The following is a 576716-nucleotide window of genomic DNA, read 5'->3' as shown; positions in this document are numbered from 1 at the left end:
TTTGGCAGTGCCCTGATAAGTCAGGATGGCTGCTGTATCCAAGGGAGAGACAGAAGGACTGGTAGCTATTACTGCTCAGATTGCTTTGCAGCAATTAATTCACATATCCTCTGAGAACAAGGGAAGCAAGCTGCATCCCATGTCTCTTCCCCATTCCATCCCAGCTCCACTACTTTGCTCTACTTCCCATTTTCCCTGGTGGGAGCAGGCCCCAGCTCCTCACCCCTGGGAGGTGCCCCTCCATTCTGCACAGGCTCCTGACAAGGCTGCAGAGGATTTCTCCAGTGGTTCCCTCCAGAACCTCTCACCTGCAGGCTGCTCCTGCCCTGCTGATGGGATTGGGGGCTGCAGGTCCTTTCCTGCCTTGTTTTTGCCAGGTATAATGGGGATCCTCTGAAAAAGCCACCTCTCCATCTTTGTCTTTCTGCATCTGCACTTTGGAAGAAAATCAATATTGCTGTTTGTTGCTAAATTATCAGACAGCTTTTGATGCTAATATCTGATGAAGCAGACACGCTGTTGTAGATAGTTACTCTCAAGCAGGTTCTCTATCATCTACCATCTGCTTTTAAAAGGTCTTTTTTTCCCTTTTTCCCAGTGACTAATGGTGCATTTAACCCTGGAGAGCCTCTGATCTGAACATCAGACAGTTTTTGCAGCAGAGGAACAGAAAAAAGGAGGTGGGGGAGGGAGGGTGGATGAGCTTCCTGTTGTTCTGACTTGGCTTACTGGTAGGGTTCTCCAATCAGACTAGAAATCTCACCACTTAAGGCAAGCCCCACTCAAACCCCTGCCAGCTGGCATCACCCCCCTTGCAGAGCCTTGAGACAGAGCAGTGCAGCCCAGGGGGAGCCAGGCTGTGCCACTGGCCCGTGTGGACAGGTACCCTCAGCTCTCTGTCACCTCCTGCATCCGTACAGAGACAGTGACAGCACCTTCTTCAAGAAACATCAGACCTACAGATGAAATCTGCAGGGAGGCCAGGCCTTCTGTTTGCTTCTGCAGCCTCAACATTTACAAGGAATCAATGAAAAGTAAGAACGACACAGATTCCTCAGAGTTTGGGTCTGGGATTGTCCCTGAGGATCAGACAGAGTTTTACAGAGATAGCAAATGTGATTTCTGGGAGCGTGGCAGAATTCTGCAGTGCCTGAAATCTCATGCCATGGTCTTTCATGCACTGCCTTGGCTGGATCAGGTTCTTTCCCAGGAAAGAGCTGGGCAGAATGGTGACCCCAGTAGCCACAGGTACTGTGTGGCAGGACTGACACAGCAGGGTCACTGTCACTCCTTCTATGCCAGGAGGGTGTCCCAGACAATGACTGTACTGCCACCCAAGCTTCCAGTGCTTCAGAGCCCCTACTCACTGTGCCTGAACCAAAACTCACGCTGGATTTGGTCTCCAAAACCAAAGGCACATGGCCTTGATCCATGGGAGAGCCTCCTTTTTCTTCTACAGATGAGTCTGGAAAAGCAGAAGGCTCTCCTGGAATTACTGCTTCAATTGACAACCATCCCTGAATGTGGTGGTGCCCTGCTGAGGGACCTCAGGGCAGCACACGGAATCAGCCCCCGTGGGACTCAGGGTGCAGAACAAGCAACTCTGGAAACTGAGCAAGCAGGAGGAAGGGGGGAGGCAAAGTCCCTTACAAGCAGTGAATCACAATCTCCTGTTTGATATTGTGTGTCTCTTGCGAGGTACTGTTCAATTCTCAGAGCTAAACAAGAGCAAAGGAGATGGAAACGGCACCAAAGGGGAACACATTGTCACGGTCTAAGCTGATTAAGGCTGAATGACTGGGAATACACAATACAAATAACTGCAAAATCATAGAATGTTGCTCTCCCAGAAGCCCTAAACTCCTGTGTCTTGCTTTTCCAGTCTCCAGGGAACAGTTTAACGAGTGCTGCTCAGACAGCCCAGCCCAGGCAGGGCTGAAGAAGCTGCGAGCAGCTCCAGGGCTCAGCAGTGCCCGACTGCAGCCTTGTACTGAGCTCTCAAACCCTGGGCCATGAAAATAGCTTGGCACAAAGAATACAGAAACCTCTAACAGGTTTACAGGCATTTTTCCAGCTTTGGCATCTATCTCCACTTTAAGTTTGTAGGCACAAGTCTGCTTTGTGTGTGTTCCTACCCCCCTGCAAATTGTGCTGCCAGAGCTGTCTGTGCTGCAGCCGGACCGATTGACAGCTTTGCCTCCAGCCAGAATTCTGATTCAAAGGAATATCCAATTCTCTGTAATAAAGTTTGCATGAAATTTTTACCTGCAACAATTCCCCAATGTGCTGAACTGCATGATACTGACTTATACAATACATCATTTTAGCAGCAGAGTTAAACAAAACGCAAAGCCAGACTCAGTTGGATTTTTCTCTTGTGATCACAGGTATTATACCACATGTGAGAGCTGTAAGCCATTACTGCCATTATTTTGTAGTATGTAAACATCAAATACAACAAGTATTTCAATCAAATAAAATGTTTAAATGTAGATTTTTAAAAAGATTTCACCCAAAAAATTAAAAAGTAACGCCAAAAATGTTTTCAGATAAAAGATTAAAAATATGTGAAATATTGAAAATGACTGCTTCAGTATTATTGAAATACTTTAATTTTTTTTAAAATGAAATGTTAGAATGAAAGAATTTCCATAGACATTTGATTTAGATGAAAACATATTTTCTAACAGAACAATATTCCATTGAAAAAATTTCCAATTGCATTTTCTAGTGGGCAATTTTTCAATGACATTTTCAGAAGAACAATTTGCATGTGAAAAATTTTCCAACAAGCTCTTGTGAGCTCTTAAAGGCAAGAAGTAGTTTTCAAATAATCCATTTTGAAAGGCAGTTATTATTCTGTGTTTTCCACCTCTTACAGTAAAAGCAGCAGACCAAACATAGGGCAATTTCCAGGCTTTCTGTTACCTCCTTTCTAACTTAAAATACAAACTGCTGAGAAATGTTCCCAGACTTCAATTAAAAACCATAAGTGATTTTAAAATGGGTCGTGCTGTGAATGTTCCTTACCTCGGTAGGGATCCACACCTGGGATTCACACATGCTGGCTGGGCCTGAGCTCTGGTGTCCAAGCACAGCCTCCAGTTCCAAATCAGCTCTGCAGCTTGAATTTCCCTCTTTAGACTGATTTAGAGAATGTAACTGAGTTTTGGTGGTACCTGCAAGTCCAGTTATTGACCCCAAATCTCATATCAAGTGCTGTCTAAAATCAGAAACAATCAAAGAATAAATCAACATTAAACTTGTCCCATTCTATCTGATGAGATCAGGTGGAGAATCTGCTTGAGATTCCATTGTGACACTGTTTACAGGGAACATTTACATCATTTCCAATTCCCATTTTGTTTCCTTAATTTTTGTTCCCAATTTTTCAACCACACAACCTCTCCTGAAGCTGGCTATGCCTGCTGGGCTTTTGTGCTTGTGCTGAGCCCAGGTTTGTGTAACTGGGATGTGCATGTGAGGAGGGATGTGGCCTAAGGTGATACCTCCCAAGGGAGATGGAGCAGAATGGAAAGTACCACAATGATCTACAGCCCAAATTCCAAGTCTGCACTTCAAACCTGCTGGTTCAGAACTTGGAATCCACACTGATTCAAGCACTCTGACATTCAGGGATTATCATGGCCTCTTTTCAAGATCTGAATGTGTTTCAAAAGGTGCAGGGGTTAATTTCCTTCAGTTGAGAGGGACAGCTCTTGGCTCCAGAGCAGAGGCACCTCCCAGCCAGTGTAAATGACCGTGGCCCCTTTTGCTCCGTGGCTGCTTTGCAGCTCCACTCCAGCTGCAGATCTGCTCTTGGAGTTCACACCCAGAAGTCAAGAGGGAACAGAGTTTTTAGTCCTCCTCCACCAAGTCACAGAGAGATGAGGCTTGTGCAGGGTTCAGCACACAGCTGTGCCACTAAGTACACTGGGCAGAGTCTGGTTGTTTTGCATCACATGAGCAGACAACCACGATGGGTCTGCAGAGCTGGGAATTTACAGATGCACTTGGATATGAGAAGAAAGGTCTGCTCCATGTATCCATTCCTCTCTCTTGTTTCACAGAAATAATTAGATATCTTGTTCTCTGCCTCAATCTCTACTTCCACTTTTCCCATAAGGTGGTTTAGCTGCCCTAAATTACAGATCAAAGAGCTAAATGCTAAAGGCCAGGCTAATTCTCTCATTTCTTGCTGTAGTCTGTGAAAACCCCAGACAGTTCAGAGGGCAATTCATCTCACCCTTAGACAGCCATCTCAGTAAGTCAGAGGAACAGCTTTTTGGAGGTGAATCTCTGCTCACCGCAAAGGAACCTCCTCCAGAGTTTGGCATATGCCTTTCCTGCGCCGAAAGTGGAGTGGGACAAATCACATCTGCAGCTTTGTCCATGCAAAGAGACATAAAGCTGTGGGGAGAGGAGATCACTGCAGAAACAACCATGGCATTCTGAGACAGTCCATCCCCTCTGCCCCACCTGCCATCTGCTGCAGCCATTCCAGCAGATGGCAGCGATCCCTGTGGCACAGCCGGTGGCACACGGACATCCTCCGCGCGCTGGCCGCTGAGCAGTCGGCTGCTGGCTCCTGGAGGCATCTGACGCTGACCTGGCTGAACTTTTTGCTGAAGCAGCTGAGAAATGTTCCTGCAGTCCCTCCCATTGCTCAGCTGCGGACTCAAAAGCTTTCACAAGAGGGGCAGGAACAAACCACAGGCAGCTGTTACACGAGGCTGCATTATCAGGACATTAGGAATGAATGCAAAATGCTCCTGGAAGGCTTAGTTCTTCCAACTGATGCTTTCTTATTTCTGCTTGAGCTACAGAGCATCTCTGAAGAATCATCCAATTTGTTCTATATATACCCCAACCGGTTGTTATTCTTTGCCCTGGAGGGAGTTGCAAATTGTGTGTGCAGCCTGTCCTTTTTGTAAAGAGATTGCACATGGAAGTATCCCCCTGCTTGCACAGTCCAAGCAGATGGCACTGGGCAGGTAAAAAGCTATTCTCTGAGAAGTGCTAGCTATGAACATTCTTTCAAACATTAATAACTTGAGAAACACAGCAGCAGCAATTAGATGTAAAGTGACATAAATTACTTCTCGAAGAATCCATTAGTTAAAAAATGATGTGCATAAAAGAAAAGAGCATAAAAGAAAAGCACAGTCCCAAAAGACAACATGAGCTGACCCAGTCTACCTGAGAGACACCCACAGCAGAAGTTTGTTGCAAAGACAAGGGAGCAGCTAATCTAGTGAAGGCAACCGGGCCAGATGTTCTGTTTAGATTCCGATTGTTTTTTATTGCCTGCTACTGTTCATCAGCCCACAGCACCGAGATGGGGGACTGAGGATGAATGCAGAAGGAAAAAAAGTTTGTTATTAAATGCATCTTAAAGGGAGGGATATGGCAAGGAATGAAGGATGTAAGGACAATGGGATGGACCACTCTTCATCTGTAGGTCAATTTTTATTGCATTTCAGATCAGCAATTGCACGAGTCATTATTATCGGGTCAGTTTTATTGGATCAATTTGGCAATCTCAGTACAGCATCTAATGTCGAGAGGAAAGATTTCAAAGACTGAAGAGATTTAGGAGTATAAGTCACACTCACGAGCAGTGGAACTTAAACTCTCTGAGGACTTAAGTGCTTTTGAAAATGGGACATGGTCTCCTCAGCCCTACACACACTTCTGGAAGCATTATCCCACTTGGCCACAGCTCAGTGGGGTGCCCGCCAGGCTCCTCGCTGTCGCTCATGGCACACAGGTCAAGGACTGAGTGGTTCACAGCAATTACTGGCTTATGAAATTCTCCTTTTCTTCTTCTAAGAATAGTCCCTCCTGTTGAGAGTTGGCATGTTGGCAGGCAATGATGTTGTAGAGAAACATTTCAGTGAAGAAACAGAGAAACCTGTTGTCCGAAGAAAGCACCATGCTATTTTCCATGAGTAAAAAAAATGTTAAAAACTGAGAGATGTACAAATGAATACAATGCAGAGGCAGGGATAAACGAAATGAAATGTTGGCAGATGTGGAAAGATCTGATGGGCCACTGGGACAGTGAAGTCTGTTTTTAGTGAAGTCTGTTTTCCTGTAAGCGCCAGGACTACAAAGGAAACCTGCAAAACTGTTAAATAAAACTGGGGTTTCAAAAGGAAGAGAAAAGTTTCATTTTACTTAATGCCAGGAGGAATAGCTATTTTCTTCTCTTTTGATTAAAATGGCTGAAAATGGCTGTGGAGAACCAGGGCTACAGAACTGTTCTGGCCATCAGTAGTTGTGTTGCTGCTGCTCCCAACCAGCCTTCAGCTTCCTCAGCTGGGTATGTTCAGAATCTCACCTCAGGGGGGTGTGGGACACATCTCAATTCCACATCCTGCAGCCCAATCCCCATGCCTTATCCCTTTCAGATTCCACTTATTTGTTCTCATCAGAAATTTTGAATGAGACCAAAAAGATCCATCTTTTGAACATAATAAATTACCCCAAGCTCCCTCTCAAGATCTTTGTCCTCATGTGTTAAACAAGTGCTGTCCCTTAAGAAATGCCAGCGGATCAGAAATTGTGGTGGTGGCCCCACAGCCTGGATCCCAGCATCTGAGACTCTGGCTCTTCAACACAGCTCCAGTCCCGTTCCAGACATGCATCCTGCCAGCAGGGAGTGCCCTGCCAGCAAGGGTGAAACAGGAGTGGGCTCTGGGCACCTAACCAGAGAATTCTGAGAAGCCCTGCTCCACCTGGACGTGTCCTTTCCTCACCAAAGAGCTCCGTGCTCCTGAGGGCTTTTATAGCTGATCCTCATCTACCCAGACGGTTTTGCGCTGCTCTTCCCCGATCCTGTCCTTTATAGTCCGGATAAGATCCTCGATGCTGCTCCAAGCCTCTGCCTCCACAGAGGCATAAAGGCAGGGCAGTGCTTCCAGTTCCTTCTCCTTCAGGCGGCACATCCGTAAAAACTCATCCTCAGTCTCCGGCTTTGGCAGCAGCTTCCTGTATCAAATGAGCAGACCAAAAATAAATGTCTTGGATTTTAAGTTAATCCTGTAGTCCCAGCTGTCCCATCAAGAATTTATTTTCTCCTAACTACTTACAAGCAATAAAAGCAGTGAAGAATGCAGCTACTGCAGGTCTACCATCCCCTTACCTCCATGCTGCCCCCAAGGAGAAATATTTGCTATGGGGAAACAATTTCAGAGGATTGAATGGAGGGAGAGTGCAAGTGTTTACGAGCTCTCCTCTTCCAGCTTGCATTACCTTAAGAAATGCTGTGGGAGTGCTGAGCATGGATAAAACCACATTTTCTTCGGTCTCATCCTCCCACAATGCTCATTGCCACCAGTGACAGTGAAAGAGTGCCAGATTTGGGGAATTCCTGCTTGCTCCAGTTGTAAGGTTTCAGGGAGGAGTCATGGGAGGAAATAGTGCACAGAGAAGTACCAGATGGAGAGGGATGAGGGTGTTTATTTCTCTCAGTGAGAACATTGTTGGACTCAAGAATTATTCACTGAATAAGATGGAACATCAAATATGCAAAAGGTTTGACATGTTACCTGAACCTCTTGATGTTTTTCTCTGAGACTCTTATAAAGAGAACAATAGGATATATCTTGGCTTTGATTAAATCCTTTGTGCAGCTTATTCCAGCTTCCAGGAGACAATGCTTGTTCTAAAAACAAAGTCATAACAGTGTCACAAAGGAAAATTCACTGCTTTGGAATCTCAAGATAATGATATCTATCCCTTATGGGGTGATTTGGAAGGCTCTCTATTTACCATTGTACTGATTTAAAACCTTTTAATCAAATATACGTTTAAAGTCCAGCTCCTCCTACTGGTTTAAAACTAGTCTGTCAAATAACAGCTGAGCTTAACAGCTTTCTAAAAAGGTTTAAAATGGAAATGGAATGCTCTAAAGATGAAAAGTATGATAAAATACCAGTTTTACATATAGACCCAAACACGCAGACTTTGCTTTTTGTTCAGAAAGAACATCTACTGCAACTACTTTTGAGACAAAAAACCATCACTTTAATTCTCCTTCTTTTCCATGCTGTGCATCAAATCTACTCTACTTGACATTAGATCTCTGTCTTGGGCATTGTTATCTTTGTTCTGTACACCCCTGTGTCTGGGTTTCAGGCTTCTCTTTCCTTTGTCTAGGTCCTTGTATCTCTTACTCTCTCATGTATTCATATATACTTATGATATGAAAAGGAAATGAATAAAGGATGGAGCACAGAAAATGAAAGGATATTTAGCTGCATCTATGTGGGTCATCACAGGGAATGAGGGAGAACATAAAAGGATATGGCTGAGGATGGGAAAGAAAAGGAAAATTAAGAGCACAAATAAAAGCCATTTGGGGGAATAAATAAAAATCTGAGATTGAAGGAGGGCAGGAGAGAGAACATGCAACTGTAAATTGGTCAGTCTGATATCCAGGACATTGCAGAGAGGTTCCCAGAGAGCCCAGAGAAGGGACACAGAGCACTGTGAGCACCTTGGCAGCCACAGCCTCGATGTTGGCAGGTACAATACATTCGTATGTGTTCAGATTCTTTTCTCTGCTGAAGATGACAGTCTCTGTCCTTTGCTTCCTTAAGAACTCTTCCTTTGTTACAATATCTAGGAAGAGATGTGGATGGGGACAGAATCAAATTTACAGCAGCAGAACACGTAGAAAAGTATCCAGTAGTACTTCACATGGGATGTAAGGATGGTTCAGGGAAGGAGCATGAGCAATGAATTGTCTTAACAGCTGCCTCATTTCTTCCATTGAATTCAATTAAAGCCTAATCTGATCACAGCTGAGCTTCTCAGCTATATCCTGCACCAATGAGTCCTTGGGCAATTACTACAACACTATGAAGGCATTAAATTAAAACAGTAAATACAATTCCTGCACCTAATGTTATATAGTAGCAGTTCAGGGATGGAGGATGCTGAGAAGTGCTAAAAAAAGGTGGTCTCTTCAGCACAGGATCCTAAAACAAGGATTTAGTGTTCCAACATTTGTGTTTAAAGTTTCAAAAAAATTTGGCTTAGGTTGCAATGTGTGATACTGGCCCCCTTGTGAATTGCAGCTCTACATCAAAGCTTTTGTTTTATGTTGCAAGACAGGGGATATTTATTATAATACTTAACTTCTCAGTTTCTCTGTCTGGATGACTGTAAGGCTGCATACTATGCTGTGGGTATTCAATATTAGTGTAAAAATGAAACGTCAGCTCTGTTTAATGCTGGGTTGTATACAATCCTGCCCTGCAGCCATCACGGCACTGCGTACTGCTTTAATAGTAAATACTTAGCATGGAAGAAAATCAGTCTTTCCAGTAGATCAAATGCACAATCTTCACAGCTTGGATGAGACAGAAACCTAAAGTTGCTCTAGGGAAGATATTCCTCATAATAGCAAATACTAGAAACAAATTAATCAAAATTTCGCATTGCCTAGATATGCAGTATGCAAACAGTATGCAAACAGAAAGAGCACTCACAGCATTTCAGTCTCTGAGGGGCAGCCTAGCAACCACACAGCATACACATGGATAATATTTATAGACACAGAATCTCATAACTATGTGTACTGGCTGTCTCAAAAACATTCAAATATCCCAGATAGTCTCAAAAAGCAGGATTTACAGCTACACATCACTCTGATGTGACTCGAAGTACCTCAAGCAACTCTCACATGTGCATTCCCCTACGTGTGCACGCATATATATGTTCATATTTCCAACACTGAGAGCTGACAGTCACGGCCCTCTCTTATCCTATTACCTGGCTTGCATATGTTGAATTCCAGGGCACCTCCAGAGTTGAGAAGTTTCTGCACCAAGGGCTTGGCCAGCATGGTGGGGGTGAACAGCACGGGGCGCCTGCGCTCGCAGTGGATGGGCCTCACCAAGCTATAAGGGATCAGACTGAGCTTCTTGTCCAGTTCACTCTCTGAATCCAAATCTGAGCAAAGAACAAGACATTTATCCTCAGGGTTCCTCTCCATCAATATTTGGAGAAAAAGAAAAGGAGACACACATGAACCAGAAATGACATGGTTAGTCATACTGGCCCTCCTTCCCTTTTACTGGGGTTGTTTTTACTACACTCACAGCACTATGATGTCCAATCTAATACTAAATAATTCAACTGCCTTTTGCTTTCAAAAGGTTATTTCTTAATCTCTTCAACACAATATTTGCTTGGAGACTCTCTGCTTGTTAGCGTGACTTTAGGCTCCAAGTTAAATGTTTTGGAGCAAAAGACAAGAAAGCACCTAGGAAGAACTGCCAGCCAACCAGGACATTTCTGTGTCCTGGAGCTGCCTGTGAAGGCTTAGTGCCCCAAGCTCTTTTAGCAAAAGCAGTTTTGGTCACAGTTGCTGTTGAACTATTGCAGAGTGGACCACAAATGCAAGACCTGTGATACATTTCACAGCCATGCTGTTCTGTAGGTGTTTCTGCAGGCCTTTGTGTCAGTGCTGTGTGTGTAAAGGTTGTTTTAGATTTTTACCTTCCAGTTTATCAGGCAGCTGCTTCTTGCCTTCGGATGAGCTCAGTGCCAGGCCCGAGGGCCAGCCTGTGACGATGCGGACCCGCTCGTTGCTGTTCATTCGTTTGTATTTGTTCTCAGACCTACTGACAAACTAAAAATGTGAACAAAAAAAAAAAAAAAAGAGGTTTGAGCCTCGTTTTTTGCATTATTTACCCTCCCATGTATTCATCAGCCAATGCTCGTTACCTACGAGATCTGAATCACTTGTGTCTATCAAAGACAGGACTCCATGGATCTGTGGACTGAATTCTAAGACTCTTTAAATATCATAGATCTGTTTCAGAGCCTGTGTTAATCCCCTTTGGGATTTGTTGTTTTGTTCTCTGCTCTTAAGAGGCATGTTTTCCCTTCACAGAGCTCCCTGCTATCACCAGTACAAGCACTGATGTGTACATCATACCCAGAGTATATGCACAAATGTCTCGCAGCCTATATCCAAACTGCCTCTTCTTTGCTCTGCCAGAGAGACTTAAAAACTCCCAAATGGCATCTTTTTACAGTCATTTTACATGAGAAATAGGCTTCATGCTTTCCTTCCTCATCCACCTGCCCATTCTTCTATCCAAATATTAACTCCTCCTCCTGTGTATTTGCTAACGTTTCCCAATCACCTTCCTTCACAAGGCTTTATCTTTCACCCACACAGTCTCTGTCATGCTCAGAGTCACTGGCCCACAATTAAAGGACTATTTTCTGATAGAGTCTTATCTCAGAGACTTGGAGATTTGATCCAGCCCATTGGATTTGTCCTCATGGTACAAACAAAGCACATTTCAGCCTCTGATGGCAGATGTGTAGAATTCCTCAAGGCACATCTGTAATGGAAGCCATGCTCTTGAAAACAAACACCCCACATCACAACAGAAAACACAACCCATCCTTCTCCTTCATGTATTAAATCTCTTTTTGATAGGAATAAATTCCAATACGACCTCTAGACCTGAGCTGGGATTTGGGGGCGAATTAGGATAGCCTGAGAATATCTACTGTTCAGATCCACTATTTCAGACTGAGGATTTGAACTTTATTACCTGTAAAATCTGGCCCAAAAGAAAGCTTGCTCTGGATAGGCGAGGGCTGGTTTTGGGGTCGTTCTGCAGGGCAGGCTCCTCTGGCTGCAATGTATTCTAGTAAAAAATAACACAGGAGATTTTCTCACCCCCTCTCTTTTCTGTATTTTTTAATCATAACATTTGAGAAACAAAAGAAGCCAAGCCAGATATTTTCTCTTTCCAATAAAAGGGATAGTGATTGATACCTATCCCAAATACAATGTTCTAAACAGTGGGCATAGCACAGCCTGTGCTGACAAACACTTTTTCACTGCTCTGCACATTCCTTTGTTCACAGACTGGTCTCCACACCTAAGAAAGAGATAATTTCTGCACTAAGAAAGAGCATGCACAGCTTTTGCTTTCACAAGCACCTCTGCCAGTGATCTCTGTCCCTTTGATCAGTGGGGCCGTGAGCACAGAAGGAATGTGTGACACTTAACCTTGACTGAAATCAAGCACAAGCACTGTCTACTTGTCTCTGTAAAACTCAGAAGCATGAAATGTCTCCCAGACTCTAAAAGTAACTTATGGTAACTAAAATACCAGGAAGGCAGTTTTAATTATGTAAAAATGGAATTTTGGGGTCTAAAAATGCTTTTAGTGATGGAAAAGGGAAAATTTGAAGGACTGCTGTGTGTGAAGGCCTGATCATCTCAATTCTCTCCTCAGCATCCAGGCTGGAAGAGACAGGTCTTCAGGTCTTTCTAAAGTGGGACAACAGACTCTGTGGTTTACAGGCTTATTCACAATAGGAGAGAAATAATTCTGATTATTATCTACAAGGACACAGCTTCTTCCTCATGTGTACATGAAGATGCCTTAAATGTTTACAGGTATGGAAGCATGAAAAGGGTAACTAACACAGAGAACAGAGTTTGGACTTTTTAAGTGTAGTCCCTCCTAGCTGGAAGGGTTAATAGTGAGCCAGAGTGGGGTTCATTCCCAGGGACAATATTATTTAAAGCAAACAGAAGGTGCCCATTGCCTGACACAATCAAAACCTACAAAGAGTGTAAACAGGAATTTCTGTAAAATCATAATGAAAATGAAAAACCAATAGCAGGGGAGTATGAGGTGTTAAAAGGACTCTGTTTGTAGATACTTACCCGCAGGGCCCGAAGGGTGTTGTAGGAGTTTTCTGTCTCATCTTTGCTTCCTCTGTGCATCAACCGCTGCAGCTTCACCAAAAGGAGTTGCTGGGCTCTGAAAGAAAGGATGAAATCACACAGATCAAGATATTTTTGAAACCACTCACAAGAAAGCTGGATTGCAACGGGTCTGTGGATACAGAAAAGATGAAATAGAAATAGCAGAGAGGACTGACTGAACCATGCAGTAAAGGCAGGAACTATATGAAGAACTGCAGTTCAGTTAAGGACTAAAAAATATCCATGGAATATTTGCATATGATACTTTTTGAGGGATTCATTTCATTTTTTCAGGCAACATCTGGAATCTCTGTTCTTAACTTTTATAGCTCATACTACAGTTTTACATCAGACCTTATCTCAAAATTTAAGCCACAGACACCTCTTTCCTTACAGCAGTAATTAAGTTCTCTGTTTCTAGATCCCTGCTCTCAGTAATGGTCACTCAGTATCACTCTCACCTGCTGTAGCTGGGAATAGTCCCCATCTCCAGGTCCCTGTCAGTGAAGGGATCCACCCTGGCACACAGCCACTCACACCTGCCCTGGTACATGGTGTCCAGAATGTGGACGATCTCATCACATTTCACCGACAGGGAGCAGCAGTCCAGCTGGCTGGAGATGTTCAGGTTGAGGCGGATGTGAAAGGAGTCCCCCGAGGTGATGAGCCCCTCCTCCAGCTCCGACAGCAGCTTGCGGTACCCTGCAGCACGGAGGGAAGGGGTGAGGCAGGAGCTCCACTCTGCTGCTGCTGCATTCCCTCTGGGAATGCACAAACTCCTGAGGTTCCTCTGAGAGAGGTTTGTACTTCCAGAGTGCTGCTTGCAGTAGCTCCAGCAAGATCATGGGCCTGCACCTCAGAGACACTGAAGGGGCACTGACTCAGGGACAGCCCACACTGCTGCTGTCAGCTCTGTGGGAATATTCTCAATATAATGCTACTTTTAGGTAACTCCATTCTCAGTACTCCCCACAAGACCTGTGGAACAAAGAACTTCTCAGCAAAGACACAGACACAGCTATAGCTCTGCCCTCTAAGTACCATGTGAGTTCTGCCACCAATTTTAATGACAAGCTATTCTCCTTATTATTAGCTCTAATTGGCACTCCCAGAATCTATAACATGCTTTATCGGCAGTTAAGTGATGCTCAAAAAATTGCAATAGTCTTTCCTACAATTGAAAACATCAAAGAAAATCAAAGGCATCACTTCCTGCATGATCTATGCAGCTGAAATTCTCTAACCAGCATAAAAAACATGAATGCCCATTTATACACGCCAGTAAAGAATGGATTTTGGAATGTAATTTTTGATCCATAACCTGAAATTATCATTATAGAACCTGAACTCTAAAATCAAATTCTATTCGCCACACATGAACTCCAGCTGTTAAAGATAAGATAAAGCCACAAAGGTAATAAACAGGGCAACTCCATCAGGTAAATGCTAAATCGACCAGCTGGATAAAGATCACTCAGCTCACTGCATCGTATTGCAGAAAACTATACATAAAAATAAGCTTGAGTGTGTTTCATGAGTCATGTTGCTATTGGCCACCATGTAAATTTTTCAGACTCCTGTTGACAAGCACATGTTGTTTTTTTTTCTCAGACAGCAGGCTAAAAGCTGAAGCAGTTCCAGAGAGGAGCTGTAATTAACACCAGTGGCATGCTCCAGATTTATCCCAATACAAAGGATATGCTGGTCCTGCCACTCTCTTCCAGACAAGTTGCTATAAAAGCGCTGGGACTACTTGAGTTAAGAAATACTTTTGTTCTTACCTTCATGATTTGATTTATACTGGAGTGTTACTGGACCACTGCACCTCTGAATTGTCCAGTGAACTTCTTCCTTTGTGCAAGTATCCAAAGGAACACTTTGATTTTCCCCTTTAATGCAGCCCTCCAACTAGATATGAAAGAAATATTACTCTTCAGTGCAAGTTCAATCTCTGAGTCAATTAAACCATTTTTTTAAAGTGCCATGATCTTTTTCTTATTAAACAAGGCAGACACTTTGTTACCAGAATGTAGATTATGTTCTAATTATATAATTCTTTTTCTCTTAGATTAGGAATGCTAGCAGTCAACAGAGCTGCAGCACTTGCACAATCCCAGGCTTCCCTCGGAGTAAGAAGTGCAGGAATATAAATTGTGGGGGGTTGTTTTTCCCCCTTGGAGGTATTTGAACAGGGAAATGGTTTGGGAACATTTGCAATGGAGGAAAAACTAAGCAAAGAGAAACTTGGCAGAAGCATTGTTGAACTTGCGCTCATGGGATGCCAGGGACAGCATAGGTGGGTGGGCAGACACCCAGGGTGCTTGGTGACGATGTCATGCTCACCAGGAGGATCTGGTGTCCCTCCCGAAGGCCAGCTTTCTCTGCCAGGGAGCCTGTCTTGACAGAGCTGACGAAGCTGCCTTTGTCATTGCCCCCGAGCAGGGTGATCTCCGAGTTGAGGCTGTCCCCGTTGAGCGTCACGCGGTGGACCGTGTGACACGAGCTCCTGATGCGGCCCACGGACGTGACAGAGGGACGGAAGGGTCTGTGGCCAGGAGAGGAAGGGACAACCAGTTATCTCACTCTGAGTTAAATGAATGCATGAGAAATTAGAGATATGCAAATAAACTTCTAGCATTATCAAACACTAGGATCTAAGGACTCTAAAAGAAAACCTCCTCGTTATTGCAAAAGTTCTGGAGAAGAGCAACTCTGAAAATTCAGTGCATAACAGTTCTCCAGTCAGCAAGCTCTTGCAGCAAGATAGCAAGATCACAAGAAGTTGAAGCCTTTAGAACATTTTGTCTGCCTTGAAGTTTTTGAATTTTTAGGCTGACCTTCATGGGTTTACAGAACATGAAAGGGCTCCAAGATAGCGTTGTACTGCTGCCACCATAATCACTCCTGCTGTTATAACTTCAGCAACTAATAAATAAATAGAGAGTTTCTACCACTGCACCCTTTCCTCTCAGTCTCTAAGGCAAGTAAACTGGCATCTCAAATACCTTTCCAGAGAGAACTTTCTAAATATGGAGTTGACATGCTCAAGCTCATAGGCATCCAGGCCTTCTGACTGATGAGAAGAAGAGGAAGAGTGCACTGAAGGAGCTCCATGTGAATGCCTGTCATGACTGTCATCTGGAAAGAGTAACAAGAATGATAATGAGTCCTAGATAAAGTGACAAAGATGGAAAAGGGGAAAATTAATTTTAATTGATCCTAGCCAAAGCTGAAGTAGGAAACTCTTCATGCAGAGATGTGATTCATATCCACAGGACATGGCACAAGGAATGCCATTCTCATAGAACAGAAAGTGGGAATGGACCTCTGGAGACTGTCTAGTCAGACGTCAATGCAGGGTCAGCTCAAGAAGATTGCTCAGGACTTTGTCCAGCTGGGTTTTGATGTCTCCAAGGATGAAGAATTTGGCTAAAACACACTGGACAACCCTGTTACCACCCTTGTGGTAACAAAACGAACCCTTTTCCCTCTTAGTTTTTCAGGAATGACTGCTTTCCCCTTCTCACCACTGGCTGATCCTTTGTTTCCTTGATTTACTCACAGGCTGTGCGTCCCATTTACTTAGAGCAGGGCTGGTTATCTGACAGTCTCTGTAGCTAGGGAGCTGATCACATATTAGATCATATTTCAATTATATATGATATCCTCTTGCTTACCATCCATCTCCAAAGCATCACATCCAAAGCTGTCATTGTCCTCTTCAACCAGGCTGGAATTAAAAACAAAGCATGAGATAATGGAAGAGAGAGAAAGCTTTCAAGCTTTCAGCAGATTTCCAGCTTCAGTAGATTTCATGAAGTTCTGAAGGAGGAACTTCTTCTGTGAAAAAGGAAGATGTTGGAGATGTTGCATCAGGCAATGGTGCAGCTGCAAAAAAATAAGCAAGCAACATCCTTGAGGGTCCAGGGAAGATACAAAAAAGGACAGGAGACAAGATGTGTCAGCCAGCATGGGAAACATGTGAAACAGCAAGTTCAGAAGGAAGAACTGCCAGCAGTAGTGAGGGAATGAAGATTTTGCTGAGGACAACAGGAAGCTGCTGACTGGTCTGGTGTGTGACTCACACCACACTTGGTTCAGCACAGAGAGAAAGGGCTGCACCATGCCTGCTGTGCATGCACTGCACCATGGGGGTTTTCCACAACTGAGCAAAAAGCCAGAAGTTCACTGCTGGACAGAGTGAATGCAAGGGAAGTTACTGAGGTGCAGCAGAAGAGGAATCATTTATCCCCTTGATTTAAAGTACTTGAAGCATTTTTTAGCAGTTTCAGGGTAGCTCTCATAGCTGCTCAGGTACCTGCAGTACAGAATGGCAAAGTGCCCCAGGCTTCTGCACAGGAACTGCCACAGCTCTGGTCCCAGCCCAGCTCCCAGTGGCACTGCCATTCCTGCAAAGATGACTGGGTTGGCTGGCCTTAAAGCCACTCTAAGTTCACTAAAATTTTGTTCTTACAGGGGTATTGGGGCTGTCCAGCCAAATCACTGATCTGACAGCTTCACTGGAAGGACTTCATTAAAGCATGTCCTTTGGTTGCAAAGCTGTTTAAATAACAGCTTGTTGTTTTTCCCATTCAAAATGATTTGTAGGTCTCCTGTGGAGCTGATATTTCTCATATTTGGCTTCAGCTGAAGGGTGAATTTTTGCAGCCAGGCTGCAGAGGATCAGCTATTTTTACTCCATGCATAAGCAGGGAAATAATGTACCTTTTCCTACATTAAATGATGATCTCACCTTTTTTTTCCACACAAATTAAGAAGAGATGAACTGTGAAACCTGCAACTTGGCTTGCAAACAGCAATTATTCTGGATTATGTTCACAAATAAGTTCCAAAAATTTATCATGCTCATTATAAAGTTATAAACTACACTGAACTTTTGGACAGGCTCTTGAGATACTTGACTTTAGTGATTATCAGCTCAACATAGTAAGTCCCCATTCAGACCTTGTTCCAGGGTACCAGTTCTTTCCACATGAAGAATATCTAATATGAGGGGAAAATTCAGATTTCAGTACGACTCAGTCTTCCAATGCTTTAACACATAGAACAGAATACAGTCAGAGTTACAATGAAATAAGTCCTCAAGATGAATAATCTCCATGTAATCTCCACTGTGTTCTGTAATACACTGCAAATATTGAAAAGTTCAGGCATGCCAAAGGCTTCTCAAGCACCTGAAGCACAAAACATTCAAATCATTAATAAAAAACCCCTTTTCTCCATCTTGAATTGTTACAACACACTTTAAAAAGGAACTTGGAGGACACTGAAGGAGAAGCTAAGGGAGACTAAAATAAACACTGCTTAAATCCTCAGCAGCCTAGAAAATTATGTGGGAGAACCAGCTGAGGATGCCCTCAGTGGAAAGCTGTCTTGCAAAGCTGTCCAGAGAGAGAGGCAGTCTGCCCAAGATCAGATTGTTTTGAAAAACATAAAAATATGAATAAAGTTTTAATAAAGATTAGATATTAAAAACAGATCTAATAAAGATCTAAACCCTCCACATATATTGCTTTCTTCTAAATTGGTCTGCTCTGTTCTTTTCTCCTTTTGCTTGCTACCTTTAGGGAATGTATTTGTGTCTCCTGGTATTTCTGATGCAGACACTGATGCTATTGACACCACACCAACACAGCATGCCTGAGTATCACCTTACAAAAAACCTTTTAGAAAAGGGGTCAGTTCCCTTTAGGAACTGTGAGGCTGGAGAGGTCTCTTTCCTTCCTGCCACCAACTTCCCACTCACCAGCTGATGTGATTTCACTGCCAGGGGAACTCCAGGGGCCCTGACCTGACAGAAGTGGAAGCTGCAGCAGAAGGTGAAGCCAAGGGCAAAGCCTCTCTCCCCTCCCTTCTCTGCTGAGAAACAAAGCCTGACACTCACAAATACCAGCTCCCTCCTCCACTTCTCCCCTCACACCTCACAGAACCTGCAAGCAGCTCTGCTCTACTTCTGCAGCTTCCAGAGAGAAGGGAAAGAACAGGGACATGAGGGCAGCAGGGAGATGAGGGGCAAAAACTGAAGCTGGATCAGTGTGCAAAGTTAGGGAGAGCACTCTCTCCAATAGCATCAGTGCTGAGGTGTTCCAGTCCTGTTTGTGTTTCTATCCATTACAGTCAGTGCTGCAGTGCTGTCACTGTGTCATTCATCCCAGCTGAACTTCAGATTCCTGAGTGCCTTGGACAAAATGTGGGATGAGCTTTGAGAAGCTTAGGTTAATCCTATTCCTTACAGACAGAACCAGAGGACACAGTCTCAAGCTGTGTCAAGGGAAATATAGGCTGGGTATCAGGAAAAAGTTCTTTACAGAAAGGGAGTTAAAGTTCTGGAATGTTCTGCCCAGGGAGGTGGTGGAGTCACCATCCCTGGGTGTGTTTAACAAAGCCTGGTTGCGGCACTGGGTGCCAGGGTTTAGTTGAGGTTTTAGGGCATGGGTTGGACTCTGTGATCTTTGGGGTCTCTTCCAACCACGTGATTCTGTGAATTCTGTGAAGCTCTGCAACCTCCAGAGGAGCTCTAGAGCCCTTTTCCCCTGTCCCTGTGGCAGCAGGCTCAGGGCAGGTTTCCCCACCTGCAGTGAGGGGTGTCCTCCTTGCAGCGCCGCACGATGGAGTCGTTGCCGGGAGGCTCGGGGGTGGTGGACATGATGCTGTCGTTGCGGTTCCGCAGGGTTTGCTTTGAATGAGAAACCAAAAGGTGTCAGAAAGGTTACCTGGCTGAAATGTGCTCTCACTTCTAAATCACAGCAGCATTAGCAAGGGTGCTCTGCACTGCTTGTACTCTGCACTGAGAAGTACACACAGAAAAAGAAGAGAAGTTGATTCTGGCTGTGCAGAATCCGGGAGCACTCGTATATCCCAGTTTTTAGCACAATGCACAGCTTGTGTGCTGGCACTGCACCTTCTCCTGTGACCACACAACTGCCTGATTTACTGAGTCATTGTAACTTTACTTCTGTGTGTGGCACAGCTGACATAGGAGGAGGGGGATGAAAAGCAGTATGTGTACTTATATAAATATATATATAGTTGGAATGAGGAAGAAAAATACAGATCTCTATATATTAAATAATTAATCTTCCCATGCACTGGAAACTAAACCCTGAATTGCACTAGAAGGAAAACAGTATAAGTCATCTAAACATCCAACAGATATTCCAAAAAATATTCCTAACCCAGCTAAGCTTATTACGAGTGGCAGCAAGCTCTTTCCTGGCTATTCTTGAGCATAATTTTAATTTCCTGGGGGCAGCATTTTTCACGGTGTTCTAGAAAGATGTTTTGTTCTTTGTTATTAACACTCTCCAAGAGCACTCTCTCTATCTGCCTGTCCTGCTGTGTCAGTGCTCACATATGTATAATGGAATATCTACCTTGGAAGATTATGGGAATATAGCAAGCAGGGAAGAAATGGTTTGACTATGGTATGCAGAAATTTCCAACTGTGATCTGCACCCCTTTCCTCACTTGCTGTTACTTATAGAGAGGAAAAGCATTATACAACTCAAAAAGAACTTAAAATTTTCTCAGATAAGTTACAAAGCAGCTTTTAAAGCAAATCTCTTTCTTCTAACAGTAAATGTTAAATGGCATGAGGAGACAGCAAGAGGTCATAAATACCTCTGAAATATCTTTAAATAAACATAAACCAATTCTGTGATTTTGGGAAAGGCTAATAACATAGTTCTAACAAAATGCTGGTAACAGGATTAAGGGAGCTTCTGACAAGAGCCTTGAATGGGATCACAGCTGGGATGCTGGGGAAGAGCTAATACTAAGTTGTGCAAGCTCTGAACCACATTAGAGGAGATGGCTGTAGGCAGGCAAGGGGCATCCTTACAATCTTGGTGACTTCACAGCTGCTGATGGAGTTGCTGATGGACAGAGAGGAGCTCGTGTCCGTGCGGCCGGTGCTGCCCTCGGCCCCGTCTTCATCCTGTGCTCTGGCTGCTGCACTCATGGGGACAAGGGAAGCACACAGAGAAAAACACACCAGAGAGAAGCATGTCAGAGCACTTCCAATGCAGAGCCTTTCACAGATGTGCCATTGCACTTATGTTCTCTTTCCATTTCAGCTGGTCTTGTACTGGACAGGGGCCCTGGACAAGCCCCTGCCCTGCAGCTCTGGTTCCCATTGCCCAGCAGTTCCCAGCAAAGCACAGAAATTCCCACCCTCTGGACACGCTCCTGCCCACTTTGTCTCTCAGCTCTGTCCTGGGTGTTTTTAATAGATCTGTGAATGCTATTTGACAAATTAAAGAAGAATTGTTTCATGAATTTATGTTTTAATTTCACCACCTGAATCTGGCAATTTGCAAGGTTAGCTCATTGAATTACACTTTGTTACAACAAAGAATTTACAGCAAGGACCAAGAAGCTTGAGATGCCCCAGCAGTCCCAGGTAACACAGACTGAATGTGGACTCCTTCCCTTCCTCAGCACCTCTGATTGGTGCTAATGCTGCACACTGCCTGACAGCAAAGCTGCTGTTTAACATGGAATTCCTTGGAGCAGGAGCTGTGTTTCCCAGGACATTTTATCCAGCAGGGCCACATGCAACTACTGAAGGAAGTGCTGCCTCTGATGGGGTTTGGTGTTTCAGGGGTAGTGTTACACAAATAAGAGGAATTAGGAGTAGCTCAAACATGAGTGTACAGTAACAAATTTGGTAGCTTGGCAGCTGGCTAGGGCATGGGTCAATCCCCCTCTCCCAGCCTTTGCAATGCTTTAGATTTAAAATTAATTCCCTTTTGCTGAAGGACAAAGGAACTCATTAGACAATCACTAGATTAGGGCCTTTTCAGCTTGAATGATTTTTCCAACAGCAAAAGGAGAATGGTATAATGATTTTTAGTACAGATGTTTCACAAATGACTTTACAACTTTTGCAAACTAAACAGAAAACTGAGTAAACAGAAAATTTAGGTAAGCTATGGGATGCACATCGTGTGCCTGGGGAGGTACCTTTGGATGGAGAGGACAATGAAGTAGAACTCTTGACCACTTTTAATCATTACATGTGTAACTGTGAGAGAAAATGTTTTGGTTTTTTTACTGACTTGGACTTAGTTAAGAATTTCCCTGGTTGGCATATTTGTTTAAACAACTTAAAGAGATTAAGTGAAAGAGACAAAGCAATGGAAAAGGAATAAGGACATGAGTGCTCTTTCTGACCTTGAAACTCTGATGTTTTGTTCATGCTGACAGGAGATTTAGCTCTTGGACTTATCTAAGAGAAGGAGAACAAAAATCAGAACAAATGCAGAATATTTACCACACACTGTAAACCAGATATTTTCACCACCTTTTCTCACTGTTATGTTGTAATATACTTGCCCTCCTTTAAATAACAGGACCCAAAATTTAGAAGATATTTAGGTATCTAAATACAACAGCAGTGATGGAGTGAGAGCAAACTGGCTACTTTTGAATGCCTGGCCCAAATGCATTGCAATTTCCAGATTCTGCTGAAGAAAAAAAGAGACAAAAGGTGAAGTGGGTGCCTTGGGACTGGTTTCAGGCAGCTGTTAATACAACAGGCATCCTTTTGGAGTGTGCAAAGTGAAAAATACAGCTCTATTGCCGTAAGTAATAACGACAGTCAGAGCTCAGAAAGGTTATGAAGGGCAGGGAGAATTCAAGTGCAGATGAAAGGGAAGAGAACCTCAAAAGCCCAAATGTTAGATTTTTGTGGGTTTTTTTTACAGATCGTGAATCCAGCATCAGATAATAGCCATGTGAACGCAGCTAGTTGGGGAAAGCATGAACCTAACTCATGCTACCCCCTTCCTGTTAGGGGTGAGGAAATTGCCATAATTTAATTCTAAATTAGATAGTTAATTTTGCTCTAGATTGTGTCCTTTTCTTTCTATTTTTTCTTCCAGCTGCTGAGAGCTTTTCCACCAATGCTTTGTTTTTCACCTTCACTGTGTGTTGGACCTCAGGCATTATGTCATTTTTTTTCTCACTAATGTTAAGGAGGCAAAGAATCAATTTATTGACAATGCTCCAAGAATGTGAATGAACAGCAGAAGCAAGAAGAAAACAGAAAATGGGGAGAAGGGACAGAAAGCAGTCTATGAAGCCAGATTAGATCTGCTCCTCAAGATGCAAATCACCACAGGGCAAAAACTATCACACACAGCTCACTATCGTACACAGATCTAGTCTTATCTTTACAGAAGTTTCAGAGGCACGGCCACAACATGTGTTTATGTCTGATAATTCTCAAAGTCCCTGCTCTGTATTATTCCAGCCTTGAATTCAGACCCACCTGGATCCCCTTTAGGTTCACTCTTCTCTTGAGACGAACTTGATCAGGCAAGAAGAATTTGTTGTCTTCTGGAGAGTCCTCAGAAGTAGAGGAGTCATCGGCTTCCTGACCATTGGCTTTTGGGCCAGAGCTCCCAAAGGCCTGGGAGATAACGGTAATGGGGAGATTCCGTGGCAAACTCTAAAGAAAACAAGGCAACACTTTGTTCCTGAGACCAGTTTGGTACAACAAACTCTTGACCTTCCTTTAGAGTGATCTAATTGAACCTATTGCAATTCCAGTGCTTCAGGAGTTCACATAGAATGTGATTCCAGACCCAGTCAGTAATTTGGGCTGAGAGTTTTGGGGATTTCTGTTCACAGACTGAATTCTTTTCACTTACATTCCTAAAATATTTGTAGTTTCTACCCCGGTGTAGAAAATAATTATTTTTCTGCATTTTTCCCCTTCCATTTAAAGTCAAGCTGTGGAACAGCAGCCTTTGGGAAGCCATGTGCATAACAGACAATTTGGAAAACAGTACAGCAAAGAATTCACAACACTGACAGTTTGTAGGAGTTTTTTGGGTTTTTTTCAGTTAATTCAGGGAAGGAATTAGAAAAGTCCTCTCTCCCTTCCAGACCAAAATGTTTGTAAAAGCGAGTCTTAACAAGTCTCTTCCTTATCACTCTCTACAACTCCCTGAAGGGTGGTTGTAGCCAGGTGGGGTCTCTTTCACCAGGCAGCAACTGGCAGAACCAGAGGACACAGTTTCAAGATGCATCAAGGGTTGGATATTAGGAAAAAGTTTTTTACAGAAAGGGTGATAAAGTTCTGGAAAGGTCTGCCCAGGGAGGTGGTGGAGTCACCATCCCTTAGATGTGTTTAAAACAAGACTGGATGCGGCACTGGGTGCCATGGTTTAGTTGAGGTGCTAGGGCTGGGTTGACTCAATGATCTTTAAGGTCTCTTCCAACCTGGTCATTCTGTGAGTTCTGTGAACAAAAGAGATGGTGTCTGTCTTGCTCAGCCGTACCTGGTCGAGGAAGTTGCTGTCCTTGGAGAGGCGCCGCAGTTTGCACTCCAGGTTGACGATGCACGCCTCCTTGCGCACCACCTCGATGCGCAGCTCGTCGTTCCTCTCCTCCAGCTCCCGGATCTGCTTCCTGTACTTGTCCTTCTCAATCAGGCAGTGCGAGTACTGCGTCTGAGCCTCGTCGCGCGAGCGGAACGCCTGCAGCGGGGCACGAAACCTCCTTGGCACCTGGGCAGCAGATCCTCCTCCTGCTGCTTTTGTTTGGGAGGTGTTGGCAACGGGGACTTACAGAATGGTACCCAGTCACCCATTAACGCAGCAATTAGGACCAGGATGTGCCGCAGTAGTACCATTAAAAATTATGATGATGAGGGTGGTTCATTTACAGCCCCCTCTGGGTTGGTGGGAAAATGTCCCAGAGCGCAAATGGGGTGACTTGACACTGATGTAAAGCCTTGCAGGAGCTGCTGTAAAGATCCTGGTCCTGCCTGCCAGATGCTACACTGTGGAAACAACCCAATATTACCCTGTGTTTAATTACCATAATGCAAATCCCAACAAGTAATTCTTTTAACTGCTTATTTTATAATGGTATTTTGGGCCCAATTACCTACAATTCCCCAAAGTGACACAGAGCAGATAGAGGCTTTTGCTATTGATTTCCCCCTACTTTAACTGTGAGATACCTGGTCCCGTTCCTTTTCCACCTCTTCCAGCTGTATCATCACAGTGTTCATGCGGTGCTTGTACATCTCACAGTCTTTTCCTAGTGTTGAGCACTTTAACTCCAAATCTTCTTTCTCCTCAAGATACTGGAAATGACAAACTGTTAGCCACCACTGCTCTCAGAGGCATTTTGAGCACCAGCCTAAGATATTCCATCTCTCTAGCCTTCCATTCCTCACCTTGTCTCTCAAGTCCTCCACATGACGAATCTCCTCTTGGAGATTGAAGATCTTGTTGACCAGCTCATGGCGATCCTCCAGTGCCTCCTTACGGTCGTGTTCCAGGATATCCAAAATGGCTTTGTCTGAATCTGGCAAACCTCTCTTGTCAGCCTGAGGAAAGACATTTTTTAGAGCCAGGCCAGGGAAACAGAAAATAGTTTTGCAGGGAGAGAAGTATCAGAGACAGTAACAAGCAAGAGGAATAGAAAATGAACAAGGTACTGCAATGGGAAGGCAGGAGAAAAGATGGACATTTGTTCATATTTTAAAGCAGTGTCAGAAAAGATGAATAAAATCTGTCTTGCTGTCAGAATAGTCTGATGAAGGAACTGTTTTACTGGCCTATTGTACTGGCTATAATTTGATCCAGTTTGGATGCAGCGACAATTCTTCACTCCAAGCCCTGCATTCAAAACCCTTTTCTATTAATCAGCTCTCACTGAGCACAAAAATCACCCTTTTCCAAAGAGCGGGGCCTAAGAAAATATTCAGGAGAATTTTTAAGGCATGCACAGGCTTTGCAGGGCTGTGCTCAGAGAATATTAAACATGCCTGGAGTACCTTGTACCACTGCTTCATTTTCTACACCATCCAGGAATATAATTTCTTGTAGATTTAAAATGAACAAGATTACCAAAGCGGGTTCCAACACATAATTGCCATCCAAAATGAACCATAAATGGAAGATGAAAAAAGCATAAAATGCTAGCAAGGAATATGCATATTTATTTTTGAAATATCTAGACTGAGTTGGAGATTTCAGGGACATTTAGGTTACCCAGTATTTATAAGCATACCTAAGCATTTCTAAACCAAACTGGTTGGAGTTTATTTATACTTTCACTTAGGAGAATTTAAATCCTATTTTTAGCTATTTCTCTAAGTGCTGTAAGACCATTTCAATTAATATAAGAGATCTACATGGACCAGAACTCTCAGAATCTTCTATTCTACATTCTTTTTCAACTTTTGAATTGGATTTGTGTTAGAACTAAGAGTTGTTAGGCACTGCTAGAGGCTACAGCCATTTCTGAAAGGCCTTCTACTGATAATTTAAAATGCCACAAGCCTTTTCTAACAAAGTGCTAAGTAATCTCACATCTATCCCAATATTTGGCTAAGTTGTTCACAGAGGAGTCCTGAATGTGCTGCACATCAACTGTTTTCCCTACCTGCCCTAACAGAGGTTGGTGAAGCTCCCTGTGCAGGTTACAGCGGGGTTCTGCAGGTGCTTAGTGACCACTCAAGTACAGGAACCTTTATCATCCTCTGCTTCATTAAAACCTTTTGGCAAAGATATGACAACAGCCTAACACAGGGTACCCAGAGCCACTGTCAGAAATTTCTGTGCTGGCTGTTTAACACAGATTTGTAGTGACAGACTGGTACAATGTTCAGCAATTAACCACTGCACTCTTGGAAGATCCAATTTCTCATGAACACTTGATTTTTTTAGAGGACTATTTTTGTAGAACTCCTCCTCATGCATGTGTCTGCACAGGGAGCACGCCAGGCAGCTGGGAGCTGTACAAGCAGCCTTCTGTCTGTCCAAACTTTGCCCTTCTGCTGGTTGCAGCTTTGCAAGCAGAGGTTTCAGCCAACACCTCCTGCACTGTAACTGGAGTATGTGTGAGTTTTGATTTTAAAGGCAGCAATCTGGCTTTTATACCTGAATGATGGACTGTAACTCCTGGATTTTAGTCTTCATCATCTCATTTTCCCGCTCCAGCTCCAGAACCTGTTCCTTTTTGGGTCGGTTTTCAATATCATTTTTCAGCTTCAAGGACTGGTTCCTCTCCAGCTTGCACTCCTCTTCCACCTTGTTCAAGCGATGCTTCAGCTGGTCAATCTAGAGGGAGCAGAGAAAAGGAGAAAGAGGAGAGGAAGGGGATCCTCCCTAGCACTGACATTTAGTGCTCTGAAAAAACTCTCACTTCCAGGTGGAAAACATACAGGGGAAAATAGCTTAAACTGTGAATGCTAATGAGAGGCTGATAATTGGGTGCTGAATGTCCACAACTTGAGACTGCTGAAGAAGTCTCAAGTACAAACCTGCTACTTGCCAGCTACAACTCATATGGGCTGGTTGTCAAATTTGAGAATACCTGGACTAAAAAAAAGTGGTACATTCTCAATCCTCCAATAAATAAAGAGATATGAAACAGAATGAACACATAAGAGGCTGACCACACATTGTGCTTTTTGCACATGGAGTACTTGGATCAGGAAAAATGAGAAAATTCAGGATATCTTTCTGAATAAATCCCCCACAGCTGCAGTGCTGCTGGATAACTGTACCAAGTTATTACTAAGCCTAAGAAAGCTAAAATTAAGTTTCTAGCAGGCAGTTATGTTTTAAATTTTATTTTTATTTGCATTCTGTTCTGTTAATTCATTATCTGCCATTAATACACCTCACTGCAGTTGGCATTTCTGTATAGTTATGCCTTTAATCAGCTGGATAAACAAAGCAAATGAGAGCTCCACATCTTTCTGCTGTCAGAGAAGGTCTCATTTTCCCAGATGCCACTGGCACCCTCCATTGCTGCCCAGAGCATCTGTCTCACCTCCAGCTGCAGGTCCCGGCTCCTTATCACAGCCATGCTCTTCTCGTCACTCAGCTGGGCATATCTCATGGCCAGATTGTAGTTCTCATCTTTCACCTTGACCAGCTCATCGTTGTAGTTATTCCTCTCCTCCTTCATCTTGTTGTATCTCTCCTGGAAGGTCAGCAGCTCTATCTTGTTCAGCTTTAGCTGCTTTCTCTCATCCTCCAGCTGGCGGGACTTGGCCAGGAGCTCACAGCGCTGCACATCTTTTGTCTTCACCTGCTGCTGGAGCTTGATGATCTCATTCATTAGAAAATGGGTAAGGCCTTCGTGTCCCTCCTCCACTGAAAAGGTTTGAACAGCTTATCAATGTCTGGTAAAGTACCTTAATTAAGTTACTTTATTAATAAGGTAATATGTAGGATCAGCAGAACGATGTAAGAAACAAAAGGCCCAGAATATGTACAGAGGTGCAGAATTTACACAAATCACACACATCTGTATGTCTAACTGGGAACAGAACAAATATTACACAGAACACTGGTATCAGTATCACAATATACACACATACAGCTTGTCTGGATAGAAGATGAAGTCTTTACATTTCTCTTGTTTCAACTGAGCCTGTGGAAATAGCACAACCTTTGTACGATGAATCTGTGCAAGTACAATTAATCTAAATGCTTCAAATGTGCTGCACATGTGTAAGTTGTCAGTGGAATTTAGTCCACTGTTCCAATGTAGCTTCTCTTGAGAATTCTGGTAATGCCTATCATTCCATTTGACGCCCTTTAGCTTCATTCAGACAGCTGGGATGTCCCTTTGCTTTATACATTACCTACCACATTTTGCTTTGAAGGGGACTGAAAAGCATTCTACAACAAGATTAGCTTTTATTTCCTGAATAAAAGCTAACTTCTTGCCTGAAAAAAACAAGCCAGTCTTCCAGAGAGTCCTTACTTCAACAGACTCCTTTGTGATTGATTCTACTCACCAACAATAGTGGAAAATCTCCGTGTAGGCTCTTTCCCTGTCACCAGTTTGTAGAGTTCAGGGTAGTAAAACTCCAGGCTCTCTAAAAACACCACGTAGCCCCTCTGGCCCTTGGTGTGGAGGATGTCCAGCAGTCGGCCTGGGTACAGACAGCAGAGAGGTGACACATCAGCCCCACGAGCAGCACGAGCTAATATCACATCCCTGATGTTCCTAAGGTTCATCTCAGCTACGAGCAGTGCAAAATCCAGCTGATTGAGTTCAGCTGAACCCATAAAGTAATGCCAGCAATTCTTTATGTTTGTGTTGATCGTTATTATGAGGGAGTGTGGGCACATTGGCCTCTGGAACAGAAATTTCAAAGGATAAGTTATTCAGTGCAGCCTTTACCAGGCAGGGATGGCAGATCTTCCAGTGACAAATCACAAAGTACTGCAAGACAGCTGAAAAGCTACTTCTGGAATGGCACTGACTGCTGCTTGTGTTAACTGAAATATTTGCCAAGGCTTTAATGGGAATTTGAACCCCACGAGCTCCACTCTGCACAGCACTGGAAAGAGCCTTTGTTATCAAAATAGCAGCAGAATCCCCCTGTACTTTAAACCTCCTGTAAATAAGAGAAAAGAGTTTCTATCTGATAATCTGTAACTTTATTCAGGCTCTCTTCAAACTTAGTAGAGCAAAGCTATTCAGACAGAGATGCAGATGGAGCCACTGACCAGATAATTACCTGCTCTGTTAATTTTGGAGGGCAGCATGAGTGAGTTGAGCACCTCATCCTCATCCTGCTCGTCGATGACTTTGCACTGCCGTAAGTAGGGGGTCAGTTTGGCTGGGTTGATGTAGCGGCTCAGCATGTGCCGGTTGCACTCCACATTCTCCCACAAAGCCTCCTCCTCATCTTTCAGGGTCTCCAGGCAGTCATCCATCTCTGCCTCTGCTCCTGAACAAGGGACACAAGTGGCAAATGAACTCCAAGCAGGACAGCTGCAATCCCAGTACTTTTTTGTGTTTCCATGTCATAAGGGACGAGCTCAGAATCATTTCTGGCTAATGCTGAATTTGCCCAATATTGAGGCTGTTTGAAGTGCAGCTGTCCACAGCTCGTCTGGGAAATGACAGTTCCCAGAAGTGCTATCTTGAGTCTGTGAATTACTGCTCATTGCTCTCCAGTGATGAATCTGCACTCAGCCAACCCCACTGAGCTCTCTGCAAGTCAGAGGATGCCTCTGCTCCAGAGAGGCAATAGCAAAGGGCACGGTGCAAGGCAAGAAGGGAATGAACCTGCAGGGCTCAGAGCAAAGACAAATACTGGCTGCAGGCAATGAAGGCTTTCATCCTCACCTCCTTTGCTCCTGCAAGCTGTACTGATGTGAACCTGCACAGATGTGATGAGCCAGCACCTGTAAGTGGCTGCACACAAGAATAGTTAAGGCAGGTCTGTGTCTGCGGCTGGCTGTGGAGGCACTGAGGGGTGTCAGTGCAGGTACCTGGGAGCTCAGACCTTGCCTTTCCCTGCAGGAGGGGGCAGGTAACAGCACCGTGTCACTGCAGTCTGAAAATGTTCTTGACTCATGCAAATGTTGTCACACGGTTTCTGAGTGCTTGTGAAGCAATTTCCTGCCAGCTCCTAATTTGTACCCAGCTCATTAGAGAAGGTTACATGGAAGGCTACAGTGAGGCAAGAAAACTTGTACTGAAGTTAAGACAAAAGAAACTTTGTAAAAAAATTTCTTTCCTTCTTTATTTTGTGATAAATATTAACCTTTCAACTAGTACTATTTTTGCATTCTAGCTTTCATAGGACCTTGTGATCCAGGTGGCACGTGGAACATAAACTTTTATTTCAAGTTCAGAGACCCTGGGGGAAGAAGAATCTGCAGTTCCTGGATCATATGAGACAAGAGCTCTGCTTTATGAGGCTTTGCTGGCAATCAGTAACTAAAGACCTCAAAAGCAACATGCTGTTTTTCTCAGCTTCCAGCTTTAGGAACAGGGGAGCAGCCTGTGTTACACTGAGCATCCCTGAGCAAAAACAGCTCATGAACTGCATAGCCAAGGGGTATTAATTCCTCATTTTGAAAACTAAAGCCAAAAGTGCTAATCTGCTAAATAATGTGTTTTTCAGTGTTCTCACATAATGAAATACAGAATATTCCTACAAAAACAATGCACGCTCTCTGCTTGATGCTTTTAAAAGCTTTCCCAATTTGTCAAAAATCCTAGTCAGGGTTTCAATATCTCTATGAGAAAAAAATATGGATGGTTTTTCACAGTATGGACAAGTTAAGGGAGTATTGGCAGGGGCTGTGTTCTTCTCCTGTACTCCAGCAGAGTTCTTTTCTTTGCAGTTTCACATCTTGGGAGCCACTTATTCCACATTTGCTTTGATGCTTGCATGGGAATAACATATTCTGGAGGAGAAGCAGTCCCCAGAGGGCCAGGAAGACCAGGGCACTTCAATGGGATGCAGAATCATGAGGCAAGGCTGTAGCTAGGAGAAAAATCTCCCTGATCTTATGAACTTCACACTGGTTGGGTGAAATTCTCACTGAATGCCAGTATTTATGTGTGGTAAAAATGACACTGAAGCAACAAGCACAATAAAGGTAAAACAATAGAGAAAAATCTTTACAAAGCAGGTTGTAATGGGAGGAATGCTAAAGGTGAAAGAGCTTCATCTGAAGTCCTCACACATTCTCATGAACCTTAGTCTCCACCATTATTCTGGAAGTAACTGTATTTCACTTCAAAGGTGAATTTAACAAACGCTACATAATTGGAGAAGCTGGACTTTGGGGAGTAGAAGGCAATGAAGCAGAAGGTCACACAGTGCCTCAGTCAGCTCACAGCCACAGCATCCACTGCAGCTGAAAAAGGAAAGTCACAGGCCCTTTAATTTCTGGGAGCGTAGCAGGGAGCTCAGGGATGGATCTCAGAGTGCAAAAGAAGCACTTGCCTGAATTTCATAAAATGCACGATATCTTGTAATCTGCTGCGCTGAACCAGAAATTATTGCACACTGTCAGCAGTTCCCTCAGGACATTAGTAAGGGATTTCTCCACTAAATGATTCAAAGAAGAGTTCACTCATCAGCGTAATTCTCAACATGAACACTTTTTTTTTTTACCTGACATTAAAAAAAATCTTTATCAAATAGTCCCTTGTGCATGGGCATAATACATCCATACTGTTATTTTGGGGACATAATGTTTAATGGGAAAGTAATAATATTGGATGAGTGGCTAAGAATTTTAAAAGGTTTCTGGTAGCAAACTCCTGCTAAACACAGCCCATTATAAGGTGCAAGCCCTGAGAAATGACCTTTACTGGAGTGGTCCTTCACTGCCATGTGGGAATGTCAGACTCTCCCTTTTGCTTCCTTCTTTGGAATTCCACCTTGGAAAAGCCCTGCAGAATCCCAGCTGAGCTCTGTCCTAACAGCCTGTGCTGTCCATCAGCTCCCAGGGATGAGTCCCAGGGCTCACTCCTCCCCTCCCTGGAGCTTGGGGCCTTGCCTTTGTTGTGAGGCTTTGGCCAGGCTGCTCTGAGAGCAAAACTCCCCCTGGAGCTGTTCCAGAGAAAATAGCAATGATCAGCTGATATTAGTGCAGAACCCCTCCTACGGAGCAAATAATTATTTGATTTAGTATTTAATATAGTGTTGAATAGGAAACAAAATGCTTGCCATTGGTTGAAATTTTGGTGTGCTGGTCAAAAACCCAGATGTAGCAACTGAGACTCAGTGGGACACTAATAAAGGTCTTGTATTACTGGCTTTAATTTTTGAAGTTTTTAGCAGTACATGCATTTTCTAGGCATTTTATAGCCCTTGTTCCCTGCTTCTGTCCTTCCTTCCTATGAGGATATTGCAGGAAAGTTGTTTCCACTTATAAAATTAAAAATGACAGATTTAAAATGTTTTCAAATGTGTACTCACTTATTTAATCTGATCTTTATTACCATTATCTAATTTGTGATTCCAACACCTCTTGAGCTGTAAACTAACACATGCAGGAGTTGTGATATGTCATAGAAATACTGTGGCATCCGTTACAAATCACAGGTGTGAACTCACAGACTTGGACTGACTTCAACAGACATTAAGGAAAAAGAAATCAGAAATCACCACAGCAGTTAAAAAATTGCTCTCCTGCTGCTCCTTTCAGTAGTTAGTATACAAAATAGCTTTTAACTGCAGGAAAGCTTAATCCAGTCATAATCTCAGCTAGTTCCATCTATTTCAAAGGTCTCTGTAGCAGTAGACAAATAAAAGAGAGAATCCCTTTTTACATTAAAAGGAACACTCAGCTCCCCTTGTCTCCTTTTCTCTCTCAGGGACTATCCTTCTGCTGGCTGTTACACACAAATGAATCGTTCTGGATGTTTGCTGGTTTTTCTGTGGTATATTTTTCAGCTGAACAAATCACCTTGCAGTTAAAGCTGCTCTCTGTTCTCACTCAGACTCCACACTCTCATATGTCAGTGACACTCTCCACTGATCAAGGGAATAAAGCCTGCAGGCTTCAGACCCAGGGGTTCTATAAAGTGCTCATCATCAGGTCACATCTAAAGCTTCATTTTTGTTTTTTGTGCTTTGTTTGATGATGGTGCAGAAATTAACCCTTCAGCTGTTCAATTATTTGCATCCCTGTGCTCTCAATTGCTGCCAGCCTGTCAATACTCAGGAACTGTCATGTAGCAAATGCAGCTTCCAGCTCAGGTTTCTGATTTCCTGATATTCCCTTTGTGAAATATGAAAAAAGGGTTTTCCCTTCGTACTGAGAAGCAGTAATCTGCTGTTATGTTTTGGATTTGTGTATTTGTTACAGATGTTTGCAGACTGGCAGTATTTAAAAAGAAACCACAGTACACAAAAAGTTAATAAGAACAGAATTTTATGTTAAATGCTGAGTATGAAAGAATTACATATAAATCATCACACTTTAAACCAAAAATAAAGATAAAAACAACACTTTAAAAATTGTGTATGTAATTATTCTCAGCATTTTGAGGGTGTTGTTCTACATTCTCTTTCTCTGCACATCTCCAGAGTCTGTGGGGCAATGTCTTTTCTCCCTGCAGTGTGTACAGCACCTCACATGACAAAGTGTAACAACTGGGTGATTTTCTCAAAAGCTGCTTGTGTGGATATGTGCAGATTTGCAATATCAGAGAACCACAAAACCACAAAGGGATTTAGAGCTATTTTTACTTTTAGAGGAAAGTCACAGTTTAAAGTGTGATAAGGAAATTATATTCCTTTGCTTAAGGACAGGAGAGCTCTGTGTGCCCTCCAGGCTTTCTGAAATGCTGAATACCAGCAGTTTCCAATTATGTTGGCTGCTCTCTGGATGTTCTGTGGTACTGAAAACCACTTTTAAAAGGTTTAAACATTGATAAAGATGACTAAATTTGCTTACCTATCCTTGCAACATTTTTTCATACAGATGTCTAAATCCAGACTCCCGAAGGAAACGAGGCAGTGTCTTCATCTGCCTTTAAGAATTTGCACTTTATATCCTTCCTTTCTCCCTCAGTGCCCCCACCTGAAAACAAGGCTGGCAATGGGAATGTTTGTGGCAAGGTTGGACTTGTTAATTAGTGACTGCAAAGCACAGGGAACCACTGAGCTGGAAAGCCTGGAGAAAAATATTTATTATTAGTGCAGATTTATTACTCCAGACTCTGCAGACCTCAGAACACTTTCTGAAAGCAGCAGCTCTGCTGGCTGGGCTGGGTTGTATTTCTATTTTGGGTCATAGTGGACCACATGAAAAGAACTATTCTGTATATCTCAGAACCCCTTTTTTATACAAGAGGTTCAACCATTTTACTTATTTCAACAAAATATAAAAGAAAAAAATAGAATAAGAGATACCAAAGTAACAGAAGAGCAAGAAGCTTTAAACACAAAATAGGATTATTTTTGCACAAAAAATGTCTTATTCAATTCAATTGAGTCAATCTTCCCATTCCACACAGCCTAGAAAAGAAAGCCCCAACACCAGCAGGCTGCAGGGAGGTAAAGCTAGATCTTCAGTAGCTAACATAAGTAGTACTCCCATTTTCTGAACAGAAGAGAGGGAGAAGGAAGCAAACCAAACTGCCTAACTGGTTCAGAAAGCTCTCGAAGCATCTTCATCTGGCTTCAGTAGAGAGAAAGAAAATCTCCTTGATTTTTGTAACTATAAGCTCAAAACCCAAGTGAGACAAAAAGAAATGAAGTATTCTATCATGTTACTCTCCCTTCTGCACTTCAGTACTTCTGTACTGTGATTCAGTACTTCTCCCTTCTGAAAAAAAAGAAACACAAACAAACCAAGCTATTGAATAAATCAGAGATTTATGTCTAATCACTATTCCTGTCCTAACAGAAGGGGATCAGAAGAATTAATACTCCTGGAACTGTCTTTAATTATCACTGTCTTTATTTACTTTCCTAAGAACAGATCCATATAAAACCCCATCTCAGAAAAAGAAGGGTAACTCATACATAAAGCACAGATCAATTATTGGTGTTGTCAGTCAGGACACCCAACAGTTTGCTCAGAACCACCTAAACCTGAAAACACTTGTGTGCAACAAAGACAGACAAGTCTTCAATGCTGCAGGATAACACTGCCCAAGAGCTGAACAATAAATGAACTGAATTCCACACTTACTGCATTGAGCTTTTGTGTGTTTTGAAATTGCAAATGAAATTCTATACAATTGCTATTGCTTTCTGGAAGGAAACACTATTTACACATTAAGAACACTGTTTTGCCCAATGCAGTATTGTTGCAAAGACCCCAATCAGGGCAGCAATGCTCCTTAGGATCCTGTAATGATTTCTGTTTCAGAAAAGGCTGAGATTGGAGCTTCCCCATCTCACACCCCACCTGCTGGCAGAATCTGCTCTACCTCTTCCTTAAGTCTGGCAGCTTTAGAGCCCCTGAGCTCCCATCACCTGATCTCACAGGAAGGAAATGACTCATTCTGCTCAATGGCCAACTGAGAGCAGGTTGTGCTGCCTTCAACATGCAACAGGCAGCATCCAATCAGCTTTGGTTGTAGCACACACATTATTGATCATAAACAAAGACAATGGAAAAATCCTCCTCTGCAAATAGCTGAAACCATGTTTTGACAACTGTCAGTTCTCTGTGTGTCACTATTTCCTACAAACAATGAACCTGCTTCCAGCTCTGGCAGTAACACACCGTTTAAGCACTACTGAGAGAGGAGCAAATTTTGGGGGTTGATTCATTTCACCATTTTGAATTAGGCATGAATTTAGAATCCAGTTCTTCTCTTGTGAATGGAAAATGCTCTGTTCAAAACTCTTCATTCCAGCATTTTATACTTTCACCTTGGAATGACCTCCAAAGATTGGTTTCCAGCTACCCCAAATCACTTGGGTTCCCTCTGGGGTCCATGGAGAGAGATTTGTCCACCTGATGTCAATATCTACACTGGTGATTAGATGGGCATCATTCTGTTTTCACATATTGTTTCAGAATCTGATACCCAGGTTTCAGAAACGGTCATACTGCCATTATTGAATGCTAATATGTGCAAAAGTAAATGAGAAATGAGAGATATGAACAATGAGAGATGCAGAAAAAAAAGTGAAGAGGGGAGAGAAAGATGAGAATTGAGGGTGAAAATGGTGAGGCTAGGGGAAAAGGAAATATTAAACAGGGAAAAGGAAAACAAAAAGAAAGTTAGAGAAAGAGGAACTCAACAGAATGAAAGTGAGGAACAAAAGTGAGACAGAGATAAGAATAGGAAAGGCCTTACTAAAGGCAAAGGCAAGGAGTGTGGGAATAAATAGGGAAGGACCTGCCACAGATCCTGAAACATTAGGAATCAGTGTTACTTCTGAGCATGCAAATCAAGATAATGGCACAGTAATTAAAATAAATAATTTACCACAGGACTTCAGTGCATCTAGTTTAAAGGATTTGCAAAGTAGCAGTGGAGAGCTGAGTGCCTGACATTTAATAAATGCTTTAATCTGCACATGCTCCATCCTGTTCCGCATGGTGATGAGGAGGGCAGCAGAAATCGCTTTGCTAACGTAGTACAAATATGTTTATATAGCTGCCCTTCTGTTCTGGAGCATCAGCTACTGACACAAGCATTTCCTTTCAACTAATATGTGCTAAAAGCCAAAATCTAAGAAAGAAGCTGCCGAGGCTCATGAGAATGCTGGTCCAACAAAGCCTCAGAAGTCATTACTAGGTCCCAGGTTAATTTTTTCTTTAGACTGACTCACTTTGTTTTTACAATTGATAATGAGATTGTTGCCAGCACAGGAGGAGGTGGAGGCACAGCTGGGGGCAAGTCCTGTGTGTTTAGGAGGAGCCTTGAATTAAAAATTCAAGTTGCTCAAAGATGCAAATGGTTTGATGACAGTAGGTTAGGTCCCAGTAAATGTGTGCTCAAATTAAAAATCCCAGCACATTCTTTGGTGCAGAGAGCCAGTGTTTGTGAGGAACCTCCACAGGCTGAGCTCCACAGAAACCTGCTAAGGACAAAGGTTCATTAACTGGTACATATGAAACCCGAACAACCCTGGCACAGACAGCCTGATTCTTATCAGTGCTGTTAACATTTCACTTCTATTAATACAAGTCACATCAGGAAGGGAGAAAGAATTGTAGCTCTGCCAAACAAAACTCCTACTTAGTCTGTTTCTTGAAAAAATTGTCACTTTCTACAAACTCTTACAATACAGAAGTTTAAAAAAATAACAGAGAGAAGAACACTTTCCATCTAGTCGGATAATGACCCTGTGTAGGTGATACTCTCATCTCCAGGCAGTCAAAGGATAACACAAAATGCATTCGAGGAGAGGACTGCACTCGCTTGAACAATGTCCAAATTCGGAAACAACTGACAGTAAATGTGTAGGACATTCTTAAAACAGGAAAGGTCACACTCCATTCTTGAATATTGTCAGATAATCTCACTGTAATTCACCATGGCCCAGGAAAGTTTGAAAATAATATTTTATATAGCAGGCTTTATAACCTGGTAGGAAAATAAGACATAAACCGATACGAAGAATCATAGAATCATGGAATCTTCTGAGTTGGAAGGGACCCACAAGGGTAAGCCAGTGCAGCTCCTGGCCCTGCATAGATACCCCAGCAATTCCATGCTGCACACCTCTGAGAGTGCTGTCCAAATGCTCCTGGAGCTCTGGCAGCCTTGGGTCCGTGATCATTCCCTGGAGAGTCTGTTCAGTGCCTGACCAACACCTGGGCAAAGAACCTTTTCCTGATATCCAGCCTAAACCTCCCCTGACACAGCTCCAGCAGTTAAAGAATCCCACAACTAGTAAAAACACACAACATTTAAAGAAAGAATAAATAAGAAGCAAACTCTGATAACCCTCCTTTTAAGATCAACCTTGACAAACTGCTCCAAACGCATGAAAAACAACCCCCATGCAAACTGTTTACTGTTTTACAAGAGCAGTATGCACTGATTGTCATGAGAATATTATTTACTTAAATATCTTAAATAGTCTGCAAAGGTATAATAGCTCCCATCCAGCTCTGTGAAAACTTACCCATTTGTCTTTCCAATTTCCAACAACAAATCCTGTTGGATCTAACACTGGCCAGTCTCCTAAAGGTGATGACTCCCATGGTTCACACATACATTTTGCTCATTTTAGATAAATGCCTAGGTTATGTAGATAGAACAGGGATCAACACCTTATTACTTTTTGTGACCTCTTTGTAACCATTAATTTAAAATAGACTCTAATGTTAAAGAACACGCTGCTCTCCTGTAGCTCCACTGCAGCTGGAACAATGTCATACATACCTTACACAACCAACACCTCACTGGAAGAGGTGAGCTCCACTCCTAGCCACAGCCTGCCACAGTCCTGGGTGCTCTGCTCATTGGCCAAATCCTTGCACCTTGCTCAGAGCTGCAGGAACATCTCAGCCAGCAGCACACAACACACACAGAGGACAACTGGATGCCATTTGATGAGAAAAAGCCTACAAAAAATCACAGCAGCCTGGTCTAGGAAGGGTAAACCCTCACCAGGAATCAGAAGGAGCTTGATATTTTACTCCTTGTACATGGAAATGGTTGTGCTTGTTTTATGAATAGATCTTCCCTGCTTGTGCTTTCTGTCACCTCCTCTTGCTCTGTGCCCTCTCTTTTTTCACCAGTGTTGTGGGACTGTGACATGCAGCTCCGGAAACCTCCACCCACCACCCTCCCTCTCAGACTTACAGCCTATATATAGCAGGCAGAGAGGTGCTGGGGGCTGCCTTACTTCCCTTTTCTCTGAACAGAGCTTGTGGGTAACTTTCAAATGTGACACTGCTGCAGAGGGAAGTCTTAGAGGAAGTGCTCTCACAGCCACGGGGAGCTGGGGGCTCTGAATGGAACAGCAAGGGCCTGAGGAGGACCTCAAACAGGTCCCTTTTTCCTGCAGGGATCCCAGCTGGGTTTCCTTTGCCATCCCCTGTTACCAAAGGGCTGCAATTAAGAGCAGGAAAGCAATCTCTGCAGAACAGAGAGACAATTCGCTCTCCCTCCTGCAGAAGGGCTCCTGTGAGTCACTTCTGTAGCAATCTAGAGGAAAAATGGTCTGTTTGTACATTGTCTGTCCATTATTTCTGTGGTGGTAATGTCTCCATGACCTTGTCTTGCTGTCTTGGGGAAGAGATAATGCCAAATACTTGGCAATTCTATATTTTCTATGTTCAAAGCACTGCAAGGAGGAATTAAGCATCTTCTGTTGCTCTCCCATAACTAAGCCCATTGCTCTGATGATAGGGAATAAAATACTGTAAAGCTTTCATGTGGAAAATTTATCCCCAAAGAATTAACTAACCATGGGAAGAGACTAAACTCTGGTGTCATCAGGAAACTCTGGCCAGTACAGTACATGGTTAATCTGTATTTTTTTTTAAGACCAAAGAAATAAAGTCCTAAAACAGCAATAAATCTGACTGTTTGTTTTCACCTAGTGTGGTTCTTGACCATGAGTCAAAGTAAAAAAAAGTATGAGAATTGTATTGAATTCTCTGCTGACTGTGGAAATAAATATTTGTGAAAATAACAACTGCAAAGTGATGCCAGAATTACATTCCATCTGTGAGCATCCCAGCCTTTAAGGATGGGCAGATGCTGTTAAAACAACATCTACAAAAACTACCACAAAAGCAAGACTTGCAGAATTATTTGCACCTAAACCCTAATTTTTAGATGTTTAACAGGTCAAAGGGTGGTAACCAACTCAAAATCAGGGGAAGTTTATTTTATTCTTCTAACTTATGCCTTGAAGCACAACAATTCCTTAGCACAGGCTGACAGCAAATTCATTTGCAGAATGTGCAGAAAAGGCTTTGTTTTAAATGCAGTGTTGCATTTGTGGCTGAGGTGAGGTTACACACAAGATGAGCACAAGCAAACGGCTCCCACGCGTGAGGATTGATTTCCCCTATTTCTCATTCCTGCTCTAGGGCACAGCTCATAATTAGGGTCAGATTTTCTAAGAGCACAGGTGGTATTTAGGCATCAAAATAAATGGCCAGATTTTTGCCAGCCTTGCCTTGGAGTGTGGGATAAGGTGGTGTTATGAATCACAGGGCTGCTGAGCTTTAAGCACTTTTTAAAATCAGGGCTTCTGTACACACTTAAATTAAAGTTGAATGCTTTCAAAAATCTTCTCACAACTGGAACATTCTTCAAACTCTAGGTATTGGAAAAATGGCCTTTAAAGCTTTGCAAGGTGCTAATTTTTACATGAATAGGGAACTGCTCCCTATAGCACCTATAAATCTGGCTGGCAGCAGTATTTAAGTAGTTCTGGGTCTCCAGTGTTGTATAAACTCTGCAGCAGTGCACATTCCATGGGGAAGAGGGCAGATGCTGTGTGTCTGAGCTTACCTGTGTTAATTCTAAGCTGTGAAATAAATATTTTGCTAGCTAACAGGTGATGACAAACACTGCAGATGCATCAATCTCTTTTCAGCATATTGTCTCCAGCCACAACTGAGATTTTAAGAATTAAATGGAATTTTAAGCTTTGAACCCTCTGAAACATAATAAAAGAAAGGTTCTTTCTACATTACTTTCTTCGAGGAACCAAAACAAATTTATTTTTCTTATGCTCAAAAGCTAATACAGTGTAGAAACTGTATGAGGTTTTAGATTAGACTCTCCTTTCATCATTAGCTGCTCTATTTATCTTTTTTTTTTCAAAGCCGGTGAGTTCAGCCTTGCAGAATCCATGCTGCTGACTCAGCTAACTGAGCCAAAACTCATAAAAATCTATTTAAAAAAGGTCCAATGATTTTATTTTCTAATCGTAAATATGAAATTTAATTAGCATCTCATTGCAAACGAAGTCACCATGGAAGACAAGACTGAGGAATTAGGCACAGGAGTGGAACATCAAGCATAAGACAAAGCAACTGTGATATGGAAGCCAGTTTAACTCCTGCTTTTCTCCACTCATGTTTCAGATTTTTTAAGAATGATGGGCTGTATTCACAGGCTCCCTGTGCTGACAGCAAGGCCCTTCTATCCTCTCTGTGGCAGTAATGACTCCATCATGACACCCCATCATGCGAAATGCCAAATAACAACAGATAAGGTTCACTCTGGATTAGAAAAGGAAGTAAGGCAGAGCAAGTTGGATCTGAATCCAAAATCCTGTTTTGTCATAAGCTACTCAGGTCAGCAAGTGTTTCAAATCCTGTAAAAGCAATAGACTCATCAAATGAGAAGAACTCTCATTATTCTCCAGGGTACTGCAAACATCAGAAAGATTAAAGGAATGTTTTTAAATGAAGCGTATGGAGAATTTAAAAAGCTCTTCAAGTAGGAATGTGTCCAGCCTTTTCATTACTAACAATTTTAGAAGGTGTGTCCCAGGCTGACACCAGCACTGAGGTCAGCATTATTGGGTAGAATTCCATCAACTGGGAGCATCCTCTGCCACCTTCTCCCTGAGCTCTTGAGAGGTCAGGAGCTCTTGCTCTGGCTGCACCCTCCCAGGAGGGCAGGAGGAGTTGCACAAGTGCCTGTCCCTGCAGAGCAGCACAGCCACCTGAGCTGAAGGCAGGGACGGGTGCTGTCCTGGTGCCCCACTCGGTGCCTCAGTGAGGGAGCACAGAACACAGAACACCACAGGAGAGGGGACCACGTGGGCAAATGCTGTGGGACAGCTCTGCAAGGGCTGGGGAACTGCAGTAACCACAAAGCTGTGTGTGCTTTCTCCCCACACTCACACTGAAATTGTTCACAGCAATCAGTGTGGGAGGAAGTGTTTACAGGACCTTTCCTGAGAGCGACTAATCATTAATAATTCCTGGATTGCTAGAAAAGCTTCAGCAGTAACTCTGTGAGTGGGCAAGTCCCTTGGGTGCTCTCAATGACAACATTCTCTGGGGATTAGCAGTGGTCCTGGTTACTTACATACATCAGGACAGTTTCGTATCACTGTTACACGATCAGTCACTTGCAATAGCCAAGAGCCACACCCAGACTTGTTATCACCATCACTGACTGGGGTAACACTGCCCATTTTATCAGCAGTGCTGGTGCTGAGGGGAGTGGTGGAGTTGGGGTGAACTGAGCAAGGACCAACAGCTTTCTTCAAACAATGGAGGCACAGTCCCTGCTATCTTCAGTGGAGTGGTGGTGGAAGTCTCTGTAAATGAGACTTATCCCAGTTCAAATTCCTGAAATAACTCGGTTTCTTTCTAGTATTTATGATGCTACTAATTGTAGCAAGGAAAAAAGAAGGAATGAAGCTTTCTCACTCCACAGTTAGAGGGTCTGAAAGGGATAATTTTGGTAAAGCATATTTTTAAAGAACAAGGCAAGTTTAAAGCAATGGCCATATGCTCCTTTTGGATCCTTATATGCAAACTTTTAGCACTTAGCCAAAAATGTTGCTGTTCCTTTTCAGGACAGAAGGGTCCAGCTGGTGGCTCAGAATCCACATGCAATCACTCACTGGTTTTTCTCTGGAGGAAATAAGGATTGCTGGTTTGGGCAGCAGAAGCTGCTCACTTTCTCTTGGGCTTGTGTAAGGCCAAATTCAAGGCAGACGAAATTTTTGGTCTGAGGTTACAGAGTTCGCTGCCTCCACATGAGGAGAGATGAGAGGTGGGCAGGAACCACTTCTAGACACACACAACATATTGCAGAATGCCAGGATGTGGCATTGCCCAGCCCACAGAAGCTGATGCTCTGAGCTGCCACCCAGCACAGCAACCTGAACAACCTGGATTACTACAGCCAGCTGTGTGTGTGCAGCATTCTCCATAAGAGAAAAGAAACTGAAAGAATATCCCAAATGAAAATCTGACTTTGTTTAGAGAGTTTAGAGCATGCTAAAGCACAATGGCCCTTCTGTTTCCAGGCAGGTTTGTTTTCATTTGCCGTGCTTTGTGCATTGCTTCACCTCCCTCTGTCACAAACTGGAGGTGAGTGATGCTTTCAGCTCTAACATCTGCTGGACAGAGAGGAGTTTGCCAGATGCCTTCTCTCACTTGATGGGACTCCCATGCATGGGCTGGGAATCAGGATCAGAGGGGAGGAGGAAAGGAGATATGAAACAAGACAAGTGAGGGGACTGAGACTAACAGGTCAGGCTGAAGGGAAGGAGGACTTGGGATGTTCTGCAGTGACAAACCACCCTCTGCCTGTTCTCGTGCTCTTTCCTCACCGTAGCTGAATGTTCAAATAATAATTTCTACTGTTCAGTCCCTTTGTGCAGACTCTACTTGAAGTGCTGATGCCATTGGCTATTTAACAGCCAAAATTTCTAAATGCATTCAAGATTTCTAATAGTATCCTGCTCAAGTAGCTTTGGATTTCTGCACTATTATCATGTTGCAATGATGCAGTTGTAACGAGTTTACATTTTTCTGCATTGCAGCACATACTACAAGGTATCAGGAGCTTGTCACTGAATCCACAGCCTTCAAAAGGGCATTCAAATTCTGATCACTTCTGCCTCAGATCAAGCATTTTCCAGTTTTTCCTTGCAGGTGGAATATTCTTCCTGATATTGTATTCTCACATAGCTTCTAAGGCCAATCTGGAGCCAGCCCCGCTCTCCCAGGTGTGCAGCCTTGCTGGGCAGTGATTCAGTGGAGGTGCTGCTGTCAATAGTGTTTAATCCAGCAAAACTGCCTGGATGCTGCTCTCAGTATGGATATGGATGAGTCACAAAACCACCATTCTGCAGTGTAACACTCCATATGAAAATATTCAAGTATCACTTTTCCTTCAGGGCACAGACTTGCGGATTAAAAAACCCAACAGATTCAGCCTTTCCAGCCTTTCGGGAAATGTAAAATTCCTTCACTTTTTTTGAACAACTGAAGCAAGAGAAAAACACATTGTTTTCAATCCTGACGCAAAAGTTTAAACATTTTTTGTTTCATACTACCCTTGTATCTTTCATGGCATAAATTGCTAAAAAAGAAAGAATAAAAGACAGAAGGAAATTAAACCTTCTAAAATAAAACTTGCCAGTCTTGGATCTCGCTGAAAAACATGTAGCTGGAAATACAGGAATATGTTACTAGAAGGATGAAGCCCACACAAGAGATTCTTAAACAATTAGATTTTGGGACTTATCCTGACTTTCTTTGGCAGGAGCTGTGAAGGAGGACTAGCAGTACAGGAGCACGGAAGAATCTCTACCTTAAGCTTGTTTTTTTTGTTCCTCAGGAAAAAAATCAGCTCACCAATAGTAAAGAAAGTGGGAAAAATTGATGGAGTTTTCTATTTTTAGTCACTGCAAATCATTAGTGAAAAGAGTTTGATGATCTCACTAACTACCTCATTATAAACTACAAAAACCATATGGAATGTAAACTACCTTCACATGGTGCTCAGAGACATGATTTAGTGCTGCACTTGGCAGTGCTGGGTTAACAGTTGGACTCAATGACCTTAAAGGTCTTTTCCAACCTAAATAATTCTGTGATTCAGAAAAAGCCAAGCAATGAGATGCAGGAAGCAGATGCTGGATAGACACTGTGACTTGTTCTTGTAAAAAACATGAAACTGCCACCAGGGAGGAAAGATTCTTTTAGACACAGATCCATGCAATGGACCAGTTTGGTCAGTGAGTGCTGCAGGTCACTGCTATTTGGATTGAGTTAAAAGCCAAAAGCCTTCAAATGATCTTACAAATGCGATAATTTTTCAGTTCATGATCAAAGTTGCAATCACCATTTTCACTGTAGTTTGGAAACGTACTTGGTGTAAAAAAACTTGAAACACTCTTAAGGTATTTTCCCAGTTTTATCAGGATTCAGAATCCCCAGAGGGAAATATTTGATAGCTGTTTTATTAGTGTTTCAAATCTTGGAGGAACTTATTTTTGTGCTCAAATATATTAAATGTATGTAACCATCTATTAGGTACACTCAGACTGATTTCAAGTATGGGCACAGCCAGACTGGAGATGTTTCTACAAGTTTAGAGCTATAAAAATGAAGTGGAAACAATTCTTCACCTGCTAATGACAACCATATATGTACTGCTACCATACAGATTCTTCTGCATGCAGATGGAAAAAAAAATCCTTATCCCACTTAAGCAGAAACCTTATGCTAGAATTGAGCATCTCAGTTACAACCTGAGGAAAAATTTCCAGTAAACACCCAGTGCTCAGAGGGCCAGTGGGAATCCTTTCCTTGGCTGCACTGAAGCTGATTGCTCCCCTGAACTCCAAAAACCAGGGCTGGCTTGGGCAAATACCAAGTACCTGTGTGTAAGGCCAATCTGGCCTCAGGGACCAGAACAAACACATCCCTTAATGCAACACAAGTTACTTCACACAGAGAAATTCACTGAGGCAACAATTACTACAAATAACATCACACACACAGAGCTGTATATACATTTATCCTTTTGACAAAACCAGAATGGTTCAGCATTTCATTTGACATTTCTGACAGATTGCCAGTGGGATTTGGCAAATTTCTTTCCTCTTTTTGAGCTGCTAAACAGATTCACTGAAGTAGACAGCTTTAGAAAGTAATGCCCCATCCAGCCCTGAAGATAAAATAGGTTTTGCAGGACAAACATTACAGGAATATTCTCCTCACCACACGTTCAGCACTGGGAGCAGACAGTGAACAACATGTTGCCAGTTTTGGGTGCTATTAGTAATGTGTGTTTGCTTTTTGTATATGAAAGCACAAAGTTCTTACTTGTGGAAGAGGTTTTATAGTGACTTCTGTGAGCCAGAGAGAAGTTTGATACGAGGATCCACGTTTACCACTGAAAGAACTTTTTACCAACGTTGTTGACATAGAAACCAAGAAAGAAAGAAGGATAGAGAAACCTGCAACTGCCTGTTCCAATAAGCACTTTGTCTCTTGTGACCAAGGAGTAAGTTGTAAAATTATGAGTTTTGTAAGACTGTATAAAAAGCATGCATGCTATAATAAAGAATTTGAAGCCTTCTGAAAATGGAGTGTGTTACTCTGTATTGTCTCCATCTCAACTACAACACTTACCCACTGGTAAAATGTTCCATGTAGATCATTAAGCTTGGGAGTTCTTGTTACTCACAAACTATTGCCCTTCCTAGAGCCCAAATATTTGGCAGAAGGTTATGAAGGGAGGTGTTTGAAATCAAAGTTCAGAGGAGGCTGTGCTTAACTCAGTGTGCAAACCTCATCCAAGGGAATCCACAGCCCAGAGCTGGGACACTCCGTGACAGGGATGCTGGCAAAGCTGCTGTTCTGTCCAACTGCACTTTAAACAGCCTGGCACTGCATTCTCCTCTCGCCTGAGAGGAGCAGAAGTGAGAGGGTGATATAGGGAGAGAATACAGACTGAAGCAGCAGTGACTACGAAGCTTTTATCACTCATTGGATGTGTGCCACAGACACCAATTATATACATTTGACAGCAACCATTATAATTCCAGAGTCCTTGAACAAATCACAAGTAGAAAGGTTACCTTCCTGAAAATGTTCATTGCCATTAAATAAGTGACCCAGACTAGAGGATGAAGGCAGCACTTAAGAAAAAATTTGGGGAAAGGGTAGAGATGGAGAATATTATTACATGTAGACCTGTAAAACCCCATCATTTGTTCTGAAAAAGGAATTGCAGATTCACTGCAGATACTGGATTGTAGTGTTCACTGCAGATATTGTATTACAGTGTCTGCAAGTGCAAATCCTATGGACAGCAGTGGCAAAACAGACAAGAGACAAAGAATTTTTCTCTAATATCAGTGGTGAAACTTGACCCAACTTGGTGGGGGTTTATGGTTTTACCCTTCAGTTTGAAAATCACAAGGCATACTTCCATATTTCTTTTAAAGTTTAGATTGCTGTGGAGGCTACTGCCAAAGAAAGCTGCCATAGGTCAAACTTCACCATCACTTACACAACTTAATGACCATATCTAAGTGAAAGATTTGTATTTCATGAAAGATGCATTTCAATATCAAAGAGAGAGTTGAGCCATCTGCTAACAAGTGGGTAGCTAAGGATCTCTATAAATTTTATCCTCTGTGAGCAATCATACCATATATCTATCAGATGAAAACTTTTACCAAGCAACTGTACAGAAACCAAGGTCATTTGGTATATGGCATTCTGGTGTCTTCAGCATATCCTGCTATTTGGGATTCACCCTTCTAGAGAAGATCCAAATTGACATTAATGGTAAAAGATACAGGCAGTCAGATGGCTCTTCCTTCTCCCCCACATTGAAAGTTTATTACTAAAGTTTATTTTAGCTATTAATTAAGAGTTAAATCTAATTGAAAAGAACTATCTGCATAAGACATGGAGTCAAACACATGATTCTGAATTTCTGTTCTGGGGTTGGCTCTTTTGAAACAGTAATTTCCTGAGGAGGATAGAAAATTTCCAGGCTCTTTCCTGCTGAAATTTCTCCTCTGCCAGACACATGACTCAAGAAACTGGACACAGATGGACACAAAAATAAAATTTTTGTCTCCAGGTCCCCTTAAAAATGTCACAACACACCTTTGAAAATGTCCATTTTTAACTCAACACAAGCAAACTACATGAAGCAAAAGAAAAAGGAGGGAGGGAGAGACAGAGAAGAGACACTGTCTCAGCCAATTTATTTATGGGAGTCTTTACAAAAAGAACCAGTAATAGGGGCAAAAAGTACTGATGAAACAAGGCAGAAAATCCAAAAGTTTTGTAGAATGACTCGAAGGAATACAAATGCTGTTCCCATCACAAGATGAGTTGCAATGGAGCAAGAAAGAGTCATATTAGACCTGAATGTATAAAATGAGCATCTTTTATTTTATTGTTCTAAGCTTGTGGACTTTTTGCAAGATCCAAAAGGCAAAGATATTTTAATGTACCTGTTTCTGTATTCAGAAGAGAATGCTCACAGCTCAAAGGCCACAGTTTTCTAGCTCTGAATCAGAAAGGATATCTTATAATTGCAAACATAAAAATTTAAGCTCCTTTCACTCATAAGGAGATGGACAATTTCAGAGAGCCAGACAGATTGCTAAGAGAATTCTCCCACATAATAATTCTCTTATTAATTCAGCTGAGTTTAATAAGTGAACCTTATTCAGCTCCCAAAAGACCACACCAGAACATCCACAGAAATAAATCTTCAGTCTCAATAGTCCTGCTGAAGAAGGTGAGGCTAAAAAGCTTCATCAAAGAAATGCCCTTATTTGTCATATCTGATTCAAAGCATACAAATTTAAGCAAGGAATAATACCAGATATTGTCCTTGGACGCAGTTTTTAGCCATGTCTGATCTTGGTGACTCACCAATATGTCTGGTATAAAAGACATGAGCTGTTTCCAGATCCTAGGAGCAAAGTTACTGCCACTACAGCATTGGAGATGAGAACTTCTACCTTTGGGACTTGGAATCAAAAGGACAAAAACTATGCCAGTGTCAGATCAGAAATTCTGCTGTGGGGCAGGAATTCCAGAAGTTCATTAAGTTTAGTAAAAAGATTTATGAAGAACTAGAACTATTTTTTACAGTTTTCCAAAGGCATTTTGCATTGTGCTCTCTCATTTTTTCATCTACCTTCAGTCCCACCACTAAGCTCTTTCTCTGCTCAGGTTGCATATTCTGCAGAGGAAAGCGGAGCTGAGAGACTGCAATACTTCCTCTGGTTCCCCTGCAGGCTGGCAGCAGGGATCCTAAGGCAGCAGTGCAAGCCCAGCTGCATCAGCAGTTCCTCCCAGTTTGAATGCAATATAAAGATAAAAACAGATAGAGAAACCTGGTGGAGAGTTGTGGTAAGGAGGTAGGAAGGAGTGGGATGGCAGAAAGAGAAGGGATAGAATACCCAAAGTCAGGCCAGGCTCTATTTGAGAGTGGAGAGCAAGACAAAGGGGTTACAGGTATTAGAAAATGCTGTTTGTGAGACAGAAAGAAACAGAGAGACAGGATGGCAGTGGTTATTTGTTGTGAATGACTAAGTATGAGTCTGAGCATTGGAAGGAAGCTATGCAAGTGTAAAAGTCTCCTATTTTGGGATGCATCCCCAAAACTTTAATATGAAAATCCTGCACATGTCCATGGAAGGGAATGACAGGACCAAGAGACGTGTGTGCAAGGACAGCCCAGTGGAGAGGCAGCAGCTCTCACAAAAGGATCTTGCCAGGGCAGCAAACACAGGAGAAAGGGGATGGAGCAGGAAGTAGCAGTGCATGTGGGAAGCTGGAGAAACAGCAGGAAAGGGGAACACAAGAGCAAGAAGGAACTGACAGAGGGGAGGGAGTGAGAGATTAAGAACTTGAGAGAGGATGTACAGTCTATTGCACAGGCACAAAAGAAAGCTGAGGGAAAGGAAAGGAATGAAGAAGGGAAATACTTGTCACACAGAAAATACTCTTGATGGCATAAAAAGATGGTGAAAAAGATAATAAGAAATAGAGACAGTTGAGAATAGAAAAAAGGAAGTGAGAAGAACAAATAAAAAGAGGAAGAAAACCAAATAAGAAAGATTTTACTAGTTAACAGAAAGCATAAATCTCAGTGAAGAGATTTAAAGCAAGGGCTAGAGGATAACACACTATGGGTAGAGCCAGAAATACTCTGGAGACCAGAGTGCTGATGATCAGTCCTTCATCTCCCCTCTCCAGACCTCCATATCAACTCTCTTTCCCAGTGCACATTTGCATCCCCAGCTAGAGCCTCTTTGCCTCCCTCAACCCTCCAAGGATCGGCGCATGCCGAGTACCAGACCTGAGGAGGGCAAGGAAAACACAAACGGAACCATTTTCAAAGAGCCTTTTGAATATCAATGCAAAAAGGTGAAAGTGGAACTTTCAGTGATCAGAGCTGTGGTAGGCAGCAGGGAGGTGAGCTGCTCTGCCAGCTGCTCTCCTTACCTTGGGTGCTCATGAGTGACCGGCTGTCTGGCTGCAGCTGCTGCAGGCTGCACTCTCTATGTCGCCTCCATGCAATTGTCAGTGTCTCTCCAGGAGTCCTGGAGAGGTTATTTGTGCTCTGCAGCTGTTGAAAAGTAAAGGAAACACAAGGAGTAAAACACCCCCTGGCCCCCGAAGTACAGAAGTTTCGGGAGAATCAGGAGTGAAGGAGGCTGGGGCACCGGGGGCAGAACAAGCAAAAAGCCGCACAGAAAGTAAGAAAAAGTGTGTCAGAGACTGGGAGGGGCGGAGAAGGAAAATGCAAAGATCTGACAGGAAACCAGACTATAAATCTGCTTCGGGTTGAAAAAAACACATTCTGCTCCCCAGCAATAGGGCCTGTTTGCAAATGACTCTGCAGGCAGGTGACAGCAGAGCCCTGTGGCACCAGGCAAGCAAATCGGGAGGCACTGCTGCCCCCTCCCCAGGAGGAGCAGTGGGCAGAGGTGGCAGCACTGACGCCTGGCTCAGGCATAAGAAGCAGCCTGTCTCCACTGCCTCGCTTCCAGCTGCACACACTGCCAGGGCATGTTTTCCTGGGGCACAAGGAGATGTGCTTAATGCCAGCCTGGCTGGTGCTGTGCCTCTCCCAGCACAGGGCAGCAGCCCTGGTGTCTCAGGGCACTTGTTGGTAGAAAGCAGGTGGGAGAGAAAAAAGAATGAAGGAACTGAAGAAAACAGAGTTTCAAGAACAACAGTTCCAGGTAGAAGGAGTTCTGGGTTTTCCCAAGATTTCAAAGGTTTTTCACTAAAGCATCTATTTTATTAATAGCTCCTTTTGCTAAAGAGGTAGTCAACAAGGTTTGCTTTATGCATCAGATAAATTTACAGTTGAAGGATGCTTTAAAGAACACGTTTTCCAAAGGGAGTCTTTGCTGATGCAAAGAAGCTGCAGTATCTTGTATTGCTTCAATGCTGGGTTCCAGGCTTCAGGCCAACATGCAAACCCAGCCCCTGGTGGGTCTCACAGAGGACATTTACCTCTTGCTGCAACCAGGAGCCCCCCTGCAGCCATACCCACCAGAGCAAAGTCACCCAGTCCCTGCCCTTGCTGTTCTCTGGGTCCTGCAGGACCAGGAGTCACCACCACTTCTAGAAGTGCTCTCACCACCACATCATTCAGTGCTCTGCCACCCTGCTGAGGGATCCTGAGTCTGAATCCCCTGCGTGGTGCACTGGTTCTTGTACGAGGCACAGGTACAGCTCTACTCCTCACACCTGAGGTTTTACCTTTACACTGGGCAGATGTGCGCAGGTGAAGCCTCACTGGAGTCAGGTCCTGGATGTGTGAGGGACAGAGAGAAGAACCCTTGAAGAAAGGATGAGTGATAAGGACACCAGTGTGCAAGGGTGACTGCAAAGGTCACCAGTCCAGGTATAAGTGCAAACACATCAAATTACAGAACAATAACAGGGGTTTCAGCAGAGTCACCCACAGGTTTTGCTGTCTGGATTACCTTCTGCTACCTCATGATTTTTGCAAGGTTCAGTTTTTCTTTCAGGGTGACTAGAAAAAAACAACTATGTATATATGGGCATGGATATGTGTTTATTTCCTGAGAGAAAATAACAGAAATAAAATCAGAAACACTAGAAAAATAAGCATAAGCCACTGACGATAGATAATTTAGGAATGTGTGTGGGGGGAAAGCATAATGACAGTAGTGGAGGGAGAAAATAAGAAAGGAAAAAGTATTTGGTAGAGAATAAAGAAAAACATAACAAATGGAAAGTAAGTGCAAAAGAACAGTGGAAAAACTGTCAAAGGATAGAGCAGCGTCAAAAAGCAGAATAGAGGAAGTGAGGTGATACAGTGAAAAGAAGAAATGTAAAGAAAGTAGAGAAAACACATGGCTCACAGTCTTGCTACAATAACAAATAAAATATTCTTACCAAACTGAAAATCTGAAGCCTGCAAAAATTGTAAGCGTGCTCTGCTCCAATCCCCCCTTATTTTTTCTCTAATTTCACATGTTTGTAACTCTACCTGGACTGGGGAGGGTCTAAGTTTATCCATAAGGATTATTCAGAAAGGGATTCTGGAAGAAATTCTAGTTCTCTATATCAAGAGGTCAAAGATAAAGGAAGACAGTAATTTCTGTCTCCTGCTGATCAATAGCAGAACTTGCTACTCCCCCCCCCTCCAAATTTTTTTCCAGTGAGGATTATATTGTGATGTGTTACTTATATTCTTGTGCAACCTTACCAAAATTCACTGCTGAACAAACTTGGAGCTGCATGTGACAAGGTGCAGGAAAACTTCCTGCTTTGAGCAGCCAAAAATCTCACCATGCAACAACTGCACAGGTGAGGTTCTGCAGTTTCTGACCAGGGGAAAATCTGTGAAACTTTGGGTGAAAACTGTGAAATAGAGCTATAAGAATCATGGCTTACAATTCTTCCATCAAAACCAATACAAGTCACTTTTGAGTTGAGCTTTCTGCTGCTTTCACAGAGGAAGCTGATTTGTGCGTGCAACAGAGGAACCATTTTAAGCACAACCAGAGAAACTAACTCTGCTGGCAGGAGGCTTTGTGGCTTCACTTCAATTTTAAAATCACAGATCTTCCACACATAGTTCCTAATCTGAAAGGAAAAACATGCTAAAAATTCAAATCAAAACTCACAAAGTCTCATCACAGCTTTCTCCTTCTGCTCTTGATTTCTTCAGCAAACAGGGTATCAGGCAGCACACTCTGAAACTGCCCTACAAGCAAGGGGTTAGGTATCATTTGCTCCTGCTTTTGCTTTGTTTAATGCTGTAGTTTACAAACAGATCAAAAACTACAGTAATTGTTTTAAAGAAGATGCCACATTTCCCTGTGTTTAAAGTCACACCATAGAGAGGAAGCAATTATCCAGCAAAGCCTGAGCAGCTTTAAGGAATCTATCACAGAAATCAAAGAACCTAAAATTCTCATAGTCATAAAGGGTTTACTGACAAACTGAGATTAGCTGAGCAGGATACAGTCATCAATCACAAAGCCACATGTAGCTGAGTATCAACTCTCTTTTAAAAGAATTTACAATCTCAATCCCAGTTTTCAGGTGTAAAAAATTCTCTCAAGCTATGAAAAAAGTGTTATAGTGAGGCTGCAGTTCCTTGAGGCTGGCAGACTGAAGTTACGTGTTTCACGCAATGTAAGTGTAGAAAATAAATATGTTCTATTAGGCAACCAGAAAACATGAAAAACTTCAGATGCATCACCTAAAATACAGCAAAAAGCTGCAGAGTTTGAACCAGGAGCTTTCCTGACCCAAATGCATGGTCTAGCAGCCTGACTGGCAGAGTCCTAAACAAGCAATATTCCTTTTATATTTATGTTTTTTTGGGGTGAGAAAACATAATTGCCTCAAAAAAACCCTATCTCTGTCCTCTGCTTCTTTTTTTATAATAATAATTTTAAAAATTCCACTGGAACTTTCAGTTTAACAAGATGTCCACTTAAGGGGTAATTATAAACATTATATTTTTTTGTTATTCGTGTTAATTGTGGCTTTTCAGATTTCTTTCAATAAAGTTGATGCAGGAAACAATAAATTGCACCTCTTCTTTCAAAGGAACTCCTCTCACCTGCAAGTCCCCTGGAAGATCATCTCTGGTATGTTTGCTGTCTCCCTCTTTCCCAGAGACTTTAGAAAGAAAGGATATATTTAGTTCCTTCCAGTTGGTCTCATTCTGCAGGATCTGAGCCCTAGTGGTACAACCTGAACGAGGTTGCATTTTAAAACCTTTGGTGGTGCTGTACCTTCCCTTCCTCCATGCTTTTACTTTGGTTTCCTTGTATTAAAAAGCCAGCAAAATTTCAAGGTTATTCTATTAGGTGATCAAGCAGTGGAGAAGATTTTGAATTTTAGCTATTCCTCCCCATTTTTGCTGGCCTCCTACGCATTTTGCCCCTAGGTGACTTTCACACCAGAACATCGTTATTGGGGTCTACAGGAAAAGTTTCTCTCCTTTCTCCTTCTGTCTGTCCCACAGGAATCCCATGTACTTCCTATGGGAATAAACTTCCCTTGGTGTAAGGTTCTCCTTGTACATAACTACTTCCTACAGGAGACCTTTTTAAAGAGGTGATTCATCAGGTCTAGGACAGAGCTTAAGCTCCTGCAGAGCTTTATATATCTGCAAATTGAAGAGTTAAAAAAAAAAAATCAGCTTTTGGAAGTAAAAAACCACTAAAATGTCCAGCTCTTAATCTGCTCCTCCTTTTCTTCTGTTCCCTTCTTCTCCCAAGAGAGCCATCCCAGCCCATGAGGAGACTGCCCTTGACTCCTTATCAGTGTAACAGTCCTGAAAATCCCTGGATACCAGAAAGGCATTTCACAAACTACTGATTTGAGAACTAATATATTGCATTTCTCCTGCATGCTTGAGCACAGCAGCACCGTATATATTGTTAACACAACCCTTCCAACTCCTTAGAGCAGAGAAACAGAAGTATTAAATATTTTCCCCGTTTTACATATTTTATGTTATCAGCCTTGCTCAACTATCCTTAGAGACTATCACTCTTACTTAAGGATGCTCACAATTTATCATTTTTCTCTGGAGATCTGACTTCCAGAACAGAAGTATTTCCCTATTCAATTCACCAGCCTGTGCATAAGCAGCTGTTAGTGTTCATCTGCCTTTTCTAGGCATTAACATCAAAAATGCCCCTTGATCTTAAAAAGTGACACACAGCGTGGTTTCTTTAACACCTTTGGGGGTAATGGTTTAAATCCAGCAGGGAAATGTTCTCATCTATAGGTTTATGATACACATTTAAACAGTGTTTCGATTGCCTCAACTATGAAATAAGATGACAGCCAAACATATATCAGAGGGAAACAGAGAACATAAAATTCCCTCTTTCATTTGACAGTGGTGGGGCTTACATGGTTTTGCACAAAATGTACAGTCCCTGTCAAGTTTGACAGTATTATGGGATCTATCCCAGTCACCTGTTAGCATATTCACCCAGTGTGGAAAATTTGGGCTCAAATCCATTCTGGGATCTGGGTTCACAATCCATGGCACAAAAGACGAGCCCTCCACTAAAGCCAAGAACCCAGACCTGGGTTTTTGATAAGAAAAAGGGGAATAGCTTTAACCTGAAAGAGGGTAGATTTAGATGGGATATTGGGAAGAAATTCCTCTCTGTGAGGGTGGTGAGGCCCTGGCTCAGGTTGTCCAGAGAAGCTGTGGCTGCCCCACCCCTGGAATTGCTCCAGACTGTGCTGGGCAGGGCTTGGAGCAGCCTGGGATAGTGGGAGGTATCTCTGCCCATGGCAGGGGGTGGAACATGATGTGCTTTAAGGTCTCCAACCCAAAGCAGTCTGGGATTCAACAGCTCTGGGATTCTATGACAGATTCTGGCCCTTCCTGAGGCCAAAGGGAGGGAAGCTCCAGACTCTCTGATGCTCTCTCCAGAAGAGTCAGAGTTAATGGAATTGTTATTCCACCTGTTCTCTTTCCCTTACACGTACATGATTCATCAAAACTGGGCATGAGCCATAGCTCAGGTGCTTGTGCTTTTCCATATGTTCTTAATTACATGTCCACAGGGCTTAAAATCCAAGGATCTTTAAACCTTCCAGACAAATGATTTAGTTTCACAGCAATCAATGAGTTATATATTCATATCCATCCTTAATGGGATGATGAGACAAAGTATTGGAGAGGTAAAAAGGGAATATTTCCTCTCCCTTACAAGTGGTAAAAATAGTTCTTTCACATAGTTCAATATTTTGGTCTATTAAAAAAAAAACAACAATGCCACAACAACTGAAAAAAGTTGAGATCAAGGCAGACACTTCTAAACCAAAATTTTTTTCTTAAAATAAAGAGGGACAGGAATAAATTCAACCACTATTATTGAAAAAAAAGAGCATTGATAGAATTCAGATCATTGTCACCACAACAAAAACTGGAAAAAATTATTTTAGTTCAACAACTTCTGTTAAAATTTTTTTCTAAATAAATTAATCAGTCTCATATCTCACCTTTTGCTTAAAGCACAAAGTCATCTTTCCCCATTTATGTGATAGTAGCACTGTCAATATCTATTCTGAATATTAGACTGAAGGACTTAACATATCTGGAATCTAAAGGATAATCTATCAAACTTGAAATTTAGTTGATGCCAAGAGAGGTGAGTTACTTGTTTTCGTTTGTTTGTTTTAAATTGGAAATGTTTCTTGTCTTCTTTATAGGTCAGCATTTATTCCAATTAAAAGTATGTATGCATATTTTAATAGAGACAAATTGAAAATAACTGCACAACTTTAATGGCTCACATTCTTCAACATTTTATCTTTTTGAATCTATACAGATTCTTCAAAAGGTCAGGAGGAGGAAAACTTGTGCTGAGGGGACTAAGATACCACACAGAAATAGCAATGTTAGGGTTAATTAATAATATGAACAATGTAATTTCTAAACCAAGAGTTGTATATTAATCCACATAGTTTGAATGGCAAGAGGAATTTTCCACAGTTTAAATATCTAGGTAATACAACACAGACTTGTAAGTTAAGGATTTTTACCTTTCATTACAGGTCTTCTGCAGCCACCATGATTCACAGAATCTACTGGGGCTTCTCCTCTGTAAAGAGAACCACAACACCTTTGAACTTAAAACTGTTACATAAATGTGTCAAAACCAGAGTATATCATCAGTACAGCTTAGAAAAGCAAGAATTCCTGTATTGAGTCACACCAAAGATCCAGCTCTGCCAGAGAAAAGCAACTGCGTGCTCCCAAAGCTGGAAGCTGAAGCCATCCTCGTGTAAATGCAGCTCCACTGCAGGAACAGGAGCTGGGTCATTACAGAGGAGAACAGAGATAAGCTTATGAAACAGAAATTTGCCAAAAGCAACTTGGGCTAAGTCAGTAATTTGATGGAAAAGTTATCAGATCCCAGAGGTCAGACTGAGATATTACCATGTTATGCCTTATTTCTCCTTATTGTTTCCCTTAAATAGAACAAGTTTTAGCCAACATCATATTCAGAGTTATTCTGCCAAAACAGCAATGATCATTTCTGAAAGCAGAGGATCCTGAGGCAGGCTAGGAACATATAATGTTTTCCAACCAAGGGAAAGAGGGCAGAAGCAGCAGGTAGTGGAGAGTTCTTGAGAGGCTTTTAACAGCCTGTGAGACTGAACTGGTCCCTGTAATTGATCTGACAGAAATCTTGATGTCCCACTTGATCAGTATGTGGGATTTTTCTATGACTTGCTACTTATAAATGATTTTTTCATCTTTGGATGTATCTGTGCTCCCACGAATTCATGTTCATTTTCTATTTAACTGTGAAGTTCCCAAGGGAAAGACTCTGAACATTCCTGTAGAAGAGTTCTTAGGACGCATATAAATAGTGGTCATATATCACAGCACATTTTACATATGTGAGATTAAACATAACCATAAAACTATATGACCACTATTTATTGATCCATAAATGAATACCTGGGTTGGAATTTTTAATATTTCTCTTTGAAACAATAGTGTAGCTTTCTGCAAGCTGTGCTTTCTCACTGCACGGCAATTCTGTGTTAGAATATTTAGTATCTTTATATCTATAGGACTTTCACTTCATTCCAATGCCCACATACCCACATTCATTACATGCCATGAAATTTGTAACAAACTTTAATTCACTTATCATTCATGGAGTTACTTCTGATGCACCTGATGTAATAGAATGCAGATAACCCATCTCAAAATAAGTAATGGAAATGAAATTAATTCAAGCACACATAGGTCTAGGTTTTTATCTGTAGATCTAAATTGCCACAATTTTAATAACTTCTTAAATTTATTACATTAATAGATAATGATATCTAATAAAACTGAAGCCTGATTTTATGACACATTGCACTAATTACCTGGTTTGATGTGTTAATCACTGATTCTTGAGTAAAACATACCAGGCCCCTGCTGAGTTTACTGACCCCCATTCATTCATAGAAATATGCCTACATTATATTTTGTATAAAGGAGAGAAAGGACAGAGAGATGAGCACAGTCCTTTCATATAAAACTGAAAAAAAAAGTCAAAAATTTACAGCACTGCATAGTGCTTTAGGCTTATTTAAGAGTCTAAAAAGTTTTGGAGAGAACAAAGAAACCATATTGTCTATTTCTGAAAAGACATGGAATTATGCATTTATCATCTTTTGGCTCACCAAAATATGAAAAACTGCTTATAAACTTGTGGGCTTAAAATTCCACTGAGTGAAACCTGTAAATTTTAAGAAACCCCAGTGACTCCTAAATTGGACTTTCAGTGAGACAAAGAAGCAATAATGTTAAGAGTATTGACAGAAAGAGGGAACTACCATTTTATATCAGGATTTAGGGAATGATATATTCCCCTTGCAACTACTGTATCCAATTCTTATCCTTACACCCTGAAACAAACTAAATTCTCTATTCTATCATGGATCTATTGAGCTCTCTGTACACCAATATAACTGAGGAATTTAACAGCTACTCCCACTAATCCTGAAAATTTATCCACAACAAAAGAATTCTTTCTCAAAATATACCACCAGCCAGCCTTTTGCTAATTACCTCCCTGCTGTTAGGGGCTGGCCTGCCTTTCTCCTGAGCAGAAGTCAAGCCTGTCTTGTAGCTCAGGTTGTTGTATTTCTCTGAGCATGAGAAATGAAAGAGTGCATGGAGTGTATTTGCTCTCACTCTATTTAACCACTCACTAATAGGCGATTCAAGGTTTTTTAGCATCATTTACTTAATGAACAAGACAGGACACTTCTTCCAGGAATGGTCAGCAATCCATTTCTGGCCGCGCAAGCTTCCCAGGGGAAAAGTCAAGTGTTTGAACAAGACTATGGTTTGGGTCTTAAGAGATTTAACACATCGACAGCAGGCTGTCATGGAGGCTGAGAGCTGCTTGGAAAACCATCGGTCTTCCACTGACATGGCACGGAATGGGTTTCCTAGAAACATTCTCTGAAATCTTTGTCCCGTTCTGTTCTTACAGAACCTAAGTGGCCACTGCTAGAGGCAAGATGTTCACAAAATGTCAGAGATGTTGAAAGAGGGAATCTGATTTTTTCCCAATCTAATTTATTTTTAATACAGAAAGTCTAGAAAATGTTTCACATTTGGACACAGCTTGTGTCTGGGAATACAATCAAACTAACTCAGCAATGATGTAATCAAAGTAGTGAGGCACACAGTTTTGGAGATGAGAGAGGGGCAGTGAAGATGGGCACATAAGTTTCAGAAGACTTAACTGTTGCAAAGACAAAAGTACAAAAGCAGTTAGCACCCCACAGGTGAAGATCTGCTGGCCAAAAGCTGTAGCTCTCCACAGATCTGTATGGACAAAGAAGCAAAAAAATCCTAATGGAAATGGAAGGGTAATGAAATTGTCTTAAAAGTGATTTCATACACACAGAACACTGTTCTGGTCCAAAAACTATACAGCAGCCACTGGTCCAAGATCTTCCTGAGAAATACTCTGATAATTGATGGCTTGAGAAGGAAGAATAGAGATGACAGCAAGGAAGAATAGAAAGCTCAAAATTTGAAGAGAATGGAAAAGCTTGAATCTGAAGGGAATAAAAAAATCATACATGAATATTGCACTTGAGATGATGAAAGTGAAAGATCATAAGGGAAAACAGACCTTGGACATGGAGTGTTGGTAGAAGAGGCTGCTGAGCAGGTGTGGAAGGATCAGTAATGCTGAAAGCACAGATGTACTGACAAAGGGGAGCTTTTGTCCTGATTTCTTGAAACAGACCAGGAATTACTTTACACTTCTAAAGACTGTGGTAGTATTCTGCTTTCAACGACAGCTACAAACCACACATTTGCTATCAATAGTACTGTACACTCATGCAATACCTTCATCTGAGTTCTCAGCAGTCACTACCTCTCCCGAAGCAAGCAGCTCAGTAATATTGACCTATGCATGCAGAAAAAACAGTACTGGAAGTTTTCCAGCAGAGCCACAGACTTTCTCACCAGAGGCAAACAAGAAGTGGCCTCATAAGACAGCACAACTTGATCCTTATTATGTTAAAATTGAGGTCCAACATTTCTTCCATATGGGAAATCATTGTGGATGCCTGAGGTGTAAGAAACAAAACAAGTATGATAGTGAGTACCAAAAGCCCTAATGAAGATGAATTAACAAACAAGAAGAAGTGAGGAGAAAGATTAAGATGATGATACGGTGCTTTTTGCAGAGGCTTTCACTTTGCTGAGTCTAGTCTAAACTGACAAGCCTGGCTGGAAGCAAAAGCTCAAGTGTTCAGAGGAGTGGAGAAGGAGAGCTCACTTTTATATTTTGCTGAGTTGAAAAGTGTCACTTTTCATTTTGCTTTTATAGTTGCTGCAGACCATTCCAGATCAGCCTGGGTTGGCTTTCCCTGCCCTGGAGGAAGTAAATGCCGTGTGAGGAGGCAGTAACTGTGTGGTTTATGGGCTCATTTCATGGGACCCCACAAAAGCACTGCAGGCTCATCTGCAACGCTTCAGCTTCACATCGCTTGGGTGAAGCAGTGCACCAGGCACGGCTACTTTTGTTTATATAACTCTCAGCAGCTTTACAACAGGGGAGCAGAATGCAACGTCTGCTCTGGCAAGCTCAGAGGAAAGCAAGATCATGACAGGAGACCTTGTAGGATCTCGCTGTCCTTGAAGAGAGGAGGGGTGATAGGGAGAACTATCAGGAGATGTAGTGGAATGTGCTCATGGTACACAGACACTGGGCACATCTTATTTCTGGAATAAGACATATACATTCTTTTCAGCTGAATTCAGAATGTCTCCACATGCTGTGAGGGGGTGAAGGTGATGCAGTAAGGATGGATTCTTTCTGGCACGACCCTGAGAGCAGAGAAAGGGACACTACAAAAGCCCAACTGCTTCTTTTTTGGTTACAGAATTTAGATTAACCCACTGTGAGGTTTCTGAAGGAGGAGACAGCTGAGGAAATGATAGTGCCTCTCTTTTTTCTAATACTCAACACTCCTGTGGATGGAAAGAAGAGGAAGAGGAGGCAGCACCCAGCTGTGCTGCTGGAATGGTCACAGGGTAACTCATTCTGTCGTGGAGCTAAAAAGAGTAAGAGAAAATCAGAACATTCATTGTCTGTAGGTTCGGTGACTGGATGGTACCAGGGCTGTGAAGTCAGAGACTGCAGGATCAATGCACAACCACAACCTGCTGCTCTGCAGCTCCCTGTAACTGAGGCAGCTGGCCCTGGAAATAGTGCACTGTTATAATTAAGAACACTAAGGCAAAGTTAGTATTTTGGATCTCAATTCTGCAAAGTCTCACATAGGTTCCTCATACTGTGAGCAGTCCTACTGAAGTATCAGTTCTTAAAATTAAGGCCATTAATAAGTCTCTGCAGGACCATAATCAAGGATTGTATTTTCAATCCTGTGTTAATCCTGAAAAGGGGCTTCATGAGAAAGATATTAGAATAAAGTAGACTGCAAAGCATATTCCAAAAATTCTAAATCCTAGAAGCCAGACAAGCTGTGCTGTTCATTACCATTTCTGGTCTTCCCTAAAGTCATCAGAGATTAATACAATTGCTGCAGCAAAGGGCTACAACTACTATAGAAAATAAAACATTCACATATATATAAAGCCAGACTAAATTTGATTGCTTTTGCATAGCATCTCCACATTTGTATTGATACATTTGCTATCATAAAGTGGGAAAAAGAAGACACTAATTTCTCTGCATTATTTCCAGTGCTGAATCCATCAATAGTGGGAAACATATGTCATAAACAGCTGTGAAATCCAGTCTTTCATCCCATCAAGGGTAAGACATTAGCCAGGTTATTACCAACACAATGACACACGCAGAGCAAAGGAGAGGGTTTGAGGGAGGGTTTTCACATGAAAAGTAAAACGATTCTTTCCATGGTGAATTTCTGTGACTGTTTTCACTGCCTCAAGCAAGTTGCATCAAGCCCCCTGCCCTGTCCCCGCTCCCCCAAACAGATATCTTCCATTACCTCCACATGGATGCAGAGAGGGTTATCTCATACATCAGCTTTTTATTCAGGTAGCTAATGTCTTCAACCAGACTGAAAGTACTAAAAATAAAATGCAGAAAATTCCACTGGACTGGTTTCAGAGTTTACAAACTCACAGAAGGTAGCAGAGTCAGAAACAAAAGTGAACTTTAAGGCTCTGTACAAGTTGAAAGATGGATTAAAATATACTTCAGCTCATTTCTTTTGTATCTACAGTAGATTAAATTATCACACTCGGTTCTTTTTGATTTTTTTCCCTCCTCCCCAAGTGCCAACTCTTTTCCTTTTTCCTGCATGAAAAGACACAATTCCTTTCCTTAGTTCCCATGCAAAACCATATGAAAGAGGTCTGTGGTTATTTAAGAAATATTTGCCTCCCAACTCATGTCCTCATTTGTCTGCCAGTGCCAACTTGAGAGAACAGGCAATGATGTGAAAATGTGGAACCAGAGAATGTGCACACGTTGCAGTTTCAGACTTCTCATTCCCGTATGTGCTCAGTCACTCGCAGCCTTTGCTGTCCCTGTTTATCTTCCCCAGGAGCAGCAGCAGTGCAGCTCCCTCGGCTGCCTTGGTGTTACTGTTCCTACGCCATCTGCATGTGTGACACTGATTTATTCAGCCACACAGAGAGCTCCCAGCTTTGGCCAGGAGGACGAGCAGCAGCTTTGCTCTCCTGAGCAAAACCCTCGCGCGGTGCCAGCTCAAGGTGCTCGGGTCTGACCTGCACCTGATGTGCCACTTCCACCTGGCACTGTCAAGATGTCCAGATGTCCACCCCAAATGTCCAGATCACAGAGTCTGGAGTGCAGTTGTTTCCACACCACAAGGAAACAGAAGCAAACAGCACCTTAAGGAAACAGGAGCAAACAGCACCTTCCTGTCCCTCTCCCCCTGCAGTGCTCAGTGCCCACCAGACCCAGCTGGTGTGAGAGCTGCACTGCACTCTACTACTTCAAAAACTTCATTACTTCTACAAAATATGTTGCAGAACATTTAACAATGCACTGTGAAGGATTATAAATAATTAAAACTAAACCATTCATGTCAGAAATAAATGAACAAAGCCCATTTTGCAATGCACCATCCCTGATTTATTTTTATTGCATTCATTTAGCTCATTTGTTAATTCTCAAAACCCAGCAGTCCGCACAGAGTGGGTCTCACACACAGTAGGGAATGCTAGTGAGGTTGTGTCGTCTCTCATAAAGGAGCAAATCATTTTGGGTCAATAAAAACCATACAAAATACAGAAAATTATCAACCAACTGCTCCTGGATTTCACACTTTGTGTTTTCCAGGTGTCTGCTGCTCTGAACATCTCTTTTTAAGAACCTTATCTGCACACTCCATTTGCATTAGGGTACAAAATATGCAGAATCACACTCCAATTAGAATTAATTTTAAATACAGCTCTGGCTAATATCTACCCTGTGAGAGACTGATAATATCTTGGCTGCTCTCTGACTTCCAGTGGGCTTGTTTGTGAGCATCATAAATAACATTGCTTCTATTTAAAGCTGCAGTTTCACAAGGTGAGGATTTCTTTGGGGGTCCAGATTATGGTAGTGAGGATCAGACACCCTTATTGCTGTGCTATTCTTATTTTCTGTATCAGGGTTATATTTCACAAAGAAAGCTTTGATCTTACACAGGAGAGGATAAATAAGCATATCATCTCAGATCTACTGCAATATGAACCCATAATATAAAAAAAACCTACTTTTTTGCTTCATCTTATTTTCACAGAGATTCTGTGTAGAAATATATTTAAATCTATAAACAAATTCCTATATTAAACACTGAAACAATTCTCCAATAAAATTATAATGGGCTTAAACACTACTTCAAGCTATTTTGCAACAAGTACACATGCACCTGCAGCAAAATAAAAATCTGGAATATTATTGGACCCTTCCAATCCCATTCATTTCATCACAAACCTGGGTTTGTCTTTATGGCTCAGTCCCTGAGAGCAGCAACTCCTGTAACAGAAAGAGCTGTTTGGGCTTTCTTTGCTGGAAGAATGTCCAAAGAAGTTGGAGAGCACTTATGTGAGAACCAAGAGAAAGCAGAATGCTCATCTCTATTAAGTATCTTTTCTTATGATTCTGCCAAAATATATTTCAAATTCTAATCATGTATTGTTAATACTATGCTTAAATTAGTTCACACTATTCCAATATTAATTATCCCACAAAATTTTGCAACTACTGCAGAGTTATCGTTGGTAAAATTTCATAGGTTTATTGATTTCGTGTCAATAATTTAATCATAAACAGTTTCACAGATGGAATAGTTTAAATTCTTCCCAAGATTTCCATGTGCTTCTCTGGGCTACTTTTTTCTTGCCATTTAAAGAGGAAATACACTCTCAGAAGATAAAATGGATTTGAACAGGTAAGAAATCAAAGGCTTTGTTTCTATTCTGATTTTTCTATACTATTCTATGCTGTTCTGGTCCATTCTTATACTTTTCACAACACTGGAATTGGAGAGGTTTGTAGCCCCAAGTCACTGCTCTTCTCTGGGAGTTTCCCTATTCATGAAACATAAAATATCCCTGCCTGCATTCCAAGTGCACAACAGAAATTAGAGCAGAAATGAATCTTGCTGCCTATTCGCAGCAAAACACCTATAAAAATGAACAGGATGCAGAAGTAGGCGCCACACCCTTCCATTCTTGCTATCAGGCCTGATGTTTCCCAGCACAAGAAGCTCCTGAAGCCTGGGCAAATCACCACATCAAAGTGTGCTGCTTCCAGTGTGGATATGGGCACACAGAGTCCTGTACTCTGTAGTCCAAAGGGGGCTCAGTCTGGCATGAAAATGCTGAGAGAAGTGTGCTCCTTGCTGATGGGAGTCCAGGTGCTCCCCAGGGAGGGGCTCTCCTGCTGTGCCAGGGGGGTTATACCAGGAGTGTTTGCTGAGCTCAGGCCCAAGGAGAGGGGAGGAAGCAGATCCTCAGCTCTAATTCATAGTGAGAGAGGAGCTTCTGCACAGCCTCTCCTGTGAGAGTCTTGAAGGAAGAACAGCTGAGCTCACCTGAATCCCTCAGCAAGAGAGTCCTGTGTCCACACCTCCACAGACAGGACTGGGACTGATAAATACACTGATAATACACAAATCCCCCTTGTGTTCAGTAGGATGGGAACAGGCACTCACTGGGCACAAGCCTGGCTTCTCCCAGAACGTACCACACTCAGGGGCTGAACTTATGCACATAATGATTATTCTACTCCATTCATCTTTATGCATGAACTGGATTTATTTTATTTTTCTAAGCCATTATTTAACACAAGAGGCAGTGCAGAAAGTAAGAAGCTAATACAATCACTTCTCTTTTGTGCTGCATGCGTCTCTAGCTGAAAATGTAAAAATGTCAGAATGCATGAAGGATATCAGAAGTGTCATTAGGTCTGTTTCGCATGCAAAAGAGCACTGGAGAAGTTTGTTGTTTAAAAATATATATTTACTCCAAATTAAATTTCTCCTATCACACCTTCAGTATGCAAATAGTTTTTTTTAAAAAAAATCTGATTGGTTTTTAGATATTTATAAGTAATGCAAATCAAATGATTAACAAGACTCAGATCCAGACTGATGTCACCATGGACAACAGTCTCAACCTGAGCAGCCTTGTCAACCCTGAGCTTTTAAACAAATGTGAACAGTTAAGGTGCTTCCCAGTTTCCACCAAGGGAACAGCTCTAAAACCTATTTTGCACTGACTAATGCTGCAGAGGCTGAAATCTTCTCGAAGGAGCCACGTTTCAACTAATGCTGCTCAGTTTTAAATGTGAATGCCCCTTACATTTGGTGTCTCCTACTTTCTGCCTTACACATCATTTTCATCAGAGGGAAGCAGCTACTGAAGGATCGATCTTCTGTGCTCACCTGAGTTTTTTTTATCCATGTGAACTTTGTCAGGGATTGCAGTTCTGGGAAAACACAGTTATGCTACTGTGATTAAATGATGCTATGACGTTTGCACCATGAACAAGTACAGCAGAATATGTGATTCTTCCTCTTCAGCTGGAGGGCAAACAGGCAGCGAGCCAATCATGGGTGTGGCATGGCACGGTGCCCTTCAGCCCAGCTCAGATCCTGCCTGCCCACCCTGGCAGGGCAGAGAGGGGCAGCTCCATCAGCAGGGCCATGAACAGGAGCAGCTGGAGGCCACAGCAGGGCTGGGGTGCAGGAGACATCAAGCCCCCGGTCTGGGATGTCTGCTCAAGGGTGCCTGAGCCACAACAGCAACAGGCAGCACAGTATAAACATCATCATCAGGACAATGATGACTCTTCATTACTGAGGAAACACCCTTTTAATCGCCACCTTTTTTTTAAAACATTAAAAAAAATCCCCAATAAGTAATCTGCATTTCACAAATGACAGTGACCTCGGTCTGCTGCTGCTCCAAACAGAGCTTGCTTTAGGGCAATGGGCTCTTAACAACCGTCAGTTTACAGCAAATGAACATTTATCTGATTTTTTTTTATTCTATTATATTGTATTTCTGTAATGGTGCTTGAAATTAACATTTTTGCTCTGTTTTTTTCACTTTTTTGATCATTAATGTAGTAAATTATACCAGCAAAATGACTACAATGGTTTCATTTGTGTCCTAAAAACCTATTAAGTGTCTGTGTAGAAATTGTGGAGCTTTTTGAGGTTGCCTGTCTTATTTCTAAGGCCATACTTGGCCTATTGACCTAAACTAAACTGACTCCACCTCAAATATTCACAAGAAGAATCATATCAAATTAAAAGCATGAAGTGAAAGAGGAAAATAGAGCCTAGACACATGGCTACATCATCAAAGCTAAAATTATCTGTAACTAGTCAAAGTGTTCCAGAGATCTCCATAGGTTTTTTCTTCCTGGGAGGTCCCTATTGTATTATTCAGATTTTAAAAAACCTCATAAGTTGAGGTATTCAACAAGCTGCTGGATATAATTTATCTTACTTTAATTTATTGGAACATGATTCTATATCACTGTTCTTATTTTAACAAAGACAATTTTTATACTGGTAAAACTAAATGCATATTTAATTTATTTTGCCCAGTAAAGAATCCTGGAGAAAACCAATTTCCATTTACTAAGATATCCCAGCAGGCTGGGTGTCCCATTACCACAGTATTGTGCCTCTTATATCCAGGTTTATGTGACACATGCAATCATTTCTTCTCCATGATTCCATTACTTCTGGGAAACTATGTTAAAACATAATATAACATATAATGTGACTTCAGACTGAGAAAAGCTGTGGAAATCAAAGGTAGTGCTGATCACTGGGTGACAGCACACCTGATGTTTAATGAAGACATTTCCATATTTCTGCCACCACGTGACCAAGCAAACTTCTTACACCTCACCCCACAGCCTGAGCACTACCAACAGCAGGGTTTCTGACCTGCTGAGAACGCACTGGTCGGATACTGCTGCTGCTTTATTTAGTCCCCAGGAGTGACAAACGTCCTATTGACACCTTCCCACAGCAGCAGTCACTCAGCTGGATGAGCTCTTCCCATGCTCTCAAAACCTGCAGTGATTCATCTCACCTTCCCCTAAAGGACACTTCCCAATGCTTGGATCAAGGAGTGGGATTTTGTGTCCATTTTTTGAATTTTAGACTAAAAGCAAGGACCTTTTCAATTACTTATACCTACCACAGTTCTCAAGGTATTGTTATGTAGAACCAATACCAAACAAACCAACAATAAAAGCCACCTTGGTGACACCCAATATTCACATAGGAATTGAATTAGATTTCAGGTTGGGCCTTCATTTCACTTATGATTTTATACAAAGTATACACAAAAAGTGTGTGTTTATATCCATATTTAAAGGTGCTAAGAATTACAGGATCCTAATTCCATTGTGGCTTCTCAGGTAATCATAAACTACGGGAGAGGGAACCCAGTGGATTGTGCAACCAGAACCCAAACTGTAAATGACATTTCTGCAAACCTGACCTGCTTTGTATTTTAGACAAAATGTTGGTACAAATGCTGTGCAGTTCCCAGCCTTTTAGTTCTCTTGCTTATGTTGCTTCCTCAATAATGTGCCCTGCACATTCCCACATCCACTGATTTCCACGGAGCCTCGATCCTCTTGAAGTGTTTCTGAAGAGTTCTGATATTCTTGCGCACGACATTTTGCAATCAATGAGCACAACTTCAGCAGGAATGCTGATTTAGGTGCACACAGGCATACCCAGGAATTATGAGGGCTTTTTCTGGGACTGCAATGTGCACAACACTGCAATGAATAATGCTGCAGTCCCCAAGCTGGCATAAGAAATGGTTGTAAAACTAATCACCTCCTAGCCCAAGAATGACACAGCTGAGGTTGCCTTTGCATACTCGAGTCATCTGAAGGTGTGTGTTGCCCCTCATCCCCAATAACACAGTTTCAAAGGCATTGAAGGGAATCAGATGCTCCTGTTTCACTGAAGTTGAAGGAATGTAGCTCTGCATGCACTTTTAAAAACTGTTGAAAATGATAATTTACTGTATTTAATTATACAACCTTTCTGTCTTACTCAAGGATAGATGGTGCTTACTAAAGTTGTGTCTGAGCAAATGTAATCAAGTTCTTAAATTTTAGTATATCCTTAAATCCCATTTCCTTTAGCAGGAATGTAATGAATCTCTGTTCTGATGAGGTGTGATGTTTACTTTAAAATAATATCTGAAAGCAGGCGAAAAGACCATCTCATATCTAAGCACTTTCCTTTCTGGAACTGCAAGAGGACTCAGAAGTGAAAAGAGGAAGACAAAAAATGTGTATATCTTAAAAATACACATAATGACCAAAGGCAAATCAAATGGAACTAAGATTTCCAAATGTGGATGTTGTCTCTTGCTTATTCACAGTATTAATATGTAGACTACACAACAGAAATACCTTTGTTCAGTATAAATACTTACTTTTCACTTGCTAAGGCAAAGTGATGGCAATTTGGAAAAGGAACTCACAGGTCAGACGGCGACAGCAATCATTCCTGGCCATGGACAACAATCTACCCATGTGACAGGAGACATTCAATTTTTATAACCTGGATCTATGTCAGGTGACTGGGATCAGAAAATAGAGGGCAATTTGTTCCTAACACTTCTTTGTTGCACATTTTTTACAAGGTTTTAACCTCCAGCAACTCTGGGATTTGAAAGGAGGAGGTATCTCCCTTACACAATATCCCTACATCCCACATCAGACTAAGAGTAAATCCCAGCAAGCCATTAGCTGTGTGTAAATCAATAAAAACCAACCAAACAAAAATAAATCCCAGAGACCAAACATATAAGATCAGAATTTCCAAGTAGTTGCCTGATTTATAAACTCTCTTTACTAATTCTGAACCCAAGCCTGTTATCAGCCCTGGAGCAGTGCATCAGGAATGCCACACAGCCACCAGTTTTTATCCTTATCTTCATCACCATTTCCCCTCTGCCACTTCAACACAGCACAGAAAAAGCAACACCTCCTCTACTCTTGGATACCACTACAGGCATTTTTGCTCATTATTTGAATATTAAGTGCTGCATCTCTGTGCACAGACTTGTTGTTACAAATATGTTTGTTGTCTTCATGTTTCATTCTTTAATAAGCTGCTGTTAAAAATGCCTTAAGATGCCCAACACGAACAGCTACAGCATGTAAAGTACAAACTTTAAAGAGAAACTGCAGGGGGGTTGTGTTCATGTGTGTGCACACATGGAACAAAGAGAAGGCAGGAAGCACTTCTAGAACTTGTCCTGTTGGAAGACTGTGCTGCTACACAAGACAAGGTGATGTTGTGCCATCACTACACAAACCTGCACAACAATTCACCAACACCATGTCCAGAGACACCACACCAGGAGGAAATGCTGCATCAAATTACTACAGTTGAAATGAATGTGAAGTTGCACATGCTGACTCCTTCCAAATATAGCATAAGAGTATGGTTTTCCTCTACAGATCTCTTTGAATAGTTATGAGGGGTTCAGGCTTCTTGTGAGCAGTCACAGGGCTTTGAAAATGAGTATTTTTGTACCATGCTGCTGGTGATAGCATCTGTGGAACAATGTCATGGCATATGCCACAGGAATATAGCACTGAAATCAATCAACAAAGCCTCCTTCTTAACATGCTGGGGGGAAAAAAAAAAGCAAGACACAAATATTTCATATTTAGAATTGCATATGTTCAGGGCAGGCAGTTCTGCAGGCGAGCTGTGCTCAGGCTCTGTGCTGTGCAGAGCTGCTGCAGTGCTCCTGCTGCAGCTCAGCCCCATGCCCAGAGCCTCAGCACACCCAGGGGAGCCAGCACTGAGGGGGGCCACCTCTCAGGAAGAGCAGGCAAAATGCCTCCCTGCTCCCAGCTCATGGGTTGCAGAACACTCCCATCCAAAATAGAGTTGGTTCTGTCTGTGTAACATCCTTCTTCTCAATGTCCACTAAAATATCCTTTGATCGGACTCAAAAAAAAAAAAAAAAAAAAAAAAAAAAAAAAAAAAATCTGTCATCTTCTGTTACCTTTCTTTTGGCACTGAGGTACCTTCATACTGCTAGGGACACTCTCAGGGGATGATCAAAACAATTAAGACATTATTAGGTAATGAGGTTCATACAGCATAAACCATCCTCTCCCTAATACCTGGGTCTCTGAAATCTTATCTTCTCAGAGGATGAAACTAAACCCAGTGTCCTCAGCTGGTGCTGCCCTGTAACACACCAGACACCAGCACTTTGTGACAATTACTATTCCCTAGAAAGCTGCTTTGCTGTAGCTGGTACACTCAGCATGTTTTTAGCATATGCTGAGTACATATCAAAGGCCAGCTTGGACAGGGCTTGGAGCAGCCTGGGACAGCGGAAGGTGTCCCTGCCCACGGTAGGGATGGAACAAGATGAGATTTAAGGTCCCTTCCAACCCAAACCATTCAGTGAGTCTGTAATACTATGAAATCAGGTGTCCTGCTGACCATGTGCAGGGAGAAAGTCCCACAGGAAAAGTTTTGGAATCAGAGGTAGGGAAGTGTAAAGAAGCATTTAATTCTAATGGAAGGGGTGGGGGAGGGCAAGATCTCATTTGTGAACTTTCCTCCCGCTGTCATCCCAGGTTGTGTAAATATTAGCTCTGTGAACTGGAATAATGGCTCGACTGTCTGAGAGGATGACAAGTGACAGTGAAGAACTGGGTCAGGATCAATCCCTATTTGCATACCAATTAGTTAATGTTCTTTCTTTTCTCACACAAATAGAGGAAAGGGTAGCATTTCTCACTTTTAGAATAGAAAGCTTCAAATGTCTTTCATGCAATAACTTGTGCTGTATTTTTAGAAAACTTGTTTAGGCCTCAGGAGCTCTGCTAAAACTCCTTAATCCTGATTTTAAACTCATCTAAGTCCCAGTTTCATCAACTCAGCTAATGTATCTTGTACCACTCACCTTTCCAGTACACCCATGTGCTGAGCAAACAGGTTTGTTCTGGCTCTGGAGCAGTCACCCTTATTTCACTCCCCCAGTGCTTCTCTATAACTCCTATATTTTTCAGTATATTCTGAGAGTGATGTTTGCTGCTTTCCTCTTATTCAGGCTATAGGCCCTCTGTCAACAGAGCAAACCCCAAACATGTGGCACTCCTGCAGCTTCCCTCTTTGGTCATCATGAAAACAGAGCTTGAATTCCACCCTGTTTCTGGGCACAGCAGATTTATTGTAGAAATTACAAGAATCATTCATCTTTTTCAGGTTTATAGTGGAGCTCACTGCTGGACCGTTACCTCTCTTAAAGAGGCTACTCGCAGTAAGGAAATTGGAGACAGGAGCAGCTAGATGGAAACTTTTATCATTTGGACACTGTTCTTGTCCTTATTGATCCTTGCCTTAGTTGAGCCAGTACCCCCAGCTCCAGTAACACCTTATTTCTAAAGAGGGCAGAAGCCTTGGAGAGACTCAGAATGGTGGATTAGTAAAACAGTCACTTTCTAGACTCATTTCTTCAAGTATTTTAATATTTCAAAGGATTAACTCTAAATGTTTTAAGAGCTTTAAATTAGTAGCTGTAACCTGATCATAAATTAAACATCTTCCCTTCCCAATGCAAAGCGATGCCGAGTTATTTGTATACTTATTGTTTGTTTACACTCAGCATCAAGATATTCCCTGGAAACTGATTTTTATTGCCAAAAGAATCTGAAAAGATAATACAACTTCCATACTAACTAATCTTGTATTATGCCTTCATTAAGCAACTTGTGCATTTCTGGTCATGCACAGACATCCACCCAAAACCATGAAATTTTAAATGTAAATAAATATCCCAAAATCCACATAAGCAGAGCATCTAATTCTCATATCAGAATGCAGATAGGTGAGAATATGTGTGCAATCATATCCAAGTGGAATTTCAGGTGATATAAAAGCTGAAACAAAGAGCTCTGGCCAAATGGAGGAATCACGGTAACTCCAGCTTCCTTCTCCAAACAAAATGGAAACTCAGAGTCCTGGTCATGCTACTATGCTAAGCTTAATACTATTTATTTATTTATTTTACTTTTTAAAAATGCAGTGTATTTCCAGGCATATTTGGGTGCAATCCCACTGCTCTAGATGCTGCATGACTATCTGGCTTAACATTAAGCCAGAGGAAAGCTAAAGTGAATTAGATATAAGCTCAAAATTTAAAAAAAAATTAAAATTATGTGTGCTCATGCTGACTTCCCTCATTATGGAAGGCTTCTTCCACATGCTTTTTAAACAAACTTCAGGCTTTTGGGCTTCTTTCTCATTCCAGGGACATTGGCTCCAGTAGACATTCCAGGAATACATACACTTCCTTTGATTTCATTAGGAGTCATCCCCAGGCCAACAGCCAGCAACACAATGGATCCTTCAGATGTCATTTCCGCAGCTCATTCTGTTATTAATGAAAACTGGAAACGAAGTCCAGCTCAAGCAAAGTCATCCCAGTGCTCTACTTTCCTACTGGTGCTGCAGTGCTTAGAGAATAAAGAATCCTTGTTTGTGAAATCCCAGGTGTCTTAAATTAACAACAGTTAATTTACCTACAATTAGCACTTCACATGACAGTTACATCCCACTGGAATAAAAAAACCTGTCAAGTCAACTGAAGGAAGCTTGGGAGAAAGGAAAGAGAAATTCAAATTGATTTGGATCTCTGGAAATCATTAGCTATTGGGATGGGATTGGCCAAAATTTCATAGGCACAAGTAAACAATATTCTGTGTCAGTTGCTCTGTTTCCTCACCCCAGAAATCAGTTGACTCAAATTCCACAACTTTCAGAAACACTCAGCCCTGTATAACAATCCTACATAATCCCAAGTATGTAGTTTTTTACAGTTTTTCTAGTTTTACATAATATATAGCTCCTACAGCACTGCTGTATCAAAAATATATTTTCTAAGTGGAGAAATTTGAAAATATTAATTTCTTATTGGCCCATTTGTTTTTTAAAGAGCATAAACAACAGCCCTTTTCTAAGTATTTGGAGACTTTCACAAGTATATTTTTAGATAAGTCACATTGGCTTCACTGCAAGTTGTGCATTGAGTACCTGTGTGCTGCTTTGGGCTGGGGGGGGAGTTAATTTTCTTCACTGAACCTGACATGGGCCTGGTTTTGGGATCTGTGCTGCAATTACACCGAATCAAGGTCTTTTCTGCTGCCCACCCAGTCCAGCAGTGAGGAGCTGTGGATGCACAAGGAGGTGAAGGAATGCCTGGAGTTGCTTTGTGTGCGAGGCTTTTGCTTTACCTATAAACTGTCTTTATCTCAACCCACAAATGCTCATTTTTCCTCTTCCAACCCCACCGGGGATGTGGGTGAGTGGCTATCTGGGGTTTACTTGCTGTCTGGGATTAAGCAACATCAACTTGGGAATTCTACTAAACCAGCAATGAAATCCATACGAGGCTCCTGAAAACATCCCTTTGTCATTGCCCTAAACCCAAAGATACAGAAAGCTCAGTGGTTTCCTGCTGACAGAATATTTACAGTGTCTCATGCCTAAATGTCATTTTATTGCATTCTTCCTGCTTCATCTCCTATAAATTAAAAGATGTGTGATTAATCAGTTGTACTTTGGGTTCCACACACGAATTCATGCCCTGCCAAACCCACAGCCCAAGTGTGCCACCTAATGGCCCCGGAGTCGGGAATGCACCGCTCCCTCAACTTCAGCAATAAAAGCTAAAGAAAGCATCGGTTCACTTGTTGAGGTGGAGCTTCATCATTATTTTCCTGCAGGCCCTACCCACCACATTTCCCCAGCAATTCTGCAGGTTGGATGAATAATTGCTCTAAGGCACTTCAAAATGTTGAGATAAACAAGCATTTGAATGTGACCATAAGGTTAAAGAAATCCACAGAGCTTCAACCTCACAGTTGAAACCTCATAGGCTGCAAGCTGCACAAAAACCTGGACATTGCCTAGCTGCCTCCAAGCCTCACTGCTAAATGATCAGCATTTCCAGTGAACTTGTGGTGAGTGGCAGCAGTGGATTCAGCCTGCTAAATGAAAGTGTTATTTATCTGTTGAAGCACTTACAGAGGGCAAGCTTAATTTAGCTGATATCATCTCCTTAAAATGCAGTCCATAGTCAAGTGAAGTGTTTGCCTTAAGAAGTACCCGGGAAAAAAATTACATAGACGAGTTGTGGAATAACATTTGCAATGGTGATACATACAAAGAGAATATAATTCCATTATAAAATAAATACCACACTAGCACACATTAATGAAGTTGTCAAGCAAAGTTCTTAAAAATACTACCCACCTAAAAATACTGTTAAGGAATAAAAAAGAAATACAGATGCAATTAATTCATATAACATTTACTATTGGGAAGCATAGCTACTTTGTAATAATTTACAAAAGAAAGCATTACAAACGTGGGGCAGAGGGTGTAGATTAAGGAAATGAGTTACTGATTTGGCTATGTACTCAGAAACTGAACACCAGGAAGGAGGCTTGGGATTTACGTTTACACTGCTTACTGTCAGTCCCTGTTTTCTATTGCTTGAAAAGAAGATTCAGAAAATGCTTACATTTGCATGGGATTAATGATTTATTATAAACACAGTGTGCCAGCAGATGAACAAGGAATGGAAAATACTCCTCGACATTCAAATTATTTTCATATGCACTCAAAGCTTCCTTTCCATTATTATTAAATAATAATGTAAAATCTAAACCTAAATATTGTCAGATGCAAAACTGCATGCCAAGAGAGTGTTTACATTATTTATTTTGAAATCAATTATAATAACTCCCCATTTCTTTTCAAATATGCCTGAATTCTGTGCCTTCCCTTTCCAAGCTTTTACTTCACCACCTTGCTTGCTTTAGGCAGGATGAACCATATGAGCCTTTTGATTCTGATAAATTCATCCACACCACAAGATTGCTTTCTCTTTATCTAATGTTAGCAATAGTAAAGAACAATTACATCAGTTTTATGGAATTGTAGCAATACAGAATATCTCTGTGATACATAACTGTGGTGCCTTAGGAGGAGTAATTACTGAACCAGTGTCTTGACTGTATCAGTGACACAGGCACAGGAATGAGGAAATGCTTGTGCCTGTGGTGGGCTCCTGACAGACCCCATGACCCAAGGTGCAAGGGAACTTCAGCCATAGTTTAGCACAACAAATCCTAACAAATATATTACAGTTCTGGAAAGAGATTCTATCGTTACAATTGGATAAGAGGTTTCAGATAGCTTGAGCCTGAAAGAAAAAAAGGGATCTTATGGAGTGGGGTATTTAGAAACCCTGCAATACAGAGCTAAACTTCTGCAACTGTCACCTGATTTGTTTATAATTTGCTTACAGCTGCCTGTTAGTAGCTGGTATGATGTGTCAGCCATGTGGAGATTCCAAACTCCAATGGAAAGGACAACTAAAGGAATGCATGTAGGAAACCGTCAAAATGGGGATTTTAGGATGCATTCATATCCTTTAGTCCAAGCATGCTATTCCTGAGCCAACCTTCCACCAAATGTTCAAGCAAACATGAAACTAATCCTTCCATTGTGATGAAAGCACCTCTATTCCAGAAGCCATTCCAGAAGCCTTCTTCAGCCATTCCACCCATTCCAGAAGCCTTCTGGGGATTGTCTGTACTGTACAGAACTGAACTTGTTCATCAAAGCAAAAGGAAATGGAAGAGATGGTCTTACAGGCTTGTCTGTCTTTCTAAGATCAGGGTTGAAGATATTTTCAATCAAAGGGTACTTTTTCAGTTTCACTGCCAAATTGTCCATTTACTACAATGGCAAGAGATGTAAGGATGCGCAACAGAAAATATTTCCTTCTCTTTTCCTATAAAATCCTGATTTCTTTTGCCATAATGCCAAAGCTGGTAGAACACTCTGCATGTTGTGTAAACCAACAAGAGTAGGGGGATGAGGCAAGAAGGAGCTGAGTGAGATTAAATGGCAGAACTTAGTAATTGGGGTTTTACCTCTCTTTTCCTCAATTCTCTACATTCATGCTTGGACAATTCCACACAGAGCCAGCTGACCCTGCCCACCTGGAGCTGGAAGGTTCTTTTCATTTTAGATCTCATTTCTCTGACAGGCTGCCAAACAGAGAGGATGTTATCTCACAGTTTGTCACATCAGGATTGCTAGTGATGCAACAAAAGGAAAATAAAGACAGAAAATAGCCAAGCAGAATACAGGCACTCATGGCCAAGACATTTCTGAAGTGAAGTTTAGAAAAGGCATGGTTCATACACAGTGCTTGTCACAACCGAGGCTGTTCCGTGGCTGGCTGCATTAAGAATGGCAATGGCTGCTGCTCATGGAATTCTGGTATTTCCTACAAGACAACTCTACTATGCCATTCTTTTCCTTATATGCTGTATGGTGCAATTTATATGTGGAAGATGTTTCTATTCTATCTCCCTATAACCAACACTAGCCAAAGGATTTAGTTTTGATGGAAAGTTATCTCCTTTGCAGGTGCCAGTGATTAGCAGAGAAGGAATCACTCGATATTTGTAGACACAGCCTTTCCCACTTTATGTGGTGATAAACTTCCTTAATGTATAACTCTCTTAATGTGTGCATATAGCTTAAGACAGTAATTCTGTATAAATATTTAAATTAAATCAGTGGCAGCTTTCTCTAGTGACGAAATATAAATGAAACTTGCAAAGAAAACAAAAAACCCCCAACGCTTTCACTGAACACTGCTGCAAACTACATAAGGTTTTTATGGAAATTTTTCACACCACTCCCCCTCTCATTTCCTCTTGTCATATAAATAATTCACCAGCAAAATCCTCATTCTGAACCAGAAAGGAAAAAATTAAATAAACAGAAGATCTAAAGATATATATGGGCTCTGCACAAGGTAAAATTTTGTTTTGCTTTGTTTTGTTTTGTTTTGTTCAGCTAGGTAGAGAGTTGTTAGCAAGTCCTCCTACCACACTGCGATGAGAGGGGGATTGCAAAACCTGCAGACAGATAAAACTGCTGGAGAGGCTGGAATCTGATTTCCTTATCAGAGTCAGAAAGTTGGCTGATGCAAAGCAGTGCAAACACTCACCTATTGGGTTTTCAGCATGCAAAAAAGAAATGGTAATTGCACAGTGATGGCTCTGAGTTAGAGGTAAAATCTAAACTAAAAACTAAACCAGGTGAATAATTCAAATTTGACATATCTGCCAAAGTTTGGGGAATAGCCAGGGTTCTTCCTATTCAACAACAAATAGTAGATTTTCCTTCATGAATATCATGCTCCAAAGATTTTTAAGTGGAAGAAACTTGTTATCTGAATAATCCAGTTTTAGCTCAGTGGAACAGAATTTGCAATTATAGAATGCTGCTGTAAACTTTGACATCACTCATGTAAATATCATTCATCCCAACGTGATCTGTAAGCTCAAAAAACATTTCCAAAAGCAGGATCTCAGCACTTTAGGTTGAATCCGGCATTGTGTGCTTGTGGAGCCTGCTGATCCTTTCAAGACTATTCTTCCAGATGGGGGACACTTGAGCATCTTAGTTTGATAGCTGGATAGTTTCTTTCCAAGAGAAAAAGAGAAGGAGAATTGCAAACCATTTCTCATTCTCATTATGAGGTTGCCTGGGTGCACATCCCATGGTACCTACACTGCTCTGTCAGCAGTCACTGCTTGCAAAGAGAAAAGCCCCATCCCCACTGACTTGTACAAACATTTTTGTCAGCTCAGGGGAAAGCCTACTGAGATTTCTGAATACAGTAAAATGTGTAGTCATATTAAAAATTCTTCCAAGAAAGCAATGATTTGCCAGCATTAAAGGTTCCTAGTCCTCTATTTAACTCTTCCTTCCCACACCACCTTTGTGGTACAGACAGAGCAGGTAGCAGGTCCCTTGGCTGCAGGATGCTGGTGACTGCTCAGGAAGGACAGCTCCGTGCCCATCAATAGCAGATGGTACCTGGAGAGCAGCAGAAATATTTGGCAGCATGACCTGAGAACAGCCAGGATGGAGAGGGCTCCCATGACACTGCAGCTAGCCTGGCCAGCCCTGTTCTAGTTGCTCACTGGGGACAAGGTCTCCAGGGGTCCAGGTCACTATAAACCAGGCATTCAAATCTGGGGGTGACTCAGTGCTGTTTTCAGGAGAGCCCTGGTATGAAACCTGAGCATAGCTGTGCACATTAAGCTGTTACTGGATGATCATTAAAGGAAAGAGAATAGTTCTCAAACAGAGGGGATGCCAGCAGGAAGCTCCTCTTTCAGAAATAAAAGCCTGATGCATCCTGAGAGTTTACTCTTGTGAAGGAAAACGAGGGAAAGGACAACCAGTTCTCTTGACGTGATTCCAGTAAACTACCACACAAAACATATATGAACATAGTATTTTTATCTATGTGCCAAAATATAACATATAATAGTGTCCTGTTTTACTTATGGCTTGAGGGTGTCCTAATTGCAGCTTCCCAGTACCTGAAAGGGGCCTAAAGAAAGCTGGAGACAGACTATAAGAGCATGGAGTGAGAGAACAAAGGGGAGTGGATTCAAACAGAAAGCAGATTTAGATTAGATATATGGACAAAATACTTACCTGTGAGGGTGGGGAGGCCCTGGCACAGGTTGCCCAGAGAAGCTGTAGCTGCCCAAGCCCTGGAAGCGTCCAAGGCCAGGTGGGATGGAGCTTGGAGCAACCTGGTGTCCCTGCACCTGGGATGAGATGAGCTATAGGTCCCTTCCAACCCAAACCATTTCATGACTCCATGATTCTATAATACTTTCATGGTACATTTAGGGAAAGTGATGTCATCAATGGGTAACATGATAGATTTGAGGGGGCATGTTCTGCTCTTAGTACTTCCAGACAACTCTATTTACATCAATACCATTGCAAAAATGTAACTCTGGGTAGAATTGTATCTGCAATTTATAAATGATGGTGTGCTGGAGTCTGCAGCTGTGTTGAGCTGATATTTAGCTGCTCTATTGTGAGCCTCTGACTCCGATATGAATAAATACACCAATGACAATTCACAAGCAGTGTAAACCTCAGGGGGACTGCAAATGGATTTTCTTGCTTGACTTTTTTTTTTTTTTAATCATTCCAATCTCCTTTATTTGGAACAAAGAATTTTCTGGGAGGAGGAATAGACCTCATGAAAATACCATCTAGGTATTTGTGAGTTTGGGTTTTCAAGCAGCCTGTTGCAGGGTAGTTAAACTTACCTTACACTAACAAGTTCTGTTTGTGAAGAGCAGATGTGAATAAATTTGTGGCAGAAAAAAAAAAATTATAAAGAAGATTTTGGATACTGCAGATTTTTTCTGGAATTTCTGGAGAAAGAGTGCCACCTTCCTTTTCTCAGCTGATGGGGACAGAGTACACTCTTGGCACTTCTGACTGGTACAGTTACAGTTCAGTCCCATACACTGACTGGGATTGTTAGCTAATCCTATACATGGAGAGGGAAAATATAGGACATGTCTAAAGTGCAGACAATTGTGTGCTGAGCATCCTTTGTTCTTGCCTGGCTGCATAATGACCCAGCTGTGATCCAAAGGCACTGGGACATGCTGGGGGTGAGGATGTTTCTGTGGTTCCCAGGCTCCCACCCCATCAGCCCTTCCAGAAGAATGGAGCCAGCCTGGCTGTGCCATGCCAGGGCAGGAGCAGAGCTGATGTGCCTAAAGAAGTCTGTGGTATCAAACCTGCCTCTACTGTGTCAGAGAAGGAAAAACTTCCTTACATTGAGATAAAGCATATTCCTGTCACAGGAAAAGCTTTTTAAAATCCAAGGCAAGCTGTCTCACATTCATTGCACTGAGCTTCAGAAAGGAAAGACTGAATGAAAGGGGAAATTCAGGGTTACCAATGAATCTGTTTGGAAACTCTTTAACATCAGTATGGAAAAAACCACAAAGGTAGGCCTTTTTTTTTGCCTCAAACAAGACAGTCTTTCTAGGTCAGAGTTGCAGCTTCACTGCTTAACCAAGATGGAGAGAATTCAGGACTAATCAAGTTCTACTGAAGGGAAAAGCAATGTCTGAACTGAGGACTGAAAACTACAGATCAAATAAAACTAAGTAAGGTTCCTCTTTTTCACCAGTGAATTTAAATTTTGCTCCAAACTGCAGAACCGTAATTCTGAGTACAGAATTTTGAAAACAAAGATGTAGGTAAAAACATATTTTGCAATTTCCTTTAAATGAATCCACTGATTGTATCTTCCAGGGCAGCATAAACTCTCATGTTGCTAACCCAAAATCAAGGGATTACTTGGCACTATTATGCCGTAACAAACAGAATAGGTTAATAGCTGTCAGATTTCTAAATCGAGAACTGCATCATTATGCATTGTTTGAGCTGCCAGCATCACATCCCTATTACAGTATGCCTGCAACCTCACACAATAACAGCAGTGATGTTTTGCAAGATATTTTGATATTTGCAGACCTAAGGAGACTTCAGTAGAGGCACTGCTTAGGTTAGATATGCAAAAAGAGAGCAAAACCAAAAATATTTTTCTTCTTCATTTTAATTTAATGTTGCTTCCTGCACAATTCTTGCAACTTTTTTGACACATGAGAAATGCCTGGAGGAGGCCAGTCTGTCAGCAAAACAGCCAGAGAGAAATTTATTTATTGGAAAGAACAGAGGCGCAGTTAAAAAAGAAAATAAAAAAATACTTCCCTTTGAGAGGAGATGGAAAAGAAGGTATAGACTAACAAGCCCTTCTTGATCCCTCCTCCTTACTTAAAAAAATGTCTTAAAGAAGTTGGACTTGCAACACTCAGAATAGAACTGAAAATTGCCATCCAGTGTCTCCCTAAGCTTCCTGCAATATAATACATGCTCGCTTAGGGACTATTTCCCACATTTCTCCTGTGTAAGACAGCAGTTCCCACACACAACTGATGATATTCACTGGAGATCTGTGAGATTTAGATTAACTCCAGTTTCAAGTGTGGGGTTTGGTCCCTGTGTCAGACATTACCCCATCACTGCCCTTGATAATGGCTGTTCTGGCTTTTCAGTCCCTTGAAAATATTTTTTTCAAAGACTGGAATTCTTCCTTTTTGTCTGACTGCACTGCCAGGCTTTTTCTCCCTATAAAACAGGTGAAGGAATTGCAGAACAGATACGATATGGATGGTAAAATTATTGTACAGGGCAGTAAAAGGTTATGACCAAAATCACATTTCCTTTCTTTAGCTAAGGCACTCCTAAAATGAGCTTGGACAACAAACCCATTCTACTAAAGGAAAACCATGACACATTGTAATGCAAAGCATATTTATAATATAGTTGTATTTAAATCCATGAGTTAGCTTTTGGCATTTTCCTGTGAGTGCCACTGTCTCACTTGGAACTGCACCTACTGACAACAGTACAATTTTATCTACAGCCTGTTTGGAACATGGGCAGCTTTGTTGCAGGGAAATGCATTCTCATATATTCCCTTTCTCGATCTATCTTTCTCAGTCATTCACACCATATAAATGCTTTTGGTTTCACACATATCTCTTGCAGCATACTAATTAAAGGTTTCAAAAGGCTTTATCCATGGTTAAGTGATGATAAAATTTTAATGATTTAATTAGCAAGCTCCAAGAAAAAAATAATAATGAACAGAGATGGGTGCTTTTAGTGGCTCTTGAGCTCATGTTACATTAGAAGCACAGGAAGATGCAACATTCAACACCACTTTTACTCATACACCCTGCAACAGAGAACATGGTCCATACCATGCTAGAAGGGAAGTGTGGAACACAAGGCAAGTTACTTATGCCAGTTATCAGTTTCATATGTGAAGGGGACTCCCTCAAGGAAAGAGTGCAGCCGTATGGAGGGGAAAACAAATCAATTAGCATTTATTTGATCCCTATTTTTTGAAAGCAACTAGGAAAAAAAAAGGATATTAGTTTCAGAACATGTACTGAAAACTGGTTAATTTTTAATATTTCCTCATGACTTTGTGTTTCTCTTGTCAGTTGGTCCCTTTTCTCTCTCAGGCCACCGCATTTAGGGTTTGGTAAAGCTAAATTTCTGTTGTTCTGTATTATAGGTTAGAGAATAAAAAGCTAATTGCTCTGTGTGAATAACTTTCTATTCCAATTTTGAATGTATTATTTTGCTTTCCTCTCGACCAAGATTAGCCTATTATGAAAATCACTACCCAGACACCACATATCAGTGACAGAGAGCACAATACCAGGCAGTTTGAGCCTGCCTCTGGGATGCAGCCATTCTAATCCCACCACTTGGCTCTTCCCTCCCAAATGTGATGAAGTTGGTTACAATATTCTGTTCCATATAGACCATGATGAGCCCTATGCTCTAATTCACATACTGAATATCAAAAGGAGATTAAAGGTAGCTGGGATTGTTCCCTCATTATAAAGCATCACTCATTCAAAGAAGTTAAACGCATCAATAGGCAGCTGCTCCCTCAGCACAGTTCAGGGGGATCAACAACACATGGAGCCCTGCTTTAAGAATTAGAGGCGAGGACAGAGCAGAAGGAGGGCTCAGAAAACACACATTTAGCTGCAATTAGAATTGCAGCCCATTGTAACATAATCATTGTTTTAGTTCACAAAATTTGCGGTTGGCAGCGATCTCACTCTGTCAGCCATCACTGAGCCTGCTCTGCAAAGACCAAGAGCTGTGCTCAGTATCAGCTCTTGGCAGAAGTGGTCACCATGCAGTCACTCAAAGCAAAGTGATATCTATATTCTCATCTCATTATCATTATTCTTCTCAGCCAGGATCCCCAGTAAGAAGATGGAGCTGGCCAAGTTCTGCAGAAGGCTCTGTGCGCGGGATAATAAAGCTGTGAAAAGGAGGGCATGACACAAATGTGCCCTGCAGAGGGAAGACAACTGGTAAGGGATGTAGTGAAGAACCTGAGGAACTGATTCCAGCCATGGAAATCCAGCAGAACATGTGACTCTCTAAGAATTTTGGTAGTATATAGTGCTTATTCTATGTTCCGGTTCTTATAAACTCAGAATATGGCCACTGCTCAAGCCTTTAATCTGCAAATCCCCTGGAGCGAGGATTTACTTTTGTAAGTGTTAGTCAACCTCTTGTAAATCACTGTGTACAGCTAACAACACTATCAATGACTGCAACAAAAGAGTGCTAATATGGGTGGCAGAGGCGCTGGGAAAGAAAAGTTGCAGGGAGCAACTGTAGAACTGGTGTGGATATAAAGAAGCACTTGAGGTCAGCTTCACATGTTCAAATTAAAATTAAGGCTTGTTTTTCAGTGCTTAGTAACGAAACAAATTATGTGAGCTGTGCACATTAAAGTCACACTCACTGGACATCTTTATGCTGCTCATTTGTGCACAATATGCTTCTCACACTGTTTGACTTCTTTCCTGTAAATCTGACTAACCAAAGATGACCTGTACTGCTGTAAAACACTCAAAGTTAAATTGGTTCACAAAAGCAGGTTCAGGGGACAGAAAGAGGAGAATCTGAACAATTCACTCATTAAAAAGCACTATCCTTTTACAGCTGGTATTTTACAGCTGATGTGTTTTGTGTTGCTTTCTCTGCACAAACAAACTGAATAAAGAAATCAACAGTTTTGAACTTTGAGCTACACTGAAAGCAGACATGGACAGTTCTGCCCTGTGTCAACTCAAAAAAAAACCCCAAACAAACAAAACACCACTAAAGGCTCTTACAAATAGACATTAGATATTTTCAATATTTAACTGCAATAATCTGAAAGAAGTGCAAAGCATAGTACCCCAAATCTCTAAATGTAAGTACACCAATATTGTAATGTCCTTGCTCTTGCAAATGTCCATAAAATCTAGGTATGGTGATTCAAAACATGAGGGTTTTCCACATCTCCCACTACTACAGAATGCAGCTATTTTCCTGGTGAAGTTATAGAGTACTAACTCTCTCTTTCACCAACACTAACAACACAGGAAAACTTGCCCTAGAGACACATGAACACTTTGGTTAAAATTTGGATAAAATTATCATAGGCTTCTTGGAACCAGAGGTCTGTCTAAGTCAGCTCTTCTTGCCTGGCACCTCTGCAAATTTGCCTATGAGGGTCTTCAAAAGTTCTCTGATAAAGATTAATTAAGGAAGAAAGAGTCTATGTTTGCGATCTCTTAATTCTCCCAAGCAATGTAAATGTTTGAAAATACTGTGAGATTGGTTTCAGCTCTTTTTCAAACAGAGAGCTATTGCTGGTGAGATCGATGGTGGGACGTGGGCACAGCCAAGGGACAGATTACAGTAACCACTGGTGTTTCCTGTACAGCTCATCAGCTGTTAACAACAAAACTGGACAGAAGCAAATCTTCCAGCTGCAGCAACATTGCAAAAAAACTTCTACCAGCGATTCTTACATTGGTGTGGCTGTAATAAAAAGTCTATCAGTGTTAAAGTTATAAGTCTTGCTTAATTTAACTACGAAAATTTGCTGGAGGCAGAGGTTTGTAATATAAATTTTTAGCCTGACAGCAATTTCCACTTTACACATTTTGAAAACAAATGTGGCAATGTTTCAGTTAGTGGAGAACAAATAATGTCATGGAAGTCTATCTGCTAAAGGAGTTAAGGAGAGGAAGATTTGCACATTTTAAAGCTGACAAATTCCCATTACTATCAGTGCTGACATGTGCTTGGTTAATTCATGCTTTACCAGAAACTGCCATCAAGTTGGAAATGTGGAATAACGACAAATGTTTCATAAGCATTCACAGTGGCAAATCATGCTGGATTGACTTGACCAGTTTAAGTAGAAACATTTAGAATATATTATAGAAATACATATGAACACACACCTGTGGTTACTTTTGCTCTTTGTTCCATGTGCATCTTATAATTTTGGCTGTAAATATGTCAATTGCTACTTTTCAAACATTCTGGAAGTACAATAATGCACCACAACACTACAAGTGACAGTTCTAGATAGAAAACATGAGGCTACAAAGAGACAAAGAACCCTGGATATGGGGCAGAACTCCATTCTGTTCTGGAAGTGCAAGGGAGTGCAATGCAAAGCACAGATCAATGTGATTCCAGAAATGCTATGACCCTGAGAGGACCCATGTGTGCACAGTTCCAGGCACACCAATATTCATTTGTCCACAAAATAGGCTCTAATAAATCCTGATCAGCAGTTGTGCCTCCTCTCTATGTAATTAGCATTTGTGTGCTTTTCACTGCCCAGGACTGTCATCTAGAATCCTGTAGATTACTGCTTTCCATTTCCCCTCCAGTATTGTAATTTCTGCCAAACTGCCTTCATGCCAGAGAACATAGTTGTAAAATGATTAAAGAAAAAAATAAATGAACAAACTCATCATGTTTGATTTTAACTGCTTTCCATGTTCATTATGTGATATGTGTTTCTCACTCAGGCTTTGTGGAATTGCTTACCCCAGGTACAGCCCTGCAATCTCCACTGCACAATGGAAAACGGGCTTGCAATTGTTGTCATGAAATTGGAAGGATGGTGTGAATTTCCATAACAACTTAATAGATCTCAGTTCTTCATCTGACAAGCAAGTTTGTGCTTATTTCTTAGTTAATTTACTGATTAACTCCCTAGTAATCTGCAATAGATTGGAAGTGCTTGTGTTTTATGCAAACTGAAAACAGAGCCTCTGCAGTCACTCAATCAAATCCATGGAATCCACTGTGGTGCCTTTTAGCCAGCCCCTGGGAAAATGCAGGGGTTCACTGTGAAGCTTAATGCACTCATGCTCTGATGGACCAAGGAAATAAATTAACTGCCCCTCAATGGAAAATGCTCTAGTCTCTGATTCCTGATAAACACCTTTTTTGCTCCTAAGGTTATTTCAATTGAGTAGATATGACTTAAAAAGAGATGTTCTCCAGGCTTTGTTGAATTAACACCATTTCAGCCACTGTATAGATTAAGTGTATCCAGAAACAAACTGGAAACCAATTAGATCTAAGATCTAACAAGAACAAAGATAATTTGCTTTACCAAGCAGCAAGACAGTAGGATTCTACATTAGCTGAGATTTCAGAGTGGTTTTTTTAGTATTGCTTCAATGCAGATTACAAATCTACAATTCTAGACATAACAAAGTATGGATAACTGCAGTAGAGACTGCTATCACTAAAGCTCAGGAAGCAAAGAAGAGGATGAAGCAGGAGAATATTTCAAATGCTGTTTTAATTAAGTATTTGTTCTTCAAAAGTTTGCAAAAGTTTCAATTGTCATTTGAATAGAACCATTCTGGAGTAAATTCAATCATTAAAGTGCAAGTCTTGCTTGGTATAAAAATCTCAATGCAGCCTGCACTGCCCATTTACTGCTGATAGCTCTGTAATATGTGACTTTATAAAGCATTGTCCAAAATTTTTAAAATTAAGCATTTATACTTCTAAATCACTCCTGCCTGAAAAATACTGGGTATTCAGCAATTTTGAAAATCATGCCTTTGCATGTCTAAATATAGATGTAGGATGTTCTTGATGACTAAAGCATCACAGAATCCTTCTCAGCTAGAGAGTAAATATTAATACTACTCTGAGTCCTTGTTCATCCCTCTGCACAGTGCTTGGAGATCTTTGGATGAAAAGAGTTACACATCTATTAAAGGATCTTCTCCAGAACTCAGAATATTGAAGAGCTCTGTAAACCCACTCCTTCTTTAATAGGACTCACAGCACATGCTCTCCAAAGAATCTCTGTGCCATTCTCTTTTATATACTGGCAATTGGAATTCTGTCAACCAGAGTTCTTTTACCTTAACCTCCTCTTTGTTCTATTTTTGTTTTTCTGTCACACTTTCCTCTTATCGACGGATGCTACATCTGCACTAAAGGATGTGCACTTTTAATGAAAATAAAGTTTTAGCTTGCTAGCTATGCCATCTCCATTAGTTTCTGTACATAGAATGTTGCTTATTAATTATATGTATCTATTTAAAGTTAATAAATGCTGGAAAATAAAATACACGTATGAGGCTTGGAGCCAGTGAGGAAGTGAAATAACAGCAAGAAAATCTCCCAGTAGTGCTCCAGCAGAAGGTAGGTTCTGGATTTTGCTGCACATTTGATCTGTGGAGAGCATTTTCATTTATCAGAACAGCTGGATTACAGCTCTAGTGCACATTTTTTTAAATAATGGTGCATTCATTTTAATCCTATTAAATAAACAAAATGAACAAAATAAAACTGCTCTTTGTGAAGGCAAAGGGTTTAGCTTCTTTCTTGGAGGCTTTCTGTACATTGGAATAGCAGGATTGCTTTTAGTGAAAGAAGGCATGCCTCTTTTGAAAGGGTCCAATTAGCAAGTCTGGGGACACTCAGCTTACAGTGCTGAGAGAAATTGGAGCTGGACTTGTGAAAAACAAGACTCCAGTCCCCTGCTCACTGGAGAGAAAATGTAGCCAACTGAGAAGAAGGAAATAAGAGGAACAAAAAGAAACTGGATGATAAAACCCATTCTCCCACATGTTTTCATTTACAGAGTGTCATAAAAAAGCCTGCTTAGAGGCTTTTATTTACTCTTAAGCCAGACATTGGAGTTTTCCCTGAACATTCAATATCCCTCACTAAAACTAACAAAACTCTTTTCATAGAGGGACAGAAATATTTCTTGTTGATTTTTATGAAATTCTAATTTTGTAAGTATTGGAAATGATGCACAAATTGATGAGTGGTCTGGGAATTTCAGAGCAAACAGAATTACTTTCTTTTTTGTGCAAAGGAGAGGGAGAAGAGGAAAAATGCAAGATCAGTAAATATATGAAAAGAGTCCAATTAGCGCCAATGGAAAAAAAGGAAATCACATGATGATAAACCTCAGTATTACAGATCAAAGAAGATCCTAGCAATTCCATGAAGTTGTTCTAGGTTAATCCAAACCAAACTCATGCCAAAGCTTTCAGTTGCAGTATAGACACAGATCCTCACACACAGACATTTTAAATGAAACTGTCCTCCCATTCAGCATTAAACCCCCAAACTTATAAGGATCTGCCAGCCTGTATTTTCTGTTTTGCAGTAGCAAATAATAAACCAGGCCTACATATTACATGGAGTACAGTGACACAGTTAAACCACCAATTTCAATTATTGTTGTCGACCTCTCTAACCATCTCAGCAGCATCTGATATATCCTGAGGTCTCTAAAGAGGCTACGATCAAAACATTGCAAAAAAGCAATCAGAAGGTTGTGTGTGAACAGAAAGCAGCCAGGCAACAACAAGCCAAAAATACCAAGCAGAGTTGCAGCTGGGGGCTGCCTTGGTGCCTGGCCACAGGGGCACTAAAGGAAGAAAACCTGCTGGGAATACTTGGCAAATTATGTCCCCAGGGGATGTTCCCCAGGAGAGCACAAACCCACAGAACAACCTCCACACCTTTCTGGGACTGTCACACGGAAGGGAGGACAAAAGCCAGGAGCAGCATTGTTCTTAGCGCTGGTACTGGCAGCTGTGCAAACACAAGGAGCCATCTGCTGTCATTTCGTAAGTGCAGGGGTGATCTGGGACAGCAACGGGCTAAAAATATGATCTTCCTAAGTAAGGGAGGTTGGCTCAGTTTCTAACATTTCTGTCAACAAATCTGTGGGCTAGGTCATACTCTTGAGACATACCCAACTTAGCTTCTGCATGGAGGTGTGATATCAATGGGTTTTATGACCATATTAGTTAAGCCCTCAGGACAATGATTGCATTTCATGGATCTTAGGGGATGATATGCTCCAACTTGGCTTTGTGGTAGATGCTGAACTCCTCAACAACCACCACTCTCAAATCACAACACACAGAGAAAAAGAACAAATAGTCTATTTGTGCAGCCTAATCCACTACAGCGTCCCATCTAAAATTCACACACTGTTTGAGGGGTGGGGGGGTTCTGCTTTGCTGGCTTGCATTGTGCCATGGCAAACTCTCTGTATTAAAAACATTGCACACAGTGTTGTAATTCCTACAACAAACACAGAGTTATCTCGACCTGACTATTCACTGCCACTTCACCTGCAGGAAATGTTGGCTCCTGAGCAAAACCAGAGCTCAGCAATGCATGGAAAATAAAGATTTGGTTGTTTATAGCATATAGCAAGAAGTCACTTTTGTGTTATTATTTCTTGTCAGTGTTGTCTTGTAGTGATTACAGCAAACACTGGCTATGTGTTTGTGAAAACAGACTAAAAAATGAGGTGCGTAATAGAAAACCATGTCATACAAAGGAAAGAATACAAATTTATAGATCCCAGAAAGCTAAAATTCATAGCCTAATACTGTGACTAGGTACTTCCATGCAGTTTTGCATTTCCAAAGAACAGAACAAATTGTCTAATTGATCCTCATGAATAATTTACTGTTTGAAATGACACTGTAACCCTTTCCTTTCAGTGTATCACTGAACCTTCTGCCTTATTTTAAAATTGTGGATTCTGCAAGAGATGCACATAAGTATGTTTTAATCATTTAATGGAATTTCAGTTGGACAATAATCCGCTACAACTTAGTGGAAGCTGTTCATCTCATCCCAAACTACTTGTTGATTCCTCCCCATGATGAAGTGTTCTGCTCACATAAATAAATTAAATGCTTATCTAACTGCCTAGAACATGCTACCTTTACATATGCATTCTGTCTGGATAAGTATGCTCATGAAATCCACAAAGTTCTTTAGTTTTTTAAAAAGCCCTTCCCCAATAAAACGTTGTGAATCTCTCATTAGTCTCATTGTGACTTATAATGGCAACACGTGGAAATCATTGCTACACTGAGTCACTGGCTACATGAACTCTTGACACTAAATCTTAGTCCACATTTTCAGCAGAATTCAAATAAAGGACCAGACATTTAGACAGAAACACCCGCAATTACAAAGGATAGAATAAAGTTAATTATCAGGGATTAAAACTCTCTGTGGTATTTTTTTCTACCCATCACCAATATATTTTATCCTTCAGATGTCTGATAGATGCAGCCTTAAATGAACAACCAGTTTGATCTGCCATGGCAATTCTTATCTTCTTAAAATGTAGAAGAGTTTTTGCAATATTCTCTGTGAAATCCCAAATCAACTGGAATCAAGTAGCAGCACAGTAATTATATTTCTGTTTAAAATGAATGTGCAATAGAATCAATGGCATTAATAATTTAATTTAATCTATAATCTGATTTTAATTTTTATTATTGAACATGACAGTTCTGTGCAACACACTTTATTCACTTTCACTTAGTTGGTACCTAAAATGTAATAACTATGTTACCACACAAAACTTTTTATATGGCATTCATCACATGTTCTTTAGTGCACTGTATATTTTTTGAGGTCCATGTATATTTTAATAACGCTGAGTGAAAAATTTATAGGAAGACTTTTTGCATCTTTTCAAGCATGAAACTGCCTTACTACAGATGAAGAACTATTCTGCAAACGTGCATAATGCCAGGACAGCTCCAGAATTACACAGACATCAGTGCAATGTGCAAACACAAAAGCAAAAAAGGGAAACATTCTACCTCATGTTTATATAATCCACAGATTTCTCCATTAAACTAAAATATTCCTTGATTCTCTCTTTCTGCCTCCTCCCTACACAATGGCACAAACATGATTTCAGACACACATAGTTTCTTGAACTATAAACTTTTCCCACCTGCAAAGTAAATTATAAATTACAGCCCCTGAGGGCTCACTACTGATATTCTCTTAACACACATGGCCAATAACAATATAGAGTTTCATGGCTAAATAGTAACCCTGTAATTCAATCACAGGCTCCTGCTGCCATGTATAAATTGCTCTGGCTTTTATGATGCCAGCATCACACCTTCTTTGGAAATGCAGAATGGGATTCAGACATAAAACTTGTTTTATTGTACCTGTACAAGGACTATAAGGCAGTGTCCACATAAATGTTAACCCAAGGGGAATACATTCTTGCTGGTCAGAGTTGCTGATGGAGTTCACCAGGCTGAGACCTGTTTCCTGAAGGAGGGAAAGGCAGGTACACTTACCTTGTACTTAAATGCTACGACCTAACAGAAACTAGACAAAAACCAGCTTGGATCAAAGGTGACCTTTCTCTTCTTGCTCTTGCAAGGCCTTGAATTTTATTGGGAGAAAAGGGTGTCAGAATTCTGGAAAGCTCTGTAATGTAAGGCAGCACCATCCCCACAAAGCAGAGTTTTTGTATGACATATTCAATTTTCATATCCAGCATAAAATTACCTCTGGAAACCCATATGCCCACAAGTTCAGAGAAAGCCTTAAGGAAACCAGTTGAAAAGAATTAGGTCAATAAGAGAGGGAAGAAAAACAGTGAAAAGGGTGAGGTAGGTGAAAGGAGAAAAAGAGCATTTAATTCCACTGCTGTGGATTTTTTTCTCCATAGATTCTCCAAGAGTCAAAGTTCAGCAAGTGTGATGTGCTGTATTATAGCATCAGCCTCCTTCCAAACACATCCTGGCACTGCCAGCTGACACCACAGCACAACTATGGAAGGCAGGGACTTCAAAGGTGTTTCAGAAAGAGGGTGATGTGCTTATTACAGATTCTGTAGACTTTGTGCTTTTTTAGTAAACATTAGGTTCGTTAGACTATTACCAAAATAATCATTCTTCTAATGACAATGCTCGAGTGAGAGGAGTTGAGAGGTTCTTGCTCCATGGTCACTACTTGGTCTTTTAACAGTTAGAGGAGATGAAAAAGATGGCACTTGGCACATTTCAATAATTTCACTGTTTTCTTTCTTTTGGAGTTCACGCTAACACCCTACTGCTCTTCAGGGAATTTTTTTCCAGGTCAATTCCAACATAACACTTCAACATCAGCAGAATTAGCATTGTCTGTCTCTCACCCTCCCTTTCCCAGTGACCTTGGACACCTTATCATAGAATCTGCAAAATCTATAGAAGGGGGACTACACTGAGAACTGTGGTCCCCAGGGTTTTAAAGAAAGTTTCCCTGAATATAAACGGATTCATACCTCAGATTAATAACCAAGGAGAATGAATGATGAACGGATGCGTTATGACTGTTGCAATCGAGAAAATGAAGCATAACTAAAAAAAAAATGAAATCAGGTTAACTCTATGTGGCTACCATTGTGGTAGGAGCAATGGGAAGCACAGCCTCATACCAGATAAAATATCTCTGAAGGGAAAAGCATCACTCAAACTTTATACAGCTCCATTCATCCTGCCTGTCTTTGAGGGGACTGAGCAGCTGACCCACCATTTGACCTACTGAATTGTAATTGGAAATATATATCTCTGCTTCATTTTCTGTAGAGATATCTGTTCAGGGTCTCACATTCAGTCCTAAATCTGAAGAGAGTCAGGATACACATTCTGCATTTAAATATCTTGGGTATTCCACACAAATAGAATAAATTTATATCTAAATTGAGATAAATCTGATTATGTATAGCTTAGACCTCACTCTCACTGCTTGCCACATGGGTGCAGAAAGGATTGTAAAATTGCTACTGTAAAAAAAACCAGGACTCCATTGAATCCTACTGAATCTCTCTCTCAGTATATGTATTTACTCCACACAGGCATGAATGACTACAAAACCCAGAGCAACAATGACTGGGTAATTAGTTCAGTTCTTACTATCATCTGCAAATACTATTCCCACTGCAGTTCTTGTCTTCTTCAGTACATGCACTTCCACATACAGAGCTGATAGAAACATGGCAGAGAAGACCTTTCTTTTTATGAAATCAATCTTATTTCAAAGCAGGCTCATAAGGCAAACCTCCTATTTCTAGCACATATCAGTGACACAAATTGCCATGTTTCATAGGTTCACCAATACACAGTAAAGATCTTTCATCTTTATGTCTAAGGCAATCACAGAATCATGGAACATCTCAAGTTGGATGGGACCCATAATGGTCATAAAGTTCAATTCTCTGCTCCTCATAGGACTACCTGAAACTAAACCATATGACCAAGGGTGTCATCCAGATGCTCCTTGAACTTGGACATCACTCATCTCTCTCTGTTTCATAGCCCTGGTTTGGGTTTTGTGTGAACTAATATTTTTATTTTCTTCCAGGCCTGTGCAGGACCCAGTGAATCCCCACTGCTCCCATTCCAATCTAATGCCAGCTGTTTTCACACTGCCTGGCAGCCAGCCAGCCTCTGGATGGTTCTGCTGTGCTTTGGATGAACAGAGGTCATGGAGTGAAGTCCTGGGGAACACAAGCACGCACTTCAATATATTCTTAACAATAGAGCTCCAAAACAATTGAACAAACATTGCTATTTCCATGTTCAAGACCATAAAGGTGAGCTGGCCTCAGTATAAATTCTGGAGTTCTAACTGGAAAGATGTAAGTTTAAGTTTTCCAAAATTTAGGGAGCTATTCTGAACCTGTGATTCTGTTGGTACTAAAATTCCTCTGTTCTTTTCTTGAAGTATACAGACAAGATTCTTTAAGTCTCTGATGACTACAACACTTTTAAATAATGCTCTTTCTCTTGCTTCTTCTTTTCTGATTTAATATTTTTAGACTCAAAATGTCTTTCCCAAGGATGCAGAGTGAACAATGGAAACATCATTCAATCCAGCTTGCATACAAAGATTGACTTTGTACCACTGACACTGTAACAGGTTGATGTCACTAAAATTAATAAATTCCATCCAACAGTTGGACCCTAGCCACGGAAAAGGGTTATGAAAATGAATGATATAGCAGATGTCATATATCAGGGTAGGGAGAGTCATTGTTTTCCACTCTAGTCAATGCCCATGATAACATATTTTGCAAAGGACATCAGATTATCAGGAGGTTTTCAGTGCATGAGAAAACTGGACAACATGGTCAAAACTGTCAACTTAGCCATGTCTCTGAGTTTATAAGAACTGTGCCTCTAAGCATATTCTCTCTCTTTATAAATACTATCAACCTACTTTTCACACACACTTAGAAAACCAAGCACTGACTTAATTATATAAATACAGAATCCACCAGTTTTGTTTCCTTGATTATCTGGTGGTGGGAACACAAGGATAAAGTAGGATAAAACTAAGCCTTAAAAATTACATTAGGCTCCATCCTTATGCATAAAAAAAGCAGAAGGCACAACTACCTCCTGGGAAATTACTATCATAATATACCCTTTCAAAAATACAATTGAAATGGGCATGTAGGTTTTTTCTACAGCTGGATTTTTCAGACTAGTATATAAACCAACTCAATATTCTCAGGTTTGCTCTGCTATTTTAAGTATGGACTCATTCCATACTACATCTGAGCCATTTCAAATAGAGAGATTATTGTCCTTGGCCATTTTGTGTAAGCTATTTACAAGTAAGACAATTATAAATATCAATTTATGGCCAGAAGAACAGGTAAATCATCTGAGTTGCACACAAACACTATTTTATATACAAAGTTTCTGAGGCATATCCTTGTTTCTAAAGTCACAAACTGCAGGATTAGAGGAAAGATGTCTGGTGTTTCTTTCTGTACAAGGAAGTCAACTGCATCATCTGAAGGAACTGCTTAAGCTGTACTGATGAAAGAAATCAACCTATTTTAGGCTTTACCATCAGAAGGCTAAAAGACTCAAGCAGTCAAAATTCTGGGGGGTTTTGTTTCTTTTTGCTTTTTAAACTGCAAAAAATGTTCATACTCGATGATCCTAAATGTCTTCCAACTCTTTGCAATGAAATCACCCAAAGATATAAATAAACTATTCTAAATAAAGTTCAGACTGACTGCAGCATTAGATATGTCTATTAATGTATGTGACTGTCAGCCAAAATAAATTAACCTCCAATAGAAGTCATTTTCATAAAATTAATTATTCCAATGTCAGCTAAAAGAGTCAGGTGCACTCTCTCTGCTCCTTCACCTAGACTTTTCGATGAACTTCCCAAATAGGCTGCAGCTAGAAAAACTTCAGGATAGTTCTATATTTGAAGGTTTTATTTTATTGCTTTTTCTAGGCTGTGAGCTTGGTTGTTAATTTTTTTTTTTTAAGTAAACCAAAGGATCTAACAAGAAAAAGAAAGGATTACTGAGCAATTGATATATAGTACAACAAAAATATAAGGGGAAACTCAATGACAGAATGAACATTAAGCCTCATGGACTAGAAAAGGGACTGAGATACTGGCAGGTACCCATAACTCACCTCAGGGATTTAGCTTTTGCCACTCTTCTGAAAATTTGCCCAAATTTAGTTGCTGTAAATCTGAAAAATGGAGCTTGTACAGCTCAGTGGAGACTTGGATTTCAGCTGCCAGTGCCTGCAAAATTCAACCCACACTGGGAACAGAGTAGTGCAGTAGGAAGGGACCTACAACAATTCTGCAGTCCAAGTGACACGCTGAGCACATCCCAGCCAAACCTTCCCAGTGCAGCCACAGTTCTTGGCTGCTGGAAACTGTTTCTAACTTCAGGCACAGATGTTTCTCAGAGCTTGTGTGGGAAAGCCTGCAGACCAAGTTACTGTGCTGTCCAGGCAGACTCTGAGCATGTATGATATTCATAAAAAAAAGAAAGTGCTGACAACTTGGGTTCATCTAAATCAGTGTTACAAACATATTTTCATTGTAACTATGAACTTAATGCAGAGGTTCTTAACTTTAATTTTTGCCAGGGCGACGATGTTGTTTCTTTGCTGCAGCACTCTTAAGCAGCCTGAAGAACTCTACATATATTTTCCCCTCTGTTGGCATTCTTAAGTTTCCCTGAATGGCACTGAATTGTTGACAGACTATTCAGTCTCTCAACTCTGCCTCCATGCCTCAAAGATCAACTTAAGCCCAAATAGACTAATGCAATTTTCTAGCTTGGTAATTTTTGGGTTTGGAATAGCTATTACATTTTCCTGACATAAACATATACCTCTGTTCGTGTGTTTTTAAGGATGCTAATATGTATTCTCAAAACTATTTTCTTCCAGGCTTAGTATTTGTGTACAGGGTAACAAAAACTGTTTAATTAACATAACGAGGGTTTATAAGGGATAGCTGAGAGCTGGTTATGAAGAGGTTTGTCCTCACAGCAATCTGTATATAAGAACACACATTAAACATATGGGTAGGGAAAAATCATAATGCCCTAGGCAAGGCTTTGCTGTGGAATAAAGATCCATCTCCTTCTGCACAAAAACACAATAGTTTCCTAACATCACGACATTCCAAGAGAGAATTGGAGCATATACTATTCAATTTTACAAAACTGTTGAATTGTGCACTTGAGACAGTCAAAATGGACAGCAAGATAGACAGACTTTTTATTCCAGCAAAATTATTTTGTGTTGATATTCTATGTCTATGATGCATCCAAATAGCTGCCCTGGGGCAAGACCCTAGTGCAATCAAGCTGTCAGGTTTAACATATATATTCTATGAAACAACTTTAGTAAACAAATTAAAGATCATGGCTACTTGCAAAGAAGGTTATTCGCTCTTTTACTGGCAATTCAGACATTTTTTATCTCTAAAATAGCAGGTTGCCATCAGATATTTGGAGCATTAGTTTCATCTCATCACCAGCAGGATAAACAAAATAATGCTCCCCAACCTATAAATCCTTCTCCTGTCAATGTCTTAACAAATTCAAGACATATCAACTACTTGTACTGCCAGCATGGTAGATGGAGTATGAGTGCTGTCAATTTGTTGGAATAAACCATTCTCTGCACACAGATCCCAGAATGCAGCTTCAGGTTTACCTGAAGCAAATAAAAAAAATTTGGTGAAATGAATATATAACTCAGCAAAGTGTAAATTGCAAGTCACAAAAATAATATATTCTTATTGTAGAGCATTTACATGCTCTTAATTCATTTGCATCCCAAAGGATTAAAATTATTTTAAAGAAATAGTCCCTCAACCTCTTAAGGTGCTGGATTCTGCTATTGTTCTGCCTAAGCTGATGCAACTCAGCTGGAAATAAAATGTAACTTACAAAAAGAATATTTTCATTGCTTGGTTGCTATAATTTTCCAACAAAAAATATACAGCTGCACTGTATTTCTCTGGGCACTCAAAGGAGAACAAAGACGTGAATTGTAAGTGGGATGTAAGAATTTCCCAATACTAGGTGTTTGGGTTTTGTGGGTTTTATAGATGGAAAAATACAGACAATGAATAGCAGTAAAACTCTGTTTTCTGGAACAAAACATGGAGCCGGCTTCCCAAAGCATTTGCCTTTCTCAGAGAAATGAGGAAACTGGAGCAATAGCAGCCACATCCTGTAGGTTCAATGGACAGCAATGGTGCAGAGTCCTCAGTCATTTGGATGTTGTTATGGGAACTACAAAATCAGAGATCCAACAATTGCAGGCATCAGTAAAAAGCACCATTTTTCTCCAAATTCATTTTCGTTGGTCACTCTTCTCAACACTAAAAATCAATAGGTACTCGATAAAGGAGCTGCATCCATTTCTTTCCATGGGATGCAACCCATGGCTTATATTTGATAACAGACAAATCTAAAACCTTATTTCCTCTTCTGTGTGATACTGGCAAAATATTTTAATTCTAAGCTTGAATACAGTTTCCTGAATAACCTGCATTTGTTTTTTCTTGTTCTGAAATTAGAATAGTCTATGTCAAAATGACAGTCTAGCAATTAAGACATTACTCAGTATCAATAAGATTACAAGGATCAGATCTATTTGAGGCATGAATTTGCATGAAGTAGAATAAAAGAAGCAAGAGTTCAACCAAACTGCTGAACACATACTTAACTTTAAATGCATTCTTAAATACTATGTAGCATTTAGACCACAAAAATATAACCAAGTCTTATTCTGCAGCAATATCCAGTTTACAAATTAGTGCCCTATAAAATCAATTTACAGTAAGAGGCAGTCATAGTAAAACACAGGCAATATAGACTTTAATTAAAGCAAGACTCTAATGATGTCATCAGTAAACCACAGTTTGTGCTTTGCAAATAGCAATTACTCCAGAACTGCAGAATTATTAACTTAATCCTATTTATCTGCTCCTTGGTATAAAGTTTTCTTGTTTAAGCTGTGAGTTACAGTCCATCATGACTTTAAACAGCATAAGCATAATAGGGAGATCTAAATTCAATCATAAATAGAGGCCAGTTTCTACTTCAGCCACATTGGAAATATTGAGTAACTGATTTCACAGGGATGAATTGTAGAACAATTCAAAACACACAGAGTAGCAGAATTCTTATTAATTGCTATTAGCCTTAAACCAGTATTGATTCCAAATGCTTACATACATTGAGACACATCTATGCATGAAAACTTCCTGATGCTCTGTGTATGTGTGAACATGTGTACAAACTTCACACTTTGTTAATTTTGTGTCTAATTAATGCACAACTTGCAAACCCATATCTTATAATTAAAGTTCTTTGTCATTAGAGACACACTGCTAAGACACTTCACAAATATGTCCAATTTCATCTGCAAAGAATGACAGACTATAAGCAGCACATTAAGCAATTTGAAAATCATTTGGGAAAAAAATCAAAACTTAATTACAGAGTTCAAATTATTGAAATTGCTCATGCCAGTGTTAAAAAAAACCAACACAACAAACCCTCAAAATTCTCCAAGAGAAACTATTGACCACTCGTGTAAAGCTAATCTAAGAAATACAATTTGTCTTGAGGCTTTTCTTAAGAAAGCAATAATTTAAAACTGTGCTGGTCCCCAATAAGTAAGGCTCCAAGACAGTTTTGATCCATTGATGAATCCTTCCTAATATGTTCCCTGAGGTACAGTTTTCCTAAATCTATTAGACATTTACAGTCTTTCAGGATGTGCTGCCTGAGCTGCTCTATCACACTGTATTAACTTGACAAGGTAATGCAGTGCTATCTTTTATTTCTATGGAAAGAACTCAGGTTTGACCTTGGAACCACTAGCAACAGTTTATTACCCCTAACCTTACTAGACGGGCATTCTGACATATTCCTGCAAATTATTACCCCAGACATATGGTACACATTAGATACATGGAGGAAGTTATATAGGGGGGTTACTCAGGGCATGATCCCAAATCTACTAAAATCACAGTATTATTTCTACCTAATACCTAGTTCTCCAAGGAAAGGCAAAACAAAACAAAAGCAGTCCATGATGGTCTAGTAATTTATAAAAGACAGTTACCACAACATGCCAACAATTCCCATTTGTTGCTTAGTGGCTTCTCTAGGCTATCAGCATGGAATCATGGTACTGACTCCTCTTGGAATCATAATTGATCTGGAACCCCAGATACAATTATTTCTCTCCCAGTAAACACACTTACATGTTTGTGAGGACAAAAGGAATATCCAGGCCTTTCACCCCTGCTGTGCAGTGGCCTCTGGAAGAGTACCCTCAGTATTACTGCACTGATAAAAGGATCCCAGCCACACTGAGCAGAGTTGTAAACCCTCCCATGCAACAGATTTTGTGAGTTTATGCATCACAGTAAGCTTCCAGGAAAGAGTTATTTGCGCATTAATCTTCATCTTAATAACCCCTTTGCTCCAAATAAATTAGCTATACTTAGCTGTGTCATAAGACGTTATACTGCAATGTGCTGGAAGGAAAGCTGCTCTTCCATTTTTCTTTTTCAGAATTACTCTCAGCTGCAGTGTTTATCAGGGAGCCAATGCAAAGTGTGACTATTCAGCACAGGGGCACAAGTGAAACAAGGGTTCTTTTTCACCTTTTTGATATTTTTCTAGAGACAAATTTATGGATATTACTTGAAAATATACCTTTAAGTAACTAAACCCAGAATAATTCAAAATGCTTTGTAACAGAAAAATTCTACATCTGAGATATTTCAAGCAGCAATTTAGGATGTATTGTTCTTTCTTTGTTCAGAGGCTTTGTAATCATTATTTTACAGCATTTTAGGATGCCTTTAAATGAATTTTTGCCTAAATAATGAACGCTAAGTGACTGGAAGCTCCTGGGACTTGTTAGAGATCAAGCAATAACAGCAAGCAAGGCACAAAGTCTCCAACCAGCACACCAAGCTCTGCTCCAGGTGACATCCACTGAAACTAGAAGTGTCTGCTTAAATTAAATCCTGCAGAGATATTCATCTGCTGCAAGTTAAGCATCTATATATTACTGCTGTAATATATAGGATTTGCCCCTTGCCTGGAGTACATGTACTAAGCCCTTGCAGTATTAAGGCTTTATTTTGGATTTATATCATTATGACAAAAGGCAGAATTAGTCTCAGTATTATTTAACACAGATATATATAGTGAAAGGAGAAAGGCCACAGCTATGAAAGCTTTGCTTGATCTACTACAACTCCCTGAGACTTCAAACACCCATAACAGGATTCAGACTGCATCCAGGTATCCAATTGATTAAAGCTACTAATTTTGTAAAAAATTAATTACAACTGAATGAAAGAACTCTCTGAACATATGGTTTTGAGATTTGCCAACATCCAAGGCCAATTTATTTCTTGTTAATCTATGTATGTAAGATGTCTGAGACAGCATGTAAATCTCCTTTTGAAAGGCTGGAGTAAAGAGTTGAGAAAGCAAAACCAAGATGTGACATTGTCCAATGAATGTCACAAAGCAAAGTTTCTCTTGTCATATAAAAGAAGAATGGAGACTCCAAACTCACTTTTTTTGCCATGCATTTTACAAATAAATGTAATTGGAAACTTTTTTTAAGGATTTAATCGCAAATATCCTTCCTTGCTGGCTTTGTTCTTGTCATCAAAGCAACTAACACTTTTCATTGTTGACAAGTCTCTCAGGATTTGGAACACTTTCTGCTGTTGTTGTTTTCTTTCTCACACATTAGAGAAATTCTTTGGCTGCTGCTATGATCAACAAAGATTGCTAGATTCAGGTGAAACCAAGAACAATCAACCACTGTGCAATAGCAACTTCCTTCCCTGTCTTCTCCCTGAAACTACTGCAGAGACTTCCATGGATAAGGTCAGAATTTTACTCCAGCTCATGAGGCAGCTGTTTCTCTAAGGTTTGATGAAGCAATGTTCGTTTATATTGCAAACTCCCAATAATTTTTAAAGCTAAGTCATGTACACAAGTGTATTTTTTTTAAGTTGGAATAATAACACAACTATTATTTTTATTGGAAAGCAATATTGAACATTGAGAAAAATATAACTGGGAATAGCAAAAAGTCTATTTACAGATTATTTTCTAAATAAGCAACATCTTCTACAGACAGAGAGGCCATTGCATGTCTAGGTAAAGTATGTGAAGACCAGTTACCAACTGGAATGGTCTGAGTGGGTGGATCAGGAAACCTAAGCTGCTGAACACTGGCAATAAATAAAACCAGTTGAACTTAATGGTGATTATTTCGTTTCAGATGTTAAAATCTCTTAAATTCAAAACTCCAGCACACTAGAGTTCATATTACTCAAGAATTATGACATCCACAAAGGGATTCATCATTCTTCAGTTTATGTTCTCTAATTTCACACTTTCAGTTGCTTTAGCTGAGCTTTTTCAAGTGTCACCATAGAGATGAAAATTCTCTGTTGACAACCTCTACTCTTATTTGTGCTCTGAAATAATTTAGCATCACTTTTTAACTGTGGACTTTTGTTTATGTCCCAAAGCATGCTTTTCCTGACAGATGAAAGATTTCTCAGAATGTCATTCTTCAGGAAGGATCCTAAATAACATCAGGCCTAAAAATAGATCTGACAAGGTTCCCCCAAACACACACTCCTTCCACACACCTTTCAACCTGATGATTATTTTCTGAAGTTTGCTTCAGTTCATCATTCCAATCTAAAGGGCTGAACATCAGATAACCCACTTGTTTTTAAAACCATAATCAGGCAAGACATTATGGCCAAATGAAGAACATTAAATGAAGCAATGGGAGATTGTCTGTCAAGGCTGGGATGTCATCCACAGCACCAGAATTCCTGTTCAATATCTGTTTTTCCATAAAAAACAGATTAATCAGCACTGATTTTTAATTTTGTTTCTACTGTTTCCATCTTAAGCAGTCTGTTGAGTGCATGAGAACTGATCTTCAATTAACATGTCTGGGATTACTTGTGGCGTCATTAACTTTAAAATATTTACACAACATTGGGTTTTCCTTCCAGTCTTCTGGAAATTTCATTGCTAAAGAGACACTGGCAGTACATAGAACTTGTCGGGCAGCTGTTTTAAGAATCCATGGTATATCCAGGCATTATGTAATATAATATTTGTATTATTTAAGCATTATAAATTTGAAGGTATTTTGCATTCATCTCGGTAACTCTTTTAAAATATTAACTTTGACTAGCAAAGAAATATATTGCTATTTCTCTACAAAATACACCACCTCCCATCAGTTCCTTTAGCCATCTTTATTTTTATTTAGGCTTTTAAGGTTATAAATTTTATAACTGAGTTCAGTTATGTGTGAATGAATCCAAGTTACAACTCAATGTTGAAGTTTCACCCTTATCTACTTAATTTTTGCCCTTGTGAGGGGGCTTGAAAGGCTCCTCTATAAGTCTGTCAGAAAAGGCAATGATAAACATTCTCAGCAAAACAAAGTAGCTCTTATGCTCATCCTACTCAATCTGAAATGCTTAACAGTTCTGGGGGTGGGAAATTATAACAACACATGACTTCCTTTGGTTTTTTCACCTTACCAGTAAAAACCAGAAGCAGTGACACCAAAATGTGTAGAGCTGCAGCAGTTGAACAAACATGCTGGAGCAGAATTAAGTTCCATCTCTAGGGAGATCCAGACTGAACTGAGCTTTACTTCCCTGTTAAGGTAAGAGGAGTCCTGTTCGGATCACCGAGTACTTCACAGAGGAAGTCACCTCCCTCTGGAGGTTGTACCTTTTCCTCTTGGACCTATGAGAGCCCTGTGGAGCTGCTCCCAAAGAGAGATCACATTAGAGTCATCTTGGAATACTTAAAACCTGAAGATACACATACAAAATAAGGAATGAGATCAGATTTAAATACTAATTGAAGATTTATAGGGGTTTTTTTACAGTATATTCATTAGAAGAGCAAAGAGGCTGCAGCATTATTGTATTGCAAATGCCGCTCAGTTTAAAGATAATTGTTTCCTTATTTCCTATTTTCCTAAACTCATTACTAAACCAAAAATCTCCAATCTCTTGCTGTACTCAAACTCTGCATTAGTAGGATCATATCTATATATAAGCCAGATACAAGAGTCAAATCATATTACAGCTCACTAACAATTATTTTAAAAGTGTATTTATATTCATCCCATATAAGCATAGTGGATTTTTTCCATTCCTGTGAATTATTTACACCAGAAGTGTTGATTCACGAAGCTGGGGTTTCATCAAACTTGACCTATGCGAAATGCAAGCACCTGATGGAGTTCTCTGAACTATTGATTCTGCTGCATCCATCTGTCTCGCACTCACTGTGTTCTGAGTACTCTCTGAAGAATAATGCTGGCATCTGTTTTAAGTATAAGCTTTCTAAATTACTGCATAGATGCATTACAGAGTAGTTAAGAAAAATCAATCGTTTCTATGTAAATAACCACAAAGCTTTCCTACTTCCTTTAAAACATAAATTTCTTCAATAAAGATTGTTTTATTTTATTTTTACTGCAATATTTCTCCTTTACATCAGCTATGCTGTCAAAGCTATCCTGATATTCTGCTGCTGTTTAAATTTATCACGGGTTTGAACTCCTTTGTTGTAGGTGTTTTCTTCCAAGGAATATGCATTTCATATTGTATTACTAAAAAGTAACAGTGAAAAGTGAGATTTGGATTCAAGACCTTAGCACATGTTTAAATACATTTTCATCGCTTTCCGAAAAATGGTGCAAGGGTGTCACCCAAGTGGATCACTTAGAAAATATTTCAGATTAGCCTTTTAAAATAACATTTAATTGCTATGGAAATTAAGATAAAATGTCTGTAATTAGTATGCAGTCTTCCCTTCTGAGCACAGAGCAGCAATAATAACCTTGAGCTAAAGCTGTAAGAATGGTGAAATGTACTGTCCGTGCCCAAGCCTGGATTTCTACAAAATTAATTTCTGTTAGCAGAATCATGATAAGAGACCTGTGGAAAGGAAGCTCTCCAGTACTAATCTGAACTCTTGTCCTATCTTGAAAAGATTCAAAGATATATTATAATTGCTTTTGATCATCTTAAAAAAAAAAAAAGAATAAAAAAGAAAAAAAAACTCGTAAGAAAAGGAAGAATTACAGAACTGAGAAGAAGCAGTCTAGAAAAAGCTGTTAAGCACTGAGTAGATGCCAGTACAGTCAGTCAAGAGAAGGGCTGAGCTGATGTACACAGAGATACAGCCAAAGAGAACAGTGGTGACAAATAAATTATTTTGGCCGCTAAATATAAGAACCTGCTGGTCAGAATCTCTGCACAGATATCTGGCAAAAAATATTTTGGAACAACATTAATTTTATGCCAAAATAGCAGTACTTGTAAAAACCATCTGGCACAGTGGCTCACTCACATTAACCCTCTCACTTTATCTCCCTGAACCAACAGTTTGGTCCATTTTTTTATTTTTGTAAACCAAAGTTATAGGATCTAAAATTGACATCTCAACTTCAGTCATCAATAAATCTGGAAAATTCTTGGCTACACAAGTGTTCAGGAGCAAAGGATTGATAAAGCCAAAATATCCCTAAAAGACTAGCCATGGTCTCATTATGGCAGAAGAGTATCTGCTGAAATCCCCATAGTGGCAGATTCCTCTGGATTCAAATCCTAATTTAAAATACTTCTCATCCATATATATTCACATCCTATGGAGGAAAAAGTAATCTATAGCTAAGGTGGCAAATCACTGCAGGTAGCTTCTATTTAAAACTTTTGCCATTTCAAGACCTGTTTATTTTTATATGACGAACAAATTATGGACAATGGCAGCAGCAACATGGCTGAGATGTTTAGTTTTCTCCCCTTTAGTAAGAGGGACTGCTCAAGCCTTTATGGTAATTGTTTCCATCCTCCTTCTTGTTATCTGTTTGTCACACTGGCATTTTGCTTTTAAAGCTTTTCCATCTGAGTCATGTCAATCAAGTCAGAAAAATGCAGGGTTGTAATAATGAACTAACTTGTCACATCTAGCACTTTGCATTTCTCAATTACAGGATCTCAAGAACATGCTATTTTTTGGAATGTGATCTCTATGCATACACTTAACACAGTTCTTCACTGCAATGGAAGAATCACATCACAAAGTATTCAATGGATCTCTTTGCTTACTTAAGATGTTTCTACTGCATCTGAAAATAACCCATACCCCTGATAAATCACTGCACTGTTCAGGGACTGCAAGAAAGTTATTTAGATCTTTGTAATATTTTTGTGACTAAGGATATGGAAGACAATAACCAGTTCACTAATGACTAAACTAGCACCCTCTCTGGGAAAAACCATGGGCATATTACAGCTTCCCTTAATCAGAAAATTCAGAAACTTGTAATCAACAGAAATCACAATGGATCTCACATGGGGTACAAGGACTTGAGCTAAGGATTTTGTAGGGTTTTTTGTTTGTTGGGTTATTCATATAAGAGTTATTGAAAAATGGAAAACACCATGAAATTTAATCTCATTTCAAAGTGTTTAACATTTTATGTCCTGCCTGAGACATATCATGCAGAACAGTACTTTTTACTGTTGTGAATGGGCTTTGGTTTAGTTCCAGGAAAAAAAGAAAAAAAAAAGGATGAGAGGAAAAAAGAATGCACACTTCCTACAGTCTGCTGTATTCTCTGGAAGTCTTCTGCCAAGTGTGATCAAGTGTAAGCTGATGCATTAATGCATTTCACTGGTAATATTCAGATGCTATTCAGTAGATTTCTTTTGTACTTATGGTTTCAGATTCTGCTTCATTTATTTTTTCCTGATCAGCTAGAAAGTTGAGGAAGTCCCCAAGATGGCACTCCTCAGTACAAAGGTTAAGTTCAACTGAAACATTCCGTCTTTGTCCGAAGTCTGCCCCAGTATTTATGGGAAATTTCAGACAGTTCTCAAAGTGCTCAGGTCACTCGTGCCTGGGGCATCATCAGAGCCATGAAAAGGTGATCCCAGCAACCCATGGCTGGGTAGCCAGACCCGCTGGTGTTTGAAGGCACAGACTTCTTAAGAGAAGATCTCTCTCTCCATTCTAGCCCAACTTGTCTGGAGTAGAATCATTAGAGCCCCTGTAGACTTCTCTGGAAGGCTCTGAGAATGTTTTCAAACGTCTACATTTCAAAAAAGCAGAACCTGTTGTCTTGATCCTTTATGTTACTTCGCTAACTCTCTACTCCATAAAACACAGCAGGGCAACATGGCTGGGTCATTGTGAATTTCTTCTGATGGCTAAATGAGAAAGCCTATCGTTACCTTGGGATAATACAGGAGGTGGGATAATTCAGAAGGCATGCTAGCTCCTTGTCCTGACAGCACACACATTGCTTCCATCAGCTTAACGGCATTTGAGCATGAATACAGCCGTGCTACAGCTCTAGCAGGATCCTTCTCAGGCTCATAAAAGCTATTAAACATTTCAATATATTCATTCTGCCCTCAACTTCTACAGCTGTGCCTTAGAACTGCACCTCGCCTGTTCCCACACTCCTGAGCACAATCATATTAAGCAGCAAGCAAAGGAATTTAACTCTGAATTTGCTTGCATTTCTGAATTTAAAATCAGACGTAAGAGGTACATAAATCTAATTCTAATTTCTTTTATGTAAATTCAAACCACATGGAGAAAACAAAAATTTGTCATTCTGTTTGTTTGGGGGCTTTATAAACTGACACCATATTAAGTTATTTAAGGCCAGTAAAATTTAATGGGAGTTATTCTTGCTCTTGGAACAGTGTTTGCTGCAGGAGATACTTCCAGAAGTGTGGTGAAGTCATTGCCTTATGTCTCCCCTGAGACTTCCAGCATATAATGGGACACTTTTTTCCTTCTCTTCCAATGTTTTTTATTGACATAGAAGCATATTTACTTGATAAAAGCAGAACAGCTGGCTAGTGTCCCTCGGGAATATACCCTTGCTAGGGAAGGTTTAAGCCCCCTCCCAAAAGTTCATTGAATTCAGGTTGATTTAATATGCTGAAAAATCTTCCCATTTGAAAGAAAGTTACTTTCTACTTGCAAAGTCATTGTTTTCTAAAGCACTGTCCCTCTTGGGAGAAAAGGAAAGGCAATATAAAAACCCTCTGGGACTATCATGTGGTAGTCAATAAAATTGCTTGTCCTGAATTTTGCACTTTAAGCTTTTGAGTGAAGGAAAATGAAAGTGTAGGAACAACCCATGGAACTGTTTTCAGGGTACCAACAAGATCCATACCTTCTATCTAAGGAATTAAAAATAGTAATTGTTCTACATTACTTATGATGAAGACCTTCCTAGAATATCAACTTTTATTTTGCCTGTTATAGAGTTCATATAGTTCTCCATTTAATTTTCAAAGGGTTTGGTAAAGACTTTTGCTTTACCAGTTAAATTTTCCAGGTGGATTAAGTCATCAATAAAGAAAGTGTGCTGTCAAGAAATACCACATAAAAAAATCACTGATTAATTTTAATTTTTATTTTTATATATATAAGAGAATGCAATATAATTATTTGGCTTACAGGACTAAAACACAGCAATCACCTGGCTAAAAACCATCACGTTTAGCATAATTTAGACCCCAACTGGGTACCACCCTTCAATGACTGCAAGAACCAGAGACTACATGAGGAGATACAGCAGATCCCAACAACCTGCTGCAGTGCTCAAAAACAAACAACCAACCAAACAAAAAAATCGAACAAAATCTCCAAACAAGCAAATAAAACCTTAGAATCATATAAAATTATTTGCATATGACAACGCTCCATGTGTAGGAGTTTAACTAATTCCAAATGCTAAAGAGTCAATAAACTGTACCCCAGAAGATATAAAAGAAGAAGATTAGAGGATTGTAAAAAAACATTGGTGAGATTTTCCTGTGGAAGTAGTTCCATGATTTCACTTTCTTTGCTAGAAGGCCGCCTTTCCTTAAATGGCCTCCCTTGAGCAGTGGAGCCTTTTCTTCCTTTCTCTTTTGTCTCATTATCTCACCGCATTTACACCTCATTTCAAAACACAGTCGTCACTGATAAAAAGACTTTAAACCTTCTTTTTACCCCACCTTTAAATAAAAATAACTACATTGCTTCTTTTGTTCCTGTGTTTACTTTTAAAATTCCTGAAAACTCATCCCGTCCTTTTTTCCGTCTTTATGACCATCAGATTTGTTGTTTCTGCTTTTTCAGGTGGGAGAGCTGTTCTTCTACCAGTATTTAGCTATATGTTTAACTGCTACATGCATGCAGGAGGGAGAAGTGGTAAATTGCTTTCACTACTCTAGGTAACAAGATTTCAGATAATTTTTTTCAGGTATGAACACTATTAAGTACGTTTACTGGAACCAAGGTAAGCAGAAAAAAACCCGAACCATGAATATTGTTCTCTTAGACGTGCTCATTGTTAAAAATAAGATATCAAACTGCAAACATTTCACCCAAAATGTCAAGTATGAAAGACATCATCTTTAAATAAGAAAGCAAGGCCTGAGCGATGAAAAGAGGTTAGTTTCCTGTGTTTATGTTTGTAGATTACCTTCCGATGCTTATGTTCGCATGCTGAACAGATTTAAAGGGCTACGAGGAAAACATGTCAATTTCAAAGTGAAACAAACTTCCACTGAAATTGAGCAATGTCACAAGAATGAGCATTTCTCCTTTGTAGCACCTTGGTTTCAACAGTCTGACAATGATTCTTTCAGCAGACTTTTCACAAGTCTCATAACCATTGCAAGCTGCCTCCCTTAGAACTTACAAGGAAGCACTGAGGACTTCCTTAGATATCAAACTGAATTTGAAATCTTAAACTGAAATTTCCATGAGCAGCCCTACACTCCTTTGTTAACAGTGCTTAAAAAAATACCAAAACAAAACGGCCCAACACACAATTAAATATATTTTCCATTTCCAGTTAAGGCAAATCAGTCCCACCCAAAATTACTGGTTAAATAAAAAGAGGGTTTTTTTCACGCTGCAGTAAAACAACTACTGTTAATGGTGCAATGGGAGTTGCAGATTGTTACTTCCTTGAGGTCAGTTCTGAACACAATCTGGGTTCAGTTTGCATTGTTCTCAAAACGGACGTATTGCAGGGAAAATCATAAGCAATGAGTCCTGATATGTGTAGATAATTATTAATGTGGTCTACACACAAAAAAAAGGAAAGTGTGACGTGACAAGCACAACAGAATCGCTATTTTCACTCTATTTACCACAAGGAAGAGGCGGCTGGTGAATACAGTTCATGTCTCATACCAGGAAAAGGTGCCACAATAAGGAGGATTTGAGTACAGCAACTTCTTGAACTCAGGAACAAGCTGGCACACAGAGGGATAAAGGGTGGGCAGACAAGAGATGTCATAAAACTTAATAACCTGTTGGATACTAGAAGAAGCAGGAACTGGCGTAGGAGGGCATCTGGCAGACAGATGTACCTGGGAGATACAAAGGGAGGGTCAGGAGGAAAAGCTGCCCTGCAGCTCTGGATGCTGATGGATGGAATAGCTTGGATAGGGAGGCAGCGGAGGGGCAGGTGTTGGGCACAGGAGACACTGCCAGGGAACCAGGGAAAGGCTTCCCCTGTGGTGGGGTGCCAACTGTGAAGCTGCTTCACCTTTCTGCATGCTGTAAAATAACAAAGGCTTGAGAAAAAGGTGCTTTCTTGGGTAGCACACCTGTCAGACACTCATCACACCGACTGTTAATAAAAGGGGAAAATGACCTTGTGTTTGATGTGATAATACACAGTGTTTGCTGCACGGATCCATCATCACACACCGCCTCTCAATAAGGCAGAAGGAGCAGGAGCCAACCTCAAACTTTGGCTCTGCCAACCTGCAGCCCTCGCTCCCCTCCACGGGCACAACCGCGCCGCGCTCAGGAACGCGGGAGCCCCGCACAGCCCAGCGCGCAGGGACGGGGTTAACTCGCACCTCGGGGCTCCCTTGGCTCTGTCACCACATTCCTGCTCCTCGCCCTCCGGCGCACGGGAAGCGCGGCCGCCGCGGGGCGCGCCCGGGATGAGGCGGCGGCGGCGGCCCGGCCTGTCCGGGCGGGCCCGGCGTGTCCCCGCCCGCGGCACCGCAGCGCGGGCATAGGGGGCGCTGTTAGCGCGGGGACGCGGCGGCGGAGCGCCCCGCCGGGACCGCGGGGACGGGGACAGGGATGGGGACAGGGACGGGGAAGGGGACAAACGGGGATAGGGAAGGGGACAAACGACGGGGACCGCGGGCCGCGTCCCCTCAGGGCCGGCGCGCGCCGCGGGGTTTGGAGGGGGCAAAGGGGGGGCGCGAGACACAGCCCCGCTCGCGCTTTTGCGCGGCCGCGCGCGGCCCCTTGCGCGAGCGGCCCCTTGCGCGCGCGCGCCGCCCGCCCCGCTCTGCCGCCCAATGAGCGCCCCGGCCGGAGGGAGCGCAGGTCCCGCCGCTCCGGCGGCGTGAGGGGATGGGGATGGCGGTGCTTGTGTTCCCCCCTCCCGCGGCTGCGGAACCTGCATTAAAATACCACCCCAGCCCCGCACCGCCCAGTCCCGGCAGTGGCACACGCGTACAGATACACACGCGTACAGATAAACACGCACGCAGACACATCCCTTCAGCCCCGCGCAGGATGCGGCCCCCCCCGCCCTTCCCAGCCCAGACACGGCCCCGCTAGTGAGGTGTAGGTCAGGGGAAGGTGGGCTGAGGCGCTGTGGGCGGGAGAGCCGTGCGGGGAGCCGGGAGGTGAGCCAGCAGCGCCGCTGCCGGTTCGGAGGGAGCTGAGGGGGAGCCGGGACGCGGGGCGGGGACGCCGAGGTGGGCGCGGGGGGATGGCGGGGGGCGCGGGCAGGGTCGCGCCGCGCCGCCGCCTCAGGCGGTGAGAAAAGTTGAGGCGGCTTTCGGGGGCGGGGGCGAGCTGGCGGGGCTAGTGTTTGATCAACTTCGCGCTTAGGTGCTTTGTTTTTAACTCGCCTTTATCCTCGGTGCACTTCTTTTATAACTACTCCTATTCTTTCCTTTCTTTTAAGAAGGGAGGGGGGAGGGAATCTCCCACGAAAGTTTTCCCTTCACGGAAGGCGGGACTGAAACAATACCCCGATGCTTTGTTCAAATATAAAACCTCCAGCGCTTGCTTTCCCTTTTCTTTTTTTTTTTTTTTTCGGTTGGGTTTTATTGCCGCCTCTGCCGCTGTTGTGATCGCGCTTTCCCCCTTGTGTTTACAGCGCCTGTGAGGGAGAGACGCTCGGAGGAAGGACCGGGATCCCTGGGCTGCATCAGCGCGGAGAGCAAGAGCCCGGCTCAGCAGAGCTGGGAGGATTTCACCTTGTTGCTGTTTGTTTCGGGAGATTTTCGCTCCCCCCACCCCGGACACTGTCCAGCTGAGGGTTTGCTTCCTTACTACGTCCACAACCGGCCAGAGAAAGAGCGCTTTCTCTGTTAGAGGTGATTTTTGTCGTGGTCTCCCTGCAAGGAAGGGATCGGCACCAGCCTTCGAGGAGGCAGACAGGATCAACTGAGGTTTTCCCTACCTCCGGCTGAACGTGAGGAGTTCAAGTGACACCGGCACCGGCCTGTGGCTGACTGACTGCACAGCGAGCTGGAATCACAGCCGGAGCTGCTCGATTTACCTGCTCGAGGACCTTTCAAACCCTTCTATTGACGGTAGAGATTTGTATTCCAAGGAAAATCGGATTAATATAAACTATGCAGAGCTTTGCGGGGATATCGGGAGACTACTCTGTCTGCATGGCTAATCTTGAAATTGTCTGAAATAAATCCTTAGCGCAAGGAATAACGAGATACTTTCAACTAGTTTTTTTTTCCTTGTCGCTTTCCCCCACTCCCCCCTCCCCCCACTTCTGCGAGAATTTTTAACACTTCCATCGGAGGGTTTTTACAGGAGAATGGGACACATGCTGGAGAACTCACCGCGCACCATAAAAATGACGGGGGTAACAGTTTCCATCACTGTTGCGGTATAAAAGGTTCTTTTTGGATTGTCTGCTGGTGGCTGCTAAGATGGATCAGTTTCTCCCTGTTCCTGTTTGCGATGTGCTGAAGGATCCGGATTTACTGAAATACTGACGCCCAATGAACTTACTCCCTCTCTGCTGAAAGCATCGGATGTGACAGTGCAGAGAAACATGTGTTTCACATTTCTGACTGGTTGTTTTGGTGCAATCAATACCTCCACAAGAAACATTGACTTAGGTGGCGACTGTCATAGCGGGAGGCACACGGAGCGCTGCTCCCGGCTTGCAGGCGGAGCGAGCACAAATCAAAGAGCCCGCCGATCCTGGCAAGTGGGGGCTTCGCTTCCCCCCAAAGCGCGGGGCACAGGCTCCCGACCCTCCTCAGAGAGCCCGGCCCGCGGGTGCGGAATGAGCGATGACCAAAGCGCTGTCAGGAGTGGCAGCCAGTCGGATCGGATGGGCATCAGTGAGGCAATACCGGTTGAAAGAAAGGTGGATCGCGAAATTATTGCCCGAAGGAATAGCAGGCGAGGCGGAATGATGATAAAGTTAAACTTCTGTTTCATCTTCTGTCGGGGATGGTGGGCGTTTCTGTTGCTTCAGCTCCACATGTTGCAAGCACTGGCACAAGGTAGGGCTAGAGACATTTTTGTTTATAGAAATGCTGCATCTGCCTTCTGAGAGGAAGGAAATCTTGCTCGGGTACAGAGAAACCCTTTTACTTTTATCCTTATCAGAGATAAACTGCAGAATTCGCACTGAGCTGATTCATGTAGGAATGGTTGTTTCTTACACACAATCGTTTCTTTATGGAGCAGGGATTTGCAAACTGTACCTTCATGTTTCTCTCCCTTTCTAGTCCTATCCTTATCCTATCCCAACCTCCCATGGAGAATCAGTCCTGCTTTTTAAATGTACTTAAATGCATCCGTGCTGTTCTTTCAGGCAGCAAAAGAGTTAACTGCTGGTTTTGTGTGTGTGTGTCTCTCTGTGCCTGTGTGTGTGTGTTTAAAACCACTGTGCTCTGAGATAAGTTATTAGGAGAAGGGGAGTCATAAATCCTCCGACTAGAACTAAACCAGGCATGTAAAAGGAATTCTTTAAACATATGAGCACTATTCTATGTGAGCCTCGGTCTCAGCATTGTTCATTTCTTTTGGATTGCCAAGTAACATTTACCCGAGACAAAAACTGCAATTGATTCGTATCTGAGCATTTCCACATCAGAGATCCTTGCAGTCAAATGAGTCACTTGTAAACGAAGGGTCAGAGTCAACCAATAGACTTTAAATACCAAGTGTCAGTCACTTTGCATGTAAATTCCCTTCTAAAAAAATTGCCAAATGTAGCTTAATTCTTAATAATCCTTTGACAGAGTAAACAATAAATGGCAGGCAGAAGCATTACAGTTGGCTGCGCCAAATAACACGCTGAACAAACGCAGCTTTCACTTTCTTTGCTGGGTTGAGTTTTATTGCTGTGTGCATTGTCTGGCTGAAGTGGGGTGTGCTGGACAATGCAGAACTGTGTCGTGTGGAACCAGGAGTTAGTTATTAAAGCGGAAGTTAATACTCCATGAAGGGGAATAGTCTTTGTGGTTTAGCTCTTTGTTTTCAAGTATTTCACGGGGAACAACGGTGCATTCAGTTGTAATAAGTGGATGGGGCTCATGTGTTGAGGAAGAGGAGTTGGAAGCCAAGTCTGCTGTAGTTTGTCTGCTCTGGGTTTATTGCTGCATCCTCGGAAAGTTTGGAGCCGCAGGATACAGAAGAGATATAATCCAGTGTTTTATATGGACTCCACCCTCACAAACCTTTCTCAGTGCTTTGTTTATGCTGTCACTGCTATTCCCAAATTACTTCTGCTGAGGCCTGCAAGCCCTAACAGGGTATTGTTATCCTGAAACAAGCCATACCTGACATAATTATCTCTGCAAATTAAAATTCACGTCACTTTTTGCTTTTTTTCTTTTGGTAGTTGTTGTTGATAGGTGCCAATATGATGCTTCATGTTGGCAGATGAATGCTGATGATTCTTGCTGCTTACATTAAAAATTAAATAAAAAAAAATCACAAAAGCTAGTTTTAGGTGCCAGGGATTCAGGAATCATTTTAGGTGCCAGTTTTTCTACGGTTAGTAGTAAACTAGCCATCTTACTGGATTAAAAGTTAATTGAAACTTTTGTTTAGCCCATAGCAGAGCATAATTTTTCAATCACTTATTTCAGATTAGTCAGCATTTGCAGTAGTGTCAATTTCAGCTACTGTATATCTCAGGGAGTTATGTAGTGTATACAAACTATCCCCTAAGAAAGTCTTTACACCAAGTTAGTTTTAAGTAACTAAGAGTATTTAAGGCAAGGAGGGGAAGGGAAGAGAATAAGATATATTGTTTCTGAAAAATATTGGGGCAGATAAAGCTATGAAGTACAGAAGACATGAAACAATGAAAGATAAAACAATTATGAAATGCAGAAACAAAATACATTGTAATTTTTCTATAATGCTGAAGATTAGACTTAGTCCTCTTAAGAATTATTTGATACATAAACCAGTGTGGAGGTCTTGATGTAGAGGGATTTTATTGGAATTTCACGAAATTTGTATTAATTTATAACTTACGGTTCTTTTTGCACTCTGAATTCTAATGGCTTCTAAGACATTCATCATTTTTATGCAAAAATTTACTTTAGAGAGAAGATGACAATATAAAAGTCCTTCATGAAAATGGAAATTCTGCTACAGCCACAGAAGTTTCTAATGGAATGATGTGGTCATATGCATGAGAGAATTACATGACTTCAATCTTTTTATAAGCTAAAAAAATGAGCATTCTAAATATATGGGCCATGGCTCTTCTGAATGAATTATAATACAATACTGTAACCAGCTAATGTTTCCATAATAACTATTCCAGCATAAAAGACATAAGAAGTATTTCCAGGCATACTGAAATGCAGGTTCTTCATTCCTAGGAAACAGATCAGGTAAAGTTGTTGAGATCAAGTATCTTATACTTCAAGGTGAACAGAAGAAATGAGTTTCAGCTGCAACAGGTTGGTTGAGTATTCTCTAAACTTGAATGATCATCCATGTGAAAGCTGATCTCGTGGTGAGCTGTAGACAAAACCACTTGTAAATTCATTTTGTGCTAAGGTCTTCAGCTGTTCTGTTTTCTGATAGTTGCGTTATATATTTCAACATAAATTTATCTGCTTTTTTTTTTTCTTTTTAAAGTGAGTTTAATGAGTCTAAAATGTCCATTGGGTTGTTGTCCTAAGTAATAAAGGATTCTCTTCAACACCTTAGTGTTGTTGTGCATGGTGGGAGTGACTTTCAGGATACAGTAGACAAAGGCTGTAGCCTGTCCCAGGCTGGGAATGGAGCTCCCACTCCTGTGATGGCCAGGGCTCTGCACAGGGCCCCCTCAGCCTGCGGGTGTGTCTGCACTGGCCCATCTCAGAAAAACTATCCTGTAAGAGTCCCCAGACTGTTGCACATTCCTTTGTTTACTCAGCTCTCTCTGCCTGCTGGCCTCTGCCACCAGCCCTCTTTTCATGGCACTTTTATTAAATGATGTACGAGATGCTAGTTAGCCTCAAGTCATCGTGTGTCATCAAATAGTGATGAGATGCTAATTGATAATCACTATAATTATCAAATTAGACTTTGTGAGGTGGTGGTAGGAGTGAATCATTTGGCCCCAGCAGCTGCCTACTGTACTTGGAGGAACATCCTCCTGCAGAGCCTGGCTCAGGGGTCTGCATGCCTGGGCAGAGTCCTGGGAATACACAGAGCTCCTGCAGCTTTGGAATTTATTCCTCATGTATGAGATTAGCAAACACAGATGCCTACTGAGGTACAAAATGTTTACTAAACTACTGGAATATTTGTATGGAAATAGAAAAATTCTGCTTATTTTAAATAGGTTGGAAGTTGCTAGAGGCTACTCTACATGTATCTTAATGGATTTAAGTACCTTTCTAATGTCTATCTTTTGTTGAGGAATGAAAGAATACTTTGAAAATATATTTCTTTGGATTGATAGCTGTTGTTCAGAAAGATTTTAAAACAGATAAAAGCAGAGCAAAGCTTTAAGCTTCTCCAGCAGGAGCCTGGTATCTTTAAATATTAAGAAAGAGAAGCTTGTCTGATTTTTCTCAGTTTTATGGCAATGGAACTGTAATCTTTTTATGCTACTTAATCAAATCTGTATTCAGAATTCTACAAATACCTGAATGTACATTTAAGGTGATATTGATATGCATTATGCTTTGAAAGAAGCCATGACCCAGTAGATAGATGAAAATGTTTCTGGGGCCCAACTTCCTTAATTCAAATATTTGATCTGGTGTATTATAAATATGCTGAGTGTAAGAAGCCTTTTCAAGCAAATTTCAAATTGCATTAGGTGCAAAGATGATAAACAACTTGCATAAAGTATTTGGTTATTAGGAGAATGGAAAGATGGTAAAATGTTAGGGCAGTACCTACTGAAGAGTGAAAAAGATTATGAGTTAAATGTAGAAGCAACTCTCTCTCATTCCAGAAGACTCTGTTGCTCTTTATTGGAAACTCGAGATTCTGTATTGGGTTTGCCTTTTGTGTTTCTTTTCTTTAGAAGAGCATTTTAAGTATGTGCTAGTTTTTGAGCAGTTGAATTTTTTGTGTATATAATTATAATAATTAAGCAATTGATTTGGAGGAGTAGATCCAAGCCCAGTCTAAATAGAATTGGGGTGGAGATAGTTGGCATTTTCTGTGGCCAGATCATGCGACTTCTCACTCTCTCTACTGTGGTAACTCTTAGTTTGCTTTATATGTTTATGTTTTGCTGGAAAAGTACCTATTCTTAAGACTTCTTACAGCAAGTTCAAAGAGCTGTGAGCACATAATATTAACATTCCAAGTGCAGTGTTTCAGATGATTCCTTGAGAGTGCAGTGTAATGGTCCTGTTAGAGCTGAAGGGAGACCATAAGTAATGGGTGTTTATTATCATTGTGTTCATGAACTGCAAGGAGATGCTCAGAGCAGGAATGGCCTGGGTGTGGAGAAAGGCTGTGGTAGCTCTGCTCTGCAGGTTTCACCTCACTTAAGAAGAACATAAGGCAAATCTGCGTCCTTGAAAAGTTGTTCTGGAAGGTTCTGCCATCTCTGTGCATAGTCATGTATCTTGAATAACAAAGGCAAATGTTGTCCAATATTTTAAAGATATCTTAAACCATAGAAATACTAAAACCCATCTCAAAGTGAACTCACTTTGCATTCAGGAAGGGTGTTAAGGCTGTTAAGTGAAAGGATTGGGCTTTTGTAGCTCTGAGAGGGATTTTTTTAATTGTCTTGTTCCTATGACCATACATGTACAAGTCTGGAACACATTCTTGACTCCAAAGCTTTCCATGCATTTATCAACTTTCTCTACAGCTTTACCTGAACATCACATTCTGCATGGCCTGGTTATTTGGTCCAGCTGGACCTTTGTGCTGTGATGAATCTGTGGGCTGACTAGAGGCAACAAGATTCCTCATGGAGCAAAATCTTGTTCATGCTGAGCTCATTACAGAAATAGGCCTTTCCTCCTCCCTCTGCATATGCACATACGCAACATGTATTTAAATAGCTTTTAAGGAACAAATTGATGATATGTTGATATTTTCAAGATTGTGTTTTCTTGAGGTTAAAACATATGAAATAGAACAATTTTCATAAGATTTGTATAGAGATTATAAAATGCCAGAAGTAAGGTACCTTTGCATCTTTAATACAAATTCTTAATGTATGTACATTATGATTAGGTTTAAATTGTTAGCTATTATTTTTCCTGTCTACACAGTCAGAACTGAGACTGAGTGCTGCCCACTGATCAGTTTTTCAGTATCTTGTTTTCTTGTCAGTGCTTGCCTCCATCTTTCATTTGCTTGAAATCTTTTATATTCAGCACAAGAAGACTTTTGTGTGAACCAAAGGAAGAACTGTTAGAGCTATAGCATGGCATTGGATTAGACTACTTACAGTTATTACAGCTGGAGAGCAAGTAAGTGGTGAGATTTGGGTTCTATTTCTGACCATCAAGTGAGTATTTTCTAGTGAATAAAGACTCTTCACTGCACGTGCCTCAAAGATGACCCTTCACCATGCATAAGCTCAAGTAGAACAAAAATGTAGCTTCATGGAAAGGCCTGTTCCCAAAGAACTTGGGGTTTCCGAAGTTACAGCTGCCCCTGGAGTAAGACTTTGCAATTCCTTTACAGACATGGCCTTTGGAATGTCACAGCCCCAGAAGGTTCAAAGGGTGACATGGCTGAGATGGGAGGAGCCTTTTATTTTAAAGTGATCCCAACTTCATTTCTTTTAAACATACATGACTGCGTTTGTAGGATCTGCTCATGGCACAGATTCTTGACTTCTAGAAGTATGTGATACTTGCGTATCATATCTTGAGCATTTGTATTTTTGGTTTACAAAGACAGATTTTTTTTGTTCTGCCTTTGCTATAGAAAATAACAAATCTATTCCTAGAATAGACACCAGTCTGTTGCTAATTGTGTTTTAGCAGTGAAATGCCCTTGAGGTGCAATACAAATGGCATCCTCACTAAGATTAGAAATGTAGATCCACAGGCTTTTTAAGGGGAGTGTTCTTAATTTTCAGCTGTTCAGCTCCATGGACTAGCACAGACTTTGGTCACACAGGCATCAGGGACAATGCAAACGAGGTGACAGGACAGCCTGACTGGGGCATGACCCTGGCAGTGTTCCTAAGATCAGCTTCAACTGGGGGGGAGTTTTCCAACTCTGACAAAACACAAGGCAATGTACATGGCCTGACTTCTTAAAAATATGTTGAGGCTGCTGTGCCTGGGGAGAAAATAGTGAAGTGAGGTGGTTTAGAAGACTTTAGTTTTTTCTCTGAAAGTCCCTTTCAATGAGTTTCTGTTGGGTGGAGTCTTCCCAACCCAAGTTTATAAGGTAGATGCTAAATTTAAGTAATACGAAAATTCCCCATAATTCCCTGATATCTCAATTCTGTAGGCTGATGAGAGAAATAATACTTTTTTCTTAAACAAAAAGAAACTGCCACTTAAGCGGCAAATTCCGCCAGTATTAATTTTTAGTGTTTGTATCTAATGCACACATTCAGAGGGTTAAAAAGGGGAGGTGTGAGCTCCAACAACTCTGATTAAAGGAAGTCTTTAACAGCACTTAATGCAAGATGTGGAAGTGGATTGTACAATCTTACGTCACACCATTCAGATAACTTTTGAAGTGTCATTTTTATAAACAATAAAGCATTAGAGCTTTTTATGCAGATAATGTGATTCTTTAATCCTGTTTTTCTCATTTCCATGCTCTATTGCGGCAGCCTGTAGAGAAAGTTGATTCTGGTAGATAAATCAATGTCCCTTAGGTCTCTTTAAACCACTTTATGGTCTTTTAAGCCCTAAGCCATATATTTTTCCTAGTAAACTCCTTGGTCTAACATGTTACCTAAAAAATAATTTGTTGGATATTGCTCTCTTGGACCAGAGAGTAGAGAATGATGATAACATAGCTTCAATGTGTGTTGCCAGAAGGGTCCCACATTGATTCCAGGCTGCAATTGAAGTTTGTAACTCATTATTACACAAAGAACCAGAAGATCTGGTGAGACTGCTTTCATCCTCAGGTTCATATTTGTCAAATTTTGTGTATTTATTAGCTGAGAATGTTGTGGCTTTGATATGTGGTTTTGGCATTGAGTTCATAGGAGATCAACGCAGTAGTAATGTTACCTTTTAAGAGAAGGTGCTAAGGAAATAATGGAACTATAGTGCAAATATTTAAAATGTTTAGACACTTAGAAAAAATCACTTTGTTAAACTAGTGCTGTTTGCTCACTTAACATTTGTGTTAAGCACAGATTCAGTTCTAACACTGTTGTTGCAGTCTGGCTGGTGCATTGAGGAATGAATGTCCCTGTTTCTTATTTCTTATCTGTCAAGAAGTGCAAAGGCCATTTATGACTAAATACTTTGAAGTAACTAAATGGTATATGATTATTGGAAAAGAAATATGTGGTGCAGTGCCATACCTGCAGATCAAGGATAGTACATTTATCTTAACATGGAGCACATTGCTGGAGTATTGAAGTGCGTGGGTGGAGGTGAAGGGAATTCTGCATCCATATTTCTAAACGTGTGTACTGATAAGTTTAATTTTAAATCCTCTTGAATCTGTGCATGTAGAGGTACAACAAACTTTTCTTGTTTCTGACTCTTTGCTTTCCTTCAGGGTCAAAGGATTGAATAAACCCAGATCCTACCCATCATGTGAATGTAACATTTGCAAACCAACACCTTTGTGCTTTCTTCCCCATTGTCCCTGTTGTAGAGGAGAAAGTCATTGGCACTTCTGTTTTATGTTGTGATGCATAAAAAAACTTTTAAAGCAGCTTTGCTGATAGTGCTCTGGCAATACTGCTGTGCCATGGCAAAGGCAGTGCTGTTGTTTGTGTGCACATCCTTGTGTCTCACCCTTCCTTCCCTCTGTTGTCTTTATCCCTTTGTCTCAGGCTGATACAATGTGCTTCTGCTCTCAGATTAGTGGTCCTCCATGCTGTTGTCTACAAGTAATGCCTCCTGCTAGGGACAGGCTGAGGAGGAGGCTTAAACCCTCTGATTCTGCACTTGCAATGTGGAGCAGATCCCACCGTGATCCTCTCCCTGGGCACAGAGTGCCTTTTCTAGGACACGTGCATTGTGTTAAGCAGGGCTTTTATTGTGCTGGAGGCCTTGTCATCTGGAGAGCAGATGAGCAGGAAGATTGTTTAATGGTGGATTATCCCAGCATTTTTTTAAAATGTTAGATAAGTCTAAGAGGCGAGAGATCAAGAACAGTAGCTCCTGTATTTCACCTTTTGTTATTTTTATTGCCACGAAGACATTAGATTTGTTTTTGAAGATGGAGTAGCTGAAATTTAAAACCATTTTAATGCCACTGCAAACACCAGATTTTAAGATAAATTCTATAAACTAATTTCCTGTTTCTCTCTAGAATTTGTTTTCTTTTTACAAACATAACTGCTTACTTGTGAACAACATCAGATGTATCTTAAATGAAGAAAAATATGTGGATTATTGTTAAATTAGTTTCTTGCATTGGCATGTGCAACCATTGTCTTCTAAAATGCTGTATTTTAACTAGAAAAAATACTTTCTTTTAATCTTAAACTTCAATTTTAAGGTTATGTTTTGTCTTCTCTCTTGGAACTGCTGTGCAAGGCTCTTACCTTTTAAGAGCTAATGAGAGGTCAATGTTTTGTTCTGGAGTTTTTTCCTCCTCTTGAAAAGAGGACATATTTTATATAGTAACTTCATAAAATTAGTCAGCTGAGAGAAGGCGTTTCCTGTTCACAGAGCCTAATCATGCTAGTGCTCATTATCCATAGAACAAGGCTAAAATTTCACTTTTAGGTGTTCTGTTTCAGGGAAATGGGAGAATAGGTCAATTGACTCTAGCTTAATTCAATTACAAGATAGGCAGTGATGCCAGTGATGCTATTGTTTAAGGAAATCATCAACAGAAAAATTTCAAGTGTCTCTCAAGATAAACCTCCCATTCATACACAAGTTTGAAGCAGCAGTGAATAACAAAGCAAGATATGTATTTTGAAAACTTTTTTCAAGCTGTTTCTGTAGCACCCAAGACCTTCAAGTTTCTTTATACAAGTGTTGATAGCAATCTTACTCAGATTTAATTAATTATATATGGCTTGTTATTAGCATTTAATGGGTCAAATGTTTAAGAATATTTTTCTGAATCTTCAGTTGAGAATTTTGAGTCAATGGCACTCATGTCAAACTCGGAATTTTAAGTGCTAGTAATTCAACATTACATTCACTATGTAAATGCATCATAATTAAAATGATGCCTTGTCAATGCCATTCAGGTTTCTTGTGAGTATAATTTTCAGCTTTCACATACTGGATGTAGCTCTGTCTTCTCCTACCCAAAACCTGAACAAGACATATCTATGGTGTACTGGTGTCAGTAAAAACCTGCAGTGTTAACTGTTGTGCCTGTTTAAACTCAAAGAGTGAAAATCTTACTGATTCTGTTAAGGAAGTCCAGGTCAAATCTAAAACTTAATTTTTAAATATTTTTCAAATGGTTCAGATCCAGTATATAAAAAAACCACTGGAGCAGCCATTTAGAAAAGACAAGAGGGCTCTGCAAGTGATCCCATGGCAGATATGGACAGTTCTCATTCATATAATTGACAAGTGAAGTTGAAGTTTTCATGTAGTATATAAAAAAGGAGATGCTCAGTTATTTTGGATTTCCACACTTAACATGTGAACAACTGTTCATATGTGTCACAACAAATCTTGAAAGAATTCTTCATGTTCTGAGAGCCTTTCTTTAGAGCTGCAGGACATTATAAACACTGCTAAACCAACTTCTGTGCAAATGGTCACTAGAGTGGAGTAAGTGCTAGCTGTCACTTTATTAAAATTAATGGCTTAATTTCTCATGTTTGCTTGAAATTCATTGCAGTGTGCAGTGATTAGGCATTGGTGCTTTGGTAAATTATGGCATATTGCACATTTTCTGTAACCAATTAGTGAGTGTTGGTGTTGGGCACGTGCAGTGCACCCAGTTGTCACTCATTTCATTAACATCCAGATCTGTGCCATTACCAAAAGACTTCTGTTGGAACTTTAAACATGTGACAAAGACAATGGGGATATATATAGATATTTATACATATATGAGAAGCTCAGAAAAGACAGCAAATAAGTACAAGACAAGATAAAAGTTACAGTGCAGTTCTAACACGTGACTGCCTTGACTGGAAAGCTCCCCAAACCAGTGCTAAAGTTGCCAGATATAGTGTTATAATTCAGTCAAATCTTCTATTCTGAGTGAAAGGCAAATGTTGCCTTTATACATATTTGCCGCTCTCTTCCAGACATCCAGCAGTCTCAGCTGTCTTGAAATTCTGGAGAAGTGGCTACATGCTGAAAAAATGTGTGTTTGCCTGCTTGTTTAGATGCTGCATCAAGGCAAATAGAACACCAGACACAGCTACTCAGAACTCATGTAGTAAGTTGGCAGTAGAATGTACTGTACAGATGAATAGCTGTCTGTAGTGATTGATATATTGGGGTTTTTTTGAAGTCCTCAGTGTGTTCAAGGCTTCTGAAGTCCCATATCTGATGCTGGTCAGAAGTTCCTTTACTGTTCTCATTTTTGTAGACAGAGTATTTTTGTGATTTAGATGCATATATTGCTGAATTTCAGATTTCTAGGCATGGTTTGTGTTTAAGACTTGTTATGGTTTAAACCCAGCTGGCAACTGAGTACCACAAAGCCACTCACTTCCCCCACCAGCAGTGGGATGGGGAAGAGGATTGGAAGAATGAGAAAATCTTGTGGGTTGAGATAAAGACATTTTACTGGCTGAAGCAAAAGCTGTGTGTGCAAACAGAAGGCAACCCAATGTGTCCCTTCACCTTGTCCTCTCAGCAGGCAGGTGCTCAGCCGTCCCTAGGACAGCAGAGCTCATTAATGGTGATTAATGATGGCTTGGGAAGGCAAACCCATGATTGCAAACATCCCCCATTCCTCCTTCTTCCTCCAGCTTCCCATGCCAAGCCTGACACCAGATGGTCTGGAATGTCCCTTGGGTCAGCAGTCCAGGCTGTGTCCATCCCAATTCCTTGTGCACCTCCAGCCTCCTCACTGGCAAGGTGGTGAGACCGCAAAAGGCCTTCACTCCGTGCAAGGGCTGCTCAGCAATAACAAAATCATCTCTGTGCTATCAACAATTTCTTTTTCAGCACAAATCCAAAACACAGACCCCTACCAGCGACTGTGAAGAAAATTGACTCATCCCCAGCTCAAACCAGCAAATGACTACATCTGTAAATGCATTTTCATTTTGTACCTTGTATATTGACAGAGAAACTTTATGAAATGGCATGATCTTAAATGGAGATCTTGAATCTCATAAATCTGCATTGTGAAATGTAATCATATTAGAGGCAGAACATTTGTGGTTTTTCAATTATAGTGGTGCTTTTTCATATCACTGTGTGTGAAGCAGTTCTGTCAGAAACAAAGAGTTCAGAGCTCTCAGACGTACCATCTTTGAAGAAAGAGCTAAAGGCAACAGGTTTCAAGCTCTTTGAAGCCTTTTCTCTCCGAGTCCTCATTAAAGGATGGTCTCTCATAACTGCTGGTCACTTACTAAGTCTCTTTCTAAATTTGTGGGAAATCACATGAAGTGCATTATTGCATATTCATGTAGAACAGAAAGGCATTGTATTTTTCCTTATTTAGTGCACATTTGTATTTTATAACTTGCAGAAGTTCAGTTAATTGCAGTGAACGCTTTCAGTAGGAGGAGCCATCTCAACTAGTATAAAGAGGAAGGGTAGGATTTGTACAAGTTAGCTGAACATGATAACAAATGTAATTATACTAATAGAACAAGGTGATGTATGAAAGCAAGAGATTTTAATTTTAGCCTACGTTCTGTAGAGATTACATGTTAGGAACATTCTTTGGCATAGTGCTTTATACTTTAAACAGTTTTGAAGAGTTACAAGCTTTAAATATTTGTATTGCAGTTATAAGATTCTTAATTTTCCTTTAGACATTTAGAAGCTTCAGTGGTGTTGGGATGGTTTTAAAACTTGTTTGGTAGAAGAATTAATGTATACAATGGGGTTTATAATAAGTGTTACTGAAGTTACACAGATTCATTCCAATGAAGTTCTTCAATGTCAATGTGTAAACTGCTCTCCTCTTCTTACTGTCACTTATTTAATTTTTTTTTTCACTTAAACAAATGTGGGGAATTCTGTGTGAAAAGGATGTGTTTAAGCAGGTTTCAGGAACTGAGATATTGGTCTGTCCTCTCACTCCGATTGGTAATGGAAGTAATACACTTTCCAGGTAAAAAGTCTGTTGAAATGTAAGGATTTTGAGATGAAATATTGACTTTTGAGATACAAATGTTTCATAGAAGTTCTTAATAAAGCCAAAGAGTCCCATGGTTTGGTTTCAATTTAGTTTTATGGTTGCTTTTTTGTTGCTTTTTTGGACTGATTTCTTGTATGTTGTAATTTGGCTTTGTACAACAGGTTTAAGAAAATAAACAGAATCAGATTGTTGACATGATCAAAACCACAATACATTTTTTAAACAGAAATTTTGTTTGAACCAGGAAAAGACAAGACATGAGTCAATATCTTCATAAGTATATGAAGGAAATATGTATAGTAAAAAAAAAATGTAGTACATTTTGACTAATGCTGCTTATCAAGTTGCACAGAGCAGTGTGATGGCTCCTCAAATTAGTAAAAGCCATAACCATCAATCTTCTACTGAATGTGTGGGAGATATTTAATAAAATTAGATATTTTTTCCAAGTCTTAAATCTTACTAGTTGTTTATGAAGATGTTCCAGACAGAAACAGCAATACTGAACTGTGGGTTGTATTTCCCTGTACTTGGTTCTTCCAGATTTGTAGATCCCCTAATCTCAAGAAGGCAGTATTTATTCTGAATTCTGGCCTTTCCATTACCTAGATCCAAAAGAAAGATATTTGTTCTCAGTAACACAAATATTTGGAGTTGTCCAGATTTTGGGTGTTTCACAGTCCAGGAAAATGCAAGTAAATAAATGAAAAGGATTTCCTCTAGTTGTCATGCTTTCAAAAATCACTTATAGAATTAATGATATTTGATTATGTACATTTTTTCTCCTGTAGAAGCTTCTTCTTGTAAATCCAAGCATTCCATATTCCCAGAGCTTTCCTTTACCCTGCCTTTCATTGAGTTTTTTGGTGTTATTTGTTATTTTATTTATTTTGTAGCTAGTGCAGAGACTTTGGTTAGCAGAATGGATGTGCTATGTGGGAGAAAACTGAGATACTGCATAAATGGCTTTTTCCATGCTGGAAGATGAAGAATCTTTCTTGAGTTCTTATCTATAAGTTCCTGATGTCATCCACCTGGACAGAGAATAGAACACATATCTCACAACTGTGAGGTACAGGGAAAAATGTTCAAAAGGGGAATTGGCTAAAAGCTGTGGGCTCTTGCTGAGAGTTTTCTCTGAGCAGGTCTCTGGGGGCTGTGGAGGGCTGCTCTGCTCTGATTCTGAGGCCTTTGCAATTGTCTCTCTCACCCTGGAGCTCCTCTGGTGCCAGGAAGTCTGACCTGTTTATCTAAATCAACATAGAATCTTTGAGATTGCAGGGAAGCCACAAGTTCCTGCACATCAAGCAAGGATTAGTGTTGTTGCACTTTAAAATAGCACATCCCAAAACTATTTTAAAATGGTTCCTACTTAGCACAGACCATCTCCTGGATCCCCTCTTTTTAACACTTCCAGTTTATAATGCTGCAGGTAGAAGAGTTTGAGTACTGTGGTCAGAATGGCTGAGGAACTCTTCATCATTTATCTACTATAGTGTCTTTATCACTATTTGTCCATCTTGGATCTTAATCATATCATATGCTCTTCATACATCATCTACAGAATTGTTTATTAAGTTCTGAACAATTAAACAATGCAAACTCATTCAAGGCAAAATAACTGGAGCAAGTGCTGGTGGAGCACTTGCACAATGTCAATATTGCATTGATATTGCAAATATCATTCGTTCATTCATTTTTTGTATCTGTTTGACAGCATGACATAATTTAAGAGAAGAAAAATAGATTTTAATTAGCATATTTCTGTATTACTGAACAGCTAATTAGGGAAATTAAAGTACTTTCTCAGCTATGAATAGTACGTTAAAAGAACTGTGCAACAAAAATACTCCTGTAGCTGTACTGCTGACTTCCTGGAAAGTACCCATTTAATTCTATTACAGATTATTAGTGGTGCATCATAAAGTTGTGTGAGTGCTCTCAGTTGAAGTGAAAAGAATTATAAAGAAAGAAGAATCAAACCTTTGAATATGGTTTGATCAGAGTTGGCCAGAGACTTTATTATACTGACTAGTTCATAAAGCAGTGCTAATAATATAAAAAAATCTGATACTTGAGGCCTTAGATTTTTAAAATGAATGCCACAGTAATGGGGAAAACTGGCGTCATTGTCTAAGGGAGTTTTACAATTCTTTTTTTCCACAGTGTTTTTAATTATTGAAACTTATTTTTAGTCAGTTTTCACATTTGGAAAACTTTTTCTGAGAATTTTTTATGAGGACTCCTGTATAACAAATAATTTTCCTGCTAGGTAGAATATATTTAACTAGCACACAGTTTTCTCTGGCCTGCTATTCTAGGAAGAATTTCTTCACTGGAAGGGTGGTTAAACATTGGAAGAGGCTGCTCAGGGTGGTGCTGGAGTCACTGTCCCTGGGGGTGTTTCAGGAAAAATGAAGGTGCTTGGTGGCATGGCCTGGTGGTCAAGGTGGTGATCAGTCAACAGCTGGACTCGATGATCTTGGATTCTATGATTATTTTGATAATTCTGTTTGCTAAATGATGTATTAGCAACACAAGGAATGCAACAACATTTGTGAGGAATACATTGAAGTTCCTGTCGGTCCCTCAGCTTTGCAGGGAACCACATCTCTGGGAGGCAGACAAATATTATTCTGGCTTTATTGTTGCTCTGAGAGTTAATGACCATAATAACGATAAGCATGTCTTGCTAATTGTCCACTAGTTTTGGTTTTAATAACAATTTAATTTGCATATTGGTCATATGCTGAAAACACATGGTTTTAATTGTTCATCTTCAATTAGCATAGCTTTTCACACTTTTTGAATGGGCGTTTAAGAAGTTTAAAAAGTGCTGGTCTAAAAAGTTTGTCTAAATGAATTGAGACACAAATGTAAAAAAATAGGCTTGAGTCAAAAATACTGGATTTCAGTTAAAAACTTGAGTTCTAAGGTCAGTCTTGCCCTGTGTGGTTTTCAGCTTGGAATGTTTTGGGCCATTATGACCATTACCAAATTGACTGACTTCTGTGTTTTATCTCTGAACAAATGGATTATTGTTTAGAGCCTAGAATTACAGTTTGAAAGGATAAATTATTGATTGTTGGCATTTTCCACAATATCAGATATTACTCTAAGATCTCTCTTAGAGGATGAAATCTAATTTCTTTGATCTTGTAAAAGTGAAGTAGAAAAGCATACTTTAGGTTGATTTGCGGAAAAAATGCTTTTACAAATAAAAAGATGTTTTCATATTTGCATTATTTAAAATGCATTTTTTGTCTTATAAATATGTTAATCTTTATAAGCTGCTTCTGGTGTGACATATGGTTTGTAATTTTCAGTTCTTTGACATCAACCTACTTTCTATTACATAAAAATGTACAATTGGCAGGGAAAATTAGTATGTTCAATGACACCATACTTAGAAGACTTTGAGAAGTATCTGGGGTATTTATCTGTGTTATAAGCAGACAGATGTTTGAAGAGGTCTTGGAGGTTCTGTTAATTGTGTGTTTGTTCCTTCTCAGACAACATTTCTTTGGGGCTTGGTCTGATGGAAAAATTGCAGATAAATACTTGTGAATAAAAGAGCAAAGCTCAGTATAACATATGTTTGTATTTTAAGTAGTTTTATATATCTAAAAGGATATTTAGCTTAGAAATAATTAAGATTATTTTCTCCGGGGGGATGGAGCAATGTCAGGAAAGAAAAAAAATCACAAAACAAGTTTAAAAGATTGACTGAAATGACCCCTTAATCTATCAACTGGGACTTAGTCACATGCATTGTGTTAGGAAAAGAAGGAAAATTAGATGATAAATTCAAATGATAGGCTTTTATAGAGCCAATGACTGAAAAGCTTGAACTAAATGAACTGAAAAAGCTCCAGGAAAAAAGAAAGTTCCTTTTGCCATCATACAGCTGTTTACATGGAAGATTTTTCTTTATTTTTCCCCTTTTTGAAACTTACTCTGTTACAACTGTTGTTGATCTCCCTCTGTTCCCCCTTCTACAGGGCTGTGCAGAGATTAAATATAAATTCTGAATTGAAAAGCTGTCTTGAGTACCTTGGAATAATCTGCAGTGATGGTGCAGAGTTCAAGTGGGAGGTTCCATGATCTTGTCCCTGCCCTCTGGATGACGTGTGCAATTTGAAATATTCCAGCTAACCTTATCCAAGGTTTTTCACTCCTTGTTGGAAGCAGCTGCTGAGAATCTCAAGTGCTCAGCTCTTCTCTAGTGACACTGAAGCTGGGTTTGTGATTTGAACTGCCTGAAGCAGATGTCAAAGAGCTGGGTAGAGCACAGACCCACTTGTTAGATCTTAAACAGTAGAATATGTTAAAAATAGTTGCTTTTACTGTTAAGTGTTTTCTGTTCAGCTTAGCTGCAATTAAATGTTGTTACATGTACACTTCTGTCTTTTCTAAACACCATTTTTCTCCATCTTAGCAACATGAGTGGTACTTGCTGAGCCAGGGCAAGAGAGCTACAGGCAGTTTGACCTGACTCGTGGTGTGAAAGGGTACTTTGCTAGAAACTGACGCTGAAGAACATTTCCAAGAATTAATTCATTATTTTTGGTTTTGGAAGGCTAGTTTGATTATGGTTTTCATTTAGCTAAGTCCCATCCTCAAATCATTGAGCAATGATTCCATACAATTTTATTAAAACTAATGAAATGAATACTCTTTTCATAGGCCAAATTCAGTGTGGTACTTCAGCAAAAGCTTAATTTCAGCTACATGAGAAGTGATATTATTGATAAGTCAAGCATGCTTTACCCTACTCAATTATATCATCATTCGTACTTAAAAAAACCCTCTCAGTCATTTGAGGTCTTTCATAATAAAAAATTCTGTAAATTATTCTTAGTAAATGAAGAATTTCTTATTGGTCTCGCTTGGCTTTGTTTGCTCTAGATTTTTTTTTTTTTGAGATTTCTGAGTGGTGTGCAGAATTTATTGTACTTTTAGGCCAGTAGTGTAATATTTCTACAAAACCTGTCAGGAGCATCACTGAAGTCACATGTTTTTGCTCTCTATTCAGGGCATCTTCTTTTTTAATGCTAACATCTCTAGTCTTGTTTTGACTTGGCACAAAGTGGTCTGCATTTAGTAAGGTCAGAGCTTCAGGTGGTCAGAATTAGCAGCTGTCTGGAGTAATTCTGTTTGGACTGACAGGCTGGAGGTGTGGCTGTGGTCCACCTGCCATCTTTGCCTCTCAGTGTACATGAAGGCTTTGAGCCCGTCAGGGCCTTTGGGGACATTAGGTAACAATTTCCAGGACCCTCCATCCACACCCTCCACCCTTGGGCCCCAGCTCCTTTTCAGGTCAGGGCTGGTAGTTTGGTCCCTGAGTTTGGATGGGCCCCTCAGGTGTGCCTTGTGCCTGGTGCTGTCCCTGTCCCCATTTCTGTCTCTGCTCTGCCCCAGTGGCACTCTCTCCTGTCCTGCCTGGGGTTGTCAGCGGGTTCCACTCCCTGTTCCTCCTCTCCCTGCTGTGCTCAGGTGCTCTGGGGCTGCACCTGAATGCCAGGGGAAGCTCCTGTCCTGGGATCACACTTGGTCCTGCTTTGCTCTCCCTTTGGGAACAGCCAGCCTTGGCTGCTGCTGGACACTGCTTCAGTGTCCTGTGTAAAGAGACTCTCTCAGCACAGGCAGCCAGCCCTCCCAGTGCTGTCCTTTTCCATCAGAGGCAGGAGTTGCAGACACAGCTCCCTGCCTCGGTGCAGTTTCCTGGCACCATTACTCCTTCCCAGCTCCTCACACCTGCCTCTGAGCCCTCGCCTTGCTGGACTCTCCCTCTTCCAGGCTCACTCTTCACCACCATGGCCAAAAGGCTGTGAGCTTTTTGTGATCATCTGCTGCTTCATGGCTGAATTAAATATGTTTAATTTTGAGTGTGGTTTTAAATGATAAATTAACTAAAACACGATGATGCAGATGCCACAATTCAGTGACTCAGAAGAAGAAAGCAGGGGGGCTGGAAGGGGATTCAAAGGTTCAGCAGTATATTCTCCTGGGCTATGGCAGGATCAATCGTAACAACACAATTCCTGACAGATATTTATTTAATCTGTTTTCTAAGCACTTCAGTAAGGGAGATTCCAGCTATTCCATTGTCAATCTGTTCACTATTTAACTATCCGAGCTGTAAAAAACAAATTTTCTTGAGTTCAGAATCTAATTGCTTTTGCTGCTACCAGTACTCCAGATTGCTAAAGTAGATGGTATTTTGGACACCTGCTATCCATAATCCTTTTCTGTTTCATGGGTTTGATGAGCCTTTGCTGCTTGCATTGAAATTTGAAAATGGAACTGAGCTGTCCTTTGTTAGTAAAGTAAACACATATCCAAACTGTTTCCTCAAGAGATTACTCAGCCAAGTTTTGGAAAACTGTTTGGAAAGTCTTAAGAGTGCTGAGGAAGGGTTGGCAGTTAGGACCTTCATTAGAAAAAAAACCCCAAAACACAACAACAAAAACAGCCACAAGAAAACAACCTTCTGTAGGCATTGGCAGTTTTGCAGCCTTCAGGCAGGAGTGATGGTGGAGTTTTCTGCTCATTCCAGATGTGATTCTGTGCAGTCTGGTGCATTCTTAGTGTATTCTCATAGTGAAGTCAGTCATCTTTCAGGGATGTCTGGTGAGAATCCTTTAGATCTGAACATTTGCTAAATCAGACACCCCCAGCATTCCCCTTGGTATAAATTCCTCAGGACTGCTCAGCTGGGGAGGAAACACCATTAACTCAGTTCTTAAGATAAAACTGAGTTACAGAATTTCAGTTATCAGAGACCGAAGTCCAGCTTCCTTCTTGCTTCAGAGTAGTTGCAATAAGTGCTGTTCTTGCAGGACTACATGCTTGCAGGCCAGTTATAAAGTAAGAATCTTGACGCGTAGAAAATATGGGAGATTTCAGAGTTTAAGGAAATAGTAACCGTGGCTCAAGAAAAAAAATCTATTGCTTTGTTAATTGGCCTTGTAGGGTTTGAGTTTCTTTCCCCAAGGAAATGCCAAAGTTATTTAATTTGGAAGAAGACTGCTTGCATGTGCTTAGCTGCTGGAGGAAATTTCATTGGGGGAGAAAAAAAAAACGTGTTGGAGTGGAGTTTAAAAAAACTTGAAGCGGACCAAAAGAGAAGAGCAGGAGTGAGAGATTTTAGAATGGGATTTTTTGTTAAGATAGGAGTTCATACTTTTGCCAAAGAGAGCTTTTTGTAGGATCAGAGTCCACATTTCAGGACAAGCCAGGAGATCAGAGACCCAAGGCATGAAATTTGCAACCCTGAATTCTCACAAACACTCAAGAATAGAAGGAAAGCTCAAGGGAACTGACAATTGGAAGATTTTTTTTGGTTTTTTTTTTTTGCTTATCATCATGCATTCCGTGACTTCTTTTAAACTGTGAAGTTAACTTTGTGGTTCTGTTCCAAAATCTCCTAGAGTTAATAATCTGTGTATCAGACTGTAACTCTGGAGGAGAGCGATGTCAAAGCGTCTGCAGCCCGTGGGTGCCCTGAGCTGCCCGCGGGGCCACGGGGGCTTTGTCACCACGGCTGCAGGTACCAGGAAGTTTTGAAATCATCACAAGAAGATGAACGGCCAGTGCTTGGACATACCCAGTTGAAGGCAGCCTGGGAGCCGCTTGAATCGAGCGCGGCCAGGCGGGGACAGGCCGGGTGTCCCCCCGGTGTCCCAAAGGACGAGCCCGGAGCGCGGGGGCTGCAGGGGCGGTGCGAGGCCGCGCGGTACCGCCAGAGGGCGGCAGAGGGCGGCGCAGGCAGCGCGGGCGGGGCGGCGGCGGGGCGTGAGCGACCCCCGAGAGACCCCCGAAAGAGCCCAGACCCGAGCCCGAGCCCGCCCTGAGACACCGCCCGGGACCCTCCTCGCAGGCCTGGGGGTTAATTGCAATAGGCTCGTTTGAGGCAAGGCGCCGTCCCAGTTAGCGCACGCGGAGGGATGGAGAGCAGCGCTGCTCTGCTCCAGCCCCAGTGACCGCAGGAGCCGGGCATGGATGTACCGGAGGATGTCTGGAGCACCAAATGCTCAGTAAAAACACCTTCGGTGCGGTGTAGGAGGCTATGTATGTTTCAAGTTGGGAAGATAAAGGATTTGACACGGTTTAATGTAGGATTAAGAACTTAAAATGTGAAAGATCGCTGAAGGTGATGGTTTAACGTTCCTTTTCCAGTTGAGAAACGGATTTTTCTTCTTCTTTCAGTCCAAGAGAAGTATAGGCTAATCCAGCAAATAATTCAATATTATCAAAATCCATTTGATTTTTGTCAGAAAAACACGCTTGATTCAGTTTTTGTGTTCAACCTGTTGAAGGATTTGATGAGCTAAGAATTACAGGAGGCTTTCTGGATAACTAATGACTTGTTGGCTATCCAGTTACCTTCTCAAGAGAAAATGATCCCAGAAAATGGCCTTCACATTTGAAGGAATATTTCATGCATGATATTCTACTACATTTAGTATACAGCTGAAGCCCCAGTAACTTTAACAGGGTCAGGATTTTATGGGAACTTGTCTTCTGTGTTATCCTTCATAGATCTCTGGCTGTCGGAAGAAGCAGGAAGGAGATAAAGCGCAGTTTATCTGCCTGTATGGTGGTATCAAAGTGAGCAAAGTGTTGTGCTTGGGAGTTCAGTTCCATTAGTTTAAAAATAGGTTGTTATAGGTAAACATCAAAGCTGTGATTTTAAGAGGCCCCAGCCATAAGAAACTGTATTTATCCAAAGTAACCTGTTTTCTTGTTTTTGTTAAATAGTCACCAGGTATCCAATCTGATTACTTGCCTCCTGCCTTGAACTAAAACTTATTAAATGAAATGGTTGAATAGAAATCTCAGCTTCAAAACAAATCAGAAGAGTTCTTTCTTTCTGGTAAATGGAATGTGAAGCACTCAACTCCAGGTGCCTCCAGCAGGTGATGGACCTCAGCCTTCGCCTACTGGAGGATGAAGCAATTCTTCGTGTGTGGCTGGTTTGTTTTGTTAGCAGGAATAGATTAGTCACATCACTTGGGTGGATAAGGAGGCTGAGTAATTTAGCCTGCTGGCAGGAACTTCCCCTGCAACAAGACTTGTCCTGTTTTATATATAATAGACAATTTAATTTGTCTTTAGCTTGGTAGGGGAAATTTCTCAAAGTCCTTGACGTTTGGATCTTAAGCCTTTTTAAAATGATGTCTTAATTATATCAGTATTTAATGAAATTATTATCTTGGTGTTTTATAATTCCAGTTCCCTGATTTTTAACACACAAAGCTTTTGCTTTCTTGAAAAACTCTTCTACTAAGTTGTGTTGGAATTCTTGGTGTCTATTTCATAACACGTATTTGGGCACACAATGTTGTTTGTCTCATGGCACTTCTCTCCCTTTGGTGAGGAATTTCCAGAAGTATTGCTGGCTTTATAATTAATCCCCAGTATCCCCAGTTCATGTGTGTGCAACACAACTTTCATCTGGGGGGGACACTCAACTTCAACACTTTCAACTTGTCAGGACACCCAGTCAACATCAAATGGCCTTTGCTTGCTCAGGAACATTTAAATCAAAATAATAATAGTTTTTATAAGGTTTTCATTTTAGCAGAAATATTTAGGAGTGTATATTTCAAACTTTAGTTTGTGGAATGCTTAAGTGAACTTCTCACCTTTAAGAAGAAAATGAAATTCAGAAGCCTCAAAAGCCTTCTGCAAAAGACAAAGTTTTTCTTAACCTTTTTAAGTAACAACATCACAGTGCTTATGAAAGCTCTTGTTTTCAATAGGAATTCTGTTGATATCTAACCTGAGGATTTTTCCTCTCTTCCAGGAGAAAAAAGAGGAAGAAAGCCTGGGTTTGCCACTGAGTTTTTAATAAAGTTTTTTTTTGCATTATACATCCTTGAGATATCAAAGCTAGAGATGTCCTGTGCTCTCCAGTCAGTCAGAATGTGTTTGAAAAACAGTAGAAGGTGTTTTTTGGTTGTTTTTTTGGGGTTTTTTTGGTGTTTTTAAATGTGATAGCGGTTGGAACCTTATATGGAACTTTGTGGTGCTGCAGTTCCACAGTTTCTCAGTCTCCATATTCTCGTCCTTAACTTCTGAAGGAGAAAGCATGAACCAACTTTACTGGTGTTTTCAGGAAAGCAATTGAGGGCAGGAAGACTGGGATATTTTTGAAATGTTATTGAATTCTTTACCTTCCCAAGTAAGGAGGAGATTATTAATAGCTGTCTGGTATTCATGGTGCAAAGATGATTCATGTATTGACATTCTGAATTTTTACTTTACAGTTCTGAAACTGCTTCTCACACCTGTGAAAGTTTTCTGGATATGATTTTTATCTGCCTAACTCACCAAATATCCGGTATCTGCTGGCAGTGTTCCACAGAATTCAGTGTCTCAGATTCACATCATGCTCTGCTTTTTTAAACACATCTTTTTTGAGTAACATATGGGGGTGAGACCATGGAATAATTTATTATAAACCAACACAATACTTACTTTCTGTCAGTTTACTGCAGAGCACTGTGCCAGTGAAGAGGCTATAAAGTGGTGTGGGTTTGAATTGGAAGCTGTGGCAGATAGCTAAGCTTTATTTTGTGTTTGTGAGGAATTAAGATTTAGCAATTCAACATCACACAGTTTTGGTGGGTTTTAAAAAAAATGTTGAAAAAGTATATATTTAAACTCCAACACATTTTCTCTTTTTTTTTTTTCTTTTTTTTTTTTTTGTTTCTTTGATGTGGTGGGGGCTTGGTTAGAGTGAAGCTGACAGTATTAATGAACTGCAGAAACTAATTTGTTGTATTTTTTTTGACTTTAACCTGGTAACTGCTCAAGTGAAGAATTCATCTTGGATATATGATGACATATAATAGTGTTTCACTTGGGATCAGTGCAGCAATATTTCTCTTATTTAATTATCATGTCAAAGCGAGGAGAGTGGTCTCCCTTTTCATGTGGTGTGGTAAGGTTATATTGTGAATTTTTCATGCATCAAATCTGAGCACATTGCTGCTGCAGTATTGAGAAATCAGAGGACAGAGCACAGTGCTGGAGCAGGAAAATTAAATATTTCAGTGCTGAAATTTTCACTCACTATTTGAAGATGGAGAGGAGTAGATAAGTGTGTTGCAATAGGGAACGATGCAGAAGTGAAGATGAGAAGAAATAGTCTAGAACAGCATAATAGCTTGTAATTAAAAGGGGAGGGAGAGATAAGGAAACAGATTAGGTTCATAATGCTGGGATATTTTTATACCGTGTATTAAATTTGTGCTTACAGGAAGTATCCTCGCAGTCTGGGTGGGACACACGGTTGGATCTAGACAGAACATTCAAGATGGAAAATTATGGGCTAAAAAAACATTTTCATAACTAATGGTTGTTTATTTTTCTGCAATTAACATCATAAGGATGATGTTTTTGTATGTACAAGCTGTTTGCCATTTTTGGAAAAAGAAATTCTGCAATTTAAGCTTTGCAATCAGACCAACTTTCTTCCTTAAACTAATGCCTCCCAACATTTTGTCACAGGATTCAGATGGAGAATTACTATTTTGCATTGAGGCCTTGTAAAAACCAAATAATGCTCTGCAGTCTTTCTTTTATTTATTTATATATTCTGATTAGTCCTACTTGAAACACCCAATTTTGTGGCAGCAATGAAATAGAAGAGAGGAGTAGTTTCACTGCCATTTTTACATATGCAGTAGCCTTTTGACTGGATTATCTACAGTTTTCTGAACTGGTGCATAAAAGGAATTGCCCATTTAAGGATGTTTTCATTTTGGATACTCAAACAGATGAACTTTAATTATTATTTCCTTCTAAACCTTATTTACCTGAGAATACATGAGATATCCTAAAGCAATAATAGAGATTGTTTTAATACTACACAGTTGCAAGCCCTTTTCTTAATTTCTTAACCTTTAAAGACATAAGGTGCCATTGGGTCATTCAGAATGAGCAGAGGATTTATTAATGCCCTTTTTTGTTGGAATTGAGACAACAGAAAATGCTGTCTAAAGTACAGGCCACTGTGAGAGGTAGTTTGAGAGAAAAATGGTGGATTTGTGTTTTGTGATTCTGAAAAGCAATGGTTGCTACTGAGTTTTAAAAGGAGGCTAAAAATTGCACTTTAGTTCAGTCTTAAACTCAGCAGAGTGTAAAAGCTGAGGAAAGCTCAGCTTTGCACAACTGATGCTTGAGATCTTCAGAGATGAGGGAGTTGAATGGATCCACCTTGTCCAAATGTTTTCTGCTATGTGAGAACACAATTTTCCCCATCCCTTCTTTTAAAAGGCCCCAAATCTGAGCTGAAATATGAAAATTAAAAAAAATAAGCCCATTTCTTTACAGATGTGTAGGAGCATGTGGTAGTTTAGTATCCTCTACCCACTCTTGAATTAGTCTGAACAGTAACTGTAACATTAGGGAAAAACCTAATGAGGCCAGTTTGAAGTTATTTACTCAAGAACAGAGTATTCTGATAATCACTCCATAACATGCTATTACTACCACTTTATAGGCTTTTTATTGAATTAATTTTTACACACCAGAATTGTTATTACAATATCATACTCGGATCACTTGTTCCTTGAGAGCATTCATAGTCGTGCTGGTTATAATCACACAAACTAGAACTGGATTAATTGAGTTTTTTTTAAGGTAATTGCTCTATTTCATGAGCCAAATTGCAAAATTTGCAACTCCTGAAAAATAGTATGTCATAGAAAAGTAAAGAGAAACATCAGAGCTCCAACCCAAAATTAAAGTTTTAGTGGTTTTTATGGCTTTCAAAGGTGTTGCTCGATAGCCTGGTTGTGAGCTGTAGGAAAAGGGAATCGGTTTCCTGAGTGCATGGGGTTTGGGAAATGTTTATTTTTTCAACATGGGAATCATCAGACAGGGCTGGATTCCAGACAGCTGGGCAGATGGTTCTTTCTTTTCAAATTGGGTTGTGCCAACAAAGAGAGACAGCTATACAAATGTTAACCCCTAAGGGATCGAGAAATCTCTGTCAATACCTCCCTCCATCCCCCTTCAACTGTCTGTTTGAAAAGAAGAGCAAAATAACAATTCTGATCTAATTACTGAAAGATATTCTGGGTTTGAAATGTAAGTTTTCAAACTTTGCCTTTCCAAAGACACACATGTACAGAAATGTAATGGAGTTGATTAGCTGGTGTTTAACGTGCTTGTGTAGATAATGAAGCATGAAAAACCCAAATTTGCCTCAGGTCATGTGTGTATCAATTGCAGCATCATGGAGATGCTAACAGATATTTAAGAAAAGTGGTTACTCACTTGCTGCAGAACTGATTTGTTCATGGGCTAATTGCAAGGAGATTTATCTTCTGATGTTGGAAGTAATTTGGTTTATGTACTTTACCAAGACAGTTTGAAGTCTAAAATTTAACTTATCTAGGAGATAGACCTAAAAATTCAGGATCTTAGAAAAAGAAATATAAGAGTCACAGAAATCCCCTCTAAATGTCAGGATTTAGTGTTTTTGGTAAGGTAGTGATTTAAAAACAAAGCTTCAATTTTTGGACCTTTAAAGTAAACTTCAGATGCTATTCTGTGCACATTCAAACTAATGTTGCTTTTATTTTCTTGTTTTGAAAATAAGAAAGCATTTTTCTTATCTGGATTTTTATGTGGGCTTGTATTTAGATAATAAAGGCTTCTAACAGGTGTAGAAGGGAAATTTAATTTTCTGTCAAGAAAGAGGAATTCTGAGATATTGCAGACAGAACAAGCAGTTATTGTTTGCCTTTATTTACAAAACAGAATAAGAGAGGGAAATGATTGAAAAGAGAAGCAGAGGTTGATGGAAACTTTAGTGGTTCAGAGCAGGGGATTGTGTACAGCAGTTGAGAAATAAATAGAAATAAATAACAATCATTCTTCTTCTGGAGCATCCACTCACTGGGGTTGGAACAAGAAGAGCCCTCAGAGTGTTTTGTGGGGCCTGAGTTCCCCTCCTTATGCAAGGAAAAGCATCCTTTGTACATTGGATTGTTGTTATTAGGAGAATAATGTGAATGAAGGACTCTGCAGTTCAGAAATGAGCAATTTAGTGCCCTTTTCAGATTTTTTCCCCCGGCTTCCATGATGTCCAGATAATATTTTTGAGGTGCAATTGAGGAGGAGGACACTGCGATTCTGGTGTCCAGCACAAGCCTGGACTTCTTAAAAAGGAAAAAAAAAAACTCCAACAATAACTTTTTGTGGCTGTCATAAGATAATAGATCAATATCATGTCCAAATTTCTGATGTCTCAGTGTTGAGAGAGTAACCTTGAGTTAACATCGGTCTTGAATTTATTTTTGAGCCAAATAGCTTAGGAAAATTGTGACTGTTGTGAAGCATAAAAAAATAGCTGCAGCCAGCTCTTCAAGGTTATTTCACAGTAAAAAGCTAAATTTGAAATGCTGAAAACAATTAACACGGTGTGGAAACTGCAAAATAATCTTACATAAATGTTATTTACTGTTACTATGAGAGAGGAGGGCTTATTGTCTAATTAAATAATGATATGGATGCAAGCTTAAATGACATTATGTATATATACAGCAAAGTTTTTTTGAAGGACAGATTTAAAAATGTAGTTATTAAAGTGTTATTTACAGAAATTATGAGCAGTACAAAATATAGAAGAGAATTTTATAGTTCTAGCATCATGTTTGTTATGTAAATGTGTAATTGTCATTCTCACTAGTACCTGAGTTTAATGTTTCATTTAAATTTTCTTTCAGTGTGCTGGTTTTTCATTTCTGGATTCTGCTAGCCCCACTAACAGGATGTATATCCATAATATATGAATTGTAATGTGGTAGGAGTTGAAGAGAGCAGGGGTAGCATGTCAAATCCAGCCAATTATTGAAGTACTAAAACCATTCTGAATTGGTAAAGCTCATCTGCAGTGCTCAGACTCTCTTGGCTTTAGAGCAAGGAAATTAGTCTTGTACATTTGAGCGTTTCCAATGTCCCAGCTGAATCAGGTGCTTTGGGTAGGTTGGGCAGGCAGTTCTTGGATGCTCTGAATTCCTGATTCCTGAAGCAAGTTAGAGGGCTCACACTACTGAGGCTTGATTTCCCTTGAAGCGTGCCCACCTTTCACCTCCCTGTTTACATCTCCTAAAATACTTTCCAGTATTGTTTTCATACCAGGGCTTCTCTTACTCTGAGCAGCACCAACCCCACCAGAACTTTATAACCACCAGTAAAACCTTTCTAAGATTTACCTGCTTTGTGAAGAACAAACAGTTTTACCTGCAACAGCTGCTTCCTCAATATCCAGCTGATCATTTTACCTTGATAAATCAACTTCTTAAGAATGTATATATATTTGATTTTTTTTTTAACTTTGGTGGTTAATCTGCTCCAAAGCAAACTTGAAAATTTCCTTGGATAGCATTAAGGGTGGGTTGGAGGATGGGGAGAAGCCCTGCCCAGCTCTGGGACTATGCAAATGCTCTGTAGTCATTACAGTTCCTTCAGTTCCACTGCAGTGCTGAAAACTCCCATCAGAGTACAAAGAAAAGGAGGAGAAAAGGACACCTGGGGAGGGTGAACCATTTTCTCAGATCCTTTTCTTTAATACAGTAAAAAATTGCCCCAGAAATTATGAAAGGTATCTCATATTGAGGAAAATGTGATTGTTTTCTTTGTTACCACAACAGTTACTTGTACCTTTTAAATTTGCATATTTTTAATTTACTTTAGTAGAAGATGAATCCTAAGAGTTCCATCAGCTCATTTCCAATTTTATTTGGTTATGTTAGTTATAACTGTGTGTTTATATGTAATGTAAGGCACATTATTAATGCTAATAGATTTGTTCTGCTAGCAGTATTTCAACTCAAAATGTTTTCATTTTGGATGTTCTTATATCCTTTCCTGAATTGCCATGGTCTTCTGTACCTAGAATAATTTTGGCACCTTTAGCAATCACTAACTGTATTTGAGAGAAAATCAAGCATGTTCTTTCTAGATTATCTTTGTAAACTCCTTACTCTCTAGACTTGTAAAGTACTCCCTCCTACAAGCCTTGGTTTTGCCTTCTTTTCCTGTATGATTGTTACCAAGACTCTCTTAAATTTAATTTCTTCGATCTACCCTAAAATATTGAGAAGAAGCACCTGGATGTTCTTAAAAATTGGCAAATTGATCCTATTTTTTTTTTTTTTTTTGCTAGTTTCCTACAAAGCTTCACTTGGAATCAGGAGAAAGGTGGTGGGGTGTGTTTACTTTATTCTCCCAAAATCATGGAAAGGGAGATCTTTGTGCTTTCTTCAGTGTTGGGAAAATTACTCCTTGATGTTGGGAATGCCTGGTTGGGTGACTGTTCCATAAACAATTGTTTCTTAATCTTCTGAGACTCCACTCTCTGGGCTTATCCTTGGCCTAGTTGCAAGAAACAGGATGCTGCTCTTGGGTTACCTTGTTTTGATGCAGTTTCTAGTCCAAAAGCAAAAATCAGAGAACACATTTTCGTTCAGACCCTTAGTTAAAAATAATTAGTAATTATAAGTGAAAATCTCAGATCATGTTAGTTTGATGCATATGTGTGTCTTCTCTCTTATGTTTTTCATGAAGGTCCAGTATTGTGACAGAAATTGATGATTTGACTCTATTGTGAAATAGAATTTAAATTGATTTTTTTTCACAACTGAACACAGTATGAAATTAGGACTGTTCCTTAGAAAAGCTTTTAGTATACTGGAGAAAAAGAGAAAATGGAGCTTACTGGACTGTGCTGGCAAGTCAGTTAGCAGGAGAGCTAAAAAACACCCCATGCCCTCCAGGAAGGAGCCTTGACCTTCAACCAAGCCAGCATGATGCCTTTCACCAGCTCTGCCACTGGCAAGGCACTAATGAAAGATTTCTCTGTACCTCTATTTTTCTGTAACCAGGTTGTCAAGTGGATATTTTCCCTTTATTTGTATAATTTCATGTTATATTTCATTTTCCTTTGTGCTGCTTTTTTAAGGCTATTCGAGTGTCAAGACATGATGAACAAACTGCTTTGTTGTAAATAGACTGAGTCTTGAAAAATATAAGGAGAGCTTGACTTTATTTTATTTTTTTTTTAATTATAGGACTAGAACTGAAAAGTAACAATTCACCACATTCTTACTGTGGCACAAATAGCAACCCCCAGGACAAGGGAAAGGAGTGTTCATGTCCTAGGGTGGTTTTGATTGAATACATCTAAAAATAAGGTCATGAGAAGGAATAGTGTCAGCTCAAGACTCAGCTATCTTTCAAGAAAAATAGTTGTTTTCATTTTATGGTACCTTAAGTTCATGGAAGCTTTTAATCTGCGTGTTCATTCAAAATTCTCTGAGTTATCAAATTGGCCATCTGTGGATCCTTTCCAAGAGGATCCAAAAAGTTAAACATCAAATATGTTAAACAGCAGATAGACCAGATTTTTTATCTGCAACCTGGATATTTTAAAAAATCCCCTCCAGCTTAAAAAGTTTGTATTTTGGGAATGTGACTTCTTCAGTTTTGCCATAGGTGTGATTTTTGTCACACATTAGTTTGGTGGGTTCTTTTATTTGCTCTATAACTTCCAGTGAGGGATAAGAAGGTATGAAAATACATATGGTTTTAGTTTACTAAGTGAGATAAACCTAAAATTATTGTGTGCAAATGTCATCCTGTGCTAAATTTCTACAGTTTTGACATTACACACAGAGAAACATTTTTGGGGAGAAGATTATCCTATTTCTGTCTGTCTCCTGAAATGTTAATGGTGAAAGCAAGGCTTTTTCTGAGCAACTCTTGATCTCTTAAAAATACAATTGCTTGGCAAAAAAGATCCAGGGAACACATTTTGTGGAGAAGTGAGGCACAGCAGGAAATACCACTGGTGCAAGGGAAAATGTCAGTTCTCACAGTGCTTTGCTGTCACTGGATCTAGCTCCATTTATTTCCATAGATTTCCTTGTGAAGTTTTGTGCTGAATGCTGGAGGCTCTGGGTGAGGAGGAGTGTGATGCTCCGAGGTATTCCTCCGATAAAACTCTTGTGGTAGTGTTCTTGGGGACAAAAATTTCTGAATTATGCCAACACTGTTCTTGTTTGTCCCTAACTAATGGACACAAATACTTGCTTGTCTTTGGGTGTTACATCAGACTTCACTTCTGCTTTTTTAAAAAAAAAATTAAATACTGTTATTAAGCGTGCTAACAGTCTAGGAAAAGACCAATAAAAGCTAAAATGAGATAAGGTAAATCAGAAGCCCAAACAAGTTTTAAAATGTATAATTATAGGGAGATTTTCCCCCCTTTCTTTGAAAAGCTTTTTATTTATTTGAATACAGTAGCGCAAAGTTGAGTTTTGAATGAATAGTTTTTGGCAAAATGTTGATTTTATTAATATTTAAAATATCACAGGGTTCAAAATGAAAGCACTTGTTCTATTCAAGTAACAAAATTAGATGAAACTGTTACATCTCAGCAAAGGACAAAATATATTTGTGCAGAGAAAGATTTCCTCTGAAGAGTATAATCTGACAAGAAAATTAATTCATCCCTGACAAAGAATCATGAGACTTTGGCAGCAACATGTCTTAAAAAATGGAGATCTTGAAGATGCTTTGTTTGCAGGCAGTGAATCTGTTCACCTGAGCTGAGTGCTTTGTTCCTCAATCAGAGCAGTCCTAAGGAGAAGTGGAGAGAAAAAATTCCCCAAGTAGGCAGTCATTTTCCTCTAGCAAGTGTTTGAGTGTACCATCATGGAGAGAATCATCCAAGAAATATATTTTTGGTCAAAGGAAATACAGGAAGTCTGTAAATTCTTTGCCTGTTTCTGCCACTTTTCATTCCCTCCTTTTAGTGCAGTAGAGATTGTTAAACTTGTTTGTGCCAAGGAGAAGCTCAGAGCCTCAGTAAACACATGGAACGCCAGATGTGAGGGAATATCCTGACTTTATAAAGTCACCTGATGGAGGAGCTGAACTCTGCTGGCCTCTGAACACAAAGTCAAATGACTCCATGTAACAAAAATAGTGTCAGAAGGTGCCTGAGACGTGTGATTGAAGCCCCTTGACCCTGCATGGGATTATTTGAAGGTGAGGCTGAACAAATAACAAACCTTTTTCTACATCTGAGTAAGCAGTTTTGCTAAAGTTGGTGTAAATTAAATGAGAATTTACATCTTTGAGTGGTTTCAAGATGCAAGAAGACCGGGCAATGTGTATGTATGGTACAACTGCAGAAAACAAATTGTTAAAAGTGTTTATTGAAGAGTGAAGTAACCAAGGATTTGTGGGAGTGTGAAGCTGCTGATTGCTACCTGCTGGCACTGGACTTTATATTTGAAGATAATCATGAAATTAGCTTTCTGCCTTAGAGTTCTTTACATTTATGGATAGATATAAATGAATAAATTGCATTAACTTCTACAAGGACAGTGAAGAGGCTGCGATAGCCCCGATCAAGGGACCTCAGAGGTTTACATAAATATTAGTTGGCAACATGTGATTAAAAAATGGATCTTGGGGCTAGAGGTGTGAGATGGGAGGGAAAATTCATGCTTTCAAGATGTAAGAGCTTACTTTATGATCAACAGTGAGTGTTTCATCTGAACTTAGCTCTAATTTTTTCCTTACTCAATAATAATGTGATGAAAAAATGTTAAATATAGAATTGAATTATTGCTGCTTACGATTTTCTGACACTCAAAATGTTGTCTCTCAGTCATCACTGGAAGGCTCTGGTACTACTTTATGAGAAATTTCTGGTTTAAATAACCTTGCATATAAATATTTTCATGTTTTAAAATAATTTTTTCAAACTTAAAGAGACTAAATTGAGATTAATTTTTATTTATGTGCAGCGAGTCGTTGCTGCTTAGCAAGTGTTCTGTCTGATAGTGTGCTGATAACAGGGGAAATCAGGGGCTTGTAGATGACAACAATCTAGGAATGAATTTGCATATCAGTGTAAAGTGGGCAAGGGCAAAAGGCAGAAGACATGGTGGGCATCAGATCAGATTGATTGTAGCACAAAGAAAATGGAGGTAAAGAAATGAGCAGATGCAGGGAAGCTAGAAAAGGTCACAGGATAAACTCAAGTTCAGAAGATATTGCCTTTCAGCAAAACATTTCACTGAGTGTTTATTGGAAGGAAATTTCCTTGTTCAATTTGAAATATAGCAAAGGCAAAGAGAGTTGGTGACTCCTTGCTGGTGAAGGGGCTCTGTAGGTCAGTCCAGCACTTGCACTGTACTTCAGGAGGGCTCCACAGAGGTTCCTCAGATTGCAGTGCTGATTTTAATTGCTTAAAAATCTGGAAGGGAGATGTATTTTTAAGCTTGAAGAAACTTGAGGCCAGAGCACCTATCAGATTTGATGTTGTCTAAACCTTTAAATAACTACAGAACCAAAAAGATACCAGGTGACAAACTTCAGCCTTCCTGTATTGTTCATTTTGGGTCTTGAAAATTACCATGCAACTGTCTGAAAATTAATTGTATTGTATTGTTTTGTCACTAAAAAGGGATAGCTGGAAAGATGTAAAATGCAGTTTAGTCTTTTAATAGGAAAAATTACTACAAATGGAATTTTAAATTCTGTAGAAGAGAATGCCCATAGCAAATCATGGACCCATTAATTTCTCAGGCAAATACCTATATAGTTGATGATTCACTTTTAGTTATAGTAGCACTTAAGTATTTTTTACTGTTATTTTACTAATATCTCAATTAGATTTTTTTATTCCTGTAAGGTAAGAAAAAGCTGTTGAAGTCTGTAACTTAAATTTTTGCTATGTTATTTTTTTAAGAAAGCCGAGGCAATGTTCTTTCTTGAAATACTTTTCTAATGAGGTCTAAGCAATGATTGTTTCTCTCCCCAGTGAATTTCAGTTTTGTAGAGAGTCTTAAAAAAATGGCACTTTAAATATGCAGTGGAAGATCTCAGTTGGTTTTTCCCCTTGTAGGATTTCCTCCAATTTTATAGTATCAGATCTTCTCTTTCACATCTTTAAAACTAAACAAAAAAGCCTCCCCAACCCCCCACCACTTGTAATAATCTCATGAGCCTGTAATATGATGCTTCCTAGCTAAACTCTAAGGTGATGTGTTTGCCCTCTGGTTGCCCTTAAGCCATTTGAAAATATTTACACATTGTTGGTGACCTGCAGTGTATGAAACGGTCAGTTTTCCACTGTTATTTATATAATCTGAGTTAATTGCTGATCCCTTGTGTTTGTGATGAATGTCTGTATGTGTCAGAGTGCACTCCTGGAAAGTTCAGGTCATGAGGTTTATTCTGTTTAACCCTTACTAACAGGCAGTGAAACGGAGTGTTTGCAGTGCAGAATTATTCTGGACTTTTTGGGCTGTGTGGATATGGGAAAACAAGGAGCTCCTTGCGTGTTTCAGCATTAAATATTGACACATTGATCTGCTCTGCAGTTTTTTACCCAGGGAATTTTGCTGTCTTTCATATGCAGCTCTTGACAGGGCTGCTGCTCTCCTGTGTTTCCATCCTTGCTCCAGTGTGGTTGCAGAGTTTTACAGGAAACATCACAGTTGTTTTTGATGCTCGGAAAAATCTTGCCAATGTTTTGAAACGTTTCTCCAGAATTTGCATGTTACATCAAAGATCATTTCAACTGTGTTTGTTCTGTGGAATAAACTACTAGTTCAGTTTTATAATTCTTCCAACTATTTAGGTTTAAATTCCTATTCTCTGCAGTTTCAAGGAATTAAATGTTACAGGAGAAGAGACTCTTTAATATTAAAGTAATTGATGCTTTTACTCACTAAAGAAGTTGAGCTGGAAGTTGCTGTAATGGTTTTAATTCCCTGTTTATACCACTGAGTCTTGTGCTGCAGTCCTGGAGCAGGGAGCAGCCAGTGCCCTGATTTTATGTACTCTTTTTCACAATATGTAGCTTCCTCTTTCCTATTTCTAGACAATTCTAACATGTAAGCCATTTAATTTTCCAAAGAAAATCTGTGTAGTTGTGTTGTTTTGCTGTCTTCAAGTCAGTCAATGGAATCCAAGTGGCTGTGCCACAAGTGCTTTCCCTTCGTTAGCTAAATTAACACTCAGTGTTCTTCTGTAGTCCACACTCATGCTTTATCTTCCTCTGGAATTATTCCTAATCCTCTTTGGGCTCCATTACTTATGGAAAGAAGAAGGAACACCGTAATTTAATATACTTTAAGATTAGCTTCCTAAAGTAGTGATTTTAACATTTCCCAGCATTTATTTGCAGAGGTGTATGAAATACGAAGTGGTTGAGTTTTATCCAAGTTGATCCATGTCTTATCACTGGAGCTACATTTAGTGAGCTGGTTAAACTTTGTGTTTGCTGATCTTTTTAAGACCCATCCCTTCCACCAGGAAGCCCCATTAAATCTTCTGTATAATGCTCTTTGTATTTGATATGGAAATGGAATTACATTTTGTAATAGATCCCAAAGGCATGAATTTTGTTACATGCATAAATAAATGAAAAAAAGAATAAATATAAACCTAATAGAAATTAATAGGAGGGACAACACAAAAAATCATGTTTAGTTTTATGCCTGTTTCCAGTCTTTCAGCATAAACTCATTGATTTCTCTCAAATTAGTATCTTCTGCTATAGAACCAGATGTCATCTTCACCTAATTATGTATGCAGGCTGTAAACTCTTTTGGAAACAATGTTAACTACAAGATTTAGTTCTTCAATTTTACTATATGATGTACTAAATTATGTATTCATAGAGATATTAAATTTAGATGAACATTTTCTCTGGGTTCCTGTACCCTTGTTTACACATCCTGACTGCTGTAAGGCCTTGAAGGGTCCTAATCCAGCTCTTGAGCAGGTACTAATACCCAGAAAACAAATTGGCAGGGAAGCTTAATTTAATTTACAGCAGAAGTCCTGCTGGTGTAAAGATCATGCTGTGAATGATCAGGACTCCTCCTCTGCCTGGATTTTTCTTTTCTGGAGAGATTATCTATCTATCTATCTATCTATCTATCTATCTATCTATCTATCTATCTATCTATCTATCTATTCTCTATGTATTTTTCTGCTGCATTGGCTCTTATTTCTGGACACAGCTCCTGCCTGGCAGAGCTGGGCTGCTCCTCACTGGACAGTCCCAGGTCTGTTCTCTGTGCTCACTGCAAAAGGTGAGTTTACTCATGGACATTTTGTGCAACTTCAGTTGAAACTGAAGTCTGTATAGCAAGTCAAAATATTTTAGGCCTCTGTTTTATGGACTTCTGCCTATGTTTGGGTGGTACCTACTGAGCAAGTTCAGAATTTCTAGGGACCTTTGAAATTCCTGCCTGTATTTCGTGCAGTGGGTGCCTGCATCTTTCTGTAGTTTAATGGAGCCAGCTGTGCCCAATAACTGAAGTATATGGCTCATGTACTTTACATCTTAAATTCTTAATTGAGGTGAAAGATGACAATGAATCACAGAATACTTCTGTAGGGATGCAATATAATTTTATTAACTATGAACCAGTATTTCTATGGAAATGTAGGGTCTGAGCCTTGTGTTTGGCAGATCGATAATCACTCACTGTGAACACAAAAGTCAGGTCTGGGGGAAGAAACATCCTTGGGTATTTTCTGGTTCCTTGCTCTGAGTCTGATATTTCTGCACTGACCCCTGATATATTGCTCTGCTATGAAGCTCATTTGTGTTAATGGTAATTTTTAATGGTACTAATGAACCATAATCTAATATTTTTGAATGGCACATGCTACAGCAGTTTTGGCAGTATCATGTTTTCAAAATTCAGTGTGAAGAACAGGTTGCTCTGTTTTGCTACAACTTTGCCTTTTGTTTTGAACATTTATTTATAATTGTTCCTCTAAGTACATTTATTTTTAAAGCATTCCAGAAATGTGATAATTACAGAAGCCACAATTACAGCTGCATGATGTTTTTATAATTAATGCATAGAAATATGCAATAAGCCTATGATAAAATATGTGAATAACTTTGTGGAGTTTGGCACAGTTTTGACCTTCTAGATACTAAAACATTATGTTCTCTTTTCCTGCTTTCATAGCAAATTCTAATCATATTCCCTAATTACCTTTTTTAACTTAAATATTGGCATTTGCTGAAAATGACAAGCCACTTTAGAAAGTAAAATAGATAAACAGTGGCATGATAACAGTGATTTTGGCCATGGACAGAAATTTTAGTGAAAGCTTTCCATACATTGTAATCACTTCAGCATGGTTTCAAAAAGCTGGGAGTGTAGGAAGTGGTCTTCAGCTGAGTGTGGTTATGGAAGGAAGAAAAAGAAGAGTTGGATATTAAGAAATCTCCCCTTTTAGTACCCCATTGTTGTTTGTGTGATGCACACTTTTACAGGTATTTTGCTTGACAGTTAAGAGAATGACATTTTAGTAGAAAGAACAAATGGCAAAAATATTATTGTAGGTATTTTTTTTCAGATTATTCATTAAAAAATACATCAGACAAACAGTATTTAATTGAAATAGTGGATGCTTGACATTTAGAATTTCTGAAATGTTTATCAGTTTTTTTCTTTAGTAATTGTACCATAAGTGAGATTGAGCAGCAACATTTGCTGAAGCTGTTCCATCAACTCTGCTTTTGCCTCCCTGCACTCACCTTGGCCCTGTGGATTTGTTCCTACAGCTATTTCTGGGAGTACTCTCTGAACTGAATCAGGAAGCTGATTTGATTTAATTATTCCCTTATTTCTATTTCTTTTTTTTCCGTTCCCAACCTGGATTAGTTCCCCAGTCACATTCACAGTGCAGCCCTGGGAACTGTTGTGAAGGGCAGAATGGGGACAAGGATGGGGAGCAGGAGGAAAGGAAAACCCCAAAGTCAGCGTTACAGCTGAGGAGAAGGTTTGTGGAGCTTCAGCCTTGTTTTAGGTACCCTGGGCTCTTTCAGTAATTGCATGTTCTGTAAGCCAGTTCACAAGACTTGCAGTAAAACAGGAATTATCAATGAGTAAGGTTAACAGCAGCATTTTCATACTGCCATTCTGGTAACATGTGAGAACTGTAAGTATAGGGAATCATTTCAGAAAAGAAAAATCACTTTTTGATCACAAGGAATGATTAAAAACTTGCAACATCTAAAGCTAGTTTTTCCTCATCTCTTTTTATAGAAGTTCACAGATTTATTTTTCATTTAAAAAGGTTGTTTGAGCATTGTGAAAGCCCTAACAAGTATCAACCTCTGCTAAGTTAATATACACAAGTACAAAATCTTGGATTATAATTAAATATCAGGTAACTGTGACTTAACTGAGTAATGCTTGACTTAAACTCAGTTAATGCCCCTAAAATGAAGGGTTTTCAGCACCTTAGTTTGCCTCTGCTTTCTGCACATTCAGCTGCCTGAAAGTCAAACCTAATATTAATTGGAGAAGTGGAAAATCCTAAGTTTAACATTTGGCAGAATTGCCATTGTTTATGTGAATTGTTGGAGTTTTCTATTACGGTTTTCTTGCAGTAAGATTGAATGTTGTGTGGAAAGAAATTACCAGGAAGTTGTTATTGAGCTGAGACAAAGGGGCTGTAAAGGTCATACATAAAAATATAATTATATTTCTTCAAATGAAACAAGAATATGCCCTGAGAAAGCAGAGTAGTTTGAAAGATATTTTTTAAGGTGGGTATAGTTCATGATGACAATTTTGACTTCAACAGGAATCAAATGAATTATTTTTATTCTTAGGCCATTTCTTTCCCCTATGGCCTGTTTTTTCAATACAGAATTTAGAAGGTTAAAGTCATAGATCTAAAATTGCTGTAGATCTATTACAGTTTGTTCAGTAGATTGTGTTGACTCGCCCAAGAAATGTGACATAAATTTGATGGATAGCTTGGAATCCTAATTTTCCCTCCCCACTCCCAAAATGCCTAAGAGCATCTATCAGCAGTGCATAACCTGGAATATTTTCATGTTAGAAAACCATATTAAAGAGTATTAATTATGCTGTAGCAGAATTTTGGCTTGCAGTTTTTTGGCCATGATGTTTGCACAAAGCCAAATGGAGAAGCAGCTTCACTGTTGTGTTCTTTGTTTGCTGAATGTGGTGACCCAGCTGAGCTATCACAGGTAGTAGAGACAGAGAGGGAGCTGAACTGTGGGGCTGAGCATCCCCTCTGTATGTAAATAGTGCTCACTGCAGCTGCTTTTTTAGCTGATAATCTGTGATTACAGTTTAGGAATGGCAAATTGAACAGTGAAATCCAAACCTGGGACAGAAAAGTGACTGTTCATAGGACGTTTGGGGTTTTTGTAGACTCAGAAGGACTATTGCCCAGTTCACAGTATTATTTAAATTTGTACTTAAGACCAGCTCTGGAATTACAGAGGAGCTAAAGGCACATAAACCTTCCAAATTAGTCCCTGCTTCCCTTTTCCTTGCCCTTCAGCACTGCTCCTACTGTAGCACCGTGGCTACTTTCCAGCTTCCCTACCTGCCTGAGGAAGCAAAGTGCTGTACCAGATTCTGGAGTGTTATCACACCCTAAATTAGAGCCCTGTGCTGGGGGTCAGTGTGTGCAAACCTGAGCTGCCCCTGGGGCTGTGCCTGATCATTCTGGTGCCCTGGGGAAAGCAGCTGGACCTGACCATTTTAGGAAAAGCAGAGCTTAATGGATGGACTTAATCAAAGTATTTGCTCAAGTGTTACTCAATTTGCATCTTTAAAATGAGTCTGAAAAGGCTTTCATTTGACTTTTGAGAATGTACTTTGCCTGTTATCATTTGTGCTGTGTTTTTACACAGTGGGGCAAAGTCCCTTGTCTGATGGGAATTTTGTGTGCAGTGATAATATAAGATACTGAAATAATGAGGGAAGTGGATCTCCTTGAGTATGGAGAGCAAGTTCAGTTTGTATTTGTTCTTAGTGAGACATTCATTCACTTAAATGCTTGTTCTCATGTATTTCTTTGGCATCATTAAACCTAATGATTAATTTTAATTAATAAACCAGTGAATTGTTTTTGTAAGCTCTCATAAAAAAATTTTATATAATATTAATGAAACTGATTCTGGTCAGTCTTTAGTGTAATTGAAATAAATATTCAACTGGTTTTTGTTTATTTCTCAGAAACGGAGAATTAGTGCCTGATCCTGCTTTGTGCCTCTATGAAATAACCTCAGAGGTGTTTTCCAATCTAATTGATTCTGTGAAATAGGTGGACAACACTAAATTAGATTGTAGGGGGTTTTAATAATTAAACTTGTGTGTGCTTCACATAACTGAAAATAGCTGCCTAATCTGCAAGTCAGTGGAAAATTGACTCTGTTGTTGCAGTGTAGTTTCAGTGCAAACTTCAGTACATCTCTAATTATGGAGTCACATAATATTTGCCATCAGATCCATTTGTCAACTCCATTTGCTGTCCCAAGTTACAGATGTCAGGAATTTGTACATGTCATCAATTCATTTGTCAGAGTTGTTGTATGTTAACATTAAAATCAACTCCGCTAATGTTGACATCTAAATTGCCATATTTAGGTTTCAGAGTCAATAACAGATTTCAATTAATTCCACACTGATCTGAGATGTTGTGTCAGGGTGATACAAATCTAGGGAAATCAACACTCCTTCATACTTGCCTCACTTATTGGTTTTCTTCAGAAATAAATCATAATGAAAGTGTAAAACAAAGGAATCCCAAATGTAATTTCCAGAAGTGAGAGTCTGTGTTGATGCTGGAAGGATAAGAAAGAGCTCCTCAAGTTGCAGCATGAAGTGAATTCTAATTTGGAAAAAGAAAAAAAAAGGGGAAAGTGAGCAGGAAGAAAAGAAACAATTTTACCTGTTATTGTAAACTTACTAAATTGTTACTCATTATATAGTAAGCACACAGTTTGGGAAGATTATCTACACAAGGAAGCTAAGAGCTACAATTACATGTTTCTCATTTCTTAAATGAAGATTTAAGATTGTTAGCAGGTTGTTATTTGTATTCATGTCTCAGTACAAGACACTTTTAATTAAGATTTAGGGTACTGCAAAACACCATTTTGAATCATGATGTTTTGAAAAAATACTATATTGATCAAACAGAGGGAAAAAAAAACAAATTTAGAAACTCGTATCCATAAGATTCATGATGAGCTTTATTAAAATGTAACTCAAAATGAAGTTTCATGGTTGTGCTTTTTTTTTTGTTGTCATTCATGACTAAAGTTGTGCAGCTGAAAGGTCCCAAAATGGTGAAAGGCTGAGGAGTGATTCTGCAGCCTGAGATGCAGCTCGTTCTTGCTAGAGTTCTCACATGAATGTCATCAGTAGATGGAGTATCAACAATGCATACCCAATAAATGATGTCAATTTGGCCAACCACACCATGTCCAAGTCCTTCAAATGTTGAGATAATGATCACTATTTTAAAATCAAAAGCAAATGTAAAAGGTCTACTAGAATTAAAAAAAAAAAAAGTTTAGCAAGGCTAACTTGCAAATCTTCCTTCGAAGTGTAAAGAAGTTGACTTTTCAGATTGTTTAAAAATGTGCAGTAGGTTTGTTGGACTCTCTCTTTCTCTGGAATAATGAGGTCAGGAGTTTGCAGAATATATCATGGATTGTTTTTGTGTTTGTGTTTTGGGTGTAATTCTACCAAAGTTGTTATTTACATAAAATTCTCCATAATTCCTGAAAAAACCCAATGAAAAAACACCACCAGCTCCAAATGGCTCTGACACACAGAGAGGATTGACACAGAAACGGAAGCTCAAAATTGTTTTAAAGATGCCAGACTATATTTACACTTACAAAGTGTCCATGTGCAGTTGTAAAGTTTGAGTTTTACTTTCTGCAGGAGCCCAGGTGCTCATTCCCTGCTCACTGAGCTCTGTGCAGGGTTCACAGGGTGATTGGATGCTCGCTCTGGCATCCTGTGCTGGACCATTCCTGGAGTGAAGAGAACGGGAGAGATACCTGCTGCAGGCATCACAGGATGGGTAGAGATCTCCCTGCTCCTCATTTAGAGATTTCCTGCCTTGTGCTTTTCTTCTAATGGCAAAAAAATACAAACCTAACACTTGAAGTGTGGTCTGCAAAAGATGTGGCAGCACAAGAGAGCAGTGCAGTCATTCAAATTCTTATTTTCTGCTTCTCAATATGTTTACTTTCCTACCAAAAAAGAGGTTTATGGATCGTGGGATATTCTATAGTCAAAAACTGGATGGGGAATTGTCTGGGAAAACTGTCAATAAGAACAGTGATTCTTTTTAAAATTAATAAATAATTTATAAGTGAGGTAGTTAAAGGCTCTTAAGTGGGAATTAAATTCTGCATTTCTGTCGAGGCCCATCTCTGTAGCTGAGGGAGGAAACAACAAATTGAGAACTGCAGTTATTATGAGCCAATATGTAACTTTGTTCAGTAGAAACTTTGTTAGTTTTAGTCACACCAACTCCCTCGAATGTGTCTGCACACCACTGCAACTTCCACAAACCACTGTAAAAATACTTAGTCATGAAGCCAGTCCATGAATAATCACAATTTTTGTTTGTGCCTTGGTGTAGAATTGTGCTGAATGTGTCCAGCCAGCTCCAAGAGATCATCACCTACTACTCCCTGAGCTCTTGCTGTGTTCTGGTGGATCAGCAATCAGAAATGGCTTTTTGTAGAGCAGGGCAGCTTGTTCTACTCTGGGACACTGCTCTTACTGTTTCAGAGTAAATGTGTTGGTCTCTGGGGAAGCAAACTAATTTTTTTCCACTTTTATGTTCTGTTTTGCCTTCAGAATCTCCAGTTACTCCAGGAAAAAAAAAAATCAGTTCAGCTTTTTTGGTTGAATTGTGTTCAAGAAAATTTTATGTCAGTTGGTTTAAATAAAAAAACAAATAAACAAACCCCAAAAAAGTGCATTTTTGCTGGATGTCTGGGATTTTGTAAGAAAGCCCATGGCTTTACAAATTGCAGACTTGGAAAAATACTCTGGCCAGCAACCTGGAAAGAAAAACTGTATTACTGTGTGGATATTATGAGGAATTCTTATGTAATGAAAAATATGTGTGGTTTTTTATATTCAGTAGTAACTGATGAGGGCTCAGGTGGTTTTGTAGGGGAAGAAAGGGAAGGAGAACACAGAGTGAGAGGTTCTGGTCACATAAGATAGCCAAACCCTAAGAAATTGAGAGAATTAGAAAGAACAATGTACTTGTGAATAGAGCTATCTGTGGAAGAGAGTGAGGAGTGACTTTTAGCTACTGTCAGCCAGTGGAAGCAGTTAATGTGGATTTGTTATGGTTCAGGTTTAAAAAATGAGCTGGTATGTCAGAAAATCCTGTTAAGTACTTGCCCTTCCAGGACAGTGAAGGAAATGCAAGCCAAGGCAGTGTTTGGGGAGGAGGATCCTGCAAATACCCATGTGCATTTCAGTTCTCCAATCCCTAAGAACACTCAAGTCTTCTTAAAACACATCACAGGGGCTGGTTTGAGAGATGTCCTAAGACGGGAAAATCTTTGCTGAGAATTTAGGTTCTTCTTGGTTCACTAGAAGAGCTACAAAGGGAAGCAGTTGCTAAAGACAAGAACTTTGACTGGGGCAGCCTGGAGTTCTCTTGAAAATAGGATGTGGGCAGAGATCCCAATTCTTATGGTGTGCAGTCCCAGTTCTCATGGTGGGCACAGAGAGGAACAGACTGGCACAGTTCCAGAGGCAGTGGGGAAAACAGGTCCTGTTCCAGATACAGTTTCTATCCCTTTGGTTATAGAAGCCCAGAATTCCAGCTGTGCACAGGGAGTGGTGAAAGAAATGGGAGAAAAAAATTATCTCAGTAGTCCAGACATTTTACAAGTTCAGTGTTTTGATAGTCCATGATTGGAAGAAGAGATAAGTATCAAGTGGTAAAGGAAATAATAGGTTAAGAGAAATAAAAATTGTCTTACATGCCTTAATATGCCTTCCTAGTTGTGTTGGAAGCAAGTTAGGCTGTATCTAATTAGGAGTTAACATAGCACTGATTTTGTAAGGCAAGCATGTGCACGCAATGAGCTGATGTCTCGGGAAGGAAATGACAAGTGCACAAGAGCATAAATCAACCTCTAGCTGAAATCCCTTGGTTTTCAGCAGTGCATGAAGGCTCTATAAAAAATTTAACCCTGAAGCAGTTCTTAGTTTTTGGATTTTTAAGAGGGTGTTTGTAGCTGTGGAAGTCATGAATTGGCTGAAAAGTAATTCAAGATCTTTCAGTTTGTAAAAGGTAGGAACTCGCTGTCATAAAATGCAGCTGATCTGCTTAAAGCAGAGGATTTGTACTTGACTGGAGTGAAGTGAACAGCAGTGATTTACTGAGCAGAGGAGACCTGGTGTGTTAGTAGCAGAAAAAAATATCAGTAAAAATTACCTAAGTCTTTATTAAATTCCAAGTTTTGAATGGTACTCTCAGCGAATATTTTAATGTATGTCTTATCAATCACTTCTGCACTAAGTCTATAATTTTTGAACTCTAAGGGTGTACATTGAGTTGACTTTTTGAACCTAATGAATTTTAAACAAACAGAGCTAGCAGGGAATAGCTGGAGTAATATTTACTTTTTTATTTGATGAATTACGAGGATGGGGGTGCTAAAGGGTATCACAGTGCCAGTGGTTTCACTACCTTTGTGTTTCTTCTGTGTTTTTATTTGGAACTCATTAGTTCCTGTTAAAGCAGTAATTAGATTTTGGATGCAGCTGAAATTCTTAACTCTTGGTGAACCCCTCCTGTGGTTTTCCTGCCTCTTTATTTCAATCTATTTTAGTTTTATTACATGTCTCAACAACCTGGTGTTTATCTTGTGCTTGCTTAGGCTTCAAATTCTGTTTAAAACCATGGGTGTGTTTGATTCAAGAGTAGAGTTTATCTTTCACACTCCTTATTGTGTGAAATGAGGATGTGGGAGGCTGGAGTACCTGTACAATTTGTGCTGTTGCAGGATCTTTCCTCCTTCATTTCACATGAAGTACTTCAGGCCATTTGTGTGGCAATGGAAAAGGTGAGTCTCTGAAGAGCTTGACAGGTTTTCTTTTTCCAGGTACTCTTGTTACTCATTGTTTTATAATCCTTATTGGTGAGAATAGACCAAGGACATTTGATATAATTACTGGTTTGCTTTGTGCTTTTCCACTCTTTTTCATATTCATTAACAAGCTTTTCTAGTAAATCACTAAGATCCTAAAGCACTGAACTTCTTTAACCCCTTTTCCCCATTTATTTTCTTTTTTCTGCCAATGCTAAGGTAGCAAATCCATTGTCTGGTGTCACCAGGTAGAATCTGTTTTTTCTCAAAAATGAGAAAAAGCTGCAGTTCTGGCTGACTCTTTCTTTTCAATGCAGCTCCATCTCAATTTCTTCAACCTGGAACTAGCAGCAGATTCTCCATGCAAATGATGTCTGGCACAGACTTAGGGATGTGGCTGCCAAGATTACTGATGAAGTAGATGGAGAGCTACTCTTTTGCCATCATTACAGAATGAGCTGCTGTACCTTGGTGTTGGTAGTAATCCTGCTGATATTTCTAGGGACAAGGGTTAAGTTTCAAGCAAAACCATTGTTATCCAGTTTAAGCAAGTTGAAAAAACTGCTTAAAAAAAAGGAAAAATCAGCCTGTGGAAATACCTCAGGAAAACTCTTAATTTGAGAATCTTGATTGCTTTACTTTACAGCAAAAATTGTTTGGTTGATTTGGGGTTTTGTTCATTTTTTGCCTACAGTAAGCCTTTTACAGATTTTTTTTTTAATAATTTTCCTTTTCTTTGAGAAAGAAAACTGGATTGGACCCCAAGGAGCTACACATTGCATATAATGAAGAGTACCTAATATAAATGGTAAAGCCAGTTTAAATGCTTTTCACATTGTTACTGGGCCATAAAAAACTATAATCAGAACAAGCACGTTGTAAAAGCAAACTTGTGTTCAAAAGAATTCCTTTCTCTCAGTTCAGTAATTGTATTACTTAGCAATTATAGGGAAATCCCTTTTTGTTTAAAATGGTTTAGAAGCTTGAGCTAATCCTTCAATGGTCTGTGGAAATAAATGGAGGCATGAAAAAATAAAGGGATTCATCCAAAACTGGAGCTTATTGACAGTCAGAACTGAGTCAGAATTAAGTTGGAATTTTGAGTCTTAATCTCAGATCCTGTTTACCATTCTTCTGTGTTTTTAGCATTAATATTAGATACATAATATTTGGTGTGTGGATTAATAGAGAAGGGTATGAAAGCTTTTGATTCAGGCAGGTTACACGTTGGCAAGTCTTGCACTTGGGCAGGAAGCTGTGAAAGAACCGCTGTGGTTTGTGTTGCACTGGAATTTTGTGTGAGTTGTTGGTGGAGTGGGTGATTTGCAGATTGGAAAGGCATTGCCAGTGATGATTAAAATGGCATCTGATATTCTTTATGATTCACTTCAGAGGGTACCATTATGACTGAGAAAGATTTAAAAATAAGAGCATTTTGTGAACAGTATGACTCTGGCACATTCTCCAAGTCAGTAAATTCCCAATGTTCTTCAGCATTTATAAATAATTTAGATTTGTACTGGATGTCATTGCACATAGGTGTGGGCACCTTTCTGCAGTGCCACCAGCCTTGGTTCTCCCAGACTGATTGTCTGAAATATTGCTCAGCTGAACATATTTTGCTGTGAACAGAAACCACTTAATTTAGATAAAAATTTATGCCACCAGATGACTGAACTTTTTTCTACCATAAAGTTATCAGGAATTTAATGATAGCTGACTTATCATGAGATAAATTATGATGATAGTCTAATAAGTACAGATTAACAGGCATGCTACATAAATATCTAGAAAATCTCCTATCTCTATTGTCATAAATTAGTCTCAAAAATGCCCCATGCACTTCTTGTATTTATAATGAGAGATCTTAAAATGATTCTGCCTTCTCCCTTTAAGTGCTGAGGGGTGTTGTATCTCGGTCATGGCAGTTAACCTTGTGTATTTGTTTCTGCTCATATTTAACTTTCCACTGAGTTTCATTACTGTGGCCTGATGAGAATAAATAGCAAGAACACAAAACACTTCACTTCTCATTAAAATAAAGGAAGCTTGCTATAGTGATGGGAAGACTGTGACTGGGTTGCTCTGGAGATGTGAGGGGAGAAAAGATGTGATGTGCAAATTGCTGGGGTAAATAAACACCTGCATCCTGGCAGCTTTCACACAGGTTGTGTGGGGCAGCTCAGGAAGTTCACAATGAAGTGTAAAACACTGGTTTTGACATCTCTTGCTCCCTGCCTGACAGCTGGCTCAGTGTTGTCCCCAAAATGCTGTAATTTGTGGGTGAGACCACTCGGTGGTCAGGCCCTGTGAGTGTTTCCCACAGCAGCCTTTCCTTTGCCGTGCTCCCCAGAGCCCAGGGAAGCCAAGCACTTACATTTAACATGTGATGACATTTAGCAAAACAGGTTTAGAACTGACGGTTACAGTTGTCCTTGTGGAAGGAGACTGATGTATCTTTCATGGTCTTTAATAATCTCATGAAAAAATTAAATTACCTCTTAAGCTCTGGGCTGTCATATGAATCAGGTACTCCCCTTTCCCAGGCAAATGAAGCAGCTCTCTGCAGCCTCTCCTGGAAGTTCAGTGCTTGGAATGTTGTAGATCTGCACCACACTGAGTGGAAAAACATCACTCCTGTGGAAACTGACAGTGCTGATGCAGGATCTTTGATCCTTTCTCTCTCTAACCACTACAAGATGTTCTGCTAAAGCATGTGCTTCTTATTTTGTAAAGGCAGGTGCTCTGCATTCCGCTGCACTCCAGTGTTCTGCTCATCCTCCACAGATAATGCTGCCACTTCTTTACATAAAAATAATATTGGAGAACTTCTTGTAAATTTTTATTTTGCATCTCTTCTTTCTGTTTTGTGGTAAGAGATTATTTTCAAGACCTCTTTCATATTGTGGTCTCTTCATATCCTTTTTCCTTCTGGAAAACAGGAGACTGCAGGAAATTGTTATTTGAGAGCAGACTTGGCAGTGGAGATGGCTGAAGTCAGATACAAGTTCCTGCAGGTGCCCTGGCTGTGTTATAACTCACTGTCACTCCACTCTGCTTGTTGGAGAGTTTTTGTGCTTAAAAGAACAAAAATAATAATAATAAAAGAGGAAGTTGTGTCTAGTCCATGCCTTCCAGGCACTTTGCAATGCTGGTGGAGTCTTGTTTTCTGATGGGGTTTTGTTTTCTTTTGTAGAAACTCCCACCTTCTCCCTTGGTTTGCTCCTGCCAAAAATGCTGCTGGCAGTTGACAATCTTTGGCTCATTTTAAATTCTAGGCAATGTTCTTTAACACTTCAAATTTAAAGGTTGGTATATAATTTTCCTTTTATTTATGGAAATTGGTTTGCAACTGGTTGCTTTTAAGTAGCAATGAATTCAAGTGACCGAGGGAGGTAATAAGGCTGACTTAGCCATTTGTAATTTTTATTTTTCTCATTCTTATCAGGAGAATTCTCTTACTAGTGCTGTCAGAGATCTCACACTGAGATCAGGCATTTTAGATTCCCAGTAGGAAAAGAAATATCTTGATAGATAGAAAAGAATGGATTTTTCCCTTTGCTTTTTTTCCCCCCAAGGGAGAGCAAGAGAAAAACTTCAGCAGCACCAAGAGAGTACCTGCATAATGCTAACGATGCAAAATCCTGTTTCTTTGTGGCTTTTTCTGTCAGTTTAAATTATATTTATGTGCAATCTCAGTATTGAAAGTATATATGTAAAAACAAAAGTGGTTTAGCTGGCAAGGGATTTCGGCTCCCGCTTTGCAAGCAAATGAAGGGGAAGTTCAATTATAAACTTTCCGTTTAATAAGCCATTGATGTGGTATTAGTTTTCTCATTTGTGTTGGACATAGATGAAAATAACTGTTATTACTGGCAAAAAATATTTTATCCTTTGTAGAACTTGCATTTATTAAATAAAGCCCACAACCACAATGTTTTTGATGTTATTAATGCAGAAAGAAGAGCAGTTCTAAATAGAGGCTTCCTCGACTTTGTTTTGCAATTTTGTTACAGTTAATGTAACTACTTTTATTTTACATCAACTACTTGTGTTTCAAGATTATTTAGTTCGATAGTGGTAAGACCAGATAGTCTCTGTGAAAGACCAGATAGTCTCTGTGAGTGTTTGAAGTAGTAATTACAATTTTTGTGCCTCAGGGGGTTGGCATCCTTGAACCTGAGATGGTTTATATCAGCGTACTTTTACTTCCATGTTAAGAAATTCATCAAGTATTTTGGATTTGTTTTTAAGGCAAAATTTCTTATTTATTTAGTAAAAACCCTAGTGACACAAGTACACAATGAATATTGTTTTGCTTTTGGTTTTGGATAATGATTGTAAGTTTTGCATCTTGTTTTATGGAGTAGTGTGATTTGATTTAGAAGTGATTTCTTTTATTGTTTTTGTATGCAGAATTATCTATAGTCTGTTCTGCTGACCTTTCACAGTTGTTTCCATAGAAGGTTCAAAAGATAAATCTTGTCCTACACATTGTGACAGCCACTTTGCAATGCAGTGATCCAAAAATATAGAAGTCTTCTTTGCAAGTGTTTTAGAGGACATAAAATAAAGAACATTAATAGGGACTCTCAATTAAATTGATCATTTAATAACTTTAATTTGTAAAGCAAGGGCCTGAATGTGACATCTGAGCTCTGCCTGGACTGTGGTGGTGCCTGGTGGAGCCTGTGGCCTGGGTGAGGGAAGGTGTGGTGACCTTGGCTTGTTTGGTGGCAGAACTTCCTTAAAATGTTCCATCCAAGTGCTGAATCATTTCCATTTAATGCAATATTAATGGGATATTCAGAATTCCATGTAAAATCACAGTTTACCAGTGAGCTGTATTATATTGTGGCTTTTTACTGTGGACAAAGGAATGTGATGAGCTGCCTTCCTTCTGTTGTGGTCTAGGATTGCAAATGATTCCAAATTTCAGCACGAATCCACTCACCAGCTTCTCATTTTTAACTTTGAATTTCTGAGTCTTGTTTATGACACTGATATTCAAAGATTGTTTTGATGTTTGAAGATGTAACTTTTGTATATAATGAAATAAAAATTGGCTTCCAAAGTTTCTGTCAGGGAAGAAGCTGAATAGAAATTACCTATTTATGTTTAATCATAATAATCTAAAAGAAAACCTGAATAATACTGCTTTAAATTACTGTAGTGGAATGTGTTGAGTGTTCTGAATACAGACAGGGATATGAGGAGCACTGAGAATATGTTAATTACACAGTGCTTTTTTTGCAATCAAGTTTTGAGGGGAAAAACATAATTGTGTGAAAAAAATACAGGTACTGCCATTTATCTGGCTCTTTTGGGGAGAGGGAGGGGGCCTGGAGACAGAAATGGGCTTCTATGTGATAAAGGGAATTTTTAAAGCTTGTTCATAAGTTTGTGTTTCTTGTTCCCAGCATTCAAGACCTCCCAGTTGGAGTACATGGGGTCACTCACCATGGTCATCAGATGGAATTGCTCTGTGCCCCTTGTCAGAGATTTTAATGTGTACCTTGTATTCTGTTCATCCCCTGGAAATGCATGCAAGTGGTGGAAAAGCTTTTTCTGAAGGAGAAAGTTACTGTCTGCTGAGGAGGAGCAGGGGCAAAGTTGAAAATTTTAAAATCAAATCTATTTTTGTGGCTTTCAGTGCAGTTAATCCCTCCATGAACTCCCCATTGTAAAAGAGATTTCTCTCAGTGATCATTCTTTGTTTCTGTTTGAGATGTGGTACAGCTGATTGAGATGGAAATCACAGAGCTACAATGTTGCTGAAATTTGCTAACAAATTACTATAATTAATACAAAATTTCCTGGAATGCTCTTCCTAGAAGAATACTGTTTGTAATCCTGATAGTTGGGACTTACCCAGTGGTGATAGGATGCAGCAGAACAATTTATTGTTAATAATACATTATTAACCACAAGACGTGGGAAGTTAGGCCCTATTTTCCATCTACTTCTACCTGAACCTATCTGCAGCATTTTATTTTTTTCCCTGACACAGAATCCTTTAATTTTCCAATCTAGGAATGCCATGCTCAATAAAAATTCATTAAACCTCACAAAGATTAGGTTATAAGATAACTTATTAGCAAAAGCCCAAGTTTTGATCCAGATATATAATTTCATAAAGAAAAATCATATGCTACATATTCCTGGATTTATTATTAATAGTATTCCACTTTTTCAGCAGCAGCTCTAGTCTAATAATAATATGTAATAATCTAGTATTAATAATAAAATATTTCGTGTTCAAAAATACATATTCTGACACTATACCCATAAACCTGTGGGCAGATTATTATAACAAGTTTAGGATTTTCAATGCAATTCCTTTGGATCTTTAATAACCAATTTTGAATGGGAAAACTCAATATTATCAGGTAGACAGAAAAACACAAGTGAGTGCAGAACTCCACCTTTTTGGAACAGATTTATTGCAAAGCAGCACATCTTTTGAATCCTGCTGTAGGATTAATTGGAAAAGCTGGGGAGCTGTATGGGAATGTAGAAGTCAAAATCGACCTAATAATTCATGATGTGTCAATAAAATCTGACTTGGGGAAGTAAATGAGAACCAGTGCAGTTCCTGAGATGGGCTGACTTGTGTAACACATTAGAGAACAGAAATAGAAGGAAACAGAATAGAATAAAAGGAAATGTATGTTGTTTGTTTGTTTGCTTGTTTTCTTACTCTTGCTAATACAGCAAAACAGCTTCAACCTAGTTTTTGGAGATTATGTTTTGGTTATAAGGTTAGAAAGATTTATTTTGAAATGAAAGCTTTAGAATCTGTAGAAAATATTGCATCTTTCAAAGTACAATTTTGGGGTCGAGTCATGCATTTGGAGCATAAAAATGCTCGCTAGAAGGTGTAATTCTTACTGAGTTTTAAACCTACTTTAATTCTGCTTTGACTTTATCACTGCCATTCATATTTGGAATTGATGTACATTTCTGCCATGTCAAAAATAGATGAGAGTAGTTTTGCAGTTTTTCTGGGAAGAGCTGATCTGTTTTTCTGAAAATAATGCTGATTGTTGTTAATCAACTTGTCAGAACTGAATAGTTTTCTTCTTTATCAAAGTGAAGAAAATTGGGACACTAAATAACAGCCTGTGTGGAACTAGGACACTCTGTTTGGAGACACTGCTCCAGACACTGTAGAGGATTTTTTTGACAGATAAGCTGTGTGCTTAAAGAGATAAATGTTAATCTAATACATTGGAAAACAGACAGATTACAGGGCACTGCCATGCATTCGAATAACAAGGCTAAGTTGTGTGCCCCAGCTGAGTCTGTGGCAGAAAACTCCCCAAAGTTACTCTGAAGACCATGGCAGCAGCTGGTAAACTCTGTCTGGTGGACTCTTGATACGTGACTCAATATTGGAAAGCAGCAGCTCAGCTAACGTTTTTAATAGAGAAAATATTTTTTTTTTAATTGGAATGTAGGGAGTTGGAAGAAAATGAACACAGAGCCTCTGCTACCTTTCTTCTCAGTCAGAATTCTCTGTCATCTCCTTTTGTCTTTGGAGTTTCCAGAATAAATATTGTCTATTTTTACTCTGTCCAGAATACTGAGGCTTGATATAGTTGTATAAGCTGCTCCTTTGTATCCCATACATCATAAAAAGGCTCACAGTAGAGAGACCCAGGGTAGAGCACTCACGACAAACCCACATTTTCACATGGTAGTTGAATACTGTCTTGCCTCAGGCACATAGGAGGGGATGTATTAAAGAGTGATAGTGATTCAAAGAAGAATTAGAAGCTTCAAGGTGCAAGAGCTGCTCTTGTCATAACATACCTTGTTCTTTAACAGTTAAAGCCAAGATTGGTTCTCTGGAATTATTCTTTAATATTATTAGCTGAGTATAGATTTGGAAATTACTTTTCTTGAAGAGCTTTGTTGCTTCTAATACGTAATAAATTTGTTTTAACATATATATTGATATATCAAGGTCACTGTTTTTGTCCTGTTCTAAACTGGATCCATTGATCTGGAAAAACAAAAGGGCATTGGAAGTAACAGCCTCTGAACTTTGATCTGGATGTTTTTGTCTAATACGAGAATGTCCTATAGTCATGTGAAGATTCCTGTTAATTGCATGGGAGCCAGTTAGAGAAGAGGCATTGGAGCACCAAAAGCAGTCATGGCCAGGGCAAGAGTTTCCAGGCTTTTCCAAAGAGTTTCAGCCAGAGAGAGCCCATGGCAGCAGCTCCCTGCATTCCTCTCAAAGAGTTTTCTGTTCCCTACCTGAACCTCCTTATTCCTTCATGCAGAGAAGTTGAAAGTTCTGTTTCCCAACTGCCCAGCTGCTGCAAAGGTGACACCCAGCTGCTGCCAGGGAGCGGGGAGCAGGAAGATGGATATTGTGTGTTTGGCTTTGCATTTAAAGGGTCACTGCACGTGCTCATAGTGGCCCAGGACCCTGATGGGTGTGGCGAAACTCTTCCAGAGGTGCTGAACTTTTCCTTCTCACTCTGCTGCAGTAGCTGAAACCTCCTGATTCCAGAAATGCATCTGAAACACGGAGCCTGGTGGCACTGCTGTCACAGCAGTGTGGGGCTGTGCCCTCTGCACTTCTCCTTTCCAGAACACGGTGCCTTCGCTGGTTTTGGCATCCTGGGGCACCTGGTGCTGGACTTGCAGTGACTTCCATCCTGTGAGAATGCTTCTGTGTCTATCTGATAGGACAGATCTAGACACTGTCCTGAGAATATGTGTTAAATGCTAAAAAATCCTCTGTTGAAAGCTTAGAAGAGAGCTGGAGAGCTCTGCCTTAAGGCTTCTCCTTAAAGATGAGCTAAGAGTCTCTCAGTCTTTTGGGTTTGTTTTTAATCGCAGGAGGATATTCTACAGTGCTTTTTTAAAAATAAAACTTCTTTTTTTTTTTTAAACCAGAACTTGATTGTTCTCACTTAGAGTAGTAGTTCTCTTATCTTTTCCTGGAATAATTTATGTAAATGTGGATACAAAAATACAGCAATATATTTTTTTATTATTATTTATTTTTAAATTTTTTTTTTGTATAAAATACAGACCTAGTCTAACAGATATAACAGGAGTAGCACTTAAAGAATTTTGGCTCTGCAGCATCTTAGAAGCAAACACTGTAGAGATAAATTATAATGTTCATATAAATACAAACCTATCTAACACTGAAATAAATACAAACCTGTTTAACACTGAAATGAAGGTACAGTTGCCTGAGTAAGTGACTGGATTTTTAAACATGCTGCACAGTGAGAACTCACCTTGACTGAAGTGCTGAACTGAAATCACAGACAGCACCACTTCTGCATTTCCTCATCTTACTTCACTTCCACTACACTTCAAGATGATAACTCTCAGATAATCAAAATACATGAGCATTTGGAGGATTGGAGGTGTATCTTGATGTCATTTCTTGAGCTTGGGCACAGATGTTTGAAAATCCTGGTCAGGTTCTTGCCAACAGTGAAATAAGATAAGTACAGGTTACAAATTGTGGTTTCTTTCTGGTTATTGGGCATTTAACATTGGGGTAACTGTTGCACAGCAGAATTTCCTGAACTTTGCTGGGTGATTTTAAAAAGCACTAATTCAACTTCAAAAGGCTTGTTAAATGCAAGATTGCTGGTAATTTTAAAAAGTAATGTAATATATTAGAACTTATAAAGACCTTGGAAAGGTAAAAGCTTCTTTGAGGAGCTGTTTTTGATTCTGTTGGTGGCTTAAAAATGATGTTCAGGCTTCCTCTTGAAGGGCTCTCATTAGCATTTATGAAATAAAACAGCAGTGGATACTGTTGTGCCAATTTTCTACAGAATATTTGGTGAGCATTTCTAATTTGTAGATTCATGGTTTCCTATTTCTACCTTTAAATGCTTATTTGCAGAGAATATTGAATAGAACCATTAGAGCTGAGGGATTTTCTTGTACCACAGTTAAAGATCTTTATGTAGCCATCACCAGCATTTCATCTCGGTACATAAATCAGGGAAATAGTCAATATACTGAACAAATTGAAAAGATGTGAGAAAGTTCATATGCCATTCCAATTTGATCTTTAACAAATGATGTCTATTATAAGAAAACCCACACTGATATTACTTCATGCAACTACCTTGGAAAAATAGTGTTGACTTAGAAATATTAGTTTCTGTCACAAATGTTATTTATTTTTCCTGCAGGTAGAATTCAGGGTGCCAACAATGTTCTGGTGAAAGTTAAAATCACTCCTATGGTGACAGCAAGTGACAGATTTCATAATGCTGCCTTTTTTAAAGATTTAAAGTTTCAATTTTAGCAATGTATAGAATAGACTTTTGAGGGGTGACAGAACTCCACTTCTTAGCTTGATGTAATTTTCAGGAGAGTGTTTGGCTCCAGTGTGGTTTCCAGGATGCTGCTGGATTTTTCTGTGTTACAGCAGGGTACAAATGCTCTCATGGCTTTCTTTACTTTTCTTCTGCAATATTGCATTCCCCTATTGGAGGACTAAAGTGATTTAAGGAGGAGAGGGGACAAAAAAAAGGATTTATATATATTTTTGAAGCAAATATGTCAGTATGTGATGTTTTCACAAGGTATGGTACATTAATTATATTGTATAAAGAGTATAAATATTTAATATGGACATTAATTCTTGAGTGAAAAAACTTGCCCTATTTTATTGCCTAAATAAATTCGTGGTAACTGACCTTGTCTGAACTTTGACTAGCATCTGAGAAATGATTATTTGGACTTGCACATCCATCCCAGACTGGAAAAGCTTATCTTAGAATACATTATTTTAGGCTTATTTTCAATTTTGAATAAGAATTAATATACTGAGTATATTGTCAGTATACTAGATAAACATAAAATATTCTTTCTTATCCTGAATACTCTTTTCTAGACATTCAGATTTAGTATTTTCATGGCCTGCTGACCCTCCCTGCTCAGAAATGTTCTCAGACTATTTTTCATTAAGTGGCTGCAGATTTATTTCAATTGATTGAAAGTCATCTCTAATTACAGGTAATCATAAAGCAAATGATGATAAGAAAAAGGTATCATTTAGCTGAACTATCAATCATTCTTTTTTAGTGCATTCTAATTAAATTACCAACTGTTCTTTCAGAAAAAGTCCTTTGTAATAGGCATAAATATCGATTACATTGCATGTTTGTTGGCCTGTTTTTGTCTCTACATTTCTCTTCTTTTTATATACCTAGACCTCTACACTGAGTGCTGTATTATTTAAAGGCAATGTAGTGTGGGCTACTGGGAAATTAAAAACCACTAAATATTTAATATGTTAATTGTACTGTTTAATCTCAAAAGAATTTGGAAATGTCTCTCTCATTTTAGGCTGATTATTTACTGCATGCAAGTAAAGAGCTTGGAACACATAATTATGCTCTGTCATGGTGAAGAAAATTACTAGTATTTTAGGAGGTTTTACTCATTTTGGTAGCATTAATGGTCTCAGTTATTAAAAGAAATGAAAGGAATCCTCCCCAGGAATTGACACCAGCTCAAACTCCCTCCCCAAAAGCACCCAAACAGTAAAACAACAAGAAAGCCAAAGCAGACAAAAAATCCTTGCTAAATTTGTTCAAATGTCCATGTTAATGTTCAGCTGCTGCAAGAAATCATGGGTGGTAATTGATTGTACTGTATGGCCCAAAGAACTTCATGGTAAATATTTTATTGAATAAAGCTTTGTATTACAAAGGGACTATTCGGGTTGTAATTATCAAGCTAAAATCAATATCACTTTCCCAGCCTGGTGCTTTAAATGTAGGGGTATTCTTAAATACAAAAGTATAATCAATAAACAACCGGACATTTTCCATTTTCTGTAATTAACTCTATCCAGTAGTTTTTCCAGGGACCTTTTTTCTGTGCTATTAATGAGAGCTCTTCCCCTCAGAGTTACTAAATGGAGCTAAAAAGCCTGGACAAAATGAAGTTTGGGTTTAGAACACATTTAGTTTTCCACAATTCTACTCTCACTTTCTTGGGTGGCAAATCCATCTGTCCTTGATGGAATGGAGCTGTTTGATTTTCTTTTCAAAAAGATGAATATCAAAAGAGTTTTTGGACAGGAATTGGGGAACCTTCTGCTGCACTTGGAGAGAAAGCCCTGTTTATTAATGACCCTACTGAAGATCAAGTTTATGAACCTTTGTGGCTGCTAAAAGCACAAGATGTTTGTATTTTGTACAGGTTGGCTCACACCCCATGCCCAGGCTTTGATTTCCCAGGTGCTCTGCGGGTGGCTGCCCAAAGGGTTGAGACACAGCCTGCTTCCTGATGGTCACCAACATCTCCTCACTCTAAAGTCACTGTGGCAGCAGGTGGCACTTTTTCAGGAATTTTGCAAGAGCTGCTGCCAGCCCTTCTAGCAAAATCTAAGCTCCTTGTTTAAGGCAGGAGCCGCAGCATCCCATCTGAACAACAAACCCCCTCCCAGCTCCTTCCCATTCTGTGCTGTCTCCAATTTCCCAGGGCCTTGCTGGCCCTCCAGCTGCTCAGTTCAGACTTTACCATGTTCCTCCTGCGTGAGGAATGGGAACATGGACCATGGAGCTCCAGAGGTGTCCCAGGTGCTGACTGGAGCCAGTCCTCACATCCCTCTGCTCCTGGCCATGCTCTAGGCAGTCTCACCTTTCCTTTGGCATTTCTCTCCCGGACAGCAGAGAGGGCTCCAGCTGTGTGCCAGGATGAGGCTGTTTCCCTTCCCACCAGCATAATCAAGACTAAACAGGTTTAAACTCTCTCTGTTGTAATAGCCTCATGTTCTTGATGAATTGGCACAGCAGGATGGCTTTTCTGCCTTGATAAAGGGTGCAGCTGTTATCATTATTGGTGTGATTGTTTAAGAACCAAATTAAAAACTTGACTTCATTTTAGATGCTAAGCAAAGGATTCCTCAGTGCTGGAGATACTTTATTTAAAAACAATAGTTGTAAATATTCTGATACAAGGCTGAGAGTAATATTTGCTTTCAACTTTGGATCAGTGAATGTTGCTATCATTCAGATTATTTTGTTTTAATCAGCATTTGTTTTAGGGTGAACAAGTGTGAAATTGTTGTTTGGAAAGATGAAAAGTTCTATGGCACATTTATATTCAACAAGAATTACCTTTCTTGTATAATAAGTTAGAGATAATCCATATATTGTCTTTGAATCTGGAAGGAAATTGTTATTTCTCAGAATAAGCTCACTTTACTTCCAGGAACAGCAAAATGAATAGCTAAAATGGGAAAAAAAATCTCTATAAAGTAGTCTGTTTGTTAACAATTTTTAAAGACAAAGCCATTAGAACTCTGGGGGTTTTTTAAAGAGTTAGTTTGAATGCAGTCCTCTGAATAGAGGAGTGCTTCAGTCCCCATAAAACATGGGTGACCTCTCTGCTGGTTCTTCCTGTTCCTGTTTGCATAGAGAAGAATTCCTGCCCTCAAGGCATTCAAGATATTCCCAAGAGCCAGGTTTCCAACTGCTATCCCTCCTGGCATGTGAAATTATAAATAAAGTGGTCTGGTTGTTGTTTTTAAGAGAGCTGGGCTGTGTTTGTGGATAACAAAGAGGCTCTGGGTGTGTGGGGCCAGGAGAGGCTGAGAGCACAGCTGATGCCCATGGATTTGCATCTCTGAACCCTTTTTGGTGGTGGCCTCAGTGGCCTCACAGCAAAGTAGCTCCACAACAAGGCCACTTGGACAATGTGCAAGGAAATCCTGAAGGAATTGTGGAAACTGGGTGCTTCCCAGCATTTCCTTTGCTTTTCAGAAGGCACTGATTTAGTCAGTGAACATGATTCCTGCTAAGGACTGCATTTGAGTTATTTTATTGCTGAGTTAGTTGAATAAATCTTAATACAATTTACCTCTATCCCTTAATGAAGTTTTAAACATCCTTATGAGTCGTTCCGTTACCTGTACAGCCGTCTTCTAAGGATGTGCTTAATTGAATTTATGTCAGATGGGATTTAAAACTTTCATAATATATGCAGAGTAAGTGTAATAGGTTTTGCTTTGGAATATGATAACCGAGGGACATTTTAATTCCTCAAGATAACCCAGTGTATATAATATTTCTGTCTCAAACTGATGATAGAATCTTCAGCTCCTCTCTCTTCCCCAACCAAGAAAAAAGATGAGAAGAGCAGAAGATGAGTATTTTACAGTGGCTGCTCCATTTACATATATTTCCTGCATATAGGAGCATAAAGTTCAGAAATGTCTAGGCAGGCAGGATGCTTGCAGAAATAAATACAGTAAATGTTTTTTAATGGCTCGACATAAATATGATGTACCTGACTCAGTACTGGAGTGTCCACAGTTCTTTTGCATTAATTTTAAATCTGTGGCTACTCTGGGGATGAGAGAGATTTCTCTTGGTGTTCTTTGGAATACAGAAGGAAGGTATTTTTTGTAGACTCCATTGCTAGAATGAGCAGGACAAGATGGAAAAAAGGAAGAATTCCTTAGGTTTTTAGAGCATTTTTAGACTTGAATTTTTTTACTAAAATCATAGAAGGTTTTACTTGAAACTAAGAATTTTTCATTGCAGATTCAAGTCCCCATAGGATTTGCTGATGACAAGTGGAATTCACAGCAAACACTGACACTTGTATAGACAAAGCAGATGGAAAGAGGATTTTAAACAGATCTATTCCCGTCGTAGGTATTATCTATTAATAACTTATGCCCCATCCTTTTGGGTAGTGGGATGGAGTTAATTTTCTTTGTGGTGGTCCAGATGGTGCTGTGTTTTGAATTTGTGGCTGAAATGGTGCTGATAACCCACCAATGTTTTGGCTGTTGCTGAGCAGTGCCTGCCCGGTGCTGGGGATTTCTCTTCCCCTGCAGCCTGGGGATGCAGCCGGGCAGCAGCTCCGAACTGGCCAGAGGGACACTCCATCCCATAAAGCACTCAGCAACAACACCCCCTCACACCCCAAACCCTAGGAACAAACAGGATGGGGGGTTGCCTTCCAAGGGTGCTGTTGCTTAGAGACTGGGGGACACCACTCCACCTGTGGGAGGTGGTGAGTGGTTGGCATTGCATCGCTTGTTTGTTCCTTCTCCCACTCCCCTCACTCCCCTCACTTATCAAACCATCTTTCAGTGATTAAATCATCTTTATCCTCACCTATGACTTTTCTCACTTCATTCTCTGCCTCATCCTGCCGTGGGGGGGGGGAACAAGTGGCCATGTGGGTGGTTAGCTGTGTTAGGGAGTCATTCCATAACCTACAGGAAGAACAGGGAGGAGAAAAAAACGTACTCGTTAATTTTTGAGTACCAGAATGGTCACATTTAATACCTGTAGCCCAGTATCTGGTTCACTGAAATTGCTCCACTGGAGATGCTCACATCCTAGGCCTGGCATGATATGATTTTGCTCAAACCAGAAATGTTGTCTCAGACTTTTTGTTGTAAGTTCCAAGTTCTTGCACTTACCTTAGGAAGAAGGTGTAACCATCATCATCCCAGTTTGCAAGGACAGTGGAAAAGCTGACCCTGGCTGTTATGTGTCTGAGATATTATTGGTCTTAGTGGTGCTGCAAAAAAATCTGTGTAAGGCCTTTTTTCTCAGGAGATTTTGCATTAGGATCTTGCATTATTCCTCCAATGGTAAAATACCCAGGGTGGCTGTGGGTATTTGTATTCTGCTGTTGATCAGTGCTTTCTATTGTTTCCCTTTGTTAATAAGTAGGTAAATATCTCCAAATCAAAAGCTTGCTGCTGAGCTTATTGATCTTTGGGAAGCCTTTGATTCCTGACAAAGGAATCTTTGTAGCTACAATGTTTGAAGGAAAAATTCAAGGGAATTTGAAGTGTGTGTGTCTCATCATGCGGCTCACACATGGTAGTATAGTGTACCATTAAGAATTAATTTTAGCTTTTTTACCATGATGGTTATTGAATAAATAAGGATTTTTTTTTGTTTCTGATCAATTATAAAAGCCTGCAATTAATATGCAATATTGAAAATAGCAGAAATTCTAGGTTTAAGTATTTTATGCACTATATACCGTTTCTCATTGATTGTTACTGACTTTCAGACTCTTGGTCTTGCATGCTGAATTACTTAGGCTTCTTGTAAGAATGTGTAGTTAAACTTGAATCTTCTTTTGATCATAGGGCAATATAAAATAGGAGTATAGGCTGGAGGAGATTATATTTTATACATTGGTATAAGCCTATCATTACTACAGCTGATCATGCATAAGGTTTAACAGTGACTGAAGAGAATATTTGTTATGTTAAAAAGAACAAAAGGCATCCTCACCTTTTATGAATGTTTGTGCATTCTAGGAGAACAGAATTTATCGAGTATACTCAGGCATTGTTTAATATCTTTATGAATGATGAGGAAGACGTGTGATGACACTGGAGGCAGCTGTGACATACAGTTGCAGGATCTGGGTGGTGCTGAAGTGAAAAACATCTGGTTCTGGCACTGGGATGTTTCCACAGGTTTTGTTCTTTAAAGATTTTGAAGTCAACAAATGTTAACTTCAAGTGAGCAAGAGGGATCCAAGTTGGTACGAATGAATTATCTCACAATTTCATGGAGCTGTTCTGACCACAATCCAGGGGTTGAATAAGTTTTACTTATCTCTGTTTTGTCATGCATGTTGATGTGACAAGATGACATCATGGCTGAACTCTTAAAATATTATGGTGATTTGAATAAACCTGAAAGGAAGTAAATGGAAAGTCAAACTACTGTCAAATTGCTTAAAGTATATACAACAAATTTATCAGTGTTGCTTTGAGTTTTCAGAAACTCAGGTTATCATATTTGACATTGCTGGAGCAATTTTAAAACAACATCATGGAAAAAAATTCAGAGTTTCCTTCTTTTGTATCCTGTCTAAAATCATGGCAGAGAATTTTCCTAGGGGAGAGTGGTAAATTCCACTCCCGTGCTTTCTTATGCTTCCTTTCTTTGGTTTACACTGCGTATTCCTGATTTATTTATTCGTGCATATCTGAGGAGTGCTGTGAGCTGACAACTGACTCAGCAGGGAGGGGATCACAAGAATCAGAGTAATTTAGCAAAATACATTTTTTTGTTTGTTTTTCCACATAAATAAAACAGGTTAATCTACGGGAAAAATATGTGATTCATCAGCTTGGAGTTCACTCACTAGCAGCCTGTCACCCATTCTCTCAAGTGTATTTTTCTCTGCTTCTTCAAAGGATTTCTTAGATCTCTTTCACTTTCATTCAGTTGACAGCACCTACCACAAGGGCTGAGGACCAAAAATAAAGTCAAGCTCAGGCGCTGGAAGATGGGAACTCAAATCCCTGCATTGTGAGAAGGAAGATGAGCAATGGGGTTGTGTTATCAGAAGGAGACCATGAATTTATGTGTTGCAATAACAAAAACAGGAGTTTGTGGGAAAGCTCATGGTGTCCCCTTCCCCTGCTCCCAGCTGGGGATGCAGTGCTGTCCTGGCAGAAGTCTGTGACACCCTTCCCTTCAAGACCTAGTTCAGTTCTAGAATCCAGGAGGAAGATAAGAAAAATAAAATTTCTCTTCTGTGCTTTTCCTGCTGTCTTGGTTGTTTACTTGTTTTAGGAGTTCTTTCAACTCTGAAAGATCAGTTGTCCTGCAGATGCCATTCAATAATTGCATCCACTTTCCCCATCTGTAATTTTTGTTCCCCCTGAGATTGCCAGAGAAGTTTTGTGGATTATTACCTGGATTGGGAAGCACAGGTGTCCCAGGGCTGAGTTGGGGAAAGGAGCTTTGATTTGGATCAGGGATGGCTCTGCAAACACAGAGAATCCAGCAGCTGCAGAGAGGTACATGGATGCATTTGATTATTTTAACCCAGAAGATTTCAGAACCAGAGAAAAGGGAGAAGCTCAAAGATTCTGCTCAGTCTTCAAATTTAGGATAGTCCAAGGCAACTTTCTTACACACCTCTGGAGCTCACAGCATCCAGGCTGTCACATAACCAGTGCTCAACACCCTGAGGCAGGTACAGCTCAGGAACACCTTTTGGAAGGTAAAATAAATATCAGCCATGTCCTCCCTGAACTTGAAAACACTCATTAAGCATCTGTTTTGATTTCTCTTTTACTTTGCTGGCATATAAACGAGGTTGCAAACTGTCTTCTAGAGATGGTGTTAATGTGTAATATTGGAAAGTGAACAACAAAATCAACAATGCATATGGCACAGGTTCCTCAAAATACTGGTTAGTCTGGATAAGAACCTTTCCAACGGGGGGGCCCTGCTGTTTTCCCTCTGCTGCGCTGTGTAGCCAGAGGGAATTCTGTGAGATATTTCCAAAGATAATGAATATTATCTTGTTTTCCATCTCGAATATAAGGAATATTTCAGAAGAGAAGCACTGAATGGTAGAAGCATGACAAAATTCCCTTTCAGAGCTGCCTGAATTTTACCCAGATTTTTCAGTCTTCCTAGCAGTCTAAGAGTTTGTGCTTTGTGGATCATACTTGAGAATGTGCTATTCCAGTAATGAGGTTAATCGCACCATTAAAATTAACTGTGAAGCACCATGTTTACTTTGGGATTTATTCCGAAATGTAGGAGTGTGTCTGTGACATAAAAGATGTGTTATAAGTAGTTGTGCAATTAATTCTGATTCATCCTTTTTTCTTTTTAAATTTCCCTAGTAATACTTGCAAGTAGGAGTTTTATTTGAGTCTTTTCTTTCTTGTGTCTTCCCCATGTTGTGCCAGCCTTGGTTTGTCTAGAGTCACTAACACAACAGAGTAAAATGCAATGCAACACTCAAAAACCCACTCACATCATGTCTTTATATGAATCTCCGGGCAAGCAAAAGAGAATTGCATTCCAGGCCCTAAAACCAATACTCTGAAGTGGTTTTACACACTCTGACCAGATAAATACACAGAAAATGATATTTAAAGGATCTCCAGTAAGCCCAGGGAGATTCAGAGCCCAGTTCTATGATGCATAACACTTCTGCTCCGGCAGTGTGCTGTGGACACAGTGAGGGGATGAGCCAGGCTGTGGCACCTGCCTTCAGGACTGTGTCCCTGGAAAGTCTCAGTTAATGGAATGGCCAGGAAGGAGACCTGGCCCTCTGGTTAAGCTCCCAGACATAAATCTGGCTGAATTCTACTGACAGTCAAGTAGGAGTCTTGTGAGCTCTTTCCCAGTGAGCTGAGGCTCACTGGGAACATTCTTAATGCTTTGTTCACTTCTAAGCTTGTGTGGGCAGTGGAATGAAGAGATGGACCGCACTCTCACAATTTTTGAGGTGAGCCTGGGAAGTTTTAGCTAAGACAGTTGTAACAGAGGGGTTTATTTAAACTTCAGGATTGATGTAAAGAACTGCCACCTCATCAAGTACATTTTGGCCTATATAGAAAATAGTCTGAACTCCCAGTTACTCTTAGTAAGCACTTTGCTTTGTCGTCATTTGGAAGCCGTGGCGCAGGGTTTCAAGGAGATCTGTCAGAGATCCTGTGGAGCTGTCTCCTCCCATTTATCAGTTTAAACGGTGCTAGAAAAAGTACTCCTGCTCATCATCCAGGTATTACTTCAATGTTTCAAAAGTAATTCTGATATTTCAATGAAAAAGTTGCTGCAGGACCTTTCACCATTCTCCAAACAAAAAGGCTGGTGGAGGGGAGGAAGCTGGAAGTGCTCATTTGAGTAGTGCTGATATGACAGCAGGGCTTGTTGTGCTGATGTTGGAGTTTTAAGGTCACCTTTCATCACCTCAGTGCTTTAGAATAAAGAACAGGCATGTATGTGGTGTGAACTCACACTGAAGGAAAGAATTATGTAATGAAAAATGCAAATGCAAACAGTTTTAGTTAAGGAACAAACACGTAGCAGCACACCCAGAGCAGGGAATGTGATTAAGCTGCTCGAGGATCTCTCAATGTCATTTGTTTCCTTGGCCTGCTATCCCCCATGCCTGGTTGTACTGCACCAGTTCTCCTGCTCCGTCTGGAAATGATGTTTTTGTAGGAAGAGATTTTGGCAGGCGTCCATGTTCAGTTCAGCCTCATGGCACATGCAGAATTGATTCAGAATCGCTGTGTGTGACCAGAACAATTGCTGCCGGCCTGGTGAGTTGGAGATGCACAGAAAATGATGACACAAGTGTTGCATAAATGCTCCCCCAGAAATCCAGGGGGAAAATGAAGGTAAACAGCACGTGGGAGCCTCCTGAGGACAAATGGCAGTGCTGAGTTTATGAGATAATGTGGGGATGGGGGATAAGATCTGTTCAGATGGTAAGAGTTGATATGTGATTAGAATTAGTCTGTTAGATTCTCATTATGCTACAAAAAGACAGTTGTAATTGATTCTTATGAAGCACTGTATATTTTTTTTGTTAATTGTTTATATTAAATGCATAGTGAGGTTAATCATCTGCTCAGTTGATTTTTTAATATCCTGAGGGATTTTTTTGCTGTTCTTTAAATATTTGCTTAAGCAGTAGTGCTAGAAATAAGAAACAAAAGGCATTTTATCTTGAGCAGAAACAGCACAGTGATTTGAATTTCGCATGTTTCTTGTTCTTTCACAGCAGTTGCTGCTTTCATTAACACAGTTCTTTATTTTAGAGAAATTGATGCCAAATACAGCGAAATTCCACAGTTGGCGCTTAACTCCAGGGTAGTGGAGTTAAACAAACAGAAAAAAAAAGCCCCAACCAAAAAACCTTGAAGTTAACAGTCAAGATTTCTTATTCCATCTCCACTGACCTTTTTTGAAGGTTTTTATCCTCTGTTCTGCTGGCTGATTACTTAGGGATTCACTGAGCAGTTTCCTTGAAGGCCATTCTTTCTGCTGGCCATTGGCATGAAAATGCAGCTGTCTGAGTGAGACCTCTTTGATCTTCAGAGAGCTTTGTAAAGATAGATTAAAAGCAAAGCTATCAGGCATTTTTTCCAATGCAAATACTGCCTGTGTTTTCAAGTTAGATAGTTTTTGGGGGGTTTGGCTGGTTTGTTTTGAGGGAATTGAGATTTGGATTTGTGATCACAGTGTTGTTTTTTTCCTTTAAACAAAAACTGAAAATACATGAATGTGTGTTGTACCCTTTGGAAAGAAAAATAAACAAAAAACCAATCCAGCTCTCTGTGGAACATTTTATGTTCATTAAAATCCAGTGGGAGGATGAATCTAGTACCCTCTGGTCAAAATTATGTTTAAAGATACTTACAAGGGGCTTGATTCCAATAAAGTAATTGAAACAGAATATGTTTCTAAGCACTTTTTGCTTTATATTGAGGTGCTGATGTTCAGATAAATCAAAATTTGCTCTTGCAAGTTAAAAAGTGTGCTATGCTTACAGACTATATTATAATTCAAAACATTTAAATGCTACATTAATTTGCAGCACATAAAATTACATTTACATTATCTTTTTCTTCCTTTGAGACCACATATTTGTATTGGAATTTTCAATAATTTGTGTCCTTGTTTCCCCTGAAATCAGTCACAGTGAGATCAACTTATCTGTGGCTGTTCTGTGTCAGAAACATAAATAGAACCAGCTGCTCCTTGAGTGGAAAGAGAGGTACAAGAGCTTTGAGGTTTACCTGGAGGGACAGGTTAGGTCTAGACAGCATCACTTTGGCTGCTTACAGACCACAGCATTTGACCCAGCTGTTTTCTGAGTCCTTCTGTATCAATTGTTATTTCCTCATTTTCCAACAGAAATCCTTGTTCAACTTAGCTTAGGATGTTTTGGTTGGTGGCAAAAAATGGAGACAAACAGTCTCACCCTCTAAAGGCTGGGGTTGCCTCTAAAGGCAAGATTTTGATGCTTTCCTGGTCATTGGGAATTTCCCACTCCTTGCTGGCTGGCATCTCTGCTAAACATGGTGCAATGGAACAGGGACAGTCCTGGGAGGTCTAAAGAAGTAAATAAATGCTGCTCAAAGATATTATTAAGTTTTGTCTTCCTGCTTCTAAACCAAAGCTGTGGAGTTTTAAAATATTCTCTCAATTTGTTTTTCTGACAAAACCAATGGAATTTAATCAGTGAAATCCATCAGCTCATTAATCAGTCCCTTTAAACCACGAGGAAATCACAACACTGATTTAGGTACTAACTTCAGGGGTGCAGTGTTACATTTCCATTTTGAGGGACAGCTCCTGAGACTTTGAAAAGGAAATATTTTTATTATAATGATTTTATTTTGCTTTCATTTCTCTGATACTGTTCTAATAAAATTGCAAGTTAGGGAAACCTGATGATCCTTACCCACAAAAAGTTTTTATTACTTCGAGTGTATTACAGGGTTTATTGTCCTTAGTGTTGCTAATTAGTTAACAGAACTATTTTGATTTTTATGTGTACATGCTTACTAATTATTTTATCATGAGAAAAATGAGTGGGGTCCAAGTGCCCTGTTAATTCATTTCAGCCTGAAAAGTTTTTGTATAATTAGTTTGGCAAGAGGAATGAGTGAAATTAGCTACTAATGAGAAGATAAGTGTAGTAATCTTCTTGTGATATAAAACTGTGATTGTCAGTAGTTAGTAATAGGAACCAGGAGTGTATTTCGTGGGACCTTACTTGGTCCTGTGAAATCATTAACATCATCTGATATGGTAAATTGCCTTATTTCACACCTGCATTTCCATCACTGCCTGCTAACCCTCCAGCCACAGATACTGATAAGTTTTTTGCTAATTAGAGAGTCATTAATGAAGTAAAGAATATGAGCAATCAATTATGGCTTGTTTTAGTAATCCAAACAAAAACTTAATTGCATAAATTTGTCATGTACTTTCAAGTTTTGACAGTATATTTGTGAAACATGGCAAGAATGTCAACACTTTGTAAGTAGCAGGTGTGACCTAGACAAGTTTTTCTCGTGTTCAGTTGCAAATTGCTTGACTTGTGATACGCAGTGATGGATTAATGGCTTATTAAAATCCACTTCTTTCTGTAAACAAGAACTTCACATTTCCTATTCTGGTTCATTTTAATTGCAGCATTTGCATGGTGAGGTTTATGATAAATAACTTATGTCTCTCTCCTATTTTTTTTTTTATCCTATGGATTTGCATCTTTAACCAATACTTTGTGAACAAAGTTAAGCATTTCCTCATCACTCACTTCAAACTCAAATGCACTTTTTTGGGTGTAAAAACTGTATTTCTTGTGTTTCCTTCCTCCATTTCTGCTTAGGTCTCTATGGTAAAATAATACTTATTGTGTATTAACTCTTATTTAAATTTCTTTGCATTCCCTCGTGTTAAAGAGTAACAATCTCATGCCAAAGCAATAAGGCTCAAAGTGAAATAACCTTGCTGATGAATAAACATGATGTGGGAGAAGGTCGCTGTGAAGATATTGCTGGATATTAGGTTGGGTGAATTTGTAATTGCACTTTTTCAATTTATCTCGGAGGTAAAAATGAGTAACTTTTGTATCATTGCAAATAAGTGATGTGAATATGCCAAGAATGCTAAGAAACTTGTAATTTTTTTAATTTCTCAGAACTCTGTTGATATTGAGGTCTGCAGTCTCAAATGTATGTCAATATTTTCCTCTAATAAGTTCTTTCTGCCATAATTTGGATGCTTAAAAGGATTGCACTAAGGGTGTAGGTAAATAAATACCAAAATTATTTTGAGGTCATGACACACTGGTATTGCTGCTAACATCTGGAAGGGATTTGTACAGCATGAAAACACTGTTCCATGGTGGATTTATGAACATTACTTTTGTTGCTAACTGATTAAGACACAGGGGAGGACGATGTTCTTATCATTGCACAGTCATTTTTCAGAGCAGGATTTCACACTAAATAGCTCAGGTGAGAACGAGACAGCTTGTTCTGAAGCAAATGCCCAGAGCTGTCATAGGATGTCGATGGTGTCCTTGAGAAAATGTCTTGTGCATCAGTCCTTCCCTTCAAAAAACCTCTTCCCAAATAGTTCTGTGTCTGCTGGGATCAGCACCTGAACCCCTGACAGCAGCTGCTTGGTTTGGGGCTTATATTGGTCAAAGGAACAGTGGACCTGCTTTCTGTGCCAAAAAACAAATGGTGTCACTTCTACATTGTCCCAGGTTTGAAGAAACAAATATTGAAAATGATTATTTAAATATCTAACAGTATTTTTTAAAGAATTTCATGGTTTGAAGATTTTGATTTTCTAAAAAATTGCTTATTTTTTAAAATAAATGGTAGGGAAGCTCTAGAAAAGCAACTTCTTTATTTTAAATGATGCCATATCAATTATTTACATGATAAGTATAAGGTGATGAAGACAGTGAAGGGGTGTTAAACAATGAATACTTAAAATTACACACTGCTCTGTCTTTTAGCCAGAGATGCACAACAGAAATTTTAGCAAATTGAAAAAGTTGTAAAATATTTTCTTACATGAATATTCTAAGCAGGTAGCTTAAAAATGTTCTTCCCTTAAAGCCAATTATATCCATTGGCTATGAAGCAAAAAACAATTAAAGACCTAATTGCTGGGTGGTTTCCTCTAAATGCCTTTATTTATTTATATATATTGAAGCACTAATCAAGAATGATACACTATGCATTTCCATCTTGCCTGCGTTTTTTTCTTCTAATATTTGGGTTTAGGCTCCAATTAGCTGTGAAATGTGCCTTCAGTGAAATTACCACAAACGTAATTTGGGCTTGTCAGCAACTGCTTAATCCTGTAGCTGCTGAGCTGCCTCAGTGAGGCTCAGCAACTGAGCCACTAAACGTCTCTTGAAGGGGCTGGGAATAACTGGGGTTAATATTCCTGTTCATCAAATGGTGATTAGATGAAAGATTAATGATTTGGAGTTCTTCCCCCTGTTATCTTTCAGAGGACAGCTGACTGTCTTGCTGAGGTGTTTAAAGATTATACATCCCAATGTGAAAAATAGGTATTGTATCTCCATTTTTATGGCCTGCTTGTTTGCTTAGTTGGGCCTAAAGATTATTATAGGTTGTTTTCCTTGCCTCTTACAACTCTTTTTGAGTCGTAATTTGTTTGTTCTAAAACATGAGCAAAATTGATGTGTGTTTATCCCCAGAGAAAATAAAAGTCTCTGTGCCATTGAGGATCCCTGTTGTATTTTTCAGATTCCACACCCCAAGTTTAGGCTGGTATCCCTTTCCCCTAGAAGGTAAGACACCCAGAAGAGCTGCTGCTTTTAAAAACCTATCCTAAAAAATAAAAACCAGAGGGATAGGAAGGTCTTCTGACGCTGTCAGACCCAAACCTTCAACTGCTAGCTGGTCAGGAAATCTCACACAGTTCTTCTGTGCAGATTGAGCCAGAGCAAGGCAATATTTAAAGCAAGGCTGTGCAGTATATCTTTCAATAATCCCCTGTGGAAGCTGCAGAGCTGATTGATGAATAAATACAGCAAGGTGAGTGTCAAAGACACTCTGTGTGTTCGGCTCACCAAATGCAAACGCGAGGATGGGGATATGGCTGTGGCTAAGGCTGCTTCCAAGGAAAAGGCTGTGGAGGAAGCCTTGTTGTTGTGGCAGTTTTGTGTTCCCTTGGGATGCCTTTTGCAGTTGCAGTGTGCCTGGAGCTCTGGGCTCTGTGGTTTTCAGAAGCCTAACCCTAGGCTACAAACAGGATCTGACCAGCATCACAACCCCTGAAGACTTCATGAGCCTGGTTTTAAACTTCAGACAGTACCAGTTTAGCCATAAACAGCTCTAGTAGTCCAATATTCTGCAAAAAGTACCCCCAGAGCATTTCATCCCATTCTTTCAGGTTTTCCAAATGACAGCAGCCTTGTGCTCCCGTGGATGTGCTGTTATAGGTACCTGAGCACAAGGCTGAAGCTGTGGTCACAATCAGCGTTGTAGCACCAATATATCCTGTCCTGCCAGTGTCCTTGGCATTCCAATTCCAGCTTGGAAATCCTCTTTTACATTGGAGAGACAGTGTGTGGAGAAGTCCCTCCAGCACAGTGTCCTGCCCAGCTGTGACCTGCTTCCTTCAGTGCTTCAGCTTCTCTGACTGGGATCAAGCTGCTTGCTCTGTCCCATAATCTCCCTGAAATTTCAAGATCCCATCAGTCTTTTAATGTGATTTAAGCCACTGATTTATCAAGCAGTGTTTCAGGATTATACCTGCTGAATGTGAGGGAATAAGGTTATTGACTCTGGAAAATACTTCATTCTTTTTCATTTCTGTCTCCCCTGCACATCTTCTGCATCCCTAACCTCTCCATTTAGTAAAGTTAAATTATCTTTTGTATATGAGCCTCATCTCTCCACCTGTGAATGAGTACTCAAACAGTTTTCTTTGTTCCAGTATCACAGAAAATATTTTTTTTCTTGGATTCCAGCTTCACTTCTCTTTCTGTGGAGAGAACTATATTAGGAAAGTATCTCAGAGAAGAATAACATTTCCTCTTTGAAAAGCTCTTTGTGGTTAATACCTACTGAGGAGCTGAAATACTTGTAAGATTTTTTTTCCAAAAATAAACTGAAGTAAAAATAAAGCATATTTCTGCTTTTTAGTTAGATTCTGTACCTTAATACTGACAGGGTGCTTAGTACTTAATGTCATCTGACCATTCTGGGGCCCTAGACTGCTGAATTTCTTCCTTGGGGAAAGAAATTAACATTCTATTCTATTCTATTCTATTCTATTCTATTCTATTCTATTCTATTCTATTCTATTCTATTCTATTCTATTCTATTCTATTCTTCAACATGCAGAAATGGGAGATTAAACAAAACCTGTTTTGTTCAGGGCAAATAGGACTAATCAGTGGAAATAACATACAACTGGAAAAAAATTTTGTCTTTATCTCCTTTGGGTTGCATTGATGACTAATGCATGAAGTGAAGTAATAAATTTATATGTATGCTTACCAACTTATGAGGTCGATATTTTATTTCTGAATTATTAGGAGAGAGGGTTAAATCGAAACTTTAACAAAAGCAACCAAAGTCAGTGCCTGTAGTTGTGTGAACCAGAAGCTTCATTTGATAACAAAGACCAGCATGAAATATGTTTTTCGTGTTTTCAGATCTTAACCACATTTAGTGCTGCATGCAAGTGATGAGCAAGTCCCTGGTGCTGTCTGCAGGAGGCCTCTGCTGTGGGGAGCTCCCAGCACATCATCCACTTTGTTTAGACTTCAGTTTACATTTCAAAGCTCTGCAATCAAAGGCAAACCTTTCTACTGAATTTAGCAACACATTGTACATTCTGATGTTGTTTCTATTAATTCCTCCAAGTGGCTTTTGTGCTGTTGGTGCTGTCAGTGCTTCCCTTTGCTGTCCATTGGGGCTTGAGGGGGATTTTGGGGAGGCCTCCTATGTTCTGTGTCCTCAGCACTTGTGAATCATCTTCTGTCCCTCTACCCTGCTCCCATGAAAAGTCCTCAGGCTCATCTCTCAGTTCATTGGATGCACGGTTGCTCTTAAGGAAGCTGTAAATTGAGATGGATGGATCAGTGGGAAGTATTTTTGTTCATTTTAAAATGGTAATTTTAAACTTCTGCACAGACATGTTAATGCAGTATTAATAAAATGGCACAGACACATTGTTGTCTTTGAAGGCATCCTGTTGACTGCCAGAGAGCCCAAACATTTTCTGGTTTTCTTGGATGAATTTTCTTCATTACTTCAGATATTTTTTGCTGTGTGAAGACAGTGAAATGAAAAACATCACCCATCTAGTTCAGTAGTGGATTATTTTGCAGAAAAATGAGCAAATTTTGGAAGTATAGCCAAGGCATTGCTATAATTCTCTCAGACCAGTCAGAAAAGATACATCAGTCTCTTACCATTTTAGTAGGTAAAATGTAGAGGAAATGTTCTAACTAATAAATGGATATTCACTTGTCCAAGGAATCAAAAATTGTCTTTTTGGTATTCTGCTGCTGGGAGCTCAAAGCTGGACCCTTTGTATGCATCTTCCTGGAGAACTTGCTCTGTTTTGTTATCAAGGAAGGAACGAGCTGAGCAGAGAATAAAATTTAAATGATGATTTAGAGTTTGAGATTAGGACATACAATGAACACCCTTCCGAGCTCACATGCTCCTCTAAGGCTCTCTAGTTTGCATGTCTTAAAGCTTAACAGTCATGTTTTATTACTGATTATGAATCTAAAAGGTTTGTAGTGTCTGTAAATTGGAGGTATTTTGTATTGCAGACACATTGGCTATTGAAGGTACTCTGCTGTTAAACCCATAAAGTTCAATAAATACACGGCAACTGGGAACACACATAAAACTTTCTCTATTAGCTAGAAATACTAATGAGTTTTTTTAACAGTTTTTACACCCATGTGCTTATGAAGTGTAGCTTCAATTTCCTTCATATGTGGAGAGAACTTTTATTAATTGCAGAGGACAAATGATCTTAATTTTTTGTCTTCATAGTTTCTTTTGTTCTTTTCAACAATGAAGTAAAGAACATGAAGGGAAAACAATTTTATTGAGTAATTTACTGTATGTAAATTATGGACTAAGTGTCCCATTCAAACAATCTTTGAATATTTTAAACTGTTTCTGTAGTTAATTATTTATTAGTACTCAGGCTATTAGCACAGAGCTACTAATTCTAAAATATCTTAGGGGAAAAAAACACAGATTCATCAGTTTCTTTTCAGTTGAGTCATGTAGGTTCTGTTACTACTAATTATTGTATTAGGGAAGCAAAGTTAGGCTCTAAGGCTATTAGAAAAAAAAAGCAAAAAAAAAAAAAGCATGTGTTTTTATCTGTTATGATTTAATACTTATAACAAAAACTGACATTTAAACACCAAAGAAAACATCTGGGTATTTTATCTTCTTTGAAGACTGTTTGATTTAGTTACTTGGTTTTAAACCTGTTCAAGTTTGTATTAATTCTTTTCCCCACAATGATGCAACGTACAGTAGCAGGAAGGATAAAAGCAATGTACCTTGGTAATCACTGCTATTCTGGAGTGAGATTTTGGAGCAGCAGGAGAGCTGGTTTTACAAGTGGCTGTACAATACCAGTTATGATATAGCAGGAACTTGCAATTTCTGTCCCCTTCAAAGAGATGACATTTAATTATGGTAATAGCTTTACTGATAGCTGATACACAGTATGGTGTGCATTAAAATTATACCGTCTGTGAGAAATCACATCCAAATATTGTTTGAAAATAGAAGGCAAGAAAATACCTCCCCACAGGGGAAAATTGTTGGCAAATTCTTCTGACTCATGGCGTAGTGCAGCGGTTTTATTTCTTGTACCTCTCGGCAAAGGTGGCGCGAGATAATTTGACAAATGCTGTCAGATGTGGGAACCTCCTGCAATTCCTCCAGTGCACATCCTAATCCTGGTGCTCACTCCTCAGAGAGCTGGGTGGGTGGGGAGCACTTCCCCACTGACAGATGCAGTGACCTTATCATGCAGACAGCTCCATCCAGTGTGACAGCCCGGCCATCTGCCCTCCTATTGATCATCATTGGTTTGAAGAAAGTGATCCTCCACAGCTTGGTGCCATGGAACCCCAAGCTAAATAAGTGTTTGATGTGAAGGCCTTAACCTTTAGGGTGTTTTTCCTCTCATTTCAACCTGATTTGTAAAATGCAATCTGAAAATGTGGCTTCTGGTGGTAAAATGCTATTGTCTGTCCAAAACACAGCCTTGAATATCTGAGGCAACTCAAATAAATCCCAGAAAGATAAAAAGAGAGCTGGAGTTCACCATGGTTGAGATAGCAAACAGCTGCTCATTGGTCCTGAAGAGCTACAGGACCTTTTCAACAATTTTCCATAAAAGATAAATATTTTATCCAGTTCCCCAACTTTCCCTATTTTCACATAAATATTATATATATGTAGATATTTCTGTCCACAATCTCACATTTTGTTTCAATATTTCAATGGCTGTAAGTAACAGGCACAAATTGTTTGAACACTCCTGAGTATTTTTCAAACCAGAAGTAAACAGACATTTTTTTAGATGTAATGTTCTTTATGATGACACCCTGGCACAGGTTGCCCAGAGAAGCTGTGGCTGCCCCATCCCTGGAAGTGTCCAAGGCCAGGATGGAAGGGGCTTGGAGCAACCTGGGATAGTGGAAGGTGTCCCTGCCATGGCAGGGGCTTGGAACTGGATGAGCCTTAAGGCCCATTCCAACCCAAACTGTGATATCCTATGATTTCTGTCTGAAACCTTTTAAAGCAGAATAATTTAATGCTATGTGTCATTTGTTCTAGTAGTACATCATGTAGATTTATGTATACAATGAATTATTTATTTTAAAGGGGTCATTAGTCAGCTGTGCAGAGGGACCAGTTCAGGTTGGGTGGGTGGCTCCAGAATGAATGCAAGAGAAATTAAATAAGCATTGGTGGCCCCTCAATTCAAGAAGAATCCAGAGACTGTGGAAGGGAAGGAGTTTGGGGAGAATCACAATTACACATCCCAAATGGAGACACTCTGAATGCTTGGCTGTCTGGGCTGAGTGACTTGGGCATGCATTGTGAATTTTAAGTGAGAGTAATTAAGCAAGTATTAATTGTAGGTTATTACTCTGTGGATGAATCAGGAGGAAGGTGACAATCACAAGGCACACTGTTCTGGAGGTGATGAATCTGGGGGTAGCAGTGCAGGTGAGACTTGTGTCCTGAGCTCCAGATAAACCCTCGAGTGTGAGTAGCCACACCAAGTATTAATTCACTAATTACCCCTTAAGTTATTTAATCTATTTCCAGGGCTTGATTTTTCAGTCTCATCCAAAAATTGACAATACAATCCTTTCACTGCTGCTTCCTTGGGAAAGAGAGTGACCTGGGAGACTTCTGCAAGCATTGTTTATCTTTACCAGTGTGAATAGGGAATGGATAGTCCTAAAGGACAGCATTTTGAGGCTGTCTTGAGGCTTCTCAGGAGTGTAAGCAAAATATGTTCGTGCAAAAACATAAGTCCTCTGCAAGATCAGGTGTGAGGTAGGTGATTTCAGAGGGGGTTTTAGACTGGATGTGAGAAGTCAGGTGGGATATTAAGATTCTGTCAATAGAAAGAAGCAGCATGGGAAATGAAGGGTCAGGTTCAGTGGAAATTAAAACAGTGGGAACAGAATATCCTGCAGATACCTTCTCGTGTTCAGGAAAATATTTACTGCTGCCTCTCACACCTGCAAGTGCTTTGGCTATCACATGCTCAAAACATTTTACTTTCTCCCAGGCAGTCAGTTGCCAAATATCAGTCACCTGCTTTGCCTAGGCCAAAAGTCACATTTCATCATAATCCTGTTGGGCTCTTTTATAGTTCTGCCAAAAAGTTTATCTGTGCATGTATGTCTGAAAGTTTTAAAATGAGGTACCTGAAATGACAGTGTGGAGTCTGTCAATAGGGATGGCACCAAAGGGGATGGGATGGAAACAAATGCAGAATAAAACTTGTAAATAAAATATAAAAGTAACTGCAAGTCAGAATGAACAAATGTTAGTTTCTGAGATGGCTTTGTTGGCTAGAAGATTTATGTACCTTCATTGAGAAAGGTTTTTAGAAGACAAGGTATTATTTATAGTTGGAAAGGCATAGAATCAAAGATGATACAGGAGTAGTCAGATACCAGGCTCCTTTGAAAATCTTCCAATTGTTTAGTTTTTTTTTCTTTTTAAAATGAAGAAACGAGACCTGAGCTATGGGTAAAGAGAAATGTGGGGACAGTAAGATGTCCACTTCGTAAAGAGGGTTGTACATACTTCCATGTGGAAATTACTGACATTACTCATTTGTCTAAATTGTGTTAATGAGCATGTAGGAAAGCACTTGGATTGTCCTCAGTGGCTGGTAATTGCCTGTACTCAAGGTTCTCTAGTTCTGCAAAGCCTGGAACTAATACCCCCATGCTGTGACACTTTGTTTTGATTGTGCTAATCATTAAATTGGCCATTGAAAAAAGAGTAGGAAAATAACATTTGGTTTTAAATTCTTTTGCAGAAAAGTATTCTTAGTCACAGTGACTGGGAACTTAAACTGATACAAAATTCACTTAGTTTTTATTAAAATGAACTATTTCAATTTGCCTGAGAGGAAGAGGGTGGAGTTATCTCCAGCCTGGTTTAAAGTGTGTCATGCAGGTTTTTATTGTACAGATGCTACAGAATGAAAAGTTCAAGGAAAGATGCATCTTTGTGAAAGAGGCCAAAGAGTCACCGAAAAAAAAGGCAGAAGTTTTACTCTTCTTTGAAGCAAGATGCCGCTTATTTATAATGTGGATAAAGGCATGAAAGTGTCTTGAAGATCTAACAGAATCAAAGTCTGGAAAATAGAGCTCTGAGAAGATGGTATTTTTCAATTACTGTTGACCCAACTTCTGTTTGGCTTGTAAATCAAATGGTCTTGTATTGATTGGCATTACTTCCTGAAGAACTTTTTCTTAGGTACTCGAGGTACCATCAAATTTTTATCAATATAATAATATCGATCCAAACACGCTTTGTTTGTTTGAAAATTAATATTGCTGTTTTCTCTGGCTTATCTATAAAGACCTGAGAGAAACTACAGTAATTTGTGTCACTCAATCACTGTGATGGTCAGCAATAACCCCAAATCCCACAGCAGTTTGTGGGATTCTCCAAAATAGCTCCATCCCAGCCATTTACGGCAATTCCCATAAATTGCCGGATTCTGGCTGGATTTCAGAGAGAAGATGACTCTGTGAAAGTGTTGCAAGCTTCATGTGCAAGGTGAGTCCAGTCACCCTGCTGCTCTGATTTCTGTAGAATGCCTTTGGGGGCTTGTTTTGAAATAGACAATCAACAGTGAAGAGAGTCCATTCCTCTCAGCATTCCCACTCTTCTGTTCAGCTTCCCAGGATTTTACATTTTGCACCCCACATTTTCTCCCAAATCCAATATTCCTTCTTATCTTAAAAATTATTGGCCTTTAGTTCCCAGCCTGAAAACAATGAAGTACTTTAAAACATGCAAGACTGAGGATTATTAGCTAAAAAACGAATGTTTTTTTATGATCACATCCTTTTAAAATAGCTTTCAGTAGCTTCAGCTGCGTGCAGTTCCAAATGCTGCACATTTGGGGTTTGGAAAGGCACTTAGTGGAGTTTAAAGTTTATTTTTAGAGATAAATAAATGTTGATAGCATTTTCTGAAGATTGCATGGACTCACTAAATATGCATTTGCTTTAGTAATGGTAGGCAAGTGTTTTCGGAAGCCCTGGACATGTTTGACTTCTTTCAGAAACATTGATATCACCATTTATTGTGACCTTAAACAATTTTAAAACAAGTTCTTTAACCACACAAGAATAACACAAATTGTTTGGGCTTGTTGCTGGGGATTTTTGTCGCTATTTTTTCAGTTACTTACTATTTTGTGAGCTGAGTTTTATGACATTTTTGAAAAATGAATAATATGAATTCTCCTCAAAACTAGGAAGTTTCTTAAGACCCTCAGGTTTTTTTGAGAATATTTTATGACCAGGTATTTAAAGTTTTAGGCATTTTGGTTTTTGGTGTGAGGGTTTTTTTGTAGTTGTTTTTCTTTTTAATATAAACTTCTACATATGGAGTAGACTGCATAAAACCACAATGTTTAAAAAACTCTGCACATAGCCTGTACTTGCTTCCCTATAATTCCAATATTGATAGCCATAGTTAGAGCATTTTTTTGGATATTGATGGCATTGGTTTATCTACAGAGTTGGATTTCTGGTAATTAAAATTAGAGAGCATTGTTGGGAAATTTACTGCAATCATGTCCTCACTTGCAAATGATGAATGCATATAAACTAAAATATTTAAATGCTACGTAATTGCCGGGTTCTTGACTCAACTCTTTAGTTGGCTCTGGGGAGAGGGAGTGAAAAAGGAAAAATGTTCATTAGGGCTTAGGGATTCAGGCTGCTGTATTAGGAGGAATTGGATTATTCGGTTTACAGTGTTCTTAACAGATTCAATTTCAGGCAGAGATAATTGAAGTGTCGTCAGAGCTGTGTGCATCACTAAAACATACAGGGAGAGCTGCTCCCCTGGGCTCCCTAAAACAATATAGAACAATTGCAGGAGCTTTGCAGGGATTTAACTGCCCTCGTGCTGAGCCTGCTGGAAAGTATATTACAGCAAACTTCCATGAGTACAGTTTCCAGAAAATGCATATTTAGATTGTTTTAGTTCATTGTTGAAGGAAGCTGTTTGACAAATTATTATTTTCATTAAATCTAATGCCCAAGCTTGTGAATTTGTAGCAAAATTTCATCTGTGTTTCTGATGAGTGTATTTCTAAACTTCTCCATATTTCTTTCTTAATGTTCCCTAAAAAGGCAGTTTTGAATTTTAAGGGAATTTTTTTAACACAATGAGTGACACCAGTGGTAAAAATGCAGTTTCATTATTGTTTAATGCTAGATCAAAATATATGGTTTTTAGAGGGATCTGTTTCAGAGTCCTTTGATCCTCTGTGTTTGCACAGGGGTTTGTGCCCTATTTGAGTTGAGTTCCTGCCCCAGTCTCTGCCGTAAATCCATCACTGCCCTGTGTCTGTATTTGGGGCGTGTCGTTGTCAGCCAGGCTCTAATGGGGTGCCAGATTCAATAAACCCCTTCCCTGAGGTCCTACAAAATACACTTTATCATATTTACTTATGGTTGTACTCTGGGGAACATTTGGAGATACTTCTCTATGGTAACTTGTCGAAAAAAACCCCAAAACAACCCAACAACAGGAATGGAAATTCCATGAGATCAAGGTGGATTCAGAGTGCAGCAAAGAATTGAACATTCCAAGACCTTTTATGAGAATTTTACATTTCAAGATCCTGTTGATCCAGGCCTGGTTGATGTGAGTGCAGGAAAAATCACTTGCTCATGACCTGCTCATGCAGAAATCACAGGAATTTCAGGAGAGGTGCAGGCAGAAGCAGGTGTGATATAAGATAGGCAGGAATACTGAAATGTTTAGATAAGCTTTGGAAAAGTCAGCTTCTCATTTGGGTGCCTACTAAGCCTGTGGTGTTCCTTTCTAGCTAATGTTCTGTATATATTGCAAATATTTTGGTTGATCATGGATCCCCCTTCCCGTATTTTTTTGGGTTTTATTGAATTTCACATTCTCTTGGGTTTGAAACATATATAAATTATGAGTAGTTCTTATGAAAGCAACTATTTTTCTACCCTATGCTTTAGAACATAAATACTTCTTATGAATTCTAAGCTTTTTACTTTAAAAAAAATCCAGCAAATCCTCACTGTATTTATGTATAATGGACATCAGTAGGGATTTAGTAAACCATTGGTTTTTATTGTTCTTTAGCTCTGAACGTGAGGTCATTAATTTGTATAGAAACTAGAAAAATATTTCACATTTTATAGTGATTTTTACAACTTTTAAACAAAATTTTATGTTCCATAGAATTGAATTACTTAATCTATTTTATGCATACAAAGATGTAAGAAAAAGCTTTTTGATATCAATACAGAAAATCATCCACTAGGGCCACTGCAGAACCATTTTAAAGGAGATTTTCATAATGAAACAGATTGTTGCTTTTAGAAGGCTCCTTAAACACTGCTCATCCAGACTGAGAAAAACAGGGAGGAGAAGTATTAAACTCAGCACTGGGTATGATACCACAGAGTATATTACATCTGTAAGCAGAAATACCTGAAGTGGTGCTTGAAGTTATTTTACCTTTATCATCTTTTTTTTTCTCTAATTATTGAAGTAGGCAGGATTATTATTGCAAAAGCTAAACTGATTTAAATGATCACAGTTAATTCCATATGAGTTTGACAAGGTAAAGGCAATAAGGAATGGATGCACAAGATAAAACTTGGTGCTTTGTGCTGTTTTCAATTCACTGATTTCAAAGCACTTTACCAGGATTAATATTCTAAGCCTCCACACAATTCCCAGGAGGAAGTTAAGCATTATTCACATTTTAGAGATGGGTAAATGAAATCCAGAGAGGTTATAACCTGTACAAAGTCACACAGAGGCACCAGGCCTCTGGAGAATGAGGGAATTTTTGCATCTTGTTACCTGCTGCTACCCTGTGAGTAAAAGATCACTTGGAAGATACAAAAAACCCCTTTGAGACTCAATAGTTTAAGTCACTTTTAACCCATTTAATGGACTTGTAAGTAAGAAGCAGCAGTTATTTCATGCAGGTCTTTAAATCCTAGTGAGCTCTGTCATATTGAATCATATCTACAAAAGGAAGGCTGCAAATACCAGAGTATCCTGGTTCATTGGCACTGAGGTGAAATGTCATTCCTTCTGCTGCTTTGCTCTGCAAGTGCACTCAGCTAGGACATGAAAAAGCCTTTCCAGCTCTTCCTGTTACACTTGGTACAGCTCAGAATTTTAGTTCACTGTGGGGACAAAGAGATTAAAACAATGGAAAAATTGGGGTGATTTCTGTTTCTTTATTTCTGGATGAAGAATCAGGAAAAATGTACCCCTGTAAGCTGCTAATGGCAGTGGCTGCCATAACGAAACTGAAGAGTTTGGCAGAGGGTTTGGAGTGGCTGTTGTTGTTTAAATCTGTATGTTTATATATATACATTGACATAAATTGCCTGTTTCCTGGCTGCGTGCTGACTGTATTTTTCTGGCTGTAATGCAACAAATCTATGTGTTTATATTTTCCTTCCCCAAATGCACCTTGAGATTCTGCACTGATACTATTCTGATGTTTCCAGGTGGGGACTCTGGAACTGTGTTCTTTGGAGTATGTGTTTGAAAATTTAAAATTCAGTTATGCATGAAAATGCATAATATTATTAATGAACACATTTTTATTATAATTAGTGATGCTCTTCAGACATATTGATTCATCTGCTAGGGAGATCATATTAGTGTAGCATTAGAATTTTTCCTGGGCTGTAGCAAAACTGAATAGCTGGGAAAAAAGCTTGAGGTATTTTGGACCAGGCAGGATCGTGCTTGGAGAAATGAATAAAACAGAGATGACCTTTGAAAGTACTCACATGAAGAAATTAATGTTTTCTTAATATCTCTTCATTCATAGTTCTTGTTACAGGCTCGTTATTCATCAGAAATGTTTGGATATTGTGTGGTATTTCTTTCAAAGTTAAATATACAGAAGTAGGTGAATTTAAATAATAATAATAATAATAGTAATAATACCTTGCTCTGGGGAAGGGAACCTTTTACAAATGACAGAATGCTTTCTTGCTTACCTTTGTTTCAGGATGGATAGTGTGTTATTTTTGTAGCTGGAAAGAGCAAAACTACCTGCGTTAGAACACTTTTCCTTGGCTCTCCACAGGGATTCTTTTTTTACAATACCTTTTTACTGATAACTGTGTCTTTAGTTACAATGCAGTGATCACTGAAGATGCAGCTCGGCTAAATACCCAGTACTTGCTGAAGATAAATCTATGAGCTGTCCAGCTGACTGCAAAAGAATCATGTGTTGTACTTTTCAAACTGTTGCCTAATTTGAAAGAAAAAGGAAGGTCTGATTGGTTGAGGAATCATCTGTGTCTCCTCCAGAGTTTCCAGGAGCACAACTGATGCTGATGTAATTACAGAGCCACCTTGAACAGGAGCACCTTGAAGGAAAGTGTTCTGCTGATGTCAGGCAGAGGCAGGGAGGTGGTAGGTGACCCTTGGGAGATGATGGCCCTATTGCCATGGACAAAATTACAATTTTTTCAGATGGCAGAACATTCTCTTCCTCAATGTCATTCATATAAAAGACCTTCTAATGAGAAGAAAAATGTGTGAAGTGAAGGATGCAGAGTCTTGGGCAGCAGTTAATGCCTGGCACTTTTTTGGCTGCAGAAACCCAGGTTTACAAAACCTTTAAATTCCAATGTGTCAGGAGTAAAAAATAAGTAGAAAACAACATTAGAGGATGCACCAGCAGGGGATGGCCCCCAGCTCTTGCTTTAGGAGATCATTGTCCTGGCCCATGAACCAAGGGGTGAGACTTTCAGCTGTCACATAACACTTCTTCATGGTTGGTTCTTCTATTTGTCTAGAGCCCATCTTTTACTGTGTGCTTGCATTCTTTATGAGTACAGCTTTTTGCACAGATTTTGATTCCATGTTTTCATAATGACACAGAAGCTGCTGTCTGTCCAGTTAATTATGACTTTTCAGTTGGTGACTATTGCTTTTCTTTTTTTGAGAGATAGGATTTAAAATATTTGCCTTCATTTACAGTGTCAGTGATTCATGTTTTACATGGCCTTTGACTCTACAGCTTCGACTGTGCCTTTCCTGGTACCAATTTAATACAGCTGGTCACTAGCATGGGTATTGCAGTCAGCCTGGTACTTAGGTCTGAATTGAAAGAAAAATGTTGCATGTCACAAAATATGAATATTTTCAATGAGATGAGGGGTGGGAGGAGAGGTTGTGTGATATCCATGCATTACAAGTGAGCAGCAATATTCCAGAAGCCTTTCTTCAGAGCCCAGAATATCCTGCCTAAAATATTGGCTCTGCTAGAAGATTTGTTTCAATCATGATGAAGTAAATTTATCCTTGGGGATAGGAGGAAGGAGGGGTTCCATCAACAAGTGTCTGCCTTTCTGTCAAGATCTGATTAGTTGTGAAATTACAAGTAACATTTTAGACATGGTTACAGTAAAGGTTACAGGCACTCTTGGATCTGAAATTTCATTTTAGAGCAAAAGGTCCCCAAGGGCTGGTTTAATTTATTTAATTACATTGTACAAGACTTGGGTAATAGTTTTAGATCGAAGTATAAGAACCAACTTCCAGGCAAATTTGTAATATAATTCAAAGTGGTAAATTGCTAAACACTTCAGCAGTTGTGCTTTATGGGACAGGATGATACAAGGATATGGATTGCAATTATATAGTGCAACTCTAAGTCTTATATTGAAATCATAAATAATAAACTAGGAAAAGCAATTGCTTAATTGTAATGGCAGCATATCTTTCCTGAAAAAGGTGGGCTACAAAACTGAATTAAATGGCCTAGGAAGCCTCAAGGCCCTTTGAAGTATTTCTTATCCCACTTGGTAATGTGGAAGGGAAGATGGGCTTTAAATCTAGTATTTGCATAAGGTAATTCTATATCAAAAGGTTCTCTGACTGCAGTGCAGGGAGAATTACTGTGTTAGTTCTGTGTCTTCCCTCATTAGCTGTGTCATGGTGATGGGTGAAACTTCCTTAAACTTCTGTATTCCCCTCATTGCGTACCTTGCGTGGTTCTTCATTTTACTCTTCCCACTTGAAGTTGAAAATTTTGTACCCCTTTTCCTAGACATGATGATTTGGGTGTTTTATTCCCAGCTATTTTAGTACCCCATGCCCAGCTGAGCATCTACAGCTGTTCCCTTGTTGGCTTTGTGATCAGCACCATGGTGAAAATGACCCTAAACCAGTGCCACCCAACAAAGTGTTAATCGCTCCTTGCTCTAAAGGCACCGAGTGCACCCTGCAAGAACCAGAAAGTGCTAAAAACAACCATTAACAGATCCAGATCCTCCTCCTGCCATGATCTTCCTTTGCCTGCTCTTTTGATTTACCCTCAAGCAAGCTGTTCCCCACTCTTGCTGGACGCAGTAACACCGCTTGGTTGGGCCGTGCCGTTCCCAGCGTGGTTCCTTTCTAATCACTCAGTTCTGGCTGTCGCTCACAGCCTCACGTCTGATTACTGACACAGCTTCAAGGCCAAGGCTCCCCTAATGCCAGTCATTGCTAAGGCTTGACAAAGGAGATGGATGGCAAGGGTGGGGGCCGGCCATAAATCCGAGCTGCTGTATCTGCTGTTTGCAAGCCTGACTTTTATCTGACACGTCGTTTTACAGTTCTTACATTAAATCTTTTGATCCACAAATATATGCTACATCCATCAGAAGTTTTCCCAATTTATCATGCATGGCCTTATAGCTCTTTTTTATGATTTTTTAAAAAAAATCGACCGGGAATTTCACTGAAGCCTTCCTTTAAATAAAGGCACTTGGACAGTTTGCCATCAGAGTTTGTAAGATCAATATCCCTCTGGAACATAGTGCACTTCCTGCTGTTTCATATTTAAAGGATAGTTCTATTTGTTTCTCTATTGATGTGCTACTTTTTCATGGTTTCCATCTTGCATATTTACTCTTTTTGGCAGTACAGCAGTTCTGGGTTTTGGTCAGCCAAGGGACAAGTGATGACTCACCTAGGAGCCGTCTTCCTAGGAACAGCTCCCCGGGAAAATGATTCCACCTAAGGAGAAAATGCATTGCATTTTGAGATCCAGGTTCTTGTTCTTAAAAGAAAAAGAACAGCAAAAATTACATCAGATACTGGTGGCTTTTTCTAGAAGAAAAGGAAGAAACGGATCAATTTCATGAAAAATGTTAAAAGTGTTGAAAATTGAGAAATAATGCCAAACTTAGTTTTCTCCACACAACTATCTTTGTGGTACTATAATTTTTAATATGGATATAATAATTATTAATAATAGTAATTTTAGAACTACACTACAACTTCTTTATGCTGAAACTCAGACCTGTCTTTTCTGTTGAAGGACAGCATGAAAATCTGAAGTGGTGCTTAGTATCTGCTCCCTGGCATCAGGGATTATCAGAGCCTTTCAAATTTTAGTTCCTTTAACCATTTAGTACTAAAACTGTTCCTGATTAATACAAAGAGTTCTTTGGATGATTCTCTGTGTTCACAGACACAAGAATTTAAATCTGCAGGTGGCTCACCAATTTTCAAATATCTGTATTTAAATAATTCTTTTAAAATATTTGATTAGGCTTGCAACGTGCTGTTTAACATCAAACATTCAGGCAGTGGCTATGATAATTATTTAAGCTAATATCTTTTTCCCTTGTAAAAGAACCTTTAACTGGTGATGAAATGTTCTATTCTGTAATATACATAATTTCCAAATGAATACCAAAAAATACACATGTAGGGGCTTTTTGGTGGGTTTTTTGGGTTGTGTTTTGATGGTGGGTGGGTTTTTGTCTTCTTAAAATATTTGAGAAAGGGGATCAGAGAGAGGGGGCTTCACTGTATTTTTTTCACATTTTACCACACAAAACTTTGAGCTATTTTTTTCTCTTTATCATTTGAACTTTGATGTTTTGAAGGACCTTTTCTTCCAAGACTTCTCCATCCTGCTGTTTAACCTTTCTGGCCCTTTTAATACGCTTCCTTACTCCAGGCACTTTTCCCTTCTGAGACAAAAAAATACTGTACTTGATTTTGTCATTATTATGGTAACACTTAAACCCCTGAAATCTTGGCTTAAAATAGGTCTTTTTGTGAAAGCAACAAAATCCAAACTGTGAAAAGAATCCCATTCTTCTATATTAAACCATTACAATTTAGGAAATTGCTTGACATAAATTTAAAAATTTGGTTAAAAATATCACAGAGAAAGTTTGAAGCAGCTCCATATCCCTTGTGGAGTATTACAGACTCCTTAAATGTTTCTAGCAGAAAGCTGATCATTTTAAGGATAAAAGTCTTAACAGGAGCTAATTTGGCAGAGCTGTTAAAGTTGATAGTTTAGTTAAAAAATAGGTAAATATTTGGATTTTTTAAAGCTACAGACAGGAAAAGAATTTGATTGTTATTTATCTAAGGCAGAAGCAAACTTTAGATTTGATGGGAAGTGAAGGTGTCAGGATGTGGGGGACACCTGGGTTTTGTGTGGGGCTGGGGAATGTTATTGAGGGAGTCAGGAATGAAGGGAAAGACTTTGGGTTATTGAAGTTTGAAAGCAGGGAATTTCATAGGCACAAACAAGTGCGTGGCTAATTGGACTCTGTTAATTCCCTGGCAGACAGAACAGTGTCCTTGCTTTCCAGCACTTCACAGAGTCCTGCTCGAGGTGAAGGAAGATGTGTTTGGCACTGTGTTGTTTTGCTGTCTTTAATTTATCTCAGGATTTTTTGCTTGCTCTAATGAATGACCTCCAGCTGTTGGATTCCATATGGGAAATGCAGCCTGTGTAGCTCTTCCTGACAACTTGTGCCTGTGCTGTGAAAGCTGAGAATGAATCTGCATGAGAGATCTGGGAGTGATAGTCTAACATAAAACAGATGACTGTCATCTATTATTTGGGTGGCAAGGGGAGATAAGGGGGAGGAAAGTTTGCTTTTCAAGCAGGGTTAAGGAAATGAATTTTATATCGTGGAGTTTGTGGCTCCAATTTCGAAACAATTTACAGTCACTTGGGAAAGTCTGTCTTCAGGGGTGGACTTGAAGGTGTGTGCCTGGGAGAAGGGAATGGTCATAGGAGCTTCCTGTGACTATGGAAGCTGTGGGGAAAGGGGAAATAAATTTAAAAAGAGAGGAAGAAGCCAATCAAAACCGCACATTTGTCTGCCTCTAGCTGTCACTGCAATTAAAATAGTTAATGGATGTCTGTGTGTATCACCTAGCAATTCCAATCTGTGCAATTTGAAGAAATAAGTAGCAAATAAAAAATTATTTATATTTATTAATCTCTATTTTCTATTTCATGCATGCTTATTTTCCTCTGACTTTAAAGACACACTATTTTTCACCATTTTTTTTAAACCAGAGACAGCATGAACAGGAGGCAGTTAAATTACTAGAACCCTCCTTGGATTTTGGAATTTCCATGAAAAAATCTGGATCTCAGGTTAAAGCAAAGAGAAATTATGTTGAATACTGGGTATTTTAGGAGAATTCAATACAGAGAATCAAAATTCTTGTGAAATTTTACCAAAACACTCCTGGCTTTTGAAGAGTATTTTCAGTATTTGAGCTGGTGTTCTTCTAAGAATTCAAGTTGTATTTTTGATCTTTTCTCATGTCAGACACAAGTGCCTGCTCTGGGACAGCCTGATTCAGATTGTTTTTCTCTTTTGCCATCTCCACAGAGCCTGAGCTACCCCAATTCCACCCAGCCTGTTCCTCAGCCCCCCTTACCAGGCCTTTTTTGTGTTAAATGTCCACCATTATCTCTGCTGAGCTTCTGTTCCTCTGCAGTTTCACTTGATGGAGCTGGTTTTCCTTCAGCTTCCACCTGTTCTCCAAAGCATGGGAATCTTTCTAACATCTTCAGCTTTACTGCAGTTTTCTTCCAAGAAGTGACAGTCCTACATCCCGTGGACCCTGAGGAATCTGTGCTGATTTATTTCCCTATGGATTCATCTGTAATTTCAACCCTTGGTTCTTAATGGATAAATGGATTCTTAATGTGTCCATTGATATAAATATGGATATTTTACAACTGCTAATCATTGTATCAATACACAGAAGGATGGACTGATGAACTCTTACATTTTTCCCTAAATAACTTGTTTAGTCTAACAAAGGTTCCCATGAAAGAAAAGAGACAAAAAGGGGATATTTTCAGTGTTTGGTAATGAACAGAGGATAAGAGTTGAGAAGGATGAAAGCATAAATGTGTATCTTGTTCCATAAACCTGTATCACTGTGCTGGTGTAGCTACTCTAATTTATTTTGTGTACTTATGTTTACTTTTCATGGGAAGTAGTAGTTTTCATGCAGAAAACTTTTTGTTAATTGCTTGAGTTTTGAGCGGGAATATTTTATGCTGAGCCATGCTTGAGGGTAAATTTTTTTTGAAGGCTTGAACAAGAATGCATAGTTCAAGTCTTTTTGCATAGAGAAATATATGGCAGAACTATTATTGCCATAAAAAAATGAAAAACTGCATTGATTTAGATGAAGTGCAACAGTTTAAAATTATGCGTGTGCCAAGATTTATTTTGAACTCATGAAGCTTATTTTCATTAATCACCCAACTCTGTTTATTAGAAGCATGTGATATTAATACTTGATAATCTTATCCCTGATGACACCTTCAGAATAGAAGAGGAGATTGCTCTTTTTATTTGTGTGGTTGCTGTGGGTATTTTTGTTCAGGGCTGGAGATGTCTGGGCCCCTCCTGTCTCTGAGCTCCCTTCCAGAGGTGTCTCGAGGGCTGAAATGCAAAGTGGGTGCCTGATCCCAGGTGGCCAAGGCTCTGGAGATGAGGCAGCCATGGTTTTTTGATGCTCCCTGTAGGTTTGGTGGTGCTGGTTGGTGTCTGAGGGCACAGAGGCCTTGCAAAAGGCATGTTGGAGGTAAATAGATCAGAAGGGAAGCATGGGTGCGCTGATGCAGGGCTCTTTCACTGAACAGTGAGGAGGAAATGTACCTTTGAGTGATTTCTTGATTCGGGTTTTCAAATTCTATCAGCACGGGGAGTCAGCAACAAGGCTCCCAATCAGAGCATTGTGAAATGAGCTGCATCCCCCGAGGGGTGGAGGAGAAACGGGATCCACAGAGGTTTTATCCTACAGGATACACGCAGAGACGCGACCGTGACTTGTCGTGCTTTCAAAAGTCATTTGTCAATAGGCTGGTGCCACAAACTGAGTCCTCTGACGAAGGCAGGGGTTGGAGTGTGGCCTCCTGCAAGGGCTGCCGTGAAAACAATTCATCTGGAATCTACTCATGAGAAATGAATTGTAAATTAAAAGAAATTGCCGGTGAGCCTCTCTTGTTTTAGGGTTAAAGATCATTTCTGCCAATTATTGACCTCCTCAGACTGAAAACTACACCATATTTCAAAACTCCCACTCTTTTCTCCCTTTCTGCTTGCTGGGTACATTTTATATTTGTTAACTGTAAGAAAATAGGAACAACATAAAAAGCTCAAATTCTTTGACTTCTAGAATTTTTGGGGTTATGTGCTTCACTAGTGTTTTATTGTTCCACTTCTCTTTCACAAAGCAGTATTTCTGTTATAAATGCAGCTGATAAAATCAAAAGATCAGTTTCACTTTTAAATCTCCTGAGAGAATTTAGACCTCTCAAATTCTCTTGCACAATTTAAAATGAATTTTCACCTTAGAAATTTGCAGATTCCTTCCATTTTGGCTTCCAAAGAGTACATAGCTGCCAGAATAGAATAAATGAATATTTTCTTTGAACCTCAGTGTGCACCTGAAGCACTCATTAACAGTAAAAGGCTGGAAGTTGTGTGATAGCTGCCATAGATTTTGTAGTTTCTTTATTTCATATATTGATATCCAATTTTAAGGCTAAATAAAACCTGCTAGTGATGGGGATACTCTTGTGACACGTGAACAGCTGGTATCAGGCAGCAATTTGCAGTAAACACTTGTAGTAAACCAAGGAATTTGCCAAGATCTCAGACAAGTCAGTCTGGAAACTGCCTTCCACAAGGGAAACCTCAGGGCAGACTCTCATAGGAGCTGGAATTTGGTGAACTCTACACAAAAACATTTTCAGTGAATAGTGTTTATTGCTGTTTGCTGAGGTTATGTCAGCACAGCAAATCAAATCCTTCACTTTTTTGCCTTGTTTTAAGGAAAACCACAGTTTTCCCCAGGAATGACTCTTTCAGGACTTTCAGCTAGCTTTGAAAAATAGGATTAATTACCTTGGAACACAGGCATGTACCATTAGTCATGCAGTGTGTGGCAATCTGCTTTTGTGCTGGTTACTTCTGACTTTACATTCTTTTTCTCTGTGTAATTTGTATTTGTTTGGTTTTGGGTTTTTTTTTGGTTTTTTTTTTTTTTTTTTTTGTACTAGTGGACATTATGACAGGCATACAGGAAACCTGGAATTCCTTTTCTTTTTTTTTCCCCCCTGAGAATTCCAGGACGCTCAGCAGGAACCACATGCAGCTAAAATCAAAAAAACCCAGGGTGTTTTGTCCATTTAAGAAATCCTGTGTGCATAAGATGGATGATAATCAACATCTTGTTTATCTCAGCTATTTTGCTCTGCCAACCATGCAGGCAGAGCTACAAGGTAGAGGTCTCTCATCCATAGATTTAATCTTTCTTCAGTTCAAAGCTTTGTAAGTAAAAGCAGCCATCTGGGCAGGACAGCTGTTGAGATCCCTCTCCTACAAGCTGGTGCTGGTGCCAAAGTGAAGCTCCTTGCTCTCATATCATTGGGCCCTCATCAAAAATAAGCAGCCCAAACCCATTCTGTGATCCTTGGAATCCATTGAATGAGACACCAATTCCTGTTACAATTGGTCTTTGCTGGAGGTTCTTAACAGAGCCTCAACACACAGAGTTCAGTGCATTTTCAGCCAGTGTAGGGTTAATAAGGAGTTGGTTTTGACATTTGAATGATTTTATAAATGTTGCTTTTGTCAGTTAGTTCAGCTGACCACTCATTTATTCGTTCATCTGTGAGCAAATTGCAAAATGACACAATTACAGCAGTTGTTTTCTTTGATCCCTATGATATCTCTGTCCTCTCTGTAAATTTTAGTCTGGAAAAGCAGAAACCTAAGAAATTAAAATAGAAGAAAATACAAGCATATGGACATATTTTTTCATGAAATAGCAGGCATTCACTACATGAAAAAATCTAGCTCAGGCATTATCAAAGTGAACAAAAATAGGAAATGAACAATGAATGAAAGCAAAGAATTGTTTTTAATATACTTGGCTAGTATTCATTTCAAAGGCACAAGAATAAGGTTCAGGTACATTTAGGAACTTATAATGGAAATTCAGTTGCTTAATGATGCAGATGATTTCCAACTACCAAAGGGGGAAAAAAGCTAAGGCTATACATTTGATTTTTTCTTTTACAATGCTTTTCCTACGTCCTTTTCTGTAATATTCTTGCCTTCTCAGTATCTGCCTTTGAAATCAATTTCAGATGTCAGGAAGAAAGTTAAAGATGTTGGCAGTAGTTGTCACAGATCAGACTCGGATGTCTCATTAAACTGAGCAAAGGGAGAGTGTGAATCACCTTTAATTTTCAGAATGGTTGGTCTTTAATGTTAAACTGAATGTGATTGATGCCTTGCAGAGTAATATGTGATAATATTTACTGAAACTTCTCTTAAATATTTGAAGATATATTTCTGTGTCTGCCTGGTAGGAATGATTTCAGTTTCCTGTGTTCTTCTTTCCTGGCCCATGGCCTCTGGAGTGAACTTTCAGAACAAATGTAGAACAAGTCAGGCATACCCCTGTTGTGTTGATAATATCAACTTGACAAATGTATTCTGAATTTTGCCTGAAGCCATTAAAATGGAAAGCAAAGTCGGAAGTGTTTTATGGGAGGTTTTTTTATTGCTTGTACCAGCAAATATTGTACTGGTTTTGTCAAAGGAAAACATAATTTTTATAAAGCACTTGCCCTATTGACTCCCAACTAGAACAATATATTTTAATCCATCATCATGTTATTTTTACTGCTTCATTGTTTTATTTGCCATTATTATACTCTTTCTGTTTACTTCTAAGATGACATAAACTGAAGGCCAAAAGTCTAAACTAAATAAATATTATCTTAATGCTAATTTAGGCTGACTGTTTATTAATAGAACTTGGTTTCTATATATAGTATCAACAAATAACAGAGGTTGTTCTTGAACTTTACACACACAATTGTAATAATTTGGTTGTATACACAGAGGAGAAGGTCATGTCTGGCCATTGGTTTTTATCCATTTGTGCCATTTTTAATTACTTTAGTTATTTTAGTAATAATTTGTATTTGAGATACATTGTAAATATGAAATAGAAAGATAAAAATCATCAGCTTCTGCCAAATGCAATGGGTTGGTAAAAAGCACATGTGGGGAAGAGCCTTATGTAATTTAACTTCTTTAATATAGAAATAATAATTTTTGCTGTGAGGCTGCAGGGTTGGCCTTTGTCCAACAAATGTTTCCTGTAACTGTGAAACACATTAATTTAATGTGTTTGCACATTAAAGTGGTGTCAAAATAAGTACCTGTGGAGTACTGCTAAACAAAGACAAAAACAACTAATTTACTTCCTAATGAGCCAGCAATAATGCACCAACATTTCAGTCTGTTTGCTCTTAAGGCAGATAGGGGTTCTGGAGGAGGCTGTTTCAGAGGTTCTCCTCCATGGAGAAGCCTTTTGAAATCCATGCTGGTGAAAGACATTTTCATAAACCACATCAGTGAAAGCTCTGATTGTGAAAAATGTGTGAATAGGAGTATTTATGTGATAAACCCTTAAAAGGTAATAGGAATATATCCCATAAATGATATTCGGGTCAAACTATTTTTGTTTTAGCAATTCATAGAGTCATAAGATTACAGAATGTTTTGTGCTGAAAAGGACCTGAAAGCTCATCCAATTCCAAACCCCTGCCATGAGCAGGGACAACTTCCACCAGACCAGGTTGCTCCAAGCCCCATCCAACAGGGACATGACCTGGAGCTTTTTCCTGTTTTTCTCTTATTCACACCATGGTGGGAGGTAGACCAGAGCAAGTGGCCAGGAGGCTGCTCTGTCACCTCCTTACTGGGATCACAGGGATTTCTGCTGTGCCAGGGTAGGGGTGTTCTGCCCTGCAACAGAACCTGCAAAATTAGCTTTGTTTGCACTAATGTGTCAGAGCATCACTAAAGAATCACAACTGTGTTCTGCTTCAGTGACTTTGCCCCAAATAAATTAATGTATAGAAATGTGTTCTTTTGTCTGTTAAGCAAATAGCTACAGGCTTTCCTTTCTTTTGTAAATATTTAAAAAGTTAAGAAACCATTTCTAGGTGTTTCTAGAGGACTTTTTCTGTCATTTGTTTGTAAAAGTTTTCTTGACTGTTAAAATTCGAATGTTTTTTCATGTGGCGCAGATATATAGCTTTCTTGTAAAGCTTTAGTTTGGAAGGACAGGAAGTATACCTTGATATTTTTTGGCCCTGTGTCTAAAAATGTAGGAATTTCAGAGTCAGAAGAGGGAGAATAAGTATTATTTGGGAAGTTTAAACTTCAAATAGCCCAGCTGTTTTCCCACTGGGCTGGCATTAAGTGCCTGGTGGAAGGTGAAGGTAACTTTGTTGATCCAGTCTCACCTATTGCTTCTCTGAAACAAATCAGTGCTCCTGTTGCACAAAGAACTGCTCTTTGTTTCAAAATAACTTGAAGTTGCCAGTCCTTTCAGAGAATGTAATTATTTCCTCTGGGGAAAATGACATGCCTTAGCTGCTCAAAGAGAGCATTTAGGATGCCCTTCCTTGCTTTCTTTGTCCTGCAATAATCTACTGTTTCTAGGAGGAACATTTCTGCTGTCACCATTTCCCTCTGTTGTTGCTGGGTGAAAATAAACTCAGTGTGTGTCATCCTGTGATGCACTCCCAGTAAACTCAGGTAATAATACTTCATCTATATTTATCCCTTTCTCCCACAGAGTTTAATAAAGGAAATTACTCTGATTAATAGCTTTTAGATTTAACAAACAGCACTGTTTGGGGTTATACATCCATCTGGTCCAGTTTCTGAATTGTCAGCCTGACGATGTATGTGGATGTATAGAGCAGGAACTGATGACTGGAGAGGGACTGGGGGAACCCTGCAGAGAACTGAGCCAGCAGATTGTTTCCCCCAGTGAGCAATTTTATGGAACTTGTAAACCCGCCCAGGGCTCACCTCTTACAGGATACAGGAGTGCTCCTGAGTCGAGGTTCTGGCTGATTCCATACTCCTTGTGAATATACATCTTCATTATTGCCAGCTTGGCTGGGCTCCGAGCGAGGAGCAGAGCTTTGCTCTCCATTTGTTCAGTGCTGCTAAGCAGGCTTTGGCCAGCCTGCCTGTATTTGTTGGGTTGGTCTCCAGCAGGTGCTGCTGCCTGGGTGTGAGAGCAGGATTAGGATCCAGCATGGGCAGTGTAATGTGGAGGGTTTGGTAGTTTCCTCCCTGCCAGGCTGGTGCTGTGGGCCAGTGGCATGGGATGAAGCCTGGTGTTGGATTTCTGAGTGATTTCTGTGTTAGATCTCCTGGCCAGCCTCCCACAGGCTCTGCCTTCTCCTCACTCACAGCTCCCTGTGGGACACAAAGGTTACACGTGCACAATTCCCACTTTTCACTTGGACGATCTTTTCTCCCAGAAAATCCTGCAGATGTACAACCCCAGGCTGGACATGAGGCAGCTGATCCTCTCTCTCTTTCATACCCATTCTCCTTCAACAGTTCAGAAGAGGTTTTTTTGAAGAGAAGTCTTTTGCTGGATTATTTTAAACAAAATACTCCAACTCTGAGGACAACCTCATGACTTTTTTTGCATTAACTCTCAGTCTCATTGAAGGTACTAACAAGGTCCTGCAGGATGTATGTTAGCCCGCAGACTAAGTGGTTTCTTTTGTAGTTTTTTTTGCTTTAATTTTTTTTATTAAATAACATTTAATCTTTTTCCAAGGTTTGAAGGCAACTTTACAAACTTCTCTCTGACTTAGACTCACCATTGTTTTTCCTTTTTGTTAATTATTTCTCAAACATGCTAAGACAACTCACAGATTGTAGTCATTGCTTGTTACTTCTCATAAATATTATCCAAAGTAGCAGAGCTGATGGAAGAGAGTCTCCTTGTTCTTCCCTGAATCTTGTGCTGGTACAACAGAGGTCTCTTTTTATTTTCTATTCAGATAAATTACTCTAAAATATAATGATTATTTGGATTACTTCCAAAGGATAGCACTTCAAGTTTACATTCATTACCTTTTACAACTGGGAAAAGCCCATCCTCATGACAATTTTTAATGCAAAAGGACCTTTTTTATCATTCTGTGCACTGGAAATAACATATTGTGAAATTATTACTTGTGTCCTGAGAAATCTATCTATAATAGAAGGAAAACAACTTCCCCTTCTATTTCAGTACATGATTATACATTCTGTATGTATACACACTTTTGATAATGGGTTTTAACCAATATTTTATTGATTTACTGTAGTTACATAAAGAGTAATAAATAGCTTTCAGTACTTTAGGATTCCATAGTTTTATTATAGTTTATGTCTTTACAAATGGGACAAACAAATAATGAGAATTAGTTTCTTTGTGACCTGTATCTCTCTTCAAGATGTACAGATGCAGTAGTACTGGCTCTCAGGATGATTTTTGACTGAGTTTTTCTTTTATGACAGCTCATAATGCAGTGAATGCCATCTTTAAAATTGATTTATGATCAAAAATTTTCATGTACATCCTTTAAAATTTTAAAGACTTTAACTGTAGCATGTTTGCAAATAGTGAAGTAGTTATCAACTATTGTTTGGGATTTTTTATCACCTTATTTGTTTGTATAGATGGAAGTACTGTGTGCTGAACATGGGGATGTGGTTCTTTGGTAAGATATATCTGAAGTTTGGCAGGCACAATTCATTGCTCCTGTATCCCATAGGATACCCAGATTTAATATAACAGTTCTGTACTCTGAGCAGTCTGCTGCTGATAGCTGCAGGCCTTAGCATTAAAAGAAAAAACACCAGAAATCAGCTGAAATCAAACCCCAAACTCCAAAAACCCTAAACTTCCAAAAACCCAAACAAGAAGAAAACTTTTCACACCTTAATAAAGTAAAGATGTTATTTTCAAAACACTGTTTAAATTCCCCATCTTCCTAACTGGGGCTTAACCCTGTCTGGCTTACAAATAAGTCTTTTATTTTTCCTTTACATATGCTTTTGATGTATGTCATCCATCAATGTTAGCAAGAACAGTAAATGCATTGATCTATTGCTGCACTTGACAAGTTAAATAACACTTTATGTAAGAAGTATTGATTTATAAAATCCAGTACATGTAATTAACATTAGAACTGTCAAAAGTTGAAAACAGTATTAACTTGCTGCTTATTTATAACCTAAAGAAAATTAAATAAAATATCCAGATTAATCAACTAACTCCTTTTCTTTGCCTTCAGATATGTCAAGCTCAGTTATGTTTGCTAGAACAGTGATATGTTTCTTCCCATTTTGACAAGAAGAAATTACATGTTTCGTTGATACCACTGAAATAATTCTATAGCTGCTAGATCTGTGTATTTTCCTTGAAGTGGTAAAGAATTCCACTTGGGTAGTTCTGAAAGGATTTGGTCTAAAATACATGGAAATAAGTGGTGATATTTGGGAAAATGAAGGTGCCTAGATTATGTAAGACTTCCCAAGAGCCTTTGATCCATCCCCTTGGGAGTGTCTGCGCAAATACCTTGAGAGCTCTGCTAGGGTCATTCTGTGCTTCTGTCTCTCACCAGGTGCCTGTCCCAGAGTTTTCTTAAGATGTGGGAATATTTCAGTTGAGTCCTGTGAACTTTGTGCTGTGCTTTGTTGGCATTTCTGTCCTAATCCAGCGTCACACAAGGACATGAACAGTCCTGTCTCTACTCAGCAAAATGTGTGCTCCTGTGCTCACCATCCTCCAATTCAGTGACACCACTCAGCTTCTTTGAGTTGAGGTTTTTGAGGCAGGCATTACCCAGTTTCTAAACCTATTTACATTTTTCATGTTTAAGAAAAAAAAAAAAGGAAAGTACAAGTTACATTTAAACAAAATAACAATAGCAGTGAGCGGTAGGCATTGCTTTTAACAAAGGCTCGAGCATGAATCATTTCCTCTCCAGCCCCCTTTATCAAAAGAGATGTGTTTATATCTTCTCTGGATATTCATAGCTGCTTTGCTATTTAGAAATAAATTCTCCTTGAGAACATAAATAGGTGCCTGACATGGCTTTCAGGTCTGGCAGTGCCTTTGCTGTTCCTTTGTTTCCTCCTGCTGCTCTTGTGTTTCTCTTCTGGTACTTCCAGACACTCCTCAGCTGTTTATCTTTTTGATTTTATTTATTGTCTGCACACTGAGAATGCCTCTTACAGCAGGCATGAACTTGAGGAAAGCACAATTATGTTTTCATCTTTTCTCTCCTGTTATGCGTTGTGTAGGGTTTCATCTCTCCTTCGTGCCAGTGTCAATTGGAATATTTAGAGGATATATTTATAAATTACTGGTTAGATATCAGTGTGATCGGGCTGCCCTACGGTAGTTGGAGATTGTAGATTATGTAGCAGCAACAATAGCTTCCTTTGTGGCTAAAATAATGAAGGAAATCCTGCTATATTTGGATTCCCTTTCAGCGAGGCAGCTCTGCCTTCCACCTGCTGTGGGCTGAGGTTTAAACACTAACAACTTATTTCCTCGAGTCTCTGAGTGAGGCTCTGTAAACATCACTGTATGAAGAGAATATGAAAAGCACAGAGGTTGTGCTTTGATACCAAATTCAGAGGCTGGAGGTTTCTTTGGAGATTTTGTTTTGGTTTTCATAGTTAATGGGTTCTCTTTCATTTGCCCGCTTTGTACAGATGTGTCTTTTTCTTTCAGTGCATTTGTAACTTTCTGAAAAACATCCTCATGAATATTTTTTTAAAAAATAATTCTGGAGCCTTTTTTGTGGATGAACTACAGTAAACATAATTTTAGAACATCACATGTAGCTTTTTGATTTCTAATCTTGCAGCAGGTAATGGCTTTATGCAGAAAGAGGGTGGCTTTAGATGGGATTGAGGAGAAATTCTTCCTTGTGAGGGTGGGGATGCCCTGGCACAGAGTGCCCAGAGAAGCTGTGGCTGCCCCATCCCTGGAAGTGTCCAGGGCCAGGTTGGATGAGGCTTGGAGCAACCTGGGATAGTGGAAGGTGTCCCTGCCATGGCAGGGGGTGGCACTGAATGGGCTTAAAGATCCTTTCCAACCCAAACCATCCTGGGATTCTGTGGTATTCCATGAATTCACAGAGCTATGAATAGTGGCTGCCTTCTGATAAACAATAAGCCAATATAATTTTTTTGCCCCGACTGAACTGAATTATTATAGGTGATCAGAAAGTGAGACTAAAACATGAGGTGTAGAAATTAAATGGGAAAAGGAAGCCTTAGTGGGATTTTAGGTTAATACATCAGGAGCTGCTTGAGGCTCAGTTAAAACGATATCAGCTCATTATTTTTTTTTCTCCTTGGCTGGTCTGCTAAAGAAATCAATTTTAAGAAAAGAATAATACAATTGCATGTGGGAAAGTCTTTCTTGGTATATTTGGGGATAACTGAGAGAGGTTTATGTTGAATTTTAATGGAGGTATGCTACCAATCACTGTCTTTTTTTTTTTTTTCTGTCAGAATTCAGGCCCTATAAAAGTCTGCTGTGGTTCTGTTTTGAGTGTTTCTAATAAAACTTGAGAAATCTTTTCTCAAAAGGGAATTCTTCAAGAAGTGATTGTGTAGTGAATGAAAAGATGGTCTTTAAATAGATGGCAGACTGTTAGGGAGTAGATTTTATGAATACAAAGAACAGGTTATGTTTAAGGACTTTTAAGCATCTGTGATAGTAAGATTTTCTTTTTTTATCATAAAAAATCCTGCTCTGGCTTTTTTTCTGTTGTCTCAGGATGCAAATGGATTTTTGTAGTTCATCTAAAGCTGTTCATAGAGAAAAATGGAAGAAGGCTAAGAGAGATAACAGGAAATGTTTGTGCCTTAAAACAGGGAAGGAAGGTTGGAAATATCAAAATAGGTTTTACTGTAGCTAGTCACTTCTTGGTGTTTATCTTAGAATTGTAGAAGTTTCTAGGGAATGAATTAGGATGTTTGTCCTTTTAAGCAATACTATGTGTCAGCCAAGATTTGGGAAAAACATTTGGTCTGTTTGCATCAAGAAATGAGGAGCAGAGAAGCCAACTGGAATCTGCGGTGCTATTTAGGTAATTCAGAAATAGAGAAGTGATGCTTCAATTTAGAAAAAAAAAAGAATTTTTAATTAAATCTACTTAACTATCAGTGTGAAACACTCATTCTTGCCGCTTGGGACTCCTATTCTATTGAATTGTTGAAAGCTAATCATAACTATACATTACAGAATGTTTAGTTTTCCTCTTGGGATGGGCTGCAACAGGTTTGCAATCTTTAGTTCAATATTTCCTCCATCCAAATCAAATATATGATTGGCAATTACCCAATAGCTAACTTGCCAATTAGTTATGTGAGCTGTTCAAGGCAAAAAAAGAAGTTATCCTTTGAAATCTTGTCTCCCTGTGAGTGTGCATTTAAAAGAAATAAATGTCACTTACTCTAAAAATATGTGGGCTTCCTCACAGAATGTGCTGAGTCCTAAAACAATTTAATTCCATCCCCAATTAAACCTCTAAAAGCACCATCCATCAACCTCAGCTGATATCTGTATTTGCATTCAGGGATTATAATAGAGGTACCCAAAAAGAAGGTTATCTTTTTAATCTCTAGGATGACAAAAATGGGCAGCTTGGGCTCATTTACTTGATGTGTGAAATTGGGGAAGAAAGACTGATTTAAATACAGTTGCTTCAGTACTCTTCCAATATAAAATCAGATATCGTCTTTGATGAAAGTTCAGGAAATCCATTTTGAGAGAATGCTTTATACCATTGTGTGAAAATTCTTAGCTGCTGCAGTATATTTGAAAAATAACCTGATATTTTAATGAAATATTCACTATGATGCATCAGTCCTTTGCAATTGAGGTTTAGAATGAAGTAGTAAAATGCAATTTAAATTTAATTGTTGTACTTGGTGATTTATGTCACACTTTCAACCACAAAAATTTGAATCTCAAAGATCCAATATTTGGGATAAAATAGACTTCCTGCAAATCAATACAGTTAAAGTGACTGAATGGTCTAATGTATGTTTGACATTGTTGACAGTTTATGAATAGATCATATACTAACATCCCCAGCATCTCACCAATGCATTTTAGAAGATTTGAATTCAAAAGAAGATTGATTCAAATATATCTGAGTTCAATCTGACTTCCTGGTACATTTCCCAGGATTTACTGTGTTATAATTCCAAATTCATATGCCATACAATCTATTGAAGTTCATTTCCACAAGAGAATACAACTTGCATCCAGAGCTAGCCCATGTATGCATGTATATCAGAAACTCTAAGATTAGAAAACTGAGATAGCAAGACTAAAAGATCCTTTTGAAAAGGAAATAGAGAAAAACCTTTTCTATATCCAACTTGGGAATAAGAAGAAAAGCCATTTTTCCAGGAGGTTGCATTATTTGCTGTCAGAGCAGAGCAGCTCATGCTCGACTATGTGCTCACAGCTGAACTTCAGTCTGGTCTTGAATGGAGTTTTGCTCTCCATAGTTGTAACAATTTCTATGGATTATTGAGAAGATTCTTCCTGTCTCGAGTTTGGGCTTCCTGACTCCAGCTGCCATTTTACCTTTATTTTTGTATTACACATTCAATGCCCCAGACAGCCCTTTTGGGATATTCTTCCCATGGCAGTGATTGTTTACCCACCTGAAGGTGGCTCGCATTTCCTTTCCTAGCAGACACTGAGAGCAAAAACAATTCTGCATTGCTGATCTCCTGGGCTGATCATTCAGTCTCTACCTCATTTTCCTCAGAGAATTCCTCAGCAATAATTCTGGTCTTTATTTTCCTGTGTCAGATGATCACACCTTTAGAAGCACATGAAGAAACAGTAATGTGCATCATGTTTTGACTGGAGATTAATAAGCTAAAATCAATAGAGGTGTGCTACTTAATAAACCCATTGTGTTTTTCTTTGGAGTTTTAAAAATGTATCTCAGTCAAAACTCTCTTTTCAATATTGAACCTGTAGGGCCAATGGAGCAATGGAAAGGCAGCTGCTCACCTGGTACTTGCTAAGTGATTGAGCTGTATTTGCTCTGAATTGCTGGTTTATGTGTAGTCTGATCTACTTTTAATATTCAATATTAGCTCACCTAAAAATGACTTAAAAGTAGAGATGCATAAAGACAAATAGTAGTGGCACTGGGGATCTTTCAACCTGCTCTCAGCACTCCCTGCCTTTTCCTTCCTCTGAGTGTTCAGGATCACAGAATCTTTTCTTCAGGATGTGGGCACCTGATTTTTGCCTGTAACCGTTGGCATCCAACTTTTCTGGAGGAAAAAAAGCTGAGATTTGAAGAGGGTAGTTGCAGTGGGTTTTACTGATGAGGGTGATGCGGTATTTTTCTGGAATACTGTAACATTCCTTTTCTCTGCAGGGTAGAGGTTCTCAAGATCAAATTCTGGTTTTAATTAAAATTTACTAATTCCTGAGGGACAGGACTGTGCAACTGCTTTCAACATCTTGTAAGACCTTGTAGTAACTGAAAGATCTATTTAATCTGACTTTGCTTTATGTGTTTTACAAATGCAAGCTCTTCAAGAGTTCAGAATCATTAGCTGAGCCTTGTTAATTAGTTTGTTAGAGGAAATGTTTGAGGTCCTTGAGATGGTGCTCTCCTGTTTCTGGAGTCACAGTCACTCATGCAATCCCTATGAGATTGGGGTTCCTTGGCTATTTAATGTGTATCTACTCCTGGAATTCTTCTTGCCATTCCAAAGCTGTCCAGCCAGGCTGCCTTTTCCTCTTGCAGGTCCTGGAGCATGAGGGAGCTTTCAGCTCTCCTGTGTGCATCTCATCTGCCAGGGCTGGGGACAAGCCCAGGGTAGAGGACCCAGCAGAGTTTTGTTGAATTTGGTCCTGAATCTTTGAGGTAAAATCCATCTATGCCTTGCATGTACTAAAGAAAGAAATTGGATGGGCCAACCCAGCAATGTAATGAAACTCAAGCAGTTTGGAGGTTCAGAAAAACAAGGCAGAAATGCTGTGGAGCAAATTTCCAGATAATTTTGGCATATTCAATCCTACTTCTTCTTGAGATTTACATAAGAATAAATCTGCAGCATCCTTTTAAGGACACATGTCAGCATGTTGGCGAGTTTGGTAAGCAGACTTAATGAAAATTTACTGAAGCTGTAAATATACATGTGCCAACAGATTGGCACCTCATCCCTTTGCTCCTTCTTGCAACTCAGAAAGTTCTTTAATTACTATTACTTTTATTTTTAAATCAGCATAGCTGAAGAGCTAGAGAGGCTGGAAATATCAACATATTTAGGAAAAGCAACAGCGTATAGCATGAAGGCTTGCTTTATTTTTTTCATTTATTTTGGTAGGCAAAAAAATATCCTAGCCAAGAATAATAATTGCAGTATTTTATTATTTTTGGTTTTAGGACTCAGATTGTCTTTTCATTAGTATTTTACTCCATTCTTGGAGAGTATAAAACAAAAAATGCCTTCCTGGCTTCTAAACCTTTGGTTGGCCAAGGCTACCCTCCTGGTGAGCCCTTTCTGTAGTTAATTACTGAGTGCAAGTATCTCATACCTATTAACTGCCCCCTTGTGTTTTCCATCCCTCAGCCAGTTACTTCTTTCCCACAACCCTTCTGAGATGGCTTTGATTTTTTCCCTGCCAATTTTCCTGTTTCCCTGGGATGCTCTATAACAACCAAACCTTTCCTTTCAGGTCCAGATCTAAATTCTGCTTTCCATTACAGCTTAAAACTGTAAATAAAGCCCAGAGTGCAGCCCTTGATACCTGAGCCTGAGGTGTGAGCAGCCCTGAGCTGCAGAAATGCCAACGTCCTCAAGGCTTCCTCTCTGCAAGGAATTTTTGCTCTGTATTTTATTTTCATTTCTGCTTTCAGTGAATATTTAGTGAGCTCTGATTGCATAATTGAATTTGATAAACTGATGGTATGTGATTGATGAGAAAGTCAGGAATAAAGGATTAGAAGATAAAATTACTTCAAGGGTTTAAGTAAATCTTCCAGAGAGCCAGGGTAATTTATAAAGCATGCTATACTCTTTATAAAAATATTCCCGTAGGTCTATTAAATTTTAGCTTCTAACAGAACTGGATTGAGTTTTGAGAATCATTTTCATGTAATAACAGCTTGATTGTGATGCTTTAAATGGGAGATAGCTCTGAGTGGGCTGCAGCATCACTGGGTTTGGAATATTTGAGTAGGAAATATAGGGCTGAATGAAGACTTGTGGGCAGCACTTTGTCTTCCAAATGCATCATTTTTTTCTTGGAAAGACATAAGTTAGGAGTAAGTGGATAATTCAGAGTAAGTAATGAAGGAGGTTGTGCTGCTGAGTCTGTAAATCACTGAAAACAAGGATCAACAAATGACTCAGTTTGGTGCAGACATCACTTCCACTGAGCTCTCCCTCAGTGGCTGAACTTTCTTTGGGAAGGAACAGTTTAGGGAGCTCATTCCAGGAGCCTCTGTACATGAGCAGGTAAGTGTTGTTTTCAGGAGACTCAGCACGAATCATTTCACTTTACCAGCTGGGCTCTGTTATCTTCCCCTGAGCACCAGCACTGCTCCCAGCTGCTGCTTTTCCATCTCCCGAGGAAGCCTGACACCTTTAATCTTACCGGGGTAGAATGTCTGCAGCTCCCTTGGGAGACTCCCCAAAATACCTTTGATAAGATTTAACATTTTCTCTCTTGTTTAGCAATACCTTTGTAAAAATTTGCGTTTTTTTCTCTGGGTACAATAACTGTATTTCACAGGAACATCCTCTAACTCCGACTGAAATTTTTCTTTATAACATTTAAAATATTGGTTGGTTTTACTAGTTATGAGACAATGAGAGTTGGGATAAGATGATTTCGCAATAATTGCAGTCATTAAAACAACAACTAAAGAGAAGCTTTGCAGAATATATTTTCAGTCATGTAATAGTGTGGAGAAGTGTAAAACCTCTCCTTGGCTTGTCTGGGAATATCTGCTAGTTTGGAGCTGTTCCAATTTTCTCATATGTTGTATTGTTGTAGCCTCCTATATAGCCAATTTAGAGAAGATACTGCTGATCTGCACTCATCATAAATCAGTTTCTTTGAAAGACAGGTTATTTAAATGCTACAAATCAGAAAAGAGCCCTAAACCAAACACAGTTTTTAATTCAGTTTGTTAGATTGGATTTTGTGTGATAGTTTATAAGTGTTGCTTTAAGATTATGTGTTTTTTCTTTCTGCATAAATGACTGTGTTCCTGAAGTTAAATTCTAAAAACTCGGGAGAGAATTTGTCAATCCAAATCATCAGATGAGTGGGGAGCTGTGGTTGATTTATGGCCCATTGCAGGAGATATTTGGCACCAGTGGGCCTGGGGCTGCCTGGCCACGCTCAGCTGGAGCCCAGCTCTGACCCTTCAGTGATAACAAGCCTGGGCTGCCACGTGCTCTGCAGTCAGAAAAATCCCCTGAGCAGAGGCAAAGTGAAAGATAAAGGCTTGGAGACTTTGACAATCCCCAGGCTGGGCTGTGAACCCCAGGGGAACACCAGGGTCACTGGGAAACCACCACCAGCACCCTTGGCCCAAGCTCCTGGGGCTGTCCTGGGGTTGGCAGTGATTCTGGAACCTGTGGATTCAAAAATTCCAGCCAGCCTTGAACAGCATGTGAGGGCACTCCAAACTGTAAAAAATAGGTTAAACTCTTTAAATATAAAATGCCTGAGTATATATAAAATGCCAAGCATAAAAATGAAATATAATTATTTAAACAGAAAATTCCAAGTATAGAAATGCCTGAGATTTTTGTGTAAAATAAATGTTTAAAGGGAGGTTTGCAGTCTAACTGAACCATTACTTGCACTGGGACAACATTTGTGTATCTTGAGGTTTTTTCTGTTTTTTATATATAAAGTACACACACACCCACTGTACACTTTAAAGAAGAGCTCAGTATTGTCTACTTATTCAATATTATTAATATTTTATATTAAATTTCTGACTTTGAATGTCACTCCTGTGTTTTATGTGTAATCATAAAATCCTGAAAGTGTTCCAGGCCAGGTTGGATGGAGCAACCTGGTCTAGTGGAAGGTGTCCCTGCCCATGGGAAGGGTTGGAACTGGATGAGTTGTAACATCCCTTCCAACCCAGGCCATTCTGTGCTAATTTTGGTTATAGAAGGTATTTGTATGCTTCTAAAATTAAGTCTGTAGTTCCTTTAGAGTTACAAGTAGAAATACAACAGGTAAAGTGTGAAAAGTCTTCATCTTCCAGAGGTGACAGGGGTAGATCTCCAGCAGATGTGGACTCAGAATCAATCTGTATTTGAGCAGAGCTTTGGCAATTTACCCATCAAGAATTTTGCTGCTTGGAGTGTTTTATTTGTGATACACAAGAGTTTGAGATTACAAGTGACCCTTGCATATTACTGAAGTACCCTAATTCAAAAATCTGTTAGTGGATTCAGGTAATACTATTTAACACATTTTGATTTGCAAGAACATTGAAAAATACATTAAACTTGTGAGGTGTTTTTTTCTAAATTCTTTTCCCTATCAAGAATCTTCATTTACCCTGAGACTTTTCCTGCTGTGATAATCATTTCTATCCAAGATTACAATTCTGGTTTCTATTCAAGAATCTTTAAAAAAAATGGGTAAAAAAAAAAAGCTTTGAGTGGATTTTATCTTCAGAAAGGAGAAGGGGAAAAAAAAAACAGTAGGGTTGTTCACTTCCTGCTGCAGCAGACAATGTTGGAATTCTCATCTGGAGAAAGAATAAACATGGGCAAAAGCTTGTCTGAGTGGGCAAGGACAAAGTTTATCAAGATCTTGGTAATTCTTCCCCTAAAGATAAAGCTTAGCTATGAATGCACCAGTGCAAGCCTTAACTGAATCATGTTGTTTCTTGTTTTACCATGACTATGTTGAGGAGAAATTAGCTAAATATCAGTAGTTTCTCCTATATTTTCCTAAATAGCCTCCAAACCCATTTTTTCCTTTGTATTTCAGGGGATGTTGCACCATTCTTCAAGACAGAACCAGGCTTGCCCCAGATCCACCTGGAAGGAAACAGACTGGTCCTTACGTGCCTTGCCGAAGGCAGCTGGCCCTTGGAATTCAAGTGGTTGCACAACGACAGTGAAATCACCTCCTACTCCAGTGAATACAAGTAAATAACATCCATATAATCACCTCTGCAAGTGGAATTGCAAAAAACAACCCCAAACCACCCCCTCAGTTTCCCAATCAGTTTCCCAATGCCTCAAAGAGCTTTGTAGATACAGACACGGGGACTTGGGGGTTTATTATGAAAGAAGAGTAGGTTTTGTAAACAGATGATATGAGATTCCCTAACTAAAAATGAGATTGAATGCTTCAAAACATGGGTACTGACATGGAATTTTTAAGTACCAGAAGTGCCATTTGCTGGAGATGTAACTTTTACCTCTGTTTGTGATAAATAGGAGACACATTCCTTAGCTAAATGTTACATATGATGTGTGAACTCATCCTTGAACAGAGCCAAGCTCGCTGGGACTGTCCGTCTCCATCAGATCTAGAGGAATGTGGTCTGTCTGAAATTCCACACAAAACCTTCTGTTTCCATTCTAGCAATTCCAAAAGGGAGCTGATAGTTTAACAAACTGCCCTTTAATGATTGTGCAGTTTGCCCCCAGGACCTCCCTCCTGCCTTCCTCCCCATCCCACAGACATTCCATCAAACAGGAGCTAAACCACAGCGTGGTTTATCAGAGCTCATTCCTGCTGATAGGCAGCACAAGGCTGGCCAAGTACCAGCGTGCCAGACAGCCAAGTTTGGTCTGCTTTTCTCTAAAGTGGGAAGATTGACTGGGTTTTCTCCGTGCAAACAGGAATTTCTGTACCCTTAAGGTATAGAAACTTATTTGGTGCTTTCAAATTTTGTAGAATTTGCCAGGTGAGTTTGGATGATGTGAGGGGTGGTATGTGACAGAGAGAGCCCAGGTACCTGTACCTTTTGCAAAGCAAGCTAAATACTGCATTTTTGGGACAAAAGGCAGTAGAGAAAAGTAGAGAAAAGTCCTCTGTTCCATTACTAGATGGAAGATTACAGTATGAAATTACAGTATGAGTTGGCATGCAGATAATGCAGATAATGATATAAAGTACTATATTGTAACACAAAGTAATACATAATTACTTTTCTCAAAGATTTTCAAAATTTTAACCTAGCACTAGTTCTGTTACTGATATTATTTACATTTACAGAGCAGTGGGGGAAAAAATTCCCTTAAAAAACCTATTTTAAAACTTGTGGGGGTCATTTAGCATTTCAAGTATTTAGCAACTGTTTAAACCCAAGCATTTAGTTCTATATGAAGTTACCTAGAAATGCAAGACTTGATTTGGAGGAGCCCCCTTAGTCCTGAGTCCCTGCATCTATTCATGATTGCTGCTTTCAAGCCTTTGGGATGTGGATTACGAGCCACATGCACATAAGAGGAGATTTGTGGATGCTTTCTAGAAAATGAAAAGATCTCTAATAGCACAACAAATCACAGAACGTTTGAGCATGGCTTTGTGCAAATGCCACTTGTTTTGATCAACGACAGCAGAGTCAGTTGTAGTGGCTGGGTAGAAGGAGCTGGAAGCAGCCCTTGACCATGTGAGATGCTGAGGGAGAGGGAGGAAATATGGTGTGGGGAGAAAAACACATGAACATGGAATGAGCAGCAAGCAGAGGTTAGAACTCCAGCCCTGTAGGTGTGCTAGGCACTGGGAGATGACATTTCATGGTATTAGGAGAAACCTGAGTAAGAATGTGTGACATTTTGAAATAAGACCTGAGTGCCGTGGTATTTCTTAAACAAGTGGACATCCCAATACAAAATTGGAATTTTACTGTGTATGGCACTGTGAGTCACTTATTGGAACACCTTTCCCAAGCTGTGCATGCACATACCTGCAGTCAGTCCCTTGATTCTTATATTGCATTTAATTTGTTCTTGTGAATGTCAGGTCATTATTCAAACCATACTTATTAATCTGCATTTTTTTATACTGGTCTTATTTCTATTTCTCATTAAAAGATCTGGCGCAGAGGAAGCTGCTGGTTTATGATAATAATATTGATAGAAAATATTAATTTAGAAATTGCATCTCTACTGCTACACCACAGCCAGAGATCAGCTAAACAGGATTTTGATTCTGTAGAAATGCAAAGCTTTAAGCTTCCAAAAAATGGCATAGGTGCATTAGGATGAATGAAAGCAAGGAAAAGATATGCTCAGACATAAAAATTGCAGTTGCAAAATTTAACCTTTGACCCCATAACAGTGTGCAGTGCAGTTCTCTTGGGTAAATAGCCTGCTTAAATGCACGAATCTTCCTGAGTAAGTGACTTCTGCTGCAATTTGAATCATCAATCAAAGATTTTTTTGGTAATTGATATTACTTAGTGTGTCTCAGTTAAAGCAATGTCTATATTGTAACAGGCTGAAATATATTATTATAACAGCTCAAGTGAGTAAAGAACTAATTGGAGCCTTTGCATTGTGACATTGGTGACCCTGAGTGAGCAGCTCCTCTTTGTCTAACGAGGCTGGTTGTGTGCACAGCCCAGCATTCACAGTGACTGTGCATGCACCACTTTGTGTTAAGTATTTATAAAACAACCTTAGGAATTCTTTGTGATCTGAGATCCACCTTATGATAACAAATCGATGCTGCTGACTGCAGGAGCAATTTTGGTCGTGTCTATAGGTTAAGGGACTTTAATGTTCAGGCAGTGTCTTTTTTCTGTTTTCTTTTTTTTCCCCCTTTGTTTTCTTTTGAATTAAGTTCTGCATCAGCTGTGTCTGTCATATTTGCTTTTGTGGCCTGAAGATACTGATTTATTGGAATTTAAGAAACTAAGGTCATGTCTAAGCAGCCATACACTTTCAACCAAACTACTTAAAAGTATCTGATTATGTTTTAACAAAGGAGACATTTCAGTTTTGCTTCTGTACTTTAAAAGTTAGATCAGTTGATCCATAAGTCTTTTGTTAAAAAGCTTGAGTAGATAAAAAGCAACATGAATATCTTATAAAATACACTTAGCTTTAATTCTGTATCCAGAATTATGACTATTAAATCCCATAGCCTATAGCTTCACTTTCAACTCTTAGGGCATTTGAAATTAAAATGAGGGTTTAAATTTTAGATTAGGAGTGCACTGTAAGTGTTGGCTGGATTTCTCCTTAGGTGGCTGATGTCACTCCCTCCTGGAGCTCTTTGCAGAGGGGTGATGGAGCACATCAGGCTCAGGGAGACTCCCCTTGAAGCTTCTCTTTTCCGCTTGTCACTTCCCATCTCTCTGCAGAACCTTCCCAAACTCCAGGTTCTGCTTGGCTGTGCCATTTAAAATGAGGGGAAAGTTGGGGCTGACTTTCCAAAGTCCTTGCAGACATCCCCAGGAAACTCATGGAGGCTCCATACAAAACCATGACACATCTCTACAATGGGAGGATCTGTCTTCAAAGTTTGAGCATAGACAAAAATAAAGCAAAATTCTGTCTTGTCACTGAAAGGAATTGTATTAACCTTTGATTTCAGTTCATTCAGGGAGAGAAAGTCTTATTTAGAACTTAGAAAGCTATTTATATCCCTTTGTGCCAGTCAGAAAACAAGTGGAATGGGAAAAGCATGGCACAAAAAGCAGTATCAAGGCTGCTAGGTCAATAGAAAAGTAGGTTTTAAAACAGTAATAAGACATATGAAGAGCATAAAGATTGTTTAAAATTGTAAACACAGACTCAGAAATTCCATTAATATTTATCCCTTGCCCAGGTTTGCAATTTTCAAGTTGGTCTCAAACAGTATTAACACATGTCCTATCTCTTTTTTCCACATTTGTTATTTAATTCTTCTAATTTTGCTTCCTGTACCTGCACATTATACCCAGTAGGTCCACTGAGAATCCAGCTGCTCTAGGTTTTGGCTGCCTTGGAATTTCCAAAGTAGATGGGATTTTCACTGTAAATTTTTAAAAGATTTTCATTTCTTCAGGCAACATGTTAAGAATGTTTCCTGCTGAAACTTTAATAAGTCAGAAAAGAAAACCAAAGTAGGACACTTCTGATCTAATTGATTTGTTTTGTCCTGGTGGCAGCAAAACTAAATCTGTATTACTTTCCTAGTACAGATGAATACTCAGGAAAGAGGCCTTTAATTTTGGCTTTATTTAAGATACAAGGTATTAGCCAAGTAGGACACTGAATCTTTATGGGAGAATGAAAGGTTGTTGATGTTGGGTTAAAAAGAACTGTAAAAATTAATTTTCAGTATTTGTTAGAATCTTCAGTTCTTTTTTTTTTTTTTTTTCTTTGATAATGATGTTTTACAACAATCTTCTTCCTGGCAGAGAAGGAAATTATTTTGTGAGGAAGTAGAGAAGCCTCCTGTCCTATTGATTTCTCTCCTTGTATTTTCACCTGCTCTCTTACTCCGTTCCCCATGGTGAGGCTCATCAGGCAAGAGGAAGCAACATTCCTGCTTCAGAGTCATTATTTGTGTGCTGGGGTTGCTGTGGCTCCCATAAAGAGCCCAGGTTGGAATTTCCCTTTTCTTCCTGCCACCAACTGCCACAGCCATGGGAGGGAAGGTGCTGGTGGCTCCTGGGCAGGTCACAGCAGTGACCAGAGGAGGTGACAGGAGTCACAGCACACATCCATGGGCAGCCAGCAGCTCCTGCAAACCCCAGGGGTGTCTAAGGCTTGTCCACGGTGTTGGGCTCTGGTTTAGTCCCCCGTGTTTGGTGGTGTAACCCAATTGCTGGGGTGTGTTTTGTGATGACACCAGAATCTTCTGCCTCTTTTGTTTTAGGCTCCCTGATCCTGTTCAGGCATTAAGCTCTGCACGTGGGTGTGTACAATATATTTGAGTCCAAGAAGAAATGTTTTCTTTTAGTGGAATTAAATTTAGAAGATTAAAATTCAGCAGTTTTCCTTTTTCTTATCTTCCATAAAGACTTTCATTAATCCTGCCATAATATCTCCTGAAGGTGACTGGGGGAATATGTGCTTGTGATTAATGTTTGTTTAATGCAGGATTATCTCTATTATTCATGTGTTTTATTCCCATTAAAACTGTGCCTATCAGCTCATTTTCATGTTGAGCAATCAGATGTAGCTGAATGAGGAAGGTGAGATTAGTGGACTGAGTGTCTGTTTGAAGGGCAGAGCAAACACAAAGTACAGCACAAGGTGGCACTTCCAGGATTCCTGAGTTTCAGTGGTCACACAAGGGAGCTTTCATTGGAAAGCTTTGATACTCCTTGCAAGTCTTCCTAATACCTACACTTAAGCTTCTTGTGGCTTCTTTGAACTAATTATCTGCTTTGCCTTATGAATGAAGGTAGAGAAAACTAGGGGAAAACTTAAGTCTGTATTTCGTGTGAATTTTTGATATACTTGTCATTTATCTTGGGCAGAACTGAAGACTGAAAGGTATTTTCATGCATTTCATGTCAGCTGTTTTTTAAAAATCTGTATATAACAGACAACAGACAAAGACCTGAGATTATGATTAAGAATGCTGTTTGTAAGAAAAAATACAATAAGCATTTAGGACAAAGTGTAAAGGAGGAAGAAGTGCTCTCTAATTGTGCCTTTTGCCCTGCAGGTACATCATCCCAGCTCTGCAGAGAGCTGATGCTGGCTCCTACCAGTGCATCGTGAGGAACAGGATGGGGGCACTGCTGCAGAGGAGATCTCAAGTCCAAGTGGCATGTATGTCTGAGTGGGGGTCACTCTGTTACTCATTTGCTTCTTTCTGGGTAAAATAACCTGATGTATGATGACATTTGTCAGTCTGAACGGGTGTTAAATATCAGGCTTAACAAGTTTTTTCAATTACTGCCTCATAAGAATTTCATACTTCAGTTATCATGTGGAAGCAGCTCAGAGCAGTGCAGCACAGTCTTTGAGCTGTTCAAAGCCATGAAAATGAGATTGTTTGGAGACATCTGTAGCATGAGAGAACTGTTATACTTTATGGAATTAAGGAAGGCCATGCACAAAACTATCAAAACTATCAAAACAACAAAAACAACAAGTCTAGAGGAAAGGAGCAGCATCTAAAGGGAATGGGATGGTGGAATAGCTCCAGGAAGATTTCACATCATAATCCTTGTGGTATAAAACAAGCAATTTTACAGCAAAACTTTAAAATTTTATTCTCAACACCTTTCTGAAGCAATCTCCCCCAGTGTTTGCCCCACTTCAGTCTGGACTTTGCAGAATTTTTGAAATCCAGCTGCTGTTAGGAAAGGTTAAGTTATTTTTCTCAGGTGTTTATGCTAATGAACGTGAAATAAGAAATTATCACATACCTTTGATTTCCTTTTTTTCAGTTAACATATAGAAAATACAATTCAAGTAACTTTGGAAATAATAACAAGATTAGCCCTATTTTTTTCCCAAAGGTAAAAGCATAAAATAAATTTTAAAAGAGACAGATTGGCGTGCTGTGCCTAAGAAGTCTCATACTGGATCAAATTTCTCCTCATCAGGGTCAGTAACTGGAAATTCAGTAGTAGTAAATGTCAGTTGATAAGCAGAATTTAGAGAAATTGAATTATTTGTTAGATACCCAATTTGAAGGAACTGATTCAAGTTAATCAGTATGTCAATAAGGGAAATTACATGGAATTTCCTGTGTTTTAAAACAAAACCAGTTGCAAATGGCATCATGTAAGTTTTGGTATCATGTTCATCAGTTTACTCCATACAGTAGATTTTGTTACCATATCTGTGATGTCAGGGATATCAGTAATTTGATGTTTGTTCTCCCTATTGTTTCAGAGCTGCTGGGAGCTAAAGGAAAAATAAACTGCTGCTAAAATGGGGTTTTCCTTCCCTAACCTCTGCCAGTCCTTGTGCCCCTGCAGTCTACTGACCATGGGCTCACTCTGACCTGGCTCAGACCCTTGCAAGTATTTTTCCAAATACTCCTCTGCAGATTTAGTGAATTCTGTCAGGTCACAGAGGATCTACTGCAGGCTGCTGTGAGTGAACAGAACTTTGAGTGAGGTGTGGGGTGAGCAGGGGGTGTAGAGGCGAAGGGGAGGGTGAGATGCCTCTTCTTGTGCAGCACTGAGCCTTTGGAGGAGCCTGGATGCCTCTGGAGCTGCATCTCCAAGTGTGATTTCAGGGGACAAAAGCTTTGGTAGCAGTCCCATGGAAGAATGTGCCCATTTCCTCTGGCACCCACTAATCATTCCCACTCCTGGATTGCAGTGGAGCTCACTCCCCTTCAGGCTCAGCAGGAAAATGTGTTTGAGCTGCTGTGGGCTGGGAGACTCCCCCAAAATTCCTAAAAGAGCAACACTTCTTTTGTTGGGCTGTTAAAGTTGTCTCCCAGCTCCTCCCTGCCCAGCTCCCTACCCAGCTGTGCAAGCAGTTGTACTGGCACAGTGCAGGGAGCAATTCCTCAGGAAGTCCTGGTGGGAACAATAGTGAGAAGGAGACACAGGAATGCTTTTCCTTGATGCTGCTGCTGCTGAAGAATTCTGTCTCCTGAAATGACAACTTTATTCCCCTCTGAAGGGGGGGAAGGTTTGCAGTGCAGAGTTTTGGCTCTCCAGGCTGGTTTGTGTGTGTTTGGCTGTTCTGGAGAGAGTAAGAAGTGCAATTGCTTCCTTTTCTTCAGTTTTAGTTTTCCCCCCACCTAATTTCTCGATCTGCATTGCTGAAGGAGGCTAAAAGGTTCTCCCAAATCTGTCTGAATTAAGCAATCTATGTATTAATTCATTTATTCATTTCTTTTCACTGATAAAGACAAAGGCAAAGCAAACCAGACCCTGTGTGACTTGGGAGACCTTTGGTCTTGAGCCTTTGTGACGTCAATGGCTTCTGTAGTGAAATTACCAGTCAGATTTGCACTTTATTCCTGCAGATTAAAGTGTTCTACAAGTTTTAAATATCCTCTTTCCCCTTCACTCAGGGTAGCTACTGATACCATGTGATTGTTTTCTGTGTTTTAATGGTTTTTATATAAATTAATTTGTTTAAGCTGTGTGGATGTAGTGAAGTTCCTGATATTGTATCATATATTGCTTTTGGGTCATTCTTCAAAACATATCAGAAAGCAACATTCCAAGGGGTTCCTAAAATCATCTTAGCCACTCATCAAAACTTATGAGGATTGAAATGTTAGTCTTTTAACTCAGAAGGACTCACAAGAAATTATCTATTTTTGCCAGTGAGAAGAGGATGCTTCCCAATACACTTCAACTCAAGATCTCTAGTGAAAAATTGAAAGGTGTAATTATAATGGCACTGAGAAAGATCTGAGGTATTTTCCATGTCCTAGATATCTGAAGTAGCAGGGAACTTGTTAAATAATTTAAAAAATATTTCAACACATGCTAACATATTACTTAACTGAATGGGAACAGATATTTGTGAGAAAACTGCTGAGTAAATCTTAATTACAGGATGGGTTTAAAAACTCCTGTATTGTGAAAACTAAAATAATCACACGACAGTGAAGTTAATTAGATCCACCTCCACAGTTTGAAATTTCTTTTTCAAGTAGCTGATCTGATTACAGTTGTAAGGAATCTGGAGCAGCAGAGGAAGTACAATGCTGATTATGTCTGAATAAATAACTTGAAATTCACAAAGATGATTAAAGCTTCTATAAAATACCATGTGTTTTAAATTTCTGCTCTTGTTCTGTCTCTTCTCATCTCCTGCCATTCACAGACCTGATAGTAGTCATTTCTTTTCTGTGTCCTTTGCATCCCTCTCTGCAGCACAGAACTTGTAGAGAACCCTGTTGTCCTTAAAAAAAGAGGGAATTCAGTGGCAGAAGCTGGAGTAGTTCAGTGTTGTGTGTGTGTCAGTTTCCTAGTTTAAATCAAATTAAAATGCAGAGGAGTTCTTTGGAGGGTGAAGAAGTAAGAGCCTACAGTCCTGTTCATTTTAATGGGTAAGAATGCAGTACAAAAGGCAATGGAAAAACAAGAAAAAAACACTCACTGAATTTCTCCAAGGTCTCCCCAGATACCTGAACTTGCCTGTGAAGTAAAGCCGGCAGAGGCAGGGGTTCTGCAAGGGTTGCATCATTTCTTCCAGTAAAACTTTTGTTAAAAGCTGCTCTCTAACACTAGGGATGCACTATTGACCTTGAAATGTTGTGCCAGGAGAGCTGACAGCCCCCAGCATGACCTTGGGATTCCAGGGTCATTTTGGGATCCTTGCCTAGGTCTGCCTCTGTTGGCCTGGCTGCAGTGGAAGAGCTGCTTGTCTATTTGTGTAGCTGTGGATGAAAAACAAAAAGATGAGCAAAAAATGGACACATTTATTTACACCATTAGCATCCCTTTGAATTGGAGGAGTTTCTTTTTTATTGTTAAGGATTTGTCTGAAAAAAATCCCAACCAAATGAAAAACCAAACAAGCAAAGCTCCATTAAAATGTCATTTTCATTAAAACCACTCAATTACTGCCCAAGAGTAAAGTGGCCACACAGGGCAGCTCATGGATGCTCTGCCTGTGTGCAGCAGCAGCACTGGGGTTTCCTTCATCTGCCTCAAAAAACCAAACTCCCCAAATTCCAAACTCTCCCATAGTGTCCCATGAGTAATTATCAGTGCCAGTGGGGAATGGGAGAAACATGGTGGGAAACATGATGGTTTCTCTGTCTCCTGAAAAGAAATGGGGAGAAAGGCAAAACTTCTCTTTTAATTTTTTTTTTTTTATTTTTTGCAGATATGGGAGATTTCATGGACACAGACCAGAGAAAAACAGTGACTGAAGGACAAGCTGCTGTTCTGAACTTCCCACACATCCTCAGCCACCCGAGGCCCCAAGTGACGTGGTTTAGAGACGGGCACAAGATTATACCAAGCAGCAGAATGTAAGTCAGTGTAAAGCTCAAAATACACCCACCCTAAAATATGATTAATTATATTTGATAACGCAGCTTACATTTTAAGTACACTAATTAAGGTTTAAAGAGAATAAAGTAGTCGTGTTCATACTAAGTTTGAGATAAATTACTATTTTAAGACTGTCTCTGAACTTCTGAAGCAGTTTGACAAAATAATTCATGTGGTTTTAATGGTCCTGGTGCAGCATAAGGGGATGGATGTGCAGAATGGCTGAGCTTCCTTCACGCTATTCATTTCCATGATACATTTTGGAAAAAGGAATGTTCATCTCTCAATTACGTTTACTTGAGTGCACTAACTTAATGAATTCTGAGGTTTTTTCCTTTTAAAACACGAATCTGTGGGGTTTGTTGCAGAGTTATGCTTAGTACTATTTTCCTCACAATAAAATTCTAGATATTGTTTATTATTTTCATTATTTTTCAGCCAACAATGACAATTTAATTTATTTTTTACTAATTAGCAGCTCGCCCCTAATGACACAGTACTTGCATTTTGATTAGTTATTATCTCAAGGTGTGCTCATTTATCCTTTTCTGAAACAGTTATGAAGCCACCCCATGTTTTTATCTGCACAGTTTCATTCAGAGACTGAAGAGCTTGGCTGTAACATTAAAAAATGTGGATTAAATCTTTTCTCATTTATTAGAAAGCTGTTGAAATGCCAGGGATGTTGCTAGTTAGTTTTTAACTGTGCATTAGATTTTCCTGTGTTCAAAGGGATAGATGTGCTAGCAAATGATGGTAATGGGATATTGCTGTGTTCCAGGAGTGCTTTAGAGTTCATATTAGAAAGGGAAAACTTCTCTAAAATTTGAATTTTGCTAATCTGTGCAGAATATTTTACTACTGTGTGCCTTTTTGAAATCTGAAAGCTGGTATTAGAGTAGCTTTGAAACTGTTAAAATTAGTATTGCAGGGATGTGAAGAAACAATGTAATAATTTATGAATAATTTAATAGCAATTTGATGGGAAACAGCTGGAAGATGAAACAATGGGTTCCTGGGCAATCTCCTGAAGAGAGCTAAGTGACAAATCCTGAGTTATTAACCATTAAGGATCTGCTTCCCCCACTTGTGCCACATTACAAATTTTGTGTTGTCGATGCTGAGAATGCACAGATCAGGAATTTGCAGATAGTGACAAGGCCTTGCTATCCTGATACCTGAGAGTTTCCTGGGAACCCTTACAGGGAACAGAGCAGAGTGACCAAGGCAAGCCTGCAGGGCCTGACAATGAGACTTGCCTGAGTTCTCTTACAGTTTGGGAAAATTGCAAGTAGAGCTGTGTATGTCATGTATTTGTTAATATAAAGATCCTGATTTTCACCTGCTGTGCTTTCTTCTTGCTTTTATCCCCTTTGGGATTGCTGGGCTAAAATCACCTCTAACTGTGATCCTGCTTACAAATGGGAGAACTGCAACACTGGCTACAGCAGGGCTGAAATACACCTCAAGGTTTCCATATAAATTCCATTTCCCTGGTCAGAAATTTTGTCTAAAAGGGACACTTGAGAACATTTGTCTGGCCTGTGTAGGAATCTCTGAGTACTTCTGCAGCTGAAATGCCAGTGCTGGAAGTGTGAGCCTGCTTGGAAGTTTGATAGATGGTGCATAGTGAGTCTGATACGTTCAGAATGTGACAGATTTATGGTACACACACCAATCATCAGAGCACTCTTTGTGCAGTAGGTCTCAAAATACTGGAAAAACCAGAGAGCACCCACTCATATTTTGCTGTCCATGAAATTTGAGAAGTAAATATGGCAGCCCTATAAATACAGCATGGAGAGGATGCATATAGGACTGTGAGAAATGGAGAAATATCTTCTGGGAACTGTTTCTTACCTGTGGAGCAAGTTGTGCATTTCACATGCTTGTTGTGCACCAGGAGGGATCAATTTCCCTGATCAGTTTAGCCAGTGATCCAGTTAGGCTGATGCATCAATCTCACTGGATCTCCTGCTAAACTGATCAGGGAAATTGATACAACCACCTTGTACGATGCTCTTTAATCTGATTAAAAGTACCTTATATTGCTAAATCAATACAAAGCTTTTTTAATGCTCTTAAACAAGCTTACAATGATTTGGCTGAATCAATCAGCCATAATTTCATGTGTCAGCTGTAATAATGACTTCTAGGAGTGACATTGCTGTGGTGTATGAGGAGTGAGGACATAAACAGTGCTAAGAATAGGGAGAAACAGTGGTGGTTATGGTGAAATTCATTCAAATAGTTGGTCAAGTCTTACTCATGCAAAAGCCTTAATTTACATGTGCTTAACACTACACCATTTTTATGCCATAAAAATGATCCTCATGTTTGTGTGCATGGATTCATCTCACTGGTGTGGGAACAGTTGTCCTTAGGTGACAAGTACAAAAGATCAAAACTGACACTAGTTCTGAGAATAAAAAATAAGAAATTCTTGAGAAGTTTCAAGGAATGTCATTTAATTGGCTCTGCAGTAAGGCTTTCCTAGCAGGTTTAAGGTGCTAAATGCTGATGCATTTCTCCTTCACTGTGTGCCAGTATTTAGGACCCTTATGAGGAGAGGCCCTGCCAGCTCTTCAGCATCTCTGGAAAACCTGTGCCAGGGCCTCACCACCCACATCAGGAAAGACTTCTTCCCTATATCCACCCTCTTTTAGTTTAAAACTATCCCCTCTTGTCCTACCACTGTGTGCCCTTGTCAGTTATTCAAGCTGAGGGGGAGAAAAGATCAGTGAATGGCTTTGCTTTCACCTTTTTTTAGATCCTACTCTGAGAGCATGCATGGCTGTGGCATTTTCTGGGAGAAAGTTTCCTTTGGGACACAGGCAATTTTTTTTCAAACTGCACACTATTTAAATTAAGTGCTGGTGTTGCTCAAAGTGGAATTTGCAGCAAATAACCACATATTAGTACCTATCCTCATGGTGTTGGTAATATTTTTTTAAAGTCTCCAGATAAAAACAGGAATAGGATGACAAGTTTCTCCTAAATGAGTGGACATGTAAAGTCAACAAATCCCTGTATAATACATAAATCTGCAGCAAATGGCCTGCACATACTCCTGGGGTTGTTGTTATAGTTTATGACTTAAGGCAACTAACAAATGTGCAGCAGAGTCAGTGGGACATGATGGTGTGTGTTTAAAAATTTAAGTCCTAAAAGTCACTGTCATCCCCTCCTCCTGTCATCCTGCTTAGTGCAGTGTGGGTGTACATTCATTCTGGCTTTTAAGCATTCTCTGTCACCAAAGTCTCAGCTTGGTATTTTCAAAGGTGTTTCTAGAACAGAATGAAGCTCTGTACGTGCTAGAAAAGCATGAAGTGGAGAATTGGAGAGGAGACTAAAAGATCAAGAACAAGAGAAAATGAGCAAGGAGAAGAATTAGGGGTTGAGGTGTTTGTTATTATTCTACATTCCCCAAGAAGTTCTAGGAGAGACTTCACATTACACCCAGACAGATTCATTTCCAAACACAGCAGCAGAGAAATGTGGAGTTACAGCTGCACTGTTATCCAGGGTCTTGACTGATGGGATGATTTTGCCTGTTTCCCAGCACATCTTACCAAAACTAGCAGCTCTCTAAAGGTGACTGCATCAAAAGAAATTGCTACTCTGGGATATCAAGTATTCTGCTTGCCTTGCCTGCCTGTACTTCATCAGGCTTAAAAGCAAAGAACATTTAACTTTCTTTACACGAGCACAAACAGTACCTTGGAGAGGCACAAAGGACAGTAGCACCATCAAGGTCTACAATTGCCTTTCACTTGTGGCACTGAGGAATTAAATTCTTGGTACTCTTAGAGGGTTTTTTACCTTTCTCTAAGTGAAGCATTTTTCAGAGAAAAGGTTTATTCCAGCCATCAATTCATTTAATTCACTTTCTTTAAGAAGAAAACTTCTATGCAGAAGTTATTACTGTCTTCATTAACTTCTTTACAGTGAAGCTGCTCTTCCCTATGTAAGCTGCAGTTAGATGAATATTAACTCATGTCTTTTGACAGTGGAATTATGTCTGACACAAAACAGAATCGTTCATTTTTGGTATATAAAGGCACTCCTGAGGTGTCCCTTTTGGCAGGATGGACATTTAGTCACTTCATTAACTCCTGAGGAACCAAAAGACTTCAAAGTGCCCTTCATCTCCCTAGGCAGGAATGCTGGATTGCACTTTCTTCAAGTACACAAGGCAGATCATTCAGATCAATTCACTACTGGATGGATTTGGTCATTATTAACTCTTAGAGACTGAAGTTGCTGGCAGATCATGGAAGTTAAAACACATTAAGCACAAGCAATTCTCTCATGGCTTGCTGTGGTTTTGAACGCTCACAATACTTTGCAAATAGGCAAAGCTGGTGCAAATTTATTAGACATTTGTTAAAGTAAAATTCTAAGTATATTAATGGCAGCCTTTAAAAAAAAAGTAGTTGTAGCTAAGTAGGCTTTAAAATATGAGAAAAATTAAAGTATCTAGGAATAATACATCAAATTTGGGGCTGATAATAGCATTAGATTAGGTTTTGCTTTGATGATAGCAGCTGACTTAATGTGCCATGTATATATTTTTCACTTTAAAACAAACACTACTTCATTTTTCTGTGAGCAGTTCTAGTGGCACAGAGCATCTCTCTGCAAATTCCAGCCTGTCATACAACTTAAGCCAGTTGCACATAATTACTTTTCACATACACTGGATAATACTTTCATTAAGATCATGATGACTATCATTACTGAACAATAAATTCATAGACTGTCAACTCTGCAATGTATTAGCAGAGCAATAATTTAAAAAATAAAATTTGCAGATCTCCTGTCTGGTAACATCATGGAGTGACACCTCTCAGCAATAAGATGTGAAAAAGCCCTATAATATTGGGTTTATCTGTATGTACCTTTCACAGGCTCCACATTAAGGTCAGTACCTGAAAGAGTATTTGCTAGAATTAAATTATTCCCTTAAACTAAAATTCATCACCACCACTCTGTAATTAATTAATTTAGCCAAACTTCTGCACTGAGTCGCTTCAGTTTGGAGGAACCAGGAATCATCTTCTAATAGTCTCAGTGTTATCCCCAAGGCCTGCATGGGTATGAAGGACTGTAGGGAAATCTCCCATCATCTCTTGGAGTGCTCAGTTTGAGGAGTCCTGGCACTGACTGTCAGGGGCTGTGTGAGCATCATTGTCTGTCAGGGCTGCTGTGGGCATCACCGTGCTCAGCAGAGGGAAACAGCAGCACCCCAGGGAAGCCAATCCCAGCATTATTTCCCAAAGCTGTTTGACTTGTCTGGATCCAACCTCACTGCTTTCCTCTCTGCACATCGTTTGTTTGCCACAGGTTTCAAACATATGTGTCAGAAATTAATTTATTCAGAGCTCTCATCTTCCTGGGGTGATTGTTGTTGTTTGTTTGATGGAGGGGGAGGAAACCGAGGTGGCACCTGGGGACCACGGGATGCTGAGTGCAGGGTGGGTGGCAGCAGCACAGCCCTTGGAGGTGGGACAGGGACAGCAGGAAGAAAACATTGCTGCCAAAGAAAATGCCTTTTAGCAAGGCTCATTTGGAAGGGGATTCTTCCCAGGAGAGGCACTCGAGCTGATGAGATGAGAGGCACATTTTGGGATTTGACCAATATGTTTCATTACAAATTTGGACCACAAACCACAGAGGGTTTTGTAATGTATGTTTTTTTCATAAGCCATGGGAAGTTGCTGCCATTACAGTAGCACTGTAAAATCCATATCTTTGCTAGAAAAAAGTGGATGCTTGGAACTAATATTGTGCCTTAATGGGCCTCAGCTGCTCACAGTATCTTCCAGGACAATCTTCAGCAGCTGTAAATTTCAATAAAACTTCAAAGATCTCTGTCTAGGAGGAAAATCTGACTGTCGGATATTGTTTTTTCCTATGATGATCACATATAAGGAACAAAATCATTTTATGTGCTACTACCCTTATTAATCATAGATTTGGAATTTGTAAAACAAAGGCAATGGAAGTGTCACTGGAAGGAAACCTTTTTTGCTCTAAGTATGATTTACTTATCACAGCTAGCAGTGAAATTGATTTATGAGTTTGTTGCTTTCTGGGGACAAATGTACTTTGAGAAAGAAAATATGGACTGTGAAAGAAGTATTAATAGCATTACTCTTTGAAAGTGAATTATATACTATTTTTAAAAAACCATCCTCAATCTAGAGGTGGGTAAATATGAAGACTTGTTGTCATCGTATTTTGAGGCTCACTTTTTGCATTTGCTGCATTTTCTAATCAGAACTAAAGATGCTATTAGGGACAAATCATGAATATAATCCTTTAATAACTAATGTGCTTTTGTGGAAAACCATTTTTCTGTCAATCTTTGAACTACTCTGGCTACAAATGGAAATATTTCAATATGCAGCCAAGATAAGACTATTTAAAAGTGTCACAGTCGTTCTTAAGAGCAAATATGCAAAAGAAAACTATTGCTTTATGCTTAAAAAGTGGCAATTGTTCACAAATCCCTGAGAACAATTTATCTCCTGTGGCCCCTCATATATCTCCATGCTTTTATGGAAATAGATGCACAATGCTGGTGATTTATCAAATATAGCAAAAGGTAATGTCTTATGTTTACCAATCAACTTTTATTAATCAAAACTGACTGAAGTAAAAGGTATCTGTCAGTACTTCTGGCTCTGTACTACAAAGGATTGTTAATTTCCTTTCTATGCAGGAAAGGACAAATTCTGCCTTGCCTTGTGATTCCAGTAGATTTTTATGTGATGTGAAAAGGTGCTAAGACATATAAGTTTGTAGCTTTAAGATACAGGTTTATGTGGAATACTTTAAAAGCCTTTCATTTTGGCAGATTTACTTTTATAGTAAAAACTGCTGTGTGATTCAGGAAGGAAAAAAAAAAAACCAAAACCACAGAACCTGGCACTCTGGGGATATATTGTGGCTTTTGTGGTTGATTTGCATCAAGTCTACTTTGTTAACAGTATTCAACTGGAATTTAAAGAATTTGCTGCATGGGAGCAAAAGCGAAGCAGTTTTGCATTAATTAGTGCTGCAGGGAGAGGCAGGGGCTGGCAGCCTGTGCCTTATCCCGGGTGCCCAGAGTGGGGAGTGGAGCTGCTCTGTGCTTGGCCTTCCCCAAACAGGTTCCAAATGAATTTGAACCCATTGCAAACGTGCTGGCTGCTCTTCCATGGGTCAGGCTGATCCGTGTGAGTGGAGGCATTTTTGGCTCTTTATGAAACTTTGCAAAGGCATCTTGCAATTAGAAGTGAGAAAACAGTCAAATTCTGCCAAAATTTGTGTGAAAACTATTTATCTGCTGCTTGTTAGTGCTACCTTTTATTTCTTAATACACACCTGCGGCTGTTTTTCTGTATTACACAGATTCCTCGTTTTACATGAAAGGACCAATTCTTAGACAAGGAAAATGTTTATTGGGGTGAGCACAGCCAGCACTTGCTTGCTCAGCTTCGCTCTCTTTGCTTTTCTCTCCAAGTCCCCTCTTTGCTTTTCTCTCTAAATTCCTGCCACTCAAGTGGGAAAGAGTGGAATAGATCAACCTGCTTTTCATCAGAGCAGGGCAAAGGGAATGGATAAGGAGTAGAAATGCTGGTGGAAATCTCTTGCTTGCCTCACCTCCCAGGAGTGTCAATGTCCCAGCAGTGTGGCCCTCACTTTTCTTTAGTTTCTTCCCCAAAAATTCTTGCTGAGTTTCTCAACCCAAACTCGCAGCAAACTCCCTGTACTGCCACTGATCCATCCCAGTCCTGTGTCCCCCCTGGAGCTGCCCTGCAGTGTCTGGAAAACTGAACATTGCCAGCATTTTATTTCTGTTTGTTGTGGCTTATTTGAAGAATCAGGACCTAATGTGTCATTGAGAAATAACAGGAGAACAAATATCCAGCAATTTCAAGGTTGTATGTGCCTGGCTCCTTGAATTCTCAGAACTGAGGTCTAAAGGAGACCTTATTTAGGAAAAGCACTTGAAAGCATTGCACCTAAGGGCTGTACTACAGTATTTCTTGTATTTTTTTCTAAAACCTCAAAGCCTATTCACTTTATAAAATGGGGTTTTGCTAGATTTTACTCAATGGTTTTTCAAGAAACTGCATTTGCTGTTGTCATTCAGCAACCACAACCATTTGCAAGAATTTTAACAACTCTGCTGCTGCCTGCCAGCTGCCATGTGTTCTTTCCCTGCTCCCTGCATAAAACCTCCTCGCTGCAAGAGCACTGCAATACTTTCATAGTAATCACTAGTTCAAATCACTGATTATTTTAAAACATCAAATCTCATTTTTGGCAATCCATCATCTGTTTCCATGGGAACTGAAACTGGCCTCAGCAGCCACAAGAAGCAGAGTTTATTGGGATACTTACACATTTCAATGGCTGTTGTTAGACAGCTGCATTTTCTGTTTACCCAACAGATATTGCTGCAACAACCTCATAGTGCACTTTAAAAATTCTATATACATTTCATTTTAATGCATTTATGTCTTTATTCATATTTTTCACAACTTAGCAGAAATATTATGATGGGGGAGAGGGAAATGTCAGTAATTTCCATCATATGCAGTCAATATTGGATGTTTCCATGCAGTGCCTTGACTAGTGTTCTAACTAGGACAGTGAGAAAAAAAAAAAAAGGAAAAATGCCCTTCCTTGAGGGGCTAAAAACAGCTGGAGGCTCCCACTTTTCAGGTGCAGCATTTTCCCTTGGTAATCTTATCCCAGAGTTTCTGCTTTCCAAAGTCTGATTTCCTCAATACCTTTTACCCCAGAATAACCATGTCCCCGAGCCTGCAGCTCATCCTTCTGCTCCAGAGCTCAAAATCTCCTAATTCCTGCTATTTCTCCACCATTTTTAAACCCCATTGATCAAATCAGCAAGGAGTAGCAGTGTGGATTTAAAAATGTTGTTTTGCTGTAGATTTGTGTGCAGTATTTCAGTATCAAAAGGAGTAACTGGGCAACTAATTGATTATAGTGTTGATATGAATATGTATCAGCTTTTTTACTTTTCTTCCAACTGCTTTAGAGTGGAAATTGTTATTTTGGAGTTTGGCATTATTTTGGTTCAGAGTGAGGCAGCCATTTAAGACAAATCTCAAATCTTGAAAAACTGTTCTACTCACAGACCTTTTATCAAACAAACAGCCCTCATCTTCTGCCATCTTCTGATCCTGATTTTATCATTACAGGGGAAGCTGGCTTACAAGGAAGCATTTTGGGGCAAAATAGATCATATTTTCTAATAAACATGCTGGAATTAAATTCAAGATTATTTGTCTTGCAAAGCAGGGGAGAGAGGGAACTGTTACATGCTCCATCTAGTGCTGAGGTGCAAGGGGAGAAATGCTGATTTTTCCAGGCTCCCACATGATCTCTGAGGAGTTTTCACTAACATGAAACATCTCATGAAGCTATTGCAGAATCTGGCAAAACCACTGCCTATATTTGTTTGTCAGCTGTAAAGCACTGGATCTTGGTTAAGTTCAGATAAATTAAAGGAAATAATTTTTTTAATGAATTATTTGTTTAATAAAGGGACTCAGTTCCCTGATTTGTTGGGTGACCCCCCCACCCCGACTTTCTAATTCTGCTGCAAGTCTAGTGAGTCTTTGTATCTTTGGTTGTGGCTCTTTCTGTCCCAGATCTAACCTGGGAGGAGGTTTAATGGAAGTGCCTTGAAAATTCTCAGTTCTTGCTTCTTTCTGTGCTTTTGCAGGGCTGATCTCAGATCACGTAATCACTGGTGCAGTATTTACCACAAAAAACACTTTTTAAAGAAAATATCTGCCCTCACATCTTTGTGTCAGAGTGTTTATCAATAATTTATTCACATTTACCATAATTATGAACAATTCAAGCTATATTTTCACACAGATGGATTTTTCTGCACTCATATGTAATTAAAAACCTGCTGCATGAGGGGGTGATCAATAACTGGTAAGAAATGGCTGAGGGTGCACAGCAGAGAATATTGTACAGCTGCTTTGCTGGAATCTAGATCTAGTACTGACTACAGCCAACTCTGGTTTTAACAGCACTATTTGAAGAATAAATTAATTTATTTTTATGAATTTTTAATTTATTTTAGAAGAAGCAGTGAAAATACCTTGAAGGAATCCTGTAAATAGGTATTTATTGTATGTTGATTTAAAGAAATATTCCAACACAAGAAATAAACTAACATGCCTCTCATAATTTAATAAAAACAGGGACTTGGCAAAATCTTCTTGTTCCAGAGAAATAAAGAGAAGTGTCTCTTTAATATTAGAATGGCTCATAGCTTCTAATCCATAGCTGTCAGTGCTAATTTCACTAAATAAAAGACTTTATGGTGCTGAAATGTTCACTAATCAAGATTCATAAAGGTACAATTCCAGTTGTCATCCTCTTGTCTCTTTGGGAAGCCACTTTTATACATGAAACAATTCCTGAATGGAAAAAAATTCTGAGCATAAAGTAGAAAATTGAGTGTGTAAAACACACTTAGCTTTTTCTGGTGAAACCTTGAAAGTGAGGCTGGATGGATAAAGGATCTGGACAGCATGCCTGAATTTTTGAATTATTTAAGCAAAAATTGTTTCATCAGTAGGGAAATTTCTGATTGAGGATCAGCTTTCAGAGCTCTCTTTTTCTTGCTGGGAGGTTTCTGTCAGTGAATTGTGGGGTGTCTGAGTGCTGTCAGTTCCTCAGAAACCTGCTGCACCCCATGGGATATTCCCTTAATCTGCTCTAACACATCCTGTGACTGGTAGGTGTGAATTTTAATCATTTCTGTAGTAAAATACTCATTTTCATCAAACACAGCAGATTTTTGCTCATTTGATAGGTGTGTTTGAGGTGGCACAGATGGATTGCTCTACACCAGAGCAAAGACAATACATTCTATTGGTGCACTTCAGATTTCTGTAACTTTCTGCAAGGGTAAAGAGCACCATGGAAAAGAGTCAGCACATCAACAGATCCAAGCTACCCAATCAGCTGCCAGGTGATTTCCTAATAATTTAAACTTTTAAATTTCCTAATACATCATTTACACATCTGAAATAACATAGTAATAAAACCTCCCTTTGTATAACATCAAAGTACTTTCCACAAGGTTGCAGTTTTAACTACCATGCAGATCTTGTAAAAAAAAAAATCCATTGGGTCGTTCCTCAAATGCAAATGTCGAATCTCTTTTTTATTAAACTGCAAAAGGGATTTACCAGAATTATGAAAAGGACTCTGAGCTTGTGCTTTATAAATGCTAATATAAAATCTAGTATTTTAATAAGTTTTTTAAATTTACATTTTTGAGTTCATTGAGGGAGCTTTGAAGGTGCACCCTCTCCCTTTGACATGCACTTTCTGTTCCAACACTTCCTACTCCTTTAATAGAGTCACACTTAAGAAGCTCTTTGTACTTTAATCTTTTAACCATTACAGAGAGTCACAGAAGATCTGCTTGCCCTCAGAATTATCCTGAGCCATTTCCCTGTGTACATGGCACATCTTATTCTTTCCAAATAGAGCACAGGGTCTGCATCACAAATGACAAAAGGAAGTGGTCTGGGCTTTGGGTTTTGGTTGGTTTGGGAATTTTTACCATGAGTTGTACCAGTGATGTGTTTGGTGGATTTGACACAAATGTTTATTTCTGTGTTTGCACTCAAGCTTTGGAATTTTTCTGCTCTTGGAAGAATTTCAAATCAAATGCTCTGGGTGCAGGAAAGCACCTTTTTCCTTTGGATCATTCTGTGTTACTGTGCACACTTATCTTTCTGAAAGCTGAAATAATGGTAAAGGTAATGAAATCTCATGCTTCAGGGCATATGCTAATGCCGACAAATCTATTTCACATTTTGTGAGGTTAATTAGTTAATATGTGTACAGCATTTAGAACATAATTAATTTTAAATTTAAGCCAAGAATTGCTACAGACTGAGCATCTGTGGAACTCAAGAGTTAATTTCTTCTGTGTACACTGTGGAAATGAAGAAGCACATTAATTTTTTACGTCATCTGTGTTTGTTACGGACAGATCATTTGTCCCACAAGAGTAATTTCTGCTACATTTAGTTTGTTTAAAGAACAACTAATCCTGGTTAGTTGGATCATAAGATCACAGCTGCCTAATGAACTCTGGGAGACACTTAGAAATGCTTTGGATTCACACGTCATCCTCACCCTGGGAACCCTCCCAGTGCAGAACTAGGGCTGCTTTTTCTTGCAAGGGGGATCTTCTCTCCATCACAGGATCAAAAGTGGCTTGAGATGGATGCTGCAAAATTTCCAGTGCCTGGAAAGGAGGATTTGTAATGGGAAGATGAGAGGTGAAGCTGGAATATATTTGTGTAGTAGAAGAGAGGATGTTCACAGGCAGAATTTTGAGTAGTTGTGGTAGACAGGGGGGAGGAAATCAAACCCAGCCTTTCCTCTCTGTGCCTCCTTCTGTGGCAAAAAGGGTTATTCTCAATGCACTGAGTAAATAAAAGCAAACAATAAAAAAATACTTTCAAAAATTTGTTCAGGGATAACAACCTTGACAGAATTTACGGGGAGGGCTGGACTGCTTTCATTGATAATTTTAGCTTTTCCTCCTCAGAAGGTGCACATAACTTATCTTTGTTGCTCAATCTGTGCGGATTTACACTACAAAAAAGACATTAATATAAGATTTTCACCCCATATTATTTTTAATTAGTAAAATAGCTCAGAATGAGATTTGTAATTACAAATTGGCATCAAGTTGAAGTATGTTGAAACAAGCATTTCTCTAGGAAGCTTATTTTCAGAGAGCCCAAAATGGTTGATACTTGCATTACATGTTGTGCTTGTTTGTTTTATGATTTTTCCTGGAACTATGTTTGCTGTCATTTGCAAACAAGAGAGATCAGTCTGTTATTTACTGAGGCTGAGTAAATCACAGAGTATTATCCAGTTAGGAGACAGTACACAGAGTAAGCAGATCAGGAAAATGTATTTCAATGCCAGCTTCATTAAGTCGATAATCATCTCAATATATTCCCTTACAATTTCAACAATTAGTAGCCATAGTTTTCTTCTCGTGATTATCTTTAATCAGTGGCACAAAAAAAAATCTCCAAGAAGAATTCTATGGTAATTGGAAGCTTCCAGAAAAATGTTCTCGATATGTGGAGCATTGCAGCAAGCAGTCACAGGACCTAAATTTGCTGGTTAATTCTGGATTCTGAGGAGAGGAATTCATCCCAGTGCGACAACAGCAGCTCACCTCTGAGGAAACACCTTCATTTCTGTCAGAAACCATCTGTTCCTTCAAAAAATATCCTTGTTCCCGGATACCTCAACAGCAGGACGTGGCCACATGCAGACAGTGCTGGTGGCTGGGGTGCCACATTAGGGTGGTGTTGGGATTTAGGATCCTGTGACTGCTTCAGTCCCTTGGCAGGATTAGGGGAAACTACTCTGCTCTTGAAAAGCATTTGGTGTGTTCTTACCTTTGCTTATTCAATAACTTTTGTGCTGGGGCTTCAATTTTAGTTTCTGGTGTTTCAGCCTAAGCTTCTGAAGGTTTTCTTTTTTTCAGGAATAGATTAAAACAAATCGATACATTGATTTACAGAACATAGAAGTGAATAATACCATAAGAAATTAAAGAAATAGCCTCTCTTGAAGTTGCCCTGAAGTGGGAGACAGTAAGGAAAACCTGGAGCTGCCTCCGCCCTGTGTCTGTCTCCCCCTGGCCCCTAGGAATCCCAAGGGCATGGCCACTGCCTGGTGTGACCCAGCCTGTGGTCACAGGGCTGCTCAGGTCAGTTTAGGGACTGCCTGTACTGATTGTGTCCAAAATCCACATGCTACAGCCAGTTCTGCATCTCACAGGGCTTTGTGCTTGCCATGTTAAGCATCTTGTGTGTTTTGTGGAATATGGATATTTAGAATGATGACATTTGTTTCAGAAGCAAAATCCAACAATCCAAAACTTCCTATTCACTTTTTTCCTGTCTAGAGACAAACAAGAACCTGGTATTTCCTTTTCTTTTTCAGAAGTGTCTCATAATTGAAGCAAACAAATTTCAAAGGTGTCTAGAGTTGCACACACACATTAGTCTGGCTTGAATAGAGTACCTGGATTCTTGATGTGAATCTTCAGTGAGGAATGAAGCTCCATGAGCATCCTCTGTTCATTCAGTGTAGCTGCTCGAGGTATATTTTTATTTTTAGTTGACTTATAGATTTTAAATAAATGTTTATGGGAGATAGAGTGTTACAGTATATTTTGCAACATGTCATAAAATTTGCTGGGAATCATTTGAATTGATCACACCCAGAGTGAAATACACTGATAGAGCGTTTCCATGGTGATTTCTTGTTTTTCTGATCATGTCTTTTAATTCTCTCTCTTTCTAATATGTTAGACAGGTTGTTCTCCCTGGAAGCTCATGGACTGCAAGAAGCTTCAGTATTTTCCTGTGCTCCCTGCTGCTTTGTGTATTCTGTCACTGGCATAGTCACTTAATTATCTGACAGGCAATAACTGCTCTCGGAGGGAGTAAAAACAACTGTTGAATTCGTTTCTAAATTATATCATATTGCTCTGTTCGAAACCTCTTTTAAATAAATGTTGAGGGTTGAACTATTGATGTGATTTTTAAACTTTAAATTTCAGTTAGTTCAGATCATTTTAAATAGTCCTTCAGCAAGAATAAATCAGTTTTTATGACTTATAACTTTCAATTACCGCCTTCAGAGGGAATAACAGAGTGTTTCGAGGAGCTGTAAAGTACAACAACAAGGAAGTGCTGCTGTTCCATTTGTGCAGGCTCTGAGCTCCTGTGGAACCTTGATAGGAGTTTTTTGTGAGGAAGCACATCCTAGAGGGATCCTTGAGTGTGTCAGACTGAGGTGTGGCTTTGATCTCGTGGTGGAGCTCTCACCTGGGGAGCTTCCTGCCAAACCTTGGGGGGATGGATGATGCTTGACCTACTTTGCTGAGCTTCAGCTGTTCCCCAGAAATGGTCTGAGAATCTCAAGCTGTGTCCCTGAATTGCCTGGAAAGAGGTTTCCTCTCTGCAAATTGCCAGCTGGTGGCTCTGATGGAGAAATTTCTGGCTTAACTAACAGCAGACTGCATTGCAAGGTGTTGGGCAGTGCAAAAGCTTTAAATTGTAGCAAATTTGAGCTAAATCAGGTATGGACCTATTGTTAGGTACTTATTTAGACATAAGGGTTCTGTATTTAGAAATAACCACTCTGGAGTTCCTCATATGGATAGGGAGAACCCACACAATAGTGTGGAACAAATGGAAGTCCTAGCTGCTAATTGATTCTAAGTGTGTTAAGGGACCCAGGTGATGGGTTCTTAGTTGAAAATGTTGGTTTTCAACAAATCTTTCAGAGCCTGGTAAAATTCAGAGGCTTATGTGACTGCTAGAATCCCAGTCCTTAAAGAAACAAAAAGAATTACTGGAATGGGAATCTCATTAGGGGCCATCACTCCTGGGCAGAGGAGCTGAACAGCTCTGTTGGCACTGGAGCAGCAAAAAATGGTAAATTCATCCTGCTTTAATTCCTGAGAGTGTCATTTACTGATTTGTTTCTGCCTGAGCTCTGGTTTTGAGTATGCAGATTCAGCTAATCAGATAGACTTTGGAAATAAAGGAAAGACTGGGGTGATTTTTCTCTCCTCCTTTCCTGATTCCCCTGCCTGATGTTGGCACTTGCTTGCACAGAGCACGTGTTGCTGTCACTGGGAGGTTTTTTCTGCTGGCCCAGGCTGCACCAGGCAAATTACCTCCCCCTAAGTCTGCCTAGGTCCAGCCCTAAACTGAGGGGTGCCAGGACAGGAAACAAAACCCACGTTCATTTTTGGCTGTTTAGGAGCTTTTCCTCCGACCAATCACACGATGTGACTCGTGAGACTTTTACTGGATTAATTATTTCTGCTACTGCTTTACTGAAGCAGAAATGAGGAAACAACTGTTTGAAAATCTTGTCTGAATTGTTTGGCTTAAAACCTTTCTGAAGCATCAATTTCTTGTTTGCATTCCTGGCCTCCTCTGTAGCACTCAACAGGTAGGAAACTATTTTCCTTTCTGCTATGATAATGCCACATTCTATGATCTAAGGAATTTTTTCTTTTAATAAAGCCTTTACATTTGTTTTTTTCACTGAAACAAAGACAGATCAATGAAACCCATGAAAAAGTGGCTAAATGCAACATTAATTCCAGGGTAGCTGTGTTATAGATTGACCTGATGTTGTCCCAGTTTAAACTTAAGAAAGAAATTAGCATAAATAGCAATAAGATTTTCAAAGGATAATATTTTCTCAGGTGAAATCCCATTTGGATTGTCAGGCATAGAAATTTAGTTAAGACAATACTGTCCTCTAAAACAACTTCAGTGAAATTATACAGAATCAGAAAAATAAAAGTCTTGAACAGTAGAAATATGAAGAATTTTATAATAACAAATATATTCTTTTTTCCTTCCTTCACTGTTTCTGCCTTTCTTTCCCATTTTCTCTCTCACTTCTAGTACATGGATTGTAAGATTTCATAATTTGCTGCATAAATCAGCATCTTACCTTTTGTAGATGATTTTTAGAAATTTGCTGCCTTAGATTCATATAATGGAATTCAAATTATGTTGCCCTGCTGCTCCAGGATCTGAGCTGCTGTTCTAAGGCTTCCAGTGCTCCGCTCTTCTGGCCCTTGAGGATGCTGTTTGCACAACCCCAGAAATTACAAATTTTGACCCTTTCTGAATGATGAGTTGGGAATTTCGGGATGTAGTTCAGATAATTCTGTAAAATACTGCCTGAAGTAGGATGATATAAATCCCATTTCCCCATGTGCCCCAGGCATTCCCTACATCTGTTGTGTTTCCTGCATTGGAACCCTACCAGGCAAAAAGGGACCAGTTCTCCACCTCTGCATGTTTGTAATTGTCCTTAAAATACAGATTATGGGAGGGGAGTTTTGTACATGAACTTGGATCATGCAAAAGGAAAAGCTGAAGAAAAATAAGTGTAAAATGATTCAGGGGAAAGCAGTCATTTTACTTTGAATTTTCAATGAGGGACTTGCACTGAACACCAACTTCTAACTCACTGTCTCACTGTTCAGCATAATCCAGAATAATTGCACCTATAATTAGCATTCAATTAACACCAGTTACATTTCTCTGACTGCTGCTAGCTTGGAATCTCCATTTACAGATTGTCCTAACTTGATAATAATATCTGTCTTTTATGGTGTCTAATTGGCTTTTAGAAGGGATAAATTAGGTTTTCCCTTAGAACATAAGAAATGCCCTATTGGCTCAGACTAATGGCCCATTGAGCCAAACATTCTGTCCTGCCACCAGGAAAACGAGATGCTCCTCAGGGAGAGCAGGCAGTTGTTGTCCCTTTTTCTGCTCCAGCATCCAGAATTTTTGGGTTAGGAATGCTGGAGGGTTTATTCCTGCCAGTTCTTCTAGCATTTGGTTACAGACTGGCTGTCCATAAATTTGTCTAATTCTCCTTTGAACCTGCTGATGTTGTCAGCCTCCATCAATTTACCTTGGGTTTTTTTTTCTGTCATTAAATATTATTAGGATTATAATGCACCTTTATGTAATCATAGATTTGATTTCTTTAGAATAGACTGCATGAGGATTATTGTAGAAAACCAAAAGGATTGTCTGTACCTTGGGCACTGAAAAAGCAGGAGGGAAACCCAAATTTGGTCGGCAATTTAATGATAAAGAGGTGGCACTTTGGTAGAGAAAGAGTGTTTGAGTCCAGGAGCTCTGGATAGCAAAAAAAGAAAGTAAAAACTTTTTGCAGGAACTCTCAGGATTATCATTGGACTTTCTAAACTTGATCCAGAAAGAGGGCAAGCTATTCTTCTTTTATTTCTCTTATTTCCTCTATCTTTGCTTCTGGGCTGTTCCACAAAGGACTAAGTTAGAAAAGATTCCCTGGGTGTTACACCGAGGGTGTCTCCTGACAGATACAGCTGTGCATTAGTGATGTGGGCATGCTTATACCTGGATATTTTGTACCTGAAATAAATTGTCCTTTCATCACTAAAAAGAGCCTTTTCTCAGGGTTAGGATTCACCCATTTCTCTGCAGATGTTCCTGATAGAACTACTTGCATATTGTGGCTTTTGCTGATACAGAAATGCCTTGAAATCTCTAAGCGAATTTACTGAGTTGACAAAAATTCTGAGCCTTTGCTGATAAAAGTGGCAGAAATGTCCCAAACTCTTTTACCTCCCTGTGCATGGGTTGAAGCATTTTCCCAATCTGCCCCTGATCACTGCTGTGAGCTGATTAAGGTTTAATGTGTTGTGAAGACACTTTCCTCAGGAGGGGGATTAGCTGTGCATCAGTCCATGGCAATAACTCATGGATCATCTAAAGAGGCACTGAGCAGCCATGTTTGGCATGGGATATTTTCCTGGGTTAAAACACAGTTCATCAACTTCTTCTCTTGAAGAGATTTCAAACTTTAGCAGTTCCCTGGGTTATTTGAAGGTCAGCCCTTGAAACCACCTTGCTCAGTCGGGGAAGAGCGGATGGAAACGTAAAACTAAACAAAATAGCATTTTTTCTTTAGAAGAATTTATTGAATACTTGTAAAACTGCATCAAAACCAGCCTGCCCCTCAGGCTGAGGGGGGGTTCTGCCTCTCTGCTCTGAGTGAAGGTGAGACCTCACCTTCAGAGCTGCCTCCAGCCCTGGGATTTCAGCATGGGGAGGATGTGGAGCTGCTGGAGAGAGTCCAGAGGAGGCCATAAGGATGCTCCAAGGGCAGGGTGCGTCCAGCCTGGAGAGGAGAAGGCTCCAGAGAGACCTTAGAGCCCCTTCCAGTGCCTAAAGGAGCTCCAAGAGTGCTGGAGAGGGACTTTGGATAAGGGCCTGGAGTGGCAGGAGAAAGGGAAATGGCTTCCCACTGCCAGAGAGCAAGGTTAGAGTGAATACAAGGAATAAATTCTTCCCTGTGAGGTGGGGAGGCCCTGGCACAGGGTACCCAAAGAAGCTGTGGCTGCCCCATCCCTGGAGGTGTTCAAGGCCAGGCTGGACGGGGCTTGGAGCAATCTGGGATAGGGGAAGGTGTCCCTGCCCATGGCTTTAAGGTCTCTCCCTGCCCAAACCATTCTGGGATTCTATGAATACTTCTCTGCCTGATGGAAGTATTATTTTCTATCTTAAATAGCAAAGATATCTAAGATATTATTAGGTAAAAAATTCTGGGCAATGTTGTATTTACTGCTTTCTTCAGGAGGAAACCTTTTGGACAGTGTGACTGAATTACAGTTTCTTTAAAAACAGAGCTTGTAATTGTAATTACGTGTCTGAAATTACAGCAGTCAAAATCCAATTTCATAAAACATCAAATGGATCCAGCCTTAGAGTGCACTTCCACCACACTAAGGAAGAGAGTGGAAGGAATTCAAATTTTTCTGGTTTTTCTTCCCAGCCAGAACATTACAGTAAAGCATATTTGCAAAATCTCATACAGAAAAATTCAACAGCATGTGCTCACATGATGTGTAACTCCAATGAGTGTCAGTTCTTGTTCTTGCTGGAGGAGGCTTCACCCGAGCAGGGAAGATAGAAAAGGGTTTGATTACCAAATCCCACTATGAAAAAGGCTTTAGATCCAGAAGACATTTAGCAAAAAGAATGTACACTGATCAACATCTGGAGACAAATAGGGTCCTGCAGGAGGATGTTAGCTGCAAAATTAAAGCAAAGAGGATAATAAATGCAGATTATAAACAAACAATAAGATTAGACAAGACATTTCAGCTGTAAGCTCTTCTTAGGGCTATGAGAAAATATATTCAATTTTTTTTCCACAGCCTGAAGATGGTCTCATAGCCCAAGTGTCATCTCTTATTTGGCTTTCTTTCCTTGTGCAAATTAACCCTTCATTCAGTGTTTTCACGCTCGATACTGACGTTGAAAATTACATGAAACCATTCTATTTTTAATCTTAGCAACCCTCTCTCAGTAGCTTTCTGAACAGTCTTAAGTAGTTAATGACTTCAGAGATAAATGGATTGGCTTACACCATTCATTTACAAATGTAGTCAAGATCAGTAAGATGTACAGCAGGATATAATTACCATCAGTGGCAAATGTGTACATTGTGTAGCTTCTGTTAAGCTCCAGTGCAAGATTTTTTGGATAAATTTATTTAGAATGAAATATCTTGAACAACTTTACTTCTGCCCTTCTCCAAATCTCTAATATCTTGTGAGTCCTTTTGATTGATCCGGGTAAAATTATTCTTTTATTAGAAAAAAGGATTAATTGTATGATCAAACTCAAAGAAATCACAAATTTTTTTCAAAAAGTAACATTTCCAGTGAATTTTGCTGCTATCAGGGGGTTTTATATTTATATACTTTTACTTTTTTTTGCTTTCTGATCGAATAAACCAATCAATATCCCGGGAGATTTTTCTCGGTCTGTGTAGAACATAAGAACTGTTTGTGAAAAGCTTTATAACCTCTTTCCTAGTGAAGGATCACTAAAGAGGTTTGCTCTGCTGACTGACATTGCTGGGAATGTGTTTTTTAAGCTTACAAGAGTGCCATGGCTGTGATAAGGAACAGGAATGGGTCGTTTGCTGTGGTTGCAGAGAGACACCGATGCTCCCTCTGCTGAAGGGCATCGATTTTCCCATTTTCTCTTGCATCATAAGTAGACATTGAGAAAAAGTACCACTCAGTGATTGTTTGCATGGCAAAGCAGAGTTGAGATGCTTTTCATTTAAACAGGAATCTTGTTGCTGCATTGATTTTATCTGACTGCTGTTTGTTCCTGTGCACAGATCTAATGTATAATCAGAATCACTAAACAGGGAACACAGCAAATCGCATTAGACTTTGTTTTACAGTGGCAGAAAGTATAAGGTCACTATTTAAAACTGCAACAGAAAATTTGGCTTTAATTTGTCCAAATAGCCATTGAAAATGTGAACAGTTCAACAGTGGGGTGAGTGACCAGGAAATGAAGATTTTTGAGATATATTCACATTTTTTCCCCTTAAACACCAACTGCAGATTTCTACGCCTTCTCTTCATGTCAAAAATGTCTGTTAAATTAGGAAGACTTTTCATCTAAATACTTTAATCATTATAAGTGTTTGCATTATAGTCAGATTCATGCTCAAATTGTCACACAGAATTATAGTGCTGAGGGAAAACAGAACTTCAAATAAAATTTTGTAGCCATGCGCCATCTCAACCAATTCTTCATGGTTTTCATTTTAATCTCCTGGGAAGAACTTTCGCTTATTAAATAACATCTTCTTACTGTTGCACCAAAAATACTGGATCTGCCTTTGTTGAGAGGAGAATTATCCCTGCTCAGGAATCTGGAGACTATCTAGCCAGTACAGATGTGATAAGTGCACTAAATTAATTGTCATTCAGTGCCTTCTAATACAGAAAAGTCCTTCAAGGAGAGTGTCACAGGAGTAAAGGAATAAAGAACTGAAAGCAAGCAACCACTTAAGAGACATTGGAGATGTATTTCTCATCCAGTTAAAAAGATGAAATCTGTTTGCAAGGCTTCATTGGCTTTTAAGGAGAAAAGCCCAGGATTAGAATGAAAGATGATGTGCTAGGAAGACTTAAAGAAGTGGAAAATATTGAAGAGTGCAGCAAAAAATACTAGGATTAATTTCCAGTGCTGATAATTATATTTTTAGTAGTCTCCACCTTTTTTCCAGCCTTATTATATATTTACTACTTCCTTATTGATTCTTACATGTCTCAGTTTTCCTTTGCCTTCCACATATTTTCTCTTCATCTTTTTCTCTTCATCATTTCTTCAGTACATCTTCCCCTGCCCATTTTAAAGCCCTGATCCATACATTGGCTTTTCTTTCAGGAGGCCTTTCCATGCATTAGATCATATTTGCAGTAACCAGCCCAGGAGAAGTGGCAAAGGCCCAGCTTGTCTGGGAGTTCCCTGTTTTATTTGGGTTTTGCCACAAACCTTTCTACAGATTTTTTTGTTTCCTGAGCTGTTTTTTTTCCTCCAGCTAAGTCAAAAGAGGAACACAGTATCTTTGTAAGACTTGTCATCATCATGGTACCTGAGCAGGGATGTTCCAGTCTTTCTGTTAGGCACTCCAGTTTCCCCAGAAGTGCTTTTCATCTGTGGGTTTGGATCCTTTAGTGTGCACTGAGTTGGTCCAAAGCAGAGAGCAGCTGTGGGCTCTGGGCTGTGTTTATCAGCTTGCTCTCCAGAATGTGAGCTTTTGTGTTAAAGCAAAAAACCCAGTCTCTGTCTCTCCTGTCTTTCCTTTCCCTTCCCTCCTTCTGTCACTGAGCTGCTTGGCTGATCCTGGAGCTCCCTGTGAGCCAGGCACAGAGGACCTTGAGAAACTCCTCTCAAGAGCTGCTGGCTTAACCTCCCTTCCCACTGCAGATGGTTTAACACTATGACATAATCAAGGACTGCTGGACTTCCAGTGGCTTCTTTGCAGCCTTTGGAGTGTCCTGATCTATGACATGCCTTGACTTTTCATCTCTTGCTGGCTCCCAAGCAGGGTCAGCAGTGCCCAGTGCTCTGCTCCTTGCTTTGCCCCCATCCCAGAAGCAGCAGCACTCCTGTTTCAGTGCTCTCTGGCTTTGGAGAAGTTACTGGAAAGTTTTCATCTTTATATTAGCAGTTCTGAATCCAAGACTACAACCACACTTCCCTTCTAGGGGAGAACAAAACCACAACTCTATGAGGATGGTCCTTGTTAGAAATCTAAAATAGAAATTAAAGGTTGTTGTGAGATTTAGTAATGATGCATTTGTTCTTTCCTCACTCCAGTTGCAGACTATAATGTGTAGCTTAAATTATTTTTGTTATACATAATTATAAGCCTTTGGTGACAACCTTGAAGAGAAATCAGTTTATATGATTTGCTCGGTAAATTGAGCAGATTAAGAGGATACACAGAGTCAGCTGTCATGGCTCAGGTGACTCATGGAGACTCTCTAAGCTGCAGTAATTTGACACTTCTGATCATCTGTCTGTATGCTGAGAGATTTGTGAACTGTCCCATTGGAACTGGAACTGTAAACACAGAAGGATCAGGGTGTCAGTGCAAATATGGCGATGCATGAAATGACATTTTTGAGATCTGCATAACCAGAGGTGGTTTAAAATAAACACAGTAACTCCACATCATTTGAGAAAGATTAATGTTGGGGAATTGCAGGCACTAGCAATTACAAATCCCAGCATCATAGATGGGTGTAAATAATAAGTGTATCAATAAAGATGAGAAAAATACTGGTAGCTGGATCAGCATTTCTGGAAGGCTGTTCCCAGCTAAACAGGTTGCTTCTGGTTTTCTAATGGCTATGTTTATGAACACTATTTCATATGTTTGGAAAACAGAATCCCTCTTTAATGGGCTCAAATATATTGAGTTCTGAAACAGGCCAGCACGTAAATGATTTCACGGGGTGTTACAAGGTGCACACAAGCCATAATTGAAATGAAGGCAGCCAATTTCTGTAATTTTAGAGGTCAGCTTGGCACAATCTCCTTGCTCCTCATGCACTTCCTATTGGAGAATTTCTTCCTTTGCATTGCACTGGATTTGAAGCAGGAAAGGGATGAATCCAGGCTCCCTGGAGATGAGCATTGTGGCAGCAGAGTTTGAGGGAGGCTCAAGGAGCTCCTTGGGTCTCTCTTGGGGCAATGTGGATGGAGCCCCATGGACAGCAGAGACATGAGAGGCGTGAATGTGTCAGCATCTCTCACTCCAGGAAGGACATAGAGGGACTGGAGCACGTCCAGGGAAGGGAACAGAGCAGGGAAAGGGTCTGGAGCAGCAGGAGCAGCTGAGGGAGCTGTGGGAGCTCAGCCTGGAGAAAGGGAGGCTCAGGGGAAGCCTCCTGGCTCTGCACAACTCCTGACAGGAGAGGACAGCCAGGAGGATGTCAGGCCCTGCTCCCAGGGAACAGGGGACAGGGCAAGAGGAAATGGTCTCAAGTTTGCACCAAGGGAGGTTTAAGTTGGATATTAGGAACAATTTGTTCACCAAAAAGGTTGCCAGGCATTGGAACAGACAGTGGAATGCCCATCCCTGGAGGGATTTATGACATGCAGATGTGTCACATGGGGACAGGGTTCAGTGCTGGCCTTGGCAGGGCTGGTTTAATGGGTTGGGCTTGATGGCCTTAGAGGATTTTCCAGCTTAAATGATTCTGTGATTCTATGATATTAGTTTCTGATGGTGAAAGTGATGGAATGAAAAGCAGCACCTTTGAATCTTACAGCTGTCACCATGACAGGTCTGCTTTTTCCTTTGCATTTTCTGACATGTTCACTCATTGTGCTCAAATGCAGTATGTTTTAATTTACTTTGTTACTGAGATTCACCTTCCTGTGCATCTTCACAAAGGGTTTTATGCAGATGAATTTCACATCTTGCAATCAACTTGTCATCTCCTACAATGAGATGATAGAAATCACAGGAATATAAATATCACTTGAACACCATGTCTTTAGCTGATGTAAATAAAAGATCATGAAGATAAAATATCAGTACTAAGAAATTTTTGTAAGTATGTATTACAGGGGCTCAGAAGGAGAAGGGGTGGGCTGGAAGGATTGCAGGCAGGTTAAGGAGCCCAGATGTGGATTTTAAGGAGAATGAGGATAAGTGTGAATCAGGTAGAGAAGGTAACCTGTACTGGGTTATTATTATTGCAGTGACATCTAACAGCAAAGTGACTGATCTGGTGTAGGGCTGCAGTGACTCTGAGCAGGTGCTGTGTCTTGAGGGCTGTTCACAAGGGAGGTACTTTCTGAGAAGAGGAAGCTGATTCAGAGTACAGCTCCCATCAAACAGCACCCAAAACCACAGTGGTAAATTATACCAGTAATCTATTTCTGCTTTTAGTCACTGTTCATGTTGGGCATCCCCAGCTCACAGAGGCAAGAGGTGCAACTGGGCAAATGCTGCCAGCAGTGTTGTGGACAGAAATGTGTAAAATGCCACTTTTCTTGGAGTGACTCAGTACAGGTGTTCTTCAGAAAACACTGCTGGTAAGATCAGAGTAGAACTTGAGTCCTTTTGTTGATGTGAAAAAACACAGACACTTCTTGACTTCCTTTTATTAAAATTGGTTAAATTAACCATGCTCAGATGCAGTAATTAAAGCAGATTTTTGGCATTGGTGTTCCTTCTATGACATTCATAACCTATGGGAAAGGATAGTAATTTTTTTCATCAAAAACTCATTGTCATTCAGAATAAGGGAGAAAAAATCAAAATTAGTTTTTCAGTGGAGTGGCATTTGATGAGGCTGTTGATGAGCCTGTGTTTATCAGCAGCTTCCTTTGCAAGCTATTGCGTCTTGTAGGAGCATTTTGTTTTTTTCTTATTTTGTTTTTTTTTGGTACTTCAGTTCTAGTCCAGTTTTAAGGTTAATGCTTCCTAGCTCAAAGCAATTTTTGAGTACTTACAAACCCTTATCTGATGGCACTTCATTGTTGGCTACTCCTAGGAGCTGTTGAATGCTTTTAACTCAGTCTAAGAGTTGAGGAGTATAGGAATTTTCTGTATTGAAACCTTTATTAATCAGGTTAATAGAAAAAAACCCCAGTGTTCACAGAGTTGCTGTAGTTTAGTAAAGGGTAACAAAGCAGGTCATCAGTAATGATGTCAGAGAATTGAAAATTATTTACTGCACATGGAATTTTTTATCAACAAAAAGGTCAATATATCATAGTAGTTATTATAGTGGTTAGCACATTGCAGTAGTTGGTTTATTATAACAGTTACATGCAGCCATCAATAACAGAATCAGCAAGAGCTAAACTTACTGAAGTGATGGATTGGTGTTCAGTCAACCAAAGTGTCCAAGGAAATCCCCTCTTTACTCTTCCAGATCCTCCAGTACTCAGGACTGGAATGCAGGCAGGACAGGTGGCCAGAGTCATTATTAGCTCTTAAAATAGGCATTTTCTTGCTTTTAGGAAATGTTTGTTTCACTGAGTTTACATCTGACTTTTGGAGTAATTTTTCTAGGTGAACACGATTCCTCAGAGGAAGACTGATCAGGACAGCTGCAGTGCCCTGCCCAGATTCCCATTAAACAGGAGACAGCAAACACTGACTGCACTGACAAAACATAACAGGGTTAGGGGCACTTAGGATTGAGGTTCACTCTCAACAGGCCAGTGTGATTTAAGAAATTCCTGATTACAGGAGTGTCTCTGCCATGTGATGTTTTGCACCTTCTTCTTGCTGCCTGCGGCTGTTCAGCTGCACTTTAACTCTGGGTTATTTGTGTGTGTTTTAGCTTTCTCTCAGAAACTCAGTTCTCATTTTGATATATCAAGATCAGCAAGAAAAAATGTCAGTAAATTCTTGCTTTTGTTAGAAAGTAGCTCTGAACAGATTATTTGGCTCCCAGGGATGTTCAAGCCTTTTTAAGCAAGTGAAAGGACAGAATAAAAACATTCTCTGTGCTGGCAGAAAAATTCAATTGATACTTTGAGATAGACTTGAAAAATTTACCTGCCTTTTAAAAGAATGTTTACATGGAAATAGGGGTTGGATTAATCCTGCTACTTGCTGTAAGGACCCAGCAAGCATATCTAGAATGTATTTACAGGAGGAACTGAATTAAAGGATAAAAATTAAGAATTAAAGGATAAAAATGAGAAATTATGGCAGTCTAATGCCATTCTCTGCTGTCAGTGCAATCCTTTCTGTGCTGGCTGCACTGGTGGGAGAGCCTGGGTGACCTGTCTGACACCTACAAGAGCATCATCCAAGCAGCCATCAGATCTTCCCCACTTTGTGTCTCTTGCTCCTAATCTCCAGCCTCTCTGCTTGTTGTGGATGCTGTCAGTGACTCAGGCCTGGTGCTGGTTTAGACACTCCACACTGTCCCACCTGCCCCAGCTGCAGCTCCAGGACACAGCTCTGCACTGTGCCTTGTGTCATATGCCCAACCATTATCATCATCCCAATCACTTCTCATGGTGCCAGATGCCTGGATTTAGGCAAGGGATTCACATCTCGAGGGGAAATCAATCCTAAACAGTTCAAGAAACCTAAATCCAAATGTCTGCAAGTATCCATATAAGTAAAAGCTCCTGTTACAGCTGGTGCAGATGTGTTCTGTTACCAAGCTGCTAGAACAAGTGAGCAATTAAGAAGCTAATTAAAGAAGAGAATGAGAACAAACAGTGAGGGTACTAACTTCTTTAATCAGGCATTTAATTTGCCTCTTCACATGGGCATGTCCTGTGTTACAACAATTTCATGTTATTGTACATCTCACAAGGGAGAGTGTGAGAGAGACCTAAGGACTTTAGGGAATGTACATGCACACAATTTACACTGTGTTAAATATAACTTCTGATTTGGCCTAAAAATACCAAACTTGCTCTTGGAAGACAAGGTGTATCTTCTACTCTAAGTACATGAACAATCAGCTTAAAGGTGACTGTGTCAATGGCTGCATTATTCAGCTCCATCTGAAATTATTTTTTCCCATTTCGTGGCTGATACCAGGATTGTATCGGGAATAATGAGAAACGTTCAGTGTTTTTACCTCATTTACTGCTGTAATGGCAATATACAGAAAGGGTTCCTCCACCATTCCTTTTGCCTGTAGTGTTTCTTCCATGCATGTCCATGTGTGGGTATTAATTCATGTAGTGCAGAGAAGCTGTACTTGCCTTATCACTCTCAGCTCTTATTCTCTACAGAGGAAGAACAAATACCACGTTTACAAGCACATTGGTTAATTAGTTTAAATAAATGCATCTCAAATTGACCTTACGAGACAATGTGTGAGCAGCAATTAAAATAAAATTACTCCATTGTTTTCCTTCCCGCTTCTACAGATATTTAACAGTTTAATGTTCTTACTTTTCTATACCATGGAAACCTCTTGGCATCGATGACACTGTGATCCTGCTGTGGCATTTGTTATTGTAGAATGCAAAAGCAAACTAAACATAATGCAGAAGGAAATAACGGGTACAGACAATATTTTATAGGCCATTTTTATCATTCTGCCCCTCAGACTGTTGTCAGGTGGCCTCATGTAAAACTCTGGTACAGAAGGTCAAAAAGGAGGATGCCACTCAGTATCAGAAATGGGGAGAGCAAACAGGTTGCACTCTAAGAGGAGCAGTGAGAATTTCACAACAAAGTTGATAAATAAAACACCTCTCCAAGCACAGACGGTGATTTCATGCACTCTGCAGTTAAGGATCACCTTGTGGGACCTGCTCTCTTCTGAAGAATTACACAGGGCAGTTGGGGATCTGTCTGATGCTGTGTGGGCAGGAGGGGCTGGATGCCACCCTGTGGGTGGCAGTGGGAGCTGAGGGTCACAGCCCTGACCCAAACACAAACCCCTGGAGCTCCTGCCCAGCTGCCTTTGCTGGTGCTGTTCCAGGGACACTGAACCCTCCAGGGTTGGGAAAGGCACAGGGCACCCCTGGGGAGCTGTGACCCTACAGGGATGGGGCTCAGTGCTCTCTGCTGGGACACATGGCCCCATCCTGATGGAAGTGTTCCTGTGGTCTGTCACACGGATCCTGCAGCAGAACGGGAGTGCCACAGTGGCAGGTGCTGCCCGAGGTGTCCTGGGCACACCAGGCTCTGTGTTCCCAGTGTCACCTCTGAGCCCTGGGACTGGACTGACATTGACAACAGCAACAAACTGAAACTCAAGCCACTGGTCCCAAGAAGTGTCTTCATCTTTAGCAGAGCTGACAGGGTTGGTTTTTCACCCTCCACAGTTTAAACAAGAGCAGAAATCATAACAACCATTATGTCTTATTCACTCTTGCCTTTTATGTTCTGTGGTTAAATGATGTGTTAAGAATTCTTTAAAGAAACATATTAACGTATTTATTCCAGGTTGCTGCTTCAGGTCACCATAATGTAATGTGGATACGTAGGGGAAGCTGTGTTAAATTCCAAATACCTTTAATCTGCAATGTAATTAGTTTGATTAAGACTGGTTATCTCTGTTAATTAGCATATCAGTTAGAAGCATTGACTGAAGTGCTTTTCATGATCACAAGCGGTTCTTTATGAATTTAGAAATTATTTCTTTGTGTCTGTTGCTGGGTTAACTGGAAAAAGATCAAATCTCCTCAAAGCTGTGAGACACTGTCAGTGTGGAGCGAGCGATTCTCCCAGAAGACCTGGCAAATGATGAAAAGATGAAGGAATGGGATTTGTTTAGTTTGAGAAGATTAGGAAGGAACATGATAACGTTTTCTAGCACATATTAGATTATTAAGTGGATGATGTTGAGTTCTTCTGTATAGCTGGTGGGGAAAGGAGATAGAACACAAAAATAAATGAGCATAATTTTTTATAAGGGAGATTTGGGTTAGGCAAGTTTTTGTAAGCAACAGAAGTAATGGGTACTGATACCTTGCTGTAGGAAGAGCTTTTGACAAGGCCTTTACAGGTAATTTTTGTAAGTATAAGCCAAATTTCTCCTTGTGATAACCCAGGTCTTGCTGTCAGGCCTTAAACTGGAGGATTTATCCAGATGATCTCTGGTGATTGCTCTAGAAATAGCTGATTCTGTGATTCATGGCTCTCTGATTAAGAGGAATTGCTTGTTATTCATAGGCAGTCCTTCTGTCGGGGTAGGAAATTTAGAAAGGCACTCGCCTCCCAGAAGTGCTGAGTTCTGAAGTTATTATTTTATTTATATCTAATGAATAAAAGGCTCAACAAGTCAACTGAAAGAGGGAGAACAAGCAGATCCTTTTTATTTTAAAATTTTCATATCCTGAGAGCATAATTAAATAAATGTGCTTTGGAGGAACCATATATTTTGTTATTTTGGATTTAATAAAAATGGACAGGCTCGAAGTGTGTAGCAAAAAGCAGTGCAGGATGGTACTTTGTAGATTATTGCTTGAGGTATTCAGCATGTATAGAAAGTTTTTATTTTTCTTCTATGATATTATTGAGAGGGTTTATGAGGTGCTTTACAAGTTTCTCATGGTTGAAAGGCTCAAATTGACTCTGCTAACTTACCTCCCGTGAGATTTATTCTATACTGCATAGGGTAGTAAATTTTTACAATCAATTTACTTAATTAATTTAGTAGATCAATTTATTTTTTTCTGTGATGTATTCCTTCAAGGGCTTTAATTTTCTTTTCTTTTTTTTCTTCTCTTTTCTGACTGGATTTTTTTTTCCTAAAGCTTTCATGACTCTCACTTTGATATTTATTTACTGAATGTACAGACTTATCACTTTAATACATTATTCCTTTGTGGTTCTAATGGATTAAATTAAAAATACATGTAAAAAGTGTTGCAAGTTGCATGCCTATTAGCATTGCCCATCAGGGGCTGGGGGAATTTTATGGCTCTACTTTGGAGCCACGGGCTCATGTTCAAAAAATTGGGAAGGCTTTGGGTAGGAAGTCACTTTATGTGTACTTTTTACTCAAATCTTTTTTCTTCCCATTTAATTTCAATTCTGCAAATATGTTCTGCTGCACTGTAAAGTTGCATCCTCACCATTTTCCCTGTGCAGGCTTTTGGTTTTCCAGCTGTAGGGCAGTGATAGGAGGAGGAGGTCAAACAAGCTCCTTCCATCAGATTTGGGACACTTTCACACACGAACTCGGACTCAAACGTTTTGGCTTCTCTTTCTGAATGACAGCAATTCAAGGATTTGTTGAAGCTGTAAGAATAAAGTTGTTGCCTTTTTAAACACGCTATCGATCAATACAGTTTGAGTTTTGTAAAATAACCCACCAACTTCCTTGTGATTTCTTTATATTAATTCATGTTAAATCACATCTTTTTGGTCTAATTTGTTGTATCATTTCAGTTTCAGTTTCTGTTCTTTCTACCACACACCAGCTCTCTTTCCTCTTTTCTGTCCCTTCACTCCCTCCCTCTCCTGTCCTACAGGCCTGCTCCTTGTATCTGTTTTAATTTTTTTTTTTTAATGATACCCTGGGCCTGAATGAAGTTTTGTTTGCTTGGTTGAAAATTAAAACAACCCATTTAGCATTTCTTTTTTTTCACCAGTTGTGATCAAGAACATTTCTCCATAATTTTTAATTGCTGTGTTTAGTAATTACTGTCTTGAAGGTGCTGAGAAAAATCCTATTAATTACCAGACTAAATGAACTATGTGCATGGCTGGACATCTTTTTATCCATTTAAGAGAAAGTGGTTTTCATGACTTCTTTAAACCTTGCTTGCCCAAAATCATCAGGACATCATCCAAGGAAAACTTGTTACTTGGCTAAGCCTGCCTGGTTCCAAACTTGCATGTGATAGATGATGGCTTTCATATAACATTAGCTTAAAACATTAAAGGCTTGAGGAGCATTTCAATCAACTTCAATATTTCAATTGATATGCCTGAGCAAGCTGCCAAAGTGTATTATTTAGGCAAACCCTTTTTATTTGGCTACAGGAAAACGAGTGCCATTGATGAAGATGGATCTCCTGCTTTGTTTATGGCTTCAGGAGTTTGGAGCTTTACAACTTGTGTCTTCAAAGTCTGAAACACTTTATAAAACTCAGTTGTTTTAAGGAATTCAGGCATAGATTTTGTGCAGGAAATTGCAGGTGAGGTTGGGACTCTTTTCTGTCTAAAGCAATACTGTAGAAAAGCTTCTTGTCCCAGGACAAGAAAACTATGAGCTTCCAGCATCTCAGTGGAAAATGATGCCTTGTAAAAAAAAAACTTCACTGCTATGAAAACCATAAACCAGTTTACATAAAACAAACCCTCTCCTATAACAAACTTTCTACAAGCATCATGTTTACAGCAAAATTTCCTGGTAAAGTTTAGGCAAGCATGTGGCTGAAAAACATTTATTTCTGAGAGCCATCTGTCCTGAGAGAGAGAGACAGAGAGAGAGAGAGATAAAGAAAATTCAGAACAAAAATCTGATTCAACTGATTTTAAGTATTTCTGGGACTTGGATAATGCTGCAGCTTCTGGGGTATTTCCATCACTGTATTCTGAACTGGAGGAGGGGGGTGGATGCTCTATTCTTTGCTTCCTTGGGCAAACTTTGTTCTACTTTTCTGCCAGAATAATTTTAAACCCGCATCAAGTAATTTAGCACAGATTAATCTCTCCCTTCTATTTAGGAATCTAGCAGACTGTTGTAAGTAGTGAGGGAGAAAAGCTTTTAGAAATGAGACTAGAAATGCTGGCTTATTATGGAGTGAATCATTTTAATCAGGTGCTGGAAGCTTTCCACCAGCCCTCTCTCCACGGCCCTCTGAGATAAACTCATGGAACTTCTTTTTACTGGGAGGATGACATGGGAATAAAACAATTCCTTTCCACGCCATTCCTTCCCTCTCCTGCTTCTCACCAACAAAGTTTGGTTATGCAGAGATCACTAGCAGTTATATCAGCATGACCTGGTATCCAGGCAACCCAAAACCTTGTCAGTTTAACAATACACAATGAAGAACTCGGGGATGATGAAAGCTGAGAGGCTCGTTTGACAAGATAGCACCTGTTTCACTCTGAACAGCCAGTGTTGAAATAATGATGGCATTAGTCAGGGGAATACAAGAGGTTCAAAAGGGTTTTTGTGACTTTGAAAGCGAGTGGCAGCACGGGGAGCTGTCACCAGTTTCCTCTTCAGGGATGGGTTGCTGTGCCTGCTATTTATTTGTGGCCAGTTTTTGTGGGGTTTATGATTTTATTGCCTCTAATGGCTCTGAGCTCCCAGCTCTGGCCAGGGGCAGCTGTGCACAGGCTGATGGCTCTGAGGTAAACAGAGCCTGCTCTGTTCTGAACCTGTCCAACAATGTGAGTTATCATCAGCCATGTGAGCGCTGCTGTGTGTGATGGCAGAGTGATTGCACTGCTGGCCACGGTTCTTTAGTGAGTGCCTCACCCCCAGGTGTGCCACAGAGCCTCTCACTTTCTGTGCTACACTGAGCACTGACTTTTCTCCTGCTGGTTTTGCTGCTTGCGCCCGAGGTCAGTCCATGATCTCCTGGAATGAAAAGAGCAAGGGGAGTATCCCACAGCATAAAAGTGGAACATGTGCAGAGGGGACTTGAAATGATTCAAAAGACTGAGATCTGGAGGAGCAGGAGGAAACATGAAAGCAATGTACAGCAAAAGAGATGGGGAAATTATAGAAACAACTCAGTAGGGAAGCAAAATATGTAAAATTGAAATATTCAGATGGTGGAATAAAGCAAGAGTGGTACACTACAGTGGGAAATGATAGGAAAATGAATTAATCAGGCAGCAGCAGTATTACCTTAGTGGAATTTAGCTAGGGAGACTGGAGGGGCCATGAAAGATGTTTGATGGCTCACTGGCTTGAGAAGCAGAGATTCAGAGGGTGTCTCACTTCTTGTCATTCACTGACATTCAGTTGAGGCTGTGAATGACCAAAATCATGTCCACATGTTGACAGCTTGATAAACTGTGAGAAATGAGTTTATGATGTGGGGTTCTCCAGCAGATAATACTGAAATAGGTTTTAACTTGAACTTGCAGCTATGGGTACGTAGGGAATAAAGCAGCACTGAAAAGCAACACATTCCACCCAGACATTATAATCTATCTAATTACTTTTTTAAATAATTGAAAAGATCAGTACAAGTGGTAGTAAGCAGTGTACTGAATTGCAAATTAAGCATAGAAGGGAAGCATGTATTGAGCAGAAGGGTAAAGGAGTGATAATAAGCTCCCTTGTCTCTCTACTCCCCTTTAATGTGGCTCTTACTCAGAAAGGTAAATAAGGAGAAACCGTTTTATCTCCAAAACTCGAAACTGGAAACTTAAGTAGATTGATTTATTTCTCAAACTGAAAGAATGAATGATTTTGCAGTCAAAAGAACACTGAGATGAAATGATAATTTTAAAAGCCCTCAATTTCCCACTTCCCCTCCTGGTGTCTGTCACCTCCCGTAGGTTCCACCCTGTCCCACACCTTCCTGTCCCTGACTCTGCCCACTCCTGACCTTCAGAGTCCCTCTGGAAGCTAATCCTAAAGAGTTTTGATGACAGTGTGAAGCTGCATGGAAGGGAGAGCCCAGTAATTCCATCCAGTGTGAGAAAAGCTGCAGCCCTTTTTAGACATTTGAGTGTCCCCCTGGGAGCTCAGCCTGCAGCTGAGCTGAGCTGGGACTCTCTCACTTCCCTGCTTATGGAGCTGATTATGCCCTTTTCACCTGCTACCCAGGCTTTGACTCTTCTTTTCCACTTTAGTGAATTTTCTTTTTTTCCTCTGTTCTCTGTACAGCCTGAACTAAAGTTGTCTTTCATCAGAAAGGGATGAAAATGTAAGTGTTGGGCAAACAGAAATTAGAGCATTCAAAAATTAGACATTGGCAGCCCAGAAGGGTCAGGAAGGTGAACAGAAGCAGCTGAAATATTCCAGGATTGAGACAATCAGGAACTGAAAAGAGTTTGGAACAAAATGATCCAGTGACTGCCCATGTGGAGGAATGTCTGTGGTTCTGTCAGTTCCTCAAAGTTTAAAGTAAATATAATCATAGGCAAAAGTGTCTCAACTTTGCCATTTTACATCCATTGCCTGAGCTTCCTGTGACCACAATGAGCACAAATGTGTTTTCTTGCAGCCATTTTTTTGTATCTCCCCGTCTGTGACTAAATTAAGCTTTAAAAATCCATTTGCCTCACAGATATGATGGTAATTAGTGGTAAAACAGTTCTTCAGACTTTAAAAGAGTTGAAATTTAGGTCTAAAAAGATTACGTAGCATTTGCTGTACTAGAACTTCAAGAAGGAATAAAGAGCAGGAAATGAAATTGTTGCTTTGGAACTTGATGATGTGGTAAATCTCAGTATTATACTCATTGATATCGAAGATTCCTTAAACTGAGCAAATTGTAAAGATTTACTTTTCTCCTAGAGGGACTGGATTATGTTTGTCTGCTGTTTGGAGCTGGGAAATGCTGAACAGTTTCAGGGATAAGCAAAGAGAAGGGATTTTGCAGATGAGTTTGCAAGCTCTTCTGTCTTTCCTGGACTCAGTGGAGCTGCAGGAACACAATTCTTTGCAGTGTGGGGAGCTTTGAGAGCAGCTTAGGATCCAGCCAGCTTTTTGGATCTGTTATAAATTTCTTCTGATAGAGGAGACAATCTAGAAGTCTTGTGGTAAAAAGAATTAATTTAATTTGTTTTGGAAGTCTGGCTAAAGAAGCTGAATGTCATTAATAAAACAGTCTTCAGGATTTTAATTGAATTTATGGGATAGAATAAAAAGAAATTCCACATATAGATTCTTGACTAGGTTTTCCTTGGCTACTCACAGAAAAATAAAAGGAAAATAATTTTTTAGAGAAATCCACTGTTTCCACTGAGCTAGAACTGGGTCAGTCTCCTGACAGTATTGATCAAATGGCAGATGACTGAATTTGGTTCATTCAAATGGATGCAATGTAGTCTCTCTTTTGGTAATATTGAACAAAATCTGACACACTGATGGACATCTTTGCTTTATTAAAATTATGGAATTATTTTCAAATAGAAATAGATTACCTACTGAGATTCACTATTTTTCTTCCCACTTTTTTCCTAGATATGGGACTGTTAGAACAGTTTTGGGCTTTCAGCTTTTGCACTTACAAATGAATTCTCACACTTTATGATCTAATTTCATTTATAGGCATATAAAACTTGACTATCTCTTTAAGATTGGGAGAAACACATTTTTTGTCTTTTTTATAGCATTTTCTGGCATAACAGTATTTTTTTCACTATTTATTTATAGAATCATAATCATCAAATGGGAAATCTGAAGTGGAAAACCTTGGAGTAAATCTTCATTACTAATTTTTGTAGGCCAAAGAACAAACACATCAGTTGACAATTAATAGACTGAAACTACAATTCTCAAACAATCCACATGCACAGTTTAAAAACATTACTTTGAGAGGGCTTGTGTGTGTTTGGTACCTTTTAGGCTTGCAATGAAAGATAAGAAGGTTGGAGTTTGTTCACCACAATGGGATGTGGTGACATCACTTTTCTCAGTGCCAGGGGTGACATTCTCTACTTGCAGACCAGCACCTTGCACTGCACAAACCAGTGAGGAGAACTTTTCTTGTACAGAAAATCCTGTCAGTGCTTGTGAGATCAGTGTTACCTCCTTGGTATTTCATAGACATTGGAAATATAAAATATGCAAACTCATTTTTCCTCCATCTCAGTTTGAATGCTTGGTGGGTTCATGCTTCACTAATCTGCTCCATCTCAGACTCCAAATATCATTACCTGCAAACTGCATGTCCTCCCCTTCCTTGGATGTTTTATTTTGAAGATTCAAATAGAGAGTTAGCTGGTGCTGTAGGGATGGAGAAAAATGTTTTTTTGATATTCAAACATCTTTTCCCAGTGCAGCTGATGAAAGCTTTTTCAGAATCAGTTCTTTCTGCAAACTGCCTTCCTGTGAGCCTCACCTAATTCAGAGTGAGAAAGGACTAGAAATCTCTGACCCAGGAGTTTGTCAACTCTGCTTTCATCTGGTTTTCCTTTGCACAGAAATAGCCCAGAAAAAAAGTGATCAGATCTTTAAATCTGAACACTGAATATTGAAAGTTGCCCATGCTGTAGGTTTTGTTTCTTTTTGGCATCATCGGAAAACACTGGAAAGAAAATATTTGTCCATCTTTTTGGGTTTTTGACCCAGTAAAAATCTGGTTTTTTAAGGTCAATAATTTTGTGAGGAGCTAGAATGAGCTGGGCAGTGCAGAGAGCAGAGTGGTGTTTCACAGAGATTTTATTTGTGTTGGTAAATGGTGACAAGGCAAATGCAGACAACAAAGAAGTCAAAGGCAGACACCTTTACCTTGGCTTGTGCCCTGAAATGCAAGGTGTTGGATGGAAAGAGGTGTTGCTTCAAAAGTGAGACTTTGAGGAAGATCTGAAGATGATTCTGTGTTCTCAGACCTTAATCTTTCTATTGGAGCTTTGCTTTATGACCTAGTATGTTATTTCACATCTGGTTTACGTCCCTTTGCTGGGGTTTTAGTGAATAATGCTGCTATCTTAGAAATGTATTCACTGTATTTTTCTATTCTCTTGTTCTCATAAATCCTTCACTCAGTCAATACAGTGGGCTGGGAAAACAGAACCATGGAATTGGGTTGGAAAGGACATTAAAGCTCATCCAGCTCCAACCCCTGCCATGCACAGGGACACCTCCCACTATCCCACGTTCCTTCCATGTGCATCAATGGGCTTCACTTCAGTAAAATACCAGCTCAGTTCTGAGTGTGCTTCGTTAACTCAAGTCTTCCTTCCAATATTCTACTCCAGTTTGGAATCTACATACAGGACAGGAGTGGGGAATGGTGGCCAGGGGCTCCTGCATTCCTCTCCTGTAAAATTATATTGTTCTTAATGGAAAAAACAGGGTTATATTTATTCAATATGCTTTTCTCTCCTGAAAAAATATGCCTCAATAAGTAAACAGGACTCTTGAGGGCATAGCATTGTATCTACAAATATTTATTTAACCTTAAAATTCTTTTTTTCTTCCTAAAGCCTTTTCCAAAGTACATTATCATCTTCAGCAGAGTGTTCTGATGAGCTGTCAGTTAAAAGCTGGTTTATGACGCTTACCTTTCCACCCACTTATTCTAAATAAATTATGCTACTTTTAGTGATAGTATGAATTTATTCAGAACTGATCAGTGAAGAGTAAGGCCTAGTAAATATTTCTTCCCTGAAAATGTTTGTCTGACCCTTGTCGTTTATTCAACTGTTGATTCTGTCTTTTCTTTTGTTATCTGTATGTATTATTCACACAGTCCCTAAATCTGTGCCTGAACATTAAAATTATTCATAATTAAACTCTAGAGAGCTGATGAAACCAAGGATGCCTAAATATATGTGTTTTTCCCCAGTTAATATTTCCATCCTGATTGACAGTGATAAGATTTCTGCCAGGATGCTGATTACAGGCAGAAACAAGCTCAGAGAAAAAGACCCTTTGGAAGGGACCACAGTGTCATCTGGGAAGTCAATTTAAGTCACACTTTTTTGAGATTTGAAACTCCTGAAGTAAGCATTCTCCTGGGCTTGTTCAGAAATCTTCTGGAGTGCTAAGCTGTGCTGAGAACACAGAAAACATAAACTGACCTTAAAATGGCTGGAATATAAACTGGACCCTTTTGTTGTCAATGGGACAATGGGAAGAGGACAATTGTTGACAAATGCTATTTGTGACTGAGAAACATATCTGGGAAAGTCTGGGGATGTTTTCCTATGCCTGGGGTCTCTCCTACCTGCTGGCTCTGCCTATAGGCAGGCAATGCTTTATCTTGCATCCCCATAGCTTTAATATTTCTTCCAAATCTTGGACCCCCTGCTGGATGGACCTGTTTAAAACAGAGCCTTTAGCAGGCAATGCCATCTGTGTGCACCCTATGCCCATACCACAGCATGAGTTCTCTTTGCCTGGGATTAAAAACTCTGAAGAATTTTTTACTGAATGTCCCACTCACATTGTTTACTACAAATTGCTTCACACCACAGTCCTCAGAGCACAGTTCACTGATCTTACCATTGCAGTGCTGCTGTGTGTTTGCACTAAGTGCAGCTTTCACCTCTGGTATTGTCAAAGGGACCTGGGGACACGGTGTGAAAATGGAGATGTGATTAATTAAGCTGTGAGAGGGGAGGGAATCCTTTCTGATCATTTGTGTCCTTTCCTGCACTCCAGTCACGTGCTGTGTAAAACCAGAATGAGATGTGCAGCATAAAGATTGGCCATGGAAGCCAGGTGGGCCTGGAAATATGCAGTTTGCCTTCAGCCAGGACTTACTTCAGGATGGCTCTAACATGTCACAGAGAGACCAAGCTGATGGCACATCACTGCCTGAATCCTCCTCTAGCAGATTCTTGTAATTTTATTAAGCATTTTCCCCCAGCTGTAAATACCATCATTGTCAGAGCAGCTGGAAGCGTGAAGAGCAGCAGAGAAAACATCCTATCTTCTGGAGTCTGAACAGAAAAGCTGTTACCTTGAAACTCTGGAGAATACAGGCTTGTATTGTATAACAGGATTACTCTGTATTAACTGAAGTGGAGACACCACTCGGCAGCAGCACTCTGCAGAACAAATAAAACATCATAAAAATAAACTGCTTAAAGTTCTTGCAAGAGAGAAGCTTTAAGATAAAAAAGAGTAGTAATATAGAGGAATAATTTACTGGTCGACTGCATCCTTTTCCTTATTGAGACTTGTCTCTCAGTGTGCTTTGACAGCAGGTTTAAACAGAGAAGTTACATTGCTGGATAAAATATGATCTTGGCTCAAGGGAGTAAGCACAATATACTTATAGCAGGATACAGTCTTGTCTCACAGAACTTAGTGTCATAAAAAAATTAGCAATCAGAGTTGATTACAGCAATGCTGCACATGTCCCTTCCAGCTCCATACTTCTGTGTTGTCATCTTGCACATATAATTTGTTCCTAGACAAACCATTCCTTCCTCACAAGCAGCTTTCAGTTTCCTGAAAGTTTACAACAAAAATGTTTTCTTGCATGAATGAGTAAGGATTTCTCCTGTGGGATTCTATCTGCTTTGAAAATAGATTTCCTTGTGCTGGTAGGTCTTGTACCACTGACAGTTGTGCTGCCATGGGGACATATTCTGCTCTTTACCTCTTTTTTTTTTAATGCAGTACAAACCTAGAGCACACAGAGATTCTCTTCCTGGTGCTGAACTGCCACAGGAATGGCTGTGGTGGTGGTGACTCAGTCATCCTTCTGGCACAGTTGAATAGAAACCCCAGTGATGGTAAGGTGTTCCTCTGATAGTGACTATCAGGAGGAGAGAAAGAAGACACCAAACATAGTCCTTAGGGACTGATTTAGCCAAAACACCACAGGGCACGACTAGAAGGAGCACTGGAAACATAAGTCAAAATAATCCACTTTTGAAAGAATAATTTGAGTACATGCAGAGTAATGGGGTCTTAAAGATAGATATTAATTCCAGTGTAAGGGAGGGAAGTAATCAGGGCTTTTAAAACAGGAGTTCCATGCTCAGGACTGGGGTGTGAAGAATGACCAGGAGTGGCTCAGTGGTTGTGCTGAGATCGTGCACAGTGCAGACAGTGATGCTGCACAGGTGGAAGCTAACAGGGCTCAGATACCAGAGTCTTTATTGCTAGCAAGATGGAAAAGAGGCAGGGAAACAGCTCAGCTTAATGTTGAGTTTAATTTTTGAGTTTTGCTATTTATGACCATAAGTCATATCTTTTCCATTCCAAACAACAATTGTCATCAGCGTGGGGTTGACAGATTTATGTTTGGTTTGCAAGGTTGACAGATTGATTTGCTGTATCTTGTAGCATCCTTTTCTAGATTACAATAGCATTTTATATAAAAATAATGAGTTTATAATTATATAACATAAACAGAATAAGGATGAAGGGTCCATTGGGTTTCATTACTTCAAAGTGCTGCAACGCTTGCACATTATAGACAAAATTTTACCACTAAAAACAATTCACATGAGACATTAGCAGGCAGGAATACAAAGTAGATAAATGCTCTTAGACAAAGGTATCTGTTTGTTTTGGAGGCTTAAACTTCCTTGACACTGAAGAGAATTTGGCATCCCTTCTGAAGAGGTGCTTTTAGTACATGACACTTTAATAGAATACCTCAGTGAGTTATTAAATTAACAAAGACAACACTAAATTATTGATGTTCTTTCCCTCCTCCCTTCCTCTGCTGTCCTTCTGCCTGAACTTACCCTGTATATTCAATTTTAGGAAATAAACATCCAATCTGTCTTGCAGAGCGGTTCGACACCCATCGGTGAAATGGATTTTGGATAGAAAAAGTGCAGATATTGAGGTTGCCAAGTTGTCCATCTTAGGCTGGAGCTGTGGAAAAAGAGCCTGTGATAAATCTCTGTCCTGTCTGGAGCCAGATCTGTTGTCTGTGCTGTTGTCTGCAGGGTCACAAATGATCCCAAGGGGCAAAAAGTGGGGATAACATCAGCTCCTTTTGTAGGTGCTGTGCAGTGATTGATAACAACAACCCAGTGTATTGAAAGCTTTTCATTCTGGCTAACCTCTGGAAGCTGTTGTTGTTATTTATATTCTAGAATTTATATTTTACAGCACTAGAAAATCTGAAAACACCTCAGTAGATGTCTCAGATTTATAATCTATGGTCACTTCTTAGTAGTGTTCCTCCACTATTATAAAATAATTCTGTGCAAGAGCTAAGCCATGTGGTGGAATCCAGTAAGTCTTTGATGTCTGTGAACTCAGCAAGAGCTTTTAGTACATGCCAGAAGGTGAACAGTCTTAACACTTGTGGGAGGTGATGTGTAAAAATAAATAAAAGCACAATTTTTTCCATATGAAGCTGCCTTACTGTAGTAGCTTTCAAAGAGAGCTGCTTTTCAGTGCTGCTCATGCTATTTTCCCAAACATGTTCTCAAATTGGGTGACTTTTTATCTCACATCAAAATACCACATTCCAGTGGCATAACTCATCAGTGAGAGCTGTTTTTGCAGGTTAGGTACAAAAGGGGCTTTTTAAGTAGACAGAGCTGGTGTCATAAGCCATCTCACATTGGTCTGATATGGAGAGAAAAAATTGTTTTGCCTTAAACATCTGGAAGTTTTTCCCCTCTTTTATGTTTTTTGGTTGTTTGGGGCTTTGGGGTTTTTTTAAACCTAATTATTTGTGGATTTGTTCTACTGGTTGGAATTGGAAATTGTGCACTGACCATTCGAACTTCTGATACTCTTCCTCAAGGCATCTCAGCCTTCCATTTGTATTGGATTGCTTATTTAAATATTACCTTTTTTTTTTTAAAGAGCTTAGATCTTGAGAAGCTGGTCTGGTTTCTGAAACATAACTTTTATTAAATGGCCATATAACTTATTGGCTATTATGATATGGAACTGTCACAGGTGATTTTAACAGAAAGCAGAGGGTCCCCACTTGAGGTTCCCCAGGTGTGAGTGCTGTGTCAGTCTTGTGTCTGAGTATTCTGGGTCTGTAGAGTGTGGGGATGTGTTTAAGAAGAAAAGTCAATGGTTTTTTGAGTGAAAATTAAAAATGAAAAGGGTATCATCTCTGAGTCTAAGACGTGCTTGAAATATCTGAATTTTATGCAGCTGATTTGTTCATTCACAGTGCACAAAACTGTACCTTTGATAAGCAGACACTTTGAAACCAAAAGGTCTGAAACCTTTGAATATTCCTTTCTAGGCTGGACAAGGTTTCTGATTTTAATAGAGCTGCAGTAAGGATGCAGAACATAACCCCTTACTTCTCATGTGTGATACAATCCTCTCTGATCATGTTTGTTTAATATTCTGATCGTGCAAAGTGTTAAATGGCCTTGACTTCCTTTAAAGTCAGGAATTGTAGCATCTGTCTTTAATTACCTGACAGCATTTTCAGAGTTCTTGTCAAATTCTGCCTTAAAGGAATGACAGTTTCCAAGCAGGTTTGGATTCCTTTTGCCCTAACTCCTTCACCACTTATTGTCTATATCCTCTTCTTGCACCTTGACTTGGTGTAATTTGCACCCCTAGGAGCAGCTGCCAGGGCTGTGTGTCCTGCACATCTCCAGGGTGGCAATGGCTGTGCTGAGCAGGGTGGTGCCTGTGGAGAAATTCTCCTTCTGAAGCCAAAGGATGATCGAGGAACCCTGGCAGCAATTAGGGAATTCGTGTGCTGTGCCTCGGGCAAACACTGATTAATGAAATGGCCCCGGCCCTGAATCTGCTGAGGGAGGCTGTTTGTGGCAGATACTTTGTGTATTTGGGCATTAATTGTCTGCAGTAACCAGAAAGTTCCTGATACTTCTGTAATTATATACATGTATTAGATTATAAATGCCAGAAAAGCCAGAACACGTTCAGTTCTTTCCATATGAAACAGGGTGGGACATGGAGGAAATGATGCCTCCATCCCTAATTTCCCAGCCCTGCCCTCTACAGTAAATACATCATATAAATCCTATATATATATAAATATACATATAAAATATCAGATACTATATACACTATAATACACTGTTACAGTATATTTATCTGTATTCCCAGTCTGACCAGTTAACTCCAGAGTCAAGCAGCAATATCTGCTTTTCAGAATCCAGATGGGCTTTGGGGGTTTCCTGGCAAGATTGCTGTGCCACAGTTGCTTTGCAAACAGCTGTAATAGAAAGAAAATAAATGTTAGAAGAGCACAGGACTCTTGACTTATTGCAATTCATTGCTTGTGTCCCTTTAAAAGCAAAAGCTAAAAGACCTAGCAACTGAGAGAACTGTGATACAGGATTTATTCTGACTAACTCTGCATCTCTAAGAAGTAGTTCCTAAATTTGTAGCAGTCTGAGCAGTTCCAGAGGCAGAGCGAGCTGATTCAGCAACCAGCTTAATCCTGCATTTAAACTGAAGAGGGAATTTACTCGTGGTTATTGGTGAAATTAGGAGGAGCTGTACGCTGCACACTTTCTGAAGTGCCTAATTAAAAAGGGGGAAAGGGACATGTCTTGATTTTGTGACAGCAATAATATTTTGGCTTGTCTGTAAGCCCAGCTCTGAGTTTGCCTTTCATCTGCATGCTCTGATCAATATCTGTGAGCCAGAGCAGTTACTCAAGTCTCTGCAGAAATCCCCTCCCATGCCTGATATTTCTGCTCCCAGCCTGGAAATTGAATTCCTCTCAGCACCTTTAATAACTGTATCTCAGTGCCTGCATGTGGCTTTGGGTGGGCTTTGCCTCTGTCCTTACAGATTTGGGACTTTGCCTTTGTGGGCTGCCTTCCCCAGGATTTTTGGTTTGTAGTTCCTTGATCTGAAAGTTCTCTTTAAATCCTCATTTATTAATTCTTCATTCCATTTTTATTTCTTTTTTTCTTTTTGTCAAGGGATTAGATTAATTTATATAATCATATATAGACTGCATACATATCCATATTGCTGTCAGCTTACATGCATAAAAGGTGGTAAAAAAATACCCAAAAGATGAAACAGTGTGATTTTGAGAGTAATCATGACTTTATCAGATGCTAAATTCAGATTCATAATTCAGGAAGAAAACACTTTTCCTTAAGAGAAGAAGAAAAAAAAAAAGATACTTCCCCCCCTCTATTATTGTTCCAAAATAAGTTTTCTATCATTTTTTATATCACACTTAGGTAAGTTTTCCCTGTAATATTTTATAGATTAATTCCTTTCCCATGTAAAATTCCCAATGATGGCCCCTTTCTGCATTGGTGAAGGAATTGTTTCAGGACACATGCAAGAGTGTAATTTTGTCTAGATGCCTTGCTTCCATGAAGTAGAATAACTTGGGCAGTGTTGCCCATTATCAGCTGTGGATGGAGCTGCTAATTTACCTGGAGATTTCTAATAACTCCACCCTGCTGTTGTATTTATTCGGGCTAGGATGTACTGCAAAACACTACTGAGAACTGCAGTACCAGATCTAAATTTAAACTTATCCAATACAACCTGTTTTCCCTCTGCCTAATTTATGTGTGTGACTTAAAAATATCTCCCCATTTGCCCCTGCTAAGTCTGCATTTTTAAATTCCAAGTCAAACTAGCCCACGGGAGTTTATAGTTGTAATGCTTTGTTTGGATGTAGATGCTAAAAATAAATTTAAAAGGGGAACAATAAAACAATGGCACTGACTGTAATAAACTGAGTAATTTTAAAGAATGAATGCATAAGAAAGCTACTTATTCAAGGCCTTCCAGAAAATGAACTATTCAAATTTATTTCCCACGGTAAGGATCTTTGAGCAGTATCTTCTCAATTGCAAACACCAGAAAGGGAATTGGAATCCTTCCACTTATGAAAACTAAGGATGGTCTTATCACACAAGATGCTTTCTGTGGAATGCAATGTTTACCATCCATAATTTGAATTTTTCTAATCTATGAACTATTTCATTGAAATTATAAAAAAACAATACCTGAGCAAATCCTTTATTCGGGAAAGTTCCAGAAGGACAAAGTGAGCAGCCTCTGCTATGGCCATGCCACAGTGCTGCTCAGTAAAACCAAACTGCCATGAGAGAGGAAACCCAGAGCTGTCACAGACCAGCTCCAATATCAGCAGTATCTAAAGCACTGCAAGTTTTACACGTTTTAAACTGAGTTATCTCAGGGGTTCATTCTCATTCTGTGGAGTTGGAATTCCTTAATTGATTTATCATCTCCATAAAGAGAGCAGCTAATGAAGATTTTCTTATCTTGTGGAGCCAGTTCTTTAGAAAAACAAGGATCCCAATTTGGTCTGTCCTGATGCTTTGAAGTTCTGAGTGGTGCTGGTGCTGCAGAGTGACAAACAGGATATTTGAGGTGACTGCAGGGATATTGGAGGTGACTATGGATCTTTTCCATTAGACTTGGAGGCATGAAAGAGGCTGGGATGAAGCAACAAGTTGGAGCTGTTAGTTTAAAAATTGAGAGGGAAGAAGACAAATCAAATTTATGGCTTGGTTGAAAAAAAATAGTTTTTCTGTATTTTTAATCAAATGGATTTCATATCGGTACACTGCATAATCTAAGAATTAGTTCTCCCTTTTTACATCTACTTCCTGGAAAGCCCTGATAACAGAGATATTTTTAGAGCTCTGCCTTCTTGAATTAGCAGATTTTTTAGGGTTCTGAAATTACGTTTTGCAATTTGCTCAGGTATGAGAAAGATTTTACAGAAACAAACAGTGAAGATAAATCATTGAAAGTGAAATATTCTACATTTTCCTAATGTAGGGAAGATAATGATGCCATTATTTTGTCAAAGGTGTGATTAGAAAAATCCCTTTTCCATTCTATTTCCTTTTTCATTTGCAAATGTACTTACAAGGGTAGGGTGTATGTGCTCATAAATGCACAAATATCCAGTACAATTTTTGTTCTTCTTAAGGTAATTCTTAAATCCATTAAACTTTTATGACTGGTACACACACTGTGCCAGGTAATACATATTTATGAACAGCACATACAGCACCAAGTAATATGCAAAATATTCCACAATTATCTACAAGCCTTTAAATATCAAGTGATAGAAGGCCATGGAACAGGCCAACCTTACTACAAATACTACTGATGGAAAATGTTAAAACATTCATTGCTTTGCAAAAACAAAACAAAAATACCACTTCTGTGACCCCAGACACCAGAGCTGGCTGGGAAATGGAGAGACTTTGCAAATAAAATAGTGTTCAACATCCTTTTCTTAATACAAAAGAATTCTTATTCCTGGCCCCAGAGCAGTTGGAACTTGCTTTAAGAAATACTACAAACAACTAGGCTTGTGTAAATGGTCCCTTTATGTGCATTTAGTTAGTACCTGAGTGTGGAATTTGCATCAATATTCAGTGTGTGACATACCCACCTATTCTGGTGGGGCTGTGTTGCTTCTCTGCTGCTGTTCTTTTCTGCCCAGAACTCCATTTGTCAATGTTTGAATGGTTTGCATGACTCTAAATGAGGACATCAGCTGGCTTTTTGTAGTGAGGGAACAAGAAATTGATGGTCAAGAGAGCCCAGGCAATGCTAAGGAGCACATTCCTACATGGATCCTGTTGTGTTGTACCATAACCAATGAAAACAAGCAGAAGTTCTCTTCATATCTCTCTGCCTTCACCTCTGTCTCTCCATTCCTCATTTTGTAGAGCAGGGAGAGATAAAGTCTGGCTTCCAGACATGGGGTTGGGGTGTTCTGATCTGTTGGGTCTCCCAGGACACACAGAAACCTCTTCTCCTCTCCTCCTCTTCTCCTCTCCTCCTCTCCTCCTCTTCTCCTCTCCTCCTCTTCTCCATTCCCTCTGTCCTGATCCAGAGTCTTACAAAGCATGGGATGAGGAGATCTCCTATTTTTATCAGCTGCTCTAGCAAGCATCTGAATTACTTCCTCCCAGAGCCTGAGATTTACCTTGGGACTTGTGTTGGATGGCTGGAGTCCTCCAGATGGAGAACTGGGAGCAGCTGCAGCACAGAGCAAGCAGCAAATGCTCAGGGCTGGATTGCCACGGAGGCTTGGGAAGCATTATCAAACATCATCGCCCTTGAGGTCCCCTTCCAACCTGGGAGCCTGTGGTTCTGTGATTTAGCTTCAGTTTTAAAAAGTGAGGCATGCATTGAGGGGCTTAATTTAGTTCACATTAATTTTCTTTTTAACTCAATATCCTTTCAAGGCCACAAACCATATCCTGGGGATCAGAAGTGCTCCCTGGCTAGCTGGAATGATAGAGCAGGCGGCGTTGCTGAGGTAATAAATTGGAAATAAGTAATAATAAAAAACATGAGAACATCACGGTGCTTTTGAAAACAAGCAATATTTCATCTTTATTACATATATAACCATCCCTCGTACTTGATGTCATAGCTTAAATATTTCTTAATCAATTGGACAGGTGATCTTTATCTAGGTTACCTGGAGAAGCCACGGAATGATTTTGGAATGGTTGGCAGTTATCCTGGGGAATGAATGCAGGATGTGAGCCTGGGATGCAAAACACCAAGAAATGTCATGTCTGTTTTTAGGAAGGGGAAAAAAGAAATATGGAAATTAAATGTCAGTCAGCTCACCTCTCATTTCTGGAAAAAAGCTGTAATAAGCGACCAAAAGAACTAATTGTAATCTCCTAAACAAAAACAAACAAACAAAAAAGAAAGGTCATTTAACAACAATATATATTTATATGTATCAGAAATTAGTTGTGGTGGACCCCCCTGTAGTTGGTAGATACAAGTGGAGCAGCAGATGTCACACATCTTAATTTCAGCAGGGCTTTCAATACTGCTTTCTGAGTTGTAAGGAGGTCTGGTCTGCCAGAAGTTACCAGCAAAGGGATAGAAAATGGGGAAATTGTACTTTGAGAAGAGGTAGCAGCAGTTCTGTGCTGTGTGATTTGCAAGTTTCCCATCCTGTTAAGATGAGCCACCAGCACTTCTGGAAGCTGTTCCTTCTGCTTTCATTGCAGTGATTAAAAGGTGGCTGTTTGGAAAAAGTCACATTTTAAGCAAAGCTATTGGCAATCTTACAACAGCCCAGAATGCTGACCCCCCAAAAAAAATCAATAAGCTGCTTTCAAAGTCAGTCTTTTTCAATATAAAAACCCAGACACATCAAGTTGTGCTCTCCATTCAGGTAAGGATGGAACATGCAAAATATCATGGATCCATTGCCAGTGTTTACTCTACTAAAGCCTCAATACATGTCAGAAAAATCTGGTAATTTTTCACTTCTATCCTTATAAAACACTGGAAATCATATGTCTGGCCTGTTATACTGTATTACATACTAAAACCTGAATTCTTTTCATGGTTCCTGGGTGCATGGTCTATAGACAGGCAGCTCAGGAGAAACTCCTGAGCTTTCTGCTCTGTTGGCACTTGGTGAATCTTCCTTCCTTCTGCTCCTGAGTATAGAAATACATCTTTGGCTTGTTTTTATGAAGAATGTTTGCATGTATCCAGAGTTTTTCAGACTCCTTAGAGACCTGCTGCTACTTTTGATGGGAAGTTCTTACAGCTGACAAGACAGAGCAGCTGCAGTTGACCACTCACAGGTTACATTTTGTTTTCTTGAGGTCAAGACGGTGGAGTATTGTTCCAAAAACTACTGAAAATTGGCATGCAGTGACTGTAAACACACAGGTTCCAAAGCTTTGAGACTTAAATTTGCAGAAGACTCACAGAATATTGTCCATCTCTTTCAACAGCAGACCCTTAGGAAAAAAATTATGTGTAATTTTTTCTTAATACATGATAAATACCTGTATTTTAAGGACATGAAAGGGCTCTGAGTAAGCATATAATCATTAAATATTCACAGTGTACAAGGTTTAATGTGCACAACATTGAATACACCAAAGAATAATGCCATAATTATAGCCCCTGTAATAATTATGTTTTATTGTGGCTTCCTTACTTTTTATCCCACAGTTGGCATAAGCTTTTAAGCAGATGCCTTGGGTTTGCCCTTTGCAGCTTATAGGCAGATCACTGCTGTGTTGATTCTGCAGTCAGTCAGCTATTCAGCAATCTCATTTTTCTTTTACTGTTTTGGCAGAGATGAAAAGCAAAGTTTTTAACCTTCCCCTTTCCTGCTATTTCTTTGACTGTTGGAAGCCAACTTTAAAGCTTAAAGAGGAGTGCAGGCGTATCCTCACAGCAACACATTATTTTTCTCCCTGGAGTTCTTGAAGCAACTGACTGAAGAATGAAATGCAGGCAGTGTGAAGACGCAAATGAAGGACTAGAGTAAAATGTAATTTGAGCAGTGTCTTTTTTAATTAACAATGGCTTAGACTCTGCAACACAGGCCTTCCAACAGAAACTTGCCTGTAGATAGAGAATATGTGAACAGATTTCCTACTATAGATAGAATATCTATAGATAAGTCCTGTAGAATATAGAGGATCTGTAGATATATTCCATAAATATAGCCTGCAGCATATTACAGCCTTTCTCTATACTTCTGTAAATCACTTATATAGACATGGAATATATAGAGGTATAGTCAATATATGTACACAAAATTTACACCCTGGAATCAGAAGTTTGAACCTGTAGCCAGGCAGAAAAAAAGTCATGTAAACATGGATTTTGGTTCTGGATCTTCAGTCCTGATCCTGACAAAGGTAGAAATAGCAAGCAGAGAACCCACAGCAATACAGCTTGGAAATGCAGAGTTTTGGGGTTCCTAATCCATCTTCACAGGTTCACTTAACATCATCCTTTACAATCTGGTGTTGGCTCCCAGAAGTGGGGGCTCTGGCAATTTGTCCCAGGGCTGGGATGTGGACAGCTGAGCTGTGCATGCACAGAGTCACTGCTGTGTCCCAGGCTGGAAGGGTGTGCAGCAGGAAAGGGTGATGGGTGGAAGAACAGCTCTGTAGCTCTAATAAACCTCCAGCTGCTTTCTGTGGGAAGAGAATTGTGTTATCTAGGCAAATGCTTTCTATTAATGTTGTTCTTGCTGTAGAGATTACCAACAAATAGTATTTGCATAAATCCTTGAGGCATCAGAGATGCAGCTCTGAGAGACAATAGAAACCTAGGAAGAAAATTTCCTTACAAAAGTGCTGGATTTTGGTGAAGAGTTTTTCCCTTTCTGTCTCCGGTGCTGTTGGAGTGAGGAGGTGCTTTAAAGTGAGACAGTCCCTGTGCTGCCCTCGAAGGGAAAACAGTGCAGTGGAGTTGGTGCTGCCTCTGCTCTTGAGAGGTGACTTGTGTTCTCTTCTCAAATATTCCTTTTCAGCTGCCACTCTGCATTGAAGAGTAAAGAAAGAGGGAGGAAAAGGAACACGTTCCATTTGTGACCTTTTGGGTGAAGTCATCTAAACTGAGCAGGCTGGAATTATCTGTAGAGCAATATTGTGAGGTCTTAAAGCTCAATTCTGGCATGATAACAAACCCCAGCCTCGTGTAGACACTCCTGGCTCACTTGTGGCACCGGGGAACAGAATTTAAAGTCTCGACATCAAAAACCTCGGCTGTTGAATGAGCTGAAGGAGGAACTTCAGTGCTTGAGTTGACAGAGGGATCAGTCAAGAGGCAGCTCTGACACCTCTCCTGAGATGTGTCTGTGTGTTTTTGTGGGATGTGTGCCCTCTCTCCTGCTCATTCTCATACACAAGTACTCAATTAGACACGAGCCGTGCCATGGCTCCCTTTTTCCCAGCAGTCTCTCTGATTTAGCAGAGCTGAAGGCAGGCTTGCATGGATTGAGGAACTGTGAGCCTGCATGTCTGTGGAATGTAATCCTGAATTTTAGCTTAAAGTTACAATCCCTCATACCTGTTTGACTTCTTTTCTGGGTTGAATATTAACCGCTTGAACAATGTGCTTTTACTACCTTGAAACAAGGAAACACTGAGAACTTGTTTGGACCCTTTGCATGAAGATCTTTATCAAGAGATGAAGTACCTCAAACCTGCAAGTGGCTTTCTGTTTCATTATTATTAATTTAGCAGGACTTGTTGCACATGGTTACTCTTCTGCTTGTTTTGCATGATTGAGTAAGGGCTGCAGTATAACCAACTATGTATTTAATCTCTTAATTACTGGCTGAAAAATGTATGGAGAAAAAACAGGACATTTATCTCCCCATCCTGTATGACTTGTTCCTTATCCCCTCTTTGTTACCTCTGCTTTCAAGACTTCATTCTGAGGCTTGTGTATTGTTATTATTGGCCTCATGGATCTGGCTCTTATAAAACACTTATTTTTCATCTTAGGAGATAAGAGGTTAATTTTCCCATTTCCTTTAGCAAGGTAGCCTGCAGGGTTTATTTGAGCATTGTTTCTATTTTCCATCTTTCAAGTTCAGTAACAACAGGATTAAAAACTTGGAAGTTAAAAACATAGACGTCTGTCTAATTAAAGGAATTGGCTGTTGAGGCTGTATTTTTCTTTCTCATTAGCATTCTGTTCATTCTGTTTTCTTTCCCTATCTCCCTGTTCCCTACACACTCAGCTTGTAATAAAAGTTGGTTCTTGAATGTAAAGAGCGTGTTAATGCACCTGGGAAAAACATGTACAGGAAGGAATTGGATTTGTTTCTATCTAACCTGGGTAAGATAGAATGGAATGTTCCAGTGTTTATCTATACAGTAATAATCAAAGGCTCCTTGCAATGCTCATAAGGATTATTTAAGAAGAAAATTAAGTAAATGTATTTATTTGTTTGTTTCCAACAGAAAAAACAATCTCCTATTTTAAGTTTATACCCCTGCAGCCAAGTGATAAGGGCATTTTAATGTTTTTCTGCATCTATCTTTCCATTTTTATGTGTGGCAGGATTAGGGGAGAGCTGATGCTGCCGCTGTGTAAATGTGAGCAAGCAGAGATCCTCATTACAGGGCAAAGTGGATAAAAAGAGTCAGTAACTGAAGGTGATGGAGCTGTTGTGTCTACTGGCCATTAACTGGGTAATAGAAGCTCTCCTCCAGATGAGGGGAATCGCAGGGAGCAGCATTTTGCTGCGTTGCAGGAGCAAATCCCTAAAACCTCTGCAGCAGGAATGTCTGCAAGTACAGAGATAAATACAGGGAGACAGATTGCAGCAGACACTTTGGGGGCATCAGAGGTTTTCTGTTCTGATCCAGCTCTTAAGTGGAATTACTTGCACCAGCAGGGTGTGGAGCACTGTGTTCCCAGCCCTGGAATACGAGCTGGGCTGGCAGCACACATGCCTCTTCCCCAGGATTTGTGAGTTGTTCTGCCACGGAACTCAGCCGAGTGTTTCTTCAGCACTGAGAATAAAAATGCTCTGCAAAGCCTCTCGTAGCCATAAAATCAAAGAAGCCATGCTGTGTCTCCTGACACTTCACGGTTTCCCTGGCCAGCTCGATGGGCACAATGTTTATGGATCATGCAGCAGATGCAAACAAGGCAGGGTTGTCCTTCATTAGAGGGAAAGTGTGGTGCTTGAAGCTTCAGTTTTGGGAGGGAGTCGAAGTTCTTCACTTTTTATTTTACCTCTGAGACTATTTCTAAAGTAGAAGTTGCTGTCATTCCACTGGAGGACTGGCCAGATTTACGGCAGGAGCTTTGGCCTTCTGACTTCCTTAAGCTTTACAGCCAGAAGTCCTGAATGTATTTCATTGCTCTAGGGCAAGGAAATTTGTGTCATTAGACTCAGAAGTCAGATATGCAGTAAGTCATACAAAAACACCTGTGTCTTGATTTCAAGTAATTTAAAAATCAGTGGAGTGGAAAGAGCGCCTGTGTGCCCAGATTTGGCAACAGCACCCATGCTGAAAGCATAAAAATCTGTATGGTCTTTTAATTGTGTGTCATTTACACTTGAGTTGGCCTCTGAAGTGTTCATGATGAGTTGGAGACAAGGGCTACAACAGGCTTTCAAGCAGGACATACAAAAGGATCCCAAAAAGGAGCTTTACTTTGGAATGTCCAAAGTCTCTATTCTGGGATGTCGCTGCAGGGCCCCAGCCAGGTAATAATTAGCATTTTCTCCATGCTTCTCAGATGGCTGATCAATCACTTTATTGTACTATACCTATGAAGAAACCCATCACCCTTACAGACAGTCAGGATACAGGTGGACCCAATTGGTCCTTGAATCCAAACACCATCACCATTGGCCAAACAAGAAACCACCCTTTGGTAAACATAAACACCTGTTCACAACAACTGGTGCAGCAAGTGAAGGTATAAATTGTTTCTCATTCCTTTCTCTGATCTTCTCACAGCCTTCCCCAGCACGATGCCTGGGGAAGTTGTGTGTTGCTCTCTGTGGCCAGAGAGCTGCTGCCACATTGGGACACTATTTTAAAATATTCTGATGGTTACACTGAGGTGTCACAGCTCTTTGTGTAGGTAGTGCTGCTTTGCCTGGAACTGTGATCATCAAATGCTCAGGTGCAGGTATAGTTTTCAGTTTCTTACATAAATCTTCTCATAACTTTTCTTTTCACCTTTTGGAATTCTATAGCTCTGTGTATGTTTGGCTCATTAATTGGAAAGATGTATTCCTCCTTTATTTCTGAAAAATTATCCATTTGTATTTTTAGACTGTTATGTACCTTAAAAGATAAAGTGCTATTGATAGAACAGTAGTTTCCAGTAGTTTACTGTGCTGTTTGACACACTATTGACAGGAAATCAGGTTTGGGCAGAAATTACAACAGAAATGCTGCTCTGATGTTACAGTTTTCTTTTCATTCCATAGTTACCAGTGGTTGGCCTCATCTGTTTGTTCAACATTTGGTTGAATGAATCCAACCTGGCTTTGACTTTAGGTCACTACCTGGCCTATTTCTGCTAGAAGTAAGGACTTGCTGCTTCCTTTTCAATTTCTGCTTATTTCTTTTCTTTAACCAGTGATTTTTTATGTTTTATTGTTGCTAACTTGAAGTGCTTGGAAATGTTTAGTATAGACATTAAAAAAGTAAGTCAGTGATTGACTGGCTTGAAGTTTCTACTTCTGCATCACTGTCAGTAATAACCAGGATTTAGTGGAGTCTGTGTGTTACTGAGTGCATCTGTACCCAGTGCGAGGGGGCTCTGCTGGAGGAGGCTGTGCAATTCCATGGAATCCTGGTGTTTGGAAAGCAGTGCTCACCTTCCTGGTGTGTGGAGCTAAGGAGATGCTAAAGGAGTTGAACATCAGTGCTTTACCTGAATTTGTAATCAAATGCCTGACACTCCAACTGAAATGCAAGGGGAAGTTAAGAATATTAAGATTTAGCACTTGCATAATCATCTGCATCTTTTGAGTGCCACAGGTGTTAACTATTTAAGCTTCCAGATATATTTTTTCTACCTAAAAAGAAACATATTCCTGTGCTATCTTTTTTCTCTCTTGGCAAAACCTAGAGACTGAAAGGCTGAATAACTCACCCAAGGCTTCATAACCCAACCTAGATTTACCTGGCTCCAGGGCCTGTGCTCAATTTCTGCTGCACAGCAGTAGTGTGTGTCCTAATGGTGTGTGAGTAGAAATGACCCCACAAAATCCCTGTTTTGATGTAGACAGCAAACTTGAGACACTGTAATAGCCCTGTATGATGGATCTGCAGCAGTAACACAAATGCTGGTCTTGGCAAACTGCAGTGCTGTACATAGATAGTGTTTGCTGTTGTATCGATCCGTGCCTCTAAATCTTTAATTATCTTTCATAGTAAAACTTGTCTAAATAAATTGCTGTAGTGCTGCTGCTCTCTGGCAGCAGCAGAGGTTGATGCTTGGGTCAGTGGCCACTTTTTACCATATCCTTTTTTCTTTGTTTAAAGATTTGGTGCCATTAAAATGAAGGGTAATAGATCTAAAAATTAAGGGGCTACCGGGCTGTTAGTCCTGAGGTACAAGATTACCTCCTACAAGTTATGTCTTGTACAGCTTCTCCTGTCCCTTGGAGTGTTTATTATCACCTGAAGGCACTGAGTGGCCAGGTTGATGCTGTTCCTCTTTCTTGTAGAGCAAGTGTGGTACATCTGGAGATTTATTTTGCTGGGTTTAAGCTGGACTTATATTTTTCTGGCATTAAAAGGAAACCAAAGCCTTTGGTTCATACAATAAGGAGTAGCCACTGCAGGTATTGGCCTCTTGAGGTTTTCCACCTGTGGGTTTCTTCTTCAGTGATGAAAATCAGCTGCCATGAGGTTTGCTGGTTCCAGACAGAGGATTGCTGTCCCTGCTCTGGAAATCAGTTTTAAATATACTTATGTGCATATATTTTGCTGCTGAAGGAGTTTTTCATCTGAGAAAACTGAGCAAATACACTGAGCCCAAGATTTGATATTTTGTTTCCAAATGGTATGGCTATTTCAGTTGCTGTGATACAGATTTCTGAGTCCATATGATTAGGTGTTCCCAAGCCCAGCTATGCCAAATCTTATTCTCAGCTACACCTGTGTGAAAATGGAGATGGTTCTGAATGAGATATGTGCGAAATCAGGAATTAGAAAGGCAGAAATGATGCTGGGGCAGAGTCAGGAACATTAATAAAGGAATGTTGGGAGCATTTAAGTAGGCACAGTTGTGGCACAGCTAAATACATGTGTTAAATATGCTGTTAAGAGGTTGAAGTTTCCTTTGTCATTGTTGCATGATCAATTATCCCTTCAGGGCATTGCCCTGCGACAGGGCCATGCTGCTGCTAATTTGTTTTATAGTTAGTGCAGTTCTCAGCCATGGCTTGTGTACTCTGAATAAAAACAAATGTGTCTCAGTGAAGTAATGGTATGAATATACAATATTCAACAGGAAACTCTTCCACTCTTCCCCACAAAGCACTAGAGCACATACCATTATGCTGACATCTTTTATCAGAAATGAAGATATAATTTAATAACACAAGTTTTCCTTCCACAGTGAAGGAAAGGGGAACAAATCAGTGTTTAAAAAAAAAACCCCACAGCACCTTAAATAATCAATTCAGGAGAACTATCATAAAGTGAAGCAATATTCATGTCTGTCTCTGAAAATTGAACTATAAAATCCCAAATTATTACAAATAGTCTTTGTGCTTGCTGTCAGCGAAGTCAGCCAGCTGTGTAAATCAACAACCTATGGTACTTTTTAACTGCAATGTTTTGTTTAAATAACCCATTTGTATTAAAAAAAAAACCAACTTTCCACTATTCTTCCTGCCTGTGGTTGCCTGCAATGTCCATGGCAACAGCTGGTGATGGCACAAGTGGAGTTCAAAGTGTTGATTATGCCATAAAATAGGGAAGGAAGAAAAATAGACACCCTGCTTACAAATATCTTGAATGCTGTAAGAGTTTTATAAGAGAAGGCTTGAGAAAATTGTCTTATTTTATTCTGGGTCTTTGCTTTCTGTTATTGACTGAGATGTGTATTTTGTCTTGAAAGTCTGTTTTTTTCTATTAGCCTGAGAAGTGATGCTGCTGGCATAGCACATCCAGCCACACCTCGGTGTGGTTCAGCAAGATAACACCCAGGAGCTGGGATTTAAGCACATTCAAGTCCTTATATCAGCTGCACTAACTCTTGCTGCCTAAAATGTAATAATAATTAAAAGAAAAAAAGAAAGCAAACAAAAAAAAAAAACAAAACCAAAGGAGCAAAGTTGTGTGATAATAATTAAGCTGCATTAAGTAAGAATTGAAGCTGTTGAAAACCTGGGGAGAAAAAAACCCCAACTGTTTAAACATAAATAGTGCATTTAGGAGATATTCCTGAGTTTATTGCTGTAATTCTTTGCCTCTCCATTGGGCAGCATTGTCTCTCCCTGTAAGCATCTCTCTTGTGATCAATTATATAGTGATTATCTTGGGTTTGGTTTTGTGGTGTTTTTAATCTTTAGGCTTGATATGGGCATGATTAAAAAATATACATTTGGGATAATTCATCTGAGCATCTTTTCTGGGAGCTTCTATCTCCAAAGACCAAAAACAAGCTTTCTGAGGGTGAGCTGCTAAGATTTTTATAACAAGGCTCAATATTTGGTGAGTCTGCTAAAATCTAAGACACTTTTTTTGTACCAGTCCTGTACATATATGAAGATGATTGTGATGAACTAAGGGGTTTTTGTTTTGTTTTTTGTTTTGAGTGTTCTCCTGCATGTCACATTCTCTGGATGATTCTTTGGGTCAGATGGATGGGAGAGGAGGGGAGTGGATTGTTGTGATAGTGTTTTGGTGCTGTTTGAATTCTTCCTGACTTGCCCCCACATTTAAATCTAATAGACAGGGCTGAGTGGAGGCCATGCTGTGTGAGAAATAGGGTTATTTCTTAGATTTCCCAGTGATACTGCTGTTTGCACACCCCCTTGTGAGGTTTGCCTGTTGCTCAGTCACTTATTCTTTCTCAAATACAAGGTTTTGAGCTTGTTCACTGAACTGCAAACCTCTCAGTCAGTGGAGAGGCTTGAGCAGATCTCCTGCATTTGTAATTCTGATTCTGTCTTTCAGAGTCTTTGGGACTTTATCAGCAGATTTGTAAGTGAAATCTATATTCAGTCAACAAACACCAATGAAAATATTAAGCCAGGCCAAAGACAGACCCTGTGGGTTTGTACCTGCTCTCACTTTCCAGTCAGGTCGTGGATCACTGATGATTTCTCAAGTGCAGTTTTCCATCCACTTCCTTTCCAGCCTTCCATCTGCTTTGCACAGACCAGATTTAATGTAAGGTGTTCATGAAGCACAGGGAGTGTTGTCTGCAGCCTTGTTAAACCAAGACCCTGCAAGCCCCAAAACCAGAGAACAGGGAAATCAATTCTAAAATGTGGAAACGCTGCTGTTTATCTCCATTCCTCCTGGAAATACATCTGCTAAACCCATCAATAGCTGCTTGTCCTTCATTTCAGGGTAGTGTTTGGCCTCTGCCTGGTCTGTAGGACTGCCTTGGTTATTCTTGTGTAACCTTGGGATGTTTCCATGACTAGAAATCCCAGTCACTTCCCAGGAACAGGTGCTGTGCCCTCACATAGCTAGAGAAGCAGTAGATGAACTGCCATGATTCTAAATTCAGTGCAGTTTTACTTAATATCCAGTGTCTGTGTAAGTATAAGTTTTTATTAATAGATGGCTGATTTGCAGTAACAATGCACATGGAAACTGAATAATATCCAATGAAACTGCCATGCAGTCACAGCTCTTGGTGCTCTGTCCCTGTGCAGATGCTGCTCTGCAGCACAAATACAAATATTTTTCTCTGTGATTGAGTCCTGAGAAACACAGGCTGTTTGTGAGAGGTGTGTATTTAAATAATTTTAATTAATAATTCCCTCTCAGCACTGGGAGCCATGAGGGTGGTGAAGTTGGGTTAAGCTGTGCATGCACAGAGATCCCCTGGAACAGCTGTGTGTGCAACTGCAGCAGATCCCTGCTCTTCCAAGAGGGGAAACCCATGGGGGAAGTCTTGCAGTAATTATTTTGTTATTACTCCGTAATCTCTCCCTGTTCTGGCAGCATCACTGATATTCTGTGGTGTCTGGGGCGTGGGGAGATTGGGCCTTGCTGTGTAGTGTGGACAGAAGTTTTTGAAAGGGGAACAGAGGCTCTTTGGTAAAAAATATCTGGTATAGAGAGATTAATAATCGTGTTAGCTGGAGGTAATATTGGAAAAGAGGCTTTATGAAGGCCTTTGTACTAAAATATTGCACACTGGCTCAGAAGCAGATGGTGCCTTCTGAGGGAGAGCCTAATCAGGTTACTCAGATTTTCATTTTAGGTTTTTATAACCCAGTATTATCTACTTTTTGTGTAATCTGGTAGACTAATAACATAACAAATATCTAACTTTGGGGAATTATCCACTTGTAGAGTAGATTTAGGTATTTTCCCATAAAAATCATTATTAATCTAAATCCACCTATTTGAGATACTGAAGGGTTCATTTGTAGCATTAACTCCAAAGCCTTTCTCTTAAAGGCCATAAGAATGGCATTCCCTTTGAAAAATTATCTTTACTTTTAAAAGTCTCATCCATGTCCCATTGATCTTAACAAAAGAATTCCCATAAGCTTTAAATCAAATTTAGAGATTATTTGCAGCAGAGTTTATAGTATTTGGACAACTTGAAAAGGTGCAATTAAAAATTCCTGAGTGCCCAGAGTCATAGAATGGTTTGGGTTGGAAGAGACCATGAAGATGATCTATTCCTTGTGCCATGGGCAGGATGCTTTACTTTAGACCAGGTATCCACATGCTCAGTTCTGACTGCAGAGTGGGAGTGAGGAAACCTCAGAAGGTTCCTCTGCTGTTCTGTGTTCTGGTGTTTAGAAAAATGGGCTGTACAATGACTGTGTCTATCACTACTGCCTTTTGCCATTCCCTCAGTCCATAATTTTGATTAAACAGTATTCTTTAAAAAGAGTTTGTCATCTCAAAGGCCCCTCCCTTGCCTTTGCTTTGAGATCAGCCTGGTTCAGCCTCCAGCTCCTTCTGTGCTGAAGGTGTTTTTTGAAGGTGTTTTTGGACATGACAACCTTGGATCCACCATTCCAACCACCTTCTGCTGCCAGCCCTGACTGCTGTGTTCCCTGCAGGCTCCTGCTGGGCTCCAGAGAAATCCTAAAAATTCTTCTGTTAAAAAGTGTGCTTTAAAATGCTCCTTCCTTAGCTTAAGAAATCCCAGAGGATCAGTCTGCTTAGTTTGCTTGCTGCTTGCTCCTGTCTCGAAAACGTTAGATAGAGTTAAGTTTGATACTGCTTTCAAAAAGCAATATTTATATTTTTCATGAGTTCTGCACTGGGTATGAATTACTGACAGGTCCACTCCATCTGCTGCAGTCATCTTCATCAAATGTGCTGCTAAACTGAGCACCCAGGAATCAGATTTTCCTTGGAACATCACAGTGGTGCTGTCAGAATTTAAAAGTTATATCAGACAATGAAAACAAACAATAAACCCAAGAAAACATGCTTAGCCAATTTTGGGATGCAGCTGTTGTGCAGAAAGTGGCTGCAGCCCTGGTAAGGGCTGGGGCCTGGAGTTTTGGGTGGTTTAGAAACATTGGAATTAATGAATCCTTAAAATGTGACTAATTGATTTTCCTGATGCACGGGGCTCATGTGTGATGTAAATAAAACTCCCAGACTGCAGCCTGGGAGGCTCCTGGCTCTGTACCTGCCTTCGCTTAATGAACTCAGGACATTCCATTTTTCACAGGACTATTAAGATATCAATAACTCATTTGTGGAGTTTTAATTTAACTTTGACCATGTAATTGATGACCCCTTAGAGCTGCCTTCAGGAGTTGTATTATCTTCTCTTTTTTCCTATACAAATTAATATCAAACTTTTATGCTTATGTAGATTACTTTCTAAACTTTGCTTACTTTTCACTCACAAATGTTACATTTTGCTCACACTCCAGTAAAAATTTGTGTATCAAAATGAAAAAGGCCCACTTAATTTTAAACAATTTCCTTCATAAATACATTTTCATTTCCTTTTCTCTTGATTATTATATAATGAGCTTAATGGGTTGAGTGTCAAAATTCTCAACCAATTTAATGAAGATAGTAACTGTGTCCAGCTCAGCAGTATTGAAGGATCACCTTTAAAATTTTGGGTGCAGTTTTACCTGAATCAAAGCAGCCTGAAATATATTTCAGTATTTTCAAAGAATCTTCCTAATGCTGCTTTCTTTAGAATTAAAGTAGAAATGAGTGTGAGTGTAATTGTCTTGTAATATTCAATTATTAGCACTGCACTGGAATTTTATCTTTATTTGCTCTATCAAATGTCCTATTAATTGTATTTTATGTCCTCACTCTGTAAATCTATCACAGTTTCTTTGATTAATTTTCGAAATCAATTAAACTAGTACAGTGTCATTGAATTAAAAAAAAGTACTGTGATTTTTTTTTTAGTAGTTTTTACCATTAAAGTTGCCAAGGAAGATGCCAAGCTGAACATTTAGCTTCCTTTTTCAGGAGTTTTTTGTAATTATTGTCTGGAGCAGAAGTCTGAGCAGCAGCTGAGGGAGCTGGGGGGGCTCAGCCTAGAGAAAAGGAGGCTCAGGGGGGACCTTCTGGCTCTGCAATTCCCTGACAGGACAAGAAGAAACAGCCTGAATTTGCACCAGGAAAGATTTAGGTTGGAAATAAAGGAAAATTTCTTCACCAAACGTGTTCTCAAGCACTGGCACAGCTGCCCAGGGCAGTGGTGGAGTCCCCATCCCTGGTGGGATATAAAAGCTGTGTGGGTGTGGCACCTGGGGACATGGTTCAGTGGCAGCCTTGGCAGGGCTGGACTCCGTGATCTTAAAGATCTTTTCCAGCCTAAATGGCTCTCTGATTCCATGATAGCTTTACAGAAGTTCAGGTTTCTTTGTATCCACATCAGGAAATGGAAGTGTTATGAATTAAGTGCCTGGCTATGAACACAGCCATGTTCTCTCTGTAATTTCTAATGCTCTCCCTATGCATAAAAACCAGTTTGCTGCAGTAGCAATGTGTGATTTCCACTGTTCCTTGTTTTTTCTTTTCAGAGCAAAATAGCTGTTTATTGCTAAGGGTAACCACCCCATGGCAAAACAGGAGGTTGGAAAGCAGGGGTGTTTATTATTGACTGATTAGTGCACAAATGCTTTGACTCAGTGCTCATTCTTTTCGAACCTATTGATGTGTGATTTTGTTTCTTCCAGTGTAATAATTTTATAAGCTGTTTCACCCTCATGCTCAGTGATATATCTAATAGCACAGCTGAACTCAGCATGGCTTCTTGTCAAGTATTAGAAGTGGAGGGAGTTTCTTCCTCCCAGCCTTAGTCTCTCGTTTCCAAGTCTGTGCCTGTCCCAGGCTGCAGTAGATGAGCTCTTGGCTCCACAGGTTTTCCCTGGAACTTTACATTTTCTTTTGTCTTTCTGGTTTTTGAGCTTCCTGTGTCCTGTTCCTCAAACACTTGAATATTTACATTTCCTCTAGGTTAATCCTTTATAGGCAAGAAAAGGCCATCTAACCCCTGTGAAAAGGGAAGAAGCCAAGTGTGTAAAGCTGCTTGTGAGGGAGCCCACAGAAACCTTTGTTATGCAGAAGCTCTAGGAACAGACTTGTGTTAGACAATGACATTTGTTGACTCCTTCAGGAGGAGTGCTGTCCTACCTGCTGTGGATGAAGGAAAAGCCCTCCCTGTCCACACAGATCATCTCTGTGACAGCCCATGGTCTGGTCTGTGATGAGCTGATAACCAGTGATGCCATAAGTGCAGAAAGCTTACCTTTGGAGGTTCTGCTGTCTTTGATTTTTACTTTCTTATTTCAGTGAACAATGTGTTATTGCTTGAGTGTCACTCTTTAATAGGCTGCCTTTCACTTGTTGAGAAGGTTTTCAATAAATCAGGCTTGGCAGCATCCTGATGATTGCCAGGATTGTTGTGACCCCACAAAGATGCAGCCAGGCAGTCACCAGTGTCATTTGATTCTTGCATAACTTCTTGCTGCCATTTAAAGTGCCCCTGTTTCACACATTGAAGTTTTTCTGTGTGTCACCATAAGCATCTTACAGTGTCTAAATAGAGAAAAGGCCTAGAGGCATCTGAAATCTTTATTTCCTGTGTGTTTGAAGTGGGGCTGGTTTTTATTCTGCAACATCTTGATTTATGTGACCAGTGAATATCATATTAGGTTGTCATGCCTGAGGTGCTGTGTGGATAACATTCCTCTGGTTTCAGCGTGATCTTTCTGTTCCCTAAACAGAGCCATCACTCTGGAGAACCAGCTGGTGATCCTGGGGGTGTCCCTGATGGATGCAGGAGGTTACTACGTCCAGGCAGTCAACGAGAAGAACGGGGAGAACAAGACCAGTCCCTTCATTCATCTCAGTGTAACACGTGAGTACCCAAATTGTGGGGCATGTTCTGGCACACTGGGGCTGCAGGCAGGACTCACAAAGCCTAATCAATAAAAACAGCCTTGCTAATAAAAGATTGGACCTTTAAAGGAGGTCAATGTTTCCTGCTTGGTTTGGAGCACACCGAACTCCCTGTGCAAAAGAGGGACCTAAGAGAGGAGATGCCCTCCACAAATCACCCTCAGAGCCCTTTGTCTGGTGCTTTGCTTTGTGTAAGGCAGGTACATGATGATATCCCTCACTGTTTATTGTGAAGTTGTGGTTATAATTTCCTTTTAATGCAGGTGTTTATAATGTGTTGTTTTCCATTGTGCCTAAGTAAACAAGTCATCCTTCTGAGTGCAAATTTATTTATGAATCTATTCCCAGTTTATGGCATTATTTTTACCTGGAGTTATCACAGAGTCCCAGGGAACATGCATTTCATTGTTATTACTTATTATTTTACATTACATGGGTTGTATTAACACCACCACTCCAGAGATATTCCATGATTGGGTTTTGCAGCAGAGCAGAGGGAAAAGCAGCAGAGTACTGGGGTCAGGGAGATGGCTGCACACTGAGTGTGCCAAGGTGCTCACTCAGCAGAAATGTGCACATGCAAGGTCTTGTAAAACATCCAGTTCACCTGTTTGCATGAAAAATTAATATTTTAAACATGTGGAATGGATTGAATCCTTGTGTGAGGCACTTGATAAAGGCATTTTTTATGTAGCAGTGAGAAGGAGGGAGAATGTTAGTGCTGTGGGAATGGGGAGGTTTTGCTTGTAGAGACAGGGAAGAGGTGATGGAGTAAATCACTGGTGACAGTGGCAGCCCTTATAATTTGGGCTTCTAGAAGATGCAGGACTCAGCTCTGGATTAATGGTATGATGCGATGGCCCACATCTTGGGGACCATGAGATTTTGGACAATCTTTGTTGGCTCATTTCCTTACATTTGCACATCTTGGGAGTCTGGGTTTCTGGGCAGGAAATGTGGGAAACTGTTTTTGGAACAGTGCTTGTGTCAGTCTGAATTTCATCTGAAACATGGTCCTGTGAAACATTCAATTTCTAAGAAAATGTAATTTTTCTGCTAAAATTCCTAGTTGGATTTCAAGGAAGGCTGTTCTTGAACAATCATGGGGAGCCCTGGTTGTGGGCTGGGGTCACTGTGGGCAGCAGCTGCATGGCTTGACAGGCAGCAGGAGACACAAACCTCTGTCTTCTTCCAGACAAGCATCTAAACTAAATGAACTGCTCAGGGGTTTCATGTGTATCTTTGTGAAGTGGAAATAATATTCCAAATCCACTTGTGAATTCTGGCTGTTCTGTGGCACGTAGATTGTAAACATTATTATTTCTGACAGTATGAAGAGGTTTGCTAACACTTTAGTAATTTCATTTTTAAAGCAAATTTGTGTTGTTTGTATTATGTGACCAATAGCATACTTCCCACTTTAATTTCATGTCTTAATTAATGCTAGAAATAGTCTGTGATCGTGCATGCATAACAAGTGCTATGCAAAGCAGAAGGTAATATGGGCATATGGAAAAGAAAACACTCCAAAATGCTCACAGGCTTGATACCATGAATGCAAAGTCTGCCTGGAATGTGGCAAATAGGAAAGATAAAATGGATAAAAGAAAATGAAGGATGAGACAAGATGGAAAGCCAGAAATGAATTTGCTTTTAGAATTAATGTCAGCCAATGAGGTTTTCAAGTTGACACCTTGATATCCTGGGCTATTAAGGCTGTGTGTGTGTGTGGTGAAGGAAGGCACTGGCTGTAAGGCATTGGAGTCTGTAAAGAAAATTGGATTAATGTGGTTGTTCTGAACTTTGATCTGGGGAGGAAACCTATGTGATACATTACATAGAAATGAATAAACATTTTTAGTCTGGTAACAGAAAATAATCAGGCAAAAATACAGTCCTGAAGCAATATGCAGAAAATGGTTGCAGAAAAATGACATATTTTGGAAGAGTAATAAAGAATTCAAGTAAGAGGTTGGAAACAGATTGTTAAAGGCAACACAGATGAGGAAGATACTGCATTGACTTGTCACTATCTGAATCTTACGGGATGTTAGGAGTGATGACGCTTGTAACTTTTCATTAGGACATGTATAAAATTTAAAAACAGCTTAATCAAAATCCAATAAACCCCAAGTAAAGTGGAATAGCCAATCTCTGTGCAAGTAGATTATATATTAATTATTGAGTGCAACCTTGCTGCATGACTCAGCGTGCACACTGCCACCGTTATTGAGGGCAGGAGGAAAAAACCCTATAGATAATTCCCAGGGCAGCCATTCTCTGAGAACAGTGTTAGATATGCACAGCTCATTATTCCTTGAAGGAGACCAGTGTCAGATTTGCTTCAGCCTGTAAGAAAAGCATATTTGCAGAATCATTCTAACAGCTGAGAAAGCTGTAAGCTGTCCTGTTCTGCTCCAAAGTACAAGAATGACAGCAGGAGAAAGGTCTGGCTCTGAGCTGAGCACAGGATGAGTTACAGGGCCTTATATTGCAGATTAAAGTCGCTGTTGAATTGTGGCTGAAGGTAAATGGAGCTTGAGCACCACCTGGAAAATACACTGAACTGTCCTTCAATTAGTAACTGTATTTGATACATGTGCTACGAAAAGATTAGAGGATGTTGAGCATGTTTCAAAAACAGTCTAAAAGCCCCAGTCACATTGAATTCTCCAGTGGGGCTCTGAGTATTAATAGTAAAGACATGTTGTTTCTTGTCAGTCTAAACTGCAGCTCGCTGAGTCCAACGCTGTGAAGTCTCACACCCACCCATCGCCCCTGATTGCAAACATGCGGGGAAGTTGGGAAACAGCTCCCAGGGAAAGCCTGCAGCCTTCTCAGCATTGCTTTGGCTGTGCTTGGGTTTGCTTTTCTCCATGTTCTGAGGCTGGCCACACATGGGAAATGAAGGCAGCCGAGTGCCAGGGCTTAGGGGAACACTCAGGTTTTTGGGACATTTGGGAGTTTCAGGTACACGCCCCATCCCCGTCACTCAGTCCTTACACACCCCTGGTGCAAAGGCACTAAAGATTTATTTCCCAGTAGATCTGGTCACTCAGTGAGAGGATCCAAAAACTGAGCAGTGTTTTTCCTTCACAGCTGAGTCCCCATCTTGGCTGAACACCCATGTTCCATATGCCTGCCCTGAAACCATGTGTCTGAATGCGACACAGGGTGAGGTCCACCCAGCTCTGCTTGAAAGCCATGGATGGTTCTTTCAAGTGGACTCATTTGCACTGATTTCAGGAGAATTAGATCATCTCTGAGGTGACAGGCTCTGGGGAAATAAAAATTATGTCCAACAGGCAGCATATTGGGAATAACGTCACATCTGAAATTAGTGTGAGGTGTCATAAATTAGACCTAAATTTAAAATGTCTAAAAATGAGTTGAACTGTGTACTACACTAATGAAAATCTTGCCACTTGTTTTTTTTTCTCTCTTTTTAAACCATATGTCAGAGCTTTCATGTAAATAACACAAAATTTTGGCTTGGAAAATCGGAAAGTCTGAGAGTCAAGAGTTTGGCAGTGGAAATAGTAACAACACTGGCTTTGGGTTTCAACTCAAATTACTCACTCCTTGTTGAGGATTCACTATTGCTGCTTGGGAGGGTTTCAGTATTAACTCCATTGCTGGAACTTCCTAACTTGATTGGAGTGGTGTAGGAATTGATCTGTTTCTGGGCTGGTACAAGCTTTTGGGATGTAAATACTGCTCTTCAATAACAACACCTGGAAAATCCTAAATGTTTTTTTCCTGTTCCCATCTATTGAGCAGTAGGGTTTGAAGATGGCATTGTAAATGGATCCCTAATTCTTTAGGCTTTTTCTTTCTTATGCCTATTCTCCCACAGCCAGACATACCCTGCAGCACAGATGGTCAGGTCTGTTCCTAAGGATTGTGACTTGTCAGGGCATAAAGTGACAATCTTTGATCTTACAAGTGTTGGCAGGGCACCTAAAGATTGAAGTGTTTATTCAAGTAAGGCCATCATAAAACCCTCACTTCCTTGAGGGCCATTCTCAGTGTAACAAATAGCTCTGCATCTGCATCACGTTTCTTCTGGTTGTAGTATGAAACTTAAAAAACAAACAAACAAAACCCAACCAAACAAAAAACCTCAAAAGTAATGATAAAAAAAACCCCACAAACCAAAACCCCCCAGAAATACCCAAACAAACAAAAGAAATTAGTACATGCTATTTTGCTGTTGGCTGAGCCACTTTTGCATGAAGGTTTTTTTGAGGGTAAAGGGGAGCAGGGCCATTTAGTGCTTCTTAATGAAACCATGAGGGATTTTAGTATGTAAGTCAAGAGTTTAAGTGGGTTTATTGGGGGGGGAGGAGGGGAAGAAAGATTCATAGGGAGCTTTTTATTGCTGTGAGGAGCTGGCTGAGCTATTCCCTGCAGGCCACTCAGCCTGTGTCCTTCCACTTTATGATGTGACACCATGGCCAGGATCTGGAGCCACTTGGGAAGAAATTGGCAAAGCCCTGGTGAGATATTTCCATTATTGACTTCAGGGCAACGCTTTATGTGAGCACCACTGGCCTAATCCTGGAAACTTTTAACAGAGTGCTTGGCTTTTTCTGAGTCCAGTTGAAGCATTTTATGAAAAAATGTGGGCCTCAGTAAGTGATTTAAATGCTGGCTTGCAGGAGGTGGGTGTGTGTAAGCTGTTGTGACAGTTTAGATGGTCCTGCTTCAATTGGTTTTGCGGCGCTAATCGTCCGGAACTGCAATTCTGGGCCCTGCTCCTGCACCTCCTTGTTAAGCTGTGAAATATTGAGATGCATGTCACTCCAATAGATTTATTAGTAAATTAGATAGTCCCCAGACCTGTTGGTAACACCAAGAGATACAGAGTGTTCTGCAGCCTGATGTCATTTTCTGATGCAGGCTTCGTGAAAACAGAAAACAAGATTGATGAAAATTTTTAAAACCTTGCCAGCCAGCATTTCTGAAGAGTCAAAGATAATAAAGCCAATTATCATTTAACGAAGATAAATTTTTCCCTTGGGCACTGGCAATGCTTAAAAAAAAGTAGTAGGGAAAGAAAAAAGTTGGGGACTGCAAATTAAACTCCTGGCTTGGTTGCATTGCAATTAAAGTATGAGGGTGTGATGTTGTTCTGCCCAACTTCTGTTTGCAACCACAAGAATTTTATTCTATTATGGCAGACATTGACATGAGGCTAAATAGACCCTGTTTTTCTCTGCTTGGTGCCTGTTTTGTTCTTCAACTTAATGTATCAAGACATAAACTTTACAGAAGGCAGAAGTCCCATTTCAGGCTCACAGGGACTGAATTTACCTCAAAGCTCTTGTTTGTTTGGTTTTCTGCCATAAAGGAAGGCTCTTCTGATTGCACAGGACATTTAGGTCACTTTTAGTGTCTGTAAGAATGAAATATTCCTTATGTTGTCAGGAAAGAAAGAGGTGGGGGGAAAGAGCCCCATTACCTGTCGCTGTGTTTGAGAGGATGTTCTTCTTGACATCCTTCTGTCAGGTGTGGTAAGAAGATAAGTTTTCAGAAGATTCTGAGCAGACATTTTCCTCCCTGGAAGAGAGCATTTCACTAACATGATTTTCCATATTAACCATCAGGGTTCGTTCAAGTCAGCAGATGCTGAGGATCCTTCATGGGTACGTTTGAAGCACAAAAGGCATGAATTTTTCATAGCCAGTCCCAGCTTTCAGGTGTAGGCAGGGAAAAGGAAAAAAGGAAATGGGCTGGCACACCCAGGGAACAGATATTTCTACTCTCATGTCAAATTCACACAAGCTCTATAGACTTGTCAGACTAGTTTTAGTTCATGCCAAGAGAATTGACTTCTTTTAGCCTCTCCGGGTCAGCGCTGCAGAGGTAAATTTAGTGGTTCTATGATGCTTTTTTTACCTTTTGGTGTTATTTTGGTGAGGGAAAAAGAAGGAATATGAGATGAAGTTGCATTTCCGTGCCGTGACTGTACCTAATTTCCCAAGGCTGTGACCAAATACTGGGGAAGTCCAACAGAGCAGAGCTCAGCCCTCTGAGAACTGGCTTTAAGTGGCTCTTTGAAAGGATCACACTTCTTCCCCATTTCCTCAAAGGTTTTGCTCTCTCTTTGTCCAGCAGGATTTCCAGGAAGAATATCATGGTGGGGTTCCATGAGTAAATGTGAGCCTTTGGCTTTGAGGGGCACTGAGCATCTGATTGACACTAAACAAGCCTCAGTTATCCGAAATGTTAATTTGAAGGAGTCTGTGGAAGTGTTTGGGGTGTAGCACTCAACCCTAAGGACACATTCTGTGCAAAAGCCATCTGTAATTCCCTGGTCAAATACTGTCAAAGTGCTTTTTCTTCTATTGTTGCTCTATATTCAAGGACATACATTTTAAATGGGGATCCTTTTCCTTACTTTGAGAGTAGAGTGCAGTTTACACACATCTCAGACGCATGGTTATGTCTTTAAGTCAAACACATTTTAATAACAATAATAGCTGTAAGAAAAAGGACTAAATTGAGTTAGTGTTAAAGATTTGCGTTTGATATATTGGAACAAATGTTAGTTTAAGCTTTATCCAGAGCTGGCAATTTCAGTAGAGGCAGATATTCTCAGTGCTTTACCCTATTATCTACTGCAAAAAGTGACACTGTACTGCAGTGTAGACTGATTTTATATGCATTACAAAGAAGTAACAGATGATGTTCAGGATTTATCAGCCTTCTTGGACTCCAAATTTCCTTGTTAGGTTTTTGTAAAGCCTCAGCCAGATCTCTTCCATAATTCTCTACCTTTCTTCTCCTTAAAGGAAAACTTTGCTCACTTTTAAATGCAGAGATAGAGAAGAAAAGCTGTGGTTAAAATGATAGATTGCTAAACTGCAGGAATAATAAAGGTGAGCCAAGAAACCTCTGTGGCAGCTCAAGCTTTTTTCCTTAGTTTTTCCAAATATGCTATCAGTTCTCTTCCTAATAGATAGCAGAAATATTGGTTGCTCTCCAGTTTCATCTTCCTCTGGACTATTTTTGATAAAACTTAGTGCCACTCATGATGCATCTGCTGCAGCCTCTGCCCCAGGCAAGCAGGGTCTTCTCTGCTGGTAGCTTTTGTCATGGAAAGATGATAAACTGAATTTTCTGTAAGATTATTTCAGTCTTCCTATTAGAGAGAACTGAAACAGCCTAAATCAGCATAAAACCTATTCAAATATCTGGCACTTAATTTTCATCATATCGCATCAACAAATGTAATGAAGCTTTAAATGCATGGTTTATGGGAAGAATAGTTATTTCCTTTTCTCCCAAGTGCAACAGAACAACCCTGTAGTTATGGGGACTCCTCACTGGCTGGTGAAACCACAGAACTGCACCCGAGCTGAGAGTCTGTTCCCTCAGCAGATGCACATACATTATGCATGTTGCTCTGAAGAAACAGCAAATGCTGAGGTTTCTATAATCAAACTTATTATTTTAACATGGCTTCTTGTTACACTTGTCTGTTTATGAGGTTAGAGGGGTTACTGTGTCTGAGAGAGATCTGGAATGCACACACAAACACAGGCTCCAAATCCTGGGTTGTCTCCTAAACCCTTTATTTATATCTGACACATGCAATTAATCTCTCCCTATCTCTAATCACTTTTGCTATTACATTCATCGGAGTGATTTGTATCCTATCTCTGTCACTGCTTGGTAATTGATATGTGGAGATAAGGGATTCTTAGAGGACACAAACAAGGAAAAGGGAAAATTGAATTTACCTTGCAATCATTTTATAAAATGTGACACCCATCAATTATACATGCCATCCAGGAAAATGCCATCTTGAACAAACTGCGATGATTTGTTGGAAGATCAGCAGAAGAGAAATGCCAGGAAACTTTTCTAGACAGAAAAGTATTGCTGGTTCAACAGACAGACTCTTCAATCTCATTGGTCCACCTACAGTGGTTTTAAATAATACTGTAGAATTTACAAAGAAAGTATCATTTTTGATCCGTGTTTTTCTTCAATCAATCTTGTACTAGTACTTCAGAGTGAAATAACATGAAAGGAAGCTGTTAAAATAAACATTGTTTTGATCAGACATAAAAAGATGATGTTGGTTACTCGAGATTGAATCATCTTTCATGGGCAGAAATGGTAAAATTGATAGTATAATCCAATTCCAATTTAACCACGGTCTATCGTGAACATATTTCTATTTAGTTTCTCTTTTCCATTTCAGTGCAGTGATAAGTGAACTAATTTTCTCACTCTCATGTAAGTACTTTGTGCTCCTGATTAGTTCTAATTGTTGGCATGAGAGTAGTAGCTCCTGTCCATACTTGTAAGTTTAAGCACTACTGTGGGATCTTGCAAAAGCTTTTTAATACCTACTGATAATGCCATAAAAACGAGTATCTAGATGAATAATATAATAACAGTAATAGAAATCATAAAATGGAGCAGATTTAAGTCAAACAACATTCAGTGTTAGCAGCTTCCTGGGCCTGTCAGTCTGGCAAACAATCTTTTCCCTGGAACTATTTATCTCTTTATCCTGTACACCCCAGATCCAACTGCACTGCCTAAAAACTCCCAGAGCAGTCAGAAGCCCGGTGATTTGTAGAGGGCTTTGCATTTCAGTTCCTGTAAGGATCATAATGCTGAAGCTTTAGGAGGAACAGCTACTGGAGACTGGTGTATCAATTTACCCCTTTTGAACATTGACTCCTGGTTTCTTGTAAGTCTCCCTCTGCTCTGCCAAACTCCTGGAGTTTTCCAAGGAGCTGACTTGAAGTATTTTGCTTTGATTCCCATCTTTACACAGCGGGATGTATTTAAAGTATAATTTTCATTTATTTTAAGTGGCAAACCCTTTTGAAGGTGCTTTTTACTAAGAAACTAAGAACCTGTAACTTACTGAAGCGAGCTTGAGCTGAAATATGCTATTTTAAGGAAAAACAAACAACCCCATTTAAAGAAAAACATCCAAGATTTGGGCTTTGATGATCCTTGTGGATCTCTTTCAACTCAGGATAATCAATGATTCTCTGATCTATGCTTGTGAGAGTTTTTCCCTGGTCTGCTGTGAGGAAAGTTGTCCTGGCTGATCTGTAAGTGAGATTGCACAGATACCAAACTCTTGCTTAGGAAAACAGTGACAAGCATTTTATTTCTTATGAACCAGATAAATTTGCAGCATGTAGGGTTTTTTTTAGTCGTAGAAGGACTCTTCAATTTGGAAAAGAAATACATTAGGAACTGCTTGATAGGATTCTTTAAACAGTTGAGTTAGGCAAACTTGAAATCTCTTCTAAACAATATAGATAAGGAATTGTAAATATGGTTAAAACAGATGTTTAGTGGAGTATGTTCTGCACTGACTTACTGAAAAGCCTAAATATATCCTAAAGATCTCTGCACGTGCCAAAGGTCTGCGTGGCAGAGCTGCCCTCCCAGCATCTTCACAAAAGCTAATTTTCATCTCCAGCTTTCACAGACATATGGTTGCTTGAGGGGTTATCATTTTTAAAGCTCTTCATATTAAAGATGTTTTTAATTTCTTCTCAATATACATCATAAAACAGGAAAATTGAATAAGAATGGAAAAGCCTTGGATGTCTGTCTCATCCTTCTGCCAGAGAGAAGTGATTTATCCAAGTAATTGTGGGAGTGCAGACAACAGCCTGGGTATGGAAAAAAATGGAAAAATAGTGATTACAACTGTAACCCAAGCATTGGAGAGTCAGGACAGGCAGGATTCAAGGTCACCCATACAGCTATAAATATTCTTTTTAGATTTTAGTAAGGACTTGCTATGAATTTTAAAGTAATTTAGAATAATTGGTCCTTCCTGCCCCATTTGTAATAGGAGGAGAAACTCAGACCTGGCCATAACCTGGGTTGCTTCACCTGATGTATGTAAAAGCTGCATTGATTTCCTGTCCCCTTGGCTGCACCCTGGGAGCTGTAAATTGCCCAGCCAGGATGTTTGTTATCCTTTGGTTTTGTCCTGCTCAGTTTCACATATTGTTGTGTGCAGCTGGGGAGTGGTTTAGACATTGGAGCAATCCAAATTTTGATTTTTTTTCCCTACGGACTTTGCTATAAAGTGATGGAAACACTGTTTTCTTTTCATGTGCAGACTTTTGTCTACACTTTTAAGCCCTTAAAAAGGCAGGCTTTGGGATTATGGATTATTTTTGAGGGTGGATAAATCATTCTAGCAATGGAATGTGTGAACAAAGTTACAGATCCTCTAATACTGGAGAACATCATTGTTAAATAGCATGTCTTTAAAGGACTGCAAGCTTCCTGTGATAAAGATGGAGCACAGCAACCAGGAAAATGCACACAATGTCCTGGTCTCCAAGGCCCTGTTTGTGCAAAATTGTTACTAAATTTTGTCCCGCCATGTTTGCTGTTAAATATCTCTACAAGCTGAGGATGAAGTAGCATCTGCTGTTTGTGTGTAGGGAAAATACTGCAGTGGAAGATGTGTTGGAGAAAGAAGGAAAAGCAGAGTAGTTGTGTCTGGTGGTTCTTTTTTATTGCCTGCTCATTCCTTCCTCACTAAGGAGGGATAAAAGAAAATTTTGCTTTTTGACTCCGTGTGGCTGCATTTTGATCTGCTCATAAACCTGACTTAGTAAAGACTTGGTGGAGGCTTAAAAAGCCAGCAGTGTTGTACCCTCTGCAAATGCTGGGAAAGTAACTGCAAAGCCTGAGCTGCCTTCAGCCATCCTTGTGGATTTATCAGGTATCTGTGAGTGATACTGTCAGAGCTATTAAAGAAAGTAATTGGTAGTGAGTGATTAAATTGCAGATGGCCTTTTCAAGGTGATTATGAATATTAAATCAAGTCAGTAAAAGTGAGCTAAAAAGGCCCATGAAAGCAAGAAGTGAATATGCTGAGGATAATGGCATGAACAGAGGCTCTTGCAGGCATGCCATGCTCATCCCACCCCCCCAGTCCATCCAAACAACCAAAAAAACCCCAGCAAGCAAGATAATGCACGTGGGTGCATCGTGTCAAAGGAGGTGGAAGTAAAGAACTCCCTTTTTAGGCTGTGAATTCCCCTGTGCAGAGAACTCAGTGCATCTCACTCCTGTTTTATCCAGAACTTTACCCCAGCTCTGTGGCTGTTGCAGAGGTGGCTCTGCAGAGGCCCCCGTGCCAGGCAGTGCTGTGTCATTAACAGGATCTTTTCCTGTTCTTTCCCAATTGGAAGTGATTATGACAAATGTTTCTTTGCCATATTGTCCTGGAGCAAGGCCAAGAAATACTGTAAAGTGACTTAATTTCATTTGGTGATCTTCATCTCACAAAGCAAAGGTTATAGGAAGAGTTGGTTTTTAGCTGAAAAATCTGAGGTTCATTTTGTTCCATGATTTAAACTAGAAACTTCAAATGCAAACAAAGAAAACTGAAAAATAAATATGTTCATTTTGAGCTCTGCTGACTTAATTTTAATATAAGTGCAGAGTGTTTTCACATAGATCTAAATAGCTTGTGAACTTGGAGCCTGAGGGCTGTTTTTCTTGTGAATATTGTGATTATGGACTCATCACTTTTGGAGCAATTTCACACTTTCAAATAGAATTTGGTATGGTTGCTTATACTTCAACATATTTTTATTGTATTGATCTCCAACACCATGCTGACCTATCTACTCTGCTCCTTAACTCTAAAACACCATGGGATTGATTCTGAAGATTCATATAAATGTGCTTTGCAATTATTATTTATTATCTTTGGTGAAAAAGGGATCATTTGTTTAATCATTTGAGGAAAACTTTCCCCTTCAGACAATATTTCTGCTTACCTTAATTTTGTGGTCATTGTAATGTCAGTGGTTTTGTTGCATATTGATTCTTCATATAAAATTAATATTCTTTCACTTGTGGGTATTCCCTTGGTAAATTTGATAGAGAATTCTGCTCATTCCACACTACTCATTCTACACTAACACAAATTTCTAACCTTGTTAGTTTAGGAACTGCTCTGTGACAAATATCTGTACCTTGCCAGTATTTAAATTTTTTTTTTATACCATGCAAGTATTTTTAAAGCTTTTCTAAAAATTGTTCAGCTTGATTGCTTGGTAGATAGCTTGTCAGTGCAACAGGTGTGTCTTTAAGGGAGAGGAGGTTTAACCAGATGTTCAGCACTTCCCTTGAACTGTGGGAAGACAAGTAATGCAAATAGCCAATGCCCAAGGTGTCATGGGGAATTTAAAAAGAGAAGGATTTTTCTCTACTGAAAGAAGCAATGAATTAGAGTAAGGCAATATTATGTTTTTTCACCCTCAAGATGACATTTAAATTTAGCTTTTCTCTAAATTTTAACTCAAGAAGTGTCGTGTAGGAAATGTAAGCACAGCAAATGGGTCCAGGCTATTTAATATTGAAAGCATCCTAAGAGAGTTTGGATGAACAGTTGCCACTTGCTTTTGGAGGAGGATATTGATCATTTCTTTATGGGATTGATGTGGTGTGTTCAAACTCAGAGGGCCTGGGGTGCTTTTAAAAGTAGTACTGTGGGCCATGGCATCATCAGCAAACACAGCCCTGATCTGGGGGAGGTGAGGAGAGGAAGACTCTGATTAAATTGTGCCTGACAGCTCCAGGTGTCCGCTGCAGAACAGGGGGATTTACACCTCAGAGGCTAATGGGGTAAAATATGGAATCTGGCAGATCTTTTAGGACGTGGTAGCGACTGCTGAGTGTCTGAGCATAATGCAGAATTCATTTTGAGCAAACAAGTCTGGGGTGGTTGTGGTTTGTTATAGCTTGTAACAGTGTCACTGCAGTCAGCTGGGCTATTGAGGAAGGCTTTTTTTTCATGATTTAAAGGTGGAGAAAGCAGCAGAATTCTTAAAATCCACAGATAAATCTTTTTTTACAAGGTGGTTACAAATGCTTTCAGAGGGTGTTTGTAATGGAAGAAGTGACAGACCTCTAATTAGTGTGGCAGCATGAGGCTGTAGCAGCTGTGAGAGGGATGAAGTAACACTGTTTATCTCGAGTTTATGGCTAGCAGATGCAGGTAGATAGTGTTTTTCTTGGTTCATTCTTTCACTGCACGTACTAGAGGAGGTGTTTTTAATTTTGTCAAAATATTTCCGAGTTGTGAGACTTAAAACCTACAAGTTATGAGTTTACTGTGAATAATGACCAAGCTGTTTTCCTGCAGCCTTTGCACACACTGGTTCTTTAAGGCAGTTTCTTTTCAGAACTATATTTTTTCTACTTTTAAAGCAATAAAGCTATTTTCTGTGAGTTTCAAGCGGAGGTTTATGAAGTCAGCTGACAAGACTTTATTGCAATTTTTAAAAGACTGGGTTTTAACGAGTCCATCCTTGGTTTGTGTGACTCAGGTACTTGATTTCACTTCCACTTCACAATGTCACAAACAACTTTGATGACTTTTTAGTACCTTAATACCACATTTACAGATGCTTCATGGCGCAGCACAGCAGCAGAATGGGGAGCACAAACCTCATTTGTGTGTTAATGCTGGAGGTGGTGTGTTTGTCATAAATCCTTATCCTTAACTGAGTTGTGTTCTTTAAATATTTATCAGAAGTGAATATGAATTACCTGAGTAATATTTGTGGCATAGAAGTCTGTCAGTTGCATCTTTGAACAAAAATTGTCCAAAGTAAATTTAACCTTTATGGTGAGGCATCAAGGTGTGTGATCTGTACAAAGTTCTGTCCATGAGTGCAAACAGCAAACACCAACCTTGTCTGTGCTGCCCACCCTTCTGCTCCAGAGGAAATGATCCCTGGACAAACCCTGCAAGACTTCTGTAATCCACCTCATTTCAGCTGTTACAAAAATGGAGGGAAGGCAGTTTTATAGAGAGGGTGTGCTATTAAAAAATAGGATGTTTTGTGAAATCTGTCAGCTCTTGAAATACAGGACAGAGGCCCCTCTTTTTCTGTCTTTTAAAGGTACAGTGGTGTGTTTTAAGTGGTCTCCATGTGCTCAAGTGCAGTGATCCTATGGTTAGACTGATACAAAAGTGAGCTGAACTGAATGATCAATTCTGGGGGAAGAGGGGCATCAAAGTTGTCTAATGCTCACTCTGACCTCTGCAAATGCAGCACTGGGAAGGGAGGGGCTTCTCCTTACAGCCAGAGTTGTTCCTTTTGATGAGCCCTTAAGAACAATGTCAGACATCTCTGCTTTTCATCCTTGATCACCAAGAGAACTTTAAAATCTCTGTTTCAGTCTCTGGGAGCGTGCAAAGCTCACCAGAACTGCATGATAGGGAATATGAAATCTCAGTGAAAAGTGTGGATCCTGATTGAGGGAAGGAGTGCACTGAATCAGAAAAACACGTCTGGCCTGGAATGCACTGGGCTGTAGATCAGTTTTGAGTTTGCAGAAGATGGGGCAGTTCTATTCTTTACTCTTTTTTCCCCCCTTAAGATTGTATCATTGCAATCCATTCAAAAATTGCTAAATAAGCTTAAGAAGAAATAAGAATCCTCTGTAAGCCACAGCAGGTTGTACTTTAGGCTTTTCTTGTTTTGCTGTTTTCCCCTGAATTTCTCAAACAGTGAATTTTGAAACAACATAACCAAGTTGTTTATGCAGTTAAGGATTTATGGGAATGTGATTCTCATTCACGAGGGGAGCGTGTGTGCGTTTGAATTCCTTTTACAATATGCCACCATGATCCCGAAGTAATTCAGAGATTGATTTGTAAAACATTCTGAATCAATTAAGGCTTTAATCAGCAAGTGGCAAACTTCAGATGGCTTGTGGACTAATTTTACCATCTCCCATCAACATGAACCTAAGCTGGAAAAAGAAAACAATTAAGAGGATGTAATTATCTGTCCTGATTACTGAATTAGAAGAGTTTGTGTTTATTCCATCGCTATGCAAAGGGAAAAATCTGCTTTGAACAACAATTTGAGGCTGCTACTAAATTGCCAAGGGGTTGCAGGGTGCGGGGCAGATATTTGCTAGGCTAGTTTTGGAAGAGGTTTGTAATCCACAGCTGTCAGACAAGTTCTGGCTGTGGAGCTTTGGAGGCTGTTGCCCAACAGCTGCGTGGTGCACCCTGCAAGTCCTTGTGCTGAGAGGATTTTTGCTCCCTGTGCTTAAAATTAGTTTGGATTTTCAAGACAGTCTCATCTACAGTCACTTGTCTAAGTACATCTCAGGGGGTCCTTATATCTGGTGATCAAAAAAAGAAATCTTTCTAGAGGGCAGGAATTGATGTTTAAGTTCCCATATGAGAACAAACTGAGGAAAGCAGGGGGGTGGAAGAGCCTCTCTGAGTGATCAAAGGGTCTCGTTACCCCGTGGTTGTACCAAGCAGAGTTACTTTAACTTATTGGTGTTTTGCTTGACATCAAATGAAATAAACTTATGGAAATACAGCAAACTATTACATAATTCTTTCCCAAACCAGACTTTGAGATTTGGTTGGATTTTTATTTTTGGCTTAGCAGAGAGATAAACACAGATTTGTGATAGACCTTTACTTGCCCTTTAATATTGTTCCGCATGGGATCAGAATCCACAAATTGCATAAAACCTCTCATAAACCCCCAGCTTACCACACTGGTGTAATTTCTCTTGGAATATTTAGCAGAATGTTAATCCTGACATATTTAGCTGCCATGCTGAAGGATTGTTGCTGCGTTCTGTGCAAAGTTTAGAATAAATGCCCAGAACTCCAGTGAGTTATAGGTCAATTACAGTAATTGGAAGGAAAAGTAAACAAGAAAGCTTAGTAGTATCCAGCAGGAGCAATGCCTTTATTTTTTATTAATGAGCAGTAAGCAAGCCTGTCACCAATCACTGACTTTGAAAAATGTGCCATATAACTTACTCCTATAAATGGTAGCATTTCTATGTAGTATATGTGTCTCTGGGTAGTACTGGGTTTATTAAATACTGTTGAACAGAATTTTCAGTTGAATGAGATTAAAACTGTCATGTTAAGAAAAATGAACTTTATTTAAACAGCAAGAGATAAAGCTGCCTCATCAAAGAATCACAGAATGGTTTGGGTTACAAGAACCTTAAAGATCATTCAGTTCCAGCCCCTGCCCTGGGCAGGGACACCTTCCACTGTCCCAGGTTGCTCTGAGCCCCAGCCAATCTGGTCTTGGACACTTCCAGGGATCCAGGGGCAGCCACAGCTTCTCTGGGCACCCTCCCAGGAAAGAATTTCTTGGTGCATTGGAAGGACTGAGTTCCAGACTGTCACCTGGTTTGGATGCACAGTGCAGATGTGCTTTGTTCTCAGACCACTCAGCAGCCTGGGTGTTGCCACGGGTCTGCCAAAAGTATCTGGGAGGATTATGAAGGTGTTGTGGATTTACATGAGAAGAGAGTTGGCTGTGCTGTGGCTGCAGTAACATTCTTATTCAGTGTCATCCAAAGTCCCTGTTAGGTGTTTCACCTTTGGGATAAATATTTGAGAGGAATTCTTCTGTGAAGAAGGGAGTTCATGTTATTCTAGCATTTTTCCATGCAGGTTCTTTATATAGGAAATACAGGAACTGAGGAATCTTATTCCTAAAAAATGAGTTCTTAGGGATGTATCCATTGTGGGGTCCTTTGGGTCGTTAACCTGGAGCTCTCACTGATCACAACTATCATGAAAACATTCCAAAAGTTCTTCTCCCTCTTCATAACTATAATTTCTAAAAGGATTCAGAAATTACTGATGGAAGGGATCTATCTGAGGGTGGCTGTAGTGGTGTTTCACACAGGCTGAGGTGTGGAAGGAGATGAAGAAATGTCCCAAGCACATAGTGAAGGAAGGGAGTAAATTGTAGCAGACAATGAACTGGTGGGAAGGAGAGATCTTCTGCCTGGGCCAGCTTCCAGCCCTGTGTTAATGCACAGGCAGCATTTCAGAGAAATGTCATTGAAAGAGATGAAAGTTTCTTAGAGAAGCCAGCTTTGAAAGGCCACTTTAGTAATGGCTTGGGGAAAAGGACAGTCTGCAGTCAGTCTGCTCCTCTGGTAACCAAAGGGCAAATAAATGTTAAATCTGATTTCCCCCAGAGACAATGAGCAGATTATTGAGAATGGGGACTTTATTCAGAGATGCTGCATCTCCTGGAGAAATCCTATCAGCAGGACACGTTTTTGCTTACCACCACTTGCCAAGGTTTCTTTATTTACCAGCTGGGTCACGATGTATGTGAATGGACATCTTGTCTACAGGAAATCCACATGGGCTCCCCTCTCTCTCCTTTCTTCTCCTACTGGATGCAAAAGGTCAGAAGTAAAGCAGCAACAGGAATTCTTGCTGCCAGCACAAGATGCTCTTGACTATGCCTGCATCAGTACCAGAGACTTTAATTTCCTTTACACTGAACTGAGGTTAGACTTGCTGAAAGGTCACTCTCTGTGCAATAGGGTTTGTTCTGCCGTTTGTTTTATTTATTGAAAACAGCCTCTTGCCCAAGAACAAGGTTGTTTTCCCTGCTATTGCCTCCCCTCTTCTTAAGTTGCTTTTGAAAGGTGTTTCATTACTTGCTAAGCTCCAAAGTGATTTTCCTGGTAGTGATAATATCAACTTGCAAAACCTTTGAGCTGGGTGTTTTTATCTTAGAACTCCAGTGGTGCTTATTGAATAAAGAGATGGTGACATTTGGAAGTGACCCTGTCTTTATTAACTCAGGCTTTGAGAGAACCCTGGAATTATCCTGATACCTTTCTGTCAGCTCCCCCAGACTGTGGGGATCAACTGGAGACCAAAGCTCTCATCATACAACTTTCCTTGGAAAGTCAAACCTTTTCTTTAATCAACAAATGTTAGAAACTAGATTTTAAATCTTTCATTTCCAGTTGGTTCAGATTTTTGGCTTCAAAAACGCACAGGTGACAAACTCTGTTCTAAAATGGATCAAACTTCCTTATAACTGTGAGAACTTCTGTAGAAATCTGTTGCTAAAATGCTGTCTCCTCTTCTTGGCATTCACTTTCATACTTGGTCAGACAGTGAGCAGGCATTATCTGTTTATACCATCTTGGGTACTTGGGTACTCCATGGTTGTTAAAAAAACCTCATTCTCCACCTGTGCATGGGAAGATGTTGAGGCCAGAGGTGTTTCTGAGAAGGTTTGAGGTGAGAAAGTGTCTCTGGTAGGTTCCCTTCTTCCTTTTTGCTTCCTCACCTCCAAAACATGATTTTTATTTATTTTGTTCTTTATTGGATTACAGCATGTATTTTTCAAGGTAAAATGTATGGGTTGGTTACAAATTAAAAGCAGAAATAAAAGCAATTCAACCCAGGTTTTTACAAAAATTGGGACCAACAGAATATGACAGCTTTAGGATTAAGAATGAGTTGGGTTTTTGGATGATGGAGTTCTCTGGACAGGAATGGGAGGATTTTGTTAGATATTGGTCTTCTTATATAATTCACTAAATGTGTTTATAGCTCCAGATGGCTGGATTTAAAAATAAAATTAATAAATTATCTTCCAACACTTTTAGAGTCCCTTGTGTACAGCCAGGTATATCCAAAGCATTATATAGAGAAGTATTTATGGGCTGCTATGAAAGGAAATAGATTTATTTTAAAGATTCTCTTTGCTCAATAAAACACTGCAGAGGAGCCCACAAGAATTGTCAAATATTTTGGATGTTTTTGTAAAAAGGAGCTTATTTGGGACTGAATGATATTCTTGGGTTTCTGCTTCCCAATATAAAAGTGAAGTAACCTGGAAATTGTATCTGGCAGGGGAAGTGTGGCCTTGCATTAAAGTCGTGTCTGGCAATGTGAGGGAGCCTTGTAATGAGGATCAGTTTGGCTCAGGGATTGCTTTGTTCAAAGTTAGAACCCATCCATGTTTGACATTTTTTATGTTGCAATAAATATTGGCTGCTGGGGAGAAGCCTGAACACCCTCCTCATGCCACCCAGTTTGAAAATATTTTAAATAGAATGTAACAATGTCTCTGTATGCTCCAAAGGGAACAAAGACAGATTTCTCTCTCCCACTCCATTCCATGGAGTGGAACTTCCTCCCTTCCTCCTGAGGGCCAATATTCCTTAATTAAATGTAAAAAAAAAAGGCCTATTCTGCTCTTTCATTTCATATCAAATGCCCATAAATGAGAGATTTGTCTGTGTAAGATGCAAGCACAAAACCCTGAACAGAGCTGATAATAACCTCAGCCGAAGTTGTGAAAGGAGCCATCCTTTGTTCCCACGTTGGGCACGGAGCTCTGACTCCTGTGATTCCCAGCCAGTCAGTTCCATCTCCCTTCACGTGGCTTTTCCTGTTGCTGTGCAATTATTCCCTTGTTTTTCTTGGCCTTTGCTGGGGTATCAGGCTCTGGAAGCAGAGACAAAGGTGGGGAGGAGCACGCAGGGCGTGTGCTGGGGCTGTGCTTTGTTCCAGAGTCTGGGGCAGCTCTCTGGGTGTCTCTAAAGCAGGAAAGGACCTCGTGTCCCCAGTGTGACCTCTCAGTGCCACTCTGACCCAATGGCCAGGCTCAGTCTGTGTGTCTGGCTTTTGTACCAGCTTTGTTTGTGCTTAATGCAGCATGTCCCATCCTCTTCCTCCCTTCCCCTGGCCTAAAACAAACACTGCCAGGCCCAAAGGGCTCCTCTTGCTTTTAGGAAGTTACAGCCTGAGATGGAGCAGAGCAGTGATCTGATTAAAGTGATTAAAGCCATATACAGAATGCATAATTAACCTCTGCCCTCCTGGCTGTCACGGGGAGCTGATGCTGTCTCTCTCCATGGCAGCAGGCGTATGCTCCATGGCTATTTTATTTTACGTTTTTTTTCCTGGAGAACTTTAATCGCTTGAGATAAAGAGCCAGGAGAGAGAGATCAGGGCTGTATTAATCCTCTCAATGGCTTTATAATTTCCCCACTATTCTGCTGCTGGTAATCAAGAAAAATAATGCTGCCTTAATCCTGGATGCCAAGGTCGGTCATCCCTGAGCTTTTTGATAGGAAGGTTGTCATTATGGAAAGATTTTTTTAATGAACGTAATTTTCCTTGCCTACTTTGGGACTGGCAATATGGAGGCGATTTCTTATTCCTGGTGGAAGAATATTTCTTGGCTGGAGCAATAATCGGCCGATTTTGATCATTGCCTAACAGCTGGCTGGGGCAGCAGGACTGACAGAGGCTGTTTGGGGAGGTGCTGGGGGACAGGGGTGTCCCCAACCAGCCAGGGCTTGGCCACAGCACCAGAGGCAGCTCCTGGGATCAGCAGGTGGGCAGGAGGATTGGAACAATTCATGGAGAGAACGTATGCCTGTCCTCATTAGGTCTGCCCTTGCCAGACAGAGACCCAAACTGGGGCCTGGATTATGTTTTCTAGTGTGACTTCAACCTGCCACAGTTTTAGTTCTAGAAAAACCCCCTCAAACTTCAAAAGTTTTCTTTTTCTGTTTCTGAACAGAGGTGAAGTTTTTTAGCGGTCTCCTGAAGGCTGATATTTAGAACACCTCACAACATTGCTGCTGTAAATAATGCTGCTCACCATCACATTTAACTTAATTCTGCAAAGCTTCCCAGATTAGAGATGGTGACAGATATGCCTGTCACTGAAACCAAAAACTAAAAGTGCTAAAAAAGCAGAGCTGGCACATGTACAAAAGTTGATGTTAACGGTGGGCTCATCCCGTGAGGAAACAGATCAGCCACATTCGTGGTGGGAGAAAAAAGTGTGAGGGAATTTTCAGGTTTGTCCCCTTAGTCAAGGTTTGGGTTAATCCTGGGAGATTATTTTCTGTTCTTGCTTCTCACGTTCATGGTTGATAAAATCTGAGGGGGATGGAATGTGCAGAGGATATTAACACTTCTGCCTTGTGCAGAGCAAACCCTTTCTTCTGAAGGCCTCTGTGAGGAATTGCTAATTTTTGACTCTGTTTTTTGCTGTGTTGCAATCCATAGTATCCAAACCACGAAGTCTCTTATTTATGTAAAGTCGTGGGGAGTTAAAAAATAATAAACAAAAAGAAAACACTGTTGGATACTCCATCTCATACAGATTCAGAATGCCAGTCTCCCTCATTGCTGATTTCGTACAGAAAAATATTAAATGCAACTTAAATGCAAATACACACTAAAGAAGAACAAAATAAAATCCATCTTCACATTTTCACTTAGAAATTCAAAGAATTCAATGGAAAATGCTTTATTGCACAGTTCTGTGAAGTTTAGTGCTGTTGTACAGGAGTTGTATCTTTCATTGCTCTTGCCATGATATTGCAAATATTATGCAATATTTTTGGCATTAATATTAAAAATACTGCATAATTACCCCTATCTTAGGAGGATAAACAAAAATCATTATTCAGGAGACTCTCTGAAATTTCACCATTGGGCTATGATGAGGTGCTGTCAGGCAACTTGGCGTTTTCTGGCAAAAATATACATTGTTTTATCTCCCTGCTGAAAGTTTTTGGATTGTTTCACAGCAGTCATTTTATCCAGAGGCAAGATGAATTATATGTTCTACAACATCATTTTTTTTGGTCTCGGGGAGATGTTGTTTTACAGCATCACAGCCAGGAAAAAAAAAAAAAAGAATCCCTAATGGTTTTTTGAGTGATATTTTGATGTGACCAAAACAAATGATAGTTATTCTGCACAATGCATTTTGAATGCAATGTTTTTGGGAGTAGATAGTATTTTAAATGAACCCAATTATAAAAGTAGCTGAAATATTTATAGTGCCTGACTATGGCTGGAACACAGCCCTCTTGTATTTTTAAATAATGCACTTCTCATTGTCCCTGTCCTTCCATATGGAGACTCAGTACTGGCAATCATTATTCTTTTCTCCACAAATGCATGGTCCTTTAAATTTGTTTTGGAAAATGAAATGGATATTAGCAGTACTTAAGATCTTGTACAGGGCATGGAGTTCAAGCCCAAAAGAGTCTGTTGGCTTTGATTTGCAGATTGTGTTGTAGAAGCACCTTAAACTATAAAGAAAGTACAAATACACAAGTCCTGAACTCCAAAATCATTTCCATTGAAAAGTGGAAGTTGCGCTGAACAGAAATAACAGCTGCTTAGCCTGGTGTCACAATTCTGATAACGACAAAAAGGAGCATAATTAATGTTTCATGGGGGAAAAATGGGAGCTTTTTACCCAAATTCCTCTGCTTAGTGATTTTCACTTTCTTCCCCATTGAGAAGCAGATATGAGTGAAAATTCAGCTCCTGCTTTGGAGCCCTCCCTGCTGGAGGAGTGTTGCTGTAGGCCATAAATACAGGTCGCTTGTTAACTCCTCAGAAGTGCCGGGGGCTGAGGCCATCACTGCTCATCAAATTGATTTGGTTTGTTATTAAACAAAGCAAAGCATGTTCCTGTTTTCCCATGGAGTTCTCCTTGCTTCTCAGAGGTGTGAAGAAGCTGCCTGGGCTTTCTGCAGTCATTACTAGAGACTCAGGCAACCAGGGAGGCTTCCTCCTCCCATTCCCAGGCTGGAATTCGGTTTATAATGAAGAAATAATGTTCCTGCAAGGGAACACTGGGGTAAAGTAATGGGGTCTGGCTGGATAATTCTGAAGAAAAAAGATATTTCTGAAATACCAAAAATACTGGGTATTAAACTGCGTGACTAATGCAGCACTCTGCTTTTGGCCTGCTAATTTCTGATGCAAACTGATTAGTAATTAAGTCAGTCATTACTGTCTTGCCAGAATTAGGCTGGTTAAAAAGAGCCATGTTTATGCTTTACTTCCATCAGGTGGAAGATGAGTAAACAGGAAAAACAAAGTTTTCTCTGCAGTGCTTTATTAGGGGATGTATTCTTCTATCCAGTCCAGGTTTTAAGTGTTTGCAGCTGCTCTCTTTAATTCCCAGTAGTGAATAATACAGGTCGCACATCAACAGCCCTGTGATCTGAGAGGAATTATTACTCATAGAGTCACAGGGTGGATGAGGCTGGAAGGCTCCTGTAGAGTCCACCCCTTGCTAAAGAAGATCACTTCCAGCAGGCTGTGAGGGCTCTGTTCAGGTGGGGTTTGAGCATCTCTGAGGTTGGAGAGCCCACAGCCTTTTCCAGTGTTTGACTACCCTAGCAGTCAAGGAATAAATTCCAACTCCTTGTGCCTAAACAGAATCCTTTGCACTTCATCTCCTGCCTGTTGCCTGTCTGTCACGGGTGCTGCTGGGATGATCAGATCAGTTTTCAGTTGTTTTCCCTGCAGTTGGTTATGGAGACAGTGGGTGAGGCTCCTGTTGGTGCTGGAGCTGTTTTCCCACTGTCACCACCTGCTGAAGCCTCTCCTGTACCCGGATGCTGCTGGCAGCATTCAGCACTAAAAGCAAAAAAAAAGACCCATAATGAGCCGTGCCCTGCAGAGCAGTTATGTGGGATAATTGCACTAATAGACACTGGGTTTTACAAAGGCTTTTGCAGATGAAAATATAGGGCACATTAGTGAATAAATCAATGGCAATACTTTAATAGACTGTGGCTCTGATCTTCCCTCAGTGAAACAACTTGATAATGACATTTTGTTCCCTATATCATTTCAAAACAACAGCAGTTTCATCACAATTGTAATGACTTTGATAAACCGTCTCATAAATGGGAGGTTTGAAGTTGGGCTGTTGAAAGAATTTGGGGATTTCAGCATTTCCATTAATACCCAATAACCCAGCAGCAGCAGGAGATTTGGATGTTTGCCATGTGGGATCTCGAGCAGCACAAAGAAGGTGTTGCAAAGCCTTGGAAGCTGCAACAGCAATAATGCAAGGGGTCCATACATTTATATCTTTGTGTATCCACTCTGATATAATTTGAGTTCAATTTACCTGTCAGTGTGTGAGTAAGTAAAACTGGGGTAGATCTGAAAGATGAAGCAATTAAAGTCCCAATATTTTCTTTGAATTTAAATAGCACTTATCAGCCAAGGATCCCAAAGCAATTTCCTATTATTAATAATAAGGCCTGATTCATATCTAATGCTTTTCATCAGTATTCCTCAAAAGTCTTTACCAAGATGCAGGTTATTAATTCCAATATCAAAATGAGAAAACTGATGCACAGAAAGATAAAAGTGATTAGCCTAAAATCACTTAGTTAGAATCAGGGGCAGAAACAAGGTTAGAAATCACATTTTGTAATTCTCGGTCCCATGATCTTCTCACTTAACAAAATTGACTCCTACATGCAACACAAGGATAATTATTTTATGGAATTTATAAGAGCTATGTCAAATAATTTCTATTAAAATAGCTTAGTATCTGTCTTTTTTAGGAGACAGTGGTGTAATAAAGTAAGGCAGAAGCACTTAACAGATCAAAATTGATCTGCATTGCTCTGTTGAAGGATGATTATCAGCAGTGATTGATTTGGGTGGTAGACTTGAAGCCCAGGTGTGCTGATCCTGGAATATCAGTGCAATTTGCACATATCATGTATTACCTTGAGTTTTTTGTGTTCTCTTAATGAACAACATTCAGAATTTTGGAAAGAACGGTTCCTTTCTCTCTGATCCAGTAATCCCTGATATATGACACGAGGCACTAGGCTTTCTTATAGAAACTGAGGGTCAGATTCTTTAAAAATAAATACATAAATCAAGAGAAAGATGAATGGTGTTCAGATTTCATTGCAGGCAAAATATTTTATTATGGGCATTCAATTGAAATGTGAACACCGTATCTGGTGCTGTCCATGAGGTCTCTGAACAACTTTCCCTGATGTTACAGAGAGAAAAGAAGAGACAGATCTTACTTTATTTCCCCTCCCAGAATGCAGTAAGTACATACAGGCCTTTGTTCCTTAGTTTTCAAGCTCAGCACAGCTATTTTTGATGACACAGAATCATACTTTTCCTTAGTATTCTGCTGGTAATGAGAAGTCATAGTGGAATATCTGTATTTTCGGGGAGTGTTTGAATCAGCTAATGTTTTGCAGTGTATTTTTCTTGTTTTTTCTGTTGCTGGACTGCACTGACTGGTACCAACCAATTATGGGAGAAATAGATATTCCTAAGTTCATCACAGTGCTATTTACTTGCAAGGGGCAGCCAGCACACAATGAAGCTTTTTGGAAGGATCTAAACACTGCATTGGAAATTATAGGGCAGAGAGCAGAAACTAGAAGAATACAATGCTGGAAATTACCTAATGAGTAAAGAAAAGCATCGGTGACCTGAGTCTTTATGGGTGCAATTCCCATCAATGCTAATGGGAATTGTTGATATAAAACCCATCTCTGCTTTCCACCCTCCCCTTTCTCCCTACACACATCATCCAAAGCTGAAATTGCAAAATAGGCAGAAATTATTGGGGAAGAACTTTGTGTATGGCATAAAAGTGTTCACATATTGATTTGCAAGCCGTTTTTAAATTGTTTTTTGTGAAATGTTGAGGAGGTAATAATTACTGTCCAAGCCCCAGATTTTGCAGCTAAATGGCCTATTTTAATATGCCAGGATAATGAAGTTACAATATATTATATGGCAGTGGTGATAATATTGAACTTTTTGGGGAAGAGGAGGCTGTATTTTCTGTGTTGACCCAGCTGGTGTGGCCTGACTGCAAGCAGAGATTCACTTGTGGATGTTTCAGCTTAAATCTCGGTCAAACCTCATATTCCAGCCTAATTCCTTTTCTCTTCTGCTTCTTCCCTGGACTCCACTGATCCCCCCAAAGTGATGATTCTCTACTGTAGATCTTTGCTAGGGAAATGGGGAAGTTGTGCTGGTTGCTTTTCTTCCTTGGCACAGCATGTCCCAGGAGGGTTATGGTGCCTTGGTCATCTTGGCTCCCCACTGTTACTGAGAATCCCTCCCGTTTAGGATGATGATAATCCCAGGGTGCTAATTATCATCAGTGCAAGCTTTGAAGTCTCTCACAAATAGGACAGTGAGGAGAGCTGCCTTGGGTAGGGAGGTGTTGCTCTAGCTGAAAATGTGTGATCACCCCCTGTGGTGAGTGTGCTTTGGGAGATGATGCTTCTGAACATCTTCATACACAGCCTGTACACCAGGAAAACTCGAGAATGGAAAGAATAAAAGGTGAGAAAATATCACTGAAAACTAGGCTGGAAACTGCCTGCAGGGTTTGGCTGATGCAAGGAGAACACCAAGGAACTGGTTCTCCTCTTCTTTGTACCAGTTTAACTTTATTATCCTTGTTTGACTTAGTTTGTCATTTCATAGAGCATGGTTTTTGGCTGAGTGTTGTTTGGGGTCTGGCAATTGCAAGGAGAGGTGAAGCTGTGTGCATCTCTTCTCTAGTGCTGTGCACCAGAATCAGGAAATCAGCACCAGGATGTGATTCTGTCAGGGGACCCTGCATAACTGCAGCTCCCCATTTCTTTTTTTGTCATTAGTCAGCACCAGGCAGATCTGCTGAAGCATCCTGGGCTGACTGAAATTTCTATGAGAATTTCACCCCATTCCTTGTAAAGCTAATTGCCTTGGAGTAATTGGATATAAATTAAATTAAAGGCTTGAGAAATGGGGTAGCTGGAGGATAGCTTTTGTTTTCTTGCTTCTGAGGTATTTTTATTCCACAAATGTGCTTAAAAAACAAGACCCAGAGTGCCAGTGTTATTTGTTTACCCAGAGTGAAGTCATCCCTGTTAGAAGCTCTGACAGCCCGTGCTCCTTCCCAGGTGTTCCCCTGCTCCCTCACCTACCCATCACTGTGTGAGGAGTTTGCTCCTAATTGACACACTAACTTGTAATCTGGACAGCTTTCATTTGGTGGGGCTTTGGTTAGCATTTTGAGGCTCCAGCAGCTTGTTTCAGCAGCTCTCTCACTTCTCCCTGCAGAGCATAACAAATGCATGGCTATTAGGCTGGGGTGGTTCTGAGCAGGAAGAGCTGGTGCGTGTGTTTGGGCACTGGGGAGAAGCAGGATGCTTGGGGATTCTCAAATCACAGCCACAGCAAACGCTCACAGGCTGCTGTGACAGGCTCTGCAGATGACAAGAACACCAGTTCCAATGAAACCTTGCCACCATCATTTGTGGAAATCCTGATTACAAATTTCTTACACGAAGCCCTTGCTGTGAACATTCATAGATTAAACCAGACAGCTCCTTTTCGAGTTTTACTTCATCTTTGCTGTGTTTGCTCCTGGGGCCATCTACAGCACATTTTCTGAGATTTAGAGAAAGAGTGAAAAATTACAGTGCATGTAGTGCCATAGGAACATTCTTCAAGATACTGATTTTTATGAAAAAGGGGAGAGGATGGATTGAATGCCAGTCTAGTTATAATTGCAACCACAATATTTTTCAAACTAGAGATATTGATTGTGTCCTTGAACCACCAGTGATTGTTTTTATGAAGCTTTATGTTAACTATTAGAACTATTTTAATATTTCTTGGTCTAATTAGATTTTTCTATAGATGGCAATTAAGCAAAAGGGCTGCAGTCAGTTATATTGATGTTAGATCAAAGTCTTGCAGCGGTGCTGAAGTTAAATGCTGTCAGCAGTGCTAATCTAAAAATTGTGTGCATTATTTATTGTGAAGATTGTGTATCACTTGCAATCCAGAATTGCCCTAATCATGCTATGTATGATTATAAGTAGAAATTTTTTCATTTTCTCTTCAGTACAGTACTGTGGCAATGACATCTTTACAAAAAAATTGAACAGCAGTTTAAGGGCTGAAATGAGGAAGGATTGTGCATCTCACTGAACTTTCACGTGGATTTTTAACTGGCTTTTAACTGATTAACATTAATGTTAGAGCAAGAAATGTTGTGGGAAATGCAATTAAAATGATATCATGCTGTGCCATTCTCTATTCAATCTTGGATTATTCTTCCTGGGTCCCCAATATCATCCAGAGTGTGGATTCAGTCCTCATCCTCAAAGAAATCTGAATCTCTCAGTGCACCTATGTTGTTCTGTTGGATTTTCTGGGGGTCACTCAGATGTACACTGGTAAAATTTACTTATCATTTGTCATTAGTTTGAAAAGTTTTATTTTAATCAAGAGTTTCTGAAAGATGTTCTATGCTATCACCCAGATCTTGTGAAATAACTACACAACATTTTAAGGAGTTGAACTAGGCTTCTTTTTTATTTTTGACTGATACTAAAGAGCGTATACTGAGGTATTCTGTAAACAAGCTAATTTTTTTTCCTTTAAATGAAATTAAAGGAAGATCACATTTAGAATATTTGTGGAAGTGTTAATTTGGGAAGCAATGTGAAGTGTTTGACTGCCAGGCACCCCCAGCATCAGCAGGTTGGAGTGGTGATGTGAGATGGGCAGGAGAGTGAGAAGCAGATTCTCTTTCCTCCCAGGGTACATCAGTTCCAAGTTGTGGCTTCTGCTTGGTGCTGAGGACAGAAATGTGTGAGACTCTTCTGAGCCCCTCAGGGAGAAAATCTCCTTCAGTCAGTATTTTGGCAATTGTGAGAGGATCAGGTGACAGGCATCGGGCCCTACAACAGTGCGGGGAGACTTTGGTTTCCATGAAATAAAAAAGTGAGATTTCATGGCAAAACCAGGCTGTGCAATCTGCATCTTAAATAATGATAGTTAAGCATTAAAGAGCCATTATTTGAGCAAGGCCTGGCTTGTTTTGGCATTGACACTGACCTTTTTAAATGAACTTTTGCCTAAGGAGTGTAGAGGTTTAAAAAAGCATTGCAGGTTATATTTCTTACTCACAGCATCTCTAACCAGCACAGTGAGGGCTGGGCTGCCTCACTGGCTGTTGGAGCATTGTATTGAGCCAAGCACCTTTTCATGCTTGCTAACCAAAATGCTGCTGCTTCTTATGTTCTGAGATGTAATTGTATTTTTTCCTTATTCCCTCTTATTTACTTGTTTAGAGTATAGAGGCTGAGCCTGTTCTTTAGCTCTAAATGCCGCTCAGAGGCACATCCCAAACTGTGTCATAGGTACATGAGCCAGGAGGTAAAATTCCTTTGAAAGCAAAAGAAGAGAGGAGACTGTAAAAATGAATATTTTGGACAGCTGAAGAGCTGCCCAGGAATGTTGTTAATTTTCCCTGAAGGTAGCAGTGGAAGGAGTGTTTGTTTCTGTGCTGGAGGAGCTGTGCCATGCCTGGCTCTGAGCTGTGCTGCATCAGCAGCTTTCTGAGGAGAGTGCAGCACTTTGTGTTCAGCAAACAATGTGCAGAATTGCGGTTTTTCTCCCATTTTCAAGAGACAAAACAAGAATAGACTATCTCACTGTATTGGTACTTCACCCCCCAACAAAAGCATTTCATAGCCACCTCTTACAAACAACTTATTTCTCAGGCAGACTTGCAGACATCCAGATTGTTCTCTGCCCACAGAGGTGTCTGTCTGCTGGTGAACTTGCATCTTTTAAATCCAGTCAGCATCATTAAAATACCAGGCTCTAGGAAGGGAAACTCTTGATATCCTCATTTTTTGATGGCATTAATTTCTCTGTTGTAGAAGGATGGTGTTCCAGTAAGATTCGCTGTCACCCCAGCCTTGTTTCACCTCCAGTGCTCTGTTTGCTCCTTGGTTTTGTGTCCATTTCACACTTGAGGTTCTGTTTCTGCCCTTTCCAAGGATTTGCTTTCTGTGCCTTTTTGGAAGTGTCCAAGGCCAGGCTGGACAGGGCTTGGAGCTACCCAGGACAGTGGAAGGTGTCCTGCCCATGACATGGGACAGAACTGGATGAGCTTTAATGTCCCTTCCAACCCAAACCATCCTGGGATTCTCTGAGTCTATAATTCTTCTCCAAACATTTTATGCTGCTTTTGCTTTTCTTAATACTCAACTGCAGGAAAAAATACAGAGGAATTTTGAGAACTTCTTGCTATTTTAAGTACACAACTTATCAAAGGTTAATTTTATATAAAAGCTGATAACACAGAGGCTTTTTTTTATCTGATCTTTTGCTTTTTGCTATTGGTCCTTCACACCAGTTTAAGTTACAGGAGTGGTAATCTCCTTGGATGCTTAGCTCATATCCTCCTTGAAATCTTGACCCCTTCTGCTTCCTTTCCACCATCCTTGTTTGATTTCCTATCGGTGTATCAATGAACACCCACCTTATCCCTATTTCTTGGGGTATCTTTTTTCCTTTCTTCTAAATCTCTTTGATATATATCAACTGCTTGTCATCCCCTTTTGAAAAATCAGATTTATCTTCCCATAGCAGTCCCTGCAGATCCCACCACACCTCTTCCTCTCATTCTTTGCTGGCTCCCCAGAGAATGTAAACATGCTGCTTATCCCACAGAATGACATTGGTCAGAAGTTACTTACTGTCATCTTCTGAGATACCTCATATTTCTGTTGTGTCTATTATTTACAAATTCATCTTACTTTTAATAGTCTTGTGATGATATAGCCTTCCCAATAAATCCAAAACTCTTGTCAAAGCTTCTAACAACTCATATCTCCATTTTTAAAATGCCTTTTCTTCTCAGATATTGCTTTGACATTTACCCTCCCATTTTGTGTCCTGCTGTTTTCCTCCCTCTTCTTCACTTCTGAGGATATTTATGACCTTTCCCATCATGGAGGCAGCAAGGAGAGATCAGCTCCTGGCTCTCCTCAGCCACTTCCCAGCCCCTTACCTGTTTGTTCTGTTTTTAGAGTCACCTGTGCTAATTCCTACGCTGCTCCTGATTTATATTCCAGGGAAAAAAAAATGAATCCTGTGAATTTGCCTCATTAGTGCTACAAAACGCCTTCTGGAAGTGTCTCTGTGCTGGGATGCCTACAAGAAAGTTTGAGCGTGATCCAGCAAGTTAATATGCTGTCAAATAGAGCTGAATAATTTCCTTCTGCTTTCTTGTTTGGCTGCATCATCCTTGGGAGGGGGAACTTCTGGTTTATGACTTGCACTGCAAGATCTGTGAGGCAGTGACTGTTTGATTTGCCTGATGAACTGTTCCCCTGTGAAGCCCTGGTGTGTCCTTGACAAGGCTCCATCCCAGGCTGAGCCTGTCCTGTGCTTTCAGCTGGAATTGCCCTGATTTGGGGAGCACAGCTGAGATATTCTCACCTAGGTGCAGCTTTCTCTCAAATCCATGAACCATTTAATTGCTCATTCTCTGCAAATCCCACCAATGCAAATTCCTTGTTATTTTGGGCTTCTGATTTACATGAAGCCTCAATTTTCTTAGCATGCCCAAATTCCTAAATCCTTTCTTTCCCTTTTTAATCTTGTGTCCAGGCAAAGCTGGGTGTGCTACTTAGTCCTTCGAGTTCTGTTCTTCTAGACATGCAGCTGTTTCTTATTATTGTGTAGCTTCTGCAGACATAAATTTTTTCGGAAGATTTATTTCATTTACTTTCTAAAATATTTTCTGATGTTTTCTCTGATGGAAAATTGTGTAAAAAATACGACTTGAATAGATTGTATACAGAAGTAAAGAGAAAATATGAGGCTGTGACAGACTGCAAACAGAACTTTGCCAATTTAACTGAAATTTTACAGTTCTGTAACTCAAGAAATGCTTTGGATCTCAAAACTGAAAGGTTTTGAATAGCTCTATAACAGCATCTAATTGCTCCAGCTATTTATAAAAAAGAGAAATTGTAAAACATCGGAGTTCAAAAGTGAGCTATTGCACATGCCCAACAATCTTTTTCAACAATAATTTCATAATGATTTTTAGCTTGAGGACTTTGTGCTGTGCATTTGTAGCAGCCAAATTGACACAATGGAGTGTAATAGCTCCAGAGCAACCATTACAGTCTGTTGGGTAATTAAAAGCTAAATGGAACGTTGAGAAATGATCCGTACAATGGGATTGGCTAATTTCTTCACTTTTGTAAATTTAAGTCACTCAAGATGGTGTTATCCTTTTTTTGAAGTGGGTTTATATTCTTTAAGTCACCACGAAACCCTGTTCAACCTCAATATGGCATTAAGGAAGACATCAAACTTTCATGGTGTTGTGAATTTCATGTACATTGTCTTCCTCCTATGAAACACTTTCACACTTCTGTTGTCCACTGGCACGGAGAAGATATTTTATCTGGAAATTCCTAAGAAATAGAACTTACTTATCAGGGGCACAGCAGCAATAAGAAGCTTCCCTTTGGTGTGATGTCCCTGCAGCCAGGAGCATTCCTCAGTTTTTCCCGAGTGTGTCTTGGGCAGTGCTGGGAATGGGAGAGGTGGATGTGACCCCCTCATTGCAGTGGTTTTGTGGTGCTCCACCCAGCTGCAAACAGCTGGAGCACTAAATGGGAGGACAAGGAGACGCTGGAGCCCCTCTGCTCTGGAATAGGATGAGAGAGCTGCAGGTACTCAGCCTGGAGAGGAGAAGGCTCCAGAGGGGGCTCAGGGCCCCTCCCAGTGCCTAAAGGGGTTCCAGGAGAGTTGGAGAGGAGTTTGGGATGAGGGTCTGGAGTGCCAGGACACAGGGAATGGCTTCAAACTGACAGAGCAGGGCTAGATTAGACATTAGAGTTGCTTATTTTTAATAGGTTTTGAAATACCATTAAGTTTATGCTTAACTTAAATCTCTTCCAACTCCTACACTTTTTTTCTCCACAACTTTACTTCTCCTAACTAAGCAGTTCTTGCTGGCTGCTGTCAGTTCATTTTGTAGACCTGTCTGTCTCAACTCTACCTGCTGAAGGGCCACGTCCTGTCTCTTTTATTGATTCTGGGGTCCCCTGAGACACACTCACCCTGGTAATTCAGCAGCAAACATCCTGCACTTCCATCAGAGTTTGCCCAGAACAAGCTGTTTCTGTTTTATTAAGCTTTATTAAGCTGCGTGGTTTTGCTGATCCACAGCCTGGACACTTCAAACAGGCGTCACGGTGATGCTGCCCCAACTGGACTTGACAGGTATTTTTCAACCTGTCTGGGGTTAGCTTGATTTTTAGCATCATTCCCAACAGCTGTTGTAGCAAAAAATTATGCTGCAACACAGGCCACCGGTGAGAGAATCCATATTTCAGGATGTAACAATGTTAGGTGTGCATTCAAACTTGTTAAAACTCTTCTTGACTACATTAAAAAATGGTTTCAGCCCCAGTTACAAGCCCCAGAGGGAGCAGGGCTTTGCTGTCTCACTCCTTCAGGGCAGCACACACTACCTGCTCCCTGAGTTCTTGCTAGCCTCCAGAGTAAATGGTGAATTAATCTTGTGTGACTGAGAGAAACTTATGGTACATGAAATTTAGAATGCTGTCCAGACCCTTTCAGAGAGGCTTCCATCTCTTTCAGACCTCGGGCTTTAGAAAATTGAACCAAAGGAATATATGTTGTACCTCTGACAGAACTCCTGTTGTTAACTATTTCTCATCCTTTAATTTCTCTGAGTCAATAGCCTGGTGTGGATGCAGGCCAGGCTTTTGTGGGGGAAGCTGCTCTGAGACACCTGTGCCACTGAGTCAGTCACCTTCATCAGCCTGGCCCTGACCTTGCTCACACTCTTGTCTGAAACTTCTGCTCCAGCAAGGGCTGCATCCCTCTGTGTGCATTATCCTCCCTTCCCTAACAGCAGCCCCTGAGGATCTTTCTCCTCAGGCAGGGAAGGGCATTCTCACCACCACATAACCTGCTTGTCTGCTTCTTCACTCACAGTAATTGCTAAAGTTGTAATTTTAAATCTGACTGGTGGTATCAGAAGGCCAACTACATGGCGTTATGTGGGTCAGGACCTGCAAATCCCAGCATCTTAATTTGACCTTTGGCAATTGACTCTGTGCTGTTTTATTCCCCATCTTTTCTCCTTAATTGCAACTGCAGCTGTGTCTGGCTGCTATTACAAGAACTGAATTAGAAAAATGGAAGAAGTTATTCCATGGTGCTTTGGCTCTCGAAGTAGCTGTTTAACCCTGTGATTTTGTTAGAGCCATGCATGAAATCTATGCCTCTGATGTCTCTTCTGTCATATGTACTTATAATGCTGAGAAAGAACACTCTCAAAATGATGATAAAGGGAAAGCTTCAGAACTGTGATAATTCTGACACATCATTACTATGATTGACACGATAAATAAGTCAGGTCATAAGGAATAATGCAGTTCTAAATCCCCAACCACATAAGCTTGCTGAGAGGGAAAAAAGGGTCTATTAAATTTTCTGTATAGAGATTGCAGTCAGTGGTGCATAAACAATACATTCTATAGCAACCTGTTCATTGCTCAAGTTGTTATTGGCAGGCACTGTGGCATTTCTGCAGTCATTAAAAGAAGCTATCACTATTAATCTCCAGTCTCAAGGCAGACAGGTTTAACCTGAAGCTGATCATCAAATAATGGTAACAGATATTTGTGCTTTGGTGAACGTTCCCTTTCATCTTTGGATGCCTTTTCTGCAATCTAGCGGGAAGGGTTGAGGATTGTAACCTTCATTATAGAAGTTAGTAAGTTAATAATGTGTCTTTTAAACAGATTTTTTCCCCCAAGCCAAGGGTATTTGTGAAGGGAAGGAGATTTTACAAAACTGAGCAGCTCATTCTTTGTATCCTCAGCATTCAGGGTGTTTCTTACTCTAATTTTCAATTAAGAGTCCTTGGTTTCATAAAAAATCCTCATCCTTGAGCTGTCCAATGATCCTCCATGAGAAGGAAAAGTTTTATTTTATTGGTGAATTGAGTCCTTAAAATGAAGTCAAAGAGTGATGTACTAACTAGTAATGTACTAACTAGTAGTGTATTTATGTTCCTCTTTTCCTCCTGGTGGCCTGAGGAACTCATCCCACCCTGCACTTGGGAAGGGCAGCTGTAAGGATGAATCCATCAAGTTCCTTCCATAGAAAGTGGCACTTGAAAGAACTGAAATAATCAAAATATTTTGACTCACATTCTCTTTTTCTTCTCCTTACTCAAGGAAAATTGGGTTTTCCTCTGGGAAAAATGCTGGAATCTGTCACCACAGATGAATGAGAAATTTGGATTCATAAAGGTTAAGGGAAAAAAATTGATTTTATTTTTCATTCTTCCTAAAGAGAAAGTCATATCCCTTCTCAAATATCCCTTAACATCCTCACAGAAATAGGATGATATCTGTCATTTAGGCTCTGTGAGTACTCTTGTCCCAGTCACAGCTTTTGGTTGTGGCAATCAAGTGATCAGGGTAAAACCAACTCATTCCAAGTTATGCCTTCAGAAACCATTTTTATGTGCAAATATAAAAATTGAATTCCTGCCCTGGAGACTTCCCTGGTATAAATGATCTTCAGAGCATCCAGTGTCACCAAGACACTGAGCCCCCCAGAGATGGGGACAGCCCTGCCCTGTTGTGCCCCTTGTGCTCATCCATCCAAAGGATGAGCAAAGCAGCAGCAGCTGTTCCCAGCCTCTCACTGAACTCCTTTGCTCTGTGTCTGACATCAGTCACACTGATGGACATAGGCTGGAAAATCAGTTTAAATTAACAATTCAGGTCCCCCCAAGAGGGCCACAGTCTCCCACTGTGTGAAGGAGGAGTGTGACAGGGACAGTGACAGGGCAGGGCCACCTGATGGGTGTGAGCACAGCCCAGCCCCCCTTGGCAGGGAACAGGGTTCAGGGGCAGCTGCTCTGCAGTGGGTGAAGGGCTGGGGGGAGATTTCTCAAAGTTCCTTCTCACAGAACTGTTTGGATTGGGACCTTAAAGCCTTAAAGATCACCCAGTCCCACCCCATGCCAGGGGCAGGGACACCTTCCCCTACCCCAGGCTGCTCCAAGCCCTGTCCAACTCAGCCTTGGACTCTTTTAGGGATGTGGCAGCCACAGCTTCTCTGGGCAGCCTGTGCCAGGGCCTCCCCACCCTCACAGGGAAGGATTCCTTTTCAATTTATAATCTTAATCCACTCTCTTGCAGCTTAAAGAGCAGCCAGGGGTTGATTGAGGGTGTATGGCACTGACCATGGAGGCATCCAGAGATGATTGGGAAGGCAGAGAGATGCTGTTGGTTTGAATTTTGGAAGGATTCAGCTCAGGGGGTTGAGAGGAGCATCCCCCTGCCCAGGCTCCTTTCCTGGCTGGTTCCCAGGGAAAGGGGAGAGTCCTCACTGACACTTCATATCCCACTGAACCCATCCTCTGCGATGCTTCAGATGGGTTTTCATCTTGGCTTTTTAAGCTTTTAATTTTGTTGGATATGTGCATTGATTTCTGAGAAAGGACAGAGGAAAGATCTGGCAGAACACGGCTGTGGAGGTGGAGGGGCAGGAAAGCAGGATTTTAACACTGGGATGGAACCTGCTGGCTGAATGGCCTTAGCACATGTTTTGATCTGGGGTTTAGGCACCATTTCTAATGCTTTGTAACAGCTCAAGCTCAGTTAAATTGCTGTGGTGCCCTGTGCCAGGGTCTGTGGGCAGCCTGAGACAGTAACTGAGAAATGCAAATTGCTTGGCTTGTCTTGCCTGTGGTACAGCCCCGGAGAATCCTCTGCTTTTCCCCCTCTCTGCTCTGCTGTTGACAAAGATACTGTAAATAACTGTCCAGCAGCAGAATTAAATTTAGATTGCCACATCTCATTAAGGAATTCTCAAACTGAGAACTGGCCTGAAAAGGACTGTGAGAAGGGGGACACCTTCAGAGCCTGCAAGATCCCCAAGGATTTGTGTCTTCCAGCTGAAATCTGGAAAGAAAAAACAAAATCTTCCCATCTTGTATTTGAGTGTAACCTAATATGTTAAAAGGTTGTAATAAACAGGTCAGATGCACCTGGTGCAGCCTCATTTCAGTAATGTTTGTCCTCACCTCATTTTCACCACACATAAAATGGAGATAATGGTTCCTCCATCTTCTCTAGAGGTCTCTGGTGTGCTGGGAGAAGCAGTTATTATTTTTCAAGAGCACTTTCTACTCCTTCTGCTTTCCAGTGGTAATAATTTGTACTTTTTAATGGTAGGAGTAAAGGATTTGTACAAAAATAAATCAGCTTTTTAAAATTTTCCACTTTCCCTCTTTGCTGGGTTTTACATTCCATGCATTTGTATGCATAGAGAGGAACCAGAAACAACAGAAAAATTGTTAGCAGTTAAAAACATTTGTTTAAAAGCATTTTTTGTAACTCTGGTTCTCCTATATGAAAAAAGAAACAGGTTCATTTGCAACGTGCTATTTTTTCTTGTCCTTTACATTGGCTATTGCTGTTAATTATTATGAGTGGTACTTGTGATTCACTATAAAATACACAATTTTATGTCCACCCTGCCTGTGCTGAGAGAAGGCTCAACCATTTACCACTTTCAAAGTGAGTAGATGACAACGATTTGCAGAAACTTCTAAATGTCTCTCAGAAATTTGGTCATTTTTGTCCTGCCTGTGGTTGCACACCTAAAATTTGTGACCAGACAGAAAGTGGGAAATGCAGAGAAACCCTTAAAAGGCCACATTTGCTGAGCTTTGGGTACACATTGGAGTTGAAGCTCTTAATGTTTTCCATGTGTGTCATTTAAAATAAAAATTAAAAAGCAAATCAAGCTGCCCCCCAAATCAACAACAACCCCCCTGAGATTTATGCATCACTCCTTGCTGGATCAGGGCTGAGTGGGAAGCATGGAAAGCACAAAGCCAGTGCAGTTTCCATGTTTTGGGATAGAAATTGCTTTATTCCATGTCTGAAGTCTCTGCCCTGTGGGTGGGACATGGGGCAGCTGTTCCCAGAGCCCAGGTTCTGAGCCCTGGGGCAGGGCTGCTCTGCCCTGCTCTGTGCCCTTGTCCCAGTTCCCCTCCCAGTCCTTGATTCTGGGGTGCAGCAGATGCTTGAGTGAGAAGAGCATTACTTGCACCCTATAGTGGGCTCTGTTACAGAGTGGCATTAAAGCATTTTGCTGAAATACCAAGTGATCCTTTTCTTTTTCAGAACTGCTAAGTGAAAACACATTGATTTTTATTTTCTTTCAGCAACTTCAATAGCTCAAGATTATTACTATTTTTAAGAGTGATAGAGAAATGTCAAAAATGCTTCATCTGTACTTTTATTTTTATATATCACCAGGCTTTGTGTTTTTCAGGGTTTTTTTGTTTGAAGTTGCAGACTTTGGGAACAGGGCAGAGAGATTATGGTTTATTTCAAAAAGCTGCTTCTATTTCTGAGTTCTCTTAGAGATTTTGTGGTTCAGTAGGTAACACATTTTATTGTCTTAAATTCAGTCTATGCTGCAAAATTCTTTTGCTCCTGAATAGCCAAATGGTCTGGCACACATTAATCTCTTATCTGCAATAATGTTTTTTGAAAGGAAGGAGAGGAGGGAGATGGAGCAGTTCATGACACTCTGTAGGGTGCTGGCAGTAGCCTGCAGAGAGGCCAGCACCAGCTTTTGACACTGCACATGCTTTATTCATCCAGCATTTCCTCCCACTGAAGGTGAGTGTGGATGCACTGAGGTTTCAGCACTAATCCCACAGCCAAGAACCCGGAGAGAAGTCACTGAGCAGGAGGTGGCAAGGCCAGGTTGGTGCTGGAGGTGTTTGGGCATCCCCATCAGCATCCTGGACCCAGGTGCTGGCTGCAGCCAGCTCCTCCAGCCTGCCTTCCTGGCAGCTTTGTTTTACCTGCTTGGAGTAATTCTAATCTCCTCTAGGTGCATGTCATGTGTGTGTTTCAGGGATCCATCCTCCTCGTTCTGCACTTTCAAGAGCTGTCTGTGGGTTTCAGGTGGACCCTGCAGTGTTTGGTTTCTGGTTTAGCTGACAGCTGATAGTTCTGCTCTGACACAGCCCATCACCAGCTGGAGAGCAGGATCATATTGTTAGGGTTATTTGGGGGCAAATCTGAATAAAATGGGTTAATGAAGTCGAAACAATGCAGTTGTGTTCTGCCTAATGACACGTTGCCAATTTATTTCAAACTGACAACCCAAGGACATTTTGGGAAGTGACAGGGTGTTTCTAAACCTAGGGGTGAATTGATTTCTTTTTAAAACAAAATGAAATAGATATTACTTGTACCTCAACAATATAAAAATTCATGTTTCAGAGGATGGTGCATTTTCTAATGTGCCACTTTATCTTCCACTTATTCCCCCTAATTTTCCTTATTAACTGTAATTCTGTTGTGACATCCGAGTGTCATATTATAATGATGAAAATTTCAAATAAGAAGCAGCATGAAACACCAAGTTCTGGATGAGCTGGGAGTCAAGAGCACCCTGTGGAAATAAGCTTATGGTTTTTATCACAGCAGTGAGTCCCTGACATATTCAGGAGAGGCTGTTTACCATCCACACAGCCAAAAACTCTGACCAAGCCTCATCTGAGAGGGCAGGAAGTCAATGCAAGATTGAGAAGACATCCCACTCTTCAACTCTTCTCTTGGCAGGGCACAGCAGAGAGGAGATCCTAAGTACATTAATGCAAAGAGCATTTGTACAGGCCGAGCAAGGTACAGCCAACAGTTTGTTTTTAACAATGCTGGCACTACCCAGACTGCAGCAGCACCAACAAAGAGCCTGGAGTAATAACTTTCCTTTAGATTTCTTTTTAGAGGACTTGCAGCATTCTCTGAGCATTTATGTACTGGGTATAAATAGGCAGGTCCAAAACCCCATTCTACATCCCAGAAAAGAGAGAGGCTGGTTTATTCTCACTTCAGAAAATTAAATGCTTATCCATCTGTGGAATTATTTTTGAATGGATACATTTGTAGGCTTTCTTTAGCTGGGTTATTGTTTGCTCTTTTGGAACATTCTTTGCTTTCAGGGTTGTTTTATTCTGGTGACAGAGGAAATGCAGCAATGTGTATTTTTCTCCCTGCTGAAGTCTGAGGCAACGTTATATTATAAAATAACCAAAGATTGATAATCACAAAGACTGCAAAGGGGAAGCTGCACTTTACTTAGAAAAAAACATCTGTGCTAGTAAGGGGAAACAAAACTTTCTTTTGTTAGAAAAATATTTCTATGGATTCTGAGCTCTGCTGTGTGCATGGCTTTGTCCCATTTTTTTTTATTATTATTTTACAGCACTGTAAATATTATAAATGAAATTTTATTTGATTCTGAATGTCCGTGACCTGAACAACTCTCCTTTTATTAAGGATTGTCTCCCTTTATAGAAGATAGTGGAGAAGTAGCATGATATGGTCAGGGGGATGGAGAACTTTAGACCATATGGAGTGGACCTGAGGCCCCTGATAACCTATTTCTCAATATATTATTTTGACAAGTCATTCCATATGTTTGGTTGAGTTAGCTGCTGGAAGAAGGCTGTGGGGTATCTTCTTGTTTTTCTGATCTGTTCTCTTTATGTAAAGACTTGGAAATAGCAGACCTTTGGGAGCAAGGTAGCAATCTGGATCCCAAAACATGCTTCTCAGATCTGTGTGTGTGTATAAAGATATAAAAATAGAATGCAGCAAGAGTTGACCTTGAGCTTAAAATGCTGCTCAGTGAGTGCATCTGGGTTTGAAGAGTTAAGTTCAACAAGGGAAACCAAGAATACCTGTTTATTTCAGTGTTGTCCTCTCTGTAGAATTGCTCTCCTTTAAGCCTTCATGAACTGTGCCTGGTCTGTGGTATCTGGCATCTGAGGCTGTTAAATTTGGTAGGGTTTTTTATTTCCTTTAAAGTTCAAATTATGTCTATATGTGGCAAGTTTTAATCTCAGTTCTTGAGGGGATTTTCTAGAGAGAGCTTTGACCCACATTTTGCTATCCATCACCTGCAAAAATGGACTTGCATGGCTTTGGTTGAGTGTTTTTTAAGAATATGGGGATAGGGCCCAGGTGGTGGCCTGGACACTTGCCCCAAAGATCTGTGACACAAAAGCTCCTCCTTTCATTGTGAAGAGCATGTAAACTGTGGAACTCTTTCAAACTAAAAGAGAGGAGATTTAGATTATACTGGAAGTTAGGAAGGAATTTTTCCCTGAGAGGGTGGGCAGGCCCTGAGCTACCCAGAGCTGTGGCTGCCCCTGGATCCCTGGAAGTGCCCAAGGCCAGGCTGGGCAGAGCTTGGAGCAACCTGGGATAGGGGAAGGTGTCCCTGAACTTTAGGGATGAGCTTTAAGGTCCCTTCCAACCCAAACCCTTCTGGGATTCTGTGATCAATCTGTGTAGTCTCTGCTTCCCATGTAATGCCCCACAGTATCAGGTTCATTTTAAAAACTGCTACAGAGAAATAGATCTTGGGAACTCACATGTGATCAATTGTACATATCTGCTTCATGCTCTACAGAGCATATTTAATCTTAAATCTTCCCTCTGAAAATAGCGCTTCCATTATTGTTGTCATGAAATAAATTGTTGAAGGTATTTCAAAAAGAATTTCCCCCAAAGTTACTGCAAATGCTTTTCTTTATTTAAGTCCAGTGAAGGATAGATGAGATTCTCTTCTTTAGTTGTTACCACCCATTCATTTCTAAGAGGAAGAGTTTAAACTTCTTACAAGTAAGAAAAAGCAAAAGTAGACTGTCAGTTGTGTGATTTTATTTGTGCCAAAGTAAGGAGTTAAGAAATGCATTTATAAAAAACCCCAACATGAAGCCATATGCAAAGATGTGTTTGCAAATAGAAGGCAGCATTTTATTATCTCCTACTTCTCTCTCTTTGCTGCTGCTTGACATTAAACCAGGATCTGCTGGTGAGAATTGCAGCCCCTGAAATGGCAGCAGCTCTCTGATCCCTGTGACACAGCTGTGCCCCCAGCTCAGCTTTCCTCCTCTCAGCTCATCTCACCACTGAATTTGCATTTGTGGACATGATTATTAAGTGACAGCTTTGGTGTCTTTAACATCCAGCTACTGATGTGTGGTTTATTAACTTAAATTTCCCATTATTCAGAAAGCAAATGGTAAATACCCAGGTGTGTCAAGCACTGAGGATGCAAGGCCTTAAAATTTTGTCCTTAGGATAAAGTGAGTCCTGCCTTGTGCTGCAGAAACCCCTGCAACCACTGCCAGGCCCCTCAAACCTGTTTCCTCCTGCCAAATGAGGGTCTGTTTATGGTTAAAAGGATGCTTCTCATGCAATGCACTAAAGTGCATCGTAAAAATATACAGCCTCTTAAAAGTAATTCCCACTAATGAGTTATTTTGAAGTCTTTTTAAACATAGATGTGTTTTGGGAGAGATTTGAGGTTGTTCAGCCTGGAGAAGACTCTGGGGAGACATTGGAGCATCTTCCAGTGTCTGAAAGGGTTCCAGGAGAGCTGAGGAGGGACTGGAGTGCCAGGACAAGGGGGAATGGCTCTAAACTGCCAGAGGGCAGGGATAGATGGAATACTGGGGAGAAATTCTTCCCTAGGAGGGTGGGCAGGCCCTGGCACAGGGTGCCCAGAGCAGCTGTGGCTGCCCCTGGATCCCTGGAAGTGTCCAAGGCCAGGCTGGACAGAGCTTGGAGCAATCTGGGACAGTGGGAGGTGTCCCTGGCATGGCAGGGGTGGCACTGGATGGGCTTTGAGGTCTCTCCCCACCCAAACCATTCTGGAATTCTGTGATTCCAGGGGAAGCCAAAGGCTGGGGGCCCTGGCTGCAGTGCAGCTGCTCTGCCTTTTTGCCTCCTGCATCCCTTTGAAGATGACTCTAAGGCTAATAGATTCCACTGCCAGACCATGGATATTTTTCCCCCTTTTAACTGCTGTTGAATAAGATTACACACTCTATCCACTTATTTAGCTGGTATTAAAGCTATCTGGTGAATTGAAAAGCCACCTGAGTGTTCTTTAGCTGGAATAGCTTGAGGCTAGATATTTTTTCATGTTAAAAGCTCTAATGATGTGCTGGATGATAAGTTTCCAGGCAGAAAGAAGCCCCTCACTGTGCATGGGGGAAGGTCAGGTCAGTGACAGAGACTGAACTTCCAAATTGCTCTTTCTGCACGAGGAGTTGTGAGAAGGGAATTGCAGAGTGTTTGAGCAGGAATTTGGTCTGCTTTTGAATTTAGCTGCTGATTCACAGGGAGCTGTGTAACTAAGCAGTGGTTTAATTTCCTTAAAACTACGTGGGACAATGCTAGAAATCTATTTCTGAGGTACTCCTTTAATACAAAGTGGGTCTGCAGACCTCAGGAAGTAGAAAAAAGAGGAATTCACCCCCCAGATAGCAGCTGCTGGGTCACCTGCACTTAATGATCTGTAGAAAGAGAGGAAAATCAAGAAAAAGCCACATCTCCCATCCCTGTCCCTGTCTTCAGAGCAGAACTGGTGAAAGACAGGCTGAGGGACTGTGTCACCATGGTCCATCCTGGCCTTGCTGCCTCTCCTGGGGCACTTTGTTGGGTACAGAAATACATTTTCCATCTTTAAATCAATGTATTTGGGCCCCAGCCTCTCATTGTGCCCAGGAGTAGACCCTAAGAACTCCCTATAAGGTTGTAGACCTTTTCAACCTGTGTTTTAGACTCAGTTTTAGCCAATAAAATATATAAATCTCCTCTTTACTGGACTATCTACACACAAAGGGGTATAAATTGTCTTCTGGCTAGAGCTGAGTTTTCCATTAATCTTTCCCTAGGGCTAAATTAACAGCACTTGCAGTCTGTGTGAAAGTCCTTACAAAGGGGGAGAAAAAAGCTGTTTAAAACGTGGTTGTAAGTTGTTTAAACATTTGTAGGCATTTATAGAGTAATGCTGGATTGGATTTTTACCCTTGCTCCTCATCTTTTGTGTGTTTTTCAGTGAATCCTTCCAGGCAGGACAAGTTTTGCTTGTTTCACTTAGTAAAATGAAGGCTGTGGAAGAATAGGATTGTTTTCTGTAAATGCTTTAGGATGTAAACATGTCAGAAGGAGAGAGGAGCTCTTCAAACTATAAAGGACAGCTCTGGCAGAAGAACTAAGAGAGTGCTTTGGCCATTGAAGCTGGGAATTAGGAGTGTTTGTAGCAGGTTGAGCAGAAAAGCTTTAGGAAGCTTTCCAACCAAAAAAGGATCTGGACTGGTGAAATCACCACTTGTATGGGTTAATGTCTGTGGGTAACTTTTTTTTTTTAAGTTAAATGCTTCAGAAGTGTCGTTTTGACACATTCAGACAATCCCACAGGCCCAGGAGGGGTGGATGGAAAAGGAGGGAGGGGAGGTTCTCAGCCTTTATGACATGGGCAATTCAGGGAAAATGAATTTATTGCAAGGCTTCCTCAACAGGTACTGATGAAATCTTTTCTAATTGTTCCTTTATCATGTCTCTCCTCAAATTCTGGATATTTAACTCAGGATCTACTTGCTCTATATTGTTCTGTCTTATTTTATTCAATTTTTTTAAAACTTTTTTTAACCTTCCTTGCAGTGGAAATGCATCCTGTGTTTGTTGTGATGGGGACAAAGCTCAGTCACAGTGACAAGAGTGTGAAGAGTCAATAAATACAACCGACCTAGATCATTCAGTTGTTTTGCTTGAGTTTTGTAAATCTTTTTCATACCTGGTGTTTTATTCATATGTTGTGATGTTTGATGTCTGGCTCAAGATGAGGGCTGGTTATAGAAGAATTCACTTGCTGTGATTAATTCAAACAACTAGGCTGTTTCTTGCCTATAAATTTGGTCCTCAAAATTAAGATTTTTTTTATGTTGCTCCTTATTTACTTTTTTAGGTCTACAGTCTGGGTTCTCAAAAGTTAAATAAATTATGGTTAATACTTAAATTTTTGAGGCGTCTGAAGACATTCTTTGGTACTGAAAAGTCATAATTTTTGATATACCAACTCTGCACCATTAGTTTGCTAATTATTTTGTAACTATGTAACATTGGCTCAAAACACCTCCATCTGGAGTTTTTATGTTCTGCATCAAACTAAACAAATGTGACCAAGAAGCCTCACGGGAAAGGCTCTGTTATTTTTCTTTATGTCTAGAAATCAGAGCAGAGACCTGTGCAGTGACAGCAGCATCAGATTTTCCTTTTCTTGGAAATGAATAGTCCTTGCTAGAGTCAAAGTGGGAAACTGAAAGAGTAACTTTGATTATCTTAATGCTCTTTTATTGTATCAGCACTTAAGAATCACTCTAATAAGCAGGGAACCAGTAAACATGGTTTGGACATGGGTTTATGATTGAGAACACGCTTTCTTTTCACTGATTGCATGATGTTTCTCTCTGGTGCCTGCAGGTGGTTGTCAGCATTTGCTTTTCTGTTGATCAGGCTCCAATTCCTGTTGTGCATCTTTTACTCCGAAGGGGAAGGGAAATTAATCTATTATTGATCAGGATCCAATTCCTGTTGTGTGCCTTGTACTGGAGAGGGAAAGGGGCATTAATCCACTCTGGGTTCATAATTCAAACCATCTGCAGGCTGTACCTGGCAGCAAGGAGTGTGTTCCATCAGGGAGTTTGTATTTGTAAGGTTGCTTTTTCTTCTCTCCCCCTCGAGCAGTCTTGAGATACCCCGTGATTGTCATTTCTATTCTCATATTCTGGGTCCCAGGCAGAGATTGCACCTTCCTGATGCCATAATGTTGTACTAGATGTAATATTTTTGCTATTTGTGCTGGACTCTTATCTCCTATCCTGCTTTTTTCTAATAGGGGTGTCCATAATTTGCTAGAATGAAGCTTTGCATGTATCCTGCATAGTAATTACCAAGGCATCCTGTGCAAACCTGGAAGTTTGTGGGAACTTTAGGGTGAAAGTTTTCTAATATTTTTCTCTCAGGATAACTTATAAATGGTTTCAAAATTCAGTTTAAGTACTCAATTTCTCTATTATCTTGAGGGTAGGGTACTGGTGTTCTCTTCTGTGGGGCGTTTTTCTCACATAGACAAATTTCATAACATGAATAAGTAAATTTATTTTTGGTACTGATTCCTGTGGGATCCCTTCTTCACTGCAAGCTGGACACGGAGCAGTATTTGCAGGAATTTACAGTGAGGGTAGAGATGAGGTGCAGCCAACCTCACATTCCAGGCTCTTGATTGTTTGGTCAATCCTCCTCCCCCTGCTCATGGTCACCTTGTTTGGATTAAGCTTCTTCAGAGGGTTGGGACCTATAAACAAGCCTCAAAAATAAACCTTATTGTTGTGCTCAAGTCTGAACTCAAACTATTACTTCTTTTCAGGAGATAAAGAGTTTCTCTCAGTTTCTGTTGAGGCTGGCTAACCTCATATCTCTGTCACATGAATTTGAGCTCCCATTGAAGTAATGCACTTAATATTCTGCACTGCAGTTACAGACATAGATAAACTTTGCATGTCATAATGTAAAATCTGGGGAAGAACTTAATGTTTATGCATTTCTGAAGGGAAAAGAACCTATTGTGTCTCCAGTCATCTGGCCTGGGTGAGATTTCAGTTCTGTTGAGAAAATTAAGCACCCTGAAGTGGCTTTGATAAGGTCTGGGATCTTTATAAGCTGTAATTTACAATATTTAAAATTCCCTGTACCTTACATGTCAATATATGTGCAGAGATAAAAATACTGTCTTTGCAGAGATGATAGGGCAGTGTACATAATTATTGTATTTGAATAACAGATGACACTTCTGCAGCTCATCAGTACTAAAAAAAAGAAATCAATATTAGGCCTTGGATGGGTTTGATTCCTGATCAGGCAGGAGGAGGGAGGAGAAGTTCAGCAGGCTCAGTGATGTGCACCATTCTCAGCCACAGGTGATAAAAACAAACAGACCTCGCAAAAGTTGTTCACTCTTTCTTCTTCTCTCTTCTCTCAGCTTATCTCTGCTTTGTGGGGGATTGTCAGATTCCTGAATTCCACAGTCTGGAGAGGAGTTTATGTTCAAAGGGACGGGAAAAACCCCAGATCATCCCTTTCCATTTTCTGTTGTCTCATTTTTTTCTCTTTTTTCTGGCTCTTTAAAAAAATAACCAAAAAATGTTTAATATGGAAAACAATATCAATGCCAATTTACCTTTATATCTTGGGCTGCAAATGTTGAACTGTTTGATCAGCAGCTGGGGATGGCAACCACTGGAGGGCTGGAGGACAAACTCCCTCCTGTCCCAAGCCTTGGGTGTTCCCACAGTCTTGCTTCAAAAACTGTTTGGGGTCATCCTGAAGGCCCTGCAGGTACTGGGCCCTTGTAGATCCTGGTAATGGCTCAGACAGTGACAAATGAGAAAGTTTAGAGGCAAAGGGGAGATTGGAAATGCTGGGAGTGCAGTGGCTAAAATGGATGGAAAGGAAAATAAAGCAGTGTGAGCTCTCTTTTGCAGAACAGTCCCTGTTGGATCAGGCCTCTTGCCTGTGGCAGTCCTTCTGTCCAGTCATCTATTAAGGGCTAAAATCAGATTATAGAGCACATCCCTTAAGTGTTTTGCAGTGTCACTCAGCCTTGGTTCCCCGCAGACTGATTATGTCTGATAGTGAGGCATCCCCTGGCTGCACTTCTGGGGTCAGTGTTTTTCCCTAATGCTGCTTTGCTTTCTTAGCTGAGAGGATGGCTCAAAAAGCAGATGGAAAGGAAAGAAGGCCTTTTCTTTCCAAAAAGGTGGAATATGGCTGGGAATGGGAGTCCCCTGTTAGTGGAATCATCTCACTGTAGCTCTGTTCCCATGTGCATTTGTATTACTTCCCCATTTCAGTGTATTTAACATTTCCTTCAGAGAATCTGAAGTTCCATCATGAAATTAAAGGATCAGAAATTGAGCAGTTCTTAAATAGTGGGAAACATCTTTAGGGGGACCATGGGATGGCAAAAAAGAGGGGAAAATGGCCAGAGATGGATGCAGAGAGGCTGAGGGAGGGGAGAAGGAGAAAGAAGAGGTGATGAAAAGCCAGAAACAGCAAAGTGCTAGAAAGCACAGGCAACAAAAAGTCTGATGAAGGAAAAGGAACAGTGAAAAGGAGAAAAATTCAATTGTTTTCGACAAAGGATTTTAAAAGAAAATGTCTGTTTACTAACAATGACATCCTGCATTGGATTTTCCTGTAGCATCAGTCAAGTAAAATCACATCTGTGTGCTGCATGTGGAGGCAGGAGAAGGATGGAGTGGCTTTATTGACAGGCAGGATGAGAAGCTTGGCGAGTCTGGGTAGCTGTTCATTATCTGATTGTTTGCAATAACTCTGCCTTCCCCAGCCTGATGGAAAGCTGATCTGTCACATTCCATCATCCAAACTAAATCCCAGTGTTGCTTAGCTCCATTAGGATCTTGGCTACTCTGATACTCCAGCCTATGGATTTCTTACAAAAGGGTCAAGTTCTCAAAGGCACAGATCCCGAGTTCCAGCCCTACTGAGATTTCTACTCGAAAGTAAAAACTAAGATCCTCCTTTGGTGTTTCAATTAGCCATAAAACAAAGCTGCAAAGTGCCCTCTGCAAAGGGAATGTCCCTGTGGAGTTTGATTTGGCAAGACTGGGGACATAGTGAGTTATGGGAAGGAGTTTCTTAGTGCTGCAAAGGGAAACTTGAGCTGTCTTTGAATATAAAATAGGAATATTCATGCTGCCTCCATATTGTTTAGGTTACACTTGGAAATTTTGTTATTTTCTGTGCATGCTGTTATGTCCACAGCTGACCTTTGTAGGTGCATTCCTGGGAATCCAAGTTCTGACCCTTTTGATGAGCCCTCTGTCTCACATCAATATCAGTTCATCACAACCTTAGCAGGAGCCTGCTTTTAATAAGTTTGTTTCAGGGATGGTACAAAACAACAATAAACACATGCTTTGTTTAAATTTTTGGTACAGCCACTAAGAAATCTCTGCCTTTTCCTGGCTGCAGGATGGGGAATGTGCACTTTTATTTCCTTTCTTATCTGCTGGGTGCACACAGGGCCACTTGTTTGGGGTGAAGGGGGTGACAACAAAGCCAACTTCTCCTCTTTGTCTGGTTTTAGTGGGGAGCTGATAAGTCAAACAAGTGGTTTTCCTCTCTTCCAGATGGAGATAAGGAATGATTAGTGCCAAATTAGTCACTGGTTTGTTGATCTTTTAGCATTCACTGTTGTAAACATTCATCTTGGGCAGAAGTGGTGGGGAGCAGTGATGCTGAGGTTATTTCTTCTCATCAGTAACAAGCTTCTAATCTGATCATCAGCTCTTGTTTTCTGGGGTTTTTTGTTTGTTTTTTTGTTTGGGTTTTTTAATTACTAACTGGAAAATTTCTCCCATGAATGCCTGTAAGAGCAGCATGGAAATCTTAGAAAATAGATTTTCTACCTGATAGCATTGTATTTCCAGGAATGTTGATGAGGAGGTGTAAAAGCTACTAACAGCTTGTGTTTTGAGATCCTGTGTGTGTTTCATACAGATGCTGTGTCAGGTTGACAGAGCATATTTAGGGGAAGAAATAAATATCTGCTTACTCTTTAAGTACTATTCTTGAATGCTTGAATTTATTCAGAAGTGTGGGTGGTATTCTTTAAATTTTAAATTGATTCCACACTTCTATCTCCTGTACTACACCAACTGCTGTCAATTAGAAAATCCAAATGTAAAGGCTTTGTCATTGAGAAATCTGCTCACCTTGTGAGCTTTCTGGGCCCCAGAACCAAAGTCTTTGTCCATTCAACAAGTAAAATCTAATGCCTAATGGCTTTTGGCCTGCTGGGTATGATTTAAACAAAGACTCTTCTGACCATTTTCTGTTCTTTAGGGAATTAGCTTAAATTTTGGGGACCATACTTTGCATTTCCTAATTTCCCATGTTGCTTAATGGGCATGGACTAGCTTCCTGTGCAGAAAACATTTGATGAACTGGCTTGCTTTTTCATCAGTTTAGTTTTATTTTCATTACTTTTCCCTGTAATTTGTTTATTGGTTTCCATATCCTTGAAAATTTTATTACTGTGTTATTCAAGCTAAAAAATAGCTAATTTTTCTTTCCCAAATGAGTTGCTTGAAGCAAAGTACCTATGAATACATGGATATTTTAATTCACTTACTAAATGCATACAGAGAAAATTTACAAGCTGCCTTTTTACCATTTTTTAAGTGTCTGCTGACTGTTGCATAAGCTAAATTATTTACAGTATGAAGCCTCACAAAAAAGTAACAGATTTGGGTTATTTACTTTCCTGATAAGAAAAGGGGATTGAAGTTGCTGTGATATGCTGCTTTGTTAATTTTATATTTGTTCCCCAGTGTGTAAAATCTTTTTAAAGAACTAACACGAGTATTGGCAGTCTCTTTTGAAATGGTGTGGAAGGGGTAAGATTAAACAAAACATGAAAAGGTCTTAAAAATATAAGTCAGCAAGTGTTTGATAAAAAAAAGTGCTCAACAGTAGAAAACATTTAGGATGCTTAATTTATTTGCTTTGTCTTTGAGAATATTCCTGGATGGAGGGCAGGGGCCAGTTCTTGGGAGTCACGGGGTCTCAGGATCTCCAGCTGGTCACAGTGACCCTGAGCTGTGTTAGAAAGTCTCTCTCCCAGCCCAGAGGTCAGAGGAGGAGTCAGAACTCTTCACTTCTCGGTCTCAAGGTTGTTTGTTTTTTTCTTATCTATAAAATTCTTTCTCCTGTCCAGCCGAGGTCCGCTCAGCAGGACAGACAGAGGCACTCTGCCTGCCTCTGGGGGGTGTTATCTTTTTATACTAAAAACTACATGTACAATATTTACAATTATTTTCCAATACCTATCACCTATGTTAGACAGTGAGCTTCTACTCTAAACCAATCTAAAAGTGCCAACATCACCCAGAAGAAGAAGGAAAAAGGACAAAGCACACCCAAATTCCTCCATCTTGGGACCCTGAGACCCCATTCTAAAAACCTCAAAAATCTATTTTTCACCCTGTGACAAACTAACTATTATTCTAGTTAAACTCTTTGACTTGTAATTCTTCATATAAGGTTGGTAATTGTTTTTTCCAATGGCTAAATCCAAGGCACAGGGGTCTTAGGCTCTGTGCCAAGGTCTCTGATCCCCCTGGGCAGGGGCTCGAGTCTTCCAGGGCAGCCAGAGGGATGTCCTGGGTTCCCACAGTGGGGTTTTGGTGCTGGGTTGGCAGGAACACCACCAGGAACGGCCCCCTGGAGATGCCAGTCTGTGCTGAGGCTGAAGTTGAGGTTTGCAGCAGTGCCTGGAGGGTGGCACCCTCGCTGCCCAGCCCTGGCTGTGCCTGGGGCCTCACCAGGTGTGTCTGTGCCCTGCAGGTGCCAGCAGCCCCTCGGACAGCGCGGCTCCGGCCATGGTCATCCGCCCACACAACACCAGCGTGGCGTCGGGGAGCAGCGAGGCCACCCTGGAGTGCGTGGCCAATGCCAGGTATGGGAACAGCTCCACAGCTCTCACTGGGACTCTGTCCTCTCTAGAGAAGGACAGAGGATGTTCTTTTCATTTTTTTATTGTTAATAATTTGGAGATTGAAGCAGGACGCTCACTCTTCAGAGTGACCTTATGAGTGATCTTGTTTGTCCAACATTACTGAATTAAACATTGATTTTTCTGGCCAAACGAGGGTCAGGCAGGGGTGCTTTCCCACCTGGTCCTCACAAGGAAAGGAAAAGGAGTGCTGTTCAAGCAGCAGACATTATCTTAGGGAAAAAATTATGGTGAGGGTTAATGATAATTCAGCTGCTGCCTATCAACAGCAGAGGTGATGCTGTTGAACAGTTGGTGCTTCCTAGTAAATAAATGTAGTGAGGATCTCCTATGAAGTCATTTTTTCAGACACTCGCATTTTGCAGTGATTATTGCTCAACTGTTCATAATGCACTGCAATACAGAATTCACAGCATTCCTCCTATGTTTCCATCTAGCTGGCCTTGAATAGCTTTGAATTTCAGTGGAAGTGAAGAGTTGAAGTCCTTGGGTGATAAGACCAACTGATTTACTTTCCCCTCTGAGGGCAGAGATGTTCTTGATATGATTAATATTGTTTTGGTAATTGAGCTGTAATGAAAGCACTTCCCATGCAGCTGATTCCCATAGCAGTATTTACTCCTTTTGCTTGGAGAAATCAAATTATTAGCACTTAAGTTCTATTGCTGTATCAATTAGCTGTACTTGCATAATGCCACTTGAGTAGTCTGCAGTCCTTGATGTGTAGAAGTTAGACATGTATTTACTTTCTAACAGTGTGTTTTGGGGATAGAGGAAGACTTAAAGAAGTTTTATAATCTGTAATATTATATTCCTCATGTGTATAAACATATATATATATATATGCACACAGAGATTATTCTGTAATATATATGTTTTATGATTTTATTCTTGTATTTTTTTTTGGCAGACCTCTTGAGAGGCTGAGCGTGACCTGGAAGAGAAATGGAATCAAAATCACCAGTGGCATCAGCAGCTTTGGGAGACGCCTCACTATCACCAACCCGACCTCTGCTGATGTGGGGATGTATTTCTGTGAAGCCAAACTCAGAGAGAGCACAGAGGAACCAGCAAGAGCTAAAGCTTTCCTTTCTATCTTGGGTAATTCTCAAGGCAATGTGTTTTTTAGTAAAAAAGGCTCTGGGCTGAGGTATAATAGGAAATAAAATTGATATCTTAATATTTCATTGACCTTACATTTGAACCTTTCTTCAGAGAACAGAACAAAGGAGGTGAAGGAGGGTTATCTTCCAAATTAATTCAGCCGTTCTTCCCTGCTAATATAAATTCATCAAATGGATTTTTTTAAATACTGCTGTGATTGTAAATCCCCTGCGAAACTATACATTTAATGGGAATTTTGAGAAATACAGTAGTAAAATCCTTAATGGGCAGCTTCCCTATCTTGGCTTTTAGGTGCATTAAATCCTGATTAACTCCTGCCTTGCTTACATCCAGTTTTCATATGTCAAGTGCCTGTATTTTTGCAAGAAGGTTTCAGGAGCACTCCTGTGCCTCGTGTGCCGCAGGTGCCAGTCGGGGGCAAGGACGTTCTGCAGGCACAGCGCAGGGCTGAGGCAACAGGACTTTAAATGCCCTTAAAGCAGCTCTGTTTGCTGGACCTCCAGCTCCCAGGGAGACTTGGGAATTAATACTGCTAAAGGGGACATTGCTGCCCTTTCCCTGCCTGTTTCCACCACCACCTCCTCCTCTCCAAGTGTTGCTGTAGGGAGGAGGTTGGAATTTGGAAATGGTGGCTCCTGGCATGTCTGATGAAATTGTGCACATTGGCACAGTGCACACAGTGTGGAGTGGTTTAGGACTTTTAGACTGAAGGAGGTGATTTAGACGAGGGACACTGAGATGTTTTCAGCCAGACATGATTGTGTAAAGCTGAGCTTTTATCTGTGGGAGTGTCCTGGGGAGTTTGGAGCCCTGGCAGCGCCAGCAGTCTCAGTGTTGCTCAGGGCTCAGGCACGTGCACTCCTGGAGCTTGCAGAGGGAATGCAGCCCACGATTCTTTGCATCTTTCAGCCTTCTGAAAATACAATTTTAAAGACTGCTGTATGATTTGTATTCTGCTAAAGCAATTTGTAGTAGCTGCTGTTAAGTGAGAAAGCTGCTCTTCCCTCTGCAAAGCTCCATTCCAGATTCATTTAGAGCACTGTGTGTCTGTTATATTTATTACCTGCTGGACAAAGTTTGGTTCCAGTCTCTTTCCTTGCCCTCTGTTCCTTGGAGTTATTACCTTCGTTTTAAGGAGCAGAGATGGATTTACTTATTTATAGGTTTTGTTTAAACTCTTCCTTATTCATAAGATTTTATTGTAGCTGGTTTGCCTTTGTTGCTGTGATGTCAGATCCAGCCTAATGCAATACTTAAAGCAGCCTCCTGGTTCATCTAAAAGATTTTTAAATACAGTTACAATAAAACTGAAAAATAATCACTGGGGAATCATATTAAACTAGCAGTGCTTTAGTAGCTTACCTGCTCTCTTATTTTTAAATGTTTTATTTATTTCCTATCCAGTTTTAGGAGGCTGTCAGGGAATGAAGTTATGAAAAGGTCTGTAGATAAGAACAAGCAGATGAAAGAAAGCAGAAACAAATTGGTTACCAATTACTTTTATTTCCTTCTGATGGAACACGACACTTCAGATGCAGGTGTTTACTCAACGTGTCAGCAAAGCCTGATAGATTTCTTTATTTATGAGTTTCTTGAGCTTGCAGGATGGATCTCTAATTCTAAACAGGGAGCCAAATCAAAGGATTAGTAGTTAATGCATAACTTATATTCGGCTTTAGAATTCTTGGATGGATCTGGCTGTCATTTAATTAGTCAAGGGACGGGTTCTAGAGGAAAGTGCAGACAAGATTCAAACCTAAGGCTTTCTGCAGTGTGTCTCTCCTAGTCCATGGGGGCAGTACTTAGAGAGAATCAGGAATGCTTGTCCATTTGCATGCATAAAATATTTGTAGTGTGGATGTGTAGATTGGGAACTGATAATGAGCTGTACTTCTTGGGAGAATAACACAGCATGGACTTAATGAGGGGTCTCAACGAGCAGAAAAAGGAAATTGGCTTAAAAGAAGAGGTTTGTTTGCAGAATGGGAGAAATCAAATGCAGCCCCTCAATAGCATGGCTGTGAGAGCTTCTGTGGATCAAGAGAGAAAAATATTTTGCTGTTAACAGGTAGAACAGGGGTAGCAATGAAAAGATGCATCAAAGATGTCACAAACACTGAGTTAATCAAAGCTTTTTTCCCAATCTATCAGTCCTTGACTTACCTGGCTAAGAGAAGTCACACAATTTGAGTGTGGCTCAGATGGCAACCAGAGCTCTATTAGAAGGCAGTGGAACTTAGCACAAAGGCACCTACTCAACAAATTATTATTTGTGACCTACAGTATTATCTCAGAAGTTTTTCTGGATATTTCTGAGAATATATCTCAGTCTGTAAATTAAAATCACAATACTATTGAAAAAGCCTGAATCTCCAATATATTAGAGTAGTACTGCATAAACAAGAAGAAAATCCTCTAGCTGTGTGCTGCTGCACTTTTCTTCTGAATGTGGCAAAGAGCTCCCTGACATCTTCATATTGTTCCAGAAAAGATAAACTGAGGTGGTTCCAAACCTTGGTTTTATTAGCTGCAGTTGTTATAAATTTTTAAAGGGTATCATGTTCCTCGCTTGGCAGAGTAACAGTTTGGGAAAGATTTGTTGCAGATTAGATAAGAGCACATTTGTTTTATCACTAACAGTTTGAAGATTAAGTAATTTAAAGAGTCTTCCCATGAACAAACCAATTTGAAAGCTGAGATAATCTTAAATTCTTTTGCTCCACTTCTGCAAGTTTTAGTGACAAATGGCAATAGTCATTTCTTAAGTGACTGTTCTAGGGGAAATTATGAATTTTAGGAGTTTTAAAAAATGGGGAACCAAACTCTTCCACTGTATGAAATCCAAACTGCTCTTTAAATTAAATGTAGTCAGATAGTAAAACCTGAAAAAAAATGAGAAAAACAATTTGAAAAAAGGGCCTGGCATGATGAATGGTTGTACAGAACTGAGGGCTGAAGCCTTGTTGGTCTGTCCAAAGGAATACAAATGAGTAAAACAGAGTCAGAGGAGAGGGCTTCCCTTCTTTTGGAGAGTTTTTTGTGCCCAGAGATCCCCATTAAAAGACATGTTATTCTCATCTTGGGAGAATTCAGCTCTGTGGGACCGCAGGATTCAGGAACATGGAAAAATTCCAGTGTTGGCCTGAGGGCCCACCTGGCTGGGCTCTGACATGGACTGTGGGGCTGTTTGTCCTCCCTTTTCTCCAGCAGTGTTCCCAGATGCTGAAGAGTCTTCTCAGTGCATTTCTGCTGCTCAGGAATTTGCATTGTGTGTACAGAACTGCCAGAGCAGAAGTTCTTTCCCTCTGTAGCTCCGAGCACCTCAGTGCCTCGTGCTCAGACCTCTGGAAACAGCAGCTCTCATGGCTCCAGCTTAGACACTTGGAAACACTGCAGATACCTTCTTTGAAAGCAATGGAAATAATTTCTCATGTGTGGTGCTTAAGGGGAAGATCCTGATGACTCTGTTCATCTACTGTGTAAGAAAATAATAAGTTTTCAGGGAAACTATAATACGAAATGTCTTCGGACTCACCTAATCACAGTTTGGGCTCAAAGGAAAGAAATATTTGCAGCTTTTGATTTGTCAAGCCTCAGAGGTTCTGAGATGAACACAGACATTCTGCCTTGGGCCTAAATGCAACAGGACCTACCCCAGAGGGGAGCAGTGGGACTTGTGGGCAGCCCAGCTCTGTCTCTGATATCCCCAACAAGTTCTTCTTCCCTTCAGCCCTGCAGACAGGACATGTGTTCCCTGGGCTGTTATTTCAGAACACACAGACTGCAGCTCACAGTAGGGGTAGCAAGAAACCACATGGATCTTTTCATCTCTCTCTGTTTTAACCTGATATTCATGCAAAGCAACTTCCTGCTCCAAGGAGCCTGCTGTACCTGCATCCACAATGGGGCTTCTCTCCCAGCATGGCCAGTCTGATCTTCTGTCTGGAGTTACAGACTTTGTACCTACAAGGGGCTGTCAAGCTTCCAGTTCCTCTTCCTTTAGAAGATATTCACCAAGTAAATTAGTTTATGGTAATGCTGGAGGAAGGCTTCCATGTTGAAGGTTCAATTTTCCTCTTAAATATGCAGCCCTGAGTTTCTGAGAGATTCAGGAATTTCAGCTTTGGAGGAGCCCCTGGGGCTTTCTCTGTTCTTTTTGACTTTCATGTGTGTATCTAGGATTAGGTCACACATCTCCAGTGCAGCTTGAAGGGTATGTAATGGATGCTGACTGCTATCTTTTGAATGTTAAAATCAGTGACCATGTAACTCTGCACGGGGGAAGTTAGAACAGGATCAAATTTTGCAGGCTCCCAAGGGCTTTTCTGAGACACATATTTCCAGTGGTGTCTGGAGTGGAAAAAAAAACTCCAAAACCCTCAACAACTATTAAAAACACCCATTTATATTCAAATACTCTTTCACCCCTTGCTTGTACTTGACATTTTACTGAAGATCAGTCAAACACCAATACAATATCTGAGCAATGCAGTATCTGTTTCTTTCAGCCTAATGTGAGCTGTGACCCTTCTCGTTGCCACACACCACAGTGCCAGCAGGGTGAACTTGGAGTAATGGCTCCTTTCCTATTCTAACTATTGTGATTCTATAATTTCCAAAAAATTTAAATGTTTGACCTGATACTGGCAAATTACTGTCATTCCTAAAAATTGCAGAGTGTGGGCACTTGTGTCTGGCATGTTATATTCTTTGGAAGACGTTATAATTTCACCACACATATTAAATTTCAACACATGATTATTGCCTACAACAATAAATGTTAAATTCATACTGTGTGATTCAAACCAAGCCTTATAAATATGCAGTGGAGTCATATATACAGCCACCCAGAATGCCCCCTCAGAATGCCATCTGACCCCTATAAATAGTGCTGCATTTTTATGGCCTCTTTCTGACAGTCATTCACCAGGTGCTGTACAACCCAAATTCACATACTCTGAATTTCTCCCTTGCAGTTAAAGCTGGGTATTCAGGCCCTTGGGCACAAAACCTGATGTGCAGATGATACATCTGACACCTCTGAAAAGTGAGGAGCTGAGGTTTCAGTTGCTCAGCACCTGTAAGTGGAGCTGTTTCCTCCACAGCCCAGGTTCTGTTGACTCCACAGGACCTTTAGAGCATCCATGCTCTGGTGAATGGCACATGGGTGTGGAAAAGCTGCACAGCTGCATGGAAAACTCAGACTTCTTTACTTGGAGGGTGACAGAGCACTGGAAGAGGCTGCTCATAGAGCTTGTGGAGTGTCATTCTCTGGAGATGGTAAAAAGACACCTGTAGTCTGCCCTGGATGAACCAGCTTTAGCAGGGGGACTGGTCTGGGAGATTTCCAGGGGTCATTTCCAACTCCAGCCATAATGAGGTGCTGTGTGAAATCCCTTTTTTTATTTGCCTCCAAACCCCTCAGGGTATCCCTACACCAATATTCCTGGAATTCCCTCATTCCTTGCACCACCGAGGTTAATTTTCCACATATGTTAGACTTTACCACAGCTCTGCTGTCCATGTGCTATTCTGGATCTTCCAGAAATCCCTTATCAATCAGAAATCCCTTATCAGTCAGCCTTGTTGTCCCACCCAGGCTCGTCTCAGTTTTTGTCAGTACCAGCCATGGATTGCAGAGTTGCTCACAGAAGGTTTTCTGTAGCTGTGCTTATCTTTCAAGGATAGGATCTGACTTGTCTGTGGGCAGCTGCTGTCTCTGTGTCAGGTGCAGGATTTGGCAGTGCCTCTGTGAACAGAGTTCAGCAGGCTTCAGTCTGGGGGAAAAGGTGAGTCTGGGCTTCAAGGCTAGAAATCAAATCTGTTGGCACCGAAAGTCCTCTGGGATGTGCCTGTGGCCTTTAGAATGCATCTTTCTGCTGCTCCTGCTCTTTTTCTGTCTTGTCTGCTTCTGTTTCTCACTGCTTCTTTCAGAAACACTGATGTGAGTCTCCTTTTCATACCATCACATCCCGTTTGCTAAGTGACAGTTGTCACTGACTTCAGGCTCTTTGGCACGTAATTCATTGCTTGATACCTGCTCCACTAAGCAACTTTAATGTCAAAAGTTTCTTTGAGGGTGTCAAACAGCCTGTGTGGGATTTAAAGGAAGGAGCACAGGTTGCAGGATAGGATTTTGGGAGGGACATTGGGAAAGACAAGTGTGTAAATATGCCAGGTGTAACTGCAGGGGCTGTGCAGCAGCAGCAGCACATAAACAGAGGTCATGGAACCACCAGCATCTTTGAGGTCTCATCAAGTGCTTTGCAGCTGGACTGCAGGCCCACAGTGAAAATAAATCTGCAAATTTATCACTGGTGTGTGAGTATGTTGCTGATCCAGGAGAAAGTTTGAGAGCTGGTGGCTGAAGGTTGCCAAGTTTAGAGATTGGCCCATTAAGGGCAGAATCCTTTATAAAAGGAAAGGTGCAGTCAGGACCTCCCTAAGCAAAAGATAAACTTCAGTGACTGGAGAGACATTCACAGAAGAAGCCCAGACTTAGAATGGAATATCTGGATTTGTAGATATGTGTCTGGATGCCTTCCTGGCCCAGTGTTGCTTTGTCCTCACCCCACAATCACATCAGATTGCCATAGAATGAAAGATTCAAATTTGATTTTGAGAGATGGACGTGTGGACACAGACAGGACACACAGATAAGGACACTGGGCTGAAAGTTTCAAAATTCAAAAGTTAACATCCAGAGAAATGGAGCCCAAGGAAAACACCAGGCAGGGCTTGGAGGATGGTGTGAGAGGAAGGAGAGTGCTCAGAGTGAAAACATGGACTTAGATGAATTGCAGAGGACTCAGCAACTTAGCTGATCAAACATGTCAAAGTGTGTGCCATCAGTGAATTTCAATTAAATGTTCAGCTTTTCAACTTGTTGTTGAGATTAACGCATGAGATCATATGCAATAAATCACAGCTTATTATGCATGTTTATTAATAGCTTTATATTTAGGCAGTGAGGATCAATAATGTTAACACATGTATATTATTAGAATATAATAAATCAGGTGGCTTGTTTTTATTGGTTTTGCTGGGTAAACAACTATTCCAGGCTGTTTGCAACCTCCCCTCCTCCCCTGCATGGCATGCTGAAGACTAATATTGATTGGCTTTATTTGGAATGAATACAGAATTGTAATATCCATTGGTGCTCAGACAAGGCCCCAGTTCTGTACACCCAAGCAAGTATTTTATTGTAGTCAGAGGGAAGAACTGCTGGGAAAGGGGAGGTTCTGTTCTAACCTGGTGCCTCCTGATGTCACCCCCGTGCAATGACAGTCACACTTGCTATACTGCAAGGTAGCAACAAGATTTTCCAGGATAAATTTATATGGTTTTGATTTTATTTACTAAATGCTGATGCCCTAGCAATAATATAACCACAAATTCTTTTTTCCAGTCGTGTTTGGTGAAGAGATTTGGGAGCAGGTCAGCTCAGATGACCTTGGATCTTGCAGCTTCCTATGTATTTTAAAGCATACTCAATTTCCTTAAAATGGAGCTACAAATAACTCAGTTTCACAAGCTAGTTACATTGCCTTTTCTGTATTTCCTAAAACTTACCAGTGATTTTTGTTATGCTGCAGGAGAACTGCATTTATAATCAAGTAAAATCCTTCTAAAACCAGTACTCAGATGATAATTGCATTGAACAAACTATGACAGTCTTTAGTTACCATGATAATGACTGCAACCTTAGTGCCTCCAGGACTTTGACATGATGCTCTCCAATTTTATGCTGCATAGAAGAAAGAGTTACATGCCAGCATACTCTGCAATTTCTGCAGTCTGGTCTTTGTTTAATTAAACATCTAATATCTTTTCTTTAGCCTTAATGATAAAGTAGGGATTTTTATGATTATTACTATAACTTCAATTAAAGCATTAAATCTGTTTGCTTTCACGAAATAAAACAGTTGAGAGGAATTTCTTTTAATTATGCTGCACTTGTCCTCTGATGTCGACTCTGTGACATGCCATGGCACTTTATTTGACATACTTCATGCCTTGCTGAGGTGAAATGCAGTCTAGATACTGAAGCAAACTATCCTATAAAATGTACATTGTAAATATAAACCTTTATAAACCTCTCGGGAGGGCCTTTCTAAGCAAAAAATTAACATGTTCAATGATTCAGTCCTATAAAATGAAAAGTAGCCCCTGCTCTGGTTATTAATTTGCAGTGCAAACCCCTAAATCTTTACCTTCCATTGACTCCACTCTGGAATTCATGCTCAGCATAGCAAACATTGTCAGGCCTTATTTTTATGATGCTTTTACTACCAAAAGAAACCCACCTCCAAATAGAGACAAACTTGGACAAACAAATCTGTTTGTAACCCCTTACATCAAATGCACCACCTGTGGAGAGATTCAGTGATGAATATTCTTTAATGAGTGCCTGTTTTTCACTTTGCTGTGGCTTTGCTTGTTGACTTTTGTTTGCTTTCCCCAAGAACCTCCGTATTTCACGGCTGAACCCCAGGATGTGATTTTGGCTGAGGTGGAGAAGGACGTGGACATCCTGTGCCAGGCCATGGGTGAGTGCACAAGTCTTCCAACCTGGACTGATGGCACGTGTCTGTCCAGTTGGGAAGGACTCATCTTACATAAACCATCTCTGTAAGTTTTTCATGTTTAGAAGTCTCTGTTTTATTGCTGATTATCACAGGTGCCATATGCAAGGAAGAGGGTTGGCCTTTCCCTTTGGAGAATTGGGTATTTCCTGTAATTTAGTTTCATTTGGAACAATGCTGGCATGTTCTTGTTTGTCTGTGGGGAGCACAAGTCCTGCTCCTGTCACTCTAGGATCCTGTCTGTGCTTCAGAGCTGTCACTAGAGAACAGATTTAAATATCTTGAGCCAGAAAATGGGCTGAGGGGAGAGTGTGGTTATGGAACCCATCATTTGGAATGCAAATAGTCCTTATTTTCAACAGTCACAATGCCCTTTCTTCTAGAACTTAGGGAACTTTTATAGTGAATAGAAATGTTAGTAACTCTGACATCTGAATGTAGTTATGAAATCTGCAGGACTATTACAGGCAGTTTTTAATTGGTAGGTGGCTTATTAATATAAAAGGCTTCAAAAGTCTAGAATTCCACCTGACTAAAATCATGTTTCAAGTTGAGTTCCACAGAAATGCAATTCCCACCTATTTCAGCACTGTTAGGTAGGAGATGTTGTCATTTTGTGTTTAAAGCAGGTTTCTCAAAGTCACCAGATTTCTATGTGAGTCTGGCAAGGGACTGCACATTTTGGTGTCTCACTTTCCCTGGTTCTGAGTTTAAGAAGCAACACACATAAAATGCCAAGAGGTCCTTAGGGAAAAAGATCACACCCTTGATTAAAAAAGCACCCAGACCTAACTAACAGTTTATTTGTGTGGTGTCTTCCTCCAAATCAGAGCCAATAAAGACATTTTTACTGCGTGATTGTGTGATTGCCACTGTGATTTAAGAATTTTCCCCCGTGTTTTATGTAGGAAAAGCAGTCAGCACTGCTTTTCTAGAAGGAGTCTTTGCAAACTGTGTGATAAGCAAGTGTGTGTGTTAAGGGTGCTGTGGCTGGTTTGGAATTTCAGAAGCCTGTGATGAGATCTCTTACAAAAAGCTCTTATGGAAATGAAGCTATCAGATGATAAGAGACAATGTCTTCTTGTTCATTAATAGCTTTTTAAACAAAACACAGCAGGACCTGCTGTCAGTGGAGTTCCCCAGGAACCCATCTGCTGTCTCAAATATTTTTCATGAATTAAAAAAAAAAAAAAAAGGCAACCCAAAACCTGGAGGAATCAGGGAGGTCTGAGGTTGACTTTAACTCTTCGTTCTACCTTCACTTTTTCTTTGAGCAGTTTAGTTCCCAAGGGGTTAATGGAGCACTCATAACCATTCTCAGTGGAGATATGGGAACACTTATTAGACAAAATTAATTATTTCTGTTCAACTCTGGTATGCACATCTGATTTGCTGAAGAATGTGGTGCAGGAGCATGAAAACCTGTTTCCTTGTGGATTATTTTGTTGAGTATCTATGATACATATAAGGGGCAGTTACTAGGATTAAACATAGAGGAATTTTGATCCATTATTACACAAATCTAGCAATTGCCAGCACTTAAAAGAGGGTGAATGAAGATTGCTGCCTCCCTGCTCCAAGCTGGGAGAACAGAGCACTGGGGAAACTGCAGAGCTGCCCTTTACCTTTGCTACAAATGGAAGATGGATTGTATTTCCCCTAGCCCCATCAGGTTGTGTGCACAAAGCCCATTTGCCAAGACTTCGTGCACCATGGATGTGTGAGAGACAGATTAATTTCACAGTATAAGCAGAGATTAACTGTAAATAAAATTGCAACTTGCAGCCACCTGCTCCCTGTAATGGAGTTTCAGGGTATCAAGCCACAGGAACCAGGCTCTGCTGTTTATCTTCCAGCAGTGGCTGATGCTGCCTGAATGTTCAATGGGTTTCCCTTAAATGCTCTTTCTGATTTGCTTGTGGAAAGTTTCGAGCTGCAGGCAGTGGTGGTGGTGTCTGGGGAGCACAGTTAATTGGACTTCAGTTCTACCTGTTTAGAGAAGGAGATGGAAGAGATGCTTTGGGGATTCCCCAGGAGCTCGCTGGGATCTAGAGGAGGTGGTAAAAAATAAATAACAAAGATGACACAGTGAATATTCTGAGTCTTTCATCGAGGTTCTTAAGTGAAATTTGGCAGAGAGTCAAGCAGCTGTTTCACAGATGGAGGAGCTGAGCCTCAGGTTCCATAAGTTATTTGCCCAAGGTTACAGAAGAAGTGGCAAAGCCAGAACCAGCATCTCTGTTTCCTGCCTTCCCTTCTCCCCCCTGACACTAGATTAATTTGTCTGTGAAAAATGAATAGTGCTGTGCACAACTGAGAAAGAAGGTTATTTTATTTATTACTGCCAGTCTTTTAGGCCACTCTCACCTCCTGAGCAGCAGGGTCAGGCCAATACTGTTTGGAAAGGTAGAGTGCAAGAGGTCTTTAAAGTGTTTTCTTCTCTTCATAATTTTTTCACCAGAAGATGTTTAGAGAAGAAAAAAATCAAAATACCTTTGTGTGGGGAGGAAAGGTTGTGGGGTGGGTAGAAGATGAGAAAAGCTGGGCTTAACCATTTTTTACAGCCAAACAGGTAGCAAAATTAGAAGAGAATGTGTGTACAACTTGGAAGACGAATCTCTCTGGGAAGATCACTAAAGCCCAGATGAATGCTGCTGACAGGCATCAGAGTGCTCAGATAAGATCCTATTATTCAGACTCATAACTTTGAGTGGAGGAAGATACCCGTAACTGAAAAGTAGAGAAATAGAGACGGTAATATTCAGTTTGTCAGCTGAGTTGGTGATAGGAAGGTGTATCTCACAGTGATTATAGGATTAGAAGGTTTGCCAATACTGTTAGTAGAATGGGATTTATGGAATGACACCAGTGTTAAAGGTTTCAGTGTTCTGAATGCAGGATTTCATTATTTCCTCGGTGCCTATCAAGTCTAATGTGTGGGAAAATGGAGTTGCTATTATTTAAACTTGAAATCATTTCCGAGCTTCTCAGCATCAGGAGAACTATTCCATTTTGCATCATCTGTTTCTTCATTACTCAGTGATAATTTGTATTTGCCCAGGAGGATTTTCAAGAGATGAATAACACTCTCACCGAGAATTGTGAACATTGAAATTTACGCTAATTCTGTATATGGGCTGTTGTATGAAATTTAAATTATGCCTATTGCAAGCTCCTACATCACGTCTATTCTCTATCAGACAATGCACTTCTACATAGTGGGTTTCTTCCTGAGATGATTATCTGCATCATGAGTACATTTTATTTTATCAGCAGAACAAAAGCATCAGAGGTGATTGAAGTAAATGATACGTGTTTGTAAAAGTAACAACAGCAATTGGATGTTGTTTTTCAGTCATTTCCATACATTGTTTGTACATTCCTTCCAGAGTTAATACAGTTTTGTCTGTATAAAGAGAATAATACACTGAGAGAAGATGTGAATGGAAGCATAACACAGTAGTATTTAACTTTGGGAGTTTTAAAATGATAATGATGATTATATAGATCTTCCCATGGCACTTTAGCTCTTGGAACATCAAGTGACTGCCAGCATTGCAGTGAAATTCATTGCAGATGCTCAATTCATCAGTGACATCCCATCCTCCATGCTTCGGTGACACTTCTCCTCTATTTGGGCAAATTTCACCCACCCATGAATTTAAGTTTGTGGTCTCTTACATTATTACAAGAAATTGTGTAGGTCTGAGGTTTTAAGTGAAAAGTGTTCAAAAACACCCCAAGTGCTGCGCTGGAGCATGTCCAGGGAAAGGAACAGAAAGGTCTGGAATGTAAATCCTGTGAGGAGAGGCTGAGGAAGCTGGAGGGGGCTCAGCCTGGAGAAAAGGAGGATCAGGGGGGACCTCCTGGCTCTGCACAACTCCTGACAGGAGGTTGTAGTGAGATGGGGTTGGGCTCTGCTCCCAGGGAGCAACGGGCAGGATGAGAGGAAATGGTGTTAAACTGTGCCAGGGGAGGGTGAGGCTGGACATCAGGAAGCATTTCTTCACAGGAAGGGTTGTCAGGCATTGGAGGGAGGTGCCCAGGGAGGTCATGATCTTGAAGGTCTTTTTCAATCTTAATTACTCAGTGGTTATCTAATTATGTAATAAAATTCCTGCCTCACTTCTGAACTCTGCACCAAATCCCCAGCATTTTATCCAGTGGGATATCTGGGATGTAAACATAAAACATTGTCTGATTTGAGCAGTGGGATGGGAACAGCTGTCTAAGACTGTTCTAGGCCCCTGACATCTCTGAAGAAAAGTGAATCCTACACTCTTTGTGTATAATAAATTTACAGCCACTTCATCCCAGGTGACGGGGACATGACAGCAACAAAAATATATGTGAAATAACTGTGTCAGGGTTTGTGGAACATGCACATGAAAGAAAACAGGAATAAATGGGACTGTAAGTGTTATCTAGACTAGGAATTTTATTTCTCTTTATGCCTGCTTTTTTCAAATAGCAGGTGAAGCTTGAGACTGAATAAAAATAATAATAATTTAAAGCTATCCTATTGTTGGCAATATGTTGTTTGTACATTGGCTCCAACTAAGCTGCTAAATTGGGACTCAAGTACAGCCATGTGAGCACTTCATTTTTCATGTGTAATTTGTCATTTCCTTTGTATTTCAGCTATCTTAGCTACAGAAGCACAGAGGAATCTTATTTGGGATGGAACAGTGTTACAGACTGGCTGTATTGCCACACTGCTGCTGTTTAAGGAGCATGATTCTGGCTTTCAACATGAAATTGCTCCAAATCTTATTTTGTAGTAGCATGAAATATGATTGGGTGAAGAAAGTAATTTGATAACATGTTTTCTCAGCATTCCCCCTTGGTATTTGCTGGTTTTATTCCCTCATGTCCTTCACTGTGTTATTACCATTGATAATGTGAGATGCAGCCTCCATTTATCTAAAGCCGCTTGGAAAAAAATACAAATAATTGGGGTAGAAAGACGGGAAAACAGGGATACGACCTAAAACATGCTCTGCAAAGACTAACAGTGATTTCTTTTTGCTGGAGCAGGTGTTCCCATCCCCACCCTGGTGTGGTACAAGGACTCAGTTCCCCTCAGCAGGCTGGAGAACCCCCGGTACAAGGTGCTGCTGAGCGGGGGGCTGCGCATCCACGCGCTGCGGCCGCAGGACGCCGGCATCTTCCAGTGCTTCGCCAGCAACCAGGCTGGGGAGATCCAGACCTACACCTACCTGGATGTCACCAGTGAGTGGGGAGGGCTGGCACGGGGTGCAGGAGGTGTCATCCCTGTAGGTGACCCCACAGCCATCACATTTCTCAGAGCTGCTTTAGTTCAACCCGCAGAACTCTGAGTTCTTGTCAAGGGTAGCTGCCCCAGCTGTAAGGAACCCCAAAATGCCCCTGTGCCCTCAGCACAATCTGCTGAATTGTCTGGAAAAGCTCTCCATGACCTCAGAAGAGCTCAGCTTGAGGGTGACTCCCCTATTTCACATGGCAAAAAGAGATCTTAGTGAAAAGAAAAAAAATTAATTGTGAAATACTTTTATCTTTTCTTCGTTTCCTTCCAATTTCCACTCTAATGTAATTCCATTCTGAACTTGAGCTACTCCTTCATGATTGTGCATGCTATCATTTTATTTGCCTTTGTCTGCAACTGCATTTGGTCAGGGAAAAGAAGGAAAGTTCAAGTTAAATGTCTTTTTTGGCCAAAAAGTCAGATTAAATGGTTTTGTTAATGAAGTGCATGCTTCTCTATGGAAGAATTACAAATCCTAGTAGTCTCTTTTAAGAGTGATTATTAACAGTCATTTCTGTAATATTAAACTTCCCTTCAGGAAGCTGATTTTAGCCCAAGAGCACTTCGCACATACTGACCAGAATTCCTACTGGCCTAAGAAAATAAATCAGCCCCAGTTCAATATAGATCTAGGAAACTGCAGGAAAAAACTGCAATAAAATGCAACTGGGGGAAAATAAGAGAGAGAGAAACTTAGAAAATGTCTTGGATAAGGCTCAGGTTCTAAATTCTTTTGGCTGACATTTAAGTTTCAAAGTTAATGCCTCTCTCAAGTTGCTTTTTATCTTAAAGAACTCTGTTATGAAGATGAAGGAAAATAGTTTTGTTTATCTAGATTTCTCAAGTTGCCCCCAAACACTCATTTTGAGCTTTATCTTCCTTTTTCTTTAACCTATCTTACTTGTACAGGTACAAGCACTGATAGATATTTATTTTCTGTGTAGGTAATAAACAGGATTAGGCAATTCCTGGGAGATGAATAAGAAAAGGTTACAGTCACTGCTGAAAGGTTTTCATGTCTTATTGTCATGTCCTTCTCCATGATCAGCTCTATAAAAGCGGATGTAAAGTAATCCACAGTAACAGTTAAAGGATCTTTCTGAGAGGTGAGGCATTGAGTTTGTTTGCATTTTTTATTCTAGACATCAAGCCAGCCTTTATCCAGCCCCCAGAGGACACCACAGTCACCGAGGGGATGACTGCAGTACTGACCTGTGAAGTTTCAGGGGCTCCACGACCTGCCATCTCCTGGAAGAAAGGTAGCCAGTTATCAGCGTGTAGAAGAGCTGTAATCCACATTTTCCTGTCCATTCCTGCTACTGAGATCCTGTAGATCCATTCAGAGCCTCTCTTCCCCCTTCCCCTGGCCCTGTGAGCAGCGGGTTCGCTGTGGGGCCATCATGACCCAGTGGCCTGGGCAGGATGTAACATTTTGGGAGAGCTGTCCTTGATCCCTGATCCTGCCTGGCACTAACCATGCTGCTCCCCATGTGTTTCAGGAGAGCAGATCTTAGCCAGTGGCTCGGTGCAGATTCCTCGCTTCGTTCTCCTGGAGTCTGGAGGGCTCCAGATAACGCCCGTGTTCCTGCAGGATGCTGGCAATTACACTTGCTGTGCAGCCAACTCTGAAGGAGCTCTGAATGCTTTTGTGATGCTGACAGTGTGGAGTAAGGATAGTGCTTTGTTTAAAGTCTAACTTTAATCAAGTATTAATCAGTTTTTGTTGTATGCTCAGGAAATTTTCATTAGTAATTATGCTTTTCTCGTTAATAGCGTTACTTGTATGATTTAATAGGAATAATGTGTCTATTTTAGGAAGCCTATCACAAATACCCTTTTTGTTTGGAGAATTATGCATATAAATCTCTATTTTGTGAAAGGAAGTGTATTTAAATAGAGCTTCAATCACAATTACAGTTTTAGTCAGGTTTTGCTTTGGCGTCTCGCATTGCAAGTCTGAGCTTTTAACTTGTAGATTTGGCTGTTTGCAGGTGGTTTCTGCCTCCAGGAATCTGCAGGTAGCACAGACCAGTCCGTGCTGGTACTGAGGCAGTGGCCACAGTCACAACAGATGGGATTTTCCTCACACTTTTGTATTTTTTGTGGCTCTGGGTGCTGTTGGAAGCCCAATCAAAGTGCAGCAGATTTCAGCTAATCCCTCACGCTACAGACTGGTGTGGGACAGGGCATCCTATGAAATGGTTTTGTCATTCACCATTTTCTCTTGATCTCTGTATTTTAATATTTCTTCTGTTGAGGAAGTGAGTCTGATCCAAGAGGTTCACCTGTGTAACTCCTAAGGGAGTTCAATTGAAGTGTAACATGGTTTTTACTACTCAAGGTACAAAATAATGATCCCTGAGCAGGGACTAAGAGCAACTGAAAATAATGAAGATGATGAGGATTAATACAGAAATGTTGTGGCTTCTCTCCTCTCCAGCACTTGAAGCACTGATTGTGCTGCTGACGTGTGGTGCATATTTGGCATTTATTAATCCCCAAACTCTGCAAACTAAATCAGCCACGTTATTCCTTTTGAAATTGGGAATACCTGCAAACATTCCTGGCAGTAACTGTAATGTATTTGTGTCATGTGGCCATCATGTTTATGTCTTACTGGCAATATCAAGTTGGTAGAAATTTCAGGATGCTGTAAACTGAATGATATCCAGGTGTATGAATCAGGTAAAGGAAATCCTTCCTATTAATTCTCAAAGCTATGTTTCTTACAGGTATTAAAGATAGCTCCTGTTCATTGTACTGCACAAGGGGAAGAAAAGTGAATGTAACCTAATGTTTGTGTAGCAACAGCACCACTATAAAGCCAGAAGTCTTACGTATGTGCATCAGGGGTAATGCTAAAAATTCCATGCTATTTAGAGTCAGCTTTTGATCGTGCTGATGGCCCCTCCCTTGTGCATGTATGAGATATCTCAGTAGATGCTGATTATCTCTCTAGGGATTTGGGACTTATTAACATTATCCACATATCTTCCAAGCTCATCCTGGTCGTCTCCCTGCCTCAGCTGATGCTCCCTGCTGCTGCTCCAGTGTGTGACACATAATGGGGATCTTTCACACCGGATCTGGTTGCTGTAGTTACAGCAATTATTGTGTTCTGAGCCTCTAGGAGGGGCTTGAGTAAGGATGTTCTGAAACATTTGAGTAAACAACATCTTTCTGATATGGAAGATTTTTCTTCCAGGAGCTCCTCCACTGCCCTGGAGTTGATGAGGTTGTAGGGTGCTGTTTAAGTTTACTTCTTTCTCAGTACTTTTCAAGTGTGTTTTCCTTTGTGCAGATTTTCCTTGGTCTTGTTTGTGTTTTTGAGCGTGGCTTGTTTTCTGACTCGGTGTTTGCTGCCACACACTCGTTGAGACTTTAGGGAGTTGCCACAGACACTTGCTCAAGCCAAGGGAGAGTTTGGAGAGTTTTACCATTCTTCTCCAGCGGGCTGAACTCGTGCCCTGTGCTGCTGTGCCTCTCAGCACCCCACAGCGTAACCTGTGTCATAATGACTGTAGAGGGAGAGGATTCTTCACAGCAGAGGCTTGAAGAGCAGTGTCCCTCTTGCTTTGAATGACAAAGGCTCGGTGGCTGCTCTCTGAGTGAATGGCCAAGGCAAAAGGCTCTAATTTCACCTGAGCTGTGCTCCTTTCAGATCGCACTTCCATTGTCCGCCCTCCCGAGGACAGCACGGTGATCAAAGGAACCACGGCCACCCTGCGCTGCGAGGCCACGCACGACCCCAGAATTTCAATCAGGTTGGTGGTGGCACTTCTCGTTTGTGTGGTTTATCCCAGTTTAATTTTATAAGCTGTATGGATAGCACTGGGTGAAAAGTTTCTGGACCCCAGATTTTCACACCAAACCCCTTATTACTGCATTATAAGGTTGTACACTGTATCATTAATCATACAAATCCCATCTTCCATTTCAGCCTTATGTATTATTTACAATGAGCTATGTTCCACTTCATGAATTCAATATAGCCTTCCATGATTTTACTGTCAAGGTTAATACACTATCAATAAAACCAACTTGTCAGAGGCTGATACTTAATGAGAGTAAAAGCCAAAGAGAAGGAATAGGATTTCAGAAGTGTTTACTCTGGGGTGCATAAAAGCCACACCAGAGATGCCCATGTTTTTGCAAACAACTCAATAACTTGGGCTTATAGTCTGTTCTAACCATGTAAAGGAAACCAGAATTTGTCTGGACTATTAAAACTTGAATTAGAGCACTTAGACGAAACTCAAAACTTGAAAATAAATTTGCCATAAAAATTAATGTAGTCTGAAAGCAACATAAATGAAATAAAATGCAAGGAAGAGCTTGGCGAGTGCTTGAAGGGTGAACTGCAGAAAGAACTTTGGAAAGAGAAATATGGGTATAAAAATTTCAGTTAGAGGTGGGAAATTGAGTCTGTGGGCTCTGCACACCTCTGTGACGTGTTGGGAGGGGTGTTTTTGATACGTGAGCCCTAGCAAACCTTCTACAAGTTTCTGATCCTGGCAGTCCAATGTTACTGAGCTGGCCAGCACCCACCATTAACTGCAGAGTTAATGTTCTGGTGGGGGTGAACTTAAGAACTTGGATGTGTATGAGTACTCCATCTTTTCCTTGTAAAATACATAATATCTCAGATGGAATTGCATTTTTCATTCTGATCGCTTGACCTAAAACTTAAATTTGTAAAAGGCACTGCTCTTGAAAGTAGCAGCAGGGGCCTGTCATTTTTAACACGTGATGACAGGAGCTGATCCCTTCCAGCAAAGTTAAAATAAATCTATTCTGGTGTTCTTACGAGTGATCAATAACTGAAGCATTGTAACACTCAGGTACCTTTGGAAGAAGGACAGTGCTGTAATAAATCCATCCAGCAGCTCCAGGATCACAGTAGAGAAGGACGGGACCCTCCTGATCAGCCAGACGTGGTCGGGGGACATCGGGGATTACACCTGCGAGGTCATTTCTTCCGGAGGGAACGACTCGCGGACAGCGCGGCTGGAAGTGATGTGAGTACTCCAGTGCTCCCTACTCTGCCTTTCAGACACCCTCAGGGGCTTCACTGACATTTCATTCTAGGTGTTGTGGAGAGTTAGCAGTTCTGAGTTTTTGGTGTGGGTTTTTTTTAAGGGAAATTAAGACTGGTTCATTGCTAATGAAATTGCTTTGAAATGCTCTGATCTCAGGGCTGAGCCTGCATTGAGCAGGAGACTGGACCAGAGACCTCCTAAGGTTCCTTTAAACCTGAATCCTTCTATCACCCCTTGCTGTAGGGCTTTCCTGTAGAGCCCAAATGCTGTGCTGTGATGCCAAAGTTTGAAAGCAAGAAAATGTTTTCTTCCTTTTAGTATTTTTTTCTCTGTTAAACATTTATCAGAATAGCTGCTCCCTGGATGGGCATTGCTTACTCTTGCATTCTCTTTATACATCATTTTTCTGGGAAAAAAAATATTTTCATGTATGTCTGTCTTTATTCCTATAGATCTTTAAAAATAAAAACAAAAAAAATGTTTAAAGTGCCATTCTGCTCTGGAAAAGGATTATAAAAATGTCATTACATGGTTCCATATTTTCTATTTCTGTCATTCCACTGGGGTGAAGTGCACTTCCATTTTATTTTTATCACTAAAAGCAACAGCTGTGGGTTTGGTACATGTGTGGAGCAGATCAAATGAAAGAAAAAAAAGAAGGTAATATTTTATGTAGAGTTATTTATTTATTTGCTCGAGTAGTACGCACGCTTTAATTTAACTAAAATTGCATCTGTTTCTGCTGGTCATGCCTGATGTCTCTGAGAAGATGGCAATTGTGTGGTTGGCAGTGTAATGAGTTCACCTCTGAGATTTGCTGTGCGGAGGGCTGTTTGATAGAGCATCACTCTGACAGTGCCAAGGCTCCATCAGATGCCCGCTTTCTGAGAGCGGTCATACATTCTTTTTCTAATTAAGCACTCCTCAGCTCTCCTCCCGGAGTGCATTTTACTGCTGGTTGGAATCCAAGAGCAGAAGACAATTCAGAATATATTGCAGCTACATAACCACGCTGTTCTCTGAGGTTGTTTTTGAATGGAGGGCAGAGTAAAGACTGAAAAGAATGTTAAAGCTTGGACTTTGAAACAAAGCTATAAATATGTGCTAAACACTTCAGTAGCAGGACAGTTTCCTAATGCTGAATAGCAAAAGCTGCCCAGTACAGCACAGGGAATTGGATTTATTTCCAGTTCCCCCCTGACTACTGAGGAGCTTTTTTTATGGTCCATAAAATCTGGGTTAGAAGTTGGTTGGGAGAGGCTCATCCTGTGCGCCCTGCTGAGGCACCCCAGCCGTTCCAGCTGTGTTGGCTGGCTCTCCATGCACTGGGACTGCCTCTAAATCCTGCCTCTCTGCTTCCTTTGATGTTCTGTTGCTGATCGCCCATCTCCTGTTTTTCCTGGAGGAATTAAAGAAATCTATCAGACCCACTCTTTCAGAGGAGTCAAGTAACTGATAAGTCACTCAATAATACCTTGAATTGTGACATTTCATTTCAAAGCAGGGCTGCAGGTAGTGCAATACTGCCAGAAAACATTGCATTTCCTTGCAGCTTTCATCATTATCGTTTGGCTCAGCAGCACAGATCTGCGAGGAAGAAAGATACACGATACAACAGGAGTGAAATGAAGAAGAAAATATGTGGAAAGGAAACGTCTGAAGTAAAGCTTAAATTAAATTCCAGCTTGTATTGGAATGACAGATCTATAACATTCCCTGTTCTTCTGGGTAATTCCCTCATGCAGAGCATTAACAAACAGGGCATGCACATTCCCATCGATGAGCACTTACACTTCAGTGCCTCGAGTAGCGCTAATGGCAGACAAATGTTCAAAGGAGGCCTCTCAACCAGTTACAGACTGGAGCAGCCACCAATGGATAACTCTGTCCCACATAGCCTTGCCTGACAACTCCAAATCTCTCCCACCTTTTCCCCCTCCCAGGAAGCAGCATGTTCCTCCTCCACCTCTGTGCCCATCAAGAGGAATTATCAAAGGCACAAATAAGTTTGTTACTGATTCTTGTTCAAAATGATTCAATTGAAAATGATCAGCCTTCAGGTTATTTAGTCTCTGAGTGGTCCAGTTTCCAAATCTCTGAAAAGAAGGATAGAAAACTCTCTCTTCCTTTGCCTGCTCTTGCTGGAAGTCAGGCTTGGTCAGGGACAAAGGTGGCGTTCCTTGCTGGAAGAACCTGCGTGGATAGCACAGCACAGACATTGGTGCTGCAGACAGGATGGATCATGTTCCTCAGCATGAAAGAAGAAATAAAATATTTGCAAAGGAAAGCCAGAAAACTAATGAAGAACTTGCTAAAGTGCAGCCAAAGGTTACCTTGCTCATCAATTTTGCGCTGATGGTACTTGGGCACAGAAACTAATTGCTAGTCAAGATACTCTATTCATTCATTTGTCTTCTCTCTAAATGTGTTTATTCTCCATGTACATCACTTGATTTGATTTGCATGAGGTAAAACATTTGCGAGTGATGTTTCTATTCTGCAAGAGATAGATTTTAATTTTACACTGACTTTGTTTTTCTCCTGGTAGAATTTCTCGACTGCATATCAGATACATTTGGTGATGAGCCCCCCGCTTCTCTTGCATCCCTGCAAGTCACAGAGTTTGATCCTGAAAGTAATTGCATGTTATGAAACATCCCAGCTTCATTTAGCTTACTTTTATAGTCCTGTAAACACCAGCCTGAAATACATACAGAGGAAAAAAGGCTTGTTCCTAAAGCTGCAAAAGCTGAGTTATCAGCATGTATCACTCACCTGATGGGAAACTGTGCTGATTCCAGCTCAAAGTATCCTGAGGATTCTCAGGGTGTATAAAATATGCAGAATTACCACTATCTGTGCCTGATGATACCCACTGCTCAATATCAGCCTGTCTGCAGCCCGTGCTAGAGGATCTCTTTGTTGTATGAATGTGACTGGAAAGTATGGTAATGCTGCATTGTTGGAAAATCAAAGCTCTCTACAAGCCTCTGTTATGTCACAACATATAGTAAAATCTTTTAGGCTCTTTTTCTATGCAAAATATATGGGAAGGACAATGTAATACAAAAATAGGCAATTTATTCCTGGCAGCAAGTTCATCTCCTTTCAGTTCCCTTTCATCAGAGAAAAGCTATTATTGTTCTGTCTTCTTCAAAAGCAGGAGAGGGGAGCTAACCACTTATAATAAACCCCAGTGGGTTGCCAGGAATGCAGAGTATTGCCTTTGTCAGCCATCTATCCATGAATTTGGATACCCTTTTTATTGGACTATTTATAATTGCCACTTCTTCCAATTTCTTCCCAATACATCCTATAAAAAAATTATTGCTAAAATTAAAATCGGTGTGACAAATGCAGGGTAAGAGATAAAAATGATGTCCAATTACAAATGTAACTTGATACAGATCCCACATCCCTTGGTTCCAATTGCCCATCTCTTCTCCTTTCTCCAGGGAGAGAAAGCAGAGGGAATGTCAAACTTGAAAATATATTATTCCTTCCTCGCTGGAAAGAAGGCTTCTATTTATTTTTCCAAGCTCTCTATTGAGATGTCATCCAAGACTCAAGGTTCACTGCTGAGTCTGAGTGCACTTGATACTCAAAGGAGAAATATCTCCCAGAAATGCATTTGGAAATAAATGCCATTGTGTCTGTTTGTCATTGAAGGTATAGCAGGAATGTAGGTGTTTTCAGCAAAAAGAAAGCATAAAATTCAAACCTCTTTCCCAAGTCATCTCCAGATCTGAGCAGATTGAAATGGGAAATAAATCTGTGCACTCTGGAACTCAGCAACCCTTTAATTCCAAAATTCCCCGTGTTACAGACCTGTGAGAGACAGAGAGCCTCAAAACTCAGGGCTGCCTTGCAGAAATTGGAGAGGATTCTTTCGCAAGAGAAACTGCAAAGTCCTGAGCAACAGTTGCCACGTTTGTTAATTTAAACCACGATAAACTTTTCGGAGCAGAGCCATCAGGGCTGAGTGCTGCATTCCCTCCCTGCCTCAGCCCAGAGCTGTTATCAGCCCTGGCAGATGAACCACCTGCTCCTGAGCAGCCCCTGCCTGCTGGACCTGACTGAGGGAGTCCATTATAAAACAGGAGCAGGGCTTTTCAGAAACTGACAAGAAAACTTGCTTAATCTCCTGTGCCTTTTTAGTAATCCCCTCCTCAGTCACAGTCTCTCTAATTACCTGCTGTTGGAACATTTTTCTCAGAAGTCTCTCCAAACCGTGTCTGGTTTATTTTTCTTAGCAAATAGTCTGCTTTTAGCTAATTTTATAAAACACTCTATGTGTTTGCTGAGTGAATTTTTCAGCTGCCCTCTGGCAGTGATGAGCTGACTCAAAACATTAGGGTTTCTGTTTTGAGCATGTATCATCTGCAACTGGCTAATATTTCTCTCCCAGATTGTCACAATGACTTCATGTTCTTTTCTTGCAAATGCACTATTTTAATTGCTTTGTCAGAGTTCCCTCAGGTCACCTTGGTGGCAATGCCATTAACCCTGGGGTTATCTATCAATTACAGATTTTAAAGTGTCCATGCACATATTTTGCTATCACATAAAATAAGTTACGGAAAACTTGCCTCCGTGCAACTCTTCAGCCTTAGAAAAATGAGGTTTTAAGATATTCTCTACTGAAAAACTTCCACATATTTCCTGTTGGGGCTTCAGTGAACAAAAGAAAGATAATGATGGAATTACACTTTGCGTGTCTGGTCAAGGTCTGTTCAGTGCTCTGGGTGTTATTGCTCTGAACCTCATCCACTTTCTTGGTGCTGACCAGTTCTAGTCTGAGGTCCTCCTCACCCTGAGAAAGGGTTGAAATTAGAATGCTCTGCAATAATTTCTTGGGTGTTGGAAGCAAGGAAAAGTAATCCTCTTAGAGGAAAAATAGAAGCAATGATCTCTTTGGGGAACATGAATATTCATGATGGTGGTACAGGTCTCATTTATCATCCCTTCCACAGGGTATGTGGTAGCAAATGAGAAGGAGACAAAGTGTAAGTGCATGCTCAAGTAGAAATTACTACTTTTTAATCTCTGCTTTTGCATACTGCAATGAGAGAGGTACACTCCTGTGCTGAAATGTCTTTGTAGCTTTAAATATTCATTTCTGTCCAGGTGTGTTTCTTAGGCACTTGTTCTGTCTGCCTCGAGGGGTTTAAATCTGTGAGCACCATCTGTTGCTGCTCAGCGTGGACACGTTTGGGTAAAGACAAACCCGATATTTGTGATATTTGTGGATGGGGTGTCCTGGATGGAGGCAGCAGCTCACGCTACTCAATCTCTGTCTGAACAGAAAGTGCCCATTTCCCTTGTGCTGCTGCTGATTGTCCTTGTCAATCTGAGAGAAAAAGCTACTGAGCCCGAATCCTAAGCAAACAAAACCGCAGGTTTTAACCCAGTCTGTGCATTTAAAAACAGGGAACACAGAAAAACAGGAAAACTCTTTCAAAAGTCTTCTGAGTCTTGTGCACTTGGAAAAAGAGACTGAACTTTAAGTCTTTCCTAATTGTGTAGTCTCTGTCTTCAAGTGAGCTGTTAATTGAGCCCTTCTAATGTATGGGATATCAAGAGTAGTAAATGCACACCTTGAAAATAGCCATAATATATACCAGGAGTGCTCATTGGCTGCCCAGAAAAGCAGACACATGGGGATAATCTGCTGTGAGCTCCCCCTCAGCCATTCCTCCCACACTGCTGCTTCTGTGGCCATCATCTTCCAGGAGGAGCTGGAGCCACAGCCCCTCTCTGAGCTCTTCCCCACAGGGACTGGTGATAAATGACGTGGGGACTGGGACTTGTGTGAGCCATGTAGCAACAAGACATTTCACTCTTCCCTTCAGTAATTACCTTTGCCAGCTTAATCACAAAAACTTTTCCAACCAGCTTGCCTAGGACATAATGATAAATTGTGGTGGAGGTTTAATGTTTATTATAATTTAATGTTTCATTCAAAATTAAGCAGCACACTCCTGTAGTCCCTGGGTAAATGGCCATATCTTTCACCCCCACACTTTCCAGTGACAGCCACACTCTGTCTCCCAGGTCAGCTACCCTCCTGCTTTGTTTCCAGGTCCCCCTCTTCCCTAAACGTGCTTATCCAAAATTTCACAGTGCTGTGATCAAAATCAACTCCCTTTGGGCCCACACATGATCTTTGCTGTGCCTGATGTTTGTTTTAGCCCCAAAGTGGCCATGTCTGAGCTGTCAGTGCACGCCCAGAAAGGAGTGAGAACAGTCAACTTAAACTCCTCACCATCAAGGCATCTCAAGCAAGCAATTTAATGAAGTTGAGATCTGAATCACACCCTGAGGTGTCATTCCATGTTTACTACAGAAAGAGCCTGGGGTCACCGTGCTGCTAATTTGGTTCTGCGTTTAAAGTCAAATGAGATGAGACAAGGCTTTGAGTCTCAGGTTTAGCCTTAGGAAATATCAACCCCTCTTGCCTGGAGAGAGGTGGGCAGGGAAGTGCCTTCTGCTTCTGGTGCCTCATTAGCTGTGTGTTTTTCTTGCCACTCTTTGGCTCTTCCAGCAATTTTTTTTTTTTTTTTTTGGTGCTAACTCCACAGTGTGTATCCATCAGAAATGCGTAAACAAAAGCATTCGCGGCTTAACAGAAAAATAATAAAACTATTGTCTGGCTCTCCATATGTTCCTCAATCTTCCAGTAGAAACAGAAATCCAGGACATATTTATTGTTCTGGCTTGGAGCCAGAGCCTGTATTTATTTTGGTGAGTGGCTGAGGAGTTGCGGTTTTTAAATAACTCTGAGCCTTCAGTGGCAAAATACATCACAAGCAGGAATTGCTGCATTTTAAATTTAAGCATGTGAGTGCCCTCATGGCTTTCTGCTCTGGCCTGAGCTGTGGAAGGGTCACCCTCAGCCTTCCTGAGGAGGAAAGCAGATTGAATGGGTAAAACCTGGCCCTCCCTGCTTTTCCTTCACTCCGAAATCCTCGTTCTCCTTAGGAATCAACATGATAAGGAGCAAAATCATGCTTAAGTATAATGCTGAAGGGCTTTTATCTCTTAAAACACATCAGCATTTAAGGGTTGCAGCAGAATTTAGTGTTCTCACTTCACCATGCAGCTCCCACTTTCAGCCAATGGGTACAAATGAAATGTTTTTCCACAAATTTCCTTTATGTGTAGAAATTACACATTTTAATTGAGCTGCTGTTTTATTTTTGGTTTTGAAATGTTTTATGTTGTATTTCCAAGGGGTTTCTGCAGGCATTTTCACTACATTTTATGGTTGGGTGCTTCCAAAAAAATCCTTATTATAGGGAGGAAGGATTCTACCCATGACAGGATAAGCCTGAATCCGTGAGTAAATCAAGCTGTTCTGTAGCCTAAGAATACATATGGTAATTTTGATTAGTCGCTCTGTGTGGATAGTGTCAACGTCTTCTGCTTCCCTGAGTATGAAAAATTCCATGTTAAATCATATCTCCCATGTGTTTTGCTGTTTATACGTATCACTGCTGTCACATTGTAGGACATCATTGTAAGACGGGAGAAAAAGTGAGAGAGGAAATGTATTGACCAACTTGCTCAGTCAAAAACAGGATGGAAATTGGCTTTTTGACACATTTAGCAACATGTCCATTAGCTGTTCTATCCATCAGCCTTGGGACTTTCAGCATAATTTTTTTTTCCCCCCCAAACAGGCTAAAATCGTGAAGAATTCTGAGATATCTTTCATTTATTTAATTGTACAATAGCTGCTGGTGGTTTTATATCCATCATCGCATGGGGCTCATGTCGCCTGCCTTTAACTGCCTGTAAGACTGGAGCTGAATGAAATGTAGATTAATTTTTCTGCGCTGGTTTATTTTTTTTTCCCCTCCCTTACCCTTTTCCCCTGCAGAGAGCTGCCTCACTCCCCTCAGAACCTGGTGGCCACCCTGAACTCCTCCTACAGCCGCAGCGTGGTGCTCTCCTGGGTGCGCCCCTTCGACGGCAACAGCCCCGTGCTCTACTACGTGGTGGAGCTCTCTGAGAACAGTAAGTCAAATACTTCTCAGCCTCGTGGTGTTCCTAACCATTCCTTCAGACTCAGCTCTCCCCAGAGCTGCTGGCAAAGTGCTGCTGTAGTTTGCTTAAGCCTGCGCAGAGGGGTTTGACACTCAGGTGTTTGCACGCTGAAAGAGTGGAATGACAAAGAAGGCTGAGATGGAGGGATTTATTTACAGGACTTAGTTCCACCTCTGGTGTTGCCAGCCAGACTTGAGGCGCTACAGCTCATTCCTAAGTACAGCAGTAGTCAGTTTATTCCTTCCCATGGCTTTTTCTCCAGTTTCATGGATTTCTTGGTGCATTCAGAGCCCCAATTTCACCTAAAAGATGTAGAGAGGGGGATAATTCAAGGGACTGATGGTCTGTCAGAGGAACAAACCTGGATGTCAAACGGTGCTGCTCTCTTACCTCTCTGTGGGCTCATATGTTTTCTCTGCTTTCTGTAGATTATCATTTTACACCCTTCCTTTAGGTAGGTGGTTGAGGATGTTTGAGTGCAATCCAAATATCTGACTTCCTGCATTACAAACCTGGGCACGGGAATTGCCACTTGCCAGTTTTATCATGCTGTACACCAGGGCCTCTGTGGCTCTCAGTCTGCAAGGTTATTCAGGGACATTGCTAATGCCTCTTTAGGAGTTGATGGAAAGATGAGGGTATATGGAAATCGGTCACCTTGGCAATACTTTCTAATCTCTATCACCCTAGGAGCTGGAAATCCAAGCTGAACAATTGATTCTTGATGAAAAAATTAAGAGCATCACTTTTTGTGACATGTTGAAATTAGTCACTGCATAACTGAATGTGAAACAGTTCTGATTTCTGATTATCTGGAGAGCAGCAGTTTGTTTTGCCACACTGAGAGCTTGAGGGGAAACTTGAGCTTCAGATCACATACAAGCCTTTTGCTTTGCAGGCTGGAGTGCATAACTTCTCAGATGTGGAGGTCCCAGAACCAATGATCTTGACAACTGTTAAGCTAAGTGCAGGTTTCTATTCCTAGCAGAAATCCAAAGTCGTGCCCAGGACTGCTGCCCTTAAAATAGTTCTTTTCAATCAAAGACTCTGGATCTTGGTAGCAAATGAGTAAGAAAATCCACTATCCTGTGCTCTTACTCCATCTCTACATTTTTATCACCACCTTCCTTTTTATTTTCACTCTTCTCTCCTTCCCTCCTGTAGCTACAGGCCAGCAACTGCCTGTTTTTCTTCTTTTCCTTCCCTGGTCTTTTGCCCAAGGATGTTTCCCTTCTGCTCCTTGTTTCCCAGTAGCTTTGTTGATGACAAGTTAGTGAAGTCCCAGTCTGGGAACATGATGCAAAGGTCCTAGAGCTGTATTTACACAGAGCCAGCACAGAGGTGGCAGAACTTGGATCCTGCATTGGGCTGCATTGACTGGGACAAGTCCCTAAAAGAAAAGGCAGCTCATTCAGTGCCAGGGGAATTATGGCGTTGTTTCGGTCGGAAGGGACCTTGAAGATCATCTCATTCCATCATCTTTCTTTTGTCATGGAGGAGTTTGGAAGGTCTTCAAGTCCTTTCTACCAAGGATGTTTTGCAGTTGTATAGGAATGGGGTAGATGTGCCATCATTTTAGAATTAATTCACTGAAATTTGTCGAAGGCCCAGCCAAAATCAACAGTAGTTCTCTGGAAAGCATGCACACAGTCCCTGAGAACACCACAGGGTCCTGTGAACCTCTGCTCACTCTTTGACAGATCAAGTAATTTTGGCTGATGTCATTGCAATCTGCCACTGAGAGCGTGTCATTGTCCCAAAGCACAGGTCTGAGTCCTGCCACAGCTCAAAGCTGCAAAAGCCAAACAGACCAGCTTTGTTGTGAACTGAGCATCTTAACTCCCAGATATATCTCAGGTCTTGCTGTCCTTTAAATTTTGTCTTTATTTACTTTGCTTTTATGTGCAATGTGTAAATGATTACCCACAGAAGCAGAACAGAGAAGAGTCTGAGCCCTTGGATATTCCACTGTTGCTGTGCTCTCTTGTTCCATATATGCAGAGCAGTACAGCAATGTCAGCAGTGGCTTTGGTTTGAAACACTGACTGAAATGTCTGCACACTGACACTGGCTTGTTTTGGTTTCTATTTTCCTGAAGTGTTTGTTTTTCAGGGTTATTTTGATCTCAGCAGTGTGTGGTTAATATTTAGCTTCTCCAAACCTCCTGCTCCTCTGGAAACCATGACCTTCCCTTTGTTCCCAGGCATCCCAAGCACTGTTTGTGCACAAAGATGGCATTTGATGTTGTGTAGGTAGAGCTTGGCCTGATATGACTCTGCAGAAACTCTCTTTACTTTTCAAAGACAATTTCTGTTTGGGGTTGGTGCTACAGAAGGAGGGACTGTCAGGGAGACAGGGAGCACCCTCCACGAGCTCTGTCACTGTCACAGCAGAGCAATGTGCCTCCCATCCCAGTCCCCCTTCACTTTCAAATGTAAAGAAGGGACACCAGAATTATGGTTTATCTTCCAGTTAGCTACACTGTGCAGATTTTCTTCTTAGTTCTGTGGAGTTTGAATGTTTGGAGTTGTGGTGTTTTGGTTACAGGTGCTGCAAAGCAGCCTTGTTTTGTTGCTTTTTTTTAGCTGTTTTGTTTTAGATAACTTTCTCACAGCTTTAGGACCCATGGTAGGTTTTGAAGCACTTACCACCAATGAATACATAACAGTGTCTGCTGCAGAGAAATAGCTGAAGAGGATTCAAAATAACAAGTATAAATTTCAGGGGTTTAATTACCAGCTGCATTAGAGGGAGGCGTGTCACTCCACCTGGCATGGATTAGAACTCCTTTTCATTAATATCAATTCAGTAAAGAGATACAAAACCCTCATTTTAATTAGAGGGAAGAAAACAGTGGCAGATCGTTCACATAAATTGCTGGGAATACAGACGACTCTAGCCACCTAATTTTTAAAATTAATGTATTTGGCACAATGCAATAATTCTCAAAATACAAGTATTCACAGTAGACTGTGTCTGTGGGTGACTTCAGACATATGGCCTTAAACATTTGGGGGCAAATTTATAATCTAATTTGAAAAACACAGTTCCAAGGAAACACAGTCATTAAGTATTCCTGCCCACACAGAGCCAAGAATGTGAACCTTGATTTGAAATAGGATTTTCAAATAAATAGTACCATGCATTGCTGTCATTTGCACTAATATAATTTTGGATGTTTCATGACCTGTTTAGCCCCATTGCAATTTACCTCAGAATTCCAATGAAGTGTCTTCATGGAGTTACGAGGGGATATGCTTATTTTATTCTGAAGAGGTTTAGACTGGATGAATTAATCAAAAAATATTCTGAATAGTCTTTTAACTGGAGAAATGAATTAAGACTTGTAGAATTCTGCTGAGAACAATTAAGATAAAAGCCCATTTTTGTTTTATTGTATTCTGGTATATCTGTGCTGTGTGAGGTGATGATATAACTCAGATTCATCACGTTGTGCCAATGAGGAGATAATAAAAGCTCCTGTGGAAAGCATCTCCACATGCTTAATAAAGCCTATGAGTTGTCATACTGAATTTGATAGGAATATTCAAATGGCAAATATTGAACCCATTGATAAATCTTTGCAACAAAGTAAAACAGCGTTGTCATTATGATTGTGACTCAGATCTAGATATGATAATTTTAAAAGATACTTTTTTTCACGCCACTGGTAGACCTTGTATAGCTCCTACTAAACAAAGGGTGAACCACTTAGCTTTCATTTGGATTTTTTGCAATATTGTATTGCTACAAAGGTTTGAAAGATGAATTCAGTGTATTCCAGCAGTACAGCAAATTCCTATGCTGACATCTATGCAAAACCCCCTGGAGAAGGAAAGAGATGGAAATATGTTCCAGACCTGCAAAAATCAGCTTTCTGCAGTAGATCTGATCAGTTATATCAAATTAGAAATGATTTTTGGGGAAATTGCAATTAATGCATGAACTGTAGGGTAGGCAGGGAAATAGAGAAGAAATGCCTCTTGGCACATAACCAGAGTTATTGAACACATCACAAGCGCATCCAAAAATTCATGACAGAAAAAAAAAATGTCATTTCTAAAACCCCAAAATGACATTGTAAACCAGAGAACAGCCTGTGAGATTCTTCATTTCCAATAAATTAAGCTGGAGAGGCAATCAGAGTTAATTCAGAATGGCCAATATTTGTAAGACGACAGACAGCTCAACATGGAAGTTGTTCAGACAGCCGCAATTACGGGGGAAGAGCAGCAGAGCCCAGAGTATGTTCTGGGCAGCTTAAGTTAAATGGAGGATTAGCAGAGCCTGTTCAATCTAACAGAGACCCTTTTTAATAGTTTGACCTGGCAAGTCTTTTGTCACCATGGAGCTTCTCCAGGCTTCCTGGGACAGGTGAGTGACAGCCATCCCTGGAGGACAGGAGAGGCACTGTTGAAAATTTTATGGCATCTTTCCCTTGTCAGAATTGCTCTTCTCCACAGTGAAAAGAGCTTCTGCACAATCCTGGGCTTGGTTGTGTGTATCTAAAGAGGGAGATCCATTTTTTTTTTTTTTTTGAGCGTTTTGTTTATTGATTAAAAAAAAAAAAAGACTTGACATTTAAATTTTAAAGATACTCTGCAGACTCAGTGTATCCAGTGCTCCAGGAGTGAGCAAACGCTCCCTGAACCGCCCTCCTCTCTGAATCAGAGCACCCAGGAGATGAATAGGCTTCGTTTATATTAGTTTCCAGTTTAATCTCTCTTCCTGCCAGATCTTTTATCTTCCACCAGGAGAGGAAAAAGAATTAATAAAGTATTCTACAGATGCAGCATATAAACAGAGCAAAGCCCCAAGGTGCTGAGGAGATTAATAGGGCCTGTTGTTGAATCAAACTGCTCACTACATTGAGCTGCTTGGGTTAAGCACTCTCAGGTGGTGTTTACACTGGCAGTAAACAAATGAAATGCTCTAGGAAACGGACCACTGCCCAAGGAGCTCATACAAGGGTATTTCACTCCCCTCTTCCATTTTCCTCAGGAAGTTCCTTCAGGCAGTGCACTAGGTCAGCCGTACCTTAACTCCAGCTTCCCTTGATTTGTTGCTGTGCACTCTGGCTGTAACAAGGCTGTTTGGGAAGTCTCAAGGGAAGCCTGTGAAAATTCAGAAGGAGCTAAGGTGCAAAAAACTCCTAAGCAACGCTTTTCTAGATGGCACAGGTGTGCTTCCTCTAAGGGCTCTCTAAAAAGAAATCCAATGTTCAGCTAAGATAAATTGGCATCAAGATCTTGCAGCCAAAGTGGTTGCTGGTAAATCAACAATTGGCAAGGACAGGCCTTCACTGCTGTGCAAATGTCCCTCTCCAGCATTCCCAGTATTCTGCTGTGTCAGTTTTCCTGTTAAAAAAGACTTCGTTCTGGCAAGGCCCTTACTGGAATAAATACATTTGGAGTAATTTGAAGATGCAGTGTTTATAGCCCAACTGGCATCACACCCTAGAGGACTTAAACTTGCTAAGGAATCTGCCAGAAAAGCACAAAATGAGTGGCTTCTGTCTTGGTGTGAAGTTTAGCAGCCTTCCACGTTTGGGACATCTCATCTTCATTTTCAGGCAGACGTTGAGGTGACCTGCCAGGAGCCACGATGCACTTCTGATGAGCAACATGCACAGATAACATTGCCAAAATCTACAGCAAGCTCCTCAGCAATTTCCAGAAGTGTTAGTAATTTTGAGCAGGGAGCATGAAAACAGCTGGTATTATTTAAAAACTGAACAAATCTTCAAATTGGCTGATTCTGTTGCTGTACTGTTGCAACACAGACCAAATGTCACCTCTCCCTGACTATTTCAGTCATGACATCAGGGAGAATATGTGACACCAGGCTACGGAGAGAAGAAGTCAGAATATTTAATTTTCAACATGTTCCATTCCTGACCTCTTTGAAAACTTGTAAATGTAATTTGGGCATCAGAGGAGCTTGATATGGCAAGAATGTGAACTGACAGCGAGGGGTTTAGAGGGTTGCCAGGGCTCTTTCTACCAGGGAAGCTTCTTAGGACAATTAGATTCCATGCTGAATAATATCACTAGGAAAAAAAAAAAAAACATAAGACTGCAGACACGTAGAATCAGCAGCTGAGGCTTTCTCAGGTCTTGCAGCAAAGGGCTGATTTGGCAGAGGGAGTCACGCTTCTACACCTGCTTGCAAGCTGGGTAGGAAGATATTCCAAACTGACTGTGAATTTCATTAGAATCCTTCCACCAGAGCCACTCATGGGTGTGGTGGTGTGATGGCCTGCCAAACAGATGGGTTGTGAAATACACAGCCCATCTGTCTTTATCATGCTTGTTTCCTCTTTTATTAAAATGTTAATGAATATAGTTTTTATTTATTATGCCATGACATGTGCAGCATCACTTTCCAGTAGACAAATGTGCAATCTGCATAACCGTGTGGGCTGACAGGAAGGTTTCTTCTGCTGAAAAGAAACTTCTTCCCAAAGTTCCTCTGAGGGAAGCAAGCACCAAGAGCTCTGAGCAGTCAGAGGCGGTTTCTCACTTCTGCAGGGCTTTTGACAGGCACTTTCATCTTTTTTTCCTTTTTTTCTTCCCATGCTAATTTTTCCAACAGATTCTCCCTGGAAGGTTCACCTGTCAAACCTTGACCCGAAGATGACCGGTGTCACTGTGAGTGGCCTCACTCCAGCCAGGACCTACCAGTTCAGGGTGTGTGCAGTCAACCAGGTGGGCAAGGGGCGCTACAGCACCGAGACCAGCAGGTAATGACAGCCAGAGTCTGTGTGCTGAATGGACAGCCACCTGGGGAGGGGAAAATGCTGCTTGGGAGCCAAGGAATAAAATAATCTTCTGCACAATGATTGGGAGATGGAGAAGTTGCTGTTTCCCAAGTCTCTGGAGAAGTTGCCATTTCTCAGGTGTCTGCAGCTGGCAGGAGTTGGGGATGATGGCATTGGGGGGATGCAGGAGCTCAGCACATCGTGGGAGAGGTGTCCTCATACTCCAGAGTATCAGTTGAGTAGAATCTCGGAAATTACATTTTGCTCTTGTGCTGAGCCCCAGCAGTGAGGCTGGGCAGGAGCACAGCTCTCACCCTGTCATGGCAATGTCACTTCTGGAATTTACCCAGATGTGACAGAGAAGGATGGCTTCATCATATTCAGTTTCAAATGCATCCCCCTTCTTCTGTGAACCAAAGCTTGCGGCAAGCTTGAATTGCAGAACAGCTGAACTCTAAATGGCTTTTTTAAAATGTAGGAGTTTGATATGAAAAATATTGAAAGAGCTGAAAGAAACAATTTGGAAGGAGTCACAGACACTGGACCTGAGCTCTTACTCATTCAGGCTTGTAATCTTTTTTAAGAGTTGTAGCAGCCTGGGTGATTCCAAGAGAATAGGGTTACCTCAGCTGTCTGTCTTGTTGCTTGCTTAACTGATTTCCTATTATGTTGATTTGTTGTAACTATTTCATGCATGTCTTCAGCAGTTTGATCAGCATTATATTTCTTTCTAGTCATCAGACTGTGATAAAAGAGTGGTTCCCTTGGAGTGGTTACAGGAAATAGACTGTTATTTATGATTTCTTTCAACACCCATGTCCATCACATTCTTTTGTACTTAGGTTGATGCTACCTGAGGAGCCCCCCAGTGCCCCCCCTAAAAACATCGTGGCCAGTGGGAGAACCAACCAGTCCATCATGGTCCAGTGGCAGCCTCCTCCTGAGAGTGAGCACAATGGGGTTCTCCATGGCTACATCCTAAGGTAAGTCCATTCTTAACCTGGGAGGTCCAGAGATAGGTCCAGGTGTGCACAAGGGACTCTAAATGGTGGGACTTGAGAGTGTAATAAAAGCTATCTGTAATTGAATTAAAGATATTAGTTATTGTGTGCAAATGTTCAGGCCGCTCTGGTTTGTTAAATATGAGAAAACAATTCTTCAAGGAGTCACAAGGGTGCAGCCACTTAAATTCTGGCCTCTCTGTCCTACAGAGTCTGAGGGTTCCAAAGGCTCTGTGGAGACTCACAGAATCCTTTTATTCCATTTTCAAAGGCAAGAAGCTCTAAGCAATGCAAGTGCTCACATGGGAGACTGGTACACTGCAGCCTATGCAGATGTATATTTGCTTATTACAAGCTCAGCTCCCTGTTCAAAAGGTTAATTAAATTTATCAAAGACACAACAGGGCTCCTGCCTATGGAGGAGCAGCAAAAGAATCAATAAACTTCAGTTTTGTGCCAAACAAAATGGAGAGAGGGAATGACAGGTCAGATGCTTCATGGCAGACCTTGGTTTGGTTTTGAAAATCAGCCAGTTGAGTAAGGTCCTTTCAGCCCTGTTTGTATTTATTAATGAGAAACACATTCAGGCAGGTAACTGGGAATCCTGCACCCATCCAGTCTGGCAGCTTACCCAGGATCCATTGTGTTAGAAAGGATTTTGCCACTTGAGAGACTTTGCAGAGCATTTCCCTTAGGTGATTTTTTTGGGACTCAGTATTCACTCCTACCCAATTCCACTACAGATTACTGCTCATTTGGCATCCTCCACACCCTGCAGTGCTAGCAGCCAGCTAGGGCCACGCCTCTAGTGAGGGAGGCATTTTTTGTGGAAAACTCCCAGCCCCTGACATATTTCCAAGTGATGGTTACAGCCTCTGTAGGCAGGCTGCTGACATTTTTAATACAGTGTCCTCCAGAACTGTAAAAGATACCTAAATGCTGCAGTTTAAATGCCAACATCCTGTTCAAGCTGTGCTCCTACTTTTGCTGGCATGGATGGAAAGGCTTTTGTCATGTTGAGTGTTGGTGAGCTCCCAGAATAGCCCTGGGAGGTTCCCTCTGTCTGCAGGCAGAGTTGAGTGCCTTCATCTCCCTGTTCCCTGCACAGAGCCCCGCAGCAGAGGGGAGCCCCTTGAGCTGTTGGTGCAAGGTTTTAGGGCTGGGCTCAGTTTAAAATGTTTTGTCAGCCATCAGTGGGGAAAGGTGCTTTAACTTCTGCCTGCAGATAGACCCCTGCTCCGAGCCTCGGGTTCCCGTCTGCCAAGGGTGCAAAGATTCTTTATGCAATTCTTGCCTCCAAACTGTTCTCCCCAGTGGTAAGATTAGTTCCTCAGTTCTTCCCAGGGAGTCTTTCCTAGTCTCAGCATTAAGTCATGGGCAAGGTTTACAAATAGAGACATTTCTTCCATTAGCCTCTCCACTGACATTAACCACTTCTGTTTCTGCTTTTAGTGCCATGTCTTTCTGGCACTTAATGTGCTTTAAAAAGCAATCCTATAGGCTCCTCCTTCTGGCAATCTGTGCTGTTTTCTCCATATAGCATTTCCAATAATATTTAACTTTGGTACTTTCTACAGTGTTTATCTGCATAATTGATCCCTGACCTTGATAGAACATCTCTGTCCATTTTAATAGTGCTCATATTCATTATGCTTAATCTGTGAGCATTTTTGGTGTCTTCCTTCTTTGTCTTGACAGCAGAGCAGAGAAACCATTTATTCAACAAGAATTTAAAATTATCACATAAAAGCACAAGTCCCAGGTAATAAACTAGGCTGTTCCTCCCAGCTGAATTGTGTGGTCACAGCAATGTGCACTGAAGAACAGTGTTCCTGCACTGATTCCTGCAGAATCAGGGTACAGCAGAGTGAAAAGCACCAGCCATGCCACAGACCCAAAGCTCAAGACATGCAAGATGCTAAATTGATGGAACACCTGATCTTTAAAAGTGAAGGTGCACTGCACAAGTCATGTGGAGTATCCATCAAAGTCCATGGTGAGAAAAATCATGAAGACATGACATTTCTGAACTGGCCTCCTTCCTCTGCCCTTTTTCTCACTGCCAATATTGCATTTAAGGGTCTGCCATGCTAACAGCATAACAGATTAAATCACAGGAGCACTTGCACCTTGTCTGCTGGGCAGGAGACAGAACATTGTGCACTGACTTGCCAGGGAGCACACACCCTGCACAGGAGAGAGGGAGAGAAAGGGGGAGCAAGACATTCAATAAACTCAGCTGAGGGCTGGTATTTCTTTATTTCCATTTATATTTCCTAAGTGGAATCACACCAGTATAGCATTACAAATATTAAGTGTGCTAGAGATGGTCAGGCAAGCAGCAGAAAATAGAGATGTCAGTGATTAAGAAGTGATCTCTTTATAGGAAGATTTTGGAACAAAAATCTCTGGCTGAAACACATGAAGTTGTCTAGTCATAAACATTGCACTGATTTTATTAGATGAATTTAAAATGTCTCTGTAAGATGTCAATGAAATTGTTCTGTGTCAATAAACTTTTGGTGATAGCAGTGAAGCAAAGGATGGGTAAGAGTGTATAAAAGTTGTGTGGTGAATAAAAATACAATTGTTTCCATATTTGTCTTTTTCATGGAATAGTAATGCTTTGTGTCCCTTATTTGGCCTCTGTTCTCTTGATTTTTTGTGAATTAGCATTTTGTGAGCATCCACTGTACCACTTTCCTAAAGGAAAGAAAACAAACAGTATTATTCACATTCACAGATTTGCAAGGTTTGTTTGTTTTCTATAATTTAGTTTTTCTCTGTAGCTTGTTGGCCTGAAGAGACACATCAAAGGGGCTCTGTTTTCTGGAATACAGTTTTTACATGAGAAAATATATTCTGTGTTTCAGCTGCTTGTGTCTCAGCAGCAAGAGTTTCAGGATATTTATCACCCACCTGTGTTTGACACAGCCCTTCTCCTGGAACTCCAGTGCTTACCCTTCAGTCTCAACTGTATTGAATCCTCATCTTAATTATTCTGTGAAGTAAACTCTGGTGGAAGCCAGGGGTGCCAGTGGCTGAGATCCCAGGAGGTCAGAGCCCTCTGAGCTCTTACTTTTCAGATTTCAGAAGTGAAGGGAAAAAAACAATTTCTCAGGCTGATTTACAGCAGCACTGATAAAAATCACATCTGGGCTATTTTTTGTAGTAAATCACAGCTTTTACTAGACAAGCCACATTTAAAAAGCTGTAATTTTTCTGCAACCATAAAACAGGATAAAATACCCGTTTTGTTTAGCCCTGAGCCTGTAATCTCAGTGAGATCAGATTATAAATACTATAGCAGTCAAACATGATATGGTCTTATCAGGAGTTGCTATGTTCCTCCTGATTATTTTTCATTATTTTTGGTAAAATTCCGCTGTAAAACTTTGCATATTGCCTCTTCACAAAGGAAGCTATTTTGCCAGCCAGGATATTTTCTCTAATTGATACCATCTAATTAACCAGCTAATTCTTGTCCCCATATGGCAGGTATCGCCTGGCCGGCCTCCCGGGAGAGTACCAGTACAAAAACATCACCAGTGCAGAAATCAACTACTGCTTGGTGAAAGACCTGATCATTTGGACCCAGTATGAAATCCAGGTGGCATCTTACAATGGAGCTGGGCTGGGAGCCTTCAGCAGGCCTGTGACAGAGTACACGCTGCAGGGAGGTGAGCAATCCCAGCAGGATCATCTTGATCATCCTCAGGGGATGTGCTGCCTGGCAATCCCACCTTAGAACCTGGGAAATCAATGGTCACTTCAGTCAAATTTGATAGACAGCTTGGAGCAGGAAGGACCTGCACATTTCAAGTGCCTGATCAGAGCCAAGTCTTTGCTCTATCTCTGTTGTAGGAAAAGCTGAGAGTGAAGTAAAAAATTATCTGTTTTGTTGACCCTCGTGATGACGTGCTGGCACACTTGCAGGTCAGAGTCAGCTGCAGCAGAAGTAATAAATAGAAATGCTGATGAGAGCTGTGGTCCTGGGGAATGGATTTATGGGACCTGTGACAGGCAGGGGCTGAGGTTACCCTGCCAGGAGAGTTGGAGAAAATATGGCAGGGAATTGGTTTTATCATGGCCAAGGCATGCAAGATGCTGCATATGCAATATAGGAGATAGAGTGAACCAGCTGCATTAGTTCTGATAATCACAGAATACCTTGTTTTAGAAATATGGAATAAATTGCAAGAGAGAAATACAACCTGTGGAGAAAGGGTTTTCTGAAGCATTTCAGGAATGGTGCAGATACTTTCAAAGGGGAAGATAAAATGATCTTTAAAGCCCTGATTTTTATGTTACAGCTCCTCCACACTTTTCTAAGTGCTTTAAGAAGAGTATAAATTACACCAACAAAAGGATGTGTAATTACTTTTTACAACCAGCGTAAGGCATGTTTACACCTCTAGATTGGTATAAAAATCTGTAGGATAATTAAGTGCCAGGTCCTTAAGGCTTCCATATATTCCCATAATTGCAGGGTTGTGCTGGATGCTGAGCACTGGACAGTACATGGGCTCTACTTCCTTGGTCATAAAACAATTATGCTGTTTTAAAAACTAGCAGATTTACAGTGCATCAGTTAATTTTCAATCAGGGAAGAAGATGTAGTTGTTTGTTAATTGTTACTAGGAGTAGGTTATAACATGATTAGATACAGTTTGAGGTGTAGGGAGATCTTTAAGAACAGATTATTCATATGCAACACTAATTAACCACAACAACTGGGGAAAGAACTATCTATATTTTGTCTTAGGGCATGTAAAGTCTCACAGTTCAGAGGAGCCTAGGCACACTCAACCTCATTCTAGAAGTATTTATAGCAGACCTTGAAATGTTTTTCTTGAAGTCTTCTCATTCAGCCAGGATTAATGTTTTCTATCCCACTAAACACCCAAGCTCTGCAGAGAATTGGTTTGCCCACAGAATTTGAATCCCTTTTGTGATTATGCTTGTAATTCATTACCCTGTTTATTTGCACATTTTAAGCTATCATAGCACCTTAACCTTCCATCTATTAAGACCCAGGTTTGGACTTCACACTCTTTTTTCTTAAACCCTGTAATTGACTCTAATTTCCCTTGATATTATGTGCAGTTATTATCATCCTTTATTGATTGGCTGTCTGTTGTCATTTATAAGGGTATAAATCCTCTGTTATAAATTAGGTGTAGTCAGTCCTGCATTCATGTTAATCAGCAAGAGTGTTTAGACTGCAGGCCAACCTGCAATGGCCTCTTTGGCATTGTGTAATTCCTCAGTGCTGGGTAGACATAGCAGAAAAACTGGATATTTCTGATTTATTTCATATTGGTAATTGCTAATAGCTGTTAATAACTACCTCAAGGATGCTGCCACTTCCTGGTGACCCTTGCTAGGTTCACCAAAGGCATATGTCCTGTTTTAAAAAGAATTTGCAGCTTTTTACATTTAGAGCTGATAAAGGAACACTGGTTGGTATAAATACAATTTGAAACTGGATTAATATCCAGACTCCATATGTAATGTGCTACTGTCCAAATCTCTGCTCCTTTATGTTTATTGTAGTTGAGAAAAGACAGTGAAATCTAGTGACTGTTTCTTGCACCAGAATGTTTTTCCTAAACCAAACTAGCAGGAGTAAGAAAAAGCCATGTGTAAAACTGCCTTGTAAATCATATTCTGATTTTAATATGAGCAGAGATAAATGTCAAAGACACACATTCCCATCCATCCCCCTCTCCTAGTACCACACCACCACTGCCTCCGCTCTGACATGCATTAAATGATGTGAGCTGTGCTGGCAGGAACCTGTCTGTCTGCAGATGAAAAATACCTCATACTCATCAAGTGTGCTGTGCAGGCAGAGCCTGGGAGGAAATGAACCCCGGGAGCAGCTCAGCCCATTGGCAGGAGCACATCAGCATATTGGCACCCTTGTCATAGGGGGTATTGACTGGCCATAGAAGCTGTGGATTTATACCAGGAGCTAGTCTATTAATCCCTTATTAGGCCTCTGGCATTGCTGTAGCCTCTGAAAACTAATCAGCTGCTCCATGCTCCTCAAAAATCACCAACTTCCAGAACACAGCCAAGCTGATGAGGTGCTGAGGGGTCTGAACTTGGAGGAGACTGGTGCATGTCAGTGAGATAAAACATCAGGAGGACTTACTGGCAGAGCACTGAACATCCCAGCACGAGGGTCAGACAGGTTGACTGTCTCTAAAATCTTGAAAGTCTTTTCAGAGTGATATTCAGCCTAATCCTTTGATGCTCTGTATACATAGGTCTTTCTTCATCAGAGTTTCTCCAGCTGTTCCTTGCTTTGATGTTACTTTCCACAGGGATTTGTGCCTGTGGAATTTTTACTTATTTAAGCATTGTCCTGCAGGACTTCTCATTGCCATATGAAAACCTGAAGTTTCCCAATACCTTTTCATGTGAGAGCAGCTTTGTGAAGGTATAAACATCTTTGTGTGGTGACAATATTGTCTCTGCTCTGTACTGTTGGGCATGTTTGCCTTTTTTTTGCAGGTTGATTTGATAAAGCAGCAACTTCCACCCCTTATTTTGGGTCTGTCCCTTTTATCTCACCACTGTGAATATCTCTGGACTTCTCTTTTTTTGAAGAACTCCCACCATGTCTTAGATTTAGGCAGGGCAAGGCTTACAAGTAGAGACATTTCTTCCATTAGCCTCTCCATTGACATTAACCACTTCAGTTTCCGCTTTTAGTGCCATGCCTTTCTTTTGGTGCATATCTCAAAAGCCAATCTTATGTCCCAAAGTTCACAGATCTCAACATGTATTTGAATGTTGTTCTGTTTTCCCTTCTTTGTTGTGCATGGACACCTTGCCAGGTCTGAGCAAAAGCCCTTCCTGAATAAAAGTTACTGGATTAGTGAGTCTTGATGGTGTGGAAAGGATAAAAGCAAGAGGAATCTGTTCAGCCAGGTCCAAAACATCTTCTTCCTCAGTCACTAAGAGATGAATCAGAGAAATGTGTAGAAGAGCCAGAGGAAACCCAGTTAACTAAAAGCTTCCTGCTTTATGTAGGAAATAATCTTGAAAATCAATCCCTGACTGCAGTGTCCTCTGCAACCATTCACTTTATCTCAGTGAAAAGATCTTTTCCTTAGTTTTCCCTTGGGTTTTCTTGGCAAAAACACTTTAAAGATCCTCTTTCCCTTCCTTTGAGGAGCTCCCAACAGCTATGGAGCATCCATGGCTGTTGGGGCCCAGCTGCTCCTGTGCAGAAGCAGGTTGGAGTTGTAGTGGCTGGGGGGGTTTATCTTGCTTAGATGTCATTTGCCATCTACTGCTTTTATTTCATTTTTAAATTATTTCACAAGGTGATGAAATTAGCTGTTGTCTCAGAGAGGCAAAGAAATAAAGAAATAAAATCTTGTCTGTGTGAGAGACAGGCAGGAAAGGAAGGAGGCATTTCCCAGCCACAAGAAGCCCAACTCATCAGTTAGAGCCAAATCTCACTCTGCTGAATTTCAGAATTCAGTTTCTCAGATGTGTAGTGTTACAGAGACCACTTTTCCTAGGCACCCACTGCTGCTCAGAGCACAGCCCAGATCACCAGCAGGGAGCAGAGGGAAGAGGCTTCCCAGGAGGAATTACAGTTCCACATCCCCACCACTCCCATGGGATGTGCAGCTCAGCACCTCAAGCTGGTGCATTAAAGGAACAACCAAATCCTCACCCAGAGGAAAACCTGCATTTCCACAAGCCTGCCTGAGACAGGCAAGCTGCCACCTCGAAGGTCAGGAGCTCCAGAGGAGCCTTTTTTCCAAGCCTGTGCTGAAGATCTATATTTAGGAGTAGGAGTCTGGCAGTCAGAAACTCCACGGGATTTCCATGCTGTTTGCACATGGCCAGAGACAGAATAATTCCATGTACACATGCTTAACCTCAGTGCCTTGTCTCCTCTCAATTATCTTGTCAGTGAAACCCTTTTAATGGTTTTTATCTAGAGTGCTTCCATGACCTTTTCTACTTGCAATGCTGTACATTAACCCGCAGTCCCGGGGGCTGAGCTCTCCGCAGATTTCCAACCACATGAACTTTATCAGGAGGAAAGGAACAGTTGGTTGTGTCTGACCAATTTGATCTGCAGCTCTGAGATGACTCCCAGATGGATCTCCAGTGTGAGATGGCTTTGGAATACTTGCAGACACGATGAAGTGCAGGTTTAAAAGCTGGGAGTGTAAATACTTGGGGATTACTCTTGAAACACCTGTTTGACATTGGCAGCTTCTGTACAGCTTGACAACAAATTTGTAGGAGGAGGACAGGTATCTACCACTAAATTAGAAAATCCCTTGTGCAGACAGCCAAAGCTTCAGGAAGTTACTCTCCATGATCTTGGAGAAGTATTTGAGTTTTTAAGTGACCAGAAGGTCAATTCTGAGTTAGCTTCCCTCAAACTTCTTTTCTTTTTAAAATGCAGCACTGCTCAGATACCCAAGGAAGCCTCTAATATCAGGACATAAAAGGAGAATTTTATACTGGCACTTTGAAGTAAATTTGAGATTATAATGCCAATATTTTACTGATTAAAAATATAAAAATATATTACATTATGCCTTCTGCAGTATAATTAAGCTTATGCAAATCAGATGGACCATGTTCTTTCCATCTTTTAAATGCATTAATTGAGATGCAGATGTTGATTTTTCAATAAAGAGGAGGAAATGTGATATAAATCATGATTTCCAACATTCTGAAGGTTTCATGTTTTCTGTTCATAATTTTTTCCACTTTTCCTATTACAGCAGGTATTTTCTCTGCTATGGCCATATATTCTTGTTTCAGAAATTTATCTCCTAATGAACAAAAAAATATTTCCTTTTTAAAAGAAATAACTAATGCATTTGGTTATCCACATTCCTAAAACTGCAGTAAACCTATCCTCAAGCGTTTGCCTGAGCTTTTTTGAGAACTCTGAGGACCACAAATGAAAACTTGGAGCTTGGTGGTGCTCAGCTGGTTTAGCTTTCATGACAGGAGATGAATCTATCAGTGATAGCCTGGTGAATTTCTGATAACAAACTAACATGAAGACCAGTAACACAATTTTCTCCAGCAATAACATTTCTCTGGCAGTTACAATATCTGAACATGAAAATGTGCAGGAAAGTAAGAATTTTGACTTTTAAAAAATTTTATGCATGTTCACCATTAATTATATGAGGTATTGCACAAAAAAGCAGATTCAAATATATCTTGTGGCTCTCATAATAAACAGTTTCATCAAGAATATGAATAAGAAAAAAATGCATTGAGGGGGGGACTGTAGCCAAAGCGACTCATTATGACTCTAGAGTGACTTTAATATTTATGACTGTATCTCAGGATGATTTGGTGAATCTCTTAACTAGAAAAACTTTATGATGTCTACAGGTCATTCAGATAATAGTATAACCTTCCAAAAGCACACAGGGAATTATGATACATGGCAGCAAGTAGGGCCCAGATTCTAATGAAAATTTAGAGTACTATCAGATAAACTCTGCTTCCAGAACTCAATAATTATGCATAGTTCATAAATTGTCACATCAAGTTTTAAATTAGGGCAAGAAGGTTCTGACTAATACGCAGCTACTGAGGTTTAAAAAAGCTGCAGAGCAAAGTTGTGGAGTCATGGCAGAATCTTCAGGGAATTTTAGTGACAGAGGGCATGGGAGTGGATGTTCTTGTCATTTCAAACCTGACAACCTTGAGGATTTCTCCATTCTTCTGGTTGTTTTCTCTGGGCTGTGCACTGTCCTGTCAGCACTAGTTAAGAATAATGCCCCTTTATGTCTCTTCCAAACAAATAATAACTTTTGGTGGGAGGAGGGGCAGTTTTGCATTTTTGAACTTCTTTTCTTCATTTCTTCTCCACACAAAGACTCATCTTCTGAAAAGTGCTTTGGAACTTGAAAAGTTTCTGCCCTGTTTTTGAAAAGTGTGGAGGAAACCACCATTTCTCAGTGGGAATCGTGGATTCTCCTTAGAAGCACAAATCATTGGGCTTTGGTAGAAACTTTCCCTTGGAAGCAGAAGGAACAAAGGCTTCCGGGCTTCAGAACCACTTGTGGATAGCTCCTCTTTCGTAGAATACAAATGCACATGGCTGTCAATAGTGATATTTTTGAAGCATTATTAAGCTTATTTTATGGGATTTAAAGTGTCTTAGTCCATTTTTTTTATACTCAGATAGCAGTTTTCTTCTTAAAATTACTATAAGCTTGATAATTTCAGAAAAATAGGCCTGTCTATTAATATTCTTTCCTCTGAGAACTATAGAAATGACATCTTAAAGCAGTAAGTTGAAGAAATTGCTTGTAATGAGACATTTTATTAAATAGTGAAATATTTAAGTGCTGGTTTTGGTTGTTTGAAGACAGCATGCCTTTAGGTTCCATGCTTGCTTTTGTATTGAGAAAACATCTGTCTAATTAAATCCTTGGCATAAAATGTTTATGCAACTTTTAGTAGATTAGAGGATGTATTGGCTCAGGATATATATAATCAATTCAATAGACATGAATGCATATCATATCAAGATAAAGTGAGAACAACTCTCAATTCCCAAGAAAAATCTTTACTACATGTGATATGACTGGTCCTAATTCTTTAAGCAGCAGTAAATAATAAACAGATGCTGTTGCCAGATTATAATTCACAATTAAAACCTTAATTGTGCAAACTCCATGTTTTCTTGTCTGATCTGGGGAATTGAGCAGCATTAAAGGACTCAAGAATTTCTCTCAGAAACTCTTCATTCTCCGTGCACTAATGGATGACTGAAAGAGCTGTGCTCACCTATCCTTACATGGCTCAAGTCTCTCTGAGAAACTCCTCTGCAGGATAATAAGCTGCAGAAGCCATTTCTTCTCCTCCCCTTGAAGGAATCTCCAATACAGGATGAGAAATTAACCCAATTATTCAGCTTTCCAAATCGCTGCTGTTGCACGGGAAGTGCATCCCTCTCTCAAGGTGGTTATTACTCTGTGACTCGCAAGTGACACTCACTGGGTTCTGTGTTCATTTTTCTCTTTTTCCCCTCATTCCCTCTCCTCTCTGTTTTTTGTTTTGTTCCCTCTCTGCTCCTGGGAGCAGTGCCCACAGCTCCACCTCAGAACGTGCAGGTGGAAGCGGTGAATTCCACAACCATCCAGTTCCTCTGGAACCCTCCACCCCAGCAGTTCATCAACGGCATCAACCAAGGGTACAAGGTGAGTGCACACTTCCAATAATGTCTGCATTAACAGTCCTGGTGTAAACCACAACCTCAGCCTTATGACCTCTGAGTCTCCAAAGTGACTCTATGCTTTCAGGAGTAGCTTACACTGGTAAAATAAAGACAGAAGTGAGCAGATGTTGCTCCAAACAGGGCTTGGAGCAGCCTGGGATAGAGGAAGATGTCCCTGCCCGTGGCAGAGGTTGGAACTGGATGATCTTAAGGTCCCTTCCAACCCAAACCATTCTGCGATTCTAATATTTGCAATTTATGTAAGTTCTGAAAAGGGAATGTGTCATAGCATAGAAGTCCTCATACCTTTGTCATTTTCCTGGAGAGTTTCCAAAGCCAGAAAGCAATTCCATGTCAGTTTGGAAAGTCACCTCAGGAGACGTCATTGTGGCACTGAAAACCAACCTTGAGGTTTCAGTTTATGCTAATGCAGAATCACCATTCAATTCACTGGGAACCAAGGCATCACACTAAATAATTGCCTTGACTTTCCCACTGTGATGATCTGAGAGATTTGAGAATGTAGAATTTATTAATCAGGAAACATCTGTTGGAGTGCACAGAGCAGAGAGTGCTTAAAAGAGCCTCTGACCAGTGGAGTGTTTGCTGAGGACCTGGGTAGGGTGGTTTGTTCTCAACAGAACCTCCATCAGTGATTCAGCAGTCAGGGCATAATAAATGAAGGGTTTAAAAACCTCCCTGGAGAGAACAATGAGAAATCTTGCAGGAATCTCAGAGCAGGAAAAGGGAAGACAGGTGTCATCTATAAGCAGGGAGAAACAAGGCTGATTTGAGTGCTGGGTGGAGTGATTTGAGGAGGATGTTGTAGTTCAAAAGACAAGTTGTGAATTAAGGGGTTGTACATGGATTTGAGATGTTTCAGAAGACTTGATCCTTCTCTAGGAATGTCTCAGAGTGACAGAGAAACTGAGAGATATGCATGGGAATTTTGGTATTTCTGCCCAAAGCAATGTATTTCTCATGAGGACCAACAGTGGTCTGAGAATCTCACTGCTGAAGTAAATAAATACATGGAGATGTGTGTGTCTGCTTCTGGCAGGGACAGAATCAGCTCTCAAGGCTCAGTGACTGACAGGGCTGCAGCACAATACCCTGAAACTCCAGCACAGAAATAGCACTTGGCTTCTGTTCACACTCTGCAGAATAAAAGCACTTTTGGGGTTCAGTGGACTGCAGTGCACTGAAATTTTCTGGTGCAGGTCCAAGCACAGTGAGCCCATGTTTGCAAAAGTCTCATTTCAGATTTTCTCTGTTATATTCAGAGTTTCAGTCTCAAGATCCTTCATCTCATTGCTGCCTCTCATTTTTGTTTCAATTTCTTCAGCAATGCTATAAAAGAAGTAAAATTGTCATTTGTATCTGTCAGTGGCCAACAAAAACTTCTGAGATTATCAAAATTTGTATTTCTTTGATTGCAGTAGATTGCCATAGCTTTACCAACCTGTTTCTTCCAGGGGTTGGGAATTGCAGTGCAAAGACTGTGTGAGATCATTTCTGTCACTCATTTCTAGAGTAGTTTTATGTATGATTTAGAAATTTCTAGTAGTCAAAGCCAGGCCTTTGCCTTTCTTAAGGATTAAACCCATTTTTTCCTTTCACTGACAAAATTGTTCACCTGTGTTTTCTGCACATGTTTCTTCACGAACATGCACTCAGGAGTTCAGTCTTCCAAAGTTATAAATGCCAATTGTAATGCACAGAGGTGATTTAGAAATGAAAATAAAACTTACTGTCCTCTTCAGCCATTATACATTTTTATCTTTTCTTTGAAATTTATTTGCATTTCAATAAGTTGTAAAGTGCACTTTCTCAAATATGAAATATTCCTAACAAAATTACTCCTAATAGTCCCCTAACTGTGCTTTCTGGTTATCAGGCTCTAGACATTGGCTAAATGTGTCAAATATGGCTAATTAATTTCAGGTATCTATTCATGTTTATGAGCCTGAAATCAATACAGGTAGCACAATTTACACAGATGGTGAGTCAGGCCTGGAATTTTAACATTCTCCTGTAAGCCACATGATAAGGATTTTTGGACAAAATAAAAATTTCATAAACACTTTCAAGTTTTAGACCCCTAAGCCTTTAAGGCGATTTCAAAAATTGTTTCAGAATTTCAAAGTCGTTTGCCAAAAATGAATTTTTTAAGTCCTCATTTAGGTACCTACACATGAGGTATTGCACTCTCAGAGATATTGATCGCCCAGAACATCCACTGAGATGAATGAAACCTGCAAGACTGAGCTCCTCTGACAAGCACCCTATTTTAAATGCATGAAAATGTCTTCAGGAGTCTAACTTTTGGGACTCAGGTGTTGAAAATTGTAGTAATCATCTTTACAACCGTTTTTCTATTCTTTCTGTAGTTTCAGAACCGCTTGAATCATTCACAGTGTGGATGTCCCCCGTCCACTGAGCTTGTAATGCTCCCAGCCTGTGAGGCAGGGCTGCTCACTGGGGTGCTGGGGGAGCTGTGGCAAGGGGAGGAGGGTCTGTGTGTCCCCATCTCTCTCCCTCTGATCCCAAGAACCTCCCCAGACTGTGGGATCTTTAAAGAAAATAGGATAAAGCATCTATGACAGGGTAGCACTGAAAGTACTTTTGTTCCTTCAGTCTGCTTTCAGCAGCAGAGACTGGCCAGGCTGATGAGACAAAAGGCTCGTGTCATCTGAATAATGATTTGCCATAATTTTGGCATTGCTCAGCCATGGAGAATTGCAATGCCGGTGTGTCCCCATCAGCAGTGAGTGTTACAGACATCCCTCCAGTGTCACAGCGCTGCATCCATCTGTTCAGCATCAGAGCTGACAGTGGTTTAACAGCATTGCTTGCTTCTTTGCAATCAGATTAAGATGGTTTTGGCAGCCAAACGGACTTTGATTCCAAAGAGACACAACTTCTAATGAGAGCTCATCCCTGTTTAAATCTCCCAGCTCCTGGCGTGGCCGGTGGACGCTCCAGAGAGTGTGACCGTGGTCACCATCGCTCCGGATTTCCATGGGGTTCACAGCGGCTGCATCACCAACCTGAAGAAATTCACCAGCTACTACACCTCAGTGCTGTGCTTCACCACCCCAGGGGACGGCCCTCGCAGCCCGCCCCAGCTCCTGCGCACCCTGGAAGACAGTGAGTACCCAAATTTCAAACCTCTCTGCTTAAAACTTGACCTTGGGTTCACATCGATCTCTTCTCGTGTGACCTCATGTCAGATGAAGATCCCAGCCAGTTTTCCATGGGTGTTCTTCCAGCCTGTGGCAAATATTTGATTTTTTTGTTGTTGTTGTTTCGTTCTGGACTAAACCTGGCTGAATTTTTTTATATTGATGATTAGCTAAGAGCTTCATAGTCTGGTTCAGCCAACACGTAATGCATTATGTCTGCAAATCCTTGTGCTCTTAAATCCATGTTCAGGCACCCAAATAAATATGAATTGATCTTCTTAGGAACTGAGCACTGGAACTTCCTGTGGAGGTCAATGATTAATTTACAATTGTTTCCTGCTGTTACTCAATAAATTGAAAATGTCTGCATCTATATTACATGGCAAGTGTTTGTGTGAAAGAACCAGGATCAAGGCAGTTTCTTGCATCCTGAAAAACTGGAGGCAGGATTAAATAAAATTAACTGAATGGTTTAGCATGTAAATTATTTCCTGCATCAGAAAAAGATTTGGTCTCTGTGGCCAAAGTTTTTTTCTCAGGACATATTTGGGCCTAACAAGTGCAGCGTGTGTCTGATGCAGATAAATTGACTGTGTCCACAGTGATCTTGGCTCTGGCCAGTGCTTCAGGAGGATCATAAACACTGCTGCACATTTGCAGGTTTAAACCAGAATAAAAAGTCTCATTCATCCATTAAGATATTGTTTTTAGAAATACTGCTCTGCCTTAATAGGGATCTTTTGGGTTAGTCAGTGTTCCCGTAAAGAATCCAATTGTCATTAACATTCACAGGAGTGAGGCTAAAGTGCTAATCCAATTTTTCATGAGATACTTTTGAAGGAACCTGGAGAAAATTACTCTCCCATGGATTTTTCCTGGTGTGGTTACTCTCCTTTATGTACTAGAACAGGTTGCCAGAGGTAGGAATTAAAGGACCAGAAATCTGTGTGAGCCACTAATCTGAACTCCAACTTGTGTGTGGGAGCAAAAGGTGTGGTGGAAGGAGAAACATGTATTGTGTTCCTCTGTGCATTATCAGCTTTTTTGCCCATTTTCCTAAGGAAAAAAAGCTTTAGCTTTAGCCAGTGATGATTTGTAAATGTGTTTGAGTTTACCTGTTTTCCCCCTCTCAGCACAGTAGAAGCCCGTGGTTGATCTCTGTGACTGCAGAAGGATAAGAAACCAAGATACAAAACTCCTTGGATTTCACAAAAAGTAATCAGCTGGGAAGAGGAAAGAGGCTGTTCATATTTCTGCTGAAGGAAAGGCTGCAGAAATGAACCTTAAATACTTTCCACAAAGTGGGAGCAGGAGCAGAGTCATTGCCCTGTCTTATCAAGGCTATCTCAGGGAAATGTTGGGATCCCATGCTGATTTAAACACAAGAGAATTCCACTGGGAAACATAAACCAAGAGAGAGCCATTGTATTTTCTAGATAATCTGAGACATTTCTTGGTGTGTCCAGCTACATGCTGCAAGGAGCCTCAGCAGGAGAGATGAGCAGGGTTGATTTATTTATTTATAAATCCTGCAGAATTGCCTCTCTGGGTTTTCACAGTGCTGGAGAAGTTCTGTGCAGGGTGGTGTAATGCATCTTGGCAGAGAACTCCTTGAAGCTGAGTTGCTTCAGGATTTATGTGATGGGAAAAAAGATTTGAAAGGCCTGTCATTCATGTTCACAGGTGATCATTTTCTGTCTGGATAGCAAAGTTAGGCAATCCTTTAGGAAAACAGGGATCTGTTTGCTGAGAAGCTGTAGGTCAGATAAAACCTGACATCCAGTCACAAGCATCGTGTCCTGGCCTGGAGTCACCTGCACCTGTGTTTCCTGATGACTTTAAAATTGGGCTGCAACTACATGGGCTGATTGGAGCAAAGCTTTGTTAGTGTGGTTTCAATGTCTGCAGCTCCACAGTCCCAAACTGTGATAATTCCATGCTCTTGTTGGGCATTCCTGGGATCACTACAGGCTCAGCAGTTCTTCTGTGCGCTTTGACTACTGGGTACTGCAGAGTGGGTTTGGGAATTTTCCTCCCTGGGACTGCAGGATTGCAAATGGGGTTGTAGCTGACCTACTGGCAGGATCTGGGCTTTTTTTGTCATAGCTGGAGGGGAATTAGAGGCTGGACAAAATTGAAGAGGAAACAAAACATGAAATTGCAGACAAGAAATTGCCAACTGATGTCAGTGAAGCTGGAGGATACTCGGGCAGGCATCCAATGACAGAAGCACAGTGAATATAAAGTGAACAAAACCTCCTTTTTCCAGTGCATCGATTGAGGACAGAACAGCATTTGGATCAAAAATCAGTCAGGTTGTCTCCCTTGAAGATCAAAATTGAGGGAGGATGGCATATTTTTGACAGTCATTCCATTTTATGCTCTTTCATTGCACACTGGGGAGCTGAAATTTTTAAGAGCTCTTGAGCTACATCATAAAAACCCTTTAAAAAGTTTCACATACTTGTATTCATTTTACAGAAGACAGTTGCCATTATGTTGGACATTTTTAGAGTTGTTTTGAGGGAATTTATCCAAGCAGTGGCTCGTGACTCTGTCCTTGCTGTGACCTTGTGTAGAGAAAAGGCTCTTTCCAGGTGAGGGGATTGCTGGGGATGTTGCTGCACAAAACAGGGCAGGCAAACACCTCACAGGTATCCTTGAGGACAAACAGTAATGCTGCTAGATCTCCACACACTTGGGATGATGATTGGGTGAAATAATTGACAAAATGATTGCCAGAGTGTTTCTTCCCACCTTGCATTCTCCTCTCACCGAGGTTTCCAGCCTCCCTTAGCCCTGGCTCAGGGACATATTTCTCCATCCCTAACCCTGCTACGTGACTCTGATCCCAGTTAAGTGGGTTCACCTATTAACAGCTTTCCTTTTCTGATTTGCCAGAGCCAGGAGCTGTGGGACACCTGAGTTTCACTGAGATTCTGGACACCTCACTCAAGGTCAGCTGGCAAGAACCTGTAGAGAAGAATGGCATCATCACAGGTATCAGCTGCTATCTCTGCTTTTATTCTTTTCTTTTTTTTTTTTATTCAGTGTGTGGGGGGTGAAATGTGTTGTTGCAGTGAAAAACTGTGTAGTGGAGCATTTAGGGAGAATTTGGGCTGTTGCTGATTTCCTGGCCCCTCCTCTGGGTAATTGAGATGTCACCAGGGAGTGTTACACAAAGTACAGCTCCAATTACTGGCAGCTCATGATTGTGGTTACTGGAAAAGCAGTTTGTGTTAGAAATCAGCTCCCCACAGGGTGTCTGGTCTTGTTAAATCCTCCGTGACCCCCACCTGCTTTACTGAATTTTTGGAAATTTGTGAGACAGTGCTTGGCCTTTGCCCCAAGGGTGGGGGGTCCCTGTGCAGAGCTCACAGCTGCAAAGTCTGGATGGGCCTTGCTGAGGTTTGCAATCAAAACCAAGCCTGAAATCAGCAGAATCCTTCCTCTGTGATCAAGTGGTCTGGCTGCGGACTGCGTGACAGAATTTGCATGTCATTACTTAATCTGTTATAAACCATCACAAGGGTTCAGAACTCTCTTGTTTCCCTTTGATGAGTCTGCCATTTGACAAGCTATTTATCTATTTACTGTATGCCAGTGTAGATACAACAGCAGCAACTTCATTGTTTTTCATAAAGGAAGGTATAAATACTTGAGGAAACCTCTAGTTCTTATCAACAGAGGCAATATTGTTTTCAGATGGGAAACTATTGCAGCTGCACAGGATGGACATTCCATTTAACAAAGGTTTTCAAGGTTTTGAAGCACAAAAAAGGTCCCAGATTTTAAATTACTGAAGGTGGTTGGGAAGGGAGAAAATAATTTCATGTGAATCAAAAGATTTTGGTTGTAGAGTGCTAAAATGTTTATTTTTTTTTTTTATTGTGTTACCATTTTTTAAAAATGCATTTTAGGAGTTTAAAAAATCAGATTTTCTGACCCTTGACCACTGAAATATTATATCAGTTTAATTTCCTGAAGCATTTTGACAGGTGTAATTACTTTGATAGGGTTTCCCTTGGCAGTGTTTTCCTCTCTGTATCTGTGACGTGCACCATTTGTAGCTGTGTGCTCAGAGCTGTTTGTGGAGTCCTCATGCAGATCATCTCCTGCCTCTCCACCATGGAAACCTGCCTGAAATATGCACTGATTTAAGTGGTTTGAGAATAGAACCTAATGACTCCTGAAAGCAGAGCAGTATTGATTCAGTGAGGATGGCCAAAGCCTTGCAAGCTCAAGTGCTTAAATTTAGGTACCTCCACCCAGGATGATGTAATACTGGTCCTTGCTAAGCAGCAGGTAGCAGCTCTGTGCTTGTGTTGCAGAATTACTTTGCTAAAAACAAGCTGCCCCCTCCCAGAATGGGTTGAAACCAGATGGAGTCAAATGAGGGACTAGGTTGTGTTTGGGGTAGATTGTTTCAGAAGGAATCAACTGAAGGCATTCATGACAAAACGCCAGTGTGAAAATGCCCAGCAGAGTTTATAAGGTAAAAGAAACCTCCTTAACGATGCAAATTGCATTTGGGATAGAAACACAGCAAAATTGTTCATGCCCTGAGCACCTCAAAGGTTTAGAGAGGGCTGCTTGGAGATCTGAGTGCTCAGGGAGGCAATTATTCATCATTTCTGCTCATTGATGTCTTTACTGGACCTTCTTGTTCCCTGCAGGGGCGCTGGGAGGAGGGAAGCACGGAGGGGGTGCCCAGCAGCCAACCTGCTCTGGGAAATTGCCCATTACTCTTGCTGTAAATCTCAGTATCTTCCTCATTCCCTCAGCAAACATTGATTTATGAGGATCTGGATGTGGACGGACAGTCTGTGATTGGGTGTAGTGCTCTCGTGTAGAGAATTTACTCCACATCAACAGAAAATTATTTCTGAAACTCCTCTGGTCATTAGTCCCTGTTAGGCAGTGTTTTGTGGAGTGCCAGAGTATGGGGGAAGGACCTGTGGCACCTTCTCTGTCCTCGCTCACACCGGAGCCAGGGGAATCCCTCTGGGAAGTCCAGCTGTGCTCTCCAGGCACGTTTCTGGCGGGGCTCACATCTGGAACACAGGCAGTGTGTTCTCACCAGCCCCACGGCCCAGAGTTCTGCCCATCTGCCACTCAGTGTGGCTGGAGTGCTACTTGGAGGTGCAGTGCTTGTTGTTCCTTTCCTTCAGCACTTTTTTCCCCATCTGTTTTTGTTATGCCTGATTGAATTTGGCTTTGTGTCTGCTCGCTGTGTAGGTACAGATTTTCTGTTCTCATCTTTTATATGACTGGAATTTAACTATGCATTGGGGACTGAAATCCCTGACAGTAAATACTGCCTCTTTGCCTTTTCTTCAATTTACATGGAAACTTGGGATATTTTTCTTGGTGAACATTTTTCTTTTTTTCCCCAGAAAATAAATACATAGGGACTATGTGCTTAATGGGCAGGAAAGCTGGGTCTCTTCTGTGGTCACAAGGGAAAAGAGATAAAATGTCCAAAGAATAATCACCAACATTTGATGTATAACCTAAGCTTATCCAGATGGGAGAGGAGATATCTCAATCACTGAAGATTGCCTGGTGTGTGCTGAGTGACAATTTCTATTGTCCATAAGCAACAAATGGATAGAGGGAGCATTAAAAGTCCCCTGCTTATCTTCCTCTGGTTATTTATTGTCTGGAACAGGCTGCACCCACAGTTATTGAAGGAAAAGGGGGCTTGTGATGGTCCTTCTGTCTGGAACTCCTTAGTGCCTCCTGACTGAGCATCAAACACAGGGAACACTCAGCCCCCACCTTTCTGCTCCTCCTCTGTTAATTCAGGCAACAGAGCCCTTAAACTTTGTCAAAATCTTCCTAGAGATAACAATCCTGTCTGTGCTACATCAGCTCTGGTCTGGCAAATGATTCTTAAGCCTATTCAAAGAGCATCAAAACACCACAGTGTTTCCAAGACATCAGTGAATTACTGAGTTAATTAATTCCCACTCAGATAATTGTTTAAAACCAGTTCCAGATGAGCATTCAGGAGTTTTTCCCCTTCCCCTCTGCAGCGCAAAGTCGGAGGAGCATTTGTGGTGTAGCTGGAATTGTTGAAGCATCACCTCCCTTTATCATTGCCCCCTCACCTGAAACATAATTAGTGACTGTGTGAGCACACTGAGCCCATTTTCATGCAAAATCAGGTCAAGATGAATCCCTGTCAGCGATGGCAGCTCAAAAGAGAGGACTGAGAACGTCTCACACCTCTCAGACTCTTGCAGAAATATTTGTCTCACTGTACTTTTGGCTCATGAGATGATGCTTTCTTGCTGGTTAATACCATGAGGGATTTTGCTACATCAATTCATATATGTTAATCAGCTTATCATGTCTTTTTATTTTTAAAAAAAAATTTAAAAAACCCTTCAAGCCCTCCAACTGGTCTGAATTCCTCATCTTAGATGATGGGAACAGGAACCCAGTAGGGAGTTTCTCTAGCCAGTTTGCCTTGTGCATGGTTCACTCAGTGGGATTCCTTTCTGTTAGTCCTTTTCACTCACTTCAATTTCACAGGCATTCAAGAGCTATGTGTATTTTTTTTTTTCACCCTCTGAGTCAAATCACAAAGAAAGCGGCAATCAAGCAAACTTTTCAGACATGCTCTCCTAGGACTGGCACAGCGAGGTTCACATGGGTTCAAATGAGAATAAAGTGGGACTGGGCAGGAGGAGGACAAGCAGATTTGGAGGTAAAATTGAGCAAATCAGACAGTGGAAAGTTTCAAAAGTTCTTGGAAGGCAAGTGGTTATCAAAGAGATAAAAAGGAAAGTCTGGTTATGATAGAAGAATAATATGGAGGTCAGGGCAGGTGCAGCTTTGGACAATGCATTGGCTCCAAGATGGTTTTGAAAGAAAGGATAATGATTCACCCTGCTGAAGGATTTCTGCAAGGAACAAGCGGTGGGGAGTAGAGGTTTTTCAGTTCCTAGAAGATTCCCACAATGTTCCTGCCTGCTTGTTATTGTCAGATTTCTAAGTATTTCTGGACAGGCAGCACCGAAGGTTACTTCAGCATGCAAAGGGAGAAAGCCCTACTAAGCACACAGAGATTTTTAATTAGATATTCCAGTAGATGTTATATTTTCCAGTGTTGCTTCCTATTTGCTTTGTAGAGTTCACAGAATGAAAGTCCACCTTTCTGTCAGGTTATTTCCAGGTTTCCAGGCCGTTTCATACCAAGCACAGAAAAAAAAGCTGAGACCTCACGTCCTCCTGACAGGGAGATAATGCTCTGTGGGTTATCTGCGTCAGTTGTTTATTGGAAATAACAATATTTTTAAAATACTTGCGTATTTTAGCCAGTGTTTACTTCAAGGGGGTTTTTTTTCTGTTTATAAAAGGTGATGACAAGGAATGGCATAAGGAACAAGGAATCACCACTGCCCACAAGCCCACGCAGGAATTCCCTGGGTTCTTGCTGCCCCCCCTGAGCTGTGGGTGATCTGTTTTGCAGGGTACCAGATCTCCTGGGAGGTGTATGGCAGGAACGAGTCCCGCCTGGCCCGCAGCCTGTCCAACAGCACCCTGGAGTACAAGATCACCGGGCTGTCCTCGCTCACCACCTACACCATCGAGGTGGCGGCCGTCACCGCCCAGGGCAGCGGCTGGGTCACCTCCTCCACCATCTCCTCTGGAGTGCCCCCAGGTTGGTCAGCACGCAGCAAACAAAACAAAACCTGCTGGTTCTTGGTGTTTCTGCGTCCCAAAGGTCAAGGGTTACTGCAGTTCAGCGGTAATAAAAGTTATTTTATTCGTAAAGCACTGGAGTTCTCTGCCGCGTAATTTGGGTTTAATTTTTGGAACAGACTGAAATGTTATTGTGAAGATATTTGCAGTTTGAAATTTCCAGGAGGATGTTAATACAAATACAAAAAAAAATGTGTGGGTATGACAATGGAATGGACAAAGTAATAAAGTGGATACAATACAGAATCTCTTGACATTTACAAAGTGACATCAAAATGAAGCCTGAATCAATTGAAAGTGTGGGTTTGGGGCAAAAAACAGAGTTTGGGTAATATTAAAAGGGAAAGGATTTTTCTTGTGGAAGTAACATAGCTTATGTCAACTATGAGTGTTTCTCTTGTATAGTGAAACTAAAATCTTATTTACAAGAATTTGAAGTTTTGGCCTGAAAAAGTATTTGGGAGGAGGCAGTTCTGTCCCACATTGTCTGAGTTACCATTTGGGCACCTGTACATTTACCCTTTTCATATTTCTTTTTAAAATTCTACACTCTGCCCCATCCAGTGTAAAAAGCAAACTAAACAATTCATCCCTCAAATAAGCAGTTTCAGTTAATACAGAGGTTACAGAAGTAGAATTTTCCAAAATGGAGCAGTTATTGCTCATCGCTGAGGGAATCCAATTTTTCCCTTCCCCAGTATTATTTAACTTTTCTGTGTGTCCTAAAGTATGTTTGCCCTTCTGTTCCCTAATCGTAGATAATTATGACAAGCTGCAGACTGGATCAATGCCATGATATCTGATGGCAGGGTGCCTGCCAGATAACAGCATTATCCCACTTGGGCAGGGTTAGTTGATCGATCGTGATTCCCACAAATGTGAAGTAAGAACCAAGAAATACTGGTTATTTGTGCATATCTGAAATATATGCCAAAACCCTGCCCAGTTTTGGCCTTTTGCAGTTGCACAGAGTGCAGCATTATCATAAAATTGCAGAATGGTTTGGGTTGGAAGGGACCTGAAAGACAATTTAGTTCCAACCCCCTGCCATGGGCAGGGAGACCTTCCACTACATAATTACTGATTATAATAGTTATTTCCATTTGTTCTTAATGCAGGTAACTATTGAGAATTTATTATAAACACTCTATATTTAATCTCTTTCCTGAACTTGCTTTTGTTGTTAATTCAGATGATATTAAAAATGTAAATGCCACTGTAATCTTGACTGATGGGAGGCAAAGATCTGATTGGGACTTCAGATTTTTCCTCGTAGGAGGTCACCCTCTTTATTTGCTACAGGAATTGAAAAAAAAAATCTACTTTAATCAGGCTTTAGCAATGCCCTGGAAAACCTAGATATTATAGGTCAACATTTAATACACTACCCAAAACTTTGAGGTTTTTCCAGTTGTAGTTGTATGTCCTCTAAGTATATAAACATTACTGTAATTTAATTCTGGGGAAACAGAAGTTCAGTGGAATTAGGTGATTTGGCAGACATGGAGCTGGGAAGTGCCTTCCCCCAGGAACCATCAGGGTTTGTTCATTGGGAAGCTTCTCTAAAACAGTACCTGTAATTCTGTAGATGTGCTCTTTCTTTTCTCAACTGTAACAATGTGGTGCATGCCCAGAGAGCAGAAATAGTAATGCTGTGGGTAAAACTCTGCCAAAAATAAAAGAAAAATAACCACAACTGGGGCAAATTTTCCCTTTTCCCTTGGAAACTGAATGTCAGCTTGTGCTACAGGCCGACAAAGAATGTTTCTACCTCTCATTTATTTTTCTGTTTCTCCAGAACTTCCAGGTGCTCCAACCAACCTGGTGATTTCCAACATCAGCCCTCGCTCTGCCACGCTCCAATTCCGCCCGGGATACGATGGCAAAACCTCCATCTCCAAGTGGATAGTGGAAGGCCAAGTATGTCCCTGACAAAATTATCTTAATCAAGATTCTGGGGGGTTAAAAAGAGCCTAACTAATGAATTCCTCTTGGGATTTCAGTTTTTGCTTATTTTTGGAGCAGAGCTCCTCTGTAAATGCTGGAGTTGCTGTCCAGGGGGTTGGTTGGGATTCAGGGGAGATCTGAGGGGCTCAGTTCAGAAATGTCTGTCTGAGACAGGGAGAAAAGGGTCAAATGAATGCTAGGACTTCTGTCCAGAAGAACAACAGAAAAAAGTGATATATAATATATATGTATACATATATGTGTATATTATGTATGTGAGAATGCTTATCCTTTAAATAATTCACATGGGGTTTTGTTTATGTTCAAAACAACACCAGGTACACCATAAACAGCACGCACAGCAGAGCTTTAGTCCATCTTTCTATTTTGAAAAGGATTTGAAACTTGTGTTCAGGTTCTGTGAGGTGTCTTTTCAAAAGTTTGGAATTATTATCTCATATATTCAGAAGTATAGGAAGAATTGCACTGAACAGTAAAGATACCATTATTCATGAGATTGAGTGTATTTTTCTATCTTGTAATGGAATATATCAAGGTTTTGTATCCAGTCCTCTAGATATGAATAGGATGATTTCTCTTCTCCATCAGCTTTAAACAATATCCCTCTTTCTGCTGTCATTATGCCTTGGAGGAGTTATATATTCCTCATTTGTTCTCCTGACAGATGAGCTTTGCTTCTTCCTTTCCTCCCACAGGTCTTTATAAATACTATAATCTGTTTTTAAGACCAAATGTTGGACTTCTTAAATCACCGTCACCACTTAGACATGTTGATACAATCACTTCACTTGGTAATGAGATTGTTGTGAACAAGTTGGTACATTTTGTGCCATTTATATACACATTATGGCATATTACAGAATTAAACACCAAAATCCAATAATATGGTGGCTTAGCACATTCTGAGGAGCATTTTCCTGCTGGAACACCGCATTGATATTGGTAGGAATTTGTTAATTCAGTGAGTTACAGGATGCTGCTGAAGTGAAGTAAATTAGAATGCTTTAAAACTGCAGTGGTAATTACCATGAAGTTCATCTGCATCCTTGAAGAGCCCTGGGTACCAACAGTGGTTTGAACAGTCCTTGCTGTGCAGGGAGGGTCTTTCTTGTTCACAAACCCTCACCAACATCTTGTGCATCACTAGAAAAGCCCAGGGTTTTTTGGTTTTGACAGATCCAGGAATTATTTGCTCCTTTCGGGGAAGGAGCACAGCCAAGTCCTTGAGGAATCTGGGCAGTCCTTTTAACCACAGCAACCCTACAAGTTTCTGCTGCACCACACCTCACTGCTCAGCTTCAGCACAACAAGAAATGTTGCTCCTGGTGGATTTCAGGAAGAAATAAAAACTCTTGCTCACCTGATTAATGAAAATCAGTTCAGGCACGCAGTGAAATTGGTGAGTCCTCAAGGATATAGCAAATCCTGTTTCCAGGATGACAGCTGCATATAATCCTTTGTTCACAGCCCCTTTCTGCCAGCACTCCTCTCAAACTCTTTCTCTCTCAAAGTGCAATTTCACAGCACTTTCAGCCAATCTAAAGCAGAGCTCTGGTTGTCCTGTTCCTGTTCTCTCTCCCTTTCCCACTTACCAAGACTTTTCCTCCTCCTGTGTCTGCTGGCACAGGATCAGACCTGGAGCTGCTGTGAGCTTTGATCCAGCCAAGACCAAATGATTTTCAGACAGATCAACTCTGCACAGGCTGTGTGTGATCAGAACATCATTGTGAGGGGAGGGGGTGTGAGCATGGACTGGGAGCAGAGATAAGGGCAGGAATGCCTCTTTCTCCACTTGGATCTAAACTGCCTTGGACCTGCCCACCTTTAAAAGAGCTTTTGCAAAATCGTTTTATGCTGCCAGTGCCACCCCAGTCTCCATTTCTGCCTTTGATGTGGTCTGTTCTCAGCTGGGATTTTTCCATGCTGGGGTGCAGGCTGATGTTGCAACATCTGTATTTTAGCATGGACAACCATAATTGCTCCTTAGGACTGGGTTGGATTGAAGGGCTGTGGTTGTACAATACTGGAATGGAGGGAGGGGTTTTGTCCTTCTGGATCTTTCATTCACTGACCCATGCACAGCTTTTAATAGCAGTGTTAAGTGTTTCATGCCTTGGCATTAAATTAAAAGCCACTTAAGGGGTGGTTTTGCACACTCTGATTTTAAAGCTGATGGCATTGCCAAGGGACAGCATGACATTCAGCTATAAAACACTAATCTGTGATTTGGGCTCTTCATCTGTGTCCCTCCCCCTCTGTAAGCTGGGCAACACCTTTGCTTTGGACATCCCTGATAATTCTGAGTCTTCTCTTCCATCTCTACTGGGAATTTACCTTTCACTCTCAATGTCTGAGTCCTTACAGACAAAATTCAGCTGTTTTGTATTCACAAACACAACCAACCTGCCACCAACGTGTTTTTCTTCTTTGTTCCTTTATTTGGCAGAAAGCTTCCTTGGTGAGGGCAGGTCTAGAATATGTTCCAAGTGCTCCAGTTTGGCTGAGAGCCATTTTTGAAGTCTTATACTTCATGAACAATTTGGATGAGAAACACAGCTGGGAATTCCAGCTGACGTGAAATTTTTGTGCATCTGGCCTTGGTTTCTGCTTTTTGTTCCTGGGTGTAAATTCATGGGAGCCACTGTGGAACTAATTCTCAATTATGTCAATGAGCATGAGAGGAGATCAAGTCTTTAAGAGTTTACTGTTGGTAGATACTGAAATATCAAGCATTAAAAATCCCATTTCTGTGTTTCTAGTGAAGGTACATTCTGTACTTTTGAAAGGATTTTTTAAAAATCATTAGATTGTTTCTTTTCCATCATTTTATCTAGACTCAGGACTGGAGGAAACTGGATTTCCAAACAGAGAAATACAAAAATGTACCAATCCTTTTTAAAAAATACTTCTAACATTTTTTTAGTATTACACAGAGTATGAATTAAAGGGATGAGGCTCAAATGCAATATAAAGGTTCCACTGACACTTGTTCAGAGGGACCAGCAGTCCCCCTGACTTGTGGCATTGACACTCACAGGTAACTTGCTCCTCTACAAAGAATTTCAATAAATCCTTCCAGCCATCCTGTCCTCTCAGATGCAGTTAGAGCATATATTGCTGACTTTTTTTTTTTTTGCAATTTTCAGCCAAGAATGACTGCAAATCCCTGCTGGCGTTCATGTAGTTTCATGTTTGTGCTCTCTGACAGTTGCAGCCCAGTTTTTCTTCTCTTGGATTTTTCCTGGATTGTTTTTTTTTTTTTCAGGAAAAATGTGTCTAAATTGATCATGGAATGGTTTGGGTTGGAAGGGACCTTGAGGATGACTCATTTTCAACTCACCCTGGCTGTGCCTTGGTGGGGGCTCAGTCCACACCATTGAGCTGATTACAGAATCTGGGGTCATTTCTGCCTGGTCAGGTGTGTTTTTCTGGTGATTAACATTATTTGCAGGCAGCACAAGACCTGCAGAATGGCTGAAAGCTGTTTCTGAAGAGGCATCACATTTCCTGGAGCCATGAGTGTTTGGGCTACTATAGAGAGTTTTTGCTGAAAACCTTTCTGCTGTTTTTAGAAAGGTTTTTGTATGAATGTCATGGTGAGCAGGAGCAGAGTTTCAAAGTGGTAAAACCTTTAAAGTATTATCTCTGTGTTGCCTTCTAAAGCTGTGAGTTGGGAAAGAAGTTGCAACTTTAGCCATGAATTTGTGTGGCTTTTGTGGGTGAAGCCAGTGACCCAGATAGGATTCATCCATTGCACCAGGTGGTTCTCTGGGTGTCGTTTTCACTTCAGAGCTGGTAAATAAAGTGTCTGAAACTCTGACAGTTTTATGCCCTTGACAATCTCTAAATCAAAAATGGCTGAATCGATGTAAGGATTTAGTAAGAAAAAAAATTGCACCTGGGCTGACATCCCCTGAACCGAATTTCTCCCAAAGAGATTTCAAATGTGTGAGTTATGGACCTCTAAAACGAAAACTCTGGCACATCTTGAACTATAGCAGGACAAGGGCTACCTCTGTAATGTACAGGAGTGTTGTGTTTTCCTTTCCTGCAGTTAGTACTTCGTAACTGAAGTTTTGGAGGCGTTTCTGTCTTATACACATGATTCTTTATGCCAAATTTTAATGCTTTGGGTTTTCTTTTTAAAGTCAGAATTCTGCAACTTTGCTCATGCAGTGCATTCCATCAGAATATGTTGAGTCATTTTATAAAATATGTAACGTTTTCCTTTTAAGAAATGGAGAAACTAATGCATGGGGAAGTAAAAGGTTCTGACATCACTCCCAATGCTGTTTTACACTGTCTCATTTCTGCAATAATGAAGGAATATGGCCTTTTATTGGATGTATTGCCTTGGGAGCAGCTGAGGATGGCAATGAATATGTGCTGAGCAGTGATGGCTGATGGTTATTGAGCGTTCTATGAAGTGTCTCAGGGGACAGAGGTGTTTTTATTGTGGCAGTGCTGGGGTCCCTGGGGGCTGTTGCTCCGTGGCACAGGGAACTGGGAAGGTGCAGAGCGTGTTCCTGGAGGAGTTTTTCTGCTGATGGTAACAGAAAAGCAGCTGGTGCCTCATCTGCCTCCCAAAACAAAGCACCCACGAGCGTGTGTGATCTGTCAACAAACACCATCCTGCTCTGAAGTGTGCATACACTGTTATCCAAAAAAACAGCTACAAGAAAGAAAAGCCTTTAACTTCACTTGATGTTCTGCAGAGCGGCTCAGAGTGGGCTCTCCTGCCCCTCAAAGGACTCTTTTATCCCAACCACTGCCCGTGGTTCTTTCTGCCCCATGGGAATCCCTTTGTACTCTGATTCTTGAAGCTGATAAGTTTCCTCTGATCTGACATCAGAGTGTTTCAGCAAAAATAGTTTCCTTTTCCTTCCTCAGCCTGAAACTTGGAATCTGCTATAGATTTTGGGGGAAGTTAAAAATATAAAGTCCATCACTGAAGGTTTTCTTCTAAGGCTCACTTCTGAAAATACATCCATAGATATATTAAATAAATCAATGGAACTTCTTCTGAGCAACACAGACCTAGTACAAGATCCTTAATATTTCCACCTTTGCAGCCCACCAGAAAATGTCTCACTGAGGCAATGTCAGCCCTGCTGGGCCTTGTGGTCCCTAATGTGTACTAATGATTTTCCTGCTCTGCACAGCAATTGCAACCTGTGGGCCTTTTTTTTTGTTTTTCTCATTATTTTGTTAGGTAAGAAATATTTTTAAAAGCTCTTACTGCTCTTAGAATACAAAAAAGACAACTTAGTCACCACTGGAGATTATTTGCAGCCTCCAGAGCACTGTGGATTGTTGCTATACAATTACTGCAGCACTTGGAGGTGATGCTGTTACATGCAAAATTTGCAAAAATAAGCATTTACTATAAACTTCCTACACTATTAATAGAAAATTCATTTAATAAAAAGTGTTCGCTGGTTCCTTGACTGAAATCAACCCTCTCATCCTTTCTTTGTTTGTGTAGGGCTTTTTTTTCTTTTAAATCTCTTCGTCAACTTGTTGTTCTCCAGGTTCAGTTTAGGGGTGTTCTGTTTTACCCTGCAGACCCATCTCAACTTGTTTCCCTTCAGCTTCCACATCCATGGGCTTCACTACAATTTATGGAGCTTAGTTAGGACTGGGAATTTTAAAAGGTCCATAATTTTCACTCCCATCTATTTTATATGCTGTTTAGTCTATGGCAGTGACCTTGATCCCCCAACAAGTCTGAAAGGCCCATCAAGACCTGTCCAGCCACATCCTCCATGGAATCAGTGTTGTGCTGGGAAGATCAGAGAGGCTTCTTTCCACAGTGCAATGCAGAACTCACTTCCCTGGCCTAATTTTCTTTGTGTCATTTCTTCATGCACAAACATAAATATGCAGCACATCAAGTCCTGGGTGAGCGAAGAACTAAAACATCTATAAATAAATCAGGCTGCTTCTTCTGAAGGGGGAAAGAAAAAAAAGAAAAGAGTGAATGAAACCTAATTTTCTATTTGAAGTACTCGGGGTATGAGAGATACTTGGGGCTGTGGTGCCTGTCGAGTGTTTGACAGTGTCTGTGGCTGTAACTCACACACAGAACTTGCAAGGGATCTGTTTTAAAAAGATTAAAGGAAATGGCTCTTTACACAGTGGGTTGTGAGCTTCTGGAATGCGTTGCCACAGCAGCCTGTGGGAGTAGAGAGTGTCAGTAGGTTAAAAAGGGATAAGGTGTCTTCATGGATGTTAAATCTGTGAACAGACACCGAAGGGAAGAGCTGCCCAGGTACCCCCTGCCACCCTTCAGCCCCTGACTGTGGATTCCAGGGTGAGGGAACTGGGCTGCACCCACCCTTTGTGGTGGGGTTGGAACACCAGAGGAACATACTCAGTGCTGGGGGATTATTCCAGGGGCCTTGCCTGAGCTCCTCTGGGTTTCAGCACCTGCAAATCTCCAAAGTGAAGCCCAGCCATCCGGCCCTTCCATTCTCCCCTTCTCCACACTCCTCCCATGGCTCAAGCACATCCCTGCCCATGTGTGATGCATCTTCCAGGTCAGGCTCTGGCCTCTCTCATTCCCTGCTGGTTTCCTTTTAAGTCCTGATTCATCTTCATTTAATCTCCAGAAAGCTGCATAGGAAGCAATGCTCAATTCTCAGCAGTGTTTAGTCCTTTCTAACTCTGCTGTGGCTGAGGGCCCGTGTTGGGCAACATGTTGTGATTAATTGCTACAAAGGGTTGCTCATGGAAAAGTCTGGTCTAAGTGCAGAGCAGCAGATGAGGTTAAAACACTTTTGTTCTTTGACTTTGTTCTTGTTTCTCTGTCTTCATTTCCATGGCATTTTGCCTCCATTGAGACTTACTTAGTATGCATCAGTTCCTGCGAGTTATTATCAAGGCTATTTTTCATTCTCTTATATTACTACTTGATACTTTTGTATTGTGGCAGGAAGATTGAACAGGGTATTATTGGTCTCATGGTGTTTTTTCTGGAATGGATCTTATCACAGGATCCCGTGAAGTCCCATCAGGTACGAGGAGACTTGGCTAACTTGGCTGGGTTTTCTCTTTACAAATAACTAGTCATATAAAAATTAGTATTAACTGGAAAATGTGTTTAACAGCATTTGGGCTTTCACTGCTGTGATGACACACATTGTAAAAGAGGTTATATGTATTACATATATATAACCTACTTTGTATTCCTTCTAACCTCTCCCTTGTACAGGTTGGTGTGCTGGGTGATGAAGAAGAATGGGTGATTCTTCACGAGGTGGAGAATGAACCTGATGCTCAGATGCTGGAGGTACCAAACCTCACTCCTTACACTCATTACAGGTAAGAACAGCAGGTAATTTTCTGCAACATGGGAAAAAAAAAAGAGTAAATAGCAGCATGAAGCAGCTTTCCTATTCAGAAACATCTGGCTGAGTTTTATAATCTGAACAAAAGGGAAAAGCTTTGCTGTTTTCATAGGTTATACTTAAAATTACCAATCTGATATTGTTAACTGTAATTCACATAAAATCCAGTTGATAACATTGGGAAGGAAATTCAGGGGCTCAGTGTGATGCTTTGACAAGTAACTGCTATCCTGTGACTTCCCTCCCTGAAGAGAGCACCAGTGGAACATCAGCCAGTGACAAATCAATCGTAGTTAAACTGGTGCAAACCTGTAATTACATATTTGCATCAGCTTAAACATCTCTTTATTGATTTAACTTAATTTGGTAACATCAGTTAGATGAAACCTTTGTTTATAGGAATTTACCAAGTTAAGCTTAATAGATATAAGCAATGCCTAAACTGATTGAGGTGACTCTGCATTGTGGGTGCACCCCAGTTAAACGAGATTGATTTTTAAATCAATCCAATCCAACTGATGCTGTGGTAGAGACAAGACTGGAGAATTTGAGGTACTCAGCTCTAATGAAAAATGCTTTCATGATCCCGCTTGCTAATGTAGAGATTGGTGGAAAGGAAATCCAGTGGCAAATGTTAAATCAGCACTCTAGAAACTTGTCCATTTTGTGCTGGCTGAAGGGGCTATTAACTAACCCATGTGCTGTTGTAAGCCAGGAGTAGGTGCAACCAAGGAGGGCTCATGTAATTTACAACTGACTCAGTGCTGGCATGTAATTTTCCTCCCTTGGTCACAAACCTAGGAACATATTGAATTTCTCACTAACTCTCCACTGAAGTGTTTTAAACCTCATCTTCCAGAGCTAAAAGTTTTACTAAAAGGTCTTTGAAAATTTTTTTGAACTTAAGTAGAGATTTCTGGTGCGGAGGTTTAGGAAAATTATCTTCAGGTTAAGAGGATTTTGCTGTCCTCATAAAGACAGATCCTAAAGCTGAAAAGGCAGGGGTGAGCAAGAAAGTGCAGGTTGTACCACAGTTCAACCTCCACTGTCCATGCAGAATAAGGAAAACTTGCACACCCAGACAGGTGCATGGAGAAACATTTTGGGGATAGCAAATACTGAAGAATATGAGAAATTTGGGCTGATTGTTTTCTCGCAGTTGTTAAACTTTTTGGTTTATTTTATTCTTATATCTCATTTTTCCTCTTGTATTCATTAAATTCTAGAATGGTCCCATTTATGCTGAAATCTTTCACACTTCCACTTCCCTTTGACTTTCTTTCATTTCAAGGCAGCTCCTTGAATTTTGCCTATTTTTTGTCTCTCCTGCATGCACAGATAGGAACTTTTTGGTTCTGCTTCAGTCTTGACCAATTTTATACAATTTTTTGAAACCTAGAAAGCTGTTGCCAAATGGATTTGTTGTCCTCTGATCAGCTTCAGTCATTGCTCACTGAGGAAATTCATGGTGAGAGCTGATTATCAGAGCACATCTTTACAGGCCATTCTTCTTTCCTATATTTTGGGCTAGTGTTTGAGGGTGAAATCAGGACAGTATTTGTTTAATGTGTTTCCTTCAGTGCACTTTGGAGAGAGATCAGAGCAGGTAAATAAACACTGTTGTGTTGACTGGTTCATCCTTTTCCCAAGCTCTGTCATTAGGTCCAAAAATTAAGGGTTTAATATGAGCAGGTCATGTATTTATGTGCAAGTGCTGGGTGCTTCCAGTTGCTTGTGATGGGTGAGAGTATCTGAAATACAGCACATTTTAATTATGTGGTCCTCCTTGTAGAAACAGATTTCCCTAAATCTTTTGTGACCCAATAAGGATTTCTATTGTAGAAGAGATGGTTTCAAGCAGACAGGGTATTTTTTTAAAGATGCATATCCATATTAAATAACTTAATCTTTCTTGTGCAGGAAGGCTGAAAATGCAGCACAGGGATAAATCAGCCTTTCAACGCGTAATTGAGGGGAAATGTTATCACCAGTATATTTTTTATATTGACAGGGAATGAGACTATCCAAAGTTTGATATTTTAATACCTTTCTGAATGTATTGTGTAAGCATCACCAGAGAAAATCACTTACTGCCAGCATAAGCTCATCAGGCTTGGTATAATTAACATAAATTTCTCACACAAATACCTAAGTTTCTAATACACCCTAAGCTAATCTCATTTTCATTTTTTAAATACCTGAGAGGATCTGAAAGCAGTCACCATCAAGCATTCAGCAGCGAATACAAAGGGGACCCGCGCGCGGCGACCTTTGCGGAACGTTTCGAAAGCCGCTAATTTGTATTTTTCCACCCGTCCTCCCTCCCAGGAGAAGCGAGGGATCATTCCCTGAGCCCTGACAGTGGCCCTTGCTGCTTTTTCCCCCCTCGCTGCAGGTTCCGGATGCGGCAGGTGAACGTGGTGGGCCCCAGCCCCCTGAGCCAACCCTCGCGGGTCATCCAGACCCTGCAGGCGCCGCCGGACGTGGCCCCCGGCAGCGTCACCGTGCGCACGGCCAGCGAGACCAGCCTGTGGCTGCGATGGGTGGTGAGCAGCTCAGGGGATGTGGGGATGGGAGTGGGGATGGGGCTGCTCCCCCAGGGCCAGGGCAGCCGTCCCCGAAGCGCCTCCTCCTCCTCATCGCGCTCAGCGCAGAGGAGCAGCAGCCAAATTGTTTCCTTTTCCCGACTAGTCGGAAATCTGAGCCTTGCCTTAAGTGCCTATTAATCAAATAAATTGCCTACTGCCACTGTTTCTGCCACTTCATCAGGGGAATGTGGCTGTGTGTAAAAGCTTGGCTTTGAGGAGCTCCAGGACCACAGTCTGGGTCAACACGTAGGGCAGGAACGGGGCGCTCGAGCCAATTTGCCGCTTTCCAGGCCTCGCTTGTTTGCTCTGTACAAAACGGTGCCCAGAAGGTGCACCCCGGCCATGGGCAGCATCCTGCGGTTCTCAGAGCTGTGGTGCAGCAGCAGCGAGGCTGGCACTCCTGTGGGAAGATTAGATTCAGCTGAATCGGTGTGGAATTATGTGCTAAAATGCAGAGATAAATGATTAATTGCGAAGATGCGGCAATTGCTGACATCGCCGTGCCCCTTTGCCCATCTCAGTTTCCTGCAGAGTTGACACATTGGGATTTACTTGGCAATTAACCTGCTCCAGAATGGTTTTTCTTCACCCCTGTTAGGCAGAGTTTTCCACCGGGGTTACTGTGGTGTGAAGTTGATGAAGCACAGGTTTCCTTTTGCCCAAATGTTAGCTTTTCCATGCATAAACTCATTATGGCTGGAAGTCAAAATCAGGCTGGGAACAAGAGGGTTTTTCTCCTGTTGGAAAGGAATAATTCGAGTTTCTCAACAGGACACTGCACTTAATGCTGAACCTTGCCAGACCAAAACCTGAAGCCTGAAGGTGTCACCTCATAGGCACAGAAGAGCCATTGCAGTTCCTTTGAGAGGCCCCACACAACTCTGCCATGGCTTTTCTGTGTCAATATCATGCCCACGTTGGTACTGTATCCAGACCTACATATCTTCCGTCAAAATTAACTCCAGGTTGTTTTAAGAGCCTTTAAAACATGAAGATTGTGCTGCCTGAAAACCTGTTTTCCATGAGTCAAACTGCAGGGTTCAGGAGAAGCAACAGCCGCAGCTAAAAATGACCTGATAAACGCTTTTCATGCTTAATAACATCAATATTTGAAAGTGTTTAATGTCTTTTATTTCAAGACCTGCAGGTGAATCTGTTTTCCCCTGGGAGCTGGAGATTCCTCCCTTCCTGCAGAACGAGGGTCATGCTTCTAGCCCTGCATGCCTGCGGGGTAGAGTCTTCTAAGCTGTGAAATGTTAATGTGTATCCAGCTTTCCCAGTGAATCAGAACTGAATCTCAGCCATCCGTGGCATGGTGTAGTTAGTTTTACAGCAGAAAAACTCCAAACTTCATGAAGTAGGCTAATTATTTCATATTTTAATCTCTGAAATTGCTTGGGGAGTTAGAATACTAGAATGAATCTCTACTGATAAATGAGTAGGCAGAGAGTCAGTAAAAAAAAAGCAAAAAATGTACGATAAATGAATTTGTCACATGCTTCAGCAATTTATCATTCATTTCCATAATTAATCACAAAGCTCTGAAATATATTGTATTCATATCATCTCTGTTGATACACCCAGAGCAAAGGGGTGTTTTGTGAGCAAACCTACTTGGCTCAAAATTAAAAAAGAAAAATTCCAAGCAGGAGAGAAGCCTAGAGATCACAAAGCATAAACTAGAAAATCAACCTCTTGATCATTTTTGTCTTGCTATGGCCTGCACGTGGGTTCAGGAACAGAACCCTATGGCGAGGGGGAACAATAATCCTGCTCTTTGTTACTCATCTGTCCCTTAACCTAGAGACAAAAACACGGACAATTGTGGCAGTCCATTGAGATTTTTGTCAGTGACACTCATTAACACAGTACTGCAGCTGTTCTATCACCGTTGGGTCCTGGGTTTTTTTGTTGTCTCTTTTTTTTCTGATGCCCCATGTGTCCCCTCCTGAGGAGTAGCTGGGGTCAGTTCCCAGCTCTGGCCGTGTGTCCTGACGGGGACGTTGTGTTTTCTGTCGCCGGGCAGCCGCTGCCTGACACGCAGTACAACGGGAACCCCGAGTCGGTGGGGTACCGCGTCCGCGCCTGGCGCGTGGACCTGCCCTCGCCGGCGCTGCTGAAGGTGCTGCCCGACCGCCTGGCCCGCGAGTGCACGCTGGAGGAGCTGCAGGAGTGGACGGAGTACGAGCTGCAGGTCCAGGCCTTCAACGCCATCGGGGCCGGGCCCTGGAGCGAGGCCGTCAGAGGCCGGACGCGGGAGTCGGGTGAGTCCGAGCACCGCGTCTGCTGGCACTGAAAACCCAGGGAATTCACCGCTTTCTGCCCTTTTGTTCAGATTTTTGATTTTTTAGTTTGGTGATTCAGTGTTGGGTGGGGTTTTTTTGATTGCTGAGCCATGAAATCTGAAATTTCAGGTTTTTTATTTGAAGCAAACAGAACAACCTCTCCCTACTTCTGGCCCAGTGTGGACAGCACAAGGAGAAGCTTGTACATTGACTTTTCTGGCTGAGGTGCTCTCTCATACCTCCTCTTCCTCCCCAGTACGCTATTTTTCCTAGTCTTCCCCTTTTCCCCGTCTGCTTCGAGCCTGAGGCACATTTTCTCACAGCTGTGGTTACCTGAAATTTCATTTCAAGCACCAAATAATTCTAAAAGGGCACAAGTCACGTTAGAGAGCTGATTACCCAGAGAGAAATAAAATAATTACCTGAGCTTCTGATGGCAAGTTTTCAAACCTGCCTTCCAAAATTGTGTGTACAAGGCTGTGTAGACATAACCTGCTCACAGACCTGGAGCAGCAGGGCTGTATTGTTGAGCTGAATTGTCCAGGCAAGCACAGAGACTTCAAATATCAGAAGGAAGCTGTCACTCTCAGGCAACAGTAAATTACTGTTAGCTCAGGAGAGCAGTGAAGGCAGATGTTGAAAAGCTGCTCTCTAGCTGTTGACTTCCCCAAAACTTATTTCCAGACCTACCCTACAAGCACATGGGAAATGAAAAGTTATTTCGCAAGTTAGCAACAAAGTAGGTGACGTGCAGTTTAAAAGTTTAATAATAAATCTGTTTGTGACACTTCTTTGTGCACGGTTCAATGCTGATGTTTTTCCCTGGGTTGTTTTTTGGGGTTTTTTTGCAATTTTTCTTCGTTAAAGAAGTTTTGGGATTTAATCCTGTGCATGCCTGATGTGTGCATGTCTCTGCCCTGTGTATCACGCAGTGTTCCTTGGTGGGAAGCGAGACCAGGCACAGCAGGGTTTGGTCTGCTGGTTCAGATAACTCTGCTTTGAACTAGCCAGGGACAAAACTAAACAAAGTCATCCCCCTCCATTGAAGTGTTGCTCTTTGGGAAGGAGTAATTGCAAAGCGATTGCCAGAGGTATTTTAAAGAAGGCTTGTGCTGGAGTTAGAGATAGCACGACCCAGACAAAGCAGCTCTGTATCGTAATAAAAAGATATCACATCCTCCACTTTCGCCTCTCTGCTGCTCTTCAAACACTTCTTTTGAAATGTAGTAAATACTGAGATTAAGTCATTTCATAAAACCTTAGGATTGCAGCGCTCTTGCTCAGCATCTAAAGATCAGAGGTTATGCGTGGATCTGGCATTTTCTCTGGGAGTATTAAGAGAAGGTTGACTTGAAACTGATTGTGGGAGGCACACAGAACCTGGGATCAAAATAACACAAAGCTGTGATCTAGGCCGTAAGGACTCCTTTGGTTTTTTCCGTGTGTTTGCTTTGATACTGACATCTGATTTCTTGCATAGAGCAAGTCGGGGCTCAGACTTTTGGCTGTATCTTCCTAGATTTAAAATATACAAGATGTGCTGGCTTAGCAGCAAACTGTATGAAAGCACTTCAGGGAATCTGGAATTAACCTGTATGCACAGTCAAATGGGGTTAAAATGCAAATAAAAGATATTTAAAGCTGGAGAGAAAGGTCAAAGCACTTTTAGGTCTGTCTTTGGAACTATAAGAAAAATTCTATTTATCACTTATGTTCTCCAAGCACTTAAAAATATTTCTTTTTCTGTTTTTTAGACACAGAGTCTTAGGGAAGTTTTTTTGCTGGTGCTGGGGGTTGTAAACATCCCACACAGCTGGCCAGAGGTGCCTTGGCCAGAATCATGTGGTGCTTCATTGGCACAACTCCTGGTTCCATGTTTTATGCCATCCAAGGAGATAAGGAGTAGAGCCCAGGCACTAAACCAGGTCATGGTATCTGATGGCAGAGCAACTACTGGAGCCCAAAATCTTTATTGAAAATAAAGCTCTGTTTGAGCATTTGTTTGCTTTAGCTTGTGCAATCACAGCACTGATAGCTGAGCACAAATGCCAACAATAGTGGGGCATGTCATTACAAGTACTCACTGGTTTCTGAAGCTCCTGAAAATATAAAACAAATCAAAACCAAAGAAACTATGAGGGAATAAATAATGCTGTAGGTTTTGGTAACACTGGCTTCAAAAGTTGGGAATTCCTAAAATGAAAATCTGGGATAGGGTTGCAAGCAGCTGAAGATGGAGGGAAATGAATTAGGATTTTTAAACAGGACAGGTTCTATCAATCCAAAATGTTTTTGTAATGTTAGAAATTAAATAGTTCATTAAATTTTACAGTGTAAAATAACTGCAGAGTAACAAGCTCAGTTTCCACTCAATAAATCGACAGCGACAGTAGGTCCAATATAGAGAAAGCAAAAAATTGCAGAGGCATCTGATATATTAGAGCAACCTTGGCAGGGCTGCTTCCTCTCAGATACAGACCCTGTTGCTTTCAAAAAAATTCATTTCAGACACACCTAACCCAGTGCCTTAATGGATTTTGTGCTCTTAATATTCAGCTACATGAATGTGTACACTTGTCTTACAGGATGAGCTGCTGAAGGAGCATGGTCACACATCCATGGCAAGGATCAATCTCCCGGTGCCTGGGAGTCTGACCTTCACAGAGCAGTTACTGTGCTGTGATGGAGCATCTCTTGATAATTCAAATGTGGTCCAGTGTCACTGTGGGAATTTGTACAAGCTGAGGATTTGGCCTGCAGTACCTGATTTTATGTGTGCTGCTGCTATGCTACTTTTGCCATGAACCTTGCTGGAAATTTGCACTTCTTAGCCAACGTCAGATGTGCAATGTGCCACTTCAATTTTTGCTTTCAAAAAGAGTGAGGGATGTGCACTAAAATGAGATGCAAAAATGCAGAGAACCCCTGCATCCCACTCTCTAGCTTTCCTAGAAAGCCAGAATAGAGAGTAGCTTATTAAAACCTCCTTTTGGCCCAGTTAGAGACATAAAACTACATAATTTGCTGTGCATCAGATGTGGCTGTGTCAGATGTAGAAAGAGGATGCATGATTTTAGATGCCAAAGTGGATAACCTTAAAAACTTGAGCTGTGATTGACATTCCAGTGCAAAGTGCCAGTAGCTCTGTGATTTCCTCCGTTTGATCTTGTGAAGTGCTCCGTGCTGGCACTTTGCTGGATTAGCTCATCGTTTAGTTTCAGTGTTTCCGGTTCATTTTGTTCATGCTCTGGGATTTTTTTTGGACACTGTTGCTTGGCTTCTGTGCTGTTCTTGCAGGTTACTAATGAGAACTCAGCCTTTTGGAGCTTATAACAAAGTCTTCAGTGCAACAGTTTAAGGAAACCAGCATTAGAGAAGGGAGCTTGCAGAGGAAAGAGGGATTATGTGCCTCACTCACTAATTAGTCTTAGCAAACTATAATTTCTTTGAATCACAGCTTCCTGAGAGAGAAGATGGGTCAGAGAAATGAAGGTTACCTTTCAATTCATTCTTAAAGGGTCGATCAAAGTCTGTTACTTGTTAAAAGGCCGGCAACAATAAGATCCATAAAATCACTTGCAGTTCCTGAATTCGTATTAGAATCAAATTCTCAACACTGAGGTGAGGACTGAAGATGTAAAGCTTGCTCAATGAACACAAGGATTTTTACCATTCAGGCATTGGACTTGGATTCCTTTCCAGTGAGAGGGGGCATTCAGCTGCTCTGTCACTGGGAATTGAGAGAGGTCTGAGATAATGAACCTCCTCCTCTCCTTTGTCATCTGTCCAGTGCCCCACCAGCAGTGTCACCATCCTCACCTCAAAGCCTGGATGCCCCCGGGGCCAGCCTGGGCACAGCCTCTGCCTTCTATGAATTCAGGAGAGTTCCTGGCTGCTGATCAAAGAGGAAAATAAATATTTGTAAAATAAAGTAACTTTTTCTCTTTTGAAAGGCCTCAAACCAGATAAAACAGAAATAAATGTGGCTGGAAAGGGCTTCTTTCCTCTACACATCCTGGTTTCTTGTGACCCACCTCCACCCTTTCTCTCTCCAGGAGTGATTCATGTGGGAGTAGCTCTTTGTGAAGACCTACAGATAAAGTTATGGCAGCTATCCAAAGACATTCATGGCTCCTGGCAATCTATTTTCCTTTAACATAATTATATCCTTGTGGGGGATAAATCTGGGAGAAGATTTAAAAAAAAAAAAGACACTTCAGTTTTGGAGAGGGGAAAAAATTGGATTTCAGTCTGCTGCAGTGTCATGTGATAGTGCTCTGTTTCTTATGCCCCAGATAATTAGTATCAGGGAAATTGTTTCAGAAATTACCATCTCTGCTGTTAACCTTGAGTGCACAGGGGTGGGGGTACCACGTTTTGAGGTGGGGTTTTTCCATTTTTATTAATTCTGGTGTCATACTCATTATCTCATTCGTGTTGCTAGGAGCTTCAGGAGCTCGCCTCCAAAACAGCAGATCTGTTCTTTCACTCGGACAGCCAGGAAAGCTTTCCTTTGGCAGAGCTTTGGGCTGCTTTTTGTGATATATTCAGGCCCTAATCAAGCTCTTCTGTCCCTAAGTGCTTGTGTAACATAACTTGGTGAATGTTCTCTGGAGGTCTGACAGGTGTATCAGGCTTTAGAAAAGATTGTACCCTTCAGCTGCTGGAAATGCCATGGGGAAAAAATGCAAAAGGGCAGCATAAAATGTGAACTCTTAAAAATAGCCTCACATCCTGCTTGCATAACGTGACATGCTATTAAGCTTGCCTACAAAAGGCTGCAGTTGTGTGGTTCTGCAGCACTTCGAGCTTTAATGGCATGGGAAAATGCAAGTTTGCTCTTCTCTGGAGTCAGAGAAAATTACAGTGTTCCTGTGCCATCAGTCCTAATGATGTTTGCAGTTTCATGAGAGCCAATTTTGCAACAGAGATGAAATAGGCATCTCTCATTGACACCATATCAATCCCTGAAAACACTCCTGGTGTTAATGCATCCATCTCTAATTGATGTCTTGCAAATGTTGAGCGTTATCACATCATCAAAAGGCTGCATAGGTTAAAGAACTTCTTACTGAAGTGGCAGTGCTATCCAGGGGAAAAATGATTGCTAGCTCTAGACAAGATGTTACAATTTCCTTTCAGATAATATAGGAAGCCACAGGGGCATAAAACTTGTTAGAACAGATCATGCTATAAGATAAACTCACATTCAGAGAGAGTTCTGGGTTTTGGCATAGGGAATAAAAGGTATGGTAAAGAAATACTGGGGGATAGGCTTCTGGAGAAGTCCAGGAATTTAAACTTGGTTCTAATTACTGCAAATATATAGAATTTGAAATTTATTCATAGCTGTCAATATTTACTGTCTGTCTGTAGACACTGATAAGTATTAAATGTTTAGCTCTTTACAAACATTGTCATTTCTGAGATAAACTGGCAAGAAATTGTGAGGCAGGCTGAAATATAAAGATGATGTAGAATGAATACAAGAAGAGAAGGGATTGTCTAAAACATATTCCAGCTCTTTTGGGTTTGAACACTCTTCTATGGGATCCTGGAAGATTCCTGGGCAGGGAGGGATATGGAGAAAAATTATCTGCTATGTCTGACCTATTTCTGCTCTTTGGTGATGCTGTGTGGTTCCAGTTCCCTCTGCTCCTCCTGAGAATGTCTCTGCTGAAGCTGTGAGCTCAACCCAGATCCTGCTGACCTGGGCAGCAGTTCCTGAGTCTGAGCAGAATGGTCTCATCCTGGGCTACAAGGTATGCAATTGGAGTTTCATACTCATTTGATTTTTAGTGCATTACCAGGACATGATTTTGTATTTATTATTTATTATTCACCTGCTGGGTATTCTTATTGTTCAAAGTCAGCTGGAGAAGATACAGGAAGTGTGCTGGCTTTGAGAGGGGTGGCTGGTGAATGTTATCTCATTTTGTACTGGGTGACAAGGAGGAATCTCCCTCTCTTCAGTCCTCATGCAACAATCTCTTTCCTTCTGTGTCTCATCCACATTTATCCTGCAGATCCTTTACAAAGCAAAGGACTTGGACTCAGAACCCAAGAGCCAAACAGTGAGGGGGAACCACACCCAGTCAGTGCTGCTCTCAGGCCTGAGGAAATTTGTCCTGTACGAGCTCCAGGTGCTGGCATTCACCCGCATTGGGGATGGGGTGCCCAGCTCCCCAGCAGTGACAGAGAGAACCAAGGATGATGGTGAGTTTAAAGGTTGCCAAAACAACCATCTTATGTGAGCCAGCCTTTTAATGCAGATTTCTACTAGTGGTGCAAGTGTAGCCAACAAATATTTGGATTTTGGGGGGATTTTTTTTTCAGCTTTGAACCCAAAGGACATTGGCTGAACCTGGTTTATAACTCAGCAGTATCCCATTGGTCATGGGCTGAGAATCTGGAAAAAAGCACAGAAAACCAGTGTCCCCTATTTTCCTCCTTCCCTGCAGCTAATGAAGAGGAAGAAAACTTCTAATATTGAACTCTGTAGCTTGGTGGAGATAATTTCTATTGAAGACAATTTTAGAGACCAATTATAAATTCCTATTGAAGTTCAATCATGCTAAAAAAAAAAGTCCTGCAATTGAAAGCAATAAACAAATCTGGGTCTGACTGGACGGAAGAAAGAGGTGAAATTTACAACTTCAGTAGTGCACTCTCCTTTTTTTTTAACCCCAAAAGAATAAGGCATTGACCTTGGGAGTTGATCCTACCAGCTTCCTTTTGCAGCTGCCTCCAGCACTTCTCAGGGGGTTCCCAGTGCAGTTGGGTTCCTGAAGGAACCCAAGCAACACTCCCTGAGCACACTGGTGTGGTGGGAGCATTCCTGCTGATGGAATTCTACAGAAATTCAGTTCAATTCTTGAAATATTTTTTGGGCTTTGCAGATGCTAAAACTGCTTTTACTTCTATTACCTTTTAGGAATAAATAGGTTGAGATCAGTGTGAGAAGCTTCTGAAGTCTCTATCTTTCTCATCAAAATCTTTTCAAAATAATAATGGAGCACGCATTGGTTCACACAAGTAAATTCATTAGGATAATTTGGTTGGGCTGAAAACACATTCAAACTTCTGGCTTAACAAAACATTTTTCATGCAGTGCAGGGGAGGAAGGAGTGGGAGCATGTGGGGTCAGGAACAGGGACAACAACTCCCTGACATTTTTTTTAGCCTTTTTCTCAGCATACTCCCTGTGTGTGGACCTGGTTTTTCTTTGAAAGGAAAAATAAGAAAAGTTACTGTTAGCAGAACTCTGCAGGGAGAGAAAAGCACTCAATGAAATGTACATATCAGACTGTAATGAGAAATACTTAAAACTGTTTGTTTTGAATAACCCCATTATAGCAGTTCCTTCCTTAAGTGCATGTTGGCAAATGAAACTAATTGTTCTTCCATCTCCATACCCCTGACATAAATATGTTGTGTCTCCTCTGGGCTCAACTTAATTAAAAGTATCACCAGGAGTAATGCAGGTGGAATTTGTGCTGAAGGGGAAAATTCATGGATGGTAATGTATGAATTAGCATCTCCTCACCTCGTGAACCTGGGCTGGTCAGCACCATTTGTGTTAATGTGCCTCTCACCTGCCTCAGGTTCTCCTGCTCACACCTCAGTGTTTAAAATGCAAATGTAAAGTCAGGAAGCAGTTCAAAGCTGGTGCTGATGACACAAGGTATATTATTGAATTCCAACAGGTATGAAGTGGATTCAGCTATATAACTCTCTGTAAAGGTAGCTTGGTGTTTTGCTTCTTGATTTGTTTTCAGTTACACCGGTGGTGATGCTGCAGTGAAAAAGATCCTACAGAGCTCAGAGCTCATGGTGCAGTAAAAAACCACGAGGTGTAGGGTGCACTGGTCTGTGCTGTGTTTGGTGTCTGAGAGTGCTGAAGGCCTTTTTCCATGGACAGAATGTATATTTATATATAGAATAAATGCATATTATGCACGTGCACGCGTGCTCCCAACCACTATTGGAGAGATACAGCTTGTGTGGTAATTCTGTACAGGGTGAGCAGAAAAGCTGTGGTCCCTGTGCTGTGCAGCCCTGGCTGCCATGGCCTCTGTGTTGCCTTGCAGCCCCCGGGCCCCCCGTGAGGCTGGTGTTCCCCGAGGTGAGGCTGACGTCCGTGCGCATCGTCTGGCAGCCGCCGGAGGAGCCCAACGGAATCATCCTGGGTAAGGCGGAGCCCAAACCCCGGGCTGGCACCGAGGGATGGAGATCAGAGCAAGCCACAGCTGTTTGGTTTTCCTTTGCCTTGCACATAGGCAAATCTCTGGCTGAGGAAAAGAAAATGTGCTGCTGTCAGCTGAGGGGCTGTGGTGAGGGGATCAGCAGGGCTCCATGCTGTGGGTTTGCCTTGTCACGGACGTATTTTCTGAAAAATACTTTTGTGAGGATTTTTCTCCTGTGAAGCTGAGAGGCCTCAGACAGGAAATTTATCTGCTGCTGTGGAGGGCAACAGGTGCATCTGTGATTGGTCTCATGTGGATTGTTTCTACTTGATGACCAATCACAGTCTGGCTGTCTCGGACTCTCTGGTCAGTCACAAGATTTTATTATCATTCCATTCTTTTCTTTGCTCGCCTTCTGATGAAATCCTTTCTCTCTTTCTTTAGTATAGTTTTAACATATCATTTTCTTTTAATATAATATATATCATAAAATAATCAGTCAGCCTTCTGAAACATGGAGTCAAGATTCTCATCTCTTCCCTTGTCCTGGGACCCCTGCGAGCACCACCACATTTCCTGAGCCAGTATTCGGTGTTGTTCAAGGCCCCATGTCTGAATGTCATCTCTCCTCCCATCTGCATTTGGGTTGGTAACCTGTTTGGCTGGCTGCTGGGAAACCTGCCTGGAGACCTGGATTTTCCCCACCTTTGCCAGACACACCCAATGTTTCAGTTTCATGTGTGCTTCCATTTTATTGCTTCCTTGAGATAATATGTCTGACAGGTCATGAGGAGTTAATTCCTATTTGCCCTTTCATCAAGGCAAAGAGAGGCAGCAAGGCATTACAGGAATTTGCAGAAAACCTTCTCACCTTCCTGCTCTCATAACTCTTGGGTCGCCTTTGCAATATGTGCACCAGCCACTGTTGCACTTAAAATGTGAGCACTTCTACAATGTAAGAATCCATTCCTGCCTCTAAAATTAACATAGCTCATAGTTACCAAGCAATTTAGTGTTTTCTGCTGCTGCTGAACACATTTTACAGTGGTTCTGGCTGGTGAGTGAAGATTTATGTCTCAATTCTGAGAACAGAAGCAAAAGCTTTTGTTTTTATCTAGTACTCAGTCTGCCAGGCCTTTCTGCTTCTAATTTCACTGCCATCATTCAGGCTCATGTGTTGGCTTCCAGCAATATTCCCTAAAGCCTTCCTTGCTGGCTGGAGGGTGCCTGCCTGAAATGCTCCTGCAGAGGTGGCATTGCTTTAGATACAGAACTCGCCCTGCATTGCGAGTCTTAAATCTTAATCTTAAATCTTGACTTAAATCTTGACTTAAATCTTGAGTCAAGAACTCAAAGTGTTTGCTCAGGTGTGTAGTTTACCAAAGTGATCCTGGCATCTGAAGACACAGGGAAATCATCAAACAGCATCCAAAGGCAGACACTGCAGGATTTTCTGAGCAAGAGGAGGAGTCTGTGTGAAGCTTGGCAGTGGTGAGCTGCCAGAGATGGATCCACGCAGGGTTTCTCTGTAGCTCAAGGAAGTTTGGCTTCCAGGTTGTCTTGTGGGTTTGATTTGTTGCTTTTTTTAAGGAACTGTGTGTCCTAGAACTTGCTCTCAGCAGAGATTGAGATTTGAGTCACAGGATGTGGTTAAGGAGAAAAAAAAACATTTGATAGGAGTGATGAGAAAGCACAAAAGACATTTTGCTGCCCCAACTGTGCTCCAACCTCTCACGTTGCTGCACTTTGTCGGCCTCATTTGCTGGAGTTGCTGCAAGATCAGTGGAGTAGGAACCCTCCTTTATTTTGTCTTTGCAGAGTGCTTGGTGCAGTGCATCCCCTCCACAGCTGGTTCTTGCTCTTTGCTATTATGGTGATGATAAAATCATAAAAAAAAACAGGGTTGAAAGGAAAGGGAAAAGCTGTCCCTTAAAGAATCTTTGGCATGTTTGGAGTGTAGACTGTTGTTTCCAATGTCTTTCACAGCCCATGCCCAGCAAGACATCCCAGGATACTTCACACAGTCCTTGACTACTCTGGTGGTGTAACTCAGTCAGTTCATGTCCCACTGTTCATTCCTGCTCTTTCCCACAGTACACTTCCAGGTCAGCCAGTCCTCCTTTCACAAGAACATTCAGCCTTTTCTCTTTAAGTGAGATAATTTGCAGATGCCTTTATTGAATTTCATCTCACTGATTCCAGACCATCTCTCTTCATTACCCAGATCTCTTTAAATGACACTCATGTCCTCTAAAGTGTACACAGCTTGGTTTCATTTTTAGAGTTTGCAAGCAGATTGGCAATTCCATCAGCGAGGTCATTAATGAAAGTATTAAACAGGACCAGACTCATTCATGACGTCTCATGAGAGCTTACTATGTCCTCCCAGGTTGTTAGCAAATCATTGATAACAACACTTTATTTTTGTAAGCATTCATTTCAAAATATGTGGTGTTTTTCTTAGATTCTGTTATTGTGTTTGCTTTTGGTGGGACTGTGTGTAACCATATTAAAGCCTTACTCAAAGTCAATGTGGATCATATCTACTCTTCCCACCTGGCCAATTACACTGTCAAAATGGAAAACAGATTATTTGATATTTATTATTTGCTCCAATCAAACAGATATTGGCTGTTCCCTGGCACATTATTATCCTCATGGATGCTTGTATATTGACTCATATTTTTTTTCCAGGTTCTTTCTGTGTATTGAACTTTAGTTTGATTTGTCCATAATTTCTTTAGTCGGTCTTTCCTCCTTTTAAAAGATGGTGTACTCTGTTTGCCCTTTTGTAATGTTCTGGGATGTCACCTGTCGTCCACAAGTCCTAGATGAGAATGGCTAATTATTCAGAGACAGCTCCATCTCTGCAGGGCAATTTTCATCAGGCCTTTCTGACTTGATTACATCCAGCTTAACTAAATATTCGTTAACCTGTTCTCCATTCCAGCCTGCATCCCTGCTTACATTGTTGTCACTTTTAATTTGTGTGGAGGGTCTTGTCAGCACCAACTTCTTGTTGTGTGTGAAAATGCAGCAATGCAGGTACAAGCCTTCCTTCCCTCTCTGCCTCACCTGTCTTGTGCTCATTTTTTTTCTTCCTGCTGGCTGACCTGTTCTCCTTCTCTCCCTCAGATTTCTAATGTATTTATGAAATCTTTCTCGTTGCCTTTGCTTCCCTTCAGGTGATAACTCACTTTGCTCTTTGGCCGTTGTGATTTTGTCCCTATGTGCCTGTGCTGTCTATTTATACACTCCCTTAGACCTGTGTCCTGTTTCAACTTTTTGTCCAACTCACTTTTGATTTTCAGGTCATTAGTGAGCTCTGAATGCAAACATATTGGCCTCTTAACATCTTTTGTCTGTGTTGGGATAGTTGTACCTTTTTTTTTTTTTTTTTTGTATCTTAAAATGGTCAGCTAACCTGGATTCCTTTTTCCCTTAGAATTCCTTCCCAGGGGGATGTTACCTGCCAGTCCCCCCCATCCTCCTCTTTGAAATCCATTGTCTTTATTCAACAGTTCTGACTTTCATTTTCTCAGTGGTGGAAATACTGAGGTTCCTGGAGGAAGTAGTTAGCTGCCAAAGAGAGAAAAAGGGAAAATTGCTCATGCTGGGTACTTCTGTGATCTTTCCTAAGAAGTGAACCGTGCTTCAAAAATAGATAGAAACTATGTGTAGCGTTCTAAGGAAAGGTTGCAATTTTGGGGAGTTTTCTGGTTTTTATTTTTTTCCCTGTACACTTTTTACATCTCATTACTATAATGAACCTCCAAAACACCACTCCAACCTTCTGGTCAAGTGCACCAAAGTGGAGTCATTGGGAAAAATAAGTGAATGTAATTTTGTGTGCTGCCCTTCTATTCACTCCTGGGGCTCAAAAGAAAAACCACTTGCTTTGCAAGAGCGACTTATATTCAGAGCCTTTGAACTAATGTTCCTGCTCTGGCTGCCTTGTCCTCTGAGCATACACGCACCTTTGCAGCTAACATTTTTGTAATCTATATAAAAACATGTTCTAGCATTTCAGAGAGAGATTAGCAGGATGAAATACTGGCAGGCACCAAGAAGGAAAACCACTTGTTTGTTTTTTTAAATATTTTACCATGCAAGACTGTGAGATATTTCCCTTTTTCCTTCTGGGAATGTTACTCCAACCATCTGAGGTTTCACTCAGTCTTCCTCTCTGTACTCAGTTCAGCCAGCACCCACAGAGTTCTCTCAAATACTATTAAAGATAAATGAGACATTAATGTGCATTTGTGCACTTCAAGCTATGAGCTCCCCCTGAAAACGAGAGCTTAACCCACATCCTCCCAGGCCCTGGTTAGTATTCCTCACGGTATCCTCTTATTTAGCGTTTACCTGGAGCTTATTGCAAAAAAAAAAAATTGTAAGAACTCCGTTGAGAATTAGAACCAAAATTGGATGTAATCCATGTTTGCAAATTCCTATTTTGATCCCAGGCTGCATTTGCACACCCGCTGGCCCTAAAACAGATAAGCAGGAAAATCAACAAACTGGATTGCTGCTCCGCCGCGCCGAGCGTAACCTCGTGGTATCGCTCGGCTCTCCCCGAGTTCTGTGACAAATTAATAATTGTTTGTATCTCTGCCGCACCGTGGCCTGCACCAACGGGTGCTGTCACTTCTTGAAGGGCTTTGTATGGTGATGAGCCTGAAAGCTTTTTGATATTCACGGGGTGTTGTCACCCTCCTGCTGCCTGTTTGCTTCGGGGAATCCGGCGGCTGTGTTGCGGTGACCTAACGTTTAACAGGCAGCTGCCATTTATGGAGTTTGGGAAGTGTGCAGCTCATGGAACTGCTTGCACTTGTGCAAAAAAATGCTCAAAAAGATGATGAAGTGAAAAGTAAGCCTAGTTTCAATGAATAAATAAGCTCCCGAAGATTTGATCCTTTCGGGAGGGTTTTTTATGCTGTTTTGGCCTGGTGAGTGGCAGCACTCCCAATAGCAGAAAGGAGTTGGGATCTAATGCCATATGGCAAAAATGTTCAGAAAATAATAGGACTTCTTATTGACTATCCAGGTATTTCACACTCTGTAAGATATTCCTTTCCCCAAAAAGTTTGCCTCGATCACCTTTTAAAGGTTATACTTTCATTCATAGCCTTTGATTTTTTTAAGTTTTTTTTCCCTAAGATATCTGCAACATCTTATTGTCATAATCTAGCAAGGAAAGGAAGCTGCTCATTCCTCCACTGCAGCAATTGGCTGTTATAGCCCTCGAGCATACATTAATTTCTCTTTGAACACTTTCCATTTACCTCTATTGATTTGCCTCGTTTGATTTCACTTAACATTTCCTTTCTTCTCCTATCCCTTGTTGCTGAAATTCATCAACTTAATAATTTTATCTTTTTGATCTTGCATTAGCCCTAGTTATTATCCAAGCTGTAGTTTAAGTACTGAGTCTTCTGTGCCACTCAGAAAAAATAAAAGTAATGCTTTTTATGCCAGTCTGGATCCTCATTGTCCCAAACTGTCCAACAGGGGGTCAGAATGAAGTACTGGGTGTCTCTCAGGCAGGTTGTAGGTAGCAATAAAAGTGAGCTGAGTTCAGGTGTAGAGCTTGGATATTTGCCTTGGAATCAGACCTTTGGAGGTGTTGAGTTTCTTAGGAAATCTGTTAAGGTGATGGCTCTGGTTGTGTAAACTCAGGAAAACAGATATTTCTTCAGACTTTGAGCCAACAGCAGATGTAGGAGGGGACAGTGAAAGCTGCTGCTGTTTTTCACAGAGATTCAAGGAAAGGGAGTTTGCAGAGCCTGTCAGAGAGACAGGCTGTGACAAGTGATTTCCTCTTTCTCTACAGCTAAATTAATTATTTCACTAGCCACAGCCCCACTCTTGTGTAAGATATTGTAATGGCCTAGATATGTATGTGTTCCTTTGCCTAATCTGGGTGTGTTTGTAATTGCTTTCCAGCATGACTGCCACCATTTAGTAGTAAATAGTTATCTTTCTATTCCCCCCTTACATTTTAACTACACTTCATATTTTACAAAGGTTTAGAAAAGAGAGGAAATTACTCGACAAGGATATGTCCCAGATATCATACTTATCTTTTAATAACTAGATAAATCAACTTTTCTATTCTTTTAATGTTCTCTGTTTCCCTCCAGGTCTTATTCTTTGCATCTTATATCCCTTTATCAAGCTTCTTTAGCCATCTTAGTTGCTTTTTCCTTCATCTTTCTTGCTTCTGTAAAAATTTCCCCAGTGCCTTTCTTTGACTATTTTTTCCTCCTTGTTAAGTTCCTGCACTGGGGTTTTCACTCCCACATTCTTCACATCAGTATAAACAAAAAAGATCATATATATCAGTTCCTTCTCCCTGTTGCTCTCTGTCTTTCTGTGGACTTTTAAAAAAGATCAAAATATTGCAGCATTAAAGGTACAGAAATACTTTGCTGAAATATATTGGACCAGTAATGGAAAAACTAGTCCCATGGATAAAAGGAGATAATTTGCAGGTGAAAGAATGAAATGTTGAAAGTGTAAGACCCCAAGACTTTGCTGGGATCTAAGCATACTCAGGAGCACTGAAAAATCAGGAGACTTTTTAATTGATTAGAATACAATAGAACAGAACAGACTATTCCAGTTGGAAGGCACCTATAACAATAATCAAGTCCAGCTGCCTGACCAGTTCAGTGCTGACCAAGTTACAGCATTATTAAGGGCTTCATCCAAATGGCTTTGAAACACAGACATGCCTGGGGCATTGCCCACCTCTCCAGGAAGGCAGTTTCAGGTTTGACCACCCTCTGGTAGATCAGCACCCCCCTCTCCACACCCCCTCCTCAGGGAGCTGTGTGGTCACCCCTCAGCCTCCAGACTAGACAAACCCAAAGTCCTCAGGCACTCCTTGTAGGACATTACTGCCAGCCTTTGGAGAAATCTAAAGCTGTCCACCCAGCTGTGGAAATGTTCCTGTGGGATTAAACCAACCACAGCCTGGGGGAGCGGGGGCTGAAGCCAGGAGGGCTCGGAAAAGCCGGGTCACTCCTCGAGGTTTCGGTGCAAATTGTTCCACGTGAAGCAGCCACGACTGCTGCCCCATGTCCCCAAGCAGCTGCCAGAGAAGAAAGGACAAGGAAACCCTGGTGCATCATCAGTGGCACTGTGAGAGTCAGCACAGCAAAATTAATACCATCTGTATCCCAATTAAATTCCACTGTTTGTGGCAGAGCACGCCACACGTGAGTGGCATCAATTCCAGGGGCTGCAGGAACTCCAGGCCTTTTCTTTGAGTGGTAATGTGGCAACTGTGGCATATTCACAGTGGGAAATAAATGTCATTGGGTTTTCTCTAATAGCCATAGGTAAGACCAGCCCCTCAGATTTCATGCACTGACCTTCCCAAATGAACCATGCCAGGTTTGGCTCCCCTTGGTCTTGTTACAGCCAAGATGTGGTGGGAGTTCAAACTCTAGCTGGGATATTAATTCCATGAGAAAGAGATGGCTCAGGTGCTGCAGACCTCTTTTGTCATTCAGAGGGTGAGCAGAGGGTTGGCAGAGCTGTGCCGTGACTGTTTTGTTTTCAGCTGGTTTGATTTGGATTTGTTGGCTTTGCTCTGCCCTGTGTAAGTCCATGGAGCATTTAATCATACATTCAGCTCGGGCAATAAAACCCCACATCAGTTCTGCTATTAATTGATTTTGGAAGTCAGCTGCTGGACTGGAAGTTACCATTGAGCTCCAGAAGTGAGAGCCTGATTGAATTGCTGGGTTTACAGAATAGATTTGAACATTTGGCAGACCCTCTTTGGGGGACAGTTGTCGCTAGTGGTGCGTAAGAACCCTGGAAGCTCTCCTTGCACAGTGGAATCATTAATAACCCAGGCTAAACTGCGAGCTCCTGATTGTCAGGCAGGGTGGAAGGGGGGTTATCACTTACAGGCATCAGCAAAATTGATTATTGAGACCTGCATGGATGAAGCAGGACCACAGAGCTTGCAGACTCCTTCCTCGGGCGCTGGGCAAGGGCAGCGATGCTGAATGACAGAAGGGTGGCTTCATTGGCAGTTCTGGCACTCACTGCTGAGGGAAAAGCACTTGCAGAAAGGAGGAGCAACCTTTGACTGGAGCAGTGTGAAGGCTGCATGGTTGGTCAACCTAGCTGCTGAAGCTGCAGCTGAAGAACCTTGAATTTGAGCCAGTCATGAAACTGGGAGAGGGCAGAATAACCTGTGAGCGTGGGTTGGAAAGCTGGAGTGTTGCTTTGACCCACCTCAGTCAGGTGACACATTGCACCAGCTCTGTTCCTTTGCTTTCCAAAAAGGTGCCAGAATGCTCAGGAAGGATTAAACTGGTTTTGCATCTTGTTGGTCTAAGGAATGGAAACTGAGCTCAGTTTCATGGTAGTTGCATCCAGCAGAGCTTTGTGTGTGAGTGATTTCCTTTGTAAGGTGTGTGGCATCTGCCAAAAAGCAGAGTTGTGTAACACCAAAGGCAGTAGATTACTTTTCTCCCAACTTCAGATAAGCATGTAATTAGGATAAACTAATAGTGCTGGTGCTCTTTTGTCCCTGCTAGAGAAGCCAGCTGAGCCTTTTCCCCTCTCTGCTGCAGGGTACCAGGTTGCCTACCGCCTGGCCAGCAGCAGCCCCAACAAGTTCACCACGGTGGAGGTTGGCTCCACAGTCCGGCAGTTCACAGCTACAGACCTGAGCCCAGAGTCAGCCTACATCTTCAGGACATCTGCCAAGACCAGGCAGGGCTGGGGGGAGCCTCTGGAAGCCACGGTGATCACCACGGAGAAACGAGGTAATGCTTGCAAGCCGTGGGTTCGGGGAGTTTCTGTGCCTGCCCTGGAGCCTGCACTGCACTTTGGGGGATTTTAATAGCAGGCTATGCCTCCTCCTTCTCACCCCATAAACCTGCCCCAGTCCATGGCAGCATCATGATTTGAGAAAGCAAGGCAGACTTTTATGAGACACAGTTCTTCTAACCTGCCGGGCTGTTGGAATTGATTTTTCCATCAGCTGCTATATTGGCCATGTGCAGCCTCCTTTTGCAGTCAGATGGGCTTTTTTTTTTTTTTTTAGCTCTCTCATTTTCTAGAAAGATTGCAATCTTAAGAAAGTAAGTGATGGATGAATTATATTGATTAGGGAACGCAAAATGAGAGGCAGTGGTGTTGCAGAATTTCTCCACAGCTCCTCCACCGTGCCTCAGCCCTGACCTAATGTGTTTGTAATTACTCTGGCCTTTCGCTGCCACACGCTCCAGCAGAGCCTTTGCATCTGGATTGCCCAGGCTTTTTCTGCTTCTTGCATCAGCCATTAAATGGTTGTTTGCATCCTGACTCTCCAGACGAGTTCTGTTCTGAAGGGAATCTAGAAGGTGGCATTTATATGTGTGTGTAAATGAAACCAGATGCTTTGATACCAAATGTACCAAAATGTGAAAGACGTGTAAGGTATTACAGGATCTGCTCTGCATCACTGCTTGTTTTTAATGCTTTGGCTCAAGGAACTGCTCATTCCTCCAGTTTTAGAACTGATCTGTAGAGCTTCAGTTAAAAAATTTGCATTTTCTACTTGTGCATGAAGATTTTTAATTTTTTTTTATTCAGAGCTAAAAGAGAATATATTGCTGAATATTGGTGGAGAACAAGAGTGTGGATTTTTCCCTAGTCTTGCATATAGGTCACGTTCCACTGCAAAGAATGTATCAGGTCTCTTGAGCTGGCAAAATCAAAACAAGCCAGGGTAACTCTACCAGCATCACTGGGTTTTGTGCTATGTCTGGATATTGACATTTTTAAGCAAAATTCTCCCTCAAAAACTAGAACCATACAACTTCCATGCCTTATAAAAGTCACAGTTCAGAGAAGAGCATACTCCAGCAGGTCACCACACCAGACCTCCACAGACATCTTTCATCTGTTGTTAGAATTTCTGCATGTGCTTGTGGGCCTGCTCTTGGTGCACTACAATGCAACCAAGGACATGTGCTTTTAATTCCTAAAATATTCCTGATAAGCAATCATTTGTTTAAAGTCCTTTCTACACCTTGCATATCATTTATTGCAAGAGTAAGGATCTCCCATTGTATTTGCCAGCAATGTCTTCCTCATTATTTTTCTTTTAACACTTTTAAGAAGAGAGGAAGTTGATGTTCAGCTACCAACAGCAAGAGCCTGTGAAGTGCATTTCAGGTACTCCTGGCCTGTTTGGTTGGGTTTAAAATTCCCTCTGGCAAAGCTCTGCAGGTCATGTGCAGCCTTCCCAGTGCATAACAGAGCAGTCCTCAGAGAAAGAACCTCTGGAGATGTATTAGGAAATTGGAAGTGCCTCTTCTAAAGGTACTGTCCATCAAAGAGATTTATCAGCTCAAAGTTTCTCCCACCCCGCTCTGATTGCTGTCAAAGGGAGGTTCAAAGCCTGACATGTAGAGGCTTCCAAAAAAAAACCCACCATGCCAAAAAATGTGAATTCTCAAAGCTCAGAGCCTCTCCTGCTCAATAAAATGTGCTGAGATTCCCCAGACTGTGCACGAGGATGCACAACAGCTCAAGGCAGAACTCCCAGCTCCACTGTGGGAACAGTGACCCCTTGTTGCTATCAATGCTTTGGGGTTATCTTCAGTACCCTAATCACAGCTTAACATGATCCCTTTCTCTTTTTGATGGACAGCTCTGCTGGGTCTCTACGTGCTTGGGAACAAGTTTAATGACCCCATATAAAGTATAAGGACAACGATGTGTTTTCTCACATCAGCAGGAATTATAAAAGGGGATGATAATGAAATTTATCCAGTGCAGCTATTTAGCTAGAAAACAAGAAATTAACTGAAATGTGTATACATTACAATAAATATTCTAGAATGAAAAGATAGCTAATTCCTGGTAATAAAGATGTATTTAATATCCTCATAGACCTTGATACTAAGGTAGACAGACACAAAAATTCTCTTGAAAATTAACAAAATTAGTCACTCTTGCCTTTGTAAATTCCTTGGTTAATCCCAGTATAAATCTTTACATTTTGCAGCGATGCCTGTGATTTATAGATCCCCAGTTATACTGTGGCTGTATTCTCCAGAGCCTCTACTGCAGTGCTTTGAATCCACACTTCAGAATAGTCAACGCTGGTGATCAGGGCAGAACTGAGTCAAAAAAACTGAAATGTAGCAAGAAATTAAAAGTAGTCTATGGAGTCATGTGGCCTTTCAAGCCTGCACTGACAGTCTCACCTTTGCATTTGCTTGTGGCTAAACTCCCATAAATAAACTCTTTATACTAATGGGTTTGTACAAACAGTCAGGGAGTATATCCTGCAACAGGGGAGATTTTAAGATCTCCCATTAACAGCAGAAGGAAGCCAAATCATGGGAGACTTGACTGCAAGATCTGACCTGCCCAAAAGTGCAGAGCTTATCAGCAGAATGTATAAAATCCCTGCATGACTCTCCCTCCCTGGCATGGAATAACCCCACGTCCCTGTCTCTGCCTGTCAGTGTAAGGCACTGACCTTTCGCGTCGTGCTGCTGCTCGCAGGCTGCTGGCACCCAGGGCTTCCTCCAGCTAATAGCTTACAAGTCTTTGGGCACTGATGTCAGCGAGAGCAGGCTGCAGAGAAATGCCAAAACATGCAGGAAGTGGTTGTAGGGGGTGGCAGGGAAATGAAGCGCTGGCCGTACGGAGCTGTGAGGAATCAGGCAGGCAGAGGTGTGTTTATGGAAACAAGTGCTGATGAAGTTGAATTGAATTGCTTCTCAAAAGCAAGTCACTGCGGTGTCTCCAATCAATTTCTGCTTTATAACATGCCACACATTTTAATCAGAATCAATAATCTTCATGATAAACAATTAAACAATTATTCCTCACTCTATAGAGTTTCTCTATTGAAATCGATGGAGTGCGGAGATGCGGTGACGGGAAAGGAGATCTGTAATGAAACAGTTGGTGGCTGGCATGCTTACACCTGCATTGCCATTCCCTGCTCATCCCAGAGGTGTGAGGGTAATTACCCTAGAGAGATCTCCCTCAGCACTGGCTGGTTTGACTTTGCAGGTTCAAGGTTAGTGGGTATGAAGGGAAGAGTTGGGGAGATCTGGAGGGACCTGCAGCAGGTGCTCCAGCCCCAGCTCTGTGCCGGTTCCAGGCTGGGGTTTGGAAGCAGCAGCACCAGGAGCTGCTGATGCCTCCTGGTTCAGGAATTCAGCATCAGCTGCGTGTGCTTGGACTCTGCCACACAACTACCTGTTCCAGCTCACCCCTTCCTCTTCCTCATGCCTCAGCAGGGGGAAGAGGATGCTGCATAGCACAGAGAGAACAGAGTTCCTGGTACCAAGGAGTAAGAACAGGTTAAAAAGGGAGCTGATTTATGCTCAGATTCTGTCAAAAGAGCAGTTGCAGCCAGAAGCACAGCTGAGTTTCATTTAAGATTGCCTTGCTTTGCTTGGCTGCCAGTCCTGATGATTCTTCTTTAACCTGCTGGGTCAAGACTCCGCCAAGTTTGAGGTCCACTGTGAGGAAGGTTTATATCCTGCAGTGACCTTTGATGCAGGGAGATAAGAATCAGTTTTACTGCTCCCCCTTGCAGTAGAAGGTTAAGGAATGGGATGGTTGTATACTTCATGTGGCAAATCCAAAATTTCAATTCCCTGTGGCTTTACCACTGTGAAAATCTGAGCAGGCTGTCTCATTTTACATTGTTTTGAATTTCCTCTCAAAGCAGCTAAATTATGGTTTGATTGCAGAGCGACCAGCGCCTCCCAGGCAGGTGATGACCCCCCAGGCTGACGTGTCCTCCCGGAGCCTGGTGCTGACCTGGGTCCCTGGCAGCGATGGATCGTCTCCAATCCGATATTTCACCGTGCAAGTGCGGGAGCTGCCACACGGGGACTGGCAAACCTACTCCTCCTCCATCAGCCACGAGGCCACATCCTGCCTTATCGAAAGGTACCACGTGCTCCCAGGCTGGCACAGAAATTCCCATCCTTTCCCACTAGTTAGGAAACCAAACCAAGCATCACTCAGCTTCATGTTCTTTTTGGGGGAGAGAGGTTAAGTGAGGCCACTGCTCCCATTTTAGAGGTGGTGTTATGAACAGCAGTTGAGAGATTTGCTGAAGGTCATGCAATAAATCTAATTAAAGTTGGACTGCAGTGCATCTTTTTGAAGCCTTTCCTGGAAGCTCAACACCACAGATAACACTACTCAGGCTAAATCATATGTAGCTACACAGTGCTCTGTAAAATACAACTAGTTAAAAATCCTTTCAGTAGTGACTGATGTTAAAATCCACTCCGAATGCTGCATTGCAATTATCTCTACATAAGCTTTTCCAGATGAAATGAGAACCATTTTTATCTGTATTTTCCATACTGAAGTTTATAGATAGCATCAGAATGTTTAAACTTTGTTATTCAGGCTTCATTATATCCTCTGCAATACTGGTGTAATTAAAGTCCTTGTAACATCAGCAGAAGTAATTGAATGTCTACGAGCAGGTACTTGTTTTGCTGTCCATTTCCTCTGTTGACGAGCCAGTACAAATCAGATTATTTCTAAAGGGCTGTGAGCTTTAGGCTTTAGAATCAGGTATTCCGAGCATTCAGATACAGATTTTTGGGTCTGTTATTAAAAGCATTAGTGGCTGTGGTATATGGCAGCTGACTGGTTGTGTGCCAGTATCTTTCCAGTCAAAACCTGCAAAAACAAGAAAACCATCTATGTCACTTACACTTGACATTGGCATGACTGAAAACAAAAGATAAAAAGGATGGTTTACATTAATCAAGTTGCTTTAGGTAAGTGATTCTGTCCCGATAGGGTGGCACTACTGAAAGAGATTTCTTCTCCCCCTTGCTGAAAGCACTTTCCTGTGGAAGTCCAGAAGAGTCATGGATGTAAGAGTGCTGCCCATCAGAATGCATTATCCTTGATGTTTAATCATTCCTTACAAGTAACTTGGGTTTGTAGTCAGTGTTCCATCTGCCAGAGGATGGTTAGACACTACTAATTAATTAGTGAAATCCCCTCTAAGTTACAGCTCTGCATTTCAAACCTCTGCCTGCAACTCCAAAGGCAGCCTCCCCTTCACCTCCCCTGCCAAGCCAAGGCAGAATCATCTTTGCAAGGTTATGTCAGCTGGAAATCACTCTTTGCATATCTTAAAGCCCCACATAGATAAAAGAGCTGCAGGGAACCTGTTGTCACCGTCTTTATTAAATAATCCAAGTAATGGCATTAATTTGGGATTCAGCAGGAGCAAAATGCACTGATCAAGTGGTGTGGTGTAAGGGATTAGTCAGGAGCTGGCACTCTGAATTCCAGAGCCTGCTGGGCCCTGGCTGACCCTGGGCATGTCTGCTGCCTCCTCCCCACCTGTCCTGCCCATCCGTGCTCGGAGGACGGGCTGACCCAGATGGCGTTGGAGGATATCTCAGCAAAGCACCTGGAAAGCCAGGCTCTGCACAGCCATGCAGAACTCAGATAGCAAGCCCCAGTCGTGGGCTGCTCCATGAGCTGCAGCCTCAGGTGTGTGTTCTGGTGGTCTCATTTATTCAGCAATAAATGATTGTGTCTGGGAACTCAGGGCAGGGGACATCTGGGAAGGTGCTGATGGCAGCAGGGGTGGGAGACGGGAGAGACTGCAGAGAAGAGGCGATGGGGACAGGAGACAAACTGCTCAGTGACTCTGATGGGCAGTGGAGTTCTCTGTGAAGGCAAGTTGTGATGAGGGAGGGAGATTTCATCCCCTTTTCAGCCTTGTTTTCCCCACTCCACAGCTTGAACCCGTTCACCTCCTACAAGCTGCGAGTGAAGGCCACCAATGACATCGGGGACAGCGACTTCAGCGCGGAGACAGAGGCGGTCACCACCCTGCAGGATGGTAAGGGAGGAGGAGGAGAGGCACACTGGGGGCTGCCCAGAGCTCCTGCAGGGTGTTCTCCATGGAGGCTGGAGTGAAAACCAACAGCCAATGCAGTTTTGTCCACAGGAAGTTGACACAGGTAGCAATGAGATATGGCTGAATTAACAGGCAGCCTTTAAGTGTCCTGCTGTGCCCTCTGATAATGAATCATACTTTCAGGAGTCTCAAAATGGATTTAAACTTTGTATGATTGGCTTCCAAACTCTGCACTAACCATTATCTTTGCAGAAATTGAATAATTTACAAGAGAGCATTAAAAATAAATGTAGAGCCCTGCATACATTTGAAGAAGTTTCTTCAATTGTTTTCCCCTCACAATCCACATCAGTCTGCAGAATGGCAAAATTGCTGAGGTATAAGTAAGAAAGAGTATGAAGCTCCTGGAAACATGAGCATTTAATCCTGCAGATCAGGACTAATAAACTGTGAATGACATTGACAAGGCTTTTATTTTTAGCCTTAGAGATCAGCTTCTAATTCCTTGATTGTATAAAGTCGATGCCTGAATGCAGAAGTAGCTCTGATGTCTTGAATGGAGAAGGGAACTCTGCCAAGTAGGAAAAGCATCAGTATGTGCTTTTACCCTGGGAAATTGGGCAATCCTGGGATACATACATGGATAAATATATACATGTGGGTGCTATGAGGTGGGGGGCAATCTCTTCTCCCAAGTAAGAAGTGGTAGGACATAAGGAAATGGCCTGGTTGCACCAGGGGAAGCTTAGATTGAATATTAGGGAAAATTCCTTCACTGTAAGGTTGCTCAAGCACTGGCAAACGCTGCCTAGGGCAGTGGTGGAGTCCCCATCCCTGGAGGGATTTGAAAGCCATGGACATGTGGCACTTGGGGACATGAGTTAGTAGTGGGCTTGGAAGTGCTGATTTATTGTTGGACTTGATGGTTTTAGAGGTCTTTTCCAATGATTCTTAAAGATTTTATGGTTGTATATCTTCATATCTATATATATGTGTGGTGCTAGGAATTATTTCCTACAGAGCAAGGAGTGATGAGTTAGAAATGACACTGACCTATAAAAATAGGAAGCCATTTTGCCAGGGAACATATGATCTTGAAACCAGAAGACCAGAGAGAGGACAGAGCTCAGGGATGTGGGATGTTAAACAGGAACCCATTTAATACCTGACCAATGTGCTAAGCAGCCCCTTAAAGGCATCCTGACTCTCCACCTTCCTGCACAGCAGCAGCAGGGTCAGTGCAGGCTGTAACTGGTGCTAATGAGGCAGCACTGACTCGCTGTTTTGGAATTTAAAATTTCATTTTAAGTTCTCTTTGAATTTAGCTACAGTGGATCCAGAGTTGTGTTTGGCCTCCTCACAATACAGCTGGGAAAAAACTGTGAAAGCTTCTCACCTCCTCAACAAACTGAGCATTTATTCTGCTGAGCAGCCCCAGTGCTGCCACTTGAGCATTGCACTGTGGAGGGCTGTGAGCTCCTGATAAGCCTTTGCTTGGTGTCTTTGAGCTGCTGTGGAGTGTCTGGGAATGCCATGGGCAGGGAAAGGGTTAATCTGTGGTAAATCAAGCTGTCCTGGCTAAAATAATGTGTGGTTATGTGACACACACTCCTAAATTCAACGTGGGCTTGCCCAAAAGGTGGGAAAAAAATCTCCTGAAAAATGTGGGAGCAGTTTTCTCACCCTTTGGAGCCAGCACACGGCTGGGTGAAGTTCCTCACAGATGGGTATCTGGGGGTCTGTGAGCAGCTGGCTGCTGCAGCTTCCTCCAGGTTTATGCCCTGGGCTCTTCTTGCTCTGCTCAAGCTGCCAAGGCCCCAGGTAGAGCAGGGGATGTAAGAGGAGTGCCTGGCTTCTCCCTGGGCTCCAGCATCCACATCCACCATGCTGCTTTTGGGACCCACCATGAAGGAGCTGGGCTAGATTTCCTTCAGCAGTGAAGAAAAAGAACTTGATGAATGAAAGAAAAGCTGTCCCTTTTCCACCCTCTTGCTGAAACTGCTTTTGTTTCCTTTTTCTCTTGTTTAGTTCCAGATGAACCACCCAGCTCTGTGTTAGTAACTCCCCACACGACTTCCTCTGTCCTTGTGCAGTGGCAGGTAGGTAAAATGAAAAATTCTGATGTTCCTGTGAACAATTTTTTGGTTGCTTTAACTTGTTGAATTTAAGGGTACATTGCCAGGGACATTTTCTTGAGCTGGAAGCATTGTACTAACATTGAAGGACTGCAGCTACTTCCTTATTTGCCTGATCTAGCATAAATTTTAGTGATGAATGGCGATTCCTGTCAGTTGCTTTTACTTTGTGCCCCACTGGGGCACTGGTAAAGGAGTGCCTGTAGCCATGTCCAAGATTGTTTCTTGTCAGATTCTTCTGCCCTTTCATTGCTCTCCATGGATGTGCATCTTTACACAGAAAATACTCCACGGAGATGGTGTTGGTAAGATCAGGTAATCAAAAGCACATGTTGTGCACAGCCTCCTCCTGCTGCTGGAATGATCAGAAGCCTGAGATCAGTGCCTGAGATCCCATTCATACCTCTGAGGAGCTCCACATGCCCTCTTGACTCTTTGAGAGGGAAACATTGAGTTTCTTCAGAGAAAAGAAAGGAAGTTTGAGCTCTCTGCAGTCTCTCCGGGTTGGATGGGGAAGTATTTGTGTCAAGTCTGCATTTTTTATTGGCATTTCCTCTGCCTTCCTTTATCTCTCAGTCCTGGCCTCCTGGGAGATGCAGGAACATTTTGTGATCCAGTGCATGAGGTTTCTTTTTGCAGAGTGGGCATTAATAGAGGGACCCCAGTGGGCACATTATCCATAACCCATCCTGGAGAGCCTCTGCCCACCCTGCTCCCCAGACAATGCCCCCCAAACATCATAAGGATGACTTTGGACAGATTGCATTATAGTGAAAAATGTACATATGCATTTACAGTACAGATGGGACTACTTGCATTTTTGGAAGAAAAAATATATGGATGAGGGTGTGTTTATTGGTGTGCAGCAGCACTTGAAAATCTGCCTGGCTGTGCTGCTGGGTGCCTGGCCCCAGCTCACACAGGAGAATCCTGAGCAGCAGCATTGCTTACAGCATGTTGAGCAAATAGGAGAAATGCTGAGCATTTTTACCAGAGGAATTTTGGAGAGATGCATATTTACCTCCCCACCTACAACAAGATCCCCCAGCAAAAGGGAAAAAGGAGCAGAAAGAGAGGACAAAGAGGATGTGAGGCACGATGGACCACAGAAATAAACGTTCCCCCAGCTGACTGATTACTGGTGTGTAGTTAATGTGAAATAGGTGGTTGTTTAGGTAATTGGATGCTTTTCATTTCATGAAAGTGAAATGGGGTTGTTGTGCCAGAGCCATCTCAAGGGAGTTGTGGGCGATTATATGTCATTACCACATGTATATTAATAGGTCCTGGTAATTCAACCGTACTATATTTTTCAAATAAACAAAAATCTTGAAGTCCCACAATAGCCTCCAATTAAGAGGAAGTTTCACAGCAGTGTCTAAGAAATAATGTAAACTGAAAACAGCAGTCAAGCTAAATGGGAGAGTGGATTTCCAAGCAAAGCTAAATTTTTAACTTTGAGCTGTGTTAATAATTCACAAAACAAATTCTCGATGCACTATCTGGGCTTTCAGCTGCTTGGTCCAATCAGTCCATTATTTCTAAATTTAAAGGAGGAAGAAAATAAGTAATTTCCAGTGAGGTCTGTTGTATCAATAATGCAGGGTTATTTCAAATGTTCTGGAGGATGTTACACTTAACATCAGGATCATGTACTGTTCTGCTTCTACCTTAGAGATAACAATTACTCAAACTTACATTTCAGTCTTTATTTATTTATTTCTCTTTAGAAACAGCACAAAGATGTTTCTCTTACTTCTGTACAACATTATGGGCTGCCACTCATAACCATTTTACCTATTTCAGCAGATCCCCCAGGCCTTTCTACAAAATCCTAAATAATCCATTACATCAAAAGCAGAGTTTTGTCCACAGAGGACAGAGAGGAGGGGGAAGACCTGACCTTTTAGCAGAGTACCCTTTCCAGGAAAGAATCATCATTTCCATGGCAAAAAGAGAGACAGTTTGCAAGCTATTTATTTTCTGAGCTTTCCTGTCCTAAATCTCAAGGAAGGAAAAAATGGAGTGGAGAATCACAGGATAGCATAAGAAAGCAATGTTTTCTTTTTATATATTGTTTTATAAGAAACAGGAGCATCAGTGTTGGGTCACAAGGAGAAATTAAGCTTCACTTGTAAGGCAGTTACATGGCAGAGCAGGGAGTCACAGTCTCCTCCTCATCTTCAGCAGGGTTTTCTTTTAGAGTTATGCAGGATATTCCACTTCAGGTTTTGGTTTTTTTTCTCCTAAATTAAAAAAAAAGTTTATTAGTAATTAAAATAGAAAAAGTCATAGGTAGGGGAAGACACTGCTGTGCTGTGGAGCCCTTCTCTGCAAGGACACCATCAGGGCTAAAGTAACTTCAGTGTAATACAGAAAACAAAAATTCAGAAGACTGAAAAGAAAAAAGAAAATACCAGGAGAGAGATACTGATAATTTCCAGTAACCCCACCTCATCTCCTTGCACAGTCGAATGTTCAGCTGGTCCATGAGCAGTGACATCACAGGGCAGCCCTAGAGGAACCTGGCACTTTATTTGGTCTATTTTCTTAGTCCCTTGGACAAGGGGCTCTCAGCCTGAGACTAGGAAAGGCTGTTGTACAAGAGCTTGATTTATTTGCCTTGTAAAATGCAGTCGTAGAGGGAATATGATTGCCCTTTCTAAAATACATCACAGGAGTAAACACCCCACAGGGAGAAGAACAATTTAACCCAAAAGGCAATGTTAGCACAGGAACAAATGGTTAGAAACTGGCTATGAATTATTTAGAATGGAAATTAAATGAATGTTTCTAACTGCCTGAGTGGTGAGGCTGGGAACAGCTTCCATCAGGATTATTGGGAGGCTGAAGAATCAGCTTTGTTTCTGGTTGGTTGTTCTGATCTGGTTTCAGGAGGTTGTTCTGTCTGTGAAAGAAGCTTTCAGCAGGTGGGGTTCTGCATGGGGAGCTCCCAGCCCTGATGATCCTTGAGGTCCCTTACAATCCTGTATCCACAGCTTCACTCTCTACTCAGATCCCAAATAACAGTGAAAGGTGGTCAGAGCTTTGCCAGAGGATGGAGCACAATGATGGGCATGAAATGATGGAGAAGAGATCTCTCCCCAGGCAGAGCAAGTGGAATCTTGGGAGGGTTTGGGTTGCTTTCAGCAGGCTCTGTGCAGGAGCAGGTGTAGTTTCCTCATACTCTGCTTCATGTGATTTCCTTTTTTTGATTTCCATAAATTGCAGTCTTTCTACTTAATTCCTTCAGCCCTCACCCAAGGTAAGGTCCTTGGCACTGAGACAGGGCAGTTCTCTCCCTCTTCTTGCCATTGTAATGGAGTAATGGAAAATTCATGTCATTTCTGGAAGCAGAATTACCAAAGATCTTCCTCATTTCTGTCAAGATGTCCTTATTTTTTCATTAAAATTGCATGGGGCATTACCTTCTATTGTGACAGTGTTTCACACCAGCAGTTAATTTTTACATAATGCTTTTCCTTAGTAAACTTCTCAAGGCTGGTAGGGATTTTTCTGGATTAACGGCAAGATTATCATTAAAACCCTTTTCATTTATACTTTCAGCCCCTTAAATTTCAGTTAAAGAATCTTTAGAAGATAAATGGCTCAAGGCATCTCTTCTCTGCAGCTCTTATCCTGCATTAGACTCAGGAAAGTAATTTTTTCTCCAAAACATGAGGAATCCCTTTGCTTGTCTCTACCTAAGCAAGCCACCCAGATACAAATCTCCTTTCCAGTGTGCCAGCTGTGTGTCTGTAGCTGAAGAAGGATGTGAGGGGCTGCTGGAGAAGCGTTGCTGAGTTGTTTTTTCTTTGAGCATCTCCTAACATGATGCTGAAAGAAAAAAAAAAACCATATTTGAGCCATCCCATGGCTGCATGTGCCAAACTGCTTTGAGCTGTTATGGAGGAGCCCTTGGTCCTCCTCTGTGCCCACACCAGAGCCCATCACACTCTAACTTCTCTCTAAATGACTGTAGGAGGTTTTCATTAGACCTAGTTTTGTCTTCCTAATCAAAGCCAGAGCAATTTTTATTATTCCTTTTTATTTTCCTTTTTATTTGATCATCAGTCTTTCAGTAAAATAATGCCAAATGAAGACTGTCTTGTGATCAGTCCCCAAGGAAAAGAGAGAAATTCTGTCTGTGACAAAATAATTTATTTCCTTTTGGAAGCAGGGAAACACTGTTTGGCTGTTCCAGTGTTGGTGGAAGGCAACCTGCATTTCCAGGGAGTGCTCATTTTTACTTTTCATCCCACCCAGGTTTCTGTGGACCAAGAAGGAAAGGAGCTTGGTTCATTGTGTGGATTTTTCAGTCAAGAACCTTTTGCAATGGCCACATCTGAGCAAAATCCTCAAAGTTGCCTTTAATTGTGCTTTTCAGACCACACAACCTCCAGCCCAGTGCGTTATTGATGTGTGTTTTCAGCAGAGCACAGAGCTGTTGTGTTGTGATTTCAGGGTTTACCTCAGAACCCGGGTCCCTCCCTTGAAAATTCCCTCCCAGATGTGTCAGTCACCTCTCCTCTCCCTCCCTGACCCCTCCCAGCACTGTCTGTCAATCCTGGAGTTCCAGAAGGGTGTCAGTGATTGGCAGATTCAAAGGATGCCCTCTACCCCCGGGGGCACTGGGCCATCCAGGTGTCCTTTGTCCCTTGAGACCTCCCCTCCTGTGCCTGGCTGGTGGCTCCCTGCCCCTTCCCTGCCCTCTCCCGGGGTTAAAGGAGCAGCAGCCACGGGGTCAGGAGTTCTGCTGGAGCTGCTGTGGGTTCAGAGGCCAGAATAAAGCTCTGGATCCAAACCCTCCATCAGAACCCACACCTTTCCTTCCCCATTGCCCTAAAGCTTCTCCCCCAGAGGTAAACCTGAGGAGTGGTCCCTGCATGGAGGAGGCTCCATCCCAGCACCACCAGAGCTCCTGCACACCTGGACTTGTCCCCAAGAACCCACCTGCTGCACACAGGCAGCCAAAAGTGTCTGTGGGGTCAAACACCACAGTTTGGTTCAGCAGCAAGGGCAGACAAGCTCAGGCAATCCCAGCTGGCTGTGTTGGCAATAATTGCCATGCAGAGCCGCTGCCCCGGTGCTGGGTGTGTTGCCAAGCCCATCCTGACCCACCTGTTCTTCACCTGGGTGTTTTGCAGCCCCCCAGGGTGGAGAGCGTGAACGGGCTCCTGCTGGGATACCGCATCTACTACCGTGAGCTGGACTACGACACCGGAGCTGGGACAGAATCCAGAACCATCCAGAACCCCTCAGCCCTGAGAGCAGAGCTCACACGTAAGCCTAAAATATCCCACAGTGGTAATCTGTCATTACATCATTACACTGCACACCCCTCTCTCTCCCCATGGAAATAAAATGTCAGTCTAAGAGAGCTGGGAATAATTCAGGTTTTACACAATCAGCCTGAAGATGCTGAAAAATGCGAGTGACTTGAGTGTGATCAGCATTGGAATGGTCTGTGCTGATCTCTGCAGCACGCTGGAATTGATGGTCTGTCCCCCACGTACCCTCTGATTTCCTGCTTCCCCTACCTCCACTTCATAATTACCCTGGTACACTTTGTTCTGCCTTCAAACGAGAGACACTTCATTTTCCTCAGCTGGCAACTTTTTCCTTTCTTGCTGGTTTTTTTCAATAGTTTTTATAATTGACGTTTTGTTTCTCTTTTTATAGTATGAGGAAAACACCTGAGGAGAATTTTAAAATAGAATTTTTATAATTTCAAAGTGCTTGTCCACATTTTAGAAGAAAATAGCAAAGATGAGCAAGAATTTTTGGTGCCTGCTTTCCATTTTAGACACTGGGATTTATGGCTCACATGGAAAGAAGGTGGAGAGGGAAAGGAATAATAGAAAAAAATGAAAAGGCTTTTTAGATAAAGGGTAGAAAGGAAATCAGAGGGAAGAATAGGCAGAATAAGATGATGTGAGGCAGACATGTGAACACTCAGTAGCTTGAGAAATAAAGTCCAGCAATGAGATGTGCTCATGTAGGGACCAGCTTTTGTCCTCTTCAATGTCACTGGAATATTCAGAATAAGATAATACTCCAAGAGCAGCAGAATAGAGTTCAGTGAGACTATTTTAATATCTTATATCATTTGCCATGCTTTCCTGAACCTATAGAAGTGATTTCTACAAAAGCAGGAGTGAATTTTAATGTGGGTGTGGATAAGTGGGTGCTTTAAATATAAAGTGAGCCCCTGACTCTGACCTCACTTACGTGGTCAGAGCTAATGAGACTTCTCAGACTGAGCAGCTTGAACCAGGACAGAGATGTAAAGCTCTCAAAGGTGTAGGAATGCAGAAGGGTTTTTCTCAGACAAAAACTGAATGACTGACAGTGTACATTATGAAATCATGAATTTGGATGCTCTCACAAGATGGGGAGCCTGTGAAACCAACCAGTTTTGTCTTTTCCCTCTTCTTGTCTGGCCCTGCAGCTATATTCCTAATTACTGTAGAGGAGAAAAAACAAGCTGTACCTCTCCAGGGAGTCAAGAGACAGAGAGAGCAAGGGGTGGAGACAAATGTATTTTAAGATAAATGTCCCTCTTTCTCCTCATACTTCTCACCTTAGAACACCTCTGTTGCTCACTGACCCACAGTTTTGCACAGCTTAGCATATTATTACAATTCACTCACAGCAGGAATCTTGAATTCTTTCAGTGAAACTGTGGGAAATCAAATTCACGCTTAAAGAAACAGGTCCTGCCCTGATGTAAGTGTTCACTTTGTGGTCCACCTTCCAGCTCAGCACTCTGCAGCTCTTCAGGTTTTGAATTTTGCATCTCGAAAAATCAGGATGTAACGCACCACTGAGAGCTTTCGCCCCTAGAAATCATTTCATTTTTACTCATTTGTTCTATTTAATCTAAAAGCCAGAACATCTTTGTGTTGTGTATTTGTGAGTTCTCTGTTTGAGGAGGAAATGAAACAGCCCCATGTGGGCGAGATGCTCTCGATGTGTTACGAGAGAGTGATGTGATTTTATTGCCCTTCAAGGTATATTCCTAAAGCTTAAACTGTGTATGGGTGTGCTGCCTCATTTGCCTCTGTCTCTGCTGTACATCATTTGCAATAACTATTTCCTTGCACTGTAACAAGCTTTCTGCTTTGCTTACCCTGAATAGCCCAAAGCAGCTTCAAGACAGTGAACAGCAGCTCTGCATTAACGACGTATGAATTAACACGTAAGTGCACATTGCCTTCAGTTGAGACTCTTTGTAATGTTCAAAACATACCATGGGCAAACTCCTGTGGCTCTCCTCCGTGGATCCAGCAGAAATCAACACAGATTAATGACTTTGGCTTTCTCCAGTTTCTTTTTCTTTAAGCCTTTACTTCCCCTACACCCAGAGACATCGATGATGCAAGTAGGTAGCTGTTGTAAAAATGTGGCTGCTGGGAAGGTAAAACATTAGTGACTGTAAGAACCCAGCATTGCTGATGCTAAATGAATTTTGATTCACTGGCTATATATTCTGCAGTCCATCTGAGTTTAGCTGTATCACATCATTAGTCCTATGATTCAAGCATTGCGATGCTGGGGCATTCCATGGAGTGCAAGGCCAATTTAGAAAGGGCCCAATGAATTTATGTGCATCTCCAGAGGTGTTTTCAATTGGAAATGAATAAAATAACATTCGACAGAGTTAAAAGGCAAGTTGCTTTGTGGTGCTGATGGTTCACTAGATAGGTTTTGCCCAAGGCTTTTGAGTCACAGATTGTGATGGACTAAAAAAAAGAAAAAATGAAGCCTGATCCCCACTGAAAGTTGCATGCATGAACTCTCATGTTCCATTTTCTTCCACATCCAGTTAACACTAAAATCTCCCTTGTGACTTCTCATGGCAAAAAAAATAGTTTCCCTGTGCAAGCTGCCCAGTACTATACTTGTGTACCTTGCTATTGTTTGTTTATGAACTCAGCACTGTTATTTCAGATTCGCTTGCTCCATTTTTTGCAGTCCGTCCAAATTTAGTGACATGACATTTAAAAAATTTGGGATATGTTAGGTATAATTTACTCTATGCCAGAGACTGGGGAATGATGCTGAAGTCACAGTCAGATATTGGAGCACAACACACATCAACAGTTCTGTGACACTGAAATTAGGCAAACTTGCCTAATTAGACTTTTTGAACCATACCAAACCAATGGCACACTGTCAGCCCTGTGTTAAGGGGACTCTGATTCATAGATAGCAGGGAAAATTATTGGCAAAGGGAGAAATTTGGACCTCTGGCCATGCGTGTCTTAATTCAATGCTCATTTAAATAGAGCAATTTATATTATTGATTGCCCTCTTACTCTAATTTCCCTGTTAAGTATTGTAGATGATAAATTTATCTGTTAGGATTGATTCTTTCATCCTGAAAATGCAAAATCTGAACCTGCTCAGGCGTTGCCTCCCTCAATGACGATGATGTGATTCTGCTCCACCCTCGTTGCATCTGTTAATTACCCACAAACAATTGGGGTTTTTAGATTTTTTCACGCTTCTCTCACTCTCCCACCTCATCTGTCAGAGTAGTTTCTCTGTGTCAGCGAAGAAATTTGCTGCCTGGTGGCCAAATGGAGTCCAGCCTTCAAATTCTCCTTTCTGGTTGTGATTGATGGTTGGACTGTGGTCACGTTGGAGGAGAAGATCCCTGTGGAGGACCTGGAATGGGACTCCAGATTCCCCACTGCAGCTCTCCCTGTGTGCCTGCTCCAGCTGTTCTAGAGCAGTGCAGTTGCCAGATGGCCCCCCTAAAGGAGCATTTCAGGGATTAGGCAAATGCTGGGCAGGCTCTTCCCTACCAGTGCAGATCAAAATGAGACCTTATGGTGACATTCAAAGCCAAATCCTGCCATTTTCTGTACTTAAGAATGACCTAGAGATGTTCCTCTGGTTAGTTATCCATAAGAAATAGAGAGAAATCATTATTCCTCTTACTGGAGCGACGCTGTGAGGAAATTCTGGAAAATCCTGCCATTTCATCACAAATATCTTTGAAAATGATGCAAATACTGTTGTGATGTGTGAATTCAGGAGGGCTTGATGTAGACATTGCACTATTGTACAGCTCTATTGCCCCTGTTCTATTCTGAGAGACGAGTCAGGCGATAAAGAGGTGTTGGAGTCTAAAAGATAGCTGTAATATGGTATAAATCATAATATATAATATTAAAATGTAATATTTTACTTTTTCAGAATTGAAGAAATACAAGAGATATGAAGTACTAATGACAGCATATAATGTCATTGGTGAGAGCCCTACCAGCACACCAGTGGAGGTGTTTGTGGGTGAAGCAGGTAGGTGAAATTTTAATATCAGCATGTTGTAGTATTCTCCAGATAATGTTCAATTGTCCAGGAAAGGCATTATTTGAAAAATTCCCCAGTCATTATTGCTGACAGTTTTTTGTTGTCTGCTCTCCTGGAATAGGCACTGGCAGTTTCTTGCCATTGGAAAACCAGTTGGTCTGCAGGAAGGAGGGAATAAAGGACATTTGAAAGAAAGAAAAGAAAATATTTTTGGAGTTGCAGGAGGATGACTGTTCATACCAAATTAGCTTGAGGGAAAAATTGACTCAAGTTAAAAAAGTGAAAAGTGGAGCACAGGAAAGCCACAAGGGAAAAGAAACAAAACTACAAAACAAGGGAGACTCAGAAAGCTGATCCTTTCATTTTATGACTCCCTGTGTAGAGACATTGCCTGGCACCACACCTGGCTGTGTTTTTGTGTTCTTGAGGCAAGGAGATGCATGTCTGGTTTAGTGCTACTTTGGAGGCAGGCTCGGGTGCTCCCAGGAGTGTGCAGACTGTCCCTGCACCCAGCCCCAGTCAGTGGCACTGTTCAGGCCTTGGCTTATCTGGATCTGGTGCCTGAGTCCTTCTTGATCATTTTAAAATCCCCCCACTGGAAGGCTGGAGGTGGAAATCAGGACAGAAGAGTTGAGCAGACGCTTCTGTGAATGCCCTGAGGAGCGGGTGGTTTGTGAGAGCCCAGATAACCCCCAGCCAGGCTGTCCCCCCCGAAAATCCAGCTGGGAAGGGCAGGACTGCAATAGCTGCTGCCCTCCTGCAGGCCAGCAGGGCTGTGGTTATGGTGATCCCAGCTGGAGGGAGGCTGCCTCTGAAATCCTCCTTAGTTCTGGTCTCCATTGCTGCAGCAGCAGCGTTTGAAGCTCAGAGCAAGGGGGGCAGCTCGACCCTCCCGTTGCTTGGCCCAGCAGTGGAGCTGATTGCACTTTGTTCTGTGTCTCGGGGCTGTGGGATGGAGGAGCTATCAAAGCCAGCACTAATTCATTTCATTATTACTCATTAAACATTCTATTGCTCAAAACTAAGCAAAGCACATTTTTTTAAGAACTCTACTGCGCATTTTTTTAAACTCTGCTTAACCTTTTCTTTTCAAATATGGTGCAACATTCACCATCTTTCTTTGAAAACCTCATAAATTAATCAGAGCAGCGTTGTCCTGGAGAGACAGCTGGCAATATTTACATTTTTTTCTAGTTTGCTTCTGCTCCAACTTACTTCTGCAACTGCAGCAAAGAAAGTCCCAGGTGGAGCCAACTGTATCTGGCTTCAAAACACATTTTTGTTTCTGAGCTAAGTATCTCCCTGCTGCAAATGGAGCCAGCACATGCACTTTTACACATGTACACAGCATGGGAAATCAGCTGGGGAAAACAAGGAAATGCTGTTATATTGTGTCTTTTAATCCCACAGTCCAGATCTTGCTATCATGACTCAGAGAACAAGGCAATGGAAGGAGACAGACTTGGGAGGACACTGAGATAATTACAGGACCCCTGAGTGTCTGAAGGGAGGGGGGCTGGAATTAGATGAGCTTTGAGATCCCTTCCAACTCAAACCATTCTGTGCTATCCAGGAGGCCCCCTCTCCCAGGCAGGACTGGTGTGTCTGAAGTTGTAGTGTGTGACTTGGCTGTTGTTTTAGAGTTCCTGGATTTACCTCTGGAAAGGGACCATCCAGGTTCACACAGCAGAGATGATGAATGTAGGATCTTCCTGCCGATTTTCACTCTTGTTGTGTGAAGTTATTACACTTTGTTATATAACTGCCTCTTCCACCTCCAGAACTGGCTGTGATTTATACTGTGAGTAAAGTGATTGGAGATGGTATTGCAATTTAAGTTTTAAATTGATTTGTGACACCTTTGAGTTAAAGTGTGCTGTGGAAATACAAGGTTTTTGCTGTTATTGTTTGCTCAATGTTCTTACCCACAGTAAAGGCAGTTAAGCAGCAAGCTGGAAAAAAATGAGTCTGCTCAGCTCCAGCAATGAGGCATCCAGGTTAAAAACAGAGAAAAGCTTCCCAATAAACAAGTGCTGACACAGGCACAGCACTGGACACAGAGTGAGTGAAGGTGGCCAGTCCCTGTGCTGAAGCTCTCAGGTAGCTCTTGTCTCAGTGCTGTTAAATGGGGCCTGGTTCTGCCCTAAGCACTGCAGTAATTCTGGGAGAGGGGAGAACATTCTTCTCTGGCTCGTAAAAAGGGATACACAGCCTTTGTGCCTCTGGGGAAATGTGCTGGGCTTAGGCCAGCTCAGTCAAAACACCCATTTCTGCTGGGTGTTCCTATTGCTGTTGGTTGTGCTGTTCAGCTTCTACAGAGTGGTGCAGGAGGAGTGTCTGTGATTCCTTCCTTCCTTCTCTCTTGTACTCTCCCCCTGTTAGATTTGAAAATTTCCCTATGATCAGACCTGGATTTTTACAGTAAAAGTTCCAGTAGGTAATGGAACTACCTGAAAAGCTTGAGTGGGGAAAAAAGCTACTAAAACCAACCTTCTTCAAGTTTTTCCAATTAAATGAGCAAAATACACCCAAATGGGGAGTTTCTCTCCAGCCCTGGAGTGCTCTTGAGCAGCCTGAGCAGGTCTTCCCTGCCTCTGACTGATGGGCAGGTGGAAATTCTGGGGGAGAACAATGGGCCAGCCATGAGTAAAAGGTCTCTGTAGCCCAGCTTGCATGGTGAACAGGAAAGCTGGATGCCAGTGGTTTGGATCTTTTTGGGTTTTTTGTTTTATTCTACAGGCACAGGAAATGCTTTCCCTTTTTTGGGTAGCCCATAAGATCAAAGGCTTCCTTTTGAATTCTGCCTGGATTCTGGCAGAACTCACTGGTGTGGAGAGCAGTTCTTGCCCAAGATGGCAGAGTGGGCTGGGAGTCCTTGAGCTCAGCACAGCTGGGGAGGATGTGCTGCCTGTTCAGTCTGAGCAGAGCCCGTGTCCTTCCCCCACCTGCCTCAAGCATCTGCATCCCTCTCCTCCAAGGCCCAGAAGATCCTCTAACTCTGCCTTTTTAGAGCTGGCTGCAGCTCTGCCCTGCTCATTAGAGAACCATGTGCATCTCCTGACAAATGACAGAAAAATTGAAAGCCACCACTTGCAGAAATTAGGAAGGGAGTCGCAGCCCCGCTGGCAAGCCCCCTTTTCGCCTTGTTAATTCATTTAACAGTTCAGCTGTCAGGGATGCTGGCTCTGATTGGGGAGGCAGTGAGTGTTCAGCAGAGGCTGGCTACTGATATTCATCCCAGCCCCAAACGCAGCTGCTACCAGAGGTGCTGTTCTGCTCCACTGAAATTAAGACTCTGTTAGAGCAGCCACTATATCAAGAGCATTATTCTACCAGGTTGCTGTCACCACCTGATTGTGTGGGGGGCTCTGGAGTTCGGGAGACTCCACTACCTGCATTTTAATTAAACAGAAATCACAGGTTTGGGCCAAACGTGCTTCACCTAATTTGGGAAGGTGAATAAAGTAAAATGTGGCAATACAAATCCTGTGCTAACGAGCCTGTAGCCTTCAGTGCTTCTCCCGTATACTGCAAAGCTGTTTTGGATGAAAAGTAATGAAATTCATCATTTCTTCCAGCAGCTGTTGCTGGAGTAGAGTGAGTGTGTGCAGAAAGGGGGTGGCAGAAGGGGTGAAGTGCTTCGAGAGACATCAGCCTTTAAACAGGTTGTAAATCCATTTGTGTGAAGAGGGGAGTGATGTGTGTCATTATAACTGATGGTGACATTGGTGACCTTCAGAATTCACAAGAACTGATGAGGCCGGGTTGTTGTTGTTGTTCTTTTTAATGATGATCTCTGAGAGCTGGTTCTGTAATGGGAAAGGCAAGGAGTAAAAAGAGCTGGGAGACAAATCCCTTTGTTTGGTAGTCCTCCACTGAAATGCCACTTTAGTTGTGCCATCATCTTTCAGAGAGCATTACCTGGCTCTCTCATTTTCTTCCAAGTGGAACTGTAGCTTGGAAAAGAACAGGAATGGAACGGAGTGATGTCTGCGTCTTACCTCTGTCTTCAAAAGCTGAATCCACCTCTTAGTGCAAAACTAGCAGACACCAAACCAAATTTCTTCGTGTTATGTGCAATTATTTTCATCTGCCCTCCTGCCTGCAGCTCCACAGGTGTTCCTGGACTTCACAAATTTTATTTAATTCACCCGTAGCTGACACAGGAAGATCTGCTCTGCCAGTAATGTCAGGGGAAGCACTTGGAGCTGCCTGGCCATCTCCAGCATTTTGCAGGCCAGAAACAGAAACCACCTGGAAAGCTCCAAGACTAAAAATAGTGCAATAGGTTTGGGACAGAAAAGGCTACACTGAGAGAGCGAGCCATGATAAGGACAAAGAAGCCGTGTAAGGAAGCAAAGACTTGACTCCAAGTACTTGGCTCCCCTCTAGAGACTGCTTCCAGCACAGAGCTCTTGTCCCTTCTTACCTGGTTGTCTGTGCTGGGGTGACATCCCTTTGTGCTGAAGGCAAGGAAGGTTGGCAGGACAAGGCTCCTTTGCTCTTGGCTGCTTTCATCTCTTCTTCAGGCCTCGCTCCTTCACGTGTGCACTCCAGATCCCCCAGTGGTGTCACCTCGGTCCCTTTCTGGAGAAGGGGGTCCCTCAGTGCTGCCTGGGCCCCCCTTTTCTCTTACAGCACAGCAGCTTTATCTCCTCCCCTGCCCCAAAGAGCAGAGGAGACGCTGTGTGGAGTCCCCTGTGCCTCCTTGTTCTCGGGCTGGGAGAGGAATGACAGGATTCCAGCAGATGGGAGCTGGCAGCCGCGCCCTGCCGCGGCCCCTGGCTGTGCTCCCCTATCTCGGTGGGACACGTGGGCTGGCTGTGCCTCTGCAGATAGCAGCACGTTGCTGCTGGCACAGCTGCAAGAGCTGGGTGGGCACTGCCATCCCAGATGCCACTGGAGGAGGGAAGAGAAGGATTATCATGGCCATTTCACATTGCAGCAGTCTAAAACCTGTCAGCCCTGGGGACAGTATCTTCCCTCGATAAACAAAAGGGGATGGAGGGAAGCTCTTGGGGAATGGAATGGTAAATGAATTATTGGTTTCACGTGCTCAGACTTTAAACAAAGGGCAACTTTGGCATGTTAAGAGCAACAAGCCTTTGAAATAAAAGGGTGTTTGTCTTTTAATTGCTGCCACCTCTGTAGAGCAGCAAGAGGCAACTTTTGAGGGATGGCAGGGTGTTAGAAACTGGTTGTCCTTTTCACCTCCCCTTTAAATTTAAAGAACCTGCAGAGCTGTTCCAATGGGATGCTCAGTTCTGGATGAGCTTTACCCCGTCATTCTGGGAACGCCTTGCTCCAGGAGTGACACTGGGTTGCCATCCTGTCCCAGGAAGGAAAAGGTCTCCTCTCAGCTTTTCCAACAATGTGCTAAAAGACAGAGTAAAGTCAGAGCACAGCAAGAAAGGCAAACTGTAGGAAGATGGAAGGGAAAAAAGACATTTCCTGGTTGGTCTGGGAAAGTAACCTCTTTCCAGTTTCTCTTGGAATTCAATTCACATGTGTGCCAACAGCATCCCATTTCTGAGAGCAGGACTGGCCACTGGGCACATCCCATCAGTGTTTCTTGGTGGATTTTAAACTTCTCCAGTTTCACTCTATGTGCAGGGGCTCAACTAAGAGCTTGTCTGCAGCAAGTCCAATTTGGATTTGTTGTTCCCCTCAGTGCAGCTCCACTGGAGGGAACGGGACTGTTGATAGCATGTGGCTGTGGGATCTAATCCTGCAGGGCTGTGACAGGACAGTAGAAAATAACAAACTAAAGTGTGCCCACATCAGAGCATTAGTCACTGCTTGTGTGCTACTGGTATTGTTACAAAGCTGGGGAGTTGTGGAAATGAATTTTCTCTGTAAGGCTTGGCTCCCTTTCCTACTCAAACTGGCTATTTTTTAAGGGTAATTTTATATTCCTAATCTGTTTACAGATGATGTGAAGGTTTTGCTAATTAGACTTCCAAATTCGGTAGCTTAGCTCAGTAGCTGCTCTTACAATGGCAAGACAGAAAGTAACCGTGCCAGTGTGAGTCTGTGGAAGAAGTGTCCTTAATGTCAACATGTCAAAAAGACATCCCTGCAGCTCTCTGGAGACTGAAATCTAATGTCAAGGCAGAAGGAAGCAAAGTCTGAGAGTCGTAGTGCTGTCAAAGCAAGTTATTCTACCATATAGGAGAGGGAATTTTAAGCGAATGCACTGGAAAGCAGTGTCCAGATTGAGACATAGATTTGATGGGCTTATTTGACATCTTTAATTCTCCATTGACAGTCCAAAGCTCCCTAAAATGATTTGCAATGTTTTCATGCTGCAAGTAAAAGCCGAACGCGCGCCTCATTAACAGCTCATTAAGTTGTTAATATTGGTCATCAGCAGCCTTTGGTACAGCACAATGCTTTATGCAGTGCGGCAGCTCCTGCTTAGCTCGGGTCTAATTACTCTTTTTATCACGTCTCAATGTAGGAAAGATGTTTCTGTCCTAGCAAAAATATCCGCGGTGTTTGATGCGCTGCTCCCCGGCTGCGGCAGGGCCGGGAGGTGCTGGGCAGCGTTTTGCTCTGATGATGAACTCACAACCCCGAGCTTTTGATGCCGATTTTTTGGTGCCGACTGTAGCCCGAGACGGGCAGGCCCCGGTGCCCAAATTCATCACGAACTCGTGGCTGTGTGCTGCAGTTGTGGGAGGGGAAGGACGGATGAGCTGTTCTGCTGCAGAGCTCCATGGGCTGGGAGAGCCAGGGAGGGACATCCCCGCACAGAGCGCAGGGAGGAGAAGCCTGATCGTGTCTGCAGAGCTCCACCGAACCCACGGCACAGCCACTCCATTAAAAGCGGAGGAATTAACCTTCCTTTCAAAAAAACAGGAGCAATCAGTAGTAAAGTCAAACGAAGCAGAAATTGCCCTGGTACAGAGGAATAGGAGTTATCAGCCCCTGGCTGATAACTCCTATTCCAGCAGACACAGGCTGGAGTTGGAGTGCTTTTGACTAAAGGGTTATATTTGCAGCCAAATTCCTATTTTGCCTAATTGTGCAGTCCTGCTCTGCTTGTTTGCAGTCATCCTGGGATATGTGAGCAAGATTTGTGCTGTAAGTATTTTCATATGGGTCTCAACTCCCGTGGCTTTGCCTCCTCTGTACAGCTTTGCTGTGAAGCCAGCTGTGGAGAAACACAGTTGGTTTTCTTCTCTGACATCTGTTTGCTGTATCCATCGTCAATCACAGAACTGGAGGCTTTTCAGGTTGCCTGTTGTAGACTGAAAACAAAAAAGTTGCGATTTTTTCTTAAGAAAGTATGAATTAGCAGTAATCTAAAATATCTTGGCTGCAGCAGTCCAGGCATTGAGATGAAATGGGGGTGTGAAACTGCAGTGATGATCTCAGGGATGAAAAATAAAGAGAAAACTCTCAGTGAGAGTCAAGAAAATTTAAATTTAATCTCTCTCTCCCCAGGAGCACAAGAACACAGTCTTCTGTGGGCTCCCTGGGGTTCCCTGACCATTACAATCTGTAAATCCTAAATTAATTCTTCGTGGGGGTCAGCTACCCAAACTGGCATTAAAGCCACAGTGAAAGGTTATTCCAGGGGCAGATCTCACCTGTGCCCTTTGACTTTTTTCTGATATAGCTTTTGACATTTGGTAGATGGCAAAGCCAGGGGAGGTTATTTGATATGCTCTCTTGGCTGCAGTGAGGCAGAAGGATTAGGCTTCAGTAGGTGCTGCCTTTGCTGTTAGTGGATGTGAAGTAGGTGCTTTTGTCAGTTGCCATGAACTCGTGGTATTATGATATTCAAAGGTGGCATTAACAAATTATGATAAGTGGAACATGACTACAAATAGAGGAGGAGGAATTTTGGGTCCTGGAGAGGGGAAATAATCTGAAATTGGTAATTTTGCTTCTCCAATGGGTCGATTTGTAAGAGAGTGGAGGGCAGTGTTTTCCCCTCCTGTACTGCTCCCAATGCACACCAGAGAGGATCAGCAGCTCATCACCATCCCTTGAACACCTTCAGCCCCTCCTGGGCGTGAATCCTGCACTCATCAGAGCTGGCACTGCTCTCCTTGCACAACTGTTTCTGCTCTTCAATGGAGAAAACCCCCAAGTGCACGGGTGTGAAGGAGGGGGAGCTGCAGGAGCCATCCCTGGTTTGCATGGATGTCAGAGGAAGGGGGTTTTAGCTTGCAGCCTTATGCCTACCTGATGCTGTCAGGCTCTTGCTGCTCCTGCTCATGGCCCATCTCTGCTGACTGATGGGCTGCCTGCCTCTTTGTGATCATATCCTTCCTGACATGAAAGAAATAAAGGGAAAAGCTCATTTTGTTATTCCTCCCACTTCTTGTTTTAACCACCTGTGTGCCCTTTCCAGAGGCAGTCTGACAGTTCTGTGAGGGCTTTGCTTTGGGCCAGGCTCTCTCACTTCCTTGATGGATAATCTCAGTATGCAATCTGATAGCCTGTTCTAGGGCTGTGTTTGCTAAGCAGAACTGTGGAATTCAGCAAAAGAAAAGTGTGTAGTTTTTGTTTGCAGGCTCTTTCACAGCACTGCTCTGTGGGGCTTGCCATGGTTTTAATACCCAGATCATGTCTGCCCCATGAAATTCCCAGATTGCACATGGCTCACACACATGGGAAATCCAAACCCCCTTTAAAAGATCAGGGATCACAGCAACAGTGTTTTCACCACCACTAGAAGAGTTAGTGAGGATGAGGATGAGAATGGCTTCTCAGTTCAAAAGGGGCACTGGCAGGTAAGCCCCTAGATCTGTGTCTTTGGAAAAGACACTCCACTTCTTGTTTCATTTCAGTTTTCAGGAATTCAGTTTGCAGGAATGTCATCTCTCTCTCCCTCCACCCCCACCTCCCTCCTGTGTCTCTGCAGGTGCTGAAGATACCTGTGCCAATATTGGGAAGCTTCCCAGTGCTAAGCATAGAAGCTGGGGATGTTACATTTGGGGATCATTTGCAGCTGCTTTAATTTATGTTTCTTCATTACTTTAATACCCTTAAAAAATTGATGTGGCAAAACACAGCTAGTGTACTAAATGTGGTGTACAGAGGAGAGCCAAGTGTTTGCCTACCCAGACAAGATGGCACAGAGTAAAGCAAGTGCAGGTGTTCCAGACTCCCAAAGTTCTCATCCTGACAGCTGTTCTCTTTCTCCTCTTCATCCTTTCTTCTCCACTAAAACAGGTTTTTCTATTTTTACCTTTCTATTCTACATCTATTATTGCATTTCTGCCTGTCTCCCTCAGCATTCATGAAGGTGAGAGAGATGTTTTTCAAGTTCTTCTTGTGTTCACTTTTCAGTTGTTTTAGCCCCTTCCCCATCCAGTTGAACATCTCCACGATGGGGAGGCCAGATTGCTCCTTTGCTGAGATTCATTTCATGTCTCAGGCTGTCACAAACCTGGCAGGGCAGCGTTGGTGCCAAATTGCTGAGTAAGAGGGCAGGAGCACCCAGCCCAATGTAGCAAAGGGTGTGTGTTGGAAGGGTTAAGACCCACATCCCTGGAATGTGGCTCTGCCTCTCTTTAGTGCCTCTGAAACACATCTGAGTAACCAGAGAGAGCTCAGCCCTTGGAAAAAGCACAGACTTCTACCACGAGATGAAGCCCAGCCTAAAACAGGCAGAAATTAGTGGGAAGTGTCTTTTACATTCTAAATATAGCTTGTGCTGCTCTTCACAGTGGAAAGCAGCTTCACAGTAGCTGGTTTTGAAGCACAACTGACTAATTGTTATTGAGCTAATCAGCATCCCTCACGCAGCATTCCTGATGGCACCAGGCTCTGCTGCTGGGGAAGCTCCGATCCTCCCACTGCTCTCTCCCAGACTGTCAGAAAATGGCCAATAGACACTGAACATCCTTCTCTCATGCCACTCTTCCTTCATGCAAGGAGTGACTGCAGACATCTGCAGATCCACCTTTTTGGTCATTCCTGGGAGGTACCATCCTCACATTTCTTCTCTAAGCCTGTACTGCAGGAAAACCCCACTTTGCCTGTTCTGCTGATCAGTCTCACTGCTTTATCTGGTGACCTTCTGTTTGTTGTGTTGTGTTTGGCTTTAGAATCCACTAAACTTGCTTATCTACACTGTGACTTGAAGGCAGTGGCTGCAGCTGAAGAAGCAGCATTCTCCATGTCACTGCAGGGGTATAACTTCAATACAGTGAGGATGGTTTAGGTTAGGTATCCAAAAGAATAATATGAGAGTTATTTTGTGAGTCATTGTTCTATTATAGATATCCCTATTTTGTTTATTTTTATTTTTAACGTATGGGTATTACACAAACCCCTATTTAAAGAGCTGTTAAAGTAGAGAGGTGCTGGCAGAGTTTGTGTGGGAATGACAGCACAATCTGGAAAGAAGTCAGTGATTGAGATTACATGAAAATCTGACCAGCAAGCTGATCCCAGTGCGACCCAGGAGGATGATGAGTCCTCTCCAAACCCTTTTAGCCCCTATTTTCCATGGCTGTGTGTGCCAGGAATCAGTGTGTAAACTTTGGAAGCTCTGCTGTGCAAGATTTCACCATCAGCACTCACCGAACTGAACACTGCTGCGCCTTCTCCCTTCTTGTTAATCACTAGGTGGGGAAAAATACAGCTGATACTCAGAACATGCTGCAAGCACCCCTCCACTGAAATGAGGAGACAGATTAGAGGATTTTGGGGCCTGCAGCTGTGTCTTTGTTCTGTGTTTATGCAGCACGTTGTGCAATGAGATTCTCTGGGTCTAACACCAAAATGGCCTCTGGGTGCTAACACCAAAATGCAAACATATTGATTACTGGGGAAGAAAGGCAGGCATGTTCTCCAAGTCATGCTTTGAAGAATTTGGGAGAAACACTTGCTAGATAGAAAAGGATCAGTGGTCTTTAAAACACAGAAATTTGCTTGGGATTGTTTGGGACCAAGCTGATGCACAGAAAATCCTTCGGTCTCTTTCACTGCATTTTTCTCTTCATTTTTGGCCTGAATCTTTACTTAAATGGCGTGTGAGGATCAGGAAATCTTGTCCCAAACTTGTCTGTGAGTGTCCTGCCAGTGACACTGCCAGTGCAGAATCAATTAGAAAACCAGTAGAGGAGAAATCCTCTGCTGCCCAGGAACTGGAGCAGATATAAGAGCAGTGAGGAATGCTTCACCAAACCAGTTATCAAGTTTGCCCAATGAATCACAAGGATTTGTAGCCTACCTGTGCCCCAGAGCACCGTGGCGATTGTCACTGGGAAAAGGAATAGTAGCTCCATATTGATGGAGAGCTCTGGGTGCCACACAGCCCAGAGAACAAATATCCCACGTGAGAAGAGCTGAGGTGAAGCTTCTGCAGAGCACAGAGCTCTGGAGCAGGGAGGCCACCAGGGATTTAAAGCACCTTCTCTTTAAAGGTTAGAAGCATTTGCAAGCTCAAATTGCCTGCAGTGAGAGCAGAGGCTGCTCGGTGCAGCTGGGAAATGAGGGCAGCGATATGTTTAAATGTGGATTTAGATGTGTAACTTTATTTCTGGGCTCATTTTGACACTCTTGCCACGTTTCTGGATAGATTCGTTGTCTTTACGTGATCCTGCCAACAGCAGCCGCCCAGCCCATATTTGTTACTATTTGTTACTAATTACTACACAACCTGCTCAGTCTTTCTCCTTAGGTTTTGGCTGAGAGAGAGTTTCAAGGAGGCAATCTCAAAGGTAAATTGAAATCAGATAAGAAAAGAAATGTTTACTAATATCTGCATGGGATTCCAAGGCAGGATACGTGCACAGAATTCGACTTCATGAGTACACAGATGTTTTTTTCAGGGAAAGTGAAATGCTTTCCCCCTGCCAAGAGCTGTGTTTGGACCCTCAGGGGTCTGTGTCGCTCCTGCTATAGTTGATAATGTCACTACCACCTAAAGCAGTGCAAGGTATGTAGCTGTAACCTTGCTTTTTATGTATTTGAGATTTCAACAGCCGTGAAAAATCCCGAGCTCTGTAATCTTGAAGTGCATTCCTAGAAGGTAAAAAGCCTTTTGAATTCACCTTTAAAATGCACTTGCTTTTATTGGCACAGGCTATCCATATATTCAGGGAATGGTTTGGGGTTGCAAACAGGTGGGGTCTTCAGGGATGTGTTCCCTTCTTTTTGAAGTATTTTACTGCACCCTTAATGGGACCTGCTCTTGCACAGAGCCGCATCAAGCGTCAGCAGCACTCTTCTGCTGTCCCTCGCTGTCAACGAGAAATCTGTGCTTAGAGGAGGGGGGACACATCAGCCTTTGAAAGTTGAACAGAGGGACAGACTCACAGGGCACAAAACCAAACAATTTGCATCTTGTGGAGGCTCTGGAGTAGTGAAGAGAAATGTCTTTTTCCACACTTTTTTTTCGTTCCTCCCGTCAGATTTTCCTCCGGCGCGCCAGAAGTGTAGCTCCAGCAGCGAGTGTGTCGGTGCAGAGTTATCACTGGCAGGTTTTAACCACTGTGTTTTTCAGATGTGCTGCATGAAGGGGTTGAGGAAAAGCAGTGTTTTTCTGGCAGTGGGTTGTACACGCCGTCTCCTCTGATGGTCGCGTCTCAGAAGCGGTATTTGTTCCAGGCTGCCACATGGCATCCAAAGAAAAATGCTCTCGTAGATGCTGCTTCATACCCGGGTGTTGAGAGCCCTGTGAAGCTGTCAGCTCAGGACAGACAGTGGTGTCACTCCTTAGAAAGGAAATACACTGCTAAAGGGACCCATTTTCCTCTGTGATTGTACACATTGCTGTTTCCCTGAGCGTGTCATCCTGGCAGATCTCTGGGATGTGTTTTCAGCATTGCTCTCTGTGATCAGTTTGGCCTCATGCTATGGTTTGTGCTGTGAAATTCTCAAAATCTTAAGGTTTTTGGTCGCTAAGAGCACTGCCTTGCACTGAGGGCATCCAGCCAAGCAATGAGCACAGAAGGCAGGGCAATAATTAGACAAGTCCACCCTCGTGACCAAGCTAGGGTTTACTGATGGTCACTGTCACCTCATGTATTCACCATCCAGCCAAAAAGAAAGAAAAAAACCCACAATAAATAAATAGTTTTAACCGAGCCCTGGGATAAAGGCTATTTTCAATTTTACCTTTCACGTTTTAATTGTATAGCAATAATTTTGCAATAGAGTTGCCAATGGCAAACATGCAAAAGACATTAACTTTATTTATGTTTTGGATTATTAATGTGGCTGTTAAAATTCCTCCAGTTAGTTTTGATTGAATTGTTTTTTTGTGCGATTCTGTCGTTTAATGGAGCGGTAAATAAGAATTTCTGATAATGAGCCCAAGCATCTGTCACAACAACCTGGCGCTGGTTATTAACATTTCCATTAACGGCAGGGTGGGCAGTGATAATATGGAAACCACACAGTTAGAACAAAATAAATAGTTGGTGTCAGGCTGAGTGGGTGTTAATTACTTTTTTATTTTATAACTCTGGGGGGAGGGAGTATTGGTAGAAAAGTGTGACTTATGAAGGTCATTCTCTCTTAAGAAAGAAGTCTCCAGAGGAGCAGCTAACCGGCGTTATCCAGTGCAAGCGGTGAATATTTTATCGCTTCTATTTATGGCCCAGAAAGGGGCAGAGAGAAAAGAGACAACTTTCTCAGGGGGTCTGGCAGAAGGCTATGGCCCTGTGAGCACAGAGAAAGGAGAAGTGGAGCCTTTGTCCTGCCTTTCTCTCCCTGCTTCTGCACTTTGACCAGGACACGCTTCAGCACCTTTCCTGTGAACGGAACAGGAGCTGCTTTGTTAAAACCTGCCGGAGGCTCAGACAGCAGGACAGGAGAACAGAGCATCCTCAGTAGCTGCTGGGGAGGAAAATCCACCTGCACCAAGTGGGATCTCAACAAAGGGAAGGGATGGAGGGACCCAGGTGCACGCAAAGATTGGTTTTCTAGCACTGCACAGTGCAAGGAAGAAATGCCATCAGGAGCCAAAGAGGGCCAGTGTGTGCACGTGGAGGTGTAATCAAAGTGGAGCTAACAAAAAGTTGGAGTAGCAAACTAAAAGTCATTCTGTCATACATAAAATAATAGTGTATTGATTTGCAGCTGACTGGGTTTGGAAGTAATTTTAGGCAGTATTTTTGCCCAAAGTCTTGCTGCTGAGTGGCATTTGGGCTGATGGTGGCAGGGGCTGCCTTGCTCACCAGGAACAGTCAATCAGGAGCACTGTCCACTGCCAAAGGGGAGCCCCAAACTATCAGGGAACCAAGGCAAAAATTTCCTTTCTTTTCAAAGCTGCTGGCAGGATTGAGTTGATTCCGTGTCTAAGGCAGCCTGCGTGGAGCAGAGCAGAGCCACATCCCGAGGCTCAGCTGCTCCTCACTCCTCTTGTGACATCCCAATGACACAGATACCCTGGGGCTGACTCATTGCTGACTTGTGGCATAAACAGAGCCTGTCCTGGGTCCTCCTGCAAATGAAAAACCTGGCTATGAGCTAACTCTGCTTGTCACTGTTAATTCTTCTGTCCTCCTTCCTCTCTAGCACCGGCGCTGGCCCCGCAGAACATCCAAGTCCACTCCCTCTCTGCGAGCCAGCTGGAGCTCACCTGGGACCCCCCTCCTGCCGACAGCCAGAACGGGAACATCCAAGGCTACAAGGCAATCCTCCCATTTCTACTGTTTTCATTTATCTTGCTTGGCATTGCTATTTACTTGTGAGAGAGCTCTACAAAGTGCAGTTGCCCTCACCGCATCAGGCAAATTAGAGCAGTGCTCAGGCTGCAGCAGGGAACAGCAGCAAGTCCCAAAACCAAAAGAAAGAGAATGAGATTAGGAGGGGGAGGAGAGAAAAGGGAGAGTGTGTCATTATTTATGGAGAAGGAGAGCATGGGGGAAACAGGGTATGCAGATAAGGAGGCAGCTCCACTTATGCAGGCAACAGATCAGCTACAAAAAGCAACACAGCTACACAAGAGCTGGGGGCAGGAAATGTATTGAAGAAAATTAACTAAGCTTTCCCTCCATCAAATACTCCAAGCCTTTAGGAAGAGCAGAACTTTCTCCCAGCTGGAAGCCTAAGCCAGGTCAGATTTTGGAAGCATTGCTTCATTTCCTTAACTTTAACAAAATTAAATCAGGGTATTAATTGCGTTTGGTTTTCGGGAGATGAGCACGTTGCAGAGACACGCTGCTCAGCATCTCCAGCATGAGAATGGACCCTCAGAGAGTGGGAATGGGCAAGTCTACAAACACTGGAGCTTGGCTGGGGTTCAGTGTCTGGCTCTGCCTCTCTCCATGAATTTAGATCCATAAGTGAAGGAAAGCCAAGCCAATGTGAATAATCTGGCATCCCTTCTTGGCAGTAACAAGCATCCTTATATATCAATCCCTGTCCTTTCCCTTTTGTACATATATAGATGGCTTCAGCAGCTTGGCTTGGAGTGCCAAGGTGGAGTCTTGCCTTGGCTTGTTCTCTCAGCTCTCTGGCTTGCTCTGGCCTGTTGTAGTGCTCTCACTGCCAGGCCTGTCCAATAAGTAGGGCTGGCACCAACTTCCCACTTGGAAACAACTTCTCCAAAGGCTAATTTTATAGCATCAGGGTAAAAATTATGTAATAGAAGAAGGGGGGAAAGCACCTCAAGGAAGTTTAGGGAGCATCTTTGTTACCCTCTTCAGGAGGGCATTTTCCTGGCTGTGCTGTAAACACCAGTGGTGTGAGTGCTGTGTGTGTGCAGAAGGGAGTTATGGACCATCAGGGTGTGTCAGGATGCCAGTGCTGACAGGCAGCTTGCACTGCAGGGAGTGTTTAAACTGACCTCTCCTCAGTGAACCCTGGCAGCTCATACCTGTTGTCATTAAGCCATATTCTGCAGCCTTTGCTCTATTTTTGAGTGATGTACTCAGCTATATGGTCATTTGACTCAGAGGAATTCGCTAAGGAAAAGATTTGGCATGTGCTGAAAAACCTGAGTATCCCAACTAATGGAGGAGTCCAGAGCAGGACTACAGTGCCTTTCTGGTTGTTTTATAGCTGCAGTGGCCAAATATTTTCTAGGTGTAGGATATAGTACAACACATGACAGGATGAAGGGAATGCCCTCCGGTTGTGCCAGGGCAGGGGTTCTGATTAGATATTAGGAAAAATATCTTCCCAGAAAGCTTGGTCAGCATGAGAGCAGGCTGCCCAGGGAGGTGGTAGAATCATGGAGCCCTGAAGTGCTCTGAAGGCAAGTGGATGTGGGGGTGAGACAGAGCACCCCGTTGAACTAAAATGTAACACCACACTTAATAATGCTGGGGTTCTGTCTGGCTGTCCCGACAGATTTATTACTGGGAGAGCGACACCCTGAACGACACCGAGAAGGTGAAGGTGCTTTTCCTGCCGGAGACCAGCGTGCGGCTCAAGAACCTGACGAGCCACACGCGGTACCTGGTCTGCATCTCCGCCTTCAACGCGGCCGGGGACGGCCCCCGCAGCAGCCCCGCCGCGGGCAGGACGCACCAGGCGGGTACGGGAGCGCACCGGGCACGGCCAGGGAAACGGGGCGTGCAGCGGGGCACTGCTCTTTGATGGGATTGTACAGGGCTTGAGAGCGGGGAAAAAGAGGTGTGAAATAAGTGGAGTGTGAGGAAAGGGAGGGATACAGTTGAAATGTGAACGGAGTGGCAGAAGGGCCAGTCCCTAAACTGAGCTGGTCCAGAAGGAAACAGTCTGGCTTTGTTTCAGGTTTCTGCTGCCGCACCTGGAAATCAGAAGGGGCTCATCTCCAGTGCCTGGAAGTTGCCCTGATGGTCCTGTGAAACAATTAGCATGCTTTTCATAATTCCTCTTTTTTTTTTTTTTTTTTTTTTTTTTTTTAAACTGGAGCAGCAGCCTCCCAGTCAGGCTGAGCAGTCCCTGTGCTGGATGTGCTGGGAGTGCTCTGGCACAGGGCCAAGGCAATGCCCTTGGTGGTGGCTGTGAAGAGGAGGTGGCTCCCATTGCACCCTTCTGAGAGTCCTTCCCTTCCATGCCCTCTTTTCTTGTTTGCTCTGGAGGTTCAGTTTTGCAGCTGACTGGCTGTATTTTTGGGGCAGGCTGTGTTTGTGACTGATTACAGGACATTTGGATACAACTGACAAATCCCATTCTCAGCTTGTTTCCTTTAGATTACGCTGGGCAAATAAAGCAATGTTTTATAATATATATGTATATTAGATTGACTGCTGCTGCTGCAATTCAATCTGTGTGCAATCCTTTCAGCACCCAGTGCTCCCAGCTTCCTGGCCTTCTCTGAAATCACCTGCACTACCCTCAACGTGTCTTGGGGCGAGCCAACAGCAGCAAACGGAGTCCTGCAGGGTTATCGAGTTGTCTACGAGCCTCTGGCTCCTGTCCAGGGTAAGAAAGACCTCTGATGATAAATATTCATGGGAGATGACACAATGGTTCTGTAGCACCTTTCATCTCTGCCCAATTTCCTACTTGCTCTCTGTCGTTTTCCAAGAGAAGCCAGGTGGCAAAGGGTAAATAAAACAATTCCACTTTTGCCAAAATGCTTCAGTGAGCCATAATATTGTGGAATATAGCTTTTGTCTTGTCTTCTCTCATTTTCTTGCACAAACTATAGTCTGTGTAATTTGAAAAGTCATTTTATAGCCGTCATTACCTGGTCTGGGCGAAGAGGAAGCTCAGCCTGGGAGTGCCTGATTGTCTCCACGCTTTGCCTTTCAAACTGCTGAGTAGGCTCCATCCCAGAATAGTTGTCAGGCACATTTGTGTTGCTTATCACATCATGTGTCACTTCTGTTATCACAGAGATTGCCCAGGCATCAAACGTGCTGGTCATCACCGGCAGCACCTCTGCTGTGACAGGCAGGATAACAGGACAGAGACGTGGCTGTGTCTCTTCACACTGAGTTTTCAGGCAGCATTTCCAACCCAGCACCAGAGTTCAGTTCAACCACAACAATGTGCAGGCCACAAACCTTTCATTAATTTGCCAGAAAAGCAACAGAGAAGGATTTGGCAGTTTCTCTGAAAACAAATGTAAATTCATTCCAAAGGTGAATTAGAAAAGATGACATAGTTTGTGGATGGCCTTATTAATATTTTTATATTCCTGGTAGATTGCCAATAGTTCAATAGGATGTCCAGCTTTGGCAGCATGACAGCAGGGAGAGTAATTTCAGCCATTGCCAATCCATTTTAAACTCTTTTCCAAAGAAATAAGGATATCAATCTCTTGTATTTGCTTCTCCTGTAAGGAATAATGATCTATATTGTCTGAATATCCATGTCTCATGCACAGAGAAAGTTAAACTCAGGATTGAAAACACCAGAATAAAAGCACTGTCAGCCTTTATGGCTGGCAGGTCTGAGCACAAAGAGCTAATACAGGAAGCACTTCTAATTCTGGCCAAGAAATGTGCACAGGGTTTGCAGGAGGTTCAGGCTGGTTGGGCATTTCTTCCCTTCATTCCTACAGAATGTTCAAGAATACATTTTTCCCCCCTAAAAATATGGAAGTGTCAGATCATGTTTTCTCTGCATGTATTTGACTTAACATCCTTCAGAACCTCTGTTGTCTTTTCCTCTCTTCCCCACCTCTGCCTGTGCTGCCCCTGACTCCAGCTTGTCTCTCCTTCCCCTCTGGAGGATTTCTGATGTGAGCAGGAAGGTTATGGAGGGCTCTTCCTCACATGCAAAATATTTGCCTAAATTTATTTTCCAGTCTTTACCCACCATTTTCTCTCGTGCCAACATTTTTCTTTCAGCAAACATATTTATTCTCCTGCCATGGAAAAGAATCCCTTCCTTGATGCTATCATTTTCACAGATTCACAAAAATTCCAAGTTGGGAGGGACTCACATGGACCATCAAGTCCAGCTGAAGTAAATGCCCCATATAGGACCAGAACCCAGATTCCTCCATGTGAGCACTGCAGTTCGCCAACCTGGATGGGCTGGACCCTCTTTCAGAGCTTTTCTCATTCATATTTTAACTTTCCACCCATCCTTGATTTTTGGCTGAGCATCCTCCCATGGTGGCACCTTTTGCCTTCCCACTCACCACCCACCACTCACCTGCCCATTTTTCCAAGCTTTCCAGCAGCAATCTGTTCTTTAGCACAGTCTTATCCCTGCTTGACCTTTTATTGTTTAAGCTTTACACTGTTATGTTTTACACAATAATAGACAACAAGATTGCCCCAGAGCCTTTTTCAACAGTTTTTTGTTGGTTTTTTTTTCTTTATGGAACACAACTTGAAAATGACAAATGCCTCCTGATTTGTCTCAGAGAAATGAAATAGTTCACCTGTGGAAGGAGGGAGCACTTTTACTGCATCCTTGTTAGCCAAGGAAAGATTCCCTGAGTTATAAATTGTATCTGGAAGAAAACTTTGAACAGAAATTGCTTGGCCATTACTCTTTATTTAAATGATTAAAACTGAAAGTATCATCTTGATTTGCATAAAATGAGCATCTGGATTGAAAACCTCTTCCTTCTGCATTTTTTGGAAAGATAAACTAGAAAGCAGCCATTTCTAGCAGGAAAAATCTTTTCTTACTTCCTATCCTACCTTCTTGGTTTGAAATGTGTCATGTACATATACAGACCCCAAAAAACACCAGAAAGACTCTCTAAATTTGAAATTTTTATTCTGTAAAATCTTTTGTAAATCACATCCTTTCCGTTTACTTACTTCTATAAAATTTCAGTGAAAGCCAGAGTTTTTATTTTCAAATCACTCATTGCCCCTCTGTCCTTTGTGCAGCATTGAGAACCTAAAGGGGAAATTAGCTATGAACCTTGGTGAAGGGAGCAATTCTGATTTCTATTGATCCCTGTAAGAAAGATTCTGAGAGAGTGAGAAGAGTGAAACAGAAGTCAGAGCTCCAGCCCTGTTTAAGCTCACAGTGCTTTGGTTGCATCCCCTGTTGCCATGGCATTTGTAGCCCCAAGGTCCTGGTGAGCTGCACATCCTTCACTCTGCATCCACATGGGGATGGTGGGGATGGCAGGATGAGATGAATGGAACACACCTGGCCCTTGTTCCTCCTCCAGACCGTGTTGGAGGTTGTTTGGGGAAGCAGCAGCAGAGAAATGCTTGCCTGGGAAGCAATCTGGAATGTGCACTCCTCTTCGTTTACCTCCTCCTTTCTTCCCAGAATAATTACTGAGGTTACATGTAGTCTCTTGGTAATTTCCCAGATGTGTTGTAAGGTTTTTTCCTTGTCAGTACCCACTTATCAAGCTTAAACTCTAATTATACTTATCAGTGCTGAAAATTGCCTATTATCACTACTTAAACTCCTGCTAATTGTAAGAAATACTTTCTTAGCAAACTGTTAGATGATTTTACTCACCACCTAGATGTAATAAGCTCCATTTGATTTCTATTTTTGCGTTGAAACTCCCTGTTATTTTTTTTCCCTGTGTGGCTGTTCCAGGGGTGAGCAAGGTGGTGACAGTGGACATCAAGGGGAACTGGCAGCGCTGGCTGAAGGTGCGGGATCTCACCAAGGGCGTGACCTATTTATTCCGAGTGCAAGCCCGAACCATCGCCTATGGACCTGAGCTGCAAGCCAACATCACAGCTGGGCCAGCAGAAGGTGAGGGGGACTATAAAAGCAAATCACAAGTCAAAGGGCACCAGCAGGAAATGGTGCACTCAGGGCTTCAGGTGAATTTCCAGCTCCAAGGAGGAGCTGAGTCACGGGACGTGATTCAGTGCATTTCACAACTGTCATGAAAAACGTTTCCCTTTTTCCCTGAAACCTAGAAGTTTCATGTGAATAAACAAAACACTGTAAATAAATCATAATGCACAGGGCAGCCAGGGATTTCCAAGCTGCAGTCTGACAGTGCAGTGCATAATTCTGACTGTACTGCTCTGCAGTGGGAGGCAGAACTGGAGTAGCTGCCGAAACCAGCAGAGGTTCCTGGATGCAAAACCAGAAAGAATTGACAATTGTTCTCTCCTGACACGTTGGCTTATGCAGAGGGAGAAATCTGTGGATTTCCTGCTGTGTCAAGAGCAGCTGCAGGGCAGCATTCCCTACTTGGTTCAGTGCCTGTACCCAGAGCTGGTTTTCTTATTTGATTAGTGACTTTGATAAACAGATAATCCAACAAGGTAAATGCCCTCCAATGATACCAGCCTGTCAGGTAAGTCACAGAGCATCAGTGCAGTGGCCACAGCTCTGTTTGTATCCCACTCCCACAGTCTGACTCTCACACCACACCACAGACCAAGTGTAAATAAGGAATCCTTTCGAACGTGGCCATGGCATCCTCCCAAGCCAATGGGCAGTGCCTGTCCCTATGAATCTCTCCATGAACCTCACAGGCTGGTTTCACCTCTGAAATGAGAAATAGCTGCAGCAATGGATAAAATGAGAGTAATTTTTCTCTTGCCTTCTTAACACAAGGTATAACCCCCCCTTTTCTTGGGGTTATCCCCTGTAGGGCCATGAGTTGGACTTTGATGATCCTGGTGGGTCCCTTCCAACTCAGGATCATTCTATGATCCTATGACCTGTAAACCCCATTGATATGTCACTGCTGGTACTGCAGCTAGTGAAAAAATCAGGTCAGTAGCCCATAGAGCTGGTTTATGTTGCATATTTGTTGACCAACACTGCAAGATAATTTTTCCCCTCTCTCAGTAGAAGCAATTCATACTGCAGTTTAATGCCACCTTCATTTGCTGCTCTCTTTTTCTCCTTCAGGGTCCCCTGGCTCCCCTCAGGAAATCCTGGTGACAAAATCTGCTTCTGGGCTGACACTGCAATGGACTGAGGGAGATTCAGGAGAAAAACCCACAACTGGCTACATTATAGAGGCACGACCCTCAGGTAAGCCCTAGGAAATGCAGGGGTTTGGTGTCATCAGTTCCCTTCCTTCAGCCCCTGCTGAAGTGGAGAGGTTGTTTGTCATCCCAGCAAGGGAATGGGATTTTGTGAGAGAATGTGTTTCCAGCCAGTATTAAGATGTTACTGGTTTATTATGTAGTTTAGCATATTTTCTCCTCTTTAGGAGTAGTCACAGAAAATTACCCCGACTGCTCTGGCTTTCACTGTGCTACATCACTGGAAAATCATCCAACAGATGAACTAATATAGTTAATAATTAAATCTCATTTAAATGCTTACAGCATCTTTCAGGAGCAAGGACTAATAAGTATTTGCGAGCTGTATTTTGAGGACCACAGATAGAAATCTGTCTCCTTCTGCAGCAGAGCACAGCAGCTAATTACTGTTTTAATGTTAATAATAGGGCCAGGGCTTCAGCAGCACATACACATTTCTTCCCCCATTTGTTCTGCAGGGAGAGCATTGAGGAGGGGGGAAGGAATCCCCCATCACCACAGTTTTTCTTGGTGCTTTCCCAGAGCTCCTTTGCTTCTGGGATTTGCATCTCAGTGAAGCCGTTCTCTGCTTCTTTCCAGAATGTTCCCCCACTTGGACAAGGAAATTTTAAAAGTCAGTGTGTGCTCCAGCCTGATCTCAGCTTGGTACCCCTTGAGAATTCAAAAAGCACAGATTTCCTGGGAACTGAGTCATTAAGGAAAGCCAGTGAGTGCTGCCAGGCCTCTGTGTAGTGTCCCTTGATAAGTTCCCTCCCCCCTGACAGGGGATGCTGATAGCCACTCTCTGGGTACAGTTTCCAGCTGGTGACGCCTCCACCAGCTCCTTGTTCCACACAGGCTGTGTTTGAATGTCACCAAGTCAGAAGCTTTGCTGAAGTCAGGATATATGATGTCTGCTCTTTCTCCTCTATTGACAAGGTCTGCTACTCTGCCACAGAAGGAAATTAGACATGGTCTATACTTGACATAACCATCCTGGCTGCTGGTTCTTTCTTTTTCACTGCTAGGTGCTTGCACATTGCTTGATTATGTATTGATTAAATGAATGCTTATCTGTTTGGTTATATCAAAGCTTGTTTGTGTCTTGAAGGTGAGGTTACATTTAAAACCAATGATTTTAATTACATTTAACCAGACCAGTAAGAAAATTATTGAGGTCATCTCTGAAGATGCAGATTTCCATACCTCTATCTGATAGAATTTGCTCTGTAGTGAGGCTCTGCTCTGATCCTAAAAATTCTTTCTTATTTCTGTCATTTAACTTGACAATTGCTTTCAAAATAAAAGCAAGGGAAATACATACCCTCTTAAAGCACTGGGGTTTCCCAGAGTGATCAAGTTTGCTTTCAATTAGAAGCCTGACACTGCTGTGCTTCTATTTCACCTACATCAGCTTTTTCAGTTCTGTCCTTATTTTGTCAGAGGTAGAAAATATTTTCTTATTTGAACAGCACTCTTAACAAGTTAAACCAAACCTGTTCATTTAAAATCACTTACCAGCTTACATTTCCCCCAGACAGGTTTTTTGTGAGTCAGAGTATTTTAGGGGGAAGACCTGCAGCCCATGAACAGATTGTCTGCAAGCTTGGAAATCCAGCTCGTGCGAGTGGTGACATTGGGAACTCATCCCCTCGACTCCCTGTTGGATGTGAACAAACATTTCACAGCTCATGGCTAAGGATGTAGGATTTGGGGCCCATTCCTTTTGAGTAGGAAGAAAATAGTCCCTCCAAGGCAGGTCTGAGCTGCATTAACCCTGGGTCACTTCTGCTGGCCCCACTCCACTGATCCTGGAAATGCACACAAGAGGTCTTATTCTCCCGCTCTTGCAACCTGACTGTTGAGGCATTTAATTCCTCTTCAGATTATTTTAATCCTATTCATGCTGCTGTAGCAAATGAACTAGGCATTTGTATGCTGGATTCTCATCCTTGGTTCTGGTTGCAGCTGTAGGAAGCGTGAAATGTGATCCAGGAGAGGAGACAGACTAATTGGAAGATTTGCTTATTCCACCCAAGCCTCGGCTTCCTCTCTGTGCTGCTTTTCTTCCTCATCTCCGCACGGAAGAGTCTGAAATCTGAATTACGAGCTTAACAAAAGCAGGGAACTGATTCTTCCTCTCAGGGCTGGTCATTCAGAGCAGCTCCTGTTTTAATATCATTGTAAGAATTTGCTTTTGCATGTTAATTTATACAGGCAGTAGAGTGTGGATTGGAGCAACCTTTGTTTTTAAGGAGGATTTGTTCCAAGAGAAGAGCAGTTGACTTGTGCTCTTCACATAAAATGAAGAAAGGAAAAGATATTTATCCTTCTGAGGTCAAAAAAGGGGGCGTTGAGCAGACAGATGAAAAGCTTTAGCTTGTTGCCAATATTTAAATGCAATACCACTACCTTAGTGTTTCACATCTCAAGTGTCATCTGTTATAGGCCTCATTACCCCAAACGTTAAATGCTGTATCATCTCATTTTCCCTGCTGTAGCTCCCTGCCAAGACTCTTCCATCAGAGTAGGAGGATGGCTTTCTGTCAGAAATGGCAAACCCTACTCCCTTTTGTCACTTCCCTTTGAATTTTTCGGAGCCCTGCTGTGTCTCCCAGGGCTCCTCTGCCCTGCTGGGTTTAGCAATGGTGGCAGCAGGCAGCTGAGACTGCTCATTTGATTTCCCTGTTTCTCTGCTGGCTTTATGGAAGGTGACCAGGCTCAGTACCTCCTCTGCATTTTGAGTACACTCACACACAGGGATGAAGCAGGCAAGCCAATATTTTTTTCCAGCGTGATCTGTGCTAGAGGAAGACATTGCAGAAACAGAAGAGTTTTTCTTTTCCTTCAACTTCTCTGTCCTTAGAGGAACAGATTCCAGTTTAGCTCCTTGTGCATTACAAGAAATGCAATTAAGCAGGCTCTGTCTCTGCCACTGTAAGTGCTCCCCAGACATCAGCTGGGCTGGCTGAGGAATGGGGAATAGATTGTGCCCTCAGCTTTTATATACAGAGCAAAAGACAAATGACACAGCAATGTTAAGGTTCCCAGTGCTGCTGGGAGGAATGGAGAAGCTGGTTCACCCCTCTTTTCCCAGCTCCAGGTCCCACCCAAAGGTTCCTGTCACTGTGCTTTAGTGGTGGGCATGTGGCCTGTGCTTTCCAGCAGTGTCACCCAGAGCTGCCTCCCCAGTGACCCCCGTCTGCAAGGGAGGTGTTTGTGGAACACCCTGGGGATCCACAGGCCAGGAGTGCCCCTGGATGTGGAGCTGCCCCATGAGAGCTCCATCCCTGGATCAGCCTGTGCAGAGCAGCTGTGCAGGTGTTGGGTCAGTCTGCCCCACAGAATCATTTAGATTGGAAAAGACCCTTAAGGTCATCAAGTCCAACCATAAACCAAACTCTGCCACGTCCCCCACTGAACCATGTCCAAAAGTGACACATCTTCCTGGTTTCTGTCACCTCAGAAAGAGCCTCCCTGACCCAGGACAAGTAGGGGGAGATTTCCTTTTCTGCTTCCTCTCCCCTCCACAATTTTGGACTTTGTGTGCTTTTGCCAAGCAGGGAAAGATGTCAGGCAACTGGAAGAGAATTGCACCTAAATGAAATGGTCTGGATAGGAAGGCACTTTAAAAGATCAGCCAGTTCCATCTCCCTGCCATGGGCAGGGACACTTGCTATTAGACCTGGTGGCTCCAAGCCCCATCCAACATGGCCTTGGACACTTTCAGGGGATGGGGCAGCCACAGCTTCTCTGGATAACCTGTGCCAGGGCCTCACCACCCTCACAGGGAGGAATTTCTCCCTTATGTCCCATCTATCCCTGCCCTCGGGCAGTTTGAAGCCATCCCCCTTGTCCTGTCACTCCATTCACTTGTAAAAGTTCCTCTCCAGCTTTCCAGATGATGAGTTCCATGAAGGCAACAGACATTTAGGGAAAGAACCCATCTACTTGGAGTGGGAATTGTCTACCTCATAAACGCTGGGTTCTGCTTCCCACGCCCCGAGGGCAGCTCTCACTTTAGTTTCCTTTCTGGTGTCTTGAGTAGTGTTTTTCTGTTTTCTTCCTTTTCTATTTATTTTTAACCAAAAGAGGGAGCGCAGTGTCAGACATGGACACGAACCAGCAGAAGTCAGTAAATTCAAAGTGAAGGGTGCAGCTGCATCCCCAGCATCTGCCATGGGGCCTTTTTCACTTCTGCTGCCCAGCGACACACCGGGGCTGACAGTTTGTCAGCCTTCACTTCCCATTCTTGTCCTTCCACTGCTTTGCATGATAATCCAGCCCTTTGCCTCTGACAAACACAGCCACGTTTTAATTGTGTCCTCTGTAGGAGGAACACCAGTGGCTTTCAGCCGGGCCTTAACTCTCAGCAGCTTTTCCCCTCTTAAACCTTCCAATGAGGGAGCTTTATGGCCCAGCTCTCCTGCTCTGAGAGGGGATGGCTGGTGTTTAAAACCCAAATAACTGACAGCTCTCCATGTCTTGGGTTGTCAGTGGCTGGATTTAGTGGAGCTGGGAGCCTCCCTTGCTGAGTGACAGCTTTATTTAGCGTGGAGACCCTGATTAATGGCCCGTGACACCGGGCTGGCCCACGGGAGCAGAGCAGCTCCTCTCCAACGTGGGCTGGACACGGTGTCAGGGCAGAGGTGGCTTCACCTTCCCCTGTCACTCAGATCCTCTCCCCATGCCTGAACCTCGAGCTCCGATGGGACAGAGGCATCGAGGCTGGGAGATGAAGAGCAAATCTCCCATCAGCAGGAGTTAGGATGGGGCAGGGCTGGGGAAACTGACAGAGACAAGGAGCAAAGAAAAAGCTTTCATTTTTTGTGAAAGAGTGTTTGCTTTTCCATCACATGTTTAAGAGGCTGAGCTCCCAGTGAAAGGCGGTGGGGAGTGAAGATGGGGACTGATGTGACTGAAAAGAAAAAGCAAAGGCAGCCTCCCTGGGGATGTCCCTCTGAGCCCTGCACCTGAGCCCTGTTTAGTGTTGCAAATTTGCTCTTCCCAGGGGTTTCTAAGAGTTAATACCCAGCTGATATCCCAGCCATGGCATGTGCACCTTTCCTCCCTAAACTGAGCAGAAAATGCTGTGTATGGTGCACTAATGATTTTCCACTGAACTGAAAGGCCAGTCTTTGCTATCACAGGTGACCTTCTAATGAATTCTCTTTCAGCTGAACTTCTAACATTTAGAGCATACCTGGTTTTGAGGTTTTGAGGATGGGGGAGAGGTGCACTGAAGGAATTCACAAGTGTGTGTTCAATATTTAATCTCAAAGTTCACTACTGGAATAAAGTGATTTTTTTAGTTCAGAGATACCTGATTGTGATCATAGTTTTCAAAGAGGGGTCTGGATATTCCAGATGGATATAAGATAAATTAATTGAGGCTCCAGAATTAAAAATCTTGCTGGCCATGGCTTGGGAAGCCACAGGCTATGCTGTGCTTTAGGGTCAGCAGTAGGGAAGATGTAGGACATCTGTCCACTGTAGCTCCATCAGCACCTCCCTGGGACTCCAGGGATAATGAGCTGGGTCCTATTTTAGAGTCATTAAGGTTGGAAAATACCTCCAGGATCATTGAGTGCAACCATTAACTCAGCACTGACAGACCTACCCAAGGAAATAAACAAAGTTTTGTCAAAGATTCTTTCAGTGAATGAAAGGGAGATGGGCCAGTGACTATGTGGCCACCAGCCAGAGCATCTCTGAGTCCCTGTGAGACAGAAATACCTCTGAAGAAACGTTCACCAGCACCCTTTGCTGCCCCACCATAGCCAAGGGGACAGAGAGGAGGAAATGCAATGCTGACCTCTCAGGGGTGGTTTTCCCAATTTACTGCAAGCTTCACAAAGCACTTAAATTTACACTTCTTGGTCTGTTGGGTTTTCTGCACTGTGCACCCTGATAGGTTTGAGAAAATGAGTGAGAAAGTGTGTGTCTGAACAGTTGTGTTTGTTGTAATGAGTGCTGAACATTCACTTTTATTGTTGCTTTTTCTTCCCCTATTTAAGTGGCTTTGAATGCAAACAAATTGCTTTTCAGACAATTCACAATGGGCTCAAATTCTCTTATTGCTGTTTACAAATGTGTTTATGAAAGCTTAGGCAATTCTAGCAAATATGGCAATATTTTATAGTCGTGAGATGCATCTTCTGAGTATTGGTGGCTGCAACAATCCAACTTTGAAAATGCATCCCTCGCTCCACCCTCTTCAGAGAAACTAAATCCCAAACTCCTGTTTTTATTACATTGTAACTTTATGTGGTAAAATAATCTCAGCTTCTATTGCCCTGTAAAAGGGAAGTCAATATTTTATCTCTTGTTTTATAGCCATTGTAATACCCAGCTAATACATAACAATGGTACATTATGATAACTTCATTATAGTCTGATCATGCTGGTGAATAATGTATTGGTCCGAGTTTTAAGCATGGCAGGAAAATTACCTATTTTTATTGTCCTTTGGTGTTTCTCAAATGCAGCTGGAACAATAACAATCCAGCCTGCTTTTTGCATCTGCTGAGACTGCCAATCCTCCTGACCTGCAAAGCTGTAGTTTGGGGCTGTTACTCATTGTGTGTGTCACCAGACGTGCAGCGCGGTGCAAATCACCAAGCCAATATTTACCGGTGCCAAAGCTAAAACATTCACATGGAAATGCACCTGCAGTGTTAATCAATCCATCTTTGCTGCTATTCCCTGTGGCACAGGAGCAGGCTGAGGGCCAGATCTTGCTCTGTTACACCAGCACAGTTCTGGAATCGCTGCAGTGACTCCAATTAGGTTACACTCAGGTAAAGGCAAAGCAAATGAGGACAGATTCCTGCCTCACACTGCAGCAGCAGAACGAGTCACTGAGGGTAACAGTGCTGGCTCCTGCTTTGTTGTTACCTTGATAACACCTCCAGCTACAGAAGTCCTGCTGCTGTCGAGCTGCACAGAGCAGACAACTGTCTTTCAAAGCAGGCAGCTCCCACACTGAAGTTGTGTCTGTGGAGAGGTTATCATCCCATTCTCACTGCTGTGGGACATGGAGGGAAAAATAGACATTGTTGGAACAGCTTTGATAGCTAAAAGTAAAAGCCCAATGGGATACTTGTGAGGTCAGGTCTGTGAGAGCTACGCTGGGTAGGTGAGCTGAGGGTTTGGCCTCGTGTAGACAGAGACTCCCTTTTCTCAGCAGAAATGCTGGGCACCAATTTTTACTGGGAAGTTAATCAGTTAGATTAATGTTTTATTGCCACCCTCAAAATTTTTGAGTGGTATTTTAAATTATAGTTGGTTTTGTTGCTCCTGGTACCAGCATCCATCTCATTGAAAGTTCATTTCATTGCAGTCAAGTGCATGTGAGGTTACAGGTGTGGATCAGGGATGGGAATGGTGCCTGGTCAGGATGTGAATCAGGATTAATGTCATTATGGCTGTGGAGAGCCAAGATTACCCTACTGAAATGTTCCCATCAGAATGGCATTGTGCTTCTAACAATTTCAACGGCTTTATAAAAATAAACAAAACTCATTTCTGTTTAAAACTGCAGAGCACAGAGTGCAGCACCAGCTCTGTGCCATGCAGAGGACTCATCACTGTTGCTGTCATGGAGCAAGCAGCACTCCAGTGACACCAGTCCCCTGACAGGGGCCTCCCAGGACTTTATATTAGCCTAAGCCTCACTTGAATGTTTCAACAACAAAGCAAATTTTGCAGTGTAAAAGGCAAGTAGAACCTTTGTGATCAGGACTCGTTAATGCTGCCTTTGGTTTATGGGATCTGTCAAATGACAGATGTGCTGATGGGTGACCTTACCCAATCAGGAGGGAGTGGCAGCTGCTCCAGCCAGCTCAGGTCTCTGTGGGTGCTGCTGCTGATTTTAGAGACCTCTTCCATCCTGAATTAATGCATTCACAGATGGGGCTTGCAGGGCATTTTGACATTTTTGTGTACCACGGGGCAGCCTTCAGGTGAGCGTGTCCCTGCCTGTGGCTCCAGCACACCACTGGTGACAACCTCTCCCACTGAGCAGGTGGGAGTGCCAGGGCACACAGCTGATGCCATTTCTCTCTTGCTGCTCTCCTAGATGAAGGGCTCTGGGATATGTTTGTGAAGGACATCCCTCGCAGCGCCACCTCCTACACCGTGGGCCTGGACAAACTCAGACAAGGAGTCACCTATGAATTCCGGGTGGTGGCTGTCAACGAGTTTGGCTATGGAGAGCCAAGTGTTCCTTCTGTGGCAGTATCAGGTAATCATGGATTTTTTTAAAAGTCTTTTTCAATGGAATTTCCTGAGGCTGAGGGAGAAGAGGGGGAAAAGAAACAAATCAGACTCTCTAGTTGCAGCAAATAATCATAGGCAGCTTTTTTCACCGGTTTTAGGATAAAGCTGGAGTATTACAGTGGTGAATTAAGGTTTGAAATTACAGTGTGTTTGATTCTCAAGAGGAAAGATGTGGTGCATGTGCCATTTTTAAACTCGATAAAGAACCTACTCAGAATGTTTATGTCAGATCTCTTGTCATAAGACTAATTTGTAGAGTCTGCAATTTGTTTGCTTTTTCTCCATTCTCAGTCTGTTTTTTGTTTGCTCTGCTTTCTTTATTTTTTTTGTTCACTCTGGACTCTGATAAACATGTTCTGTGTTACTTAGTCTTTAGCTCTCACAAATACAGAAGTGTAGCTTCACAGTATTCCTGACAATCCATTGTGCTGGCAGTCCTGCTCCAGAGTGATGCCTCCAGTCCCCCTCCACCAGAACAGCTCATTTGTGATGCTCTGGGGCTCTTCCCACTGTCCCTGCACTCTGTGCATGCTCCCAGTAACAGGGCTATGACCTAAACGTGCTTCCCAAATCTTTGTGAGCAGCCCAGCCCTCTGGTTTTCTGAAGGGGCTTGAATACCTTGAAAATCAAATTCCTCTCAGCTTGCCTGGGCTGGGCAGCTGGAGTGCCTTGGCCTGTGGTGAGGTGAGAGACCTTGCCCTTGAGAAGGCTTTGCTGGGTCTCCTCTTCCCCTGCTCTGCTCCAGGTTGCTTTTGAGCCGTCGGTTTCATCCTTGCTGTGTCAGCAAAGACAAGGGGAATAAAAGAACCTGATAAAGCGGCTTTGTGATTCAAAATTCTGGAGAGTCCTGAGAACCTGGCAGTGCTCCAGTATCTGGAGTGGCTTTTATCTCTTTGCTGCTCCAGTGAAAGGCATGAACACCATTCAACAACTCCCCAGCAGGCAGGAGAAGCAAGTGCTGCTCTCGCCATTGCGGCTGCTGTGCTTGTCCTGACACAATTAACCACTTACCCCGGGAGAGCTTCCATGGATTTCACTCTGAGTGCTACCCCTGCTTTTCTTCTTCAGGACAAGGGCATGGACAACCCACTTCAAACACCAAGAGTCAGTGTTTTTCCTGTCTGGGGTTTCAGAGAGGCTGTAACACAGTGTAAAGGACCAGCAATCATGTCAGTCTTTCCTTTGCTCGAAGATATTATTCCTCTGAAGCAGGGCATGCATCTCCTTGTGATGCTTTCTATAAATAAACTGCTTGTTTGTAAGTTCTCCACTTGAACAGAACTATTTAATTCGCCTCCTTTTGATGCTTCAGTGTTCCTCTCAAATTGCTGCATGAAAGTAAGAGGCTTCCGTTGAGATTCACAGTCATAAAAGTATAAAGCATTTTAGGCTGGCCACTTCAGCTGGCACAGGGAGGTATAAATTGCCCTGAATCTGCTCATCCCAGCATGGCTTGTGCAGTTTGTCTCTAGGATTTTATTGGCCTGGACTGGCCTCCTAGCAAAGAAAGAGCATGGCTGTTTTTCCCTGCTGCAGAATACCCAGTGATCTGGAACAAATTTGAGCTCGTATTGTTGGGCTTAAAACAGACTTTTATTCAGGTCCAGGCTTGGGACAGTCAGGGAAGGAGGGAAAGAGGGTTTGGTGATAGTGAGGGGTTGAGTTATTCTCCTGGCATCACCCATTCCTGCCAGGTGGTGTTCCACCTTAAGGACTACAGGGAAATGATATCAACTGCTGGCTCGTGCTCAGGAGCTGCACTTTATCCCAAAGCTGAAGGAGCTCAAGGGAGGACAAAGAGAATATCACTGCAAGAAAACAACAACACTTAGTCCTTTAAACCAAGACTGGCGAGGTGACTCCGGAAAGGGGAAGTCAGTGTCATTTTGTGTTTCCACTTGAGGTCAAATGGGGTGAAATGACCTGAGACTGCACAAAATCCAGGCAATTGAATTGATATCCCTGTGCTGCACATCAGGCTTGGCTCAGTGGATGGAGAAGTGATATAGAGTAGCAGTGAATGTTGGAAGTTGGAGTTAATGGAGGTACTGAAAGATGCTGAACCAAGTGTGCTTTGTTCCCTGGCACTAGCTGTATTTTTCAAAGAGCCACTAACAGCATTTTGGCAAGGTAAACCTCCCAAAAAGTAGAATAATCATGGGTCATGGCACGTGTATTAGTGGTTTCCTTGACCCAGAAGTGCTAAGCCTGCCATGGTCAATAAATGTAGGTGTGCAGAGCTGTGGAAAGAAACCTGCCTCTCTTCTCCTGGTGATAACTTAGCTAAGGGCCTCTGGAGCTGCTCCAGGGGTATGAAAGGTGCTTGTAGAGATAGAACTGGTTGTAGAGAAGCTGTGGCTGCCCCATCCCTAAAAACATCCAAGGCCCAGTTGGACAGGGCTGGGAGCAAACTGGGATAGTGGAAGGTGGCAGGGGGTGGCACTGGATGAGCTTTAAGGACCCTTCCAACACAAACCATCCTGGGATTCTGGCTTGGAGCTGTGATGTGCTCCTGTTCTCTGCCATCCTAGAAGGGTCAGCAAGCCCCTTGAGAGTCTGAACCCCTCCTCTCCTGAGCACCATTGAGGAGTCATCGTTCCTTGTGGGGAACAAGAGAAAATTTTAAAGGGGCAAAAAGAGGAACTATTATTTGTTTTTTGCTCTTTCAGCACAAACAGAAGCGCCTTTCTATGAGGAGTGGTGGTTTCTGCTGGTGATGGCTCTCTCAAGCCTCATCCTCATCCTGCTGGTGGTGTTTGCATTGGTCCTGCATGGCCAGAGTAAGAAGTACAAGAACTGCAGTGGAGGTAAGGCATCATCTCTGTGCTGTGCAAAAGTCTCAAAAGCTGTGGGAATCAGAGATGCCTTTCCTTTGAACCTCTGATTTCCTCAGCAGGGACTGTGTTTAGAGCTATTTTGCTTGGCAGAAGACATGGAACTTTTTGCTGTCTGCTTTGGTAGAAATGGCTTTTGCCCCTAGCCCCACTGGATCAGGGCTTGGACACTGACCAGCCATGGGCTCAGACAGGACAGACTCTGGAAGTCCCAGGGACTGCAGGGAATCTGGGTCAAACACTTGGCAGAGAAGGAATAAATATGGAATTAGCTGACCCTTTGTTTAACTTTGGCATAAATCCCTGATAGACAGGGAGAAGGAGAAAGATTCTGCTTTTCCATGGCTGTACCAGTGAGGATATTCTAAATCTCTCTGTGCAAGGACTACATCACAATTCCTTTATATTGAGTGTCCTGCATGTCACATTCCTTCCCTAAGTCAAGCTGTAGTTGCTGGGCTGGGGGCTAAGAAGCCAGGAGGTGTCTTGGTTATGTAGTGGGCATCAAGCTTTGAATTTTCCTTTATTGATGATTTTTACCAGTCTCCTTTCTTGAAAGGAAACAGGAGTTACCTGCTCTGTAACTTGGAATGTCAAATGGTCCCCTTTCAAAAAGCTTCGTTCTGGAGCTCTGAATATTGTTTTTACCTTTTCTTCTCTCTACATGATAAAGTCCTGGGAGGATTGTTCACATGTGTATTTCTCTGATAGCCTCCTCCACCTGCAGCAGGAAATTTCTCTGATGCCAGAAAAGGTGCATTAATGAAAAGGATCAGGTGGATGGGTCTCTGCACTACCTGTTCTTAGGGATTAATGTAATGAAGTCTTCCAGGCAGTATTTAGTAATTCAGTCCCAAAGTGAAGATTTTCTCTTTCTTTGTAATTCACTTCTAACAAGTGTTAGAAATCAGATTTCAGTCCCATGAGATATAAGATGTATGAATACCGTGGCATTTTACCAAGTTAATACTATTATATATTTGTATGCACAGCTCATAGGAAATCTCTCATCTTCTTAGTTTTACTGTGTTTGGGGGACAGACATGAAAAGGCAGGTCTGACCTGTGCTGTCAGATATCCGTGTTCACAGAGCCTTAATGCAGCACTGAAATGGAAGCTGAGGATAAAGCACCTGTCTGCTGCAAAGTGGCAGCCAGCCCTTCTTCCTGGGACACAGGCTCAGCTCACACCTTTGGGATGACAAAGGATGAGCACAGGAGAGAACAAGCTCCTGCTAGATTTGATCACAAGAAATAATATACTGGGCTGTATTTTCCTCCTTCTTCCCATCCCGTGCTTGTTCTTGCCTTACATTGTCTGGTGATTTCTCCAGACCTGATCCCCATTTCAGCTGTGGCACGGTTTTCCCATCTGCTATCCACTTGCCCTTCCTCTTGCTTTTTTTCCTGCCTTCTTTTTATCTCTCCTTTTCCACTTTCTCTAGTTTTACTTTCTCTTGCTTTACTCCAATCAGCATGGAATGGGATTCACAGCACCTGATTTAGGACATCTTCAGTAGCCACCTAAATTAGTTATCAGGTTTCTATTTATAGTCAAAAATCAAGAATAAGCACTTTTGAAGCACAGTTTATCTGTGCTGTTTTAGATACTTGTCTCTGAATGAAATCCATCCATCCGCCCATGACTCCTTTCTCTTCTTTTGACTTCCTCTGCCGCTTCACTTTCCTGATACACCGTTGCCTTCACTCTGTTCTCACTTGTCAAGAGAAAAAGTAAAGAGAATTTCAAATAATTAATGATGTCATAAACCAGAAAGAAGGACAAGGACTCCTGCAGTTCTATTTGGAGGAAAAGGGGTTTTGTTTCAGCTGAACCTTTCATTTCCTGGCTCCAGGTAAAACCATCTCCAACGTGGAAGAGTCGGTCACCCTGGACAACGGAGGCTTCACTGCTCTGGAACTCAACAGCAGACACCTGAACATCAAGAGCACCTTCTCAAAGAAAAATGGAACCAGGTAAAAAGCTGGGAATGCTGTGCTTTTGGAATGTCTTTTTTCTAGCTTCAAGCACTGTTAAGGAGGCAGAAGGGAGAGACTGAAGAATCCAGAGAGGACTTAAACACCCAAGTCTGTGCCTCAAGCTGTGATTCTGGCTTCTAAGCATGATTTCATTAATTCCAGGGGAATAACAACATCCCAATCACTCATCCTTTGCATTTCCTAGGTCACCTCCTCGGCCAAGCCCAGGGGGGCTGCACTACTCTGATGAGGATATCTGCAACAAGTACAACGGGGCTGTGCTGACCGAGGGCTTGGGCCTCAATGAGAAGCCCCTGGAAGTGTCAGAGTCAGAGGTAAGGATTTCCCTCTGCCTCACATTGCACAGACACCACAGATAATCATTTCCATGCTGAATCCTGGCAAGTCTTTGAAGTCCCAGTCCCATATCTGCAACATGCTGTGTGGTCACTGTCTGTCTCAGGGATTTTAAAAGGTTCAATTCACCAGGCTGTTTGCATCACATCTTAAAATAAAAATATCAAAGGAAAGAATGACAAGCAGGACCCAGCCAGGGCAGATTGCAGACCTGGCCTTGGCAGATATTCAGTTTGCCATAGTCAGGTAGAAAGATAAGTTCAATCAGTCAGACAGTGAGTGCTGACCTCTCTGGAAGGATCTGCACACCCCCTTCTGCCTGTGGGCTGCAAACTTGGAGCACTTTTGGGAAAACACACAAGTGCTGCAAAATAAGCAGCTACTGTCTTCTGGGTGAGGTTAAAGGTGAGATGTGCTTTGGACTGTTGCACTGACTGCAGTGTGGAAAGTGGTCTGCAGTTTCACAGCTACAGCACACCCCACCAGTCAGAAGAGTGGCCTGAGTGGTGACAGAGGTTACAGAGGGAGTAGGTGGGGAGTAACTTGCTGGGGAGCCACATGGTCATGGCTGTGAGGGCCCAGCATTCAGCTCTCTGAACACCCCAGCCTTGCCTGTAGACTGCTCTCCAGAGAAGGTGGGTGTCTGCCAGCATTATCCATCTGGCAGGGCTCCATCTTGTGTTCCACATTCCCTGTAAGAAGGAAGAAAGTGCTTGTTGTCTGTGAAAGTCCAGCAGTGGCCATGGGTGAATAGACAGACTTCAAAGGAGATCCAGAAAGGTGAATCTGTCTCTAAAATCAGATGCTGTCAGCTGAGATCCTGATGAATCCGAACTGACAGCGCAAGAAGCGAGCAGTGGGCCAAACCATGCCAAACCTGACCCTTCCAGCAAGAAAATATCACGGGCAGCAAGTCGTGAAAGAAGATGACAGTTTTCATCTGTAGCTTTTCTGCACCTGCAGCTACAGCTGCTTTTCCTGGCTACCTAGCTCTCACCTCCTGCTAATTACCACCGACAGCCTGCTGCTTTGTGTTGCCCTGTGGCCGACCCGTCGTGCAGGCAGCTTTCCTTGGTGCAGCTCAAGCTGCTGTCTCTGCAATGCTCCAGCATTACCCTCCAGATTAAACCCACAGTGCTTTGGTCATGTCACTGTAACAACCCAGCATTAAACCTGTCATTAAAACAGTTTGCTGAGCATGATCGTGAATTTAGCACTGGCACCTTTTGACATTAATTTCAATGTCCCGTGTGGTATTTCCTGGTGATGTGCAGAAGTCTCCTTGCAGGGTGTCATTATACCTTCTATATGCACTTTTGTACAGCAGAGAATGAAGTGATTTTGGGGGTTTTTTCTCAGGCTATTGATATTGTTTATTTACTGTTTTATTGCTGTTGAGCCTGAAGGTCTCAGTTGAGATTCTGGTGGTTTTGTGAATGTGGGTATGCACGTGAGTATGCGCATAAAATATGCCCCTGTTTTTCCTTGGGGCTTGGAGATGCACTCTGCCTGTATAATGTCTTTGATGCTTGTTTAGGGTTTTTTGTAGTGGGGAGTGCTTTTAGTCATGAAATGTTAATATGCTCCCAGTAGAGGTAGCAGTAGGAGATGCTGCCTTTTGATCAGCCTGAAAATGCTGTTTATGTTGGCAGGTGCAGACAGGAGGTGAGGGTGGGTTGGGGCAGAGGTGGGCATAGATGACTGACCACTCTCTTTTCAAGTGTTCCTGTACCTATTAGCTCTTCCTGTTTGTCTTTTATTTCCTTTTAGTTTCTGTTCTCAGAGGAGATTGTAATAGACAAGCTCTGTTTTCTGAGAGTTTCAGATTTTCCATCTGTCTTAGCAGGCAGAAACATTTGCCATTAGATGAAGAGTCAAAGACATCTTTTCATGTGAGAGTTCTACCCAGGTTTGGTCCTCTGCAGCAGAGGGTCCTGATGCAGTTTTCCTCTGATACATCTGTGTGTGGGTCTCAAATTCCACTTAATGTGATGCACATCAGGGCAGGCAGGGACAAAATCTGTGCCTTTGCCTTCAATCCACTTGTCACTGTGTTACTGCTTAGTATTATGCCTGTTGCCTGAGGTGTCAAGATTTTATATGGAAAAGAAGGAAGCTCACTGGCTTCAAGTCTCCTGGGGTTTGCTGAACATGAAGAACTCTTGGTCTGACTGACTGCACTTAAAACACAGCTGCCTGGGAGCGTTCTTCCAAGCTCCCTCCTGGAGGGGAGAGACACACAGAAACAAAGAGGAAATCAAGTAGGACTTAATATTCATAAATCAAGTAGTGAACTTATTCCATGTCATGAAAGCCAAGCACCAGTACTGTTAATGAGGTTAAAGAAGTTTAATTGGCAGGTACGGAGCAGGAGACTGGTATGAGTGTAAATTCTAAATGATTAATAATAATAGGCTTTTAGTTAATGAGTCAAGTGGACAAGGCTCTGGACAGATAATCTGAAAAAATTTGGTGTTCACCATGTATAGAAATCTGATGATGTACCTGCAGTGCCATCCAGCCAAGGAAGAGCAGGAGGAGAGGGGAGGCTGGTGCACATTTGTGTGTTCTCACGTGTCCTTGTGGTCTCCCAAAAACTGTTTCCAGGAGAAAATACTCTCCCAGGTTGCACACATTATCAGTCAGTGCTGGATGCTCTGGCCTTCCCACTGCTGTCTGCAATATGACTGGCTTTGGCTTTCTCAGCTCTGTGGGAAGATATTCATTTCCACTTAACACTTCAGAGGAAACAGGGTTTAACTTGTTTCCAGTAAAGCTCTCCAGTGATTTTGACAAGTTGGGCACTATGTGGAAACCAGCTGCAGGTGACACATAAAATAAGAGTGGGCTCCCATGTCCAGAGAAATATTTTGCATACTGGGTTACCTTGTCTCTTTTACAGCATATTTATTTCAGGCCAACAAAAAAAAAATCCTGCTGTTATCTACATTTTTAGAAGTAATCTTATAAAGCTGTTTCTTTTGTAATCACTTAAAAGGATAACTGGAACTATTATCAAATTTATTATCACATTTCCCACTGACTAAGCCAACTCTGGTGGCTGCCTTGCCTCTGAGCAGCATTCGTGCATTTTATGCTATGAAAAATATACCTAAATAGCCTCTCATTTTCTGTATTTGTTGTTTCATAGGCATCCATGCACCTTTGGTTGACAGTGTGTAATGTCACCACACACCCAATCACGCTCCAGCCTATGGAGGTTTCCAAGGTAACACAGCCACAGTCGCAGGGAAAGGAGAAAACTGAAAACAAAGCAAAAAGCCCTGCAGCATTTCTATTTACTCAATAGTTTAAAAACCGCTAAAGAGTAATCCTTTAGTATAAGCTGTCTGTATTGTCATGCTAAACAGGTTTATCTTACTTCTCCTTGATTTTCATCGGGCTGTGGAATGCCAGTTTAGAGCATTACTTGGTGATAAGGGTGGTTACTGGAGTCTTGCTGGGAGCAGACCTTGGGAGATACTTCAGAAACACGGACAAAACAGTCAGTTCCTGTCTGTCCTGAAAGAAATACGGAAAAAACCTGTTGTTTCAACACTAACAAGCAGGCTATCCTTTCCAGCATCAGTCTGAATGATGGTGAAAGATTGAAGTTACTGCACTGTATATGCTTCATGACAGTCTTTCCTTCTGAAACACCCTGGCCTTACTTACACCAAATTATGGTTCCCTTTCAGTTGGTATAATGAACTAATTAGTGGGCAAATTATCAGCAAGTGGTATTGTTTTAAATTCCCTCTTTCAGTTAATAGTAAATCTGAGCACACCATATTTCAAACGGTAGCAGCTCATCTTAAAGTGTTCCCAGGATTTCTCCTCTTTATTATGTTGACTTCTGGCAATGTTGAAAGAACTTGGCTTAAGAACAGAAATTATATTAGCTTTGTGAGTGAGTGTTTTTTTTTGCTTGTGATGGACAGAGCTCGAGTGGCTGCATTAGTACTCTTACAGCTCTAAAGTCATGTCACGTGCTTCTTTGCATTTCTCCTTAGGGCTTCCAGCTTTTAGTTGGCTTTATCCAACCCCACATATGCTCTGTTTCTGTGGGGACATCAGGAAGATTCATAAAGAGCCACTAGAAGTTTGTGGGGATTTTTTTGTTCCTCATGCTTATGCCATCTCAGCTCAGCTGTGATGCCTCTGTTCAGCAGGGCTCTGTTTCCTTGTTGGGTGGCTGAGAGTGTCTGAGTCTGTAAAAGTGATGGTGGGCTGGGGAAGGAGTCAGAGGCCATGGGAAAGCAGTGCCTCGTGCCTTGGGTAGAGAGAGCACATCCACAGGAGCTGGAGGAGCTCGCACCTCTGGGTGCTGCTTCTGGTGAGCAATCCTGTCTCTGCTCAGGATGCAGAGACTTTTCTTCCATGTCATCCCTCAGCTTCCCTGGCATTTACCTTAAAATTGCACTATGGACACACAGCATCATGTCTGGAGACTGATGCAGAGTGCAATGACTTGTTTTCTGCTGAGGAGAGGGAACCAGGGTTTGGGGATCTTTTGGTGAAATTGTCTGGGTCTGCAGCTGAGGACCAGCCTGAGCTTCTGCTGCCAGACCCTGCCATGCTGCCACATCTGCAGCCATCCATGGCACTACTGCTGGAGCCCCTTGCAAAAACAGACAGGGCAGTGCTGGCAGGATGTTCCTGGCAGCAGTGCCAAGACTCTGGAGCTGCTCTCTGCACCCACTGGCTGTGAAGTAGTCCAGATCTGGGGATATTCCAGGAATGCTGCAAAAACCACCTGTTCAGGAAGGTCTTTGGAGGGAGTCGGGTGTTGGCTTCCCAAGCCTGGCAGCTGGTGCAAAGGAGTGTTTTTCTAGGAGACAGGCTTGCTGTGTTCCTTCTGGAATAATTATGAAATGCTGGTATGGCTTTGTTGTATTAGTAATTACTTGTCAAGGCACCTGAAGCTTTTCATTCTTAAAAATCAAACAGTACATAGTTCCTGGAGAGCCAAAGCCTGGGTGATAGTGGAGGGGAAGTTTTGCAAATCTGTAAAGAGCTGCTTTGCTCCCTTTTGGAAAGCACTGGGAAAAATTTCTCAGCTCTGTCCATCACCCTCTGTGCTGGAAAATGGGCACAGCATAGCATTGAAGCACCTACCTAAGCAAAGAAGGGGGATGATGGATGCTGTGCCCTTTTCAAACGATGGTTCACAAGGCATTTGAGGATTGTTCTTCAGAGACCATTAAAAAGGAGCTTTAGAGGAGGAAAGACAAGTTTTTTGGCAGGCAGGATCAAGAAGGATGTGTGTTTGCTGGGTGGTGTCATAGATCAGAAACCACACCAACCTTTTGAAACTAATTGCAGCAACGAACAGTGATGAGCTGCACTTACCTGTCTCTCTTGTGTGTCTTAGGCAGCTCCTACTTTGATATTTAATTGCCTCTAGAATTGGCAATGCAGATTATTGAGTGGGGGGAGGGAAAGGAATAAAAGCTTTTGCATGGTCTAGTTGGAGATTTTGAGGGAAGGCGTGAGATCTGGAAATGCCTGGGTAAATGTTTGTGTGCTGGATGGGATGGGGCTGTTACTGGTGGGAACATCAGTGGGAACAGAAGGAAAATGTGCTCTGAGATTCCAGGGCTGAAGCTCTGCCGCGGTCTCTGCGCTCAGCAGAGATGTACAAGCCCTCTGTGATTCCTCCAGCTGCATCCCAGCAGCAGCACTTCAGAGGAGGGGCAGATGCACAGAGCTTATCTGGTTACATCTCAATAGAGCTCCTGCTTGATATTGATGGGAGCTTTGAAGCTCTCCAGCCACCATGCATAAATGTTTCAGGGGTAGGATCCGCTCTGAGCGCAGAGCTGGGTCTGACTCATCCCAAGGAAGCAGCCCCTCCTGCCTGGCAGCTCTTCTTTCCCAGATTTTGCATTCTCTTTCTTCTGTCCCCGCTGGTTGTGTACCTTGTACCACCCATAATCAGCTGGAACATGCAAATAGTGCTATTTGCCTGTTAAAAAGTCTGATTTTACTTAACTTCCTTCCAGTTATGAAACTAATTTTCAATACTTAACACCCAGAGTCCTGAGCAGGTGGCTTGGGCTGGCCACACCAAACATTGGCCTGGCTAACCAGAGTGTTTGTGTGGAAGGCATCCCTGCTGTCCTTCCATCAGAAGAGAGATACTCAGTTGCAATTGCAATATTTCTGATTGTGATTGAAAGCTGTTGGTTTCACGGTGACCTCTCTACACTTCCCTCCATCTTGTGTCCAAGGAGGAGCTCCTGGCTGCCCCTGCACCCTTCTGCAGGGAATTAGAAGGGCTTTCTCTGTCACTTATCATCAGGGGACTCTCCCTCCAGCAGCAAAGTCTGGCTAAAGCAGAGCCCAGTGCTTTTCCACAGCCCAGCCTGTACCACGCTTGGACTGCCATCCCTCTTACCTTAACATTACAGCTTTCATCAGCTAGTGATGCTAAACTTGCCTCCCATTTCTTTGCGAGCACAACAGGCTAAAAAAACCATCAATGCTAATGACCGATTATTTAATTCTGTTTTTCTCGACGCCCCAGGTCACTGACTCGGATTACGAGGATGAGTTGCCCAAGCACTCCTTTGTGAACCATTACATGAGCGACCCCACCTACTACAACTCGTGGAAGCGGCAGCAGAAAGGGGTGAAGCAGCACCCGGCGTCCTACAGATACGAGGAGTGCACGGCCAGCGAGGCAGAGCCCTATTTCCAGACTGTCATCACGACACAGAGCTCAGGAGGGGTGTACACCCCCACGGGACAGCCCGCGCCCGGCTCCCGGACTCCAGTGACAGGATTCTCGTCCTTTGTCTGAGCGGGGCTGGGGACACGGCGGGACAGCCACAGTGACCGCGTGTGCGTGGCCGGGGCGCTGAACTGTGGGGGACCTCTCGTATCAGGGTAGAAACGGATGGGAACACACCTGAGGCTGGGTTGTTGGTGTTTTGGTTGGTTTTTGGTTGGTTTTTTTTTTTTCTTTCTGAAGACAATCAACTCTATAAAAACACGGAGCTGAACTAGCTGAACCTTTGTTTAAGAAAACAAAAAGAAAAAAAAAGGAATTCTGAACAGTGATGATTTTAACCACTTGTGAATAGTAGGGGTTTTTTAACCGCTTTTTGTAACACTGCTTCAGGAAGCAGCTCCCATGCCCTTCTCCTTCCCTCTTTCTTTCTCTCCCCTCCTCCTGTCCCACTGCTCCCGAACAAGCAGGTGAATTCCCTAGATGCAATGAGTGACTCTGTGATGTGATTTGAAGAGAAAACATAAAACCTCCCAGGCTCCTTTTTCTCTACTCCTTTTTATTTTCTTTTTCTCTTCTTTTTAATTTTTCTCTGTCATCAAAGTTAAGTGGTAAAACATAGAAAATGGGCACATTTTTAGGTGAAAAGCAGACACCTCTCTTCTCCTCGCTGCTCCACACATTAGGAGCACTGGCTGATCAATGTAGGCTCAGATGTGTCACTGTGTCTGCTCTAAGCTCACTACTGGTGTATTTATATTGAATTACTGACCTGCTTTTCTTTCTTCTTCAATGGGACCTGCTGCATTCTTTAAATATTCCAACTCCAGGGCCTTTGGAAGAGGAGATGGCTCAAAAGAGTGCTGTAGGCAGTGGTGGGTGAAGCAAGTGGGAAGAATTCAGATGTAAGGTCAGTTTATTTTTAGTGTGGCTCTAATGCTCCTTGTGGACTGCGTGTACTATTTAAATCAGTCATTTTTTAAAAGTCAGAGGACACAACCCAGCAAGCCGGAGGAATTTTTCAATTAAAATTGCAGTGACAACCTAGAGAGTTTACTAATTGATGAGAGTTTTGATCATCAGAGTTATCATGCCCTGCCAACAGAAGTTGAACATCCTTTCTCACCCAGACTCTGCAGTTCTGTTTATTGGTCTGTAAAAAAGTACACAGTGGCAGGGTTTGTTTGATTTTATTTTTTTAGTACAAAGACACACCACACAGACTGGGTGAGTTTTGGTGTCCACAGGTGCCTTTTATTGATTCTGCAGCTTCATATCTGGGAGAAGCAAAAAAGTCTCTCCAAATAAAGCTAACCAGGTTTTTCAGGCATTGGGGTCATGAATTACCTTGTGCACGTTTACAGCCTGCTATGTGCACTTGAACCTACAGCCTTTGGAAAGAAAAGAGGAGACTTTTAGTTTATTTTTCATCTTTTTGTACAGCTCACTTTTTGTTTTCTTCTTTCTATCCTTTTCCTGAGTCTGTCATGTTTAGTAGCAAGTTGTTTACTCACAAGGAAGTTGTCAGGCATTGAAAGAATCCAAGTAGCAACAGTCCTGGGTCACCAGACTTTTTATCATAAGAGTTTGAAAGGTAGATTTGGAAGTAGGAGAGTCCTTGCCACGTCAGGACCTGGCATTTCCTTCCAGGTGCATAAGCCAGGAAAACTGGTGCTTGCTTGGTCCTGTCAAGGCTCATGTGGGCGTTGTTACCACAGAAAATTGTCCCTGTCCTTTCAAGGGATGTGGGACATCTGTGGCAGGGGGAGGTGGTGTCTTCAGAGCAGGTTGTTGAAATCAGGCTCCCCAGGGGCCTGCTTGGGAGTATCCTGGTGGCACCTCACCAGAACAGCTGAGGTCCAAGGGCCAGCTCAGCCTTGCTGTCACCTTTCAGTGCTCCTTGGACAGGGTAAATGATCTCAGAACCGCTTTTACTCTTGGGCACTGCTTCCGAGCACTGCTGCTCTTGGTGCATGCACACTCTGAATAGTTTAGGCACTGGATTGCTGTTCCTCTCCAAAGGTTCCAGGAAGAAATAATTCAAAACCAAAAACTCCAGTGGGTGTGTTTAAGGGCTTTTGAGTTTGGGATAATGATCTGCAGCTCATTAGATGGCAAGGGACTTGCAGAGACACGGCTGAGCCAAAACCCTGTGAGTCATCCCCCCCTTTGCACCTGGGTAGGATGTGTGTGGGATGGAGATGGGGCTCCAAAGAGGATGACTTGGAGTGTGCTGTGAAGAGGAATGCAAAGCAAACAAAAAACCCACTGCCTTCTGTGCACTTTGACTGTTCTCTTAAGCCATATGGACTTTGCTTTAATTACTGAACTGCCAAAATTTGTTTTCAGTCTGTGTTTTTTGTTTCTTAGACAAAATTATCTATGTGACTTTCTGATTTGTTTTCCTTTTCCTTTGTCATTTTCTGCATCAGATTACATATTTTAGACATGTTGTTTTTATACATTTGACACAGCAATGCAATTGCTCTTGGAATTTTAACGGACCTTGTCCAACAGGTGTAAGAGGTAGTGCTGCAGGAGGAGCCCTCCAAGGACCACTGAGGACTTTAGGAATATAAATGAGTAGGAAGTAGATGGAACACTGAAGTCTTTCCTCCAAAGGAAAGCATAGTGTAACTCCACATCTCCTGAATATTGCCTTACACTTGGTGTAAGGTGCAGTTACTCCCTGGGGTTGATCTGATACCACGTTGAGAAAAAAACCCCAAGAAAACATAGGGAATAAAGGAAATGGACTTTGTGGCCACTGCTCTGCTGAAGGGACAGCATGGGGAGCAGCACAATCTATACAAAGCGAGGAGAAGAAACTGTTCCTTTTTTCTCAGAACCAGCTGCAACTAAAAAGCCTGAGCTTGCTGAGGACCTGCTGAGTTGGCTGTGTGGCTCTTTTCTTCTGACTGCTGTTGAAATAACAGGTTAGGTGTGATTCCTTTAGGACCTGTTGATCCCAACAAAGATGTTTCTGTTGCATTCTCATCCATACTGTTGTCACGCTTGGTTCTGTTGTGTTCAGGCTTTTCTGACACTTGGGTTTATTTTCGATAGGCAGTTGCAGAGTGAGGAGGTGCAGTGCCCTGCCCAGCCCTCAGCTGAGCATAGGATGTGTTTTCTGCTATGCAGGATCGTGTGTAGCTCCATGTGTGATGCCTCCACCTTCTTGCTAACACGCTCAACTTGTAAAATATGGTTAATAGGTAGCTTTTATTTACTTCACATATCAGGGAAATTGTTTTATCTGGAAGGAAATACTCCATCAGTTAGGAAGAAAGCTCTATTTCATTGCTGCAATCTTTGGAAATTGCAGCTTTGAAATATAACTTTTAAACATTAGTTGTCATGTTACAGTAACTTCACCCATTGAATTCGCTTCCATTTCCATCTTCCTGTTTAGAATAGTATTGAAAAATGAAGGCTTCTGTTTAAAATGCCTTCTCAGGATATTTTATTTTTATTTATTTATTTCCCTTCCCCTGTTTCTCAGGTCTCTTGGTGACTGTTACTGAAAAATAAAAGCAGCATCATGAAATGACCAAGGGAGACATTTCAGGGAATGGTTTAATAGGAGCTTGTTTTTCATGCAATAGCCATAACAATATCCAGTCTCCTGCAGGTAAAATGTGCCCAAGTCTTCACCCCCTGCAGGGCTGAGGTGACAGCAGTCACCACTGTCAGCAATGCCCCCAGCCCCAGACCTCAAGTTGTCCCTGTCATAAATCAAGTGCAAAAGTGCACACATGAAAGGAGCTCTGCTGTTCCAGACCACTCTGAGTAGAGCATTTTATCCCCCCCAAAATCCATGTCACACATGGTGTGTCCCCACCTTGGCCCACTCCCTTGGGTGGAGTATTTTCCATTCCTGCCTTTTAATGCTCTGATGTTTGAGCAGGGCCAGCACTGTGCAGGTACAAATGGCAGTGGTGACAAGGGACAGGAGAGGGCACTCCTTTGCTTTCATCAGTGACAGTCTCTTATTCCCTGCCCTGGGAGTCACTTGTGGACTGCCATCATGGGGAGGGCAGGGAGAGGTGAGAGCAAAGGCTTTCATCAGCAGTTACTAAAGGAATCACACTTTGGCCAGTGATCCCACTTTTGGGAACAGTTGGCATGACTGGAGAGAAGAAAAATACACAGAAAAGAAACTAATCTATTATTCAAATTACTCTTTTCCCTCTTCATTTTGCGTGTTAAAACTCAAAATATTTTACAGATGGGCCAAGATCTCAATTTTCTTCCTTAAACCAAGGTCTCTGCCAGAAGCTGTGTAGCAATTGTTTGGACTAAATATCTTGACATGGGGATGCATTCATTATCCTTGCCATTGCTTCCCTCAAGAAATCCATTGGGTCATCCAAAAATTATCTAATCTGCTTTCCAAAAAGGGAGGAGGGAGAGATCTTTATACATACAGAGTTCTGGTGTCTTCTCCCACACATTGCTTTCAGGTATACAGGACAAGTTGTTGAAGAAAAATCCTTTTAGAAAAGGAATTTATCAGAAACTTTAAAAAAAGCAAACAACCACATAAGAAAGATAACCTCTGGCAGAGGCATTAGAAATCTTGAAGTCCAGAAGCCTGTGATGTGTAAGAGTGACCAAGATGCCAAGACCTCCTGTTTTTGCTGATCTCCTGTACCAGTAGCAGCGAGAAGGACACACGCAACAAGGGGTGATGTTTGGAAAGGAAGAACCCCAGAGCTGCTGGGACATGGGCAGGTTGTACTGCAGACAGCTCCACTCAGCCTGGAGTTCCTGCTAGTTCAGTCACATTCCTTAGGTTACTTTTATAGGTTGTTGCCAGCACATGTGGAATCCACACATTATCAAGGTGTTCCTACAAGGTTACTGGAGGTGAGGGAAGGTTTATTGGTGTGCTGTTCAAACAAAGCCACACGTGTGATGCTGTGGTTCTACAAAACCCACTGAAACCTCCTTATGGAAACTACCCTCGAATTAGGAGCAGTTCACCCCAAAACTGAACACAATAGGCCTGAAATGGCTCCACCTGACAAGTCATAGAATCCCAGAATGGTTTGAGTTGGATGAGCTCTTAAGGATCACCTTGTTTGAACCCCCCTGCCATGGGCAAGGACACCTTCCACTATGACCAGGTTGCTCCAAGCCCCATCCAACCTGGCCTTGGACACTTCCAGTCCTTCTGTTCTTTGTATTTCTGTACTCCTTTTGTCCTCCCCCTGCCTTCCCAGAAAAAGAAAGCTGCCTTGCACTTTGTGCAGGTGTAGAGTCTGCCATGCCAACAGCAGAGAGCCACAATGGATAAGCACACACGTGACACCTGGGACAGGTGAGATTTGTTTGAACAAGGAGTGAAGTACCATTAGCTCTTGAGGTTCAGGCTCTGACTCAGAATTTTATCTTCTCAAAGCTGCCACTTGCCCGCTTTAAATGGCCTTGAGGCCTCAAGACTTGACAGGAAATTCATTATTTCAATGCTGTTTGATCACTGTGCACTTTCTTGGGGCCTGAATCACTGGATACAGAGACAGGATTGGGGTTACAGAGCTTTATATCAAGGTGTTTTCCCATTTGTCTCCAATTCACGAGATTTGGGAATTTCTGCTACCACTGAATGGTGGCATTCTGCAGGTGGGAAGTGCCACCAGGGCTCCTTTTGATATCATAACGCCCCTGGGCCATGCTGGGGTCTGTCACAGTGCAGTGGGAGCTCTCAGGTAGCAGAAAGGTGCAAGAACCCCACATTCTGGTGTTTGTAGCTGGTCACTTTGCCTCTCTTGGGCTGGAGTCCATCCTCTGATTTGGTGTCTGCTGTCAGCTCTGGACCACCTCACACGGCTGTGTCTGAGCTACCCTTCGGTGTACTCCGGTTATTGGATCATTGCTTTTAATTCAGTGTCTCCTTGGAGATTTGCCCTGGATTTTTGTTCCACACCTCTTGTTAGCCTCACCTTCACCACTCCACTATTTTATATGAGAAAGTTACTTCTTCTTTTGCAAACTTGCTTCTGATTAAAAGAACCCTTTTGGAAACATCTGTGTCCTTGGTACATTTGTTCTGTAAAAGGGAAAAAAAGGATTTTTCCAGACTCATCTGTTGCTGAAGAAGTTTCTGGGTGCCTTGCCAACATGCTCACGAGTTAACAGCTCAGGACACTGAGAATGTAACATGGACTGAAATTCCTCACTGTTTGCTCTGGACTGTAAAATCTTACAACCCCTGCTGCTTCTCAGCAAAGCTGACACTCTCAAATAGTTTCCACACAAAATTTGATCAGTCTTAAATATTTTATTATTTTGCAGCAATAAACTTCCTCAGATCCTTAGTACAGGAGAGTCAAAACACTCAGAAACAGAACATCGTGGGGCCAACATTTTTTATGCCTTTGTCCTCTCCCCAGCAGAGTTGTAGCAGTTGTTAATCAGTTCCCACAAACCTGCAGATGTTGGGGAGGCAGGACAAGATCCCAGCTGGGGAAAATCAGGGCAGCTCTGTTATTCCAGGGTGGTTGATTGTGCTTTTCACCCACTGAGCATCTGGCCTAGAGAAGTAAACTAAACACAGTCAGGTCAGCTACAGCTCTGGTGGGAGAAATGAGGGCAAGAAATCAATGTTTTCCAAGTGGGAGAAAGGAAGAAAAAAAATAGTCAAACTGTGAAGGAAAGAACTCTCATTCTCAGGCTCCTGAAAGGATATTATAAATAATGCAGTGTTGTATAAATACAGGCAGCCCTTTGCAGCTGGGAGTTTGTAATAACCCAGAGGTATCACTGTACCCATTTTGAAGATGAAAATCCTCCCGCCACAGAATTTCATGAACGAGACATTATCCTACAAAATTGCCATAAGGTGCAGAAGTGCTTTTTTGAGGCCATTTGGCTCCAAAGTGTATCATCCTCCAGCTTCCAGCCCTTACTCCTCTCGGGATGTGTTTCCCCCACACGTTTTTGTGGCTAGGATTGGAACACAGATATAAACATGGGAGTGGATGGGAAATCTGCCACGGTATTCGTAGTCTAAACAATACCAGAGAAAACAGATTGGCTTCCCGCCCTGCCCTGAACAGCACAAGCAGTGGCTTGACTGAATCGAGTAATCTGGGCTTTCATTACTGATCCTTTTCCTGCTATTTGTCTCTTTTGTTCCCTCTTTTTCCCTCTGCGTTTTTGCTCCAGGGTTATTTATTTTCTCTTCACTCCTTTTCTTTTCTGTTTTTTCTTTTGTAAGCCTGCCTCTTGTTTTTATTATTTTTTCTCTCCTCCTCTTGCCTCACTAATTATTTTCATTTTGAACCTGCATTTCCCACAAAATCAAAAGGAACTTTATGTGAACACATGTTTTTTGTTGGGTTTTTGTTCACTTCCACTGTGCTCCAGGAGTTCTTTAGATTTGCTGTCTTGTTTACTCAGAAATGCTGGGCACGTCCCTCCAAGCCAAGGCAGTGTGGCCGCTGACTTCCCAGCCTGGTAGAGACCTTCATTAAGCAGGCAATTGGCACGTTCATCACCATTTGTTAATGAGTTAGGATAATCCTAAATCAGACCAGGCTGATGTGTGAAGTCATTCTTCGAGGCTTTACAAGGCAAATTTGTCAGCAGCACTGAAACCTGTGAAATCTTGTAGAATCAGAGGATCAGCACCTGCCTGTGGAGGAACGAGGAAGCTGCAAACCATGGTTGCACGACAAAAATGTGTTCAGAGGAAGAAGGGACCAACACGCAAGGCGTTACTCAAAGGTAGTTCCTGCTTTGTGCAACTTGCAAGGGGTTCTGTGCACCCTTTTTGCTGATGACACACACCCTAGAAAAACAGCTGCAGGGACTTGTTCTGTACCCTGAGCCTCCTTAATCTGAGTTTGTGCCCATTGTGCACTTCACAGAAAGTGCAGATCAGGCTAAAAGGCAAGTTGGGAAAAAGAGCCTGTGTAATATAACCTGGGGCCTCATGCCAAGAGTGACAAAATGCATGACAAGCACAGGTGACGCCACCACAGCCCTGCCAAATTCGGAAGGATGAATATCCCACCTGTGGTAGGAGGAAATTGAGGCACAGGCCAGCTTTGCCTATGGGACCAAGCTGCAGTCTGTGTGGCTGCTACCAGTGTGCCCAAGCGGCCTTGACTGCAATGTCCTCAGCACAGGGCAAAGAAATCACATCTTTCTTACAAAACAGCAGGATGAGTTATTTTTGGGTCTTTATAAATTGTCTGTTTTCCGACACTATCATTCTTACCCTACCAGGGGAACACAACTGACCTAATTAGAATCTAATTCCAACAGTACAAGGCTCAACTTTTAAATACAAACTTTTTCAATCTTGAGTTATTTTTTATGTATGTACAAGCACATCTCATTGGTGTGAGCCCCAGACGTGGGGGGCAGGGGAGGAGCAGGGCAAGGGGAGTAATCAAAGAAGCTGATAGTGGGACAGTTGGGATAAACAAGGGTCACTTTTCAGCTGTATTTATGAGACTGACTTAATCTGCTGGGAGACTGTATCCTCTGGGATTAAACCTCACATAACCTGATGGAAATTGGGAAATGTTTTATCCCCCACCATGGGGAGGACTGGCAGAGGAAGGATTCAGTATTTCAATCCTCTGTCCAGCAAAAAACATCCAGGGTGATCGATGAGGACACTTTCATTGATCCATACCTGTCTCCACACCACAGAAGAAATTAAAAGGTGAGAGAAAGATGCTTGTTTTCAATGAAGCCTATTTCACAAAGCCAGCAAGGGTTAATCCAACCAGCCAAATGCTTGGCTTTAGCTGCAATAGAGAAATCCTGTGAGGTTGAGTGATAAGCCTCCAGCCATACCTGCTTGGATTCTCAAGGACTGTGCCTGAACATGTTGGGGATGGCTCACATCCAGCAGCTGCTGACAGGGAGTCCACAATGCCAAATGACTCAAGAGCCAAACAGCTTCATCCTTGCCCTGAGTGTATACGCAGCATGTATCCAGAAAAAACTCCCAGAACCCAGGCACTGGAGACAGAAACAATGGGCTAAACTCTGCCCCTGGGCAGCGACATGTCTCTGAGTGCTGGGTCTGGCTGAACAGAGATCCTGACTCCAAAATAGATTCCAGAACACTGGATTGTTTCTAATGTGTGTCCTCGTGAGATAGGGTGGGTTTGGCGGTAATGAGATGGCGGTAGAAAGGGCTGCATGTCATGTGTTTGCAGATGATGGTTTCAGGGTCATGTCATGATTTTTGTCTTTTCTGGCTTGACTTCTGGTTTGGAAGTGGCTCAGTAGAAATTGAGGTCATTGCAAGTGGTGCAATGATACTTTCTGAAAAGCACTGGCTGCTTCATGCAGTGAGACTGAGCTACCAGCTGGGAGGTCTGAAAAGCCAGAGTTGTTCTCTGGTACAATGTGAGACAGGCAAAGGAGAAGTTGTCCTTGGAGGAGTTGGTGTCCAAGCATGATGGGGAGTGCACACAGGACTGCCCCTGCCATGCTTTCCAGAATTGGTTTTACACTTCAACACTGGCTGTGGCTTATAATTTTCCATCCTAGCTCAGAAATTATAGAGGAGTGAAAGGGAGATGGGTTTCAGCTGTCGACGCTTCAGGAGCATTCAGCAGCATTGCTGGATGAAAGGAACAACGTGGTCTTTTTGCTCTGCAGAGGTCTCAGAAATACCCAGGCATGAAGCACTGTGTGATTTTGGGCTTGGTGAGAGGGAAGGCAGAAGCTACTGCCAGCCCTTGGTCCTCCCCTGGCTGCTGGAGCTCTTTGAGGATGTCATACATCTGGTGCTTTCCCATTTAGTCCTTTCAAGAGGATCATTTCAGAGCAAGGTTTGTAAAGAAGAGCCAGGAATAAACAGCTCATGATGCCGTTTGTGTGATGAGAGGAAAATAAGAAGGGAATTGTTAAAGATGGGACAGTCAGTGAATAAAAACCTGGTTATTAATGGGGCTGACATTTGGCTATAGCTGTTAGACTGTGTGTGTTACAACATGACTTCTCCCATTGTTTGTGGAGGAAAGAGAAACCTTTGGGTCTGTAACACAGCACCTAACGAGACATTATCTTGCAAATAAGATAATAAGCATTATCTTGTTTGCAAGATAATGTCTCATTCTCTCTAAGAGAGAGCATGAGATGCAGGGGAGCATTTATCTCCTGGGGATGGCCTTCCACCAGTGCTCTGCACTCTTGCAGGTCTTCTCTCCCCTTGTCCTGGTTCAGTCCCACCAAGCAGACAGGCATAAAATCACCTCTCCTTCAGGGAGGACCCTCTAGTTAAAATTTTTGGTTTTCTCTCTCTCGGAGCTTTAAGAAACTGAAGTTCTGCATGAGGTATAACATCATCCTCTGTGCCCCATCAGTTCAGTCACTGCTCTTCCAGTTGGTCTAAATTGCATTGTCCCATTTTTACTGGTGACTACAGCCAGTTATCACAGTTCATGTCTCCTTCTGTTTGTGTTAGCCATGGTGACCATCAGCCTTTGAATCCCCACGTATCTCTGTTCCTTGGCCACCTGTTCCCTCCCGGCTCCGAGGAGTGCAGCGTGTTGGCACAGCAGAAGGGCGCTGTGCTCCAGGGTGACTGACACAAACACAGGAAGGGTACCCAGGGCATGAAAGCACTCTGCTATTGCAAAGAGGAGTGGTAGATAATGTGTGAGTTAATATTGAACTGGGATTGTTTCCGGGCTGGCACAGCAAGAACAAACAGGCCAGGAACCACGGCAGTGTCAGGGATCACGTGGAGGGCAGGGCCATGGCTTCAGTGCTGCCCAGGACCATCACGGGCCACCGTGCTCTGGGGGCAGAGGGTCACACTCAGTCATTCCTCCTCTCCCCAGGGCATAGGAATAAATAGTCTTCTAACAGCACTGTGTGCATCCTCAGGGCTCTAGCAAGCCTTTCTAGAGCCCTTGGGATTTGTTATTAATGGAGAAAGCAGCGGCAGTGTGTTCATGTCAGTAAGAAGGGCGATGTCAGAGAAGCTGAGGCCTCTTGTGCTCATGACCCAGAGGAGGACATTCTTTTTGGACCACTCTGGGTCCTTCATAGGTACAGGTCTCTAACCCTGGAAACATCACAAGGGCTGTGAACCAGCTCTGCATGCTAATATACAATCACATAGACCAGCACATCAGAGAGGTCACTGGCATTGATGTGGCTACTACCAACGGGGTTCAGCACCTCTCTTGGAGATACCTCCTATTAATAAGTTATTACCTGAAATGGGAGGGGTGGGGGGGAAGTGACATTTTTGTGAAAGAGGTGAATTAGAAGGTGATGTCAACTTGCAGGCTGCTGCTGCTGTTATTTTTCACTTGTTTTAGCACATCTGCTGCACGAGTGCAGTGGGGAGCAGCCATCGCTTCCCCTTTCTTACCACAAGATGTTTTTGCTGGATCACCAGCCTTGGACAGACAAGAGTTGTGTAGCCCAAACAATGGGCAATTTTCTTCCCTTCTCTTAGACAAGTGGCTGGGATGCCACTGCAGCCCCTCCCCTGCAGCCCTGTGGAAAATTTGCTTGCCCACAATGCTAAACCCCTTTAAATGTTACCAGAAGAATGATCTGGAGAGCCTTTCCCTCTGCTTTATTCCTCCTGGGTGCCATTTCAGTGATATTCACGTTAGAAAAATAGTCTCAGTAAGTACCGAGTGTACCACCACATTTGGTCTAAAGAGCTGTGTAAGGATAAAAGCATCACTTTAATACATGCAATTTGTATAAAATTATCTGACAGTGAGTGTTCAGAATGGCCCCACCTGCAGCTCTGAGTCATGGCAGCAATTTTGACTGGGAGGTGGACATTTTATCAACTATGTTTTTCTCAAATCTGGGGAGCTGGAGAGACACAGCACTTCGAGAGACCTGCAAAAAAAAACCCAAACAAAAAATCTAATTACTAATTTGCTACAGACAAATTAGTAATTTCCTTGTATGCAAAGACGCTGCACAGTTAATTTACATATTTTGGGGGCTAGCTAACATTCTTGTTTTCCTCTGAAGTCTTTCCTTGCTTCAGTTTCTGTGTGAGAGGAGAAAATACTGAACCACAAACCCACTTCCTACTGAGAAATCACAACAGCTGTTAAAAATTATTGGAAAATCAAAGGGTTTGTGTGAGGGAAGAAATGCAGCTAATCCCAGCTTGGAAGTTACTGCTCCAGCACCTGGTTTCTCTTCCTGCCTTTCACTGCTGTTCTTTACGTCCTTCTGGTATGGGACCTCTCAAGGAGAAGAACCAACCTTTGGATACAAGAGAAAGGATAACTCCCCGAGTACAGTTGCTTCAAGGTATCTTAAAAGGGGCAGATCCCATAAAATGGAGAATAAAGTTCCTGTCACAGCACACTGCTACGGCTCAGCTCTTCAGAGCAGCCTGGAGAAGCAGGAATCAGGGATGAGCCTTCGTAAAATGGTTAATTGATTACTGCCAGCCAGTGATTATGTGAATCATTGAGCACATCGTGGCTGTGCAATGCTGGAGATGTCTGGGACACTGACCTACCAAAACCGGCAGTGTTACTGCTCAGCTCTTCCACGTAAGTGTGGAGGTCACTGCTGAACCCACTGGCAGCTCAGCACAGGCTGCATGTGTGTTATGAGGCAAAAGAAATGTTTGGGCAGAGGCAAAATCCACTGCTGGCCTGCAGGCAGAGCCACGTGAGATGTGACTGGCAGGTAATTGCAGAAGCACTTGGGTTTCCTTAAGGCTGAGCGTGCCAGAGGCAGGGGAGTAATGTCCAACGCAGGTGAGTGTGATGTAGGGTCTTTGTGGGTCTACTGGTGTCTTCAGGGAACACAGAGAAGGGGACAGTGCTGGACTGGGCAGAGGAAGAGATTTGTGGCCCTTCTCAGTGTGACAGGGACAAAAGACACCACATCCTGACCCATCCCCACACACACCCACCAGCCCAGGGTGTTTGCATATGCTGAACTAAACTGGCCAGAGGCTCCACTGTGTCCCTCACACAGGTAATGCGCTTCCCATTTCTCTGACAGAAAGCAGCCAGCCCAGTGTCTGTGCCTGAGGGGGAAACTGAGCTGCCTAAAGCCAAATGTCATCATCTTCTGCAACCTGAGTGCAGAGGGAATGCCCGGGGCAGAGGGAATGTGGGAATCCACCCCCGGGCGATGAGGCTGGGGAGTGCTGGAGATGTGGGGGCCGACTGTGGGACCCGCAGCACCTCCTGCCCACACGGCCGTGCCCGGGGGGCTCCCTGGGGCTGGCAGGTCACAGACTCAGGCAGAAGCTCCACCGGCACAGGTGAGACTCCAAGTTATGCTGCCACAGGATTGATCCTTCAGAGGATCTGCCTTTCAGCCTGGGCAGGTGTTTGGCGCAGGTCTGTCTCCTCCAGCCCCTTCCCTCCTGGACCCTAAACAGGAGATACACACGGAGGCGGGAGAGGAGGCACAAAGGAAGGGATGTCTGCACAGACACCCCCGGAGCTGCGACAGACGGGACACAGGAGCAACTCCTTATCCCTCCAGAGGCAGCACGAGGAGCTCGGGGCGCTGCCGCTTGTGCAAAGCGCCCTTTCAGCAATTTCCAGCCGCAGGGGAGCGGGGACCGACACCTCGATCCCGGAGAGCCCCGCTCCCGGGGGACGCGCCCGGGGCCCGGCCCTGAGGCACCGAGCGGGCGGGGACGCGCCGCCTCCCTCACGTGATGGCGGGCACGGGCCGGGGCCGGGGCCGGGGCCGGGGCGCGGCGGTGGCAGAAGCCGGCGGACAGGGAGCACCATGCAGCTCCTGCCCAGCCTCTCCCCCGTCACCTGGCTGCTCCTCGTCGCCCTCCTGTGCCTTGTGGCCCTGTAAGTAGAGGCGGGCCCCTGGAGGACGGGCAGAAGAGCCCGGTGCCTGTGCGGTTCGAGTGAATTAGCGCTGAAACCACGCGGGGCCCCCGCGCTGCCCTCGGGGCACAGCGAGGGCTGCTCAGGGGGGCTGCGGGGCCCCGCTGCCAGCGGAAAGAAGCGAGCTGGGCTCGGCGGGGAGGGAAATTACAGGAAATCCTTGATTTTTTAAAGCTTTTTCCAAGAAGGAACTTCCGGTTGTTTAAAGACAGCAGCGCCCGTGGCGTCCTTGGGCTGTGCCAGCTGGGACGAGCGCAGGGCGATGCCGGAGCTGCTGCTAGCAGAACCCTCCCGATTAAGTAGTTCTGTTGGCAAAACTTCGGCTTATATGGCTCAGGGGAGCTGTAATGAGCTATACAGGCAAAAACTTAATTTTGCTGTGGTAATTTATGTCCCTGCCGTGCTGCTGTAGCACGGCCACCTGAGCATCGCAGGAGGTCTTTGCAAAGGCAAACACAAGGGCAGGCCTCAGCTTCAGAACTCAGTCGCTCCGAGATCTCTCCGGAGTCACCTGAGCCACAGTTGTCTCAGCTGGGCAACTAAATGAGGCCCTGAGGTGCCCAGATACACTGGTTTGCTTAGGCTGGGCTTCAGCTCCTTTCAGCCCTTGTCTTCCATCAAAACGTACCCCAAGTGATCCTGCATTCATTGCAAAGAGTATCCTCAGCAGGGCTGCTGCTTGTCCACAATTTCAGCTTTTCCTGAATGACAGAAAACAGTTATTTGAGCAGTTCCCTATGCTCAGGAAGAAGTATCCTCTCTTTTCATTGCATAAGTGTTTCTCACATATTTTTTGTTGGCAGCTATGGGATATGGCCCTACCAGACCTTCAAGAAGCTGGGCATTCCTGGCCCACGGCCTCTGCCATTTGTGGGAACTTTCCTGGAGTACCGGCATGTGAGTACCAGCAGCTGCTGCTCTCTAGTGTCCTGGATCCTTCTTGTGGCTGGTGCTGTTTTCCCCATTCTTTGGGCATCTCTTTCCTTTGTCCTTGATTCAGTCAGATGAAAATTATGCTTTTAGGTAGGAGGCTTTTTGGACATATGGAGAACATAAAAGTTCAGGCTGACCTGAATGAGGTGTGCTGTATTTTAGAACTACTTTGTAATTTAAATTTTTTGTTTCTCCCTGTGTTTCTACCTGCTCTCGAGCAACTGAAGTTCCGTTGGAAACAAAATAAAGTATTGGAGAGATTCCTAAGACTTCTGTTTTCTGGGAACTGCATGTTTCTTTGCCCTTTTTATCAACAACATGAATAGGCTGAATTAGCCCCAGAAATGCGTCATCCAATCACTTACTTTTGGGCCAGCCTGAGACTAAGCCAGACAAATACATTTTTAAATAGAATTCAAACACTATCAAGCTACCAAACCTCATCAAATAGCAAGGCAGTAGCTGACCGCAGGTAACTGATTGCAAATGCAGAATAAGTGTATTGGCTTCAATAAAAGAGGTGTTTTGTATTTGCTGGGTTCACATCTTTCATGTTGCCTCTTGCTAATGGTTTAGTGAGCCTTATGTATCTTGTAAATTTCATTGTTACATGTAACATCAGTTAAAACCTGAATAGAAACAAAATAAAAATCCCTGTTCAGTAACTGTAGGGGAAGATCATATGAGGACGAGACAGCACCAGCTCTAACTTGTTGAGCAGAAGGTGAAAGGACACCCTGGGATCCAGTTCTGCCTCCTAACTCTGCTCACTAAAACTTTGTACCCTGTCATACCTTGTCTTCATTACATTTTTAGATCAGGTTGGCTGGTAGAAGTTGAAAGTGCCTTTTTATTTTTTCAATCTCTGCTCTCTTTTTTCTCTCTAATGCAAATGTCCCCTAAGCATCTGCATGACGTTTAAGAGGACTGTGCACCTCCCAACCTCAACCTCTGCCACTTACAATGAGGCTGTGGGATGCACTGTGCTGACAGCTGTGGCCTGTTTTGATCACTTTTCACTGGCAAACTGTTCATTTCTCCTTTCTTCTTTTCCAGGGAGTCCACAATTTTGATCAGAAATGCTTTGAAAAGTATGGAAAAATCTGGGGGTGAGTTTCTACAGAACAAAACTACCAGTTTGGGGTGCTCCACAGCCCCAGAATAGAATGGGAAATGTACACTGATGTTATATTCCTCAGTACTGTAATTCCAGCAGTGACAGTGTGGGATAATCAAGGTTTAGCACTGGGAAAGTCTCCACCCATCTCTCCAAGACTTTCTCCTGCTGGGATTTTCAGTGTGATGTGGGGCTGGGATGGTGATGGCCAGTTTATGGGGTCATTTTTTTGCATAAGCTTTGAAAATCACCTCCACTGCTTGGTGTCAAGCTGAGCCTCCTGCCTTTGAAGCTGCTCTTCTGTGTCTGGAGCAGAAAGCAAGCTGCAGGCTGCCACAGTGTTTTTCATCTTGCTCCCTGCTTCTCCCAGAGCTGGGGCACAAGCTACCTTTCAACCTGCCTCCCTGCTCCCTGCACAGTGCTTGTTTTATGCAGGGGCCTCTTATCATGCTTCCACTGAGAACCTCTCAAACCAAAACAAAATTGCTCTGCAAAAAAATCCTGGGAGGCTTCATGAAGCCTGGTGCATTTTTTCGAAAGATTAAATGTTCGCAAGCTTCTTGAAGATGGCAGCTTCCCTCAGCTGTGGCCCAGAGCTCCCTGCCCTTTAGCCCACACCATGACTTTTAAGTTTTTCTGTCTCTGTTGATTGGAAAATGGAGAGATAGATGAGGTTTTCACCTCTCAGTGCCTTGTAGGCCAGGCTGGAAATCTCTTTCCTCCACAGGTAGATTGTTTGGTGTGTATTTCTTGTCTCCAGCCATCAGTAGGGAAACAGCTCAGGCAGCCCAAGTGCAGGGGATCAACATCGTGGCAAAAAGCTGCCTTTTATCTAAACCCACACAGCTTTGGCAACTCTTCAGTACCACAGACAATTGCTAGAAATGCTCATGCTGCCCATGTTTGTCACTGTCGTTCCTTTTCTCCTCTTTCACTACATAATAAACAAGTTCCAGCCTCATCCTTCCCACTGTTTTGTCAGAGGGCCCAAACCCTTTGTGCCATGGCTCTGGCCATTGACAGAGCAGGCTGCTTTTGCTCCAACTGACTATGAAGCATGGACTGACTGTGGGTTTCTATTGACTTAGGTTTTATGATGGCAGGCAGCCTGTGCTGGCTGTTTTGGACCCCATCCTCATCAAAAACATCCTGGTGAAAGAGTGCTACAGCATTTTTACTAATCGCCGGGTAGGTACCTAGTCCTGTGCTTTGCATTTCAGTACAGAGCACATGCAGCAAGAAAGAAGGAGTTTCTTCTTGGTTTCTGTTCTCCTCTGAGCCCTTCAGCAAGTACTTGCGAGAGCAATAAACTTGCCCCAGTTTATTGATGATACCAACATCAAAACTCTGCTAGGGAGGTGTAGGGGCCACTCTGGCTGGGACATTGGGCCATCAGCCTGCATGTGCCCTGGGGGTGATGTGATTTAAGAGTCTTAGACTTTTGTTTCCTTTTCTGTTGTTTGCTGGTTGAGGTGGAGCTGACATGACTTCAGGGGCTGAGTTAACGCTCCATGGAAGGTTTTTCTTTGCATTTTTGTCACATGGAAGGGGGCAGTAAACCTTCACCTGTCTCCTGTCCCCCTATGCAGAACTTTCGTCTGAACGGGATCTTGGGGTCAGCCCTCAACGTGGCTGAAGATGAGCAGTGGAGAAGGATTCGTATGGTGCTGACTCCAACCTTCACCAGTGGGAAGCTGAAGGAGGTAAAACACAGGCCACTGGTACTTTGCACCCATAGCTGGAGAAGAACTGAGCTGTTCTGAGTGCAGACCTTCCCCTCAAATGGAGAAGTCGCCCTGTTTGCCAGGACCACATCCATGGGCACCTGCATTGTTGGTGCCATTCAGCAATGCAGTGTCTGGCTGCCATCCCAGGGAGGGAGTCAGGAGAAGGGGGTAGGGGATGAAACAGCACAAAAGGCATTGCAAGCTGAGGCTGTTGGTCCTATGGCCTGTATATTCATCCTGCTAAACACATCATTCACACCAGGGTTGTCCATTTTCCATGCGCCCAAGAGCCATGTTCATCCCAGATGGAGTGGATGCTAAGCTGGAGTGGGAGCAGTGTGTGAATTTTTGGAGGAGAGCCTTGCTCAGTCTTAGTCCGATGAGCTCTCTGGTCAGGTTGTTGAGAAAGCAGTGACTGAGGCCTGGAAATGAGACCTTCCCCTTGCTTGTCCTTCCTCCCCAAGCCAGATGTGGAAAGTGGCAAGTGGTAGATGGCAGTGTGGCCCAGCCTTGTTTGGTGGCAGGGAAAGAGTCAACAGTGCTTTCTTCTTTGGTTTGCATTTCAGATGTTCCATATCATTAATCACTATGGTGAAAAATTAGTGAAAAACATTGAGAAGAAAGTGGCTAATGACGAGTTTGTGACTGCGAAGGAGTGAGTAACTGTGTGGGGCTGACAGGAAAGGGTTTGTATTCAGTGTGGGGAAGGGACTGTTCTGAAGAGCCTTTTCCACACTGCAGCATGGATCCCTTGTCAGCTATGGAAACTCCACAGCAGTCATGGGCACGGCATGTTCCTCAGCACTGGGCTCGCTGTGCTCTGCTCTGCTCAAATGGGAGAGCTGTGCCCTTTCCCCATTTCATTTTACTGGGGATGCATTTTGAGGAAGGAAGTATTTCCCAGAGTTTTTCTTGAAGCTGCACAAGATAGAGTATTTTTGGATGTCATTTTTGCAATCTCTTTTGCAGATGAAAATCAGAATATAGTCGTTGTTACCCAAGACTGCAATGCTTTCCAACTACAGCTTAGGTTTTTGAAGCTTAGAAAAGTTGGAGGAATTAATGCAGTGGGGAAACTTCAAAAACAAAATGATGGTTACTGCCAGATCAGGACAGACCTACTGTGCTAGGACTGTGCATTAAGAGAGATTCCTTCTCACAAGGATTGTTCCTAGATGGGCTCTTATTTACTGATGTGATTGGGTTCATCTCGTTCACTCTCTCTTCTTCTCTACTCAGCATTTTTGGAGCTTACAGCATGGATGTGGTGACCAGCACTTCTTTCAGTGTCAGTGTTGACTCCATGAACAACCCCAATGACCCCTTTGTCACCAACATTAAGAAATTTCTCCAATTCAGTTTCCTAAGTCCTGTGTTCTTACTCTTAGGTATGACAAACCTCATCTCATATAGCCCTGAATCAATGTCAAAGGTGCTGCATTTTCTGCAAGCTTCCTTAGTAGCTTTGAGTCCTTTTTGCCATATGAGAGATGCTCAGCACTTTGCAGGATTAGATTTACAGTCTCAGATCTGCAGAAATATTTCCTCAGGGAAACCACAGTCGGGATTTTTACAGCCCATGTGGATCTTGGCAGCATCCTCCTATGAGGAGACACCCTGTTTGCAGAGATGGTGGAGAACTGCTCTATCAGAGAGCTGCACTTAGTGTAGTGATGTGATCATAAAGTAATATGTGGTGGAGGTTCTCAAGTGCTATTGCATCCCAACCATGGCTAGGTAAAAAGAGATGGAGGCAAGAAAAAGGGTCAAGGTCCAGATGTACTGCTTCTTTCTATGTTTTAGGCCAGTTTGGATTTTCTCAGGGCCCCTTTGAGCTCAAGTGTGTTGGTCTCTTCTTTTCTTCTTTCCTTTTAGTGTTGTTCCCCTTTGTTATCCCTGTGCTGGAGAAGATGAAGGTGACTCTGTTACCCTCAGATGTCATGGACTTCTTCAAGAATGTCTTCACAAAAATGAAGAAGGAACGGGAAAAGGGCAGCAGCACGGTAAGTCCAGCCTAGGTGGCCTCTTCTCTTCAGGAAAAGTTCTGAGTGCAGGAAGAATCTGGTGGCATCTTCAGAAGCTGTGGTGTGTCACCTGCTCTCCAAGCTCACCAAACCCGAGAAAGGCCAGAACCACACCCTGCCTGGGGGTCCAAGTGGAGAAAGTATTTGTGTTCCTGAAGGGTCTGTAGTCCAGACTTCATCATGTACTGAAGCCATGAGCTGTGAGTGGAGCAGGTGTCTCAGCAGGAGACTTGTGCTGGACAAGGTTTGCATCCTCCCCACCCACATCTTCTCTGCCTCTGTTTCTCCCCAGGACCGGGTGGATTTCCTGCAGCTCATGATTGAATCTCAGAACTCACATGATGGCTCCAAGTCTGCTGAGACCAGCTGGGACAAAAGTATGTCTTGGGATGTGTCCTCCTCTCAGCAGAGAGCAGTAGTTCCTTCTCCATTTAAAAGGGAAGCAGGGAGAGGATTTTAGTCATTAATCCCATGAAAGATTCAGTGTCTCGGTAGGGGCCATAATGATGTTAGCACAGGTCAGCTGTATTTTTATTGTATCTCTTTTCCTGGGATAACTTCTGAGGTGTGTTTGTGCAACAAAGAACAAAAAGAGTGAGTATCTCCTTACCTCCATTTCTTACTTAGTTGTCTCTGAAGGCCAGCAATGTTGGCTGTATATCAAAATGCACACAAAGCACATATGCTGTGTGTACCTTGCTCACCTGTGAGCTCACCTCTGTTCACTGTCCTAGGTAAACTGTAAGAAGATAAAGGCTCAGCCAAGGCATAGTCCTGGTCTGTCAGCTCAAGGCAGGATGCTTTTAAACCTTTGAGGTGTCAGGACAGGGTATTTGTAGGACACACTACACTGCATCCTGCACCCCTTTGTGGTACCAGAGGGTAAGCTGGCTGTTTCCTTTACCAACTGTTGTGTAGCTAGGAGTAGCATTACCTAGACTGATGACTGGGATCCTGAATTCCCAAGGGTTAATTACTGTAATTTGCAGCTTCTTGTATGTGCTTCTATGCCTTTTTTCAGCATTAAGTGATGAGGAGGTTCTGGCCCAGGCTCTTATCTTTGTCTTTGCTGGTTATGAGACCACCAGCTCCACCCTCAGCTACATAGCCTACAACCTGGCCACCCACCCTGATGTGCAGCAGCGACTCCAGGACGAGGTCGATGCACACCTGCCCAACAAGGTAAAAGGAAGGTGGGCTTGTTCCCACCTGCCTTGCAAACCCAGGCTGGAAACAGAGTGGCAGAGGTGCTGGCACTGAGATTCCCCCTTGCCTGGAAGCACTGGGGGGCTGTAGGAGTGGCAGTTGCAGTGCTGTGTTCTCAGTCCTCCCATTCCTCTCCCAGGCCACTCCCACGTACACCGCCATCACCCAGATGGAGTACTTGGATATGGTGGTGAACGAATCCATCCGGCTCTACCCGGCTGGGGGCCGGCTCGAGAGGGTCTGCAAGAAGACTGTGGAGCTCAATGGAGTGACTATTCCAGAGGGAATGGTGGTCCTGATCCCAGCCTTCGTGCTACACCGGGACCCGCAGTACTGGCCAGAGCCGGACGAGTTCAGGCCTGAGAGGTGAGGGCCACTGGGGGCAATAGCTGCATGCTCAGCCCTGGGAGTGGGAATGGCAGCAAAAGTGAGGAATGCATGATTATAACATTTAAATTAGGCATTTATCATTGTCTGACATCGAGTCCCAGCATTACCGTGAGGGGAGTTTTATGATCTACATCCATAAACTGTGCATGGAATTTAATTAACTGCATTGAAGGGAGCAACAGTGAGAGCAGCTCCCAGCAGCTGTAACACTGAGGGGTTTATGGCCAGATATTAAAGCAAGAGCCATTGGGTGACTGGCACAATGCCCTGCAAATCAGCAGTGGAAGGGCAAAGATGGGTAGGGAATAAAACTTAATTTTTAGCTCAAGTTCTGAAGCAATCTTTGCTTAGGAGCTCTGTCAGACCCTGCAAAATGATGCAATAGCCCAAGACAGATCTGGGCTACCCTGAACCTGGTAATCTTCAGGTGGCCACCAAGACATTGATGCTTGGTCCAGAGAGAGCAGGACCAGACCTCTGCCCTTGCACCAAGAGCTGAAATACCCCTGGAAGCTAATCCTGGTGTGGGGACATGGTGACCTTTGAGACAAACATGGCAATGGTATCAGGCAGAAGCACCTGTGAAGCCTGTGGTCACCTCGTGTTGGATTCAGAAGGAAACACCCAAATACAAGTGCTCTGGCAATGGGCCAGGCTACACCAGTTGCTCCAGTAGCCACATCCTTATTCCAGTTGTCAAACTTGGCATGGGTAGCTGGACAGGAGCTCTTTAGGGCTGATTTGCCTCGCTGGGAGTTCATCAGAGGGATGTGCTGGTGTCTCAGTAGTGAGATACTTCACTTCTGACTTAGCATGGCTGAGGTTTGTCCCTCATGCACTGGGAATGAAAAGCTTTCTGACATGAAAACCAGCTGATCACTAAGAAGTATTACTGAAAATGCTCAGTGGCAAATTTCTCTGTGAAGCTGATTGTTCTTCCCTGTTTTTCATGATGAGGGAAGGAATTGGACTGGCATGTCTCAAAAGCAGCCCTGCCTTTAGTCACGCAGGGAGAGAACTCCATCTTTGTGTTTGCTCAGTCCTTTGATCTACAGGGAAGCTGTGGAGCTGTAGACCTGTGTGGTTTAGGGTTTGAAATCTGGGTTCAGTTTTGGAGCTGAGAGGGAGTTCTGAGAACAGAGCAGTTATGAAATCCATTAGCGTATTTCAAGTATTCCCAGGACACCCAATGCACCTGGATTTGCACAACCAAGTCTGAGCATTGGGATGAAAGCAGAGGCATAACATATCTATTGAGACAGAAATAAGGGACTTGGCTTCTAATATGCACAGAAACACAAAAAGCTTTTTCCTTCCCAGACCCCTCATTACTTCAGATTTGGAAGCTAACACATCCTGCAACAGACTGGCTCTTGCTAACTTTTTTTTGGTTTTTTTTTTTTTGTTATAATCAGGTTCAGTAAAGAGAATAAAGAGGGTATTGACCCCTACACCTTCCTGCCATTTGGGGCTGGCCCCAGGAACTGCATAGGGATGAGGTTTGCTCATCTTGTTGTGAAAGTGGCTGTGGTTGTCCTGTTGCAGAACTTCTCATTCAGACCCTGCAAAGACACACCGGTGAGGATGTGGGGTGACGTCTCTCGTTATCTGCCCCTTACTCCCTGTGAGATGGTCCTGCTGTTACATGAGAAACTATTTAAATCTTCTCAGTTAATTGTAAGGGGTTCACCACAAGTTACTTATGATTTTTTTTAAAAGCCTCCACAGAAGCATATTTAATGTTGGTGGGATATTTTAGGCTGAAATTCCTGAAGTCCTGTGCCTATCATTGGGTGCCTCTAAATTGTGGGATGCTCTCTCCCCCACAGTGCACTGTTGGTCTGTTTGACCCAGCTTAGGAAGACTCTGCTCCAGAGAGCAGGAAGAGAATATCCCCCAGCCAAAGCTGTGTTTTGCAACACAAACATGGCTATTCTCTGTGGGACATCCCAAGACACCAAAGTTCATCTCTTATGACCCAGGGAGGTCCCTAAAGGGTAGCAATTTTCAAGCAAGCACAATATGGGTTAAGTTTGAATTGGTGACCCTCTCCCTCTTTGGGGCTATGCAGGATCCCACCAGGCTTTGGTTTTGCCCAGGATCCCAGTGAATGCTGCATACAGTACTGATGGGATGGGCCTTGCAGGGTGGGAGTGTTTGACATGAAATAAATGCAGGAGCTGTTGGAAATGATGTGTCAGTCCAGCCCTGCTGAGAGCTCAGCAGCTCCTGTGCCTCAGGCAGGCAGCAGCACGGCGTTTCCAGCCTGACCCAGCTCCCTGCACTCACTGCTGCAAAAGCCTGGGCCATTATTACATTCTGTTGGTGAGGAGAGCTTGGGAAATCAGAGCAGAGGGGGCAACAAGTCACTCAAAGGACGTTTGTTGTAAGAAACAGAAAAGTCCTTATTAAATTATTACTTGGCACGGGTGCTCAGCTGGAATCTCTGCAGATTCAGATTGCAGCTCAACTGGTAACCTGGAGGTGAAAGACTGTAATAGTCCATTAACAATGCAGTGACCTATCCACCCTCCCCCAAGTCTAATGACATTTTTCTAGTCCTCTGCAATCCATAAAATTGATTCTTTTTATAACTGCCTTTAATTAAAAGGAGACAAGTTAAATATGTATTGTATTATTGGTGCCCATAGGTTTATGGGGCTCTTTCAGCCCTTTTTTCTACGGAAGGTGTCATGTACATCAGAGTGGGAGGGAAAATTTCATGCTGGAACATCCCTTTGGAGCATGTGTATGGAAGCTGCAGCCTCCTCTCACTGCTGCACTGATGGCACTTTGGGCTCCAAGCCATATTGCTTAAATTTTCTGAAACAAAGCTTACTGGGATATGGGGGGTGAATGTGGCCTGCTGTAAGTACACCTGTGAGCTGGGAAATGCATTGAAAACAAGTGGTAGCTGGGATGTGTGTGAGCTGTAGGGCTCCTGTCGTCCTGTCTGTCCTTTCTCCAGCTGATGTGGATGTTTCATTGTTTTTCCCTCCTGCTCAAGATCCCACTGGTCCTGGACTCGAAAGGTTTCATGCAGCCAAAGAAGCCCATTGTCCTGAAGATGGTCCCAAGAGCCCAGGCTGACCTGAAGAAGTGAAGGAAGCAGGAACAGAGCAAGAGACTCTTATTTAATGGTGCCTTCTCCAGCTCTTGAGAGAAGACCAGGTTAATGTGTGCTCTGTAGGAGTGTCAGGGGGGCAGCCCCCCCTCATTTCTTGCACAATTACATGAGCATTATTCTAATGAACATGAGCCCCAGGTTCTGCTGTCCCCAATCACAATAGGCATTTTGCAAGACCATTTGCACTCCAGTTATTTGGGCATTTTTTTCTCACTCTCTGAAGAGGCACTTTTCTAAGCAATTTGATTCCAGACACTGTCAGTCTCTTCTGGCAGTGTAATTTAAATCAAGATGGGGAGAGCAAATTGCACATAGTTAAGTAATGCTGCCATTGCTCCTGTTCCCTCTGCCTGCTGGGTGATTCTGTGTGTCTCCTGGTTTTATTCTCCTGGGAATGCTGAGTTGTCCAGGGCGTTTCCTCCGCTTTGTGCTATGACCCTGACAAGTGTTAAAATGGTCACATCCTTACAGGACTGAATGCCTGCAGCAGATTTTCTGATGCTGATTTATTTAGATTTTAGTATGATTTTTGATGGCTTTTTTGTGATGCCAAGTGCAGATGGGTTAGCTGGAGGAGCCCAGAGAGAAGCAGTTACCCCTGAGGACTGGAGATTTGCAGAGTGGGAGAGAAGTGTCCCACATGTGTTTCCTGATTGTTTGCTTGTTTTATCGTGGGCATGCAGCCACCTGCCATGGGAGGGATTGTCAACACAAGCACTATCCATATTGTTATCATGACACCTTTTAGTCTGATTTATATTAGGCTACTGTAAGACCAACTTAACTAAATTAATAATTATGCAGGGTGCAGCACTGAGAGCCTTCAGATGTCCTAGGCAATCCTGTCTGGAAGAAAGGTGCCTTTGCCTATTGAGAGCTTCAAAATCTTGCCAAACTTCGTAATTTTTGTACAGTCTAGGATTTAATATTATTCCTCCAAAAACTGCTGCAGGAATGCTAACTGCAATAAAAAGTTAACTTGCCTCTTCTGTGTCCAGCTGATGCCAGTCTCTGCTGCTGTGCTTTCTCCATACACAAGTGACTCCATCTGTAGATCTCATAAGCCTTTGGCCAGGTGATGAAAACTCTTTTTATCCTGGATGAATCCCTATGGGTACCATAAATTCTAGGAGCTGCTCCTGGAGATGCAGAGCTGAAGGTACAGCAGCCCAAAAAGAACAGCTGAGCAGAGTCATTGAGGGTGTGAAGTGATTCCTATTGCAAAAGGAATTTTATTCACTACATAGCAGCTTTTACATTTCTTTTATCTTCTTTTTTATAGAGGTAGATAGATTATACATATGTTATTATATATTCTTTTCATACTTACTTTCTATATTTTTTTAGGAATTGAGCAGAAAACCTCCAAAGGTATATAATAACCTTTCTGCAGCAAATTAAATTCCCCAGTGAAAGGCACCCTTGACTGGAAGTGTAGGGGAGGAGTGAGGCTGCTCCTCTAGAGAGTCATCAATGAGCTGGGTGAGAGGGTTAGAAAATTCCCAGCAGCTCAGGCAGCCATGGCTTGCCCTTCTGCCCTCCTCACCTGCAGCACTGCACCTCCCTTCTGCCACCAATGTCCAAAAGTGACAATCCATCTTTGTTTTCAGCTGTTGCTGTCCTCTTTTCCAAAGTCAAGGCAGGGTGCTTGTGACGGCACATGGACTAAATGTACAAGCAGTCAGACCCCTGGAGTACAAACAGCTGAAAAGTGCCTGTACCACCACAGTGGTTCATAACAAGGGGCATGGAAAATCCTCTGCCTTGAGAAGTGACCAAGAAGATGAGGGTGACAAAGTCACCTGCAGTGTCATAGGGATGAATTAATGGCCTTGCTGGGGCAAAGGCCAGAGCTTGCCTGGTGGCAGTGAGAGGAGGGTTTTGCCTCCTCACCCCATGCCCATGATGGAATTAATCACTCACATAGAAATGTCAACACTACGGGAAAACATCCTTCAGGATAATCTCTCTCACAAAGCTGCTTAACATTTTGGAAATATACAGTTCACTTGGAGGTGTCAAAGGGTTTCAGCCCCTCTCTTGTCGATTCAAAGGCATCTTCATCTGCTGCACCCTGTGCCAAGGGAGTGGGAGAGCAGAGCTGGGCTGGGAACGCTGCTGTACCTGCAGAGAGATGGACACAGCACTGCCTCGTCCCCCAGCACCTGGTGGGGTTCTGCCAGGAGACAAAACTGGAGTTCTGTCACATCTCATCTTTGTTTTGCTGAATTTTGTGCTTAAGAGCAGGAAGCACAGATCTGTGTGGGTTCCCAAGTGTCCTAGAGGGAGGTTTGCCAACAGATGTGGCTTTGGGGAGTGGTTTGGGTGAGATCTTGCAGTGGGGAAATGCTTGGATGCTGAATTCTCCAGCAGGTTCAGTACCTGGGACGCTGTTTCTTGGGTTTATTCCAGACTGAGCAGCTGTCTGGGAGATGTTTGGTGTCAACCCTTTCTGGTCTGATCTCCAGAGATAACCACTCCCCCATATCCAGGGGAAATGGAGCTGTGCTCTTCCACAGGCCTGTGCCTCAGTTTACCTGCACCTATAATTTTTTCAATTATTTACGCTTAGGCAATGGTGGAATTTGATGTGCGTCCACCTTATGCCATGCTTTGATTCAGATTCCAGTGAGGTCCCAGAGTGAGCAAATGTTTCCTTTTGGAGGGCACTACAGCAGAAGTGCTTCAGGAGCTCCCCTAATATACCCCAGCTGCTGACAACTTGAAGCAAGTCCTCCACTCCCCCTAAAAACCATCCAGGATGACTGTAGGGCCCCCAGTGTGAACTCTTCTGCTCTGCATACCCCCTCCTACAGCAGAGCACTGCTTCCCAGCTCCTTCTGGAAGGACAGTCCCCCCCCTCGAGTGACATCACTCCAATCTGGTCCCACTCCTTTCTACTTCAGTTATTTTGGCTCCTTCCAAGCCAGAGCACCCATTTGCACTTCACAGGGTGCTCCCTCTCTGAAGTGCTCTCACTGTGGGCTCCCTGTGTGCCCCGGTGCTCCCAGGGCCAGGCTCAGGTGAACTAATCATGCCTGCCACAATTTACAAGAAACATGGAGCTCTCCTGCCCCTGCCCCTGGCTTGCATAGAGGTTGTCTGTATTATTGCTGCTGGTGCTGTACTGTCCCCACTGCTGAGGAGAGACAGGCCTCCAGACACCCGTATTGAATGCTCAATTCGGTTAAAATCGATGAGATAATCAGCCCACAGAGTCTGCCCAAAGGTCAGGAAGCAGTGATTTTTTCCTCCAGCAACTTTGGTCCTGAGCTCTTGTTTCAGTGTGAAGATTGCAAGCCAAAGCACTTCAGCAGGTAGGTTATCAAAGGGTTATGAGTGCTGGTAGTTAGCTCACAGGCTGATGTAACAAGGGCCTAACAAGAGCTCCTAAAACAGGCAGGTAAGTTCTGGCAGCGCTTTTTTCTTTAAATTGAGCAAGAGATGGTGCTGGGTGGGCTGGCGTCCTGGAAGGCAAAATGCAAAGAGCCTTGAAGAGGAACCCACCAATGTGGAGAAGGAGGAGGAGAATGGCAGGACAAGGGGGTGCTGTGTGAAGGACCAGGTGGGGATAACCCTTTTTCTCACCCCATTCCCCAGATTTCATCCCCCATTTTGTGTCTCCTCAGTCCCACGTGGCCGTCACCAGAGCTAAAGGCCGCAGCAGGGGGAGGATCCATCTCCCCCCTCTCATCACTCCAGCACGCGTTCTCCAGCAGCTGGACACACGACACACTGCGGGCTGGATTTGCAGAAACACTTTGATCTTTCATCTCTAGGCTCAGTGATTCAATCCCCCACAGAGCCAAGGTAAACCGCTTCGGCGGGCCCGAGGTTCCAGCTCAAACAGCAGTCGTTTAAGCACACTTTTAAAGCTCGTATCATTTGAATGTCATATGTCAAACTGATGCTACTTCCACTGAAGGCAAATAGCTGTTTATTCCCCTCACAGCTGCCCAGCAGTCTGACATTCATTACCGAAGCCTTGCAGCTGCCGGGGATTGAAGCTACCTGTAGGAGTGCGTCCATCAAAGCCTTCCACCTCTTAAGGGTTATTCCCTGCAATACCAGCTCAAACAGTTTAGTTCAGGCTCATTTTACAGCTGCTGTCGTTCTGCAGTTGTTTTTTCCTATGTCTGAACAAGGTCAGGCATTGCTTTTTGCCCGTTCCCTCCCAAATTATGTCGTTAGCTCATTTTTCATGGTTTCTCCAGGGTTCAGGCTCGCTGTCACTGTGCACCAGCCCCTGAGGTTTATGATGTGAATGTTCCACGGCTGTGGGCAGCAACCAGCACACAGGACTGCTGTGCTGGTGGTCCTGTCTTGGCATCTTGATGCAGCTTCAGCTCTCCTTGAGGCCAGCGCTTCGAATTCTATTTCTGGGACATAAGTTCATGCACGAAATACCTGATATTTTGTAGTTTATTAGGCACTAAAATGTTCAATTGGCTGCAGAGGAGTTTACAGAAGAGAGAAGAAAAAAAAAAAAAAAGAAGAGGCAACAGAGATGATCAGATTAGTTTGCGTTTAGACAGTGCCCTGAACCTCGCAGAGCAATTTACACCTGTGCAAGGAATCTGCAGAGTTCTATTGAATCAGACCTGGGGCGTTTTACAGCCACTTTGCACGAGCATAAACGACAGCATAAGGTGCAAAGGAAACAGTCGGCCGGACAATTACAGAGCGTCTTCACACGCCTTATTAATCCTCATTACAGCCCTCTGTGCTGAGACTCGGCGTCTTTCCTTCCCCGAGCAGGGCCAGCGAGGCTGTGGAGCCAATTTAGCCACCTGCCAAACTGGCGGGGTCTGACTGCTGCTATTGACGTGTCCTTGGTCCTGGGGAGCTGCATGCTCCTTGCGGGAGCCCGCGATGCATCTTGCTAAATTACAGTGATGGAAATCTCGACTGCCTCCTGCCTTAGCAGGATTCTGAGCAATGTGTGTTGTTATGCTCAACTCTCTGCATGTCTCATTGTCCATTTTTTTCTCTTTAAAGCCTAGCTGTGGGTATCTCAGGCAGGTGAAAGATGAAACCCAGTTTCTTGCCTGTGCTGATACACCGGTGAAACAGCTCTGGGTGCTGTGAGTGCATGCATGTCGGGAGCCTCAGGACACAAGGAAATGGAGGGGGGAAAAGAGATTATTCAGGTGCTAGGAAGCTCTGCCTGCACGTGTGTGAAGCACTCAGGTTAACGACCCAAAGTACAGCTGCCAGCAGGGCTCTGTCTACAGGGACATTTCACGGATGGTGGGATTGTTTGCTGTAGCTCTCAGCTTATGGCTGCTACTGAAAATCCTGAAAAGAGAGCAGCACTCCCAGAGAGCTCACCCTGCTTCCCACTCAGAACCTCCTGTTTAAAGGCTGGTAGACCTGAACTTTTCCCAGTGAAAATGACAAGAAAGACCTGGAGAGTGTAAAGCCACGCAGGCTGGAGACAGCCTGAATAGTTAGACCAGTTGTACACAGTAGTGAGATTAGCTGTCTAATGTCCTTTCTGGGAATCTTATTAATGTTATCTTATTATTTCATAATAGATATAACCCATGTGCTAGTGCTGGCAGGCTGTAATTGGGCTGTGCCAGGGAATTACTCATATTTTTCATTCTTGAAGGAATGAAGAGCGCATTCGGTTATGCTAACGACCTCATTTGTGTGGATTCCATTCACTTGGTGCGTCTGGCTCGTGAAGAATTGCAGCCAGAGTGATGATTTCTCACTCCAAGTAAGCGTCGAGGTGTCTCTCAGCAGATGCTCTCCCCTCCAGATGCTGAGCTGATGCTTTGCTGTGTTTGCCTCTCCCCTGGCAGCTGCAGATTTGCCCAGTGGTGGGTTTTTTTTTTCAGCACACGTTTTGCTGATGGTGATGTCTTTCCCTCTTGGTGTCTTGGGGTGCTGCAGGAGCCGTGGAGCTCTTTGAAATGGAGCAATGTTACCTATTGCTGCTTTATAAATCCTTGCTGCCTGTTTAGGACCCCTTGTTTGGGCCTTGGGCCGTCGTGCCTACCTGTGTTCTACACTGAGAGTTTTTTAACTCTCCACAGGGTATAAATGACAGTTCCAGCCGTGGAGAACCCTCCTCCCCACACTGACAATTACTCTCTGTGTGTGTATCAAAGCACAGGCAACGTACTCACGTCAATAAAACCTTTTCTAATTCTTTTTTATCCTCCTCAGGGGAGCCCTTAGAGCCCCACGGAGCAGCCCTTTAATTCCTCTCACTTTGGTCCCTGCTGCTGCTCGGGGCCTGTTGGTGGAGCAGCTGTGACAAATGCTGCTCCCTGATGGAGCAGAGCTGAGTGACACAAACCTTCACCTGCCCACGGGGACCCGGCTGCCTCCACAGCCTCATCAGAAATGTTCCCCTGCATTTGTTTGTAAAACATCTTTATCCAGCCAGGAGAAATGTCCCTTGAAGTCAAGTAACCAAAAAAATAAATAACAGTCAAAGACAATCCAGAAAGGAGGGAAAAAAAACAAAACAAAAAAGGTTTCTAGAGGGAAATAAGTGATGGATTGAAAGAGATTTGGGGCTGTTGTGTTGTACAACTCCGTGCATGATGTGACAGCAGAGAGTCCTCACAGCGCTGTTTCCTGTCTCCCATTTTAAATGAAGTCCTAAAAATGCTGATTTTAAAGGGTTGAAGAAACAAAGTTAAATATTCTGATGTACACTGTGGAAGTTTTTTAGCCCTTCTGATTTTTTTCATGATATACCTGCTGGTGGCTGTGTCAAAATAAAGCTCCTCAGCCAAGGTGCAGGAGGGATGGGGAAGCTATGAAGTTTTTCAGTGTTCCTGCACAAATCTGAACAAGGAGGGGAATAATTTCACTTCCCACATATAATAATGTCCAACAACAGGAACCTTGACCTGGAATTTGTCTTTACTTTCCAAAGGCATCCCTGAGCCATCTGTGGAGAGCAGAGGAAAATGTTGATTAATACCACTGTTAAAGAAAATGAACACAGGATAACATTCCAAGCAACATGCTTTCTTCTCAAAGCATCCAAGGATAGCAACAGATGCAATAAAGCAGAAATTCACTTTTGCTGCCAAGGAATAATGTTTCCTCCTTTGGACATAAGCCTTGGGGGGAACACACCACCCTTAGCAGAGCAGCCTGTGACCTTGAAGATCTTGGAGATTTGAAAAAACATCATCTCAGACCTGAATGATGCCAAGGGAAATTTCCCAGCCCTGGAAGGGCCCACTATCATCTCCTCACCTGCCTGGGACCTGGATGCTCTTCCTGTTCAATGGAAATGTCCATTGGCTTTTCCATCTGACTATTTATCTCATTGATTTGACTGAAGGAATCATGGGATTGAAAGAAAATTAATAGTTCCTAGCCCAGCCAGCTCCTTATTTTGATTCATTCCATTCTTGTCACTTTGAGTGAACTAAATAATTAATTGTGTTACCAAAAATAATTAAGGCTAATATCACACCAATTACACTGGCCAATTCCAACAATAATGTTGGTAAGAGCATCTAAATAACCTGATATGTAATTATGGTCTGGCTGTTCAGTCATGTGCAGGTTTGGGGCTTTCTCTCCCAACAAATTTTGGACGGCCACATTGATTAAATGAGAACTTTTTATAGCTGGTGTTCAAATTATCAAATACTTGCCTAAAGCAATCCCATTGATCAAGTGTATCATTTGTAATACAAATGTTTTTATTAGGAGGCTTTGTTCAAGATAAATGAAGGATCAAATTAACTGGAGATTGGATTGAGTAGAAAATGCTGCAGCTGGATAATTTCAAGCACTGAGGCTGAACATTTCTTTCAAATGATGAGAAGTCATCAACTAAGTCTTAATATAAAACACACACACAGAGGCACTGCTGTATTGATTCCTTTCATTGCTGTGGCACTTTTTATCAAAATACATTTGGGGTTTGTAAAATAGGCTGCAAACCCATCATCCCACCGCAGCCAAAGCAGGCTGAGGGTTTAGTCTGGCCAGAATTAGGTGTGCTATCAAAATGCCAACATGCACCAAACCCCTCCTCCTTCTCCCTCATCTTTTATCCCAATTCTGCTGCCTCTCTTACCACCCAATAATACTCTGCTCTTAACCCACTCACCTCTTTTAATCCAGAACAGGGCAATTTTCCTCTTTTAGGAAGGAAAACCACTAGAAGAGAGACAGCAGGAATATTTAACTATTCCAGCAGTCATTGTAGCACAGCAGAGTCTGGATGTGACTGAGAGTTTATCCATGGCCAGCCAGTGGAAAATGACCAGCAGTGAAATGCTGTAAGTCCATATATATATACATTTTAACACAGTCTGAATTAGGAAAGCTATTTGGGATTACTTTTTTTTTTTTTGCTGCCACATAGAGCTGTGGATGTTAAGTGATTGCTTTCTGAAATAACTCTCCCTCCTCTACATCCCAGAGCGACGTGTAAAGTGTTTGCTGATCCAGGAATTACAGATGTTGGAGGAGCTGCCATAAACCCTCCCAAGATTTACATCTCCTCCGTGAGGTTTCTCCACGGTCTGACTTCCCAGGGAGAGGCTTTACAGGCACTCAGGATCCCTCTGAATGTGTCTCCAGAGGTGTGTGCAATAATCAGAGGAAATCCCTTGAAGCCCATCAGATAAAGCACACAGAGTTAGGAAGGGAGCAGGGAGGTCACAGTCCCTATGGAAAAAGTCCCTATTTTTGGCTTATTCAGGGACACAAAGCCAAGTTTTCAACTCATGCTGAGTGCTGGTTTCATGAGCACCTCCTAATGCTTGCAGCCTCATCACAGCTCCAGTTTGTTTTGGCTTACAGCATGAAAATAAATGTAAAACTCCTAAAACTGCTGGGTTTCTTCTGAATTTGGGGTAGAGAGGAAAAATTCAGCTCTTATACCTGGGTCTGACCACTCCTAAGTGCCCATTCCCAGTGCCCCATTGATGTGGGAGGCTGGTGGCCACACAGCTTTTAGGGAGAATTATTGCTTCATTCATTACTTCAGTGAAAGAAGTAATGGGCCCAGGTGGAATTACAGGTGGTAATGAAAAACAGAGACTTGTTTTTCTCCAATACTGTTTGTGGCTACATCAAATACATATATATATATATTTATTTATGAGTGTATGTGTGTTTGCAAGTGCCATAGGTATGTACCATGTATTTATGGCAGCTGTACAAAAAATTACATCTATATATGTTAGTTATGTTACATCTATGGTTTGGAGCTGCAGGCTCTGGGCTGTGAGGCCTTGTATTTTGCTTTTATGTTCTGGCAATAATAGCTTTTGGCTATTATTTTGGCTGTGGCCAATAACAGCTTATTGCCCACATCATAAGATTTAAAGCCTGTGACCATTACGTTTGCTGAAGGAGACTTAAACTTCCCTTTGGAAACTCCAGAGTATTGGAGCAAGGTGTATTTTCTCCAGGAGAGCTACAGCTCTTGTAATAAAAGCAAGCAAACAATCACATTTATGACTTGTATTTAAAGAGGTGGGGAGTGAGAGCAGATTAACCCCTCTGTGATGGAGCCAAGGCTGCAGCACAAGGACATCACTGCCCTCTCCCAGGAAGGGAGGGATGAAAGCAATGGCATGGATGGATAATGGGTAACCTTGTACAAGTCAAGCAATTCCATTTCTGTAGGGGACCTGTGGACTGAAAGCAGCACTAATGCTGATTAACCCCCCTCCCTCTCTTCTGTCTCTTAATTTTTCACTGCTCAAAGCTCTTCCTTCCTTTCAGCTGATTTCTACTGTGTGTGTGTCAAGGCACCTCATGCTCCATGCATGGATCATGTGTAACACACTGCCTTTCTTAGCCTGAATCACAGTTCATTCCACTGTGCTAATTCTCAGATGAAAATTGAGAACAATTCTCAGCTGCATAATTATTTAATTACTCTTTTAGTAATTTACTGCAAGAAAATCTAGATCCTCCATCAGGTTGTTTCAGGTGAGATTTTGCAGCACTGCAAAACTCCAGTCTTGGAGGACAGGATCTGATGGGATATGTGCAGTCTCCCACCTGTTTTCTCAGCCTGGTCCCTGGTTGGGACATCCCATAAATCAAAGGGGAATTATGTTCATGCTCCTCATAACTCCCCTCATTTCAGAAAAGCTGTTCCACCTTTTTTTCATTAGGAATGATTGGTTTGGCTTAGTAGATAATTTGATTTCAGGGGAGAAAAGCATGATCTAGGCTTGGAAATGACTCATGTTTGGCCACCCAAACATTACAACAGCTCTTTGACTCTTTCCTGTGTTGGGAAATCTCAGCTGAGCTCAATGTCCTGCCTCCAGCATCTCCTGGAAATGCTGTGGAAGTGAGTCATGGTTTGCTTCATCCACCAAGGCCCTTAGTGACTGCTGCCATTGCAAGAAGAGATTTCCCCGTCTAGGGCAGCAGCTGGGCTGCTGTGTGCCTGAGAAAGCAGAGGATGTCTGGGAGACAGGGTGACACAACACAGAACCAGGCAGGAATGCATCTGAGGATGGAGTTTGGCAGGGAAAGCTGAAAAGGAGAAAGTGTGCAGAAACTATGGGAATGAAATCCTGATTTTTATCATGTTGTTTTCAAAAGGAGGGTGATATTTCTGGGGGATGTGCCAGGGTTTTCAGTACCTGGGTTTGTTTCCTGAGAGCCAGAGCTGCTCAACAGGCATAGTGGTGAGGTTTAATTGACTGGATTCAAGAAAAAGTGTTCCCAGTTGCCAAGGAGGTCAAGTCGGGTATGCTGGATGAGAGCAGACACCACTCACATCAGTAAGAATAACAGTAATAGGAGAACAGAGGTTCTCCTTAGCATGGGAGAATAAAAATGTATGGTTTGGGACAAAAATGTTTTGATTTCTGCCAAAAGTCATGGGTAAGATCTCTGTCTGGGCAAAGAGACGCAGTAAAACCTTGGTCAGATGGTGTCAAGCAGAGGTCTGGGGAAAGACTTAAACTGGGCAAGAGATTGTGAACTCTTGCAAGGAGGAGCACCCTCTCTGTGACAAGCACTGAGGTCCAGCCAGGTTGTGTTGGAGGCCAGTGGGTTTCAGACTTGATCCTTGCTGCCACAGGAAGCATCATCTCAGTGCTGCTGAGGGGGATTTACCTCTGACTTCACTGGGACAGGCTCAAGGATTTTGTCATGAAGCATCCACTCCTTCTGCTTTACTGAAAATGTGCACAAAGATTAAACATGATGAGGAATTTATATCCAAGGGACTGATATTTTGGATGGGCTAAGAAGTGGAGGCACATTTCTCTCCCTGGAGAGTGAGGCAGGCTGGCTCTGCCTCTCAGCTCTGTTTCCTCTGTGCTGGCCAAGACCACAGGGGACAGAAAATGGTAACACAACCACCATGGCCTTTGGGATTTACTCCTCTGCTTTCCCTACAGACCCCTTCAACTCAAACTCCAATCCAAAACAAGTTTATCAAGCATCATCTCCAGAATATCCATCAGCATCCAGGCATTGTGTGAGAAATGACTTGTCGGGCAAAACTACAGCTGGCATTCGCCTGTTCCGATCCATCTCCTGTCAGCACTCACACCCCTGTTGACAAACTGGATTTCACCTTGATTTCTTCTTCCAGATAACACAGATTAACTGGGAGCTGTGTCATTTTTCTGTTTGCTTTGGAGGCCTGAAGAAGGAGTGATGTGACAGAGGAGATACAGATGTTGTCTGAGGAAATCCTGCCTGCCTCGTCAACGACTCAGACCAGAGGTCTGCTGAGACACCAGAGGTACCGGTGGCTTCTGCAGGACTTTGGGCACAGCAAATGCAAACTTTTGTGCCATTCTTCTGCTTTAATGCTGTTTCCATGCCTCCCAACCAGCACCTCCTCCAGGCTCACTGTCTCCATCCTCTCACACCCAGCATGTGATGGTTGGCCGGGATATCTCGTGAAGTGACTCTCAGCACGTCCCTGAGCATCTCTGTGTCCTTGTGAGTAAGGCAAGGACAGCCAGCCCCAGCTCAGGCAGGCAAGAGCAGTGCTGGTGGCTTCACATCCCGGAACAAAGCCATTTGTACTGTGCCAAGCTCAGATGTATTGCTGTGTGTGCATTCACCAGCGAGCAGAGATCATTCCCCCTCACTCTATCCACAGAAAGAGACGTAAGAAATGGAGGCTCTGATGAGATAAATGGTTATTATGAGGTATAGACATTTTTAATTAGCTTCTGCAGACACTACCACACTGCTAATGAGCCCTTGCCAAGTTTCCTGTGATTCCTCTTTACTTTTTGTAACTCTCTAATAGTAACAATAGAGTCATTTTCTCTAATAACCATGATAAAACCCAGATAATCCCTCTATAACTCCGGCATAAGCTTCGTGTAATTAAATCAGTTGGTGAAACACTTTTGGTCTGAGGGATGGAGGAATGCAGCACAGCTCTGCTGCTCCATGGAGAGTATTCCCCACATCCTCCTGCCCCAAAACAGTGTAAATCTATACAAGATTTGCGAAGCACAAGACTGGAATAGGGCTAAAAAGGAAAACAGTTGCGTTTGGATCTCCAACGACCCCATTGTTGCCAAAACAGAGGCCAAAATTTTACCAAAGCAGTGAATGTGGTCCTGAGGGAAGAGCCTGACCTGTGCTTGGTGGGCTGCTGAGCAGGAGCTCCCAAAGCAGGGAGCAGTTCCCAGATGTGTGGGGAGGTGTGGGAAGGGATGAGGGAAAGCGACCCCACAGGAGCCCTGCTCCCATCTGTGCTTTGAGGGAAGGGGGAGTGTTCCTCAACATTGCTGAGAAATGCAATTTAGACAAATTGCTGGCAGCCCCTAGGAAGAGCTGATGCAGTTGTTCATCTTCCACTGCCCTGCTCTCATTGATGTCCCCCAGGTTAGTGTCACACCTGCTTATTTTTATTTCAGTTACTAGACAACTTTTTCTATAATTACTCCTCTTTAAAGCATTTCTCATGCAAAAGTACACACACAATGCACAGGAGCAGCCTCTCTGCACTCAGGTTGTGTGAATAATCACAGACCTGCTGCCCTCCTCCAGGAGCCTGGGGATGGGGAAGCCTTTTGTGGTGCTGCCTTTAGATCAGGATCTTGCTTCTTACTTTCCTGACTCATCTTTGAGCCCATGGAGTTTATTGGCAAGTTGAAGAAACCCTGGGCAGAGAAAGGCAGAAGCCTCCCACAACTCTGCCACAGGCCAATTCCTGCCAGGATTTCTGAGCAGAGCTTTGAAAAGCAAAGCCATCCCAAACAGTCCTGCCACATTACCTCATCCCACAAGTTCACAGTTAAAGGAGATGGGGAGATCAGCAGAGGGCAGGGAGCTCCCAAAGCCCCCATCTCACATTTCCTGGGCAGCAATCAATGCTGCAGCACAGCCCAGTCAATGGGGCAAGCCCCAGCTGGGGACAGGGCAGTGGAGGAAGGAGACCTTGTGAAACAAACCTGATTTCACTCACTGAAGCCTCACGTGCTCCCAAAATGTGTCCAGAGGTGGCTCAGGCCCGTTCAGGGTGACACAGAGGACAAGGGGTTCTGGCTGCTGCCTCCTCCTTGTACTCCCCAGGGGCCAGTGACCTTCTGCTGGGTTTTCAATGAGCGTTTTGTACCCATTTGGAGCTGACAGTGATTGGGATGTTTTGTCTCTCCACCTTCTCCTACACCTCCATACGAGTCATTAAGCAACACTTCAGCTCCTGTGCTTTGTGTCTCTGTCCCCTGTCACCTGTAATGGCTTCATTCATCAGCCTCCACTTGTTTTGGCTGTATTGTAGTGGTTTTTTTGGTCTGGGTGCATGAAATGCACCAACCTCCATGGCCTGCCAGCACAGGGCAATCTTTCACACCTTCTTCTTCCAGGTTTTCTTCTCTGCTGGGTGCTCCCATGCCCAGGCTTTCCTTTCTCTGCTGTGACATTTTCACCTCCAAACATGTTTCTTGTGACCACAAGAAGAAGTTTAGATATTTGGGGTGTTTGTTCACACTCACCCTTTTAAGGGAAGGACTAAGGGATGTTTATGTAGGAGACAGAGAAATGTGTTGTGAAATGGATACAGAGCCCTGAGAATGAAACTCCATTAAGAGACAGGAAAATTCTAACCTCTCCAGAAATCTCTGACAGTGTTTGGACGTGTTCTGGTTGGTAGAGCATCCAGATTTTACTGTTTGTAGATTGGGCTCTCTGCTGCACCGGGTGCTGAACAAGTGCTTTCCACAGGTCACCGTGTCCAACTTTATTCTAAACAGCTCCAGCCCGAGGCCAAATTCCCTCCTGATAGAGATGGACTCATCTCTCCCTCAGAGAGCCACATGCCCTGGCGTGGTGCATCTCCTGCAGCAGCCTGAGGCAGCAGGGAGCTCTCAGCAGGTGGCTCCTGGGGCAGCCTCTCCTGCAGCCCTGCAGGGTTGGTGCCTTTCTGCTCCAGTTCCTGCCCCAGCTGGGGCCAGCCTGCAGGGACAGCGTGGTGTTCAGGGGACACGAAAGGACAGAGGGAGCTGTCCTGGTTTAGCTGGGATAGAGTTCATTTTCCCTTCAGTAGCTGGTACAGTGCTTTGGGTTCAGTGTGAGAGCAGTGCTGGTGACACCAATGGCTGAATTGTTGCTGAGGGGAGCTTACCCCGAGCCCAGGACTTTCCAGTGTCTCATGCTCTGCCTTCCATGGCCAGGAGAGGTGACCCAAGGTGGCCAAAGCGAAATTCCTGCCTTAGGACACCATGCTCAGTGTGCAAACTGGGGGGCTTGGCTGGCAGTCACCAGTGGCTGCAGGGGACGGGCTGGGCAGGGGTCAGTGGGTGGTGGGCATCTGTCCTGTGCATCCCTTGATTCTCTTGGGATTTATTCCAAACTTGGGGACCCTCAGACCTCCACTAGGCAGGCCCTGAACTGTCAGGCAGGGATTTCCTCCAGCTGAAGATGGAGAGGGCTTCCTGGGTGGGGACTGCAGACCTTGCCCAGCCTCACCTGGGCTCCACAGCCCACCCAGAGCCCATTTAAGCTCAGCCTGGTGGCAGTATTCCTCTCCTGAGCTCAGCTGGAGCTGTGGAGGTCTCCAGTGAAAGCACGACCCTGCCTCACCACAGGAGAACCTTCACCCCCCTGGCCTTTCCCCCAGCATGGTAAGATGTTATTTAGAATTTTTGGGGGGGGTTTGTGGCTGTGCTCTGTGAGTTTGCTGTAAAGGCTGCGAGTGTCCCCTGCCCATGTCTGAGCACCACAGCTGCTGCCCTGCAGCTTGGATAAGCTTTCCTCAGCTGCTCAGGCTTTGCAGAGGGCTGTGACTCCACCACAAACTCTGTCTCCTCAGGAACTGATGTTTCTGGATGTGAACAAGTGTGGGACCTTGGTGGCCCCAGGCAGGGGCACGGGAAGCAGTGTAATTCCCTTCTTGCCTACAGACATCCAGCCTTTCCTATTTGCTGCTGAACATTTTTCATTACAATGTTCTTATGATGCTGTAGGGCTGGAAACATCAGGAGTATAAATCAGAGCCTGTCATTCACAGGCATCATGTTTATTTTACATGAATATATGCTTTCTGTTAAAATATCACAGATTCACTTGTGAACCTTGGCTCTTATCAGAAGCTTATTGCAATCATTTCTCTTCCTTTTTATTTATGCACATGAAATGCTGTGTTTGATGATGAAGTGGTTTCTGACTGAAGGGATCAGGATGTTTGGGAAGTCACAGCCTGCATGGCCTCTGTGCTCTGACTTAGCAATTTTGTTGCCTCTGTTCCCCTGGGTTTTACCTCTTTTCCTGCTGGTGAAGTGAAGGAGCACAGAAAGCACCTCCTTTACTTCACTTCAATGGCTAATATGAAACTGCAGTTTTGTCTTTAGACTAAAAATCTAGGCAGAAAAAATAATATAAAAGGTGCCTGTAATTCTGGAAGGATTTGAGGATTTCTCCGGTGAGGCTGAGAGTGGGGAGTTCTCTCCTGCCACCTCCAGCATCTGTCACCTTGGAAATGCTGCTGAGAAAAGGCACAGAGAGGGACAGGCCCTGTTATCCTGGACTGGCTGGTAGGGATCAGAAGGGAGGTGTGTAACCAAGTGATGTTTTTCAGCTGTGAGCCTCCAGCTGCAGGCCATTTCCAATTATCCAGGCACATCCATATGGATGTGCAGACCCCTGCCAGGCTGAGGTCAGCTCAGCTGGAGCCTGGCACGGCTGTGCTGCCATCCCACCCCAGATGGGCATGGGGGGCTCCCAAAGCCTGCTGGAAAGCAGAGCAAAGCTCTGTCCTTGAGCTCTCCTTACTCCAAAGCTTCATCCTTGAGGTGGGAGAGCGAAACTCTGTCCTTGAGGTCTCTGTGGCTGTCAGGCCATGCGAGACTCAGGAGTTTTTGGAGTGTCCTGCAAAGCCTGGAGGAGAGCAGAGGCTCTGATTTCCTAGAGAGCCTTTCCTTCCCTGATGCTTTAGCTCAGCACTGTGGGCAATTAACTGAATTCCAAGCAGACAGCTTTGGGCATCCTGCAGGATCAGTGATGGGTGTCCTGCAGGGTGTGAGTGAGGATGCTCTTGTTTCCCAGAAGTGTTGTTAACAGTCAGAATTATCCTTTGGCTGCAGTAAAAGCTGCTAAACTCACCCATTTCCCATCAGTCTGGTCCCAGACTGGCCACACAGGCTGCAATCAGAGGGCACAGAGGTGGGGAAGTTACCCATTGTACTGATCAGCATTTGGTGGGCTATAGGAAGGTGGAAGAGGAGGCCTAAAGGATGCTCTTCTCCCAGAATTTCTGGATTAGGTGCCAGATCTGGGCTTTATAAATGTTACAGGAAGATCTGCTGGTCGGATATGAAAAATAGATTAGGTGTTTTTTTCTATAAGCTTCATTTATACTCATTAGAGTGCTGCAAGTAATAATACCAGGAAATAGATTTGCAAGCAGAAGTATGATTTTTAAGTTAAGGATGTTCATTTAATTTCAGCTCTTGTCTCCTAGATGTGCCTCTTCCTAATGCTCTAAATAGCTCTTCTGCCTCTTTGATGTTTACACCCTTCAAATGCATAAAGACAGTTCTCTACAATTCCTCATTTTGCCAAGCAATACATACTTAGTGCTTTTCATCTCTCTCCATAAATCAATCCCTTTCCTCCACCAGGAGCTAGAATAGGATTTTTTCCCTTATTAGATTTGTACTGAGAATTTCTTTTTTCGGGAACAGATAAATGATACAAGGTTTTTTTCATGACAAAGCATCCTATCATATATTATTAGCAAACACTTCCACAGCAGAACAGGAATAAAAATAGAAAGTGGGCTATAAAAAAAGAATGTGTAGCAGGATAACATTTAATTTCACAGTATGGTACTGAAAGTGGAGCATTTCCTTCCCATTTCTTTGCAGATCTTCAAGGAAAGATCCAGGAGGCCTCCTCAGAAACACTTGGCATCTTTTACTTAAGATTTTCGTTAAATTCTGTGTGATCTTTGACACAGAATTAATGAATTTTCTCCTCATTCAAAAAGCCCACCCACTGCCTGTGGTGTGTTTGAAGCTTCAGATCTTTTCTCCTGGCTTAGCTGCTGCTCCCTCTTCCAGCATCTCAGCATCAGTTGTACCCACTCTATTCCACAAAACTTTCATTGAGAAATCACCTGAATGATAAAAAAAATCCTCAGATCCCACTTATCCCAAACCCAGATTTTTTCTCTTTTCTGATTTTTGGTGGGAGCCATCAAACTTGAACATTTTGGGGTTCTCACCTGCCAGGCCAGGCTAACAGGTCTGTGATGTGCATTCCAGATTGCTCCCTCTGCCAGACCCTCCCCAGGGGTCAGCCCTGGGCCTGAGGTGGTGGCTGCACTTCAGGGCTGCAGTGAGATGAAGTTTTCCATGGAAAACAGCTCCTCTCACATTTCCCAGATTTCTGAAAGCAATTTTGGTTGAAGTCCAGCAACCCCTACAAAAAAATGGATTTGAAATGAAATTACAGGTGAAAGATGACTACTCAAATGGATGATTTCAGCAGATTTTTGTCAGGGAAAGCTCAGGGCTTTGGGGATCAGGCTGCCCTGGGATGGAAGCACATGTGGATCACACTCAGACAGGTGTCCAGCTGAGAGCCACTTGCCTGACTCTTCCCTGCATTGCTCTTTCAGCTGTGAGTAGGAGCAGTGAGGAGAGGCTGATCCATGGGTTTGTTTTCCTTCCCTGTGGCTCCAGGGGTGATTTGGAGAACAGCAATGTTCCCCTGGGGAAGAGCAGCCCAGCAGGGCCAGCTGCTGGTGCTCAAACCCACCTGGGGCCAGCTCAGAGACAAGAAGGTTTAAACCTCCAACGTTTTGGTGATTATATAATAAATGTGGCAAATAATGAGCTGTGCAGCTGTGGTGTGTGTTTAGGGAGGGAGCCTGCAGGGAGCTTCTAACTCCTTACAGAGGAGCAGGTGCTGCAAAGGAAACCAATATCTGAAACTTTTAGCAAAATTCCAAAGATCTTCTCTGGAGCTGCTGCCAGCAAGCAGAGAGAAGGCTGAAAACCCAACACAAAGCCAAAGTGGCTTTATAATAAACAAACCAAAGCAGTGCCAGAAGCTGTTGTGTGCAGGGGAGTTGTGACAGCGCAATTTAATTTCTCATTGTTCTCGCTGTCCTTAGAGCAGGGTCAGCCCAGCTGAGGGTCTGGGGCAGCTGCTGCTTGGACACCCTGGCAGGTCCTTCCTGTCTTTGGAAGCTCTCAGTTCTTGTTGCAGAAACTTCATTGCTGCCACCTTGGGGCCTGCTGGGTCCCTGAGAAGATTTATACTCTGGCATTTTCTGAAGTTTGGCTTTTGCTAGTTTAAACCAGCTCTTGAATGTGTTTTACTCTTGGTGGTGGTTATAGAATCACAAATTGATTCGGTTGGAAAAGACCTCTAAGGTCAAGCCCACGCTGAACTGTGTCCCCAAGTGCCACATCTACAGAGTTTTTCAACATTTCTAGGGATGGTGAATCCACCACTTCCCTGAGCAGCCTGATGCAATGCTTGACAACCCTATCCATGAAGACATTTTCACTAATATCCACCCTAAACCTCCTCTGGAGCAACTTGATGCTGTTTTCTCTGGACCTGCCATTTGTTACCTGGGAGAAGGAACATTGATCACCGAATGTGGTTCCTCTCAGCCAACCAAAATTTGCAACAAAAAAATTTTTAAAATTTTTAAACTAGAAGGCCAGTGTTTCAAAAATGCATGGTACTCCTTTGCCCCATTTTAATTGTCTTTCTGATATGTGCTTGAATGTTTCAGTCCCTCCACAGTGAGCCTGAGAACTGCTCTGTTCTGCTATTGCTCCTGGAACCAGATTTCTCTAACTCTTCCTGCTGGTGTTGTGTGGATGCTCAGCACAGCAAGGAACTGGTGGTGGGAAGGCTTCTTAATTTCAGGTTGTGGCTTATTGAAGAAGCCAAACTGACCAATTTTATGTAAGTCACAAAAACCCCCTGAAGATGGCAGTGCTTTTGGTGTTTAAATGAGCACCTTGGTGGCACAGAGCAGGTAAATGCTCCATGCCATGACCTGGGCTCCAAGCTTATCACCTCTGGCACTCCCAAGTAGTTGTCTCAGCTGGATTTGGAGATTCTGTCCAAAGGCTAAGATATCCTTGTGCCCTTTGGGTTTGTGGATATGCACACAAATATATTTATCTACACGTGGCTGCTAAGTCTGTAACAGCCCCAGCTCCCTGCTTGCTGCAAATTCTGTTCCTTAGGGCAACACTAATTCTATGAACTCCCTGAAGATAAGGCTGTCTTGCTGAGTGTTTCCAACACTCCTAACCCTCCTGGGCTTTCATTTCCCGACTGGCTTTTAATGTAATGTAAAGATTGGAAATGATATCTTCCATTAAAACTTTATTAGGTGGCTCCTCCACTTAGGAGAGCAGTTTCACTTCCTCCCATCCGAATGAATTCCAGTCACTGAAAGTTAAACATGAAAATGCAGGAGGGGGAAGGAGAAAGCCACTTGCAGTTTTGAAAAGTTGAGGAAAAATAAGAGTGGTTAGTTCAGTGGCCTGTCTGAGACAGCTGCAGCTCAGTGCAGAGCCCTGGCCCAGAGCTGCACTGGGCACAGGAGTGTGACAGCCAGCATGGGAAACACCCCCCTTCTTGGCAAGGAGCATCTCCAAATGCATTTTTCCCACTTGTACATCCTGCAGATTTCCACTGGAGCTTGTTACAATCACTGGGAGCACCAGGCAGCTGCTGACTCCCCTGGATGTGGCTCAGGCTGCTGGTGGGGTGATTGATGTGTGGTTACCCCCGAGAGCAGCCTGAGTGGCAGCAGCTGACCTTCCTCAGAGCATCTGTACCACTCCTCGCCTTCCCTCTGCCTTCTGCTGTGACCTTTGGATACTGATTGATCCCAGATTAGTGCTTGTTAACAATAAATAGCCTAAAATTAGGATACAAGTAGACAAGTCCTGAAAAGGTTAGACAAGCTTGTGGCAAATTAGTGCAAGACTGTGCTGGCCATGCTGGGGGTTTGTCTTCGTGCTCCATTTTCCAAAAGTCTTTTCTGTTTTTACTACCTCCGATTTCAAGGCAAAACCAGCTGGACAGCCCCAGGATGGGGGAGCTGTGGTGTGGCACCTGTGCCCCCTCAGCTGGGCTGCACAAACCTCTGACTCTGTCCAGCAGATGAACTGTAGCTTATTTTCCTGGGCTCTCTGTGCTGTGCCAGTATTTTGTCAAGTGAAGATGGGTAAATGCATCCAGCTGTGCTGGACTGGCTTCAGTTCATAAGTGGCAGGCAAGGTTTTTCATTTTCCCTTGAACAGTTATAGTGTCTTCCCCACTCCATTTGCAAACTTGTGGCTGCACAAGTACCTCAGAGTGGGCTTATTTATTATATATATGAAGGATATGGAAGCTGCAGGCCTTGGAACAAGGTACATTTGTATCCAGACATTGTACCCAGCCATGTAGGGAAACCTATGGAGAACATCCCTGATCGTCTGCTATGAAATGGTTAAATAAGAATTTTGTTCCAAATCATCAAAGGCATTTTGAGCATATTTGCAACATTTTCATGAACAAAACAAAACAAAAAAACTACCTTGGAGGGGAAAATCATCTGTGTCATGGGTGATACAAAGCTGCATCAGTACCTATAAAGTGCCCCAGCAATAGAAGAGAATTGGAGTAATGAACAGAAATGCTCAGTTAGAGCTTTTTCCATATTTTATGTTAATCATTAGTTAGAGCTGAAATTAGCTTTAATTGATATTAAGAGTTGAAAAAATGAATCCTCCAGAGAATGAGTCTCTTTAACCTTTAATGATGCAGTAAATAAAATATCCTGTCAACATTTGTGCAATAGTAAGGGCTTTCAAAATTCCATATCTGTGTGGTGAGCAATTCAATATGTCTAATTCTCTCCATTACAGCAGAGAAAAGTGATGTCGTTGCATAAATTCAGCCACAGGTTTTCCATGTTCCCAATCTATCTGGTAATTCCCTAAGCTGGCTTGTTACTTCTACCAGGGAGATGGAGAGAGGAAGAAGGGAATGAGATCAATCCAGCCCTGTTTGTGCTGCCTTTTCCACTTGTGTCCCTTGACTTGCAGGCTCCTGGTGCCAGAGGAACTGTGCCTCTGTAGAGGTAAAAGGAGCCATGCTGCCTGTTCTTCCTTTCAGGTGAAATATGCCTGGAAATGTTTCATTCTTCACTTTAAAGGCACAGCAGAATTGCAAAAGACTTCCATACTTTAGGGACACTTAGTTTGCTAATAGTCAGACCATTCTTCTCTCTGTCAGGGCTCAGCCTGGTGTTGAAATATCTCATAACTGATTTGGTGAAGCACTTCAAACTTTCCCTCACTGTAAGCAGGAAACCTGTTTTTCATAACATCCTTTTGGTCATTGCAATCAACTGGAAGCATTGCATCACTTGGGCAAGTTAGGAGTGAGGGTGACTCTGCTGTAGTTAACTGGGAAACAGAAAACAAATCTCCCCACTTAAAACAACCCTTTGTATTTCACCAGGACTGATGCAATAACAGTTCTCATCCCATGAGATACAAACCTCCTGTGGAAAGGTCCTTTCTGTGTTAAGGGGAATATATTTCTGCATGTTTACAGGAGTTCCTGAGTGATGCTGGTGTTTCCCTGGGTGTGAGTCTGTTACACTGCGGTGATGTGAAAATAACTTCTCTGAGACAAGGTTGTAAAGCCTTTGAGAAAACCTTGTGTGATTTAAAATGATGTGGAAATGACAATTTCCTTCATTCTTTTTTCCTTCTCACTTGGGCTTTGGGAGCACTTAGGTGGGGAAGTGAAACAGAAGTGTCCCCACAATTAATTTCTACCTGACACTGTTTTCTTTCCTCTGATGAGACCCAGCTATTTTGGGGCAGTTCCAAGTCCCAGGCCTGCCAAAGGTGTGTAGAAACAGTGCTCAAGCACTGGAGCAGGCTGCCCAGGGCAGTGAGGGAATCTCCATCCGTGGAAGTGGTCAAACAAAGTGTTTGTGACACTTGGGGACACAGTTTATATGATTCAGTGGTGAGAGTGGTGGTGAGTTAATGGCTGGATTTGATGATCTTAGAGGCCTATTCCAACCATAAAGATTCTTTGAGTTTATGAATCAGCAAGGAGTCCAGATAAAATAAATGTTTTATCAGCCAAAATGGTTCAAAGGGTGAGTGAAACAGTGCTATGCCTGATTTAAAGTGGAAACAGCCAAACCAGTGAAACCTGATGGATGCCTAGGACCAGCAGACTCCTGGCCAAGTCACTTCTGAGGGGTGACCAGCAAAGCAATGGGAAGTGCTGGGAATGATGGAGGCAGCCCTTAAAAGCAGAGTATTTTTATGGAGTTAAGACACAGAGGATCTAATTTTCTTCTAGAAGACTCATTACCATGATTTTGTTACAGATTATTTATGGGCTGTTATGATAGTCCTGGCAGGTCATAATTGGCTGAAGCCGGAAAATTAGTCACATTTTTCACATTTGGAAGAATGATCTGTACAGTTGCACTTAATGACTTCATTCCCAGAGAGCCTGTGCAGGGAAGGAACTGCCAGGCTTGGGGTGTGGCTGGATTAACCCCTAGTGCTTCTGGCAAAGGCACCTGGGTTTGCTCATCAGGTGCCAAAAGGATTTTTCATCACTTCAAAGCAGCTCTCTGGCATGTAAGTGATGTGCTGCTTTCATGATAGTTTCCCCTTTCTTTCTCCTTCTTTGAACCCAAGTTAGTTTTGCCTGGCACTGGATTTTCTACAGAAAAATGCCTTTTCTAAACTGATTTGTCCATGCTTTGCCCTCTTCCCATCAGAGCCACTGCAGCATCGCAGTCAGTCAGACAGGCCCAGCTTTTCCAGGGATGGTTTCTAACCCCTGGTAAGAGATGGGCAACAGATTAAACTGAGGCAGGGCCTCATTGGCAGCAGTCCTCAGAGCCTTGCTGTGTACACAGCTCAACCCAAACAGTCTATCACAGATGATGAATCAGAAGGGAGCACTATAATTGTTTTATCTGCCTTTTGGGACAGCACAAGCTGCTTACTCTTGAATTAGAGCCTGGTGAATGTCGCTGTATCTTCCAGAAAAATGGACAGCTTTGATTTGGGGATTTCCAGGGATGAGGAATCCACTGTGCTGTTGCCTGTCCACTCCCAAACTGCTGAATATTCACTGGTAAAAAATGGACCTGAATTGTTGAATAAATTTGTGCTTTGTGGGACGGCAGCATTTGGGTCATGTTGCCGTTTTGTGCAAGTCTTCCGCTAGACTAAAGAGAAAAGCACATTGCCACAGGAGAAAATTACAGACCACGATCCAGTAAATAATGCCTTGGAATGAAGGGTGCCAGGAGAAAGTTACAGGATTACTTGATTTGATTTGCACCTCTTTATCGGTGAAATTTTGCCCAATTGGAGGGAGCAATGATGAGGAGGACTCCATGATATCAGAAGGCTAATTAATTACTTTATTATACTATATTATTCTATACTATATTGCACTATATTACACTACATCAAAACTGAAACTGAACAAGAACTCAACTGAACAAATCTCGTGACTGTCTCCTGACTGACGGTCTGGACACATGCTTGGCCCTGATAGGCCAAGGAAACAAAACACCATCACTGTGGGTAGAGAATCTCCATATTGCATTCTACTTTGGCACAACACAGGAGCTGCAAATGAGATAAGAATTCTTTTGAGCATTCTTTTCTCTGCTTCTCTCACTGTGTCTTTCAGGTTCAGAGAATGTGAATCCCACAGCTATTGTAGAAATCTTTCCCATTTCACTACTATCTGTTTTGGTGGGTAGGTGTCAAGACCAGCACAATTTACTGGGGTGAACAGGGGTGTGAAACTGGGGTCAGGGAGAACCTCCCACCTGCTTTTGGATATTCCCTGTTTGAATGGCCAGGGGTGGCACGAGCCATCCTGTTGATGACAGAAGCAGCTCAAAGCACCTAAAACCCCACCACAAGCAATGACTAAACCCCATGTACAGATCTAGGAGGACAGGCTCCAGGCTGTGTGCAGACCATTCCTCCAGGAGCACTGGCCCTCCTGCAGGGCTGTCCTCTCCTTCTGGGAGCTGCTGCTCTCTCTAATCCATCCTCTGTCACTCCAGCATAGGAAAGGGTTGCCCAGGGCTGAACTGAAGGCACCTACTTAATCAAAGTAAGAGGTGGGAGCTGGAGTGTTTGTAAAATGCTGTACAAATGGGAGGGTTTGATGGTGTTAAATGAAGGATCAGATTCATTAAATTAAGTGGAAAGCAATGTACATGGATGATTTCAAGGGTTGAGGCTGAATACGAGTTTTAAATAGGAAGTGATCAGCCACTATACACAACACAGAGCAGCTCTCAAACATTTTTAATGACAGTATTTGTACACACTTTAGTTTAATTAACACATGGCACAGGAGAGGGTTGGTAACTAGGATGTGTAGTCCACACCAGTTGTCTCAATTAGAACACATGAAATTTCAAGCATCAATACATCCAGAACAGTACCAGTCCCTGCCTGGTGAGGTCTGGCAGTTTGAATTTCCATCATACCTTGGTTTCCTTGGATGTGGCAGTAATTCCTTCCCTCCAGATGGAGAAGTCCCTTTAGAAGTCGATCAGATTCTCATTTGGATTTATTTCTTGTTTTGCAATCAAAATTAAGGGGACTGTGTATTGTCACTGCCCAGTGATCCATGTCACCTTTCTGACAGTTATGTTTATTAGTAAATATGTAGTAATTGCTTTCAGAATTAACTGGAGCTACTTTTCTGTGCCTGTATGTGTGATCCCTTTGTTATCCTGGCCGTCCCTGCGTGTTGGGGGCTGTGGCTGGGTTTCAGTTCTTGGCAGGCTCGGTGCTGGTCCGGGGCACCAACTTCAGAATAATCGGCTTCTCTGGTGTTAGGAGCCCCACGGAGCTCAGCTTGATTGGGGTCTGCAACAGTGAGAGGGAAAGCACAGGTGGATAAGTGAAACATGCAGGGATGAGAGGATCTGCAGTGCTTGGAAGTGTGAAATGTCTGGCATTGGCACCCAGCTCTGCCCATGCCAGCCCTGAGCCTCCACGTGCCCCTCACCTGAGTCTCTTTGCAGGTCTGGAAGGTGAAATGCTGCAGCAGGGAGACGATGGCGACTTTCAGAATCAGGAGAGCAAACCTCATCCCAATGCAGTTCCTGGGCCCAGCCCCAAAGGGCAGGTACGTGTATGGGTCTATGGACTCCTTGTTTTCCTTACTGAACCTGGATGATGGTTGGGGAAAAGAGATGAAGGCAGCAAAACCACAAATCCTCCTCATCTTATTTATCTCAGGATCTCTCACTGCTGCCCTGCAGAGCCTGCTTTGGCTTTTTCCTAAAGTGTCTCAGGCTACGCCAGAAATCAAGTGCTGTGATCAAGCCTTTGCCTAGGACATGGTGGGGTCCCACTTGAGGGTTTGATTTTAATTCTCTCCATCCAAATTAGTGGAAGTTGGAAGCAAGGTGAAAATCCAGGCAACATCATGTCCCACAGAGACAGATATTTCCTGTCTGTGGTATTTAGAGAGAGAAGAACCAGAAGTTGTTTTGGTTAGGAGCAGCCTATGGCTTCAGTTTCTCTGGGAATGAGAAGTAGAAATCAATTACAAAAATAACCAGCTAGGGAAGGTTATCCTTGAAAACAAGGAGGGAAAGCAATTCTGGAAGGATCGAGTCTGGCATATTTAGTAGAAGCTTGTATGAAGGGAACAGGTTCAACAAGAAGGATTATACAGAAGATGGCCAGCAGTTACAAAACCTCCACATATACCCACTCTCAGGATGCTTAAAAACTGGGTACAAGATCCTGAGAGGCAGCAGTGCTATTCTCCCAAGAAGATTATGTTGTTTGAAACCCTGCTTTAAGCACAAAGCTCGATTTCCTTCTAAAATTACATTCCCACGAGCCTACAATTTATCATCCGCATTGTTTCTCAAAAGATAGGAAGAACACCATTAGGAAGCTAATCAGAGATTAATGCTTAATTACTGAGGAAAAAGCAGTGTGATATTTCTTCCCTTTCATTAAGCTTTTTGTACCTTTCTGGCCTGAACTCATCTGGGTTGGGCCAGTACTCGGGGTCACGGTGCAGGACATAGGGTGGGATTGTGACCACAACTCCTTTGGGAATGGTCACTCCATTTATCTCCACATCTTTCTTGCAGCTTCTCTCAATCCTCCCCCCGAGGGGATAGACCCTGAGGGTTTCATTCACTGTCATGTCAAGATATTCCAATTTCATAATTGCTTCGTACGTGAGAGGAGCCTGCAGGACAACACGAGGAAGGTGACCAGGTATGCTGGCATCAGAACTGGATTGTCCTAAAATGACTGAGGAACAAGGGTGTCCCCAACCTGCACTGCCCCAAATTTGACTCAGACTTGCTGAAGAACAAAATGCAAGGTAGAAATTGAGCAATTGGTTTCATTTTTCCACCTCTGAGTCATGGAAATGCCTGGAAATCCACATCCCCTTCTGCAGAGTGTGGCAAATGGGTTTGATTAGTTGGGGTGGCTGGAAGGTTCCAGCTGCCAAAAGAAAACCACTGCAGGACTGAGTTGTCTCAGTGTGTGTCTCCCAGAGCTCTTGGAAAATCCATGGTGTTTAGGAGCTAAAGATGTCTCATTGCTCTGACAGAACCAGGAGGCCTTGCAGGGTCAGAGTCCTCCCCATCACTCAGGGTCCCCCTTACCTTATTGGGCAGGACTGTGTCGATCTCCTGCAGCACCTTTTCCTGCACATCAGGGTGCATGGCCAGCTCATAGGCCAGGAAACCTAAGGTGTTGCTGGTGGGTTCATACCCAGCAAAGATGAAGATGAATGCCTGGGCCAGGACCTCTATGTCGGTCAGGGCTGTGGGGAGATTAGAAAAGTAGTGTTGGCTGATGGTCTCAGCAAGGAGCAGGCAGCAGTAGGTGCTGTTGAGGCAGGTTTGTTGCAGTTGTTTTCTGATAATGCTTTCATAACTCCTCTACCTGCCTGGAAAAATCCATTTGAGAGAGGAGGCAGGTGATTTCCTGGGCATAAATAGGTGACATGGCAGTCCTGCTCCCTGGACTGGGATCTTAGCCCTGGTGCTGGCCCCAGGAGACAAGAGAGCTCCATCTGGAGCTGGGTGATGAAGATTATGGGGGGACAAACATCTCCCCATGTTCTCCTCACTCCCCCAGCTCTGTGCCCATGATGAGGGTTTGGCTGTTGTTACCTTTATTTGAGTGATTTCCTTCTTTGTTGGCCTGGCTGGCAGAGCGCTGGCATTCAATCATCAGCTGCAGGAAATCCACCCTGCCCTGAGAGAGAAAGCAGGAGAGTCTCTGGTGACAGCGTCCTTGCAGGGCTCAGACAAGCAGGTTTCACAGCCTGAGCACAAGTTTTAGACTGAGAGCATCCCCAAAATGCACACAACTTCCTTATTGAAAAATGTAATGCTTGCTTTTTATTTTGGGAACCTGTCTGTCCTATCCATTAAGCCACTGGGTGGGAGAGCAGTGTCTTGAATGAATTTGGGCTAAGGGATCCAAACTCTAAAAGGCAGAATTTGGTCAGGAAGCAAGCTACAGTTTTTGAAAAGCGAGAGGGGAAGAGGCAACCCTAAAGGTGATTTTGCTGCTCATGTGCTGCTTACTTTGTGCTCATTCTCTGCCTAATCTTCTTCAGGGAGTCTCTCACTCTCTCATTACAAGTGCTGCATACTGAGGTCAGTCCAGTTCTGCTGAGCCTTTATCTGGATTTAGTTTCAGATCACGGATGTACAAAGTCCCCCTGATTCTCTGCCAGGACGGGTCAGGTGGGGCTTTTCTGACAGTATTAAAATGAAGTGTTTACACTTGAGTAGGCTCAGGGTTTTGTTGAGTCATTGTACTTTGGTTTCACCTTTGATATCATCACCCTAATTATATCTCACTTCAGTGTACTTTCTGCCACGATTGCTCTCAAATTCCCACTCACCTTGTGAGCCTCTTTTTCACGATCCTGCTTAATTTTGGCAAGGGATCTCATGAAAAAATCTACAGCATCATTGGGGAAGATGTTTACATTCATCTTGGCCATGACAGGAATAAGGAATGGGAAAGCAACTGAAAAACAAATAGAAAAATAAATTGCACTCTGTAAATAAGCCCCTCCTGATAAGATGCTACTGGGAATTTATTTTCTTTTTTAATTTATTTAGATGAGAAAAGCATGGACTTGGCCTTTTTTCCCCTCTGTTTCATTCCCATGGAATAGTTTTTGTGTCACATGGGCACAACCCAGCTGGGTATAATCATTCATTTAAGAGAAGACCAAGGTATATTCCACCTCCTATTTCTAAGCCTCTGTTTTCTAAGGACAGGTTACTTCTGGACACAACAGGCATTTCTCATGTGGTTCACAAGAGAAATATTGAAAATTCTGAGTTCTTTGTTCAGGCTGAGCTGTTTGCTGCCTTGCTGTCATCATGCAAACATTTTCAAATCCCTTTCAAGGCTTTTCCTTCCTCATAGAAACTGGATCTTGATAATCTCTATAGATTCATGAAATCTACAGCACCAGATCCTCCTCTGTGGAATGATCCAAACTTTCCCTGGGTTTCAGAAAAGTGACATTAATTTAAGATCCATCACTGCTAACTTATTGCACTGGAGGAAATTGCATCTAATTACTGTCCCCACTAAGCAGTCTCTTCCAGAAAGTGCACTTCAGATAGCAGTGCTCTCCTCAAGCCTCACTTGCTTTTCAACTTTCAAATAATTTCCCAGCACTTAACTGGATATTTCTGGGTGGTTCATAAGTTTCTTGCACTGGGAATGCCAAAGGTGGAGGAAGCTTTTACCCGTCTCATCCCCAGGGTTTTAACATGAAGGTCATAACGAGGAAATGATGAGACAAGGGACAGTAGGACTTCATTCCTACCAAGGGAAGTTGTCCAAGCAAAACCTGGAGTCACTTACATGACAAGATGAAGACTGGGTTAAAAAAGTCAAACTTGACCAGTTTCTTCATCTCTCTGACAAAGGGGTCCTTGGGGTTGTTCATGGAGTCAATGTCCACACCAAAGGAAGTGCTGGTGACCACATCCATGCTGTAGGTCCCAAAGATGCTGATGGAAGGTAGAAAAAAATACACTGTGGTTAAATATTTGGACTGAATGAATGTATTTTTTTCCTCATGTCTATGTGACATTCAAATAGAAAGTCTCAGAAGGCCTACTGCCTTAGGTTTGAAAAGAAAATTGGCTATGTGGTACCGAACAGCACTTCTGGTGGAGGGGATAGATTTTTAGAGAGCTTTTGTTTCCAGCCTGCTCAGGATTTGAAGTCAGACAGCTTCTCCAAGGATTTTAAAACAACATGGAATGGATTGGTGGACGGACAGCATGTGGAATTTAGCATGGTAACCTCTTGAGGAAAGGTGGCAGCACACCTTGCCTCAAACAAGCCCTGGGAATGGTCCCGTTCCACCCAGCACAGCCCCCTGTTCCAAGCTGTCCAAGCCCTCCCTTGTAGGGTTTTGGTTCAAGGGGAGCTTTGCTGGTTTGTGGCTCCTGGAGTGCAGCTGCCCCTTTTTGCTTTGAAAGGTTTTATCCAGAGCCCATACGGAGGGCACAGACAAGGCAAAAACACTCAGGGCCACTCTACAGCCTCAGACCCCCAGGAATGGGCAATGTGAGGGATGAGCATCCCACACTTCTGTGTAGGACAGAGGTCAGCAGCCTCCCTGTCCTGGGGAAAGGAGAAGGTGCTGCACAGAGATCCTGAGTGTTTGCAGGAAAAACTGGGTTTTCATGCCAGTCTTGGAGTTGTCTTGGATCTATGGATTCACAAAGCTGTGCTGGAGCATTTTCCTTCCTGTCTACTTCTAGGAAGTTTCCTAACATCCAAATTATGTTTTCCCCTTTTAAATTTCCAGTCAGGCTTTCAGTAAGTCCCATTCCTCCTTTCAGAGCCCTGGCTGACCCAGGGAAAGATCTGCATTGCTGGTAGCCAATGAACCACAGCACTTTTAACAAGCTTTGCTCTGCCTGCTGCTCTTAACAGCTACTTACTCCTTTACAGATATTGAGCTGTCCTCTTTCACTTGCTTTTGAACATTCTTCACCAAAGCTTCCCCATAGTGCTTCATTATAGGGAACATCTGTAACACAAACCAGGCATGGTCACTTCAGGACAGTACATTTTACTCCTTTACACAGGCTTGTGAAGACTACGGGGAGTTTCATGAATATTTACAAATAAGATCTCTCTGCTCAGGCTTTATTTTAAGAGTTTTCTGGTTTCAGTTGGGCGTTAATCAAACAGGCCAGCTTAGTTGCTGGGCTCTGGCTAAAGAAATCGGCCCCCTGTGATAATCTCAGCCTGAAAACACTGCTTACAGACTCTGATTTAGTCTGTACCTGCCCCTCTGGTTTACCTCCTTTAGTTTCCCACTGGTGAAGGTTGGAGAGAGGACAGTACGGAGCCTTTTCCATTGGTCATCTTCAGCTAATGAGACGGCGTTGGTCAGTATCCCAGCCAGGTCTGCGCGCTGCAGGGGAAAACAGAAGGAGTTAACCCCAGAAAAGAGAGCAGCCTCCTTGCAGGGGTGGCAGTGTGGCATACAAGCCCCTGCCTGGGCTCTTCCAGTGGCTTAGCTGCTGGCAGCACCCTGTGGCCTGACAAACAGCCTCTCTCAAGGCACACATCCATGAATAAACCCATTTCCTACATTAAACCAGGTATGGGGTGCCGTTCCCAGCCCCAGTACAGCTCAAATCAGCCCAACACCTGCATGTTGGTGAGTACCCACTATGTCCCACCCCTGCATCCCAGCTGGTGGCACGTGTGCACCCTTACAGATTCCTGCACGCTCCCACAGACCCAAATCCATCCATATATACACAAATATATAATAGGTGTGAGAACAGACGTGGTCTGCTCCCTCTGCCAGCCTGTGTGTGCAGTCCAGGCTCTAAGGCAGGGGAACAGTGACGTGCAGTGGTTGTGTTCAGCAATCCCTGTAGTGCAGCCGCTGGTTCCCAAAGCATGCTTGGCATGCCTGTCTCCTCCTGCACTTTTCTGGACTCTGTGGTCCATCACAGCACTTCTGCTCTTACCCTGCGGTTGGTGAAGGTGGTGTAACAATCTTTAACCAGCACAGATTTGATGATCTGGGGGTCTGTGACAGCCAGCGTGGGTTGTCTGCCATCGTAAATCCTGGTGGGGGGAGAAGAGAACCAGGTAAATAACCCCAGATAAGCGAAGTGTAAGGCTTGGCTGATGCCCACAAGATGTCCATGTGTTGAACAAATGTTCTTCCATCAGCAGCCTTGTTGCTCTGTTGTCTGAGTACAGAAATGTAGAAAGTAGAGATGGAAAAGGACTCCCAGACCTTTTCCAATCTGATTTTGGAAATGGTAAAGGGGTAAAAACACCCTACAAATTCACTGGGAAATGAGCAGGGCTCAGTTGCTCAGAGGACCAGATACTAAATGAAGCAAGTGTCTTCACTTCCTCCCCTGACTCTGTGTTTTTCCAGGCACTTAAACACATTACAGTATTAGAAAGAAACTTGTTCGACCCCTTTCAGGCTCTTGAGTTGGGTGTCTGGAGACTTGGGCTGACAGCACTGAGACATCCTTAGAGATGAAACTCAGTCCTTGTTTTTGTCTTTTTAAGCTGCCAGTTCTGAAGGCTTTCCTGGAACAGATGTAGATTAAGCTGATCTGTGCTCTCTACCCATTTGTGCAAACATACATTTTCCAGATTCCATTTCTTAAAGCTGCTGTAGGGACCAGTGGATGCATCATGCAGGATGTGCAAGGTTGTAGCCTAAGTTATAACAACAGTGATGAAAGCTATGGGAGGAGGTGTCTAGAACAGAAGAGCCGTGAACTGCAGCAGTTCCTGCTGCAGCAGGTGGGGATCAGCAGAATGAGGAATTCTTTGGATCAGCTCCAAAGGGAGTCACTCACATTCCTCTGCTGTTGGTAAACCAGACGAACCCAACCTCCCAGTTCCAGATTCTGCTGAAGTAAATAGTTCTGCTGATGATTTTGTTAGGGGCAGGTGAGGGCCTTTTGTTACCAGATTTAAACTGCTTTTCACAGCAGTCAAAATAGTTTCTGTATGATGTGACAGTGACACAGCTCTGTATCACCAGGCTCCAATAAGCCACCTGCAGCTCCCTGTCACTGGTGATCTCATCCTGTTGGGACTGTCAGGTGGAGAAAAGGGAGCTCACCTAACGAGCATTTTCTCCCATGTGTGCAGATTCTAGTTTCACCCTCAGAAGAGATCAGTGCTTCATACTCACCCCCAGATCTTCCCGTATTTCTTGAAACATTCCGTGTCAAATTCCAGGAAACCCTGTGGAAAGCAATTTAAAACTTCTATTGGGCTACCCTGGATTGAAAGAGACCCACAAGGACAATCCAAGTGCAACCCCTGGCTCTGCACAGGTCAGCCCCAAAAATCCCACCACATGTGTGAGAGTGTTGTCCGAATGCTCCTTGAGCCGCAAGATCAAGGCATCTCCTCATCTCTCCCATCTTAGACTTCTTCACTGACTTTAGTGTCTTCGTGTTGCTCCTCTACCCTGCCTGCATTTGTTCCTTGCTCTCACTCGAGGGAGGATTGAAGTACTGAGCGTTAATATCTTGCCTGGGGCCTGCAGATGGTCACTTGACCCGGCTGGGCCCAGTAGTTCGTGGTGGGAACTACGCCTGAGGGGCCGATGGCTTCTCCTCTCCCCTGCCCGGTGGCTGTGGGCAAATCTCAATGGTGGTAGAATCTTGGCTGAGCTGGCCTGGCCAGGGGCTGCTCCTGAGGCTGGCAGACCTAGCCAGGCCCTGGGGAGGCAGCCAGGCAGGACCCAGGAGCAGCAAGATGTCAGAAATCGCAGCCATGGCCCTGCCCGGCCTCACCCCCCACACACCACAGGAATGGGGCCTGGCTCGCAGCAGAGACCGCCCCACCAGGCCTGGCCCCCGTTACCTCTTTGCTGACTGGAAAAGAAACTGAGAGTTCCCAGGTTTCTTTTGTCTTTAGCATGTGTTTTTCACAGAGGTGTGTACAGCTTTCCAGCGGTTCAAACAGATTGTCACTTACACAGAAGCTTTCCATCGCTTCCGTGAATGCCTCCCATGCAAACCCACCGCAGCTTTGCACAGGCCCTGCGTGGCAGAGCAGCTGGCATTTGGAGATAACTTATCACCGCTCTGTATCTGTTCAGCTGCAGCTGTGCCAGCAAAGGCAGCTTCGGGCACTCACTTTGCGATATTCCAGGGATGTCCCAAAGAAAGGCAGAGGTCTTGGCCCAGGAATGCCCAACTTCTTGAACAGACCAAATGGCCAGGTCCCATATCTGTGGGACAGAAAAGAGCAGTGTTACATCGCTGTGACACTGGGGCTGCGAGCTCTCCTAAACCTGGAGGCTGCATCAAAACATCCCTTGGGACATGAGGGAGAGGAGGTTGAACCAAGTGGTGGGAAAAAAACAAGTGAAAACAGCCCTGTAAAAAACTACTTGATAACCATGGTAAGGCTCACACAGAGCTTCAGAGAGATCCTTTTGGTTTCCACCAGACCACCTGTGGAGACAGCATCTGGAAATCTTGAGCGAAAGTCCTGCAAGGAGCATGTTGCCTACCAAAGGAGAGTCAGAAAACAGAGCTGGAAGAAGGAACACCAAGCTTACATGTTTGTATTGAAGAGAAATCAAAGCAATGATAGGAGTGATGTCCAAAACAGGGCTTTTGACAAACTGTACTTCAATTTCAGTAATTGTTCTCCTTCCCTTAGTCCAGCATTAGCTCACTGGAAGCCTAGTCTTGATGGTTTTCTCTTTAGAGTTTATTGACAGCCTTGTAGATATCTTTCCTCTGAATCACCCTTCCTGGCAGCTCTGAAGTTGTTGCTCCTACCTTGGGTCTTTCTCCTTCTCAACAAGGGCCTGGGCTGCAGCCCTTTGAAGCTTGTCTTTGGCTGTGTTGAAGGAACTCCTCAAAATATTTGGCTTTAGTTAGCAGCTGCAGCTTCCCAAGTGAACAATTCATTGCAGAAGGGATGTAAAGCAGGGACGGTTTGGCAGGGGGATGTTATCAGAGATCCTCTTCAAGTCACGAGGCAGCAGCTGCTCAGACAGGATCTTGGGGATGCTTATTTGAAAAGCCAAAATCTAGGCTGAGACTTAGAGAGGGTCTCCCTTATAATTACCAATGTTTTTTAAATTATGGGGACTCCAAATGAGATCAGTGTGCCCCAGCACAGCTTCTGCCAGAGCACAAAACACAGATCCCACCTTATGGTCCAAACAGGACAGGTGAAAAATGGAGAGGTAGGAGTGTTCAGGTGAAGAAAGGTTTCACACGACTCAGTCTGTCAATGTTTAATCTTTTTTGTCAAAGGTTAATCCAATATTAAGAATCAAATGTTTGCAAATTCTCATTGTAATGTTTATAGGTAGCCAACGCTGTGGGAGACCAGGAGATGTCAGGTGGGGCAGGTTACTAAGCCCAGAAATACAAAGCCTAGATGTACTGTAGGAAAACAGGTTAAAACCACTTGAAAGATGGCCATGAAAATGTAGTCTAACACTTCTACAACTAAATTGTCTCAGGGTTTTCTGCAGACTGAAAAGGACTATTCAGTGTAAAGCCAAAGAATAATCGTTGCTTCTTCCTACCATGGATGTGAACCAAAAATGTCTGAAATTCCCTATTATGTGAACTAGAACAGTGTTGCCCCAGCTGGACAAGAAGCATCTAAAAAACCTCTCTGTGTGATGGGGAGTGAAATTTCTAATTTAGCTCAGATATCAGAGCACAAAGATCTGGGTTTATTCCCTTTTGCCACAACAGAATTGCAGGTGCCTCCAGAAGGCCCAAGTCTGGCAACCAGCAATCTCAGCCACAGAGTTACTGAAATGGGAGAGCTTGGGCCAAGATTCAGGGTGGCTGTTTTGGTTCTGTTGGTCTGGTTTGTGGCTTGTTGTTTTGTTTTCTTTTTAAGAGTGAGCCCCAAACAGGCTTTTCAGTGATCTAAATCACAGGAAATATTTAAAAAATATGGCTAGAACTTTCTGCACTTGCTGAGCTGCTGTGGCTAGAGTGTTGCCAGGGCAGACATTTCTGCTGTGGGTTTTTGTCTGGAAAGCCAGGAGCAGCTGGCTGACATTGCTCTGTACTCCACTCCTTGCCCCAGCTTTGAGAAGGGACATGGGATGGAATCAGACTTCTTCAAAGGACTCCTCCTGGTCCAGGTGCCCCTAAGAAGAATCTTAGCTGGGCACCATGGAAGAAGTGAAATGGAGTAAAAGCTGATCCTACAGATATTCTTCTCCTGGTGCCTTTCTGCTGCTCTCCCGCTGAGCAGCAGGGTCATCTTCTGCTGGCTTGCCTGCAGAGCAGCCTCAGCCAGGAAAGCATAGCTGGATGCCTGTGAAAAATCACTTGATGGATCAGGACCCTGACTGAACCAGCACCCTGATGGTAACCAGTACCTGGCATCATTATTATTCAATTATTTCTTTGATGCTGAGCAGTAATCTCATCACTGGATGGGAATACTTCAAACCTTGGAGCAAGATCACACACATGGATAGTCTTTAGACTTCTCTGCTACGTCCCAGAGCCTGGTTAGATTCTGGAAAACTGGGAATCCCATCTACTCTTCAGGAGATTAGTTGTATGAAAGTGAGCAAGGGCAAGAAGAGACAAATGGCAGGAGCAGAGAATCAATAAAGAATACTTTACTCACACTAGAAGGAGAGCCACGAAAAGAAGTATAAGGGTCCATGTTTCTGTAGAGAAAGAAGGCAGAAGGTTCATTTCAGCTCTTCTCTGCTTGGCTGAGTTCTGCCTTGATGTGCTTGTCCCACGTCTGTGGGAAATCGGAGGGTTTCACACTGTGCAATCTTTTTTATCCAGTCATATGATTATGGGGCCCTCCTTCTGTGACAAAGGAGGAGGAGTGGAAGGTAAAGGTAGAAAAGTCTGCTAATCTGAAAAACACCGTTCATGTGATAGACTGAACTGTCTAAGGTTCAAGTTATTTAATGCATGTGTTGCCAAACATTTCAGCTCATTTCCCTGTTGTAATAACTGCCTTCCCATTGACTCATGCCCCTGGGCTCCTACACCAAACTAAATAAAAACAGGTTACAATGAAAAGGTAAATCCCAAAGCAGGTGTCAGGGCTGGTTTACAAAAGGGAAAGAGAAAGGAAAAGGTTATTCACATATTGTATGACAAGAGCTTTTCTAGCAGATAAATCAACTTTGACAGAATTTAGGATTTTGTTTGAAATATCTCTCTTTCTGTGTTGTGAAGTGCAAGCATTGCCTGTGGTGCGTCAGAAGCAGTTTCTAACTAAGCAGGAATTTGTCTCCTCTGAAGGGTCTAGAAGCCCAGTCCACCTTATTTGCTGGCCTGAGGCCAGGTGTTATGTAAGAGAAATGCTGTCACTCCCAAACTGTGAACAGTTGAAGTGCCACCCTTTCCAAAGCACAAGCACTTGTGGCTTCTGAATAAAACCCATGACCACCCTTCTGCAGCAGCTGGGGAAAAGGGAGAAGAAAAGGGAAAAGACAAATTTTGTACGGGCTCTCCTGTAAGGATGGTGCTGAAAAGCAAGAGCAGGTGTGGATGTGCTGAGGAGAGATTATGATGTGGAGAAAACTGAGCTCTTTGGATGGTGTTTGTTAGTGGGGATCAAGCCAGGGCAGGAAGTTCTATGGTTTGTATCGGTGTGCACTACAGCAATTTTAGGGCTTTATTCAGAATTCTAGAAGGAGCAATTCCCTTCATATTAGCAGAGCTGCTGCCTTCAGAAGAGCATTTACTGCCTGTCCTGGAGGCAAGCTGGGTGTGTGTTTTAATCTTTTGGAACCTCAGAAGCCTTGTGTCTGCAAGGATGTGGCTGTGATAGATGCTGCACTGACCAAGCAGTGGATCTCAGTCCACATCCCAAGGAGCATTATCTGCCTTATCTCAGTGTTTATATCTCATTTCTCTTTTGCCCGGCCTTTGCTCTGGCCTTTGGAGACAGAAGAGTTGTAGATTATTTTGTAATAAACACAGTTTGCTTTAGCTTGACGTGAACTGACAAGTTCATGACACAGGTCTCCAAGCCTATCCTGGGTTCTGTCTTTCTTGATTCAGAGATGTTGCAAGAGCATGGTTCAAGGTTCAAGAGGTGCTTTCCCCTTCAGGAAGTGGTCACAGCAGTGACTGGTGCTCCAGGGTTCCTCTTTGCCCGTTTTGACACAGCCTTGAAATTTGGACACCAAAATGTTCCCAACTCGCTGTGTTGGGAAATAGGTTAACACAGTTTATCCAGGAAATAGGATTGTTGTAGGGCTCTCCATCCTCAGAAAAAAATAAGCCTCAATCTTTGTCCTCCTTGCACCATTTTTAGGGGTAATTATAGTCTCTGGGAAAATTGGTGTGAAAAACCAGAGGCGCCAAGTCTTGCTGTGGTTTTCCATGGTGGCCTGATGATCTTTGCCAAATGGAATGTGCCAATCGACTTCAAACAAACAACACAACCCCACCATCCCCTTGAGACAGCTGGTGGATAAACAGAAAAAATCCTGGGTGATTAATCCATGCCAAAGGGAAGTCAATGACCCAGGAAAGATTGACTGATTTTCAGAGGTAAGCCCAGCTCAGAGGCAGTTTATGCCCAAAGGTGCACTCTGTTCAAACTGAAAACCCCCAGCTGTCGTGCCCCCTAAGCTGCTCAGAGGTGCAGTACAGTCGTTCCTTCTCTCTTCCAGGTCCTTTATAACATCTGAGTCCTCACCACCACAGGCTTTTACACCCATCCTCTGCTTATTGTAGACATTGGGAAGCCCACTGCATCCCACCTTGGCTTAAGGGGAGCCCTCCAGGAGTCTGGAGCAGAGGCAGAGTGGGGCACAGGTGTGGGGAGGAAGGAGCAGTTCAGAAGAGAAAGAGCTGTTGGGGGGAATGAAAAGAGCCCCATTGGGTAACATCTTGTGTTCCTGATGAAAAGGACTCTGGGTATAGAGAAGGGCCAGGCTGGAGAAGTCTGAATCTTTAGGTTTAACTCACTTTGGAGTATGCTTGTAAACGAGGTTCTCCTGAGATACTTTGGGGAATTTGTTTTCAATTGCCAGGGCTGGACTAGTAGAGACTCTGCAGTGCTGCTCAGAGTACAAATATTCCTGGGAAGTTGTGTCATTATGGAGTACTTTAAACTCTCTAAATACAGATCATACAAATTGCTGCTGATCGTGCAGAGTTCAGCTAATCTCTGTATGGGAGAGAGAAGGCAGATTTCTACCCTAGAGAAACACCAAACTGGCAAGCAGTGACATGGATTTAACTTCAGTGTTGATGAGTAATTTAACATATTCTAGAAGAACAGTGAAGAGTAAAGTTACCTTGGGTTGAATGACCCACATCCATTTCATTTAACATTAAGTATAAAGAAAACCCAAGTTTTTAACTCAGGCTCATTTTTCAAGAGGACAAACAGGTGAAACAAACCAGTGGAATATCTCAGGATGTTCACTGTAGACTGTCTGCAACCTCCTTTTTGAAGTCACCTGTGCTAATATTATCAGCCAGTTATAGGTCAAGAGCTTTTCAACTACCTGAACAGCTGCATTGAAAGGATGCTCGGAAGAAATCAAACCAGTAGGAAGTGAAGGAAAAAACAACAACAACAACAAAGATTTTGCAGTTCAAAATCCATTATTATATATTTTTATGTTCTGGCCGTAAGATCTCGTTGCTGTGCCTGGCTCAGAGCAGCCCAGTGCTAGAACACAGTGACTTGCTGGAGTCTAGTTAAGGGAGGGTCCAGCAAATCAGTGGCACTTTTCAGCCCCTTGGAGAGGTGCCCCCAAACCCCTTGGTTTGTTTAGTCTGACTAAATGATAGCTGGCTGGAAGGAGGTTGCTATGAGAATAAATGCCAGGTAGAAGAGCTAGTGAATCAAATGATGATGTTGGCCCAGAGACAAATGGGAATAACCCAGCCATGAGTTTCTGCTAGGCTGAAAATTAGCTCAGTCCTAGCCTGGAAAGCTCAGGAGTCTTTATAGGGTTAAAAGGGAGGAAAAAAGGGTCAGATAATGTAAAGTGATGAGAGATAAGGGAACTGCTGGTGGGAGGAGAGACTAATACATTAAACTTACAGAGTTCCTCTGCCAGAGCATTGCAGGTTCACTTTTTACACAGAAGATGTGGGGCTGCAACTGTTTATTTTCCCTGCTACACAGTGGTATAGTTACCCACAGAAAAATGCTTCATAATGAAGGTTAAAATTTTTTTGCTCTGGTGAAAATATTGATACACTTCTGCTGAAAAAAAAAATCAATGTATTTGGAGGGTTCTCTAATGATACTTTATGTAGTTCTGTGTATAGATGACTGATACCCTCCTGCATCTAGATTTCTATGGGATTTAAAAAGCTCACAAAAAAACCTCAACAAAAACATAATTAATTCCCCTGGATGTTTTGTTCCATATACTGAGCTTTGGAATTAAACAGAAACTAGGACATTTTTCTGATGTTTTTTTCAGTTAAAGTAATATCCCTGATATATCCCAATCTTCCTTCATAATCTTTGCAATATATCATTATATTTCTTTCCATTCCAAGAACTGACAGCTACAAAAGCTGTATGAAATGTGGATGGCTAATTAACTCTGAGAACTGCATTCTTTTGCCCAATCCAATACAAAAGCCTGTTCGAGGTTCTTTAGCCTTTTAGAATGAATTAAGAAATAATAAAATGCCCTGCCAGCTCCACCCATGACTTACCTACAATGCAATGAAAGACAAGGTTACATTCCGCAAGGGAACAGCAGCAAAAATCCCTGACAAAAGCAAATACAGGTGAGGGACAAATGCAAATGTAGGTGAGATGTATTTCCAGTACAAGAGGGAGATCATACTCTTTGCTTGGTATTTTCAGGAGGATGTTTTGATGAGGAAACTGCATGAGAATTGTGCTTTGTTGTGCCATCATTTTGGCAAAGTCATCCCAAGAAGCCATTGCCCAGCAGAGTCCTGCTTTGGCATGTCAGAATTCTGCTTTGGGCTGTCAGTTCTGCACTGGGATGTCACAGCCTGGTGAAGTCAGGGCACTTGACTCATTCAGAACAATGGATCTTTTAGAGGGTGACAAATCATCGGGTGTGCGAAGGATTTTGCTATGCAAAGCAGTGCCCGAGATTGTGCCCAAGGCAGGAATAACGTCATGTCTCCAGTCGGTGTCCCTGCCACCTCCCACAGGGTGACCTGCTCCCATTAGCTCATTAGCTTCAGCTCCGTTGTGGTTGGAGTTACACCATTAGTAAGGACCGTGAGACTCTGGTATTTGTCATAAATGAAACCAGGATCCTTTCTCTGTGTGTTTATCACACCTCAGATTGCTTGCCTCCATCATTTGACATGGGGAAGTTGCTCTTTGGTGGCTGGGATAGACGTGGCAGCTCTCCTGACAAAGATGTGCCAAAGTGCTCAACGTCAGAGCACCTGGAGCTTCGTGGAAAGGGCTCTGTGTGATAACAGAGATGATTAGGAGTCAGTGCTTTTCCCCTAAATGGGTGTGTTTCCAAATTGCCACTCCCTCCATCAGCTACCTGATTTGCTCCTAGACCCGGGTAAAGTTTGAAAAGGATTATCTTGGCATTATTTTCATATCACATGTCATATCCTGATACATTCTTTTTCTCTATAGTTTTCTAAACAAAAGTTTCTCTGGGTCTTTAGTTTTAGCCTAGAGTCAGGTTGGGTTTTTTGTGTGTTTGTTTGCTTGTGCTTGTTTTTGTTATTTTAAAAACCAGTCCCTAAAATCCTCTTACATGAGCAAAATACAGGCTTGTTGTTTGAATCACTCTGTGATAAGTCCTTATGTATTTTGTATTTGTTTTAAGGGTTAGTCTGTTTAAAAAAATAGAAAGAAAAAAGTTGGATCATTATTTCAGATTGGAGATTACTCTGAGGGGTCAAAGGAGTTTAAAGGACTCAGTAGCACAGACCTGGGTCAAAGGGTCCTTGGAATTAGCCTATCTGAACTCAGAGGCTCACACGTCCTTTGGGATGTCACGAGTTCTGATCTCAGGTCTGGGTGTAAAAACCTTTCTCTCAGCCTGATTTGCCCAGGCAGTTTGCCTGGTTGAATGTTTAACCAGTCACTAAGTGGTGTGGTGATGCTCACCTTGCTGAGCCTGGAAATCCCTAACAGAAGCATGGGAGAGGATGAGTCCCGCCAGAAAAATGCCCACCAGTCCCAAGAAACTGGGCATCTGGTTTCTCTGGAGCAGGAGACTTTTATTTGGTCCTTCTGTGCTTTTATGCCATTTTGTGCCCCTCTGGCTTCTGACTTGTCCGCACTAGCTCCGCATCCCTGGCAGGGGCCACCTTGCCTGTATGCAGAAATGCTTGGCTTGGCTGGTGGGGGCATCTCTACCCCAAAGCTCCAAATCTTTTGGGTGCTGATTTTCACAGCAGGCTGTTCCAGCTGTTCTTTTGATTGAGGGAGAAGTTTATTTTGGAGAATACTTTGGCGTGTGCTCACCAGAGCGCTCCAGCTGTGGTTCCACACTGGTTGGTACCGACACCTCAGAGATGGATTCAGGTGCAAATCTGACAAGACACATATAAATGACAGGGACAGAAATAGTAGCTTTAAAACACAATTATTCCCTTAGGCTGATGCTCCTGCCCAGCAGCATGGCAGGTTCTCAAAGAAAAAGCAGCAGGAGGGAAAGCAGCTTCAAAACCTTTCTCTGAAGTTTTATACCCTCACCCTGCAAGCCTTATACGCCCAAGAAATCCTTACATCTGTGACCTGAGTTACAGTGCTGAGTGCCTGAGTGGAGAGTGGGAATCAGATATTAATTAAGATATTGATCACTACCAACAGTTCAGCCAGTGGTCCTTGACCATCTCCATCCTGATTTACACATTTCAAGAAGAGCTGCTGCTGAACCTCCTGCCATTTGATCCCTTCCCCAGGATGGTTCTTGGTGGTCAGTGCTCCTTATTTTCCATGTTAAGTGGGGGAAGGCTTTTTTTGAAGGCTTCACATTATGCTTTCCTCTCTCCTGCTCCAACACCAGCAGCAATTCCCAGTCTTCCCAATAACCTTCAGCTTCCCCGTGCCTCTGTGTATAACAAAGGCAGACCTTTAAAATGTTGGACAGAGACCCAAACTGAAGGGCACCGTGATAAATTCTGGCAGAAGTCTGACATGATGGGAAATTCATTCCTCCCACATAAATTATTTTCTTGTGCTTTTCAGGCTTTAGCCTTTTGCTGTGCATTTTCAGCAATAAACAATGAAATATGACATTATTTACTCGTGAAGCACTAATAATGTGTACACACCATAAAACCTGAGGCTGCTCTGGTGAGCTCCCTGTCACAGCATAAACACAGGGAAGCAGGACATGCTGGGGACCCCGTGCAGGGACAGGCACCTGTCCCAGCTGCTTCCTTGCTTTATTCTTCCCTGAAGGATCACTTACTGCAGGCAGCCCAATTTATTCCCTGCTGACTTAACTCCCCAAACACATGGCATGCCCTGTGCTTTAGGGTTCATCTCCCTTTATTTTATAAACATCCCTGAGCTACTCCATTGCTACCTGACCCAGCTTGTTTAGTGACACAACCCCAGCTCAGCAGAGCTTGGGATATGGGATAAAACCTGAGCCTTGCTAAACCCCTCTGCAGGGCTTGGGCATGGCTAACTCAGCATGGCTGGCTGCAGGGGCGAAGCGTCCGAAGGGATTTTCAGCATGTGTGCATGGATAATACCATAATGAAGTCCAGATGCTTGAAGTTTTTTGCATGATTTTTTATTTATTTCTTGAGGCCTTTCATGTTGATGTGGCTTGACTTTGTGTCACTGAGCTTTGGGTTAGCTTAGCCTGGCTTTGCGAGTTCAGAAAGAGCCATGTCCACACCGTGTCCCCGGATCCACTCGGTGTCCTTGGCACTTGTCCTTGGCTCTGTGGGCTGGGAGCTGGCTGGATCTGCAGCAGCAGCCTCTGCTTGGAAAAGAGCTTTGTGGGATGTGTTTATGGCATCCCTCTGGTATCATTTCTTATGTTAGGCCAAGCCAAGGGAATTTTAGATTAAATTAAAAGTGAATCCTGGGGTGCTAGAGAGGCTATGAGCCTAGGGGGATTCCTGCAAAGACCCCCACGAGGACTTGGATTGACTGTGTGGGGTAGCCAGGCCATAGTCTGTCATCCTTTTGGGCTTTGGCAGTGTGAGGAGCAGGGTTTGCCTTTGGACCCCTCAGAATGCCCGGGAGATGAGAGCTGGCAGCGTGGTGAGCCTGCCTGAGAGCAGCGAGGAGGAACCTGGCCTCCTCCAAATAGGAGGCAGCTTTGGCCACATCTATTATCATTATTGGAGCTGTCAGCTGCGATTCAATACAAGGCTTCAGATGGATGTATCAGGGCCAGCTTCCTCACTGCCTCACCCCAGCACAAGGAGCCAGCTCCAGCCTCATTTGTGCTCATTTAATCCATTGATTTCACCAGAGCAAAGGGTGGGGAGTGAGGCAGCAGTGGGATCTGTTGGGCTAAGGTATTTTCTGACTTAGAGATTGGATAATTGAGAGGTGTTTTGAAAAGTTTCATTTTATTTTTAGTTTTAGGAGATAATATAGATGTTATAATTTACATTATTATAATTAGAAGTTAATTATTTTTACTTAGAATATATTATAAGTGGTTTTTGTTTATTAGATTTTGTTATGCTATGCTGTAAATGCTTTAGAGTAAATTATGTAAAATTACTTTTCATGGGTCTAAGTTTTACACCTTAACTAAAATTTAGGTTTGCATACAGATGCATACTATGTGAGCCCTCTGTCAAGCTTTGAGAATTTTCTATAAATCCATTTCCCAGAGGCTCTGCAGGCCAGAGCTCAGGGCACTGCTTTGGCTCCAGCTGCTCACCCTCCACGAGCCATTCCCAGGAGATGATGGGGGGAATTGGGATCCCAGAATGTTCTGCAAACCCCAGAACAAATGCTCAGGGACAATTCTTCCACAATCAGGTCTCTGAGAAGCTGGGCCATAACCCTCTTCTGATCTCTACTATTTTCCCTCTGCAGTACATTCTTACAGCTTGGCAGTTTTGCTCCATCTTAAGGTTGTTCTGAGAAAGGGAGACTGCTCACTATTTTAGCATAAGTCAAGCCTGTATTTCTCTGTTTTCCAGCCCATTCCACAGAGCTGTGCAGCAGTCAGTATCAAACAAGCAGGGCCATGACAATTTTCTCTTATAAGAATAAAATGTCAGAAGTTAAATCCCTGTGGGGCGCTGAATTACCTCCAGTATCTCCACATTTGCATAGAAAATGAGAATATTCAGGAGAGGTAGTCAGTCTGCTCTAGGAATACAGCTAGAGTTTGCTGTCCAGATTAATTAAAGGGCTAGAGATACTGTGAATGTGATTACCTCTTCTTATCTTGTTCCAAAGTCCATGCAATATCTACAGTGTCTCAAAGTTATATATGTTATAAGAAAAATCAATAGCAGTGGAATTCTCATTATCACCACCCTACAAATAAAGTTGTATGAGAAGCAGAGGAGGTGAAACATTGGTGTGGCAACAGGCTTCACCTCTGAGTTTGCAAGCAGATTTTCCCTGTACAAAAAACTATTGAAAATCCCAAAACTTCCAATTGCAAAGCAAACCAAAAACCCCATAACTCCCCATTATCCCCTCTTGCAGGTAAGGCTTTGAGAAGTGGATTTCTGAGTACTCAGGATTAGGTACTTGAGGTGAAATGAGTGCTAGATTTTGGCTTGGCCACCCAGTTCCAGCCTGCAACTACTTCAGTATCTTCCTCTCCAAGGACAAGGAGAGTTTATCAGAGGGTCACTACAGAGTACCTGGTAGGACCTCAGGAGTTAGAGATAAATTTGTTCTTTGGCCCCAAGAGCTGAGCACAGACACCACAAACCCTTCCTTCCCCCAAGGCATGTGGATCTCAAGTAATTACTATTCAAATTAATTGAGAGTGCAGCATCTGACAGGAGTGGAGCCTTCATACCTGTCAAGGGCAGCTGCTGGTGGCTCAGCCCCAGGCTGCTGGGCTGGGTTGGGCCCCTCCAGCCACAGAGGGCTCCAGGCACTCACTGCCTCTGCCATCGTGGCTCTTCCAAAGCCACTGGCACAGCCCGGCTGCCTCCAGGGCTGTCACACTCTGCCACATGCAAGGTCAGCAAAGTCCTCAGTGCCCTTTAGCCTGGTGTGATAAACACACAGTCACAGAGGTTTTGTGAGATGGCTCTGAACAGGATGTGCCCTTCGTTATCCGAACGAGGTCGAATTTGTGCCAGCGCACAGCCGTGAGTCACAGAGGCTTTGACTGGGATTTCTGATTCCTGAACTAGGACTGATGAGGCTCTCTGGTAGCTCCCATTAATCTTCTTCCCCGTGAGCTCTGCATGGCTGCAGCTGAGGAGGTTTTGTATTTCATTTGCACAAAAGGTGACGGTGCAATGGGTCTGACAGCCAGGACATGGATGGGAAGGATCCCGTCTGTGTTTTGGATTTTGGGGCAGTCCTTTGCCGTATCTCAGCAGCGCCTTGCAGGAATGCAAGCAGAGGTCTCAGTCTCTGCTTGTGAGACATGAGACAGCTTCTCCAGGGATGTGAAGGAGATGCTCCTCGCTGCCCTGGTAGGGCCAAGGCATCCCATCCCTGGGAAATTCCTTAGCATGGCAGCAGGGCAAGTGACCTCCCAGTACACGATACCAGCACCCCTAGGCAGCAAAGCCACCCATGCTTTCCAGCTTGGGAGGCTTCCTGCTCCAAGTTGTGTGGTTTAAGTCTCTCCTTAGTATTTCAGGAAGCTTTCAGACCAATTAAATCCTTAATGATCACTCCCAGCTCTTTGCACAGGGGCTTTACTTCTGCCTTTGTTGCAGACAAAATGTGTCTGTGTAAAAACTGCCTCAAACCCAGCCAGAGCAAGCCAAACCTTTCCCTCCCTGCTCCCCCACTCTCCTCCCCAGACCCTGCTCTGCCAAGGAGAGCAGAAACCAGCAGCCCTGTGTTCAGAGTCCCAGAAAGCCAAGGGAATCAGTTTTCTATTGAACCTTTCATTCTCCAGATATCAAAATACTTGGTGGAGACGGAGCCTGTAGGGAAGCAGAGCTACTATTTATGTGATCAATAAAAAGTTTTACACGGAGCCTTTGATGCTCACAAAAGATGGGAAAGAATGTAGCTGAAGTGGCTGTTCACATGAAAACAAGATGTTTATTGGTATTGAAACACCCTGCTAGGCTGAAATCAGATGCCAACGATGTGAGCTCAAGCCAGGACAGTTTCTTGTTGTGGAGGGGAGAGGAGCAGGCTGGCTTTTTGCATAGAACTTGCTAGAATTTCCCTGTCATTATGTGTCATAATAGAAGGATAAATGCACAGCATGGTGATAAGATTGAGGTTGGAGCCAAGGGGGACAGAGCCAATAACTTTTTATATATTTTTCTGCCACATGAAGTTTTCACACCTTGAACTACTTTTCCTTGATTTTCTTCTTCTTCTTTTTTTTATTGAGGCAACAGCCAATAAAAGAAACTAATGGGTTAGAAACCACGTAAGCAATCTCCCACTGAGCTTTATTCCCCACAGGCTCATTGCATCAAAGAGAAAGCAGCAAAATAGGGCGACCAAATGCTACGTAGCAATGAAAACAAGTTGGCTGCTGCCAGCTCTGTCCCCCACACAGGGCAGGTCACGTTGCCTGGAGGGGCTGTTGCACTTGTGGGGTTGTGGCAGCCACCCAGGCTAGGGTGAAGAAGAAATCTGGGGGCTTTTCACAAGGCAGCAAAGCTCCTGCTTTTGCTCTGTCTTAATCCATCCCCACTCCAAATGCAAATACATCTCTCCAGCTGCCCCACTTCTTCCTGTGCTACCTCCACTCTTGCAGGTGAGGTTTCTTGCTTGCTGTGATCCCTCTCTCACTGTGTTTGAGTCCTGTTTTCTAGTTAGAAGGTGCAGAGACACAATTTTCCCATGAATCTCCTGTCTGCCCCTTCATCAGGAAGGGTAGTTTCATCCCCCTCACAGTCTTGCTCTCCTCACTCCACCTTACTGACCTTAGCCATGTCCAATTAGCAAATCCTGGCCTCCCATACAGAGCAGGTATTATTTCCACCTCACTTCAAGCTTACCACTTCACCAGTTTTTGTTGTGCTCTTTCCAGCACTTGGCAATTTTGCTCCATAATAATTGGATCAGCATCTCATAATTAGTGCAAACCAGGGTACAACATCCTGGAGAATGAGACACAGTGGGAAAACACTGACTGTCCCCAGTGCTTGCTGGGAGATGTCAGCCATGAGTTTTGAAAACACTCTGGAGGGAGGAAACAGTGGGCACTGCACAGAAATGTAGGCTGGGGATAGTGCAGCATTAAATCTTGTGCTCTGGGCATGAAACCCTGCAGTCAGCACAGAGCAATAGCAGTGACACCATGTGCAACTTTATCAGGGCTCTGAAAGTTGGAAGACTTTATGAAGGTTAAACTCAAGTCTTTTGGTAAAGGTTCATCCTTCCCCTAAATTTTGCTGGCTCCACAGCCACTGTTTGCTCAGTGGGGTGGGAAATGCAGCTCAGGGTGTCTTGCACCCACCACCCCAACACCAATTCTTGCTTCTGCCTCTCTCCAGAGATCTCCTCTCCCATCCTGTGCAGCCACAGCTGTAGAGCTGCTACTAATTTCCTGTGTTACTCAGTCACAAGCAGCGCTGCTGTGAACAGCCTCCAAAAGGAAACAGGGGAAGAGCATTAGGAGATAATAAGTCTTATTAACAGCTTGGAGAATCTGCATTTTAGAGTGAGAACCACACTTAAAAATCAGGAGAGACAAAGGGGCGCCTTGCAAAAGTGAGTGTTGCCTGGGCAACATCAGCATCTGCATCCCTGCATCCCCCCAGCCCTGCGCTTAACAAATATCCTCACCGTGGTCCTTCCTTCCATGCAGGCTCAGATTTACACTTTGCTCCCTCTCACTCACGTCTGCATCTGCTTCTCTGAGATGAATGCACAGGGATTGGCACACAAAGTCTACATATGCTGCTGGCAAGGAATGAATCTTCCTTCAGTCTTTCGTCTTGTCCCTCCTGCTGTGCTCTGCAGAGCCCCAGGTCTGCTTGCACACAGTGCAGGCTTCACCCCACTCCCATGCCTTCAGACAGAGCTGGGTGCACTTGTGCCCTCATCTCATGTATCTCTTCTCAAAGTTACATTTGTGTAGTAGTCAGATTTGAGGACAGCTGCTTTTCTTCTTTTCCTGCTTTTTTTCCCAGCACTGTAAAAGAAAAACACACTCATCTTCCAGAGTTGGGAGTTCTCTTGACAGCAGAACAGTCTGATGGATGTGCCAGGACATCATTTCATCAGAATCTCAAACCAGGAGGTTGCCTACTGCCCTTCATTCTTGTCATTTGAATCCTCTTGATGTGTAAGAGCACGTTAAACTCCTGTAAGAGAGAAGTGCTGCACAGCTCCTTGGCAGGGAGAGCTGCAGCGGCTCATCCATCCAGTCCTGGGATGGCCCAGGTGGATGGGAGCTCTTGGATAGTTCACTGGAATGAAACAACAAAGTTCTGCAGGTACCTAATCCTCTTCCAGCATCATTTTCCAAAGGAAGACAAGGACAACTTCTGGTATTTATTGTCTGCAGTTTTCTCCACACAAATCCTTAAAACAGTTGCGTTTTCCTTTCATTTTGCCAGTGGCAAAAGGAATTTGTCTTTCTTACACCTTTTACTCTTCTCTGATTGCTGGAGGCTTTTTAACATCTGGAGCAGCAGGCTGGTGGCCAGATTTCTGAAGGTGTTTAAGCATCGACAGATGCACCTGGGTACCTGGAGGGATTTTCCAAAAGCATTTTGCTGTAATTGCTTATGATATTCTTCACTTCCCATCCTGATTTCCTCCGTAGCATCCCTATTCCTGCCAGCTTTGCATCTCCTTCTGCAGACCTGAGTTGGATTTTGCCTCTTTTCTTACTTTTAGTCCCAGAACTCCAGGGAACTCTACAAAGAGAGCAGAAGAAATTGCTGTACATGGTTAGATTTGGGTAGACTTTAGTATCCTTATAAATACCGATGGGATGATGAGAGAGTTTGTGCTTTCATTCACAGCAGCAGAACTTCAGTACAGGCAGGGTCTTATCATGGATGTGATGTACAGAGAAATCAACTGCCTGCCTCCTTTGAAATGCAAAATATTCCTGTGTTGCAACAGGATGGCTAAATTTGCCAGTGGATTTTGAGCATTTGTGTTTTTTTAATTTACAGAGAGCTTCCTTGTCACACTTGCTCTCTATTCTGGGGGTCATGTTTGTGTTGTTATTAAACACAAACGGAGTGAAATTTGCCGGCAGAGGTGCAGAAATTAGTGATCTGAGCTGGTTTCCTCCGCCAGGACAAGCTGCAGGAGCCACCACAGCCCAGGGTTGTTATTCCAGAGCAAAGAGGCTGCAATTTCCATCCTGCAGTGCCATCTATAGCACAGCGCAGAGCACAGCAAACCACGCTCCAAAAATCACACCACGACCCAAAAAAAAAACCCCAAAGGAGGCAGCAGGCTGTGTGAGACCTTCCTGCAGTGAATTAAATTGGCAATTTAGGGGCCATGGCCCATGTTGTGTTGGACTGGATGGGAGTGGAGGTGTGAGTATCACCTGCCCTCCTGTCTGGCTGACCATAATTTTTGTGGGGTTTGCAACACAATTTCATCCCCTTCAAATCAATGCAGAAATGGCTACCTTTCTCCAGGGGACATCTCAAGATACACCAAATCAGAGGTGTGAAACCAAAACCCATTTTGTCTCTGATGAGCAAAGGGAATTTCTCTTTATTTTTGATTTTTGAACCAGATGTTGCTTTCATGCTCTGAAACCTCTGAAACAGCTGAATGGATTTTCTTCAGACTCCTCACATGAACAAAAATTCACCTTTGGGCTGTGAACAAGCTTAAGAAATTGCACTGTGATGGAGATTATTTTTTTCTTCCCCTCCCCTCTTCCTTTTTTTTGATTTTGAAAGTTAAAAGGATCCTAAAATAGAAGCTGAGAATTGGATTAAATATCTCTCTGTTAACTCTTAACACTGCTCCAAGTCTGCAATTATAATTTCTTAAGGTGCCTGGCTCCCATCCTTCTTAGACTTCCAGCTGCCACCTTTTTTATTAAAATAACTGCTAGAAAAATGTTGAGGACCAGCCCATCTCTGGCTCACTGTGAAGAGGGAGCTTTGCTGAGAAAACTGAGAGAAAGCCCAGGTTTGGCCCAATTTCATGTGCCTCCAAAACTGACCTGTGAGACTGGGGAAGGAAAAGGAGATTGCAAGAGAAATCCCACTGTGCTCCTCGTGACTCACCAGCATCCTGTGGCTGGAGGGGCAGAGAGTGGCAGTGCCAACTGCTCTGGCCTGGGCCAATATGTATCATGAGACCTGCAATGTTAACAGAGCAGAAAAATTGCCCACTTCACTGCCAGGAATGAATAAACACCTCACAGACTTCTTTCCTGACCTAAATCTGGCTAGAAAGGGACATGAGTAATAAAGGGTGTAGTTATATCTAGACCACCTGTAGTTATGTAAGAAACCTTGCAATACTGAGAAAATCTGAGGTTTGTTCCCATCAGTTCTCTGTTTTCCAAGATCAAGCTCAAGAGCAGCTTCCAACAGAAAGGGTCATAGAATTGTAGAATTATTTAAGTTGAAAAAGACCTTTAGGATCATCGATCAATCATTAATACAGCACTGCCAGGCTCACCACTGAACCACATCCCTAAGTCACACACCTACACATCTTTTAAATATGTCCATGATGCCTTATGCCAACAACAGCCTCATGGGAAGATTTATTAATAGTCTTGGGAAATGCATATCTACCTTATAACAGTCCCTTTCTGTGTTGTATGGGAATATCTAGGTGTGTTGGATGCTGTTTTCATTGACAAAGGATGAACAAAAATCCTCATCTCCTCCTCTCACCACTAATTTTCAGTGCCTCCATTTGTGCTGATGAAATGTGTTGCACCAGTAACAGGGCAGACAAAGCCCTCTGTCAGCACAGGAGGAAAGCAGGGTGGGATTTGTGAGTGTCTGAGTGAGGGATTTCAGTCACCCAAGAGTGCTGGAGATGGAGGGGGAGCAGTTTGTAACCTCTGGAAAGGATTTGGTGGGAGCAGCCCTTCCCATGGAGGAGCCAGACAGACTCTGAGCAGACAGATGTCTTAGCTTGGCCACTGGCTGTTTTAACAGAAAATGATGTGCTAAATCAAGCCCTGGGAAACAAATTGCACACTCAGCGTGGCTGGAAGGCTGGCCTCTGGCACAGACAGCTGTTCTCAGCAGAGGCACATCCACCTCCTGCAGGACCTGCCACCAGGATCTGCCTTTGGCAATGCTGGATGGAAGGAGCAAAAGCCAGACACAAGGACAGCTTCAGGACCTGGGTGCTGTGTTTGCTGTGTGTGTGTGCTTTTCCAGGGTTTCCTCTAGGGAAGGTGCAGCATGGTGCTGCCTGGGGTGGAAGCAAGCAGATATGCCCGAGGAAGGACTGGAGCCTGCTTGGCTAAGGGCCTTTGGGCAAGCCAAGGTGTTCCTGGAGAGATGAAATATCGATTGTGAGAGCAGCACCTCCTGCTCTCGAGGTGAAGGCAGGAAGGGCTAAACCAGAAACTCCCCTTAGCCTCTAAGCTAACAAAATCAGCAGTAACCCCCAGCTATTTACACCTACAGTAATTCCTCCCAAAGTTCTTGCAAGCCCAGTTCAATTTTCCTTTAATTCCTGTGTGTGTATCTGCAAATAGCCGATTACTTGTGCTAGACCCTGCCAATAAATTGTGTGCTTATTTGTTTCCCTTCCTTCCAGAGTCGGTTTGCATTAAGCACCACTGCAGCGTGCACAGGGGTTGAGGTAACGCCTCAGTGGCCTCATAAAACAAGTTCTTATTGAGCACGGCCTCTCTTTCTCACAAAATGAGCCCTTGGAAGATGCAAGCAGCTGGAATATGGGTATTTTCATGGCCATAAAAACTTCATTTTACTTTTATTGCTATTGAAAAGCCCTGGATAGGTGCATTTCTCATCCAGCTGATTAATCTGAGGTTAGAGGCCGCCGCAGCAACAATTACACAGATATGTACCTCTGTGCATTTGGAAGCAGTGTATCTCAACCTCTTTCCAAAAGAAAATCAAAGGCAAAGTGTTGTCAGCATGGAGACACAAAGAATACCCTCTCTTTTTCATCTGAGACTCCAGCACAGGCTCGCTACGCCCACTTAAGGCTCCTTTCAGCTCCCAGCGTGCCTCTGGGTTGCCTAGCAATCCTAACAATATTTTATGAGGCCTTATTCCAGAGGCACATTTTGCTAATGCTGGATTTTAGATAGAAGCTTCAGGAGAAGCACAGAGGAAGCCTGAGACAGTATCACTCCAATTTATTACAGCCAGCATGCAAGGTGGGGGAAAAATAAAATCCCAGATTATCATGTTGGGCATTTAACAATAATGTCTGGCATCAGAGCCTGGGAGCCAGTGCTGCCACGGGTGGTCCTCGTGCCATGGGCAGCACAAATGGGCATCTGTGGCTGTGCCCAGGCTTCAACCAGGCACATCCCAAAGGGAATGGATGCTGCCAGCAGCCTGCAGGCTCCTGAGCAAACCTCTAACAGGAAGAAATGATGAGGGAAAACAGCTTCTGGGTGAATGGGGCAGAAAGGATTCAGTACAAGCAGCAGCGGTACCTTCCTAATGCTGGGTGCCTCCATGGCCAGGGATTGTGCCCTGGGGTGAGTGATGCTGGGAATCAAAGGGGCTGAAGGGACCTGGGGCTCCAGGATGCCTTGGAGAGCCTGGAGGGAGTTCAGACACACTGGCATCCACCCAGTTTCCACTCTGAGCTATACAGAAAGTAAAGGTACAAAAATCCATAAATCTGTTTCAAATCACTTTCTCTTGGTTTCTCCCTTTCAGCCCAAAGCGAACACATAAACCAGAATAACGAGCCCTTGGGGTTAGAGTCAATGTTAGAGTCAACATTTCTGAAGGCTACAAAGTTCCTATTCTTATCTTTTAGTTGGCTAATGCAAACTTTGCCCATAACCCAAACTTTCTAAGTTACTTTTAATGATCAGGGATTTCAAATCTTACCTTGAGAAAGGAAAATAACATCCTTAATCCAATCAAAGATTACTCCATAATAGTGATCTCCTGTTAATGTAAACTGAGTTTGATTCAACCATTAAGTTCTTACATTATTATTATTTTTTTGATGAAGAATGACCTTCAGTCAAATTCAGCAACAGTTTCATTTCTGTAAAGCATGTATTTATAAGAAGGAAATCAATAGACATGTTTTCATGCTTTCCTATTTCTCTCTCTTTTTTTTGAGAGTTTTTATTTTCTTTCAATTTCCAGGGTGCACAGGTGGGCTTTTTAAGCAAGACCTCTCCTTCCTGTAAAGCTAGTTCATCAGCATGAGGGAACTGGTGAGTGAAAAATGCTCCAAACTGAAGTGAGACACTTGAAAGAATCTCATTGATTCTTTTCACTGGCCAAGCTGAAGGACAAGTAAATTGGATTTTTAAAATCCTTTATCTTTTAATACTGTATGGTATTATTAGTAATGTGAGTAAGTAAAACTGTTTACAGCAGATGTTTTTCTAAAGGTGATAGTGGGCCCTGAAAGTGATGCCTGATGGTTGTAAATCCAGGGTTTCCCAGCACTTACATCAAATGTCCTTAAGTCACTAACACACCTAATAAATGCAACCAACCAGAAAGGGGAGCACAGAATGGGAAAAGTAGAGTTTCACACTTATTCCAGGATTTTATTGGGAACCATCACTAGTGCTGGAACTATAAACAGAAGTTGGGTTTGCTCAGTGCTTTAGAGGTGTCTGCAGAACAGCAGGATATTTTAGGAGAGTCCCTCCTGCAGTATCTGCTCCCTGCTGAGAGGCTCCAGTGATCCCAAAAGATGCTCAGGTCCCACTGAAAGCAATTATGGTTTACAAGTGCTTTTGCTAGTCCCTTCTTCAAGGATAACCTGTGTTGACAGCCAAAGTTAAGAATAGATCACAGCAACTCAAATTTCCTCTGCTAGGATGCTACACAGAGGCTGGAGTTCAGGGCTGCTCCCACGTGGATCCCTGGACACCTTGGTTGTGTCCATGTCTGGGCACTGGACTCCTCCCCTCTGCCCTTGGTCCCCTGTCCCTTACTTGAGAAAAAACAGAGCCACATGAACACCAGCCACCACATCATTATTCCTTTTGTTCTAATCCATCCAAAAGTGTGTTCATGGTGTACATGCTCCCTCCCTGGGATGCTCCAGGCAGGGAGCCTTGAACAGGGTGAGAAAGGCTGGATCCAGACATTTTCCCTTTTTTCCTGGCATGGCTTGGTGGGCCTTTTTTTGTACTTGGAAGGGAAATTTTTGGTATCAAGCAGGTTAATAGGAGATAGCTGATTAAAAGAGTAAGGGAGGCTGTTTATTTTGGTGGGGGGAATTTGCTGAAGAAGCACCTGCATGCAGCCATTTCCAAAGGCTGGGATAATGCAGAATCCGGGCTGCTGGGTCATGGCATAGAGGTGAAGTAGCAAAGAGGCCATTTACACACACAACATGCTGGCTTGGAACTGATTCCAGACTGCCCTGACCTTCCCTGTTTGGTTTGTGCCTGTGAAAATAGGGGAAGGATGCTGGGATCAGGTGTAACCACTGTGGTTTTGGCAGCCCATAACACTGGCTGCACCCCAATGACAGATACATCATCATAGGTGTGGATCATGATCTAGGATTTGGGACAGTAAACACACACATCCTGTGCCTTTTGTTTAAATGTTTTATAAAATACAGGGCAAAATTTGTAGCTTTTCTGTCTCCTCCTGCTTCTCAGGCAGCTTGTAAAGCAAGATATTTAAGAGCAGTTGCTTCCAACCCCCCAGACAATGCATGGAGCTTGTTTTCAGCAGTGACAAGCTCTATATGCTGCAGTGGCTCATAAAAGTCCAAAGCCATATTCCTTTTGGGCTGAAATGCTTTGTGTTTGGTATCAGATTTTATACTTACTGGTTCAGTTGTTTTCAGCTGTTGAAAAGTATTTGGTGGGGTTTTTTTCCTCTGTTCACATCTATGGGTAGTGAGAAAATGAGATCATTCAGAAAACTAAAGCAAATAATTCAGACCTGGCTTGTGTTGTGCATTTCACCCTGGTCCAAGTTTCAAGCCAAAATGAAAGTTAAGTTAGCTAAGCAGGTTTAAATCTCAAAGCACACAGAGCAGTGTAAACTGTATGAATTATTTTAACTACAACCCATGAAATTGTATTGCTTTTGTAAAAGTATCTTGACAACAAATAGTCTTGTTCAAGGCCTTCCAAAGTGAGGTATCATGCATCAGACAAGCGCTGGCTTGGATTCTACAAAAGTGACAGCATTTCTGCATGGGGAATGAGCAGATCATATAATATCTTAGGGAATGGCAGAGTCTGGGCATCAGATGTTCCTAGCTCCTTACTGTATTTCAGAGAGCTTGCTGTGAAAATATATTCTTGATAAGTGTGATTCAAAAAAAATCTCTCTGAAGCCTAAATAAACTGTGATAGAAACATTTTGAGCATGCTGGAGTTTACAGTAAACAGGACCACAGCTGATTTAAAAATGAAAAAATTTCATTACTATAGAAAGCACAGTCTTTGCTGGCTGTGCTGCTCTTGGGAGGGAGCTAACAGACACAGCATCTCATTTAGCCCTATCTCTGCAGGAGCCAGGGCTGCTGTTCAGCACCCAGCACAGGGCACGCAGCACCTTGCAGGAGACAGCCCTGACAAGCAGGGTTTAAGCAGTGCCCCTCACTATAGGGCAATGTTTGCCTGCCTTTTTCTCTCTCTGATTCTGCTCCCTTCAGCTTAGCAACCTATTGGCAGTAGGGCAGAAAAGGGAAGGTTTGTATCCTTTGTGAGCTTTCAGGGCTGTGAGTGCTCCCACCATATTTCTGACTCACTGATGTTGTTTTTTCAACCTTCTGAAGAAGAAAGAATTCCTCTATCAGTGGATCACCTCCTCCACAGGCCAACCCTTTCTTATCAGCCCATTTGAATTAAAACCTGGCTCAGAGCCATTGTAAAAGATCTGTAAAGTTATTCTGACAGAGGGAAGGTATTTATGGGTGTCACAGATGGGATTAGTGTGCTTCTGTCCTCCCCAAACCCTCAATGCCAGCTCACATCCTCAATGCCACTGCGAGCCTTGCATGTGTCCTTCCACAGAGCCATGCCATGGATGCAGTTTTGGCAGGCAGGGACATTTATATGGTTGTCCCAAATCAGGCACGAGGGTCATCACTGAGAGACATAAGGATTGAGTTAAAAGCACAGATGCTCCAACAGAATAGAGAAAACATGTAGAAATCCCATGGGAGGCTGAGTTAGACACCATGCAAGTGTGTGTGTGTGTGACAGATACTGTGATGTGCCTGAATATATTTCAAAACAATGAATTTTATGTAACTTTATGCAGCTGCTTGGTTAAGAAGAAAATCCTACCAGACATGTATAAGTGCAAACCCCTTTTTGTTCCTGTGTCACATCATGGTGATTTTCCTGAGACACAAAGCAGAATTAAAACCCACCCAGCTGGAGAGAGAAGTGAGGCTGCTCCTGAGCTCAGGTGTGCAGGGGAAGGTATCTCCACAGATCCAGGGCACACTGCTCATCACTCACACTGCTTCAAATCGGTTTGGACAACAACCACAACAGCGTTTAAAACCCACTTGATGGCTGAGAGAAGGGAAAGGAAAAAGTGCTGTGGAGAGATAGGCTGGAATTTGAGGGAACACTGCCCTCTTCTTTTGTATTTTATCAAAGTGTTTGTGAGATGCAGGTAATTCTCTGCTTGCTTGCTAATGATGCACACTTACATCAGTGGAAGCCTGATCACCATTAACCCCATGAGACTGGCACAGTGCTCAGGAGAAATGCTGGACTGGGCTGGCACAGAGACAGCAGACTCTCTTTTCCTTAGAGTAATTGCTTTCCTTCACTCTTCTCCTCCTCCTTCCCAGGTCAGGGCTGCACACATTAGGCTGCCTTTCATTGTGAGCATCAATGTGTTGTCTGGCTGCTGGGTAAATACATCAAGTGGCTCACGCCCAGTGTGCAGCTCTCATCATTCCTTTCTGTCCAAGCTGCTTTTCAATGATGCTTTGGTCTGGGGGTAGAACAGATTTCCTGCAGTGCTGAAGCTGGGCAGATTCCTTGTTGAATTGGGGCTTGATAAATATGTATTGAGTCTCACGCATGAGAACAGTGAGCAACAGCCATGTGAAATGCTATAGAAATGCAGGATTTCACTTCTAGAAACTCAGTGTTTCTAAGCAGACACCATCCAGCAGATAAAAGCAGAAACGTGACCTTTTATCACTGTTTTTGCAAGATTTGTGTTTGCCCAATGCAGTGGTATCTGGGTGACCATAACAACCTATTACATTCATTTGCCAACAACTGATAGCCTGAAACAGATTCTTGCTGTATTGAGACAGTCAGCAATGACACACAGACAAACAAATATTTGACAAAGGACATTTGGGTTTCACACCACTCTCTGAGTAACCCTGTCTCCATCCCAGCTATTTTCTGCTCTCACAGCTGCTTTGTTAGAATGTTTGATTTCTCCTCCCAGTTCAGGTTGTCCTGTTGCACAGAGAGATGAGGCAGGGCAGCATCTCAAAATGGCTAAAGGTATCTCTACAAAGTGCCAGGAGGGATTATTTCTGCTGTGCTTGTGTTGGTGTCACACGATGGAAGTGCCTGAACACAGTTCTGGCTGGAGCAGGACAGTTTGGATGGCCAGGGATGGCCAAGGTGCCATTCCCACATCCACATCTCAGGCGACACAAGGACAGTGCTCGCCTCCCTACACCTCTTAAAACCTGGCAGGCATCTCCTGGCCATCCAAAACTTTGGTAGGCAACTCATAGAGTTAAGAAGTTTGGCCACATCTGCTGACACATCCATCTAAAACCCTGCAGAGGAAAAGGAGGAACTATAAAGTCCAGCCATGCAGGACAAGATAAACTTAATTCAAACAATCCTGAGTGCGGTTACATCAGGCATTTACACCGGGGCAGCCGGCTTGACTTTAAGCAGGATTAGCTGACTGGAGGAGCACGAGGCGTTGCCGTGGCTGAAGGGCCCGTGGTTTGATGCTGTTGCAGGGCAGATTAGAGCTGAGCAGAGCGTTGCAGGCTGCCAGCAGAGCCCTCTGTTAGAAGCTTAGGGAAAGGATGCCGCAGGCAGACGGGCTGCTGAGACACGGTGCTAAGCACAACCCACCAGGCAGCTCAGAGGAATCCTGTTTCTGTACACCACTTGATCACATTGTGCATGAAGCTGGGATTTATCTCAGCAGTGGTGCTGGCTTAAGCAGCAAATGTCACTCAGAAGAAATTTCCAAGTAGAAAGGAAAAGACTTGTTAGAAAAAAATCTCATCAATTGGTGTGGCTGAAGTGTCCCAGTGGCTGCAGATGACCATGACACAAGTGGACATGCCCACTGACATCACCAGCTCCACAGCCCTGGAGCAGCAATGCTGCATCAGCTCTGTCCTGAGCAGCTGGAGAGCCTTTGAGCAGGGCAAGGGTCTTCCCAGCCAGCCTCACGTGTCAGCCCTCGTGTTGTTCCCTAACTGGAGCTGCAGAATTCCATAGCCTGTATCGAATGTGGGAGCAGTAACAGGACCCAGCCCTGCAGTGACATGTCTGTTGGCCCCACATCAGAGGGCCACACGGGGCTTCCCTGCACCTCCTGTGTTTGGAATCAGGGCCCTGCTCCTGCCCATGAGGGGTTGGCTCCTGCCCTGACCCAGCCTGCCTGCAATGTTTTCTCAGGCAGCCCTAGAAACAGTTACTGACAACATCTGGTAACAGCCTCACCCTATTCCTGGTTATTTCGGGGTTCTCCTGGTCAAATTTGGGATTTAGAAGAGCTTTAGACATGAACTAAAATCTCTGTCACTGCTTTCTCTTTTTTTTTTTTTTTGGTTTTTTTGGCAGGTCAGGCTGCTCTGATACAAGGTCTCACCCTGCTTGCTGCCACTCACCTGCCTATCAGCCTGGGTCCCTTTTTAAGCTCAGGTAACAACAGCACACTCATCCAGGGGTTGATGGAGTAAAAGCCTGAGCCAGCTCTTGTCAGGCAGTATGTGGCTCTGGCTCTACCTGATGGCCACATTTTGCTTTCTGGCCACAAGCATTTGCTGATGCTGAGCAGTTTGGGGCAGGAGAGGAGCTCAGATATCAGCTCACTTCCCTCCTCCCCGTGCCCCCTCTGGATGCTTTTCCTCCCTTTCCTGCAGCCCTTTGCTGTGCCCAGCTCAGCTGAGTCTCTCTGCAGAGCTGACGCTGGTGCAGAGGAAGTGGCATTGGTGTTTTGTGCTTTTGTCTCTTCCTCTTGCTCGGTATTGAACTGCAGAGGCAAAGAGCACTCGCTGAAGACGGTGTCTCGGGTGAGATGTCTAACGCAGGTCCCGGCTGCTCAGCAGTCATTAAACATCTCAGGGAAGATGTTCCAGGAAGAGGGATGTTAACCTTGTGGTCCTGGACTGATTCCAGCTCGTTTAATTACAGTTTTCATCGCTGAAATTTGCTCTGCACTTTTGACCAGTTATGGGATTTTTTTTTCTCCAACTCCTCAAAACTGTTGAGCAGCCTTGCTGTGAGCTGACACATTCCCCACACAAGCTGAAGCAATACAAACCTACAGCTGCTCCCTCTCCCAAATTCTCAAATTCATTGTACTTTCTGATTACTTAACTAGTCAGGATTCTGCAAAGTATCACCAGCTCACCTATACAGAAACATTTTTTGTTTAATCTGGATATATGTATATATGGATATGTATGTACAGCACAGACTGTACATGAGCCAAATATATGCTGTTGTGGCACAGGACATGACCTTTATCATTAATATAAATATAGATAGAAATGTAATACATACAGAAATAATCATGCAGAAATATAAAAAGTAATTTGAAGAAATGCTGTACTGCAAGCTAAACAACCTACACAATCCCTTATAATGAAAAACTGTACGAGTATAAAGCTATATAAAACCACTATATGATCATATACATTCATATATGAGTGTATATATTTATATATATATATATAAACCCTACAAAAGGGCATTAAGGTGTTTTAAACCTCACACCTTTGTGGATGTGGTGTGAATCTTCCCCTTCAGCAAGCATCAGCAAACAGTCCAGGGTTATTAAGTGTTCAAGACCAGATTGGATGGGGCTAGGAGCAGCCTGGTCTAGTGGAAGGTGTCCTTACCCACGGCAGGGGTGTGGAACCAGATGAGTTTTAGTGTCTCTTCCAAGCCAAAATTTTGATTCCATAGAGAGGCGGCAGAAGGTCACTGGACCCAGCTCGTGTCAGAGACCAGAGTCCAGCCAGAGGACGTACGTGCCCCTGTCCGACAGAAAGCCTGGAGCAGGTTGGTTTGGGCTTTGGGCATCTCTCCAGCACAGGCAGCTGTTTAAGAGGTGATTTGGAGACAGCCCCTTTGGTAGGAACTGCAGTGATAGGACAAGGAGTAATGGGTACAAATTGAAAAAGTGGAAATTTAGGTGAAATATTGGGAAGAAATTTTTCCCTGTGTGGGAGGTGAGGCCCTGGCACAGGGTACGCAGAGAGCCTGTGGCTGCCCCATCCCTGGAAGTGTTGGACAGGGCTTGGAGCAACCTGGGACAGGGGAAGGTGTCCCTGCCATGGCATGGGCAGGAACTGGGTGATCTTTGAAGTCCCTCCAACCCAAGCCA

The 576716-nt window shown here is 41.9% G+C and overlaps 4 protein-coding genes across 4 annotated transcripts; 2 read left to right on the top strand and 2 right to left on the bottom strand.

Annotated features, from left to right (window-relative positions):
• Positions 1 to 5519: 5519 nt before the first annotated feature.
• On the bottom strand, positions 5520 to 50042 carry CARD11 (caspase recruitment domain family member 11). Its single transcript, XM_084216172.1, has 24 exons — positions 49927 to 50042; positions 29286 to 29498; positions 28557 to 28694; positions 27581 to 27906; positions 26683 to 26862; positions 24972 to 25124; positions 24753 to 24878; positions 24067 to 24264; positions 23052 to 23231; positions 21953 to 22007; positions 20619 to 20728; positions 19351 to 19454; positions 16435 to 16487; positions 15763 to 15895; positions 15101 to 15302; positions 14539 to 14665; positions 13219 to 13459; positions 12716 to 12812; positions 11586 to 11681; positions 10513 to 10645; positions 9784 to 9963; positions 8504 to 8628; positions 7554 to 7669; positions 5520 to 6993 (listed from the first exon to the last, which is right to left on the bottom strand). Exons 1-24 carry the CDS (start codon positions 49937 to 49939, stop codon positions 6789 to 6791), a joined length of 3504 nt encoding a protein of 1167 aa, XP_084072298.1. The 5' UTR covers positions 49940 to 50042; the 3' UTR covers positions 5520 to 6788.
• Positions 50043 to 111536: 61494 nt separating this feature from the next.
• On the top strand, positions 111537 to 497098 carry SDK1 (sidekick cell adhesion molecule 1). The gene is made up of 44 exons (XM_084216867.1): positions 111537 to 113094; positions 218749 to 218908; positions 224383 to 224489; positions 228477 to 228624; positions 291286 to 291419; positions 342269 to 342380; positions 343348 to 343538; positions 352031 to 352114; positions 357188 to 357382; positions 358577 to 358693; positions 358934 to 359101; positions 361096 to 361198; positions 362276 to 362452; positions 370356 to 370492; positions 377117 to 377264; positions 378125 to 378265; positions 381782 to 381963; positions 389387 to 389502; positions 392477 to 392669; positions 395606 to 395704; positions 400185 to 400376; positions 402216 to 402337; positions 409599 to 409708; positions 412130 to 412280; positions 414349 to 414586; positions 420254 to 420369; positions 420634 to 420823; positions 422698 to 422796; positions 431391 to 431585; positions 435528 to 435729; positions 437562 to 437665; positions 439712 to 439782; positions 444966 to 445101; positions 449026 to 449127; positions 463630 to 463745; positions 465409 to 465595; positions 466330 to 466467; positions 469522 to 469683; positions 470803 to 470928; positions 479002 to 479166; positions 481872 to 482009; positions 483892 to 484012; positions 484221 to 484350; positions 490902 to 497098. Exons 1-44 carry the CDS (start codon positions 112635 to 112637, stop codon positions 491175 to 491177), a joined length of 6759 nt encoding a protein of 2252 aa, XP_084072993.1. The 5' UTR covers positions 111537 to 112634; the 3' UTR covers positions 491178 to 497098.
• Positions 497099 to 504780: 7682 nt separating this feature from the next.
• LOC311159937 (cytochrome P450 3A29-like) lies at positions 504781 to 516444 on the top strand. Its single transcript, XM_084216337.1, has 13 exons — positions 504781 to 504898; positions 505741 to 505834; positions 506927 to 506979; positions 508076 to 508175; positions 508577 to 508690; positions 509281 to 509369; positions 509954 to 510102; positions 510590 to 510717; positions 511031 to 511115; positions 511760 to 511920; positions 512084 to 512310; positions 513750 to 513912; positions 515342 to 516444. Exons 1-13 carry the CDS (start codon positions 504828 to 504830, stop codon positions 515435 to 515437), a joined length of 1530 nt encoding a protein of 509 aa, XP_084072463.1. The 5' UTR covers positions 504781 to 504827; the 3' UTR covers positions 515438 to 516444.
• Positions 516445 to 540238: 23794 nt separating this feature from the next.
• Positions 540239 to 551723, bottom strand: LOC311160075 (cytochrome P450 3A9-like). The gene is made up of 13 exons (XM_084216545.1): positions 551611 to 551723; positions 549124 to 549217; positions 548168 to 548220; positions 546969 to 547068; positions 546287 to 546400; positions 545922 to 546010; positions 544828 to 544976; positions 543845 to 543972; positions 543102 to 543186; positions 542589 to 542749; positions 541935 to 542161; positions 540956 to 541118; positions 540239 to 540813 (listed from the first exon to the last, which is right to left on the bottom strand). The coding sequence occupies exons 1-13, from the start codon at positions 551679 to 551681 to the stop codon at positions 540715 to 540717; spliced, it is 1533 nt and encodes a 510-aa protein (XP_084072671.1). The 5' UTR covers positions 551682 to 551723; the 3' UTR covers positions 540239 to 540714.
• Between the last annotated feature and the right edge of the window lie 24993 nt (positions 551724 to 576716).

Source organism: Fringilla coelebs (genome assembly GCF_963513975.1).
Source record: "Fringilla coelebs genome assembly, chromosome: 16".
Lineage (NCBI taxonomy): Eukaryota > Metazoa > Chordata > Aves > Passeriformes > Fringillidae > Fringilla > Fringilla coelebs.
Note: the sequence above shows the minus strand (reverse complement) of the source record. Positions and strands in the feature narration are given on the sequence as shown.

Excerpts from the sequence above, each read along its gene's own strand:
- LOC311159937 (XM_084216337.1), top strand. The coding sequence starts at position 504,828 with ATGCAGCTCCTGCCCAGCCTCTCCCCCGTCACCTGGCTGCTCCTCGTC. Across the intron at positions 508,176-508,576 it reads GCATTTTTACTAATCGCCGG|AACTTTCGTCTGAACGGGAT; the intron begins GTAGGTACCTAG and ends CCCCCTATGCAG. Across the intron at positions 510,718-511,030 it reads GGGAAAAGGGCAGCAGCACG|GACCGGGTGGATTTCCTGCA; the intron begins GTAAGTCCAGCC and ends GTTTCTCCCCAG.
- CARD11 (XM_084216172.1), bottom strand. Across the intron at positions 20,729-21,952 it reads CAAAACATCAGAGTTTCAAG|CAGCCAGAGCACAGGATGAA; the intron begins GTCAGAAAGAGC and ends CCATGAGTGCAG. Across the intron at positions 6,994-7,553 it reads AAAAACATCAAGAGGTTCAG|GAAGCTGCTGCCAAAGCCGG; the intron begins GTAACATGTCAA and ends CATTTGATACAG.
- SDK1 (XM_084216867.1), top strand. The coding sequence starts at position 112,635 with ATGTGTTTCACATTTCTGACTGGTTGTTTTGGTGCAATCAATACCTCC. Across the intron at positions 359,102-361,095 it reads TGTGATGCTGACAGTGTGGA|ATCGCACTTCCATTGTCCGC; the intron begins GTAAGGATAGTG and ends TGCTCCTTTCAG. Across the intron at positions 479,167-481,871 it reads TCCTTCTGTGGCAGTATCAG|CACAAACAGAAGCGCCTTTC; the intron begins GTAATCATGGAT and ends TTGCTCTTTCAG.
- LOC311160075 (XM_084216545.1), bottom strand. The coding sequence starts at position 551,681 with ATGAACCTTCTGCCTTCTTTCTCTACAGAAACATGGACCCTTATACTT. Across the intron at positions 549,218-551,610 it reads TTCGTGGCTCTCCTTCTAGT|ATATGGGACCTGGCCATTTG; the intron begins GTGAGTAAAGTA and ends TCTGTCCCACAG. Across the intron at positions 547,069-548,167 it reads AAATACGGGAAGATCTGGGG|GATTTACGATGGCAGACAAC; the intron begins GTGAGTATGAAG and ends TCCCCCCACCAG.